Source organism: Delphinus delphis, chromosome 1 (genome assembly GCF_949987515.2).
Source record: "Delphinus delphis chromosome 1, mDelDel1.2, whole genome shotgun sequence".
NCBI lineage: Eukaryota > Metazoa > Chordata > Mammalia > Artiodactyla > Delphinidae > Delphinus > Delphinus delphis.
Window position 1 is genome coordinate 93957874 of NC_082683.1, and position 553958 is coordinate 94511831.

Below are 553958 nucleotides of genomic sequence, written 5' to 3' on the forward strand. Positions count from 1 at the left end.
GTCACAGTTCAACAATTCCTATAGTTAATGCTCCACTTCACTTTTTCTCCAACCTGTGGCCTTACTGAATATAAGAACGTTTGGAGGGACTGGGGGCAGCTGTGAGGAAACCCTGAAATCGGATCTTTTGTCCCATCATCTTCACTCTCCGCCATCAATAATCCAGTATTTTGGGGATGTAAGGACCCCATATTCTGAGATGGGGTGCTCTGTGTTATACGGGAAATGGGTTGTTGCACTTCACCTGTTGTTAAATACTAAATAAAATACCTATTTAACAGTTTGTCTGCTCAGAGAGTTCCACAGAATATGTGAGAACTTTGAACTACATGTTCTATATATTTGTTATGCATTGAATTCTATCTGTTTATGATCTGATGCAATTTAGAACTTCAGCTTCTGAACTAGAATTTCTTACCCACCATTTTGATTCCCAGTCTTTACCAAGAAAGATGACAATGGTGACAGCAACTAAGCTGCATCTTAGAACAATCTGAATAACTAGATAAAACTCTAGGATTTTTTTTTTTTTTTTTTTTTTTAGAAAATCTAATTGAGCACCCTTAATGGCATATAGGAATGAAAAACACAGATAAGGAACACCCCTAGAGTGTGGATCCAAATATGTGGTTGTGAAATTTTCTTTCTTTGCCTCAGGAAATCAGGACTGGATTCTATTCAATTTTCTTTCCAAGAAATATCAAATGTCCACTTGGTATAAATATTCTGACAGTTCTGACCATTTCCATATGGAAGAATTTTTTACTTTTAACTATGTTTTCCCTTTTTTTACACTAAAAGTAGTTTTTTCCTTTAGTTATCTAAAACAGTTGCCAATAAATTCTCAGCATAAACTGCACATAAACATAATGTCAGAAAGAGTTAAGAATGCCAGTTATCATATTTTGAAGTTTCACCAACAATCTTGGGAACATGGAGAATTTTTATTCTTTACAACACCTGGTAAGGTGTGACTCACATATTATCATCTTCATTTTGCATCTGAAGAATCAAATAACTAAGAAACAGACATATCCCTTGTATAAATCATGTTATTGCATTTAACTAGAAAAGAGAAAATAACATCTGGGAAAACTTTATATTAATATTGAAAAATGCAGTTATTTGAGATCTATTATGGCAGAAAAATTCTACCCCTAATACATTTTTAGAGTAGGTCCTGGAATATGTCTACCAAGAAGACTTAAATGATTTTAGGGGGTGTTGTTTAGATTAATACAGTTGAGCATTTAACTATTGCTGGAATCCCCTCTCTGCCTTTTCCCATCACCCAAGAGCTCTTTTTAATTGACGATTGAATTAAAATGGAGTAGTAACATTTAAAATTATGTGATGTTTTTATTAACCTGAAATGATAGCTGGTAAAATGGGCCATTATTCTGCAAGACCTAATTATGTTAACACTAAAGATTTAGCTAGGCTGGCTGGAGCAAACTGCCGCGAACTGGAAGTAAAAAATAGTATCATTTTCTTAACCTAGTCTCATTTTTTTCAGAGGTGTCGCTTTTAACTATTATTTAATTAGTGAACTATGAAATCTATGGGAAAAAGAACCTGACTGGAAGAGAGAAAAATAATAATTACTACCCCTCCTACATCTGTCTGAATAGACGCCAAAATTCCTGTGTGGCGAGAATGTGTCATTATGTTAAAGACACAGTGTACCATGGTGTGTATCCTCTAGCCACCCTGCCCTGAGAGTACCACATTACAGCTTTGCTCGTACCGGGGGAAGTCATTCAAATCTAATAAAAGAAAGAAAATGGCAGAAAATCACACACCGGAAGTCCTGTTAAGAATAGGTGATTCTTTTTGACCCAGACAGGAAAGAACACAATGTCATCTTTGTTTACTTGTATTTTGCTCTGAAGGAGGGGTCACTCCTGTAGGGGTATGATTTTCCCTCTACCCATGTGAAACATGGCAAGAAAACATTCTCCAAGGAAATAGCATTTTGCTATTTACCAGTCGTGCCTACCCCATGAAGCCCTTAGTAATCGTTTTGGCTTTCATGGTGTGATAAACACCATGAAAGCAAGAGATTAGTGGCATCACTCTTCGTCTCTTTTTCTCTCCCTTTGGAAAAAAAAAAAAAAAAGGGTCCAAATATAGAATGATGCCATTTGCAAGAATCCTTCAGTTAGTTGATGCCTAATTATGAAGACTCCAGCTAAATATTTAGTTTATTAAATTAATAGTGTGGCAAGTATTGGAGCAGCTTTACAACCACTTAAACTTGTGTTTACATCCTGTGTGATTACAATTCATAATTGGGAAAGCAGTCAAAACTAAATGCATTCTGATCAATGGTTCCCATTCTGCAAATAGACCCAACACAACACGTTGCAGTGAGTGACTTAAAAGCGGGACTTCTGTGTCTAGAGTTCCAACTAGACTTGGGAAAGACAATGGAGGGATTCCAGCACTGAAGTGCTTTAACTTAGGTGTAAGATTTTCTGTATAAGTGATTTTTTTTTCTGGGCAGAGGGTCTATTATACTCTCTTTCTCTTTTTTAATTTGTAAAAGGCCTGAAAATATAAAGATAACTGCACTAAAACCTCAGGTTAAGATTTACCCTAACTATGGAAGTTTTTTTTTTTTAAATAATAAACTGTTGAAAGGGGATGAGTGAAAATAACACGTTGGTACTTGAAAGCACGTATTTTCCAGCAATTGGCTCTTTTTTCATCTCTTACTGACCTTATCTCTCCTGAGCTGCTAAGGGCATCTATATTCTCTTTTGTAGATATATATTTTAACATGTTCGTGTTTGTTCTGGAAGCCACGTGAAGTAAAAGTGAAAATAACCTAGGTCAGGAGTGTAGTGTGAGTGGCAAATGATGAAAATGTCTCGGCAACTCTGCTATATTTCTCATGGCAGCATGTAGTATCAATGGACACTCACTTCCTCTGGGTCCCTGGGTCAACCTTCCTTTAAACTTTGAAGACTATTGGTTCCAATAAAGAGTCCCAAATAAAGCTCTTGGGAGAATCTGAATAATATAAATATCTGCATTAATATGTTGATAATAAAAGCCTCATACCTCATAATCAGTTCCAATTAAATGGTAACTAAATCCTGGCAACTGGATATATATCATTTTTCATTCAATCTGAATATGTACATATTTCTATGTAAATTCTCACTTTAATGCACACAACATATTTTCATTTACAATCACATACCTGTACTATTAAGTGTGGGCTACCTCTAATCAAAGGCAGGTATCACTAGGTTGATTTGAGACTTGTCTATTCGAAGATGTTGCCACTGAGACTTAAATCCCTCCGCATTAGTCAGTTTCTGTCACCTGAAATATGAACACACTCTGAAAAAGTCAGAAATAATGTGGGTTCTGATGCTGTTCTCAGGGTTGTGAGAAACACAACCACTCTGACTTCTCTGTTGCAGACATTTTACTAGAAAGGGCTCAAACTTGTACACACTTGTACATTTAAAAAAAATAAAATATGTGTGACACTGGAACACACTCAGGTTGAATGGCACAAACTTATTTTCCTTTTGGCTGGTTTGTTTCATTTTTATGGTGACTCTCGCTACAAGCATCAGATCAGGAGCAAAGGTCTTTCTAATTGTCTGTATGGTTCCCTGAGTTGTGAGCACTATTCTCTCTGTTCTGTTTGGGGGCCCTGATTTACATTCCCACCCTGTGCCCTAGACCTGTGCTATTCAAATCGGGAGCTACTAGGCACCTATGGCTTTTGAGCACTTGAATGTGGTTAGTCCAAACTAACATGTCCTGTGAATATAAGATACTCACCGGATTTCAAAGAGTACAAAACAAATGAGAAAAGAATGTGAATTATCTCTTTAATCATTTTCCTATTGATTACATGTTGGAATGATAATATTTTGGACACACTGTGTTAAATAAAATATATTATTAGAATTGATTTTAACTGTTTCTTTTTCCTTTCTAACGTGGCTACCAGAGACACTTTAATCACATAAATGGCTCACATTATATTTTTATTGGACAGCTCTGCTCCAACCACCTAATCTTCCCATCTCTAAAATAGGGCTAATAGTATTCATTCTCCAGAGTTAATGTGAAAATCTAAGTGAGCTAATGAACGTGAAATTATTGGCAAATTGTAAAGTGTAGGAAGTGTCTAAGAGTGTTGATGACCATGATGGTGATAATCATGATATTTTCAAGCTGTAGTTCCACCTTTCTAGATTTCTCTGGAAATTTTCAGCCAGAGGTCTCACCAAAACTTTCTCTAAAAGTGCTCCAGGGCAATGAATGCAAGGTTTTAAAAGTTTTGAATGTGACATATGACCTGAACAAGAAGCTTACATTTGTAACAATATCAACAAAGAGAATACTAATGGTGGTAAAAAATCATAGTAATAGCAACCACACAGCTAATCTTTGATGAAAGCCTTGAGCCAGGAACTGTGTTAAGTATTTTCACCATCTTTATTCTAAATAATTCACTGCGTTTCTGTTAGTGCCGTTTACGAGCATGTTGCTGACTCATTTTCTTTCTGCACACTTAATTGTTTCTAAGTTCTGTATGTAGACAATGAATGAAAGATGGCAAATTGTGACTTAGCAACAGCAACTCAGGGGACAAAGGCAAAATGTGAGTCGACAATATGTGCATACACTTGCATAACAGTTCTAGCATCGTAATGTGCACGGTGTTAGGATTTCTATATAGGCATTCTTCATTTTACTGCACTTCACTCTATTGCTCTTTGCAGATAGTGAATTTTTTACAGACTGGAGGTTTATGGCAACCCTGAGTCAAGCAAGTCCATCAATGCTGTTTTTCCAACAGCGTTTGCTCACTTCGTGTCTCTGTATCCAATGTCGGTAATTCTTGAAATATTTCACATTTTTTCATTATGATTATACGTGTTATGGTGATCTGTGATCAGTGATCTTTGATGTTACTATTTCAGAAAAATTACAATTCACAGAAGGCTCAGATGATCGTTAGTGTATTTTAGCAATAAAATATTTTTAATTAAGGTATGTACATTTTTTTTTAGATGTAATGCTATTGCACACTTAATAGACTACAGTGTAGTGTAAACATAACTTTTATATGAACTGGGAAACCAAAAAATTTGTGTGACACTTTATTGTGATATTCGCTTTATTGTGATGGTCTGGAACCAAACCCGCAAGATCCCCAAGGTATGCCTTATAGTTAGATTCAAGTGTTGACCCTCTCGTTAATTTAAATTCTGTCTGCTTAAAGGATGGTTTTCATGAGAGAACACTTTTGTTATCTCACCGCTCCATTCATAGCCTCTTGAGATAAACTGCTCACTCCGTAGCCTTGAACTCAATCCCCACCTTCATATTGTCCTTAGTACACCTCTCTAATCCATGAAGTCTGAAAATGCCCTGCGCGTTCTCATCTTCTTGACATGTTTAGGTCTTTTTTTTTTTTTTTAAGATGTTGGGGGTAGGAGTTTATTTATTAACTTATTTATTTTTGGCTGTGTTGGGTCTTCATTTCTGTGTGAGGGCTATCTCTAGTTGTGACGAGCGGGGGCCACTCTTGATCGCGGTGCGCGGGCCTCTCACTATCGCGGCCTCTCTTGTTGTGGAGCACAGGCTCCAGATGCGCAGGCTCAGCAGTTGTGGCTCACGGGCCTAGTTGCTCTGCAGCATGTGGGATCCTCCCAGACCAGGGCTCGAACCTGTGTCCCCTGCGTTAGCAGGCAGATTCTCAACCACTGCACCACGAGGGAAGCCCCATGTTTAGGTCTTTTTAAAAACCTGGAATGCCTTTCAACATTCTTCACCCATAAAAATCCTACCCCAAGTCAAGTTCCACCTCTCCAAGAAGCCTTGTCAATCATCCTCACTACTTCTACTCATGCTTAACGATCTGACTCACCACTTAGCTCTTGTTACATGTGATTTATACTGATTTACTTGTTATCTCTCCTAATAGATTATCATTGTTAATACTAACATTACACATATAGACACACACACACAGGATTTTGCTTATAACAGGGCTCCGTACATTCATTCACAAATATTTATTGAGCACCTATTCTGTGCCTGGCACTGATCTAGATGATTGAAGCAACAGAGTCTAATACAAATTTGAGTGTGTCCCTCTCATTATATTTAAATAGTGCAATTTAAGTAAATTACTATATTAAATAGTATAAAATAAACTGAATTTCTGAAGAGAAAATGTGTATACATTAGATTTATAGATTGAATATCATTTTAAATACTTTAGGGGAGTATTCCTAATTAAAACCTGTGGTTTTAATTAGGAATACTCCCCTAAAGTATTTAAAAAGCAAACAGTCCTTTATAATATCATCAATGTATCCCAATTTACCTTTACTAATTTCAGATTTTGATATACCTTGCTTTTTCTTAAAATAGAAACATCTGTATTCCTCATTCTTTGTTGTACTTTGCCCTTGAGCAAATCGTTCTCGACTTGAGCGTGCACCAGAATCATCTGGGGGGCTTTAGTAAAACCGAGTGCTAGAGCTAACTCCTGAGTTCTGACTCAGGGATTCTGAGGTGAAGCCCAAAGGTTTGATTTGTAACAAGTTCCCAGGTAAGGCTGTTGCTGCTGGTCAAGACATCAACCTTTGAGAAACATTGCTTTAAGCTAATTAAAAACCTGATAGCAATTTCCTGAGAAGCTCACAGGGCTTAACCTAACTCCCCTTCCTTGAGACTCAGTGACCTAACATTAAAATGGGTATCATGATTTTCACCCCACAGGCTTGTGATGAGGATTAAATGAGATAATGTACATGAAACTGTCTTATCTGAGGTTCACATTCAGGAAATGTGATTTGAAACCACATACTTTCAATTTAGCCATAAAATAAGGCAAAGGCATTTATTTCACTAGATTCTCTCACTCCAGCAATTCAAGCTATCTATTAGGAATTCTGGTCTCTAAATTCAACTGATTTCACCTACAAAATGATAAAATAATAGGATCTTACAGTCGACAAAGACCTTAGAGATTTTCTGGAAGGAGCCGTTAAATGTTTCGGACCAGGTAAATCGTCAAAACTTTTTTGTTTACTTTCTTGATTCAATAAAGCGATCAAGACAATTGAACTGGTTGCTTGCATCATTCCTCAACTTGAATATTTGTTTCTTCCTAAATTGAATTATTTGACCGAAACAAGCTCCATCCAGACTAAAAGAAAAAAAAAAAAATAAGATTCTCGTTCTTCTTGTCAGCTCATGGTTGTAGCTTCCACACGGAAGCTCTGCGGCCCTTAATTAAAGCCCAGTTCCTTCTGACTCCGGCTTGCCCTCTAACTCACTCTGTGGCCTCGCTCTGTGATGTTTCTCTACCCACTGGAAGGGCTCAGAGGGCTATTAATGCAAGGAATCAATGATCAAAAATTAATTTTGAAGCCTATGTTAAGAGCCCATTAACAGTGCAGCTTGCCTAACCGAGAGTCTGAGCAGTGCAGCTGAGATCTTCCAAAGGATTTGAGAGCAAAATTTTGCAGGTACAATGTATCTTGAGAATAATGATGCATGTCCCTAACAGCCTAGTGCTAAGTTATAAGCCTAAATTGGAGACTTTAAAGAGGAATACACAGCCTCTGTAATTTCCAGTTTGGTGTAATAATATGGAAATGGCTTTTGATGCCGGGATTGGATCAGCCTAAATGAGCTGGAATTGATAGATGCCTGTAATACCAGGGGCAGGAGAGAGTGATCACGTCTGTGTCCTTGCTGACTTATCTAGGGCTCTCCAGACGTGACAGTTTTAAGGAGTGAGACTTTAAATGTGTTACGGAGACGCACTACACTATCCTTCAGCACAGAGCAAGGTACTTCTAAAATTGCCTCCACGAGAATACAGAATGGGGAGGCTCCTTTCCAGGAAGGGAAAAGGGCTTTTGTTCCCTGTAAAAAGTAAAAGGAGATGGTAAATTCAGAAAAAATGTGATGGAGGTGTTCTGAGGGCACAGAGAATTAGCTCTTCCTCTAGGAGACCCACAAGCCCAGTCCACCCACTCTGCCGCCTTGAAGTGATAGCATTCCAAAAGGCAGACACCTGCACCCTTTGGGGGGGGCAACGTAAGGGACACTCAAGGGCAAGACAGTTACACTCATGATTAACATGTTAAAACAGCAAAATTCAAAGCCTGTGGTGACATAGGAAATAAGGAGCTTCTTTAGTTTCTGTATAATCGATAACATCTAAAGTATTACCTAACAGTTTCACTAAGAAGTTGTCACGGCATGGATAAATCATCAGGATGTGTGGAACAGTGGCAATTTTAGACTAGCCCAAATGGAATCAAACTTGATGAGATCCTTACAAAGCACATAAGACTTCCTATTATTTGTTTGCTTCAGCCTCATCTTCTTGCCAACCTGTGCTCCAGCTGAGTGCGGTGATGGCAATTCCCTGAAGGCACCAGACTCGGGTGTCCCATGCACCTTTGCACTTGTTGCCCCTTCCATCTGATGGGCACCTCTCCATTGTGTCCATCTAGTGAGCTCATCCCTTAAGACCCAGTGGAGCTACCTCCTGTTTCATGTACCGTTCCGGTTATTTGCTGTGTACCAACCACCCAAAAACTTATTGGGATAAAACAAGACCAGAAAGGATGGTTTGTCCCTCCTCCACAATGTCTGGTATCTCAGTTGGGAGTGACTCAAATGTTGGAAGACTCTCAGCTGGGACTGGGAGATCCACTGAAATATCTGGCATGTTTTCAGGGAGCTTGAATGCCAAGCTTAGCTGGGATCATCAACCAGACTACCTACACATGGCCCCACCGGCATACCAGCCATAGGGTTGTCAGGTGTCTTATATAGAGGCTCAGTATTCCAGCAAACAATATGGAAGCCAGAGGCCTTTTAAGACCCGGCTTCAGAACAGATATAGTATTACTTTTTTCACATTCTATCACTCAACACAGTCCCAAGATTCAAGAGGAGGGGACAGACTCTGCTTCTCATTGGGAGAAGTGTCAAAGAATTGGGGACCTTTTTTCTCCTCTGATCCTCCCAAATAGGGTGGTACTTTCTCCTTTACCCACCCCTGTACCATGGGATCTCTATCAACACCTGCTTCTGGCTGTACTGTGTGGCTGTTTAGTCCACTGGCTTCCACACTAGACCCTGATATGCTAGCAGCATCGTATTTGCAAGGCCTGGCAAAACTCACGTAAGACATTGGACAAAAAGTGCTTAATGAATACTTCTCAAATGGAGGGTCTGTTTTACATTTAGATTCCAAACAAAAACTCTTCCACCAAGGGGTGTGTAACCCCTGCTCCAAGCGCAGCCCCACTGTGCTGTGTGGAAGAGCAGTGTTTGTGAGCAGAGGGCATGGTGGCCAGGAGAATGTAGACTCAGACTTCTCAGTGAGAGGGACCACCAGAGGCCACAGCCCACAACCTTGTTAGGGCGAGTTATCAAAGGCAAATGCCAGTAATGATCAAACACCCACCAGGGCTGTCAGAGGCACAATCTTGCTGTCATTCTCCTCTGCCATTGCCATCTCAACCTTCCCCTGGAATCCAGCCTCATGTGTCCAATGGCCTATGGGACACCTACCTGGATGTCTAATAGATGTGCTCTACCAGCATGTCTCAAATACCAAACTCTCATGTGCCCACCTCCTGCAACTCCCATCTGCTCCTCCTAAGCTTTCCCATCTCAGGTCGTGGTACCTCCTTCCCCACCCCAGTTTCTCAGACCCCAAGCTTCTGATCTTCTCATCCTATCATATCTCCAGTCAGCAAGCCCTTCCAGCTCCACCTTCAAGTTCCATTCCAAACTCAGCACCTATCCCACCTGGTCTTCTGCAACAGTGCCCTTACTGGTTTCCTTTCTTCCAGGCTCACCTCTCTTCAGATCTCCCCTCAGCAGGCAGAGTGACCCTTTATATAAGGAAATACGGCCGTGTTCCTCCTCAGCTGAAACCCACCAACAGCGTCTCCTCACACGGAAAGTCCAAAGGGATTGCTAAGACTCAAAAGGCCTACATGGATAGCCCTCAGCTACATCTCTGCCCTAACTTCCCACCACACCACCCCTCACTCTTCCCACTTCACACGCACTCTGCCTTTCCCTCCAGGATACTCCAAATGAAACCTCTCCACTTGTTGCTTCCTCTTCCTGGAATCTTCTTCCCTAGATATTCTTCATAATTCATTCAGGACTTGACTCAAATGTCTCCTTGTTGGAGAGGCTCCTCTTCCTCACCAGTCACCTTTTTTTTTTTTTTTTGATGTGGACCAATTTTAAAGTCTCCATTGAATTTGTTACAAAGTTGCTTCTGCTCTATGTTTTGGTTCCTTGGCCGCAAGTCATGTGGGATCCCAGCTCCCTGACCAGGGAGCGAACCTGTACCCCCTGCATTGGAAACCAAAGTCTAAACCACTGGACCGCCAGGGAAGTACCACCAGTCACCTTCTATTCCTTCATCCAGCTTTATTTGCCTTCTTACCGCTTATCACTACTGACGTTATATTTACTATCTGTTTGTTTATTGTCTATCTCCTTCCACGAGAATGTCTGCTGTGTTTACTGCTGCATTCCAAGCATTCAGAACAGTGCCTGGCATTATAGAAGGCACTAAATAAATATCTGTGGAATTAATGAAGAAATTAATGAATGCTCCTGGAAGACATGGATCACAGTGCTCTTGCCTGCAGATAAGGCCTTAGGACCCCTCTGATCTGTGCTCCAAGTGACCACTAACAATCTAAAAGTATTTTGGTTCAAGAAATGAAAAGGATATGCCATCCCTGAATGAAACTGTGGGATGCTTTTGTTTTTGTTTTGTTTTCTTTCTTTACAACAAAAACAGTTTTGTCTCTATATTCCCAGTACCTCACAGTGTCTGGAACTAACAGTACTTGATAAGTGTTCGCTGAACTCATGCTCAGTAGACTAGAAGTACACAAGATGCCTTGATGACTTACCATGTGTAAAAATTAACTGGTGAAATCGTAGCCCCAATTTAATTCTGCAAATACTTCATTGACACCAAGTATGTATCAAGCATAGTGCCTCCGGCACCGTGTTTCTCCCCTCTCTGCTCCATGGCTCATTTGAGGGTTTGGAAGAAAGGAGAAAGTGGTCCTCACTGCTAACCAGCTAGTTCCAGAGAAAAGTGTACCTGGATCCTCTTACCTTCGTTAGCACAGCCTCTCTCCCAGCACAGGCTAGAGTGATGTGGCTGGTCACTCCATGCTGGCATCTCTCCCTGAATTTCAGGGAGATAAGAAATAGTGCTGTCTTTATTCTGTGCTTACATATATATAGGATAACTTTTAAGGAAATTAATGCTTGAGTTTGGGCAAAAGCCCTTAATTTACATTTGACATTTCCTGTCTTCGGATGTTAACATTCAGTCACTCAGGTGGCGTGATCTTTCAATAGTCCCAAGACACTGTGCTTTCTGCATTGCTTTTTGCCAGAATGGCCCTCTTACGATAGGTGCTAAATAAGGACAAAGTGAGACGGGGATGCTGCTTTGTGTTTGTAAAACTTCTTTCAACCCAGGCTTTCCAAGCATGGTACAAACATTAAGAGAAATTATTATCCCCACTTGACAGAAAGAGGAGAAACGTTTGATTTCTTTAGTAATAGCCTCTTATAACAGTTTCCAAATGTAATTACATTGGTTGGAAATGCCAACTTGTGCAATGAAATTATCAGCACATTATGTGAAACAAGTAAAGGGAAACAGTACTTCCTAGGACGTATCACGTACAAGAGGAGTCTCCTCTAGATCCTGACTCCCACTCTAGCTGGGGGTAAAACACCAGCGTCGCCATAATGAAGAAATCTGATTCATCTTTTTAGGTCATGGTCGAATGTTCTAGCATTATCATTTGAACATTATTATTTGGGCCCTGACTAAACCTTGCTGTGCCTCAGTTTCTTCACTGCTAAATGGGTTTAATAATTCTACTTCACCCTGTTATCATAGGAATTGAATGTATCACTACAGATTCCATTATGGAGGTGCTATTCAATCAGGAGAAACAGAACCAAAGGAATGACCATGGAAAGGTTTCCAATACTACCTTAATTTCCCAATTATAGGCAGATTTCAACATTCTAAGTAAAATACAGTCATAATCAATGACACCTGGGTCCCTTTGCTTTCCAAGCCTTCCCCTCTTTTTCTCAAGACCTCTTTCTCCTTGGTATAGCTGCCTACAGATAAGACCAACTCACAGTCTCTAGATGATATTCCATCCCTGACCTACTCCTGTCACTATGAGATGGGAAATTGTTCTCTGAAGACAGAAATGTGCTTACAGTACATATACACATTCTCATCCCCTTTGGCAATAAAGCCTTAAGGAAAAAAAAAATGTGTTTTTGAAGATGTGGCCATAAAACTATCTGGTAGGACCTTATCATCTCAGGGCCAAGAGAAAAAAAAATAGCACAAAAAGGGAAATTTCAATCAATGTTACAGAACCACAGCAGTAAAGAGGCTGTTTCCGGAACAACATAATTGCTGAGCCACGTGACCTTTGCTGTCACGTGAAGAGCGAGGAAATTCTCTAAATTAAATCGGTCAGAATGGTGAACCCGAGAGGTGCCTCCTGATTGAGACCTCCAGCGGCAGGGCAGAGGGCCAGGCTGGGAAATCAAGCAGAATTGAAGTTTCCCTGAGAGAGCAGTAAAGAGCCAAATGGTAGGTGTTTATAAGTTTTGCCAAGTCGTCTCTTGCTGACAGACTGTTGCTTCTCAATTGAGTATTCCACTTCTGTTCTATGCTTCTGCTTCTGTGTCATGGCCTTGCAAATACCATACTGTAATCACAGCTTGTTTCCATCCTCTGAACCTGTACCAGAAGGTAACTCCCAGCTATGTGTGTGTGTTGGGATTAAAGACCAAACAGGCTCATAGCCTCGTGATACTCCGATACACTTCTTTTGAAACAAGGCATTTGGGCTGAGCAGATCTGGGCTTCATATGTACCTGGGAAGAAGAATAGATGACGTCTCCCTGACCTTATTTACATATGGCCGAGCTGGAGCTCAGGTGCTGTTCATTAATGGTGTTAAGAGGCACCTTCCCCCACTCAGCCAAGAATGTTTAGGGCTCAGATGCTACCAAGGAGTGGGGTAAGGCAATGTCCTCCATTCTTGTCCCTCAAATGTACCAATTTGAGTCTCCAATTTATTAGAATGCTAACTTGGAATGGATCACACCCAAAATCATATTCCAAGAAAGGACATAAGGGTCCATGGGAGGAAAATGACTTTGGAGTCAGTATCACAGCCTAAGATGCAGGGGAGAGGTTTGGAGTCCAGTCCAGTCAACCTCCTGCTATGGGGGGTGCCTTGAGGAAATGGCTCTGGGTATAGTCAGAGTTCCAACAGGAAACAGACATCATGCTCTAGGAGGGGGCAGTTGAGGAGAATTTAATGAGGGGACTATGTTCACAGACTTGAGCTAAGAGAAAAAGAGTGGTGAAGTATCTGGGTTTGGGGAAGAAGCTACCACCCCTGGGCCAGAAGGGCAAAGGTAGTGAGCCATCCCCAGAACCTGGAGAGACTGGTGGCTTCGGGAGAGGTGTGGGCTTCCATAGAGGAACCAGCCTCTGCCAACCTGCATCCTGCGAGAGGTGATCCTGGGGAAAATCTCCAATACTTCTCTGCCCTTGAGTCTCTGTCAGTGAGAAGCTCTGTCAGTGGCCAAACTCAATAGGGATCAAGAGGGCAAAGGAGCCTATATGATCCATGAAGCATTACCCAAGCCAGAAAGAAAGCAGAGAAGAGTGGTGGGTAGGTCTGTATGTGCACATGGAGAACGTGCAGCATCATTCTTCTCGCCCCCCAAGGTCCTGGCCAGTTGGGGAAATCTGAGACTCTTCATGGAAGTCAAGCCAAGTGACTTGATTAGGCTTATCTCTGAGATGCTGTCTTGGTTGGCAGCACCCCAGAATGTTGACAAGTTTATGGTTCTACCAATAGCAACTAGGACATTTTGCAACACGGTAACCAGTGCAGAGGTGGGTGGTGGAAACCATGGCCATCAGGAGTGGATGATCCTGCTACAGTGGCCCCTCTGCAGGATGACTGGAGGCCAGCAGTTTCTGAGCCCGGCCTCAAAGGACACATGCAAACTCCCAGTTCTCCAAAATGGACATCTGTAGAGCAATGACCAGAGTCGACATGTAAGCACCCTAGGGGAACCTCAAAGATTCTGGAGGCGTGGGAATAGGGCTCAGCAAACTTTTCTGTAAAGAGTCATATGGTAATATTTTAGGCTTTGTGAGCTATATGTTTTCTGTTGTAACTATTCAATTCTCTCATTGTAGCACAAAAACAGCTACAGTACAGCTACTTTACAGACAAGTAAACAAATGAACATGGCTGTGTTCCAATAAAACTTTACAAAAATAGGTGGCAGGCTAGATCTGGCCTTCAAGTAGTAGTTTGCAGACTACTGGCTTAGACCATTGAGATTTAGGGGGTTCATGTAATCCTGACCTCATTTGCACCTGCAAGATGGCAAGGCTGGGGTCATATCTGTTTTATGTATTTACATATCTGATTTCTATTAGGTCGTAAGCCTCATGAAAACAGGAGCCATGTCTTATCGTTCTGGGCATCCTTAATACCCAGAACGACACAAATGAATGAATGAATGAATGAATGTATGTATATCCACAAAAGATTTACTATAATTTGTAGTTCCATTGTAGTTCTTGTTAAGTTAAACCTCCTGCCTCGTTCATATATTAAAATATTGAATGGTCAGAAGATAGGTAGAGAAAAAAAACTTTGTATGGGTCCTAAATCTCTCATAAAATTGAGACACAGTTTTATGTGCTGACTGGTGCTGCTTTACTTCAATGAAAGTGGAATAGGTTAACTCAAACAAACAACTGTTGACAGTAGAAAAGTAAACAAGATCCTAATTAATGCCTTTGCTAATGAGACTCCCTTAACCATGACACATGAATTAGGTGTTTATTCCTAACATATGCTTAACTTACGGGGTTGGGTATTTGGTGCTTTATTTATCACACATGGCCTTCAAAAACTCCAGAAAAAAAAATCCTTGCAACTCTGTTTTTTTTCATTTTTATTGGAATATAGTTGATTTATAATGTTGTTTTAGTTTCAGGTATATGGCAAAGTGAATCAGCAACTCTTTTTTATGATCTTGCATAAGTTCCCTTTCTATTCTCCCTTCCTCCCACCCCAGGGTACTTATGGTGCACCTGCTATCATTAGTGCTCTCATAAAAGATAACTTTGGAACTGCCTGTGAGACACTAGTCTTAGCATCCCAACCACTAGTGCAGATCCAGGACTATATAAACCCATTTGCAGTGAGGTGGAAAGAGCTGGAGAGGAGAACAGCAAATAGTTTATGTAGTATAAGGTCTCACCACCATCCTCCTTCCCAAGTGAAAAGCAAAAGCACATATGCCTTCCATGTAGTCTGATTCTTCTTTGTGATGAATGGAATACGGCCAACAAAGAAATGGAAGAGTGCTTTTGCTTTTTACTTAAACAGTAGTTTGAATCATTTGACCATAAAATCTTGAAATAAGGGAGTTCTTAGCTTTCCCACAGCAGAAACAAATTTTGGGGGATGGTGGAGTTTAGGGAGCCCAAAGACTCTAGTAAATGTGTTTTGACATGAGTGGTTGGAAATGTCTATGATCAAGCATCAAGAAAGAGATATAACCTTCTAGGTCACTGAATTCACTCAATAATATTTATTGTGCATTCACCAAGCACCCAGCAGAGATGAATCCGTATCTGGATGCTGGTACTTCATCCAGTCCTTTGTTGAGCCTACATACAAACTGTTTTGCAAACTTCTTAGAAGGTATATATTTGATACTTGTTTGATAGTCATCACAGAATCAGAAACAAGTTCCCTGGACACTGACACTCTTGTGTCTGTGTTTGTGTCATGTTTTGCCATGCCTTGCCTTGACATAGCTAGCCAAGGGAATGCAAAAAAGAAAAATTGTAGTTTATTGACAGGCAATTGATAAAGTATTATTCTCATTTGTTGGTGAAAACAAAAAAAACTTTTGTAGTTTATTTCAATCTAAGTAAAATGTGAATTTCATCTTTTTATTTTTTAAAAGGGCAACATTTAATTCTTCATAAAACCTGTGGTCCAAGTATTTCTATTTTGATAAATTATAAAATGACTTTCTCTTCTCCCACCTTTTCCTGCTGAGACCTGGCACTACCTAGATCTTCCCTTCTGCCCTTGCAACCCCTGGTGTATGTCTATTACTCAGAGCACCAAGTGGAGGTCAACAAGTTACTGAAAAAGGCCAGACTAGTGAAAGAAATCCTACTGCTTCTCAGTGAGTGTTGGCCTGAAAGCACAGTGATTTGTTTTACACTGGGGGGACAAGTTATTGTATGTCAGCCTATGTATGGCAATACATACAGTAAATGAGCCAGACTAATAGCAATATTAAATTGTTTAGGTGCAAATATATTTAAAACTCTATGAAATAAAAAAGGTACCATCCTCATTCTTCTGCTAAAATTAATTCTTATGAATAGTATGACATGAACACAGACCATGAAAAATACTGGAATTTTAGATCAAATAACTAATGTAACTAGAGCTGATTGGTGGCAGATAGTTACAAATTGAAAGGCAAACTTAAATCAACTACTTTCATGCTGTTTCTGGATTTCCCATTTACTTTGAAAAATAGTTGTTTGGTTCTAAAGGAGCTATAAGTGTAAATAGTAGAAGACATACTCAGCTGTGGGTGCTGAACCATCAATGAACAGCATTATTGATACCATCAATGAACAGGATTATTGAGCCATCAATGAACACCATTATTAATACCATCAGCTGTGAATTTAAAGCTCTTTTAGTAAGAAAATGGGCATATTTTCAATTCAGATTGACACTATTCAAGATACAGGCACAACTGACATCTCTTAAGTAATACTGTACTAAGATATATCACAGGATCTGAGAAAGTGTCTGATACTTAGAGGAAGCATTAAGTCAAACACTGGGAAAAATACATTCCAACTGCCACAGATGTTCTCAGCAAAAGTGTGTAGGATGTTCAGCTGATGGAAAATTCAACATAAAAGCACTATTTGATGAATTATATTATGTGCTTAAAAAATATTATCCAGGTTTCTGTGTGGTGTGATTCTTTGTTTTGAATTTGCTAATTGGAGATAAGATATAAATGCTAGTCCTCGTTCAGCTGTTATATCCCTCTGGGTCATCTTTAAGAGAATTATGTGGGAGAGAAGGGGTTTTTAAATGCCATTTTAAACTCTCTTTGGGGAAATGAGGCAGTGGACTAAAGATATGGATTTGACAAAAGTGTTTGAGAATTAGAGAGCTCAAAATATGATCCTGTGATTGCATGAGAGCATTCTAGTTTGAGTGTGATAGTAATAGAAATATTGAATAATGTAGTCACACAGCACAAAAATTGTTTGATTTGGGTAGCAGGTTAAGACACTAAAATAGAGACCAGAACTCAGATGATCAGTCAAGGGGCAAAGATTACACAACCAAACTCAGCACATGGAATGTGATTCCTACTTGCCAAAGAAAATACCAAACCCTAAATTAAAAGCATCAGCAACTGAAAGAATGTTGGTTATATATCACCTCCAGCCCTCTTACCCTAGATCCATTATTTTGCAGATAGAGAGACCAAGGTCCAAGAAGAAAAGTGATTCCTCTGGTCATATTTTTGTATTCATTCATTCACTCAATAAGTATTTAATGAACATCTATGATGAGGCAGGAACCATGCTAAATAGTAGGCAGGAGTAGATCTGTTACTGAACAAAACTTGGGTCCACCTGCCTACACACAGTAAAGCCAATCTACTGACACCAGGTTGTGGTGAAGGAAAGTGCAGCATTTATAGCAGGGCACCAAGCAAGGAGTACAGGCAGCTAGTGCTCAAAAGGCTCAAACTCCTTGATGGCTTTCAAGGAAAGGTTTTTAAAGACAGGGTGAAGAAGAGGGTTGTGGGGTGTGTGATCAGCTCATCTTCTGATGGTTTGGTGGTGATGTAATCAGGAGTCAACATCATGAGACTTCTGAGGTCTATGTGCTTGTGGGTAGAATATAGTTAACTTCTTCTACCTAGTGGGGGTTTCAGTATCTGCAGAACAGCAGATGTCCTTTGAAGGACATGGCTCAAGATATTATCTATAGCCCTTGAGGAGGAATTAAATGTCCTTGACTTTGTTTAATTGCTAATCTATTATTATTTTGTCTTGCTTGACTATTTTCCTCTCTTTCTGCGTTTTTTCACTTCTCTGGTTAAATTTATTCTTTGGAACTCAGGGAAAGCCTTGGAGGCTAAAGTTTTCTTCATGCAAAACGCAGGTGGAGGACATGGGGGGATCTGTCCCAGGAAGGCCCCATGGGGTCCTGCTTGGTTACAGATCCAGCTTTGTGAATCCTGAAGCTTATATAGTTTTAAGAAAATAATGTAACTAATACAAATTGTAAATCAACTATACTCCAATAAAAATTTTTTAAAAAGGAAAAGAATGTAAAATTATGTCAGAAAGTAGGTACTCATGTAGAATAATAGAAAAATACAAATGAAAAAAAAAGTTAAAGCCAACAATCAATCATCACAAGCATCACAAAATCCAGAAAAATAGAAAAATATTTTTATTAATTGCCTAGCACACTTTTTTCTTTTTTTTAATTTTTATTTTATATTGGAGTATAGTTGATTAACAATGTTGTGTTAGCTATCACACTTTTATAATATCTTTTCCTGACAATTTTGGCTGCATATTCATTGATCACCTTTTCAATGACAATAATTTTATAATATTTTCTATGGACAGAAAGGAAAAATAGTTTAGTCTTTCCTTCGACATCATTGACCAAAATTTGTTTCTGATAATTGGCAATTTGAAATGATTTTTTTCAGCTTTACAACTCATTATTGGTTATATAATATAAAATTTCAGAATTGCCATCAAATTGGGGAAAACATTCATCAAGGAGAGAACTTCTCATTTGATTTGGTTCCAGCAATGAGAACAAAACCCTCTATCACTTTATACAGCTAGTGATTGGAAGAATTTTTCATAGACTAACTTCTGGCGCCATATAGTTCAAACCTTGTTTCTCTTCTACTGCCCCCTTACTCCTCTGCTTGAAGCTGTAAGAACACACTCATTTCAAACCACAACCTCTGGTCCTTCATCGTTATATCCCAACCCCAGATGAGTGAGCTCAGAAGGCAGTAGGTTCCTATCTGGAAGCCGTTCTTAGACTGGATCAGCAAGCAATAACTTAATGATACAAAAAAGTGAATATGAACCACGTAAATATCTCTCATTAAACCAAAATTAAATATATACGCAACTCAGCTCTTTCTTAGCTGAATTCAAAAATCACTGCTGGACCTACTAGAGAATGGGCTTGAGGACACGGGGAGGGGAAAGGGTAAGCTGGGACAAAGTGAGAGAGTGGCATGGACATATATACACTACCAAATGTAAAATCGGTAGCTAGTGGGAAGCAGCCACATAGCACAGGGAGATCAGCTCGGTGCTTTGTGACCACCTAGAGAGGTGGGATAGGGAGGGTGGGAAGGAGGGAGACGCAAGAGGGAAGAGATATGGGGATATATGTATATTTATATGTATAGCTGATTCACTTTGTTATAAAGCAGAAACTAACACACTATTGTAGAACAATTGTACTCCAATGAAGATGTTAAAAAAAAAAGTCACTGCTCGTCACATAAACACTTCTCAACATGAGGAAAGTGTGACAGAGGGGAAGTCAGTGGGGAAAGACCTGTAAGTTTAACTGATTGTGTTTGAAATATTTTACTTATGCAAAGTTTACCAAAAATAAATGGCCATGTGAACTTTTGTTAAAGACCCCACAAGTAAAGGGACAATGCAAGTTGGGAACCTGAAGCCTAAACCACACTAGCTTTATGGTAAATGCACTTCAGGTGGTAGTGATTCAATAATGAACATCAGGAAGCCATTTGAAAACCATCCAGTGGCTCTCAGTCTAAACCAGTAAATCAGCAATTACCACACAATGTGTTATTTGCTGACATGGAGAATAAGCACGTGGTCTACTTATAAAAACACTAGAAAACATCTGTTCCTCAGACCTGTCAGGGAACAAGGGAAACTGGTTATAATTGAAAGTAGAACCCAGTCCCATTTCACTTTAACCAGTGCCTAGAGCCAGATAAAAGATATTTTCCAAAGGCTGTATGCTATTCTTTTTTTTAATATAAATATATATTTATTTATTTATTTATTTATTTTTGGCTGCATTGAGTCTTTGTTGCTACGAGCGGGCTTTCTCTAGTTGCGGCGAGCAGGGTCTACACTTCGTTGGGATGTGCGGGATTCTCATTGCGGTGGCTTCTCTTGTTGTGGAGCATGGGCTCTAGGTTCGTGGGCTTCAGTAGTTGTGGCACACGGGCTCTAGAGTGCAGACTCAGTAGTTGTGGCGCATGGTCTTAGTTGCTCCGAGACATGTGGGATCTTCCTGGACCAGGGCTCAAACCTGTGTCCCCTGCATTGGCAGGCAGATTCTTAACCACTGCACCACAAGGGAAATCCCCCAAAGGCCGTTTGAGCTTATGATGAGCAGAGTTTTAGTTTAAGATCCACATGATGGCCACTAACGAAGGACACAGTGAAGCTAATTGATAAAGGAGTCTTGTTAGATTTTCAAGAAGTGATAAACTAGATAGAGCAGCCCCCAAATTATTTATCATCTGCCAAGCAAATTTTCCAAGAATTACATGTTAGAGATCAGCATCTTGTCCCTTAGACAACGTCTATAGCCCCTGGAACCCTGGCACCCATCTATAACGCACCTATAACTGCTTTGTATTGACCACTCATCATCAACAGGCTCTGGGCTAAGGGCTATATACATGGTGTGCTACATTTCATCCACTTGAAAACCTTCCTGTTTGGGATTCTTAGTCTCTTTCCAAATATGGAAACTGATGCTTCAGGAAGTTTAAATGCTTTGCCCAGGATATACAGATAGTAAGTTGTGAAATGGGATTTGCGATAAAGACTTTCTGACTCCAAAGCCTGTTTTGGGCTTACTATGTGTCAGGCACAGTTACTGCCACAGGAGATAAACAGGTGAAAATAACAGTCCCTGTCCTCACAGAGGACAGACTAACAAGGAACAACAACAAAACCCCAGGCATGTCGTATCTCATGGGTGATAAGGGCTGTGAGAAACTCTGTTCATCCCCAGCTATCACTGCCCCCCCTCACTCATTCTGCTCTATCACTCTAGACTCCTTACTTGTTCCTTAAATACACAAATATTCACATCTCAGGGCTTTTGTGTTCGATGTTTTCTTTGTCTTAGAACAATTTCCTCCTAGTTTCCATATAGTTTATTCCTTACCTTGCTGAGGTCTCTGCTCAGGTGTCATTTCCTTAAAGAGAAGTTTGACCAAACTGCCTGCCTTTCACTATCTTCTTCCTCTGTTTTATTTTTGTTCATATCACTTAGCATTACCTGTATGCATGAGTTTACGTACATTTACTCATTTATCTGCATTGACTTTCCCACGAGCATTTGAACTTCATGAGATCAGGGCTTTTTTTTTTTTTTTTGATAAATTTATTTTTATTTATTTATTTTTGGCTGTGTTGGGTCTTCCTTGCTGTGCACGGGCTTTCTCTTGTTGCGGCGAGCGGGGGCTACTCTTTGTTGTGGTGCACAGACTTCTCATTGCGGTGGCTCCTCTTGTTGCAGAGCACAGGCTCTAGAGCGCAGGCTCAGTAGTTGTGGCACACGGGCTTAGTTGCTCCACAGCATGTGGGATCTTCCCGGACCAGGGCTCGAACTCGTGTCCCCTGCATTAGCAGGTGGATTCTTAACCACTGCGCCACCAGGGAAGCCCCAAGGCTTTGTTTTATTGTGTCTCTGTCTCCAGTGCTCAGAACAGCATCCAGTCTATTGTAGGTGACTGGTGAATATTGGTGAATAAATGGATGTGCCTCCTGTGTGGCCTGATATCACGAATGGTCAATGAGATAGTCTGTCCCTGAAAAGCAAAAGCAAAAGAAAGATAAAAGTCCCTATCGACCTGTCTTTCCACTAAAGGTCTGGATCTATAGTCTGAGTTGTTAAGAGTCCCAGAGAAGCCTCCTGCTTCTACAAGACAACATTCTTTTTCTTGGTCAGGTAAACTCTTTTCCTGTGAGAGGGCCAGATTTAAGACCAAAATTGAGATTCTTGGCAATACATTTGGTACTCACACGGACTTTAGTACTTTGCCATGAGTCACACGTACCTCTACTTGACAGCAAGTCTGACTCTTAAGTTATACTTATTGTGTTTCTCTGGGAAGCTGTTTGTGATATTTAGAACAACTTTGTCTGCCAGGTTATAAAGTAGACATGTGCTATGGAAAAATGGCTAAAGTTAGTCATATATGCCTAGTGGAGGTGGGACTAAGGATTTACTTGGCAAAAAAGCTGGCTTTGAAACTATTGTTCCTTGGGCCCTATAATGATAGCCTCCTAGTAATAACGCATTTAATGACGAGGATGCATTCCAATGAAACCCTTAAATGCAACAATTCATCAGAGGAGTAATGACCTAGAAAGTGGCAGGGTGTGCTCCAGCTTTGGTGACTAGTAAGTTGCTTCCATTTTCCTAAATTGCCTAAGAACAGAGTGGGTTCAGACAGGCCAGTGTGTACAGAAGCATCACTGCAGCTCCATTCCCCAGTTGAGACCTCAGCCTCATCCCCTATAGCCATGGCTACCAAGAATTTGTGTTATTAAAAAAATACCATTACCTTTTAGAACAATGATGTACTTTATAGATACCGGATGCTCCTGAAATCTTTGCTGGTGAAACCTCATCTCTTGCCATTTGACCCAACCCTGGACACATAGTATGGTGGGAAAATGCATTTATACTCCATAGGCATAGATATTGATTTAAAGCCTTAATTTTGGGGAAGGATTGCCATCACGCCACAGCAGTACAGGAACACCTCCATGCCCTGCAGTCGTCAGGTATGATTTATGAGGTCAGAGGTAGGGCTGGGGAGATAAGGTCCCCTCTGCTCCTGGGGCTGTACCAAATTCAGTCATTAGGATGGAAACAGCAAGTTGTGCCTTGCCTGCGCTCACCTATTCTCATGACTGGGCAAGGACCTATCTTCTTCTCGAGATAAATTCCCTGCATCTTCAGATGTTGCCTTGTTCACCATCACCTCAAAACATAGACATTAACTGTAATTGAATATTCAGTAAATTCTTTGAAGTCTGAGACCAGAAATTCTCTAAGCCCACTCCAAACGCTGGTCAAAGGATCTTTGCATCTAAAGGTCTATAGACAACTCTTATTAATTGAGCCCTTTACTATTTGCCAGTAACGTTGATGCGTAGTAGGCAAAGGACAGAAACATACCAGGTGAGGGCAAACAGGTAGTTTGCCAGATCAAGAAGAAACTGTTCATGAGGATTTGGGACACCTCCTTTTGCACTAGGTCACAAAACTTGTTATTGACAAAGCTGGGACAAATATCCAGGCCAGTCTGATCCCACGGCCCAAACTTTTAACAATAATGATGTATCCCTAACTGTAGTTATTACCGTTATAAGTCAATTGCCTATAGAAATTTCAGACTTATTTGTATTTTATCTTATTTCTGTTTCCAGTCTAATTTCTCATTCTTTTTACATCCTTTCATTTGATGAATTTCTTAAAATAGCTATCTCTACCCATTGCCTCCCAATTCTCACCACCTCTTGCTCTCTGTCTCTTAAAATCTGTTCTCTGCTCTCAATAATCTTTCATGAAACCCCTTCCTCAAAAAGTTCTAGTGTGGTTATTGAACTTCAGCTCTAATGGGATTATTTTAGTCCTCATTTTTCTCAGTGTCTCCACAATGTTTCATACCCTTTCCTTCCAGAAAGCCCCTTCTCCTTTAGCTTCTGTGACACAGCAACACCCCCTCCTTTGCTCCTTTACTGTCTACTCTTCCTTTCCTGCCCCTAAATGTGTGATTGAGCTTCTGTTCCCAGTCCTCTTCTCTAGGTCATCATTTTCTTCACTTCAATTACCACCTAGACATAGGTGATGCCTATGCTCTGGACTCTATCCTGAATTCTTCAATTTTAATTGGCCCCTGGACCAAATTCTTCTTTCCTCTCCAACTCATTGTTCCTACTGCATTTCTTATTTCTGCTAAAGGCAACTTAATTCTTCTAGTACCCCAGGCTGGAAAACCTAGTCATCCTAGACACTCTGCTCACCTCTCACAGGTAACCATTCAATGAGTCCTGTAGATTCAGCCATGACAATATTTCTCCTATCATCTCTCTTCTATTCCACTGTCAGCATCCTAATTCTTGCTCTCACTATCTCTGACCTGGATTATTGAACATATTTTCCTGCTTTCCAATAAACTGATGTGAGAGTAGTCTTTCAAAAATGTAAGTTCTGAGCCCATATGCCACTCCCCTACTATTTAAAAAATAACACTCCAATTAGTCCTCATTGCCCTCATAACAATATTGAGACTCCTAACCATGACTTGTGTATCAATCAGGACAGGATACAGTCTGCTGAAGTAACAAACAATCCCCAGTGTCAGAGCCCTTTAAAATAATGCATTTATTTCTCATTCACACAAAGTCTGATATGGGTTCAAATGGCCCTCCAGGGACAACATCCTACATGTGATGGCCCAGTGTTGAATTTTCATGTCAACACATGTTTTTGTAATCTCATAACAACCGAACCAGATATAGAGTTAGGCACCAGTAATTAAATGTTTCTTCCCACATGCCTCCCATTAGCCAAAGGAGATCATGTGGCCATGCCTAACTTCCAGGAATGCTGAGGGACAGTCCTCCCATGTTCCCAGAAAAAGAGGGCAACAAGACTTCAGTGAACACTAATAAGGCTGTCCACACCTCACAAACATTTGCATGGTCTGTTCCCTGCTTATTGAGCTAAGCTCATCTTTGGCTACTCCATCTCCCTTTGACAATCTAAGTTCCAGCATTCCTGAGATAATTTCAGTTTTCCCAAATATGAGATGGCTTCCATATATTTTTTTAAATTCTCAGGGCTCAGAGTTAAGGTCATCTATCCAATAACCCTTTTCTGAACCCTAAAGAATATGTTAGGTACCCTAGTAACATGTCTGCATAGACCCTGCATTTATTGTATTTCCATGAAGTTTTCCTTTTGTACTATAACTGCTTTTTGCATTGTGATATTATCCTCAGAAAACTGAAATTTCCTTGAAAGTAAGTAGCATATCTTATTCATAGGGCCACCCATTTAATAGATGCTCAGTAAAAATTGGCTCAATAACAGCATCGTCTATCACACAAAGTCCAAGATTTTTGGCTTAACCAGAATCTGACTCGTATCACCTTTCCAGAGTTATCTGCATTACATGCCTTCATGAACCTTATTTTATCACACAGTTATGTTACTTAATACGTCCACTACATGCCCCACATTTTCCCATCCTTGTATCTTTGTTCACACTGCTTCCTTATCCTGGAAGCTTTCCTAACCACATTTTTTTTTTCAAGTCCTACAGATATTTCAAAGACCAGCTCTAAAGACAATTCTCTTTCCATCCTGAAATAATGTCTCCCTCCTCTGAACGCCCATCAAATTTTACTCATAGGCTGTAATACCACTTTATCATACAAAGTGCTCAATAATGGTTTGTGGGATGAATGTTGAATGCTTTAAGTAGTATAAAATCCTTTCCATTTCCTCCCCACCTCAGAAACAAGATGTGGACATCAAAAATCTATGAAATATTCAACACCCTATTCAGTCCCTATTAACAAGCTGCTGGAACAATGACCCTAGAGTGCAGAATTATCTGTGAAACTTTAAATGAATTATCAACAATCAACATTTGCCAAGGAAGACCAATAGGTATATCGTATTTGTCGTTTTGCCTATTCTTTCTTCCTGTTGGACTTATTAATGCCCATATCATCAGAGATATAATAAGCCTTAAAATTAATGTCTGATGTCTTTTATAGCTTAAGACTTAATGTATTGCCCAAGCCTTAGACTCTGGCACAATTAGGTTTGATACATGGGCATTTCTGCTTACGCGGGACTTAGTAGTAAAGGACTCCACATTTTGAACAGCCTCATAAATATATATTGAATTTAACTTTCTAACATGCAAAACCCATTTTTCTGTTGTTTGGAGGTTTTTCTGGCTTGGGGTAGAGCAAGTTTCTATAAGTGTTTTTGTTGTGTGCCATTAATTAGTTCATAAATCAAGGTGTCTTAGAATCGCACAGATTACCCTAAAGCCAATACGGTTAGCATCGCAACGTACAACTGCATTCTTCGATCTCACCTAGGTCTTGCAAAGGTTTTGTCCCAAGCAATTAAGATTGCTAGGATCACTTGGACATTAATAAGGAGTTAGTGATACTTCAACAGTTTTTACTGAATTCCTTTTTTTAAAAAAAGGTTACATTTTTTTGTTATAAAATTTTATCTATGAAATTATGAGCCACTAATTTTCCAAAGACTAATGAGCAAATATTACTATCTTAAATTACACAATTACATAAGTTTTCCTAAAAATCGGTGGAGAAAGATAGAGAAAATACTGATGAACTAAAAGATAAAAAGTTGAGTTAATGTCTCCCAAGCTTCTCCTACCCAGAAACAGCCACAATCAATATACATATATTTTATTACATCCCTTAGACCTTTATTTGTGGGTTTTTTTCTTTCTCATTTATGGTCAAACTGCCTTATCTGCTTTGTTGCCCACACTCCTCTGTTGGTTGTTATGCATATTTTTGATGAGGCTGTGAAACTGTGAATTCTCTCACTCTGCGATAGAGGCAAATAGGAGCAAGACACTCAGAGGATAGGAACTCTCTTACACTGGATATTCTCCAACACTTCTGGTTTCACCAAAGCAACAAATGGGTCTGGCTCCATTATATCCTTCTTTGGTGTAGCCACTCTACCCTCACCTGGGCACATGCAAGGAGTATGCCCAGAGGCCATGCACTACCATTCCTGGCCTGATTTTCACTTCTGACTTTGGAATTGATAACTTCAATGAGGAAGCAAAGCCACATGATGGAGAAAAATAACAAAAGATTGAAAAGTGACTTTGGCTGAAAGCAGGTTAGCCTAGAGATAGATTCATTTATTTTTCTTTACCTCCAGCTCCCAAGCTCTTAAAGAGTTAAATAAAACCAAAGTGATCATCACTGACCATGCTTCAGGGTAGTGGTCATTAAAAAACAAGTATGCACGTTATCCAGATACTGTGTCTGGTTAACTACCCCAGCTCCCCCCAACCCTCCTAGAGTATGATTGCACAGAGGATCTTTAGATGGGCCTGAAAAGCTCAATAATACACCCCTGCTTTAACAGGAATATAGAAGAGTAGGCCCATTCTCATTTCAGGTCATCCCCAAAATACAGCCCCAAGCTTTCTTGACATCTAGACCCACATAAACCTTATTTTCTAATTTATGAGGTAAATTCAAAAACTTATAATACTTATTCTTTTCTCAGAGATGGTAAGACTGATATTTTCTCTTCAATCATCCACTAAAATAGATTAGTCACGTTAAGGTTTAAAAACAAAAGGAAGCAGAAAACAGAAACATTTGAAATAAAGATTTACCAAATATGGGCAACAGAAACTTCTTTATGAGAGATACTGGCAAGTATGGCTGCAGTACAGGGTTGGGTAGAAGAGATTAGCGTGCAAAACTGAACAGGAGAATAAAGAATGGAGAAGAATTGCAGGGGAGCAGAGCAAGAGACATTTCGAGGTATTCAAACAGGTCAAACAGATACACACAGGGGAGTCTTCAGGAAAAACAAAATAAGCTGATATACCTTGGGGGGAAAATATTATAGCAGAGCATGCTATATGTCAATAATTAAAAGAAGAGGAGAGAGAAGGTGAAGAGGCAGAGTGAAGGAAGAGGCTGAAGAGGAAGAAGTGAAAGTGAGAAGGAAGTAGATGGGGGGAAACTCCCAAGCATTCTGCATGCTTCCGCATGTGAGAAATGGACTCGAAGCTGCCTTTCACATTCTTACCAAGACCTTGAAAAAGGAACTTCATTGAGGGAGAAAAGCAGTGGCCATGTCTTCAGTTCAACTTGAAGTATAATTTTCTATGTGGCCTATGATGAAATCTGTAGTGCAGATGTTGCAATGTCTCCTCTTATGTTTTTCCATATATTCAGCATCTATTTTTTTAAATAATTATAATTATTTAAAATAATTGTAATTATATTATATATTATATTAATTATATAATTTATAATTATATAATTAATTATATTATATATTATAATTATATTATAATTAAAATAATTATAATTATTTAAAATAATTCCTACTCTTTAGTAAGTAAAAAACAATTTTCTAGGCCAGAGAGGCCTCCTTAAGTGATGACACTGTGACCATGGAGAATCATGAATCCATCCATCCATTTATGCAGCCATTCTTTATTCATTTATCACCTGTTCAATTATTCTTTATCAACTCTTATTTATCCATTCTTTATTCCCTAAAGGCCCTGATATTAGGCATGAATAGATCAATAAGATGAAGACCTTAAGGAGTTTACTCTCTAGGATATCATTACATTTCTATTCTGGTAAAAACACACAAGTTCCTTGTTTTTGTCTTAATCCTGAGGTTCCTAAGATTATATTGCACATGCACACACACGTGTGCACACACACACACATACACACACAGCCCTCTTCAGAGCAATAACCTAATAATTTTCATCAACTTCAGGGAAAAAATTATATTTGTACATTTTTCAGAGTTCAACAGGTTTTCTTTTACTAGAAGAAATAAATCATGCCAAGCTCCCAGCCTTACATTGCCTGGCATGCAGTGAGTAGCTGACTTTTACTTCCCTTTTCTCTTCCCCCTGTAAGAGCTGTCTTATGGGATGTTCACATCCACCCACCCTGTGAGTTAAGCTGAATAGGGTTTGATCACTCTCATTAACATATGCAGAAAAGACAAATCTAAGAATAACCAAAGTGACAGAATTGGGAAATCCATGACTGCTGACCCCTAATCCAGTATTCTTTACACTCAACATGAAACAGCTATTGCTAGGACAATTATAGGGGGGAAATTGCAGTGCAAAAGAAAATCCGGTTTGGAGTTGAATAGTCAGAGCTGTTACATCACAGTGATTTTTCTGAGCCTGCTTCTACATAACCGACCACTATCAGCTCACTCTCACCTTGATCTCTCCAGCATATGAAGTCCTCTACTGCGACAGCAGCAAGAACTTTGGTTTGCTGTCATCTCAGAAATCCCATGTCAGATAGAAAGAGAGCACTTTCTCAGTGACAACCACTGCCATTCCCTTCTTATGCCATCAGCATAAAAACCGAAGTTTTCATAATGAGCTTAAGGTGAGATGCCGTGAGGCCCTCAGTCTTCTGCAACACCCCCTTCCCTCTGCTCCAGCCACACAGGCCCCCTTGCTGGTCCTCAGAACAAGCTAGGCCTACTCCTGCATTCAAGCTTTTGCTCTCCTCTTTTCTCTGCCTGGAACACTCTTTTCCGAAATATCCTCATGGAATCCTTCCATACTGCCTTCAAGTCTTTGCTTAGAGTCACCTTTTCCATAAGCCTCACCCTGTCCATTATACTGCAAATGTCAATTACCCCACCCCTGCCATTCCGCTTCCTCTACTTTTTTTCCATAGCGCTTATCATCTTCTGAAGTATATATTTACTTACTTAATATATTTATTATTTATCATCTATCCCCACGTCCTTTGCCAGTCTTATTCAAAGATACATTTAAAGTGGCGCAGAGGAAATGTTTATTAAGTTTTTGTTGAATGGATAAATGAACACATCCCTAAACACATCCCTGAAGAAGTCAAGGATTTCATTAAGATGGATGCATGGGAGATATTGTTCATATACTGAGATTCATAGGAGGACTCAAGCCTTTCAAACCTTACTTTTTATAACTATTACAGTTACTTAAATATCTTTGGTTCTGTTTTTTTCCCCTCATGAAAATAATTCCCAAAGGGATCCGGAGTTCCTTTAATCCTGCATTGTCTCCCTGTAGGAGCCAATTTCCCCCAGGGCTGCCAGCGCTGTCGAAGCAGCATGGGCGTTGCACTAATTGGCGCTCGTTCCTGCCCCCACCTGAGACAGCAAACGCCTTCAATCTGCACGCAGTCTACTTGCAGACACACTTCAGCGCCCAGTCAAAGCTGGTACACCTGGGCTTGCCTTGCCAGCAGCATGTTTTCCCGTTCAATCCGTGTTAACATTCAGTGCAATCTGTCCTAACTGGCACCTATTCTGTCTGATAAACCTCATCCTCCCCCTTCTGGCTTCTGGCTTCTTTTCTCTTATAGAAACGTTATTTACTTATAACATTTGTAACAGACATCTCTACAGCCAAGAGGGAAGTGTACTTCTCCCTAACAATCCCCACATAAGATACTAAGGGTGATATTTCCACTTGCAAGATATAGGCTAGGAAAGTAGCATAGGTTTGACAGGAACTGGAGCTGGAAGGAGAAGAGATGGAGATCCGAGGAAGCCCCTGCATCAGGGTAGGTTTGCTAAGCCATCTCCTCACAGAGCCAGCTCCGCGTGCCTCAGCCTCCCAAAGCACTCAGAGTGCTTCTTCCTTCACATGACTCTGATGAACATTTGGAAGTGGACAACGCTGACCTCTGATCTGTTTGACTGAGCCGTACCCCACAGAATATATCTTGCCGGGAAAGGAGCAAAAAAAGCCTTTAATTTTCTTTAATTTTCCATGGTTTTCATTTCCATTTGAATGGTAGGTGTCAGAAGACCTCTGTGTCTTCCCCTTGTCATCACATCCTCTCCACAGTCAGCCTCATGCCCATGAACTACACCCTGGAGTCACTTCTGGCAGGAACCCATCCTGCCTGAACTGCCTGGAGATCACTTCCTAATTCACATTTGTTAGTGTTATAACGAAGCTCCTGTGTGAACATTTTTAAGGGAAGGGACATGTGCTTTCAGGATGGTGTTTTGCTTGGCACACAATAAATAATTATTGACCAAATGCTTAACCACATAAGACGTTTGTAATCTTGCCATTATGTTGCACATCTGGAAGGCCACACGATCCATTATTGGAGAGAATCCAATCTTACACTTAGCCAATCACAAACATGATTGGGAGCCAGAGAAGGGTGCAAACAGTATCTTTATTGCTCTCCTTGGAAACAGAGGGAAGCCTTCCATTCTTCCTCCCTCCTTTTTCCTTTAGGTCTCTCTGCTCCCCAAGGTCCTGGCTTCATCTAGTTGTGGCTCCCACATCACAAATCTATGGGATGCATTTCTGGCTTCATTTAAAGCAGTGAAAACTAGGTAGATAATCACACTCTTCAGCATAAAACATCCAAAAGATGGACTTTCATTTGCTAATATCTATCATCTCTCAAGCATAATATTAAAAGCTACAAATCAATGGAGTTCTGACTATATGCCAGGCATTGTGCTAAGCCCCTGACATGTACTATCTCCTTTAAAGTTCATGAAACCTATGGGTTGAATACTATCATTTTTCTGATGATTTCCTAAACTAAAAAGGTGAGATGTGGAGATCATACAGCTAAGTATTAGTAAAGAATTCAGAATCCAAACCCAAGCCGTCTAATTCTAGAGCTGGCATGCAGTAGGGTCTAGAGCAGTGCAGAGGAGATTAAAGGAGCTGAGACATGCAAAGAACTTAAAACATTGCCTGGAAATCGTGAGACTCAATGCAAAGACATGCTTCCCATCAGGGACAAACGTGGAATGGAACCAAATGGTAAAAAGGAAAGGAGAAGCGAACGTTGCCACACACTCGTTATTTGGAGAGTGTATGTAAAGAATGAAGGTGAAAAAAAAGTTGCATTGGGAAGATTTCTTTCCCTTATCAAATATATAGAGAGTAGCTCTCATACTAAGGGCAAGGCCCTGTGCTAAGTGGAAAGATTCAGCCTAATTTTCACCCCAAAAGAGACAGAGGAAGAGACTGATAAATGGATAAGCCCATGAAGTGGCATAGGCCTTATTAGAACAAGATTTATAGAGAAGGAGGGGTTGATTCCTCCAGGGGCAGGACTCAGGTAAGGAAGGACTTCATAGAAGTGCCACTGGCCAGAATAAAGACCTCCAATTTATAATACAACTGCCATAACAATAGGGGTATGGAAATCAACATTTTCCTCAATTCCATCTGCCAAGACTGGAAGCACCCAGAAGCCACTCACAGAAGTCTGAAGGGTATTCCTGGTCACATTCCCCCTCATCAGTACAGTGGGAAGCAGACATTCGCTACCATATGCTTAATGAAGGGTAGAGATTAAATCCAAACAGGCAGTCACATAAACCTGCTTCAGCTTGGATGACTAAATCATCTCTTTCTTTTGTTCTAGAAAGGTCATGTTCACTGTAGATATAAAGAGGGTGTTAGGCAATGAACTTGGGTTTACATTTCAGTGTTGTTTTGTGTACATAGCCCCCAAATTCTAATAATTTTCTATTATAGCCATATTATCACGTTTTCCTGTTGTCGATATACTAAGTTAAACTGACTTATTTCCCTGTCTAAATTTTATACTTACACAGTTGGAATAAACTCAACAAAATGTGACACAGTGGAAAGGATGCTGGACCTGGAGTTGGATGGTTTGGCATCCAATCTCTGCTTTTCCATTTACCAGCATCACTTTAACTTGGATTGCTCATCTATAAAATGGGTTTTATAGATTCTCTCTTTTGAGAGCACCGGATCACAACTAACTGCTGAACGGTCATCGACAGGAAGACACTGGAACTCACCAAAAAAGATACCCCACATCCAAAGACAAAGCAGAAGCCCCACTGAGATGGTAGGAGGGGCGCAATCACAATAAAATCAAATCCCATAACTGCTGGGTGGGTGACTCACAAACTGGAGAACACTTATACCACAGAAGTCCACCCACTGAAGTGAAGGTTCTGAGCCCCTCATAAGGCTTCCCAACCTGGGGGTCCAGCAATGGGAGGAGGAATTCCTAGAGAATCAGACTTTGAAGGGTAGCAAGATTTGATTGCAGGACTTTGACAGGACTGTGGGAAGCAGAGACTCCACGCTTGCAGGGCACACACAAAGTAGTGTGCAAATCTGGACCCAGGGGAAGGAGCAGTGACCCCATAGGAGACTGAACCAGACCTACCTACTACTGTTGGAGGGTCTTCTGCAGAGATGGGGGTGGCTGTGGCTCACTGTGGGGACAAGGACACTGGCAGCAGAAGTTCTGGGAAGTACTCCTTGTTGTGAGCCCTCCCAGAGTCCACCATTAGTTCTACAAAAGAGCCAGGTAGGTGTCAGGGTTGAGTCACCTCAGGCCAAACAACCAACAGGGAGGGAACCCAGCCCCACCAATCATCAGACAAGTGGATTAAAGTTTTACTGAGCTCTGCCCACTAGAGGAACAGCCAGGTCTACCCACCACCAGTCCCTCCCACCAGGAAATTTGCACAAGCCTCTTAGATAGCCTCATCCACCAGAGGGCAGACAGCAGAAGCAAGAAGAACTACAGTCCTGCACCTGGTGGAACAAAAACCACATTCACAGAAAGATAGACAAGATGAAAAGGCAAAGGGCTATGGACCAGATGAAGGAACAAGACAAAACCACAGAAAAACAACTAACTGAAGTGGAGATAGGAAACCTTCCAGAAAAAGAATTCAGAATAATGAAATTGAAGATGATACAGGACCTCGGAAAAAGAATGGAGGCAAAGATCGAGAAGATGCAGGAAATGTTTTACAAAGACCTAGAAGAATTAAAGAACAAACACCTAGAAGAATTGAAGAACAAACACCTAGAAGAATTAAAGAACAAACACCTAGAAGAATTAAAGAACAAACAAACAGAGATGAACAACACAATAACTAAAATGAAAACTACACTAGAAGGAATCAATAGCAGAATAACTGAGGCAGAAAAACGGATAAGTGACCTGGAAGACAGAATGGTGGAATTCTCTGCCATGGAACAGAATAAAGAAAAAAGAATGAAAAGAAATGAAGATAGCCTAAGACACTTCTGGGACAACATTAAACACAACAACATTTGCATAGAGGGGTCCCAGAAGGAGAAGAGAGAGAGAAAGGACCCGAGAAAATATTTGAAGACATTATGGTCGAAAACTTCCCTAACAGGGGAAAGGAAATAGCCACCCAAGTCCAGGAATCATAGAGAGTCCCAGGCAGGATAAATCAAAGGAGAAACATGCCAAGACACATACTAATTAAACTGACAAAAATTAAAGACAAAGAAAAATTATTGAAAGCAACAAGGGAAAAATGACAAATAACATACAAGGGAACTCCCATAAGGTTAACAGCTGATTTCTCAGCAGAAACTCTACAGGCCAGAAGGGAGTGGCATGATATATTTAAAGTGATGAAAGGGAAGAACCTACAACGAAGATTACTCTACCCAGCAAGGATCTCATTCAGATTTCACAGAGAAATCAAAATCTTTACAGACAAGCAAAAGCTAAGAGAATTCAGCACCACAAAACCAGCTCTACAACAAATGCTAAAGGAACTTCTCTAAGTGGGAACAACAAGAGAAGAAAAGGACCTACAAAAACAAATCCATTACAATAAAGAAAATGGTAATAGGAACATACATACTGATAATTACCATAAACATGAATGGATTAAATGCTCTAACCAAAAGACCCAGACTCGCTAAATGGATACAAAAACAAGACATATATATGTTGTCTACAAGAGACCCACTACAGACCTAGGGACACATACAGACTGAAAGTCAGGGGATGGAAAAAGATACTCCATGCAAATAGAAATCTAAAGAAAGCTACAGTAGAAATACTTATATCAGATAAAATAGACTTTAAAATAAAGAATGTTACAAGAGACAAGGAAGGACACTACGTAATGATCAAAGGATCAATCCAAGAAGAAGATATAACAATTATAAATATATATGCACCCAACATAGGAGCACATCAATACATAAGGTAACTGCTAACAGCTATAATAGAGGAAATCGATAGCAACACAATAATAGTGGTGGACTTTAACACCTCACTTACATCAATGGACAGACATCCAAACAGAAAATTAATAAGGAAACAGAAGCTTTAAATGACAAAATCGACCAGATAGATTTAATGGATATTTTTAGGACATTCCATCCAAAAGCAGCAGATTACACTTTCTTCTCAAGTGCGCATGGAACATTCTCCAGGATAAATCACATCTTGGGTCACAAATCAAGCCTCAGTAAGTTTAAGAAAATTGAAATCATATCAAGCATCTTTTCTGACCACAATTCTATGAGATTAGAAATCAATTACAGGGAAAAAAACATAAGAAAAACAAACACACAGAGGCTAAACAATACATTACTAAATAACCAAGATATCACTGAAGAAATCAAAGAGTAAATCAAAAAATACCTAGAGACAAATGATGATGAAAACATGATGATCCAACACCTATGGGATGCAGCAAAAGCAGTTCTAAGAGACAAGTTTATAACAATACAAGCCTACCTCAAGAAACAACAAACATCTCAAATAAACAATCTAACCTTACACTTAAAGGAACTAGAGGAAGAACATACAAAACCCAAAGTTAGCAGAAGGAAATAAATCATAAATATCAGAGCAGAAATAAATGAAATAGAAACAAAGAAAACAACAGCAAAGATCAATAAAAATGAAAGCTGGTTCTTTGACAAGATAAACAAAATTGATGATATATTAGCCAGAATCATCAAGAAAAAGAGGGAGAGGACTCAAATCAATAAAATTAAAAATGAAAAAGGAGAAATTACAACAGACACTGCAGAAATACAAAGCATCTTAAGAGACTACTGCAAGCAACTCTATGCCAATAAAATGGACAACCTGGAAGAAATGGACAAGTTCTTAGAAAGGTATAACCTTCCAAACTGAACCAGGAAGAAATAGAAAATATGAACAGACCAATCACAAATAATGAAGTTGAAACTGTGATTAAAAGTCTTCGAACAGGGCTTCCCTGGTGGCGCAGTGGTTGAGAGTCCTCCTGCCGATTCAGGGGACAGGAGTTCGTGCCCTGGTCCGGGAAGATCCCACATGCCGCGGAGTGGCTCGGCCCATGAGCCATGGCCGCTGAGCCTGCATTTCTGGAGACTGTGCTCTGCAACGGGAGAGGCCACAGCCGTGAGAGGCCCGCGTACCGAAAAAAAAAAAAGTCTTCCAACAAACAAAAGTCCGGGACCAGATGGCCTCACAGGTGAATTCTGTCAAACATTTAGAGAAGAGCTAACACCCATCCTTCTCAAACTCTTCCAAAAAATTGCAGAGGAATGAACACTCCCAAACTCATTCTTTGATTCCACCATCACCCTGACACCAAAACCAGACAAAGATACTACAAAAAAAGAAAATTACAGACCAATATCACTGAAGAATAAAATCCTCAACAAAATACTAGCAAACAGAATCCAACAACACATTAAAAGGATCATACACCATGATCAAGTGGGGTTTATCCCAGGAATGCAAGGACTCTTCAATATATGGAAATCAATCAAGGTAATACACCATATTAACAAATTGAAGAATAAAAACCATATGATCATCTCAATAGATGCAGAAAAATCTTTTGAAAAAATTCAACACAAATTTATGATAAAAACTCTCCAGAAAGTGGGCATAGAGGGAGCCTACCTCAACATAATAAAGGCCATATATGACAAACCCACAGCCAACATCATTCTCAATTGTGATAAACTGAAAACATTTCCTCTAAGATCAGGAACAAGACAAGGATGTCCACTCTTGCCACTATTATTCAACATAGTTTTGGAAGTCCTAGCCACGGCAATCAGAGAAGAAAAAGAAATAAAAGGAATACAAATTAGAAAAGAAGAAGTTAAACTTTCATTGTTTGCAGTTGACATAGAGGATCCTAAAGATGCTACCAGAAAACTACTAGAGTTAACCAATGAATTTGGTAAAGTTGCAGCATACAAACTTAATACACAGAAATCTCTTGCATTCCTATACACTAATGATGAAAAATCTGAAAGAGAAATTAAGGAAACACTCCCATTTACCATTACAGCAAAAAGAATAAAATACCTAGGAATAAACCTACCTAGGGAGACAAAAGACTTGTATGCAGAAAACTATAAGACACTGATGAAAGAAATTAAAGATGATACCAACAGATGGAGAGATATACCATGTTCTTGGATTGGAAGAATCAATATTGTGAAAATGACTATACTACCCAAAGCAATCTACAGATTCAATGCAATCCCTATCAAATTACCAATGGCATTTTTTACAGAACTAGAGAAAAATATCTTTAAATTTGTATGGAGACACAAAAGACCCTGAATAGCCAAAGCAGAGGGGAAAAAAACAGAGCTGGAGGAATCATCCCTGACTTCAGACTATACTGCCAAGCTACAGTAATCAAAACAATATGGTACTGTCACAAGAACAGAAATATAGATCAATGAAACAGGATAGAAAGCCCAGAGATAAACCCACACACCTATGGTCAACTGATCTACGACAAAGGAGCCAAGGATATACAATGGAGAAAAGACAGCCTCTTCAATAAGTGGTGCTGGGAAAACTGGACAGCTACATGTAAAATAATGAAATTAGAACACTCCCTAACACCATACACAAAAATAAACTCAAAATGGATTAAAGACCTAAATGTAAGACCAGACACTATAAAACTCTTAGAGGAAAACATAGGAAGAACACTCTTTGACATAAATCATAGCGAGATCTCTTTTGATCCAACTCCTAGAGTAATGGAAATAAAACCAAAAATAAACAAATGGGACCTAATTAAACTTAAAAGCTTTTGCAAAGCAAAGGAAACTACAAACAAGATGAAACGACAACCCTCAGAATGGGAGAAAATATTCACAAGAGAATCAACGTACAAAGGATTAATCTCTAAAATATATAAACAGCTCATGCAGCTCAATATTAAAGAAACAAACAACCCAATCCAAATATGGGCAGAAGACCTAAATAGACATTTCTCCAAAGAAGACATAAAGATGGCCAAGAAACACATGAAAACTTCTCAACATCACTAATTATTAGAGAAATGCAAATCAAAACTACAATGGGGTATCACCTCACACCGGTTAGAATGGGCGTTATCAGAAGATCTACAAACAACAAATGCTGGAGAGGGTGTGGAGAAAAGGGAACCCTCTTGCAGTGTTGGTGGGAATGTAAATTGATACAGCCACTATGGAGAACAGTATGGAGTTTCCTTAAAAAACTAAAAATAGAATTACCATATGACCCAGCAATCCCACTACTGGGCATATACCCTGAGAAAACCATAATTCAAAAAGACACATGCACCCCGATGTTCATTGCAGCACTATTTACAATAGCCAGGTCATGGAAGCAACCTAAATACCCATCGACAGACGAATGAATAAAGAAGATGTGGTACATATATACAATGGAATATTGCTTAGCCATAAAAAGGAATGAAATTGGGTCATTTGTAGAGATGTGGATGGATCTAGAGACTGTCATGCAGGGTGAAGTAAGTCAGAAAGAGAAAAACAAATATTGTGTATTAACACATCTATGTGGAACCTAGAAAAATGGTACAGATGAACCAGTTTGCAGGGCAGAAATAGAGACTTAGATGTAGAGAACAAACGTATGGACACCAAGGGGGGAAAGTGGTGGGGTGGTGGTGGGATGAATTGGGAGATTGGGATTGACATATATACACTAATATATATAAAATGGATAACTAATAAGAACCTGCTGTATAAAATAATAAATTAAATAAAATTCATAAAAATAAATAAAATGGGTTTTATAATAGATACAGAGCGAGTCGCTGCTCTGGAACTTGGAGAGACATAAGATTGGCATCTGGGAACTCAACTAGTAGAATTCCACACAATGGATGTGACAAACATCTACGGTAGCAAACCAAGAGATTCTCTGTGACTTGTAGCTTTAGAAAGATCCCAAATTCCGATCAGGTTACTCTCAGGGAGGGTTAACTTGAACCTAATTAAGATTTAGTAGTAGAAAAAAAATCAATCATATTGAGCCCTTTTCGTAGAAAGATTTTGTGAACAAGGAGATAATCTAGGACAGGCCGGGGGTTGGGGAGGGTCAGTCATCCAGTATGGCTCATGGACCAAATCCAGCTTGTTGCTTGTTTTTGTAAATAGAGTTTGACTGGAACATTTGTTTACATATTGTCTATAGCTGTTTTTGTGTTATAATTACAGAGTTGACTAGTTATGGCAGAAATCATATGACGCACAATACCTAAAATATTTACATCTGACCTTTCACAGAAAAAGTTTGCTAGTCCGTATTGTAGAAGATCAGTCTTTGATCTCTTCTGGCTCATCTCCAGAATAAAATATACTCCCATTGGTTCCCAAAATGGGGCTGAGCGGTCCTGGTTCTTATCAGTATCCCTTTGTGTGGGGTGTACTTATAAATGTCCCCTAGTGTGGATATAGTGATAGAAACTCCAGAGTTTCCAAGTTTGGAAATGTTTACGGTGAGATGCCTGATGAGTCCAATACAAGAAGTTAGAGCACCTAATAGCCACATTCCCATCTTAGAGATGAATGCATCAAGCTATCAGAGCTTAACACTGTTTAGTATTCAAATATATAATTCCCAGGTCTATTCCACACCCCTAAAGCAATCTTCTAATAATTTGACTTGCCCTAGAGAGCTGGTCAAGTTGACATCTTTCTGCTTGCCTGTTGTACTGCTCTTTACACATGGCTGAATTGCTGTTCTGGCATATCTTTGTCAGTCTCTGTGAACTTGGTTTTTGTGCCTCAGTCCCTGAATGGGAGACGCCCTCTCAATGTACTAATACATTCAGGGTTCTGAACCCACAATGTTGTCATGAGAATTATATAAATAATGAGCATGGACCCAACTTGGTAAGCTATAAAGACCCACTGTGCTGCTTTGATCCCAGTGTGCATAGTTAGTAAAAGCTGGGGGAGGGGGGTGGGACTATCCTCTGTGGAAGAGGCTTTGCTAATAGTGGAAATAATGTCATACAGTTTGTTAACACTTTTTTATTGAGGTGACTGGTAGAAACTTATATGCCAGTTTCAGTTCAAGTCCTTATTTAAATGGCTTGTCAATCTATCCTGCCCTCCCCCTTAGCCCCCTCCCAACCCTCAGTGAAGCCCTCGTCATTTCTGACCTGGGCCTGCAACACCTGCCTGCCTCGAGTCCAGCCACACCAAGTGATCTCTCAACCACCAAGTAATAGACTGCTCTACCCAAACATGGAGCTCAGTATGTTGGCCCCATTCAACTTTTTTCAGTAATGTACTTTCAGACTCCTCCACATCCGGGTCCCACCCCGCCAGACATCACCGGCCACACCGGCCATGATCCAGCTACCCTCCACCATGTACAAATTCTCCAACTCAGTATTCCCATTAACTCCTTTACTATGACAGGCTGCTGGTTGTTCCCGACAGCTCATTCTTTCTTTTCTCATCTTATTAAAAATACATTTCCCTGCCTTCCCATCATCACTTGGTAGGCTCCAGTTCACCATTTTTGCGAAGAACCACGATGCCCTCAGGACGAAGCAGAATTAATCCTTCCTTGCCTATGCACTCCACAGCTCATTTACTTGATTATATCACCAACACCAGCCTGCTGTAATTTGATTTTTGACAGTTCAGATATACATATATATTTTTTATGGCTGCGCTGTGCAACTTGCAGGATCTTAGTTCCCTGACAAGGGATCGAACCCAGGCCCTGGCAGTGAGAGCGCCGAGACCCAACCACTGGACCCAGGGAATTCCCTGTAATTTGAGTTTTGGCTTGTCTGCTCCATAACCATACTCTCCCATCAGCAAGGTGAGAACCATTTTTAGTTCATCTTTGAATCTTTAAGCCAAAGTTTAGCATGTGGTAGGAAGTCAATATGTTTTAGAAAGTAAATGAATAAAAGCTCATCTCCTCATCTTCTAGCTCAGCAGGAAGGAGCATTTGAAGGGCCAAGAAGCAGAAGACAGCAACTAGAGAAAGAGGGTAAATTAGAAGGAAGGAGGGAAGGGTGAGGCATAGACCCTTCCCTCCAGGTCTTCTGCATCCTCACCAGCACCCGGCCCTCTGTAGGACACAATAACCGCTTATTGATTGGACCCAATCTTTGCTTGTCATTATTGCTTCCTTCTGTCGGATCCCAAGGAAGCTGTTATAGGAAGTCACTCAGGAGACTAAAAAAATAGTGGGGGCAGGGTGTCAGATTGTCTGTTAATTAACAACACCCATCACTCAAATCATTGAGTAAGCACATCTACCTTAGATGTATGCATGTGTTTGGACATATGGCTTTATTTAATTCAATATATTTCAGTTTATAACATGTTTCACAATTACATGAAAGTTATTAAAACCCGTTTCTTTATACAATATCATCGGATTTTCAGACAGAAACTTTCAAAGGAGATTTCTTCTCTAACTGATCCTATTTCTTTCCTATAGTCATGTCCACTCATGATACTCTGTAAATACAGCACATGTTGGTTGTATTAACACATGCTAGTGAAAGAGCTGGGAAACTCAGTGGCCTTTAATTATTCAGAATTTAATCATGCAAGCATGTACAATCAATATTTGTTCACCTTAATCTGATTACCAGCTAGTGGTGTTCAGTACCTCCATCAACAGGATAACAGTATGACACATCTCATAGACTTTCCCTGGACTCTTCTAACAAGCTTATTGGGAGGATTTTAATCAGCTAATGAACTCATCAACGGCATTTTCAGGAACCAGTGCACCTTCCTGCACTTCCATCCCATGACCATACCTTTCTGACATCTTGTGGCCACAAGGAACATGACAGTCTATAAACCCAACATCTGTACCCAGTGCGAGCAGCATCTTTGAATGCTAATGTCAGCATTACAGTTAGAGCAAATACGAAACTGCTTAGAAGATGTGTGACATGTAATTGTTTCATCTAATTAAAATGGAAACTAGCCTTTTTGTTTTATATTTATGAGTCAAGTTGGAACACGTGGTTCAATTCTTCTCTAGGAAGGAATGGGGCCTCTACCCAGGCTATACATCTGGCTTGATGTCAGCTGCCTTGGCCACAGAACATTTCTCCTGTGAAAGATCCACCAAAACAGAATGTGGCTCACTGGGCTGAGGAAAGAAAACATACCTGCAGTCAGCTCCTCTGGGAAAGAGGATTTCAAGCGGGGATTGTTGGAACAAAGAGTGAAGAATCCTCTGAAAGAGGAGACTGATAAAAGGATTTATTTTCAACATATATAGTATAATTTCGTGGCTCACAAACTTCTTTTTAGCACTAGAAGCATTTTGTTTAAAACCAAGTTTAGTGTGGAGTCCTATAATATAAAGCCGGGGGGAAAAAAGGTGCTTTGATTGAATCAGGGGTTCTGAGCTCCACTGGCTTAGCTTTGCTCACCGCCCTGAAAGACCTCCCCAAATCCATACCTTTAAGGAAACAGCTTGATAACCAATGGAAAGATGGAAAGAGTTTAGATTTGAAATTGGGACTCCTAGCTTTGTATCCCAAATCTAGTCCTTAGTAGCTGGAGCATCATTTAATAAGTCATTAACCTTTCTGAACCTCAGGTTCTTCATCTATAAAACAGGGGAAATAATATTTATTCCACAGGGTTATTGGGAACATGAAAAAGAGGCAGTAAAATGAAAGTGCTTTGTAATTACTAGACAAATGATCATGTTGTCATCATTAGGCAACCATAATAGGCAGTCACACAACCAAGAGGAACAGGCGCCAGACAGTGCCTGGCCTTGTCCTCTTGCCAAGCTCCATGGAAATCCGGAGGAATCTATTGGAAGTCTTGATGGATGAATATGTGTCTGAATAGCTTAAAATAGCTAAGACACAGCAGAATGCTCTGAACACTGGTATATAGGGTCTCCAAACACATGTTGGTTCATTGTCATCACGTTGTTTGTGAAGGATAGCTATCCCTGAATCCGTTACCCACTCCCACCTTATGTGATAATGAAATCAGAAGATCTATACTTATATGTCTTAGAAGAAGGTACAGATACAGAGTCACAGAGAGGATGTAACTTGTCTCTGAGCATACAGCAAGCTTATGACTGAATTGGGACTAGGTTGCATTTCTCTTGTCACTCCAGTGACCATTCACCTGCCTAGGACAGCCTGTTTTATAAAGAATACGTGTCTATGTCAGTGAAGGAAGGATGGCGAACTAGTCAATTTCAGAATCACTTCTAGGAGCTGGGAGCTGGCTGAGGACAGCAGATAAAACAGCATTGAAACATAGCATTTGCTTCCCTTGCCAATTTAATGAATGGGGGATGGAATCTGTTCTCTCTGCTGGGAAAAGGACCAGGAGATATTTCTAAGTGTTTCCAAGGGAGGAACACTCTTCACTGATCAGCAGTAGGATGTCAGCCCTTGGAGCCCATGACTCTGGGCACACAGCACCATGAGTGTGTGATACCAGGTGAAGAGATGAAAGGAGGTGTCACTATCATGACAGCCAGCTGGGTGTTACCGGTGAGCTAGGATGTGGTCAAACACATAGGACCTGGCTTATCCCCCAGCACACCTTGAACACTTTAGAGTAAATTCTCAAGGAAAGGTATATAATTTCCAGTGGAGAACTTTACAAATAAGCTGTCCGATGTGTGCTCCTGACCCCAAAAAGAAGATATAGGCAGAATCAGCTTAACACCTTCCTTTTAAGCTGAAAATTATATGGTTGTATTGTGCCATTAAAGATAATTTTAAAGAAAATGGATATTTAATTTAAAGATCATTTCTGGCAAGGCTGACCCCTATCTTCACCAGCATTTGAAGCTATTATATAAACCAGCAAATTCAGAACCACGGCAATCTTGTCTATTAATGGTCCACGCACTAGTGCCTTTTCTCTCATGCTCTTTAATATTTGCTATTTCCTTTATTTGAACCAAAAGGAGAAAAAGCTCAGTCGCAGAAATAGAACATGTCACACCTGAATTCAGTAGAGTCTTTTTTTTTTTAAAGACTCTTCCGAGGCAAAATGATAAATGGCTAATAAGAAACAGGGGTGCCTGGGGGCTGGCGAGGAGGGGCTAAGTGCACATTGGAGAGTTCAGGATTCAGTGATAGGGAGATGCCGTTTGTACCCTTGAAGAAGGAGCTATTGATTCCCTTTTAAGGAGAACAGTTTGGATCCTGGGCACTGCTGAAGGTGGAGCGGCCGCTTCTCTGAGGCTGCCACACCGAGTGACCTTTGCACAGGGCCGCAGCAAGAACAATGGAGAGGGGCCACTCCGAAATTACTCACTGGGGCTGTTTGATTTGTTTCTGTGCCAGATGTTTTCTCGTTGATCCCTGCCTGGCCCATATGTCCTCTGTGAACAAGAGAGCAAGCAGAGCCAGCAGCCACCACTTCAGAAGCAGCCACCAGAGCGGGCTAATGGAGTCCTTGGCAGGAGGTTACCGTCTGATTGGTTCTTCAAGCGTTTCTCTTAGAGATCAAGGGCATTATGTAGACAGCACACCTGCCCACTCTCGGGGCCAGGCTCAGGGCAGCTAGGCAGCCTTGATTCCCACTGAGCTCTAGTGAGCGTCACGGAGCCCCTCAGCTGTGTCCCTGGACCGCTCCCTCTTTTCATCTCCTTCACAAGAAGCCCCTGTGGAATTTAATAAACAGCAGCGGCCGTGTTCAAAGTGGGACCTAATCTGGCCAGCAGGTTTTCTGTTCCCACTAGCAATGTCCATCTGCTGTTCACCGAGCTGAGGTCGGGGGTGCTCTGCCATCCTCCGAGTGAAGGGGGGAGGGGGATTACCATTTTAAACTGGCAGGTAGAGACAAGAGACTTGAGGGCTTGTTCATTTGGGGAGTAGGCTGGGTTTGTCCTTTGTTTCAAGAACTGCATTGTGGTGTAAAAGGCAAATGCACCTTTCCCAGCTTCTCACAAGGCCTGTAAGGGACATCGCTTTTGTCTGCTCACCTCATCCCCTTCTGGAATAGCTGCCTCCCCCTGTTCTTGGGCACCTATCTCATGCTGGAAATCTAAGAATTTCTCGGCAGTTTTCAAAACAAAACTGGACCGAGAGTCAGTCCTGCTCCAGGAATGGGAACTGTAGGATGTGAGTCTCATGGCAGAAGCCAGAGTGCCATGAACAAGGCTGGGTAGACACCAGCAGTGGGCCAGCCCATTCCCAGCCAGCGACTGCTGAGGCCCCGCTGCAGCTCTGCCCTTCCCGTTTAGCTGTCTGACCCTTCTTTCAATTACACAGGATACTCCCATAGCCTTCTAGTAAATTACTATTTTTGCCAAAGCCATTTTGAGTCTCTGCCCTTGAATCTGAAAGAGTCCTGACCAGTAAATTGATCACATCAAATGGAAAAACAGGACAGTACCCTGAAACACCACATTTTTGAAAGCCAACTCTCTGATTAACCAATTTGCCAAAAATCAGATCCTCAGATAATCTATCAGTATTTACTGGGAGACCTAGTCACAAAGCTGAGGACTTCCCCAGACTTCGGCTTAGCAGTGGCTTCTCTGAGGCTGTCACCAACTTTTAGCTATGATGTCATTCAGACTCTTCTAAGTCTGAATGTCAGTTTCCTGTGGATTTCCTATCTTGAATGCCCAGGACGTTTTGAAGAGTAGAAGTTTTATATGCAAGTGAAATGTTTCCCTTAAATACAGCTTGCCAACTTTCTAAGTTGAGACCTTATACCCCTATTTCTGCCTGTTTCTTTCCTTCGTCTTCTACGGCTGCTGCCTTGTACCTCATCCGTATCCATGCCCACAAAACAGTTGTGACGAACTGTTTGAGATCCAGTTAAAGATGGCATCTGACCAATTTTAGTAATCTGATCATTCACAAGTTAGTCTTCAGGCGAAGTGTGAATAATTTATTTCCAGTGACTTGACCATGATCCCAAAAGCACCCTTACCATTAAGGATAGGCTGGAAATCCAAGAGGAACCTACATAACCCAGCTTTTGTTTACGCCTTTACCCTTCCTGTTCAGTAGTCTAGTTCATTCACCTCGGTAGTAGCTCTCCCCATCCTCCAAGACAAATTCTGAGCCTGTTCTGTAGGGTCTGTCCTGTTGCTCTGAGAGGGCCATGGCTCCCTCTCGGACTGGGCAGGGTGACTGCATTACCTATACCCTCATTATAGCTGTTACTTCTTCACAGCACATCAGTCAGCTGCATTCATTCATTTTTAGTTATAGCTATTTGCTTCCTATATCCTTCCCCGCTAAACTGCAAGTCCTTGGGTGCAAGAACAAATTCAGTCCGGCGTCATCAACGTATTCCGGGTACCTGGCCAGTCAATGGCACCGTTTGGAAACGATCCTATCTTCAGCTTCCTGTACCGACTCTACCGTTGCTCACTTAAACCTTCTGTCTTCAGCAGACTGAGGATCAGACCCCAGTCATCCATGCCTTCTCTAGCAATCCTGGCTCTTCCGATGGCCACGTGACTGGAAGAGCCTGGTCTCACCTGCTGGACAAGCCCAGCCTAGGCTTCTGCTTCCAATTATTTGACCTGAGCAACTGTTTCCTTCACCTGTCAGGTAAATCTTTGCCACTTCTGGGTCTACCCAAGAGAGGAGCATGAGACACCTGACACCCATTATCTGCGATGACAAGAGAAGGAGACTCAGGGAGATGCTTCAGAAAGAGCAGGGACTGCTCCTGTGGAATGAATTGAGGTTAATATCAGGTTCTATCATTTTGCGTGATGTGACGTATTGTGAAGAAGAGTTAATAATAACAACTGTTTCACAGTGGCTGTTGTGAAAATAAATACAGGAGCAAATAGAGAATGCCTGGCCCAGAGTAGATGCTCATTAGTATCCTCTCCCCCTCTGCCCCCTGTTGGGTCACACTTACCAACTAGCTAAAGAGATTTCACACTTAGAGTCTCTGCCTGAGCTCACACCCTTGGCCCCTAGGACTTCCTACGCTTCTCTTGCTTTAAGGGAAAATTTAAAAGCCCTGGAAAAAGTGTGACTGGTTTTAAAATTACCATCCAGTCTATACTCACATTAGGCCAAAGTCGGGCTGGACACAGAGGTGCTGCCTACAGCTTCCCCCCGGACCCTGGTGAAAGCCAGTTTCCTGATTTCCCCACTGACTGAGGGGTCTCTGCAGCTCTGCACAGCAAGCCTACTTCCTGAGCAGAGCCTATGTGTCCTGTGCAGCCCACCTCCTCTAGGCTGCTGCCCACCTGCTTTATTTGACCTTGACCTCTTAATTTAGGGTGGACAAATTTAGCAAAGAAAAATATAGAAATACAGAGTATCTATTTAAATTTCAGATAAACAACAAATACTTATTTCATGTATGTCCCAAATATTCATTGTTTACCTGAAATTTGCATTTAACTGGGTGCCCTGTGTGTTTTCTGGCAGTATGTGACTTTGCTGGTTTCATTCTCTTATGTGGCTTCCTAAATACTCCCTACCCCGCCTCTCCACCCGGGTCTCTCTCTGTCTCTCTGTCTCTCTCTCACACACAGACAGACACACACACACACACGCACACACACACACACACACTCGTAACCCAAGCAGACCCATGGAGAGAGCTCAATAAAGTGAATCCTCTCCCCACCCTTGCCTGTCTGCCTCAGTCAGGAGTCTCTAACAACAGTCCTGTTTTTACTTGTTTATCCAGCTGCTAGCCTCACTTTTCCATGTCTGATCATTTACACTGGGCACTAGCCTGGTTCAGGCCCATAACAAACCATGCCCTTGGCCCAATACCAGCCGTTTCTGTAGCCAGAATGGGTACCGTTTTTCCTTATGCACTAAAATGTAAGAAGAATAACTTAACCCTTTCCATTTCAAGTCCCTGTTTTGCATCTCCCTCTAAAAAAGTGATCACCCAGCAAGCAAGGAATCATTCAAGGTCCTGCACTATTTCGTTTTCCCCCTCTTTTCTAGGCATCAGTGATATATTCCAGAAAACCTCTCTGGCCCTCACTTTCAGTCTCTGCTGAGCTCTTTGTACTGCTTTCGTAAGGTGTTTTTGTTGTTGTTTTGGCTTGTTTGCATGAAGCTACACTCCAGAGTGCTTCCCTGAGGTAAAATTAAGGAGGGGCAGACTGTATCTGGAATTCTCAAGTTTGAGAGTTGATAAGTCTTGGATCTCGGACCCGGAAGAATGCCAAGGTCTGGTAGTATATCCAGAATTCTTTCATTTGACTTTATGATTTCCAGAAGCCACAGATTTTCATCTGAGACTAGAAGAGCTACAGTTTAAATTGTCAGAGATCCCCAAAACACAAAGCAAGCCCCAGGCCCTATGACCTCATGATTCCGAAGGGAAAGAGTGAGAAAAAAATCAGAGAATCTGAACCAGTGCAGCCTGCCAGATATCAGAGAGAAAGAAACACCTGCTCCAGCCACATTGAGGACAAAACAAAGCAGTGCTCAAACTAGAGAAAGAAGGAAAATCTTTTGTCATCGCACACGAAATGTTTGGCAACTGAACGAACTTACGCATCAAGCTCATTTTGGTAAGGGTTATAAATACAAACATCAAAAGATTTTTTTCAGCGTGCCCAAGAGAGAGCAGGCGTTAATGAGAACGAAATTGTAGCAAGGCAGGCTGAATTTTGTTTTGTCCTGGTGTGGCATTATTAGTTCATCACATCCACTTAGCACTCCAGCCTGTGCAGAAAAGAATCTATGCAAATAGTCTGGGCTACAGAAGCCATGATCAGAGTGTGTTCCTGGGCCACAGGCATCAGCACAGCAGAGGAATGTGTTAGAAATGCAGTTTCTTGGGTCCCCCGTCAGGCCTGCTGAACTCAGGCAGTGGGGCCCAGCAAACCCTGTTGCGAGCCCTCCAGGTGACCCTGATGTACTAGAACAACCACTCAGACATCACCTCCATGGTTCATGGTGATTGCCTGGAAACTCACACTCTCTAAGGCTTTGGGACAAAAGAAACGGCTAGTGGTTTTTTTTTTTTTGTTTTTGATTTTGTTTTTGTTTTAAATATGGCCGGAGTCTAACTTGGTCCCTACCTTGCTTCGCATCAATATCAAAGTCCATGTGGTGTTAATTCCGGACACAAAGAGTTATTTATTTAGTTACCCACAAATAACAAAAGCATTGTTTTCTTACTCCTTACCCTTGTCTGGAGTTCTGAAGAGGGGGAACCAGAGGTAGAGAGAGAGAGAGAGAGAGAGAGAGAGAAGGGTCCAAATGCCTGTCTGTCGATATGGAGCAACAGTAAATGAAAACAGGTCTCTTAGGGGTTGCAAAACTGCCTTTACATATTTTCCCTGACCCTGAATACAACTGACGTACCAGTCAGTTTACTTAAGAAAAGCAAAAGGGGGACTTCCCTGGTGGTCCAGCGGGTAAGACTCCGCGCTCCCAATGCAGGGGGCCCAGGTGCATCCTTGGTCGGGGAACTAGATCCCACGCGCGTGCCGCAACTTAAGAGTTCGCATGCCACAACTAAGACCCAGTACAGCCTAGATAAATAAATAATAAATAAATATTTGAAAAAAAGAAAAGCAAAAGGGAGACAGTGAAAGGGCACCTGTGCCACTCACAAGTTTTTAAGCCAGTTTCCCACTGTGATGGCAAAATAACTCTAGGTTTCTCTTGAGGCTGATTGATATTTAATGTAAATTTGATAAAGTGCTCACAACTTCTACGCCATCTACTTTTCCCCTACATACTTCACTATAATATTTCTGAGACACTCTTTACATTAGAAAAAAGATTCGAATTATGATTTTTTCAAAGACATGATGTTCATGAAATGACTCGTAATTGTTGCCAGCTGGGCGGCCCCTTTCCCACAAGGTGAGGGCTCCTAAAATGATGAGGAAAGCATCCGAATTTTCTTTTGCAGTCAGTGAAAATCAAGCTTTCGAATGAGAATTAAGCTGGCATTCTAGAATGTCTAAATGTCTCCGTTTTCACAGTGGAAGACTTGTGGCTTTGGTCTCTGTCTCAGAGGTCAAGAGGTGAGAGTGAGGTTGCTGTGCTTGAGATCTAGTAGGTGGCTCGTTGCCCCTGACTCAAGCCCCATCTCAGCACATACAACCTCCATCTAGATTATTTTTGCCCTGTTATATGGCTCTTAATTAGAAGCCCATACATTTTTAAACCTTGGGTAACTCTACTGATCTTAAGCAACGATTCTTGGTAGAGACCTGACAGTGAATGAGTCATATCATACTCTATGGCCTTCCCAAATATAACTTTGCATTAAAAGTATGCTCACAGGGTCCTAAACTTCAGTGTGTTTATCAAATATTAAACACACACACAGTGAGTAGTGAGATTTTGGGGTTTTGTCTGTGAGATTGGTGAAACTCAGGCTTTCTGCTTTACATTTACTTTTGTGATCAGGAAAAAAAAGTCGATTTCATTTTAAAATAATAAAACTATTTGGCTTCAAAGTAACTCCCCCCAAGTACTTATTAATTTCTGTGGTGGTTTTAGCATATGTTCACCTTCCTCCTCCCCCAAGTGTGGGCTGGAGTTAATGTTTCTCTTCAAAGGAATAAAGTAGGGAAAGGGAAGAACAGTAACTTTACAGTGGAAGGTCCTGGAAAGTACCACCTTAACCAATCCAAGGAGAACATCACCAATAATAAGTCATGGTGATGTCATGTTGATATCACGTGATGGGAAGGTTAACTCAGTGGCATTCTACCCTGAAATCCAAAACCCCAGTCTAAGCATGATAAAGCATCAGACACACACAAATTGAGGGACATTCCTCAAAACACCTGACCAGTACTCTTCCGAAGTATCAAGGTTGTAGAAAACAAGGAGAGACTGAGAAAACATCACAGATTGGAAAAGACCAGCCAACTGAATGCAGTGCGGCATCCTGAACAGGATCCTGGAAGAGGGAAAGGACATTGGTGGAAACAGTAGTAAAATGTGAACAAAATCTGTCTCAGTGTGAATTTCTGTGTTTTGAAAAATGTACTGTGGCTGTGTAAGGTGTTAACATTAGGGGGAAAGTATATGGGAACTCTCTGTACTGTCTTTACTTCTCAAATGATTTCAAAATAAAAAGTTAAAAATATAATAAGGCTGGGGGCATTTATAAAGACACTAAGCCATCCCTCTGCCAACCACAGCTTATGTACCTAGGAAGCTATTATCTGAGGGCATTGCAGTCAGTCCTTACAGACACAAGAATGCTCATAACTTTGAGCATCCTTTTGACCACCTCCCACAGGAACAGCACATCCTAAGAAGATGTGAAATCACCCTCTGCTTGGGGAAGAGAGGAGTTGGGACAGGAATTCTGCTCACAGCATGCCCTGCATGGCTCCACTGTGGCATGCCCTGTACCTTTCTTGTGGCTGCCCTGGAAAAGAAAGGGTGCATCTGAATATTCAGCCATTTCATCTCTTCCAAGCGAGCCCAACCAGCCAATCTGCTTAATTCTCCATTTGCCATAAACACAAGACTAGGACATTTTAAATGCACTTTTTGCTTGGTTTTGTTTTTTTCTCCCAGCATGAAAAGAGCTCTTTTACCTCTGAGGGTTTATGTTCCGTCATTTCATGGGCATTGATCTCTTTGCCACATAGCCCAGTATTTCAAACGCCTGAAATCTCTCCTCACTATACTTTGCCACTGGATTTCATTTTCTATACTAGTTCCCAGGGATAGCTTCTCTTTTTTGAAAAACAAAGAATCCTGCCAGTACAGCAACCTTGCTCATAACCTATTTCAGGATGACATCTGACCCAGGAGGTTTGCGTTTTAGCTCAGCTGTTGCTGGTACTGTCATCACACAAGATTCTCCCGTGAGCAAAAACCCTCCTACGCCTCTGTGGATCGCAAAGGGCGTAATTGAATAGACAAGAATGGTATCAACGGGCATCCGGTATCTACAGGGCACTCCACCTTTGGAGACCACTGGCAGTTCATCTTTATGATCATTTGCAAATATACACTGAGGAGACTTTGATGAGGAGATAATGAAAACATTGAACCAGACAAAGGAGAACCTGTCTCAAAGGTTCTGGCCATGAATTCTTACTAGGTTCCTGAGGCAAGTCAGGACCAGAGGAAAACAATGGGAAGAGATTAATCATGTAAATATTTGGTTCCCTAGTCTCCACCTAGTCTCAGTGGAGACTCACATGTGCTCCAAGGAGCTCTGACTTTTTTTTTTGGCCGGGGTGGGGGGGGTGCGGGGCAGGCGGGAAATATTAGGACATGCTCAGAAATGAGACTCCTGAGTCATTGTGGGTTGATCTGGGAGATGAGATCCTTGCTGACAACGTCCATTGAGCCATGCGCAAGTATTGAACTCCAGCTCTGCAACTCAGCAAGATAGTGCCTATGATTATATAAGACGGAAACTCATTTGCTTCAAAAACAACAAGAACAAAACCATATTTATCTTACTTGTTTGCATGCTTAGTTTACAAGTAACATTTTCACAATATTTTTTTTTAAAAAAACACCATAATTCCAACATTTAGCAAGTCAACTCTTTGTTTATTCAAGTGCCCTTCTAGGAGTTGTTCACGTATGGCCATGTTTTACAAAATTGTAATCATAGCATAAACAGATTTTTAAATTTTGTTGTTTAGCTTTAAATGACACAGCATTTTTCTAAGCTCCTATAAAATATACCTAATTACTGTTTTTTAGTAACTGTACAATATTCTGTTTTGTTGGTATACTGTAACTTATTTAACTAGCCCTTCTTACTGGGTATGAACTTCTTTCCAGTTTTTTGCTATTATAAATCAGAATTCAATATGTGTGGCTTTTCTCTTTTTCTGGATAATTTATTTGGGATAACTTCCCAGAGGTTGAATTTAGAGGCTAAGGAAAACTTTTTAATTTTCATTTTTATAGCTCATCAGTAATTTTCCAGAGGCATTATCTATAATATGTTTCCTTGTCTAAATGAGTCGAGAAGGCTGGAGATAAAAGTGGAATAGACATGCAGCCTTGTTTCTGTTGAGCACCGGAGCCATATATCAAAGTGTCTACTGGACATCTCTCTTTGGATGTTTTGTAAGTATTTTAAATTCAACATTTCCACAACTACAGTTGTCGTATCCTTCCCACCTCCTCAAACCTGCCCTCCTCCGGTGCACCCTGGCTCAGAGAAAAACATCACCATCCACCCCATTGCTCAAGCCAGAAGCCTAGGAGTCATCCCTGATTCCTTCTTTGCCCTCACCTCTCCCTCCATCTAATCAATCATTATGTGCTGTGGGTTCTGTCTCCTGGGAATCCCTTGAACCTGACCATTTCTCTAAATATCCACAGATCCCATTCTAGTCCAAACCCTGTTGTCTCTCACCCGAACTACTGCACCATCCAAGTAACTGGACCCCATGCCTCTGGTCTTATACCCTTCTAATCATTCTTGTTGCACACAGGCAGATCTTTCTAAAGCATTTCATTCCTGTGCTTAGAATTCTTTGTTTTCCCATTTCCCTTTGCATGATTCTAAACTCCTCAACCAGATTCACAGGGCTATGTGGGATCTGACCCTTTCCAATCTCTCCAGTTTCAGTATGAGTCATTCTCCTCCTTGTTTTCTCTGCACTAGCCGTTCTTGTCTTATCTTTGTTCCTGAAATGGCCCTTGCTCCCTCTTGCCCTGGGGCTTACACATGTGCCTTTCTCTCTTTTACCGCCCCCTGACCCCCACCTCCTAATCCTCCTAAATCCTGCCCACCCTTTGTATCACATCTTAAATGTGTCTTCCTCAGAGAGGGCCCCGGCATCCATCACTCCCACCACCTGGACTGTCGTAGTGGAGTGATACGCTCTCGTAACACTCTATGCCTCTCCTCCAGTAACGTTTATCTCACTCTGTTATTAAACATCTGTCTCCACCCACAGATTGTTAGCTCCATGAAGGGAAGAACTGGTTTTTGCCTTGGTCGTCACTGCATCCTCAGTGACCAGCATGCATTTGAGACATAATAGGTACTCAATCTATATTTGTTCAATGAATGAACAAATGAATGAAGGGCCTAACCCTATTCTCAGACCCTATTTTTAAGATGTCTCCCATCACATTAAACAGGATATTCCAAGAATCCTACTCCCAAATATATTGCTTATGATTCACACCTCCACATTTTATACTGAATGTGCACTAAACTGCAATAGGAATATTTTAACGGTTGATTTTTCTCCCCCCAAGTGGATAGATTATTAGTACAACAGCAGACCAGTGACTAAAGGTAAGGCTAATCCTACGTATTTTCTCCTCTTCCCTGCTTCTCAGACTTGTCCTTTTGGAGAGGAGTGATAAAGCGGATGGATTTAGTTTTTATGTCAGTCATCATCCGCTGAGTGGAGGTTTTCTGTGTGAAAGGAAAGGCTAGCATTAAACTGATTGATGGTTCATTTTTCCTATTTGCTCCTTGGCCACTGGAGTGACACAGGGAGGGCTGTCTAGTTAGAAGTGTGCGAGACAATGGCTCTGACAAAGGCTGTTACACACACAGAATTCATTGCTTATAACTGATCCCTGGAAATGAGCATATTCACCCGTAGTCACCTGCATGTTGAACTGCTTGGGAAAATCCATCCTGCACTTATTCAAGGGCTATAAGAAATTAACATTAGCATGTAATCTCACAAGGAATATTTGTAATTGTATTTCTCTAACAAATGGGAGATGACAAAGAATTCATATGTATATTAATAATTTCACCTTTGAGTTTTCTTCATTTCTCGTCACACCAGGTCCTGTAAGATATGCAAATATGTGATTTCCATGCACTGCTGTAGTTGTATGCGGCACAGGTGCTGTATCCTACCAAACTTCAGCCTTAGAGCCTATTGCTGTTATCACTCCCTTATTAAAACATCCACGGTCTTTGCCTTAGAAGGTGAAGCTCCAGGCAGAAAGAAAGAATTCACCAAGTGGATCCAATATTGTCTACCAGGGTTTATTTTCCCCCTGGGGCTTGCTCACAGAAAATTCCTCTGCCACCAGCCTGCCACCGGAAATGGCTGCACCCTCTTGAATGCTCCAGCACAAGTGGGGACAAAATCTTCTGCCTCTGGCTGTCCTTAGCACAGCTAAGCCTGGCTGGGCCTGTCAAAAAAATTAAAGTACAAAAGGAGCACACAGGAGGGATAAACACAAAGAAAGCAAGAATGATAAAATGCCCTGCTTAGAAAGTGCAGATTTCTGAGCCTGCCTTAGCCACCTTGCTCTGGAGGCTCAAAGGCCCTTCTCTTTCTATAATTTTCCCCTGAGGATGATGTTATGCTTTAACCTGAAAAGGGAGCAGTGCACCTGACTTCCTGGCTTCTCGGCAGTAGTGTCACTAGTTCCAGACGAGCCTCCATCCGAAGTCCAAGTGAGTTCTCCCCTTGTTCCTCCTGTGCAGACAGTATAAGAGTATCTCACCCCTCTCCTTCCAGCAGGAAATGTGAATATATGAATAAGAGCAACCATCTGTTGGATTCTGGTTCTGGGCCCAGCATCGCAATAAGAGAAGTTTCTTAAAGTAAGGGGCAGGGGTAGGGTGAGAGGCAATAGGGGAGAACTTGTTTTGTGATTCACAGGAAAGGGCAAGTTCACAAGAAATGGAACATGAGTCCATGGGGGTCATTGGTAACCAGGTCTCTTGTTTCTCTCTTCCTCTCCCTTTCCCTCACCTTCTCTGTCTCTCTTTCTCCCTATCTATCTATTATCTATCTATCTATCTATCATCTATCTATCTATCTATCTATCTATCTATCTATCTATCTATCTACCTATCTTTGGAACTGCTAATGGGAATGTATACAGATGCCAAATGTGGCAATTATCTTATGCCATACCTACTGGCCTGCTGGTGAGAAACACGCTCTAGACCAGCGCTGTTTGCAGTGATGGAAATAGTCTGTACCCAATGGTGCTGCCCAAGATGGTAGCCACTAGGCTCATGTGGCTACTAAGCACTTGAAATGTGTGACTAAGAAAGTAAATTCTAAATTTCATTTAATTTTAATTAAAGTTAAATAGGCACACATGGCTGGTAGCCAATGTTTTAGGCAGTGCAGCTCAAGAGGCTAAATGTGTCAGGGACCCAAATGAAAGTTAGGTACAGCATCTCTGCCACAGGGGTGAAGTCCCACACCCACCAATCCACTTGTCAAGCCATCTGGCCCAACAAAAGAGACTCTTCAGGAACCCCTGTTTATTTCATGAGACCTGCACACATCCTTGATGATGTGCTCTCACAGCACTCTGTGATTTTTCCTTTGGGGCACTTTTCACAGCTGTAATTTAGAAACCATTTGTGAGATTCATTCATTATTTATTTTGTTTAACAAACAGATATTTATCTAGTGTCCCAGGCACTGTTTCAGGCACTGGAAATGCAAAGTGATCAAAGTAGGTAAAGACCCTCTCAGGAGCCTGCTTTCCCGTTGGCAGAGCCAGACCATAAACAAGTAAAGGAATAAATGTATTTATTTACCACTTCACTCAAGAAATTCCAAGAGTTTTAAGCGTTTTGTGCCAGGAACCAGGGATGAAAACCATATATACATTACTAATATTACAATGTCACATCATTCTTTTACCACCATTACCATAGAGTAAGTAGTCAATAAATATTTGTGGGCTAAATGATTTGCAGATAGATGATGGCAGGGGCAGAGTTAGGGGAGACTTTGCACCTTCTAGCCCACCCTCTGTATTCACTGTTGCCTTCACACTGACCTAGCCGCGGTCAGGTTTTATGAGCCATGGCCAACCATGCAAGGAGGCAGGTGAGTTGCTATGAGCGAGGTAGAATGGCAGGAGTGCCCCTTGGCCACCCTTCCCATCAGTTGACCCCGTGCCTAGTTGACTGAGAAGCTGGAACAGCGTGGTGAGGAAACAGATGGAGGGCGCAGCGGAAGAGGTGGTGTCATGGCTCGCGCTGGCTGCTGAGCTCCATGGGGAAATGGATGCTGACGGCTCAGGTGGGTGGTGACAGGAGAAGCCGTGTACGTTACGAGCTTGCTCCGCATTTCTGTAACAACAACGATGAGGGCAACTGTATCCCTATCCTCCCCCAAGGAGAAAGGTTGGTTATGCTCCCGCGCCCCGCTTTCACCTCTTCCTCCCGGGCAAGACAATGCCCCCAGTGTGCCTGGGTCTAGCAGGTATATGGGGAGACTTCACGTGGGGATGAGACCTGTACATCCTCTGGTTCAGGATGGGTGGAGGGGGGCACCCTTTTCCCAGGAGCCTGAGGTAAGCACAGGACTGAGGAAGCAGAGCTGCAGCTGCCCTCCCTTTCCTGTCCCTCCTCCAGGGAGAACCAGGTGCCGCCCCTTCTGCTGCCGCTGCTCTTACATCCCGGCTCCTCCGCGGCTGTCCAGTTACTAAAAGATAGTTGCCAAACGCCCGGCCCGAGCCCCGCAGGTGACGCACACTGAACACACAACAACTTCAGCCGTCTGAAGGGCCCATCCTCCACCTGCAAGGGGTACCTGAGTTACCAGTTACGTGGAGATCACAATGACCCCCAGCGATTTGTATGCACCGCCCTCTCGCCACCACCCTACTCCGAACCAGCAGCGACCGGAGAGTGAGACATAACTTCTCACGGGGCAAACGTGGATTTGAGACATGCAAGACCAGACTGAAACCCTGGGGAAGGGCACCGTGACCGCTGCTCAGGGCTGGCCCTTCAGCCTACACCTGGCCTCTGGACTGAAAGGTGAGAAGTTCCCAGGCAGAAGCGCAGGGAGGAGGGGGAGGGGCAGCTGAGATGGAGGCAGGGCTGGAAGGAAGAGAGCAGACCAACAACAAAGGCGCCCGCATGCCAGGCGGGGAGGGTCTCCTTCCAGCCTCGGGGCTCTCGGTGAAAATCCAGCAGAAGGCAATGTGTGAAACTCCCGCTTCTCCTAGGGGTCCGGCCCTCCTGCAGCTCTCACGCACCCCTACCTTTCCCCTGTCACATGGCCTCACTGCTCCCTGCCACGTGGCCTCCAATCCTCTCCTGTGCTTTGCACCTGCTGCCTAACTGAGTGATCATCCAGGGCTTTAGGGTCCCCAGAGGGAGGCTCCTCTTCTATTTTACCTCCGTTTCTAGAACCTGCTGCATCATCACGGTGGAGACCAAGAGCTAGACCCTACACCTGGGGAAGTAGGCTGGGTGGAAAGGGTGGAGGATTGACTGTGCCCCACCACCTCAGTTCTTACCACGTTCCCTGTCATGGGTGCTAAAGCAAGGATGAAGACGGAGTGTGGTGCGAGACACAGCCCTCCTCTGTGGGCTGTGCAGCACGGCCTCGTCAAACCAGACCCTGGACCACACTCTGGCCCTGACTCTCAGACATCCATCATGTCCCTGACTTCAAGCCCCACAGTGTGGAGCTCCTCCCAGGGGAAGGAGAAGGTCCAAGGAGGAGCTGGGAGGAGACAGAAACTCAGCTCAACTGGCACATCAAGGTCAGGGGCCTCACCTCTCCTGCTATTAAAGAGGAGGTTCTGTAAGCAGAGAAGGGAAGCCAGCTGAGTGACCTCTGAGTGGAAATCAGGGCAGAAGTCTTTTGCAACAGGATCCCCATGGGAAACATGACAAAATTAGTAATGGGAATGAGGTCTCCCTCAGAGGATGTAAGAATCACTGGCTTGAAAATAACCGCAAGGTCTAGTCCAGCTGCCACCAGTTGCCTGAATTTTTCCAACAAATTTTTGGACAAGCAGTTATCCAGCCTCACACAGCAGCTCAGTGCACCATGTGGCAGCCCCTCCTGTTGGGGGACAAGGTTTTAAAACCCCCTGCGGGTCTAGCACTTCCAGGGGCAGCTCACGGTGGGCAGAGGGCAGCACACAGGGGCCTGGATCCAGCACATTCCTTCATCAGGCTGGTGTGCTTATCCTCCCCTGATTTCCAGCAAAGACCCTTGGTGAGATCAAGATTTCTTTACTTTGGCCTGCTTATGTGGCTGCTTTAGTGAACCAGTCTTAAAATGTTCCCCAGGGGAGGCCAATCTTTTGTTGTTATTGGCTTTTATTCTTATGAAAGCTCTGGGAATCATGATTTCAGAACCAGAAGAAACTTAGTCATCTAGTCCAACCTCCTCATTTGACTCATGAAAACTGAAGGGAGCCATGAGCCTTGGGGTGGAATTCAGACAACATCCCCGCTGTTTCCACCCAGTGTGTCCTCTGAGGTTGCAGCTCCTGTAGCTCTGGGACCCTCATAAAGGTGTTCAGTGCCCTCCCTTCAGTTTCCCATTACCTGATCCACTGGAGCACTGGCCCTGTTGACTCTTCCCTTGTTGTCAAAATCCTCCTTCCTTGGGCTTTGCATCACCGTTCCTGGTTTCCACTCACCTTCTTTCCAGTCTTCTCGGCTGGATGTTTTTCTACCTGCCCTGTAAATGCAGGTATTCCCTACAGCATGCTCTGGCCCCACCTTGCTACTCACTCCAAATATTCTTTCTCTTGGTTACAATCACTGCCTATATATGGATAATTTATCCATATCCGTCTTCAACCCACAGCTCTCTCCCCAGCTAGTGGTTGTACTTCAGAGCCATTGATCCTACCACTTACTGTTTCCTTCTCAGTGTCTCATAAGCATCTTCACTCAATATGTTAAAAAATGGCATTCATTATCCACTCCCCCCAACCTTGTTCCACTCCTGCATCCCCTACCTCCCCGATACCTGCCTCTAACTGTCATAACACTCAAACCCAGAAGTTATTCTAGACTTCTCTATTTCCCTCAACTCCTACTTCCAATTTGTGCCCACCATGAAGAAATGATGGAAGGAGTACAGCAAACGATTGCAACAAGACTGAGGAAAGTGGACTTGCTTCCCAACCTTGAGGGATGTCAAGACTGTGACAAAGAACAGATTCTCAGACTCTTCTGTTAAGGTCAGCAGACAAACCAGGTTTGCATTACCTCCTACCATTGCACAGGGCAAGGTCTGGGGAAAGGATGTGCAGCTTCCATGCTCTCTTTGAGGGCATCACCTTCCCCATGTCTCCATGTGTTCACAGACCTAGGAGCGCTCCAAACCCTCTCCTTTTGGGTTTTTTATGGAGGCCTCATTACATAAGACATGCTTGATTAAATCATTAGCCATTGATGATTGGACTCAATCATCTGCAGCCTCTCTCCCCTGCCAGAAGACTGGGGCTGGAGAGGGGCTCAGGACTGAAAGTTCCAACCCTCTAATCATGTGGTTGGTTCCCCTGGTAACAAAGCCCCATCCTTAGATGCTTTCCAAAATTTACCTTATTAACCTAAACCCAGTTATGGGGGAAACGGGCTTGTTATGAATGGTAAGACATCCATTTCACCTGTATGGCTCTGAAGAGACTTTAGGAACTGAGGACAAGAAATCAAATATTACAACAAAAGATGCTCCCATTCCTCTTATTGCTCAGGAAATTCCAAAGGTTTTGGGAGCTGTGAGCTAGGAACGATGGAACCAATATCTATGAGAAATATATTTTGGTCATCTGAATGAGCAAATAAATATTCTTATACATCACAATATCTCAGGCTGCCAACGTCTGCGCAGCCCCTCCTTGACCACTGCCTCCTCCAAACATTTCAGCCACTTAAGCCTACTCACCTTAAAAATAATGTGCTCATTTGGGCAGCTTTGCTCCACTGATTGTGCCTCTCACAGCTACATTTCTTATCTCCTCTATGCTTCCATTTCCCCACCTTCCCTTCTCTCACTGCCTTATCTGCCTTATGCCCCAATGCTCCCATGAAACTGCTCTCACCAGTGGCCTCCATGTTCCTAACTCCAGTGTTTACTTTTAGCCCCTGCCTTGCTTGATCTCTTCATAATATTGGGCACAGCTGACTGTACCTTCCTCTGTACCCTTGGCTTCCTTGACATCTTTTTCTCCTAACTTCATGGTAGCCTCTTTTGCCTACATGACCCAGGCCTTGAAATGTTGGAGTCAGGTGGCATTCTGCCCCAGCCCTCCTTCCTTATTCATCCTAACCCTTTCCTTGTGGCCCCATCCACCCCAATGACGTGGCTCACCATCTGTCTGTAAACTAATGGCTCTTAATATCTGTTGCACCTGCTCAGGCTTGCTCCTAAGCAGGAATATCACCACAGGGATGTTGCCTATGTATACGTCACACTCAGAACCTTCATGTCATGACTCAGAACCTTCTCCACCTTCTCACCCTCACCACCATATCACTCTGCATCCCAAACCCCACTTACTTCAGGAAACCTCCCAGAAAATGACACACACCTGCTGTTCAAGGCTGACCGTGAGGTTTCATCTTTAACCCCTCTCACTTCCAAATCCACCCAAATCCTATTCAAACAGGCTCTAAGTTCATGTCCTTCTCTCTAATGCAGACTGCCCCAGCCTGTGAACATCATCTCTCAACTGCACTACAGCAATCACCTGTCATCACATCTCCCTGTGTCCACTCTTGACCTTTCCCAACCCATTCTCACACTGCATCCAGAGACGACTTTATAAAATGTACACAGGACTATGTCACTTGACTGCTTAAAAGCCTTCGATGGTCCCCATGGTTAGGGTAACACCCCAAACCAACAACCAAATCAACATGGCTTAATTTCTGTCTCACAATGCCATTTCTCAAACCCAGCTCTCCAGCTTAATTCAACATTTTCACATCTTCAAACGCTTCAATTCTTTCTCATGTCTAATTAATTAATTACTATTCCCACCCATTAGACTTGAAGATCCATGAGGTCATGAATCTTTGTTTTGTTCACTACGGTATATACAGCAATAAGCACAGTGCCTAACACATATTTGGGAAATATATCATTTATTTATTCAGAAAATAGCGTTTGGGCTTCCCTGGTGGCACAGTGGTTGAGAGTCCACCTGCCTATGTAGGGGACACAGGTTCGTGCCCTGGTCCGGGAAGATCCCACATGCTGCGGAGCGGCTGGGCCCATGAGCCACAACTACTGAGCCTGCGCGTCCAGAGCCTGTGCTCCGCAACAAGAGAGGCCACAGCAGTGAGAGGCCCACGTACCGCAAAAAAACAAAAAAATAGAAAATAGCTTTTAGGTGCCTAATGTGTATCAAGCTCTATTCTTGGTTCTTCATGATATGGAAATAATAATTTTTTAAAAGAAAGACAAAACTCCTTGCCCTTAAAGGAGTGTATATTCTAGTAGAGAGAGACAGAATAAACACAATGAGAAAAATATACAATATATCTGCTGGTGATAAATTCCACAGAAAAAAATTAAGTGGGGAAGGAGGAGGAGGATGGAAAGAGAAAGAAAAGGAGGGAGAGGGAAAGAGAGAGAAAAAACCAAGTGGATATTTGGAGGAAGAATGCTCCAGCAAAGGGAGTGGACAACTTCAAATGTCCTAGATGAGCATATGGCTTCAGAGTTCATGGGCCAGATAGGTCAGTGTGACTGGAGCAGAAAGAGCCCGGGGAGAGCCATGCAAGATCAGTGCAGAGACACAAGGGGCTCCCTGACACAGGAGCTGAGGGAGCTTTCATGCTGTGCAATGTGGAGCCACTGAAGTGCCTTCAGTAGAGGAGTGCCATGGTGTGTCAGGGATTCCAGCAGTCTCACTCAGAATGCTAGGTTGGGAATCGACTGAATGGGAGTACATATGGGAGCAAGAGTGCCAGGTAGGTGGCTTCTGCCACCATCTGGATGGCAGCTCCAACCAGGGTGGTAGCAGAGAGGTTGAATACCATACATATTTTGAAGGTAGAATTGACAAAGTTTACTGATGAACTGGATATTGCATATGAGAGGAAGGGGAAGCAAGAATGATTCTAATGGTTTTGGGCCTGAGCAAATGGATAGATGGAGTTGCCACTGAGATGGGAAAGACTGTGGAAGGAGTAGGTTTGAACATATTAATTTTAAGCAGCCTATTAGACATTTGAGACATTTCATGCTGATCAGAGTTGCATTTTTTTAATTAAAATATCACTTGTCAAAATGCCTGATATCTTTTTGCATGAGTCTCATTCCTTTCAGGTCCAAGGCTCTGGCCCTATCCCAAACTTTATAGATGTTGTAAAACTTGTCTAAGGGGATACATTAGTTTGCTGCCGTCTGTGGTGCCAGATCTTCAGAACTGCTGTTGTCTAGATTTACTCTGAGCATCGTTTTAAAAATTTAATAAGCAAAACATTCCTGGTTGTGCAGAAGGATTGGAACTACTCTTCACTCTAAAACTTCCCAAACTCAGAGGTATTAGATGAGGTTTTCTTGGCCAAACCATGTGCCAGGTCCTCTGATAAACCATCTGCTAGGAATCTGTCCTTCCCTAGCCCTGAGCCAAACTCTCCAGATGGGGCTGGGAAAGGACTCCAGTCTGGATAACGAAGGCAAAGGGATAACCATGGGCATGTTTTCAAATCATTGTGCCCGGGTCAGCAAGGACATCTTCAGCTAATGCCCTTTCAGGCCTTTCTTAGACTGGTAAAATCATTGCTGGCCCAAGGATGGGATATTTAAGCTCAGCAAGTCCCTGAAAGAACCTCTGTGGGTAAATTGGGGGCAGATGTTGCCCCCATGAGTAAAGTGAAAAAAATCAGAAAACTCCAACCTGCTGAAAGACAAACGTTTTATCTCAAATCTACAATGCTAAACGAGTGAGTGCACTTTCTTTTCTTAAAATAACTTGCTTGCTAAGGAAAAAGATGTGCACAGTTCTGAGACTCAAAAGTGCATCCAAGGAAAAGAGCCAAGTTCTACAGACAGTGCATAACCCACCCGCAGGTTCTTGTGACAGACCTTCGGGTGATTCAAATTTTAGTGTCTCTGTTTGGAATGAGTGGTCCCCTCTTGAAGAACTTATGAAGCAAGGGGTCCAGCTGAATTCCTAGGGTAGTCCTGGACAGTACCTCTCTTGCTATTCTCATATCGAATAGAGGAACAATATTTCCTGGTGCCGGGGACAGGAGTATCCATCAAATAACCAGCCTGGTTTCTCTGAGAATTAGCTCACAGGACTGATTAGCAACAAGATTTCCAAACCCTTCAGGGAAAAAGGCAACAGCAATGAAATGGGGATAAAGCTCTTCAAAGGGAGGCTTTGAAGACAATAACATGCAGTTGGATGTAGAATCACTATAGGTTTACTGTTTAAAAATTCATCTAGAATAGATAGGTAAGTAATGCACTGGGTAAATAAGAATAGATGGAGTCATTTTATTAATAAATGTGTTAAATAACATGATACTCATCTATCTAAACTTTAAAAAAACAATGTAAATAGTTCAAGTAGATTCTGTTTTCGTCAGTATCTAGGGTAGGGGTTCAAATGGGGAGACCCCTAGAGGGATGCACGAGAATCTCAGAGATGTAGAAACCACACTTGTCTCTCCCAACCTGGAAACTGTGATCTGCTGCAGGTACAAGACCCATAACTCTATCCCCACAAAATACCCGCAGGGGAGCGCGGGTATTCTCCAGCTGCATTGGGGCAGATAAATTTTGGGAATGAATTGATGTGTATTCATCATAATGTACATTTGTAAATTTGTGATGGTAGGTGGCAGTGATCCTGTCCTGAAAATTACTCTGGAATCATGCCCGCAACACTGACACGCTAATCACGTGTTTGGGGGTTTAACCAGGGAGGCAGGGGTCCTATGTGGGCCACTTGCTGGCTGTGTGATCTTAAGCAAGTGAAGAAAGCTTTATGTGCTTGGTCTCTTCATCTGTAAAGTGGTTAATAATAGTACAGCCCTCATAGGAAGTTGATGAAATGACTTAGTATGTACAAAGCTTTTCTTCCGGTTCCCGGCCCATAACAAGTGCCGTATAGTTTTTGCTATTTTAATGTCCCCATCATTGTTGGCATAGACACAGATCCTATACAGAATCTGACCAAGAAATGGATTAAAAGGATGCAAGCAAACAAGTCACTGTGTCCCATATCCTGAAGTGACTGCCACCCGAAAATGCCCAGGAACCAAGGCAGGATGGGAAATCACAGAGCGCAGGTTGAGCACTTTTAGACCCTGCTGTGCAGGGAGAATGAACTGGCAGAGCTTTGTGGCTAGAGGACAAAGAGGGAGTTCAGATAGCTTTTGGTCTTTTACAGAAATTGAAATATGGTAGTATCGTTCTCTCTTCCACCATCCCCCATCAAAAAAGAAAATAACCCTAAAGATTGTGGCATCAACGTGTAAAGTCAGAGGAAAACATGAAATTCTCAGCTTTTTCCTAATCTGCTGATGTTCCGGACAAACACAACACATTTACAAATTTTGCATTTTAATGATTTTAGTAGATCGGGCCATATAAAATTGCTGATCTGTGGATCAGATAAGATGAACTATCAGCAATTTTCATAGGGGTCAATTTATAATATGCCCTGGATATTGCTATTCTGTGCAGTACACTTTAATTGTTATTTTTTATGCTTTGTACCTGAGGGAAAATTTATTAAAAGGCATGTTTAAAAAGATGTATATGAAATAAAAACATTTCAAGGCTGACCTATGGCTACATAAACATTGAGTTTGCATAAAAACTTCCATTTTTTTCTCGCTGATACATGGAACTTCTAAAATTGGAAGGGGCTTTAGGGAACACCTTTTCTAAACCTTTCTTCTGATGAGGAAACTGAGGGGTCCTGAGAGGTAAATGTATTTGGTCAAGGTTACAGAAAGTTTCATAGCCAAGAACAAATCTGAGGTCCCCCGAGTCCCTATTCAGTTTCTCTTGTGGGAAAATCGAATCTCTATTGTCAGGAAATTTGTCAGGTGCAGGCTGTGTTCATAAAGAAGCTATATTCATGGTGTGGGTAACACGGGTCTGAGCAGATCTACTCTGACCTGAATGCCAAGACCCACCTTCTTCTTAGCCAGGCTCCTGATTCTGGTCATAATAAAGCTTGAAAAAAGAAAAGCTATCTGTATCCAAGAATTCTCAAACCCCTTCAATCAAGTGATGCTGCTGTTACAACGTCCAGGAAAGAAATATTGAAAAAGAAGGTGTAAGGGCATCTACCGTGCTTTCATGCAAGGTACCTGATGTTACCCCTGCTTTACAGATGAGGAAACAAGTTCAGAGAAGCTTCCAGCACCCAGGTCTGTCCATATTAGCATAGAAAGAAGGGGCCACCTTCCTTCCAGCTTCCAAATCTCACAGGAGTGTATTCAGTTGGGAGAACTTCATGGGAGAAACCTGGTCTCAAGGAGCCTTGAACATGCAGTAGTTAGCCTTCTAACCTCCCAAATTGAAAAAAGCATAAAATAGAGATAAAGGCAATCCTAGGAGGAGGCCCTGTACGGAATGCCTGGTGCTGATTGGTTTGGGTGTCTTTCCCTGACCCAATAACAGAGGCATAGTCTGATGGCCTTAAAGCAATCACGGTTTATTTCTTAAGCTGAGGGTTTGTTCATTTCTTGAAGTACAGCTGAGCCTTCAACAACACAGATTTGAAATGCACAAGTCCACTTATATGCGTATTTTGTTTTCAAAATATATATGGGTAAATTATTTGGAGGTTTGACACAATTTGAAAAAACTTGCAGACGAGCCCTGTAGCCTGGAAATAACAGAAAATTAAGAAAAAGGTATGTATGTCATGAATGCATACAACATATGTAGATACTAGTCTATCCTAACACAGGCATGAGTGATACTTAACATAAAATTCTTAAGGTGTTACTTTTCTTACTGTTTTATAACTTTGCTTTCAAAGAATTACATTATCATACAGTATGCCTCTCTTGTCATTGTGAAACTGAGGGTTAAATCCACTTCATCTGCCTTCACTAATCAAGGTAGTTTTAACACTTGCATGTCCTCGTAGCAGCACATCGCCTAAACAATAAGATGTTTGCCCCAGTTGTTTTCTAGGAACTTGAAGTCAGCTGCGTCTAGTTGGAGCTGAGCTGGTTTAAGACCACCGACCCTTCAACTGGGCATGCGCGAGTGACCTTTGCAGCCTGCAGAGGCCTGTAGCCTGGTTACGCCTGCGCAGAACCATGACTACCGCACCTTTTTCCAATCACTGTCCGCGCGCCCTCCAAGTGCCCCACGCCTCAGACTGCCTTGCTGCTTTGTTCGTTACCCCATAAATACCCCGAGCTCCCTTGCTTTTGGAGAAGCTGATTTGTTCTTCTGCCTCGTCGCTTGCTGCCTTGCGAGTAACCTCCACACACCCCTCTCTTTGCTGCAAACCTCGGCGTCTCAGCGTTCTGGCTTGCGGTGCATTGGGCAAGGTAAACCTGATTCAGTAACAATTGACGCAACTGCATATCTGTTCGTTTGTTTGTTTGTTTTAATGTAACATGTTTCCAATTTGATATTATGAATATGGCTATAATACTGTATGCCATAAAAAATGTTATAATTATGCATTCATTGGTGTATAGGCTAGGCCACCGTGAAGCCAATTGTATCGATTACACTAAGCTGCCGTAAAGCAATCATGTTGCTGTTTCTTCGTTATCAATGCATGAATCGTTATATCTGTAAATACAAGTTTTTCACATTTTTTCATTTTTGATAGCTAGTGTTGGTAATGTGTGTGATATTGACTGTCTTTTGTATGAGACAATATTGACGTAGGTACCGACTATCCATCTTGTAAAGAGATGACAAAAGCTTACGGTATTGATAAATACAGTACAGTTCTTGTAAATGTATTTTCTCTTCCTTATGATTTTCTTAAAAACATTCTTTAGTTTGCTTTATTGTAAGAATACAGTATACAGTACATGTAATATACAAAATATGTGTTAATTGACTTTTATCAGTAAGGCTTCTGGTTAACAGACTACTAGTAGTTCAGTTTTACTGAACTAGGGGTGTCGGCAAAGTAATCCCCACATTGTTCAAAGGAAAACTGTATATGCGCAGGTGCCGGTGTAGGTAGGAAGAATACCCAAATGAAATGTGATATTCTTAGTAAACGGAAAGGGGAAATGGGTGCTGGGTAATCAGCCAACAGACACCTGGTAGCATAGCCTGTATTTAGATATGCTATAATTTATTCAACAGATTTACTACTGTTGGACACCTATGTTCTTTCTGATTTTTCAGTCTTCTGAGTTGTCTCTGCAAACACTTTGTTGGTAGCTCTACATTTGTACACATCCGTGATTATTTTCCTAGAACAAATTCTTAATGTTGAATTGCTGGGTTAAAGTAGATGAATGTTTTAATTTTTATTGGCGTATAGTTGATTTACAATGTTAGTTTCAGGTATACAGCAAAGTGAATCTATTATACATATACATATATCCACTCTTTTTTAGATTTTTTTTTTCCCATATAGCCCATTACAGAGTACTGAGTAGAGTTCCGGGTACTATACAGTAGATCCTTATTAGTTACAAAGTAGATGAATATTTGATTTGGTCTTGATAAACTTTCTCCCAGAAAGTTTGTTTCCCACCAGTTAATACCTCATAACCCTGGGAGTTGCACGTGTACACACACATGTGCGGGTATGTTTTAATTTTTGCAAATTTGATAGGTAAAAACCTGTGCTTCTCAGATTATGTTCCACAGTGGTGTGCTGGGGTGTGTGAGGCCACAGAAAAATTGTCACATCTTCATGCAACTGCAATTCTTTCAGACTTACAGAAACTATTTTATATTTCATGATATCATAACGCAGAATGAAAAATCCGTACAAATTTTATTGATAAAACATGAATCTTCAAATGAATTTCCTGTTTACAATGGGGTGCACCTATCATCTCCTTCCCAAGATTCTCCCTAATTCCAGAAATTCACTTTCCTCTGTATTAAGAGACCTTGGTAGAAATATTGAAATAATTGCTCTTCACCAGGGTTCTCTGATTGTAATCATTGATTAAATAAAGCTGTGAAGATGCAAAGAGATAGTGCTGGCCCTGAGCGTAAGAATCATATTCAGAGGCAAGAAGTAGGAGAAAGAGGAAATGGATAGAAGATGCTAAAACCTGACATCAGAGGGCAAGTAGTTTCATCAAGGGTAAAGAAATTACTCCAGAGGTTTAATGATAGAGCCATGGCCTACCGTTTCTAGTGACAGGATCCAAGGCTCTTGCTTTTTGCCTCAGGAAATCCCAGCCTGCAGTCGCCAGCAGATTGGCAGGGGGATGAAGCCTGGCAGCTGTGTGTCCCACCATCATAGGGAAACCCTTGTTAATTCTCAGCACAAGTCAGTCCACAGATTCTTTGTGATCGTATGCCATTTATCTGGTTAAAATGGTTTGAATTGTTTTGCTTATAAGAATCACATACTATTTGGAATGCAGTGACATTCAATGAAAACTCCAATGGTGAACGAGGAAGAGGTAATATCCAATTCAGTTCACTTATGAATAGCAGGTGTCATTGTGAAGGCATCATTGATGGGTTTTCTGCTCCTCAATTTTCCTAATGATAAAATTCCTGTTCTCTGGGCTGTCCCAAATTGTAGGGGTCCCAAAACAGTTCAAAAGGTTTTTTCATGCACTGCAGCTAAATTAAAAATCTATGTCATCATAGCTCTTAAAGACAAAAAAAAAAAAAAAAGACTTCATAGCACTCAAGCCAAGTGGTTTCCACCTGAATGAATATTTGCACATCAAGGTTAGCAAGATAGTAGCAGATAGAGCTTAACTGCACCCTGCTGAGTGAAGAGTGCCCTTTCAGGCACATTCATGCAGGATGTCTCTGATAACATGTAATAGCATGGTGATTACGTCTGGGATAAGACTAGTTTTCTCCCCTATAAATCTGGATGCAATAGCCTGTGTGGACATCCTATTTGCCCCTAGATCCATGCTCTACCCTGTAGGCTATAGGCAGCTGATCTTTATGGACAGCATCAACCGGAGGCCCTTGACCTCTTGCTTACGATTGTGTTTGGAAGTGGGAGGTCCTGGCAGAGATGGGAGGGTGGAAGACATTGAAGCAAAGGTATTTATTCCCCAGACCTCTCTGTAGGGCTGTGGGTTGGCAGTGACTCGTCCCAGGCCCTCTCCCCAGCTTCCTCCACCAATTCGAGTTCCTGAAACCACTCATTCCTCTTGCTCCTTTGGTCCCTTGTTCTCCACTGTTGCCAGCCCAGGGATGCTTCACCAAGCCTCACTGGTTTCCTTTAACCCTGTCCTGGGCTCTGTAAACAGTCTCTTCATTAAACTCTCCATTACTCATGTGCCATATGTTTCTTGCTGGGACCATGACAAATGAAGCTCTTGTAGATGCTTGAAATGAAATGTAATTCCATGATTTACATTGCATGAAATGTAATTCCAAGAAGTGCTTGGGGAAAGTACTCGATTTCCCCTAACCCACACTCTGAGTAGAAATGAGCACTTGACCAACCAAGAATTTATTTGGGTTTTTGAAAGTGTTTTTACTGTCTTTCAGAGATGACACTAGTCATCCTGTTCATGACTTGGTGTCCTTTCCAGTTGTACCCCCAAGAGATTAAGTAGCACTGATACACAAACTCTCCTCTAAGGCCAAGGGTATTGGTATTATTGGAGGGGGTGGGGGGGGTGCCTAATACTCAAAAAAAATTCTAACATTAAAGAATATGTTATAACAATACACATTCCATAAAGAACAGTTAGTGTCATTAATGCGACCTTATTTTTGTTTGTTTTTGCGGTACGTGGGCCTCTCACCGCTGCGGCTTCTCCTGTTGCGGAGCGCAGGCTCAGCGGCCATGGCTCATGGGCCCAGCCGCTCTGTGGCATGTAGGATCTTCCCAGACCGGGGCATGAACCCGTGTCCCCTGCATCGGCAGGCAGACTCTCAACCACTGCGCCACCAGGGAAGCCCACGACCTTATTTTTGACTTGTAGTAATTGTTAAATGGATTAAGGGAGGTCTTTGGCACTCCTGACTCTGGTCTGCAATAAAACATTAAATGTCTTGTCTATCCTTCCAGTGCCTAGTAACTTAACATGAAAAATCCAAAGTTGCGTGAAATTTTGATAACAGAAAATGCATTCCTTGCCCTTCTCCTTGTAACCAGTCTCGAGAAAAAGTAAAATGCTCTCAGATCCTTCTCATGTGGGAACTTATAGGGCTACTGTGAGAACAGAGATGGTCAGGGCGTTAGATGTTGGACATAATGAAAGTTATTTGTGGAGAATTTTAGCTAGTGAATCTGCCAGTGAGGGAAGTGGAGTCACTATGAATATTATGAGATAAGGGCTTTATTATAGGAATTAGACCTCACACAACAGCAGAAGTAAAGGTTGGAGGGGAGTTGGAGGAATAGAAAATAAGTCACAAACTATACCTTCTGAAGCACTGGAATGGTAGGCAGGTCAGAGCAGGAATATCTAAGAAGTCACTGGACCACAAAAAGGAAGCTTGTGGAAAGGTCTAGGAACCTGTTGCCTTTGTGGAGCTACCACCTCTGTGGTTCCACCATCAAGCATCTGGTAAGAGGCCTAGCACTGCTGTTGGTCCATAAGGCCAACCAATAGGAAGAAGAGCAGGAGGCAGAGTAGAGGAGAGTTGGGAAAAGCTGTAACCTCCCAGGCTCTCCCATGCTTGTCCATCACCATTTATCCAACATGACTCCTTCTGGGAGTAATGGACACTGTTTCCTTTCTGTCTTCCAGATCTCAGGCAAGTTCCTTGGTTGGCTCTCACTGGGAACCACACAGAAAAGGGAATTCTGGGAAATGTATTTCCCAGATTAACCAAGTCAATACAGCATAATCCAGCACAGTTCATTCCTTTTCAACTATACATTCCTCTTCAAGCATATTTAACTTCTGAATAAAGACAATAACAAAATCATGCTTCTACCTAACACAGAACAACTGTTTGAAAGTGTACAACCTCTCCTCCAGAAAGGGCATATGAAAAATCTCCTATGTCACTTTATCCACCTTTTGGTGATATTCATTCCTCTTCTGAGTCACACTCCCACTCTGATAGCCTAAAACCTAAATATTGAGATGTGAGGTTAATCACTATGAATACATCTTATGTTCGATAGTAGAAAAACTGGTTAAATATGTCTATATCATCTATATATCAGTACATTTATATAAAAGCAAGAATGGATTTATCACTACTACATTCCTCATTTCTGCAGCTGACCGTGTGATTACTGGTATTTCTAACTTCTTTCCTCCACTGTTTATTCCATATCCCTATTTTTTCCTAAGTTGGTCATAGTTCCTTCTTTGATGAGTCGCCAAACTTTGTGCATGAAGGGTTTGAACATTAATAGTTTACTGTTCTGTTGTAGCTTTCCATTAACTTTTATCACAGGTTATGGTAATACTAATACACAGCCCAGAGGAACTCTGATTCTAGACATACTCTTCTCTGACCCGTTGTGCAGTAGCAACTTAATTTCCCCTTGATAATCAGGTCTCAGTATAGTAATCTCCTTTTTGCCTATTGGCTCAGTGACTTGAAGCCAAATGGCCAGGTGGCAGCTTCAACTTCCAGCTTAATGGATTTGTTGAATCCCCTGGTGGAAGCATTCTGCCTTAGAAACTAAGGAGTCAATGGGTTTAGCCCAAAACTAACGGGATAGGAAGCAAAATTTCAATAAGGGTCACTAAGGGTAATTGTGAAAGGACCCACTCCCATATCTATCCCTTGATTACCAGACCTGAAAATCTTGGCTATGGGAAAAACAACATATATTGATTCCTATACTATACTGGAGAGTATTACCCCAACTTTATAATATTGCCAGCCAGCTGGACCCATAACTGAATCTTTAGTTCCATCAGGTCAGCTGCTTCAGCAAGATGGGGAAATATGGTAATACCAGTAAATTCTGTGAATACAGGCCACTGTTGAACTTACTTTGATACAAAATGAATTCCTTGGTCAGAAGCAATGCTCTATAGAGTAATAAGACACTCTACAAGTCCATAGATGGTGATTTTGGCAGAAACACTCTGGGCAAAGAAGAAATCCATATTCAGAGTAAGCATTTATTCCAAGGAGAACAAAGCACTGCTCTTCTATGATGGAAGTGGTCCAAAGTAATCAGGTGGCTGGCTGGTTCCCCTGGGGAATGGCGCCATATTTGGTACTCAGGCCTGGTCCCTGTTGTTGGTAGGTTGGGAGCTCAGCATAGGCTATAGTCGGATCAGCCTTGAAGAGTGGAATCCCTCGTGGCCGAGCCCATGAATATCAATGCCAATAACCAAGGTTTAATCAGGAAACTAGAGCCACTATGACTGTTATTGGATAAGAGATTTATTACGGAATTAGACCTTATACAACTGTGGCAAATACTTGAAGTTTCAGCCAGAAGGGAATGTTGGAGGAACCAAGACAGTTGCCAGTCAGTCCTCTTGAAGCACTGGTGTAGGGTGGACGAGTCCAGGCTTGCAGGGAAATCTAGGTGACCCTACAGGAGCTGCAAAGGGGAAGTTTTTGATAGTTCTGTGGGAAGCTGTGGCCTCTCTACTCCTGACTCTGTGCATCCTAAGCCAAACATCTGGTTTTGAACGTGAGAGTCAGGTCTAGTAGTTGGAAAGAAGAGCTAGATAAATAATGGAGAAGAGAAATGACAATTGGCATCCCCTGGGCACTTCTGAATCTGTTCTCTACACATTTGACTGAAAGACCTTCTTTGAGTAATGCCTATTGCTTTACTTTTAGTTTCCAAATCTTGCACTAGTTCATGTTTTGCCAGCTTTACTCCAGGGACACGAAGGGAATGAGAGTCTGGGAAATGTAATTCCATTTTAACCAAGTTGATCTGGCACAATCCAGCACAGCCCCAGAGGAAAAGACTGGTTAATCATTCGTTCATTAATTCAAGCAAGAACTCTATTGTGCCAATAAGACTCTAGGTACTCATTTTGCAGACCTTAAAAACAGCCTTAATGAACTTGAATAATAGTGGGACAGATATTATATGTGAATTTCAAACACTGAAATCCATAATTATAAACATGATAGTGTAGTGATGGAAAATAAGATGAGACCATGAGAGAGCATGACAGAGGAAGAAACCTTAGATTGGTCAGAGAATATTTTGCTGAGGAATGACATCTAACCTGAGACCTAGAAAAAAATGCAAGACAATGTTTTAGAGAAAAAAGTAAGACAAAGACATTGCAAAATGTCTTGAAAGGAGTTGAGGACGCTTGCTATAGACTCTTCCTCACCTGCCATTGTATTTGGAATCCACTCCACAGTTTTTTTATCCCTTCACTAAAACTCATGATGTCAGTGTTACCATCAAGCCCCTAATTGTCAAATCCAGTGGTTAATTCACAGTCCTCATCTCCCTTGATTGCTCAGCATTACTTGTGCAGCTGATCACCTCCATTTTGAAACATTGTCTTCACCTGGCTTCCAGAATGCCACTGTTTGTCTCTACCTACTAGAATGTGCTATGCCTCAAGACAGCAAGGGCTTTGGCTTGTTCGCTGCTGTATCTCCAGCAGCAAGGACAGTGTAGGCCCCGAATAGGCGCTAAGCATCAATACTTAATGAATTAAAGGAGTCTAGGAAGAAACAGCTAGGGATATAGGAAAGGGAACAACCAAAAAAATGGTGTTCTAGAAGCTAAGTGAAACAGTTTATTTCAAGAAGGAAAATGTAATCAGCCATTTAAGTGCTGCTGAGAGCTGACTTTTGGATTTGGCACTGTGGAGGTTTTATTTATTTATTTTTAAAATTTTCATTGAAATATAGTTGATCTACAATGTTGTGTTAGTTTCAGATATACAGCAAAGTGATTGTTTTATATATATATATATTTTTTTGTTTTACATTCTCTTCCATTATAGGTTATAACAAGATATTAGGTAAAAAAAAAAAAAAAAAAGATACTGAGTATAGTTCCCTGTGCTATATAGTAGATCCTCGTGGGTTCTCTATTTCATATATAGTAGCGCATATATTTTAATCCCAAACTCCTAATTTATCACTCTCGCCTCCTCCCCTTTGGTAACCATAGGTTTTTTTTCTATGTCTGTGGGGCTCTTTCTGTTTTGTAAATAAGTTCATTTGTATCATTTTTTAGATTCTGCATATAAGCAATATCATATATTTGTCTTTATTTGTCTGGCTTATTTCACTTTGTATGATAATCTCTATGTCCATCCATGTTGCTGCAAATGGCATTATTTCATTCATTTTTTTATGGCTAATACTCCATTGTATATGTGTACCGCATCTTCTTTATCTATTCATCTGTTGATGGACACTTAGGTTGCTTCCATGTTTGGCTATTGTAAATAGTGCTGCTATGAACATTGGGGTGCACGTTTTTTTTTTTTTTCTTGCGGTATGCGGGCCTCTCACTGTTGTGGCCTCTCCTGTTGCGGAGCACAGGCTCCGGACATGCAGGCTCAGCGGCCATGGCTCACGGGCCTAGCCGCTCCGCGGCATGTGGGATCTTCCCAGACCGGGGCACGAACCCGTGTCCCCTGCATCGGCAGGTGGACTCTCAACCATTGTGACACCAGGGAAGCCCCATGTATTTTGTTTTTAAATGATATCTTAATATATTTTCTTTACTGCCTAGGCCATTCATTCAAGACCAAGTAGCACAGTAGTATTCCTATTAGGGACCACAAGTCCTAATGAAGGAAAATTATCACTAATTCTCTTTATTTCCATTGGTAAGTTTGAATTCAGTTTCAAAGGTTTGAAAGGTGTTTTATTATTTTTTTAAATAAATGTATTTATTTATTTATTTATTTATGGCTGTGTTGGGTCTTCGTCATTGTGGTGGCTTCTCTTTTTGCAGAGCATGGGCTCTAGGTGCACGGGCTTCAGTAGTTGTGGCTTGCAGGCTTCAGTAGTTGTGGCTCACGGGCTCTAGAGTGCAGGCTCAGTAGTTGTGGTGCATGGGCTTAGTTGCTCCACAGCATGTGGGACCTTTCTGAACCAGGGTTTGAACCCATGCCCCCTTCATTGGCAGGCGGATTCTTAACCACTGCGCCACCAGGGAAGTCCTGAAAGGTGTTTTTTTTTTTTTTTTAAGTATAGTTGATTTACAATGTTGTGTTAATTTCTGCTCTACAGCAAAGTGACTCAGTTATATACATATATACATTCTTTTTAATATTCTTTTATTTTATGGTTTATCCCAGGATATTGAACATAGTTCCCTGTGCTATACAGTTGAAAAGTTTGTACATTTATATCCAGAAAAATGATAGAGATGGGAAATTATGATCAGGAATGTGTTCCCTCCTGTGCTCACAATGTGTCTTACAATAAATGGATGGAGAGTTACATAAAGTTAAGATCACTGGATGAGATGGACTTGGGATCAGGCAAACAAAATCAGAAAAGAGAGCCCTCTGAAACTGATGATCATAAAAATAATGACTAGAATCCACTGTAACTCAGGCTACATCACAATTTGGAGAGTGCTTATAAATGAAATGAAGCTGCATCCTTTCATAACATCAGAAAACAACTACTTTTTTTTTCTCATGCTAGATTCTTCCTTCTTTTATTGGCGTATAATTGCTTTACAATGTTGTGTTAGTTTCTGCTGTACAACGAAGTGAATCAACTATAGGTATACCTATATCTCCTCCCTCTTGGACTTCCCTCCCTCCCCCTCCATCCCACCCATCTAGGTCATCACAGAGCACCAAGCTGAGTTCCCTGTGCTATATACCACAGGTTCCCACTAGCTATCTAGTTTACACATGGTAGCATATTTATGTCAAACCTAATCTCTCAGTTCATCCCATTCCCCCCTTCCCACCCTGTGTCCACACATCCGTTCTTACATCTGTGTCTCTATTCCTGCCCTGCAAATGGGTTCATCTGTACCATTTTTCTAGGTGCCACATATATGTGTTAATATATTTGTTTTTCTTTTTCTGACTTACTTCACTCTGTATGACAGACTCTAGGTCCATCCACAACTCTACAAATGACCCAATTTCATTCCTTTTTATGGCTGAGTAATATTCCATTGTATATATGGACCACACCTTCTTTATAAATTCATCTGTCGATGGACATTTAGGTTGTTTCCATGTCCTGGCTATTGTAAATAGTGCTGCAGTGAACACTGGGGTACATGTGTCTTTTTGAACTATGGTTTTCTCAGGGTACATGCCCAGTAGTGGGATTGCTGGGTCATATGGTAGTCCTATTTTTAGTTTTTTAAGGAACCTCCATACCATTCTCCACAGTGGCTGTATCAATTTACATTCCCACCAACAGTGCAAGAGGGTTCCCTTTTCTCCATACCCTCTCCAGCATTTATTGTTTGTAGACTTTTTGATGATGGCCATGCTGACTGGTGTGAGGTGATACCTCATTGTAGTTTTGATTTGCATTTCTCTAATAATTAGTGATGTTGAGCATCTTTTCATTTGCTTCTTGACCATCTGTATACCGTCTTTGGAGAAATGTCTATTTATGTCTTCCACCCATTTTTTCATTGGGTTGTTTGTTTTTTTGATATTGAGCTGCAAGAGCTGTTTGTATACTTTGGAGATTAATCCTTTGTTGGTTGCTTCGTTTGCAAATATTTTCTCCCATTCTGAGGGTTGTCTTCTCATCTTATTCATGGTTTGCGTTGCTGTGCAAAAGCTTTTAAGTTTAATTAGGTCTCATTTGTTTATTTTTGCTTTTATTTTCATTACTCTAGGAGGTGAATCCAAAAAGATATTGCTGAGATTTATGTCAGAGTGTTCTGCCTATGTTTTCCTCTAAGAGTTTTATAGTGTCTGGCCTTACATTTAGGTCATTGATCAATTTTGAGTTTATTTTTGTGTATGGTGTTAGAGAATGTCCTGATTTCATTCTTTTACATGTAACTGTCCAGTTTTCCCAGCACCACTTACTGAAGAGACTGTCTTTTCTCCACTGTATATTCTTGCCTCCTTTGTCATAGATTAGGTGACCATAGGTTTGTGGGTTTGTCTCTGGGTTTTCTACCCTGTACCATTGATCTATATTTCTGTTTTTGTGCCAGTACCATACTGTCTTGATTACTGTAGATTTGTAGTATAGTCTGAAGTTGGGGAGTCTGATTCCTCCAGCTCCATTTTTCTTTCTCAGGATTGCTTTGGCTATTCAGGGCCTTTTGTGTTCCCCCACAAATTGTAAAATTTTTTGTTCTAATTCTGTGAAAAATGCCATTGGTAGTTTCATAGGGATTGCATTGAATTTGTAGATTGCCTTGGGTAGCATAGTCATTTTGACAATATGGATTCTTCCAATCCAAGAACACAGTATATCTTTCCATTCATTTGTGTCATTTTCAATTTCTTTCATCAGCATCTTATGGTTTTTGGAGTACAGGTCTTTTGCCTCCTTAGGTAGGTTTATTCCTGGGTATTTTATATTTTTGGTGCAATGGTAAACAGGAGTGTTTCCTTAATTTCTTTCTGACCTTTCATTGTTAGTGTATAGCAATGCAACAGGTTTCTGTGTATTAATTTTGTATCCTGCAACTTTACCGAATTCATTGATGAGCTCTAGTAGTTTTCTGTTAATATCTTTAGGATTTTCTATGTATAGTATCATGTCATCTGCCAACAGTGACAGTTTTACTTCTTTTCCAATTTGGATTCCTTTTACTTTTCTTCTCTGATTGCCAAAACTATGTTGAATAAATTGGCTAAGGGGTACATCCTTGTCTTGTTCCTGATGTTGGAGGAAATACTTTCAGTTTTTCACTGTTGAGAATGATGTTGGCTGTGGGTTTTTCATATATGACCTTTATTATGTTGAGGTAGGTTCCCTCTATGTCCACTTTCTGGAGAGTTTTTATCATAAATGGATGCTGAATTTTATCAAAAGCTTTTTCTGCATCTAGAAATGCTGAAATGATCAATGATCATCATTGAGATGATCATTTGTTTTTATTCTTCACTTTGTTAATGTGGTATATCATACTGATTGATTTGTGGATATTGAAAAATCCTTGCATCCCTGGCATAAATCCCCCTTGATCATGGTGTATGATCCTTTTAATGTACCGTTGGATTTGGTTTGCTAGTAATGTGGAGGTTTTTAGAGGACATTTTGTTGGAGTCTTTAGGTCAAAGGTCAGATTGGAGTAGTTTCAAGAGAGACTAGAGGAAGAAGTAATGGTAGCTACTTTAGCTCTTTTGAGGAGTGTTGCTTTAGAGGAGATTGTAAAATGGACAGTAGCTGGAGTGAGATATGGCATGTAAAGGAGCTTTTCCTTAATTTTTAAAAGAAATTTATATCCTGATGAAAAGGGTCTGTTAAAGAAATGAAGCTTGAATTTTCAGAATGGAGAGGGCTAATCACTGGAGTGATGTCCTTGAGGACAGGAGAGGAATGGGATTCCATGTATAAGTGAACTGGTGGGCTTTGGACAGGAACATGGACAGTTCATGTAACAACAAGAGGGAAGGATGTTGGTGCAGATGGGAATAGTTAAGCAGTTGTGGTAGGGAAAGTCTGTGGATGGGCTTCTGTGCCTTATCTCCAATTCTGGCATCTTCTCCACCTCAACTGTAAATGCTGGAATGCCCCAGGGCTCAGTCACTGACTTGCTTCTCCTACATTCGTTTGCTAAGATGATCTCATTTAGTCCCATGACTTCAAATATGCATCTCATTTCCAAATGTTTGTATCCCTCCTCAACCTCTCAAACCACCAACTCATACCCAACTGTCTACCTAGTGTATGTGCTTAGATGGCTAACAGGCATTCTAGGCTTAATGAATCTACACCTGAGCAGTTGACTTCTCATCTCCCTTCCCAAATCAGCTGCTCACCCTTCACCATGCATGCACATGCTTAAACATCATTTAAGCCAAGATGTTGACATCAGCCTTAATGATTCTGTTTTTCACATCATTCCACATTCACACTGTAAGCAAGGCGAGCAGTGATTTCAGTATATATCTGAGATGCCAATACTTCTCACAATCCTATGATATCATCCCAGTATGAGCCACCATCGTTTCTCACCTGGATTACATGATCATGATTTTATGGTCTCTGCTTCCACTCTTGTCTCCCTTTAGTAAAACTTCCACCAATAAGCCAAAATGACTCTTTAGAAAGAAAATCGGATCATGCCACTTCCCTGCTCAAAACTCTTCAATGAGTTTTTCAAAATTAAATCTAAATTTCTTTCCATTTATCTGCAAGGCCCTCAGTGATCTGGTTCAAGATTAGGTTTCTAACTCATCATCTGCCCATCTTTCACTTGTTCACTCTGCTCCAGAAGCACAGGTCCACCTGCTGTTACTTGGAAATACCAAACCAAGCACACCCCACCCCAGGATTCTGCACTGGCTCTTCCCTCTGCCTGCAGTGCATTTTACCCTGATATTCGCAGGGCTCCCTCCCTCACTTCTTCAGGTCTGTGTTCAGATATTGCCCAGAGAGGCCCTCCATGGCTACCATGTCTAAAGTAGCACTTTCCTCTATCTCCTTCCTCTGCTTTGATTTTCTTCATTGTATTTATCACTTCCTAAAATTGTTGTGTGTATTTGTCTGTCTCCCTGTTCTTGCCAATAAAAAGTAGGCTCTACCAGAGCTGAGAGTTGTCTGTTTTGTCCACCACATATCTCCAACCCCATGCCCATACGTCAGTACTCAGTACATGCATTGAATGAATGGGAGCTGTTGAAAATTTTGAAAACAGAAATGAAGTGATATAATCAAAAGAATGGCTGCCTGTTAGGGGCTCTTGCAATTGTCTAGGTGAGATGAGGTTGACTTGGAGTAAGGTAGAGGGAGTGGAGCTATTAAAAAGAGACTGAGTTAGGTCTTCTGCCTTTCAAAGTTGTACACCCCAATTTTGTTTGAGCCTTTCTCTGACCCATTTACAAATTTGATTCCCTGGCCAAATATCTATCGAATGTCTTGGCACAGAATAATAGAATGCTAAAACTGGAAGTAGGCACATAAATTATCAAATTTGATACCTTCCTCCTACAGATGAGGAAACTGAGCCCCAGAGAGATTAGAGATTCCACTCAGAGTCTCTTGACTTGTTAGTGGAAGGAGTCAAGACTAAACCTGCTTTGCCTTATTCTCACTCCTATGCTTTCACCTCCCCACTTGTTGTATTACAGATTTTTAAAAAAAATTACATGTACTTGTAACATCTTAAGGACTTTGAAACTGCTAATTGTTTTAAAAATAACTTGCTATGTGATTACAAGTTCAAGTTTGGCTTTTTGCACAATTTTAATTGTATTTTGGACTGTGCTCAGAAGTCCCAAGAGAGTATATCAGATTTTTGTTGGAATCTTTCTGTTCAATGGCTTCAGACTAGTGGTGCAGCAACCAAGGCATCATTCCAGGGTTGTTTATCCCCCCTTTCCTTTATGATCCTCCTGGATATCTACTCAGTGTCATCTTTGAGGCAGGATCTTAAAAAGTGGGATTATGTCCAATGTTTTAAGGAGAATGAAAAATAAATTGAGTGGTATCAGTAGACCAGACAGTCTGAATAAAGGTAAAGGTAATAAATTTTTTCACACTAATGTAGATTCATTTCATCACGTACCATTAATGTAAATTTTCACCTTCAAAGCACCCAGGCAACAATACTGTCAATGTTAAGTGTAATAAATGCTGAGGGCATTTTCCCGCCTCTCTATAAAACCACAGCACACTTTTCCTTCCTCCTTCATATTATGCAGGTCTAATTTGCACAGGATTCAGGAGCATTTCACTAGTTCATTTAAATAGGTTGCTTGTTCCTAATGAGCTCATCACACAAGAGCACTTAAGAGCTTCCCTCTCCTTAGCGAGATGATGTGTGACCCTGACATACAGGGTGAGAAAAAAAGGGGTCCTTCACTTGGGCCTGATGGCCTGAGAAGCTGAAAAATAAATGGGTAGAAGTAATATTGTTTCTATTGGCAACTACTTAATATCTACTGAAGTTTGTCTTTGGTTTACACCCCTCGAACCTGAGCAATACAGACCCTGGATATGTTTGAGAGGTGTGGCTTTGGCTTCCCTTTGCCACATTTTATCTACCCATGCTGCACCTTCTCCCTACTAATCTCTGCTGAAGCTGTTTATTTTAATTAATTAATTAATTAATGTGTCTGGACTTCGTTGTGGCATGCGGGCTCTTCGTTGTGATGCGTGGGCTTCTCTCTAGTTGTGGCACGTGGGCTCCAGAACACGTGGGCTCTGTAGTTTGCGGCATGCAGGCTCAGTAGTTTTGGCACATGGGTTTAGTTGCCCCGCAGCATGTGAGACCCTGGTCCCCTGACCAGAGATCGAACCCGTGTCCCCTGCATTGGAAGGTGGATTCTTCACCACTGGACCACCAGGGAAGTCCCTGAAACTGTTTATTTTCTAGGAAGCTGTCATATTTTGAGAATATGAGGAAGAGAGCTGTTATGGGTTGAATTGTCTCCTCCCAGAATTCATATGTTGAAGTTCTAACTCCCCAATACCTCAATGTGACCTTATTTGGAAATAGAGTCCTTGCAGATGTAATTAAGTTGAGGTCATACTGAAGAAGGGTGGGACCCTAACCCAGTATGACTGCTATCTTTACAAAATGGGGAAATTTGGACATACACAGGGAGAGTAGCATGTGAAGATTAGTGTCATAAACCAAGGAACTACCAGAAACTCAGAGCCCTGGAAACAGATCCTTCTCTAGTGCCTTCTGTGGGAGCATGGCTCTGATCACACCTTGATCTTGGACTTCTGCCTCTAGATCTGTAAGACAGTAAGTTCTTGTGTAATCCACAGGGTATGTGGTATTGGTACATTGTTACAGCAACCCTGGTAAACTAATATGGGAGCTGCTAATGGAGGAGTGGCAGAGTGTTAATTTCACAGGTTTAGCTCTGTGTCAGGCCAAACCATCCCCTGTAGCTTCTGAAATGTACATGGGATCATGTCACTGCCCAGCTTAAAACCCTCCAATGGCTCTCACCTCCCTCATTAGAAGGCCTACAGGACCTACCCAATCTGCCCCAAGAAACTCTCTGACGTAACCGCCTGTTACTCTCTTCTTGTTCACCCTCTCCAACCCCACTGCCCCCTGCGGTTCTATACAAACTCTAAGCACTCAGGTATTTACAGTTTTCCTCTCACTTAAATTTGGGTTTTGTTCAAAAATAATTTCCTCGACCACCCTATGAAAAATAACACTCTTATTTTGCTTTTTCCCCCTTCAATAACACCTATCAGTACCTAACTTGATGTATCTCTTTATTACTTGTCACCATCTGCATGCGTGTAAGCTCCTCAAGTGTAGGAATTGTCAGATTTGTTGTTGGGTCCTCCAAGCCTTTGAATGGTAGAGTACATCAGAGGATCTCAATGTATCTTTCTTGAATGAATGAATGATTTGCCAGATATTTGGATTTTGTAATTTGAAAATTTCAACAGCTATACTTCCAAGGCATGCCTGGCTGCTGCTTTCACTTTTCTGTTACTGTGAGATTGATTCCACTTCCTATGTGTCTGAAAATTCTCCTTTCTCATTCTCTCCCAACACTTTGAGCCTCAGGAAGGGCATTTTCTAAATGAGAAAAGACAGAAAATGAGCTCCTCTGAGAAGTCATTCCTCTCTTATTCTTTCCTGTATCCTCTGCAAAGCCTTGCACACAGTAAATATTGATTTAAGGAATCAACAGGAATTTTTTTTTTTAAACAAAGAACCAAATTTTAATCAACTAAATTTCTCCAAAGTAACCCACGCTTTCCAGGTGAACCTCATACTTGGCTTAAATGATCTTTCAATTTACCCACCCATGGTAAGCAGCTGTTGCCATGGCTCACAGTGATCCTTTGGTCTTGGTATTCACGCCTTGGGTAATCCCCTCCCCTTGAGTGTAAGCTGGTTTAGTAGCTCACTTCTAAGGAATAGACTGGAGCAGAGTGATGGGCTGTCACTTCTGAGGTTAAGTTATAAAGAGGCTAGCTTTCACCTTGAGTCCATTTGCTCTTTCCCTCTTGGATGGCGCGGTTTGGGGAGAGGCCAGCTGCCATGCTATGAGGCAACCACGCAGGGAGGCCCACATGACCTAGCTTGAAAGCTGATTATTCCCCACTTGAGCCATGAGATGACTGCAGCACTGACTGACTTGATTGAGGGCTCATGGGAGACCCTGAACCAGAAACCCCGACTAATCTATTCCCCAATTCCTGACCTACAGAAACTGTGGGATAATAGACATTTGTTGTCCTCAGCTGAAAGGGCTGGACTAATTTGTTATATGAGAGTAGATAAGTAATAAACCATGTTTAATTTGTGCTCATCACTTCTAAAGCACTACTGATGTGAAAAGTTATCTTAAGATGTTTCTTCCAAAGGCTAATATACATACAAGAGGGATTTTTTCCATGTCTGAGTTTAGTTTGTAACATTTATTTTTGTAAAATGGCCAAAATGCAAATATAAAACCTCTGTTTATACATGTTATCCCACTTAATCCTCATGAAAACTGTCTGAAATAAGGTGCTATCATCACCGCATCTTTTTTTTTACATCTTTATTGGAGTTTAATTGCTCTACAATGCTGTGTTAGTTTCTGCTTTATAACAAAGTGAACCAGTTATACATATACATATGTTCCCATATCTCTTGCCTCTTGCGTCTCCCTCCCTCCCACCCTCCCTATCCCACCCCTCCAGGCAGTCACAAAGCACCATGCTGATCTCCCTGTGCTATGCGGCTGCTTCCCACTTGCTATCTACCTTACGTTTGGTAGCGTATATATGTCCATGCCTCTCTCTCGCTTTGTCACAGCTTACCCTTCCCCTTCTCCATATCCTCAAGTCCATTCTCTAGTAGGGCTGTGTCTTTATTCCTGTCTTACCCCTAGGTTCTTCATGACATTTTTTTTCTTAAATTCCATATATATGTGTTAGCATATGGTATTTGTCTTTCTCTTTCTGACTTACTTCACTCTGTATGACAGACTCTAGGTCTATCCACCTCATTACAAAGAGCTCAATTTTGTTTCTTTTTATGGCTGAGTAATATTCCATTGTATATATGTGCCACATCTTCTTTATCCATTCATTCGATGATGGACACTTAGGTTGTTTCCATCTCTGGGCTATTGTAAATAGAGCTATAATGAACATTTTGGTACATGACTCTTTTTGAATTATGGTTTTCTCAGGGTATATGCCCAGTAGTGGGATTGCTGGGTCATATGGTAGTTCTATTTGTAGTTTTTGAAGGAACCTCCATACCGTTCTCCATAGTGGCTGTACCAATTCACAATCCCACCAGCAGTGCAAGAGTGTTCCCTTTTCTCCACACCCTCTCCAGCATTTATTGTTTCTAGATTTTTCGATGATGGCCATTCTGACTGGTGTGAGATGATATCTCATTGTAGTTTTGATTTCCATTTCTCTAATGATTAATGATGTTGAGCATTCTTTCATGTGTTTGTTGGCAGTCTGTATATCTTCTTTGAAGAAATGTCTATTTAGGTCTTCTGCCCATTTTTGGATTGGGTTGTTAGTTTTTTTGTTATTGAGCTGCATGAGTTACTTATACATTTTGGAGATTAATCCTTTGTCAGTTGCTTCCTTTGCAAATATTTTCTCCCATTCTGAGGGTTGTCTTTGGTCTTGTTTATGGTTTCTTTTGCTGTGCAAAAGCTTTGAAGTTTCATTAGGTCCCATTTGTTTATTTTTATTTCCATTTCTCTAGGAGGTGGGTCAAAAAGGATCTTCCTGTGATTTATGTCATAGAGTGTTCTGCCTATGTTTTCTTCTAAGAGTTTGATAGTTTCTCGCCTTACATTTAGGTCTTTAATCCATTTTGAGCTTATTTTTGTGTATGGTGTTAGGGAGTGATCTAATCTCATACTTTTAAATTTACCTGTCCAGTTTTCCCAGCACCACTTATTGAAGAGGCTGTCCTTTCTCCACTGTACATTCCTGCCTCCTTTATCAAAGATAAGGTGACCATATGTGCGTGGGTTTATCTCTGGGCTTTCTATCCTGTTCCATTGATCTGTCTTTCTGTTTTTGTGCCAGTACCATACTGTCTTGATTACTGTAGCTTTGTAGTATAGTCTGAAGTCAGGGAGCCTGATTCCTCTAGCTCCGTTTTTCGTTCTCAAGATTGCTTTGGCTATTCGGGGTCTTCTGTGTTTCCATATAAATTGTGAATTTTTTTGTTCTAGTTCTGTGAAAAATGCCGGTGGTAGTTTGATAGGGATTGCATTGAATCTGTAGATTGCTTTGGGTAGTAGAGTCATTTTCACAATGTTGATTCTTCCGATCCAAGAACATGGTATATCTCTCCATCTATTTGTATCATCTTTAATTTCTTTCATCAGTGCCTTACAATTTTCTGCATACAGCTCTTTTGTCTCCTTAGGTAGGTTTATTCCTAGATATTTTATTCTTTTTGTTGCAATGGTAAATGAGAGTGTTTTCTTGATTTCACTTTCAGAGTTTTCATCATTAGTGTATAGGAATGCCAGAGATTTCTGTGCATTAATTTTGTATCCTGCTACTTTACCAAATTCATTGATTAGCCCTAGTAGTTTTCTGGTAGCATCTTTAGGATTCTCTATGTATAGTATCATGTCATCTGCAAACAGTGACAGTTTTACTTCTTTTCCAATTTGGATTCCTTTTATTTCATTTTCTTCTCTGATTGCTGAGGCTAAAACTTCTGAAACTATGTTGAATAAGAGTGGTGAGAGTGGACAACCTTGTCTTGTTCCTGCTCTTAGTGGAAATGCTTTCAGTTTTTCACCATTGAGGATGTTGTTGGCTTTGGGTTGTCATATATGGCCTTTATTATGTTGAGGCAAGTTCCCTGTATGCCTACTTTCTGCAGGGTTTTTGTCATAAATGGGTGTTGAATTTTGTTGAAAGCTTTCTCTGTATCTATTGAGATGATCATATAGTTTTTCTCCTTCAATTTGTTAATATGGTGTATCACGTTGATTGATTTGTGTATATTGAAGAATCCTTGCATTCCTGGAATAAACCCCACTTAATCATGGTGTATGATCCTTTTAATGTGCTGTTGGATTCTGTTTGCTAGTATTTTGTTGAGGATTTTTGCATCTATGTTCATCAGTGATATTGGCCTGTAGTTTTCTTTCTTTGTGACATCCTTGTCTGGTTTTGGTATCAAGGTGATGGTGGCCTCGTAGAATGAGTTTGGGAGTGTTCCTCCCTCTGCTGTATTTTGGAAGAGTTTGAGAAGGATAGGTGTTAGCTCTTCTCTAAATGTTTGATAGAATTCGCCTGGGAAGCCATCTGGTCCTGGGCTTTTGTTTGTCGGAAGATTTTTGATCACAGTTTCAATATCAGTGCTTGTGATTGGTCTGTTCATATTTTCTGTTTCTTCCTGACTCAGTCTTGGCAGGTTGTGCATTTCTAAGAATTTGTCCGTTTCTTCCAGGTTGTCCATTTTATTGGCATAGAGTTGCTTGTAGTAATCTCTCATGATCCTTTTTATTTCTGCAGTATCAGTTGTCCCTTCTCCTTTTTCATTTCTAATTCTATTGATTTGAGTCCTCTCCCTTTTTTTCTTGATGAGTCTGGCTAATGGTTTATCAATTTTGTTTATCTTCTCAAAGAACCAGCTTTTAGTTTTTATTGATCTTTGCTATTGTTTCCTTCATTTCTTTTTCATATATTTCTGATATTTTTATGATTTCTTTCCTTCTGCTAACTTTGGGGGTTTTTTTTGTTCTTCTTTCTCTAATTGCTTTAGGTGCAAGCTTAGGTTGTTTATTTGAGGTGTTTCCTATTTCTTAAGGTAGGATTGTATTGCTGTAGACTTCCCTCTTAGAACTGCTTTTGCTGCATCCCATAGGTTTTGGGTCTCATCACCCCATCTTAACTATAGAGAAACTGAGGAACAAGCAATGTAAGCAGCTTGCCCAAGGCCATCCAGCTAGTAAGTGGTGGAGCCTAACAGTCCAGTTCTAAGGCTGACAACTTGACCACTAATCTGTGCTGCTGCTTAGATGAAAAATTCGATTGTAATATTAAAACAGGCCAAACTGCCTTAAAAACTAGCTCTAGCTCTAGTGTAGAAGAGTTACTCTCCAGGACTAGAGTTTTCATGATTCAAAGATGGGACGTTACCAACCTTTGAATTCTTAGAAAAATTACATGAGGTGAGATTTAAAAAAAATATCCAAATGGGAAGAGACAAAACCTAAATTATCATTGGAAAAAAACAGAAACATTTCCCTCTCTGAGGCAAAGTCATTCAAATCACTAGAAAATCCAAAAGCATTCGCTGATCAGACTTTGAGTCATTATGAGATTTACTGACACACTTCCAAGTCCTCAGTATGTGCTGACAGCAAGAGGCACGAAGATTTTTGACCCAGCTGCACTGCCACCTGACCTAGGACCTCAGCAAATGCACACAGTGTAGACAGCAGCTCCCCAGAACGACTCTCTGAAGAAAGGCCTTAGGAATTCTGAAATCTTGGAAGCTCCTGTGCATTGTCGTATCACAGATGAGGTTTGCCCTACCTGCCTTTCAGGGCTGTGCTGCTCCAAATTCAATGAGATGAAGTATGTGAAAAGGCTCCGTGATCTGTAGGTCTCAGATGAAGGGAGACCTTTTATTTTTTATCATTGGCAGAAGGAAAAGGTGACTAAATGAGATCATTTGTATTGTGCCTTCTGTGGGCAGAGAGCAGTACAACTGAAATGTACTGCTGTGGTGGCAGGGCTGGTGTGCTGTCCAGAGCACACGTGCCAAGCAGTTAATTCAGAAAGAGAGAGAGGTGGCCGGTGTCATGACACTGGCCAAGAACTGGCCAGTCTCCAGTGCGACCATGAGTAGTGGTGGTTTCAGGGGTTCGATTGTAACCATCCACACAGAATTCAACTGCTGGAGTCAAAGCCAAAGCACATTTAGCTGTGTAGCCATAGAATCTAGAGCTAGTGCCCACAGGTCCCCACATAGGAGTGCTGGGGACTCGCTCACTGTACAAACATCCCCTGACTTCTGGCATGTGGTCGTGGACAGGTGCTGAGGGTACCAGTGTGAGTACAGCAGACCCTCGGAGCTGCCCCTGTGCCACTAACAGCCATGAAATGACTGTGCAAAGAATTGTGAGTACAACTGGACAGATATTTGACTTTCACAGTTAAGTGCTAGCATATCTTAAAACCTCTGCGTTTCAATGAAGTCTTTGAATTTCTTTGTGTTTCCTCCATGGTTCAGAATAATTTCGCAAAACCACTGGAGTTAGGATGGAGTCACAGTTTTCAACCAGTTAACCCCTTCATTCTCCAAATACACAGGGGCTCTGTGTGCTTTGCCCAGGGTCACTCGGCTGGTGAGGGGCGATGGCTGTGCCTGCAGAGGGCAGGTCGGCCATTCTGGAGTTCACTTTCCCCCTCAGGACTCAACACGGACGCCAGTGTCCGTTAGCGGACAGGGCATGGAGTGACTTTTGTGTTCATTCTGTTTCTGCTCTGAGGTGTCTCGATTTCTGGGTCACTGTGATTGTATTGTGCCTAGAAATTTTGGAACCTTCTAACAGGGCCAGTCTAGAGTGCTTCAGGAGGAACTGTTTGCTCTTCTGTCACTATGTCCCCGAATCCTAATTGATGGCGCCTAACTAGAGAAAGGATTCCTTTCTGACCTGTTTTTCAGGACTTGTTCATTACTTACAATAAGGTACCTTCCAAAGTCTGCCAGATGCGAGTGCATAACGTTTCTAATCAGAGTCTAACCAATCCCAGAAAACTAGTTTCAGTGAAAAATGAAGTGACTAATGGACTAAGTTTAAATGATTATGAGCTGGGTGAAAATCTCATTTTTCTAGTCAAAATAGTGTGGAGCTGTTAAATTCAACTTCTGAGATTGTGGGTTTGAATATTAATCTTCCTGAACACACACCTTTTTATTCCATCTGTAATTGGAATGCTTAAAGTGTAATCATATGCAAGAAACAAAGCATGTGCTCTAGTATTCAAAATAAAAACTGCCAGTCCATAATTTGGTTCTGAAGTATTTTACAGTTCTTCAGGGGAAGGGGACCAACATTTCCTGAGGACCTACCATGTGCCAGGCTCTTTACTGGCATCTTTTTTCATATGTTATGGTTTATTCTTCATAACAGCTCTCTCAGACACTTATGATTATCCCTTTATTACAGAAGATGAAATTGGTGCTCAGAAAGTCACTGACAGGGCTGGGGTTTGAAGCCAGATGTGACTGCTAAAACTTCCACTTTCTATAATACGAAACGATTTAACTTCCTTCCTGGAGACACTGTCTAACTGAGAATCTATAGTTTTGCCCCTTAATCCAGTAAGTGAGTCTGAATTATACTGAAGGAATTCAAAGATTAATATAGCAACTACCCACATTTTGCCAGCAAATCCATCTGACAATGGTAGCCATGATGATGATGATGATAAAAATGGCTCAATGTAAGCAAGGCACCATTCCACTTTATATCCTACGTATGGCCTCAGTTGAGTCTCACAACCATCCTGTGAAGTACCTGCTGTTATTATACTGATTGGCTGAGGCCCTGTGTGGCAAGGATGGGATGTGAACCCAGATACGCAGTCTGAGGTCTGGGGTTATGCTTTCATCACTCTTCTATACAGCGGTCAAATTAAATAGAACAAAGCAAGGCACCTAAAGACTAATTATCAACATATTTTACTTCAATTACTTGATGGAAGACAAAATATTTGAATGTTTTATAAAGGATATTCCCATGTTAACTAATAAATCGAGGGAGTTCTTATCATGATTGGCAGTGGTGGTGAGAGTGGTGATAATAAGATACAAGGTCTAAAGTCACATAAACGTTAACATGTCGAAGAGAATTCCAAAGGAATCAGCCCTTCAAGTAAAGGGAGTAAGGGTTGGGATAACCCACTGTACTATAATGAAATAGGGGAGATCTTATATTTCTGAGCATAGTGGTACTGGTGACATCAACCAGAAGCTACTACCGTGGAACTGACTTTTCCTTAGAAGGAACGGGCTTCCACCCTCTCCTGAGCTAGCCGGTCTCCACCACTGTGGACAGCCCGCAGGCCTGCTCTGCCAAGGGAGACTTGCCTCTGTGTCTCTCTGGCTTAGCAGTTCATCATTTTCTGTGGAAAAGTTGAATCAAAATAGAAAAAAAGCTCAATCTCCTCTGACACCTCTCTCTCCAGGCAATATCTGTTTGGGGCTTTCTTTTAAGAGGCAGGAATAGGAGAACATTTCTGAATTCTGTGTTCATCTTCTATCGTTACGATATCTTGTATCATAGCTTCTCAGCTGTGCAGTCTTAGAAACATCCCTAATATCCCTCTTGACCCTAGTCTAAGTGTCATGGTACAGGCTCTGGAGCCGGACTGTCCAGCTTGGAACTCCATCTCCGACGCTCGTCAGCTCTGAGCGCTGAGTCAAGCTACAGCCTTTTGAAATGCCTGTTTCTTCACCTGAAAAGTGGAGATAATATGGGATTATACCTCCTGGGGTTACTGCAAGTTAGAACACATAAAGCATTTAGAACAGTGCGAGGCACATGGGAAGCATGTCAACAATATATTATTTGCAACTACTGAGTATGTCTTACAGGCCACTCTTCATAACTGTTCAGGCAGCAAGCCTGAGCTAAACCAGATCAAAGTTAGGGCTTCTAGTCCCGTGTTTCTGATGAGGTTGGTACATGTTGAATTATGTATGGAATTGTTCTATGGAAAGACTTCAACTCTCGATATAATGCAAGTAGTAACTATTTATTATATTGACATATTTACAAAATATTACAAAGTGAAATACCACTCTAATTCACCATATTACACAGGGCTGCATACAGGCAAGACAAAGTATGGAAAAACATTTACTTCTGTCTTTGGTATTAGAAATCTACACAAATTCGCAGCATTACAGTTTCCAATATGAAGTATTAAACATAGACAAAGATGTAATTGGCAACGTCATGAAAAGGGACTCTAATATCCTCTGCTGGGAAACCCCCAGGCCCATGAAATGCAACAAGAAAGAGAGGGAGTCTATCGGCTAAAACAACAATAAAAGAAACAGCACAAGTTACAATACTGTACACAGGAGTGTTTATGAAGCTGCCCTCTCCATAACATTTGGCAGACAGTAACAGACAAAACATTCCCCAGACACAGTGTTGCAGATAAGACTTTATGGGAAAGAATCCACTCCAAGATACACCTTGAGGGTATAACTTTACTGTACAGAACATCTTATAAAACTCAATTTCATGATCATTTACACATATACAAAAACTTAACTGGTTTTTGCAAATAATAACTTTTCTAAAACACAATCACAGTTTACATAATTCTGAGGTAAAGGTCCTGAATCTATTCTATTTAAGAAGTCCTAGCCCACGAGGGTCTCTAAAGGGAGATGTGTCCAATGAACATCAAGTTCTGGCCCTCAAGTGGGTTGGGGAGAAGGCCAGCCACGCCCACCTCATTTTAGAGATGGTCCAAAATTTCAGAACTAAATGTTCCTACTTTGGCTCTATTAAGTTAATGCTTTTAATGTTTTCTGCAAACACTCTCCGAGTCTTGTCAGAACATGACTTCCGCTATGGAGAAAATATTTCATCAGGAAAGGGCCAAGTTAGTGTCTTAACTTGACTGTCTTGACTGGGCACTCTGTACATCCCAGGAAAAATGTACTTAGACTCCTCACATAAAGGGTGAAGACTTGGTCAAATAAGTGCACTGCAGACTGATCTTGCCACTGGTTAATACACACCCAGAAATGGCCTCAGATGGGAAGAGCCTCAGTGAGAGCTGGGATCCCCCAGTGAATAAGACCAGAAAAGCCTAGTGACCCTCCTTCTGTCCCTGAAATGCATAAAGGACCTTGCTGTGCTTTCCTTCAAAAATCCTCGACAAGGTTGTTTGTGCTACTGTAAATCCTCTAGGAAAATGTGGGAATCAGCAATATATCGCAGGTCTTTTTTCTGTGGGTGGGGGAGGGGGGGCTGGGGGGGAGGTGTCAGGGGAGAAAAAGGCATATGTTAATAGATGTTGCTTCTCTAAAATGACTTACTATAAATCATAGCCCTTGGTCTGTTTCTGTAAACAATGCTACCTTAATTCAGATTATTTGTGACTACCTAAAACATACCCAACCAAGATTATCTCATAAGTGAAGTACTACATTTCCAAAATAACCCTATGAAATCATGAAGGTTGTGAAGATTTAATATGAAGATACTCTTTTATGTACTCTTCTGTATGTCTTCTTTTTATGAAAAAGTTTACAAATCTCATCAGGACACCAAATGAATAATGGACCCCCCCTCCCATATAATATCACTTATGAAGCAAACCTGAGCATTTGTCTCTTATATTTTAACATGAGTAACATTGGGGGGTAAAAGTGTTTGCCAGGCAATGAGTCACCTTGTGAAGCAATTTAAGACAAGTAATGCTGGATCTTTCCAATAAGCTGCCCCAGTGGCAGAACTCCCATTTTTCTTCATGCTGGGAAAGGCAAAATTAAACTTCTGCTTCTATGTACCATCAAAAATTCTGGTGAATGGCACGTGAGAAGAAAGTAACGATGTGTTAAGCATTTACTAATGGCTGGCTGGCATTCATGGCGTCTGACTGGACGAAGGAAAAAGAAACATGAACCAATGTGTTTGCAGGAGGAAGAAAAGCTTTTGACTTTGCCCTGGTCCCTGACGATGACAGGCGGGCAGGCTGTTTCTTGCACAGCTCTAGGCGAGCCATTAATCTGTCCGTACCAGCATCTTTAGAAACCCCAGCATTAAGACTTAGGAGGGGAAAAAGAGGGAGGATGTTGAATAGCCAGAAAGGCAGCTTTTTAAACACTTCAGTGAATTCATAATGCTGTGCAGGCTTCTGTGTATCCCTTCTCTGAAATTCCTGGTGCGGGGCGCAACGCTGGATTGGAATTTATTCATCTTCTTCCACATACGTGGATGGAAACCAGCCCACCTAAAAGGGAAAAGCAACCAACACAGCAACGTGACTCTGCATCTGGCACTTCAAAGGACTCTACAGAGCATTTCATTTTCATAACACCCTGAATTAATCTGGCCTTTTATGCCCACTGCAGGTGAAGAGGATCGGTTTAAACTGCTCCTAAAAGCCCAATAGAGTGAGTGACAGAAAGGGAGGAATACAATACCCTTAAACGGTGTTCTAACCTGCTAGCGCACAAATATGTAAATTAAGGGACTCTACTAGTTAATGCTTCCTATTTCTGCTGTAGAACAAGATATAAAGACAGAGGTCCTATGCCCCACTCTATCCAATTTAGATCATCAGCTCTTATAGATATTTTGTACTCCACATAAAGTTTATGCTCTAGACTTAAAAAGAGGCTTAGAGACTCAAAAGAACTGATATGCTCAACCCTTTTCCCAACAGAAAGCCATCAAACTTGCCCAAGTAAACTTTATCGATGCCGCTATCATATTCACTCAACACGTTTTTCTTGAGTGCCTATTTTCAGGAAGGAGCACCACCGTGCGGAGCCAGGGCTCTGGGGGGTGAAGCCGGCCACACGGTGTAGGGTTCCCCCCACCACAATGGGCGCCAGCGGCTGCCCAGCCCCCTTCAATTCATGTGACGAGCACATTGAGAGGGACAGCTCACCCTGCCATTTACTTCTCCTCTCCACCAGCCATTCGCACTCATCTTCGTGTAAATCTTCACCACATCGCCTTTCAACAAGGACAGTTCTCGCATGTCTCTTGCACAGAAGTCATACCGAGCGATGGCGATGCCCAGCACCTTTGGACTTAACACTGTAAAGAAAGGATGGGGCGTCAGAATTGATGTGCAGTTTACCAACCATAAGCCCCTAATCAGATGGATGTCATAGATGCTGTCAAAATGCGCGGCCGTGATTTTGTCACAGACTAGTGATGATGGCAGAGGGGCTTGAAAGCAGCAGAACTGCTGTTTCAATTCAGTCAGGTGTAGTCAAGTTCATTTCACCAAGTTTAAAAAACTTGTTCTGTTTTCACATTCTTCATAGGAACTTCGAAACAGGGACTAGTTTTTGTAGTTTAAAAAAAAACAAAGGCTAATATCTAAGTTACTACCTAAGGAGATAGAATCTCAAATAACTAGCATAAATTTCCTATTGATGGCATAGTGATCCATTTTTAACTTGAACCTCTATGGTCAAAGCTTCACATTTTTATCTTGTAAACTTTTCAACTTAAGACTCAAAGCAACCAACTTTTTTTGCTCTGAAAGTCTCTTGTTGAATCCATGTCATCACTTCTATCCTCCCCCCTCCCCATGAACAGCCTTTGCTTTCAGTTAAAACTATTTAGGGACAGTTACTCTTTTATATATAATTGTACTCGTGAAGAAGCTTAAATCATGTTTCACAGAATAAATAGATTAACACCATCCATTTATCTTGTTTCAAACAAGTACTGCCTTATAGAAAACCTTTACTGAAATACTTAATCAAAAAGAAGATTCAGGGCATCTGCTTCCTATATTCAGTTTTTTTTTTTTTTTTTTTAAATGGTAGGAGAGGAGCTAACTTCCTCCCTGCCCTCACCTGCCTGTCCTGAAAGGAAAATTCTGTTCAAGCTGGACATTTGTTTGCCTCTAGTGTTTCAGGACACATTTTATATTAACATCTCTACCTGTTGCTCCTTGGGGTTATAAAGTGTTTTCAATCATATGTTCAGTGATTCTGAGAATCACTCACTTGAGATTGGTGGGACTTTATCAACCTTAAATGGTAGAGAAACTGAAGTATAAGGAAAAAAACATGGGAAACGCCACACATCCATATTTTTAACAGTTCCAAGTGCCTAGGCAGCTGCAGTTATGGCCTGTTACCCTGGAAGAGCCTGCCCACTTGGAGACCGGGATCTCTGGCCTATTTTTCAGGGCTCTGCAATGACAGAAATTTTTTTTTAGTCTCCAGGTGTCCGTCATAAGATAAACGAATAGCAATGCTGTAGATTTCAGAACTGTAAAGGAGCAAAAATAGGTCATTTTATTTTACTGTTCAGACACAAACCACTTTAATAGTTTTCTTACTGAAAACCATCCCATTACTGGGGCACTACTCTTAGAGTCGTGCACATAAAAACATCCCAGTGATGGAAAAACCCATCCTCAACTTAACTGTGTGACCTTGTACAGGTCTCTAAACCCTTCTGGGCCACATTCTCTTCACCTAGAAAATGAAAGGTCTATACTAGATGACTTGTAAGGGCCTTCTGGTACTAAATTATTCCACTGGGACTTAGAGGTTAATTTTTAAAAATCTGTAAGAAAACATACTTTATCCAGCCATCATGTACTCCCCTATGTGTCACATAAACAGCCCTTACATTCTCTGGCTAATGACAGAAATCAAGACCAGAATGCCCTGCACAAACTGATGGGCACAGTCATCCTTTAAAGCAATTTGGACCGAATTGTACTCTTATATTTGGAGATAAAGTTGGGATTTGGGTCCTATTTATTTTCTTAATGGAAATACATGAACACTGGCTTTTCTCAACTCAAATTTCTGATCCTCAGGAAAACTAGTTTTATGGAGTGCTTCATTCCCCCTTTATACTTTCGGCTCTCAACTCTTTCCAGCTGATGAAAGAGAAAATGTCTTGCTGAAATACATAACATGAGCACACACACAAAACCAGAGGAGTGGTATGTCAAGACAAACGATGACTTGATGACAGAAAAGGCAAGTGCATGGTGGGAATGGGACTCGAGGGGCTGTTTGTGAGGAGATGTATCTACATGAGAAGCCATACACAGAAGTCAAAATATTTTATTTGCAAACAAAAGCAAGTTGAAAAGACATATAAAAGCAGTAAAGCAGTACCTGACCAGAAAGGAGTGGAAGAAGGGGGGACAAAGCTGTAGTCTGGAGGAGTTACAAAAGAAAACCCACAGAACAAAGAAGGGGCTTAGAGAAGGAAAGAAAAAGAGAGAAGCAAAGACCATTTAGGTGTTGGCAAAACATATTTCGACACAGCTATTTCGTTGTCTATAACCTTAAGAAAATTGTCATATCAAAGTTGAAATATCAAGCTTTGCTTTCACCCACTTGTCTCCTATCACCATTTCTAAATGAAGAACAAGCCAGATTATTACATTTTTGACTGACATTAGTTCTGCAATTCAGAGCGATCTGTCCCTTTATAGGTGAACACAGCATACCCACTCTATCCAAGGACGGCCTTCTCCTCTTGATGTGGTGCACAATTCCCACTTTGTCACATCAGTGGAGAGGGGGATCCTGTAAATTCTTAACGTAAAATATGCTTCACATCAAAACTGATACAGGAAGTAAGAGCCTATAGGGTGGTGTCAATGAAACATGCAGCGCCCGTTGAAAATTCAAGAAAATCACTCAGACGATTTGTTAGGAACCACACTCACCTCCAAACAAGCATGCACATGCTAGGTTACTTCCAAAAATAAAATGTAAACCACTTTGAATTATATCTGGAAAAGAAAGTAAATCTATCCCCAACTTGTAGGAACGTACAGAAAATTTCTATGCATTTGGATGCTCAAAAACATCTCACGTTTTAATAATCAGAGCTAAAATGATCAAATGGTTTGGAAGTGTTAGATGCCATGCTCAATGTTTTATATTCATTTAATTATCACAGCAATGCAAAGGGGAAGGTACCATGCTATTTCTTCTTCAGATTTGAGAACAACCTAGATTCAAACCTAGGCAGTGTGACTCCAGAGCCGGGGCTCTTCACTGCTACCCTGCTCTGCATCTACCCCTCTGCTTCAGGTACCACCTTAGGCAGTTTTAAAACTCTCCCTGCTGATACCATGGTGCCATTGCAATGGAGAAGGAAGGTGTGGTTGTAAACTTTCTCCCAATATTTATCCCTCCCTTAATCCATGTAATAGGTTATTTTGTTGGGCTATGTTTGCCCAGAAGGGATACTAAGTTCTTGCTACTGGGATATATACAGAAGTATCATAAGGCAACTTCTGGTACCTTTCCTGGGAAGGCAGCTGGCACACACCTTCACCCTTCTCTTTGATTCTTTATTCTATGCTGCTGTCTGGAATGTGAAAGCTACCATTCTGCTTCTTGAGGAGGCTGCCCTCACCTTAAGGATGAGCTTCAAGGAACCTGAGTTACTGAAAATTTTATGGCAGAGATACTCCTGTCGAGAAGGGGCCCTAGAGATACTAAGAACGTCAGTAGCTCATTAACGGGATACTTAGATTCCAACCAAATAAACTGGGGAAAGGAATTGGAAGGAAGGGTTCAGACGTTCTTTGGTTCATATATACATTGTTGCATTCAATGACACTTTTCTCATAAATGGCTTTGCATACTTACTTTTAACCTGCCCTAAAGTATACCCTTGTTAATAATCAAGGTTCTTTTCTAATCCATTGCATGTTCCAAGTTACACTTTTTTATTTTAAAATGCAGCAGTACATGCTATTACAGCTAATTTTACGATCTGCGCAATTCACTTATTGCCATGCAGTGTAACTGGTTTGTTTCGTGTTCCTCGAGATCATATTATACCCACTGTTAGAGAGAGGAGAGGATGTCATCTTTAATTTAAGGAGGAAAAGGCACCCTAACGCTACTTTCGGCAGAAAATCTAGTGCCAAGATTCCTACCCCACGTTTGTGAGAACTTAAATGAGAACTCCTCATTCTCTCCATTACTTCTTTGTAATGAGGGGCATTTTCTCCCCAAACTGCTTTCTCAAGTGTCCATCCCCGATTCTATCTCTGAGACTATTTATCCATGGAGTAATAAGAGCAGACAGTATTTCCCCAAAATTTCTAATGAAGGTAATTCAAGAGTCTGAAATATAACAAAAGATAAGTTAACTCTAGAAGGAAGAAATAAGAAATCAGTGAAAACACTATTAAATGCTATTTAAATCTCAAAAATAGGTTATCTAATCTATCTACCTTTCTCTCATCTTAAGATATCTGACATTCCTGAATATGGATAATGCCTCACTAGAGGACTTGAATCTGTTCCAAATATATAACATCGCTGTGCTACCTCTCTCTCCTAACCCTAAAAGCCCTGCAAACATTTGCATTCATGTCAAGTACCTATAATTTGAACCATCTGAAATCTTATCTAAACATTATCATCTTTACTAAATGGTAGCTCTTCCCACCGTGGTTAGGCCTCCGCTCCTCTGCTGGCTTCACTCTAATTTTTTCCCCAATGAATGGAACAGATTCTTGGATATGCCTTGGGGCTCCTCCCCTGAATTCCAGTCTGTGATTTCACACATTTTCATCACCCTGCCATGAGGTACAGTCATGATCTCTGATTTAACTTGTCTGAAACCAAACTCATCATCTTCCTCCCTGTAACCTAGCTCAACCTCCCACAATTGTGTTATTTTTCCAACTACTCCCACGTTCTCTTTGCAAAGCATCTTTGCAAGGTCAGTATGCCTCTTTAGCTCTTTCTGTCCACTCTCTTCTTCCTCTGAGATATAAAGTTGTTCCTTCACTAAATTCTCAGTTCCACCATCCCAACTCAGGGACTTACACCATTTCTAAACTAAGACAACTGCCTCCTAATTGGTCTTCTTACTTTCAGCTTTCTTTCCATTGTATTCTAAATGCCGCCTCTCAGCTACTCATCATAAACAGACTCATCATTCCTTTTCCTAAATTATAAAATCCTAACTCTTGACTTCAATTCCATAGCAATTCGTAGTCTGGCTATATCCTGCCTTTCTCACCAAGTCTTCCATCATTTACCCACACAAATTCTTTTCATCCCAGCTTCCTAACTGCCCCCCACCCTCCAAACACCATCCCCACCCTCATTCTGGCACGCTGTTCCTTCACCTTGCTTCTGCGAACCTTAACCTCCTTGTCTCCGAAGCTCAGCTCAGGCCCTTCCCTGACCAATCCAGATAACACTCGTCCCCTTTTCTGTCCTCTGCAGCCATCTGTTAGGCACTTACATCATGGCGCTCCCCGGCCCTGCTGTTTAATTACTGCATGTGCTCCTGTGTTCTATCTCAATGAATCGTTGATTCTGGAGAGTAGGGACTGGCTCTTACGCTGCTTCTGCATCCCCACGGGATCAGGCCCAGGACTAAGCAACTGAAGCTGCTAAGTGGATGAGGATCTCGGCAGGCTATTTAATTCTGCAAGCTCCTTATTTCTCCTCCTCCTGTTTGTTGAGCTCATCTTTTGCTCACTTAACTGCTCAAAGACTTCCAACAAAAGCCAGCACAACATAAAGGGAAGAACGTGAAATACGTTCAGGTTTTATTCCCCAGGATCCCTGAGAGCCATAATCTATCCATGATATTCCTACAATAACTATAATATTTCTGAACGTCTCATGGCATTAACCATACTGTACACCTGAGGAACCTTCTCAGGAGAAACTGATTAACCTTTTGCTGCTGTCACCCAGTATGTAGCTCTCAGCCAAACACTTTAAAGCTTGGTAAGATGCTTTCTACTTCTCTACACATCGTAGCGTGACTTACTGTTGTCGCTCTTTCTATACATAAATTTTCAATGTGTTTGGGTCCTTAACTCTCGTAAGCTGGCAAAACAGCATTTGAATGTCTGGCACCTATGCAGACGAGTATGAAATAATGTGTTTCCCTAGGAAAGTATGGATTTAAATCTAGATGTAAGCAGTGTCAGAATAAGGTATTTGATAAAAATATTTTGCAGAATGGTTTAACCTGCAAAACATATTTCTGTCCACACTGAGAATATATCCACCTATTTCTACACACACGTACAGATACGTGTTTTCTTCATCAGACTCCTCCGACTATACCGAGATGACGCTAATATAAGAATTACTGGTATGTGCAGATCCTGGAATGGAATAGAAACAGCTGAGTAACAGTGACGTTCAGATGGGAATGTTGAGGGATTATCATTTCCTATCCCTTTCACTTCCTGGCCTAATAGTCACTTCACCACCTAATATTATAGGAAGCCTGCTGCTAGTACATTACATTATTCTGGGAAGCTTCTTGAGAGAAAGAACTTTTATTCATATCTGTATCCACTGAGATAATAGTAAATCTACGTTGAGACCTTTTTCATTGAAGTAATCATTTGCAAACTGCATGCTTAGTTAAGGGCCTAACTTTCGTCCTTCCTCAAATACTTCCAATTCCTTATTAGCACAGACAAAGGAAAACCTTGCTCAGAGAGACCATCACACTTAGGTGGGGGTCTCTGGTTATTTTCACATGATACCTGGCACTCAAATGGGCTAATGTTCATGGAACATTAGCAAATAAGTGGCTCATAGTTTAGTGACTTAAGAGGTCTCGTTAGGAGTTATTAAAATATTAACTCAAATATTAAGTCAAATATTAACTTTTCCAAGTTAAATGAAACTTGAAGTACTAAAATTCTCTAATTGAAACAGAAGCTATTAGCATAGCCATAATAAACTGACTGGTACATCATAAGTGAATATTATCCAGTTCTGAGACTTGACTGAGAGGACAGAGCCACAGAAGCATGTCAATTAAAAGAGGAACACAATGTTCACAGAATAATAAATTACTAGTGAATTGGTATCTGATACCTATACTTTTGTTAAGGTTAACTAAGCATTGCTTTAAAGTATTATGCTCTGCTTTGATTAGGCTATTCATGTTCACAAGCAAATGAAAATCCACTCAAATTTCAATAACATTTGAAATTTGTACACAGCAGAGACCAAGCTCAATCAACACTAGTCCTTAAGGTACTGGTGACCAAATCAAAGTATTTTTGAACTACCACTTAATTATCCATTATATGTATAAGTGAATATGATACTAAGCATTTGCTAATTATTCTCTGGGATAGACATTACCTAATGCTCAGCCTTAAGATGTAACAACCACATGTGTTTACACTCGTTTATGTTAAAAAGAAAAAAAAAAAGTAAAAATATCAGGCGGTGTACCAATGATACCATCATCAATACAGCTATCCCTGTGAGTTTGGGGCCCAGCAGTGGCCTAGAGATTTTCCTGAAGGACTACGTTCCCATGTGGGACACTTTGAGGGATCCAGGAGGTTCCTTTTACCAAGATTGTATACAGATGGCCTAACAGCAGAGAACATGCTGAGAATTTAATGAATGTTTAAATTTGTGACCCTTAACCTGGTTTTATTTTAGAACGTAATCATGTTTTCTTCTTAGACTCCCAGAAACATTCATAGACATAGTATCAAACACGTGTCCCCATCTCCCTCAAATATATCGTATTTATAGTATATTTTATATATTGTCACTGAAAAAGTAGGAGTGATTCAGATTGGTTTCATTTAATTGAATGCTGACATCTGGTAAATGGACAAATCTCTTTTAACCTAAAATTCAAAGATATGACAAGGAAAACTTAGAATTATTGTGAAAAGAAACAGCTACTTTATATTCAGTACTGCACAGTCTAAATTCATAAAGCCATTAACAAGCAAAAATATGAGTATAAGGCCTTATTGTTATGGAAAATTAGATCATTTGACATTTCAAGGGATTTTGGATTATTTATAGGCATCTAGTTTATCAAGATGTGAACCTGATCCTAAATCCTTACTCTTTAATGATAATTGGCAGACATCTATTAAATAACTACTAATGTGCCAAGGACTGTGCTAAGGTGCTATTGGAGATTAACCAGATAAGACAGAGCATCGACTCTAAAGGAGCTTACAAATTAGTAAAGAGACAGACACAGAGATGATACAGAGGTATGGAAATTACCCATCTTGGATAGAGTGCTATGACTAGACTTTAGGCTCCATTTGAGCCTTTCCCTCCAAAAATCTCCAATCTTCCGGTTGCTCAGGCCAAAAGCCTTACAGTCACAGCCTTGGGTCTTCTCTTGCTATTCTGTCTTACGTCTGATGTGTCTGCATGTCCCGTTCGGTTACATATCATAAGGGTGACCCATCTGGCTACATGTTGTTCCACGCTGCTACCATCTCTCACCTGGATTGCTGCATGAGCCTCCTAACTGGTCTTCCTGTTTTTACACAGACCCTAGAACAATCCTATCAAAGTCAGACCATGTCTCTCCTTTGTTTAAATCCTTCCAATGGCTTCCCATGTCTTCTGGAACAAAAGCTAAAGTCCTATAAAGCCTCACAGAGGCTGGCCTCCCTTGCCCCTCTGATTCCATCTCTGCTGCTCTGGCCACATTGCACATGTCATACATGCTCCTTACTTTGCACTGGCTGTTCTGCTCGCACTTCCTCGAATCTTTACTCAAGTGTTACCTTCACAACGAGGCCTACCCTGATGCCCCATAAAAGAGTCACGGACGCATAGCACTTGTGCCATGTAGTGCAGAGAGAAAGCAGGGTTTATGGGGGGAGGGAGTGATATACAAGCAAAGAAGTAGGTAGAGGGTCCTCAATCCCCTAATTTCCCACTGTCCTACTGCTTAGGTTGGGCATGGATGGTTTGTACACACCATGGTCAAAGTTCCAGTAGCCTGCTCTTCAGATGGACGGGATATTTATGTGAGTTTATGATAGCAGAAACTCCCTGTTTGCTATGGACCGGATATTCGTGTCGCCCTCCAGACCCCAAAATTCATATGTTGAAACCTAATGCCTCATGCCATGGTATTAGGAAGTTCAGCTTTTGGGATGTGCTTAGGTCATGAGAATGAAGCCTGCATGAATGGGATTAGTGCTCCTAAAAAGGCAATCCCGCAGAGCTTCCTCGCCCCTTTCCACCATGTGAGGACACGGATGCCTTCTATAAACCAGAAAGCAGGCTCTTACCAGATACCAAATCTGCCAGCACCTTGACCTTGGACTTCCCAGCCTCCAGAACTGTGAGCCATAAATTTCTGTGGTTTGGAAGACACTTGGTCTATGGTGTTTTGTTATAGCAGCCCAAACAGACTAAGACACTGGTCATACAAATGACCTTGTTAGAAAGGGGAGCTTCGGAAGCCAGTGGCTAGTATTAGCCTGTTCTACTGTTGAGAACTGAAAACTGCTGAACCGGCTCTCTATTAAGCTACCAAAAGGAGGAAAAATGAATCTCTACTTTTGTCCCTCATCATCTGACCACCCCAGTTAAAATCATAAACCATCCCCAGCACTCCTGAGTAGCATTACATTGTTAGATTATCTTTTCCAGAGCACTCACCAACTTCTAATATACTATATAATTTATTTTTAATCTATTATTTGCCTTCCCCATTATCATGTGAGTTCCACAAAGGCGGAGACTTTTTTTTTCCACTGCTGCGTATCCCCAGCAATTTGAACAGTGCCAAGCCTGCAGTAGGCTCTCAATAAAGGTCTGTTGAATGAATGAATGTGGGGACCTGTGGGGTTATTGGTGGGAATGTAATAACTAAAGATGAGATGAGGAGAGAAGTTCTTGGAGAACTGCCCTATGAGGAAGAAGAATAAAGATAAAGAGGGAAAATTAACAGGGGAAGATGGAGTTTTGAATAGAAAGACTGAGCTTTGAATAGGAAAAGATCTGAACGAGCAAGTCAGATATCTTGAAGTGTTTATGCTTAATTCTGACAAATTTGAGTGTATTCAGAGCAGAGTGGCCAGGATGGTGACAGATTTGGCAACCACGTGGATGACAACCGACGGATAAATCTGAGTAGCTTATTGAAAAAGAAAGAAATACAGTGGGGAAGGGAAAAAAGCACATCAGATGAAAGGTAATCACGGTAGAGTGTGTATGTAGTATAGTTAACTTTGAGTAATTCTGAAGAGATGAGCTAATGATAGTAAATAGCTCCAATAAGTCAAGTTTCTGGATCAACATAAGCATTTAAAAAATTCTGTTCAAAAAATAAATTGAGAGGCTTCCCTGGTGGCACAGTGGTTAAGAATCCGCCTGCCAGGGGCTTCCCTGGTGGCGCAGTGGTTGGGAGTCTGCCTGCCGATGCAGGGGACATGGGTTCGGACCCTGGTCCGGGAGGATCCCACATGCCGCGGAGCCACTAGGCCCGTGCACCACCCCTGCTGGGCCTGAGCTCTGGAGCCCGTGGGCCGTGGGTACTGAGCCCACGTGCCACAACTGCTGGGGCCTGCGTGCCTGGAGCCCGTGCTCTGCAGCAGGAGACGCCACGACAATGAGAGGCCCGCACACAGCAACGAGGATCCAGCATAGCCAAAAATAAATAAATTTATTTAAAAAAAAAAAAGAATCCGCCTGCCAGTGCAGGGGACACAGGTTCGAGCCCTGGTCCTGGAAGATCCCACATGCCACGGAGCAACTAAGCTCGTGCACCACAACTACTGAGCCTGTGCTCTAGAGCCTGTGAGCCACAACTACTGAAGCCCACACGCCTAGAGCCCATGCTCCGCAGCAAGAGAAGCCCTTGCACCGCAATGAAGAGTGGCCCCTGCTCGCTGCAACTAGAAAAAGCCTGTGCACAGCAATGAAGACCCAACATAGCCAAAAATAAATAAATAAATTTATAAAATAAATAAGTTGGGTGATTTGTATGGCCGTAGACATAAAGTCACCTGAGTGTCAAGTAAAGCCAGAGCATGACCTCTCAGGAATGTCACAAAAAAATACTTGCTAAAAAAGCCTCTACCAGGGTTGACATTGCTGCTAAGTCTGAAGTGCCTCAATACCAGAGTCCCCCTGCATTCCTGTCTGTTGTTCAGCTGTTAAGCTAAACTGTATGTAACACCCAAGGGATATGTGCAGTAGAGTGTTCAGTGCAAGTAGATGCTCAAAAATGTTGAATGCATAAAGCAGTGAATGAAGGGAAACCCTGGCCAAGTCGGACCGGCTCCCTTATGCAGATCTGGAATTCAGTAGGGGAAGCTGCGTATCAGTGGTATATATGAGGAAAAAAAGAGCTCTCAGCATTGTTCCTCAAAGCTAGGAGACTGATCCAAATTTTAGCAAGAAAAAAAGGAATTCCTCTCGATTTATGTTTGTTTTACAGGGAAGAGAGACTAGAAAAACCAAAAAGCCTTGGATCAGGGTTGCCCCATGAGGACACTATAGTCAATTAGGGAACATTACACATATTGAGACCAGTTTTTAATTTAGAAAATAAGGTTTATAGAAAGAACAGTATACAAAATGAGACATATTAAAACACAAGGACTGCTTTTTGAGTTTTGAAACATGAAAAAGGACAGCTTTGAATGAAGTTACTTGAATCTGTAGAATTTCGATCTGCAAGCTGTCGATTTCTGAAGGGACCCTGGGTACTGGCTACTAATTCTTAAAGCCATCAGGTTCAGGATAAAAATCCCTCACAGTAGCTACTAAAGCTCCTGAAACAAGTAAGTAAAAAAGGGAAGCCCAGAATGACCTAATAATGAACATGTTCGGCCGTAGGTGATTAGTTGCCCAAGAACAGCAAGTTCTGTGGACATGATAGACATCCTGAGAAAAAGAGTATAAAAATGACAGCAACGTGTTAGAACCACCTTAGCCCACAGAAAAGCATGCACAGAGCACTTCCCATGTGCCAGACATTGTTCTAAGTATATCACATACACTAACTCTCTCATGGCTCATAATACAAACATTACACATTATGAGACAGTGCTGCAGGATGAAATAAACTAGGGAAACTCATCACTTTCCTATATCATACAAGCAGCACTTCTGGTACATCTGTTTAACAAACGAAACCTTTCATGATGCTTCTCACAGGACTGGTGATTCATGAAACACTCAGTTGGAGACATTAATATAAGTGAAAGGGGTTTGAAAAATATAGTGTTCTTTTAATCATTAAATTATTGAATATCAGACAGAATTACTAGGTTCTTATTCTATATCAAGTATTTTATATAGTGTTTCAAACAATCGGTCATGTAGACCTTTTTGGGAAACTTTCATTGGCTAGAAGTGCTCTCTCTCAGGAAGACAGTGCATTTCACTGCAGGAAAGTTACAAGCCATTGAAAACACTTCATTGTATTAAGGTAATGTTTCCCTTGTAACTCCCCATCCGTTGACTACCCATCTGCCCTAATAGTGCAAAGTCCTCTTATAACTCCAACAACAAAAAAATAAGGATGGAAAAATTTGGAGAAAAATTTAAAATTAGTATGATGAGATTATAGTGAGTTGAATGGTGCCTCACCTCCCCAAAGACATGTCCGCCTAGAACCCGTGAATGTGATCTTATTTGGGAAATGGGTCTTTGCCGATGTAAGTTAAGGACCTCAAGATGAAATCATCTGGTATTATGATGAGCTCTAAATGAAATAAGTGTTTTTATAAAAGAAGAGAAAGGGAGATGACACACAGAGGAGGAGGTTATATGAAGACAAGGCAGAGATTGGAATGGTGTGTCTGTAAGCCAAGGGACAGCAAAATTTGCCAGCAGCCATCCAGAAACTAGAAGAGAGGCATGGTAATGGATTCCCCCTCAAAGCCTCCAGCAGGAGCCAACCCTGCCAACACTTTGATTTCAGACTTCTGGCCTCCAGAACTTAAGAGTAAATTTCTGTTGTTTTAATGCCCTTCATTTATGGTAATTTTTAAGGCAGTTCTAGGAAGCTACAGTGAGATTAAAACAGATATTTAAATTACCAGGATAAAATTAGATTAAATCAAACCCAAATGCCAAATGACCAAAGAAAAAGATGACAAAAGACTGAGGATAAAATTAGGAGATCAGAATAAGAGTAGATGAATATAGATATGTTGAATTACAAGGGCAAGAAGGTAAAAAATAAGTGGATGTTTGAGGAGTGTGTATGAAGGAGATAATAAATATTATCCACTATTACACTGTGATAAAACTAATAAATAATGGTTAAGGCACTATCAGATGTTTCAAGTATTATCAGGAATAAGCAAGTTATATAATGTTACAGTGAGTTAAATAAATATGAACAATACAAATTCTCCAAGTTTCTAAAACACTGGCTAAAATGAAGCTTAAGCACCTTGTCAGATGGCTAATAGAATAACGGGACTACCTGCGTGAAAGGAACAAGACCACAGTAGGGAAAAGCAGCCTGGGCCCTGGCTCTGGCTTTTACTTTTTCCTGTAAGGTCATTCGCACGGTCCCAAAGACCCAGGAAGCCTTTGACAATTTTTGAAGAATTGCTATAATATTTGTCACCACCTCAAAGGATCATGCTGTTCTATATTTTGTTTTCAAGCCCACCCATCTCTCCATGCTTTTTCAAATAACAACTACACATAGTGCTTTTAATACCTGCTATGTCTCCTACAGACCTTAGGCTCTGACTTCACTCATTTAGCCCTTTCTGAACACGTGTTTCATGAAAGGCACTGTGCAAAGTGCAATTTGAGAATGGGAAGCTCAGGAGCCTGGTTCCTAAGGCTTCAGGGAGCAATAGACCAGAAGAAATCATTAAAACTATATAAAAATAATGCTATATTTTATGTAAGCTGAAACGAAGTGTGAGCAATTCATAAAACTCTATCTTCAACTCCAACCACTCTTCTTAGTGTCAAATGCCTACTGAACCACTGAGTGTGCACAGGCACTGAAAGTCTGTGCACAACTGAATGTATTACCTTCTCCTCTATACATGTTATGTCTCTTTTGCTTCTTGATCAGTCCAATGGTTTCACCGTTTGCCAGTCATCCAAGGCAAATAATTGTGTATCATACATGTACCACTTCTACCTCAATTCCTTTATCCAATCAATTCAACTTCCAGATTATACCAAAATCTGCCCACTGTCCTGCTCCACTGTCTCTATTCAGTTTTTGTCCAAACCTCCATCATCCCTCCCTTGGACATCTGCAGTAGTTTCCTCACTCATCTCTTTGGTCCATGCCTCCCTTCAAGCCACTCTCACGGAGTAGGCAGTGATCTTTCAAAACAGTGTAAATCAGTTCATATCATTTCTACTTCTAAAGCGTCAGTACATTCCCAACGTATATATTAGAATCCACTCACTATGCTTTAAACATTTCAACCCCCTTCTAATTCCTTAAACGTGTGAAGTTATTTCCTGTTAAATGTCCTTCACACAAGCTGCTTCTTCACTGTGATGTTTCCCTACCGCCACTAACCCACACCTTGCCAATCCACATAGATCCTTTAAGTTTCGTCTAGATGCCACTTCTTCAAAATGTCCTTCTCTGACCCTACAGGTTAAATAGGCCCTCTTGTTGTACACTTTCACTTTGCTTCTGCTTCACAAGACTTATCAAAATTTGTGATTATTTATGAAGTTATTTGTTTTATGTTTGTTCCTATCCATCTTATTCAGTTATATTTAGCATCCAGAACAGGACTCGGCACATAGTAAGTGTTGAATAAATAACTGTTGAATAAAACAATGAAGGAATGAGTAAGTAAATACAGTGAGGTTACAGGTAAGGAAGAGATGGTTCAAATACGTCCTACTCCGTACTCTACACACCCTAAAATCAGTGCACCAAGCTGCCCCTGCTCCTGGAACAGGTGAAAGAGGAGAATGCTGCCATTTTCTCCCAATTCTGTTAGTTCTCAGGTAAACGGATCATCTCGAAATTTTAAAACTTTTACTTCTGAAATAGTTCAGACTTAAATGTAGCAAGAATAGTACAAAGAATTCTTATATATTTTTTCACTCAAACTCCTCAAGTGTTAATATTTTACCATGTTTATCATCTCTATATTTTCCTGAACTATTTTAGAATATGTTGCAGACAATGCCCTTTATCTCTAAATATTTCAGTGTGTCTTTCCTAAAAACAAAGGCATTTTCTTCTCTTATATAATCACAGTACAATTATCAAAAACAAAAATTATTTAATCTAGAAACTTATTCAAAATGTGTTAATTGTTCCCTGTGTGTCCTTTATAGCAAAAAGCAAAAAAAAAAAAAAAAAAATTCTGGTCCAGGATTCAACCTAGGATCACATGTTGCATGTAGCTGTCATGTTTCTTTGGTCTCCTTCTCTTCAATTTGAAACAATTCTGCAGTCTTTCATGACATTGACATTTTTGAAGAGCATAGGCCAATTATTTTGTAGAATGTCATTGAGTTTGGGTTTCTCTGATATTTCCTCATGATTAGATTCAAATTGTGCACCCTGGGGGGCAGGAATACCACAAAAGTGGTGTTACATCCTTCTCAGAGCATCACATTAGGAGGTGCATGATATCTAGTTGTCCCATTACTGGTGATGTTAACTTTGATCACTTTTAGGTGTTTCTATTTTCCCCTCTTTAGTAATTAATAAGGTCTTGTGACATTTTTTTTAAACATGAGCCACCTCTGTGGTCCAACTAATTCTCCATTTACTTGGGAAAATGCTTAAGGTCTATTAATAGGTAATGAAACAGCTAATTGTGCAACTTTTCCAGGTGTAACGGTCTATTACCATTCTACCTTACCTCCTTCTCTCATGCATACAAAGAAAGAAACCTAGCATGCTATTTTTTAAAGAACATAATAAAATATCTAATCTCATTCCTTATTCATCAGGTGAGAAAGCTGAGGCCCGAATAGGCTAAGTGACTTGCCTGGGGTCAGACAGCTACTCAGTAGCAGACCTGAAAATAATTAAGCGCTCACTGTACAGAAAGAAAGGCAAAAGTCAGTTCAGTGCCCTTCAAATACACAGGCCCTAGGGGTACACCCGCAGCAGTCTAAGGCACGTTTCCTGCGACCGTTTTTGGAAAGTAATGGGATTCTTACACAGATCCACAGAACCACGGAGCCACTGCAGTTTCTAGGGAAGCACAACGGCTCACTGTTGTGCCTGACTGCTCTTTGTTCTCTTCCTTCCTCTCGTCATCTCTCTTGAAACACTCAAGTCATTGCGGAGGCAAAAAGTCTCACAGCCCTAGGAAAGAGCCTTGCTTACAACGGGCTCCTCACCTACAAATGCTACATGCTCCTTGCCCAATACTCTGGATGTCTGTTTAATTCTAATTAGTGTCTTTATATATGTTTTTTGTTTTGTCTTGTTTTGTTTTGTGGTACGCGGGCCTCTCCCTGTTGTGGCCTCTCCCGTTGTGGAGCACAGGCTCCGGACGCGCAGGCTCAGCGGCCATGGCTCACGGGCCCAGCCGCTCGGCGGCATGTGGGATCTTCCCGGACCGGGGCACGAACCCGTGTCCCCTGCATCGGCAGGTGGACTCTCAACCACTGCGCCACCAGGGAAGCCCTATATATGTTATTTTGCAATTGCATGAGGTAGGCCTGTTATAATCTTACCATATTTTACAAACTTGAGAAGAGTTTTTAATTCTCCCAAGAACATCCAAACCTAGACTAATACAGAAGCAAGCAGCCTCTTCTGCGATGCCCTGGGACTTTCTTTTCCAAGGTGACTATGTAGCATGTAGGAGAAAAATAATAATAAATCGTAGGTTTCAGGAGTTAGAACTCCAATCTCAACCTCCACCCAGAACACAGCGTGGTCCTAGGCTTTGGCTTGCCTGCTCTGCTTCCTCCATTACTTAGAAGCAATGAAGATGCCATGCCCTGTCCTGTATCCCAAGGTACTACTTCTTCATAAAAGTTATTCTGAGATGGTTTTCAGCAGCACACCCAAAGCTGTGAACCAGAGGTAAGGACTCTAAAGACATCCTACACAATCTTTCTATACAGAATATGTAGAGTTTCCTCTTTACCACTTCCTGAGAGACACGTGTGTAAAAATTGAAGCAGTGTTTTACTTAAGGGTTAACCTTTAATCAGGACTTGGTATAAAATAAGCAAGGGGTATTTTAAAAAATCATAAAAGCAACGATGTAAATTGCTATGAGTTAAAACTAGTAATTCAACAATTAGAAATACAGGAAAATGTTTGCTGTGTTAGAGGAGTGACTAGTAGTAGTAGGAAAGCAACAGCTGTGGTAGAAGTGGTAGAATCAGCAGCAGCTGACTTGTATGGCGTGTTTCCCATGTTACCAGCACTCTGCTAAATGCTTTCATGTATAGCACCTCATTCAATGCTCAGAATCATCATAGTGTTCTCATTTCATACGAAACGTCAGCAACAAGTAAATGAAACACTGGGATAATATACACTTGACCTAAGATTATAATCCTGCTGAATAATCTTGGAGTGTAGACCATCAGGAAATTATTGCTGACTGACATACCAACACATGCCCTCACTTTTTTCTGCTCACTTTAGGAGTGAGATCTTCCCTGATCATCCTATATAAAAATATCAAACTCCTAACCCAGACTTGCCAGAGCTGCCTCATTAAAATATAAGCTCCATAAGGATAGGGACTCTGCTGAATCCCAATACCTAGAACAGCGCGTTTTCTGCGTTAGGTAATTATTATATGCTGAAGGAACGAATAACTGAATGTAGCTTGCATGGACGCTCAAAATCATGTTATTGGTCATGCTTTGAAAAAGAAAAAGAGCCTGTAACGCCATCCCTAGTGGCTAAAGAAGTTTGAGCAATGAATACTTGGTCAAACACTAGAAAACAATTTTAGCTAGGCAACTTCATTCGTAGTTGACCAATATTCTCTGAGCACCCACCTGTGCCAAGCACAGGAGTGCCTGAGAGTGACCACACAGTGAAAGAGAGGGTTAAGAACCTTCCACTGACTGCGATACCGGCTCTCCCTGACTGCCAGTCCCTCTCACCCGGACTTTCTAAAACTAAGCAAACAACTCAGACAGGATTTTTAGTGTAACTGACCTCCTGGGCAACTTTATCTCCTGCTACTGGGAAGGCAAAGTAAAAGAATTGAAAGTTATACTTTTCGTGTAGGGAAAAATGTCATAACCCTGGTAGGCTTTTAAGAAGTTTGTAGAAAAAATTGTTTCTTAAGGGGAAGTTCCATTTTTTTTCTAGAAGATGTTGGGGGTACGAGTTAATTAATTAATTAATTTTTGCTGTGTTGCGCCTTCGTTTCTGTGAGAGAGCTTTCTCTAGTTGTGGCAAGAGGGGGCCACTCTTCCTCGCGGTGCGCGGGCCTCTCACTATCGCGGCCTCTCTTGTTGCAGAGCACAGGCTCCAGACGCACAGGCTCAGTAGTTGTGGCTCACGGGCCTAGTTGCTCTGCGGCACGTGGAATCCTCCCAGACCAGGGCTCAAACCTGCGTTCCCCCACATTAGCAGGCAGATTCTCAACCGCTGTGCCACCAGGAAAGCCTGGGGAAGTTCCATTTTTGAATGAGCAAAACTTATGGCCTATATGAGCATCTAAGATAACTGGGTAAGAGTGGGCTAAAAACTGAAAGATAAATTTTAATGTTTTTACAGTTTCAACAAAAAGTGTGTTCTGACTACTTTCATTGCACAATCTTGTTCATTTATCACTGATCCTTGTGAAGAGAACAGCTATTAAGTTATTCAAATTGAAAAAAAAATGTCAGTTGATGTGACAAATTACTTGTATATTTGCTTTATGGAAATGTTATGAAATTTTACTGGTGGTGTTAGTGCCCTGAGCGTTGCTTCCCTTTCAGTTTCTGCTTTTAGGGAAAAACAGTTATATTACATGATGCAAATTCTTTTTATTTCAAATACCTCTAGATATTCCTATTTTGCTTAGGCTAAACCTTCTGAGGGTAGTAAAATTGTATTCCTTTCTCTTCTAAAAAAGTTTTATGAAATTAAAATAAGAGGATGAAATCACACTTTATTCATAGCATTTTTTCATCAAAGTGTTCTCTACATGCTATATCTATTAACAGGAAGATTATATGACATTAAACGGTGACGAGAAAAACGTTTTTGAGTTGAACTCACACTCAAACTATAACATGCTTTCTGTTTGTGTGCTAATCTTTTGTGATTATTTGTGGCACAGTGCTCATTCTGAAAAGAAGTGGCTAATGTTTACTTTTAAATATTGGCATCAGAGGAAACATGCTTTTAGCTATTTCAAAGTTCCGAAAGTAATCATTGAAATAGAATCTATAAGAAGACTTGCAGTGCAAGGTTAGATGGGAGAACTGTGCACCAGCCTTGCTTAAATACTGTTAATCAAACAGGATTATGACCATAAACATGTATCAGTTAAAAAGCGTTTGGCTAATATAAAAGTCAGTGAAAAGTACAAAACTTACATATTAACATACCCTATATTTCTGATGGATTTAACACACACATGATTTTTAATTTGGCATGAAGAACTAAATCTAGGCATGTTCATAAACCTGTTGGTCCATCTGATTCTGCTTTGCTCCAGAAAAATTCCTTGTTAAACACATCAGCATATTAATTGGTTCTATTCCAAAATCTGGAATGAAGATGTTTAATGTTATCATGCCTTTGATCCTTAAGTGACAGCAAATTGTATTCTAAATTACAATACTCACAGCTGTTGCCTGCTCTGTTACCCCTCTGTCCAGATGAATGTTCTGGCTCCTTGTATGGAAACTGCAGAGTTGTATCCAAGGTTCTGAATCCTTCTTTAAGAGAGTGATGCTTGTAGTACTCCACAAGTTCCTTTAGGAAAAAAGAATCAAACACATGAATTCCTTGACACGTAATTATGTACAATAGAGGGATGATCAATTTAATGCTAAATTTTCCATAAGCCTATCTTAGTGTGAGTAAATGATCATCTCTCCCTGCAGCCTGGAGGTGCATGACACCTAACTACCCAGGCCATTTATAGTGTGAGTTACCCCCTCTTGCTGCCCAACATCCTGCAGTCTTCAGTCAGTTGTAGTAAGTAAAGAGAAGCCATACTAAACCTCAGTTTCAGAGCAGTAATTATTGTTCTTATTTATGAAATAACTCCCTTTATTTTTGTTTAGAAAGGCAACAGCTGTTTTATGAATATATAGCAATTTCTAGCTTCCTGCATTTTCTTTCAACATAAGCAGAAAAACAAACTCAATCCTAAATGTACTCTTCCATGGTAAGCCAAAGTTGTTAAGCTACAAATGCTACTTACTTGACATTGTTTCTGGCTTATGAGGAAGTGTTAGTGCCCTTCTCATAGCTGTCATCTGGTACTTAATGTCATCTGGTACAATAATGTAGTTCTTTCCAATTTTCTCTTATACCTAATTTGCCCCAAATGCATCCAAGCCTAATATAATAACCACCCACCATCTTTCATACTAAAATTTCAGGAAATTTCTTTCAAGATGTTGGTTTCATAGGTTCTGCACAAATCTGAATCCCTCTACTTTAAACAGAAATTGAAAAATGATTAATTCATAATGGAAAAATGCATACTATCATTAGATGAGTACTATAGACGTTTCTTAGAAAAAACTGAAATGAAAATAAAAGCATAATCACTTTTAATCTAATTAGTCAGTGCTTCTACTACAGCACTATTGTTTAAAACAAACAGTATAAAAGCAACTCATTTCTTTAAAAAACCACACTGTCGTCGATTCAGTATCTCCATTCAATGGGTATGTTCAAAGTTCCCCAAACAAATCAGTCGGGCCAAAAATCACCCAAAAGAAGAGAAAGAGGATCATCAATGATTTATTTATTATTTTTGACCAAACTCGGATGAGTTGTGGAATGCATCGTGTGGGGAGTTCCAGGGGGTCACAGAGATTTTGAAGATAAGGTTCCTAGGTGTCCTCACCCTTGACGGAAAGTGAAGGATTATGGGAGTTCAAAGGCAAGAAAGAGAGCTTCCTTTTCTGAGTCCAGTGGGGAGGATGAGGGAAGAGTTCATGATGGAGGTAGCTTGGCTTAAATTGAAGAACAGGTAAAATTTCAAAAGCCAGGAAGGAGGGAAGGATTATTTTAAGTAGAGCAGTCAGGCTGGGAACAGACACAAACATAACAAAGACCACGTTCATAAACTAAAAGGAGCCTGGTTTGGCTAAAGTACTGGATAAGGCAAATGGAAATTCTTTACCTTTCACATCTGGGGATAATAAACCGTTTCACAGGCTATAGCAAAGAACGTATAAAGTGCCTGGTACGTGTGAATAATCATGAGAGTTACCATGATCCCATGTGCCAGGCCTTTTATATAGTTTCTTACAATCTTCAAACAAGAAACAAGAGATGGGCCTTTTCCCCCTGATGCTCAAGGCTCAGTGAGATTAATCAGCTTTGGGCAAGTCTGTATAATTGGTGTCTGGCTCCAAAGTTTGTGCTCTGAACTACATCATATTATTAGCAGATAGTACCTGGCAAATGTAAATATGCAAAAAGTGAAGCAAAGGGAAGGAGCATTTTCTAAGTATCTATGGTATACCAGGAATTTGTTCTCTTAGACCCAAGATGCTGTGGTTTGACACTTAAAAATATTTTCTTCCATCCTTTCTTCCTTGCTTGGGCCCAGATTATGGGTGCCCTTGATGAAGCAAAGGAATGTGGAACCTGACCAACTTAAAAAAAAAAAAAGTTAAAATATCAGAAGATTATATCCTCAAAATGACTTCACTGATCAGAATATGGCATTTATATTATGGTGATTTTAGCATGGCTCGCAAAGGCAATGTCTGGAATTAAATTCTACTTAGAGACCAATATTATCATTTAATTTCTTTAAATGCAAAATTTTGTAAGGTCTCTGGAAGAACGGTACACTTTATTATCATTTGCATCAGCGACACTATATATATATATATATATATATATATAACAGTTCTCTTAGTCTTCTCATTTAAACTGAATGAAATGTGTTCTTTTCTTTAGCAAAAATGTGAAAATCAACCTGAGAGTAATTATAAGCCAATAACTTTGAACTTCAGTGTAATTTTGTTATAAGTAATATGAATTTTATGCATGATATCATGAATTAGTATGAATTAAGGTTTATGTGAAGTTGGCTAGAAACTACAGAATTATCATTACTGAAAAGGACTTGGTCATCATTTAATACCTACCCACCTCCAAATTTTATGGAAGAAAAAAATGACTTTTCCAAGGCCTAGGGTCATGTGGCTTGGTAAGCTGTAAAACACTTTTTTATCACTTCACTGAGCATGGAAGATATTTTAGTTCCATTTTTACAGTCTTATGAGGGTAAATCTCCCTACATCTTTCTAACTGGGTAGAATTAAATAGTGCCATGGTGGATCTCTTCCAACTTATGCCTTTCAGTATTTTAGTCTAATCCACTTCTGCTTTAGCAATCATTGACCTTCAAGTACTACAAGTAAAGAAGAAGACTCTAAACAAAAGAAATTGCTAAGCTTTCCTTATCTCACACTGACACAGTGGTGTCAACAATTCAGGTCTCTCTGAAAAATAATGAGTGAGAGCCAGTCATTCCAATTACCAAGGAAACAGGCAGTGGAGTTGATTTATAAACAGCATTTGGACATGGACTGTCTGGCATACATGAAAATTAGAACAAAATTAATGCCTTGTAATCTGGATACAGAAATTCATTTAGAATTTGGATTTACTGACTAAGAAAAACAAAGATTTTGATTAACCAAGCCATTGAAACCAGAGGGAAAAGGTTAGGTCATAACCACCTGAGGCCAATCTTCTTTTCGAGAAACTGGCTAATTTAAAACAAATTCTGGATTTCGTTTTCATTTTACATCCTTTCCAAATTAAATTTAATTCCAGGCCCTAATGAGTGTCATTAGGTAGATGAATATAACTTTACCAGCCATGATGGGAAGATACTGAACTAAAGAAAATGCATAGACTGTTATGTACTTATAATAGGAACTGTGTTATTTGACACCAACACGATAAAATGTAACCTCCTTGAGTTTGCATGATGCAGGTTCAGAGAAGCCCCTACGTTCCCAAGGTGCCTATCAACCTTCTCTCTTCTTCCAGAGGGGCTAGTTACTGAGATAGGAGCCATTCCTTCTGATCAGGTATCCATGTGGCATTTCCCAGCGGAGGGTCAAAGGACAGCACCATTGTGAGGTTCTCAGTACACAGAGATCTACTAATTTGAAAGCTGTTTTGAACAGTTGAGTCCTTTTTGAATTGTGCAAAAGCACAGTAACTTCACATAGTGAGGACTCAATATAAATTTGTTCAACAAATGAACAGAAACAAAGAGGAGGAAGTAGGTCCAGACAACTTCAACACTCTCTTCAGCAACGTTTACAGTGATTTTGTAAGAGCTGACAGAAGTATTCATCTAAGGCTGAGATTTTTCAGCTCCTTGTCTGTCATATCCTTTTGCTGCAGTTTTTTTTTCATTGTAGTTTTGCAGTTAATTCTTAATGCCCTCCCTTTAACCCTCTGCACTATGTACTTCCTTACAAAAGATCCCCAGATATGGAGGAAAAAACATGCATGTGTCTCTTTTTTTTTTTTTTTTTTTTTTTTGCGGTGCGCGGGCCTCTCACTGTTGTGGCCTCTCCAGCCGCGGAGCACAGGCTCCGCACGCGCAGGCTCAGCGGCCATGGCTCACAGGCCCAGCCGCTCCGCAGCATGTGGGATCTTCGCGGACCAGGGCACGAACCCGTGTCCCCTGCATCGGCAGGCGGACTCTCAACCACTGCGCCACCAGGGAAGCCCCTGCATGTGTCTTTTGCAGTGGCATTTCTGATGTCTTACACATAGCATATAAGGGGAGCTTATTTTAGCTCTGTGACAACTACTTTTAATTCCCTTTCCAGAACATCATTGCAGAAACTTTTACTGCTCTCTGGTCCAAGTTATTTGAATTCTGGGTCTTTATTGCTTATACTATAATAACAGCTTTACATGCAGATAGGAACTTGAGGATCTGTGTCCACTAATCCAGGTCATGCAGTATTTACTGGCTTTTCACATCTGACCTTAGAGGATGAGGAACTTTCTTGAGCTGAATCCAGGTGACAAAGAGCTGAATTGATTGGCCCTCTCCAGTGACTATTCCTTTCATCCTCTTCGCTTATCTGCTGTGATGGAAGTCCCTTTTGTTGCTTTCAAAGTCATCAAGGCTGGTAGTCAGCTTTGGCCCTACAGCATTTTTTTTTTTTTAAAGTCTCATATCAACTATAATACCACGGAGCAGCTTCATTACCAACCACCCTAATTTCTTCAGGTGAGTCAGGCTGGTGTGTCTCGCAGCGATGTGGAGACTCCCTGTTCACGCTTTTATCATGTCTCGGCTGGGGCTGTTACTCATTATTTGTGCATCCACTTGCTACCTCCCTGCTAGGTTTTCCTTTAGGGAAGAACCTCCTCAGGTCCAGTTTTCTCTGTGCACAGCCTGCTTGTTCCAGCAGAACATAACTCACTGCCAGCAGGGAGGATACCTGGATCTTGGTTGCCAACTTGACAGGGTTTACATTTTCCAGGACACAGTCCTGCTACCCATCCTTAGCTTTTGAATTGGGAATGTGATATTTATGTCCAGAGAGGTTTTCTTACTTTTCTTTCAACTCAAGATGCTTCAATTTCTTTAAAACGCTGATTCCTGTCTTGAAGCAGTTCTAAATTTTTAGATAAGGCTTTCAAGCTGGCTTATTTTGTAAGGCTCTCTTACGCTCAGTTTTAACTTTAATGTTAACATCTGCAAAGTGCTTTGAGATGTTTTCTGGAACGATGCAGTGTGTATCATTTGACTGATGGTTCAATCAATGAGTGGTCCTTCCCAATGTTACTCAAAGTACTTAGCAGAGTGCTACAAATGCATCTTATGTCCTATCTCCAAATTCTTCATTATCTCAAGAAATGCTTGCAAACTTGAGAAACACACTTGAGATCATTTTTCATGAAATAAGAACTTTCTTCTTTACTGTCAATGCACAAGCATTGACAGTAAATGCACAAGCATTGACAGTAAATGCACATGTGCACAAGCAATGCACATGTAATGACATACTGATATATGTATTGTTGATATGACATATACTATTCTTATATGCTAAGTTACACTTTTAAAAATCATCAGAATTAATAATCTTTATTTATTTGAAACAACTTGGTAACAACATACTGTTCAATTTAAATGTAAAATTCCTATGAAATATCACTGTCATGTGGTAAAAATGCCACCTTGTTAATGTTTAATTGTCCAAGGTAATGAAGGAGAACTGTAGTACAGGTCACCTAAAATAGCAGAAAATACAAAAAGGTTTTCCATTTGACAGTATGTTTTGCATGAAATGAACCTAAATGTGAGCGGTATTTTACCAATTACAACTTTTTAATGTTATAATTTAAAATATCTTCCTCTGCCTGAATGAAGAGATAGAGGCAGAGGAAGAAAGAAGCACGTTAAAACTCTGCTGTGTGTCATTCAAACAAGGTAAAACACAAATAACTGAAAGTTGATTGTTTTGAACGTGTCTGTGGCTCTAAGAATCTTCTAGTGTGGACTCTGAAATATTATCTAAAACTTGTAAACTTAGTTTACAATGAAAAATATGTCTAGGGCAATATAAAACTTAACTAGAATTCTTACAATTAAAATTTTCAGGATTCTGCTGCATAATTATGGTATGATTCTCTTTAAACAATGTTTCAGTGAGCAAATACTCCAAGAAACTAGAATTAAACTGACCTTTCTAATAGAAGAAAAATAAGGACCACAGATTGAAAAGAACTAATCAATGCTTACCATTAAGCTTTTAAACTTTCTATTTTCTGCAATGTGAAAAAAGCCATCTCTTGTTAAAATCTTGATGTGCTTTGCTTCATTATTGTACCTGTGGGCAATGAATAACTTATGAATATAAATGTGTTTTTAATCAGTAGAAATCAATAGTTACCAGAGGGCATGCCCCAATAACATTATAGGAATTAATTCTGAAGGCAAAATATATACCTATGCCAATACACTGGTGACAGCTAATTAACAAAATATATTCACTAGATTGGTTGAAGATACAACCAATATTTGAAGTGAGACGAGGGGGTTGGGTTAGATTTGATCAATCACTATGCCCAATTTTTTTATAAGATCAATTTGGGAATATGGAAAAACAAAATAAAATCTAGTAATTTATAATTCTTAGGATTTACTAGAAACATACACATATCAAGTACAATGTTATGAAAGAAATGTAGTATGCCAATTAGCAGCCTATAACACAATACCATTTTTTCTAACAGATATTTTCAAGTATTAATGAACTGTCTGGAGAGATGATACATTATTTCTGCTGCAATTAGAACCTTGGTTTTCAGCTTCAGTGTTATATATGTCAGATGATCTATGCAATTATGAAAACAGGAAAGCTATTTCTGTAAAAGTACTTGTCCCACTTACTTAATGCTAATTGCATATTCTCCTGACTCTTTGGTCCTGTGCCTCACAAGGTAAGTACTGTTTACCCTGTTAATAAGTTCAGTCTCTGCCTGCAATCTTTCCATTGCTCCAGCATACCTATAAGAAACAAAGATGCAGAAAATTTGGGTAATGTACCTGGAAGAGAACAGAGGCTAAAAATATGTATCTGTTAGGATTTTAATTTAGTGGCAGATCTGAACTGTTTTTACTTCTGTACCAATTATAGTACTTCAAAAAAATAATGCAGAAAAAAGTCCTTTAGATACGTCCAAACACAAATGCTCTACAAAGATTACAACAGTGAAGTGAATATTGCCTAACATACACTAAATATTTATCAAATAAATAAATGGGACAAAGACAAGAATTAATAGGCATCGGGTTAGAGAGAGAGTTGTGGGGAATTTAAGGACAAGAAAGAAAAAGATTTGTAGGGAAGGGTTGCCCTGCCTAAGGCACACACAGATGTACATACACGTATACACACATACACTCACTCCTCCAAAATTTCACCTTTTCTAGGTAAAACAGTATGAAACAAAATTTCCTTTGAGTATTGTTGTAAGAAAATTCAGAAACAATTTAAATTATTTTAAAATAATTATTTTTTGGATATAAGATTAATTCTTGTAGTCCACAATTTTGATAACCAATTTTGTTAAGAAACTGGTAGTAATGAATAAAATTTTTAAAAGGTAGATATTTTCAAAACCAGAATTCAATTCTTCCTAAACTATACTGGTCTTAAGCATACTCAGATCCCATAACAATAATAATAAAAGGCCTAAATTCAATGTTAAAATATTCTTCAATGACCCTTCGCATCAAATACAGGTTTAGCATTTATTGACAAAATATATCAGATTATGGGTAATAAAAGTTAAAGGAAAAACTTTTATGTTGAGATCAGCTATCTTTCAAGTCAATATTCTAGAAAATTTTCTGATTCACATATGGACTCATGTAACCCAGTGAAAATACCCACATCTAATCTATGCTAAATATTGGGTTGGCCAAAACGTTTGTTCGGTTAGTGAATATGTTCAATAAAATTCTTTGTGAAAATGAAAAATGTTTTATTTTTATTTAAAACCGAACGAACTTTTTGGCCAATCCAATATTTAAAATACACATGGTAGGCATTTGACAAGTTTGTAAAGGGAGGAGGACATGTGAGTTTTCCACCAAGTACAGAAGAAAAGCTAAGGGCATTTTATGTAGATGGTACCTTGGGTTAAAGTTAGGATAACCACTGACTCATTACTACCTAGTAAAATCTGACTCACATCTTCCTCTTAAATCTTATCTCTAACAAACCCCTTCTTTACTAGTCTCCAGGCTTCTTTCAGGTTCAAGAATTCTTAGAGTTGTGCATGGACTATATTCCTGTGTTGGAAAACTCTCACCCTCTGTCAACCCACATTGCTTCTCATCCTTCAGGTTTAGAGAGTCTTTTCTGACCATTCCAGCTAAAGAACACTGTCCTGTATCTGGCACTCTCCACTCGATTATTCTCATTACAGTATCCCTAATTTCCTTCATAGCATTTATGGCAATTAGCATACAGCATAAGCATTTTTATCAGAGTAACACATGAACGTAATTTTTAAAAGTCAAGTCGTACTATAAAACTATAATGAAAAAGCAGCACTACCCCATCTTATCAGATTCTACCTCAAGTCCCATTTCAAGTATTTCACCTATTTTTCCTTGTTATTTTTTAATATCTACTTGAATATTTCTAAATAACATGATTAAACTACAATTTATCAATTTTATTTTTATTTTATTTATTTATTTTTTTGCGGTACGTGGGCCTCTCACTGTTGTGGCCTCTCCCGTTGCGGAGCACAGGCTCCGGACACGTAGGCTCAGTGGCCATGGCTCACGGGCCCAGCCGCTCCGCAGCATGTGGGATCTTCCCAGACTGGGGCACGAACCTGTATCCCCTGCATCGGCAGGCGGACTCTCAACCAGATTCAGTTAAACATATACATATATTCATTCTTTTTTGGATTCTTTTCTCTTATAGGTTATCATAGAATATGGAGTAGAGTTCCCTGTCCTATACAGTATGTCCTTGGTTATCTATCTTATATATAGTAGTGTGTGAATGTTCATCCCAAGTTCCTGATTTATCCCTCCCCACAACGTTTCCCCTTTGGTAACTGTAAGTTAGTTTTCAATATCCCAAAGTCCATTTCTGTTTTGTAAATAAATTTATTTGTATCATTGTTTAAAATTAGATTCCAGGGCTACCCTGGTGGCACAGTGGTTGAGAGTCTGCCTGCCGATGGTTGGTTTCAGATTGCTAGTATTTTGTTGAGGATTTTTGTGTCTATGTTCATCAGTGATATTGGCCTGTAATTTTCTTTTTTTGTGGTACCTTTGTCTGATTTTGGTATTGGGGTGATGCTGGCCTCATAGAATGTGTTTGGGATGTTCCATCCTCTGTGACTTTCTGGAAGAGTGTGAGAAGTATAGGGGTTAACTCTTCTCTAAATGTTTGATAGAATTTGCCTGTGCAGCAATCTTGTTCTGGACTTTTGTTTGCTGGGAGTCTTTTAATCAGTTTCAATCTCAGTACTTGTGATTGGTCTGTTCATGTTTTCTATTTCTTCCTGGTTCAGTCTTGGGAGATTGTACCTTTCTGAGAATTTGTCCATTTCTTCTAGGTTGTCCATGTTATTGGCATATAGTTGCTTGTAGTACTCTCTTATGATCCTTTGTATTTCTGTGGTGTCAGTTGTAACTTCTTTTTCATTTCTAATTGTATTGATTTGAACCCTCTCCCTCTTTTTCTTGATGAGTCTGGCTAAAGTTCTGTCAATTTTGTTTATCTTTTCAAAGAACCAGCTTACAGTTTCATTGATCTTTTCTATTTTCTTCATCTCTATTTCATTTATTTCTGCTCAGATCTTTATGATTTCTTTCATTCTACTAACTTTGGGTTTTGTTTGTTCTTCTCTCTCTAGTTGCTCTAGGTGTAAGCTTAGGGTGTTTATTTGAGATTTTTCTTGTTTCCTGAGGTAAGACTGTATTGCTATAAACTGCTCTCTTAGATCTGCTTTTGCTGTGTCCCATAGGCTTTGGATCATCGTGCTTTCACTTTTGTCTGTCTCTAGGTATCTTTTGATTTCCTCTTTGATTTCTTCAGTGATCCATTGGTTGTTTAGTAGCATATTGTTTAGCTTCCACGTGTTTGTGTTTTTTTACAGTTTTTTTCCTTGTAGTTGATTTCTAATCTCATAGCGTTGTGGTTGGAAAAGATGCTTGATGTGATTTCAATTTTCTTAAATTTACTGCGGCTCGCTTTGTGGCCCAGCAGGTGATCAATCCTGGAGAATGTTCCATGTGCACTTGAGAAGAATGTGTATTCTGCTGCTTTTGGATGGAATGCTCTGTAAATATCAATTAAGTCCACCTGGTCTAATATGTCATTTAATGCCTGTGTTTCCTTATTGATTTTCTGTCTGGATGATCTGTCCATTGATGAAAGCGGGGTGTTAAAGTCTCCCACTATTACTGTGTTATTGTCAGTTTCTCCTTTTATGGCTGTTAGTATTTGCTTCATATATTGAGGTGCTCCTATGTTGGGTGCATGTATATTTACAATTGTTATATCTTCTTCTTGGATTGATCCCTTGATCATTATGTAGTGCCCTTCTCTGTTTCTTGTAATAGTCTTTATTTTAAAGTCTATTTTGTCTGACATGAGTATTGTTACTCCAGCTTTCTTTTCATTTCCATTCGCATGGAATAGAATTTTTTACATACCTTACTTTCAGTCAGTATGTGTCCCTAGATCTGTAGCATTGCTACTGCATCTTTCTTTTTGTTTTCATTTGCATGGATATATCTTCTTCCATCGTCTCACTTCAGTCTGTATGTGTCCCTAGATCAGAAGTGGGTCTCTTGTAGACACCATATATATGGGTCTTGTTTTAGTATCCATTCAGCTAGTCTGTGTCTTTTGACTGTTGCATTTAATCTGTTTATGTTTAAGATAATTATCAATATGTATGTTCTTATTGCCATTTTGTTAATTGTTTTGGATTTGTTTTTGTTGGTGTTTTTTCTTCCCTTCCTCTTTTGTTCTCTTGTGATTTGATGACCAAATTTATAGTGTTGTGTTTGGATTCCTTTTTCTTTTTTTGTGTGTGTATCTATTGTAGATTTTTGGTTTGCAGCTACCATGAGGTTTTGATATAGCCGTCTATATATATACAAGATTGTTTTAAGTTGTTGGTCTTTTAATTTCAAATGCATTTTCAGTATTCTGCATTTGTGTTCTCCTCCACTCACAGTTGCTGGTTTTGATATATTTGTGTGGAAATGATTTCCTACCTTTACTGTATGTTTGCCTTTACTGATGAGATTTTACATTTGTAATTTTCTTGATTCTAGTTGTGGCCTCTTCTGCCTAGAGAAGTTCCTTTGGCATTTGTTGCAAAGCTGGTCTGGTAGTGCTGAGTTCTCTTGGCTTTTGCTTGTATGTAAAACTTTTGATTTCTCTGTCAAATCTGAATGAAAGCCTTGCTGGGTAGAATATTCTTGGTTGTAGGTTCTTCCCTTTCATCACTTTAAATATATCATGAAACTCCCTTCTGGCCTGTAGAGTTTCTGCTGAAAAATCAGCTGATAACCATATGGGAGTTCCCTTGTATGTTATTTGTTGCTCTTCCCTAGTTGCTGTTAATATTTTTTTCTCTATCTTTAATTTTCATCAATTTTATTACTATGTGGCTTGGTGTGTTCCTCCTTGGGTTTATCCTGCCTGGGACTCTTTGTGATTCCTGGACTTGGGTGACTGTTTCCTTTCCCATGTTAAGGAAGTTTTCAGCTATTATCTCTTAAAATATTTTCTCAGATCCTTTCTCTTCTCTCCTTCTGGGACTGCTATAGTGTGAATGTTGGTGTATTTAATGTTGTCCCTAAGGTCTTGTAGCCTGTCCTCATTTATTTTCATACTTTTTTCTTTATTCTGTTCCATGGCAATGATTTCCACCATTCTGTCTTCCAGGTCACTTATCCATTCTTCTGCCTCAGTTATTCTGTTACTGATTCCTTCTAGTTTATTTTTTCATTTCAGTTATTGTACTGTTCATCTGTTCTTTAGTTCTTCTAGGTCTTTATTAAGCATTTCTTGTATCTTCTCAATCTGTGCCTCCATTCTTTTTCCAAGCTCTTGGATCATCTTTACTATCATTACTCTGAATTCTTTTTCAGGTGGATTGTCTATTTCCACTTTACTTAGTTCTTCTGGGGTTTTATCTTGTTCCTTCATCTGGGACATATTCCTCTGCTGTCTCATTTTGTCTTTCTGTGATTGTGGTTTCTGTTCTGCAGGCTGCAGGGTTGTAGTTCTTCTGCTGTCTGCCCTCTGGTGGATGAGGCTGTCTAAGAGGCTTGTGCGGGCTTCCTGGTGTGAGGGACTGGTACCTGCCCACTGGTGGGTGGAGCTGGGTCTTCTCCCTTTGGTGGGCAGGGCCATGTCAGGGGGTGTGTTTACTGGGCAGCTGTTTATTCAGGAAGACTTTAAGCAGCTTGTCTGCTAATGGATGGGGCTGTGTTCCCGCCCTGTTGGTTGTTTGGCCTGAGGTATCCCAGCACTGGAGCCTACAGATTGTTGGGTGGGGCCAGGTCTTGGTGAGATAATGGCAGCCTTCAAGAGGGCTCATGCCAATGAGTTTGTCAAACCTGCCACTACCAGTGTCCTTGTCCCTACAGTGAGCCAGAGCCACCCCTGCCTTCACAGGAGACCCTCTAATACTAGCAGGTAAGTCTGGCTCAGTCTCTTATGAGGTTACCACGTTTTTCCCTGGGTCCTGGTGCACATGAGATCCTGTGTGCACTCACCAAGAGTGGGGTTTCTGTTTCCCCCAGTCCCGTGGAACTGCTGTGATCAAATCCTGCTGGCCTTCAAAGACAGATTCTCTGGGGGCTTCCTCTCCTGTTGCCACACCTCCAAGCTGGGGAGCCTAATGTGGGGCTCAGAACTTTCACTCTTGTGGGAGAACTTCTGTGGTATAATTGTCTTCCAGTTAGTGAGTTGGCCACCTGGTGTGTATGGATTTGATTTTATTGCGATTGTGCCCTTCCTACTGTCTTGTTGTGGCTTCTTCTTTGTCTTTGGATGTAGAATATCTTTTTTAGTAGGTTCCAGCGTTTTTTTGTTGGTGGTTGTTTCAGTCGTTAGTTGTGATTCTGGTGTTTCCATAAGAAGGGGTGAGCATGTGTCCTTCTACCCTGCCATCTTGTCTCCTCTCATTATATATCTCCCATGAGGTTTTGATGTAGCAGTCTATATATATACAAGATTGTTTTAAGTTGTTGATCTCTTAATTTTAAATGCATTTCCAATATCCTGCATTTGTACTCTCCTTTTCTCATTATTGCTGGTTCTGATATCATATTTGTGCATGGATGACTTCCTACCTTTACTTTATGTTTGCCTTTACTGGTGAGCTTTCCCATTCATAATTTTCTTGATTTTAGTTGTGGCCTTTTCTGTAGAGAGAAGTTCTTTTGGCATTTTTTGCAAAGCTGGTCTGGTGGTGCTGAATTCTCTTAGCTTTTGCTTATCTGTAAAACTTTTGATTTCTCCATCAAACCTGAATGGGAGCCTTGCTGGGTAGAGTACTCTTGGTTTTAGGTTTTTCCCTTGCATCATGTTAAATGTATTGTGCCACTCCCTTCTGGCCTGCAGAGTTTCTGCTTAAAAATCAGCTGATAACCATATCAGGGTTCCCTTGTATGTTATTTGTTGCTTTTAATATTTTTTGTCTTTACTTTTTGTCAGTTTGATTGATTTGTGTCTTGGCATGTACCTCCTTGGGTTTATCTTGTATGGGACTCTCTGTGCTTCCTGGATTTGATTGATTGTTTCCTTTCTCATGTTAGGGAAGATTTCAGCTATAATCTCTTCAAATATTATTTTCTCAGGCCCTTTCTCCCTCTCTTCTCCTTCTGGGTCTTTATCAATTTTAGATGTCAGGATGGAAAATCACTGTTTCTCCACTTATGCTCATGCCTTCATAGTGCTGCACCTCATTCTTTGTGTAACCTCTCCAAAGCTAAGTCATCATCTTACCCAGTTGTGTCATGTTGTCACGTTCGAAGAACATCTGACATCAAAAAACAAGTCCTCGGGCTTCCCTGGTGGTGCAGTGGTTGAGAGTCCGCCTGCTGATGCAGGGGACATGGGTTCATGCCCCGGTCCGGGAGGATCCCACATGCCGCGGAGTGGCTGGGCCCGTGAGCCATGGCTGCTGAGGCTGCGCGTCCGGAGCCTGTGCTCCGCAACATGAGAGGCCGCAGCAGTGAGAGGCCCGCATACCACAAAAAAAAAAAAGTCCTCAAGTTTTTTTTTGCTCAAACTTCTTTGTCTCTACCACAGATTTTTTTCCAAATTCTCCAAGAGGATTATAAACCCCTCAGTGATACATTTTCAACACCATGTACTGTACATAATAATTTTTTCTATGGAGAGACATTCGTCTTTCCCAAGCAAGCTCTCCACCCTCTTGGTCTAATCACCACTGCTTGCTCTCTAAGCCTGCTGAATTACTGTAGTCCTGGACATCCCTTTACTCCCATTTCCTAGATTCTGTATCTCCCTCTTTTTTGGTTTACTAGCTCATCCTTCAGATTCCTATAAATGAATACATGGGATTTAGTACTCAGAAGGCCTCACATCTATGAACATATTTTTATTTTACTTAATAATCCTTAATTCACAGTTTGGCTGGATATAGAATTATAGGTGAGAAATTATTTGCTTCTCAAATTTTAAGGCATCGCTCTACTGTTCTAACATCCAATTCAGTGCCATCTTGGTTTCCAAGTCTTTGTATGTAATCTGAATTTTTTTCTCCCTGGAAACTCTCAGATGCTTTGTTTTCTCTATGTAGCAAACTTTCATGTTAATATGCCTTTCAGTTATGTGCTGTACTAAATGTTCAATATTGTCCTTGGCCCTTGGTAGTATCTTTGATTTGGAGCCATATACCCTTCAGTTCTAAAAAAAATTTTTTGTTTTTTTTGTTTTTTTTGATAATTGTTCTCAGTTTCCCTTTCTGGAGTTCTAGTAAGTGAAGGCTGGACTTCTCAGGTCACTTGTCTACTCTATCATTTTTTTTCTTTTTTAAAATTTATTTATTTATTTATTTTTGGCTGTGTTGGGTTTTCGTTTCTGTACAAGGGCTTTCTCTAGTTGCGGCAAGCAGGGGCCACTCTTCATCGCGGTGCGTGGGCCTCTCACTATCGCGGCCTTTCTTGTTGCGGAGCACAGGCTCCAGACGTGCAGGCTCAGTAGTTGTGGCTCACAGGCCTAGTTGCTCTGCAGAACGTGGGATCCTCCCAGACCAGGGCTCGAACCCATGTCCCCTGCAGTGGCAGGCAGATTCTCAATCACTGCACCACCAGGGAAGCCCCCTACTCTATCTTTTCTCTCATATTATCTCTCTTTGATTTTCTGAAGGATTTACTCAACTTTATTTTCCAGTTTCTGTACTCAATACTTAACTAGAAGAGCTCTTTCTTATTATCTGATTGTTGCTTTTATAAAACATCCATCTCACTTCTATGGATACATTGTCATCTCTTAATTCTGAGAATATAACTTTAAGGCTTCTTTCTTCTGCCCATTCTAATGTCTGTAATTCTTCCAAGTTTCTTTTTCCTATTTATTCTTTACTTCAAGGCTTTTCTCAAATGCCTGGTTACTCCTTGTTGTCTGCTTATATTTAAGAGGAAGGGCATCCAAGCCAAGAACTGACTGGAAGCTCTGTGTGGAGGAAGCAAGGGAGGCTCATTGGGTGGGAACCTGATCGTTTGGCAAGAACCTTATGATGGGGCTGGATTTTAGATTTTTTATTTTGAGTCTATTCTGTTTCTTTAGAGAAAAATCTTCCAAATTCCTATCTGGATGCAAGAAGAGAGTAGTCCATGTGTGTGAGACACAGCTGTCACAGTACTGAAATTGAGCTACACAAAGGAACTGGGAATCATCATCAGTCTGTATATTGACTTTCCTTAATTTGACCCATCTGGTTTCAGTATGACAGCTCTCCCAATCTCTGCTGGTCCTGCTCTTTCCAAGTCTAGGCCCCATATGGCTCAATTTTTCCATGTAATATACCTTCTAACTTATGTCTCCTGCTAAGGTAGGGAAAGGTAAGTTGCCTAACTACTTGGAGGATGAGGTAGGTTCCTTGGCATCTGTATCCTTTTCTTCATAAGGATTTTCAGACAGTTCCCCAGATTTAAGCCCCATGCCTCATCCCTGCCTTCGTGACACCCCAAAACATAGATTGTTGAAGATAATCATCTTGAATTCTGTTTTATTTCATGGCCTATGAAAGAGATAAAGTTTACCTTATGGGAGCAACTTGTTTTAAAATGTGGAAATAATAAATACACCATACAGTTGGTGTTATTCACTTTCTTAATGACTTGAGAACCACAGTGTAATTTTTCTCTAAACAGTTTAGTATTTCTAAAATTGAAGATTTCATTTTCTGATCATTTTGTTCCTTAGCAGAAGTCATTTCACATGAAACTGCCTGCTTAGTGTGAAGAAATTGTCCAAGTTGCTCAGAAAAGAAGAAAAAGTAATTATGAAATTATACTATATCTATTTCTTACTGTTTTCAAGGGTCTTCCCTCATCTGAACATCTTGATTTTTTTTTTTTATCAGTAGGAACGATACTTTTCTAACTGGTCATATATTCAATAGAATTTTACATATTGGCAAGGGTACATTTTAAAACAAAGGGCTCAAAAACAAATCTCCTGTGCCCTGACTGGTTCCCAGGTACCTGATTGGTTTATTTCATAAAATCCATCACAGACGTAGAGAACAGACATGTAGACATAGGGGGAAGGGGAGGGTGGGATGAATTGGGCAATTAGGTTTGACATAAATACACTACCATGTGTAAAATACATAGCTAGTGGGAACCTGTGGTACAGCTCAGGGAGCTCAGCTTGGTGCTCTGTGATGACCTAGGTGGGTGGGATTGGGGGAGATGGGAGGGAGGTCCAAGAGGGAGGAGATATAGGTATGCATATAGCTGATTCACTTCGTTGTACACCAGAAACTAACACAATATCATAAAGCAATTATACTCCAATTAAAAAAAAATCCATCTAGTTTGTGGCTTTAGTATTTCTCATTACTCTTGTAACTATTATGCCTACTTACATGAAAAATAGTAAAAGAAACGAGAAGGAAACTATCATCACACTCTCATGATTTCACCAGTCCTTGATGTTTTTCAGTTTGATTATCCATGCTATCAGCTCTATTCTCCAAACTTAATTTGTCAGGATTACAGTCTTTAATTCCACGAAAAGTAAGACCTCAAATTTATCTTAAACCAGGTAAACATGTAGCAAAGATTTCCAGTTCCATTACAGACCTGCTACAATTTCTCCAGCAAGCTCAGTGCTGAAGCCCAGAGAGGGATGTCAGGGAAAGCAGACAATGACCACAGAAGGCAGAAATTGCTGGGGAGGGAGAGCAAGACTGCTGAGGAGAGGATCTCATACTATGGACAATATATTCCTACAGTAACCCGGCATTTTTCATGCTTTGGTTATATAACAGAAAATGATCAGAATTTAAAATATCAAAGAACTCAGGTGTTAGCTACACCTGCAAACTGAACTAGTACTATATACTCTCAGAATATCTCATTTATATACATATCCTGATATCTAGTTTGTATACATATATTTCAATATCAAGAAAGTAAAAATAGATGCAGTCATTTTAAGAGGAGCCAAACTCAAAATTCAGGAAGCAAATATCAATAAGTAAATATGCCCATGTTTTGTACTTTAACAGGTGGTGTGCCAACGTACAGACAGCATAACTTGGAATCCTGGCTGTACCATTTACTAGCTGGTTGGCCTTAACCTTTGTTTCCTCATCTGTAAAAATAATAAAAATAACCTTCCTTATACAGATGTTGGAAAAACAAAGCAAAATGTGTAAAATACTAAGTACATACTAAATACCCAGAATATGTTAGTTATTATCATATAATGATTATAACTATTCTAGATTCTGAATAGTTTTTCCAGTTGAGGATATCATTTCCCCTTAAACTCATAATGTCTAAAAAATAATAATCACTATCTACTGCTTCCTTGTTTCTGTTAGTGATACTGCTAACCTCCAAGTGTTATGTGAGCTCCACAGAGACCTAAAACTTTAGACTTGGACACATCTTGCTCCTCCAATATTATGTGTTATAAAGTGTATTTTTAGGATCTACTGTCCTTTCTGGGTTAAATTTTAGTTTCAGAAAATGGAATCATACCTTTTTTCTCAACTCCATGAAATTTACTCTTCTAAAATACAATATACATATTTGCCCATGTCCCGTTCCTCTCTGTGGATGGTATAAACTTTGGATTTACAGCCAAGTACATGTGCTTGTACACACACATGCACCACTCTCTGATAAAGATATGGAAAGGTCAGCAATATATAAATTCATTATGGTGTTTTGTTGCATCTGAAAACAGCTTTAGCCAGGACAAATGGAAATGGAATGTAGTTTACTACTCCCTCATTTAAGGCGTCCTCGAGCTAAGGGTATGGTATTTCAACTCAGCTAATAAACATTTTTAATACTTACCAGGGTTGGCAAGAATAATCTACTGGTTTGGGCACCTAGGATGTAAAAAGGCAAAAATAGATTAAGTTTACTTAAGGGAAGCTTTTAGAAATCAATCATTAATTCAGTTCAGCTGACTCAGCTCTATAAAACCCTAGGTAGCACAGTCCTAGAATTATCCATTGGCAATATTATACAGAGCAAATCATAGTATATGTCAGATAAGTAGAAAATAATTCATTTCACTTTAATTCTTTCATTCATTTTACTGCCACTGTACCTCTAAAGGAAGAGATAACAGGAAAAATATGAATTGGAATCTTTTGGTATTTATTATCAAGGCAGTTTAATCCTATCATAGAAAATTAAAATGAAAATGTTAGGAAAACCAAATAGCACACTGCTTTCCCAATACACGGGGAAAACAGGCAAAATAAACCATATACACCTGATATAGACTCTTATTGTGTATCACAAATTTTAAACTCTGATTTAGAAGTCTACCAACTGGAAAACCATTTATTTATGAAAAAGTCATAGGAAATACTCATTTTTCCCTTTTCTCCTATGGAGTTTTACAAAAGAGAAAAACTTTATTTTCTATGCAAATAAAGAAAGAAAAAGAAAACTTCTAGTTGCTGATTGCAATTAGAAAATGAGCAAAGCCAAAGAAGGCACACCAATATTCATAAAACAACAAATACAATTCATACTGTGTAATTTTCATGAATCACCTGAATCTTTGATGTATACATTCCATGTTATTCCTGGGCCTTTTAATACTGCGTGATGAAAAATACTGTTACCCTCACTTGTAACTGAGGTCTGGTTAATGTGAATATATCTCTAGCTATGTCCATTTTCATAATGGGCTGTTAATATTTTGACCTTCCAGGTTAAGAATTATTTGTAAAAAACTATCCTTCTGGTCAGAACATCTCTAAAGTTACTAATCTTTAAATATTTTATCCTATGGATCACATTTTCAATTTCACCACTGTGTAAAATCCTGATACACAGATAACATATTGAAAGTAAATTATACCATTCGACTCCTGCGAATATTTTCTTATACCATTTTGTTTTCGCAAATAGAAATCAATCTTCAACAGTTTCCCTTTTAGTAAAATATACATGACCTCAGAAATCTGATGGGGAAAAAAGTGTTTTCCTCCTTCCCTCTACCTCTCTGTATTCTTCAAATGTATGCTTATTCCTAAACCTATCTCTCTCTTCCTGGAGAACGACAGCAAAAAGAGAGAAAGAGGACAGAGCAGGTAAAGACCTTCAACATATTTTGACTGGATTTTCTTAGCTGGGAAGGATCCACAAAAGTGAAGAGTGACATAAAATTCTAAAGTAGAACAGAGATTGAGGCTGTTCCATCCGGATGTGTCCTTCTGAAGCTTTTTCTCTCTTTGGTACATTCTGATGCGTGATGAGCCAGGACTGTCTTCTCAGCTGTGATCCCCATCATCAGAGTAGGATCCTGTCCTTTTCCATCTGACATGAGCCCTCCCCATTTCTATCATGTGTACTTTGGGCCCTCGTCTAGAGGAACATCTCATATATAAGGCTATAAACAATTTTGTTCTCATCTTTGACAGTTTTTCCCTAATGCCTTTTTCTGCCTTCATCATAGGCTGTTTACATTGTTAAAACTTCTGCTGTGGATGTAGCGTTTTAAAAAAATTTCATTGGGAATATAGCATACATATAAAATTAAATATAAGATATATGCTTCTTCCCAAGTACATTTTATAAAAGCTAGATGAGACAGAAGTGAACTTTCTGTGTTTGTTTGGCTAGAAATGTCATTATTTCATCCTCATTGAGGAAAGATATATTTCTAATTTTCTTTCAAAACTTTGAGTATATTATTCTTACTGCTTCAAATATTGAAATTTCATTGTATAGAATTCCCATTCAGTTCTTTTTTATAGTTCTTATTTCTCTGCTGAGGTTTCCTGTCCATTCATTATAAACATACAGTTAACCCTTGAACAAAACGGGTTTGAATTGCATGGGTGCACTTATACGTGGATTTTTTTCAATAGTAAATACTACAATACAACACAATCTGCCTTTGATTGAATCTATGAATGTGAAACCACAGATATGGAGGAACTGTGAATATAGAGGGGCGACTATAAGTTATAGGTGAATTTTCCACTGCTTGGAGGATCAGCACCCTAATCCCTGCATGTTTCAGGGGTCAACTGTATTTTCCTTTATTTATGTCCTTGAGCACAATTATAATAGCTACTTTAAAAATCCTTTCTTGCAAATTCTATCATTTGGGACATCTGAGGGTTGTTATCCTTTAATTGTCTTTTCTTTTGAGTGTGGTTCACGTTTTCCTGTTTTTTTGTATACTGAGTGATTTTAGATGGCCTCTTGGACAATTTGAATGATATGCTGTAGAGGCCCTGGATTCAGTTATGCTCCTACAGAGAGTGTGGTTTTTCTTAGAGCAGGCAGTTAACTTGTTTGAACTCCAACTGCAAACTCTGTCTTCCCTGTGGTAAGGGGCAACTGAATACTTCGTTAAGTTCTTTTAGCCTAAGCTGAGCTACTTGAAGTCTGCACCACTCAGAGACTGAGGCAATGTTTATACACAGAATTTGAGGTTCTCCCTCACTCTTCTTTCCTTCCTAAGATTTGTTATCTCCCTTTCCAGACTGTGTTTGCTTCAAACTCCATATTCTGCCCTTCAAGCCAGTAATACTGTGAGGTTTCTATCTGTATTTCAGCCACCCTGCATGGTGCAGCCCAGTGTTTGTCCTTAAGCTAGCCTTAAAGCCAGGAAACTCACCTAGTATCCTTCTTCTGAATGTCAAGTCCTCTCCTAGCCAGTATGTTCAAATAGTTGTTTTTGTAAAAAATATTTTGTCCAGAGTTTGTAGTTATTTTCTGTGGGAGGCTTGGTCCAATAGGAGCTACTTGACAATGACCAGAAGTGGAAACTCCTATTGTTTCCATTATTGCTGTTGTTAGCTATATGTCTAATCATCAGCCCTTTATAGGTAATCTGTATTTTCTCTCAGGTTGGTTTTAATATTTTCTCTTTGTCTTTGATGTTCTGCAGTTTCACTAAAATGTATCTAGGTATTGATTAAGTTTAATATACTCTTCTTGACTATTTAGTTTTATCATAAATTCTGGAAAATTCTCAGCCATCATTTGAACATTGCTTTCCCACAATTATTTATATTCTCTCTCTCAATAGACGTATTTGAACTTTATCATTCCATTCTCTTACATTCTCTATCTCTTAATCTTTCTGGACTGTTCACTGAGAAATTTATTCAGATTTTTCTTCCAATTTTCTGCCCAGCTGGGTCTCATACATCATGTAATGTTTCCATTGTTCCTCATTTCAATTGCTATATCTGATTCTTTGTGAAATATGCCCAAACAAGAGTGACTTGTTTTCCTTTTAGACTTTTATTCCCCCTTTTATTTCTTCAACCATATTAAACATACAATTTTGAACTTAGTATCTGATAATTCCACTACCTGTTGTCTTTGTGGGTCTAATTCTGCATTTTATTGTCTCTGCTGACTTTTGCTTAAGGTGGGTTTGTTTCCTCATAAATATAATTATTCCAAATTGTGAATTTATAATCCCTGGGACTTTATCAGTAGAAATCCTTTGAGGCGCCAATCTAGAGAGAATCTGTACTTGCACTGGGAACACAATCAATGTGGCATCATTTTATACTATGTTTCTTTTTAAAAATTTTATTTTATATTGGAGTATTGCTGACTAGCAATGTTGCATTAGTTTTAGGTATACAGCAGAGTGATTCAGTTATACATATACATATACATCATATACATATACAAGTTCTTTCCCCATTTAGGTTATTACAGAATGTTGAGCAGAGTTCCCTATGTTATACAGTAGGTCCATGTTGGTTTTCTGTTTTAAATATAGCAGTGTGTAAATGTCAATTCCAAACTCCCAATCTATGCCTCCCCTGCACCGCTCCCCCCGGTAACCATAAATTCATCCTCTACCTCTGTGAGACTGTTTCTGTTTTGTAAATAAGTTCATTTGTATCATTTTTTTAGATTCCGCATATAAGCGATATCATATAATATTTGTCTTTCTCTGTTTTACTTCACTTAGTATGATAATCTCCAGGTCCATCCATGTTGCTGCAAATGGCATTATTTCATTGTTTTTAATGGCTGAGTAATATTCCATTGTATATATATACCACATCTTCTTTATCCATTCATCTGTCAGTGGACATTTAGGTTGCCTCCATGTCTTGGCTATTGTAAATATTGCAACAATGAATATTGGGGTGCATGTATCCTTTTGAACCATGGTTTTCTCTGGATATGTGCTCAGGAGTGGGATTGCTGGATCATATGGTAGCTCTATTTCTAGCTTTTTAAGGAACCTCCATACTGTTCTCCATAGTGGATGTACCAATTTACATTCCCACCAAGAGTGTAGGAGGGTTCCCTTTTCTCCACACCCCTTCCAGCATTTATTGTTTGTAGACTTTTTGGTGATGGCCATTCTGACTGGTGTGAGGTGATGTCTCATTGTAGTTTTGATTTGCATTTCTCTAATAATTACTGATGTTGAGCATCTTTGGATGTACCTCTTGGCCATCTGTGTATCTTCTTTGGAGAAATGTCTATTTAGGTCTTCTGCCCGTTTTTTGATTGGGTGGTTTGTTTTTTTTTTTCTTTTTATTGAGCTGCATAAAGTGTTTATTTTGGAGACTAATCCCTTATTGGTTGCATCATTTGCAAATATTTTCTCCCATTCTGTGGGTTGTCTTTTTGTTTTGCTTATGGTTTCCTTTGATGTGCAGAAGATTTTGAGTTTAATTAGGTCACATTTGTTTATTTTTCTTTTTATTTCTATTACTCTAAAAGATGGATTGAAAAAGATATTGCTGCAATTTATGTCAAAGAGTGTTCTGCCTGTATTTTCCTCTAAGAGTTTTATACTATCCAGTATTACATTTAGGTCTTTGATCCATTTTGAGTTTATTTTTGTAAATGGCATTAAAGAATGTTCTAATTTCATTTTTTTACATGTAGCTGTCCAGTTATCCCAGCACCATTTATTGAAGAGACTGTCTTTTCTCCACTCTATGGTCTTACCTCCTTTGTCATAGACTAATTGACCATAGGGATGTGGGTTTACTTCTGGGCTTTCTATACTATTCCATTTATCTATATTTCTGTTTTTGTGCTAGTACCGTACTCTTTTGATGACTGTAGCTTTATAGTATAGCCTGAAGTTAGGGAGCCTGATTCTTCCAGCTCCGTTTTTCTTCTCAAGATTGCTTTGGCTATTTGGGGTCTTTTGTATCTCCATACAAATTAAAAAAAATTTTGTTCTAGGTCTGTGAAAAATGCCATTGGTAATTTGATAGGGATTGCACTGAATCTGTAGATTGCCTTGGGTAGTATAGTCATTTTTGACAATATTGATTCTTCCAATCCAAGAACATGGTATGTCTCTCCATCTGTTTGTGTCATCTTTGATTTCTTTCATCAGTGTCTTATAGTTTTCAGAGTACACGTCTTTTGCCTCCTTAGGTAGGTTTATTCCTAGGTATTTTATTATTTTTGATGCGACGGTAAATGGCATTGTTTCTTTAATTTCTTTTTCTGATCTTTTGTTGTTAGTGTATAGAAATGCAACAGATTTCTGTGTATTAATTTTGTATCCTGCAACTTTACTGAATTCATTGATGAGTTCTAGTAGTTCTCTGGTAGCACCTTTAGGATTCTCCACGTATAGTATGATGCCATCTGCAAACGGTGACAGTTTTACTTCTTCCTTTCCAATTTGGATTCATTTTATTTTATTTTTTCTCTCTCATTGCTGTGGCTAGGATTTCCAAAACTATGTTGAATAAAAGTGGCAAGAGTGGATATCCTTGTCTTGTTCCTTATCTTAGAGGGAATGCTTTCAGCTTTTCCTCATTGAGTAATGATGCTAGCTGTCACATATGGCCTTTATTACATAGAAGGCATCCACACTGGTCCTTTCATATTTTCTATTTCCTCGTGGTTCAGTCTTGGGAGATTGTAGCTCTCTAAGGATTTGTCCATTTCTTCTAGATTATCCATTTTATTGGCATATAGTTGCTTATAGTAGTCTCTCATGATGCTTTGTATTTCTGTGGTGTCAGTTGTAACTTCTTTTTCATTTGTAATTTTATTGATCTGAGCCCCTTCCCTTTTTTTCTTGATGAGTCTTGCTAAAGGTTTATCTATTTTGTTTAACTTTCCACAGAATCAGCTTATAGCTTCATTGATCTTTACTATTGTTTTTTATCTCCATTGCATTTATTTCTGCTCTGATCTTTAGGATTTCTTTCCTTCTATGAACTTTGGGTTTTGTTTGTTCTTCTCTCTCTAGTTGCTGTAGGTGTAAGCTTAGTGTGTTTATTTGAGATTTTTCTTGTTTCCTGAGGTAAGACTGTATTGCTATAAACTTTCCTCTTAGAACTGCTTTTGCTGTGTCCCATAGGTTTTGGATCATTGTGCTTTCATTTTTATCTGTCTCTTGGTATTTTTTGATTTCCTCTCTGATTTCTTCAGTGATCCATTGGTTGTTTAGTAGCATATTGTTTAGCTTCCACGTGTTCATGGTTTCTTACAGTTTTTTTCCTTGTAGTTGATTTCTAATCTCATAGTGTTGTGGTTGGAAAAGATGCTTGATGTGATTTCAATTTTCTTAAATTTACTGAGGCTCACTTTGTGGCCCAGCAGGTGATCAATCCTGGAGAATGTTCCATGTGCACTTGAGAAGAATGTGTATTCTGCTGCTTTTGGATGGAATGCTCTTTAATATCAATTAAGTCCATCTGGTCTAATGTGTCATTTAAGACCTGTGTCTCCTTATTGATTTTCTGTCTGAATGATCTGTCCACTGTCGAAAGTGGGGTGTTAAAGTCCTCCCCTATTATTGTGTTACTGTTGATTTCTCCTTTTATAGCTATTAATATTTGCCTCATATATTTGGGTATATATATATATTTATAATTGTTATATCTTCTTCTTGGATTGATCCTTGCTCATTATGTAGTGTCCTTCTTTGTCTCTTGTAATAGTCTTTATTTTAAAGTTTATTTTGTTTTATATGAGTATTGCTACTCCAGCTTTCTTTTGATTTCCATTTTCATGAAATACCTTTTTCAGTCCCCTTACTTTCAGTCTGTATGTGTCCCCTAGATCTGAAATGGTTCTATTGTAGACAGCATATATATGGATCTTGTTTCTGTATCCATTCAGCCAGTCTGTGTCTTTTGTTTGCAACATTTAATTCATTTATGTTTAAGGTAATTATTGATATGTATGTTCTACTATGTTTCTAGCTTAGTATTATTTAGGTCACAAAGCTAGTATGAATTCCAACCCCCCATGTGGGTGGTTTTTGGATCTAAAGTTAAGAATTCTTAGGGGAGAGAGACTTTTTTTTCTGTTCCCCACCAAGATCCAAGACAAAGATAGGCATATCTTCTCCTGTGGGATAGTTTTCTTCTTGTTCACCCACTGAGCGCTCTGCGATTCACAGAGAGACACCCAAGTTTGCACTGTGCTTTAGCTCTAGGCTTTCTCTCCAGTAACCATATTGCCAGAAATGAAATTGTCTCCTGTGTTTTTCCTCCTTCTGCTTAGCTTCATTCACCTAACTTAACCTACAACCAACAAATGAATCTATAATTTCATTAAATAAAGCAGTAAAAATTTAATAGCTATTTATTAATTTTAAGCTATAAAAACAATCATATTTAGTTGGTAGTCCTACCCACAATTATGTGTTCCTCTACAACTCTTCATTAGCTAAACTTGTAAGCACATTTCTTTTTCTAGTAACTAACCAGATCACAAAATATCATTCAGTATTATCCTATAAGCTGATTTAATTACTATCTGCCATTGTTAATTACCTACATTTAGTTAGGAACTTTTGTTTGCTTTTTCACTTCTTTGTTCATTCATACAACAAAAATTTATTAAATACCTACTATGTGCCATACTATTCCTAAAATAAAACTTCAAATGCTCATTCTATGCTATATTCAAGGAGCTGTGAAAAGAAAACAGTACATGGTACATGAAATGCTTAATAGTTTTTTTTTATTGGAGTATAATTGCTTTACAGTGTTGTTAATTTTTGCTGTACAATGAAGTGAATCAGCTATATGTATACATATATCCCCTCACTTTTGGGCCTCCCTCCCCTACCCCCCCCCATCCCACCCATCTAGGTCATCACAGAACACCAAGCTGAGCTCCCTGTGCTAGGTTCCCAAAATCTTAATGTATGTGCCTACATATAAATATCAGTTCTTTAAGCATAGGAAGCCTTAATCTTATTCATATAAATGACAGAAAACTAGCTGAAGAATCATTTTTGCTTATCTAATTAAATGAGAGTGGTATGAAATTTCAATAATTGTTTTCGGGATTACAACATAACCTGAACAATATGTGGCATTAGATCATAGAACCAACAGAAATAGCAAGAGCTTTTTTTCTTTTTGATTCCCTTTGCTTTTGAAATTAATTAAGCTTGAATGAGTGGAGTAAATTATTCTTCAGACTACATCTGAGGTTAAGGATGGCAGACATTCCCATTTATAATATTAAAAAGAATGTTCAGTTTAGAAAACTGGGAAAGACTGAAATAAGGCAAGCAGAATAGTTTAAGAAGGTTTTTTCCCCCACAAACCAATAACTCCATTGTATTAGTAAAATAATTTCCTTTAATTAGAGTTAAGAACTTGAAAAGTGTCACAGAAAAATCTACCCCAAACACCAAATTACGATGATAAAATAACATCACCCTAAACAGAAATTTATAAATTTCATAAAGCATCAGAGAGTATATTTTATGTTATATTCATCCATAATAATATTTGAGTAAATATTCATTCTTCTTGTATCTGCCTAACGTGTTTGATGTTTTCAGAAAATGTCATTACGACACTAAATAAGCAGTTATGACAAACTAAAGCACAGAAAAATATATTAAGAGATTTGACTGAAGAATCTGCGGACATTCATGCTTTCTAGCAGGCTTTCAAACACACTAGTTGAAGTGCAATCTCTCTGTAACCCAAAGTGACTGGAAATATATTAGACCATACCATTCTTACCTCAGAGGGAAAAGGGAAGTTTGTACAATACATCTGATCAGTAGCTTTAGTTTATTCCTTCTAAAACCTTATAAAAATGTTAATTTTGTAAATTATACTAAGTAAAATTTTCCTGTTGCATGTATTCCCTTAACATTGTTTTTTTTTGCGGTAGCGGGCCTCTCACTGTTGTGGCCTCTCCTGTTGCAGAGCACAGGCTCTGGACGCGCAGGCTCAGCGGCCATGGCTCACGGACCCAGCTGCTCCGTGGCATGTGGGATCTTCCTGGACCGGGGCACGAACCCATGTCCCCTGCATCGGCAGGCGGACTCTCAACCACTGCGCCACCAGGGAAGCCCCTTCCCTTAACATTTAAAAATATTTCCTGACAATGGAATCATCATAATCTTGGAATATGTTATTAATAAGAAAATATTAATAGAATTAATGAGGGGCCAGACCAGTATCCTTTGTACTTTCTTGACAATTCATTATAGCATCAAAAAACAAAGTACAAAGAAATAAAATACTCACACATGGGCAAGGCTTGACAGCATCACTCGGAAAAAATCCAACCTCTCCAGATGTTAAATTTCTACCCTAAATTAGAAAAAAAGATGCCAGTTTTGAGAACAAATTTACTATAATGATGATCCCATAGCAGTAGATGCATAATGTTGTCAGTTGGGATCCTCAGAATTACTTCCACATTGTATCCAGTCCTAAGCATTAACTGACTATGGCTCAGGAAGGGAAGCATAAGCAGAAAGGTTTTAAAATTGTTAAACTTTACATATGGCTTCATATCACAATTATAAAATAAGAATTCAAGTTTGACTTTCCAATCTACCATTCAATTTTGTTAACTTCACACCCCTCAATCCTATAATAGAGATAATAGCATACTATATCTTTCAAATTTATATTCATAAATACAAGTAGATCACATTGGTTTTGTGTAAGCTCATAATTAATTAGGATATTGGTATCCCTAACAGAACTCATGAGAATGTTCCTCCAACAGGATGAGACATTTCAAGACATGTGGAAATGGAAAACAGAACATAATATGACATTTTAGATGATTTTCAAATTTAGGAGAAAGAAACAGGATACTGATTAAGGGAAAGGGACAGTTAAGATGTTGGAAGAAAGGATTACGACTCAAAACGCCATTGTAAATGAGAAAAGAGGGAAGAAATTAACAATAAGAAATGAATTTATTCTTGGAGACCTTTGGTCAAATTCCTCTTTAAAACAATCTCATGACACAATTGTTTCCCTTTTCTAGAAAGACAAACTGTACTCAAAACATACTGCAACAGGGCTTCCCTGGTGGCGCAGTGGTTGAGAGTCCGCCTGCCGATGCAGGGCACACGGGTTCGTGCCCCGGTCCGGGAAGATCCCACATGCCGCGGAGCGGCTGGGCCCATGAGCCATGGCCCCTGAGCCTGCGCGTCCGGAGCCTGTGCTCCGCGACGGGAGAGGCCACGACAGTGAGAGGCCCGCGTACCGCAAAAACAAAACAAAACATATGGCAACAATAAGCACATGTAATTAAAAAGTTCTTGTGAGATTATTTCTCCTTGTCCAGATATTGGGCTTGTTTTTATTTGCCATTTAACCATTGCTTGCTTCTCAGTAGCTCAGATGAATAAGTTGCATTATAATTGAATGCTACATGCTCTATTATTTTTGACAAAGAGAGTAACAAAAAACGATCAGAAAACATCTCCCTCTTGAAGTAGTATCGCTTTGTTCCCACAGATCTTGGCTATGAGTTTGTGGAGGAAATTTTAAAAAGTGGGAATCTAGAATTCAAGACAATGATGAGGAGGAAGACGAGGAGAAAAGGGAAGATGGGGGAGGGGAGAGTGGGAGAGAGAGAAGGTAAGTGGAGCAGAAAAGGGGGAAGAGTCAGAGGTATGGGGAAAAGGAGGGAAAAAAGAGAAGAGGAAAGGGTGGGGTTAGGATAGAAGGAGATCAATTACGTAACCAAGCAAGGAGAAGATAATAATTTTGGCCAGGTTCTCAAACCACATTGCACTTGCATATTAGGGAAAAGGTAAGTGAACAAGAGGGGTATTCATTCATTTAGTCAACAAATACAGTATCTCATGTTTGGTTAGACACTGAGAAAAATGCAAAAATTCATAAAACAGTTCTTGTTTTCCCCTGTATTTTCAGAAGATATGTATACACCTAATTATAATACAAAATAGAAAGGGCTAAATACTGAAAGAGGTACAGGAGATGCTATGGAAATTCAAAAGCTAAACTGAGTATTGGGGGTTTGCCAAAAAGCTACATGGAAGAGGGGGCACATGAATGTAAAATGTGCAGGGTTTAAACAAATAGAGATGGAAATGGAGAACATTCTGAAAACAAAATACATCAAGAGAAAGGCATGGGGCTAGGAAATTACAGGATGTGCATGGGAAATGCAAATCGTTCCCTTTAAATGGAGTCTAATAATGAGTAACACTTATTGTACCCCTAACTGTATGCTAGACACTGCCCTGAGTGTTTCATTTAATCCTTATAATAATCTTTTGTCGTAGGTCCAACTACTATCCCTATTTTAAAGGTGAGAAAAATGAGACATAGAGGAGTTAAGTGATTTGACCATGATCACAGAGCCAGTAAGTGACAGAACCAGAATTCAAATTCAATTGTTCTAACTTCAGAGTTTTGCACTGCTTCTCGCTACAGTGTAAGACTCATAAAAGGGCACAGTAGAAAGAAAGCTAAAAGGTACTAAGGAACCAGTTTGACAGTGATATCTGAATTTATCATTGGCCATGGGGTTTCAATAAAGGGGTTATATTATATTTTAGAAGAACTAACCTGGCATCAGTATGCAAGCTGGCTTATAGATGGGCATGACTTTATAGGTGAGAATAACATTAAAGAAATGGTGTCATAGAAAGGGAAGGAGGTCTGGAGGAAGGGAAACAGGTGCTAGAGACATCATTTAACTACAGTGTTTGGGACCTGCCTATGGATTAGATATGAGAAGAGAAGACTATGGGAGTTAAAGATTAGGGGAAAAGTCAAGGATGGAGGTGATCCATCCAGATAACACAGATTTAGATGGCAGTCATATAGAGGGGAACCTTGAAGTCACAGGAGCAATAACGTTGTGGAAGGAAATGTAGACAGAAGAAAACAATACTTAGAGAAATTAGTCTAATTAGAAGGCAGGAAGGAACCACCAGGAGGGAGGAGAATCAGACACTAGAGTGTGATGGCAGCACAGTAACTATAAGGTTGGAAGGAAATGTTCCTTTCATTCAACTGTATTTACTGAGTGCTTTTTGGTGCTTTATTTTAAGCATGACACTGAGATACAAGTAAGTATAATATTTGGGGACTATATGACTAGCTAGACCCTTATATAAATATAAATGCACCACGATGCTACCTGAGTAGAAAATATAAGGGTGTGCAGGTGGGAACCATGTACTGACCAAGGCTCATAAGTGAAAAAAAGGGTGATTGTTTTAAAGTAAAATAAGACCTCTGAGAGTACACCAAAGGAGGTAAGTCTGTTTTTCAGGGGAAAGGCCTAAGCAAGAGCTTTACAATGGTTTTTTAAAACCTATATTTGAAGATGTATCAACAAATTGGAAAACTTTGGCAATTATAAGAACGGTGAACTGTCAATTCCTATCCTTCATCAGAAAAAGAACGAAAGGTCTTACTCTATTGAATGCAGAGTTCGGGAAAAGCAGTGATATTCTGTGACAGTGCATTTAACGCTATTGGAGAACTCCCAGGAGAAGGAATTTTTCTCACTAAGCAGACTACTAACATCATTCTGTATTTTTTCCTTAATGAAATGTCCTAGCAGTGCAGGCTACATTTCCTTAATGGTCACAGGCATCCCTTAGATGACAAAGAGGTGAGAAAGAATTTAACATAACAGACAGATAGATGAATAAGGTCACATTTCCTCACTAATTTCTATGAGATGTCAGTTTCAGCTATGGGAAATAATATGTGCTATACTTAATGATTTTCCACTTATAAGGCAGTAGCCATCCTACAACATTTGGAAGATTAAAAAACAAAGTAGTGTGTAGGTGGGGTGTCTTTGGTTCCCTGGTGTTTGTGTGTGTGCTGTGCATTGATCACTCATTAATACTAATGGGCGGAGCAGCTATCAATCTCCTACGCATGGATGGAACTGCAGACTGTAGCTATGAAATCAACCATTTTCAAAGGCAATGATTTTGTACACTTTATGTGATCTATTTATGAATTTTTTACTAACCTTGATAAGAGACATGTAGCTGAATTTCCTTTTTCTTTACTTTTCCTGTGTGGGCATTTTATTCCGGGTCAGATAATCAACTTGTCATTCCTTTTATGCCTATTACAAATGCCAGAGATAGGGAGTCTTCTTTTCGTTATCCTCCTGTCTGATGTTTGTTTTTGTGAGTCCCTTAACATCTTCAAGGTCAACTTGAAAACATTTACAGTTATGTGTCATCTGATGTACCATATAGTGCTATCTTCATATGCATTTAGTCTACAGGGCATTCTCTACGTTATGTGATGGGACTTTTGTAAATCTAACAGTATAGTTTGGGTCATTATGAAAATATTCTCTTTGGAAAGTACCTGAGAGAATAGGTTATGGGCTGTATATGGTAAGAAAATATGCACCTTTATAGCTTTCATTAAATGTTGCAGACATAAAACAATATTAAATTATAATTCATAAAATAATCCCTTTTTTCCTGAAAAGCAAGTTGCTTCCTGTATAAAAATGAATCAAACAGAAAATTGACAACTGTCTCTGAAATTCCTGAATGTCACAAATATAAATGCATATTCAGACATTTATTCCCAACTGACCTTTGGTTATAACGATTTTTCATTTTTCTTCAATAGGAAACTACAGGGACTCACAATGAATTAAAACCACTTAGAAATGCTGGTAGAAATGATATTTACAATCTACCTATATGGAGAAAAGCATTAATGTATGCTAGAATGGCAGAGCTAAAACTGCATTTTTAAACTCATAAACAAGGATGGCTGAAAATGATAGAAAATATCCTCCAAAAATCTTAATCGTAAATTGCTTGGCTCCTAACTTTGTACAAAGGAGAAAAAATTGCTTGAAGAAAAATACAGAGTGTCTTTTCCCTGTGGCTCATTTATCCCCTTAATACCACCTGGACTGGAGCTTTAATGCACTCCTGGAATAGCACTGAACAATTTGAAACAGATGTGGAAAGCTGAATGTGAAAGGGACAGATTAATGGTTATTTATGAAAGATGGGAAGTTCTCCCAAGTTACAATGCCCTAAACACTTTCAATGTATGCATGATGGTGCTGTGGAGATTACTAAGCGATTTATCACACATGGGTAAGGGCCAGAGCAACTGTCACTCTGGCCAGTCACTCTCTCACTGTCAGGAACACACAGCCTGCCATGGGGGGCGGCGGAGGGGAGATGTACAGGGTGGCCGTGAATTATGGGAATACAGGTGAATATACAAATTAATTGACTGAATGGATGGATAAGCTTTTAGCAAGCACTACTTTGGGAATTATTCTGACCGGCTTCTTTTTTTTTTATTCTTCACTTTTTGTGAGTACGTGAAATGGAACCAAAGGACCAGAAAAGGAGAGAAGACCACGACAAAGAACCTGTCTGAAATTGGCCTTTGGTAAGGAATGATCTCTGATGATAGTTGCAGCCACACTGTAACCAGTGTCATCAGTTAGATATACATCAGTGTTAGTTGTTGGAAAACAGAAAAAGGCAGTATCAGACAGCAGGGATGTGGCATCAGAAGAGCTCATTCTCTTCCCAGCTCTGCTATAAAAATCTGTGCAACTGCAGGCAAGCCTCAATGATAAGGAAGAGGATAAGATCTGCCACACAGACCTCACCAGGGTGTTACAAGGATCAAAGAATTAACATATGTGAAAGCACTCGGTAAATGCCAAAAAATCCCTATTCTTTGTTTTTTCCTCCAATATTGCTTTTTGATTTATCTCAATTTTTTTTACTCCTAAATTTTCATTTTTTTTGGTTGGCCTATTCACATGTCATTAAAATAGAAATACCTGGTTCTGCGTATAATCCCACCATCTTTCTTATTTATATTTATGCAAGTTTGCTAAGCCACAAGTAACAGGCTCTCATATGTTTCACCTGAATAGGAATTAATTGCATTGCAGACAGTCCATTTCTTTATCTCAATGCTTTCTTGCTAGTACACACATATTTTTCATTGTTAATTGCTTCTTGTATGTTGAGTAAGGTAAGAAACACATTTTTCTACACGTGAACACCATGAAAATTTGCCAGACATAATTGCATATGGTTATACTGAATGGTCCTAACAGTGAATTCCAAAATATTCATGCACACACACAAAGGAACAAAACCATAAACCATGTGCTTTTACCATTTCTCAGTCAAAGGAGAACAGGGTCTTTAACTTTTGTCCAACGTATAAACAGTAAACACAAGGTTTTTCAGAAGGCTGTATGAAACTCACATTCCTGGTATAGTTCATCTGTAGGTAAGTGGCTGTCATAAGCTTAGAATTCTGAATAACTCTAAAAAAACTTGCATCTTGATCTAGGATCTTTGAAATTAAATTTATCTTCACTTTGTAAAGGTTTATAATTGCATCGAGTCATCAAAATATGTGACAAAGGCCTCTTTTATATTTGATGGTTTTTCCAATGCACACAAAATAGTTTATGTTTACTATATCTGAAATTTTGGCAGACAACAGTGTCAAAAACTACAAAAGAAAAGAATTGTGAAATGTACGCTAAGAAAAACCCACTAAAAAGCCATAAGCTGTATTTCTACACTTATTAGATGTGAGATGAATATAAAAGCAGAATGAGACTTGAGACTGCAGTATATTTTTCTTGCTATCCAAAAAATGTATTCTGTGAGGTTCTTGGATTTCTCCAGCAGGGAAGGGAACTCTATAGTTATGGGCGTCTTGAGGCTTTTTCTCCAGATTCTCACTGGCTAAGACACTATACTACACACAGTGCAATCTTGAATCAAAATCTTATAACTGATGAAAGAAAAATCAGCAAGCAAAAAACCAATCTGCATGTAGGTAAGCCAAATCCTAAGTGGTTACTCAGTACAAAATCTGGAAAGAAAAACACAGTTCTACCACATCTTGGAAGAAATCCTATTTGGGGAGAGGCCACATAGTCCCCAAAATAAATCAGGATTACCAAAGGTCCAAAATATAGATATTTGTTTTTCTACTCCTAACAGACAATTGATGAATGTTTTCCTATCCTTGGTGATTTTAAGTAATCACAAAGGAAGTATTCTGAGTAATAGCACCTTACAGAGTATATGCTCATGGCAGCATTAGGCATTTTTAAAGAAATTACTCTTCTACTAAGGACAGAATTAGTATTTTAATGAAAAGTGTATTGGCTTCTTTATTTACACTATGCTAGGTACCAGGAGATTAGAAATGAATAACATGGTTACTATCTTCAAGGATCCCATTCAGATCATGTCTTAACTAGCTTTTGATTTGGTTATTTCCATAGAGTTTTATAGAATTTTGGATCAGAAATAAAACTTTTGTGGTAATATTGATAATTTGATAGGTATAGAGAATCAGGAACCCAGTATTCTCTTCCTGGCTTTCAGATCTTCAGTAAGTCATTTAATCATTCTTGGCTTCAATATTCTCACCTGTAAAATGACAGACTTTGAACCATGAATTTCTGAGGTCTCTTTTACTACTAAAGTTCTTTGTTTATATGATCGTGTTTCCCAAGTCCCTACAGTTCTCTGGTCAGTTACTGTTACTAAGAAATATCTGAGCTACAGACTCTTAATTACAGATACTACGTGTCAGTAATTTAATCTGGTTGTACTTATAGAAGAGAACAACATTTCAGGTCCTTAATGACTTTCATTCTAACTCAGTGTGAAGTCTTCCGTTTTCCAGGGTACACAGGATTGGCTTGTTAGAAATGACATTCCTTCATTCATTCTTTAGGAATTCACATTACCATGAATAATTAAAATTCAATATATGTTATAATCTGATAAATTACTTGGCCCAAAGCCTTAAGGGTATGCACACGTGCATACTCTATTGAAACCCTTCACAGTATCAAATCAATTGCAGATTGATGGCCCATGGAAGGTATTCTGTGCTTGACACAAACTTGTAGTAATTATGACAGAACATAGCTTATATGGTGGTAAAATAATAGAAGAAAAAGGACCAGAACAGATTTCCTCAGAACTTTTTCCTTAATAATGTTACTCTCTGTTTGGAAAAGAAGAGGTAATACTTTACTGTTGGAACTTCTACTTAGACAGCAGAGACTTCATCTAGTCATATTATAACCTACATTTTGCCCTGTCCCAAATGTAGGTTATAATGGGAAACACGGGAAAAGTACCAGTAAGAACTGTTAATCAAAAATGCCTGTCTTGAGAGTTAACAATTAGGACCTCACCCACTTTGTCAGGAGGTTTGCCAATTCCCACAATACAGTCTGTACACTTGGAAACATTCCTGCAAACTCAGTTTATGATCTATTCAATCAAAGCCAGTTGGCAGTTACCCAGGGAAAATGATTCTTATAGGCCTTTACTAATGTCTATTATCTTCCATAATCATCTCTCCCGGGCCTCTCTTGTTCTATTACAGCCACATTCTGCCTTTATCTACTTTCCTGTAATTAGGGACCCTGATTTAGCTCAATATTTTGAGGTAAACACCTGTCAAAATAAAGATCTCATAATTACAGGACATACTTATACCAAATCAGCCTCTACTCTTTTCACACAGCTTCTAATCTTCTAATGCACAATTTCAATTCTGCCTTGGTTTCTCCTAGTTTTACACAAGGGATGAGCAAGTGGTGAGAGGCAGTGTAGAAGCCAAACCAAGATCACCTGAGGAACACCTGGAACCTGCTCCAGTACTGCCTAAAAAGGTATCGCTGTCATGGTAAAAACCAAGTTTCAGATTTCACAAAGAAACGCCCTGGAGTAGGAATCTCACCTAGGAAAAACAGTTCCCAGAGATGTTTACTCTCTGGTTTATAACGCCAAAGCAATGAGTCTTTTGGTATCAGGAATCAAGTTTTCTTAACAAAAGAGATATGATTCTTTCAGAAATATTTCTTTTGTGTTCTGTTTGCCTCTGATGATGATGCAGTCTGACACTCGAATTTTAGATCAGGAGAAAAAAGGCATAGTTTTAGAAAATTCTATTGTAGCTAATATTCTTGTGTGGTCTAGAAGGAATCAGAAAAGTCTCCTCCTTATTTAGGGCAAAGGAAAAGAATGCTTTGAAGTGACTTGACAACGAAAGTAGCAGGCAGAGACGTTGTTGGGAGGAAAGATCCACTAATTCCCCTCCACTTACCTCCCTTCTTTGGACATCAGAGGGTGTCTGGGTCAGGTCCTGTGTTATAGGACAGATGGCTTAAGCACAAAAGGTCAACAGTTCCCACAAGTAAGCACACCGTTCCCTAAGCAAAGTTTCTTTTCTGTAAACCCCTGTCCCTCTGTTTCCTTCCCACTCTCCTTGAGGTATCTAAGGCCTTCCTGGTCCAAACCTGCTGTGAAGAAAGGGCTCATGATTTTATCCTGTTTATGTCAACTATGTCCTTCAGAATTTATCATTTGTGATTTTATGTCTAATTATGAAGTAAAAAGTTTAATATCTAACTAAAGAAATTTCAAGAATTCGGTATCAGAATTGGGTGAGCAGAGTGGTCTTCTATGAGCCTGTGCAGGACTCTTCATATTAAATGTGGGGAAGATGAAATTTTAAGCTTTTAAGCTTTTTAGAAATTTTAAGCTTTTAAGCTTTTTAGAAACCAAACTGATACTCATTTTCCCACTTCCGAAAAATGAAGCTCTTTCAAAATCATTAACAATGATATTTCAAATCAAAAATCTTTCAAAATCATTAACAATTACACCAAAATATACTTTTTCTCCTTTTCAATTTTCTTTCAAGTTTACTTCCTATTTCCTATGATTTTTACAACACCAACATGCTTGTGAGTCATTTAAATATTAAAATCCCCATTTTATAGATAAAGAACTTGAGGACACAAGGTTAAATAGCTTTAAGACTATTCTGAGAGAACAAAGATAAATTTAAATCTGACAAGATGAATGAATACTTTTATGGTTTTTCAAATAACAGCATAAAGTGTAATTTGAGTTAATAAACAATGAATTTGAAAACTTGTAAATAACATATGTGTTATGGAAATAGGAGCTCTAACCAGTTATTCATTTTAAACCCATGGACTGAATGCCTCTCTTATTCTAGGCATTAGAGATGAAGATGCGAAAGCCATGGTTCTTACCTTTCTGGAGTGCTCTAACTGGACAGGGAGACGGATGAATAAACCATTAGGATACAGTATGATGAGTTACAAGATAGAAGTCCTTTTGGTTCAGATAATGTGACCCCCAAATTGAGTCTTGATGGTAAAGAAGGATTTATCTAAGAGAATGTGGGTAGAGGGGAAATTTCAGGCAGAAGGTAAAATATATGTCAGTGACTGAAGGTTTGAGAAAACATGTCTCCTATGAAAAAGATCCCTTCAATTGAACCCTCCAATTTTTTCCAAGTTAGAATGAGAAAAAATGCACCTGTAAAAAAAAATCACCTGGATTGTTCGTTTGAACACAAATAAATACAGCAGTCATGTGGGAAGCAAAAGTTCTGACAAGGTAAACTAAGACAAGGGTCAACTTGCTGCAGTCACTACCACTGTGTCTTGAGGGCTCAGACGGTGGTAAAGGGGGATTTAACCCCTTTTTGCCCATGGCCAAGTCCAGGGCCAACCCCACCCCTCTCCCACCCCAGGCTCCTTGCCTCGGGACTCCGTGTGGGTAGGAATGCTTCCCTCCTGTTGAGAATCTCCCTAAGCTCAACTTATTTTCTGACTTTTTATTCTTTCCTTTGAGGCAAAGAGTTAAAAAAATTTAGAAAGCAAATACTTCTACGTAAAGCAATGTTTTGTTTCCTGATTATTCTACCAAAACAGAACTAAACTGCCTTTAAAAAATGTGTTTTCCTTAAAGGTATAAAAAATTACAAGTGACTCTCCTAAAACAAAGAAAGGATGCTCTAACATATAGAACTAAAGTAGGAGACCAGAAGTCTGGAAGAGAGTTTAATTTTAATTCTGCACATGCCGTCCTATAGATGGATGATAAATTTGGCCCTTTAAAAACCACAGTTATAATTTACCTTCTTCACGGAGATTTCTGTGAATTAATCAGAATGCGTATAAAAACATTTTCACTCCTTAGAATAAAGATCATGTAGATGTATGATTTGTAAGTGTGAAGTATCACAACTATTTACTGGGTTATTTAACTTTCATTGTGGATAAAAAACATCTTTGGCACACTGATTACAGTTTACTGCTTATAACCGCCTTTTGGTTCCAATTAGCTTACAAAATTCTCCCTGTGGAACATTTGGGTATTCATAAATGACAATGAAGCAAATAAAGCCCCATGATATAGGACACAGGATCCTCATTGTTTCAGTAAGCTTTATTCTAAGAAGAAAACACATAAAAAGCACTCTATTGTAATGGAAACCATAGATGGCATGGCAGGATGTTATATTTGCCTGTTTCTCTCTCTTGCCCTCTTTCCTTCTCTGATAAGTAGAAATCTGTATCTTTTCTGGGAGAATAAAGTTTCCAATATGAACAAATCTCTTTAGGCCAGAAGGATATTTTCCTCAGTTACTAAGCCCTTATTATCACATATTGCAACACGTTTATCATCAGTCCAATGACATGATCAGGATTGTTCCATATGTTACACTCAGTAAAAACTGTGCCTTACACCTACACTAGGAAACACACTAAATGGCCCATTTCCTATTTTATATTCATTTCACTGGAAGGCAATTTTATAGAACTTTCGAGGAAAGAAAAAGACAACAAAAAAGACTGAGAAAACGAATCCCTTCAATGCAAAGATTAAACAGAGAACATTTTTACAGCTCAAGTGGCAACTCATTGTTTGAAAGAAGTTATAATGAAAATGCAGATAGCCCACTCACTTCAATAACATTAGAAATTACTGTTGTTATAATAATAATACAGACTAGACGAATAGCTATTCAAAGAAAGAAAGTTCCTGATAGATAGTAGAGGATAATTTGTATTCTCTGGACATAGGGTATGTAGAAAACATGACAGACTACAAGAAAATCCAACTTTCTACACTAATGAGTGAAGTGACTCGCTTGGAAAAAAAAGAAGAAAACAGTTTAGTTTAGAAATCATAATTTCTTGAAAATTTCCAAATAAGCCAAAGCACTTAACTAGTACAAAAGACATTTTTGGAATGCAAATGCAAAGCCACTGTAACAGCCCAGTAACAATCCTAGATTAATATCCTCAGGTTTAACTCTAGATATATTTGTAACAATATGATTTACAAAAACTCTTAATTAAAAACTTAAAATGGAAACCAGCTGCATCACTTTATCCTGAGCTTTGAACATTCCTCAGATCACTAAGGCCATGAGATTAGAAACCAGTTGTCTTGTTTGTGGTCCTCCCCGGGTGAAGCACAGTCAGACACATAGTAAGCAATTTATTAGTATTTGCATGGATGAATTGGTGATCATTCATCCCTGAACTGATGAATGGGTGAATAAATAGAAGCTACTGTTTAACGAGCACTGTGCTAGAACTCTTCCATATTTTATTCTGTATGCATTTTACAGATGATAAAGCTGAGGTGCACAGAGCAAGTAGTCTATAAAGGTTATGCTGCTAGATGGCAGAATCAGTAACTAATACTCAGCAAAATGAGCTATAATTTCCTAAATGCTAGCACAGGAAAGAAAAACACTTAACTTGCTTCTCTGGTGCGAATTATGTACAATCTCAAATGAGACCAAACCAACTGAGTAGAGACCAAAGAGAGTTGCTTAAAAACTATCTTCTCAGAAGCAAATGAAAAAGAAAAACTCCCCAATGCAGGAGTCACATCTGTTAGGGTGCAGACCATAAAGCACTTGTCACATTGAACACGAAAACTGGCACATTAACGTACATGATCCACTGTAAACACACATACAGACTCACGTGATTTCAGAGAATCAAACCAGCAACATTCTTTATACGCTTAGACCCAACAAGGAAGAGAGTTTTGTTCAGAAATTTAAAAAACAGGTCGCTGTAGAGCATGCCACTGAGTAAGTACACATTCAGGCCAGTTTCCTACAGTACTTCCCACATGTACAGCCTGTAAAACAAAAGCTGATTTTATCATGACAGCCTTAAAGTATTGCAAGATCTTAATTGCCTTTTGAATCGGACAAAACAATTGTATCAAGTTCAGTATGAAGGGTGCAGCAACTATATTTTCAATGTATACAGATTCTTTGAAAATACACCCTTTACTCGATATCTGTCAGAGCCAAAGTACTGAGTTCATTTTAACACCATATTTTGTAGTTAGTTTGCTATAAATGACCAAATAGTGAGCTGGGGATAATGCCCTAACTCTCATGGAATCTTACCAATTGGATCATCTAGTCAGTGGCTGACATTAAATTTATCTGCGATTGTATACAATCTACTCACGCCTGGGCTCAACACAGACTAACTGTATCCTAATCTCTGGAAGTGGAGTTGTGTGTTGACATTTTACAAGGCACCCCCTCCCAGATGACTCAGTCAGAGTTGTGAGCTCTGCTCTGGTCCAGCCCCGCTCTTGTAACAAATGAAGAAATTAAGCCACATAGCAATTAACTGACTTGACCCAGGCACAGAGCTATTGGGCTACAGATGCATGACTTGAATCCAGGTTTTCTCATTCTGCCACTACTCCTTTCAATAAGGCTAGTATCTGTTAGCTAAAAATCCTTTGACTGGCTTAGAGGTACCCATAAGACAATTCTGAGCCACGCTATATCCTTGTCAGAAATACTTAATGAACTTGTAACATATCTTGGAAATTCAAACAGAGCACTAGCTGCCAGCAGGCATGAAGGGTTCTTCTAAAGACAGGCAACCTAATGTCAAACCAATAATTGGAGCTGATTATTGAAGTGTGAGCTATGTCTGAGCAGTGAGTACAGAGCTGATACTCAATACACACTTGCTGAACTGAACTAAATGTGCTAATTGTTTTCCTCTGTTCTAGACATTAGCCTTTCTTGTTCCTATCATATATCATCCCCTCAACAGATACACACACACGTTTTGTCATCGAGTGGTTCTCATTTCTCCGGAGAGTTTCCAAAGCCATTATACCATCATATGAGAAACACCTCATGTTTCCAGGCTGCTGAAATGAAATGACAATAATTTCTTTCTTATAGTCTAAAGAGAATAGAAGGCAGTACAATTTAGTAAAAGAGTGCTGGGGCTTCCAGTTCATCACTCCGTCCTAAGAAGAAAGAAGCTGAATGGGCTGAAAAATCAACAACTTTGCTTGGATCCATAAGAGAGGGGAAGACACAGGACAAACCTTGGCCCTGAAGACCAGAGAGACAGACAGGCAAACACAGGGAGTCACAGAGGAGGAAACTCACCAGCAGAAACTACTACAAGACCCAGTGCTGACGCAGCAGCGGAAAACCTGCACTGTAACTGACAAGTTGCTGGCCCCTTAGTGACAACACCCCTCAGAGTTAAAAACTCCAGGAGCCCAGTCACTGGGGGAGCCCCACCATATTGTAAGACTTACCTTAAGGAGCTCAACCAGATTCCCATGGTAAATATGAGAAAAAAAATTCCCTCTTGGCTACATGCAGAGGGAGGGCAAAAGGCATTCCCCTCTTAACAAGGCCTGCCCTTAGAGGAAATTAGTTAACCAGAGCACAACCTGCTGGGGTATTTTCAGAGCCTACCTGACCTGGGGAAGAAAAACACTCAACTCCAGCCCACTCTAGCCATCCTATACCACCTTAGAGGGGAGAAAGAAAACTGAAAACAAAACAAAACAAAACCTGTGAGGTTTATCATCCAGAGGCACAAGCTCACTAAAAATGGGACCTAATCATAGGACTAATATGTCCCCTCCTGCCACACTTCACCACACCACTAAAGGCCTATTTACAGCAGTTCCCTTTACCCAGTACCTCACACCTGGCTACCCAAGAAAAAAATTACAAGACATACCAAAAGGCTACTTAACTTCACAGTGCGTTAGTTTGCTCATTTATAAAATGGGGATAATAATAGTATTTTTTATAGAATTTTCATTAGCATTATACGTGTTAATATATGTAAAGCGCGCTTAGAACTCTACCTTGTACATAAAAAAGGTACAATGAACACTAGTCATTAGTGCTATTGTTGTCATTATTGTCGCAAGAAAGGAATAAATAAGAGGGAATTCTGTCCAGGTCTGCCGGAAACAGGGCTAGGAGGAAGAAGGTAGATGGGACAGGAAAGGCTTCACAGAGAAGGCTCCAAATGAGCTGGAGTAGCAGCAGGAAGGCGTACACGGGAGGGATGGAGGGCACATAGCATATGGGCCACCCATGAGAGATGAGGTCAGAGAAGCAGGCAAGGATCGGACACAGATCCTCGGGTTCACAAATGCTTCCATTCAGACTAAGAAATGTGAATTCCGTATGGTCGAAGGAAGACCCTGGAAGACTTTAACAAGGGATTATGTAATTCACTGCAATGTGAACTTTGTAGTGGTGGGAGGGTGGCAGGAAGACAAATTCTGGAGGCAAGGAGACCAGTTAGAAGGTGATTTCAGATGTCAAGCAGCAGCTGATTAGAGTAGAAACTAGGCAGTGACAGTAGAGATGGAGAGGAAGAAATGCATTGAGAGCTAGTCAGAGGATAAAAGGAGGCTTATCTGATGACTAAGGAGATGAGGAGGTGGTGAGAGAATGGAAGGAATAGAGAATATACCAAGATGCCAGACGTGAGTGGAGGGCGGTGGATGAATTGGATGGTTATGTCATCAATCAATAAGGATACAGAACACTTGAACAACACTATCAATTACTTGGACTTCATTGGCATTGGTAGGACATCCCACCACAAAAAGTAGAATACACATTCTTTTCAACTGTACACAGAACATTTCTCAAGATAGACCACTTTCTGGGCCATGAAATAATTCTTAATAAAATAAAAATTATTTAAGTCATACAAACTATTTTCCCTTATGATATGGAATTAAATTAGAAATTAAAAGAGCGGGGGAAGATGGCAGAAGAGTAAGACGCGGAGATCAACTTCCTCCCCACAGATACATCAGAAATACATCTACACGTGGAACAACTCCTACAGAATACCTACTGAACGCTGGCAGAAGACCTCAGACCTCCCAAAAGGCAAGAACTCCCCATGTACCTGGGTAGGGCAAAAGAAAAAAGAATAAACAGAGACAAAAGGATAGGGACGGGACCTGCACCAGTGGGAGGGAGCTGTGAAGGAGGAAAGGTTTCCACATACTAGGAGCACGTTCGCGGGCGGAGACTGCAGGTGGCGAAGGGGGATGCTTCAGCGCCCCGGAGGAGAGCGCAGCAACAGGGGTGCGGAGGACAAAGCGGAGAGATTCCCGCATAGAGAATCGGTGCCTACCGGCACTCACCAGCCCCAGAGGCTTCTCTGCTCACCCGCCGGGGAGGGCGGGGCTGGGAGCTGAGGCTCGGGTTTTGGGTCGGAGCGCAGGGAGAGGACTGGGGTTGGCGGTGTGAACACAGCCTGAAGGGGTTAGTGCACCACGGCTAGCCGGGAGGGAGTCCGGGAAAAAGTCTGGACCTGCCGAAGAGGCAAGAGACTTTTTCTTCCCTCTTTGTTTCCTGGTGCGCGAGGCGAGGGGATTAAGAGCGCTGCTTAAAGGAGCTCCAGAGACTTGCGCAAGCCGCGGCTAAAAGTGCGGACCCCAGAGACGGGCATGAGACGCCAAGGCTGCTGCTGCCGCCACCCAGAAGCCTGTGTGTGAGCACAGGTCACTCTCCACACCTTCCGTCCAGGGAGCCTGTGCAGCCCGCCACTGCCAGGGTCCCGGGATCCAGGGACAATTTCCCTGGGAGAATGCACGGCGCGCCTCAGGCTAGAGCAATGTCACGCCGGCCTCTGCCGCCACAGGCTCGCCCCGCATCCGCATCCCTCCTTCCCCCCGGCCTGGGTGAGCCAGAGCCCCCGAATCAGCGGCTCCTTTAACCCCGTCCTGTCTGAACGAAGAACAGACGCCCTCCGGCGACATACACGCAGAGTCGGGGCCAAATCCAAACCTGAACCCCGGGAGCTGTGCGAACAAAGAAGAGAAAGGGAAATCTCTCCCAGCAGCCTCAGGAACAGCGGATTAAATCTCTAAAATCAACTTGATGTACCCTGCATCTGTGGAATACCTGAATAGACAGCAAATCATCCCAAATTGAGGAGGTGGACTTTAAGAGCAAGATTTATTATCTTTCCCCCTTTTCCTCTTTTTGTGCGTGTGTATGTGTATGCTTCTGTGTGAGATTTTGTCTGTATAGCTTTGCTTTCACCATTTGTCCTAGGGTTCTATCCGTCCACTTTTTTTTTTACTTTAAAAAAAAATCTTTTCTTAATAATTATTTTTTTATTTTACTAGCTTTATTTTATTTTACCTTACCTTATTTTCTTTTATCCTCTTTCTTTCTTTCTACTTTTTCTCCCTTTTATTCTGAGCCGTGTGGATGAAAGGCTCTTGGTGCTGCAGCCAGGAGTCAGTGCTCTGCCTCTGAGGTGGGAGAGCCAATTTCAGGATACTGGTCCACAAGAGACCTCCCAGCTCCACAGAATATCAAACGGCGAAAATCTCCCAGACATCTCCATCTCAACACCAACACCCAGCTTCACTCAATGACCAGAAAGCTACAGTGCTGGACACCCTATGCCAAACAACTAGCAAGACAGGAACACAACCCCACCCATTAGCAGAGAGGCTGCCTAAAATAATAAGTCCACAGACAACCCAAAACATACCACCAGACGTGGACCTGCCCACCAGAAAAACAAGATCCAGCCTCATCCACCACAACACAGGCACTATTCCCCTCCACCAGGAAGCTTACACAACCCACTGAACCAACTTTAGCCACTGGGGACAGACATCAAAAACAACGGGAACTACGAACCTGCAGCCTGCAAAAAGGAGACCCCAAACACAGTAAGATAAGCAAAATGAGAAGACAGAAAAACACACAGCAGTTGAAGGAGCAAGACAAAACCCCACCAGACCTAACAAATGAAGAGGAAATAGGCAGTCTACCTGAAAAAGAATTCAGAATAATGATAGTAAAGATGATCCAAAAGCTTGGAAATAGAATACAGAAAATGCAAGAAACATTTAACAAGGACCTAGAAGAACTAAAGATGAAACAAGCAACGATGAACAACACAATAAATGAAATTAAAAATACTCTAGAAGGGATCAATAGCAGAATAACTGAGGCAGAAGAACGGATAAGTGACCTGGAAGATAAAATAGTGGAAATAACTACTGCAGAGCAGAATAAAGAAAAAAGAATGAAAAGAACTGAGGACAGTCTCAGAGACCTCTGGGACAACATTAAATGCACCAACATTCAAATTATAGGGGTCCCAGAAGAAGAAGAGAAAAAGAAAGGGACTAAGAAAATATTTAAAGAGATTAAGTTGAAAACTTCCCTAATATGGGAAAGGAAATAGTTAATCAAGTCCAGGAAGCACAGAGAGTCCCATACAGGAAAAATCCAAAGAGAAACACACCAAGACACATATTAATCAATCTGTCAAAAATTAAATACAAAGAAAACATATTAAAAGCAGCAAGGGAAAAACAACAAATAACACAGAAGGGAATCCCCATAAGGTTAATAGCTGATCTTTCAGCAGAAACTTTGCAAGCTAGAGGGACTGGCAGGACATATTTAAAGTGATGAAGGAGAAAAACCTGCAACCAAGATTACTCTACCCAGCAAAGATCTCATTCAGATTTGATGGAGAAATTAAAATCTTTACAGACAAGCAAAAGCTGAGAGAGTTCAGCACCACCAAACCAGCTTTACAACAAATGCTAAAGGATCTTCTCTAGGCAAGAAACATAATAGAAGGAACAGACCTATAATAACAAACCCAAAACAATTAACAAAATGGGAATAGGAACATACATATCGATAATTACCTTAAATGTAAATGGATTAAATGCTCCCACCAAAAGACAGAGACTGGCTGAACTGATACAAAAACAAGGCCCATATATATGTGTCTACAAGAGACCCACTTCAGACCTAGAAACACATACTGACTGAAAGTGAGGGGATGAAAAAAGATATTCCACGCAAATGGAAACCAAAAGAAAGCTGGAGTAGCAATTCTCATATCAGAATATATAGACTTTAAAATAAAGACTATTACAAGAGACAAGGAAGGACACTACATAATGATCAAGGGATCGATCCAGGGAAAAGATATAGCAATTGTAAATATTTATGCACCCAACATAGGAGCACCTCAATACATAAGGCAAATACTAACAGCCATAAAAGGGGAAATCGACAGTAACACATTCATAGTAGGGGACTTTAACACCCCACTTTCACCAATGGACAGATCATCCAAAATGAAAATAAATAAGAAACACAAGCTTTAAATGATACATTAAACAAGATGAACTTAATTGATATTTATAGGACATTCCATCCAAAAACAACAGAATACACATTTTTCTCAAGTGCTCATGGAACATTCTGCAGGATAGATCATATCTTGGGTCACAAATCAAGCCTTGGTAAATTTAAGAAAATTGAAATTGTATCAAGTATCTTTTCTGATCACAATGCTATGAGACTAAATATCAATTACAAGAAAAGATCTGTAAAAAATACAAGCACGTGGAGGCTAAACAATACACTACTTAATAACGAAGTGATCACTGAAGAAATCAAAGAGGAAATAAAAAAATACCTAGAAACAAATGACAATGGAGGCACAACAACCCAAAATCTATGGGATGCAGCAAAAGCAGTTCTAAGAGGGAAGTTTATAGCAATACAATCCTACCTTAAGAAACAGGAAACATCTCGAATAAACAACCTAACCTTGCACCTAAAGCAATTAGAGAAAGAAGAACAAAAAAACCCCAAAATTAGCAGAAGGAAAGAAATCATAAAGACCAGATCAGAAATAAATGAAAAAGAAATGAAGGAAACTACAACAAAGATCAATAAAACTAAAAGCTGGTTCTTTGAGAAGATAAAATTGATAAACCATTAGCCAGACTCATCAAGAAAAAAAGGGAGAAGACACAAATCAATAGAATTAGAAATTAAAAAGGAGAAGTAACAGCTGACATTGCAGAAATACAAAAGATCATGAGAGATTACTACAAGCAACTCTATGCCAATAAAATGGACAACCTGGAAGAAATGGACAAATTCTCAGAATGCACAACCTTCTGAGACTGAACCAGGAAGAAACAGAAAATATGAACAGGGCAATCACAAGCACTGAAATTGAAACTGTGATTAAAAATCTTCCAACAAACAAAAGCCCAGGACCAGATGGCTTCACAGGCGAATTCTATCAAACATTTAGAGAAGAGCTAACACCTATCCTTCTCAAACTCTTCCAAAATACAGCAGAGGGAGGAACCCTACCAAACTCATTCTACGAGGCCACCATCACCCTGATACCAAAACCAGACAAGGATGTCACAAGAAAGAAAACTACAGGCCAATATCACTGATGAATATAGATGCAAAAATCTTCTACAAACTACTAGCAAACAGAATCCAACAGCACATTAAAAGGATCATACACCATGATCAAGTGGGGTTTATTCCAAGAATGCAAGGATTCTTCAATATATGCAAATTAATCAATGTGATACACCATATTAACAAATTGAAGGAGAAAAAACATATGGTCATCTCAATAGATGCAGAGAAAGCTTTTGACAAAATTCAACACCACTTTATGATAAAACCCTCCAGAAAGTAGGCATAGTCGGAACTTTCCTCAACATAATAAAGTCCATATATGACAAACCCACAGCTGACATCGTCCTCAATGGTGAAAAACTGAAAGCATTTCCACTAAGATCAGGAATAAGACAAGGTTGCCCACTCTCACCACTCTTATTCAACATAGTTTTGGAAGTTTTAGCCACAGCAATCAGAGAAGAAAAGGAAATAAAAGGAATCCAAATCGGAAAAGAAGAAGTAAAGCTGTCACTGTTTGCAGATGACATAATACTATACATCGAGGATCCTAAAGAAGCTACCAGAAAACTACTAGAGCTAATCAATGAATCTGATAAAGTAGCAGGATACAAAATTAATGCACAGAAATCTCTGCCATTCCTATACACTAATGATGAAAAATCTGAAAGTGAAATCAAGAAAACACTCCCATTTACCACTGCAACAAAAAGAATAAAAGACCTAGGAATAAACCTACCTAAGGAGACAAAAGACCTGTATGCAGAAAATTGTAAGACACTGATGAAAGAAATTAAAGATGATACAAATAGATGGAGAGATATACCATGTTCTTGGATTGGAAGAATCAACATTGTGAAAATAACTCTACTACCCAAAGCAATCTACAGATTCAATGCAATCCCTATCAAACTACCACTGGCATTTTTCACAGAACTAGAACAAAAAATTTCACAATTTGTATGGAAACACCAAAGACCCCGAATAGCCAAAGCAATCTTGAGAACGAAAAATGGAGTTGCAGGAATCAGGCTCCCTGACTTCAGACTATACTACAAAGCTACAGTAATCAAGGCAGTATGGTACTGGCACAAAAATAGAAATATAGATCAGTGGAACAGGATAGAAAGCCCAGAAATAAACCCACACACATATGGTCACCTTATCTTTGATAAAGGAGGCAGGAATGTACAGTGGAGAAAGGACAGCCTCTTCAATAAGTGGTGCTGGGAAAACTGGACAGGTAAATTTAAAAGTATGAGATTAGATCACTCCCTAACACCATACACAAAAATAAGCTCAAAATGGATTAAAGACCTAAATGTAAGGCCAGAAACTCTCAAATTCTTAGAGGAAAACATAGGCAGAATACTCTGTGACATAAATCACAGCAAGAGCCTTTTTGACCCACCTCCTGGAGAAATGGAAATAAAAACAAAAATAAACAAATGGGACCTTATGAAACTTCAAAGCTTTTGCACAGCAAAGGAAACCATAAACAAGATGAAAAGACAACCCTCAGAATGGGAGAAAAGATTTGCAAATGAAGCAACTGACAAAGGATTAATCTCCAAAATTTACAAGCAGCTAATGCAGCTCAATAACTACAAAACAAACAACCCAATCCAAAAATGGGCAGAAGACCTAAATAGACATTTCTCCAAAGAAGATATACAGACTGACAACAAATACATGAAAGAATGCTCAACATCATGAATCATTAGAGAAATGCAAATCAAAACTACAATGCGATATCATCTCACACCAGTCAGAATGGCCATCATCAAATAATCTACAAACATTAAATGATGGAGAGTGTGCAGAGAAAAGGGAACACTCTTGCACTGCTGGTGGGAATGTGAGTTGGTACAGCCACTACGGAGAACTGTATGGAGGTTCCTTAAAAAACTACAAATAGAACTACCATATGACCCAGCATCCCACTACTAGGCATATACCCTGAGAAAACCATAATTCAAAAAGAGTCATGTACCATAATGTTCATTGCAGCTCTATTTACAATAGCCCAGAGATGGAAACAACCTAAGTGTCCATCATCGGATGAATGGATAAAGAAGATGTGGCACATATATACAATGGAATATTACTCAGCCATAAAAAGAAACAAAATTGAGCTCTTTGTAATGAGGTGGATAGACCTAGAGTCTGTCATACAGAGTGAAGTAAGTGAGAAAGAGAAAGACAAATACCGTATGCTAACACATATATATGGAATTTAAGAAAAAAGAATTGTCATGAAGAACCTAGGGGTAAGACAGGAATAAAGATACAGACCTACTAGAGAATGGACTTGAGGATATGGGGAGGGGGAAGGGTAAACTGTGACAAAGTGAGAGAGTGGCATGGACATATATACACTACCAAACGTAAAATAGATAACTAGTGGGAAGCAACCGCATAGCACAGGGAGATCAGCTCGGTGCTTTGTGACCACCTAGAGGGGTGGATAGGGAGGGTGGGAGGGAGGGAGATGCAAGAGGGAAGAGATATGGGAACATATGTGTATGTATAACTGATTCACTTTGTTATAAAGCAGAAACTAACACAGCATTGTAAAGCAATTATACTGCAATAAAGATGTAAAAAAAAAATCAAAATTAGAAATCCCAAATATTTGGAAACTATATAATGCACCTCTAAATAACCCATAAGAAGAAAGTGAAAGTGAAATTAGAAAGTATTCTGAACTGACTTTAAAATACCAAATAAACACACCAAAATTTGGGTGACAGGCAGCAAAAGTAGTACTTAGAAACTTATAGTGCTAAATGTCTATATTAGAAAAAGAAAGTTCTCTAATCAGGAAGTAAATATTCTACCTTAGTAAACTAGAAAAAATAAGAGCAAATTAAACCCAAAATAATAAGAAGAAAGGAAGTAATAACCAGACTAGTTCTAGGTACTTTTGCTGTAACCTTTTTTGTTGCACACTTTTTTTTTTTTTTTTTTTTGTGGTACACGGGCCTCTCACTGTTGTGGCCTCTACCGTTGCAGAGCACAGGCTCCGGATGCGCAGGCTCAGCCGCCATGGCTCACAGGCCTAGCCGCTCCGCAGCATGTGGGATCTTCCCGGACCGGGGCAGGAATCCACGTCCCCTGCATCGGCAGGCGGACTGTCAACCACTGCGCCACCAGGGAAGCCCTTTTGCAAACATTTTTGTCACATTAACTAACTGGTCATAAAGCAACTTTGCAGCAAAAGATAAAACAACTGGTTGACAGGGTTTGGTTTGACAATTTGGTTTCAACTGGTTGAGATGTGTGAGCATTTCTTCCCATCAGCAATGTTATTGATGGCTTTATCCAGCTGACAGATGAAGCTGACTTGCCCCAAGAGTTGTTTCTTATTTTAAAACACACTGTGTTGGAGGAGAAAGAGGCTGAGGGCCTCAAAGGTGCAGAGTTGAACCCACATTTCCCCTAGAAATTGTACAGAGTTGAACCCACATTTCCCCTAGAAATTTGTAACATCTATCAAGACATGTGACAATATACCAAGAACAAACAACAGTGCAGAGGCTTTCACAACACAATACAAAGCTCAGGTACGAACATGCATCCTAGTGTTTGGAAACTGATACCCCTCTTAATGAAGGAAGAAATTTTAGTGAAAAAGAGAAAGTGTAATGCCAAACAAAGAGACAAATCAACAAACAAACAATATATATACATATAATACTATGAACAAAAGACTTGGGAGATAAGTGCTTAGGGACAACCCACAAAATAAAATCAGTTATTTGTGCAGTACTGTCATGAATCTACTACACATATTTTATTTTTCATTGTTTCATCTTTTATGGCAACATTTTTTATGGCAAGACTGCCTTATGGCCAATTAATTATGAGGCAAAAATGCTTGTGGCAAAGATGTCTATGGCAAAGATGCTTAAGGCGAAAATACTAGACATAAACCAGGCCAGAGCAGAAATCACTGAAATGGGAAACAGAAAAATAATAGAGGGAACCAGTGAAACCAAATGCTGGTTCTATGAAAAGAGCAACAAAATTTCATAAGTTACAGGCATACCTCATTTTTAGTGTACTTTATTGTGCTTTGCAGATACTGCATTTTTCACAAATTGAAAGTTTGTGGCAACCCTGTGTCAAACAATTCTATCAGTACCATCTTCCAATAGCATTTGCTCACTTCATGCCTCTGTGTCACATTTTGGTAATTCTCTCAATATTTCAAACTTTTTCATTATTATTTTATTTTTTATGGTGATCTGTGTCAGTGATCTTTGACGTTACTACTATGACTCACTGAAGGTTCAGATAATAGCATTTTTTAGCAATAAAGTATTTTAAAATTAAGGTGTGAACTTTTTAAAAGACATAACGCGAGGGTGTGGAGAAAAGGGAACACCCTTGCACTGCTGGTAGGAATGTGACTTGGTACAGCCACTATGGAGAACAGTATGGAGGTTCCTTAAAAAACTACAAATAGAACTACCATATGACCCAGTAATCCCACTACTGGGCATATACCCTGAGAAAACCATAATTCAAAAAGAGTCATGTACCAAAATGTTCATTGCAGCTGTATTTACAATAGCCCGGCGATGGAAACAACCTAAGTGTCCATCATCGGATGAATGGATAAAGAAGATGTGGCACATATATACAATGGAATATTACTCAGCCATAAAAAGAAACGAAATTGAGCTATTTGTAATGAGGTGGATAGACCTAGAGTCTGTCATACAAAGTGAAGTAAGTCAGAAAGAGAAAGACAAATACTGTATGCTAACACATATATATGGAATTTAAGAAAAAAGAAATGTCATGAAGAACCTAGGGGTAAGACAGGAATAAAGACACAGCCCTACTAGAGAATGGACTTGAGGATATGGGGAGGGGGAAGGGTAAGTTTTGACAAAGCGAGAGAGAGGCATGGACATATATACACTACCAAACGTAAAATAGATAGCTAGTGGGAAGCAGCCGCATAGCACAGGGAGATCAGCTCAGTGCTTTGTGATGACCTTGAGGGCTGGGATAGGGAGGGTGGGAGGGAGGGAGACGCAAGAGGGAAGAGATATGGGAACATATGTATATATATAACTGATTCACTTTGTTATAAAGCAGAAACTAACACAGCATTGTAAAGCAATTATACTGCAATGAAGATGTAAAAAAAAAAAAAAGACATAACGCTATTGCACACTTAACAGACTACAGTATAGTGTAAACATAACTTTTATACTCACTGGGAAATTAAAAAAATTGTGTGACTTGCTTTATTGAGGTGGTCTGGAACCAAACCTGCAATATCTCTGAGGTATGCCTGTAGTTAGATTGACCAGAAAAAAGAGAAGACGCAGATTTCCAATGTCAGAAATGAGAGAGATGACACCACAGATTCTACACACAAACTACCAAACTCACTCCAAAGGAAATGCATAACCTGGATAGCCATATATTTACTTAAGAAATTGAATTTGTAATTGAAAAAAATCTTATAAAGGAAACTCCAGGCCTCAATAGCTTCTTGGTAAATTTTACAAAACAATTCAGGAAGAAATAATAATGCTGATTCTTTCAGAAAATTTATGAGAATAGTTCCCAATTCATTCTTTGAGTATTAACTATTAACAAACCCAGACAAAGACATTACAAAAAAATAAAATAACAACAAAAAGGACAATATATCCTTACCAACTGGGGTTTATCTCAGAAAAGCAAGATTAGTTTACCATCTGAAAACCAATGTAATTCACAATATTAACAAATTAAAAAAGAAAAACTAATCATTTCAATTGATGCAGAAAGAACATGACAAAATCCAGCATGCATTTCTGATAAAGATTCCCAGCAAACCAGGACTAGAAGGGAAAGTCCTCAACTTGATAAAGGGCGTTTATGAAAAACTACAGATAACATAATATCTAATGGTAAAGGAGTTAATGCTTTCCCTCTAAGATCAAAAATAAAGCGAGGATGTACTCTCTTACTACCTCCATTCGCCATTTTACTGGAGGTCCTGGCCACTGTCACAAGCCATGAAAAAGACATCAAAGGCACCCAGATTGCAGAGGAAGAAGTAAAACTGTGTTTATACATTGACAACATAATTGTCTAAAAAAAAAATCTGCTTCAATCTATAGAAAAAAGCTACTAGAACTGTGTGAGTTCAACAAGGTTTCAGGATAAAAGGTCAATTTACAAAAATCAATTTATTTCTATATGCTAGCAATAAACAGCAGAAATTGAAATTTTACAACTACCATTTACAGTAGCATCAAAATGAAATATGAAATAATTATAGATAAATATAACAAAAGGTGTGCATGTCTTCTACTTTGACAATGACAAAACATTGCTGAGAATTTAAAGACCTAAATAAATGGAGACATGTATCATGGTCAGTAGTCAGAAGACTCAATATTGTTAAAATGTCAATTCTCCCATATTGATCTACAATTCAACACAATCCCAATCCCAATCCCAGCAAGCTTTTATTGACAAAATTGTCAAGATGTTCTAAAATTCATATGAAATGCAAAGCACCTAAAATAGCCAAAACATCTGTGGACAGAAAAAATGTGGAGAACTAACAATATCTGATTTTAAGACTTACTATTAGCTGCAATAATCAAAACAGCATCATATTGGTACAGATATGGAGAAAAAGATCAGAAAAACAGATGGTCCAGAAACAGACCTACACATATATGAAAAAACTTTTGTACAAATGTAAAGGCAATCCAGTGGAGAAATGATTTTCAACAAATGGTGCTGGAACACACTGAATCCATATGCAAAACAATAATTATTATTACCATATACAAAAATAGCTCAAAATGGATCATAAACCTAAATGTAAAACCTAAAACTACAAAGCTTCTAGAAGAAAACACAGGGAAATATCTTTGTTGCCTTGGGGAAGGCAAAGATTTCTTTGATACAGTGCTCATAGCTTCTCAAAAGAACAAATTAACAAATTGGACTATATCAAAAGTAAACACTTCTGCTCTATGCATAACATTATTAAGATAATAAAAAGCCAAGCCACAGGCTAGGAGAAAATATATGGAAATAATATAATTTATCAAGGACTTGTATTCAAAATATATAAGGGCCTCTCAAAATTGAATAATTAGAAAACAGATAACCCATTAAAAAATTTGACAGAAATATCTGAACAAGCACTACATCAGTGAAGTTATATGTATGGAAAATAAGCACAGAAAAAGATGCTCAATATCAGTAGTCATTAGGGAAATGTAAATCAAAACCACAATGAGATACCACTATATACCTGTTAGAACAGACAAATTTTAGAAGACTGACCATACCCAACACTGGTGAGGATATACTGCACCTAGAAGTGTAATATACAGCTGGTGGAACTGTAACTTGATAAAGTCACTTAGAAACACAGTTTGGTAGTCTCAAAAAATTAAACATATATCTACTTACGATCTTTCAGTATTTACCTAAGAGAAATGAAAACAAGTGTCCATACAAAGACTTACACTTAAATGTTCATAGCAGCTTTTTTTTTCCTTTGAGAAAGGAAATAAACTTTTTATTCAATTAATTAGTAAAATCCAAATTTTTTATTGTATAAGCTCATGTTTTAGCTTTTAATGTTTTATATCTGCAGCTTTATGTGTGGAGAAGTTTATTTAAACTTCAACTCATAATTATTTTCTGTATATTTCCCCATAATAATGCACATTTATGAATTTGACTTGCAGATGTCTATCTGTATAGTTTCTCTTTCAGAACAATAGACATGATATAACAACAACAATCACACATATAGCATTTACTTTGTGCCAGGCATTATCTAAAGTGATTTACATATATTAACCAAATTAATCTTCACAATAAGTTGTGATATATATATTAGCATTGGTGACATTTACATCTGAGGAACTGTTGGACAGAGAAGTTAAATAACTTGCTCAAATATATACAGCAGTTAGTAGTTGGTTAAGATGGATTTCAACCCGGACAATTGCTTCCAAACCCCATACGCTTAAATCCTGTCATATTCTCAATACACATGAAGTAGATTATGTTGATTTTGAAAACTTAAAAAGCAGGGATTGCCTTTTCTCACCACTACCCAAATATCCCATCTTGCTATTATTGCCTTTTATCTGTTTTAGCTTGTTTCCCCTACTCAAATGTCCTCTGCATTTTTACGTATAAAATCTCTACTAAACCAACAAGACCTAGACTGAATTATATGTTCCTTTTTAAATTTTTTAACATCTTTATTGGAGTATAATTGCTTAACAATGTTGTGTTAGATTCTGCTGTATAACAAAGTAAATCGGCTATACGTATACATATATCCCCATATCCCCTCCCTCTTGCGTTTCCCTCCCACCCTCCCTATCCCACCCTTCTAGGTGGTCACGAAGCCACGGAGCTGATCTCCCTGTGCTATGCGGCTGCTTCCCACTAGCTAGCTATTTTACATTTGGTAGTATATATAAGTCCATGCAACTCTCTCACTTTGTCCCACCTTACCCATCCCCCTCCCCGTGTCCTCAAATCCATTCTCTACATCTGCATCTTTATTCCTGTTCTGCCCCTACATTCTTCAGAACCTGTATTACTTTTTTAGATTCCACATATATGTGTCAGCATATGGTATTTGTTTTTCTCTTTCTGACTTACGTCACTTTGTATGACAGACTCTAGGTCCATCCACCTCACTACAAATAACTCAATTTCATTTCTTTTTATGGCCGAGTAATATTCCATTGTATATATGTGCCACATCTTCTTTATCCATTCATCTGTCGATGGACACTTAGGTTGCTTCCATGTCCTGGCTATTGTAAATAGAGCTGCAATGAACACTGCAATGACCTGTGGTACAGGTCTCTTTTTGAATTACGGTTTTCTCAGGGTATATGCCCAGTAGTGGGATTGCTGGGTCATACGGTAGTTCTAGTTTTAGTTTTTTAAAGAACCTCCATACAGTTCTCCATAGTGGCTGTATCACTTTACATTCCCACCAACAGTGCAAGAGGGTTCCCTTTTCTCCACACCCTCTCCAGCATTTACTGTTTGTAGATTTTTTGATGATGGCCATTCTGACTGGTGTGAGGTGATACTTCATTGTAGTTTTGATTTGCATTTCTCTAATGATTAGTGATGTTGAGCATCCTTTCATGTGTTTGTTGGCAATCTGTATATCTTCTTTGGAGAAATGTCTGTTTAGGTCTTCTGCCCATTTTTGGATTGGGCTGTTTGTTTGTTATTTTTTGGCATGGAGCTGCATGAGCTGCTTGTATATTTTGGAGATTAATCCTTTGTCAGTTGCTTCATTTGCAAATCTTTTCTCCCATTCTGAGGGTTGTCTTTTCATCTTGTTTATGGTTTCCTTTGCTGTGCAAAAGCTTTGAAGTTTCATTAGGTCCCATTTGTTTACTTTTGTTTTTATTTACATTTCTCTAGGAGATGGGTCAAAAAGGATCTTGCTGTGATTTATGTCACAGAGTGTTCTGCCTGTGTTTTCCTCTAAGAGTTTTATAGTGTCTGGCCTTACATTTTGGTCTTTAATCCATTTAGAGTTTATTTTGGTGTATGCTGTTAGGGATTGTTCTAATTTCATACTTTTAAATGTACCTGTCCAGTATTCTCAGCACCACTTATTGAAGAGGCTGTCTTTTCTCCATTGTATATTCTTGCCTCCTTTATCAAACATAAGGTGACCATATGTGTGTGGGTTTACCTCTGGGCTTTCTGTCCTGTTCCACTGATCTATATTGCTGTTTTTGTGCCAGTCTTGATTATTGTAGGTCTGTAGTAGAGTCCGAAGTTAGGTAGCCTCATTCCTCCAGCTCTGTTTTTCTTTCTCAAGATTGCTTTGGCTATTTGGGGTCTTCTGTGTTTCCATACAGATTGTGAAATTTTTTAGTCCTGTGAAAAATGCCATAGGCAGTTTGAGAGGGATTGCACTGAATCTGTAGATTGCTTTGGGTAGTAGAGTCATTTTCACAATGTTGATTCTTCCAATCCAAGAACATTGTTTATCTCTCCATCTGTTTGTATCATCTTTAATTTCTTTCATCAGTGTCTTATAGTTTTCTGCATATAGGTCTTTTGTCTCCTTAGGTAGGTTTATTCCTAGGTATTTTATTCTTTTTGTTGCAATGGTAAATGGGAGAGTTTCCTTAATTTCTCTTTCAGATTTTTCATCATTAGTGTATGAGAATGCAAGATATTTCTGTGCATTAATTTTGTATCCTGCTACTTTACCAGATTCATTGATTAGCTCTAGTAGTTTTCTGGTAGCATCTTTAGGATTCTCTATGTATAGTATCATGTCATCTGCAAACAATAACAGTTTTACTTTTTCTTTTCTGAATTTTATTCCTTTTATTTCTTTTTCTTCTCTGAATGCTGTGGGTAAAACTTTCAAAACTATGTTTAATAAGAGTGGTGAGAGTGGGCAGTCTCGTCTTGTTCCTGATCCTATTGGAAACCGTTTCAGTTTTTCACCATTGAGAACGATGTTGGCTGTGGGTTTGTCATATATGGTCTATACAAAGTTGAGGTCAGTTCCCTCTATGCCTACTTTCTGGAGGGTTTTTGTCATAAATGGGTGTTGAATTTTGTTGAAAGCTTTCTCTGCATCTATTGAGATGATCATATGGTTTTTCTCCTTCAATCTGTTAATATGGTGTATCACATTGATTGATTTGCACATATTGAAGAATCCTTGCATTCCTTGGCTAAACCCCACTTGATCATGGTGTATGATCCTTTTAATGTGCTGTTGGATTCTGTTTGCTAGTATTTTGTTGAGGATTTTTGCATCTATGTTCATCAGTGATATTGGCCTGTAGTTTCCTTTTTTTGTGACATCTTTGTCTGGTTTTGGTATCAGGGTGATTGATGGTGGCCTCATAGAATGAGTGTGGGAGTGTTCCTCCCTCTGGTATATTTTGGAAGAGTTTGAGAAGGATAGGTGTTAGCTCTTTTCTAAATCTTTGATAGAATTCACCTGTGAAGCCATCTGCTCCTGGGCTTTTGTTTGTTGGAAGATTTTTAATAACAGTTTCAATATCAGTGCTTGTGACTGGTCTGTTTATATTATCTATTTCTTCCTGGTTCATTCTCAGACGGTTGTGTTTTTCTAAGAATTTGTCCATTTCTTCCAGGTTGTCCATTTTATTGGCATATAGTCGCTTGTAGTCATCTTTCATGATCGTTTGTATTTCTGCTGCATCAGTTGTTACTTCTCCTTTTTCATTTCTAATTCTGTTGATTTGAGTCTTCTCCCTTTTTTTCTTGATGAGTCTCGCTAATGGTTTATCAGTTTTGTTTATCTTCTCAAAGAACCAGTTTTTAGTTTTATTGATCTTTGTTGTAGTTTCCTTCATTTCTTTTTCATTTATTTCTGATCTGATCTTTATGATTTCTTTCCTTCTGCTAACTTTGGCACTTTTTTTTTCTTCTTTCTCTAATTGCTTTGGGTGTAAGTTTAAATTGTTTATTTGAGATTTTTCTTGTTTCTTGAGGTAGGACTCTATTGCTATACATTTCCCTGTTAGAACTGCTTTGGCTGCATCCCATAGGTTTTGGGTCATCGTGTTTTCATTGTCTTTGTTTCTAGGTATTTTTTGATTTCCTCTTTGGTTTCTTCAGTGATCTCTTGGTTATTTAGTAGTGTATTGTTTAGCCTCCACGTGCTTGTATTTTTTACAGTTTTTTTTTCCTGTAATTGATATCTAGTCTCATAGCATTGTGGTTGGAAAAGATACTTGATACCATTTCAATTTTCTTAAATTTACCAAGGCTTGATTTGTGACCCAAGATATGATCTATCCTGCAGAATGTTCCATGAGCACTTGAGAAGAAAGTGTATTCTGTTGTTTTTGGATGGAATGTCCTATAAATATCAATTAAGTCCATGTTGTTTAATGTATCATTTAAAGCTTGTGTTTCCTTATTTATTTTCATTTTGGATGACCTGTCCACTGGTGAAAGTGGGGTGTTAAACTTCCCTACTATGTTTGTGTTACTGTTGAATTCCCCTTTTATGGCTGTTAGCATTTGCCTTATGTACTGAGGTGCTCCTATGTTGGGGCGTAAATATTTACAATTGTTATATCTTCTTCTTGGATCGATCCCTTGATCATTATGTTGTGTCCTTCTTGGTCTCTTGTAATAGTCTTTATTTTAAAGTCTATTTTGTCTGATATGGGAATTGCTACTCCAGCTTTCTTTTGATTTCCATTTGCATGGAATATCTTTTTCCATCCCCTCACTTTCATTCTGTATGTGTCCCTTGGTCTGAAGTGGGTGTGTTGTAGACAGCATATATATGGGTCTTGTTTTTGTATCCATTCGTCAAGTCTGTATATTTTTCTTGGAGCATTTAATCCATTTACATTTAAGGTATTTATCGATATGTATGTTCCTATTACCATTTTCTTAATTGTTTTGGGTTTGTTTTCTTAGGTCTAGAGAAGTTCCTAGAAGTTCCTTTAGTATTTTTTGCCTAGAGAAGTTCCATTAGTATTTGTTGTAAAGCTGGTTTGGTGGTACTGAATTCTCTTAGCTTTTGCTTGTCTGTAAAGTTTTTAATTTCTCTGTTGAATGTGAATGAGATCCTTGCTGGGTAGAGTAATCTTGGTTGTAGGTTTGTCCCTTTCATCATTTTAAATATGTCCTGTCACTCCCTTCTGGCTTGCAGAGTTTCTGCTGAAAGATGAGCTATTAACCTTATGGGGATTCCCTTGTATATTATTTTTCCCTTTCTGCTTTTAATATTTTTTCTTTGTATTTAGTTTTTGATAGTTTGATTAATGTGTCTTGGTGTGTTTCTCTTTGGATTTATTGTGTATGGAACCCTCTGTGCTTCCTGGACTTGACTGACTATTTCCTTTCCCATATTAGGGAAAGTTTCAACTATAAACTCTTTAAATATTTTCTCAGTCCCTTTCTTTTTCTCTTCTTCTTCTGGGACCCCTATAATTCGAATGTTGGTGCGTTTAATGTTGTCCCAGAGGTCTCTGAGACTGTCCTCAATTCTTTTCATTCTTTTTTCTTTATTCTGCTCTGCAGTAGTTATTTCCACTATTTTATCTTCCAGGTCACTTATCCGTTGTTCTGCCTCAGTTTTTCTGCTATTGATTCCTTCTAGAGAATTTTTAATTTCATTTATTGTGTTGTTCATCATTGCTTGTTTGCTCTATATTTCTTCTAGGTCCTTGTTAAACGTTTCTTGTATTTTCTCCATTCTGTTTCCAAGATTTTGGATCATCTTTACTATCAGTACTGTGAATTCTTTTTCAGGTAGATTGCCTGTTTCCTCTTCATTTGTTTGGTCTGGTGGGATTTTACCTTGCTCCTTCTTCTGCTGTGTGTTTCTCTGTCTTCTCATTTTGCTTAACTTACTGTTTTGGGGGTCTCCTTTTCACAGGCTGCAGGTTCGTAGTTCCTGTTGTTTTTGGTGTCTGCCCACAGTGGGTAAGGTAGCTTCAGTGGGTTGTGTAGGCTTCCTGGTGGAGGGGACTTGTGCCCATGTTCTGGTGGATGAGGCTTGATCTTGTCTTTCTGGTGGGCAGGACCACGTCCAGTGGTGGGTTTTGTGGTGTCTGTGAACTTATTATGATTTTAGGCAGCCTCTCTGTTAATGGATGGAGTTGTGTTCCTGTCTTGTCAGTTGTTTGGCATGAGGTGTCCAGCACTAGAGCTTGCTGGTCATTGAGTGGAGCTTGGTCTTAGTGTTGAGACGGAGATCTCTGGGATAGCTCTCACTGATTGATGTTATGTGAGGCCAGGAGGTTTCTGGTGGACCAATGTCCTGAACTCGGCTCTCCCACCTCAGGGGCTCAGGCCTGACACCTGGCCAGAGCACCAAGATTCTGTCAGCCACACGGCTCAGAAGAAAACAGAGAGAAAAAAGAAAGAAAGAAAAATAATAATAAAATAAAATAGTTATTAAAATAAAAAAAAATATTAAAATGAGAAAATAAAAAAAGTAATAAATAAAAAAAGAAGAGAGCAATCAAACCAATAAACGAATCCTTCAATGATAACAGGAGCTAAAAACTATAGTAAGATAAACATAAAAATCAGAAACTAGTCAGTCGCATACAGCAAACCCCAAGTCTACAGTTGCTCCCAAAGTCCACCACCTCAATTTTGGGATGATTCATTGTCTATTCAGGTATCCCACAGATGCAGGGTACATCAAGTTGATTGTGGAGATTTAATCCGCTGCTCCTGAGGCTGCTGGGAGTAATTTCCCTTTCTCTTCTTTGTTCACACAGCTACTGGGGTTCAGCTTTGGTTTTGGCCCCACTGCTGTGTGTAGGTCGTCCTCTGGTGTCTGTTCTTCGCCCAGACAGGACGGGGTTTAAGGAGCAGCTGATTAGGGGGCTCTGGCTCACTCAGGCTGTGGGGGAGGAGTACAGAATGCGGGGCAAGCCTGCAGTGGCAGAGGCCAGCATGACGTTGCAACTGACTGAGATGTGGCATGTGTTCTCCTGGGGAAGTTGTCCCTGGATCACGGGACCCTGGCAGTGGTGGGCTGCGCAGGCTCCCAGGAGGGGAGGTGTGGATAGTGACCTGTGCTCGCACACAGCCTTCTTGGTGGCGGCAGCAGCAGCCTTAGCATCTCATGCCCGTCTCTGGGGTCCGCGCTGATAGCCGCAGCTTGCGCCTGTCTCTGGAGCTCCTTTACGCAGTGCTCTGAATCCCCTCTCCGTGCGTACCCCAAAACAATTGTCTCTTGCCTGTTAGGCAGCTCCAGACTTCTTCCCAGACTCCCTCCCAGCTAGCTGTGGTGCACTAGCCCCCGTCAGGCTGTGTTCGTGCAGTCAACCCCAGTCCTCTCCCTGGGATCTGACCTCCAAAGCCCGAGCCTCAGCTCCCAGCCCCGTCCCGTCCCGGTGGGTGAGCAGACAAGCCTCTCGGGCTGGTGAGTGTCGGTTGGCACCAATCCTCTGTGCAGGAATCTCTCTGCTTTGCCCTCTGCACCCCTGTTGCTGCACTCTCCTCCAAGGTTCTGAAGCTTCAACCCCCGCCCCGCCACCCGCTGTCTCTGCCAGTGAAGAGGCTTCCTAGTGTGTGGAAACTTTACTCCTTCACAGCTCCCTCCCCAAGGTGCAGGTCCCATCCCTATTCTTTTATCTCTGTTTTTTCTTTTGCCCTACCCAGGTATGTGTGGAGTTTCTTGCCTTTTGGGAAGTCTGAGGTCTTCTGCCAGCATTCATTAGGTGTTCTGTAGGAGTTGTTCCACATGTAGATGTATTTTTGATGTATTTGCGGGGAGGAAGGTGATCTCCACGTCTTACTCCTCCGCTATCTTGAAGGTCCTCCCCATAGTGGATTATTTGTTACAGCCCCAAACAGTAATAACCTGAAAGCCTCTCAATAGGCTACTGGATAAACTGTGCTAAACCCATACCTGGAATAATAATCAGCAATAAAAAGAAAGAACTTCTTTCACTTAGCATTATGTCGCCCAAGTTCTTCCATGTTTTTGCAAATGGGAGGATTTCCTTCTTTTCAAAGTCTGCATAGTATTCCATTATGTTATATACCACATTTTCTTAATTTACTCATTCATCCACTGATGGATATTTAGGTTGCTTCCAAGTCTTTCCTGTACTTATATGAGGAATCTAAAATAGTCAAACTCAGAGAAGCAGAGAGTAGAACAGGGGTGGCCAAAGAATGGGGGAAGGGGGAAATGGGGATGAAGTAGTCAAGGGTACAAGTTTCAGTTATGCAAGACGGATAACTCCTAGAATTCTACTGTATGGCACAGAGTTTATAGTTAGTAATACTGTACTATATACTTTCCTAATAGGGTAGATCTTAATGTTGAATGTTATTAATCACAAAATATAAAATAAAAAATAAAGAGGACAGGAGGAAACTTTTAGAAGTGATGGGTATGCTTATGGCATAAATTATGGAGATAGTTTCTCCAAACTCATCAAGCTGTATGCATTAAGTATGTACTTTTGTACATACTTTTTTTTGTATGTTAATTTTTGTATGTTAATCATACCTCAATAAAGCAGTTTAAAAAAATGATAGAACTATTGTTACACAAAGTAACATGTTTTAATCTCAAGATAGTTACATTAAGTGAAAGAAGCCATATGAAAAAGAATACATACTATATGATGTACTATATAAAATTCTGAAAAATGCAAATTCATAGTGTGAAAGCAGAACCACAGTTGGCTGGGGGTTGGGGAAGGGCAAGAAGCAGAGGCAGGAGGGAGATTACAAAGCGGCACACAAAAACTCTGGGGGCTGATTTTATCATCTTGACTAACAGTGCTTTTACTTATATATACATTTGACAAAACTTATCAAATTCAACTGCACTTTAAGTATGTGTACCTGATTATATATCTCAAAGTAGTTGTTATTTTTTTTTTAAGTGGCATTAGTAATCCAAGTAGGAGTAGTTTCTGCAGGAGACTGCATTACGAATAGGACATAAGGAGGCAGAGACTGAATACAGACTACTCTCTCAAGAAGTTCAGCTAGGGAACGGGAGAGGGAGAAGATGAGAGGGAGTGAGGGAGCAGGAGACTGACCTAACTAGACAACACGTTGAGTTATATGTGGTTTTTTTGTTTGTTTGTTTTTACATCTTTATTGGAGTATAATTGCTTTACAATGGTGTGTTAGTTTCTGCTTTATAGCAAAGTGAATCAGTTATACATATACACATGTTCCCATTATCTCTTCCCTCTTGCATCTCCCTCCCACCTTCCCTATCCCAGCCCTCTAGGTGGTCACAAAGCACTGAGCTGATCTCCCTGTGCTATGTGGCTGCTTCCCACTAGGTATCTACCTTACGTTTCGTATATGTATTTTAAGATAGGAGGAACTTGAGCATATTTATAAGCTATAGAAAAGGAGCCAGTGGAGAGAATGAAATTGAAAATGTAGGGGTCAAGAGCCAACTGATGAAATGTGGGATGGAGAACTCCAAGCAAAAGGTAAGCCTTGAGTAAGAGGACTCTTATGCGTACACAAGGTTTGTCTTGTGGTTGGGCTGGGAGATGCAGGAGTGGATGGAAGAGTTAGTAGAATTGAAGTCTGTCATTCTCTCTCTTCCTTTTTTGGGAAGAATGAAGTATGAGAAGAGTAGGATACTTAAGAAGGATGGTGGAGCTCTGGAAAAGCCACTGGCTACAGAAACTGAAATGTGGTTGGAGCTAAATGTCCAACTTAGGGGCATTCTTTTATAACAAGAGGGCAGACAATAAGATAGTTTTGTACAAACAAAATAGCTATCATTTACATATGTGCTCAATGGATTATTATCTAACAGTCCTTTTCTGGTCTCTTCACCCCTAGAAAATGTCACTCATGTGCTAAGCTTTCTGTTGATCCCACCCTTTTCTTCCTCAACACACAACACTTTTAACACTCTTTCTTTAAGATGTTGGGAAGTATTTCTAACATATACATGAAAATACAGAATAATTTAATGAACAGCAATGTTCTACCATCAAGCTGTATCAAATCTTATCACTATACCATATTTACCTCAGTTAACAAAACCCTTGAACCAAAGCAGGCTAACTGGATGAGAGAGATTTCATCACCAGCAAACATCAATATACTCACTTACTTTTCACGTTTTATTTATTTCATAAATAATGCCCACGGTATCTGTAATAGCTTCAGGTATTACTGTGGGTAGGCACAAATGAAATATAGCCAGAAATGGCCACTGGCAAGCTAGTAAGGTAGTTCCTCTGAAGTGAAGTGCTAATATGTGAAAGCCATGTGAATTAGATGATACCCAAGGTCCTACTTTTGGAAAAAATGCTCTGTCAAAGTATGAATTCTTAATATAAATGGTAATTCTGATTCATAGCACAGATAGTATTTTCTTTAGTGTTCTAACACTCATTGCCACTTTAGCGTGAGTAAATTTGAGGGTGGTTAATAAAAAATATTTTTCCTCACATCATGTAAAATTTCTGAAGCTTGAAAGCATACAATCATTTTCTAAAGATAGCTTTATTCTCCAAGTGGTAATAAATCATCCGTTAAATCTAAAAAACTGTAATGTGGACAGTACCTGCCAAAACAGACTGTGTGCATCTCCTCTCAGAAGTTCAACTGTATCTCCTGCCTGGATGTGTAACGGGGGTCCTTCATGAAGAGCAGGGGCTGGCATTCCAGTATAGTTCCTAATGGCCTGCATCTTTGGTAAACCTGAAAATAAGCAACACAACACTTAGAATTGAGAAAATTATAAAGTGTGAAGTCCAAATGCACTTTTAAAAAAACCAAAGCTATTATTAACATTAAAGAGGTATTTTTTTTTTTTTTTTTTTTTTTTTTTTGCGGTACACAGGCCTCTCACTGTTGTGGCCTCTCCCATTGCAGAGCACAGGCTCCGGACGCGCAGGCTCAGCGGCCATGGCTCTCGGGACCAGCCGCTCAGCGGCATGTGGGATCTTCCCAGACCGGGGCACGAACCTGTGTCCCCTGCATCGGCAGGCGGACTCTTAACCACTGCGCCACCAGGGAAGCCCAACATTAAAGAGTTTTAAGAGCACCAAGTCCAAGGAAACATTTGAGGTAATCACAAATGGAATGCTTTTCAACTTTCTCATTATCGGAGATGGTTATGGAATAAGATACACATTTATCCCCTGATTCCTTACATTCTTTTCGTCTCCCTCACCATCAATCTCTTTTTAGTTGAAAAAATATTTCTTTCAGCTGATGCCTGCTTCATAAAATACACGTCACGTACAGTTTAATGGAAAAGAATCATTTTTTTCATCCTCTCTATCCTTTCTGCCTATTATTTTCCTCTTGGGCATTGGCTGATTTCATCACTAAGGAGGCTCACCCTTTCTGTGTATGTATCGCATTGCCCAGTATAAGGCTCATATCTTAAGGTTATCTTTGCAATTCAAAAGCAAAAAGGTGATGGATGTGCCACTGCAATACTTAAGACATTTATATGGAGAAATTCTTCAGGCTCAAATTTAGGCTTGCAAAAGAGACCCAATAATGAGAACTTGTCTAAGCCAACAGCATCAACAAGACTTGAAATACAGATGCAGGCCTTTTTGTTGTATTTCTTGGAATGGGCAATGAATGCCTCAGTTCAGTATTTCATTTTCGTGAACGGCAGCTCCAACTGCACCCAGGCCTGGCTGCGTCAGCGCTGCTCACAAATGGATCACCTCAGTCACCTTTTCATCTGGAGGTGAAAAACTGCTCCTGCCTACGAGACAGATCGCTCATAAACATGGTATCTGTTACACACTGAGGCACTTAAGTCATCGCTTATTACACTTCAAGACTTTTTATTCTAGTGACTGAACACAGTGAAGCTATAATTGGCTGGAAATGTTGCACTAAATAGAGGAGGATGAATGACAGTCATTCAGTTCTAGGTGTCCAAGTTACCTCGAAAGGACCTCGATATCTAAATGAAATGCTCCAGCAAACAGTTTAATAAAGTCCTCAAAATCTGTTTTCCAATAACCATGCCAGGAGGGGAGAAAACAAGGTGGCTAGAAACTAAACAGAACTGAAAAGTTTTAGCCAACACTTTCTCATCAACCCAGTCAACCTGAAGGCAGAAGGGCTGAAAAGCCATGTGCCCTTCACCCCAGTTTAATGGCTGTTAACGGCCAAGACATGTTATGAGCTGCCACATCTCCCCTTTCTTCAGTTCTTATGCCACAGAACCGCAGAGGGATGACTTTGATCCCATATCTCTCATGGAGTATTTCCCCACCAGATGGTATAAGGTGGTGGCGCCCTTACCCAAACAGCAGACTTTATCGTCTTTTCCAAAACAACACTCGAAGAGAACTCTTCTCAGACAAGTGTTTATCAGATTCAATCTTAACACACTGTAAATTCCTGGAGCATAGAAAGAGCTTATTTTACAGTTTTTATTAAGATACTGTTGTTAATATAAAATGGAACCTAAATATCCCATGCACACCAAAATGCATTTAGAAGTTCAATATATGGAAGAGGATGCCGTCTGAAGCAGAATTTTTTCAAAGGAGCATGGTTTGCATGATAGTTATCCCATGTTGAGGAGCCAGAATTGCAGTTAGCCTCAGTTTTCCTGAGCACTGCTAGAGCAAGGAAAGCATTTTGTTCAGAAGGATCCCTTGATAATTTTGTTTTTACGTCAATTTTTAGATAAAGGCTGAAGGCAAGAAAGAAGAGTTTTTAAACCTGAAAGAGCTGACGTGACCTTAAATACTGGGATGAGGTGAGTAGTGGGAAGGGGCATGGCCTTCGCTGCAATTGTCTCTGTAGACAAGGCCCACAGGGACAAAAAGAAGCAGTGCCACGTGACAAAAGGTGGAAACAGTAGTTCTCTTATTGCTGATATGTCCAAGTTATTTTCAAGAAGAAATGATTGAAAATGCATAGAGTATTTAAGAAGAAAAATTAAGTTTGATGACATTTCACCAGCCAAATATAGATTAGGGATTAAAATACAGAATGCCCAGGCTACATACAAAGGCTATGAAGTGTCAGGTATAGAACAATCCTGCCTCATTTATCTTTTTTACTGGACTAGAATGCCCATAACACATGACCTACTAAAGTCATGATATTTAAAGCTGAAAGTAGTACATATATTAATATACTTTGGTCAAGGAATGAGACCCAAGTACTAGTCTTACGATTTACTTTGGACTAAGCAACCTTCAGAATGATGGACTTGGTTTTCATAGTCTTATTTATTCCTGATTTTTTTCATTGACTCTATCTTTTCTGCTATTACTTTCTTCTTGGTTATGAGCTTCTTTTGGAAAGTTGATTGAGTAGCACACTAGCATAGTGTGTGTTGCTGATCTCATTCCTAAAACAAAAATTGTGTGACCTCGCCAAGAATTATGGCTGAGCCCAGGTTATAGTCAAAAGGACATTGCTACTGGCCTGAATTCAGCCATACGTGATTTGCAAACTACAATGTTTATTTGACCCATATGCTTTTTTGTGGGATGAGTTATGGACCTATAATATAATGGAATTTATATCTCTTAGTCATTTGTTAGGATCATCTTTGGCTATTTATTTCTGATTGGTCAGCACGTCTCATTTCAGGATGACCTGTCAGGGCTACAGGGCTATCTACGGAGATCGAAAGATAAAAGGAATGAAACAAGGGCACAGGGACAGGATGAATTCTGACACTCTGCCCCTTGCTTCTGACACCTGCATATAGTAGAAGTTCTACAGTACTGGTGGGATGAATGGTTGCTTTCTAAAAGGCCCCTTTATATTACTTCCTTTTATTAAAAAAAAAAAAGACACGGTGACATTGCTAAGAATATGAATATAATCACATTAACTGAGAGATAAAAATGCAATTAAAATAAGAAAAGAGGGAGTGGGTTAAACTTCATGTCAGCACTCAGCCATCAGTATAATTGTTGACACAATCTACTGCCACAGCAGGCATTCACACCTCATAAATGAGATCAAGAAGGGAGAAGAAATTAGATTTACAGATGTTCATATTTCAAATAGCCATTTAGTGTTGATTTAATGTAGGTTTTCTTCTCCCCTTATAAAATATCTGACAGGTTTTAACCTCTGTTTAAAAATGTCCAGGACAGAACATTCACTACACGTTCCTATGACAACTCAGTCATTGTTGCATATAGTTTATTAACAAGCTCTATCTGAAACTTATTCAAAACTCTAACTTCTCTCCGTTGACCTGCCTCCTTCCATCTGGAATTATGCTGAAGAAGGCAATTCTCCTTTTTATAGATTAGCCTTTCAAAATTTGTTCAGGCTTAAAATTCCTAGTTCCTCATTTAAAAAAAATAATCTTATTTTCCTTTGGTTATCCATACTTCAAGGGATTCTGAGATGCAAAACAGTATAAAGCTACAAAAGCAGAACTGTAGTTTCCCTCATTGATACTGAGCAATCAGCAATAAATAGCTAAAAGTTATTCTAAAAACTGATTAAAATATGTAAATTCCATTACATTATAAACTCATAACTCATCCCAGAAAGCTGCTTTTTTCTTCTTGGTTAAACATGGACCCAATAGTTGGTTGTTTAGTTTCTTTCTGCTCCAGAACTGAATTTATAATGGATATATTGGTATAATTACAAGACTGCTCTTCAAAATCTGAAAAGTTATACTGCAACTACCTTCAGATATTAAATGCAAAATAATCATATGTAATGCCAACATGTACAGGTAAGCAACTGTGGAAGTTCCCAAAACTTTATATAATCAAGAATCCTTATCTAAGGGAATATAGTTAAAATGGCTGAGACAAAATTAGATCTCCTGCCAAATGTTTAGTCATTTCAGCTTGTTTTATTCCCTTCAACAAATGCTTTGATGTACAGCCAACTATATCCTTAATGCATAACTTGTGGACAATTGTGCCCTTTAACTTTTGTTCACACTAGCAATTATGCTTAGTCTTGGCGTCAGACAAGGTCCCCAAGTCATCCTTATGCACGAAGAATTAACAAACAGAAGGATCAACAATATTAAAATGACGGTTATACTCCAGTAATAGTCACGGGGTTCTCGTTAAATAAAACCGAAGCCAATGTAATTATGTGGAACACTAGGGTTTTCTAAAACAATACAGAAGTGTTTTTAAAAAGGGGATCTGAAGCAAGATTTCCTTTCACATCTGAATTCAATACCACTAAGAGTGATATATGCCAAGAAATGATTTAAAATATACTTTTTAAAAAGGAGTTAATTCTAGGTAGAGTTCTATTGGAAAGTTGCTAGATATAAACTATTTCACTGATAATTTTCACATAAACCCTCAATGAACTTAGCCTACTGTATCTGTATCAGCCACTGTGGCTTCTGAGAAGAGTGACCGTCATAATAGAGATTAGTATCTATTCACGAGGCTGATATCACTGCCCTAATGCAATGGGTTTCCCTGGGGCAATAACTTAGAGCAGAGTGCTGTGTACTAGATAAATGAGCTGTCAGTAATGGTACTGGCCTTTCACCTCTGAGGCCTAATTTAAAATCTAAACACAGCCGCATTAAAAAAGAATTAGTTTTGCAAGATGTCAGAGGATGTGGTTAGTTTATCCTGGGAAACTGATCATAAGCATAACATATTCATTCATTCCTTAAATGTCTGAAGCACTCCCTAAGTCCTGGGCATGGTGGTCTGAGAACAGAGCAAGGCCAGGCTTCCTGCCCTCAAAGAGCCTGTAGTGCACTGAGTAGACAGGTGAACTAAAGACAGTAATACAGTTGGGCATGGGCTCTTGTCCAGGGGGACCTTTTTCCAAATATGCCTATTAAGAAAAATTTCAGGGGATTGTTTTTGTAAGTCTTCAGTAGGACCCTGAAATAATGTATTTTATCTTTTCTGTAAGTCTCCTAGGTGTGGTTTCCAAATCCTAGACAGGTATGGGAATCACATTCTCATGGGGACAGGAGCAGATCCCATGACCAACATCCACCACTTCCAAACTTGCATTTGAGAAAACTGTGCTGCCTGGCACATCTCAGCTCTTCCTGACACAAGTTTACAATCTAACCAGCAGGTCTGATGATCAGGCTGAGTCGACTGAACTGCTGGCAAGTGAGGCGGCCCAGGATGCTGGGCCTCCCCTGCCCATCACATCTTCCAGGGCTCTTCCCCGCGAAGCCGCGCACCTTCGTTCACTTACTGATCTTCACGGAGGAGCACGTGGAGCCTTATAATGGAAACCATCTGTTACAACAGAAGCAGACAAGTTGGTGGAAAACAAACTGGTCTAAAGAACTAATTGTTCACAAAGGGAACACTCAATGATTTTGAAGATTTTCACCCAGAGGATCCTACTTTAATTTTATAAACAATGATGAGTCAAGTGAAGGAAACAGCACTGTCACTGCTCACATAAAAACAAGCATCAGACAGAGATACTTCCCTCCAACTTTATAAACACTGCCTAGTCACTCTTTGGCACTATCTATTGGAGTATTAGTGAACCAAGGGTGAAAGATATAATAATTCCTTTTGGAAATTGTTTCTATTTATTAAAAAGATTTTAAAGGCTACCAATTATAAAAGAACTATACAATTTCATGTGTCTCTTTAAAATCCATGCAAATTTAACATTCTGTTCTGTTGAATAAGTGACAAAAAAATGTTTCCCTAAAATCTTAAATAAAATCAAAGCTCTAAAAGCTTGTGCCGTTTGTCAGACCCCTAGAAAACCACCACTCCTAGGGGTGGGAGGAGAGCCATCTGAGGAGTGCAGCCTGAGCTATCTCAGGATCTTCTTTAAAGACAGAAAGAGGACACAGTTACACAAGTTCAAGGTAAGAGCTCTGTCACCTAGTCCAACCACCTATGTTTCTACCTTATAAAACTCTTAGACTTGCCTCCTAGTTCAGTCCTCCCGGGTACAGGCCAGTCATTCTCTGCAACCTGCAGGGTACAAGGTTGTGGCAGAGAGGGGTCTCCTGATATCAACTGATACGTGTTTGGGGATCATCTGAATCCCTGCTGGGTATGCAGTGTTATCCTGAGGAGCAGGAAAAGAGGAGGAAGAACTCTCCTTCCAGTGGGGAAAGATTGGGAGCTCCCAAGATTTACTAAATTCTAGGAGGAGAATAATAACTCTCACTGGTGTATTCTAAAGACAGAGGCTTGAGCGCCTCAACTTCAAAAAAAAAATTATTCTTGACAAGCTATGGAACTCTCAGTGACTGACACGTCCCCATGCAGCTCTGTGGATCTGTGAACAAGTGGCCACATGAAGTTCTTTCTACAGTAAATTAGTATCACTTAAACCACATCATTCTGCTGTTCTGACCACACCCGAGTGGATCAGGGATGGTGATTAATCCCAAGGTTGCAATGAATATGCTGACCATGTGAGACACGAGTGGCTGAAAAGGAGCATTGAAGGGAGACTGCCCAAAGGGCGGCCCTCAGAATGAGGGCCCTCAGAATGAGAATGAGAAACAAGACAGTCCAATTTGCTCTCACAACATGAAAGCAGCAGGCAGATACAGGTCAACAGGGAACAATGGTTTCTGACCTTAGAGAAGAAGAGATGACTGGGATTACTAGTTTCCAGAACTGTTGGTCCTGAGAGATTCTTATATAAGCCTGCTGTACCTTTCCCCTTCATGGAAAGTACTGAGATATGGAGTGACTATTGAGAAGATTTCCTGGGCTGTTTTCTTACCCTCTGAGCAGAAACCCGCGTCTCCCAAACCACTCAGCACGTTTCTTTCTTGCAACCAAAATAAACCTTTAATAATCCAGTCTTAAAGGCTATCTAAGGAATAAGATAAAGTAAAAGTAAAAATGATTAAGGGAACTCTGCAATAACCTAGTTTCCATTCTTTGTTCTATGAGTTCATTCATTTATTCAACAAATATTTACAGATTATTCATCATGTGCAGGTACTGGCCTAGCCACTGGGACTGCAGCTGTAAATAAGAATGAGTTAATAAAACTCACATTTTAGTGGAGAAGACAAACATAAAAACAAATGAACAAATACAATAATACCAGATTGAAGTTATATATAGAAGAGTTTAGAGAAAGGTACTGGATTAGAGAGTGACGAGGGTGTATGTTTGAGTGGTGAGGACACGTTTCTTTAGAAAGTGATCAGGTGAAGTTTAAGACCTGAGGAGAAAGCAGTGATCATTTGGGGCACAGCTGGGGCTTGGGAGGTGGAAGGTGGTAATTAAACAGGCAAGTGAGACAATAAACATGAAGACTCAGACTGCAATGACCTTGAAGTACTTGAGGGACAGAAACATGGCCAGTGACATCGCATGAAAGCAACTGATAAATTTTAAATATACGCAGTCTTGAGAGTCTGGCCCATTTCATCAGTTCTTTCATACATGCATCCTGTTGAATTATTTGAAATTTATTAAACAGGTCAAGTTCTCATTAACATGCTGCCCCTTCTTCCTGGCATATACTTGCTGTTGTCTGTACACCCAGGTTACAACGCACCCAAGGAGGGGGGGAATCTAACTCACTCCTCTCATTTTTTTAAAACTCAAATACGACTTCTGCTAAAAAAGCCTGAAACATATGCTCCCTTAGACGTTCATGCTTCCTGCTTCAATACCACTTACCACACCAAAATTACTTATCTAGCTAGTATCAAATGTAAATACTAGACCATAAGCATCTTCCTATGTACAGTCTTTGTAGAATTTATATATTAGACTGTGACCACCTTGGTGACAAAGATTGTGTTCTTTGTCTTGATGAATTCTTTTGGAAGAAAGAAGGAAAAAGGTAGCTATCCTCTCCCAATAGCCACCCTTCCAAATACACACACACACACACACACACACACACACACACACACACACACACACACACTGAATTACACCCAAATCAGCTCTCTAGTCAACCATTTCTTCCCATTTTTACTTCCTCCCATATTCAAAACTTATGTTTCAAATTGGCCTTTCCTCATCCACTCTTATAATCCTTGACTGTCCTGCACAATGCCACCTGAATGACTTTTTAGAATGTAAATTATGACCTCTCTCGCCTGAGATGGTCTGCATTCTGCCTATGGAATGTATATCTCTCTAAATAACTTGCTTTCATGTAAATATATATATTTAAATAAATATAAATATATTAAAAATATATATATTATAAAATAGCATTCTCTTATGTAAAACCCTTCCCACTGCACTCAGAATTAAATCTGACCTTCTGGCCACAGCCCATAAAACCATATACTTTTAGGCCCCTGATAACTCTCCAATCTCATCTTGTTCCAATCTCACACTTGCTCACTGTTTTCCATCCTACTGAGCTTTTTATACTTGTTTAAACACGCTGAGCAAGTGGGTCCAGCCAAGACAGTCTACGTTATGAACCCTGACTTGTAATTCTATACTTACTCATTTACTTGTTACCTGCCTCCTCTCTTTTCATTTTCTATATATTTGTACTGCCTGTTTGTATGATAAACATTTATTATTTTCATAATCAAATTTGGTTTTTATTAAACAAACTGCAACTTCATCTTTAGTTTTGACTTGCTTTTGAACTGTATTTATTTGTGCTTTTATCTATAACTATCAGTATGCTACCTGTAACTGAAATTTTGCAGGAAATAAAATTATTTTTAAGGTACAAAATTGCTAATATATTTCATAAAAGCCCTTAATAATGACTCTCTTAATAATTTATAGTCATCCTGAATATCTTTAAATTAGGTGACTTGCCTAATTTATGGAAAAATACTTTTTTATTCCTATACAATCAATTGCTGATCAGCATAAAAATAACACAAGTTCTAACATAAAAAGTGGCATATACTTTCTCGAACAGTCTGCCCTAGCTTCTTCCTTCTACTCCCAGGCTCTTCTCTATTATTCTCTTTTCTCTTGACCTCCCTACTTCCTGCGATCCCTTGCTTGAGTAGCAGAGAGCATATTCAGTTGCATGCCTAAAACATTCAGATGTGCACAGACAGGGTTTATTGATTTGTAAGTTCAAATGAAGAGCATGGGCAGTTGGTATTCCTGACTGCAAGTTTCAGAGAAAGCAAATGACTCTGGACAATCATTTTGATGTGCTGATTATCTTTTTAAGAGGTCAGGGAACCCTTAGGTCAGAGACCAACGATCAACGTATCTACATAAAAATGCACAAAAACTGAACAGTCTCTTTACCCTTCTTATGAACATTCTTCTATAATAAACTTCAGAAATAGGAAAAAGGAAAATTAGAAGAGCCATCTCCTCTTTCTAAAATGGCACAACACTGAAATTATTGACTTGGAAGAACTTCCAATCTGCTAAGTCTTTATAAACTGTTATGAGCCCATTTTCAAACTCTGAGAATCCACAGTCATCACATTATCTGACAGGGAGCTCTGAGGTTTAGTTTCTCCCCCGTTGTTTACCTTGATTTTTTTTAAATCCTCTTTAATCTTCTCCTGAAATAAAAAGTAATTCAGTTCAGATAGAACCATTTAGTTACAATCTTATGAATTCAGATGTGAACTGACTGAGTATAAATTTACCTGTTTGAAATCAAGTGAATGTATAACTATTACTCAAAGCCAGCAATGTTTCATAGGAGCAGACTAGATACTATCTTCATTTCAATGTGGTAAAACTGTCTTTGTTCACATTCCCTTTGCCTGGGGCTACCGATCAACAACCACCATGTCTACATAAGAATGTACGTAAAATGAAAACATTGTCCCCTTCTCGGGAAATGAAAACATTGTCCCCTTCTCGGGAACATTCCTTCTTAACACTATCTATAAAAAGGAGAGGGAAAGATAACAGAAACCACACTGTTGTGTATTGAGTACTGTTGTATATTGAGTTGTGTATTCTTTTGAAATAACGCTGTTCTAGCAAAGGAAACACTGCACGCTAGCATGGAATGTGATTTGATCAAAGACGCTTCTTAGGATAATTTAGTCAAACATTTTTATTTACATATAAAACAACTCAAGTCCAGTTGCTTATAGCCAGCTAAAAGCAAAAACTGGTGTTCTTTCCAACAACAATCTGTCACCCAGTGAGGGTGACTAGAAAAAACAAGGGAAGATTATGGAAAGATCATATATGATTGTTTCAGATTTAGGTATTTAATGAATAAATCACTACCTTTCCCCAAGAAAGGGAAAAGAATCAGATTCAAAATGTTCCAATGGGAATGAGTTTTTATATGCAACAGAAGACCCTTCAAACTATTATAGGAAGTTCAGAGATTGCATTTCAAAATCTCTATAGGCCAGAGGTTATCATACTCAGAGTATATATTCCGTCTCCTTCCTATAAACTGACTAGGAATACTAAAAAGTTAAGGTATTAGCCTATAAGCTTTTGTCCTCTATAGTTTTTCAATTGAAAATATTTCAAATATATGTAGAATATTGACTTTAGAAATAGTACTGGAGTTTTTTTTCGGCCCTTCAAAATCTTAACTTTTTTTCTCCCTCTCCTATCAATTAGAAACTATTACTTCTCTTCCTAGTCTTTTTTTTTTTCCCCTCTGTTCTTACTTTCCTTAAGGTTAGCCATATTCTGTCCCCAAATTTTTAGCTTACTATCTTTTTATTCCTACATAAAGAGCTTCTTTCATCAACCTTAAATACCAAAATTATGTTACGGTTTCAACTTGTTCAAATTTAGCATAATAGGCTATTTAAATGGTTAGACACCATTGCTTCTAATCATCTAAAAAATGGCAAAAATTAAATGAAACCTATATCCTAAGGGTATAATAAAATATAAAAGTAATAATTATTAAAATGTAAACTGTGGACTACAAAGAAAAATATAAATGTTAAAAATAATAAGAAATTGTGCCAAAAAGTTATGAATCATCTAGAAGGCAGTTACACAGCTAAAAGCAGGACTGTGCAAAGAAAAGACATACTGAGATAGTGTTTCATTCTGCCTCACTTCTCAAAGACCATTGAATACAAAGACATTGTATCGAAGAGACATTGAATACAAAGTTCACATACAGTTTATAAAAACACCTGATTATAACATATACTAATACGGCACATAACTCTAAAGCCAAACCACTGACTTCTCATTAACTTATACATCATGAAAAAAATGTCTGTTCCTAAAGATGACCTTCTCCTGAGTTCTTGGACAGAGTCTGATCATTTCACTTAGGTGTTTCTTGCTTCTCAGTTAAGACAAACTCCTGCAGAACAATGAACAAAACTTCTCTTTCCTTGCCAATATCCCAGTGTTCATCCCATCACAGAAGTGTGGTATACACTGGGTTGAGCCCTAGGAATTGGCTGCTGTTGACTGTTTCTGAAGTACAAAAAAAGGCAGTTTCCTATGGCTTAACCTAAGATTCTTTCAATGCACACGTATTGAGTACCTAATATTAATGAAGTCGCAGCAAAAAGGCCTACTTGAGCTCAAATATGACAAACGCTGGCAAAATTCTGTGTAGAAAAGAACACTCCATGTAAATCTGTACTTGGGCATTGGCTCTGTGGAGCAGCATTAATTAGTAACTCTGTTCAATAAATTCAATAAACATTTTTTGAGGCCCTTGTTCCCATCTACCTTGGAGCCATAACTCTTTTGAAAAACCTAGTTACAGAATTTTTTTTTCAGGTTTCAACAGTAAGGATATCCTATTTTGCCCTTTGAAGCTGGGAATATAATTGGTGACAGCAGAGTCCCTATTTATTTTATTCCTGTAAAAATTTTTTCCTTCTATAGAGAAAAAAATTTTTTTTTATCTATTACAAAATCACAAAATAATTATTTTTGTCTTTAGAGCAGAGACTGCTTAAATCATTTATCTTTGTTTTATTAACTTCAAGCACAGTGCTTGGTATGAAGTAAAAACTTGGTAATGAGTGATTAAATTTAATTTTAAAACAAACATACATGGCAAAACCAAATTAATATTTCTTTTTCCTGTTATCTTAACAGATTTAATAATTTATGATATTTGTTCTTAAAACACTTTGATTTAACCACTAAGAAACAGAAATCATGGCAGTAATTTCTGCATTTTAGTTATCAAGTTTAATTAAACATCAAAGAGGGCATGGTAAACACAAAGTTAAAAAAAAATCCAGAGTGTCCACCTGAGTAACCGAGGCAGTACATTCTTTCTCAAATTCTAAGATTTCTCCAGGGACTATTTCATCAAACAGATAAACTCATAAGCTAGTTCCCCAGTATACCATGTATACCAAGCTTTCCATTGTCTTCCAAATTGTTTCCCCTTTTTCTGCTTCCTAAACTGAAAGATCCTTATAGAATATATCTCTGTTTTTGTCAAATTTCACCAAGACCAAATAAAATGATTTCGCACAAAACTGAGAAGTTAAGTTTAAAAATGCTTTGGGGGCTTCCCTGGTGGCGCAGTGGTTGGGAGTCTGCCTGCTGATGCAGGGGACACGGGTTCGTGCCCTGGTCCGGGAGGATCCCACATGCCGCGAAGCGGCTGGGCCCGTGAGCCATGGCCGCTGAGCCTGCATGTCTGGAGCCTGTGGTCTGCAACAGGAGAGGCCACGGCAGTGAGAGGCCTGCGTACCGCAAAAAAAAAAAAAAAAAAAAAACTTTGAAAAGTTACAAGTATTTTCCCACATATATAATACTTTGGAATCTACAGATATTTAAAACATATTCATTGACAAGTTTGGTAGATTCTCTGACTCTTGGTTGTCTAATTCAGTCGTAAATGTGAGAGGCATTAGAGATGCAATAATGAGTAAGAGATAAAGTCCCTTTCCTTAAGGAGCTTGACATCTTGTAGGGGTAGGGAGGAACACATACACTCCTACACAGAGTGACACTGCTGTGATTGTGACCAACGTGTTGCTCTGGAAATGCTCAGCAGAAGCACCTAAATCAGGGAGCTTAGAAGACTTTCGGGGGAAGTAGACTCTAAGCGGAAACTGAAGTATAGATGGGTATCAGCCAGACATAGGAGAGTATATACATTGCATCCCACTTAAAGAGGCACAAATCTTTGTGCTTGTATGACTTCCTTCAGCAGGACTCTGCAATTCAGCTGCATGAGCAAAGACAGGCTGATTCAGAAAACAGCACAAAAGGGTTCAAACGTTGGACCACAGAAACTAAGCTGATCAGGCAAGGCAGCAAACAGAGGAGGGGCTGATGAACAGAAAGGCAGCAGAGGCGCCAAGGATTGAGGTGAGAAAATGAGATATTTGAATTTAAGGTTTTAGAAATGGAACGACTCTGGGTGATGACAAGGCCCCAGGTGAGGCTGACATGGAGAGGGGCAGAGGTGACTCAACATGAAAATGTCAGTGTCAGGTGAAATGAGGCTCGGGTTTGGTGAGTCATCTACAATGTGAAGTCATGCAGGTTGAAGACAATATACTCTTTTTGTGTGAGATAAAATCACGGAGAGGATCCCATAGGAGAGGGCAGTAAGTGTAATGGTCATAAACACGAGTTTTGTATCAAATAGGTCTAAGGCTGAATGCCATAAACACTTCATTACCACATCTGGAAAATGGGTATATTGATAGCACTAATGATTATGTGAAATAATTAGCATTTAGCACACTGCCTGCCATGTGGTATGAGTCAAAAGATGTTTGACCCCTAACTAGTTCTATGTAATCATTCTTCTGTAGTAAGTTATTTTCATTAACCTACTTTACCTGAGTAACTTAGATCCAATATTCCTATGCCTCAAAATGTTACAAAAACAAGAAACATTTATATGTGATAATAATATCAAGCAATCTTCAGGCAAAATACTTTTAATTTCAATGTAATTACTAAAAAGTATAGTCATTAAAATTTTGTGGTATTAGTGTAAGGATAGAGAAACATACCAATGGAACAGAGTAAAGAGCCTAGAAACACATCATCTATGTATCCAGATGACATAAAGACGAAGTGTGAAAAGCAAAACTGTAAAGCTGGGGCTTCCCTGGTGGCGCAGTGGTTGAGAGTCCGTCTGCCGATGCAGGGGACACGGGTTCGAGCCCTGGTCTGGGAGGATCCCACATGCCGCGGAGCGGCTGGGCCCATGAGCCACAACTACTGAGCCTGCGCGTCTGGAGCCTGTGCTCCACAACGGGAGAGGCTGTGACAGTGAGAGGCCCGCGCACCGTGATGAAGAGTGGCCTCCGCTCGCCACAACTGGAGAAAGCCCTCGTACAGAAACGAAGACCCAACACAGCCAAAAATAAATAAATAAATTAAAAAAAATATCAGATTGCCCAAGTGTTGTAATTGGTTGAAGCTAGGGCTCACTACATTATCCACTTTGCTATTCTGTATATTTGATATTTCTCATAATAAGCAATATTTTAAATGTAATAACTTATCTGTAATTGGAAATTAGTCAAAAAAACTGTAAAGCTTTTAGAAGACAAGATATTAAACCATCTTTATGATATTAGGTAGAGAAGGATTGCTTATGCAAGACATGGAAAGAACATAATGAAAGATCACTAAATTTGTTTCCATTAAAATTTAAAACTGAAAAAGAGACCACTAAAACAGCAGATGCATACAATTAAGATAACCAAAGGATTAGTACCCCCAATATATAAAGAACTCCTAAAAATCAGAAGAAAAAATATAAACAGCCCAACCAAAAAATGTGAAAAGACTATGAATAGGTAATTCACAGATAGGAGAAACGGAATGAATCTTACACATGTGAAAAGATGCTCATTGTCAGGTTCAGGTATTTATTTCGGAGGGGGGGGCAAAATTTTAAACAATGAAATAGCAATCTAGACTATTTGTATTGGTAAAATCTTACAAATCAATAGCACAAAGCATTGTTGAAGATTTAAGGGAACAGGAACATTTTGAACAGGATCTAACAAATAGCAAAATGTTAATATCTATTTACTCTTAGTAAGTATTACCTACATCTATCATATTATTTTTGGTATGTTTGAAACGTTTCACAAATGTATTTTTAAATTTTATTTAAAGGTTTTTGATCTAATAAAATATTACCTTTTTAAAAAAATTAATTTATTTTTGGCTGTGTTGGGTCTTTGTTGCTGTGCGCGGGCTTTCTCTAGTTGCGATGAGCAGGGGCTACCCTTCGTTGCGGTGCGCGGGCTTCTCATTGCAGTGGCTTCTCTTGTTGCGGGGCACAGGCTCTAGGTGTGCAGCCTTCAGTCGTTGTGGCACGCAGGCTCAGTAGTTGTGGCTGGCGGGCTCTAGAGCACGGGCTCAGTAGTTGTGGCGCACGGGCTTAGTTGCTCTGTGGCATGTGGGATCTTCCCGGACCAGAGCTTGAACCTACGTCCCCTGCATTGGCAGGCGGACTCCCAACCACTGTGCCACCAGGGAAACCCTAAAATACTACTTTGAAGAGTTTTAAATGACCTTAAAAGTAGTTTATCTTGTATTTATCATGAATGCTATAAGAAACACAGAAAAAAACTGTAGTTTCAGTGAATGTAAACTAGCAAACACAACTTGCTATGCACTGCAATAGTGCTGTCGCTACTTTGAACTTTATTTAAATCTTTACCATTTGAGTATATCTGAACTTGTTGAATACGATGCTATGACTGACAGCAGAAAGTACTAAAGTGTTAAAAAAATGGGAGGTCCTATTATACAGAAATTATCCAAGCTCCTGGCTCCCGCTGCAGCGCCTTTTCTCCCCTGTATACACTCTGACTACCTGTGACAATCTTTCAGCAACACTCTCAACAAGGGTCCCCACAGAGTGGAAGCTGAGTAAATGTTACTCTGACATACAAGCCTAACCTCCAGCTTCAGCATAACCTATCACACATATTTCAAGGAAGACAATCATTTCTATTTCTTGAATAATTAATGTGACTTCAGTTTATGAAACAAAACAATCTAACAAAGGTCAGGTCAATATGGTAGAAAGGTGACATTTATGAGCAAATTCACATCTATAAAGAAAGCCACAGCCTAAAAATAAGAATTATTTTTTTTAAGCAGAATTTCAAATTTCATAGCCTATGCTCTCTCTATTTTCCCTTTCTGGCTGTCTCAGGTAGTAATGAGTGTCATAGAAGAGGGCGGCTAAGAAAGAATTGTCACACACAGGACTTAATCTCTCTCTACATTTTGTCCTCAGACTGGCCGCTGGGCATATATTGTCTTTGACACTACAGTGGTTCATATAACCTTGAACATATTACTTTTGATCTCACCATGACATGGCTCCAGAGGTCAACTGCAGTTCTACACAGCTACAAGAGGCAGGGCAAAACACACAATTCAATGTAAAGATTGCAACCAAGCGTTTTCTGGGATTCACACAATACATCTTATGATGAAAGGTCTATTTATTAACTGTAAACATGAAAACAGAGCTAAAAATTAAGACGGCATTTTCATACTTGCTATTCAGTGATATCTGCAGATGTTTCACAAGAACTACTGAAAATGTATGTCCAGCAACTTAAATACTGAATCACTTTATTAGTACAATCACACAAGAGAAATTGCCAACTGATTGCTATTAGTACAGCTACACAGGGGAACTATAACTAGAAAATCTATAATTGGGGTCCTAGTTTTTATTTTGGCATAGAATTTATAGGAGGACACAAGCATTTCATTAAATGTCATTTTCCCTCAATTCTCCTACTGGGCACAATACTTCAATATGTCTTTTTAGTGGAAAAACACTCCTGTTCAAATAAGTGACCTCAATAAAGTTACTAACATATAAATATAGAACATAGCACTATAAACATACAGCTACAGAATAAAAGGTTTGTTACTTAAAAGCTGTACATAGAAAATACGACTGGGAATTAGATAAGTTCATCAAAGAAATTCACTTGTATAAATAAATAAATGGCTAACAGTTGCTCCTGTCAAAATGAAGAACCACTTACACTTCTAAGCATCCTACAGACTACAGCACTTTACAATATCCATAAGGAAAATGTTGCGGAAGTTTCTTCTTTAAGTACTCTGGAGTACTGATAACGCGATTGCTCTTTTATAAGGAAGCACTTATATTTTTATGTAAATATAACTACATATAAGTACCAAATACAAAAAATATTTTCTATTTTTACATAACATTCTTGGCATCTATAGAAATGTATCCCAAATTAGTCTTTATTTCTTTTAGGAAATACTTACTAAGCAGCTACTATATATCACCCACTATGTTAGGTCTTAGGGATACCTGATTACCTGTTCTTTGTTTTCTGCTGAACATTTCTTTTCCGCTGAAGGTTTCTTTTCATACATGAGTTTAAATATACAACTAGTTTTCCGTAAAATCTACTGAGTAGGTAATGAAGCCTCTAAAAAAAGTGGTGAGGGCTAAACCAGACCTTTCCTATGGCCCATCTTCACAAGCTTAACTGACAAACAGAACAAATTTAAAAGGGCAAACATTTATACTTTTCTTTCCCCTACCTCTATACAAGGAAAGCTTCCAAAATGCCATCATGTACAAGGGAAAGCTCTCCTACAACTGAAATTAAAATTCTTTGGCATCTGAAAAGTATTGCCACAGATAACCTGATTCATCTTTAATTTACTCACTTCTTTCCCCACTCCATGTTTTATCTTCCAGAGTTTATTGTCTCTTTAATTTCAGGCTATAGCATGTTGAAAACTCTGCAGTGCTTAGAGAGGGGGGATTCCTTTCCTTGAAGACCTCTTTCATGTGGCTATTATTCTTTGAATAACAGCATTGACAGTGAACCCCACTTTCAAGGTGCTAAACTTGAAGATTTCTTTTTGCTGGGCTGTTGTATAATTGTTATTTTCATGTTAACTAATCTCCAGTGAGTGGGAAGGCATGTTGAGGTTTAGTTCCCTTGGCTTTGAAACAAGATAACTAGAAAAGAAACTAATGCATGTGCCAGTTTTTCTAGACATCCGTCTATCTCTTCACAGAAAGACAGAAATACACATCAGGCCACCACAGTGACCAATGGCTTTACGGCTTCCCTCTCTAACACATGGCGACTCTCACTTACATCCATTTACCCCTTTATGAAACACATCATTCACTATGGCTGCAAAGTGATGGAGACCTTAGGAGGTAATTTATTTGTTGATACTTTGGCTTTCAGTTTCTGTTTGTTTATCTTTTCCTAAGGCATCCATTTATCCTTGTATTTATTAATTAAAAAAAAAACTTCCAAATGCTCTCTTTATGCTTAGAATGGGAGTAATAAATAAGACAGGCGTGACTTCCCCTATAAAACTTGGAATCTAACAAAGAAAAAGAAAATTATACAATTATTATAAAACATTTTGAGTTTTATGGTGGAAAAATTGCAAATGCTGTGGAAAAGGCAAGAGGGCATAATCTCATCAGGGTTCAGGTCAGGAACCTACGATAGGGAAAAAGCCCTGTTACTATGAGAGCTTGTCAGCATGACTGTAGTTTATGTAATGTGATGCAGATGAAATGTTTTTCTATAAGAAATGGGATTTTAAAAAGTGCTCTTATTAAAGTTATAAAAATTTATGGAATCTTAAATAACAATTTAAAGTTCATTTCTAAAACATAATTAGGATTATCTTTCAAACATTCATTCCAGTGCAGTTTATGATATGAAAGAACTGGAAACTATCTAAATGAATAGCAATAGAGAATTGGTTAAATTAAATTTAGGGTACATCCTTATAATTGAATAGCAAGCTTAAATTTTAAAATAATGTTACAGAAGACTGCCTAATGATATCGAATCATGTTCAAAGAGGTTGTGGGGAAAAAAAAAAGCAGGTTGCAAAAAACAGCAGTGTCATAGTAGACCTCATTTCTTTGACAAAAAAAAACAAAAACAGAAACAAAAACCAGTATAGAGAAGCACAGGAAAAAGTTAGCGAAGACACTTACCACAATGTCAATAGTACGTATATTAGGATAAGAAAATTTTGAGAACTTGTTGCTTATCTAAATTTTCTACAGTTAACATCTGCTTCTTTTATAAAATTTTTAAAACTTGTTGTTGTTACCAAAATCCTTCCAGGACACCTTGGTTGCCTGCGAAGTAAAGGCCAAAACTCTCTGTACTGACCATAAACCCAGACCCGGCCCAGCTCTTTCCCACTCCACCATTCCAATCGCCAGCCTCCAGGGCCGCCTCTAGTCAATACTGCAGCCATATGTGACTCACGGTGAGCACCCTCTCAGGGCGGGCTTTGGCGGGCAGAGGGCACGTTCGTACATAGAAACAGCTCTCCTGAGATGCTTTGGGAAGACACTTTCCCATGCCAGGACCTGCAAGGCCCTGAGGAATGCAGGTTGGAGCTCCGTTCACTAGGCGCCTACGTGAAATGCACCCAGGCCGCACCACCCTTGCCATTCCCCGTGATGCACCCGAAGTGCACACGACTTTCTTCTGCCAAGTGGTCCAGGCACTGTCACATTGCAGGGCCCTGCTAATAGTTCTGTGATCACTGCGGTCCCACCGACTCTGGGACGCCTTCTGAGCCCTCCCAGGCAGATAGATGCTCCCCTCTGTTCCACGGTGTTTCCACAACCTTTTGCATCACTGTGACAGAAATGACTGCGGTGAGCATAAACTGCATATTAGTATTTCGTTCCTCCCCAGTGGGATATAAACTTCACAAGGTCAGGGACCATGAATTACTCAACTGTCTAACCTTACTTAGTATGGTGGTTGGTAGCCAACAGTCTCTCAACACACATCCATTGAATAAATAAAAGGCTGTGTGAATGTTCATCATTAAAGAAAAAATTTGTAAGAATAATTTTAATAAAATTTTAAAATGTATTTCTTGACAAATTCTCCTTGTACAAATAAAACAGCAACATAGGACCATTTTGTATGTTCCATATGTGTTGTTGCCAAATTCTCTATTTCAACTGAGTCATGACTTAAGACTCCGAGGACTTACAACAAAGATCATGAACCTGGAGTTCTAGTCTATACCTAACATACTCTGGGACTCAGCATTACCCTGTTTCTCCAACTGGATCTGCCAAGAAAAATAAAACTGGCACCCTAGATTGGTTGGGAGAAGTATTTTTCTCTCCTAAATGAAAAATAATTGCTTAGATTTTCCAGTCATTATGTGTCTGTAAGCAAATAATTAAATAGCTCTGAGAGCAAATGAAATTATAACTCATAATGTGACTAACTGCTTACATGGTATAGACCTGAAATTTTAACACCAGAGCACTGTGTTTAAAGTGACTGTGTCATTAAAAAAAAAAAAAAGTTGGTTTTTTTTCAACATTGAATCCACTTTGCAAAATGACACTGTCAACAAATTTATATGCCCATACCATCATCAATACAGAGGCATCCAGGCCCCTTTCTCCAATTAAAATTATATTTAAAAATATGACAGTGTTTTAAAAAAAGGTTACAATTAAGGCTGAAACATTGGAGAAGCTCAAAAAACATGTACAGAAGAATACCTTCTCAATTTTTACTTGGCTCAATTTGGATTTTTCCTTAAAGAATTTCTATAGGGGGAAAAAAAGCATCTGCCTGATGTAGTGATGATAAGGTCAGTGGGGTATAAGTTATCTCAGACACACACAGAGCATTTCCAGAGCCCAAACGCTGCTGCTCCTCAGATCAATGCTGTGGATGGAAGGCCACCAGTTATCTCTCCTCCTTTATTTTTTAAAATATTTTTTGTTTTATTTTTTTTGGTATGCGGGCCTCTCACTGTTGTGGCCTCTCCCGTTGCGGAGCACAGGCTCCGGACGCGCAGGCCCAGCGGCCATGGCTCACGGGCCCAGCCGCTCCGCGGCATGTGGGATCTTCCCGGACCGGGGCACGAACCCGTGTCCCCTGCATCGGCAGGCGGACTCTCAACCACTGCGCCACCAGGGAAGCCCTCTCCTACTTTATTAAAAGCACTGAGAGTTGAATGGATTTTATTCAAGGACACTGGTCTTCAAGCTTCTTACATCCCCAATCCAACCAGACTGACAGATTATATGACAAGGTTTTAGCAAGAACATTTACTAACCAAAAGAAAACTCTGCAATACACTATGCTTTAGAGAAAAATGCTAACAGAAGCATATTCTCTGTGTGCCTAATGGGTAGAAAAAGACATACTAGTCATATGAGTAATGGGCAAGGAAATGAAGCTAAAAGTTTCTAACTCTATCCAACCACTGTTTAAAATACTGGCAGTTAAAAAGCTCTTGGAGAATGGGACGAATGTCAGTCAGAAAGCAGGAATTCCCAAACATGGAATGGGATGCCCACTATTTACAGCAATGTCCTGCACATCTGCTTCTATCTGCTGAGGCTGGTTTGTCCTCCTATAGCTTCCCTGGGTTTTTCATTGTTCTTTATAAACCTAATCATATTTTAAATATGCCTAGGAATTTCTGTTTTAATGAGATCAGTGGTAACTGCTGTATAAACCAGGGAATGCATTTATAATCGGGACGTGTTACTGCAGCTCAGCCAGTTAGGAGTCATTGGAAGCCTCTGGGGAGGTGGTAATTACCTAATGCAAAGTTCATCAATGACTTTAAAATATACTTTCCATTTGTGAATATTCAAATGGAATTTTAACATATGAACTTTTATACTGTTGAATAGTCTTGTGTGAATCGGAGTTATAAAGAAATTTTATAATTAAAAAAAGGGTTGAGAAATGCATTGTCCTAAAATCAAATATTTCTAGGAGAAAAAAAAATTCCTCCTAACAAAATAAATATACATAATATTCCATTAGGGTTTTGAAAATATCTCTGGGTCTTCTGTAACCTCTACAGGTTAAGCTTAAACTCCCTCTAGATTTTTGAACTTTAGGTACATTTGGATTGAAAAATAAACATAGTGAAAAAACCACGACTGTCTAAATTCCTCTTCCATCAAACTTATTAAACTTAGAAGAATGTGAGAGGCAAAATTACATGCAACTTGATTCAAGATAATTGCCAATCAACTGGTCAGAGTTTCCAAAAAATGCCAATTTGCAAAATGAAGAGTTTATTAGTATTTTATCTCTGCTGAAAAACTGGATTGTCTTGCTTTTCTGTATCAGTAAATTCCCTACTATAATTCTAGCAAATAATGTTACAGTGATATTCTATCACAGCTATTATAGATCCTAAATGCAACTCTTATTGATTCAATTTGGCTCTAGTGGTTGATATTAGAAACATGATTTCACTTGAAGATTCTTGTAAAACTTATCAAAATATCACTTTACACACATGCCTGTGTTCTGTATTGCTATGGGTTTAGAATCTTTTATTCGTTGTTCTTGTGGTTTGAAAAACAATTAACAAAGCTAGTGCAGACTCACTAATGTTCAATATTTTTGTTTATATACACTAATCTGAAAAGTAAGCATTTAATAAAAATAGGGCTGCTGGCCTCAATAACAAACCATTTTCTTAATTTCCAAAGTATATATTAAAAAGGAAGCATACAGCAGTTTGCCAAAGAGGTTAGAGAATCTGCACACCAGAAATCAGTGTTCCCTTGCATGCAGTTGAGCACACAATTCAGTTCAACACAGTTTTACTGAGCATCAACTATGTTCCAGATACTATGGGTATACGTATGAAAAAGATGAAGTTCTAGCTATTAATTAAGGAGCTTATGAAAATTTTAGAAAACAGACATGTACCCAAATAATTTCCAAAAACTTAAAAAATACTATGGCGGGGTTGTCATGGGAGAGGAACCCATATAGCACACCAGCTGTGAGATACTGCAAGATGAGTTTCTTGGACTGAGTTTAGATGGATAAATGATAGATGAGTAAGATGAATAAAATGTATAGATGAATAATATTTAATCAGATGGAGAAGGGGGGTAAGGTTATTTTGGCCAGAAGCAAGAGTGGGAGCCAAGGTACAGAGGCAAGAAAGAAATCTGTGCATGTAGAAAACGACCACATATATCTCTGCTATTGCTGAAGAGGGCTAGGAATGAGTTCAGTAGGAAGCAGACCTTGGGAGTATTATACACTTAATATCTTGTAGCCTGGTTCTGAGGATGAGCTGAACAGTTGAAGCCGGGCAGGGGGCATGTTGCCCTCTAGGTTAATCATTTTTCTGATGGCACGGAGGAGGGAATAAGGGAAGTTAGGATTAGACGAGGAGCAGCTAAGAGACTATTACAACAGTCAATAAATTGAATAATTATTTACTGTCTACCTGTGCGGGGTGTGTATGGGAAAGGCTGCAGGAAAGTAAGGGGGGTTGGCATGTTCCACACCAGGCCACATAATAAGAGGGGGGGGGGCATTGTCTAAGGAGAATTTTAAAACAATAATAAAACTGACTAGGGCTTCCCTGGTGGCGCAGTGGTTGAGAGTCCGCCTGCCGATGCAGGGGACACAGGTTCGCGCCCCGGTCCGGGAAGATCCCACATGCCGTGGAGCGGCTGGGCCCGTGAGCCATGACCACTGAGCCTGCGCATCCGGAGCCTGTGCTCCACAGAGGGAGAGGCCACAGCAGTGAGAGGCCCGCGTATCGCAAGGAAAAAAAAAAAAAACTGACTAAAAGTCAGTTTGATTTTTTTTTTTTTTTTTTTATCACCATGGGCCAGTAATTCTAAGTGAGGTCAGTGATAAAATATTCCTCCTGCCACGGGGTGGACCATTCCCACAGCACCAGCCTTCTTGGTTCATCACAGCTACACACTTCTGTGCAAGGGGTCCTGCACTAAGACTCTCTGGGAGCTGGAAAGATAAAGACCAAGTGCTTGCCCTGAAAGGAGCTATCACCTTAGCAGGGGAGATAAGGCACACACCCCGATAACCATAACTCACAAAGAGGCTTCCTACAAATCTGCCCTTCTCCAGTCAGACCGCAGGATCAACGGTGGGAACCAAACCAGTCTTCCATCCCCTGCTTGCACATGGCCATCCCTGCTGAGGGCAGAGCCCGTGTCTTTCAGGTCACCTCTGAGACCCCCGTGTTCTGACCTGATCCAGAAGGAGGGTGTGATCCTTCTACATCCAGTCCTGCTGTGCACCTGCCATGTTCCTCCCTTCCGAAAAGTCACAGAGCCAGAAGGCACAGAAGCTTTCGTTGTTACTGCTTTGTACCCACACTAGCGATGCATAAATAAGGAAACAAAAGGCGATGGATATCATCTCTGAATGCACTGTTCAAGGGAGGTAGTGGTAACTGAGAGGGGAAGACAGCACACTGCAAAATCAAAGAACAAGAGGGAGGAGTGTCTTTGGACAAAGCTATTGAGGTCTCTGTATTCATAGCAGCAAGTGCCCCAGAGAGGACAGGCTTTTATGCCATTGTTTCTCCCCCAACCTTCCTCTGTAAATATTTTAGGATACTAAGACCAGAACAGGCATTGGAAATCACCAAATTCAACCCAGCAATTTTCAGGCGTAAAATAAAGCCCAGAAAAGTTAACTGACTTGCCAAAGCCACACAGCTGGCTAACGGGCCTCAGGAATAACTAAGACAGTGCTTACTCTCGAGAGGAAAAAAAAAACACGGGTTAATGTCTGATTTCTTAAAAGCACAGGCCCTTGGAGAATAAAAAGCGACCTGAAGCAAGGCAGTGTCTACAGTTTGGGAAGGGGTGTGTGGGTCTCTAGGACTGCAATGTCAACGCCCCTCCAAGCAAGGGGGTGAAATTCTTGCTGCCTGGACACGTGCCATTTTTCCAAGAGCAGCACAGTAGATCACCAGGGCTCCCAACTTGCCACTCGGTCTTTTGTACTCCTGTTGCAAGATCATTTACTGAGATCTGAATTTGTATGTGTTCTCCCAGTATTTTCCCTTTCTCCCTCTTATAATCAGGTAGCTCAGGTCTTTGTTTTCTTGCCTTAGTGAACACTGCAGGATAGAGAGCAAAGGCTTTCAGAAATCACTGATTCGCCCAGCCCTCTGTAAATCCTGAGTTACTGAAGAGATGATGCTAGGTGTGTTCCAGAGGGGAGAGGAAAGAAGGGTCAGCCTTTGAGAAAACCAACAGAGGAAGGAGGAGGTTCCCCAGAGGGAAAGGGGACAGAGGTGTGGGGATTCCAGGGCACCCAGGAACTGCTTACTGATCTGGGGCTTCTCCAGGGGGAAAGCAAGACTTTGGAGCTGCATGGACACCTAGCAAGGTTGGCCCTGAGCCTCAGACACCCTCCTGATCAGGAACAGACAGTCTTCAAACATCAAGGAGAGGTTTAAGGCCATGGAATTAAGCTGATTTTAAGAAAAAAAAATTTAAATGGTGTCATCTCTTGCACTCTTAAATTTATGGACTGAAATTTCCACCAGCTGCCTTCTGAAGTGTGTGTCAGTCTGGAGACATAGTAGAGGGTTCGACATCCTCTAAGACAGCCAAGCTGCGCCTCGCTTCTTATCCTGAAAACGTTGCACTACCTGCCTGGCACTGTCAGCTCCCTTTAAATATTAATCTACAGCCTTTTAAATATTATAATTACCTCTACATATGACACACTGCTACCATTATCCCCTGATAACTGAAAATCTTTTACTTTTAAAAATAATACTAGCTAACACTTACATAGGACTTACCATGTGTTAGGCCTTAAGAGCTTAATACATATTAACTCATGTTAAGCCTCATGATAATCCTATGAAGTGAGTCTTATTATGATCCTCATTTTAAAGAAGAGGAAGTTAAGGCACAGAGGGGGTAAGTAACTTGAACAAGGTCACAGAGCTGGCAAATAGTGGATACTGTGTTGAAATCCAGGCAGCCTAGCTTTGGAATCCATGTACTATTAATTTCCCCCAAAACATTATAAGCCAGACATGCGGGAGCTAGCAGCCTGTTCTGCTGCCTCTGCTCTAATGGGACTGGTTTCTTAAAAGCAGAACAAACAAGACCACAGCATTGCCACCGGCCTCGGGAGTCTGAAGCCTGGGCCCTACCTCTACAGGTCTCAGCTCGCCTTCCACACCTGCCCAGATCCGGATCCTGAAGACGGTGGTGATGACAACAGATATGATTTATTCAGTGCACACAAAGAGCCAGACGCTGGGCTAATGCTCTACGAATCCCTCCTCTCAGTTAATCCACGTACAGCAATTATGGAAGGCGGATACCAATATTACTCCTACTCGACAGAGGACAGAATAAGGCAAAAGAGGTTGAGCGGCTTCCTAAAATAAAGGTGCACCGCTAAGTGGCAGAGCTAAGCCCTGAGCCAGGCGATGCCAACGACAAAGTCTAATTTCTTAACCACTTATACTGTCTGGCCTCCTACACAACGCACGTAAGAGCATGCCTGTGATGGAGCAACAATGCGGGAAATAGAATCCAACAAGGTCTCCGTATTTGCCTGGGAAATTAGATATAATTTATACTCAAAAGAGTGTAAACAGATTTCTTATAAGGAATATTACCATAATTAAAGAGTGAGACCCTTGACTGTTGACAGTTTATGTTAGGATTACACACACACAGACATGACCAACAATAAAGCATGGAAAAACATAATCAACCTCTATAAATGATTTAAAATACCCAAATCATGCCCAAATCCTGTTTTCTACACAAAAACTAATGAAGATATTAAGGAAGAAGACAGTATGTATAGAGAATAAACAGAAGCAGCATTTATTACATTTGTTTGGGGTCATTTCCTGATATTTTGCTATGATTTTATTATCTAATCCTATTAAAATCAAAGCAAAGACACACTAATGAAAGCTCTAGAATGCTGTAGGGAACGAGCTTCCTTTCCTGGCTGGAAATGTAGTGACCCTGGGTTGGCAGGGACTCGAGGGGCCATCTATGTTCCTACTTGCCTTGCCCATCCCTGCCCAACTGGTGGTCCTCTTTCATCTAGGACCCAAACATTCATCCATGCAATAGCAAAACTCCCCCTGTCCAGAAGCCCTGACATCAAGGTCATACTCCTCCTTCCTCTGGAGATTAGCAATTCAGAGTGCATAGCCTTCACTGTGACCAGAACTGTCTCCCTATAGCCTTCCTCAGCCCACTTCGTCCCTCCCCTGAGCATTGGGTGTGATCCACAGCTGAGGCCATCCTGGATACAACATAAATCTCCTTGAGAAGTGCACTGATTTAGCGAATGTGCACTCCCCCACCGACTCCCGCCTCCCACAACAAGAATCCTAATATTTAGTTAAAAACATTTGATGTGTTTACTGGTTATGGAAACACATATATAAAATTTTTATAAAACTGTGATTGAAAGCTCAGCTTCAGTCTTTACTATTTATGAGAACTCGAACCCATGCCTTAAACTCTCAGGACAGCTTCCTCATCTGTAAAATGGGCATAAAATCTACCTCGGAGGCCTTCTTGTGAGAATTAAATATAAAGTATATAGAAATTCCTGCACATGAGTAATTATCACTAACATTCACCCCATGGTGAATGTCTACATCAGATATGTTAAGAATTAAAGTTGTGGCGTACAATGAAATGTGTAGCACACTAGCAACTTCTCCCTCATGGTATTAAGAGGAGGGAAAATTGGAAGCAAGGTCCCTGGGATCTACGTTTGTGCAGATTGGAAAAGAGGAAAGTGACAGTTCTAGAAAAAATTTACTCTCAAAGGAATGTACGTGGTTCCATAGGAATTTCTAAGGTTTAATATTAACTTTAGTTTATATTTTTAAGTGAAGCCTACAGTTAGGCATGCTACACAGGAAATGGAATTTTCAGCTTTTAGTTGGCAGTGCCTTATTCTGGAAGCATCCTGTAACAGTTAGTTCCCAAGCTACTTACTGCAACCTGTTTATCTGAATTCTCTTCAACTCTTTTGTAATAAGGGTGTGGCGCTTAGGATTTCTGTGGAAGTCAGTGCTGACTGTGCAGAGAAAATCTCCCAGGGAGAAAGTCAAGAGCTGATAAGAAGGTCAAGAAGAATGCAGGGAAAAAAGAGACGAGTGAGGATGGCGTTCTTTAAAACTGAAGACAGAAAAATTCTTGCCTGCACTTTAATTCTACTTCACCTTATGAAACCCTCCTGCTCTTCTACTCTGCTCAACCTCTTCTTTCCAAACTATTTCGACTTAAAAAATGAACTAAGCCTTTCTACGTGTCCATATGATTACTTCTTGATCCTTTACTGTTTTATGGGGACAAAAAGAGCTTCCCCTGCGCTGGACGCTAACCTTGCCTGTCTCCTGGAATTTTTCCAAGGCCTCACGGCTGCATCTTCAACCATAACCTTAGAATGCCTTGTCCTTCCTTTGGCTTTTAACAATGCTTCTCATAGCATGGGCCATAGAAACGAACAAGAAAGGGCAAGTCTTCTGATAGGGACAAGTAAGAAAGCAACTAGTTTTCTGAAGTACCTGAAAGCTTCACCATCCATCCATTCCTACCCCCTGACACTTGGTAGACAACGGGCTGTAAACAAAAGCAGGCAGGACCCACTTTTTCTTGCACATAAGCTTTTTTTTATTCTATTTATGATTGATTGAATCAGTGCATTTGTCTTCTCACATGTGGTTTGTATTATTCCTTTCTTTTTTTTAAGATTGTCATCATTTTCATCTACTGGCTCAGTACCCTGTTACTCAATTTTTTCTTATTTGTAAATAAGTTTTAAAATTAGGAGACAGGAAAAAAAAAGATGTAAAGCCATACTAACAAAGAAAGAACAGTAACATTTTCAGTAAATGATAATTTAAAGATTGCATAGAGGATGTAATAACTACATGGCTGACCCTAAAATTCCATCAAAACTACAATCAGCTACAGAATTCTAACACTGAGAGACTGAAATATATGGCCAAATAATGAAGATTTCACCACTTGGCACTTATTTTTTACTTTATTACACAAGTTTGTATGTCATGACTAGATTCAGTTTTCTATCTTGACTAGGGCATTATCTCATTTGTGCTAATTGATAATCCTGCAATGTAGGTAAGGCAACTATTTCTACCCCCATTTTACAGATGAAAAAACTGAGGCTATTCACTTGCCCACAGATTTACACAGAAGCCTGGAATGAAACCCATCTTTTCAAACTTCAAGCTCGTACTGCTTCCTACCAGTCAGAGTAAGAATTTCTGTCACTGCCGGTCATTGGCCAGTTACCCTGTGCCAAGCACTGTGACTGAAGTGTTCTGCATGTTGTGACCACAGAGGCAGGAAGTAACACAGCCAGGAATCTTTATCCAGATGTCTCTGATTCAGAAGCCTAAAGCCAATCAATATACTCTACTGCTATATGCTATGCACGGGCATCCTCAGAGCGTGTTAAATTTACATAACATTATCACAAATTAAATAACAGCCAAATTAAAACCTTTTCAAATGAAGATAAAAAATAGGAAAATAGAGGGATTTTTTGCCTTTTAGAAATGTTACTGAAAAATTGGCAAGAGACGTGAAGTATGTTTGTTCTTGTGCTTCGACGATGATTAATGAACTCCGTTTTGGAAAGGCAAGATCTGCACTTGGCATTAATATTATAAACTTTTCTCATTGCAGTAGCTTCCCTTTAGGTGGGAAAACTGGTTACATAAGGCAGTGATTAATGAGATGCCACAAATGTTGATTTAGTCCCAGACACGGGTTTTTTTTCTCTCTCAAATCTAAATGCTTCACCAAAATTAATTTTAAGTCACACAACAAATATGAGTAAAGTACTGATTCAAGTTGAAAATACATCACATGCTCAACCTGAGTCCATATGCTTTTTCCCAATTTCTTCCTGTTTTGCTAGAAAAAAAACATTCTTGAACAGTCTGAGATTCCAAGAAGGTGTTGCCATTTTGTTTTTTTCAAAACCATTGGCCAGATTCTGTTCTTGAAAACTGTTTGAATTTAAATGGGAGATACATAACTTTTAAAATATCGGATCTCCAAAGCATGGCAATACAGTTTTTAAATGGCAAGTTTCTTCTTCTGGGAGTTAACAGTTGCAATATTAGCAATACGATAGTAGGTGAGTTGGAGAAACACATGAATATTTTCATTTTTCATCTATCTAATCCTTACGATGTACTCTATACCAAGTGAAGGAAGAATTCTTAGTCCCAAGAAGGAAAGTTCTGTCCTGAATTAAAGGTATCACATGATTCCTTTGGGCCATTTGAAACAGTAAGAAGCTACCAGCAAAACTGCTGGTGTATGGACATCCAGAGGCATGCTTCCTGAACATATCATTAGTAGCAACACACCAGGTAGGAAATCAAAGTCGTTATTCTAACTGCTTACAACTGGGTCCCCCAAGAAAGACTATTTATTAAACACCTAATGTTTTCATGGCAACATGTAAAACTTCCTAAATAAGAGCTCTAAAACATAGAATTTCTACATTGTTTTGGAAATGAGGATATATCCTCATTTATAGATATATCCTATGGCATTTTTCAAATAAAGTAGAAGTGAAATTTTCTTACTTTGATGAAAAATTATTAAAACTAAAGATCTTTTTTTTTTTTTTTTGCGGTACGCGGGCCTCCCATTGCTGGGGCCTCTCCCGCCGCGGAGCACAGGCTTCGGACGCGCAGGCCCAGCGCCACGGACCACGGGCCCAGCCGCTCCGCGGCACGAAGGATCCTCCCGGACCGGGCACGAACCCGCGCCCCCTGCATCGCCAGGCGGACTCCCAACCACTGTGCCACCAGGGAAGCCCCAAAACTAATCATCTTTTAAAATAATAGGTTTAGGCTTAGCCCCAGGAGCTGCTGTGTAAATTTAGTTGAGAAAAGAGTGTAAGATTACGGAGGATGTATATTTACAAGGGGAAAAGAGATTAACGGGAGGTGGGAGATACTCTGAACTCAAATGAATAGCCACAAAATATTTTTTCCTCCTACTTCCAAAGAAAGCTTAGGAAAGGTAATCTTAGTCTGTAATAGTTTACCAACAAAAAAGCATGATTATCTCAATATTAAGTACCTGTATTTGTTTAAAATATTATTCCCTTACTATGTATACAGAGCATATATCATGATATATTTTGCACAAGATAACTTATGATCTAAGCAAAATATATGTAAAATAAAGCACCAAATAAAAATTAAACAATGCAATATCGTTGTTTGGCAACATATAAAACAGGTAAAGTTAAATTTTGTAAAATGTTGTACTATAAATCCTTAAAAATATTTTGATGTACGTCTTGAAACTGCTCACAGAATTTTCATCTATTACTTAAATAAAAATAAGCTAAATGGCATGGGTGAAATGTTACATAAATTAAATAATAAGACTAGAAGTAAGTATTTAACAAAATTCAGAATCAGAGAATTTTCTAAGCATAAAAGTAACAAAAACAAAAAAAAACCCCATAAATAAAATACCAATAACTATGACCACATGCGAATTTAAAACTTTATACAGAAACAAATAATAAGCTAGAAAAATTTTTTTGATAAATACGACCTTTTCTGGAGCAACCCTCTTGTCTCCATTCATGTTCTGTCGACCCCCTACTCATAATATGGGCTTCAGTTTCGACACCATTTCCTGATGTTCACATCCTTAAAGTATTTGCCCCTTTTAAGCATAGGCCCTGCATTTCCCTGATCTCAAATCTTACACTATTACCTTTGCTCCATGACACTGTGTGTTGTGTGAGGGAAAATATTGAATACATCTTGTTCAATGGTGTAAACTTCACACCAAGCCTGCATACTTGTCAAATGGTTGAACAAACAAATGAATAAACAAATATTCTCATGAATAAACAAATATTCTCATGAAACAAAGTCAAGTGATAAAAGCAGGACATTAAATTGAAAATAGAGACATTTTATAAACACATGGCTACACACAAAGAAAACCAGTATTAGAAAAAAGTGTATAACAAAACAAAACTGTAAAGGATGATTATCTGAGTGAGGGATTACAGGCAATTTGTCCAGGAAACTTTTCTATACCTCCTTAACTTTTTCTGAATTTTTAAGAATAAACTTTTCAAGGTGTAAAACTCTATTTTTCAATTGAAGAACAGTTCATTTATAATATCATATTCATTTCAGGTATACAGCACTGTGATTCAGTAGTTTTACAGATTATACGCCAATAAAAGTTATTATAAGATAATGGCTACAACTCCTTATGCTATATAGTATATCCTTGTTGCTTATCTAGTTTACACATAGTAGTTTGTATTTCTAAATCCCATACACCTAATTTGCCTGTCTCCCCTTCCCTCTCCCCTTTGGTAACCACTAGTTTGTTTTCTATTTCTGTAAGTCTATTCTGTTTTGCATATACATTCATTTATATCTATTTTTAGATTCCACATATCAGTGATATCATACAGTATTGTCTTTGTCTGACTTATTTCACTAAGCATAATATTCTCTAGGTCCATCCATGTTACTGCAAATGGCAGAATTTTATTCTTTTTTATGGCTGAGTAATATTCTACTGTGTATATATACCACTACTTCTTTATCCATTCATCTGCTGACGGGCACTTGGGTTGCTTCCATATCCTGGCTATCGTAAATAGTGCTGCTGCAAACACTGGGGTGCATGTATATTTTCAAATTAGCTTTTTTTGTTTTTTTTCCAGATAATGCCCAGAAGTGGGATTGCTGGATCATATGGTAGCAGTATTTTTAATTTTTTAATGTCCCTCCATACTGTTTGCCATAGTGGCTGCACCAATTTACATTCCCACCAACAGTGTACAAGGGTTAAAACTCTAATTTATCTAAGAAGTTCAAATGTCATTAAACAACAACAAAAAAGCATGTGCTACCTCACCTTTAAATTTAAAAAACATCAAAACAGTAGGTATATATAAAAAATATGAAATATCGTGACATGAAAAATATGTTGACAACAAATATCTATGGTATTGGTCACTACAGTTATACAAAAGACAACATTCCAAAATAATGTGAACACAGTTTTCCAGAACTGCATGTTATTAAAAAATTATACATTAAGTTAGTTAACTCCTTAAAATGGCTTTCTTAAAAAAAATCAATTGCATTCAAGTTTAATATTCAGACTGCCAGAAATCATTCTTTCCATTTCAAAACTGTTAAGCAGAGTGAGTTCTGCTGGGTGTTATCCACCCAGCATGTTTCAGTGCCAGTGTCTACAGTTGTTTGTTTCAGAACCTCTAATTAGCTGCCTTATCTTTTGCAAGGGATTCTTCTGGTGCTAAGTTTTAATCGTCCAAATTAATTGAAATACTGTAGCAATTTCAGATTAACATTTTCAAAATTAACAATGCATAAAATAAAATCACCCGTAAATCTGCTTTGTAACAGCAGCCACTAATGAAGTCTGCACAACATACCAGATCACATTGCTAATTTGCACTGTTCTACATAGCTAAACTTTGGGAAATAAGCTTTCCTCTGTCCAAAGGTTGGCATAAGTAGGGTACACAGAAGATCTCTAGAAGAATGAGGTCTCTGGAGCCAAACACTGCAATTAAGTCCTGGTAATTGCCAGGTGCTGTGTGACCTTGGGTAAATTACTCACCTCTCAGAGCTTTGGTTCCCTCCACTGAAAACTAACAGTATCTCCCTCTTAGAGTTTGTAGCAGACAGACTCTAAGATGAACCCCAATAATCCCTGCCTCCTGGTATTCACATGCTTATTTAATCCCTTCCCCTGAATGTGGGCAAGACCTGTGACTTGCCTCTGGCCAATAGAAAGGTGATGGGATGTCATTTCCATGATTTTGTCATATAAGACTTAATTTCCCATCCTTCTAGGAGACTCCGTCACCTTCTTGGCTTGTACACTTTGATGAAGCAAGCAGCCATGTTAGGGAGGCCCATGTGAGGACAGCCTCTGGCCAACAGCAAGCTAGGGATTGAACACCTCAGTTTAAGAGACCAAAAGGACCAAATCCTGCCAAGCTGGGAATGACCTGAGCCTTCAGATGAGACATAGCCCTAGCTAACATCTTGAGTGAGGTCTTATGAGAAACCCTGAAGCAGAGGACCCAGCTAAACCTCGCCCAGACTTCTGACCCACAGAAACTGTGAAATAAAAAACATGCTGTTTTAAGCTGCTAAATGTATGGTAATTTGTTACACAGCAATAGAAAATTAATATAGGCGTGTTTAAGTATTAGTAATCACCACCACCACCATCACTTACAGAGCACTTACTATGTGCCAAACCTTGTTGATAAATGCTTTACCTATTACCTCATTTAATCTTCACAATGACAGCAGGAGATGTCTGCTACTATTACCCCCCATTTTAGAGAGGCTAAAACAGGTCTACAGGTCCAAGATTGTACAACTAGTTAAGTGGAGGGGCAGGATACAAACCCAGATCTATGACATTGCACAGTGCTCAGTCTAAACGGCTGTACAGGGCTGCCTCTGATGATCCACAAGTGTCCATGTAAGTGAAAGTGCCTAATACAGTTGGCCCTCCCTCTCTGCAGATGTAGAACCCACAGGTAGGGAGGGCCGACTGTACTATGCAATTTTGTGTAAGAGACTTGAGCACCCACAGATTGTGCTATCTGTGGGGGGGTTCTGGAACCCCCGTGGATACCAAGGGGCGACTATACAGACAAAACTAGACAAGATTCTTCCTTCTCCTTCCTTCCCATGATTCTTTTATTGCCACAGAGGCAGGTTATGGTCTAAACTTAATGCCTCAAGGGCTGCAGTCTCTGGCTCTCTGGCACTCTCATCCTGACCCTTCCAGTAGGGAGGGAACATTTCTTCCCACCTGCCTCCACAAAACATGCCGTCTTAGGTCTTGTTTCCCCAGTTCTCTAATTTGATGGACCAATCTACACTAACGTGTATGTAGCTAATGGTGGAACAAAGGATTATCTCCTTATAGAAACAGAGTACCTCTATCTAAAGGAGAATATCACATTGGTATTTTAGGTATAAAGACAGGGTTATAAGAAGATACTGTGATTCAAGAACCCTTCCTTTTTGGTATCCCTGCAAACTAAAGCTGTGAGTACGGATGAGCTTTTTGTCAAGACTCTCCAGTTCCCATTTTAGGTACATTCCTCAGGATTTACCTTGTCTGATACTAGAAAACAATCAAATAGAAGAGACTACGAATGGAAAAAGGCCAAGGTAGAAGAGGTGGAAAACCCAGCCACAGTACGCCCAAGGAGGACAATGTCTAAAACGCATACACTATAACAGATGTACATTATAATCTGCTCAAACCAAGCTGCTCTTCTTTCCTTCCCCCATTCTTTTGTAAGCAAAGCTGTTCTTTCTTACAGAAAACAAATTTCCTGTGAACAGGCTGGGTCAGGCCCTCTCTGCATGCTAGAGGTGGACACAGAAGCCACGTGGCTCATCACATGTACCCTGGCTGCAGTGATGTCCTCAGAGATGATCAGAGATCTGGGCCAGGCCAGTTAAAGACAACTTGGGATTTTTGTTAGATTTACTGGGGCAAAGGTGTCCAGTTTTCTCTGAGAGTGCTAGCTGTGGGGAACTGAGAGTTGCTAGTGGCCAACTTTGCTTCCAAGTGAGATAACCTGCCTGAGGTGCAGGTTGACAAAAAATCAACAGAAAAGAAAGGAAAACTGAGACACAAGGAGAAATGGAACATGATATCATTTGAGCCCCTGGATCTAACTCTGCCTGAAGCCAAACATGCTCCCCTTTAGTTACCTAAGTCAGTAAATCCTCCACTCTTTTTTTCCCCCCTTAAATTACAGATCTTCCTCATATGACGGGGTCACATCCCAATAAACCCATTTTAAGTCAAAAATATTGTAAGTTGAAAATGCATTTAATACACCTAACCTACCAAACGTCAGAGCTTAGCCTAGCCTACCCTAAACGTACTCAGAATACTTACATTAGCCTACAGCTGGGCAAAATCATTGAACACAAAGCTTTTTTACAATAAAGGGTTGAATATCTCATGTAATTTATTAAATACTATACTGAAAGTGAAAAACAGAGTGGCGGTAAGTATCTTGGTTGTTTACCCAGCGATTGTGTGGCTGACTGGGAGCTGCAGCTCGCTGCTTCTGCCCAGCATCTCTGAGAGCGTCATGCCACATATCGCTAGCTGGGAAAGATCAAAATTCATCATTGGAAGTACGGTTTCTACCGAATGCATAACGCTTTCACACCATTATTAAAGTCAAAAAATCTTAAGTCAAACCATCTTAAGTCTGTAGTTTTTTTTTTTCTTCTGCTTTTCAACAAAATGAATCAGTTATATATATACATATGTTCCCATATCTCTTCTCTCTTGCGTCTCCCTCCCTCCCACCCTCCCTATCCCACCCCTCCAGGTGGTCACAAAGCACCAAGCTAATCTCCCTGTGCTATGCGGCTGCTTCCCACTAGCTATCTACCTTATGTTTGGTAGTGTATATATGTCCATGCCTCTCTCGCTTTGTCACAGCTCACCCTTCCCCCTCCCCATATCCTCAAGTCCATTCTCTAGTAGGTCTGGATCTTTATTCCTGTCTTACCCCTAGGCTCTTCATGACATTTTTGTTTTCTTAAATTCCATATATATGTGTTAGCATACGGTATTTGTCTCTCTCTTTCTGACTTACTTCACTCTGTATGACAGACTCTAGGTCTATCCACCTCATTACAAATAGTTCAATTTCGTTTCGGTTTTATGCCACTTGACAAACAAGAGCACACTGGATGATACAGAATTGAGGTCAGAATATCAAACCTAGCAAGAGACTGATAACTTTATTTAAATATCTGTAGTTGTATATAAATGCACTTTTATTGATGTACTTGTTAGATACCTCGTCTCCCTGTCCTGTGCCCTTCTTTAAACCACAATGAGTCTCCTTCACCCTGCCTACCTAGTCAACAACACCATTCATAAGTGACCACACACACTTTGGTGGTTCCTCATACACCACACGCTATTGCTGTTGGACATGTTTATGTTTGTAGGTCCTATCTCTCCAACAAAATTCCAAGGTCCTCAAAGACAGGGAAGCTTCCATATATTTCTAATATCTCTGCAGAAAAAAAGTGAGTCTCAAAAGTTATCTGTAAAGAACAATTTAAAAAAACCCAACAAGCTTTTCTTTTCATTCAGATAATTGCCAGTATGAGTCATTTTGGTAGAAATTCCACAAACTCCATTCCAATGTTCTAATTAATTTGATAACCATTCTCACTATTTGTGTATAGATTGACTATAAAATTATAAACAGTTATGATACTAAGGATTACTTTATCAGTGTCTGTCCTCTTTCCTGGTATCAGGGCGATATTACTTGTATCAAATATTGTTATTTGAAGCGAATACTTTTGCCTCAACTGGTTCCTCTCATTTACCTCACTTCAGACTAAAGTTCTGGAACAAGCTTACCTGATTCTCATAAGTTGTTGGCTCATAAGAAATTTGTGAAGTTTCTTTGTCTACTTAGCATTATATGGCATGTTCTTTTGCTTCTGAAATGGGATAGTATTTGACTACCAGGGCCGTAGATATAACAAAGGAAGTCCAGGCCATACCTGACCTTCCAAGTGAGGAATGATTTTTCAATGATAAAAATGTTAAAAGCAGTTCACCAGGTTCAAGATTTCCTTTTCAGAATATTTTTCTAAATATTTAATAAATGTATACTTTTTTTCTAAGACATAATTACTCTAGTAATAGAAATTATAAGTTAAAAGTACATAAACGATCCAGAAGTGGGTTCAGTATATAGTACTCCAAATGTTTTTTAATTTCAATAATCACATTACTGAGGCCATGCTTCCCATCTAAAGCCCCCCCCCCCCCATGTACGTCTTCAAATATTCACCTTCCCCTCTTTTTCCTACGCCGGAGGTAACAGAGCCGTGTAAAAGACTGGGCTCGGCAAGGCATGGGCAAACCTGATAGATGACAGCAATAGTGACACTTTGTGAGCTCGGAATGAGCCTTCAAAGGGAAAAATAAATCCTCCCCAAACGAAAAAAAGATGTGAGGAAGGGACTGTGATGTACGTTTCAGAAAAATATCATCATGGTAAAGGGAATTAGGAAGGCAGTCCTGAAAATAACTACAAGGGGATCAAATGCCTTAGAGCAAAACCAGTCTTTGTGTCCATAGTTTAATAGAAACTTGAGAAAATCAGCTATTTTAAAAACCGGAGCAGGCTCTCCAGCACTCGTGCACAGCTTGGATTTCTCATTTCTCTGCAATGAATCTTAATCACTAAGTTCTATTGTCCCAGTTTTTTCACGTTCATTCTTTCAATGTGAAATGTATTTTTACAGTTTTACAATTATGCTCCTAATATTTAGATTAGGATTTATGTTTGATGAGAAATTCATTTTAGAGGTGACAGAAAAGACAGAAGTAGGTTTGACTGATTAATATGGAAATATTGTAATGTACAGATACTTTATTACTTATTTACTATAGACAAAAGCTCACTTACTAAAACTTCACGAATATACATTTGTCTCCCTCAAAAAAAAAAGGAAAAAAGAAAAATGTAGTTTTAGATAAATAATTTTAAAAATCCTGGGTTGCTATTTTTCTCATCAATGTTTTCTACTCGAGAATTAAAAAGATAAAAGTTCTCTATCGAGCAAATTGGCATTATGTTTAAAAGTAAGTCTAAAAGAAATCAACAATTCTGTTTAGATCTGGAATGAGTTTACCAATAATTTGAAATTAAAACATTAAGGAAAACTGTATTAAGTTGTAATTCAATGCAAAAAAACAGCGTAACAAACATTTTATTTATATAAATGAAAACATATATAGACAACTCAGCTTAAAAGCAATCTTAGCCTACATTTGCTTTTCTCTTTTCCAATTCCTTTTGCTTTTTTGCACTAATTACATAATTAGATCTTTTTATATGTTTACCAGACTATTCCCTAATTATTTTTATGACACTATGCCATACTGTAATGAATCAGAGTATAAAATAGAATATTAAAATATTTTATATGCACACTCATCTACATGCATTTATGCAATCAAGACTCTGTGCCTGTATCTACTCCCTCCTTAGGCAGAATATAAACTGTGGAGGGGGGCCATGCTTTATAATTAATGACATTGCTGGTGCTTATTGTTGTATAAGATACGAAGTTGGTAATGAAAAAAAGATGTCTTGAATTCCTTTCTTCATACAGGAACAGATAGGAATGGCATTATCTACCAATCCTATCCGCCTGAAAGAGAAAGTGACCATCTCTGAAGATGTCTCTTCTAAGAAACAGTAAGACATCTCCTCGGTGAACAAGAAAAAACACTGTTTCTAAGCCACATTTTTCTCTTCGTAATCAAGAGTTTAAAAATGAACACATGTGACGCAAGAGCTCTCAGAAAGAACTCTGTTCACTTACTATTCAAGGTTATCACAAATCACATGAGTAACGTAAGATCAGGAGGAAAATGAGGTACCTAAACATTTCCCATCTACTCCATCTAATCTTTAGGTAGTGCAACACAGAACAACGCCTGGATTTTTTAAAAGGTAGTGACTGTGGACTTAAATACGAGATGCTATGAGTTCCACAAATATGAGATAATTCTGCAATAGTCTAAAAACACAGGGTTGATTGAAAGAACACATATGCTGGTATATAGATTTGCCACATGCAAGCTAAAATAAATCTTGTATCTTCTCTACTCAGACAGAAGAAAACTTTTAAAGCTCAGTATTAAAATTTAATTGGTAACTTTGACCTTGGGTTCCACTTTAGGTGAAATATATTACACCAGTGCTCAGATTTTCTTGAGATTTATGATCTCATGTTCTTGAAAAAGGCCTAGCACCTCCGTGTTTCTGAAATAATTGATCTGTCTCTTATAAGTGTTATTTTCCTGAAACCAACATCTGTCTCAGGAAGAAAAGTACAAACTGATGAAAATACCCTGCTATATTTAAAAAATCCAAAAGAGCTACCAGAATTTGCATCTAACACATTACTATTACTATATTTATAAAAGCAGCCAAGATCATAAATTGATAAATTTCTTAGCACATAATAGAAGACAAGAAAAAGTCAACTAAACTGCAAAGCCATTTGTAAATATTATCTATAAAGATTAACTACAATTATTAATAAAAAGTAAAAGTTTTAAATATGCAAATAAGACACAATGTAAACCTCACATCTTTCGTGGTTTGAACTGAACTCCACAATATTTGCTTTTAACCTTGGGAGTTTTTCTTTCTTTGTTTCTTTATTGCAATCACAAAGACTACTAACTTCACCAAAAAACTCTCAACCACCACTGTTGATTGTGTCTCTTCTTAAAGATAAGCAAAATATCTTGGAAGCCATCAGGTAAGTAGGGAACAACAGCAAATCTGAAAATGACTGTGATAATGTAACTTCTAGCTTCACCTAGAATTCAACATAAAATTCTGAGTTTCTTTGCAAAGAAATAATTGGCAAATACTTTTGATTCTCCTACACACGACAAAACGTCCAATATTTAACATGCTCTACCACAAAGTAATTATTATAATAATTGCCACCTCTTAGCATTTACTACATACTTGGCACTGTTATAAGTACTTTTCATGTATTAACTCATGTAATGCTCAAAACAACTTTGTAAGGTAGCTACTATTATTAATCTCCTTTTACAAATGAGGAAACTACAGAGAGGAAGCAAATTGCCAAAGGTCAACAGCAAGTAAACAGCTAAGTTGGGTCCTCAGCCTAGGCAATGTGGCTCAGAGCCATGCTTCCCACCATTGGACTATTCCATATTCCTTGAGTATACTGGTCCACTTTATCAGCAGGAGGAATTTAAAAAGCAAGAGAGCCAGTGCATGCAGAAGTATATAGCCATTCATTAATTCATTTAACAAATATTTATTAAGCACCAACTGAAACTGTATGCAAGCCCCTGTGTCCTTGTCCTCTGAAGTAAAAGGCTTTTGCTTTAATCTCCCAGGCCTCCCTTGAGTCTCAAAAGGCTGGCTCAAGAGTTAATGATTGGGAAATGTGAAGATGATAGAGAAACAAAGAATAGCTGTTGGGCTGGGGAACTGGTAACAATTTAGACTATAAATCCACCACATGGCAGAATCACAGAACTCACAGTTCCCTGAAAGATACAGAAAAAGTCCTGACACACATTCCTAAGTTGTTTTTACAGGGAGCAGACCCCCTCCAGATGAAAACTGCTGATCACAAAAATGTACAACCTAGACTGGTTGAAACCAGAAGGCTGATGATACTTGAAATTTCACCCTGATGTCAACCAATCCAAGAATTGTGCAAGAGCTGATCACACACCTTGTAGTTCCCTCCCTCACACTGCCTTTAACACCCCGTCCCTGAAAGTCTTTTGAGCATGAGCTGCCCATTCTCCTCCCTTGGTGCCCTGCAATAAATGCTGTACTTTCCTTCACCACAACCTGGTGTCAGTAGATTGGCTTTACTGCCCAAGGATGAGTGGACCTAAGTTTAGTTCAGTAACACTACTACCCAAAGAACTATGCATTAAGTTCCTTTCCAGAACAAAAGGTCTATGGAGAAGATATGTAATTTACTTTGGACAGGGCTCTGAAATTTGGACCTGGTGAAGTGGTTACATCTGACCTCCCAAATTCTTTAATCACTTTTTTTCTACAAGCCACGCTAAGTGAGACCCTGGAAAGTAGTCAGTGTGTTAACACTTGGAAAAGACAACTAAAATAGCTAAAAGAGAAAAGATTAAAGGACCTTTCATAGTAAAAACACTGATAGCAAATAATGCTCCTTGGAAGCAGTCTGTCCATGCTTAGGAGGTCTCAGTTTTATTGATCCCTTGTTTAAATATCCTGGAGTGAAACTTCTCCCACACAACTGTGAAAATCTTAACGATAGTTACATCAGGATCAACTCAGAGTAAGACAGTCAGTCATCAAGCTAGGGTTAACTTTGAGCAAAAAAGCTTTGCAACTTGCCAAGAGAAAGTAATAAACAGAAATAAGCAGAAATAAGCAAAGATAAAAAAGACAACCAACTCTAAACACAAAATTCAAGCCTAACATCAAAAGACACTCTACAGGGAGAAATGATTATTACATTAGGATCTACAACAGGCAAGATCATCAACTATTTGCTTTCTTTTCAAAAGTGTGGAAGAATGAGAAAACACATATGTATTTACTATACCTAATGGAAAGCTATGTGTGTGTGTATATATATATATATACACACAGCTATGTATATTATATATAATGCATATTTTTCCCCCAAACATAACATATGGCACTACTTCTTTTGTATTTGTATGTTTATTCTTCATGAAGTTCTAAAAACTTTGGACAAATATAAATACCGGAAGAGCTATACCTAGAGAAAGCCATCACCTTTAGGATAAAGGAAGATAAACTATTTTATTATTGGTCCACTTTGCCATATTTATAATCTGTGAATTCATTATACCTCCCTTTAAATAATCTAAGGGCTCCTAAAAATTCTGGCTATAATGTACATAGTTAAAAGTCAAATGTGTTCCTACTGACACACTGTATATATAGAAATGCATTTCCTTGGGGGAGAATAGATTAAATGAAAATGCCCACAGAAGAAAGAGAAAATAATATTTATAAAGTTTAGGTAATTTTCAGAAACAGAAATACTATAACTCATACAAAATAAAGAAAAAATATTATGTTCACAGTCATACACTCCTACTAAATAGAACAGAAGAAGTCACTTTTAAATATTATTGTAGAGTTTTCTGCAAAGGGTATCATCTTGGGAAAGTCAGAACCAATAAAAAAGCAAACCAGAACCCCTAATTTTTTTAATGGCCTTAATTTTGTTCTGTACTTAAAAGATTTAAACTGATCTCAGGACACAAGTGAGGCAATTTCTAGCCAGAGGCAACAAAGCTCCCATAAATCTTTTCAAACAGCTCATAAACTGGCATGGCTACCAGGGGTGTGGTTTCAGTGAAAAGCTATAATGCTTTGAAAGCTAAACTTTACAACTAGGTGAACACTGTTTACGATGAGAAAACAAAACACATAATCCAGATTCTTTTCCAGCAAGACTACTCTATATTTCATGTTCTACTTGATTTATTATTAAGTTCATATATTTGGAATCCTTTAGCCATGAATATCTTTTACTCACAATAATATGACCATATACACAACAAATTTTGGGTAATTAAACTATGGAAGGCATTGCTTAATGGACAAAAAATAATTATATGAAAATAATGACAGGGTCAACCTCATGATATTAAACAGGAAACAACTGAACACCCTCTGCAGACAAAGAACTGGTCTCTGGAGAGGACACTTGTTCACAAAGTCCTTAAACTCATTCTTGTATTATAAAATAATATAGATATAGGATAAAGAAAAGTATTTTCCCAAATGGGGAGGGTACCAAAGTTGTCTGGTTTATGACCTCCCCCCATGCCCTCAGAACATGCTGATTTTTTAAGTGCTGGTTGATTTTTTCCAGGTTTGGGAGGGAGCAGGGAAAGGGTGTTGGATATGTTAGCATTAACCAGGCACCCTGAGGCTGTTCAGTAAGCAAATAACCAGCTCAACTGCTGATTGCGGAAAGACTGTGGTACTGATGGTTACTCATCACATGACCCTGTCCTAGGTAAATGATTTACACAGTAGACGGTCACCTCCTGGTCACACATTATATACCAAACTGCGAGGAACACAGGCCAACAATCTGTCTGACTTTCTACAGCAATTCCCATATACTTTCATAATCACTTAACTGAAAAAATGATTATAGATGTTTAATCACACACCTGGATCCACCTGCTTGGGGGTTCTTCGGAGTCCATTGGTCCGTTTCTGTACAGAAAGGTAAAACAAAGAACAACAAAGATTTCGTGTTATCAAATTGTATTATTTTGTGACACTTTGGAAGTCCAATGAATGTTGCACTTTTTCCATTTAACACTACGACATTTAAAATAGATAACCAACAAGGACCTACTGTATAGCACAGGGAACTCTGCTTAATACTCTGTAATGACTTGCATGGGAAAAGAATCTAAAAAAGAGTGGATATGTGTATATGTATAACTGATTCACTTTGCTGTACAGCAGAAACTAACACAACATTGCAAATCAACTATACTCCAAAAAAACTTTTTTTTAAAAGTATGACTAAATTTGATCAAAACACTTGGTTCTAAGGTTTCTTTTTATAATTTTTGTTTCTCTAATAAGTCTTCCACTTGAACAACACTGCATTTGATAAATCATTGATATAACACTATGGGAAAGAAATATCTTTTCATTCACCATCTCTGGCGATTATGACTCATTTTTTTAAGTCATAATGACTATAGGAATTATGAAAACAAAGCCCAGGCAGCCATTTTTGCTTAGAAAATGCTCCCAACGAAGAGTTTTGATCTCCAAAACTCTAACGCAGCTATTTTTGAGGCCTGACAGACGTGGAGAAAGTCAGTCCGAAAGACAGGGACTGGAGAAATTATACAACCTCCAAACAAAGATCTCAAGCTCTGACTTTAGCAAACACTTAAATGAGAATGGTGTTTTAATTATGGATCAGTGATATCTGAATATTTTAAGAAACAAAACAGCCATGCAGCTTGTGAACCATGAAAGTAAATTCTTATTATAGAAAAGGAATCCATAAGAAAAATTGTGCATTACAAAAATTATAGATAAGATGCAAGACAAAAGAGGTTTTAAATCTTTGAAAATGCCTGTTTACACATTCGATTTCACAAGCATTAAATTAATTCCTACCTAATAACTATGGTAATCTGACTAATTAATAAGAACTTGATTTTCACTTTTCGTTATATAACTGGATGAAATGCTCAGTCTGTAACTACCATATAATTCAGATACTCACAAAAGCAATTTTCTTTCTACATGTGTTGGGGTTTGTGCCTGTGTGTGAAGACTTGGTTTCATTCAGAGCAGACTTGGCTTTGCCAAGCACACATTAGCCATGGGTTTTTCTTAGGGTTCTTCCTGTTGTTTTTATTTATAAGTTAAATGGGCCTCAAAGCAGATGTCAGGGTTCTCAGGTAAAAGCAAATTGGAGAATTATTAAAAATATAAATTTTGTTTTTAACCCAACTACTTTTAAAATGGATTTGTGAAGGCCTAATATGATCATTAAATCAGCATTGAAGCTATACTGAACAAGGTGGATGGCTATACTGAAAAAAAAAAAAACCCTAGTATAAAGAGAGCGCTGTGAGTGAGGAGAAGAAAATATCACACTGGGCTTCTTAACAGCCAAGCACAAAATGGGGAAGCATGATGAGTTATAGGTTCATATCCAATAACTTGGAAGAAAACTGCTTTCAAAAAAGAAATCTTTTCTGTCTAAAACTTTATAAAATTTTTGGAGCTCTCTACATAAATGACAATATTTTAAACAGGAAAATATATAATGATGGATATCTTGTGGCTATTTACCTCCTGCATTTTCCTCCACCTTCTTAATGTACAACAGAAGCTGTTTTTCTACTACTCTAACTCCTCTTACTATCACAGTGCTTGGAAGGCAAGAAAGAATTCAAACTTTGGGTCTTATTCCTACTAGCCCTAAACTAGTACTATTTAAAAACTATTAACTTAGAAAGTGTAAAAGGGAATTTCAGTTCAAGAGCAACTCCATATGACCCTGAAGTTAGGATTAAAATAGGGAACATGGTGCAATTATTAAGAGTATGGATTCTATATAATCTGACTGCATAAATTCAAATTCAGACCCTCCCTGTCACTTGACACCTGTTTGATTGGGAGCAAATTAGTTGAAGTCTCTGCCTGTATTTTCATCTATAAAATGGGGATAATAATAGCACCTATTTCATAGCATTTGTGGTGAGAGTTAAATGAGTTAATTTATGTTAAATGCTTGGAACAGTTCCTGACACATAGTGAGGATTATTAAGTGATAGCTTATTATTATTGATATAATTGTCATTATTATTCATTTCATGATATTTTGAATGTTTAAACTCAGGTAAATGATACATTTTGCTACTAAAGTATTACCCTACTATTTATATTTTAGGTTTTTCCTCCTGAAAGTCATTGCAAATCAGTGATCCTGAAAACAAACATTTCTACAGGAAGAGTAGGCAGTGGAACAAACTATGATGTGGTGCATTTTAAAAAAGAGAGAAGCAACTTAGACCAAGTACATTGGAGAGCTTGAGATTTATTATACTTTAAAAGCACCTAAAAAGTATTTTATATTGTAAAAAATTTGGAAATGTTTAGCAGAACATATTTAAACAATGTTAAAGTGCAAATTTCACCTGTTATTCTATCATATCTTATCCAACATACTCCTCTCCCCCACCTATATTCTCAAAAGCCTGCTATAGAGCTGGACAAGATGCCGTCCCTAGCAGGGAGAGGAGGGCACATCCAGTTGCCACCCCTGGGAGCTCTCAGTTACAGCCCCATGAGATCCGACAATCAGTCTTCAGCACATTCTCAACTTCTTTGATCTACCGAGAAGTAGGGGACGGGCGGGTGGGGACAACCAACCAACCTGATTTTATTTCTTGCTTCATTACCTATTACCTTGTCTTTCTCTAAAAGAAATGCCTTTATCGTCCAAGAATCTCTCTTCTTGCCTCTTTTAGGAGAAACCTAATTCTCTCTGTTGATTTTACCAACACAACGAGCAAAGTTTCATTTGCTATATGAAACTGGCTTTTGGTTCCTCTACCTATTTTAAAAGCAGAACAACCTACGTTAAGGAATAGCTTTGAAGTAGATATATATTAAATAGATATGTGATGATAACCTTGCTTCCTGGAGCTAGAAGTGGCTTCTGAAGGTCCACTCCAGAATGGGAGGCAAGATGAACATCCCAGGTTAGGGAGGCCCAGGGCGATCCTGTGGCTATTGAGAACTGACCTACCTTGAGAATGAAGCGTGAAATTAAAAATTCACAATCATGGCCATTGACAGGGGAACAGAAGAGGACTACGAATTGGTACATGGAGAAAAAGAAGACCTCCAAGAGAGGGGGGAAAACATCACAGAGCTTACAAAAGGTCTTCATTTGTACTTCTGGGAAGACTCCTGAACATCATATAAGCATCTGCCTCAGAGAGTGAATATACCTTCCACAAAGTCTTGGTGGGGAGGTATGGAGTGAAAGATGTTTCTTAACATTCTTTTGCTATACTTCTCATTTATGCTAAGCTAAAGTTTCCAAATAGGTTGGCCAGTATAAGATTTTACTATAATTATCCATCCAAAGTAGAGATTATTAGCAGAATCACACATTAAATAAAAATTACACTTTGTATAATCAGAAGTTAAGCAAGTCACTGAAGCCAGTCACTAAAATACTGATGCTGCATTTAAAAAAATCAATGTGAAAATTAATTCCTTTCAGAATAGGCTTACGTGTAATTTTTAAGAGTATAAAACGCCTGGAGAGAATTATTTTGTGTCATTATTTTGTATCAGTGTGAAAATCATTAACCACTTCTTATTAGCACACTTTCTGTCTGTAAATACGCCCATTTCTCATTGCTTAAATAAAATCAAGTGAAATCATCTCGCCCAGGGCGGGGGTGGGGGGATACATGTATACCTTTATCTAAGAGGATAAAGGTAAAGTAATATTGAGTTAAAGTTCAAAGCTCTACGAGGAAATCTGTCTCAATTATCTAATAACAGAGTGAGAGTAAGAGAAAGAAGGCTACTTTCCAAGATCTTCATTGACACTGCTGGAAGAATCCTTACAGTCCTGATGAAAAATCTTACCTATTGACTAAACACTAAAAACAAGTTTATGTTAATTTATTTTAGCCCTAGCAGAACTCGCATGACCTATTTTTTAAATACTATTATCCTGTTATGCATTCCCTGAGCTAGATTCTAAAGTCTAAAATATAGTCAACTGATAACACTTAAAGGGTGCATGTGAATTTCCTCACATCACATTCTTGATACCCTGTATGTACAAATTATACGCTTATGCAAAAAAGTAAAAACAGTTACCTCTCGTTTGACATCTTGCTGTACTTTTCATTATTTTTACCAACTATATAAATGCCAGCCTATTAAAAACATACTAATACTATACTACTCTTAATGAGATATAATTGTCATGTGCTAAAATAATTTGACATAGAATGTTTTTTGTCATTCTTTTACTCTGAAATTCTCAGATTACTATATTTCTGGTTCATATAACTAATCACAGACATTTTACATTTTAATTTTCTTTGCTATGATTTTTTTTGGTGGTCAGGTAAGAAATGTATTATTTTTGGTTGACGCCCAAGGTACCGGTTGCCTGTAATCTGCTATATTTTTCATTCTTTCATATTTTCTTAAAAGAGCTTTATTCTTTTTTTTACATCTTTATTAGAGTATAATTGCTTTACAATGGTATGTTAGCTTCTGCTTTATAACAAAGTGAATCAGTTATACATATACATATGTTCCCATATCTCAAGAGCTTTATTCTGAGAGGTGACAGGGATCTCGTACTTCTAAGCCATTAGACCTCAGACTCTGTGTGAAACCAAAAGGTTATGTTATCAGATTTTGATTTCATCAATAAGACATGATATGAATCACATTTGTGCTCAAATGGAAAACTGGCAGAAACACGTAACCACATCCTTAGATGAAGAACCTTAGAACTTTTTAGTACTAGCGAATGTTGGGCAGTGACACTGTTTCATGATAGGACACAGGTCTACTGACTTCCCGGGATGAGGGCCACCCTTCCTTCTGTCCTAGCAGGATCAGAGATTCATTCCAAGAGAACGCCTTCAGACGCATTAAGTTTTTATTTTTAATTACTTTTAAATTTTAATTAAAACATTAAAGTAACAAATAGGAAAACACATTTGCTGGAACAACTTTAGATGGTATAATGAGGCAGGAAGTCAGCTTGAACTTACAGTTGAGAGACTGAAAGCGATGTAGTGCGTCATTTATTTGATTTATAAATTTTATAAAAGTGAATTGATTTGGTTATGTATTAAGTTTTATAAGCCTCAGGGTTTGTGGAATTCTGTAGCTGGGAACTAGGGAAAGGTACCCTCATATTAGTGCCACAACATTGCTACAATATTTATTTGAAATTTACCTGAATAAGTGAGTACCTAAGATTCTGAAATGTCCCATCTCACACACATTCTTAGATGAAATATTCACATTTTTCCTCTACCTAAGATCTTCAGATGGTACCTGAAAATTCCTCTGATTTACCCTGTGCATTTCACTCACAAGCACTTGATTGCTCACTCTAGCTGTTTTCTATCCATTTTAAAAGGCACATTTAACATTCTAGGAGTTCGAGCCTGCTTAAGTTAGCAAACAATTTGAAATGCAAAAGTCATACAAAAAAAATGTAAACGTTAACCTTACCTCGGATGGTTTGAGCGTCCCTTGTTCTGAAACAAATGTAAAAATTGGCATTGTCAGTTATTTTGTTTAGTTAGCAACCTTAACTTGTTCTCTGCAGCGTGGTAAAACACTACTGCTTTGTTTTCCTAACATATCTGTAATATATTTCCAGGGTCCCTCAGGCAGGGCTAGTAATTGTTTTGCAACCGGGTTCTCTTGCCTTATTGGCTTGTCAGGAAAGTGACTCATAGTACTAAATGACTTCTAGGTTATGCTTAACTTTTTCAATTGTTTATTAAGCAATTTCAATCCAACCACATAAAGCTCCTTGAAACAGGGACTTGCACTAAGTTTATGTGCAAAAGAGAAAGCTAGGTGGGAACATTTCTTTCAACACACCCAGTTTTAAGAATTAAACACAAATAATTTACAAACGTAGTACACTGACTATAACAATTGCAAACTTAACACATATAATTTGCACATGAATTTTTCTGCATTAAGGGGCTATTGCTTTTGGTTTTAATTTGGGGGGAATACAGTTTGATTTAAAGATGGAAATTTAAAAAGGACAGGATTCAATTCTAATGCTAATTTTCCTTTCATCTCAGTGTACCTGTCTGTAAATAGAAACAACAATCTCCATTACATTTCAGTTCCTGAAAATGACTAACAGTTTGGAAGGACCCTGCGATCTTCAAGTTAGTAACATGGCAGAGGGCAAAGGGTATCTCTGAAAGGAAAGGCACACACTGCATGTGGAAAATGCTAGTGGTTAATATTTTGCTTCCTTTCCCCATATCCAGGAGCACCTATGCATGTTATAATTTCTCCAGACTGTGAAGGAAAACAACTCATCATTTGCACCTATGCCTATACTTTTCTCAACCAGAATGATCCTCTGAAGAAGGATCTGAGAAGAGAAGACACTGACGGAAATATCAGGAGAGAAAGGGCAGCTCTGTCAGCCTAAATGAACCTCTTACAGAGGTTCCAAGAAGCCTCACAACCAGAGTTCCAGGGGAAAAGTACCAGAACACCTTACAAGCTGTCACAGATTGTTTGACACAGGAAGACTGCCTGGGGCATGGAACAGGAGGTTTGGGGGCTTTTTGTTTTTTAAAGGACTATTCCTGATTAATGGAACTGAAGACGCATGAGCAAAAAGTCACCTTTCTGGAGAAAAGCAAAGCCTGCATTTCTTTGTCAATTTCAACCCTAACATACTAACTTTCATACGTAACTGTCTTCTATGAAGTCATTTTTACCAGGTCTGAAGCTGGCCTTTACAAAGGACAGAAAGGTATTTTCCTTTCCCTCTCTGCTAGAAATATGCAAAGTTGCAGAAGAAAGACTGCCTAAGAGAACTGGATTGGGGAGAGAATCTATGAAAGTACCATTCTGCTGGATACTGTGCCCAGACTTAGAACCCAGGTTAGGTGAACTTGGGTTCCTAACGGAACAGTTGTGATACCTGTTTCACTGGTTTGACCAGAAAGACCTATATGCCAGAAAAGCCCTACACTACTATCTTCTTCTACTGTTGAGTTAGAGAAAGAGCCTGAACTGGGAGTCACAATCTACAAGAAGCACCAAACAGGAGGGGAGTTTAAGTTTTCCATCCAAGGAGATTGAGGAAAGCTTTGATATTTCCCGATGACCTCTAAAATGGGAAAACCTCAGATCCTTCATGGTCAGTGTTTAAAAATGAGTGTGCACCTTAATTTTAATTCAGAAGTATTTTTTTTCCTGACTCTGCAGAGAAGTGTTTTTATGTCCTGGTGAAGTAGGTCTGTTGTAATATGCTTTAAATGTATTTTATTTTTGGCATAAAACCTATGATAGCCCACGTGGCAGTAGTTGGCACACCACGTTCCAGGAGTGCTCTGGGTTTCCTCAGGAAGAGGAAACGATGGTATCTAAGGTGATGATCTAGCTATGCAGATACTTGCACCTCTTTACCCAGAAAACAGATCTGGGAACAGAAGCCCCTCATTTACAGGCCCTTCTTACGTTGTTGCTTAGTGCAAGCCGGCCAGCTCCCGGCATGAGTGAGCACTGACCACGGAACACAAGAGGCATGAATGCGACTGGCAAAGTGAGGAATAAACTAGACTCGGCTGACCACCTTACCCAACACTCTCTCCTTCATCTCTCCCACTGGCTGTTGTCTTCTGCTTTCTTTCTTTGCATCTCATCAAGCAACTCAGCTTTCCTCATAATTCTTATTGGATGTACCTGCTCTTCACAAAGCCTCCTCTCTGTAACCCAGATAGGAAAATGGAAAATGGGCTTTGTGCTGGATGCAACTCCAGCTCTGAGGACATGAGTCCTTGACTGGGGCTTACCCTTTCCTTGCCACTACTCCCTGTCCTCAGGGCCACCACATTCCCCCACCTTCTCCACTGCCACCCAGGAAAGAGGCCTATTTCTTCCATGGACTTGGCATCGAGCAGCTCACACTGTGATCTGCTCATGCTGGGCAGAGCAATAAATAATGGCTCTTGAAAGTCTGAGCTTTTATTTCCTCGTATTTCATGGCAAGGTTCTGTAAATATTCTGAGGATAGGGCAAAAGCCAAAGGACTAGAAATAACTCTTAGAATCTGTTCCGAGTTCAGAAATTTTTAGCCAGGCTCCTTTATTTATACTTTTGTACTTGTTCCAGGGGCCGTACCATCAGATTGATTGTCCCCGTTCCAAACACAATCTAAATTCTGATAACCATATTGACGCAACAACTTAAAACTTTCGTGAAACTAACAGTGATGAGAGAGCAGAAAACCCAACTGCAACACTGTGTCATACATTTTCAAAGTAAAATTCCGTTTTGGCTGGGAAAATAGAATAACAACCTCTTCTGATGAAGTATTCTATGGAAAAGTTGCTGATTTTGAAGTCTACAACACCATCCTTCATTTCCTCTTGATATACGCCCAAAACTACACTGGTGGGCACTTGGATCTCTAAAACACTCTTCGTGCGTCACAGCGCTGCATCAGGACTAGAATAATAAGGGCTGATGACTGTCAAATTTAGTTTGGCTGAATTCTGACCAAATAGAAAGCTTGCTGGTTGAGATCTGATGAAAAGGTCTCTCTCTCTTTTCTGTCTCTTTTTCTCCTGGGAACTTCCTTAGGATAGTAATTCAATTCTTCAAGTTTCCAAAAGTTTTTAATCCTCAACTTGTCTCTACCCTGCAGCCGATTTTTCAGGCTCCTATTGATCAAACTATAAAATGTTCTTACCCTTTCAAGAACCTTTCTAGGTGGTGACTCACAGGCCCTCGAGGTATTTACACCTTGCGTTCTTTCATCATGTCCCAACTGGTTCAATGTACTTCAGAGAAGTGCTGTTACTGAGGTGCTTGGAGTCTGAGCAGAACCCTATCTTCAATGCCGGCATAGGGTCAGTAGGCATATTTGTGTAAGACAAATGATTTTCACTGAGACTTTAGACTCATATCATATCATTCATTAATTAATTTTTTTTTTTGCGGTACGCGGGCCTCTCACTGCTGTGGCCTCTCCCGCTGCGGAGCACAGGTTCCGGACGCGCAGGCTCAGCGGCCATGGCTCACGGGCCTAGCCGCTCCGCGGCATGTGGATCTTCCCGGACCGGGGCACGAACCTGTGTCCCCTGCATCGGCAGGCGGACTCTCAACCACTGTGCCACCAGGGAAGCCCTCATTAATTTTTATACATAAACTTCAGTCCTATTATATTTGTTTTCCAATACAAGCAACTCTCGATGCATACATTATCACACAATCTGCTTTGTCTCTTGTCTGAAGTTCTGTTTCTTAAGACTAAACAAATCGATGCCCATTCAGATCATTTGTCTTAAAAGGGGCCACAGAAAAGTAATTACCAGGAAAGCTTTTGAAGGTTTTTTGTCATCATGGCTAATATGTTATTTTTATGAAACATTAAAACTGAAAGACAGTTGGGCTGATCAAGTTTTGGAGGAAGTTGCACAGTGCTGTGTTCACCACTCAGATCTACAGCAATATTTTGGAGAAAAAAAAACAAAAAACTAATATTTGGAAAGAGGCTTTGATTTCAAATCTTTTCAGGAGCTCTAACAGGAATTCAACCATATAATAGTTTTCAGTTCACTTTAATAATTATTAATATATCATTAAACTGACCCAAATAATTAAATGGAAGGAATAATAACTACCCTTGAGTAAAAAATTGTCTTGATGAGTTAAAAAAGATAACTAATTTATATAAAAGGCTTTAAATAATGTTAAATAGAACCAAAGTTATTTTTTGGTTATGAAATCAATGATCAAGCTTCAGTTTATGTAAAAGTCATGTGATAAAATGCCTAATGGTGGAAGGATGAAATAAAATTATATTCTAAAAGTTCATCTCTTATGATAAAATACTGCAATACTATTTATAAAAGAGCCATTTCAGATGCCAATTTGGGGTGCAGGTCCTAGATAACAATCTTGCAGGTTTAAACCATTAGGATACCAAGGCAACTTCCTTCCAATTAGGAGTGGCTGCAGCACCTAGGAGCAGCAGCTGGCCTAGATAAAAGAGCGATTAAACAGATAAGTAAATGGGGATCTGCTTCTATTAAATATTAGAGCAGCTGAGCAGCTGAGCTGCTCCCACTAAAGGAAAAGATGCAATAAACCAAAGTCATCTGCTCCAGCAATATTTGCCTTCCAATGTTACTTTCTTTGTTTAAAATGAGAGGATGCAAAGCAAGCTATAATATTGATCGTCAAGGTAAGAAGGGGCCAAGAGGAGTTTAGCCATATATTACAGCAGGGAAAAACCACAAATGCCCCCAAAGGTTATAGTCTAGGACTAGACCTTCATGGTGGTGTACTGGGAGAAAGAAATGCCACTCTAGAATTATATTATCTTTGCAGTGACTGGCTGAGAAAGTGTCACATAATAGAGTTCATAACTATGCATTATTAAGGTTGGAAAGTTTTGGCAGCACACTTCAGAGTCCGTGTACATGTTGATCGCTGAGGTTGCCATGGGGAATGTGAAGAAGTCAACTCAAGTTCAGCAAAAAAGAGAGTGGAATTGCCTGCTCTTTGTATCCATGCAAATCCTCAAATGTTAAGACATAAACTAATCACCAAACCTTCAAGTTTGTGTCCAAGTTGCATAGTTTGTCTTATAAATATATATATAAAAAAACCTTAAAGGACCTTTTATAACACTTGAAATGTACATGAGTTAATAATCTGTCAGAGTCAAATATTAATAAGAATGAATTTCTTCATTCAGAAATGAACTGCATTTTTACCAAGTAATTATTATTTTGAGGATGAATGAAGACTAGACAAATTTCAGGGATATAGATCATGAAATATAAAAGGTTTCTGAACCCACAGGAGACAACATCCAAAGAAGATGTAACTTCCACAAAAAAGAAGAGCTATTTCAAATGCTTAATGGTTAGTATTTTTACCACATTCAACACTATCAAGGATTGTATTTGGGTTGAAATATTCCTATTTAGGAAAAAGGAGTAACAACTTGAGATTAAGCACCTTGACTTTGGACTTGGTACTAAGGGATAGAGACAAAAGATGAGAAACACATTCCCTACAGTGAAGGAGCATATACTCTACAAGAGGAAATAAAAAGTGGCAGATGGAATCCCTTGGTGGTCCAGTGGTTAGGACACCTCACTTTCACTGCTGAGGGTCCGGGTTTGATCACTGGTCAGGGAACTAAGATCCCACAAGCCATGCAGCATGGCCAATAAAATAAAATAAAATAAAATGTTACAAACTTCCATTAAAACAAAAAAAAAGGTGATTAGAGGATGCTTATTCACAGTGCAAAACTCTTAAAAAAATAAAATAAAATAAAAAAGTGGCAGAGACAGTAGTGTTCCCCAAACAGTCCATGGGTTACATTACTTGTCCAGCTCCCCTTATACAATTAAGTTGAGGCCATGTGACCAGTTTTAACCAATGAACTTCTGATGTTAGAAAATGGATTTGCTCACTTCCAGTCCATAGGTCTTAAGAGCAGCAAGCCCAGGAGCCATGTGTTGAATTCATAGTCACAAGATGGAACTAGCTTGGATCCCCAAGCCATTACTTAGAAGGGAAGAACCCAAAGCAAACAGGGCATGTGTGAAAATTAAACTTGTATGTGTTAAAGCCACTGGGGTTTTGGGTTTTTTAGTTACCACAACACAGCCTAACCTTGGCAAAGACATAAAACCTACACACAAACTAATCAGAGAACAATTTAATTCAGATGACTACTGGGTGGACAGGATAAGGTTAAATGACTGACGAAGAGCTTGGAGAGGAAGTAAAAGAAGGGTAGATATTGGAACTGTAGGGAGAAAAGGGAGCATATTTCAGGGAGGAGAAACACTAAGAGCCATGCAAGAATTCTAAAAATGGGACTGAATGGAAAGGGAGTAGATTTTTCCAGAAATAGAGGCATTTTTGTCATTAGGTGTTCCATGAGCCAGTTCATTTTCTTGCTACTTATTAACCTAACCCAAGTGTCCCTTGTCAAAGGCCTGATGATCAATGCTCAGGGCATGAACCTTAACTTGAATAAATACTAGAAAGGAATGCAAAGGTCTACTCAGTTTTCTATCTTTCGTTCTTAAAGTATCAGCCAGGGATTCAGATCAGGTTTTTATTCCACTTATCCCACAACCACTCGAGCTCTAGTCTCTACAAGGGTAGAACCAGAAACTGTCCAATCCCCCACAGCCTCCTGCTTCTGCTTCTAAGACTACAATGATTTTCAGGACCCAGAAATCCTGGTACACCACAGTTCTACTCATTACTCTATTTGTCGGTCTGTCCACTCACTCATCTATCCATCATGGCTTCCCAGAGGTCAGAACATCAGTTCAGCATGATTCTTATCAGTGAGAGGCTCACCATCTAATTGAAGTTTGAACATTATTCTGTGAGGAATGGAAGGTATAGTGAACAAATAAGTGACACATCAGACTTGATTTTAATAAAGATCGTGTTGCAAATTGCACAGTGGATGTAAAATTAACAGCAGGGAGTTTGTAGCAATGTTTGTTTAATCTATAGCAATACCATATCAGTGGATATGGTATCTCTCTCCTAGGGAGACTTAGGAGGAGAACTAAGAAGAATAGGTAAGTGAATGAAGATAAAGGAGGCCGGTAAGTCAAGGCTGACACCCAGGTTTGAGTGAGTGTATGAATGGTAGACCTTTAACTAAGACAAGGAAGAGGAGGAAGTTGGTGGTGATGACTAATGAGGTTGGTTTTACATATGTGAAATTTGAGGTCACTGCAGGACACCTGCGAATGGATACATGAGAAGAAAATGGAAATTTGGAATCCAAAGTTCAGGAGAAAAGCCTTAAGTGGAAAGGGAGTCTTATCTATCTGGGTTACAGGTTATAGCTAATGCCTGAAAAATTAATCAGACATACAAAGGATGACCTGGGGGATGTGGTGGATGGTTAATTGTGCCAGATGATCAAGAAAGGTCAAGTAGGGTAAGGCCTGCAATGTGATGACCAGTGGAAATGACAATTACAAGGTGGAGTGGAAGATTCTTTAGCCTTCATTTAGCTCCTGGGTTACTGTGTCATTTTGTACAACTAGTACCTCTTTGCCAACTGACTGCTCCCTTATCTATAAACCTGTCCAATGTTGAATGAAAATGCTCCACTTTTTGGAACTGTCTTCCACCCCAACTATCCAACGTTTATAACTACTTAGCCATTCCTGGTAGCCGTGGCTTTCTGGACCACAAGTGGACTTTTGACTCACACTGAGCCAACAGGAATCTCTTTTTGTCTGTTGAGAATATAGACTGTGTTAACCAACGAAGCCATAAAGCTGTGTAAAGGTGGGGTCAGTCATCTCAAATCACCGATGATTTAATTTTGTGGGGGAACCTGGATTCTATACGAATTTAAGTTTGCCTTAAACCAGTATTATTCACTTGCTTTAAATTTGGCTGTTGGGATGATTTTCCCCAAAGTCAAGTTCTCTCTCAAGTTCTCTCCTGCATACAAAAGTCCCATTCAAGTAAACTATATCTCTAGCCTCTGATATATCATGTCCTTCCTCCTGCCCTCCTTCCTTACACCCGTTTTTCTCCAGTCATATCACTCATGGAAAGTTACCTTGCTGAACTCCTGCAAGCAATTACTCTTGGATGTTGAAATAAAGAACTGTGCAAAACTTAAACCAATATTGGGAATTGGGATTCTCTATAGGATAGGTCACAGCCCATAAAGTCTAGCTTGTCCATGTCCTCAAAATACTACCTATTTTACCACATTCATAACAGACCCACCAAGCTGAAACTCACACTCTACGCATGATCACTACCTACATCAGAGCAGGAAGGGGTGATGTTGAGGAGAGGGTATCATGACTTCCAACTTTCAGAGAGTATCTTTTTGGAAGTGAGGGACAGAAGGCTACTGATAGAGCTGTAATGGAAGTTCCTCTTCGCTCTGAGGATAGATCCCTTTATTTCTAAGGGCTACCCATCAAATCTTAATCCAAAGGCAAAAAAGGGGAGCCTCCTTCATAACACTAATTAACTAACTACGAGCATTCAATGCTATCAGTCTCTTAAAAATCTTGAGCAGGAAAGGACAGAAAGAGGAGAGAGGATGAGAATGAGGACACAGCTGTGCAAAACATAAGAAGAATGGAGGACAACTAAGGATGCAAAGCAGAGAAAGAATCAAGAGAGCAAGGGAATTACGTTCAAAACTCCAAGAAGCAAATTTAGCCAGAGGTTTAAAAAAACTATTTCTTGCTTTATAATGAATTAAATAACAGAGTTTAGAGAACAATCCTACCTTTTGATGAATGAGTATAAGTAAGCATTATCTATAATCTGCAAAGCACTAACTGTTATTCTTATTTTCATACTCTTTCTGACTCAGTTTCCTCATCTTAAAATAAGAGGCCCTGGAGCTTAAGGTGTCTAAATTACTTCCAGCTATTAGACATTCCATGGGGAAAGGACAGGCATGGTCCCCAGAGATACCTGAATTTCTTGCAGCACATCCGAACATTTAAACCTAAAGACGTTTGGTAGTTACTAACTTAATTAAATTTAAAGTGTTTTTTGCTTTAAAAAAAACAAACAAACACAGATTAGAATTTCTCTCTCTTTCACAGAGAAAGCCAAGCACTTGATTATGTACTTGGGTTAGGTACTATGCATTCGACACATCTGGCATGTATCATCACAGCTAGTTCACAGGACTGGTCGCCAACCCAGGGGTTAAGAACAAACTCAGGAGCTGGCTTGTCTGGATTTGAATTTTAGGTCTACTGATTAAGCAACTCAGACATGTTACTTATTTCTCTGTGCCTCAATTTCTCATCATTGCTAAGATAAAAATAGCAATAATACCAACTTTACAAAAAAGTTAAGTAACTGGGGGACTTCCCTGGGGGTCCAGTGGTTAAGACTCTGTGCTGCCAATGCAGGGGACACAGGTTCAATCTCTGGTCGGGCAACTAAGATCCCACATGCCATGCAGCACAGCCAAAAGATTGAAAGAAAAAAAAAAAAGTTAAGTAACTGTGGACCAAAGTCACCCAGCTAGAAAATTGTGGAGCCTCATTCCAACCCGACCAAGACTCCAGAGCTGATAGGCTTTAATGCCTTCTCATGCTGTCTCCTTCCATAGAGCAACTCATGCACCAGAAGAAGACACTGAACCAATGACTCTGGAACAGACACTGGGAATATACCACTCTCGTATCTGGCTAGACCAGGAATTCCCAACTGTTTCCTACTGACTTGTGTGTAACGTAAAAATTTTAAGTCCTTTTAATGTCATTCTTGTCTATCACTTCAAAGTTTGGTGCTCACTAGTTTCTCTATACACATTTGCTCCACATCACAAAAACAACCAAAATGCAGATTAAAACCCATTCCTTTCAAAAACCGGCTTCTCATCATAACACCTTGGATGAAAATATTGAATTTTTATTGTGTCCAGGCACTTTGCTAGGCATAAACATTAATTCATATGATCCTCACAATAATCTTCTAAGTTCCATTTTTCAGATGAATAAATGAAATGTTTACATATTTTCCCCAAGCTCATGCAGCTAGCTAAGAGCAGAGCCAGATTTTCAATCATCTCTGCTTGACTCACAACCACTTTCCTACACTATTCCCTTTAGACTGAAAGAACCCTGCCAACTCTGGGGTCACTTTATACTCCTCAGAGACTGAAACTCATAAGACAGGGCTATGGGGGTTTATAAAAATCCATCCACCTACTGTGAGCAAGTAACATGTTAATTGTTCTCAAAGAGATTAAAGGACAGAACACATAAAGATGGAACCACAGAAATTTAAGTGATAAATTGTTTCAGGTAGGCGATTAAATAATAATAATAAATATATGTAATATTTCTTTTATATTTTATACCTTTGTAGATTGTTTCAGACCTTGAGAAACATTAGTAGGTGCTAATCTTGTCTCCTTTACCTAACAGCCCTTGAGCAAGTTGCATAAGCACGGTGACCTCCATCAGAAACAGGGAAGGGCTCTTTTGAGGACTGAACGAGTCCCTCTAGGAAAGGCCCGGCAGAGGCCCAGGCAGGGCAGGCACAGTGCAGGTGCTCAACTAATGTCGGGCTCTCTCTCCTTGCACTGCCCATGCCTGGCATCGACAATGGCTCGTGGGGCCCTGAAAATACATCTACAGAAGGAGCCGAGTGAGAGGAATGTGCTGTGATCTCAGTCCTCTAATAGGATTCACACCTTTTGTACGATTGCCTATTTTCTGAACTCAGCTCTGAAATGAGCTATTATCCTCTGTTTCACTCTTCTTCGTATTATCCAAAATAATTCAATGTCCACCTTTCCCTTTGGGAAAATCAAAGGTTGACGTGGCTACCTTCTGAACACAAGCTGTTAAAGATCCCTTTCTTCTTTTCAAAAAGTTTTACTGATTTTGAAAGGTCTTATTGATAAAACACAGAGCAACTCAGGGGAAAAGGACAAAGAGAAAGAAGAAGAAAGAGAAAGAATAAAGAGGCCAGAAAAGAAAGAGAAGGAAGAGAGCCCAAGAGGAGCAGACAGAGGCAAAAGGCTACTGAATGCATAATTGCCAACAGTTTTAGAAACTGGCTCAGGTCACAATCACGGAGCATTATTTTTAAAAACCAAGGGGAAAATATTTACACAAACTCCAAAGGATACGTGCTCTTTGTTAAATGCTGTAAAATGACAATGTATTCAATTCATGAATTAGTCTGTGTAATGTTTACCCCTGGCAGCATGAGCATTTCGGAGATGAATATTTAAGAGAAAAAAAGGAGAAATTCAAAAACCAAAGACAGAATTAAAGAACCATTTTGTTTTGCTTTGTTTGTACACCTCCATTTGTGTGTTTTGGCTGTATCTGTACAGTGTTGTTAAAAATTTAGGGGTTAGGGGTGGATGAAATGGGTGACATGGAACCTTCCAAGTCCCCCTTGAAGCCCTCAGCCTCCCAGGTATGTAGAAAAGTCACAAGAATTTCCAACAATTTCCTAATTGTGCTCATAAATGATAGTTTCAAAAGGCGATGTGTTATAATAAACATATATTATGAGTAAATTAAGCCTTAATTGTGTTTAGCAAGTTTTATGTTCTCATTAAAAGCAGAATCACAACAATAAACATGACTTACCAGCAGAATTAACTCTGCCGCAATTGTCTACTCTTCCCAAACATTCTTTGTGTGCTCTTGCACCACACTTAACACATAAATAGCCTTGATAAAATGTTCCCCTGCAAGGTAAAATTAGAGGGTGATAGGTTAAAAGGTGCCAAATTCTGCCTATAGGAAATCATTACTGCCAGAAAGCAAAACAAGAGAACACAGTGCTATGCAGTTCCCTTCAGCAGAGGGAGAGGACCTTCCTGGGTTCTGAAGGAACTGTCCAGGCACAAGGCCAAGGAAGGACCTGATGGATCCAAACTCGTAAGGCAATATCCCCACTTGAGAACATTTTGCTGGGACCTTAGCAAAGTCTGAAACATTTGGCAATTATACCAGTTCCTTTAAACTGAAAACCAGGATCACACAAACTTACCTCAGGAGCATCTGGCAGACTTTGCAGGATGTAACCCGGTTGAAGGTGTGCATCTTGAACTCATGGAAATTGGAGTCTGCATAGTCTGGCCTTATGTTGGACCTATACAAAGGGAAAAAAGTAACATCCTCAAGAAAGTTTCACAACAAAACCGCAGTCTAATTCATCAACATTACATTGGGTAGAGAGGTGATTCAGTCAAACAGGCTATTAAATATGCAGTGTTTTCTAAGCCAAAGTATGCTTTGCTTTAAAATATGCACCAAAATCTGGTTGTGTCAGAACCAGCAACTTGTAAAGATTGAAGCAACCTAATCCTCCTCAGCATTGAGTGTTCCCAGGGAACTTTACAGAATGGCCATGTAGGTCAACCTGTCAGGATATTCACACTGTGTGATCATTTCTTTTCTCTAGCCACATCACTGAAACAGAAACGAGCTGCAGGGGGCAGGAGGAAGGGGAAGAGGGTGTGCTGCATTTCCACAGGGTCCCTGTCCAAACAGGTATGTGGATTATGTAATGATCTGTAAAAGTGAATACAATTTTATAAAAAGTGTTGAAACAAAGCCTCAGTCTGATCATTAAAAACTTCCTCCTTAACAAACGGTCCACTTTCCTTGCAATCCAAAAACTAAGCAAAATTATTTTATCCTTTATATTATACACATATGCAAAAGAATACTAAGTATACTGCACAATGACATTCACTGTGTATTTACTCTGTGCCGATACTGTGATAAAAATATGATTTGTTCATTATATCTCACTTAATCTTCACACCAATCCTAACCGGTAGGCACTAATAATATCACTAGTTTACAAACAGGGAAACGGAGGCTTACATTAAAGTAAAGGAAATGGCAGAGCTGGGAACTCCAACCCAGGTCTGTGCTCTTAGCCACCAAAGCTATACTGCAAGGAGGAATTCAACAATATTCACCTTCATATAATTAGATTTTCGTGTCTAATAGGCATGTTGGAAACTGTTAAGTTTAGTCATTTCCAGAGGATTTTTTTATATTATTCTTAATTTGTCCATGTCACCAAAGAAAGCAGAAAAATTAGGAAAGGATAACTTAAAAACGAATACAGATCAGAGGTACACCTAGAAAGCGAAGATGATGTTCTCTGAGATGTTACAAGCAATTTGTGAGACTGTAGGAAAAGTTTGAGATACTGATGAGCTAGGATTTCCCCTTTTATAGAACACAGCAACTCTCAACCACATTGGCGTAATGAAGCATGACACAGGCGGGCGACCAGGCATCAATCTCTGAGGTACCAGGAGAAGCCTTATGAAAAAACATTCACAAAGGCAATTGGAGTAGCAGGCAGTGTTGCAGAAGTGTCAGCAAGGTCAGCCTTCCAATCCATCTGCTGAATATGAGTGAGCTCAAAATGAAATCAAATATTAGTGCCATCTGGGATTTCTCTGCTCTGTGCTTCTGGTGACCTCACTTTTTAGGAAAATGTTCCACTGCATGCTGAAAAGCACGGCCGTTTCCATAGAGGCATTTTTTTTGTCACTGATGAAGAAGTAGAGTTCTGCTGCAGGAAGGGAAAAGGTGGGAAAAGATAATGATCTAGAAACAAAACTCTCTTCACATTGTTTAGAAAACATTTGATTCTTGAGTCCATATAGCCAGACGGGAAGGGCCATTGTCCATTTCTCTCTGAGCGTCAAGGTGATAGTCATAGAAGAATTGTCAAATAGCAGCTTCGGTCCCGGGAACTTGAAGAATTCATCACCCTGGAGTTTTAGAATAAAAGTGGGTCTCCTTCAGGCAGGAACTCAAGTAAATAGATACCAAATAGGTAAGAATTTAATTAATCTTAGAAGTCTGCCTGGGATATAGGTAGAACACCTTTCTCCTAGGGTCAACTCAAGTTGTGTGTGTGTGTGTGTGTGTGTGTATCATCATTTGTATTTAACACTTTCACCAACTAACTAGGAATAAGCTGACTTTTCAGAAGACAAAAGCTGAGAGGAAGATGACACTAAGAGGTTAAAAAGAAAAATCTTACATAAAGACAAAAACTCAGAAAATATTGTTAACAGTAGTTGCCGTAAGTTAAGTGAGACCTGAAGTAGTAGGGTAGAATGATAGAAAGGAACTGTTGGAAGTTTTTTTTTTTTTTTAACTAAAACTGCATATTATTTTAAAAATTTTAAATCAAACATTAAAGAATAAAAGTTAACTCTATGACCCTGCAACTGCTATTGAGACATTATAGATTATAAAAGCATAGTTGAGGGCAGGAATCTGAAATTAGACCACCTGGGCTTAAATCCTAACTTGCAAATCACTAGCAGGGTGACCTTGGGCAGGTTAGTAAGTATAAAACAGGAATACTAATAAAATCAAACTTGTAAAGGAAGGTAATTTATATAAAGTGCTTAGAACTTTGCCTAGCCCAGAGTTGGTATTCAGTGAGTCTTGGCTCTAATTTATAAATTGCTGATTCCAAATCCACATTAATAATGATGTGATCAGGATCATGCTTTATGAGTGGTGAAGAGTCCCTTGATAGTCTTGGGAATTTCTAGAGGGTCCCCATTCTCCTGGGAATTTCATTGCAGGAAGGTTGTTGTATGTTCAGTGTCCTTGGGACCAGGAATCCATACATAATGATTTAAGCACAATAAGAAATGGGGTTACTCAGGAGAGGACACATATGCAAAAAGCCCAGGGAATTAGATGAAGTCATATGAAGCACCAACTAAAGAGAAGAGAGACATCAATACACATGGAGATGCAAAAGTCAAACACAGTATGTTGGCTAGATGGGAAGAGCTAGAAAGGCAGGTTGAAGGAGAAGAGGATAAAGAAACATCAGGTTTATAGATTTGGTAACACAAGGACAAAAATGATCAAAAGTAGAGTTTATTGCACACCTCTAATGTACCAGGCACATTAATTGACTCTTCATATATTTTTTCACATTTACTTCTCATAATAAACCTATAAGGTAGAGTCATTCATTCACTTCATATTTATTGAGCACCTACCATATACATAGGCCGTGAAGCAGGAACAGAAAGAAGAGCCCTTTAGCTGGAGCCTGGTGGGTGAAGAGGGGCAATGTAGGAGATGTGTAAGAGAGGTTGGCAGGGCCAAGGAAAGAGTTGATCTTACATAGGGATTGACCTCACATTTAGTTGACAAAAAAAAAAAAATCTCTGGGGCTACTATGTAGAGAATTCCTTGAAGTGCAGCAAGAGTGGACATAGCAAGACCAATTATGGGGTTGAGTTGCCTGCAGATGAGAACTGAAGATCCAATATAAGTCAGCTCACTTGCTTGGTCATGCAGCTATACAGAAAGGATTCCATTTTCATAACCTGCTTTGATATACTACAGTTTACTTATGAGAACGTGAGTGGAATCTCATAGATTCCATTTCTTTTGCTTCATATAGGGCCCATTATTAATACAATTAATCAGTCAATCAAATATGTATAGAGCGAGGCACGTTGATCCTCTTAAGTCTCCTTATAACTACATGTTCTCCTCCAATTGCCCCCTCTTGTCACCTGGTTCCATGTGGGAGCCAAGATAAGGACTACACAGCTCGGCTCAGCCTAGGCATCCTCTTCATCCTGCAGATCTGCATTCCAACCGTTCCTCAGGCATCTCAAACGCAGCACATGCAACACTCAACTCCATACCTTTCCTAACATACTTGATTCTTTTTTTAAAAAATAGAAACCCTTGTGTCGAGGGCTGATTTTCAATAGATGACAGCAATGGAGCTGCTATGTATGAAACCCTGAAGCAACATATCTGATTCTAATCAAATTCTGATTTCAATCCATCACCATTCACCCCATCTTCCAGCCGAGAAACTCAAGAGTCATGATGAATTTTTCCCTTTCCCTGAAACCTTCCTACATATTCATTCTCTCTTAACCTCTCATGTTCCAATTTCTCCTTCCCTGACACTGTGACCAATTTCTATTGATTCAACCTTAAAAATACCTCCTCTAAAATGCAAGTTCCATTCTCTCTTCTCACTACCTAATTCAAGCCCTCAATCTCTCCTAACTAAATTGTGACAATGAACTTCTTAATTATTCCATCTCCTACTTTCTCTGCCTATTTAAGGCCATCTTCCATACTATTCCCAGAATCACCTTTAAAAATGAAAATATGATATGTCACTCACTCCTTTGAATATGTCCACTGGTTCCTATTGCCTACAGGGATAAAGTTAAAACTTCCAGCAATGGCATGCAAAGTGTATTAAGCTATAGCTTTATCTACCTCTCACCTGCCTCTTCTTTCCCAAAGACTCACAAGCCATACACTATAGACACACAGACCTTCTCACATTTCTCAAGCATATTCTTCTCATCCATAACCCTCGGTTTTGTAGTCCATTCATTCTAAATGTTTCCCCTAACTTACAACTGTTAATTTACCTAGTTACTCATTTAGGACCAGATTAAAAAATGTGACTCCTTTGATAATATCTTATTTGAGTCTGCATGATAAAGATAGTGATTATCATATCATCTAGATTTCCAAAGTACTTTTTCAGCCTTCTAGTGTAATACTACATTGTATTATAACCACTTACCATCTGCTTCCAACAACCAGAAAGCTGTTCTATGCTGTTTATGTTTATATTACCATGACCTAGCTCAGTGTTTCATATCTAATATATATTAAGTTGATATTATTGAATAAATAAATTAATTAACAAATATCCCTATCTATATACTAAGTATTCTTCTACTTAGAGGGAAAAGGACTGAAAAAAGAAAAAGCATAGTCATCACACCCTCAGAAAGTTGTCCACTGAATTACAGAAACAAAAACAACCATGAAATAACGAAAATTTATAATTGAGGAGCAAAGAAATAAAGAGGGGAGATCAGTTAGTGGTTACATTAGTTAGAGAAAGTCAGTGGTATTTAGTAGATAAAGGAAAGGGGGAAAGTGATATAAGTTTTGGGGGAAAACAAGACTGAAAGTTCACAAGTGAATATCAAGTGTTCATAGAACAATGGACAGATCAGGGCATCATCTGTGACAGTGTGATGGTTAATTTTAAGTGTCAACTTGACTGGTCCATGGGTTGCCCAAATTTTTGGTCAAACATCATCCTGGGTGTTTCTATGAAGGTATTTTTGGATGAAATTACACTTAAATCTGAGACTGAGTAAAGCAGATTGCCCTCCCTAATGTGAGTGGGGCTCATCCAATCAGTTGAAGGCCCAAATAAAATTAAAAGGCTGACCCTCCCTCAAGTGAGAGAGAATTCTTTCTGCCTGACCACCTTCGAACTGGGACATAGACTCTTTTTGCCTTCAGACTCAAACTGAAACAGTGGCTTTGCCTGGGTCTCAAGTCTTCAGGTCGAAGGACAAAACCACACCATCAGCTCTTCTTGTTCTCAGGCCTTTGAACTCATATGGACTATGCCTTTGGCTCTCCTGAGTCTCAGCTTACTGACTCACCCTAGAGATCTTGGGACTTACCAACCTCCCTAAGTGCATGACAATTCCTTATGACATATAATACACACACACATATACATACACAAACATACACACACACACACACACACACACACACACACACACACATATATATATATATATATATATACACACACCTTATTTGATCTGTTTCTCTGAAGAAACCTATTACAGAGATACTAGGAAATAATGTTAGGCAGGATTAGTGGGGCCAATTACCAAAGGAGGGTGTGGGAGCAACACCTAAGTTCAAATTTGTCAGCCTCCATAACATTTTCCTTGACACCCCAATGCCAACTTAATATGAATGACCTAGGCTTTCATTAACTTTGTACAACCCCTAAAAGAAATCACCACATAGCATTAAAAGTGCTTGTTTACATGTCCATCTCACTGCTGGCCTATGTGGTGATTGAGGGCAGGGGGCATGACTTCTCCTTTTTAACTTGGCTCACCTTTACAGCTATCAAACATTCGACTAGGAAAATAAGCTGCTAGACATTTATGGTTGATGGAAATCAGAAAAACATGCTTTTACTATAGCATTTACTTTACTTATTTTCAGAAGGCTGCTTTTGCCACATTATCAGATGGAAATTTGGATGGAGTACAAGAGAGATAAAGATATTTTTACTATGCCCAAAAAATTTTATCTCCCATATAAAAGCTGAAGAAAAACAATGATTAACTGAATTTCAATTAAATGTTGTAATTTATGTTTATTTACCTACATCCTCTCTTCCTTGTGAGAATATTTAATCTTTTTACAAGAACTAGAATGCAACTCATAGATACAAATATATTTCAGTAGTAAGTATGACAGGAGTTAGTTATAGTTATAGTCAGCTATTATTTTAAAAATTTATATATTTAAGATTAACATTCTTCTCAATTTTAACTATAAACTGATATCTTTTAGTAATATAGTTTTAGAACACAGGAAGCAAATATTAGCAAAATAAAATAATGTATAATGATCATGACTAATTAGAGTGGAAGATGAGAATCAATTTATGACATCATACTATCTCATGCCCTGTCAATATTACCAACGTTCAAATATTCAGTTCATATCTGGGTGCCCACTCCAACAGGAAAAAAAAAATCACCATTATGGGCACTGTGACAATTATGCAAAACACAAAATAGTTTATTTCATCATACTGCATTAAAAGTTAGGTGAGAGAGCTGGCAGCATAAGTTGGTGCTTTGAAAAATACTTGTCTGAATGCAGCAGGCTTTTTTTTGCACCAAAAATACACAGAAAAGTAAAAATATATACACACATAGCTGTATGTGTAAATATTGCTGAAATTCAGAAAATATACATTTTGACAAACACATGCTGGGCATAAAATTACAGTTAACTGTCCCATAAGAAAATGCTGAGCAATCTTAATTTTTCTATGTATTATTCTATTAAATTATTTTATCTTCTATGACGTCACAAGATGATGCATCTCACCTTGCATCCTTCTACTAACCTCTATTACTTAAAAGGCAGTAAATTACTATAAGCAATAATACTTAATCTTGTTTTCCACAGCAAGAATTAAAACTCATTTAAAATAATATGGATACTCTATTACCTTAGGGATACTTAGTTATATCATGTCTCACTTAAAATAAATTTTTTTAGGGATTTCCCTCATGGTCCAGTGGTACAGAATCTGCCTTCCAATGCAGGGGATGTGGGTTCAATCCCTGTTCAGGGAACTAAGATCCCACATGCCACAGGGCCACTAAACCCACATGCCACAGCTACTGAGCTCGCGTGCCTCAACAAGAGAGCCCGCATGCCGCAAACTACAGAGCCCACACACCCTGGAGCCTACGTGCCATGACTAGAGAGAGAAAGCCTGCACACCACAACTAGAGAGAAGCCCGTGTGCTACAACTAGATAGAAGCCCGTGCACCGCAATGAAGAGCTCACACACCGCAATGAAAGATCCTACGTGCCTCAACGACGATCCCACATGCCTCTACTAAGACCTGACACAGCCCCACCCGCCAAAAATATAAAACAAAATAAATTTAAAAGTTTTCTGAATTTTAAAAAATTTTCTATGTATTATATATATGTGTATATATGTGTGTGTATATATATATATTATATATATATATATATATAACAATTTCTCAGATTAATAAAGAACCAAAGAAAATGGATCATCTCAAAGGATGTCAAAAAAAGACATAAAATAAAATGTATCATGTGCTTCTGATGAAACTCTAAGTGAACTAGATGTTAGACTAGATGTTAAGGGATGTTTTCATAACACGATAAAGAATATTAAGCTAAAGACAACTGAAAACATATTTAAAACACTATCACAATCATGTTAAAGTTTCCTGAAGTCAACTATACTACTCGACATTTTTCTGGAAGAGCTGATCAATATAATATGACAAGAAAAATAAACGTGAGAGATAAATATTGTTAAAAAGTACACAGAATGATCCTTTGGAGGTGACATTATGAAGACTACTAGGAAAAGCCAAGAGAAGAAACTTAAAACTAATGAAACTAATAAGAGAAAAAGACATATCAGGTGGTGTCTGGAGAAATCCATCTGTAAGCTTCCAATGTTCTCCATCAGTAAAATGCAGTAACACGTGTGTAGTGTTTTTACCCAGCAAGATTCCTTGAGACTCATGGCTCAAGGATTTTTGGGGGGTTGGTTACACAGGCAAGATCAGCCACAATCATTAAAAACTCTCAGAAGGAAAGTAGGTGCCCATCATAAACCATTGTATTATTATTTTTTTTAATTTAGGCAGGCTAGCACAATGAAATTCAGTACCCCTGGCACACCAAATAACCTTACCACTTAGTACCATAGGGAAAGGGAACATTTCAAAACCCAAGTTCCCAGATGCCAATCAAGGTCTAAGCCTGAAAGCAGACTTTGCTAAAGATAGCAAACTCAAGCCTGCCATGTTAACTCTTTCCTGAACAAAAAAGTGTAAGAAAAATCATAGCATGAAATGTTCAGGTTCTGGATGAATAAAATTTTAAAATTAACTGAGGGAAATAAAAAACATTCAAGTAAATAAAAGCTACATACCAAATTCCTGAATAAGAAGCTTGCATATTTTATTAAAAATACACTGTCTTTCCTCAAGTTAATTTATAAATTTAAAACGATTCCTTCCTCCCAAACCAACACATAGACACACACACAAACACAAATATACAATGAGAATTTTTTGAACTTGGCAAATGATTATAAAATTCAAGTGGAAGAATAAATATGTGAGAATAGTTGGAAAAGTTTTAAAACTATGATGAATTATTATAGGGGGTACGTGGTAAGCCATCATAACCTAAGAGATACTAAAATGTCTTCTAAAGCTAGCATTATTAAATCTGTATGGGGCCGATAACAAAACAAACAAAGATCAATAATAAAGCCCTCAAGGGGATCACACATGTGCAAAAACTCAGTATGCAATTTTTGTGGCAGTTTGTTCATTTATTTTTCCATTCAAAGAAAAAAAAAACTTAATATCTAATACCAGGCAGTGGGATATAATGATAAGCAAAAACAAGTAAAGTCCCTGCCTGTTTGGTGCTGGTAGGGAAAATAAATATCTAAATAACTCTACAAACAATTGTGAAACCGCAGGAGTGACAACTGTCACAAAGAAAGATTGTATTATGAAAACTTACAATTTGGAATGTGACCTTATCTAACAATTATCACAGAAGGCTTTCCTACAGAAACAATGCTTGAGCTGACATCTAAAGATGACCAAGAATTCAGGCGATGAAAACGAAGAATGTTCCAGACAGAGGAAAGATAACAGATTATAAATACATTTTAGAAAGTACACTTCCAGCTTTTTGAAAATGTTAGGAAAGGACATTTCTATCACCCATTTTATAACAAAATTAAAATTTAGGTAATTAAAGATTTATATTATTTATTTGATATATATGTATTACATACCTGTGATGGGCCATGAATACTGCCAGCAATAAGGAATAATAAGATGGACAAAACCACTGCCCTCATGGAGCTTATTTAAATGTCAAATTTATCTATAAATCTATATTTAAATGTAAAATTTAGAGAGAAACCTGAAATTCGTTTTAAGCAAAAAACAAAAACATAAAAGTACTTGAAGAAAATACTGATGACTACTTACATAATCTTTAAAGGTAAAAAATAAAGATAGCTAGATTTATTTATTTGTAAAACCCCAAATTTTTCCTTGAATCAAAACCAGTAAAAATGAAAAGGAAAAGCAGGAAAATATCTGTAATTTTCATGATAAAAGATTAACGTCCTTGCAATATATAAATGCTCTTAAAATCTATAAGGAAAAAAAATGAACACTCTAAATGAAAAATTAGCAAAGAAATTAACAGGGCAATTTATTAAAAAAAAGAAATAAAAACAATTAATAAATACACAAAACATATTTAAGTGACTAGTAACCAAAAGAAATGCAAATTTAAATAAGATATCATTTCACATTAACAAACTGGCAAAAAAGAAAAAAGGAAAAGAAAAAAAGATAATACCTAGTGTAGATGAAGCTACAGAAATATCCCAAACCTTAAAGATGTATTAATCATATGACATAAAATTCTGCTTATTAGAAGTAATCATGAAGGGCTCATTACAACATATGTAATAATTAACATTGGAATTGATTTAATTAAAAATAAGGAACAAGGTAAATTATAGCATATCTATAGATGGAATATTACACAACGATTAGCAATGATAAAGTGAACATACATATTAACCAAGAAAGATATCTGCAATATATTAAAGGAGAACAACTTTATTCCAAACTATATCCAGAACTGTGATTAATATATGACATAACTGCTTGCTAACATACATAGTGAATAGGTAGAGGCATTATGAATTATGAATGATTTTTTAAAATTTAGAGTTATCTGTGTTTTCTAAAGATTTTACAGTGAATATACATTATTAAATTTATTCCTTACACCTACTGTTTCCAGAGACAAAAAAAAAAAAAAGCAAATACAACCATAACAATCCATAAAAGCTTTAAAGAGGTTAAGCAACTTGACTAAAATGCACAGGTAATAAGTCATTGAACAGGGTTTGAGTCAAAGATTTGTCTCAAAGCCTGTGTGTTTAATCACTATGCTAAAAATATCGCAAGGCAATTAAAAAGCAAAGACAAACTGAATGAAATGTTTGCAGCATATGTGAAAATATTCTTGATAGAAAAGAAGCCATTACAAATCAATGATAATACAATGATGAACTGACCCATAGAAAACTTGGCAAAGGATATGAACAAGGAATTCATAAAGAAAAACAACTCATTGACAAGCCTGTAATAAACTATTCAGCCTCATTAGTAAATGTAGAGACATGGGAAGGCTACAGTAGACACATTGTTTGGAAACTGTCATTCCTGGACCCTGATTGCTTTGCTCTTCCCTTCTCACCCCCCTCAGGGATGTGATCTTTGTGATGCTGAATTTAGTCTAAGAGCTCATTATTTGTAAATATTTCCATGAATGGAAAAGCACACAGACTGTTAGTGCTTCAACATGGAAGGCTAGCCCCAAGTATAGAAGGATAGTACTGCAGCATGAATTGAATGTTCTGGAACAGGCAAGATGCTGCCCCACGCAGACAAAGTGACTGATGGTTATGGGCCCAAGAAAAGCTAGTTAAACTATGGTGCATTTGTTCCTGCTCTATCTTCTGTCAATAAGACCCTCTATCCTTGACTAATTAAAAAGGATTCTATTCAGACTTCTTGAGTGTGAGGGGTGGGATGGTTTTGGTTTTTGTTTGTTTGTTGTTGTTGTTTTTCCCCTGCTAAAACAGAACTCTTTAGAAAACCTTGGTTTTCAAAAAAATGAAAAATAAAACAATATATATTTTTTACAATAGTGAATAATTTTTAACAAGCTGTGTCCAATGATAAGGTACTGGACATATATATTGTGATACTTCTACATAATGGAAAAACAATCAGCCATTTAATCATATCGAAGAAGAGTTTTCACAAGAAAACATAAGTATAAATGTATTCTAGAGATAGTGTTTATGTACATATGTATATATGTATGTGTCTAACTGTATGTAAATATGTATCTCTGTTACCATAGAAAGGGATATAACACTTACAGGAAAAGAGGAATTAGAACCAAAATAGAGTCTCATAGCATCATGTAATGTGCCTTCATTGTACTTGTAACAATTTCCTTTTTTACATTTCTTTGTATGATTATTTGATTAATGCTTATTTTCCCCCCAAAGAATTTAAGCTCCATGAGGCTGGGGCTGTGTCAGATGTGCCCATTACTGTATCTCTGGCATCATGCAGGGTGCCTAACATACACAGGCATTCAACAATGTGTTGATGTTTAATGGAGTATCAAAAGAAGATTAAATACATAAGAGTAAAATAAAGTTAGTATATAAAATGTATCCCAAAATATAATTGATTAATTGTTAAACATGTTACAAATTTACTGCTATACTTCCTAGCAACCAAAGCAAAGAGGAAAACAGGATCACTTGAAAGATAATTGTATAAATTTTCCTGGCACCAAAGTGTAAGAAAAATTGCTCTTATAGATTTTTATAAAAGGGACACTGTGTGAGATATATAGACAATGTCTTCAACAACATCCCTATAAATCTGTTGTACCCCTTCCCCTTCTAGCCCTTCTTGATATGAGTCAAGGGCATAATGCTGAAGTACTGCTCAGCAAAAGCAATTCTATGGGGGATCTTTCAGGACCTATTCCATCTATGCATCATCACTTAACAGCCATCAGCTCCTCTAAAATTAGATACCAAGTTTGGCTAGTCAAATATTTTTCAAATTTAATAATTCCAAACGTGAAAATTATCTATAGATAAAACAAACATTTGTGCCAAATCTTCAAATACTAGACCTAGAGGTAGTAGTCCTTATAATTTAGAAGAAATTTCTGAAACAGATAAAAGGCTGTTATCTTAATTGACATTAGCTTATATAAATCAATTCTCTATGAGGACTGAAGACAGGTCAGATAAATACAGAAATCCCAGAGCTTAAAAAAGACCTGAAGTTCTTTGAAACAGAGACACCATTCCCCACACAGTCCCCCATATGCAGGACAGATCCCTGAGCTACCTGGGCAAAGGATCTCACTCAGTAGTGTCTCGTACACCATTAGAATCACCAAGTAAACGTTCAAGAGTGTCCCAATAGTGCATCCAGGTTGTTTTTTGTCAAGTTACAAGCACTTCTGAGGTCCCCAGTTCTGAATAAGCGTACTTCAACCAAGTAAAGTCTTAGCCAAAAATCAAAATAAGATCAATCATTTTTTACCTCAAATTTAGGTTTTCCTGTAAGATCCAACTTTAACAGTCTCATTAAACAGTGTTTTCTTTCCCCCTTCCTTTGTTAACATGAAAAATCCAGAATAAAATCCAAATATTTATTTTTAGAATATCCTACATTGTGAAATTAAAGCTACCAAACAGGTAATGGATAAATACAAAAGGCTTTATTCATAAAAAAAAATCTTTCAGTAAAGTATCCTAAATCCTTACCTGTTTTTTCATAATTTGTTCTCATAATACAGTAGCATACTAATGACACTGCTGGCTATTTGAAAGGGCACAAAAATGAAAAAGAAACAGGTCCTTCAAAAACCAAGTTAAAAAAACAGGGTTCAGAAGGGACATCTTCACCTATTTCTAAGGATTCATAAAAGGAATGAAAACAAAAAAGAGATTTATAAATCACATCCAAATCTTATTCTTTGTATTCCAAATCACGTACCATTTTTTATCTAGGGAAATTAATAAATACTTTCAAAATACCAATAAAAATAAGATAATGCTTGGCTCTGAAAAATAGTATTTTCTTATCTTCTATATATAGCACTTCTTTATCTCATTCAATGTTGACTTTATAGTCAATTTTAAATATACATCCATCACTGAATTTCTGTGACATCTCAAAGAAACTGTTGAATGAAATGTAAAGTAAGTTAAATCCATAATAAATTTAAAGTGGAAAAAATGTCAGACTACATATAATTTGGGTCTTTGTTATAAACTTGATGTGTGGCTTCTGGCACATAACATATTGATATCTTTCTATTTCTAGTCTTCTCACCAATCAAAGAACTCTATCTGTCATCCCTGCTATAGAAGGAAGGCTATGGTCCAGGACTGGGAGAAGGAAGAAGGGTCACCATTTTTGGATCCTTTTCTATTCATCATTCAGATTTCTTCTGAGGATAAAGTGAAAGCACATATATGTACAGCTTATTAAATTTTATTTATTAAATGTGAAAAGCGTTATACAAATGCTAGATGCTATATCTACTATTATTGTTAGTATTGTCATAAGTGACAAGGATATAGTGGAAAACCCTGAGGCCTCATAAAGGTGGAACAAAATAAATGATGACCTACCCATCACCATATCCTGAATCAATGGGAATAAAGCTCTTATTGTATTAAAGAGTTAATAAGTATATTAAAACATTTTTTTATTTGTTCATACAGTCAAATTAACTAAGTGCCTATGATATGCCAGTCACTTTCTAACACTGGGAACACAATAGTGAATTTATCTCTCCCCAACCATCACGGACCTCCAGTTAATTTGGATTATCTTGCTTTACTTCAGTTCTTCCATTAAAATAGATTGTTTATGCTCTTGGCAGGCAGGGGTGGGGAGAGAGAGAGAGGGAGAAAGAGAGAGAAGGAGAGAGAGAGAGAGAGAGAGAGAGAAAAGCCATGCATCTCCCACTGTGTTAGCTATTCCATGTAAGGGATAGGTTCTAGAGAATTTGGATTTTCTCATTCTCTGGTCCAGTAAATCTGTAGCATAACTCAAACATTCAAGATAACACGGATTAGGAATGCTGAGTGGACACAGTAAATTTAAGTTCTTGTAGCACATTTTAAATTACGTCCGATAGTATGAAGTTTGCTGTTGAATTAATGTGTTCTAGAAGCATATGGGGATAGAGATGATACTGCTGTGAAGTAGTATTTGGAAACAACAGAAGGAAATCTGAAAGGTAATCTGACAAGCTTCACAAGAACTTCACCTTCAAATTCTATAATGATTATATATGAAAAAAACAGTTGTTATCAATACTCCCACTTTTGCATATAAAGCCTCTGTTTTACACTAAACTCCACGTGTAGAAGTTCAGGATAAGTTGAGCAGGATTTCAGTACAAATTTGTCATGAACTGAGGCTACTACCATTTATCAAAACCAAAAATCACTCTTCAGCAAAAGGAAGGTTGAAGGGTTAAATATACTTATTTTTTTAAAAAAAGCATATTTATCATTAACATTGCTGTGACATAACAGACAACTAATAAAGATTTTTAAAGTGGTTTGGTAATATTCTAGGCCTCATGGGACTTACAGGTTACAAAGATACTTGTCATCTCTAAGCTTGCCATAAAGTTGTGGAGACATGACTCACACATCGACCACTTGTAAAGAAGGTAAGAACTTGAACAATTACAGAACTAAACACAAGAACTAGAGACCAGAGGAGATAGAGTGTGAGAGGATGGGTAGCTACTGAGAGTCCCCATGCCAGAGCTGATGTAACTACAACTTTTATCAAAGTAGGGGAGGAGTAACTGGTGTTCAAAGATGTAAGCTGGGCAAAGCAGAGACTTGTTCAGGTGAATAGCTTGATGCCCAGAGTTCTAAAGTGGACAAGAGAACCATTTATGGGTTCATGCTTCCAGACTAAGTTCAGGCACAAAAAATTGAATCAGGGCATTAAAAAAAAAAAAAAACAACCAAGAAGGTAACAGAAGTCAAACAGACCTGGATGGAGGGGTGAGGGGGCAATGTGCCCCTTCAGCAGAATAATTAGAGTCAAATGACTAATCCCAAGGTACAGGCTGCTACTGTATGCCTTTTAAAGAATTTCCCAGAGCTGGTCAGGCGCTGCTAAAGGCTAACAGATGAGAACCACATGGCCAATGACCTTGACCAAGGTCTAGGACCTCTGGGAAGGTTTTAGCATTTGAGCTGGAAAGAATGGAGAAATTGCATTGAGAAGGCAAGGCATTCCAATGTCTAGAACTAAGCCAGGGTTAGACATAAGTGGGGAAAAGGCTGGATAGGTAAGGAAAACAGAGCCTTCAGAGGGTAGCAAACACTCCTGACCTTCAAGGAGAGAAACATAATGAAAGCTGTGCAGAGAAGCCTGAACCCAGAATCATTCTCCACTGTGAAGTATTAGACTGATCCTCTATTCCGGCCTTTCTGATGAATGTTTTGTTTTGTTTTGTTTTGTTTTTTCCTTTTTCCTTCAAAACGAATGACAGTAGAGAAACTCAGAGTAAAATATTCTGCAAAGCAACTTTTCTCACTATCCTTGTCAATGAACTTCAAATTGTCCTGTGATTTGTGATTCTTTATCCTACAGTCCCTATCCACTATAAAATAATTTAAATTCCCGAATGAGGCCCAAAGCACACAGAACATTAAAACTCAAGTGGCTACAGCCCAAACAAAAATCAGAACAGTCTCACTGGCTGGAAATAGATGCATGTGCCAGTCTACCTCGAAAAAAAGAACAACACAACCACCCTCCAAAAAGTATCAAGACACTCCAGCAAATGGACTCAATTTCAAAAAACATTTGGGGCTATAATGCTCTGGACAATACATAATAAAAATACAGTTAAACCCTTGAACTTACAGGGTTGCTTTGTGGGTAAAAGAGGACCTGCCTGAGCCAGCAGAGCTCTCCAAGCCCCAACACTGGGTGAGGATCGAGGGTGCACAGCAGCATCAGGACACAGTTTCTTCCCTCAAGAGTTCCCCCACTGGGCCTCGCCTCGGCTCCCAGCCACAAGCATCACAGGCCCAAATTACCGCCACAAGCTCCGCTCAGCCCCAGACTTGTGCCACTGCCCTTCAGGGTTCTATCCCCACACAGACGGGCAGAGGTGAGCACCCTATAAAAACGCTGAAGCCCCCAGCTCAGCCCTCAAGTCAGTTCTCCATTGTGTGCCACCATCCTCCGTCTGGACCCCTCTTGCTTGTGTTGGTTTACACCTAGATTCTCCCTTTGGGCCTGGGCCCTCCACAGATTGCCAGCTCAATGAGAGAGTTAGCTTGGTTTTGATTTCTTTATACTCCCAGAGACTGCCTTTTGGCCTCACACATGAAAGCCTGTAGGAAATGACCGATCAGCTCCTGGCCACTGTATGCCATCCTCTGGCCAGAACTCTGGCCTGTGTTCATCTGGAAGGAAAAACCCAAACTATCAGCATCAGCAACCTCTAAATGCTCAGGATCTGGATGCAGCATCACGGTAGCTGCTTTCAATATATTTTCTCATTTAACGTCACAACAACGCTGTGAAGTAAGTATTATTAACTCCATTTGTAGATTATAAAACTGAGGCTCAGAGAGCTTAAATAATTTTTTGAGGCTCACCTAACTAGAAAATCTAAGCGTCATGATTCAAATGTTGTCCGGTGATTTCCAAAATTAATGCTTCCAACCTCTTTTTTACATGACTTCGAGTTCAACACAAGAGAGAAATTTTAGGGGTCTTGGTTTCTGGGACTTTCATCTGGCCCATCCCTGGGATCACAATCAGAAGAGCAGTGCCAGCCCATGAGAGAGTCCCCAGCAGGGCATGGCCCTCAGCTTAGGCTTGGGGTCACACCAAACCCACTGAGCTCAGCGCTCCAACCACAGGTGTTTGCATTCTTACCACCCCTCCCCAAACCCCAGGCCAATTCCCAGAAGGAGGCTTTCAGTATCACAAGGGGTTTCAGGGTGAAGGTTCCAGCTTGCAAGCTGAAGCTATGCTAGCCACAGGGCACCAAGCAGCTTAGTGGGTCAGCCCACAATTTAGCAGACCCAACCCTACCTTGAACCTGAGGGTGCACTGGTACAATTCAACACTGCTGTCAGCCACCCTATACAGAGGGGCTTATTCCTTTCTTACCCCAAAAAGAATTTGGGAGTGTGTCTCTCATTTTTCCCTCTTTCTGTTTGTGGCACCACCATGTTTCCAATGTTGTAAAGTAAGAACAAAAATATATCTAATCAACACAGAGCTGATGTAAAGGGTAAAAGAGTTAACACACATAAAGGGCCCTACACTGAATAGACAGCCCAGAAACAAAGCCACATACCTATGGTCAATTAATCTTTCACAAAGGAGGCAAGAATATACAATGGGAAAAAGACAGTCTCTTCAGCAAGTGGTGCTGGGAAAGTTGGACGGCCACATGTAAATCAATGAAGTGAGAACACACCCTCTCACCACAAAATGGCTTAAAGACTTAAACGTAAGACATGACACCATAAAACTTCTAGAAGAGATCATAGACAAAACATTCTCTGACATAAATCATACCAATGTTTTCTTAGGTCAATCTCCCAAGGCAATAGAAACAAAAATAAATAAATGGGACCTAATCAAACTTACAAGATTCTCCACAGCAAAGGAAACCATAAACAAAATGAAAAGACAACCTACAGAATGGGAGAAAATATTTGCAAACGATGCAACTGACAAGGGTTTAATCTCCAAAATATACAAACAGCTCATACAACTCAACAACAACAAAAAAACAAACAACCCAATCCAACAATGGGCAGAAAACCTAAATAGACATTTCTCCAAAGAAGAAACATAAACGGCCAATAGGCACATGAAAAGATGCTCAACATCACTAATTATTAGAGAAATGCAAATCAAAACTACAGTGAGGTACCACCTCACACCAGTCAGAATGGCCATCATTAAAAACTCTACAAAGAACAAATGTTAGAGAGGATGTGGAGAAAAGGGAACCCTCCTACAGTGCTGGTGGGAATGTAAGTTGGTACAGCCACTATGGAGAACAGTATGGAGGTTCCTCAGAAAATTAAAAATAGAGCTACCATATGATCCATCAATCCTACCCCTAGACATATATCCAGACAAAACTCTAATTCAAAAAGATACATGGACCCCTATGTTCATAGAAGCACTATTTACAATAGCCAGGACATGGAAACAACCTAAATATCCACTGACAGATGAATGGATAAAGAAGATGTGGTATATATATATATAATGGAATACTACTCAGCCATAAAAAAGAATGAAATAATGCCATTTGCAGCAACATGGATGAAACTAGAGATTATCATACTAAGTGAAGTAAGTCAGAAAGAAAGACAAATACCTTATCACTTTTATGTAGAATTTAAAATATGACACAAATGAACCTATCTATGAAACAGAAACAGACTCATGGAGATAGAGAACAGACTTGTGGTTGCCAAGGGTAAGCGAGGTTGGGGAAGGGATGGAGTGGGAGGTTGGGGTTAGCAGATGTAAGCTATTACATATAGAATCGATAAACAACAAGGTCCTACTTGTTGTTTAGCACAGAGAACTATATTCAATATCCTATGATAAACCACAGTGGAAGAGAATATTAAAAAAAGAGGGTATATATGTATAACTGAATCACTTTGCTATACAACAGAAATTAACACAACACTGTAAATCAATTATACTCCAATAAAAAAAGGGGGGGGGTGTCTCTGCACTGTGCCTGACACATGATAAATCCAGAAGAAGTGGTAAATACTGTTATTTTATTTAAATGTTACAACAAACACTGTGAGGTAGATATGATGTCTCCATTTTGTGATTTCCTAACTGAGGCTCAGAAAAGTTCATGGCCAAGCTCATGAAGCTATTAATGGGCTGAGTTCTGATTTGACTCTTAAAGACTACCCAACCCTAAGGGATTTAGAAATTACTATGTAGGTTAGGAAGAGCAACTGAAATATCTTAAATCAGAAAATTACATCTCCAGCAGTAGTATCCTATCATAAGCTCAAAGGAGTCATTTATCTCACTTCAGCCCCAGCTCTAAATTATAATTCCTGGTCATGAATATCCTTCTTTCTTCCCCCCACTCCAAATCCTGTCTATCTCTGTAGTTTGGTCCTCACCTTTTCTTTAAGACTTTCCCAGATCACTGTAGCCCATATGATCTGTGCTTTATCTCAAATCGTGTGAAACTTACACTTTATTGTTACTCAGACGCTCTAGTCATTCTTTTATTCAACAACTATTTATTAAATGCCTAATATATATCAAGCACTGTGCTGGGGAAAGAAAGTGCATGGCCCCTGGCCTAAAGGTCCTTTCAAACTAGGATGAAGATAAAGACATAAAAAAGAAGTACATCTAATAAAGTATTCCCCAAAGGTATAAGATATGGTGGCAAATAAAGAAGAGATTGGTTGATCCTATAGTACAGGTGCGGGTGGAAGAAGGCATGAGAGCATGAAAAGAGAGCAACTGCCTGAGATCTGAGTCTTGAAAGATGAAAAGGTGTTCCCTGGCAGACCTCAGGAGGGACTAGGTCCCAGGCCAGTAAAGAACACTGTGATCAAAGGCCTAGAGGAATAAAGGAGCCAAGCATGTTCCGGCAGCTCCCAGGAATTCAGTCTGCTTGCAGCACTGGATATGGTCAAAAACGAGGCTGGACCTGGGCACGAGCCAGACTGTAGATGCCATCTGTGCCTTCTCTGGGAATCTGATCTTTTTCTGTGGGCACTGAGGGACCACTAAAGGACTGTACACAGATAACCAGATTATGTTTGCATGTTAGAAAGAAAACTGGCAGCCATGTTGTGGGGAGGTGGGAAGACAGGTGGGAAGACAGCTTTGGAGACCACTGCAACAGGCTAGGTAGAAGAGTCCGAAGATCTAAGCTAAGACAGTGACATCAGGAGTGAAAATAGGAGTCAAAATGAAAGATAAGTCCAACAAGAGAGAGGAATGCCATATTGGAAATGGGCAATTTAGAAAGGTCACCCTTGCAAAGCCCATTGGGAACTTGTAGGTGGCTATGCTGGCAGCCAGGAGACCAGTTAAGAGGCTAACGGTAGCTTAAAAGACATGATAGGGCTTCCCTGGTGGCGCAGTGGTTGAGAGTCCGCCTGCCGATGCAGGGGACACGGGTTCGTGCCCCGGTCCGGGAAGATCCCACATGCCACGGAGCGGCTGGGCCCGTGAGCCATGGCCGCTGAGCCTGCGTGTCCGGAGCCTGTGCTCCGCAACGGGAGAGGCCACAACAGTGAGAGGCCCGCGTACCGCAAAAAGAAAAGACATGATAAAGACTTCTCCATGTTTCCCCTCCTCTTGATTCCACATGACTGGTGTCATCACTGGGCAGGGTCTTAACCTCGCAAATGGTTTTCTGAATCAAAGGTGTCTGATACCTAAACTGAGCTTTTCTTATAGATGGTGAAAAGTAAATAGAAGTAAAGGACATAAAGTGAAGAAAAGCAGGGGAGGCAGAATGGAGTAAGCTGACAGGATCCTCAGGGTTTACTGGCTTCAGACCAAATGCTGGTCATACTGGGCAGATTTCAATAGCTAATCAGAGCCTGTTTCAACTATTTGGTTATCCCACAGGAATGTTTTCAGTCAACGACAATTTTTATTGACACGTTATTCCTTTTCCTTATAGTAACAAGATAACTATATTGTCCTGGGAAGGATGTACTTTTAAATAGCAATTCTGATAGACGAAGGCAAACACAAAACTCCTTTGAATTTAGGTTATTGCTGGACGAAAAAAAAAAATCTTTAATGAAAGATTTTAATATTATGCTATCAATATCCCTCTCTCAGAAATAAATGATGATGTGTGACAGCCTACCTTCAGGACAGTTGAAAAAAATCAATGATCTTTTTAAAATCTGAGCTCTGATATTTGCAAAGTGCTTTTGGTTCAGATGAGAAAAAGCAGTAGAGTAGTACACATTTAAATAGATAAATAAATCCATTTAAAAAAAAGAAAAAGAAGCTGCTCACAGAAGATAAACAAATCACTCCAAAGCAGATTTTATTAAACTCGACTCAGATCTGATCCTCACACGACGAGCCACAACTCTCCAGAAAGTCTCTCTGAGCTCTGATTGCAAAGGCACACAACACACATCCTTCCCACGGAGCAGTACTGACCGCTAACGGCCAGTTGGCTCACTTCAGTTTCCCCAGTTATGTCTCAGAACTGCCTTTGAAGAAGTCATTGAATAAAGTAATCAATCAATTCTCTATGTACTAATTCTCTGGCTTCTTGTGCTTTTAATATCAAAAAGGCTTCCTCAATAAAAACGAAGAGTAATCAAGTTTCCTGGATCATACACTATCTGTGCTTTTTGATCAAGGGTTCACAGTTAATTTCTTTGGCTTTGCAAGTTGATGTGTTCTACTGAATCAGCACAGACTATCAACCTGATTTCTTTATTGAGGTTTTGAGTGTAGGCAATGCCTTCATTTATAATTAAACTAATTACACTACTTTTGAGTATTACATTATCATCATTATAATTCCACAGATGGAACAAAGCCCACTTAGTGAATTTTCCTGATGGTTTACAGGATAAGTACGCAGAATTTAAAGTACATTATCATCGTTAGGGCATGAAAGCACCAATCTTCTCAGAGGGACCACATTATCATTGTCCAGTATGCGCATTCATGCACGTTCTTGGAAACACACACATATACACATACACACACACAGAGTAATAATGGTTTAATGTAATTTGGAGAAGCAGAAGAGAACAAGCACAAGAGGAAAATGTCATAACTGTTGTGCAGAAATAAAAGAGGATGAGATTCCACTATTATTTTTGTATCACAATTAGCTTCCACACTTCCCACACCTTCTTTTGCCTTTCACAAGCCTTCAACAAATTCAACAAAGAGACTGTACAGAGTCATACATAAGAGCGAATTTTCTAGTGGTGAAGGCAAAAAATAGATCACAAATATTCCTGTCTCCCTTTTAACTAGTGAATGAATTAAGTCCCAGAGAAGGAAAGAGTCTTGCCTGGGTCCCTTGGCAAAGTCAGTGGTTGGACTTGGATCCTGCCTTATCTATTTTCTCTTTGTCCAGCACTCTGAATTCCACCAAAATGTCCTCTCCTTTTGGTTCCTATTCTGTTTTTAGGATGATGAATATGATCTCCAAATTAATTCTCAGAATCTTTAAACCCTCATTACTATTCATCATTAACATTATCCTCAGATGCCTTACCTTTCCTCCAAATTATTAAAAATACTACTAAAGCATACTACTAAATTAATCATTAGGCATTTAACCTCTAAACACCTTTATGAAATCAGGTTTATTGGCAACTTTACATAAATGTGAATTCTCACTTTCCAAATGAATTTAAAAACCAATTGCAAATAGTCTACTAATAAACAATTAAAATTAATATTTGACTATTTCCCCCAATCAGTCAGATATTCAGATTGTCAATCTACCTAGTATATTCAAAATGGCCAGCTAGCCATATTTTAAATTAAACATAAGCCCATGGGATCTAGCCTTTGTGGGCTTTGCACGTTTAGACTTGTGTCAATATCAAGAGTCAATACAAACCTAATACTAAAACACTCAATCTCTTATGTTGAAATTTTATAAAACCAAGGTATCTCTTAAAGCATCAATACCCTTTTAGAATCATTTTTAAAACCCCAAATAAACTCAGTCTAAGGGGAGTTTCATTATAATTGAATATGGAATTGCAAGTTGGACTGTGCAACACATTAAACAATTAAACAAGCAAGAAGTTTAATTAAATTTCCAATTCACTTTGGGCTCACTCTGTCCTGCAATTATAATGTTTCATACTGGTGTCAAGTGTTCAGGAGTCAGAAGTGCCCTGATGAAAAGAAATCTGCAGTGTCAGTGGTGAGCAATGTATTAATGCCAAATAAACAGTGCGATAATGGGTCCCATTGCTGATATCCACTGGAGGATGGTTGAGTTTTCCTCTCTACCCCAAGTCCACAGGTCCCTAGATAGGGGATTCGCAGCTTTTCATGGTAAGGATATTGGGGAAAGAGGTACACTCGCCCATTTTATGAAAAAGGAACCCGCTGATAGAAGGTTTGCCTTGGAAGAAGAAGAATCGCCAGGAATTAAAGGACTTGGGATCTAGTCTAGTTCCTCTGTTTGCTACTCCTGTGGTTTGGGGCAAGTACCTCTGTAGACAACGTTACCCCGGGTCCAAATGGATACAAATTCTGAAGCCATCCAGTACATAGACATTTAAAGAAAAAAAAAAAAAAAAAAAAAACATAATCTGTTAATTGCTCTATCTATAAAATTGCTGAGGTTACAGGGTAATGGGTATTGCTCCTGACTTCTGTGGTTCCAAATGTATGGCTCTTTATTACACTGCCCTGAAGAAAAACCTTCACAAGGAGAGTCTCACGTCTATGTATTATGTACATACATAAATATGTATATGTAGAAATGTGCATAGGAGAAAAACACAAAACGTCCCTAAATCAGCTGTACTGAGGAAAAGGCTTAGCACAGAACTACTTATCAACCTGCACAAGTCTAATGCCACAAGCCAAAAGAATGCTGAGCTATATAACTAGATAAAAAAGTGTTTGCAAAACAAGAGACACTAATGCAAGCCTAGGGCTCAAAGTACAGAGTCATCATTGTCACCAAGCATCATTTTAATCTTGATACTTCCTATCTTGAAGGAGTTAGAACAGTTTCTAATTCATCATTCCTGGTCTCCGTGGTATGTGGAAAATCCATTAGGTTGCTCTACAGTGTTTCTTCTAGTAAATCAAAGCCCTGTAAAACAGTTTAGTTTTTTCTCAGTCTGAAAGATGTTTAGGTCATGATAATTAGAAAATGCAATTCAAACCCCGACCACAATTAAACAGGCGAGGAATAGTCTCGCCTTAGTAAACTGCGTATGACATCAGGTCTATTTTGTTATGTATGAAACACTAGTTCCAAGCCATCTAGTTTTAAAATGCATGGACAGCGACAGCTTTAATTTAAGATGCCGGTGTTCGATATGTCAAAGCTCAAATATTCTCTGAGAAGGAGCCTTAATGCATATATATTATTAATGTGCTATCAGAGAACAGATCCCTGAGTAGATTCTGACCAACGAGTCATTAGTCAAAGACTACATAAAGCAAATTTGGTGTACGATAATAGATGAGAGAATTTTATTTCTGGCTGCTCTTGCTATCCAGGGAGAAAAGAAACAAGGAAAAATACAGGAATTCTGCAGTTTAAGGTTGGAAGACAGAAAAACTGGGTTTAATAAAACATCAGGTTTATTCCTTACTAGCCATTGGGCAAGAAACTCTTTGGAGTAAAGAATGGGGAAGGCACATCCTAGGACATGGACCTGGTAGGCTGAAAGGAGCATGGCTGGGATCTCAACTCCATCATGAGCTGTGTGGCTCAGGCAGGTTATTTATATCTCTGTTCCTTAGTTTTCTTATTTGTACAAACAGAGATAACTGCCCCCCTCATGAGTTTTGGGAAGATTTACGAGACAAATATCAAAACCATATAGCATTGTGCTTGGAATAGAATGTTAATGTCAGAAAATGTTAATTCTCTTATGGGATCGATGCAAGGAAGGACTGAAAGAATAATAAATACAGAAGGTTTTTTTGTTTGTTTACTCTAACAAACTTTGTTAAATAAGACAGCATTATTTTTTATGAATTTTTAAATTTATGGAGCCCATTAATTTAGGGCATTTGTGACTTTTGAAATTACCATCCGTTTTTTTTTTTCAAAGGGCTGGCTGCTTTGTGTAGACAGTGATGTTACAAATATAAAGATGTGGATTGGACTAAACAATTAAACTAAACCCATTGACCACTGGAATATTCTAATCACTTCTGAGGCGGATAATCTGAGCTCCCAAATCTCAGTGTTTCCTCGGAGAAAGATGTTTAGAAGAAAGCCCGCTATTCTAATAAGCAACAGGTCAAACACATGGTCCAGATAACTTCAAATCTGGCTCTCCCCAGGAAGAAGAAGCTATTCAATGGTAGTCCAGTTTATCCTGAAGGAGAAAAATGACAGTGTTTTCACACTGCGTTCATACCTCCAGTGACTTACGTAACACACAGCCACTGCTACCTAAGTACTGGACGAAAACACACACACATATTGATTTAGAACTCAACTTAATCCACCTTGAGAACTGGCCAGGGCTTAGTCTCAGACCCTGAGCCTTCTCCTCCCCAATTCTTTTACCTGTAAAAAGGGAATTTAAACTTTGAGACTAAAATCACATAATGCAAATGCCATCAAATCAAATAAAATCAAGTCTTTGCATAAATCATACTAGGCTCAATCCTATGATAAGGTGACCAGAAATCTTGCTATTAATTAACTTGTAAATTAAGACAATTTATTTTACTCTAAGGAAATTCTTTGAAGCCCAAATCATCCTTACTGTTAATAATAGTCAATGCTGTTTATTATTTGATTCCATCAAGATAACCAACTCTTACCGCATCACTAAAAAATAAGTAGAAAGTAATTAAGTTCTAAATTATATTTTTCATCGAGTGTATGAATACACTACACATGAATACCTCTTGCTTATAAAACAAACTGATGGAAACTTTCATCTCTGGAGAACAATAGTAGGTATTCTTGCTATAAATGAGACAGCGTGGTGCAGGGGAAAAGCTCTGGACTGAGATTCAAGACCAGTCTCTTTTTCACTTACTAAGTGAAACACACACACAAAATACTTAATCTCTTCTCTCTTTTCTGACTCTATGTTAAAGATAATATCTCCCTGGCTATCTCACAAAACTCCTTAAGAATCAAATAAGGTATTATCCAAAAACACTTTGGAAACTATAAAGTACCATATAAGAGTAAAGAATTATCCCTATATGATACCAGACTCTAAATGCTCTAACATGAAGGAATTAAAACCTGAAATCTTCCTTATAATACTCAGAATCAAAAAAAAAAAATTGTCATGCACAATTCAGTCAGAAGTCCCCAAACTGATTTCTGAACACCTTGAAAATTAAAATTGTCTCATTTACCTTTTTGTGGGAATGATAGCAGCGAGCATCATACCTTGCCTATAATATTAGACTGACATTAAACATTCAATTTACCCATACCTTTATCTGATCGGATTAGTATTCTACTCAACTAGTTAACGAAAGAATTCTCCCAAAGTTTCTCTTCATTTATTCAAAGGGAAAGTATGTTTAAAACATGGACTTGGAGAAGAGCTATTCTCAAATATCTGAAGGGTTACCATATAGGGGAAAGAGTTAAGATGTCCTATTTGGGCCCAAGGAGGGATGTTAGGAAGTTATACTTGCATAGACATGTTTCAATTCATTATAAGGAAGAATTCTCTACAGTCAAAGCTAAACAAAGATGGAGCAAATAATTCCAGAGGTAGTAAGTTCCTCATCACAAGAGGCACTCAAGCACAGGCTACAATTAGAAAGAAGTTGTAGGAAAGGCTCAGGTGTTGGAATAAAGGAACATTAAACACCTCTTCAGAGTGTTTATGAGTTCATAAAACATTACAGTTTTTTTAAGATCTTGATTATCACAAACTGGCATTCAGAATAAACGGGAGAAAAACCACCTTGAACAAATTAATTTTTCTGAATTACGTATCAGTGGTAAATGATATTTTTCCTAATTATTTTAAGCAAAAAGTGCACATACTTAACCTACAACAGCTTACTTTTCCTAAATTAAAAGGAAAAGGCTTCAATGCAAATGCCTTCCTTAGATCCTCAGAGGGCCAATAACTCTTTACAAATTTGCCCGAGAGCATCGCATGCATTGGATTTTCCTATGTTCAAATGTCCAATTCCATTCTCCTTACATCAAAATAATGAGTGGTATAAACTATTTCATGTACCTTGCAATTTATCACTGTTTTGCATTGACATTATAATGCTGACTTGAAAATATAAGCCTTGTTAGAATGTAAACTCAGTGAGAGAAAAGAACTTGTCTTATTCATCATTATATTCTTAGTGCCTAGAATAGTTCCTGGGCATGTATGGGACGCTCAATACACAAAAAAATAAATGAATACAGATATATAATATTCAGTCTCATTCAGTAATTGTTTCAAGTATGACGTTCTTATCTCTTCAACCAGACTGCTACTGCTTACTATCCCATGAAGAAGAAAACTGAAGTTTCTCTCATTGTTCCCATTGTAAGGATGGCCAACATTCAACTGCAGCTTATTTTGTATTGTGTAGCCCAAAGTAACAATGCCTGTGACCGAACAATTTCTTATCAAGAAATATCTTAAAAGTAGTACATGTGACATTAACTGTAATATTAGGTTTAGACTTATAAATTAAAGCTTGCTTACTATTTTAGAATTCACTGATTATGTCATTTTCTTAGAGGAAACCATATATATAGTTGACTCACTACAACAAACGGTTCCAAAACAAACTATTCTTTGTGTTAACTTCTAAATAACCCAGACAAGCTGGAGAGAGCAGTGACCACAACTGCCCAGTTAAACTCTCCTGCTTGCACTGTTACTGTTCTCATATACGAAGAAGAAACACACACACACACACACACACACACACACAATGAATCAAAGGCTCTGTTATAAAAGCTCAGGGACACCAACACTAATTCAGCTGAATTTTATCTGCATTTATTTTTAACCAGAGTAACGCTTGTTTGCTGATGGAAGTTTTGATATCTATCCTTCATTCTTCCTTCTGCCTATGGCTTCTCCTTCCTTATAAGCATGCTCAGGAATGCCAGAAAAATGTCAAATAGGTATTAAATATAAGCTGAAAGAAAGGAGAGAGGTTGATCTCCACTAGGCAATAACAGAACAAGAATAGTATTTAATATTTACTAATGCTTTGTCATGCGTGAAATGCTTTTGCATGTTTCTGGATCAAACAGGCTACTGAAAAACTCCATTTTATGACAGCTGTGATTTTTCTGAGCACTGTCCCGTGTCCTACTTCCTTTTATTGCTGCCAGGAAACTGTGGTTTAGTTTCCTATACTGACTTAACTGCCAATTTTGAAAGGTTATAGACAATACATGAGATCCGGGGAGAGCTGTGCTGGCTTCAACTTGGGAGATTAACGTGAATAGGTCAGTAGCATGAGGCTCAGTGCAGCCTGGGGGGCGATGGATCGTGTCAGCATGGATTTCATATCCACAAACAAATTCTTCATATTAAAAACTGGTAGTGAAATCCTTTAAAGGAGAATGAATAAAAGGTTGTTTTTAGAGTGAATAATTTCTCCCAAAAAACAAAAAAGCATGTGGGCAGACAAACTCAGAGATGCTTTATGGATTGATACTTTGGTAATTGTGCCTGTAAGGTTACCAGTTTCCAAGTAGACACTGATGGGCTTTGGACACTGAAAAAATGCCAAAGCAGGTGTCACTGTAGTCAAATGTCACCCCACACACACACAGCTCATCCAGGAAGGCTCACTCTTGGACCAACTCTTGACACCACCATAGCCTTCCTTCACCCCTTCTAATGTTCCTCAGTGTGCTCTCCAAAGAGGGAATTTCAGAATAAACAACAGGCACAAGTGTCATTACTGGTAGGAAGAAAATGCTTCAAGAGCACAAAGAGCCATCACTGACTAGAAAACTATCCTTGCTGATGTGGTCGACTGTTGAGTAGAGACAAGTCTACCATGTTGTTGCTACTGGCCTGGATTCTTGGGGTCTCATAGTGCTTTCCAATAAACCCCATAATAAAACTTAATGAAACCAGATACCTGGATGGCATTTTTGATATTCAATTGGTCAGTACAAAATAATGCCAAATACATATAATTCATCCAGGTATTTTTGTTCTGGTTTTGGTGGAGTAGAGAACATTTTGAGGCTAAATCATCATGATGACCTAAACAGGAATTAGTGCTAGTGAGAAAATCACACTTCTACAAAAAGCCACAGCACGGCACCAGTAGAGCTGAGATCCTTCTGTGGCAACACATACTCACTACATTCCCTAGGCCTGAATCATCATCTCTCTGCTGTAAGACAAGGGTCGCTAACTACAGCCCACAGCCTATCTTACTGGAATATACCACACTCACTCATTTATGTATTATCTATGGAGGTATTCTTACTATGATAGACCTGAGTAGTTGTGACAGAAACCATAGGGTCCACAAAGCTGAAAATGTTTACTTTCTGGACGCTGTTCTAAGAGATGAAATTCACAGTCTCAACAGGTACTTATTTATATATTTGAGAAGATCCCAATGGATCTCCTAACGAAGAAAGCAAACAAGAGGAGGGAGAGGAAGGGAAAGGAAGAGGAGAGAGAAGCAGTAGTACCATTATCCTAGTAGTAGTGGCAGTAGTAGCCAGAGCAGCAGTAGTTTGGGCTTGCTATAGAATTCTCTGATTTAGCTTCATGTAGATATTGGGGGAATCTCCATCTAGGCAAAAATATAAATAAAGTCAGTCTATTTTTTTATTTATTTATGTACTTATTTATTTATTTAGCTGTGCCAGGTCTTAGCTGCGGCACACAGGTCTTCATTGCCATGTACAGGATCTTTAGTTGCAGCATGTGAACCCTTAGTTGAGGCATGCATGTGGGATCTAGTTCCCTGACCAGGGATTGAACCTGGGCCCCCTGTATTGGGAGCATAGAGTCTTAGCCACTGGACCACCAGGAAAGTCTCATAAAGTCAGTCTTTTAAATTTGCACAATAGAATGTCAAATCTGTTGCCAAACCTTTGATATCATAAACATGGGTCTCTCATCAAACAACAACAAGGACCACTTCTCTGGAGACACTCACCAGATTTTTTAACCCTGAATTGATGGGTAACACAACACAGCTTTATCCCTCCAAATCCCGGGATGGCTAGGGGAGGCACCCTCTCTCTGGCCTGACTAGCCACCCCCCAGAGGAGAAACAGTGAGGTCAGGTCCTGGTCCACTGCAGGGAGAAACATACGGTGGGGAGGGTCACACTCCAGGTGCCACTGAGGGTGTTAAGGAGACCAGGGAAATGGGAGAGGGAACAGGCACGTGAAATGAGTCTCCCTTGTGACGCCCATCAGTATCACAACATGTAGACAGTGATTGGACTTCAGGGGCAAAACAGAGAAGAAGCAGAGCCGCTCTTCTGAGTCTGACAGGTGGAAAAAAATTGAGCAGGTCAGGAATCGGGAGTGTGGACAGAGAGAAATATGAGGAAGTAGGTGGCTTTGAGCATCTCAGACCTTAGAACCAGTCTAAGTTCTATATCCCCTACATCTTCTAGAGGCAAGAGGTCCACGATTTGCATATTGTTCTGTAGTTTTTAGCAGAAGTATAGATTAGATCAATATTACTTGAAAGGATCTAGGTGATGTGAAAATTAGCCATCCTGCTTGGTTTTCTAAGTTCATCTAAGCATCGAGTAAGACTGCCCAAAAGAAACATACATAGATGGACAAAAAGAAACATAACCTGGAAGCATCAGGTAGGTGTCTACAAAGATGCCTTTAAAAAATTGCAACAACCTCATTTTTGAGGAATAATTTAAGAAAAATAATAATATATGACATCAACTTCTAGAACTTCAAAAAAATCTAATGTTGCTCGTGGAGAACATGTTTTTCTGTATCTCTTACTTAAGGATCCACGTTATAATGCCTTCTTATCATACTAGTGAAAGTTTCTTTCCCTCAAGGACTGTTGTATTATTTTGTGAGACAGTAAGAATTTCTTAATTCATCTTTTTTTTTTAAATTGACCTTACTGTCAGAAAACTTAGAGTAGAATTTCAGATTTATAATAAAAATATGATTATCTACTATGTGCCAGGCACTGTGCTAGGATTGATCATGCATGGGAATAGCATTGACAAGATCCCTGTCCTCCTGGTGTTTTTAGTGCACTGGGAGAATAGCCAAGAAATAGACAGCTAGATCTAATGGTAATGCCCTCAATCCAAGGGCCCAGGAAGCTTGGCCTTGGGGCATTAAAGGTATACACAGGGCAACCAAATAACCAAAAGGCAATTTTATTCTTTATTTAGCATTTCAAAGGACATCAAAAGGAATATAATTCAGAGTCTACAGAAATGCATTTCAAAAGTCCCTTTTCCCCTTTCCAAACCCCTCAGACCCCATAGCTATTCCAGAGCCTCACTCATACCAAAACCCAAAACTTTCTTTGCATTCCCAGACCCATGAAGCTTTCTTTTTCCCTTCTCCCAACATTATCTATGTATTCAATAGTTCAATTTAGCTTCTCTCCTAATAAGCAATAAAGAATCCTTACTCTTTTGGAGGAGAAAAGACAGGTAAAATAGAGTAGGCAAGTAATAGATTATCTTTAACAAGGAGGGGATTGTCGGGTCTCTAGAAGGCTATAAACACTAAACTTGGATAATTTTTGTCTGGCCATATAATTACAATTGTGAGAGAATACTAGGGAAGTGAGGTTACTCATTTAGCATTGTGGTCAGGAGAGATCTCTCTCACAAAGTGATATTTAAAGTCAAGATCAGTAGGATAAAGAACCAGCTACCCAAGGAGCAAGAGGAAAGACCATCTGGTAAGGAAAGCTCACGGTTGAATGCCTGAGGCCTGTGCATATTCTCCAAAAACTGAAATGCACTCAATCTAACTACGGCAAACAAGTGTGTGATGTGGCTGAAGAGATGGGTGGGATAAAACCATGCAGGGCCTTCTGAGGTCCTGGTAAGAATTTTGATATTATACGGAGTGCAGTAAATAGCCAACAAAGGGTCTTAAGTAGGGCAGGACACAGCAGATCACCCTGGATGCTTCTGGAAGAATGGAGGGGGCAGGGAATGCAGAAGCTAATCAAGATGTGGAAGGCTTAAACCAGGGACGTGAGGGTGAAGATTACAAGCAAGTGGTCAGATTTAATCTGCAGAGATTAGTGAGAAACTGATTCCATGTGGAGGGAAAAGGCAAATCTTGGCCCTCCATCTAATTACACTTGAATAGATGGGATTGGGAGGAAGAGACTATTTTCATAGAAATATCAAGAGTTCAGTCTTGAAATAAAATCCACTATATATTAACTGAACGCTATTATATTTAGAAGCTACAGTAATTAAATTCAATTGCAATAGCTCCCTCAGTGCTATATAGCCAGGGCTTCCAACAGTGTCTGGCAACAAAGCAAATGCTTAGTAAATATTGGGAGAATAAATGCAATTTCCTCTGATAATTACCCTTCTGGTATTCAGAATCTCTGAGAAATACCTTTAGATTAAAACAAATTATATTGGATAAAATATAATTTTATATTTTAAATGTGAAAAACATACTCTTTGCTTTCATATTCAAACTCCAGGAGGCTAATTCCAAGAAAATGTTCTTATCTAGTGGAGCCTGAGTCTACGGAGAATGCTTTGAAACATTGTTCTGTTTGACCTCTGATTATTTAAATTTTTCTTTTTAATTCTGTGGCATGTGTGCTTTCTATGGTGAGTGACCTCAAATTCCTTCTGGAAGTAAATGGGGAATAAATTAGAAAGCTACACTGTGGCTCAGATAAAACGTGATTTGTGAAGTTTCATGGCTGCATTCCCGCCCCTGCCTCACCCCACTTGGAGAGCGCTTCTTTTCAGGGGTTCATCCTAGGGAACGAAGCTCAGGGGCTGCCCCTCCAGATGACAAGGCAGCCTGGTCCCAGAGCCCCTCCCCAGCTCCAGAATTTCCATACTCCCTTTTCCTTGTCTTCTCCCCACTCCCACTAGTCTTAGCAGCTAACAGTATATGCTGGGCTCGTATTTTAGCAGACGTTAATGGTCTCTATGCTATTTTTCCTTAGGTAAGCCATGTGGCACTGTTCCTGGCGTGTGGCACACAGTGAAGAAATCTTGGTGTGGTAATAATGGTATATGCATCTTCAAGGGGGCTTTCTTTATTCAAGGGAGTAAATATAAAATGTTAGAATTTCAAGAATTGGGTGAAGTCAGTCAGAAGAAATTCCAGGCAAAAGGGCCTTTCAGTTCCCTTCAATAAATACTACAGAGGCTGGTTCAAAACCTGCCACTTGCTACCATACGCAATGCTTTTCTGCCCCTGTTCTACTTTTTCTTTCTCTAACTTTTCCTTTTAAAAATCTTATTATTCTATTACTCAATCTCTTTATTTTACCCAACTCTGACTTATTTCTAGAAAACTTAAGGACACTGTCTGATCCTCCAGGTCCTAGTCACAGTGAAAAAAAGAAAAAAAGAAACCTGATTTCAGTTTCAGATAACAGGATTTGAGTCCAGGTGCTTATTTAGCACCTTCCTGGTTAAAAAAATTGCTGGGAACTAAGATCCTGAACTCTATTGTAAATGTTATAGCACTGAACTTGTACAAATGTGCTGAAATACTCCTGCCATTGCTAGTTTCCTGAGCTATAAAATGGGTATGACGTGTTTATCAATTTAAATCTGACAGGAGAAAACATTAAAAACACTTGATTTAAGGGATTTGGGGGAAACACATCCATAGCTTCCTAACAATATTTTGAACATTGCTATGGGCAACGTTCACATCCACACTTTCCAACATCATTATGAAAACTAGCCTATGCTACTAAAATAACATTTGCCATCCTATTTCACAGATAACTAAATGGAATTGTGGGAAACAGGGACAAAAAGCCCTTTTGAAAATAAATAAGAATAAATGATGTGTATCAATTAGGCTTTTAAAGATATAAATATATTATTTAGAGTGGGATCCCCAGAACTATAGCTCTTGAACATTATTTGGCTCAAAGACTGTTCAAACAACCTCAGAGCAATCAGTCCTGCTACCACTTCTTCTCACAGGGAAAAAAGAAAAGAAGACATCCTTCTTCCTCCCCTATCCAAGTGGGTCACTGCTGCTTTTCTCTCTGTGAAGCCTTTCTTCCGGAGGTTTGCCAAGTTTATGTGATCCAATGCAGATAATGCTGGAAGTGGCTATGGCCAACGAAGGTCAGAGAATAGGGCTACTGAGTGGGGATGGGGGTGTGCTTGGGAAGGACAGAGGCTGAGATTTAGGTCACCTCTGGGGAGATCTGAGTTTACCGGATACTTACTGTTTATTGGTATTCATGCTTTTCTATGGTCCATTATAATAGTCTAAATTAAGAGCAGTATTCTAAACTCCTTAAAGGTGATTTGCAAGTTTTTTAAAATAAAAATGATCCAACCATCCTATAAACAGCAGAATTGCCATCTTCTGTAAATAGAACTGGCAAGCATTTCGTCAGTCTTAAAATATCACCTCCCTTGATTTCCTGCCCCCCTCCCACCCATGCCACCCTTTCCTTTTCAAAGGTCCTTAAAGCGACACTCCAGAATGCTCTAGGGGGACCTACAGGGCCCCTGTTAATGCCAAAGAGACCGGAAGAAGCTGGTCTGTGGCGAGACACAAGGCTTACTGTTTATCATGTATTGTCATGAATGCTGCAGGATTTCTCAGTCTTCTTTTTCTCTATGGCTTATAGACTAAGAGGACTTGAACTTTAAATAGTGGATAAAATAGCAAAATTTGAGCCATAGGCAAAGTCTTAAGCTTCAGGACTTAGATTATTCTACTTTCCTGAGCACAAGACAAGCAAGACCTGTCTCACAAAGCTGGAAGCAGGACTTTCCTGCATAACAAGCTTCAAAAGAGAAAGGAGGAAATAAAATAATGGGATATTCTGATGCTCGAATAAAATCCGACTTTTATTTTGCCTAATTTTAATTTACATGCCATACATGGCATAATCCCTGCTTCAAGAAGCCCTCAACTTTGACTTTGAGCAATTCTCAAAAAAGGGTACTTCCACCCTCTCACCATCTGCATGGGCAAGTCAGTGGAACTCTAAAATACAAACAGAGTTTAATGGATGTTTAGTTACATTGTTGAGGTGCTTGGATAAGGCTCAAAGATGAAGAACCCCACCCAGTTTCCCTGTGTGTGGTACAGCCATCTTTCCTGTGATGGAACAATTTAAAGCTACCCATACTCTTCCCTTATGTATATACCTATAAGGCAGCGACTGATAGCTGCATACAGCTACCCATTTCTCCTTTCTTCCATAATAGGAGAACCTTGATTCGTAGCCAAGCATATTCCTGCCCAGAATGAAGATGGCATTTCTTGGCTCCCTTGTCAGATGTGGCCACATGACTAAGTTCTGGTCAGTATTATGTAACAGAAGTTGTAGCATTTCTGCAAAGAATCCTTAAAAATGAGGATCACCTTCTGCTGCCTAGAATGTAGATTATATAGCTGGAGCTCCAGCAGCTATCTCGGACAACATGTGACCAACCTTGAGGACAGAAGCCATGCTGACAATGGCAGAGCAGGAAGATCTGAGCCTGGGTTCCTGGCAATACCCCAGAGAGCCCAACCCATCCCTTGTCTACCTACCCCAGATTCTCTTCCATGAAAAAGAGAGATAAGCATACATTTTGTTGAGTCTCTTGCATCCAGAGTTTAGCTGTTTGATTTATGGCAAGTGAACAGAATATTAAGTGATGCGCCTATCAATACAGTCCAAGGAGCCCACCCACTCTGGACAACAAATTTAACTTCCCTCCTCTGCAGAAATTCCTTCACTCATGTAAGGATCATATGAACAGAACCCGTAAGAAAATACCAGCCCGGCATCCTTCCCACAAGAGCAAAGGTGTGAGATCAGCTCTGCCTTTGCATATTATCAGCAACCCCAGCATCCTGTCACGCCAATCCCAACTGCTCAAGTCCAAATATTGCCTATCACTTGAAACCTCACTACAACAGCACACTAGGTTTATGCTGTAGCCCACAATTCATCAGAGACTGGGTGGGCGGAGGTCACCGACTTCCTCACTTGTGACCCAAACCAAAAAGGTCCCTGTAGAATAGCCATTTTATGGATGCATACAACTACTAAGGTCTTTTAATTATTATAATCAATAACAATAAATTTTAAAAACTACAATAGTATACTGGAAGATGTCCTCTGAATTTATAAGTCCCTATAGGTATATTAGGATCCTAAATACAAAACAATATTAATAATAGTGATAACAACAGACACCTCTTACAATTCTATACCGTATCATTGCTGTTGTACTATCTGGCCACCATTCTGCATGACACATATATCTGGAATTCAAAATATCATTATCCCTGTTTTAGAGGAGGAAACTGAGGCTCTGAGAGGTTAAACAAATTGGCTAAGACTATGCAGCCAGTCCATGGCAGGGGTTATTGCTGAACCCAGAATTGTCTATAAGCTTAAAACTATTTTAGCTGCACAATCGTATGTCTCAAAGTGCTAGAGAAAATAATCTAAGGAAAATCTCTATTTTTCTCCCCTCAGAACTACAATAAAATATTCTAATCCTATTTCCATTTTATATTAACATGAGCATTTCCAAAAACGAAGCAAAGGAGAAAGCAAACAAAAACTCTGACAGAATTTGTCTGCAAAAGGTAAATAATGCTAGAATACATATGAAGCAATCACAGAAGTGTTCTTTCTTAATTTCACCTTTTGCTAACAGTTTCAATTTCAGGGTGACCTATATGTTTCCATAACAAGGGTCATTATACACTTTTTAATCCATGAACCTCAAAACTGAAAAGAAACTCCTATAATGACATGTCCTTGTGTAATCACGTCTCTGTATGCATTCCTTTTCGAACATGTCTGATTTATTTCCCACCTCTTTGTTGAGTTTCCACTTTAATAAAAGGAAAAAAACACTGAGAGAAGTCAAGCCCTGAAAGCATTCATTGAATACGTCAAGCAATTTACCCAGAATTCAAACAATAAATGAGTTAAAAACAAACAGGAGGAACAAATCAATCTTTCTATTAAAAATAAGATATTTGCATGTATGTATGTACGTGTGTGTATGTGTTTGGGAGTATTTCTACTTAATTTAAAGATATATATAAAACATGGCAATTACATTAAAAGTTTATCATTAGAATAATTAATATTTTCGGGGGCTGCTAAAAGCTAAAGAATTAAAATATGCCCATGAGAAGAAAGTCAAACAGAAGGTTAGAGCTCCCTCTTTCTTTTTCTTGAAGAAATTCACCAAAACATCTCTCCCAGGAGACCAAAGTTATCAAGCTGACAGCCTCGTAGCATAGCACTCATGCTCAGAGCAAAGTGTTTTCACAGCCTCTGTACACATGCTACAAATATTAGAGTATGTTTATTGGTAGTTCATTGTTCATAAGAAACTTATGCAGTAGAAAAAAGCACTTTTAAAAGTAGAAATACTCACAAAGCCATTTCAAACTGTTCCAGCCACTTTTTCTTTAAATCTTTTGTTTTGCAATAAAATTCTAACCCATTTTGTCCTTGGATATGGATGAGGTAGAAGCCATAAGACCACTGTTAAAATTAATATTCCTCAGGTTAATAGGTATCATTGATTAATAACATCATGTTTCCAAATTCACTAACACACCACCATAATCATCCACAAACCACCCATAACATTATCATCAGACAAACTGTGAACAATCAAGACCACTGTAGTCAACTTCATATCTAGAACAATTGCTATGCCAAGTGCATTTTGCTGCCTTGATCATTAGGGCATTAGAGGGGATCATTATCACCTGTGGCACTGTCCAATTATTTCTCACAAAGGCTTGCTTCTAATTAATCTCTAGAAACAAAAACACCTGGATGGATAAGCGGCCTCTCACATTAATGTATTAGCATACTTTCCTTGAATAGTCAAAGTTATGAGTAAATTACAGTTATTCATTTCCAAGAATTTACCTTTTTATTTTCCTTATCAGTTGTAGGATTGTTGGCTATTTTGTACTGCTGAAGATCTATTATTTCCTTCATTTCATAGTTATCACCTTTCCTTTTACATACAATCACTGCCAAATCAAATAAGAAGATATGCCTGAGAGAGAGAGCGAGAGAGAGATTTATTTAAACGGTTTGGAAGCATGTGTATTAATTCTTCTCAGATAAAATTTAATTTATCCAGTGAGTTAAAGACAAAGGTAGTGTGCACATCGAAAGAATGAACTGTGTGTCCTGGCACTGCCCTTTACTAAATGAATCACCCTGCTGTGCCTCAGTTTTCACAGCTAAAAAATAGGCAAAATTATAATGAGAACAATATGCACAATGCAGAGTTACTGTCAGGAACAATGAAGCCCTAAAGTGTTGTTCGTGAGCTAGTACTTTCTTTCTTCCAGTTTAAAAGCTAAACATTGATGGAATAATATTAATGACAACAATAGCAGTTAACTTCTACTGATGTTACTAGGAGACAGACAGATTGTCTTGAGAAGCGTTCACCCCTTCCACAAAGATGACTCAATTTAAATCCCCAGGACCACCTCCTGAGGTACGTATTACTATCATATTCATTTTACTTGGGAGGAAGCTGAGGCTCAGAGAAGTTAGATAATTTTCTCAGGGTTACACTGGGATGCACAGCAGGATTCACTCTTGGGTCTACTTGTGGAACCTGCGCTTTTACCCTGTATGTTGCTCCTTGTGACTTAATGGACAACCTAAAACACAAATTGAGTGGTACATGACCCAAGTGTAAGCTAGAGAAATTATGGTTAAATTTACATGTTGATATTTCTCTTCTATCTTACTAAAAGCAATGTAATTGGGGGAAAAAAACAGACCTTATAATCCTATCATCCAATACCAATATTTGTATCTTTTCGAAAACTCTCAGTGATTAACATGCATACATTTTTTTAAAACAATAAGAAAGAGACATTCACGTAGCTCTATTACTTGCATCACTTTCAAAGCCTATTTTCCGGGAGAGGCTAAAAGGATGTGTGTCTCCAGGGAGCTACCTTTAGAGCCTGGGTATCAAGGTGGAAGCAAGAGCTGATGCTGCCCCCTACTGGTTGACTTTCTAGCTTCCAAAGTTTCCAGAAAATGGCCATTTCAACTAAATAAATCAGTTTACCACATAATTAGCTCAACTAATCTTTAAGGACTGCACCTACAAATTTCCCTCGAGAAAATCTCACTAAATGGCCTTCACTTGGACTTCCTTAGGACATGTTGTACCGTTTTTAGTTCTTTTAAAATGCATACCAAAAAATAAAATTAAACAATTGTGTTTTTATAGTAGCTGTCTATTATTGCTTTATTGCTACTCTCATCTTAATGTGTACTTTTTTTACTCTAGCTGACATTCTATATTTGTCTATTCCTTCTTAAGAACTCAAACTTAGGCAAATCAACAGATACCAGAACAAAGAGGGGAATACCTAACATATCTATATGAGAAATTAAAAAAACACAGATCGATCTGACCCCTTGTTTTTATTCCTTTATTTCACTCCTTTGTCCTGGAGGAACTGTTTTTAAGATTTTCGCAATCTCCTGATCCTAATAACTTATTTTGAAAATAAGTACCGATCCCTCTCACCTTTCTTGTTTTGTATGCTTGTCTAGAGTGGTTATTCGAATTTCACCATCTCCCTGAGGTCGTCCAAAAAGCAAAACTGGTTGGTTCTAAAATATAAAATGTGCATGTCTCAGTTTTTCATAATCACATAAAAACAGAAATTAACATTACTGAGGCTATTTGCTAGGCACAACTATCTTATAACAACTTTTATCATTTTACCTTTTAACACGCTTATTCTAAAAAGCTCAGGTCTGTACGATACACTTTCAAAAACAGCCTGTCCTTGGTCATCCCAGGAGGCATACTGAAGACATTAATTGATTTTACTTACACCTCTAACGGAGAAGTTAGCTACCAAAAGAGAGAATTAATTGGAAAAATGCAAATCACGAGGAAGTTACAACAACTAATATTTACTGAGCATCCACTGTGTGCTAGCCACTAGGTACAGGACAAAATGACATAGACTCTGCCCTCATGAAACATACTGCTCAGTGGGGGAGCAAATAGTCACAGAAGAATATAATTACAAACATGTGGTTGCCGTGATGGAAGAGCAGAGGAAGCATGCGTATCTGGGGGACCTAATTTGGTCTAGGGAGTCAAGGATGGCTTCCCTGAGCTAAGATCTTAAGAATGAAAATTTCTGACTGGATGATTAAAAATAATGAGTCATTTCCCCAGAGACAGAAAATAAAAAGTTTTAAGTATTTATGAACACCTACTCTACAAGGTGCTAAAGGAGAAGGAACTGACTGAAAATATCACGAACATCTATGAAATTACGTTCTAATAAAAAAAGATATGTAATGAATTAACTGTACTACAAGAAAGTATAAATGTAAATGTTTCTTATCTGTATTTTTTGCAGAAACAGAAAACTCCATCCTAAAACCCATATGGAATTGCAAGGGACCCTTAATAGGTAAAACGATCATAAAAAAGAACAGAGCTGGGATCTCACACTTCCTGATTTCAAAACTAATTACAAAACTATGGTAATCCAAACAGTGTAGAACTGGCATAAACACAGACTTCTAAACCAATGTAATACAACAGAACATCCAGAAATAAGCCTTCATATATATGGTCAAATGATTTTTTTTTTTTTTTTTTTTTTTTTTTTTTGTGGTACGCGGGCCTCTCACTGCTGTGGCCTCTCCCGTTGCAGAGCACAGGTTCCGGACGCGCAGGCTCAGCGGCCATGGCTCACGGGCCCAGCCGCTGCGCGGCATGTGGAATCTTCCCAGACCGGGGCACGAACCCGCGTCCCCTGTATCGGCAGGCGTACTCTCAACCACTGCGCCACCAGGGAAGCCCCTCAAATGATTTTTGACAAGAGTGCCAAGACCAATTCAGTGGGGGATAGGAGAGCCTTTTTAACAAAGGGTGCTGGGGGAAACTGGATATGCACAGGCAGAAGAATGAAGTTGGACCCTTACCTTATACTGTTTCCAAAAATTAACTCAAAATGGATCAAAGAGTTAAAACTACAAAACTTTCAGAAGAAAACATAGGGGAAAAGGTTTATGACATTGGATTCAGTAATGATTTTTTAGATAGGACACCAAAAGCACAGGCAACAAAAGAAAAGATCGATAAGGTGGACTTCATCAAAATTTAGAATTTTGCACAAATAACACTATTAACAGAGTGAAAAGGCAACTCACAGAATGGTACAAAATATGTGCAAACAAAAATGTGGTAAGTATTGATATCCAATAATTCATAAAGACAGAAAGTAGAACGGTGGTTGCCAGGGGCTGGGAAGAAGGGGGAATGAAGAGTTAGTGTTTAGTAGGTGGAGAGCTTCAGTCTTGCAGGATGAAAAGAGTTCTGGAGATGGATGGTGGTGACAGCTGCACAATATGAATGTATCTAACATCACAAAACTGTACACTTAAAAATGGCAAATTTAATATTTTATATATATTTTACCACAATATAAAAAAAATACAGCTGTCCAGGCAATGTGCTATGGAATTACAAAGAGAAGGAATTAGGGATTCTTTCAGATTAGGGAAAGAATTTTTTTTTAAATTGGACCTTGAAGAAATTTGATAGGAAGTAATGAAAAAAGATATTCTAGGCTTTGACAAGATTATAATCAAAGGCAGAACTATAAACGCAACTATGTGAAGAGGTAACCAGAGGCTACTGTGATTGGAAAGGTGGCAGATGAGGTCCTGAAAAGGGGAAGTAGCTGTATGTGTGGAAAGAAAGACAGACCAAAGACGTTTCAGAGGAAGAAGCAATAAAATTGCTCTACCAAGAAAAGCATCTTAAATCTATTCATTTATCTGTTTTCTCTCCCCACAGCTTTATCCAAGCCTCCATCAACTCTCTTGAAACGACCTCAATGATTTTCTGACTGGTCTGCCTGATGAAAGGGTTTTCATGACACTTAAATCAGACTGTGAAACCCTCTGGTAAGAACCGTTCACTAGCTTCCTACTGCAATCACTACAAAATCCCAACTCAGCACCTTGCCCTCCAAGGCTGTGGTGTGTAGTTCTCCTGCCCCCACTCCCCCACTTCAGAGCCCACCCTTCTTCCTTTCACTCTCAATTTCCAGCCTCTCTTGTCTTGCTGCTCCTTGAACAGCCCTGGCTCTTTCCCATTTCAGGGCATCTCACTTGCTATGGCTTCTGCCGGGAATCTTCTCTCTGCAGACCTTTGTGCCACTGGCTTCTTCTCATCCTTCAGGTTCAGGTGACAAATGTCTCAGAAGGACTTTTTCTGAGCACCTTATCTAAACTAGGACTCCCCTCACTATCCTCTGTTGCAGCAACCTGTTCACAGCATTCATCTCAATAGAGAGAGCATTTTTAGACTCTCTTTTTACTGTCTCCTCAACCATGAGAACATGTTGTTCATAGTTACAGCCCCGGGCCCAAGCAAAACGTCTGGCACACAGCAGTCACCCAGTAAATATACATAAAATGAATAAATTAACGGGACTCCACCATGGTTACGTATGGGGGTGAGGGAAGGAAAAGAAAAAAAAAAATGGGACTGCTGCAGGGAGAGGCATCACAGTGTGATTAAAGTGACAGGGACAAGCAATGGCAGAAAGTCCCTGGACGATGATGTATCACAGGTGCCACTGAACGTTCATCCCCGTGGATGCTGCCAAACAGAAGTCGGAAAAAACCTAGAACAACAGAAACTTGAAGGTAAACTTTTTTTTTTTTCCAAAAACAACTGCTAGAACATCCCCCAATTTGTGGGTTAGGGGAGCTGGATGGAATGATAATTACATACCAAATTTTCTATAGATAGCTGAAATTGTTTAATTTCACGAAGGGTCTCATTATCTCTTTTCACTTCATTCACATATTGTGCCAAGTCCTAAAGAATAAAGAAAAGGGGAGAAAAAGAAGGCAAGATAAGATTAGACAAGAGATGAGCACTGTTTGAAAGAAAACATCATTAATTTCATTAATAGTAGAAAGTTACCACTATAACTTTTCAATGACAATAAAATGAATACCTAATCGAAGCTGCATCTCAAAAGCAATTTAAAACTGTCTGGAGTACAGCTGGGAAGACTGAAGCCTTGTCATTTACCACACCCCTGAGAAGAGTAAGGATCAAACACAGAAACAAACAAAATATGCTGCCATGCAGAGCAACAAAAAGGAAACCAGGTCGGGAGCGTGTAAATTCTGAACACTGACCTTGAGAGAATCACACTTGAACTTGGGTTAGAATAAGGGCAATCATGAAGGATTAGCCGGGAGAAAAAAGTAACTAAAAGTTAGACAATGAATCTAGCAGGGCTGTTGTCTGCATCCAGTTAAGCATCTCAGTTCCTGAGAGGGTTCAGTCAGGGAAGCCAGGTCAATTTCAAAGAGTTAATAAAGGGAAGTGAAGGAGACGAGAGAAACCAGGGAGCGTGAAAATGAACTAAAGGGCACAAACAATGCTGGCCCTGTTTCTCCGTGTGCCTTCACCTATTTTAAAATGCCTTTTCTCAAATTTGAGGAAACATTAGCTAATCTTTCCATACTGTAACTAGCTATTTTTATGCTATGTGCTCCAGATTTTTCCTGTTTTCTGGGTTTTCTTTTTTCCCTACCCTCTTATATTTGTCTGCAACAGCAGGAACAGAACCCAGGCAAAAGCAGTTCCTAACTTTGTTCTAAATGAAAGCCCGACTTTTCATAGGATATATCTATAAACGATTTCTTTAAAAAGATTGGAAACTTGATATGATTTTTTTTTATAATAATAAATAATGATGGGCTGTTTCCTGACAGGGTACTAAAGTCAGCTAAACACAGAGCTAACACTGAAACTGGCACAAGGACACAGAGAAGTAATTATGCACTGCTCTGGGCAGAGTCACATTGGCATTTTGTTTTGACAACAAATATCTGTGTCTGTTTTAAGCTAGGGACAAATATTATTTCTTTCAAAAAGTCCGGCATAGCGTGGAAATCGGGGTTTTACAGATTCCCCAATATGTTCAAAAAGCCTGCCTTCACCTACTTCTAGTGCTTGATTTTCAGATTTACCTGAAATAGAAACCCAGACTGATCACTTGTACTGGTGCACAGCATCCAAAAAGGTAAACCTGGCTGACATCCTCACTTGAGAAAACTAAGTCACACCAGTGTTCTGAAGTCATCAGCTAAACTGCTGCTTGCACAAGCCAATAGGTTTCTACTAGCAACCATAAAAAGAATGTGAAACAAAACCATTCTATTAAATCATTCCTGGTAGTTATGGAAATTGTCATACTTTCATAAATACTGAAAGTTATTTTAATATACCTCTTGGTTTTATGCTTTTGTCCAACAATTAAATCCATGCAAGGATACTGATTTCAGTTAAAAATATCCAGCTCTCCCCTCCAAAAACAAACCTATGCAAATACTTATAATAACATCTATTAGCGTATCATACATATGTATTAACAGTTTACATTCTATTGTTTTTAGGCAAGAATTAGAAATACAAACAAGTTAATGCTGCATTCGTCTAACCTTCATCGCATCAAGAGCCAGCTTCAAATTTGCCTTCTCCATAGGATCAGTGGTATGTTTGACCAGCTCCTATTTGGAAGATATATTTTAGTACTACTTCCATCAAATTAAAACCAACACATAAGAAAACATTTTACAAATAAACCATTTTTATCATTATTCTCACCATAATGTGATAAATCTGATTTAACTAGGCTCTGTTTTCATCAAAAATTTCAAACTGTAAGAAGACCAAATAGATATCAAAAGGACATGAGACAATGGTCAGAAAGGTTTTCCTTTCAACGTTGAACGTGAATTCTATCCCCCACCATCACACTGACACTCTTGCCAGATGTTAAGAAAGATTCCCCTCCTTGACAACTGAACTGATACTTTTTTCTTTTTTGGCTGTGCCACATGGCACGTGGAATCTTAGTTCCCCGACCAGGGATCGAACCCGCGCCCCCTGCATTGGAAGCGTGCAGTCTTACCCACTGGACCACCAGGGAAGTCCCTGAACTGATACTTTTCACTTGTTATCAAACTTGGCTTCTCTATGGCTTTGGATTCTGACAACTCCATCTCTCCTTTGGCCTCAGGGACATCAGGCTCTTCTGTTTGTTGTTGTTATTTTTGTTAGTTCATCTTAAATGTTGCCTATTCATTTGTCTTTCATACCTTCTTCTTTCTTTGCACCTTAGAAATGAGTTATTATTCCCTAGATTTTCACCTTAGTCTTCTGTTATCCTTACGTTACATACTCTGTGAATTCTATCACAACCATTGCCATAACATCGCCTATCATCTAATGTGACAGTCACCCTCAAATGAATGTGCTCAACCCAGAATTCACGCCTGAGTCCCAGACTCATATGTCCTATTAAATTGTTCTACCTGGGTTTCTCGCAAGCCCCTGAAATACAGCATGTCCACACTTCATGCACCTTCACCCGCACCCCTACTCTTGTTCCTGTTTATGTTTTACTGAATGAGGGCACCTCCATCACTTAAGCCAAAACCTCAAAGGTGCCCCTGACTCCTCCCTCTCTCTCACTATGTTCTGTTTGTGTTAACTTCGACCCCTCCCCTTGAAACCTCCTCCACTGGCACTACCTCGGTTCAAGTCCCTGCTCTCTTTCAAATGGGTGACTGTAATAGGCTTCTGATTCATCTTCTGACTTGCAGTCTTTCCTTGCTACAATCTAGTCCCTCGATTGACAGCAGAGTTAAATCTCTAAATGTAAATCAGATCCTGTTACTTAGACTTCTGGGAGGTTCACAAAAGCTTCAGGTTGTCACACATACCTCGTAGATGCTTCATGATCTGAATTCTGCAAACCTCTCCCAACTTCTCTCTCCACTTCCTCTCAGACAACCTATGCCCTACTTCTACTAAGTTAACTGCAATTCTCAAAATAACGTTCTAATATCTGATCCCATTAGGCATGATGTTTTCTCTCCTAGAAAGCCCTTGCTCTCTGATCCACCTGTCAAACCGTCATTCTTCCTTCAAAGCCCAACTCAAGAAATATTCCTCTGTGAAGCTTGTTATGACAGAGGCCTCTTCTCAAGCCATAATTAACTAAGTCTTTATTTGTACCACTTCTGTACCTTCTGCATACTTATCACGTTGTATCGTACTTGGAAGATTACATTTCATTTTCCCCAATAAAACAGTGGACTTTATCAGTGTGAGGGGGGCTGTTTTACATTGTTGAGAGACTCACACTGTATGCAGCTCATGGGATCCATTCAAAAATCTTTGCTGAGGGGCTTCCCTGGTGGCGCAGTGGTTAAGAATCCACCTGCCAATGCAGGGGACACAGGTTTGAGCCTTGGTCCGGGAAGATCCCACGTGCCGCGGAGCAACTAAGCCCGTGCGCCACAACTACTGAGCCTGCGCTCTAGAGCCCGAGTGCCACAATTACTGAAGCCCGAGTGCCTAGAGCCCATGCTCCACAACAAGAGAAGCCACTGCAATGAGAAGCCTGCGCACTGCAATGAAGAGTAGCCGCAACTAGAGAAAGCCCGCGTGCAACAAGGAAGACCCAATGCAGCCTAAAATAAATAAATTAAAAAAAAAATCTTTGCTGAATCCAATACCAGTAGTGTTTCTAGTTGTAAACAGAACCTACAGATATCAAATCTGTTAAGTATAATAAACTTGTCAGAGTGATACTCTTTTGTTTCTATTTTTACTTTTCCTCTATTAAATAATAACAGTATTCTCAAAGTTTCAAACCCCCCACTATAAAATATTTTAATTTTATAAATCCGTGATTTCAAATCACAAGGCATTTCAAAAATGATTTACCCACTAAAATACAGTAGTAAGTAGAAAATATTCAAATTCATACCATATTTATTTAACACATTTCTAAACAGTAGACAAATTAATTCTACTCTACACTATTTTGAAATGGAAAAACATTTCTAGAATTTTTATCTAAGTGTGGTATCCCAGATAAAACTTTTCCTATTTTAAAAAATCATCATGGAACTAAATATACTTTTGAAATTTAAAATATCAAACAACCCAAGAGAAATGAGCAGAAAAAGTTCACTGACTTTCCAAAAGGTAAGGTCATATTTTATACTTTTATAAGTCTGCTTAAAATCTTTTTTTTTTAACATCTTTATTGGAGTATAATTGCTTTACAATGTTGTGTTAGTTTCTGCTGTATAACAAAGTGAATCAGCTATATGCATACATATATCCCCATATCCCTTCCCTCTTGCGTCTCCCTCCCACCCTCCCTATCCCATCCCTTTAGGTGGTCACGAAGCAGGGAGCTGATCTCCCTGTGCGATGCAGCTGCTTCCTACAGCTATCTATTTTATATTTGGTAGTGTATATATGTCCATGCCACTCTCTCACTTCGTCCCAGCTTACCCTTCCCCCTTGCCATGTCGTCAAGTCCATTCTCTACGTCTGCATCTTTATTCCTGTCCTGCCCCTAGGTTCATCAGAACCTTTTTTTTTTTTTTTTTAGATTCCATATGTATGTGTTAGCAAACGGTATTTGTTTTTTCTCTTTCTTACTTCACTCTGTATGACAGACTCTAGGTCCATCCACCTCACTACAAATAACTCAATTTCATTTCTTTTTATGGCTGAGTAATGAAGAAAATAGATATTTCTTGAAAACTGCAACTTTTAAACTCTTCAATCAATATTTGACTATACTAAAGTTACAAGATAAATTATTATCTTCTTTTGGACATGTTTTTAGTTTCATGATGTCTCAGAAATTGACTGCCTAAGTCTTCCTTATTATTTTTTCATAAAATGCAATTTGATTAAGCTGCTTTGAGTTTAGGTCTCATAAATGTTTTAACGCATTTGTAAGGAATAATCAGGGTTTGAATTTTTCTGATTTCTCAGTAGAAAATAGAAATGACTAATAATTTTGCAGTTACAGTTCAAGAAATTTAATATACAAGATGTATAAAGCACAGCAAACTCAGAATTATATTTCACATACAGGTAGTAGATCTTTTTAAAATGGCATTTCACAAGCATCAGCAAAGCTGATAGACTAATAGAGTAAGACATTTCTTTGGAGCAGAACTAACGAGTCTCCTGGTACAGCTATCAAGTTAAATTTATAAGACTCTCCACCCTCATTAGAAGACTAACCGTGGAAACCATAAGCTTGGGGTTATAACAAGAATCACTTCAAAATAAATGCAGTCTTATTATAATTTATAGCAGAAAGTAACACAGAGTGTGACACAATTCTCTTTCGTTTATGGTTATAAGGCACAAATTCTAACACAATTAACCTGTCAAAATTCAAGTGTATTGCAACACTGAGATTCTAATAAATGATTACTGCTAATGACAGAAGACTTGGTTGAAGGGATATTTGTATTTGTTTTGCCTTGCTTTTAAATTTTTTAATTATTTTGGAGCCAGTTCTGTTTGAAAAACTCAAAACGTGACTGTGTGAAAGATACAGAATTATCTTTGCTTAAAAGGAAGAAACAATTTCCAGCTGTTTTGTTATTTCCCACTTAGCTATCCTCATAATTGAAAACTGTAAGGGGATAGGGCTCCAAACATAGTTTCTGCAGCTTAGTTGACCTTCATTAATATTGTGTTGAATTCATGAATGAACAAATAAACCAACAGTTTTAAATTACATACCTGAAGGAGAAGGTGATACTTTAAAACACGCTGCATAGGAACCACAAGCAAATCTCGAAGAGTAAATTTCCCATTATTTGCTCTTTTAGAACATTCCTAAAGAAATTTTTTAAAAATTGAACTGTTTTAGTTTTAGCAAAAGGAGTCATAATACAAACATTAAAGGATGCAAACGCCATAAGCAAAACTGCTATTATACAATAAATATTTTGCTATTTTCCTTAACAATCCTTCTTTCTTAAAACTAGGAAGTATCGTCAGTTAAAAACCAAAAGAAACAAACAAAACTTGTAGCATTTCAACTCTAAATAAGAATAAATATGTAGAACTATTTTACACATGAAAATTATTTTCTCTAGTGGTCCTCCAGCATTTTTCCCTCACTTACCACTTAACCTTTCACCAGTCTCCCCAAGCAGGCCTGTGGACCAGGCATCAAGAACAAGCCCCATTAATTAAACCCACTATGTTCCCTCCCCACCATCATGCCTTGGTTCATTCGGTTCTCTCCAACTGCCATGTGCTTGGACTAGTTCCCAGCAAAATTCATCATCCTCTTGAAGAACTATACTTCAAGGCTGTTAGTAATAGTCCCAATCAAAATTGTGCTGTCTCTCTGTGCCTTGTGGGTCTCTTAATTATTGTTGTATATGTATAATATCTTCCCCAATATATTATGTCTTTTATACCTCTTGAGAATCTGGTATTTACTGACTAAACATTTGTTGTAATGAATGAAATGGAATGATTGACTCCCAAAATTTGCTAAAGTATAAACCCACTACAGGATTCAAAGTTTTCAAAGCCTCAGATTTTATTTTTTTAATCTCACAATCTCCTTTCTTACAAGTTTATCAAAAAATAGCACTGACGGGTTCACTCTATTGACATTAACTAAGACTTTGAGGAAAGTACTTTGAATTTGCAGTGTCAGAGCCTGAATTTAAATCAAGTTTGGCAATTCTTGTCTGTGTGACCTTGAACAAATTGCTTTTCTGATCTTACTGTGTCTCAAATATTCATGGTATCATCCAAAAAAACAATAAGGTGTCATAAAGATATTTTTATTTGTGAGCAACCTAAGTCCAAAATCCTCAGACAATTACATAACCAAGACCAAGGAATTTTCCAGTTCATGGAAGGGGTTGTATTCAAGAAAATACTCTTTAGTTTCCCTTTTCCCCACACTTAGCTTTTCCAGCACATGGAAGGATATATTATATTATCAGAAGCTATAGAAACAAACACCATTAGCTCCAATGACCATATTGAGTTAATGAGTGCTTGACTACAGCTTTCAAACAAGAACTGGTGACACATCCTGACATGTTAGCTCACATCTTGTCAATTGCTGGGGTTCACTGGACAGATAACTATTTCAAATGATTTCTTGCTTCCACAGATTATAGCGAGTTCTGGATCATGGGTCTCAAATAGGAGGTCAAACTGTTAATATTATTGTAATGAATGGGTCTCATCTTCCCAGCTGCATTTTAAGTTCCTTGGAAATTGAGGTTGTATCTTACACTTCTTATGTTATGCCATCTTAACATAGTGTTAAGAACAGAAATGTTATACATTTAAAATTTACTTTGTTATGTTATGGAAGTCAGTGTAAAACTGTTGGGGAAAAAATTATTTCAAGTTCTAAGTTATAAGCTCAGGAAGTAAAGAAACTAGCAGCGCTGGCATTAGCTACAATTAGGGGGCCGAGACTGAAGTGTAAAATGTTTATTAGTATTGAAAGCAAATAAAGGGTAGAAATGATCCTTCCAAACATCCAGTCAAGTGCTTAGCCTCAACTCCAATTCTAAGTGAAAAGAAAAGAAAATGTAATAGGGATGAGCCAGCTTAGAGAACAAGGTAAAGAGACTCTATTACCCTTCACCCCATGTTACTTTGGTTCTACAGTAGGGGTGAAAAAAAGACAAAAATCATCAAGAATAAAAATAACCACAAAAAGAAGACATGAAGGAGGCAGAGAGAAACCTAGTATAAGGCAGCTTTCCCTCCATCATGCTGGGACTTGCAGAAGACAGTTCCAGCAAAGACTATTTGTTGAGGGCTTATAGTAAGTATCTGGTTAAATACTTCCAAATCAGACCCACGGTTAACACAACCAGCATCACCTCACCCTGAGCCTTTCAAACTCAGTCTGAGGTTCTCTCTTTCCCTAAGACTTACAGTGACTACAGAAACTATAGAGTATGCTCACTGGGCAGGATTTTGACAGTGAGTCTGAAAGAAGGGAGAGTAACACGCATATAATGCTGAGAATATAATGCAGGTTTGATTGACCACTTTCTGACTCCTCTCTTGAACCAGAATTATATATCTTTATTAAAAAAAAAAAAACTGCCTAAATGGTGGCTCTATTAGGAAGTCGTTGTGTACGTTGTTAACTTTTATCTTACCATCGTGTTTTAATTTGAGTCAAGGTGGCTTATAGTTCTAGACTCACGAGGCTCTGCTCTCCCAAGAGGAGCAGGGGCCCTTTAGGCTAACAAGGCTGTAAGGATGTCACTTAGTGGTGACTCAAACCATCTCCAGCCATAAGATCCGCATCATCAAGGGATGGTGAGAGGTAAGAAAGAAGGATCCATGATATAGAATTAGTACAGTTACTTGGTAGTCTGTTGATGTGCAAATTTTCTCACCAATAGCTCCCCTTTGTGGGAATTATTTTATTAAATCAGACCAGATACGCTAAACAGTGAAGGGGTTCTGCCTTGCAAATCATCTCCCTCTTCTTCTCTGTTCATCACCTGACCTCACTGCTAAACCCAACAAAGAGCAGCAAGGAGGATATGAGAGAGCCAACCAAGCCACACACAGAAGAGTTGACTATACATCTCTACCTGAAATTTAAGAAGATCCATACATATGGATAATATATTTGAGACGACAATTCATATAACATATAAATAATCGTTTTTCAAAAGATTTTTGAAAGTGCAGACTCTTCTTGTGTGTGTGGGGGGGGGAAAGATGTACCAAAAAAATAAATGACCTAACACAGTTTCCAGACTTATTTTCCATTGTTACCATGTGCTCTATTCATACTAACCTACTTGCCATTTCTCAAACTTGCCTGATCCTTCTGGTCAAGACATACCAATTCTTCCAGAATGCCCTACATGGACTCTCATCTATCAAGACTCACCTCATTCTTCAGTGACCTAACTCAAATGCTCCCTCTTCAGATAAATCTTCCACAGTCTAACTATACTGAAGTGATCACTCAGTCTTACTCATGGAGCCCTGACTACGAGTGCTTATCACATACTACTTAATCTCATCATATGTGTGCCTGTCTTGCCTTCTTATGGGCAATATCCATGCCCTTTTTTAATTTTTTATTATTATTTTTATTATTATCATTTTTTAACATCTTTATTGGGGTATAATTGCTTTACAATGGTGTGTTAGTTTCTGCTTTATAACAAAGTGAATCAGTTATACATATTCCATGCCCTTTTTATACGTTTTCCCCTAAATATCTTTTGGCCGTGTTATGCAGCATGTGGGATCTTATTTCCCCGACCAGGGATCGAACCCACGTCCCCTACACTGGAAGCACAGAGTCTTACCACTGGACCTCCAGGGAAGTCCCAATATCTTATATTTTTAGTAAACAGTTTACATCTACATACATATTATCTCACATACATCTTACTCATCCTGTACCTTTTACTACCCTGGGCAACTTACTCATGATCTCTCTGAACACTGGCTTTCTTAACCATAAGATAAAAAAATTAATTGTATGTATCTCACAAAGTCATGAGGATCTAATGAGATAAGACATGTAAAAAAGCCATAAATCTTCTATCTCACTACTGTTATTATTACTGCCACATTATTATTTTATAGAGCTATATATTAACATATTTTATGAAATTACACTTAGAATTCATAGAAATTTGCTGTTGCATAGATCATGAAAAGAATATGTTGGTTTTAGTTTATTTTACTCTGTCATAGACACACAAAAAATAAACAGGCACCTCTAATTTCAGTTTGACATCTTCTTTTGTCTTAGAAATGTAGTCTAAACTAGAGATGGCCAACTCCACTCCACTGCAGTACTGCCCATAAATAACCAACCTGAAAGGAAAAGAGAGAGAGGAAAAAATCTGAGGACAAAAAGGCAAGAATAAAGTGGAAGAGGAAACTCACCTATTTAAAACCACAATTAGGCATAACCAAAGCAAATCTCACTCGTCCTGCACCTCTTACTTTCCAGGTAACCCTGGGCAGATTACTCATAATTTCTCTGAACCTCAGCTTTCTCGTTTCTTTTTAAGACACACCACACATACAGTTATAGAATGAAAGTCACTCATATTTACAGTATTAAAAATGACTATTTTTAATTTCCAAATTTGAATGGGATTGATTCCATGCATGTTTTTATAGCAGGTAGATTTTACAAACTGGCTTAATGACTGTTAATATTGTTTGAGTGCATATAATAATCAAAAACAAAATTAAAAACTTCTCTTCAAGTTTCTATTAGAGACCAACTTTTACACTGTTCACGCTCACTCAGGAACAGTTTTATTTTCTACTACTGTTTCACTGTAATCACTACTTACAACTCTACTCATTAATAAACCTCCTACTCCCTCCCCCGTTTTAATTAAGAAAAATACATTATTTGAAAAGTGGGAATGAGAGGGCTGAGCTGTGCTGGCTGGGAGATAACTTATATTGCATGGGGTCTGAGCCTGCTTCGGGAAGGGTATCTCTGGGGTAATACCGATTTTTGCAAAGAGCCCGGTTAATTTATTGTTTCTTTTAGCCCTCTACTGGAAAACAAAAAAACTACTACATTAATATTTATCTAATGTTGATGTAAGCAATTAATTAGCTACTTCTTAGTACTAGGAACTATAGTGCTTGATTTTAAAAGAGAGCGCTCTATTTTAAGCAAAATTCCTTGGTACTTCTAATTTATGTGAATTGTTCAGAAGATTTTTTTCAAATTCAGAAAGGGAAACTGACGTTGGCTGTGAATGTAATACTCCAAAATACAGAATTATAAGGTATTAGAGTTGGAAAAAGCACTACGTACCAGATAATCTACCCCTAACATTTACAGATGGAAAAAAGGAGGCTCAGAGAGTTAAAATGACTTCCTGAAGTCTACAGGACTCAAGAGTGACAGAAACTGCACCTTCTGGTTTTCAATGCAAAAGTCTGAACCCTTCTTTTTTTCTTCCCTGATACACATATAGAGGTCAACCACTACCCAGAAATTAACTGTCCCATGTTCTAATTACTGCCCAGACAGTATCTTAATGAACGATAGTAATAGCTACTTATGAGCAATTTTAGTACTAACCCTCACTATAATTACAAACTAATAGCCACAAAATTTAAAATCCAAAAGTTACCTTTCCTTGTAGTTAATGAAAACTTGATACAAGTTCTGGTCGTTTTTATTTACAATGGAATCATGAATCTCTTGCATTAGGTTCCGATGAACTTTTACAAGTTCCTTAGAAAAGAAAACAGTGGCAAAGCAAATTAGGAATCTGAACCAAAAAAATCACCCGGAGCCCAGCATCCCTATTGCTGCCAGACTTGCCATTCAAGGATATGCTGAATACCCTCAATATATAAACCTGCTACCATCAGTAAAGAGGAAAAAAAGGAGGGGAAAGAAGAGAAAAGAGAGAAGGGGAAGGGGAGGGGAGGGAGAGAGGGGGAGAAAGATAGGCCATGTTCACGGAAAATAGCAATTTCAGATCTGACTGTGGAAAAAGAAATTCGCTCTCTAGTTATTAAAGGGTAATTTATTCCTTGTATAAAAATATGTACAGTTCAGTTTCATCTTATAATCACTTTAAATTTTTAAATAAAACTATCCCAGTGCTTAATGTTTTACTGACAGGATAAAGTAATGATTCATGTCCTCGAGACATAAAAATGTAGATTTGTACTTTGGTCAATTAGTGGTGTCCTGGAGCTAAGCTAACAATAATCAGACTAAATTACTTGAAACCAGCCAACTAATGTCATAAATAAGCAGCAAATAAATTGTAGTAGGCAGTTTACTAGGGCAACTCAAAAGATAGAATTTCACATTTTTCCTGATAAGCAAGTAATTTTCGGTCAGACAGTAAAATACATGTCACAGCCAGGAAATGAGGAGATCCGAATCAAGGTGCCAATTCTCCCAGGATCTCTTCCCGTGTACCTTGGAGCACACATTGATGCAGGGCATGCCCTTCCTTAGGAGGTGCTAAGTGAAACATGAATATGTTGGCCCTGTCACTTTTCTGAGGAGCATGGAAAAGCTATTAGAATAAGGACTGTCAAATGCGTTCTAAGTTACAGTGAGCGTATTTAGGTGGTTTAAGATCCTCATCTTCCTAAAATGTGTGGTTTGTTTTATGCTAAATATTCATTTGATATTGGGATCTTTTTCTTCCTTCTACGTTACAAATCAATAAGAATGTCTTCATTTGGCCAAAATCAGGAACAAGGACAACACGCCATAGCTAAACTGGTGCAAAGCAACACTAAATATAAAGGAATCAAAATATTAGAGACTTTACAGGTGATACAAGCAAGCCGGTTCATAAAAGCTTATATACTGTATATAAGAGCGACATATTAAAACTGAGGGACTACCCTGATGGTCTAGTGGGTAAGACTCTGCACTCCAAATGCAGGGGGCCCGGGTCTGACCCCTGGTCGAGGAACTAGAGCCTGCATACATGCCGCAACTAGAAGTCCGCATGCCGCAACGAAGGTCCCGTGTGCCGCAACAAAGGTCCCGTGTGCCACAACGAAGACCCAGCACGGCCAAAATAAATAAATTAAATAAATAAATAAATATTAAAGGAAAAAAAGAAAAACTGAGGCCAGTTCTAGAGGTCTAAGAACTTGAATCTTGCCTAGCAAGACCTTACATGGTATTGCATTTGGCTTGCCTCTATGCTTTTGGGTACATATCCTTTTAGGACTGTCAGATAATAAGGTACCCTGAAATTTGAAATGCTATGTAAATGTGAAGAAAAGCTCCTCACATCTTACCATTAAAATAGACTGTTATATCGGGCTTCCCTGGTGGCGCAGTGGTTAAGAACCTGCCTGTCAATGCAGGGGACACAGGTTCGAGCCCTGGTCCAGGAAGATCAGGGGACACAGGTTTGAGCCCTGGTCCAGGAAGATCCCACATGTTGCGGAGCAACTAAGCCCATGTGCCACAACTACTGAGCCTGCACTCTAGAGCCTGCAAGCCACAACTACTGAGCCCATGTGCCACAAGTACTGAAGCCCATGCGCCTAGAGCCCGTGCTCCACAACAAGAGAAGCCACCACAATGAGAAGCCTGAACACCGCAACGAAGAGTAGCCCCCGCTCGATGCAAATAGAGAAGGCCCACGCAGCAAAAAAAACCCAACACAACAAAAAAAAATAAATAAATAAATTTATTTTAAAAATAAAAGACTGTTATATCATAAAGAAGCAGTGTATTTCAGAAATGAGAGTTTAGGCTGATGCAACCAGAAGAAAACACCAAAAAGCAGAGGACAAGGAAGTGTAGGAATGGAGGGAAGTGAAGAAGACAGATGGAGCCAGGACAGTGTCTGTAAGATGGGGTTGGGGGGCTGAAAGAACAATAGAGCAGGGAATGGGGCAGAAGGGGATTCCCACAAGAGAAAGAGACCATAACACCAGGGATTAACTGAGACTACCTTGTTGTGACAAGCAGTTAAGTATAATACATCAACCGTATCATTTGCGTTCAGCATACATTCTGACTTTTGCTTGACAATAAGACTTACTAGTTATTTCCAGAAAATAAGACTATAAAAACTCAGGAGACAGAAAATTGGGTTAAAATTCTTTAAAAATACAACAGAATGTTCAAATAGGGACCCAATAAGAAAAGAGGATTTTATAGAAGTGTACCACAATTTTAGCTAGCATGTTTTTACTTACAGGAATGTTGATGAATACTGAATCAAATTCAGCTGCTGTCAGAAATCTTTTTAATGGTGCCATGAAATACTACCAGGAGAGAAGAGAGGGGTAATAATTAAGCACAACTTATCCTAATCTATATAATAGTTTTTCATCAATGAGCAATAAATATTACTGAAGTTAATCAGTATTATGAATACCAAGAAAAAAGCAGAAACTATTTTCTCTACCGTAAAGATTCTATATTTGAACAGAGATATGAAGACATAAATACAAGTTAATACATTTAAAATATAAAATAAAAGATTTGGGCTATAAATCCTTCTGAAAGTAAGAAAAAAAAGAAGAGAGAACACCACTGGCTGAACTGGCAACAAATGGCAACCTTCTGGAGATATGTTTGAGGACTAATTCAAAATATCCCTCAAATGCTCTGTGAAGATTCCAGATCCCTGAGACCAATAATTTGCATATACAATTTATGGATCATTCCCCTTCATTCTTTGAGAATTTTAGTTCCTGGCCTACCATATCTCTGTCCATTACTACTCCCATCTTCATTTTTGGTCGTATCAGTATCTGTGCAGATAGTCCTTCCAATAGCCTGGCCTCTCGTTTCCCTGAACTCCAATAATCTGTGCCCTATCCTAGCTCAGGTCCTCCTGTGGTCATAGCCCAAGACCCCATCATTACCAACAACTGCATATGCTCCACAGAATTAAGTTGAAGCAAGCAAGTCTCTGACCTCTACCCTCCTACCTTTACAGCTCATTTCTTCAAGGACTTCTCCAACCCACTGGGTCTGCCAATCCCCTGACCATCTCACATCCCTCATGTCCACATTTCCCTTTTTACCCAGTTTACATTCCACGAGCCATCATCAGAATCACTGCCCTACAAATACCCTTACCCTCTCTTCTTTCATTCTGGAAAAATGAAAACCCTGGTTAAATCTAGCTTGCCATATATTTTGTGCCTATACCTAAGAAGTTAAACAGAAGCTACACTGATAGCTAATTAAAAATATAATCACAAAACCCAAATGAGCCTGTAATGCTACATTATCCTAGTACATTTACCCTCTCGTTCTCCTAAACAACTCTTCCATGCCTTCATCTCTCTTTTTAAACTTCCAAAACTTTCTCCTGGTTCTCATTCTCCTAGCCTCCAAATGTGGAAGTCACCAGAGGTGACCTCAAACCTCTTCTCTATCAACATCCATTCCCTTGGTGATTCATCTAGTGCCATGGCTTTAAACACCACTGCATAATGATAATGGCCCAATCTATACACCCAACCTTTCCCCTGAATGTCAGACTCAAACATCTAACTTCCTCCTCAATACATCCCCTTGGAAGCTAATAGGTATTACAAATTTAGTAAGTCCCAACAGACTCGTGATTCCTACACCTGTCCTTCTCCATCTCAGTCACCATCTTCACCATTTACACAGTTACTCATGCTAAAAACCTAGCATTGTTAGGAATTCCCACTGGGCAGTCCAGTGGTTAGGACTCTTGCACTTCCACTGCTGTGGGCCCAGGGTTCAATCCCTAGTCAGGGAACTAAGATCTCACAAACCGAGCCATGTGGCGTGGCCAAAAAAAAACAAACAAACAAACAGACAAAAAAACAAGAACAGAAAACCAAGAATTCTTGATTGCTCTTTCCACACATCCTTTACCTAATCCATCATCAAATCCACTTGGCTCTACTTTCAAAATTTATTCAGAATCTGACCACTCCCTGCCACCTCAACCAATTCCACCATTTTCCATCAACTTAATTATTATGATATCCTTCTAACATTTTTCTCAATTTCCACCCTTGCCTGACAAGAGTCAGAATGATCTGTTAAAAACTTACATTAGATCCCATCACTTCTTCTACTCCAAACGCTCTAGCTTTTAGCCAGGTGCTCCTATATGTCCCCTGTGACCTGGGGGCTCACAAAGTCTCTGATCTCACTGCTCCCCTGCACTCATTCTGCTTCAGCCTCCTGGGCTGTTGCTGTTCCCTGAAGCACACTGAACGCTGTCCCACGTGAGGACCTTTCTCCCAGGGATTGTCCACTCTGGGATATTCGCATGGCTTACTCCCTCCATTCACAAAGCTCTCCGCTTAAATACGATCTGACCACAGAGGCCTTCCATTACCACTCTATAAAAGGTAACACCAGCCTCTCCCATCACTCACTACCCGCTTCCTCTGCCTTATTTTTCTTCAGAGAATTTATCACCACCTGGCATACTCATTTGCTTAAATTATAAACCCTCCCATGAGAGTGTCATGAGAACTAGAGCTTTGTTGTGTTGACTGCTATACCCCCAGTCCCTAGAATAGTGCCATTCACATACTAAGAAATCAATAAATCATTGTGGGATGAGTAAATCTGCTTTGAGATCTTTAAACCCAAAGTTCTGCTGAAAATCAGGATATACAGACACTGTAGAAACACTGAGCCTAATGTATTAGCAAGGCAGTATTGGAGCATCAAGAATGATACCTAATGACTTACTTTTTCTATTGACTCCAATGTTTCTGTATATTTTTCCTCTGTCTGCTTGATTTCTGCTAGGCAGCAACTCCGTATGTCATTTTCTGGACATTTCTACGATTAGAATTTTCAAATTAACATTATTTAATCAAATTCATGTATTAATCTTTCCAGTAGAAGATAGAAATAAAAATTTTTGACTTTTTTAAGTGTTCCATTCTAATAAAACACATAACTGAAAGATATATTTAACTCCATTTGGGAAGGATCTTTGCTTTTTAAAAGAATTTGAACAAATGAAAAAGTTTTAGATAATTAAAAATATACTTTTGAGTATACTCTCTTTAAACTGAAACATCTATTTTAGTATAAATGTTACTGAATCTGGAGACATCATGAATGGTCTTATACAGTTTTCTTAATGTACAGCATACTTCATAAGTGCTGTAGAAATACTGCAAAAATCATAAAAGGATATTTGGTAAGTAAAAAATCTTAAAATATTTTTTCAAGAGTTAACATCTTGGTGTTTGGCTCTCTTACTGTTTAAGACTCTAGGCAGTAGAACATAGTAGGAAATCAAAGTTTTGGGGATCAGATAGAATTTGGTTCAAGAACCAGTTTTGCTGTTATTAGTTTGTCTAATCTCTCTGTGTCTTGGTTTTCTCATCTATAAAACAGAATTACAGTACCCAGCCCAAGGAGCTGTAAATGAGATAACCTGTGTAGCGTGCTTAACACCCTGAGGAATGCACAAGAAGGGCCCTGTGCGTTCAATCATCATCACTGCTCACCCTGGGCCACGTGAACAGCCCAGCACCGTAAGCTCAGTGAAGACGGTCCTTGGGAAAGACAATGAAGAATTTGCTGGTGCCCAAAGAAGTTGATAATTAAAGGGGTATGGACGATACTCCATCACCTAAAACACTCTTAAACTGCTGCCACAGGCGTCCTGTCAGCTCGTGCAGTGGGTTAAAGCACACATTCATGACGTTTACTGAACACAGGCCAGCCAACTTGTTTCCATCCCACAGAAGCTACTGTCCCCTATGTGGGCACCGGACAACCCGCCGGCCCTTTATTAAATGCAAGAGGTCCAAGAGAGCTGAGCGAATTCATCAAAGCACCGAAGAAACCTAAAGTACCACCCAGCTGATGAAGGAAGTCTTTTGTGTAAAGAAAATGTTAATAAAAGCTTAAGCAACTGACCTTATTTTTCATTTCAAATTATATATGAGAAAATCATTCAAGGTAATTCTGAATGTTTTAGATATTTTAATGCAGATAAAGCTTTGTGGGCTGCTGTTGACTATGGCAACATCTGAAACTAAGTTCATAAAATAGTAAAAAATGCTAGGAGACCTATAATGAAACAAACGACAACAACAAAAATATCTTATATCAACCCCTAACAAACAGGAAGAAATATTCTTTAACCTATACTTTATGCCACATCAAACTTAAAGCAGATTTACCTGCTTTGCAAGAGATTTCCTTTCATAACAATGTAATTTCATGATCCCCTGAAATTATGTTCTATTGGCACTCTGCAATTATTTAGCTGTGTGGCATGCCGTTTACTTGTTAGACTTGATTTTCTTACTAGTAAACGGAGAGATTTAGACCAGAGACTTCCTATGGTTGTTCTGAACTGTAAAATGTCATGTTTACATGTCTCCAAATGCAGCAACACGTCATGGTTATACAGTTACAAGCAAGTAAACATAAAAAACAAACAAAAAAAAATCCCAGCAGAAGTTACATAAATAATTATTGTATTATAATTATGCTATTATTTTATAATTATAATTAATATACTTATAACATAAATATTATTTCATATTAATTATAATTATTGTATTCATTCGTCTTTCAAATAATCACTTTCCTAATAAAATACTCAGAATAACAAGTCATGATTATAGAGTTATAAGCAAGATAAAAAAGAAAAACAACGATCCCAGCAGAAGTTACATAAATAATTATAACCATTGTATTAATTATAATTATGCTATTGTTTTATAATTATAATTAGTATAATTAAAACATAAATATTATTTTATTAATTATTATATTAATTAGTCCTTCCAATAATCACTTTCCTAATAAGATACTCAGAGTAACTTAAAAAACAGGCAAGTCAAAGTCCTACAGGCTGATGCGCCTCCTCTGCCTTCATCAAGTCCTCGTACACTTCGCCACCTTCGTCTTCCCCATAAACACAGTCGTACAGACCCTCTTCATCTTCCACACGGGTTTCACTGAAGCAAAAGGTATAACATAAACGTCATTTTCTAGCATGCAGTAAATACAGTAGTTAGAAATAGCTTACTGGTTATCAACAGAAAATCCAGAGAGCAAATCAAATACAGTGGAAGGAGGCAAAGGTTTACATTACAGCTCTGCCCCTCCTAATAAGAACAAGGACAAACGACAACCACAGAATCTGACAACGATGGCAGTGCCCTAACCTCCACTGGGCGTTTACTACGCCTCTCTGCATGGGTTATCTCACCTGGTTTGCCCAGGTCCAGCATTAATTTTGTTATCAGGTAGGCACTGTTGTTTGGCCAATTCAAGTGACAAGGACTTTGAGAGAACACAATGTTCTTTGACTTGCCCAGGATAACACAGCTAATCAGACAGCAGAGCCAGGATTTAAAACCCAGTCTGTCTTACACACTGAGTGTTTTAACTGCTCTATCATACTACCTCCCATTTTTCATATGTCAAGACCTCAGTTTCATTACCTGTATTAAAGGGTATAATATGGAGAAGACACAGGAGTTGGGGAGGACCTAATATGTTATAAATAATCTTTATAAAGCAAAAATTTCTGCTGATTATAATTGTCAATATCTAATGCAATGGTTTTCAAACCATGTTCCTTCAAGGCCACTCAGAGGGTACCCACAGGTTTGATTCTTTCAGATTCTGCTTTTATCTGTTCTATTTGTATTTTGCTTAAAGAAATGGTCCCAAGGCCACAAGACGTTTTTAAAAGCCATTGAAATTCTTCTGCTGGTCTCCTGGCAGTGGAAAATAATCCCTATTTTTTTTTTAACATCTTTATTGGAGTATAATTGCTTTACAATGGTGTGTTAGCTTCCGCTTTATAACAAAGTGCACAGGTTTACAATCTCAAATGAAGGGTTAGGGAAAGATAAGCAGTCACTGTGGAAGCCTTCATGGAGACTTTAAAAATCGGGCCCTATTCAGTCAACACAGAAACAGCTGTTTCCACCTATCACCCATTCTGTTACTACTCCTTAAGATTTTCCTTTCAGTTCAAGAGTTCTAGAATTAGCTTCTATTAACTAATAATGCCAAAGAACTGAGATTAATAAATTTAGGTATGTTAGAAAGAAGCATTAATATCTCCCTGAAAAGAAATTCAACTCGTTCAGTACCGCCAGCCCTTAGCATTTCTCTTGGGCCTGTGCAGATAGAACATTATAAATTGACGTACAAAAATAAAAGCACTAACTATAAATGTCACTCTGCAACTCGGAGCATTTTTCAAAGTAGGTGCAATCACAAGGTTGTCTATGTTTGTCATGAAGAGTTATCTGGAGGCATTTGACAGAAATGAACTGTCAGACACCCAGAAGAAAGGAAGGTGCCTTAAAGGAGAACGCTCTGGTGGTGAGAGAAGTTTCAGAGAACCTGCTGTGAGAAAAATTCATTCCAGGATTACCTGTCCACCCATCCACCCACCTACCTGATTCTTAAACTAAGAACCTACTGATTGCCAGACTCACCAGTGCTAAGAATGCTAAGATCCAAGGGCTCTCCCATAGTCTAGTGTGGAAAACAGCACATAAACACATAATTCTATGAGTGCAGAGGGAAGAGTAAGAATAACTCTGACTAAGGAAGGCAGGGAAAGCTTCATGGAAGATACTACATCTGAACTGGATCTTGAGTGTATTTATTTATTCAATAGGTATTTGCTGAATAAATACTATGTTCCAGCAGATATAGCTGCAGACAAGGCAGACACAGTTTCCACCCTCCAGGGTGACACAATGAATGAGAAGAGGGGATGAGCATTCAAAGGACCCCAACCTGTGCGATGGCAGAGAGGTGTGCAGAAGCTGGCGACGTGAGGGGTGGAGTCCCGTCCAGCGGGACCAGGTGAGTGAGGGGAGCCCCAGAGGGAAGAGGTGAACCAATCTGAGAAGGGCCCTGCGCTCTGGGAGCTCAACCTTACCTGGGCATCTGAGGACCACAGTGGGTTATAGAGGGGTAGTGTGGAGGGTCAAGAAGCCAAGCAGGGAGATAGAGAAGCCAAGAAATGAAATGCTGTGGGTGAGAGGTAATGAGTACCATAACCAGGGTAAAGGCAGATGAGGAGAGAAACAGACTCAGGAGACCGTGTCAGCTACAACCAACCAGACTTGGGGACCAATCCGGATTAGGGAGAGGGGGGAGGACTGAAGGATGCTTTCAGCTCTGTACTCTGAAAAACTGGGGAGACGGTGAGTCTTATTGGCAGTTCCAGAATTTCCATACTGAGGGGCTTAGGCAGGCAGTCTCGCCTTAGGCAGTCCCGCCTGAGAACAGTGGGGCTGTTAAACTGGTTCGAGCACTTTCTATAACTCATCAAAGGGTAGGAAGGTCTGATGAGTTCATGAAGGAACTGAGATTAAAGAAATGATAAAGGAGTAGGTTCTGTATCAAAGGGGATCCTGTTCAGAAGGAAAACAGGCTGTGAAATCCTTTTCCTCCCTCAGACCCTCCAACCCCCACCCCCAAACCAACAAAAAAAAGCCAAAAAAACAAACAAAAAAATCACATCGTCTTTCTTAAGTCTTGCTATCGACTATTTTGCATGAGGGCAGAGGTACATATGTATAAATTCACACAGATTCTTCTCTAAGAATTGTAGGAGCGACACACACGCACCCACACACATTGCAACTGGGCTAGAACAGTTTGGGTTTTTGTTATTCAATCCCATACTAAAGCTGTTTTTCTTGCTAACAGTTTGGGCAGTAATCTCTGATTTGCACAAAATGAAGAAGGGAGAGAGGAAAAAGCTGTGATTCTTCAAATGGTCAATAAATCAACAGCAATCTATATTAGCTTTCCTGTGTCTGGGCAACCTAGATATGGTCCCATCTGACACCCTGGTCATAAAGGTTGAAGGAGCAAGGACACTACCGTTTAGCCATCTTACACGCTCTCCATTCCATCCTGTGTCTCTTTCTCTCCACGTGAGGATAGAATGACTCCCCCTGCCTGGGGAGCAGACCAGTGTTTGTTCTGGGGCCCTCCCTTCAAGCGATTCACCCCCAGAGGTTAAAGGGAAGTCTATGAGCCCACAGAGATCATAACAAAGCCAAGACTGAAAAGCAAACCCTCATAGCAAACTCAAAAGCAGGCATTTGCAGGAAACACAGGACATTTGGACCTCCAACCACCTGGTGAAGAGGTGAAGCAGACTGCACCTCCCAGAGCATGTGAGTTGGCATCTCAGAGCAGCCAGTTCAGGGGCCCAAGTTTTCTCCAAACTTGCATCCTCACAGGATTTATCTTGGCATCAACAGAACAAGACGAGGGAAGACTATAAAAATGAGTAGGTGTAGGTGGGGAGTTAAGATAGAACGTCATCATAGCACTGGAAATAATATTCTTTCTAAGACGACAAGGAATTCGATTATCTGATAAGTAATCTTATAGTCACTTTATGAAGATTGTAGCCAATTCAATGAGACAATCAGCAAGTACCTTGCTGAAGATTAGTGAGTTCTTGGAGATTTTAAGAAGAGATGAGAAACCATTCTTGATACACATGTGAAATACAAGACTTCGAGGCCCATCCAAAGGCAGCCTACTCTGGGAAGGGCTACCAGCCTTGCCGGTGGCTCCTGCTGAGAGCTCTCAGAGGAGCGAGGCCTCTGGGAATCAATGCAGTGAGTAAGAGCCTCCACACTAGAATAAGAACTGCCTGGGTTCCAATCCAAAGACTACTATTACTTATGATCTTCAGGAAGTTATGATCTTCAATATGATCTTCAGCAAGTTACTTAGCTTTCAAGCCTCATTTTCTCATTTGTAAACTCTGGTGATACTAGGAACAACCTCATAATGTGGTGTTACATGAGAGACGCGTGTAACATGGTTAGGACAGAAACACGCACTCAGTAAGCTCCTATGAACTGATAGATGTCTCATGATAGCTCCAGCCTGAAGCATCATGCCTGGAAGACAGTAAGTGCTCAATGCAGCTTTGGCCTATTAATTCAGAAAACAGATACTTACTGAGGACCTACTAGACACTAGACACTGTCTGAAGTGCTAGGAAAAGAGCCAAGAACAAGGTCAAGTTCCTGACCTCATGCAGCAGGCCTTCTGATGAGGAGACGGACAAAAAGTGAGGCAAGCCGAGACTGCCTCAGGTAGAGGCGAGTACCGTAAAAACACAGAGCAAGGTGAGGGTGGCGGCAATTTTAGATAGGAAAGGCCTCGCTGGCAGAGCCATCTGAGCAAAGACTTGGATGGCGAGGGGTCAGCCACATGGGCAGAAGGGACAGCCAGTGTAAAAGTCCTAGGGCAAGAACAAGGTCCGTGTGCTGAGGTATTAGGATCGATCAGTGGATGAATTTCCACAGGATCTGAATCTCTCCTGGAGCAGAATCTATGTCTTCTTATAATTCTTTGCAAACATACCTGATCTTTGGCATCAGCTCCTTGAGGGGTGAGGATCAAGTTTTACCTTTATTTGTAATCTGCACAAGTCACCCAATCAGCAGAAGATAACCAGCTGCAAAGACCTTTAGCCTCTCCCAACTATTAAATGATACAGCCCCAAAGGATTCTCTCTTCAGAATCAACACCATCTAATGAAACATCCCTGAATAACTCCCACCCACACTGATCTCGTTCGTCCTTGAACTTACACAGCGAGCACTATCTGTCCTACAGGTCCGGTGGTAGATTCTATTAATACTCCTCTCGTTAATTGTCTGATTCCAGGTTTATCTACTACCTTTCCTATGCCTTTGAGAAATTTCCAAATGTTACTTCATTGCTGTGTTTCTTTACTCTCCATAGAGACTTGCACAATGCAAGGCACACAAGAGGAATTGAAAGCCAGTTGAAGTACATTTTCTCATGAAGCTTTCCATCAGGAGTCTGAGGTTAATTCTCACATGTCTTAATCACTAAGCCACGGTTCCCCTTCAGAGAGCTATTTTAACACCCACGGTTAAAATCCACAAAGGATGCAAAAATTGGCAGTGGTGTACTTTTGTTGAAAATGTTCAACATACTCTATTAAATCAGGCAGGCTTTTGTAGATGTCGTCATCATTAACGCTTTCTTCTGTCGGGAAGGGCCTAGGAGGGAGGGAAAAAAAAAGAGTGAATAGGCAAAAACTAGGCTGGACGTTTACCTCTCACGAAACACATACGCTCAGCTGCTGCCAAAGTGGTCAGATCAGTCACCATGTTTCACACGACTTCTGGGGTTTCTCCCAAAGTGCCTGGCTGTGGCTGTGTCAGGGTCCCCCAGAGGGAGGCATGGCACCTGCTACCTCAAATCACCTGCAGCGATCACGGCTGGTCACCACAGTCATGTGAGCAGTCGTGGACGTGCTGAGGTGCTCATCTGACCTCCCACCAGCCACACACCTGCAGCTCCCCAGCTCAGAGTGGGTCCTTGCCTTTAGCACCATTCAGATTCTTTGCACTTACAGAATCTGATCTGACAAATAACTTGGTAATTAGGTAACAACCATTCTAGCATGACTCAATTCACTAGTATAGATGAGAATTAGAAAACAAAAATGCCATGCCCTTTATATATGATCATTGACTCTGATATACTTTTCTACTCAGACCGTAAGTTGTGTGAGTTGTATTTTTTATTTTTCATCTATTGGACAAATAAGTCAAACAGGCCTCAAAAAGAGTACGATGTTTTCTTTGTCCCCTGCTCAGAGAAAATCACTTTAGTTTCTACCCTATTCCTAGCCATTGGCTTCCCTTGTCTGCTTCGTACTATGAACTTTATTCATAATACCAACATAATGCCCTAAATTTATGTCTAACAAAATCACAGTGATTATACTATAGTGCCAAAAGTTTTACCCTCTTTTACATGAAGTCAGCATGTCATATGTTCCATAAAAACAAGAGGATCCATCAAAATAAAAAATAAGCACTAGATAATTACTAAATAATTATATTTAGTATAGTGAAAACATTTTCACGTTCGTTTATGTATTAACTTAGTACTTAAGACATCTGAGGAACATATATTTTTCAAATAAATTAAAATGTGTGAGAAATGCCAGTTTCAAAATCCTTTTTAAAATAAATTTTGACACATTTTATTATACTCTTATATACAAGTCTATTGTAGTAAAAAATTGAAATTATAAGTAAGAAGGAAAAAGTATAAGGAACAAGGAAAAAACTCTTCTATATATAGTTTCAGAACCAACAATATATAAATACATAAGAATAGAATCATGCTATTTCAAAATTTGCTGTTTGCATATAAAAAAATATATGTTGACATGGAAAGATAATCATGTATTGAAGAGAAAATGACAAGGTATGGAACATTTATCCGGCCTAGAGACTACTGTAGAAAGCTGCCAGACTCATGGCCCATTTCTGAGGAAGGGTCTGTGGGTGTCTTCCCCAAGATCACTGTGCTTTGTACCCAGGGACTGGGCTGTCATGCTCGGATCCTCTCTGTTTGAATCTGAATGTGAACAGAAAAATGGAAGCAACAGAAGAAGAGACCCAGGGGCACAGAGCCCCATAACGGCTGGAGACTGAATTATGGAGCCCTGAGGAAATCAGGTAAAAAATGAGATCCATTCCATTTCCGTGTGGCCTGGCTGTGTGGCTACTGAAACTGTTTTTCTGTATTTCTAACATTCCTAATAATACAACCTTCTGACTGACCTAACTTGAATATGCAGTATTTTAAACAGAAAAGGCCCGACACAACATAACACATCTACCTTTCCATATTTAACTGACTGCATAATGCTTCACTGCATGGAGAAGGTATAATTTAAACAATTTACAGTGAACCCTTGAACAACAAGGTTTGAACTGCACACGTCCACTTATAAATGGATTTTTTTCAATAGTAAATACTACAATACTACACGATCCACAGTTGGTTGGAACCACAGGTGCAGAGGAACTGAGGATGCAAAGGGCCGAATATAAGTTATACTTAAATTTTCAACTGTGTGGATGGTTGGTGCTCCTAATTCCCACGTTTTTCAAGGATCAACAGTACTTCCAAGTTTTTCACTTAGTTCCAAACTTTCAATACACCTTCTCGAACATATTATTTCATACTTGTCTGATTATTTCTGAAACGCCTAGAAGTTGTGACTTATTGTTATGGCCTACAGAATATAAATGTACTGCGATATCTTTTTTTAAAATATCAATTTACTTAAGCATTTGTGTTTGTCTTAATGAATCACCTGTATAGGAATGTTAGAGGGAGTTAAAAGAAAGAACTGTATCAGTGACAGTCACCAGTGACTTGAGAACGATGTTTAGCCAATGTGTCTTATTCAATGCTACGAATCAGTTCTTACTTGCTCGATAAATTTCAAATGTCTATTGAGCACTTATATACCCGGCCACTCTTCATGAATGAGATGTGGTCCCTGTATGCAAAGTGCTTTACACATAGTAGCCATTCAATAAACAATCACTTCATTGAACTGAACAGGACGTACGAACCACAGAGAAGCTAGCTTACCTGATTCCTGTGGCCAGTGCTACAGGTGTGCGAGAGAGTCGTGATAATGTTTCTATAACCTGAGAAAAGAGGAAAGGGCTCACTGGACGTGTATTTCAGAAAAAAATATTTTTTTTCAAAAACAGTAGTTTTACAATCCAATATTAACAATAGCAGTGGAAACGTAAGTTTGCAGGTGTCACCAAAGTGCAGAAAGGGAAGAGTTGTAACTGAGAAGTATATACACCTACCTATAATTTTGTCCCTTTCCTTAATTTTCTGACTCTACTTATAATTTTGTCCCTTTCCTTAATTTTATGACTCTAAGCAGATTACTAACCATGTGGTTTGCAGTTTCTTGATCAGTAAAAACAAGGAGTTAGGGTAATTCTAAAGTTCTCATGTCTCCCCTACTACATGATCTGAAAGACCCTGTAACGCCGCTCTGTCCAAAACAGTAGACACTAACCACACAGAGGCTATTTAAATTTAAATTAATTAAAATTTTAAAAACAAAAAATCAGGTTCCTTAGTTGGACTAGCCATGTTGCATGTGCTCAGTAGCCCATGCGCCTAGTGGCTACGGCATTGGACGACACAGACATCAAACACTTCCGTTATCACAAAAAGTTCTATTGGACAGAACTGCTGTATAGCAAAGTGGTTCAGAGGGTGGGCTCTCCAGCCAGACCACGTCATGTGAGTTCTGATCCCGACTTCACCATTTATTAGCTGTATATCCGTATGCAAACTACTTAATTTCTCTGGGTCTCAGCTTTCTCTTCTGGCTACTGCCTATAATAATTAAGTTAGGTTATTAACAATCACTATCTTATTATGAGAATTAAAAAGATAATACATGTAAAGCATTTATATGGTAGCTATTCTTTATAATTGCCAACTTCAAGAAAATTACCTTATTCTAATTCTGAATATTTTCAGAAAAGGAATTTCCTAAATTACCCTTAATTATCTGTATCTGTTTCAAAAATTCTTCATAAAGGTCTTCAGTACCTAACCCTCGATGTGCCCTGCTAGATCTTTAGCGTTAGTACATAGCAACTGTACCCTTCCTTCCCACGTTTACACCTAACAGCATCTCTTTCAAAGACTTACTGAGGAAGCTAATGAGCTAAAATGTGTTTTTCTCATGAAACCTCTTTCTATGATAATAGATATAATTTGTCTTAAGTATCTAAACAAAACGTAAATACATTCTACTACAAGGCCTATTCACAATGAGAAAACAGAAAGAGAAAAGGTAAAAATCTATCTCTAGGTTGAGGTAGTCTTTGAATTCCCCAGTTCAAAGATGGAAATGTTTCCAGTACTAGGAGTCACATAAGGGTATTAGCCACACATATACTCATTTATCACCTAACTTCAGGAGGCAGTATATTGTTGTGGTTACAAACTCTGAACTGAGAACACCTGGATGAGCTAGGCCCACCTTCACCAGCCTCTATAAAATGTGGATAATAACAACTACCTAACTGCCTCACAGAGTTACTGAAAAATTAAATGACACGATGCCCATCAAATGCTTAACTCAACAAATGTGAACTGTTATTAATACATAAAATAAAATAATCATTACATACAAATGAAATTTAATCTAATCGAAGGCCTTTATGCAATTTCTTTCTGGTTTAACCTTGCTGAAGAGCAAAAAACAACCTCCTAGGTAACACTTGATATCGATTAATATCCATAAGAAAGATAAAGCAACTTCAGTGAGTTTGTAAATTCAGAAGATCATGAACGAAATAATACATTTATCAAAATAAACTGATTCAAGATAAAAATAATCATCTGCTAAGTTTCCAAAAATATGCATTATTGAGTGAAAAGTCTAGCTATTGGAGGAGTCCAGGATAACCTGTGGAGTAATATTTAGACTGCTGAATTAACTACATTGTTGCATTCTAGCATGAGCCTTATCCTGATGTAGCACTGTTCTAAAGTTATGGGGTGAAGTCGGCTTCTAAATCGTTTTTTCACAGCAGTGTCACTACTCAATAACAAGAGAAATAGTACAGCATTAGTACTGCTATGTGTTTTACTACTGCTATTATTTAACACAAATGTTAAAACACCAGAACTAGTCACAACCTGTCCCCGTCACACAAGACTGTATGTAGTTTGATTTTTTTAATACAATTGTCCACCAGAGGGAGCGAGACAATAGTCTATCACTTCACTCCTGCATTGAATGTAAGTACAAACATTTCTGAAAATTAACATGCTGAAACCAACTGTTATTTACTTAAAAGGATTGTCTAGTCTATTCAATGATAGAAAAATAACATAAAGATAAAAGTTCAGTGGATGGGACTGAAGGATAATAGGTAGCATGTCTTAAAGTGAATCTCCCAGGGGACTATCACTCAGTTTTGTATCTATCTTATTGTACATCAAGTCCATCCATTAACTCAAGTTTAGCCAAAGCAAATAAGGACTGTTTGGTCAATGTAGTGTTTTTAGAACAGTGTGTATTCTATATAAAGGTGGAGTGTATCCGGATTTGGAATAGACAAGTACACAAATTAATGCCAGATTCTGAAGTCCTCTGTGTGGAGAATGACCTGCTGTTAGAAACATCCTTCAAGTATATTTACAAAAGAAAATAGCCCCAAGGGCGGTAAGAAGACTATTTGCCTTGAAATGTCTTAATTTCTAAATTGTTGCCTCAAATAACATGACATATGGACATTTACTCCCAGAAAGGGGGATAACAAGTTAGAATATTTGCAGGTTAATAGGCTGAAAACGAACGACTAAATCCACATCATGGATTTTCTTTCTCTACCTACATCCATCCCTTGTTTGATAAGAAGAATGGCATTTGCAAAGAACTGAAAAAATTCCAGATAACAAGAATAAGAGTTACCGTGCGAGGAAGGTGGGAGAGGCGAGCAGGGCTTCTGTGTGTCTGCTTTAGAGGGGTGGGTTAGATCCCAGAATCTATGAAGGGTCATTGACAAGTTTAAGGAAGATAGCAGGGTCAAAACTGCATTTTTAGAAGATCACTCAGCAAAGTGAAGGACAGACCGGGGTAGGAGGACATGGGATACAGACAGGGACCAGGAGACCCACTGGGGGTGGGGGGGTTCTCAGTCATCCAGGTGAGAAATGAGAGGTCTACAGGAGAGCTAGAGAAGAGGTGGAAATATGCGAAGTATTTAGGAACAGCGGCTGACACACCATGGAGGCTGAGGAAGGAGGAAGAACCCGGGACCACCTGGGCCGGCTGTTACAGCGTAGAGGGGCCACAGTGCTCCGGGATGCTCCCGAGCAGGAAACCCTCGTCCTCGGTTCCCTCCAAACGCCTGACTACATTCATCCTTGTCTCGGCCAGGCTGGTCCCCACCCAGAGCCTTCTCTGACCATCTCCCTCCTCCAGTCTGGGTTCTTTCTGTCCCTACAGGACCCTGGACATAACTCTGCGCTAGCACCTATCCCCTTATTCAAAATTTATCTGCTGTTTAAAATATTTCAAAAGGACTCGTGTTTATCTTTTCAATTGAAATAATGCAGAAATACATAAAAGTTGCCCACCCCCCCCACACACACCCCTCTCTCACCTTCTGCCTAAAGGAGACCAGAGCTAAGAATCTGGTGTGACTCTTGCAGAACTGTTTTTTTCTTTTTCTTTATGATTATTATTTTAGGTAATGTGTTTCTGTTATACAGATTTCTCTACCAACGTGCTTTTGTCATTTACCAACATATCACGTATAGTGGTGTCAACACATACAGATCTTTATTCATTTTAATGAATTCATTCATTCATTTATTCATTTGAATGTTGTATCACATTCCAGTGTCTGTATATAACATCATGATTTAACGCTTCCCCTGCCAGTGAACTTTTTCAACATTTTGCTACAACAATGCTGCAATTACCATCCTTGCCAAATACCTTTTCAATTGTGTGCAGGTATTTCTATAGGAAGGATTCCTAGATGGGCTGACTAGGTATAACCATTGCTCTTCAATAAGTATGCACAAACTCGCATTACCCCCGAAGAGTGTGTAAGAATACAATAAGGCATTCTAATGACCTGTTTGTCTGTCTTTCCCATCCAACAATGGAAAATACCTTAAGGGCAGGGAAACTGCTTCTTCACTGTTCTATTCCCATCACTGCACTCACAGCCAGCCTCCAAACAACCACTTAACACAAAAATATTTGTTGCTCAAACAAATGAATGACTACCACTTACCCTGCAAAATTGTTGTGCGGATTAGTTATAATATGTGTAAAGATATGTAAAGAGTTTAGCCTGCCACAAGTGAGGAATGAATGAGTAATTGAAGAAGCCCATTATGAAAATTAAATATTAAGTATGAGAAACAGTTGCTTATCTCCTCAAACCTAGAGACAACGTACGCAGTGGCACGCCCCTCCCCATCAAAATTTTCCCCCTAATGATAATTTTTATTTAGCTTGGGCTCTTTATTTTTTCCATCCCCATTAGTCAGTTTAAAAGCCATGAAAGAAAAACAGTTTGCCAAAACTGAATGGCAACACTGTACGCCAATAAAGCTACCCATTTTACCTCTTCTCTTCATGAGACCTTCTGGCTAATTCTCACCCTCTGCTTATCTGGCACATTAGTGCTGTTGATATCGTAGTTTGTGAGAAAAGCAAGTCCACCGTGCAGAAGCAGTTTGCCGTAGCTCCTTCCAAGGTCATGAGTTAAGGAAGCCATGGACATAGAGAAGAACTCAAGGAACCATGGGGACCAGCACACAGGTCTGTCAAGAAGTACTAATTAATTATGGCTTTACCTCCTTGAGCTCTCTACTCTGAAGTTGTATCTCTTAACTCTCTCCCTGAGCCAATGGGAAGGCTATAAAGATTCCTGAACAGGGCTCTGGATTCAATAGGAGCTCCTGGGGAAGTGCTTCTTCCAGGAAGATAGGTTGAAAAAGGGCCATCAGGTGGCTTCAAGCTTGAGCCCCAAGCACCTGACAAGCTTGGCAGTTCAAGAACGGTCTGCAGCATTGCAGCACCACAGCACGAAGCTACCACCTAGCAGCTGAAGCTATGGGCAGGGATGCTGCATCATGGTTCCTACAGGCTCAGAGCAAGTGCCCTGTGGGTTCACGGAGGAAAAACCCAAACCCCAGAGGACGTAATCGGAAGTGTGGGCCTGGGGGTGCTGGGCTGAGTAATTCAGACAGGATAGGCCTGTAGACTAGACTGAGTGCAACCAGAAGCAACCCAGAGATCTGGTATTATGCAGGCATCTGATTCTCTGCCAGTGAGGCCTAACTCTAAATCCAACCAGATGGTGAGTTTCAGGCTAACAATATATCTCACTTTCTCCTAGGAAATCAACAGAACTCATTATCTTAATTTCCTTTGCAGTTCTAATCTCACACAGCAAATTACCCCATTAGGATACACTGCAGCTTAGTGTCATTTCTAGCAACATGTTTACATCTTTCCTAAAATAGCTGGTTGTTGCTTTGAATACTGTAGAAGGCTGTTGAAAAACATCCCTAGCACTCCTTCTGTGGGTAAAGCAAAGCAGTACAACTAGATAAGATGAATAAAACATTACTTCTGTATCAAGAAGATTATGAACTATGGGAAACTCATTTGCATTGTTCAGAAGAGTAGAGTATCTATATGGGTTTAAGTGGTCCAAATTACAGTTTGTGCAGACCTTGATACTGATCATAAATGCAAGAATTATTCTGTATGTATTATTCTGAGTCTTCAAAAGTAAAGCTCTATAGAGAAAAAGAACCTCTCTTTAGGAAAGTCATATACTAGACTGGTTAAGATGCAGGCTTAAGACTCAAATTTTCTGGACTCCCATCCCAGCTCCACCACTCACTAGTTGGGTAACCACAGAAGAATGTCCTGTACTTCTACTGCTATTTCCTAATGCCATTGTTGCCACCATCATCATTGGTAAAGTAAGATTTGGTCTTTGCAAAGCACTTCAGAAAATAACATGTGATGTCTACCTCAAGTTATCATAGGATACAAAGGAAAGCTTTCTAATGGCTGGGAATACATTTAATAAATTATGTTGTACATTCGAGTACTTGATGGCTAGCGTTTGTTAATAGTTGCCAACAGTTGCTAAGCTTGTCTAATTGTAACACTATGCTTTTTAAAAATGAGGACTGTTGACAGTAAATGTTTTTCTTTTATTTAGCATTCATTTCCTGCTTCCGTGTAATTAATGTTTAATCAAAATAATCAAATAAAAAATATAAACTCCTGTCATACCAAAGTATGTCTAACAGGCTAAAAACAATTGCATTTGACCTTGCTACAGTGAATTTTAGTAAAAAACAAACAAATGTTCCACGCCTAGTCTGTTCGTGAAGATATAACACTAATAACGACCAGAATCACATCCAGCTCATAAAAGAGCTCTAAGAACTGACAGTACAAAGAGATGGGCTCAGAGAAGCTTCAGCACACATCGCTCCACAGTCCCCATCCCCTCCACACCTCACTGCCTCAAATAAATATAAAAATCTATGTAACTAGAGTGTGTCTGTCATTTAACCACAATTTCAGGACAAGTCCTTTAGCTGAATCCCCATCCCCAACCATATGACAATCCCTCCCAACTCCATCCTCTACAGAAATTCTAGAGCCATCCCCACATTTTGTTCAAGTGATTCTTTGAGAGGCTGATGAAAGTTCTTGGTCCTTTCCTCAGAGGGAGGGAAAATAAAGACTGTTTATACTAATACACAGATACACATAGACATATAAGTATACATAATTCTGCATTTTATCTCAAGAAATCCAGGGACCTCTTGAAGACCATTCATGGATTTCCTAGATTCTCATTCCATCTCCTTCTTTGCCTATAATAAAACCAAGGCCCAGAAAAATTAACTAGCTTGTCCAAGGCCAAAGAACTGAGAGCAACAGAATTGGTACCAGAACCCAGGTCCCTTTTCCTCTACCCAGGCTACTGCTCTTTCCAACTCACCATCCTGCCCATGGATCTCCTGCGTTTACTCAGGGAACATCTGTGGAACACTCACTATGGGCTAGATACACCTGATAAACTCCATTTTGTTATACTGAGGATAGCAAAATGGAGACTATATAATTCCTACTCTCAAAAACCCACCATCTGTTGGGAAAGACCACAAGGGTGGATAGTGGAAACACAGACCTAGTATTACAAAGTGCGTCCATAGCCCAGAGGAGAGAGCAAGGCCAGCTGTCCCCCTCAGCCTGAAGAACAGTCAGAGAGGCTCAAAAGGGTCTTTAGAAGAGGTGACCCTGGGCTGCATCTTGAAGGGCAACAGGGAACTTCCCAGACTCTCTGCAGGTTATAAGAGGTCTGATGGGTGAGAACCATCATGCTCTGGTTTCACCTCCTCCCTCATCGCATGCTCCAGTGAGAACACTTGCCCCTTACTCTCTGAGAAGCTCTTTGTAGTTGCCATTTCCTGAATAATATTTTCCTTATTTGGTTGACGGTGAATAGTTTTCAGGTTCTAAGAGAGAGGTCACTAAGCAAAGCTTTTCTAAACCAAACAGACCAGCACTTGTCTCATGAGGCACTTCAACACCATCGAGGTCTTGCTGTCTCTGCATTCTCGGCCTCCACACTCGTCCCCTGAAGACCCAAAATAGAGCATCTTTCCTTCAAACCTGTTTCTGCTCCCTATTCCCAATGAGCCCACGGTCTCACTCCTCTCCCTCACCTGCCCAGACAGCCAGGAAACTTTCTAGACAGGCACTTCTTCTTCATACCCCATCCTACCAATTCTCCCTTTTAAATGTATCTCAGATCCAACTCCTTCTCTCTTCCTGTGCTCAGGTCCTCTCTATCTCTTGCCTCAATCACTGGAAAAGCCTTCCAATTCATCTCCATGCCTTCAATTTCACTTCCTTCATCTTCTACATGGCTACCACAGAGGCTGTATGACATTTCAAAACTGTCAATCTGGGCACACCACCATCACCACTCTGCCCACCTTAAAATTCTTAAATGTTAGCCTTCGTGCAGAGATCAGATTATTTAGCAGGGCACTCAGAGCCTTCAATTGATTGGATCTGCTCCCCACCCGCTTCCAGCCTTCCCTTGCCACCAACTCTCCCCACATCTCCTGTTCAACCCCATACAACCACCTTGCCTGCTGTGCCCCAGACAGACTCTAGAATTTACTCCATACATGTAAATTCTACCAGATCAAAACATTCTTTTTACTAAAATTCACAGAAGTGGTTTCAAAATGAACACTTTCAGACTAAAGAGCAGGCAGGGAAAAAGCAAACTGGTACCAGCAGTGCTAATTTTCTCACACCAAGTAAAAAGAAGTTACAATTTTTCTTCCACACTGTTCTAACCATCCCCTGGGTCCAAATACCAAAGCAGATGAAACCTGAAATTCATCAGTGCAGAGTTAGGTGTCTGGAAGCACAACTCTCTAGTTAGACATCAGAACAAACATAAATACTGCTTCTCCTAAATTTACACTGGTCTGTGAGGATGTGTTGAAGTTAGTACACCATAAAGGATTCAACTTTTTGTAGGCAACTAAAAAGAAATACTTTAGCTTGAAAACATAATCATATTTGCAAATCATTCCCTGCCTTTACACAGAGTAGAGATACAATCTACAAAATTCACGTGGCGCTTTTAATATCTTCACTACTACAAAAGGAAATCTAGTTGTGGGCCCTGTAGGTAAACACTGATTACTCACTGTACAATTATAGTAATGACTCTAGCTCAGCACTTGAGGTGGTAGCAGTGTTATTACCAGCTCACTAAGAACCCACTGTGGCTTTCACACAACTCACTTTAAACAGATGTGTCCTATGTGTTAGCATCAGGCCAGAGGACAGGTTGTTTATGAGACCAGAAATAGACTGGGGGAGTTCTATGTGACTTAAGGGACTTGGAAAATAGAATGAATTTTCAAAGCTGCCTACAAAGCATTCAGCTGGGTCAAAGTTAACATATTTTCCAAACCCAGCTCACTTTCAAAGTCACGCAGAGATCTCTGCTTCCTGCATGCTGCCCCCATGGCTATTCCCACTTTAAAGGCTGAAATCACATGGAGTGCAGGAACAAACAGGCAATGCCAGGAAGACAGATCCAATGGTGGAGTAGAACATGTCCCTTTCTGCCAGCCTGGAGATGCTCCATCTTTAGTCCCTACCGCGAGACTGCTCACAGAGCAGAAGGAAATTTCTGCAAAAGTTATTCTCATATTTCAAATCATCTAATAGAAATTGCACCTTGGACTACAGGACTAGGAGAACAAAATGACGGCCCTTAAAATGTGTCTTTGTTCTGGCTGGTCTGGTAACGCTGGTCATTTCATACCGCTTGGAAATGCTCGTTTTCATACGTGCTTGAGCAATTAAAAAGCAGGTAAACTCATTCTTTATTATGTAAGAAACAGTTTCTAGACCAGAGCTGACCATTAGAAATATGTGAGCCACACACATAACTTTAAAATTCTAAGAAGCTACATTAGAAAAAATAAAGACAGGTGAAATTAACTTTAATCTTATACCTTATTTAATTCAATGTATTTATAATAGCATCATTTCAATATGTAATCGATAAAAAACAAGACATTTATATTGTTTTATTTTTTTATTCTAAATCTTCAAGATCTGGTGTGTATCTTATAGCACATCTAATTCAACCAAGGCATATTCGAGCGCTCAAGAGCCACATGGAGTGAATGGCTATAGAGTAGACAGCCCAGGTCCAGACAAAACCCTTCCGAGCGCTCACAGCATACAGGAAAAGGAGTCAGATCCGTAGTGAAGAAAAGGTTGGGCCGAACCTTTCATTTTACAGATGCAGGTGGTAGCTACAAGTGGCACGGCCCCCTCGAACTCCACAGCTCCATGTGCTTGAAAGAGAGCCAGAGCCTACACATCTGGACGCCCAGGGTCCGTTTTAGTAGAACCAGCGGAGTGCTAAAGAGACCCTGAAAGGGAGTGGGGAGCCCCCGGGGGAGGAGGAAACTGCCCCTCCCCACAAGCCTTCTCTATTTCACATTTCCCCGCCATCTATAAGTGCCAATTGTTTGATCATTCTCTCCACCTGCCAATCTGACGGTCACCCACCAGGACATTCATCACCTATCCCAGGCCAGCCTTGGCCCCGCAGACACGCGCTGAAAGCTGGTCAAGTCCTCTGCGCCCAATGTGCTCGCAGTGGGGTTGGGAGACAGACAAGGAAATAATCACAAAGATCCAGGTAAGGCATTACACAGGTGGTAACAGTTGTGGAGGGATGATGTACAGGGCTTGTAAGAGCAGAAGGACAGACAGTCTTTGTCTAAGACTTCAGGGGATGCTTCTCTGAGGAACGGACATGGAAGTTGAGATCTGAATTTCTAATGAGGTTTTTAAAATTTTTGTTGGAGTATAGTTGACTTACAATGTTGTATTAGTTTCAGGTGTACAGTAAAGTGAGTCAGTTATACATATACATGTACCCACTCTCTTTTAGATTCTTTTGAGCAGACGCTCCATTCCAGCATTTTTCACACAAAAGCATTAATGTGTTTAGTATGTGCTATAGCTTGAATGTTTGCATCCCCCCAAAATTAATATTTTGAAACCTAATCCCCAATGTGACGGTACTGGGCTGTGAGGCCTTTGGGAAGTGACTGGGTCATGAAGGCTAATGGGATTGGTGCCCTTCTAAAAGAGACCCCAGAGAGCTCATACCCCACTTCCACCATGGGAAGACACAGCGAAAAGACATCTATGAACCAGGTAGCAGTGCATACCAGACACTGAATCAGCTGGCACCTTGATCTTGGACTTCCCAGCCTCCAGAACTGTAAGAAATAAATTTCTGTTGTTTAAAGCACCCGGTCTCTGGTATTTTGTCATAACAGCCTAAATGGACTAAGAAAATGTCTAGCATCATTCCTTCTTTCCATTTATTTCTAACCCTATTTCTTCTTGTTCTTTCTCCCAAACAGGGAAGGTCACTGAGTTCCAGAGATCAATAAACTCACCGAGTCTGTGAGCCAGTGCGACTGTGATGAGAATGGGCTCCCAAATATCTGCCTCCGACAAGGGCTTCTCCCCTCTGACCTGACCGCATTTATCAGACTTGACAAGTTACAGTACAATTTCCCAGGCATCCTGAGGCGGGTTCGATCCAGGCTGCCAATGGCCATGTAGAAGTTAGGACTGCATTTGATAGGCCACAGAGTTAAGCAAGTGTTTAAGGAGGACGGTAACATGTTCAGATTTGTTTTCTAGGATAACTGTAACTGTGCTGGCTGTTCAACAGATTAACTGAAAGAGAAACACACTCGTAGAATGGAGACTAGAGAAGAGAGACAACTCCAAGTTCAGGTGACAAAGCACACAGCATGGCCCGGGGCACTATGATGTGAAGGAGGGAATACATTCAAGGGCATTTCAGAATATATTCAAGTAAGGTAAGACAGCTACACAAATGTGATTCTCAGATGGCTAAGACCCATGTTTTCCAACACTGGCTGAAAGTCAGAAACAGCTGAGGAGCTTTTAAAAAACACCTATATCCACGCCTTGCTTTCATAAAATATGACTCAGTCTGCAGTGGGGGTCCAGCATCAGGAGTTTTAAAAAGCTTCCCAGGTGATTATAATATATAGCCAGGGATGAAAACCACTAGCTTGGATACTAGAACAGCTTTTTGAATCCCTAAAGTCAAGCAGAAACAGTATGTTTTTTAATCTTTAATTTAGCAAATAAGTATTAAGTGCTTAAGATAGGCACTAAATTACGTGTTTAGGTTTATTTACTCCCATAAAATCTGAGTTATGTGATTTTCTTATTTTAATACAATAAGAACCCTCTAAGGGTCAGAAGTGGAATGATTTCTAGGAACATGATAAGCCAATAGCAGAACCTAGATTTGAACCCAGATCTGAATACTCAGATCTGCTAAAAGCAGACGATGCTGCCATTACCTTTAGAGTTGGGCCTTTGATTGTCATCTGACTTATAGTGTTCCATAATTTGCAGATATCTTGATCCCCAAGGAGTGTAACCACCTCAAAAGCTAAACCATGCTCCATGTTCCACTGAACCCTCAGCTGTGTCTAACACCATGTGAACAACAGTAGCATCTAAACTCACCTGCTACTAAATTCACCATCACACTGCTGAAGCAAGGGTGGGCTATCTTTTCCTTATTTTGCCAAAACAGAAACCTTGACTATATTTTCACAGAAAACCTCTTTCAGGGTTACAATACACAAAGTATTATGGAAATATAAATCCTGTATATTCATAGCATAAAACAATTCCTTTAATAGTGTAGTTCAAATTCATATGGAAATATAAACATGTCATAACAGTAACTTCCTGCATCTTTTTGTCTGAACAATAAACAAACAGGAAACATATACTATTAAAGTAACCACCTACAAAAGCCCATGTAAATTTCAACAAGTAACAAAGACATTAATATTTACTAAACAAGGGCTGCCTCATTATGCAGTCATGCTAACTGCTTATGAAAATTTATTAGTACATTTGCTCTGTAACATTTAGGTACTAATTCATGTATAATAAAATGTCCAAGAAAACGTGTATGATCATAATTAATTCTAAGTTATTTCCATATCTTATTTGTTTGAAACTCAGAGAGCAGAGTTTAGCTGCAGAAATAATTAATTTATATGTAAAATTTTCTCGTACTGTCAAATTGAACACAAGAGGAGCAGTTAACACAGCAGAACCCACTTAGAAGGGTCTGACTGTTCAAAGCTAGAGCCCATGGGCTCATGTTCCTCCATCTGGTTGGTAATTAAGTAGACTGTAAGGAAACATAGTATTCTATTTTCTCTAAGGGTTATTTCTCTGTTTAGAAGTATAAATATTTATATGGATTTAAAGTTAACCTCATCTAAACAAAAATAACACTGGTAAACAACTGAGTGCTATTATATATTATATATATTTACACGCACACATACACACCCATCGATGCCAATCTTTATGCTGAGCACTTTATTAAATGCTCACAACCACCTTATGAAGAAGATAACGTCATCATCTTCATTTGAGAGAAAGCTAAACTGAGGAACAGAGAGGTTAAAGAGGCCATACTCCAGAGGCAGCGAGCAGTAAAGCCAACAGCTGCACACAAGTGATCTGACCCAGAATGTGTGCTCTCTTGATCACTACACATGCTGCCTCCCATATGAAAGTACGGATGATACATGGTTTGGGAGCTACAAAGAGGTGAAAGACACTGTCCTCGTGGTCCAGAAGCAAGAGCTCTGCCTGTTGGAACTAAGCAAGCCCACACACGCTCAGACCCACATGCTGGAAACTAAAACCATGAAAATCAAGACAGCTCGTGATTACTGCTAGATAAATGGTAGAGCCAACTAGGGAAGGTGCCTGTGCTATAACTCACCACCCTTTCCATATTTGTCATAACTTCTCACATTTGAAATATTACATATCTGTTTATTATCTGTCTCCCTGAACTAGAGTATAAGCTCCATGAGAGCAGGGGGTGTGTCAGCCCTGTTCCCAGCAGTATTTACGGCCCCTAGAAACCACAGAGCTCACAGATGCTCAATAACTATATCTGAACAAGGGAAGGACTGAGGAGCACCCACAAATAGAAGCACAATAGAAGGAGATGGATTCACGATGGGGGATTTTGAAATAGGACTGAAGAGGCTAGCTGGAAGCACATGGTATTAAATGTTAGGCTAAGGGCTTCCCTGGTGGCGCCGTGGTTGGGAGTCCGCCCGCCAATGCGGGGGACGCGGGTTCGTGCTCCAGTCCAGGAGGATCCCGCATGCCGCGGAGCAGCTGGGCCCGTGGGCCATGGCCGCTGGACCTGCGCATCCGGAGCCTGTGCTCCGCGACGGGAGGGGCCGCAGCAGTGGGGGGCCCGTGTACCACAAAAAAAAAAAAAAAAAAAAAGTTAGGCTAAGGAGGCTGTTTATTTATGGGGAGCTAATAAAGATTTCTGAGCTGGAGAATGAACTGTCAGAAAGCAGTATGTTGGGCTTCCCCCGTGACACAGTGGTTAAGAATCGCCTGCCGGTGCGGGGGACACGGGTTCGAGCCCTGGTCCGGGAAGATGCCAGGTGCTGCAGAGCAACTGGGCCCATGTGCCACAACTACCGAGCCGGCGCTCTAGAGCCCGCGAGCCACAACTACTGAGCCTGCATGCCACAACTACTGAAGCCCACGGGCCTAGAGCCCATGCTCCGCAACAAGAGAAGGCACCGCAATGAGAAGCCCACGCACCGCAATGAAGAGTAGCTCCCACTCGCCGCAACTAGAGAAAGCCTGCATGCAGCAACGAAAACCCAACGCAGCCAAAAATAAAAATAAATAAATTTATTTAAAAAAAAAAAGCAGTAGTTAAGAATACTAATCTGGTAGCTGTACAAGACAGTTCGGAGGAAGGAGCCTGAACCTCGGAAGTTGTTTCAACACTCGCCTAGCTCTGAATTGATTACAGAGTGAGCTTGGGAGGTAGCAGAGGAAATGAATATGGTAAGTGTTATGAAAAAGGGATCAACCCAACTTGTGCACTGGATACACAGAACCCCAGAGAAGCAAGTCTAGCTTGAGCAAACTTCAGAAAATCTGATCTGACTCTAGTTCATTACAATGTAGAAGATGCACTAGAGAAAGGATTAAATCCAGGCATTTTTTAGAAATATGATTCTATTCCAGTAGGGGACAAAGATAGCTCTGGTTGACAAAAGCTGAAATAGCTGACCCAGAACTGTCTTGAATCTCAGAGACCCATGTGACTGGGACATTTCACATCAGGGCTGCTGACCTGAACCTGTGTTAGGCTGGATTCACAAATCTGGGGCTGGCCCAGAAGTAGCCTGACTCCTACTGAGGGATTTGCGCGTGTGTGTGTGTGTGTGTGTGTGTGTGTGTGTGTGTGTGTGTGTACACGGACCAGTACTAATAAAGGAAAATTTTTAAGGAAATATATTTGATTCATAGTTTGTTTTTTTTTCCCTTCATCTTGCTTTTCCTTTTTAGCCTTTGCTGAGGATCATTTGCAAACATGGTATGCTGTTTTCCTTCCCACCTAAATTACATTGGATTTAATCAGCTTTTTGAAATTCACTTGCACTATGATCTAAGGAAAAAAGCTGAAGATTAACTTGTGTTTTTATTATTTAATTTCACTTTGAGATGTCATCTCTATTTCATTCCAGGTGTTTGCTGCTGTCCTCTTTAGGAATAACTTTAGCTGAATTACTTAAATAGCTATTTTTGAAGTAGTACAACAATATCTGCTGCTTTAGAATTCTGTTATCTGTGGCTTTTAAACCCTGAAAGGGATTTTACTTTAGGAGCCCTGGAAGACTTCTCTTTCTGGAACTTGGATACTTTGCAATGAGCAAGGAGTACTTTTTAGTCATTAGCTCCTCTGAGTGTATGTGGTTAATCCAGGATAATCCGAATTTTCCTTAGAATCTGAGTATTTACCAAGAACTGGCACAGAGAAAATAATCCTCTCAAAGGCTGTAGAAATGGAGCTCAGCCCTGATGGGCAACATGATACCAGTGAGCATGCAGGGCCGCGCTCTGGTGGTCCTGGTCCCAATTTTTCCTCTGATGCAGTTTTACATTTGGTATTTTGTTTGCACTTAACCTCAGATAAAGTATTTCACCTGGAAGAATGGGTACAGTTTACTTACAGGACAAAAAAGAGAGGAAGAGAGAAAGTCAATAAAGTTCACAATTCTTTCACCAGAGTTATTTGGGAGTCATCAGCCCTCTCTTCTGAAGCTGTTTCTCAGATACTCTTTCTAGTCTCTTTTGAAAAGAGACTCAGACATGGAATATAGCAGAGACACACTGCCTAGCAGCCGGACAGTGCTTGGGTTCCCCTGCCAAGCAGGTTTGCCTCCTGGCAGTACCCAGCAATGGAACAGAACTCCCAAGTGAGAAAATAGTCATATACAGAGGACATTATTGAGATAACTCATGTCTAAATAACTTAATAAATTATATCCTTTAAACCCTTGCCATGATGGCATCCTTCACATATCGGTTGTGCTGTATCAAAATCCCTAGGCCACATTAGTAAAATTCCTTGAATGGAACCAGGCTGGATCTACCCTGTATTGGCTTCTATGCAATGATAGATTGTACTCTGATAATAATAGAATGTTTCTGTTTTAATACTGTTGTCCTTTTTCTTTTTATAAGCTTCTGTCTTAAACGTCCCCCCAAAATGAATATCCAGTCAAAATATGGCATATTTAAGAGGTTTTGAAATCTGGATCATCTTTTACGGTTATTTCTCCCAGAGAATACTTGATAGCACCCTAAATCAAGAGGACAAAACCCTAGAGTGGCAGCCCAGACTCAAACATTTATATCCAGTTATAAAAATTTGTTTAAGTCATGGGTCTTTTAATACTATACAGAGAGGAAACCTGAGCTGATACAAAGAGCCCTCAATGAAGTAGAACATTCAGATCCTTACACTTTGTCCAAAGGGACATTTTGAATGGGATGTTTCAAAGCAGCTGTTTTGATGAGGCCCGGTCAAAGAGCTGTGCCTATTAGGAAGTAATGAACAGAAAGATACTTCTGACCCCATCAAACCCCTGATCCCTGTGCTGATCTTTACCTCATTCCTAACTCCCAGCCCATCAGAATCTAACTCTCAGAACTGAAGATGGGGTAAAAGTTCAAGAATGAGGCAACTGATCACTTGATTTAAAACAAACAAAAAGAGGCTTCCCTGGTGGCGCAATGGTTGGGAGTCCGCCTGCCGATGCAGGGGACGCGGGTTCGTGCCCCGGTCTGGGAAGATCCCACATGCTGTGGAGCGGCTGGGCCCGTGACCCATGGCCGCTGAGCCTGCGCGGCCGGAGCCTGTGGTACGCAACGGGAGAGGCCACAACAGCGAGAGGCCTGCGTACCGCAAAAAAAAAAAAAAAAAAAAAAAAAAAAACAGGACAGCTTCATATTATTTTTTTCAGGCCACATAAGTCCCTAATATCAAATGGTTTATCAAAGTGGTTCCTAGGATGTGAGGGCGATCTGGCTGCGACATCTGTCACCCCATTGATCGCCAGGGTTGATTCGGCTTATCTGGCTGGCTAGGCGGGTGTCCCCTTCCTCCCTCACCGCTCCATGTGCGTCCCTCCCGAAGCTGCGCGCTCGGTCGAAGAGGACGACCTTCCCCGATAGAGGAGGACCGTTCTTCGGTCAAGGGTATACGAGTAGCTGCGCTCCCCTGCTAGAACCTCCAAACAAGCTCTCAAAGTGGCTCCTACACAATGGCTTTGTTAATATGACTGCCTCAAAACATCATGCCAAGAGAATAGGACTCCACAGAGATTTGGATTCTGGTTCCAGCCATGACTTGATGTGAGACCATGCTCAGACCATGTGGTTTCTCTGGGCCCCAGGCCCTCATCTCTAAAATGACGGGCAATTTGGATCTCTAACCTCAACTCTACCCATCTAAGCTGCCACAGCCCCACCTGCTAACAGTGAGCCAACAGTGGCACAATCTTGCCACTTTTTTTTTTTTTTTTGAAGTATAACTGATTTACAATATTGTGTTAGTTTCCGGTATACAGCAAAGTGATTCAGTTATATTTTTTTCAGATTATTTTCCATTATAGGTTATTACAAGATATTGAGTATAGTTCCCTGTGCCATATAGTAAATCCTTGTTGCTTATCGATTTTATAAATAGTGGTGTGTATCTGTTAATCCCATATTCCTAATTTATCCCTCCTCACCTTCCTTCCCCCTTTGGTAACCATAAATTTGTTTTCTATGTCTGTTGTCATTTATTCTTTTATGGATCAGTTCTCTTAGAAACAAGACATGTATATTGGTGCAGTGTACTGGACTGTTCATAAATGTTATATAATTTGAGGCAAACGATTCAGTGGAAAGGCTCTATATTTTTTCTACTAAATATATATAAATACTAGAATCCCTCAATATATGATGGGTACAATTTTTTGAACCCTTAACCCATTTAAAGAGCATACGAATCTGGTTTCGATCTAAATAAGGATCAAAGTTTTATAAGAGAGCACATTATACGTGAATGTAAAAAAATACAAAATCAATTCCTGGGAATCATGGCAGAGTCAATATTTTTTGTAGTAGTCTGATAAGTGGAGTTTGAAAAATAGGCATATACTGTTGCTTGTTTTTTAAAAAGTATAGTTATGCAAATTTACCACATAGCAACCTTCTTTACATCATAAGTGTACACTGATTAACAATTTTTGCCGCCAGTATATTTGATTCATTTTTCTTACCTTCTCCTCCACAAAATATTAAATAGTTTGATTCAATCACATTTATCTGCTTTTTGGTTCTGATGAGTAAAATAACTTTGAAAGATAAGTGGAAATTTATATATAGTATGACTCTGAGGTAGGATAATAAAAGTCTTAAAAATACTGAAATGCACAAAAAGGCACTAATTATATTATGATTATTATTAGCTACCATTTTTCAGAGCTAACTGTGTGCCAGGAACTCTACAAAAAACTGTGAGGTGGGAATTATGCCAACTTTACATAGTAGGAAACAGTATCAGAGAAATTACATAGCTGTCTAACAACCAGTGGAACTCACACCCAGCCACTTTAGCTTCCTTATAACACCAGTTTGCCCTACAGTAATTCTCAACTGGAGAAGCTACTATTTTATTGGTTTTCACTTCATCCTTCACCTAACATATATGTATTGAGAATCTGCACATGCCACGAATTCCAGTAGGTATCAGGGATAGAAAGAAGTCAGTGATGCATCTCTTTCCTCAAGGAATTCCCAATAATGTGGAAAAGAGAGAGACATGTAAACCAACCCTGCAATCAAATGTGAAGTGCTGTGAACAAGGTACTCACAGGGCTCCAAAAAGCACGAGTCAAGACCACCTGGATCTATGGGTCAGGGGAGGCATTCCAGTGAGTTACAGTGGAATAGAGTTTTAAAAAATGATTAGAGATTTGCTATGCGAGCAGCAGTGGACAATGACACTCAAGACAGAAAAACAGCAAAGACATAAAAGAGCACAGAACTTTTGAACGACGTTATGTCTCAATAACTGCATTATTTCTAGGTTGGGGTAAAAGTGAATGGAGAATGAGTGGGGAAATACCATGTTAAAAAGAATTTTAAATCTTTGCCTTTATATAGCACAGTAGTTCCCAAACCTTATCCTGCATCAGTATCACCTGGAGGACTTGTTAAAATACAGATGCTGGGCTTCACGTCCAGAGTTTCCAATTCAGCAGACCTAGGTGAAGCCTGAAAATTTGCATTTCCAACAAGTTCTAAGATGCCACAGATTGTCAGACTAAGGATCACACTTTAAGAACCACTGATATAGAGAAATAAGCCATGAAGAGATTAATTCAAGAACACAGTATTTTTTAAAGTTATTCCCTTTAGTCCTCTGGTTTCCCCTAAATGTTAATCTAAAAAAGTTCTTGATTTAAAAACTGAAAAGTAACTACATACAGGTCTACTTGATGTAAACAGTCTTGCAGAAGGAACACAAACCAACAGAGGAATAAGGAATTGCATTTTTTTGGCGTTCACTCCAATCCTACCTTCTAAAGTGAGGTTGTGTGAGAAGGTCTCTTGCCTTCCCACTGCTCTATCAAGAGGAAGAGGCCTGTGTAGAAATAGGAGAGGGTCCTCTCAGACCTGTACTGCACCAAGGTGGGCCCCTGCCCCCATGCTTCTCATCCAACCCCCAGCCAAATGTTGCCTGTGCGTCCAATAAACAGGATGTTCAAGGGCATACATTGCACTGTCAACAACAGTGGCTATCTGGGGAGTGGAGCTGCTATGCATTTCGCTGTTGCATTTATGTATGTATGTATGTATGCATATACGTATCTATGTATGTATGTTGCCCCGGGTCTTAGTTGCGGCATGCAGGATCTTTCGTTGCGGTGTGCGGACTGTTGCAACATGCATGCAGGATCTACTTCCCCGACCAGGGATCGAAGCCGGGACCCCTGCATTGGGAGCTCGGAGTCTTACCCCTGGACCACCAGGGATGTCCCTACTTTTATTGTTTAACATTTCTATATTGTTTGAAGGTTTATTAATAGGTGTACATAAACTTATTCGAAAAAAAATTTTTTTAATACAAAGATGTTTTCAGGATTGTACAACAAACAGAAATGGTTTTCAAACTCTCTTACTGCTCTGTGGTGCCAGTCCTTGGTTCAAATAAAATATTGTCAGAAGCCCAAAACTTAAAACTGATAAAAGAAGAGTTGGTCAGGAAAACGTGATACTCTAGAGGTGAAAGACCCAAAACTTCTTTGAGGAACAACCACCTTATTGTTTCTCGAGATAATTACAGTACTTTGAAAGAGTACTTTTCATTTAGCTGTGTAAGGCCTGGATTTTACTTTAAGTTATGTCATGTTTGTACCTTATACAATCTATTGGCTTGTGTTGAAAAATCAATTAATCATTCAAAATTTCCTGATTCAAAATCAGTTTCCTTATTTGTCTTTTCTGTTTCTGATGTTCACTCAACAAAAAAAGAAAACAAAGATGTCAGGTTCTGTCAGGTTGAAAAAAAATCTAAAACTGTAATAACACAAATATAACTTTCATTGTTTTCTATTTAATTTTTTTAGATCCAAATTTGTTAGAACGGTAACTGAACTAAGTATAAAACAAGTTACACACACACACAAACGTGGGGGAAGTTTGTCTGGCATAAATATAGACTAATATGTAAATTAATATAGTAACTTACTTTCCACTAATAATGACTTCTTTCTATTTTCAGTCCTTGAAGGTAGGAACATACTTTGGAATATTTGGCACAATTTAACTTGCTGTGAAAACACTAGTATTTCTAATTTGAATCCTACATGATAAAGCATGGCAAACAATTCTAACTACTCGTTATATTTTTTCTCCAAATGAGGTTTCTCTCACTCTAACATTGTAGAGCAAACCTGATATAACCACAAATGTGATGAAGTGCGGTGGATTTTTTTTCTACTGTTCAGCAGCATCATTCAAAAAATAGCTACTGTAAAGCCACTGAAACTCTTGGTTTCTAGGTGTCAAAATGATCACTTCGAATCAGAGTACTTTTCCAACACAGATTATTTCAGTGCAAATGCTACTGCTTTCTTCTCCATCCTTTCTCAAATAGATATATGAAAGGGGAGGACTAGAAACTATAGTAACTCTCTTTCCATTACAGTCAAGACTCAATGTTTATTAGAACTTAACTCTATTGCTTTTCTCCTTATATAGTGGAGACTGTTACTAATCTCTATACTAAAAGATAATCTGATTTGTCCTCTGCTCTTACATATTGAAACAGGGTTTTTAAAGAGAATCACATGAGATCTGATTATGCAGCACCGATTTGATCCCACATAACAACCCTGCTCCTCCAAGGGACAAGCCAGAAGGAGGTCAGGGTAATGGTGCTGGAGGGCCACTGCACAGGGCCTTGTACACTGTGCACATAGTAAACCAAGAAGCGCATCCCCTAGCGATGAACAGTGCATAACTGGCTTGATAGCCTAGACCCACTACTCTTCACACCCACTCCTACTATCTGCCTGCCTAAGCTCGGCAAAAGCCCAAGACCAATGCCGGCGATCCATGTAAAACCTCGGCCTTTTGACTTTGCCTTGAAAAAGCGTTAAATGTAATTTAACTTTAAAGAAATGTTTCTTTAAAGGCAGTAAAAAATGTTTGTTGGATTTTCTTTTTCCTCTTTTGTAGGGAATGTGGCAATATATTTCAGTGTCCACGTCCTGGATCCAGGGGAACAAAAATTGAGCAATGTTATTGTTCCCCTAAAGAAACTTATGCGTTTACAAATAAGGAGCAAGCGTGGGGATTTAATAATTGACAGAAATGTAATGCTCAGATGATCAGGCAAGACATAATTTTGGCTATTTTCACACACTTGAACGACGATGACTGATTTCAGAATCTAAATACTTGTTTAGAAAAATGCTTTCAACATACATATTTAATTAGGTCTCAAAATGGAGATAATTTACACAGTGTCCTGGGAGGCTTAGCTGACACAGGATTTCTGAAAGTTTTGACGCTAAAATGTCCATCTTTAGTATGAATATGGGACACATATGGGCTAAGCAACGTTAATGCTTAGCTTAGATAACGCTCATAAACCAGGGCCAGTATTGAACACAGGAATCACAAACATGAATAAAGAGAACATGCACTCTAGGCCTGCTAGACCTATGAAGAAAGAAAGTGCTTTTAATGAAAAGTGATTAGGAAGGAAGGAAGGACGGAGGGAGGGAGGAAGGGAAGAAGGAAGGAATGAAAAGTGATCAGAAGAGACAAAAGCAGTGAACGCACACCAAATAGCAAATTCTAAAAAGCCACATCCTTTTTCAAATTGCTTTTAAAACTCTATAAACATGATTTTCCTACACTATAATATTTTTGTTGGCATATTTTTTTTCATGACTATCGGAAAAAGGAAATTATGCTAAGTGTAAAAACTGAGAAATATTCTGTCACTTTAATTAAATGGGAGGTCACTTTTGGGCCTTGCTCTCACACCTCACAGTGAAGACACTTCATGATCCAAATCAGCTGCCCCTACGAGTCATCCTCAATTCCAAGACACTGTGACACAGGTCACAGGAAACTCTAGATCTGTTCCGATTTCAGATGTCGCCCCAATGACCCAGAGCACACCTTATATTTTTATACATACATATATATATATATAGAAAATGATTGTCTTAGGGCTACACAGTATACTATAGAGGAAGAGGTTACAATGCATTTAATCAACATCGTACTGTTGAACACATGAGGTTTTCCCCCCAACTTAACACAATTACAAACAATGAAAAGAAGAAAACTTTTGAATCTAAATATTTGTCCGTGTGTCTAATTATTTCCTGATAATTATTCCTAGAAGTGAAGTTTCTGGGCCAAAGGGGATGAACATTTTTAAAGTTCCGGATGTATACTGCTAAACCATAGAGGGTTTCTTTCTTTATAACTTCCCTACAAATAAGCTATTCCAAACTGCTCACAAGGCTAAGTGGAACTTGCCCAAAAGGAAGGGGATTGTTGTATTATTCAATTGTGCCTTTGATCCTTGAGAAGCATTCTGAGGTGCTCCTGTGATTTTTCTCCCCCCTAAAGCGATTCTAGTGTTATTCTTGGCCACTGAAAAACAAGCAAAACCATACAGTTCCTTTCTTAGAACTATTTCCTGAAGGTTTCCTTTGTCCACTGTCAATTCAGCAATGTTTGGTGGTGGAGTCATTACCATAATTAGACACCACCTAAGAGTCTGGGAAATTGACACTACCTAACTTCCAATGAAAAGAAGAACATGGAATGAATGAAACATTTAACACATTCAACAAGGAAGATTACATTTCTAGGCAGAAAAGAGCATTGTTGTATCAGCACTAGGTCTTTAGTCCCTGAACGGTAACATGGCATCGGCATCACCTGGGTTCCTGGGATCCTTAACACATCTCTAATTTATAGACAAGTCAAATCACAAATATTTTATGAGCATTTACAATACGCAAGATCCTGTTTCTAAGTATTATGAAGGAAACAAAAAAAATCTATAAACCAAGGAGCTTATAACTTAGGGTAGGGGACCAGAAAATTACATTCAAAATGCATTAAAAGAGAGGAGAAGATATTTAAACATTCCAAAACAATACATAAAAGTCACAAAGCAAAGGCACTAATTTGTGCAATTACCATAGATGACAATCTTTTCGTGGACACATTTTGTTTTATCTTATACATTAGAATACCAACTTTGTGATCAGGTTACAATTCTTTCCAAATAACCCCAACATTATGAAATTAAGAATGACAGAAACGATTAACAAAACATCTTTTTATTTCTATACATTAAGGCAAAGAAAACTATTTGTATTCAGTGATTTGAATTTTTCAGAGAAACACTGTTAGAAAGATTTTAAGAACACTTAAGTTACAGCATAATTTACTGTTACTAGAAGATGACATGTCACAGTAAAAACAACACCTTCTCAATTGCAAAACATTTCTAGAAGCTTATATTTTTATAAAGACCGTATTTTCTGAAATAATTTCTCCCCTTTTAACAAACATTTTGCCACACAAGAAAAAGGTGATAAAATTCTGCTGACAGGACAAATTCTAGAGATTCCGACAGCAGCAGCCTGGACCGGGATTCTCAGCCCCAAACCTAAGCTCCAGCCTTTGGGAGTCTGGTAGCAGACGCTAGAGAGAGATGGGCGGTCCTGCTCTGACAGGGAAGCTCATGCCTCCCTATCAGCCTGCTTCCTACACTTTCAGAGCCGCAGAACAGAAGAGAAATACACAGAAAGAGGTGGCAGGGGAGCTGCATGTTTTCTTCTCAGAACCAGAAGAGAAGGACACTCTTGCGTAGAGAACTGCGCTCGTCAGACTTTCCAGTTACACTTTCAATTTCACATACTCTATTTGCATCTCTAACTAAAGAAATTATGACCGTTTTATAAATTGGTATAACCCCAGGAAATTTTACAATTTCATGAAAATTCATAAAATAGTCTCATTTGAATGTTGCTTTAATCATTATATTTACATGACAAGACTAAAATGTGTTTTCTTATAATTTGGGTTTTTTCAGTTAGTAAATCTATGGGATAGTTTATTTTCTTTTCCTCCATACTTCAGCTGGACAATTTTATCTTTCTGTCACCAAATAGGTAATCATGTTACAGTGAAGCTCCCAAACACATTTTTTCCATTCATCCGGATGTCCTGAGATCACCCCACAGTGAACAGTAAGAAGACAGCAGGAAAATGGGTGAAAAACAGGAACATTAGGCAAGAGGACCAGACGTCAGGGAAGGAAGATGGACAATAAGGGAAAGGTAGCATGAGAACCACCAGGACAAAAGAAAAGTAAAATTAAAAAAAAAAAAAAGGAAAACATGTAAAAGGCCCAAAAGTAATTTTAAGAAACAGGAAATAAGAAACTTAATAAAAAATAGTATTCTCAAAAGGTCTTTTCATTTCAGGAACATGTGTATAATTCAACTGTTAAATGCCCCTTCCTGACACATGAACGTGTTCTGAATGAACAATTTAACTTTCGTCTAAGACAGACACTGAAGGCCACATAAAGAAGTTGAAAGAAATAAAATTGACAAGGTTTGGGGTTTGACTTTGTTATTGTTTTTCCTTTTTAAATCTCCTTTCATGCTCAGGAAACAAGGTCTTAATTATTCTAAAGCTGTTTAGAAGGTGAACAAATATCGTGAAGTGACACGCCAAGGCTCATTCTCTGCCTTACACTCACAGATGACCTGGACAGAGAAAGAAGGGGCCTGACAGTCAGACCCACACTGGATGCGATACTGAGCATGATTACTCACCTGCACAAATGAAGAAGTAGGCTGACATTTTATTTAAAAATAGGATGACACTTTGGGAAAGCCTCATATAAAAAGAAAAGTAGAGAAAAAGCTGGCCAGGCATCAATACTAAGTAAGAGAGAACTGGCTGAATACAATCTGATTTGTAAAAAAAAAAATCAATTACTTCCTCACCATACACCAGAGAAATTCTAGGTCATTAAAGATTTTTCAAACATGTTTACCATAAGATTAAAAATATCTCATGATGGGGAGAAATCATATGGAACATTTCAACAGATTAGAATTCATAAAAATGTAAAACTATTACATGGTAATATAATCATAAACAAAAGCAAACATATTAAAGACAAACAGTTAATGCTTTTTTCTAACCAAACTCTTACAAATCAATATGAAAACTATTAACAACCACAAAGAAAAATGGAAAAGAGCAAATCCAAGGAAAAGAAATATGATGGCTGTTAACATACTATGAATCAGAGCTCCTCCGAGAAATGTCTTTTGACTTCTAAAAGAGATTTCTATGAAACAAGAATAATTCACAGATTAGATAATTTGGACAGAAATTTTTATTTTGTTTTAAGGTTTTTCAAGTTGCAACAAGAAGGCATGAGCTCACATCATTTTCTACAAGTGGACAAATTCACCACACTACACTTCACACCAATATGCTTGCCATTATAAGAAGCCATTAGTATTACCTCTTCCTCTGGAAGCAAACACAAAATTTAAAATGGCAAGTACAAAAGTAAACAAAATCACATAGTCTTAGAATATTACATTAAAAATATTAAAATTGTACCATTTACAAAAGTTTAGAGGGAGGCACAGCTCTACAAGTCTGGCTTGCAGGACGGTATTTAGCACAATAGCTGAATACACTAAATTACAGTTCTGTCAGATGCTGCATAAATAGGATCTGTGCACAGTGAATAACAATCCTAATGTAAAGATGCCCCAAGGAAATACAGAAAGTGGGAAATCCTATAATAGATACAAGGAAAAATCCTAGGAAAAATAACCTGTCAACTCCTTTGTTTGTTACATGTATTTTATTACCTAAAATACCCTGACAACTGCTGTGCTTTTTCTGTATTATTTCTTACACAGATTTCCAAAGAGTAGGAATAGTGGACGTTAATACTATGTACCTAGTCAATGTGAGACGTGAGCAGTTGCAGCTCAGGTTATATATACAGCACTATTTTTAATGTACTCAGCATAAACTTCCGTATGGAAAATCACATGCACAGAGCTCAGAAGTCCAAGCAATGATTGATCCAGAACTGCTAAATCAGATTCCTTTCCTCCAATATCATTAACAAAATATAACACTAACTAGAACATACATCCAAGGTTATATATTTCCCATTCAATTCATCATTAGTCAAGAATCTGTTATGAATCTAACACCAAGAATAGAATAAACATAAGTACATGTCATGGTTCTTCCCGTTAAGACTTGGGGTGGGGGGCAGGGAGGGATATAAGAATATGAGAATTAAAAACACTTGATGAAATTAGAAATGCTACTAAATAATAAACTATGAACTACAGATTATAAATATATAAGTAGCAAAGAAAGAAAGATCAATAAGAAAGTCTGGGGCTTCCCTGGTGGCGCAGTGGTTGAGAGTCCGCCTGCCGATGCAGGGGACACAGGTTCGTGCCCCAGTCCGGGAGGATCCCACATGCTGCAGAGCGGCTGGGCCCGTGAGCCATGGCCGCTGAGCCTGCGCATCCGGAGCCTGTGCTCCGCAACGGGAGAGGCCACAACAGTGAGAGGCCCGCGTACCGGAAAAAAAAAAAGAAAGTCTGGAATGATACGGGGACTTCACAGAAAAGGAGAAACAAACTATACTCAAGAAAAGGTAGAATCTAGACATTTGAAAGATCAGGTATCACACCCTAGACAGGAGACAGCATCAGCAAGAGCAGACTTCCTCTCTGATACTCTCTTTCATCAGCCACTAACGGGATGCAAATCAGAAATGATCCACATTAGCAAATCACTTATTAAAGGTCACTGGCTCCTGAATCAGCCAATGGTTAACCATAATAATTCTGAGCAATGAAGAGGGATGATGAAAACAGCACTATGGAATAGTATTCTGGCAGGAATCTGCAGAATGGATCCAAGAGAAGAAACTGGTATTGGAAAGACCAGGGAAAGAGATTATGGGGAAAATCCAAACTCAAGGTCTTGAAGACCCAGCCTACAGTGATGCCCCAGTAATAGAGAGGAAGTGGTAGACCTGAACCTGACTTAAAGCATCAGTAGAATTTGGTGATAATTGGTTCCAGATGAGGAATAAGAGAGAATGCCAAAGTTTCTACCCCAAGAGAATGAAAAAAACCTATCTCAGTTTTCTTATTATAAAAATGAGAAAACTTACTCTATAAATTACTCATAATCTAAACATGGTTAGATGCCACTGTGTCTATCTGTCATTCTCTTTGGCTACTGTGTATCTGAATCATCTTCCTATGTTTGAAGAACACCTGCCTATCTTAGGAGGACGAGCCCACCTCCTACTCTATGAATAAAAATGCCCCATACTCACACCTCAGCCTCCACTGCAGCTATGGCCTGGGCTCATGACCTACTTTCTGCCAGGGAAATACACTAGCCCCAGACTCTGACTAGGAAGTTTAGAAAAATAAAAAAACAAGACATGTAGACATACTGTCATGTCAACTGGTGGCAGCATCTAACTCAGGGTTCCAGCAGCAGTGGCTGGAGTCCAGGACAACCATCAAGTTGCATGGACAGTGTCCCTGGCCAACTCATCACCAGGCAAGTTCAATGGTACGATTTTAGGGACAAATCCTGGCTGCCTGCTTCTAAGGCCCTCCCAGAGATTCTGTGAACCACTCAACGCACTTTAACTGACTTCCTTTTTTATTTAAGCCAGCCAGAGTCTGCTTCTGTGGCTTATAAGTAGGAATTCTGATTGACAGAGATGCTAATGAAAATAGCCTGTGAAACAGTAGTAAAAGTGCTTTTAAGAAGATGGGATATTTGGAATGAAGTTCAAGCACTGTCTGCCAATAATCAGGGCACTCTCTGTTTAAGATACAGATACTATACCTCCAAAACCTTCCAAAACCCTGGCCTCTTCCACAGGCACACATAGGCACGTATTCCATTGCCTGACAGAGAGGCGATATGATGTACTGACAAAAGAACATGGGCTTTAGAATCTGATGAACCTATGCTCAAGTAATGACTTGAATATCTGGTGACAGAGTAACTTTGGGCAAGTAACTTCCCTCCTCTGAGCCTGTTTTCTCATATATAAATTTGAAATAACTATGTTAATTCCACAAAGTGGTTGCTGGGATTGGATGAGATAGTTGATGCAAAAGCCCTCACCAAGTAGATAGCGGTACTCAATTAAATAACTGTCAGTCTCTTAATTGATTTATACTGGCCACACGCAGACTTTCAGTTTCACAATCCTGTCCTGACCCAGGTTATACAATCTCATCTCTGCCCCTGATTCTGCAAACCTCCCAGAACTGTACCATCAGTCACTTAGAAACTTCACTCCAACGCCAAATGGGCCTATCTGTTGGGACTCTCTGATATTTAGGCTTAACATTTTTTCTGCTGGCTCATTTACTTTGGCCTGCTTTGAGTCATAAGAACATCAACCTGGCAGCTCAAGTGTCTAAAGTAATATATTCTCATTTTAGATCATTTGGAAAGCACAGAGAAGTGTACAAAAGAAGAAATATCACAAAACGTTTAGATTTGGAAGAAACCTAAAAGAATGACCCTTCAAACCCTCTTATTTTTTGAAATGAGCCAACTGGAGCACAGAGAGGCTCAAAGGATGGTTCCAAGTTCACAGGGACCATCATTTCATACATAGCAAACTTGTACTGAGCATCTCTAGGTGGCAGCATCGGTGACCAGGGCCAGAGCCCACTCTTTAGCTCTCCTGACTCCGTTGCGATATCCACTCCATGTCCAGAGGCTGAGGCTGCCCACCTCCCACCAAACCGCCACAGCAAGAGCCCTTCAACAACAGCTGCTAACTCCTGAAGAGAGAGGAGGATTCCCAGGGCAGAGAAGGGCATTTGGTGCAGAGGCAGGGGCACAACCAGAGGTGTGCGGCGTGCCAGCGCACAGTAGGTCCACAGACAGTGAACCAGCAGGCACAGAAAGGCCCGTGTGCCAGAAAAGACAAGACATGGAAGTGGCCAAGCCAGTCAGGTCAGGCCAGACTATGGAGACCCTTCAAGGCTGCTTTAGAGACTGTGAGCCTTTTCCTCTGAAGCAGGAGGAGACGTCAAAGGCTCAGGAAGAGCAGAGGAGAGGCAGGATCAGAGCTGGGTTTCAAAACTACCCCAGTTGGAGGGGACACAGAGGGAATGAAGGAAGGCCGGGGAAGTGACCACCAGCAGCCCAGGTAGCAGAAGAGGATGCCCCTCCACAGGCCAAGGTTGAGGATATGGTGGCGGAAGAACGCTTCTCCAGTAGCTGGCAGAACACAAGAGGGCACTGACAACAGGACAGGGCAATCTCTCTCAGAGATCCCAAGACTCTACAGCTGTGCCACGGGCACACACTGAAGAAGAGAAAGGGGAAAAGGAAAAGGCAAAAAATCTCTGAGATTAGCAAATGGCTTTCAGAGAAGAAAAATGCAACTGACTAATCTGAGTTCACTCTCTAGACTCAACTTCACAATTTCATCTGGCAACTGATGACTTAAGTGACCAGATCCCCAAGGGCCAACCCCACAAGCTCTAGACACCACTCACATGGAGGCGATTAATTCAGAAAGGATAACAGGTATACCCTTGTCATTAAATGGCACAGGGGGTCTCCTGACCAGGCCGACTGTTCTGATGAGGTTGCCACCTGGGCCAGGTTTTAGGGGATGAGGGGAGCAGAGCAGGGCCGTCTGGACCTTGTGGTAGAAGCAACCCTCTCCCAGAGCTGATGTGAAAGCCACAACGACTCAGCAGCTCATGGCAGCACCCAAAGGCAGGTCTCCCAGAGGAAAGACTATCTGCCTTCCTGTTCAATCTCATAGTCTCCATGGGCCCAACACCAGTCAATCAGGATCCATCTGGAACGCGGCTGCATTCTCTCAGATGTATTCTCCTCAATTAAATTTAGTGGGAATGCACCCAGGGCAATTTTTACCATAAAACGCCAATCGTGCTTTCAGTAATAATGACTCAGGAATCACACAAACACAAGTTTATTTGCTTCCTTTAAAGGAAGGAAGGAAGACTAGATAAACAGTAGGATATCTCCTATATTGGTATTATCTAGAACAGTTAACATAATGTACTAGAACTATATATACCACCAGAGATTTATCTCAAAAACGTTTTTTTAAAAAACCTGATTTGTGTCATTTATGTAAATAATATATGTAGGTAAAACGCACAACTAGCATAAAAGTAGTTATGAGTATATACACAAGTAATATATAATATATAATAAAAGTACAAAATGTATAATAAAAGTACAAAATAATATCACACAGGTGAAGGCTGAGGACATTCCCATGAAGCCAGGTCTCCAGGCAGCCGATTATGTAGTCTCCCTCTAGATCCCTGACTCTTGCCATTTCACTCTCATCATTAGGCGAAAATTAAAAAGGCATTTACTCCATAGGCCTCAACTCAAGTACCTGACTTCCCTGAGAATTTTGATTCTTTTAGTCAAAAGACATATGGAGTTTTTTCAATTAAATTTTATGACATCAAAACTGTTTTAAATCACTTATTACTGTGTAGATTTTTTCTGTTTGTTGTATTAGTGATTTTTTTATAGAAATGAAACTGATTTACCATATTATATTAGCTTCAGATATATAGTATAATGACTCAATATTTTTATAGATTATACTCCACTTACACTTATTACAAAATAATGCCTATATATCCCTGTACTGTACAATATATCCTAGTGATCTCTGTTTTTAACTCAAGTTTGGGAGGGAAAAGAGGCTATAAATTTTTCTGAAACTTTGATATAGGGCTCCAGCTGAAAGAGCAAAACATACTTCATCAGAGAAACTAAATATATATATATATTTTTTTAAATTTATTTATTTTTGGCTGTGTTGGGTCTTCGTTTCTGTGCGTGGGTTTTCTCTAGTTGTGGCGAGCAGGGGCCACTCTTCATCGCGGTGCGTGGGCCTCTCACTATCGCGGCCTCTCTTGTTGCGGAGCACAGGCTCCAGACGCGCAGGCTCAGTAGTTGTGGCTCACGGGCTTATTTGCTCCACGGCATGTGGGATCTTCCCAGACCAGGGCTCAAACCCGTGTCCCCTGCACTGGCAGGCAGATTCTCAACGACTGCACCACCAGGGAAGCCCGAAACTAAATATCTTCTCTTTAACAATTTAACTTTCTTTCTCCTTCAAAATGTATTACTGTCAACTTCCTACAAAGAGGGACTACTTTTTCTCTTGGTATCACACAGATTAAATATATATAGATATCCAACTCTCGGGAAAGAGAGAAGAAAAATCATAGGTAGTATGGAAGCTTTAGCTGTATATGTGACATATTTTTATACAGAAAAGAAAGTGACATGAAACAAATAAATGTAGTGTTTCTTAAATCTTGGTGGTGAGAATATGGATGTCTCAAATTGTACTTTTCAGAGTAATGGAAATATATCATTTTTAAGTTTTAAGTAGAAAAATACGAGGGTGGGGGAATTTGTTACATATATATACTGCCCAAGTACTTCCTCCAAACTGTTTTATCATCACAGAAGTATGGTAAGTGTAGGATTAAACTCTATGACAACACTTTCAACAACAACTGCCTTGTTCTTTTCTCAAGTCTGGGGTTGCCAGACAAAAATATCTGACCTTCATTTCTCTGATAACCAATTTTTAAAAATCTTTCTAATCCAAAATACTTAGAAGAAAAAACAGTGGTCTAGGCCCTTTTTAATTTACAATGAGGAGCATATGTTACTTAACACCTATGTAACAGAAGGAAAACAACGCAAACTTCCTAATGACTTAGATAACTAAAAGAATAAAAAAGCAGTTAGTATAAATCCACTGTCTTGTGTAAGTCATGCTTTGGGAGATACCTCTTTGACTGATAAGCTGTCTCTGGAGAAATACAATATAAAGAAACAAATTTCGGGACTTCCCTAGTGGCGCAGTGGCTAAGAATCCTCATGCCATTGCAGGGTACACAGGTTCGAGCCCTTGTCTGGGAAGATCCCACATGCCACGGAGCAAATAAGCCCGTGCACCACAACTATTGAGCCCGCGCACCTAGAGCCTGTGCTCCACAGCAAGAGAAGCCACCGCGATGAGAAGCCCACACAACGCAATGAAGAGTAGCCCCCGTTCACCCAACTAGAGAAAGCCTGTGATCAGCAACAAAGACCCAACGTAGCCAAAAATAAATAAAATAAATAATTTTTTTAAAAAAAGAAACAAATTTCTACTTTAGACTTGCTATGGATGAAGATATGACAGAAGCATTACTAATCACAGCATTCAAGTTTCCTAAAATAATCATTTCTGATGCAAATCAAAACTACAATGAGGTATCACCTCACACCAGTCAGAATAGCCATCATCAAAAAGCTACAGATAATGAATGCTGGAGAGGGTGTGGAGAAAAGAGAACCCTCCTACACTGTTGGTGGGAATGTAAATTGGTGCAGCCACTATAGAGAACAGTATGGAGGTTGCTTAAAAAACTAAAAACAGAGTTACCACATGATCTAGCAATCCCACTCCTGGGCATATACCTGGAGAAAACTCTAATTCAAAAAGATACATGCACCTCTATGTTCATAGCAGCATTACTTACAATTGCCAAGACATGGAAGCAACCTAAATGTCCATTAACAGATGAATAGATAAAGATGTGGTGTGTATATACATACAATGGAATACTACTCAGCCATAGAAAAGAATGAAATAATGTTGTTTGCAGCAACATATATAGACCTGGAGATTATAATACTAAGTGAAGTAAGTCAGACAAAGAAAGGCAAATACCACTTATATGTGGAATCTAAAAAAATTAGACAAATGAAATTATTTACAAAACAGAAACAGACTCACAGACATAGAAAACAAACTTATGATTACGGAAGAGGAAAGGGTAAGGGAATAAATTAGTAATTTGGGATTAACAGATATATATTACTATATATAAAATAAACAATGAGGACCTACTGTATAGCACAAGGAACTGTATTTAACATCTTGTAATAACCTATAATGGAAAAGAATCTGAAAAAGAATACATATATGTGTGTGTGTGTGTGTGTGTATACATATGTGTGTATGCATATATATCTGAATGACTTTGCTGTACACCTGAAACTAATACAACATTGTAAATCAACTATACTTCAATAAAAGAATAATAATCATTTCTGTTATTACATTTTTAGAACACAAAGTTGTGAAGACAAAGTGCTTTCAGACACCTGAAGAGAAATACAAATGTTAGAGCATGTGTATTCACTGATTTGACAAATAAGCACAAATTGCCAGGAAGTGTGAGAAGCACTAAAATATGAAGAAGAATAAGAAAGACAATGTCCCATTCTAATGAAGCCAACATGGGAAGGAAACTTCATAAACAAAAATATAAAACAATTATAGATTGGTGCTACAAAGAAAACTTTTCTCCATGCTCGGTCAGTCAAGGATGGAAGCCCCATCTCAGCTAGACAGGGCCTTCCTGAAGAGATGACATGTGAAGTCTGACATAAGAGAAGGGGCTAGCCAGGTAAAGATTGGAGAGGAATGTTCCAGGAAGAAGACCAGCAAGTGAAAAGACCTAGAGTTGGGAGAGTGTAATTGGTGTACGCTAGGAGACAGCAGACAACCTACATGTCCACAGAATGGATGAGAGGGAGTAAGACGAGGTTGAAGGGATATGCAGGGGTCAGTTCACCCAAGGAAAAGCCACTGAAGAGCTTCCAGCCAGGGAGAGCACAGCCTGAGATATAGTTTTAGAAGATCATGTTGGCTGCCTTATGGAAATGGATTGGAGGAAGTCATGAGCAGAAGTAGGAAATGCAAAGTTAAGAGGCTACTGCAGTAGTCCAAGCAAAAGATGATAATTAGCTTGGACTAAGGTGGTAGTAAAAGAGACTCATTCCTTCTACAATAAGTATCTTTTGAATACCTACTGTGTAGTAGCACTATTATAGGTGGTAGAGATATAGTGAAGAGTCAGGCTAACAAGGTCCTTGTTCTTGTTAAGATGACATTCTCAAAGAAGAAGATGAAAAAAAAAAGTAAACAAATAAACCACAAAATTTTAGATGGTAAGATGCTTTGAAGACAAAAAAGAATACCAGGTGGAAGTGATGGGAAGGACTATGTGTATGGGGAATCCATAGAGACTATTTAGCCTGGGAAGTCAAGAAAGGTAATCTTTTACTGAGATCTGATTGATGAGAAAGTGCCCAGAAGTACAAAGGAGATGGAGAAAGGTGTGTGGACCGGAATACTGCCTGCCATTCCGGTAAACAAAGTGCTGCCTGCCATTCCAGGAAATAAGGATCAAAACATCAGCCACTGCAGCCACCCACCTCCCCACTCTGAGGGGGAATCAGGATAGAGAAATCAGGAAGCATTACATGCTTTGGGTACTGGCCCTAGGCAATTAAAATGCATATCTACAGAATAATTTCAATGACCCCAGAGTCTTGCACCTTCCCATACACAGAAAAGCTCTAAAATCATCAACTATGATGATCAACTTGATGATCAAATCATCAAGATGTCTGTTTTTGTGATTAGCAATAACCTTTCAATGTTCAACTACATGGTTTTTTCCCCAGAAAAACAACCAACCAACCAACCCCCCTATATATCCTTACCTCTTTAGAGCAGTTCCCCAGAGCTATCTAGGAGCTGCCTACCGGCCTTAGAGTCCTCAGTCAGGTCCCCAAATAAAACTTAGCTCACAGCCTTTAGGCAGTGCATTTTTTCTTCAGTCAAGAGGTGGAACCAATTCAAGATGAATCTTGCAGATAGAGTCAGCCACACTGGCTTACATGAGTGGTGAGAGAAATAAAGGAATCAGAATAATGCCCAGGATTATGATTTTAGAAACGGTAGATAATGGTACCATCTTCTAAGATGAAAGACTAGGGGAAAAGAATCCATAGGAATTTTGGAATTAAGCGTTCAATTTTGGACATAGTAACTTTGAGATCATATGAGATACACATTGTATGTGAGTCTGGAGGTTAGAAAGAGCCCTAGGCTAGAGACAAAAATTGGGGAGAATCTTTATAGAGATGGTAAGTGAAGCCATGGGAATGGATAAAACTGCCCAACTGGGCTGTGTGGCATGAAGAAAGGACAGGGCTTAGAATAAGGCTTGAGGAACTCCAAATTTTAGAGATCAAGCAGTGGAAGAGAAGCTAAGTAGAGAGGCAGAGGAATGATGGGTGGGATAGAGGAAAGCCGAGAGAATGTCTGCTATGGACTAAGTGTTTGTGTCCCCTCAAAATTCTTCTTTTGAAGCCCAACCTCCAGCACGGCTGTGTGGCTGTATTTGGAGATGGGGCCTCGAAGTAAGTAATTAAGGTTAAATGAAATCTAAGGGTGAGGCCCTGATAGAACAGGATTAGTGCCTTTAGAAGAAGAGACACCAGAGAGCTCCCACTCCCCCACCCCTGTTTCTGTAAATAAAGTTTTATTGGAACAAAGCCATGATCATTCAATTATGTACTGTTTATGGCAGCTTTCCTATTACAGTGGAAGATCTGAATAACTGCAACATAGACTATATGGCCCAAAAAGCCTAAAATATTTGCTAACTTATCCTTTACAGAAAAAGTCTGCTGACCTGTGATCTAGATAATTTGCAAAAGGGCAGGGCTGCCACATAGAGATCTGTCAGTCTAGAACAGCTGTGTAGTGAGTAGCATCAATCCTATCACCAGTAATGGGTATTTATTGCATCTTCATGTCACTTTTCATGTGACTTTTTCTGTAAGCTGTAAAGGTTTCTAAAATAAACTGATGAAAGTGGGGAGGAATAACAATGAAATAACAGATAAAAAGAAAACTGAGAATCCATACAAATACTCTTTAACAAATATGATGACTAATTCCAAAGACAGTACCCTAGTGGGAATAAATTTCTACAGCCTATTCCTCCTTAGTAGACCAAGGAAGAAGGAAATGTAGGAACACTCATGATAACAGAAAAATCTAGCACTTTTTCATTCCCATATGAATAAAGATAACTACTCTCCTACAGAAATCTTCCCATTCTATCAAATTGGTCTACTGTCCTACCCACAAACACTTTGACTCTTCCTATCTCAATGCCTTTGCCCAAATAGAATTCTTTTATCTCCCATCAAAATAAAACAGCTTCTCTCAAAATGTCTACCAGTCTAAATCTCGGTCACCTTAAATGTCACCTGCTACCTGAATCTCTCTCCCTGTTCTTGGCCAAGGCTGACTTTCCCTTCTGGGACTTAGGTAATCTCATCTTTCTCAGGACACTTATCAAACATTGCTTTACAATGTTGTCAGTTATATCCATCCCTTCACAACCAGGTTATAACAGGCAAGCTAGAGGGAAGGAATCATTTCTTGTAACGTTTTCTATCCCTTACAGCAACAATAATAGATGAAATGCCTGAAGACATATATCTTCTTGAGGTTAATGGTAACAAGATCTCTAGCTATAAATATTTACCTTGTTATTGTCTTAAGGTTAGTAAGTTTAACTTGATGAATTTTATTGGTGTGAAATGTTAAGTATTTTCAACTGTTATTGTAACACACATGTTTAAGGCTAAATATTTCTCTCTCTTTACACTACTGCTTACTAGCCTTAGAGAGTCATTAACCCTTCTCAGTTTCATTTGTAAATAGAGATAATAAGAATATGAGCCCTTCTGCCTAATAGTTCACAGTGGGGCTCAATGCAATAATTTAAGTGTAAGTGTTCAGAAAAACTGAAAACACCATTTAAGATGTAAGGACGTTTTTATCATTATTGCTCTAGCGTGCTGCAACTCTGCAAACAGCCCACTGAATGATGTTATACGAATGCTTCTCAGGAAGAATCTCGTTCCAATCTTGGTGAGAAATCAAGGGCTTTTCCGGGCACTTAAGCTTTATGATACTCAACAGACAGGTCAACTGATCATTATAGCCAAAGAGCTCTCACAAAAGGCCTTATTACAGAGGCTATGAAGGTGAAGTCTTTTTTTTTTTGGAAGGTGAAGTCTTTGAGATCATGTCTGCCTGCATTAATCAAATTGATTTTCCTGATAAGGTCTGAAACCAATACTAATATAAAAAAGGAAACAAATGGAAAATAAATGGCACAATGCTAGCCTGAGTCTATATTTTTTTGAATAAGTAACAGTATCTAAGCACAAAATATTCACATTTTTCTAGTTTTCTGTATTAAAACTATTCAAGTTTTCATTGCAACTACCATTTGCTCTATAAATCTTTTAAAAATCTTTAGTAAAAATTAATTCATTAATGACCTAAAACTTAATATACTACAATTTCTCATATATAACCTCTCATATTTTTTGTCTTCTCTCCAATATTTTAATATAAATATATTTTTAGTTGTATCTAGTCTTTTCCTACTCTGAATCATCCATGATGACAATCAGTCAAGGCTGCTCTAAGCAAAATAAAATTTGCTGTGACTAAGCCAGAGGTAAAAAGAAAGAACTGCTTGCCACAGGTAGGAACGGACAAAAAAGCACTATTTGACACTTACTCGTCTCGCCTTCCTTTAAACCCCTCCTTCTGTTCTCCAGGTGTGAGTTTATAGAACTAACCTACAAATGAAGTTAGCACTTCCTGCACTTCACATTTTTAAACTGTCATCACACTGATTTCGATTCCATGAAGGAATGTGAGTGGGATCCAGTACATCTAGCTGGATTTATACCTGGCTGCAAAATCACACTTGAGAAATAATGATTAAAGAATTGGTTGATATCTGGAGAGAAATCTCTAGGAAGTAGATGAGCACTGCTCCCAGCTGCCCAAATCAGTCAGGATCAAAGAACTCTTCTTACCTGATCAAGGTCACAGCCACAGAATCCTTTTCAACAATGTTCCATAGAGCTCTTGCCAGAAGATCATATTTGGCAGATGAGTTGAAACATATTTGAAGTCCCTGGATTAGATTTTCTGAGGGATATGTCCTTGCCCTCATCCAATCTTAGATTTTTTTTTATCATTGATTTTATTTGAGATACCCTTATTAGTTCCATCAAGACTAATTTTTTTTTAAGGACCTTAGTGGGAAGTCAGAATCAAAAATTTTTAAAAAGCCAAAAGAAAAAACATTTTTAATATCTTGAATTTATTTTACATTTATTCATGGCCAGTCCTCATTCTAGACTAACTCGGGGCTTTAGACTGATTCGGAAAGGTGCCTATGAACTGTATATACATCCACAGATTATCTGGGATATGGGAGTCAAGACAGGAATAGATTGGACACAACCCAAGACAGGAGGACACAACCCAAGACAGGCAGTCACCAACTTCTGGGTACTCCGGGCAGAGTTTTAGATACTCCTGAATCAAAATGGTTTTGGTGAGCTTGAAGAACTAAACAGTGCAGCAAGATTGATTCTGCTATTTAGTTTCTCTCTGGAGCATCTGGTGCTTACACATTAGTCCTCAAGCACTTTCTGAGGGGCTCCCATTCATCCATTCCTGGGTTACATCTTGGGGAAGAATAGCAAAGTGGTTTCTGCCTTTCAGGAGTACATAATTTGGTGATATAGCGCTTACCACCTGAGTAAAGACCTAGACTGTAAGGCACAGGTCTGGGATCTAGACTTGGTTTTATTCTTAACGTGGTGAGTACATTAGTTTTCCATGACTGGTATAACAAATTACCACAAACTTAGTGACTTAACCCAGATTTATTATTACATTTCTGTAGCTCAGAAATTCAACATGGGTCTCACTGGACTGAGTTAAAAGTGTCAGCAGGGCAGTGGCCTTTGCTAGAGGCTCTAGTGGAGAATCCATTTCCTCATCATTTCCAGCTTCTAGTGGCTCAAGGCCCTCTTCCTACATCTTCAAAGCCAGCAATGTTGCATCTCTCTCTGACCCAGATGGGAAAGATTCTTTGCTCTTAAGAAGCCACGTGATTATATTGGGTCCACCAAATAGCACAAGATATCTCCCCATCTCAAGGTCCTTAACTTAATCACATCTGCAAAATCCCTTTTGCCGTGTAAGAGAACATCTTCACAGTTTCCAGGAATTAGGACATAGACAACTTTAAGAGGCCATTATTCTGCCTACCACCCTAAGCAGCCTTGAAAACAGAAGTTTACCTCTCAGTGATAGACCTGCAGAATGAGAGATGTGGACTATACCAGTTCCAAAGCTCCTTTCAGCCCTATTTTACACAGGCGTGTCCATTTGAAGAATTCTAACAAGCAGCTTCTCACATCACAAATTACAGATGCTGGAGACCAGCAGGCACACTGCTCTCCCTTCTAGCCATGATCCATCTGCCATGATGAGCCAATTACACAGAGAAATGTTAGTAAGACAGACTGAATGATTTGTGAAAAGAATGACAATAGGACAATTATAAATCTACTGCTAGTCTCCACAGCAAATGAAAGAGGGTGATAGCTCTGCCTACTACAGCACTGTGTTTTAAATCAGGGTTGACTCCTTGTGTGATACTGTCAAAGTCAAACAATTGTCCCTCAACCATCTGTTCCCATTATTTACATAGCCTTTCTGTGGTCTCCCCCCCTAGCTGCATACTGCTAGCAAGCCACATAAAAAAACAAAGTCACTTCATGCTTTACATTAAAGTGTTTCAGAATTAATTCCGAACATAAAATCTAGGAGCAAGGTTTATCTATACCAACTCATTTTTACCTCAAGTGCAAAGTACACCGTTAAGTACTAAGAGTATTTTAGTTTCTTGGTGGGCATTTCCTTTACAGAAACCACAGTCCTGTACAGCATTTCCTGTAAAATAACCACATCTTTTTTTTTTTCTCAAAATGAGGACATTTGGCAGTTGAAGTTGCAGTTTCCTACCAAAGTTTTCTCTACTTACTGTAGCCCAGTATACCACCTAAAACGTCGACTGCACATATAAGAACAAAATTAGAAATGTTTAAATCTTGATTTTTAAACCTTAAAAAACAAAATCTTCATAATGCCAAAGTATGGCTTAAAATTTTTTCTAATATAATTATGGAATGTGTTTAATGTCAAAATAGATCACGGTCTTTCTCCGTATCATTTAATCAGAACAAACGAGGGGCCTGTCACACAGCCCTTGTGAATGAGATTTAAGGATCTCAGAGTTAAGAGATCTGCTATTTCACACACTCTGTACATGTTTTATTCCATTTAAAGAACTAAAATTTAAGTGAAACTGTATATGGAAGCACTCCTTGTTAATGTAGGAAAACTACTTGTAACTCCTTCAGCAAAGATAACAGCCTCCTTTCAAGGGAAGTTCCTCTTGATCGTGGATGCAGCTTCAGGAGGACCGTCCTACAGGACAGGAACATAAAGCCAGGAAAAGCTAGATAGCCCTCACGTTCAACATGAATACTGGGCACATTAAAACTGCACTTCTCACCACCTTCTACATTTTATTATATAGACTCATCTGTAAGGTTGCTGAAATACCTGCATAGATAAATTTAAAAGTATATGCAAATATACTTAAAAGTTTCAAGTATCAACCAGAAAATAGCTAATCAGATAATCTGTGATAGATTTTAAAAAGCAAAGAGAAAGAAAAAATAAAAGCTGTACCCGAATATCAAGAGAGGGAAGGTACAGGAGTACTAAAAGGATAATGGCAAGATTATATTTAGGAAGAGTTTAAAAAGTGGCTTTCTTCCATAAGTGTGATGGAGAAAACATCTAGAATTTAAGAGAAACAATTACTGATTAGAGGACTGGGGGGATTTCCCAGGACTTACCTTGAATTTTAAACCTCACAGTTCATTATTTTTGAGTGGGTTAAATTTAGTATTAAAATGTCCTTTCTTCTAATAAGCTAGACTCATGTGGCTTTTGCTCCTTCCAACTTTTAAAACTCAGTGGTATTTCTGCCATGGTCAGAGAAGCCTGACAAACAGAAGCTCCAGAACCCTGTGTTTCACAAGCACACGAGAACATTCAGTGTTTTGTAAATAAGATCAAATTAAATAAACACTCCTTTAAGTAGTCTAAGAAAACTGCAAATCCAAGTAAGGAAGGCTTACTTTGAGGTTATATCTTTATTAATTCAAAACTAGTTTATCTCAAAACTAGTGGTAGTAACTTTCACTTAAAATCTTCACTCAATAGAAGTAAAGCTCAAATGTAGGAACGGACCACAATATTTCTAATAAGAACTTGCTAAAATAGTGGGTAGATGGTAGAAAGAATTTAGGATTTCTTTTTTTTTTTGAAGAATATTAGTACTTCTTTTCAGTATATAGTCTTTTAAAGTATTCTTATGAATAATATTGATACATGGAAAACAATATGTGGAAAATGTTTTAAAAATTATATATGAAATCCATCTCAGTAATACCAATTTGATATTAGCAATGTGAGATGACTGGAAATGAGTGAATTGAGACTGTTTCAGTATTATTTATGAGAAAGGGGTTGGCTACAAAAATTGAAATGCAACAGAGCAAAGATAAGCAGAGCTCATATGCAAATAAACACTAATAATTAGAAATTATCTTTCCATATTTATTACAAAGTTTATTCCCAATATTTTCCTTTCAGACTGGTCTTTCTTTTCCCTATTCCAAATCGTATCTGACCTTAGTAGCTCATCTCAAGCTTTACTCCATCTATAAACTCTTACATAATTTACTCCCCTCCCCTTTATTTTCAGCCCTTTGGGTCATGCTATCCATTTGGGTACTTGGATATATTTTTCCTCACACATTTATGAGTATGCTTCATCCACAATGAGAACTTAAACTTGTTCAGAGCAGAGCTTATACTTTAAATCTCTATTTTTAGGGTATTCTGGCCCCCAACATCATGTTGGTATAGGAGGCCCCAATACACGAGAAATAGATTTAGATTGGTTTTAGAAATATTTTCATGTAGGCACAGCAACAACCAAACTTTTATCCACAACTCAGTGGGCGGTTCTGCGGAGTTTAGGTATGTAAAATTCCCCCGAGCTGGAAAAGCTCCTTGAGGAACCTTGACCAAGCACTGATGTGAAACCTAAACCAGAGCCTTGCCTATAACATCTGTTCAGTCCTGAAGAGCTTGCTGAATGGGATCACAGGACTGATTTAAAACAACCAGTATGAGGCTGGAGGCAAAGGCAGTCATCCAGGTATGAAGTAAAGTAGGTCTGATCTGGCAAGTAGCCGTGAAAGCGGGGTAAAGGGGCAACAAGGGTGCAGACTAAATCTGGGGGTACGTGTGTGATCCCGTGATATAATAAAAAATATATATGTGGCCTTCATTCCCAGCTCCTGGCACAGAGCTCTTAAAACCCTTGTAATTTTCTGAGTGAAAGGGATGATAGGAACATCTTTGTTACAATATTTGGTCTTTGACCCCTGGTCCTGACAGAGCTTCTTAATCCCTTGGAATTTCACAAGTGACAAGAGCACCTTTTGTGCTGATGAGGTAACTCTTGTTGGGCCCCTGGATAGCTTCGGAATGGGGGCTGGTTGCCAGAAAGACCAAATTTTGATTAGAAGCTTGGAACTTCCAGCTCCACCCTCAAACTTAAGGAAGGGGAGAGGGCTGGAGATTGAGTTTTTAATCAATCATGCCTACGTGGTGAAACCTCCATAGAATGCCCTAACGGTGGGGTTCAGGGCTCAAAGAGCTTCTGGGTTGGTGACACATCCACATGTCAGGAGGGTGGCACATCCCACTCCACAGGAACAGAAGCTCCTGTGCTCAGGACCCTGCCAGACCTTGCCCTATGTACTTCATCTGGCAATGCATTTGTAGCCTTTATAATGTCCTTTATAATAAACCAGTAACAGTAAATAAAGTGTTTCCCTGAATTCTGTACCTAGAAAATTATCAAACTTGAGGAGGGAGTTGTGGAAACCCTTGATTCTGTAGCCAAATTGGACAGGAGTGTGGGCATCCAATTCTTGCAATTGGTATCTAAAGTGGGAGCAGTCTTGTGGGACTGAGCCCTTGACCTGTGGGGTCTGCGTTAACTCTGGGTAGTTGGTAGTTTAGTGTTGGAAGTGAACTGAATTGTACAACATCCAGTTGGTGTCAACAGTGAGAGAATTTGTTGGTGTGGTGGGGGAATAAAAGTGAAACCTACCTATTTGAGGTCGTAAGTGCTAAGAGTAAAAACAACTCAGAAAGAGCAACACAAGAATGGGCAGGGGAAAGTTACTAACCCTCCCTGGACAGCTCCCTCCTCTGGAAAATTACATCAGAATTTAAGATGTCTCAGGTCTCCCTCAGCTTCTAAATCCAATGCCTGAGGAGGCAGAAAGGCTCACTGTGATCTTGTAAGTGCCAAGAGTGTCACTAGAGCATCAGCAGAGCTGTGTGAATTAGAACAACAGAAGCACCTTCAAAGATGACCAGAACCCACAGGTCTGGTCATTAATCTCTGAAAATTAACTAGTAAGCCTAGTGGCAATCTGAGAGGCAATCCCACCAAGGGTCCTCTGTTTTATCATGGCAGCATTTTCAACTTCACAGTTTTTCATTTTTATCTGAATTTTTGTATATAAGAATTTACAAAGCAAACCTTAAAGTTTTTTTTTAAATAAACTCTTTCAACTGACCAATCCACAGGATGTAACACAATGGGTGTCTTTAACACCTTGCTAGAAATAGCTTGCCTTGCCTCTATCTTCCAGCTAATTTAAATTTTCTAGAAGGTGTTTTATGGTCCAATGTTCATATTCAAGCCACAGCAATTTCAAAACAAAAAATCATAGAAAATATAAGTCCCTGAAATTATACTCAGAAAATAACATAACTAAGTCATTATGTGAATGCATTCATGTCCCTTTTCTGGTTTGTAGAAGATATATGAATTATTTTCAGCACCCACAGAAAGTTTTTTTAATTAAATAATTACTGAGAATATCAGTCTTAATAAGAGAGCCTCATATGTGATGTCTAACTAAAAATAAAACAAACACTAAAGGGAACTTTTCCAAATCTAAAATGTTATGGTTCTATGATCAGACCTGAAGCCTGGCTTTAAAAGAATCAGCTCAGTTCCTGATTACATATGCCTGACTACCCAATGGAAAACACAAATAGAAACAAACTGACATACTTTTCATTCTATTAACAGAGCCAGCAGCTTCCAAAAGCTGAGTTTACAATCGTCACTGCTAAATGATTGGTGTCTGCTGTACTCTTCCATTTTGTGAGTTTGCAGTTTTCACTATTAAAAGGTTTTTAAAAGTTTGATATGAAAGCGAAAACCTAATGAGAAAGGCACAGAACTTTTCAGTATCTAGCAAATGATAGGAAAAAAATCATGTAGATAGAATTGCATTAACATTTACATTAGGAGGGCCTACTAAGAATACAAGCGAAGGTTAGAGACCCTTCATGTGAATTAAAATTATTTTAATTATCAAATAGATATGCAAATTGGCTTATAGCAATGACAATTTGCAGAAAACCAGAGTTAGGCAAAGAGCTAGAATATCAAAATTAATTTATTGTCATTAATGGAAATAAAATACAATTCCAATTGCAAATCAGGTTTCTAATACCATAAATTCATTTGATTAATTTACACAGAATGAAAAACTCTCAAATAATTATTCAAAACAAAAACATTCCAAAATTCCTAGGTGGGGGAAAAAGAAGCAACTTTTGCCCTTGAATAGTCTAAGATCCAATGTGCTTAATAGTTGGAAGAAACCTGACAAAAGACAAAAAAAATCCTTAGCAAAGTTCCAATTTCTTACATCCTCTCTTTATCCTACAACTAGACATTACAAACTCCTATTCATCTAAAACTAAACTCAGACCCAAATAGCATTTTCTTTTATCAGTTTAGCTCAACACACATTTAGTGCCAGTTATATTCCAGGCACCATATTAAGTACAAAGATGAATTTAAGACCCTGGAGGAACTGGAGTTCATTGCTGATGATGTTCATATCTGTGCCCAGGTTTGATTTTGGCTGGACCTTCAGTGACATGATTCAAGGTCTGATCTATTTCTAGGTCTGTTTATATAATGCACAGACAGCACAATGCTTCTATTCGAAATGATACTTTATGAACATTTGTACTGCTATGAAATACTATGATAGGGTTCAAGATAAGGGTTCAACACATCTGTACTATGAACCTATGGCATGTCCAACTCTGTTAATGTTCAGAACACAAAAGGAAAAACGGTGAGGTTCTTCTCCTCCACCAATCCCAGTGTCATTAAAGCTCTCCCAATTTTGCCCATCTGGACCACTCCTACCTCCTTTAGAGCTCATTTCTGGCATTAACTAGCCTAGAAATCCCTTGCTAGCCAGAAAAAGTAAGCTCTACTTCCTTTTGGATTCCTTAGCATTCTGTAAACCTCTATTATCACTTTTGCATCTTCTCTTTCACAAACAAGACCTTGAGCTCCTTGAGAACAGAAACTGATCCTTCATTATATTTCGCCAATATCTGGCACTGAACTTAAGACTAGGGAGCCCTCAGTAAATATTGAAAGAATAGATAAATCAATTAATTAGGGTTTTTAATAACTGTGATAGTACTTGGGCACTGTAATCACTATGCAAATATTATCCATTACAAAATATTTAACATTATATAGTATCACCATTTACATAGTGATAATAGTATAAAACACTATCACTTTAATTTTAAATAGCAATAAAGCTGCATGGGAAAGAAACAGAGAACATGAAAAACATAAGAAAGTTAAATCCCTAGTTATTATGTTAGTCAATAGGTACTTTTTTAATTAGTAAATTAAAAATACCAATGTAAATATATTATTTAAAGATACAATGGTAAATACAAAAAGGCATAGGTAAAAATAGTTACTTTTGAAGAGTAGGATAAGGTGAGGGAGAGTGGCACAAAGGACTAATGCTTTTTTTAAGTTTTTGAGTTTTTAAAATATAATAGGTACCATTTTGATAATCTAAAAATTTGTTAAATTTTCTAATGAAGATCATAGAAGTCATTCTACAAATATCACTCACATACATAGAAGCCTAGTTCAAGTTCCCCTTGATATGTAAAACAGAAACTACATTACCTTAAATATAGTTACCATTTCAGATTTATTATTTATTGAGACTGTCTTGTCGTCTTCCCACTGAGAATCATATGCATTAAACGTTAACCCAGAACCTAATATATTCAACAGTCTGACTTCTGAGTAGATTCCAGAATGCCCGGAATTAATTTCATAGTAACCTCTGTACTTAGCAATTAAGTAGTTCATATGGAAGTCTATCATCAAATATTAAAGAAAAATAATGAAGAGGCTAATTTCTATGAATTCAGCCATCCAACTGAAATTCCCTACTGTTCTTAGTGCTTGACCTAACATGAAATCAGGTAATAAAACCCAGCAATGTATGACAGCATTTCCTGGTTTGTTAAAGAAATACAACGTTTAGACTCCAAGGATGTTTCTACCAGCACAGGGAATCTATGAAATTTAATATTCAATAAACATCAAACATATTACATGTACATAGTACATGCCATATATTGGGGGAAAATTCAAAAGCTGGAGTTAGACCAATATTACTATGCAGTTGCATTGCCTATTATCTCTTTTTCTACACTTTCTCACTTATAACTGAAACCAGGAAATTTTTTTTTAAGTTTTATTTATGTACGTTTAATACTTACCTACCAATATTCTATATTTATTCATTTCAAAAGCTCACACTCTTTTGCAAAGTAAGTAAGTTCTGCATATTCAGGAATCAATTATAGAATATGTTTATTACTTGTAGTCAGTGCCCATTTACCACCTGGCCAACATTTTGCAGCCCCATTGAGCCATAGTGAAATTTACATCATTCCACTGTCCTTGTTATTTTGAAACTAGCAAAGGTCTGGTGAGCCACTCAGATGACAATGATGGCTTCAGAAAGGGTGCTGGAATTATCCGTGGATTTCAATTAATTGTCCCACTTCAGCTCTTCTCTGACTACTATGAATAACGAATCATTGGCTATGAAAATACTTATTTACAAGCAGTTTTATTCATCATGTTCACACCTTAGGTTTATTTCACACATGAAACAGTATCAGATTTCAACAAACCATAATGAACTTTTGGTTCTTTTTCAAAAGTAAAACATATTCAGTGTGGAGATTTTTAAAACTATAGGGAAATGTACTGAAGAACAATTTTTAAACACTTGTAATACCATGGCCCGGGGTTATAATTACAGTCAACATTTTGGTATAAACTCTTTTTGTTCTTTCACTATGAATTTGTGTGTGGGCATGTACAAACCCATTTTAAAATGGCATCATTATGTACCTACTCAAAACAAGCAGCTTTTAAAGGGAAATAAATGCATGTCACACCCATCTATGACTCAAACGCCACATTTTCTCATTGTAAATGTCTTTAGTGTGCAGTGCCTCTGATATTATCAAGTAAAAAATTAGCCCCTTTAGGGAATGGCACTCATACTTTTAAACCACTGGACCCCATGTAATGCTCTGAAGCAGCAGTTTTTAAAGTGTTCCATTGCAGAAAGTCAGTAAGGACACAGTACTATCAAATAACTTTTTCTTACTGACATTTACAGAATATCCATCCAATGATAGCAGAATATACATTCTTCCCAAGCTCACATGGAGCTTGACCACATTTTGAGCCATGAAACATACCTTAACAAATTTTAAAGAAAAGAAAGTATACAAAGTATGTTCTCAGATAACACGGTAATTATACTAGATATCAATAACAGAAAGATAGCTGGAAAACTTCCAGATATCTGGAAATCTGACAAAATATTTATAAATAACCCATGGAAGTCATCTCAAGTAAAATTTAAAATATTTTAACTACATGAAAATGAAACTACAATTTATCGCAATTTGTGGAATGTAGCAAACACAGGCTTAAAGGAAAACTTTATAGCATGGAATGCATATACTAGAAGAAAAGAAAGATCTAAAATCAATAACCTAGGCTTTCACCTAAGGAACTAGAGAAAGAAGCGCAATTTAAGCCTGAGCAAGGAGAATAACAGAAATAATAAAAATTAGAGCAGAAATCAATTAAATTGAAAACAGAAAATCAATAGAGAAAATCAACAAAAGGCTGGTTCTTTGAAAAGCGCAGTAAAACTGATAAACCTCTAGCTAGGCTAACCAAAAAAAAAAAAAGAGAGAGAGAGAGAGAAGACACAAATTACCAATATCAGAAATGAAGGAGAGGCCATTACTACTGATCTGATCAACATTAAAAGGATAATAAAGTAATACCATGAACAACAGTATACCCACAGATTTGACAACTTAAATGAAAGGGACCAAGTCCTTGAAAGATATAAATGACAAAACTCACACAAGGAGAAACAGATAATATTAATAGTTCTCTATCAGCTAAAGAAATTGAACCACTAATTAATAATCTTCTGAAAAGAAAACACTAGGCCCACATGGTTTCACTAGTGAATTCTACGAATTTAAGGAAGAAATACCAATTTTCCACAACGTCTTCCACATGATAGAAGCAGCGAAAACACTTCCAAAAGTGTCCCATTGAAAGTTGTAAATATTTTGCTGTTAAGGAAGTAGGTGTGACTGTTTTAAATTCAACCCATGAAAAGCTGCTGCTTCAGTACAGTACACTAGAAGGCATTGGGGTTACTTTTTGCTTCCTATGAAACTCTGTATATTTTAAGGATGTTGTACAAGACCTTTTTTGATTGGCAGCACTTAAAGACATAAGGTACTGAAAGACTAGACCAGCAGCCCCCAATCTTTTTGGCACCAGGGACTGGTTTCATGGAAGACAATTTATCCACTGACTGGGGTCGGGGTGGGGGGGGATGGTTTTGGGATGATTCAAGTGCATTACGTTTATTGTGCACTTTATTTCTATTACTATTACATTGTAATATATAATGAAATAATTATACAACTCACCATAATGCAGAATCAGTGGGAGCCCTGAGCTTGTTTTCACTTGCCACTTACTGATAGGGTTTTGACATGAGTCTGCAAGCAATTGATTTATTATGGTCTCTGTGCAGTCAAACCTCTCTGCTAATGATAATCTGTATTTGCAGCTGCTCCCCAGCACTAGCAACACCACCTCAGTTCCACCTCAGATCACCAGGCATTAGGTTCTCATAAGGAGCACGCAACCTAGATCCTCCGCATGCGCATTTCACGGTAGAGTTCGCGCTCTTCTGAGAATCCAGTGCTGTCACTTATCTGACAGGAGGCAGAGCTCAGGCAGTAATGCGAGCGACGGGGAGCAGCCATAAATACAGATGGAGCTTCACTCACTCACCCGCCGCTCACCTCCTGCTGTGCGGCCCGGTTCCTAACAGGCCATGGACTGGTACCAGCCTGTTGCCCGGGGGTTGGGGACCCCTGAACTAGACTATCAAAGAATGTGAGCACTGGGTCCCTTTTCTCTACAGTTCTCATACTTTGACAGATATTCACTTTTCTCTCAACCATAAATGCTGCTGCATTCCAGGGTACTTGACCATTGGCACATATGCCAAGTGTCTTGCTTTGATGACATTTCATTGTCTATTCATATTTCATAGGGTTTCTATAAGCCATCAGCAAAATGCTCCTAAGTTAAAGTTCTTTACAGCAGGTCCCAAGGACAGCTAAAGAAGTAGCAAAAGTTGAGTCAGGGTTCTGGTCAGGGCAGAATGGGAAAAGGGCATCTAAGAATAGAGAATATGTACAAAGAAATAGGAGAAAGCCCTGAATGTATTTTAAAAAATCAAACTGTCCAGTTGGCAAGAGCACAGGATACAAATATAACACATTACAGATATCCCTAAAAGCCACTGTGAAGAAATATAAGCCACTGGAAGGAACTGAAAATTCTGAGCAAGGAACTCACATATTCAGAGATGCTTTTTAACATTCATGTGGCAGTCATTTGTCAAATGGCTTTAAGAGAAAGGCTGGAGGCAGAGAAATGATGACGAGGCTACCATAATGGTCTTGACTACAGGAACTGAAGGCTAGAGTAACTCTGTGGTAGTGTGATGGGGAAGAGTGTGGGTACCAAAGGAAGACCATATAGGATGATGATAATGATGATGGGAGTATCTGTGTACACGGCAGCAGTGAATTCCACATGTCTTAAATCTTTCATTCACACTATCAGGAAATACTAGGCACCTTCTATGTGCCGGGGACTGTTCTAAGATGTAGTGACATAGCAGTGAATACAACAAAGTTCTTGCCCTAAAAGAGCTAACATTCTTGTGTGTGTGTATGTGTGTGTGTGTGCGTGTGTGCGTGTGTGTGTGTGTGTGTGTGTGTGTGTGTGCTGGGAACAAGGGGGTGCTAAAGAAAGACAAACAATTTTTAAAGTATATATGATATGTCAGATGTAACAGGAATTACGGAGAAAACTAAAGCAATGTAAAGGGCATAGGAATTGTCAGAAGGGTGAGGGGAAATGGTAGAGGTTGCTATTTTGTTTCAAATGTTCAGAGAAGCCAGATGTAATGAGGACATTTAAACAGAGACCTAAAGGAAGTGAGGAAAAAAACCCTTTTCCACTACACCCCTATTGTGGTAAACTTATTTCAGAACTAAAAGAAAAGTACCAGTAATGTTTGGCTACAGACCAAACTAAAATTATGCTCCAATTTAAAATGGGTATCATTAACATATAAAATCACAAAATAAAAGCATTACATAGGGCATTTTTTACCTGGGCCAAGAGGTATAAATATATTGCCACATATAGGAATACATTTTAGGTGTCAAGTATTATTTTTATCCATTACACTAAAATGACGAGATGACTATCCCTGTCTCTAAATCAGAACTGAACACTTGAAATGTCCAATACTACTGAACACTTGAAATGAGGCTAGGCTGAACTGAGATACGCTATAAGTACAAATGCAAACAGAACAAGAAAATGAAGAATGTAAAATATCTCATCAATACTTTCTATATGATTGCATGCTGAAATAATACTTTGGATGAACTGGATTAAATAAAATATACTATTAAAATTAAATTGACCCATTGCTTTGCTTTTTTAATATGGTGACTAGAAAATTTTAAATTACACACACAGCTTGCATTTGTGGCTTGTTTTTCTGTCAAATAGCCCTGTTCCAGACAGTTTCATTACTTATTACTCAACTTTTCTATACTTATGTTGCTCATGCAGCAAATCACTTAAAAACAAACATCAACTTAGCAAGAATATGAAAATCAGAGAACACTGGAAAACAATTTCTAGAAAATATTTCTTTTTCTTAATATGTGTATTGTCTACCCACTACCTCCCTCTTCTTCCAAAAACGAACCCCTCTTCTTTCAGACATTGTTATAAACATTTAGTCCAGAGGAAGCTATCAGGAAATACTAGGCACCTTCTGTGTTCCGGGGACTGTTCTAAGATGCAGTGATACAGCAACCAAGAGGAGGCTACCAAGTTCTAAATTAGTTCAACACCCTGGACATAGGTGAGTGGCCAAAGAAGGGACTGGGGGGATGGGACGGCAGAACCAAAGTAGCCTACACTGTTGGCCACAGCTGAGTGGTCTGGGTGGATAGCTGACCCAAACTGGGCCAATTACAGCCTTTCCCACTGATTTTTAGTCTTCCTGAATCATTTGTTTTAGTTGTGTCTCTGGTATACAGCATACAGTTGGGTCTTTCTTCGTGAATCAAATTGTAAGTATTTTCGGTATTTTTACCCAGAGAGCACACGTTCTCTTTGGCAGTAGTTTCACATTAACCTCAGGCCCAATCTTCTGTCTTGAGGTTTTTCTTTTTTTGTTGTTTTTAATCATTCTTGTTCATGGCAACGGTCTGACGCAAGAATATGAGAGACAGCTTAATGAGATTTGGGTGGGTTTTTTTTTTTTTTCTTTTGCTTAGAGTTAATTTGAAATTTGGGTATCCTCAATCCTTGTGTTGTTATTTTTTCTTCTTGTTGCTCTGTATTGTTTGGAGGACCTATTGGGAGAGGGCACAGACTCAGGCAGCTGGTATTATCTATGTATCTAGAAGTTTTTCCCACTGATTTTTTTTATAACTGCAGCTGAGAAAAAGTCTTCCAAAGGGAGAAGCTGTGAAATACTAAGGTCAAGATCTACCAGTGGCCATCTACCATGTTGAAGAATCTAGTCAACAATGAGAGCTAAAGCCAGCATACTGAGAAAAAGTATACATAAAAGACAGTGAGAGAGAGAATGGTATTTGAATTCCTGGCTCCAGTTATTCCTGAAGCCCATCTCTCTACTCCCCAGTGGTTTGGTTGTTGCAATTTATAGTGGAATCTATGAGTCAATAAATTCTCCACATTAATGTTCTGAGATCAGCATTACAGCCCCTAACAGCTCTGGAGTCAAACAACTTGGATTCGAATCCTGGCTCTAAGACTTGCTATCCTAAGTTGCCTTTAACCTCTTTGTGCCTCGGTTTTCTCATATATAAAATGGGAACAATAAAAGTACCTACCTAATAAAGCTGTTATTAGGATTTGACAGGATAATATATGTGAAGCCCTTAAAATAATACAACTGCATATAGTTAATGTTTAAAAAACTTTAGCTCTTAGTACTAACAATAACTCAAATTAGACTTCTTTCATTTACAACTTTAAGATTCCTCACTAATCCAATACAGAGTTAGACTACTGTCCCTCAGAATTATTTTTTGGTACGGGAAAAAGATAAATTTGTGTATACACGTTTTGAAGGAGGTGGTTCCATTAACTAGCAATCTGCTGCAAGAATGAAGAGGCATATCTGCAGCGATGTGGATGGACCTAGAGATTGTCATACTGAGTGAAGTCAGACAGAGAAAGACAAATATCATATGATACTGCTTATATGTAGAATCTACAAAAAGGCTACAAGTGAACTTATCTACAAAACAGAAATAGAGATACAGATGTAGAAAATACTTATGGTTACCAAGGGGGACGGGGAGGTGGAGGGATAAATTGGAAGACTGGGGTTGACATATACACACTACTATATATAAAATAGATAACTAATAAAGACCTGCTGTATAGCACAGGGAATTCTACTCAACCCTCTGTAATGGCCTACATAGGAAAAGAATCTAAAAACGAGTGGATATATGTATAACAGATTCACTTTGCTATACACCTGAAACTAACACAACATTATAAATCAACTATACCCCAATGAAAATAAAATAAACAAAAATAAGAATGAAGAGGCATATTCAAACCTCCACACTAGTAAGGAGGAGATGCAGAAAGGGTTAGGTAATAGAAAGCCAAGCCTCATCCCACGTTGTCTGCACCAAATTTCTTCACCCCCCTCTCTTGCCATGGTGTTATTCTGAACTGATAAATTCAAATACTGGCAAACATATTGTTGGAGGAGCCTTGTGTCCTGTGAATTGTGGTAACTAATCCTAGGGTGAAACATACCCCTACAGAGGGTGGAGATTTCCACCGTGGAGGTTGAAAGAAGAGGATTCTTCCTGGAAGAGGGAGAAGAGAAAAGAACTTCAACAAAGGAACAGGCTGGGAACTGAGGAGTATTTATGATGGGACTGTCTTTAAAAAGGTTTCAATTTTTATTAAAGTTTTCCTTTTTTGAACTTGTAGAATTATCAGATTGATCAACCATTTTTTAAGATTTTTCTTCCTAACTACAATTCTTTCCTGTTATCTACAAACATCTAACAAAGTCTATCACAAATATATTTCCTTTTGGATAGCTGTACGGTAGGAGACCAGGTAAAGATACCCTTGGCATACACAGCAACAGAACTTGGAGAAGAATTCTCCTAGAATTCTAGGTAGTGACCAGCAGCACAAGCAGAAAGGGACCAAGGTGCATCTGGGAACAAGGTAGAGCTGGATGAAGTAGAGAAGTAGCTGTCACATGGAAACTGGACAGACCTTCATTCCCAAAGCTACAGGAAGGAGACTGGGGATGGGGTGGGTGCTGACTTTGGCTTCCATGCATTTTCAATCATCGGTATCATCTGGCCTTGAATAGGGCCATTTTTCTAAAATGGTCATTCCCATATCTATTCAGTTTTACTTCAATTATAATGACTAGCCCACCTTAACTATAAAAACACACACACACAAAAGCCAATTTTATGTTTCAGTAGTGAATTTTTATTTTGCCTTTAATTTTAAATGTTCTTGCCAATTAACTTGGAAAGCATTTTATTCATTTTAGATTTAGGCTCAGGGTAAGATATTTGTTTGCAAGAGAAAAAAGTCACAATACACCCTATACTTGTTAAGAGTTCTTTAAATAAACAGGAAGTCAAAGGAAACAGAAGTGCTCCCACAGGATGCTGTCCCCAAAGGGAACAGGCTCTGAAAAATAATTCCTCCCAAATCAGGATGTTGCTGGAACTAAACAGATAATAGATGAGTGTTTTTTTAAATGTATCTAATGTCACCATTAGGTAACATCAGCTAAATGACTTTCAACAAATACATGAATCTACCCACTCACAAAATGAGTAATCAAATCAATATAGTATTTTCATATAATATTCTGAGAAATATGGAGAAATTGCTTCCATTTTACTCATTTGCTGGTTTAAAAAACAAACAAACAGTTTTTCAATAGTTTCAGGTTTAACTAGATACCATAAAATAGAAATTTGATATTCAATTACACTACAATGAATTTTTTCTTTTTTTAAATCCGTAACTCTCAACGAGGAGGAGCTGACTGCTGGAAAGGCTGTGCCTGAGGGGGCACAAATGAATTATTATACCTCCAACCAGGGATTCTGGTGCTAAGCAACTAATGCCAGAGGAATGACTACCAGAGGTGTGAACTGTTCATTAAAATGAAACTGAGAACTGCACCTATACCTTTAATAAAAATTTCTTATAGGAATATAGGAAATGTTTCTCCCCATAAGAATAATGAAATTTCCTGATTTTTTACCTCTCTTTTTTGTTCCTTTCTAAGACTACACAATCTTCCAAAAAATAATTTGAATTCAGTTATTTTTCTAAAAGACTTTTCAAAATCTTCTTGTGTTTTTGAAAACATTTTTCTTTCTTACTAAACAAAGTAAGACATATTCATTGTAGGCAATTTGTAAAATATAGGGAAAAAACCACCTGTAATCTAACTACTTAAAAATAAAAACAGTTAACATTTTGGTAAACTTCCTTCCAGGTATATACATATGATCTCAGTAAAACTGGGATCATAGTCTGCATGCTGTTTTATAATCTACTTTTCTTTAATATATTGTGAGGGAGTTTTAAAAATATTATTCTATTATTCTACCAAAATATTAAATGGCTGCAGAGTACTCCATTGCATATACTTTTGAAAACTCATTTAACAAATTCTCTTATATGGAATGGCTATTGAGTTACTTCCATTTTTTTATAACAAATTATTAAATTAATATTGTGTCTATCAACCAATATCAATATCTAAATATGAGACTTTATGAATATATATTTCCTTAAATTATTAAAAGTATAGCTATTAAGTCAAATACAATTCTAAGGTTTTGTATATAACATGAGAAATCCTGACCAAAAATGATGTACCAGAAACCACTCCGTACATGACAGAAAAAAAGAACATTCTGACTCCAGGACAAGATGGTGACACAGGAGTCTCCTGAATTTCACTCCTCCCATAGATGCACCAAATATACACCTATACACAGAGCAACTCCCTCTAAGAGAAATTCAGAAAAGAGCTGAGTGATTCCTATAAATTGGGTGACCGAGAAAATACTCAAACAGAAACAGGTAGGAAAGGCTGAGATACACTCTCACTATAAACCCCACCCCTGACATAGCACGATACAATCAGAAGGAAACCCCCACTCCATTCTCCCTGACGAGTAAGTGGCTTGGATCTCACATCTAGCACCCCAATTTTTGAGGGATGCTCCCCAAATCACCTAGCTCTGAAAGCCAACAAGGCTTGCGTTCATGAGTCCCACAGAACCGTAGCAAACAAAATAGCTGTTGGTAACAAGTGCACCAGCACTTCCCACAGCCATCCTCCCAGGACTCAGAACAGAGAGAGCAAACAAAAGTACCCATCTCATAGTCCTTCCCTGAAAGAAGTCTGAGTGTATACTTTACAAGCTGCTGCCTCAGAGTCCAGCTTCTAAACATCATGCATCTAGGTGCCAGAGCCCAAAAGAGACAGTAGGCACCTCGCCCATGTTCTCCCTCCAGCTCACTCCAACACTAAAACCAAGTCACCAGTGCCTCCCTGGAAGGAACTTGTCCACACATCTACCACCCCAACTTTTACAGCTGCCACCCAAGACACAGGCCCCCAAATCACCTAGCTCTGAAAGCCAACAGGGCTTTCATTCACAAGTCCCACAGGACTAAAGTACTCAATGCAGCCATTTTTTAAAAGACACAAAAATATCACCCCTGGCTATACATGCTGGCTCAGCAAGCAAAAATGCCCAACTCCTAATTCCTCCCTGAAAGGGGTTTGACTGCATACTTTCCAACTGTAGCCTGAGGATCTAGATTCTAATTAGCCTGCACCTAGGTGCTGTGATCCTCCCCTTAGGGACAATGACAGACCTTACAACACCCTCAACTACTGTGAACCACCTAAGAACAAAGAGAGCAACTTGAACAATCACAAAGGTTTGAGAGGCAATCAGAAGCTTTGGCCAGGCTGATTGATGAGGTTCATCTCCTGTAGAGACCACTCTGTCAAGCCTAGGAAAGGAAGCTATTTTATCTAATGTGCAGAAACCAACACAGAGAGTCAAGAAAAATAAATAAACAAAGAACCATGTTCCAAACAAAAGAACAAGATAAATATCAAGAAACTGATCTTAATAAAAAAGAGATAAATGATTTACCTGATAAGATTCAAAATAAGAGTCATGAAGATGCTCACAGAGGTAAGGAGAGCAATGCATGAACGGAAGTGAGACTTCAACAAAGAGACAGAAAATATTTGAAAGTACCAAGCAGAGGGCTTCCCTGGTGGTGCAGTGGTTGAGAGTCCACCTGCCGATGCAGGGGACACGGGCTCATGCCCCGGTCCGGGAAGATCCCACATGCCGCAGAGCGGCTGGGCCTGTGAGCCATGGCCACTGAGCCTGTGCGTCCGGAGCCTGTGCTCCACAACAGGAGAGGCCACAACAGTGAGAGGTCCACGTACTGCAAAAAAAAAAAAAAAAAAAAAAAAAAAAAACAAAAACGACCAAGCAGAAATCATAGAGCTGAAGAATACAAAACTGAACTGAAAAGTACAATAGAGAGGTTCAACAGCAGACTAGACAAAGTAGCAGAAAAGATAAGCAAACTTGAAGATAGGGCAGTGGAACTCACAACCAGAGCAGCCAAATGAAAAAAAAAAGAATGAAGACAGCTTAAGGGACCTATGGCACAACATCAAGTGGTCCAACATTCGTGTTATAGGAATCCCAGAAGAAGAAAGAGAGAAAGTGGCAGAAAACTTATTTGAAGAAATAATGGCTGAAAACTTCCCTAACCTGGGGAAGGAAACAAATATCCAGATTCAGGAACCCCAGAGAGTTCCAAACAGGATGAACTCAAAGACAGCCATACCAAGTTACTTTATAATTAAACAAAAAGAGAATTTTAACAACAGCAAGTGAAAAGCAAATTGTTATGAACAAGGGAATACCAATAAGACTATGAGCAGATAATTCAGCAGAAACTTTACAAGCCAGAGGTAGCAGTAGTATATATTCAAAGTTCTGGGGGAGAAAAACTGCCAACCAAGAATACTCTACCCTGCAAAGCTGTCCTTCAGAATTAAAGGAAAGATAAAAGAGTTCCCAGACAAACAAAAGCCGAAGTAGTTCATCACCATTAGACCAGCCTTAAAAGAAACTTTAAAGAGAGTTCTTCAAGATGAAACAAAAAGATGCTAATTACTAACATGAAAATATATGAAAGTATAAAACTCAATAGTAAAGTCTATAGTTACCTTGAGAATACTCTAATATTCTAATAGTGATGGGAAAATCACTTATAACTCTAATATACAGTTAAAAGACTAAGTATTAAAATTAACTACAATAGTATTTTTTAACAGATACACAATATAAAAATATGTAAATTATAACATTAAAAACATAAAATGTGAGGGAGGGAGCTTAAAAATGTAAGGATTTTTTATGTGTTGTATGTGTCCAAAGTTAAGTGTTGTCAGCTTAATATAGACTGTTAGAACTATAAGATGTTATGTGAAAGCCTCTGGTAACCACAAAGAAAAACCTATAATAGATACACAGGGATAAAGGAACCAAATAAAGGAAAGACAGGAATCAAAGCATACCACTACAGAAAACCATCAAATCACAAAAAAAAAAAAGAGCAAGGAAGGGCATAAGAAACTACAAAACAACCAGAAAACAATTAACAAAATGGCAAGAGTAACTCCTTACATATAAATAATTATTTTAAATGTAAATGGATTAAGTTCTCCAATCAAAAGACAGAAAGTGGCTAAGTGGATTAAAAAAAAAAATCCAACTATATGCTGCCTACAAGAGACTCACTTCAGCTTTAAAGACACACATAGACTGAATATGAAGAGATAGAAAAAGATGTTCCATTCAAATGTAAACAAAAAGAAAGCTGAAGTAGATTTACTTGTATCAGACAAAATAGCCAAAAACTGTAACAAAAGACAAACAAAGCCATTAAATAATAAAGGGATTGATTCGTCAAAAGGATATAACAATTGTAAGTATTTATGCACCTGACATTGGAACACCTAAATATATAAAGTAAGTATTAACAGATCTGAAGGAAGAAATAGACAGCAATACAACAATAGTATAGGGGACTTCAATATATACTTTCAATAATGAATGGATCATCCAAACAGAAGAAAGTGTATTCTCCCACTCTTGGATGGAATGTTCTGTATGTATCCTTTAGTTTCACTAACTTAACATGTAGTTTATGTCCAATGTTGCTTTGTTAATCAAGATCAGGAACAAGACAAGAATGCCCACTGTCACCACTTTTATTCAAAATACTCCTGGAAGTCCTAGTCAGATCAATCAGTTAAGAAAAAGAAATAAAAGGCATCCAAATTGGAAAGGAAGAAGTAAATTTGTTTCTGTTTGCAGATGACATGGTATTATATATAGAAAATCCTTAAAACACCAATAAAAAACAGAACTAATAAATGAATTTAGTAAAGTTGCAGGATACAAAATCAATATGTAAAAAATAAGTTGCATTTTTTCTTTTAATTCATTTATTTATTTACTTTTGGCTGTGTTGGGTCTTTGTTGCTGCATGCGGGCTTTCTCTAGTTGCGGCGAGCGGGGGCTACTCTTTGTTGCGGTGCATGGGCTCTAGACACATGGGCTTCAGTAGTTGTGGCACGCAGGCTCAGTAGTTGTGGCTCACGGGCTCTAGAGTGCAGGCTCAGTAGTTGTGGTGCACGGGCTTAGGTGCTCCACGGCATGTGGGATCTTCCCGGACCAGGGCTCAAACCCGTGTCCCTTGCATTGGCAGGCAGATTCTTAACCACTGCACCACCAGGGAAGTCCTACATTTTTATATACTAACAATAAACCACTGGAAAGATGAATTTTTAAAAAATCCCATTTACAATTGCTTCAAAAAATAAAATACTTAAGGATAAATTTACCCACGGAAGTAAAAGATCTGTACAATTAAAAATATAAAACACTGGTGAAATAAATTGAAAAAGAAATAAATTGAAAATGTTCATGTTCATGGATTAAAAGAATACTGTTAAACTGTCCATACTATCCAAAGCAATCTACATATTCAATGCAATTCCTATCAAAATACAAATGGCATTCTTACGGGGGAAAAAAAAACTCCTAAAATTTGTATAGAACTACAAAAGACCTGAATAGCTAAATGCAACCTTGAGACAGAAGAATAAAACTGGAGGCATCACTCGTCCTCATTTCAAACTATATTACAAAGCTATAATAATCAAAACAGTATGGTACTGGCATAAAAGCAGACACAAAGAACAGTGGAACAAAATAGAGAGATCAGAAATAAAGCCATGCATATTTGGTCAATTAATTTTCAACAAAGGAGGCAAAAATATGAAATGGAGAAAGGCTAATATCTTTAATAAGTGGTCCTGGGGAAATGGGATAGCCATGTGCCAAAAGAATGAAACTGGACCCCTATCTTACACCATTCACAAAAATCAACTCCAAATGGACTAAAGATGTGAACATAAGACCTGATAGCACAAAACTCCTAGGAGAAAACATAGGGACAAAGCTCCTTGACATTGGTCTGGCAACAATTTCTTGGAATGAGGTCAAAAGCAAAGGCAACAAAACTAAAAATAAACAAGTGGGATTACATCAACCTCTCTCTCTCTTTCACTCTCTAATATATATAAACACACACGACACTCTCTCTATACATAAATATTTATAAAATATAAATATAATAAAATTATACATATATTTATATAAATAAAAATACTTATAAATGTATATATAATAAATAAGAAGGACAGAAACAGAGATGGGGTGGGGCTAGGGTTACAAAGGAATATTTTTCAACCTTAAAATAGAAGGAAATGCTTCCATTTGCAACAACATGAATGAATCTGGAGGGAGTATGCTAAGTAAAATGAACCAGACAAAGAAAGACAAATACTACATGGCATCACTTATTTGTGGAATCTGGAGGGGAAAAAAGAAAAAAAAGGAAAATAAAAAGTCAAACTCATGAAATCAGAGAGTACAATAGTGGTTACCAGGGGGTGGAGTTGGTGGGGGACAGAGGGAGAAGCTGGTAAAGGGGTACAAACTCAGTTCTTAGAAGAATTAAATTAGGTTTAAGGATCTAGTGTATAACACAGAGATTATATTTAATAACAGAATATTTTATAATTGAAATTTGCTAAGAGTAGAACTTAAGTGTTCTCAGCAAAAAAAAGGAAATATGTGTGGTGAAAATGTGTTTACTTGATGGTGAGAATCCTTTTGTGGTGTACATGTATATAAAATCATGTTGTACACTTGAAATATATTACAATTATATTTGTCAATTACACCTGAATTTTTAAAAAAAAGAATACATACATAAATGCTATGAAAAGAATATTGGATCACCAATATTTCACTCCACCTTTGTCAATTCTCAGTATTTCCATTTGGTACTAAAGATTTGGTAATCTTCCTCATGGACAAAAATTAAGCCTTGTAGTTTGTTCTTTATACTTGTGTTTGTTTTTCCCATGATTTTCAACAACTTTCAGGATTTTTATTGGTCATTTGTGTTAATAAATATATGCACGTGAGTGTGGTTCTATGTGAATGAGAACTGGCTGCGTCCTTGGAGCATTCTTCTTTTGACTTTTTCATTTGTATATTGACGAAAGCAGTGGTTAAGAGCTTGTGTTCTGGAATCTGACCACATGTATCGAAACCCCTGCTCTACCACTTATTAGTTGCATGGCCATGGCAAGTTACCCAATCATCATTTGTAAAACTGAAATAATAAAGTAGCTAGAAGTATTAAATTCAATAACCTATGCTGGAATACAGGAGGAGAAACATGTTTTCTATTGTAATCTATATTTACTCTTTACAAAAAATAAAACTTTTAACACTGTATTTGCCCTAAGTATCACATTTTGTCAGAGTCTGCTATATATGCCTTTTATTTGGGGGTACTTTAGAGGCTCATAAGTTTTCTTAAATTATACAGGAAAACCTATCAATGTTTTTATTTGAGTTCCTGTTATCACACTTAGAAAGGTCTTTACCATCTCATGTGCAGGGAAAAAAAAATCATCTATATTGCAGCCAGTTCTTTTAATATGTCATTAAAAACAAAAAACAGTTATTCTTTATGACAAAGAGGACACCAAAAACATCCAAGAGAATAGCCAGAGAAACAATAAAAAACTGACTAAAAGATAATCAGGAACAGTGAAGTTATACAACATTCTTATTTCTAAATATAATCCTATATTAGGGCTAACTCTACAATGTGATTAAAGTAAGAGAAGAAACACAATCTTTCAACTCCCTCATTAAAAAGTAACTAAAGAGGCGGAGTCAAGATGGCTGTGTGGGAAGATGCAGAGTTAGCACCTCCCCACACCTAGGGTGCCTGCCAGCCACTGGTGGGGAACTCTAATGCCCAAGGAGATGGGAAGAACCCCAAAATGAACTGGTAGGATGTAGAGGGACGGAGGCGGGGAGGAGAAGTGGAGGCCAGACAGGATCAGAGCCGTGAAGCCAGGGAAATCAGGAGAGACAGGTGGGAGGGACTCTCTGGGAGGAGCGGGAGAGGAGCGGAGGGCCATCACCTGGCCCACTTGGGCCGGGGAGACTGCTGAGCTCCCAGGACGATCCCCTGCCCTCCAAAGCCTCCTGTAGGCCACATGGGTCCTTGGGGGCATAGGAGGGAGGCTGGTGAGATCAGGAGAGGCAGGCAGGAGGGGCCCTCCCAGACCAGAGGAGCAGAAGAGGAGGGCATCTGCCCCGCCCATTGGAGCCCAGGAAGCCTGCTGGGTTCCCAGGTGAGGTCCCCTGACCTCTGAAACCAGGGGTTGGGGGCACGCCTGGGCCCCTTCTGTTCCTTGAGCCTAAGCCCTACCCCCACAGCTCCCAAGGCCTTTTCCAGCCCTGTGGGTCTTAAGCATTGGCCCTGCCCACCACCGAAACCTAACCCTTGCTTAGGCCATGCCCTCCACAACCGAGTCCTTCCCCTCCCATTTAAAATTTTTTTTTCTTTTCCCTCCTGCTCTTCTTTACTATTGTGGTACTGATGTACCTTCTGGTTGTTGATTCATCTATATTTTTATTGTTATATTCTTTCTAACATATCTGTTAGTTTCCTAGTCTAATTTTATTTTTTACTTTGTTATTGTTCTCTTTTTTTGGCCATGCCACATGGCTTGAGGGATCTTTGTTCATGAGACCAGAGTAGGGGTGAAGCTCCTGCGGTGAGAGCTCTGAGTCTGTACCACTGGACTGACAGAGAACCTCAGACCCCAGGGAATATTCACTGGAGTGAGGTCTCGCGGAGTTCCTCATCTCAGCACCAAGACCCAGCTCTACAAAATAACCTACAAACTCCAGTGTTGGAAGCCTCAGGCCAAACAACCAGTAAGACAGGAACACAATCCCACTCATTAAAAAAAAAAAAAAAAAAAAAAAGGAGACAGCAAAAAAATATGTCACAGATGAAGGAGCAAAGTAAAAACCTACAAGACCAAATAAATGAAGAGGAAATAGGCAATCTACCTAAAAATGAAATCAGAGTAATGATAGTAAAGATGATCCACAATCTCAGAAATAGAATGGAGGCACAGATTGAGAAAACACAAGAAATCCTTAACAAAGATACAGAAGAACTAAAGAACAAACAAACAGAGCTAAACAACATAATAAGTGAAATGAAAAATACACTAGAAGGAATCAAAAACAGAATAACTGAGGCAGAAAAACGAATAAGTGAGCTGGAAGACAAAATGATGGAAATAACTGCCGAGGAGCAGAATAAAGAAAAAAGAATGAAAAGAATTGAAGACAATCTCAGAGAACTCTGAGACAACACTAAATGCACCAACATTCAAATTATAGGGGTCCCAGAAGAAGAGAAATAGAAAGGGTCTGAGAAAATATTTGAAGATACTATAGTTGAAAACTTCCTTAACATGGGAAAGGAAATAGTCACCCAAGTCCAGGAAGCATAGAGAGTCCCATACAGAATAAAACACGTGAAGACACATATTAATCAAACTAGCAAAAATTAAATTCAAAGAAAAAATATTAAAAGCAGCAAGGTAAAAACAAAAAATAACATACAAAGGAATCCCCATAAGGTTGTCAGCTGAATTTTGAGTGGAAACTCTGCAGGCCAGAAGGGAGTGGCAGGATATACTTAAAGTGATAAAAGAGAAAAACCTACAACCAAGATAATTCTACCCAGCTAGGATCTCACTGAGATTCGATGGAGAAGTCAAAAGCTTTTCACACAAGCAAAAGCCAAGAAAATTCAGCACCACCAAACCAGCTTTGCAACAAATGCTAAAGAAACTTCTCAAAGTGGGAAACACAAGAGAAGGAAAGGACTCACAAAAACAAACTCAAAACAATTCAAAAAATGGCAATAGGAATATACATATCAATAATAACCTTGAATGTAAATGGATTAAATGCCCGAACCATAAGATAGACTGGCTGAATAGATACAAAAAAAAGACCCATATCTATGCTGTTTACAAGAGACCCACTTCAGACCTAGGGACACATACAGACTGAAAGTGAGGGGATGGAAAAAGATATTCCTTGCAAATGGAAATCAAAAGAAAGCTGGAGTAGCAATTCTCATATCAGACAAAACAGACTTTAAAACAAAGACTATTACAAGAGACAAAGAAGGACACTACATAATGATCAAGGGATCAATCCAAGAAGAAGATATAACAATTGTAAATATTTATGCACCCAACATAGGAGCACCTCAATACATAACGCAAATGCTAACAACCATGAAAAGAGAAATTGACAGTAATGCATTAATAGTAAGGGACTTTAACACCCCACTTACACCAATGGAGAGATCATCCAAACAGAAAATAAATAAGGAAACACAAGCTTTATATGACACAACAGACCAGATAGATCTGGTTAATATTTATAGAACATTCCACCCAAATGTGGCAGAATACACTTTCTTCTCAAGTGCACATGGAACATTCTCCAGGACAGATCACATCTTGGGCCACAAATCAAGCCTTGGAAAATTTAAGAAAATTGAAATCGTACCAAGCATCTATTCTGACCACAACTATGAGATTGGAAATCAATTACAGGAAAAAAAACGTAAAAAACAAAAACCACGGAGGCTAAACAGTGCTCTACTAGATAACCAAGAGATCACTGAAGAAATCAAAGAAGAAATTTAAAAATACACAGAAAAAAATGACAACAAAAACACGACAACCCAAAACCTATGGAATGCAGCAAAAGCAGTTCTAAGAGGGAAATTTATAGCAATTCAATCTCACCTCAAGAAATAAGAAAAATCTCAAATAAACAATCTAACCATACACTTAAAACAAATAGAGAAAGAAGAACAAAGAAAACCCAAAGTGAGCAGAAGGAAAGAAATCATAAAGATCAGATACGAAATAAATGAAAAAGAAATGAAGGAAACGATAGCAAAGGTCAATAAAACTAAAAGCTGGTTCTTTGAGAATTTAAACAAAATTGATAAACTCTTAGCCAGACTCATCAAGAAAAAAAGGGAGAGGACACAAATCAATAAAATTACAAATGAAAAAGGAGAAATCACAACTGACACTGCAGAAATACAAAGGACTATGAGAGATTACCACAAGCAATTATATGCAAATAAAATGGACAACCTGGAAGAACTGCACAAATTCTTGGACAGTTACAAATTTCCAAGACTGAACCAGGAAGAATTAGAAAATATAAACAGACCTATCACAAGTAATGAAATTGAAACCCTAATTTAAAATCTTCCAACAAACAGAAGTCCAGGATCAGATGGCTTCACAGGTGAACTCTATCAAACAATTGGAGAAGAGCTAACACCGGATCCTTCTCAAACTCTTCCAAAAAATTGCAGAGGGAGAAACACTCCCAAATTCATTCTATGAAGCCACCATCATCCTGATTCCAAAACCAGAAAAAGATATCACAAAAAGAGAAAATTATAGACCAATATCACTGATAAACATAGATGCAAAAATTATGAACAAAACACTAGCAAACAGAATCCAACAGCACATTAAAAGGATCATACACCATGATCAAGTGGGATTTATCCCAGGGATGCAAGGATCCTTCAACATATGCAAATGAATCAATGTGATACACCATATTAACAAATTGAAGGATAAAAACCATATGATAACCTCAATAGATGCAGAAAAAGCTTTTGACAAAATTCCACACCCACTTATGATAAAAACTCTCCAGAAAATGGGCATAGAGGGAACCTACCTCAACAAAATAAATGCCATATATGACAAACCCACAGCAAACATCATTCTGAATGGTGAAAAACTGAAAGCATTTCCTCTAAGATCAGGAACAAGACAAGGATGTCCACTCTCACCACTATTATTCAACATAGTTTTGGAAGTCCAAGCCATGGCAATCAGAGAAAGAAATCAAAGATGACATAAACAAATGGAGAAATATACCATGTTCTTGGATTGGAAGAATCAATATTGTGAAAATGACTACACTACCCAAAGCAATCTACAGATTCAGTGCAATCCCTCTTGAACTACCAATGGCGTTCTTCACAGAATTAGAGCAAAAAATTTTACAATTCATATGTAAACACAAAAGACCCCAAATAGCCAAAGCAATCTTGAGAAAAAAAAACGGAGTTGGAGGAATCAGGTTCCCCAACTTCAAACTATACCACAAAGCTACAGTAATCAAGACAGTATGGTACTGGCACAAAAACAGAAATATAGATCAGTGGTACTGGATAGAGTGCCCAGAGATAAACCCATGCACATATGGGCACCTAATTTACAACAAAGGAGGCAAGAACATGCAATGGAGAAAAGACAGCCTCTTCAATAAGTGGTGCTGGGAAAACTGGACAACTACATGTAAAAGAATGAAATTAGAACACTCCCTAACACCATACACAAAAATAAACTCCAAATGCATTAAAGACTTAAATCTAAGCCCAGACAATATAAAACTCTTAGAGGAAAACATAGGAAAAACACATTTTGACATAAACCACAGCAAGATCTTTTTTGACCTACCTCCTAGAGTAATGGAAATAAAATAAAAAATAAACAAATGGGACTTAATTACATTTAAAAGCTTTTGTACATCAAAGGAAACCATAAACAAGACAAAAAGACAATCCTCAGAATGGGAGAAAAATATTTGCAAATGAAACGACAAAGGATTAATCTCCAAAACGTACAAACAGCTCATGCAGCTCAATATCAAAAAAAAAAAACAATCCAGTTAAAAAATGGGCAGAAGACCTAAATAGACATTTCACCAAGGAAGACATATAGATGGCCAAGAGGCACATTAAAAGATGCTCAACATCACTAATTATTAGAGAAATGAGAATCAAAACTACAATGAGGTATCACCTCACAGCAGTCAGAATGTCCATTATCAAAAAATCTAGAAACAATAAATGCTGGAAAGGGTGTGGTGAAAAGGGAACCCTCTTGCACTGTTGGTGGGAATGTAAATTGATACAACCACTATGAAAACAGTATGGAGGTTCCTTAAAAAACTAAAAATAGAATTACCACATGACCCAGCAATCCCACTACTGGGAATATACCCTGAGAAAACCATAATTCAAAAAGACACATGCACCACAATGTTCACTGTAGCACTATTTACAATAGCCAGGACATGGAAGCAACCTAAGTGTCCATCAACAAATGAATGGATAAGGAAGATGTGGCGCATATATACAATGGAATATTACTCAGCCATAAAAAGAAACAAAATTGAGTTATTTGTAGTGAGGTGGATGGACCTAGAGTCCGTCACACAGAATGGAGTAAGTCAGAAACAGAAAAACAAATACCGTATGCTAATGCATATATATGGACTCTAAAAAAACAAAAATTGGTACTGATGAACCTAGTTGCAGGGCAGGAATAAAGAGGGAGACATAGAGAATGGACTTGATGACATGGGGTGAGAGGGTGAAGTTGGGGTGAAGTGAGTGTAGCATCAACATATATATACTACTGAATGTAAAACAGTTGGCTGGTGGGAAGCAGCAGCATAGCACAGAGAGATCGGCTCGGTGTTCTGCGATGACATAGAGGGGTGGGATAGGGAGGATGGAAGGGAGGCTCAAGAGGGATGGGATATGGGGACATGTGTACGTATATGGCTGATTCACTTTGTTGTGCAACAGAAACTAATACAGTCTTGTGAAGCAATTACACTCCAATAAAGATCTATTAAAAAAAAAAAACAAAAAAAGTTCCACAGATGCAATGGTCACTTATGAGTTAAATTTCTATGTGTTTAACAGCTACTCTTGTACTCAGATGAGGCTGTAAAGTGTGGGGGTGACTGTAAAATATTTTTATCCAAACTAGCCCACCACTAAGAATGAAGGCAGTATTAATGATGCTGGGTTAAAGGCATAAACCAAGTTCACCCTGGGCAAACACAGATGTATGGTTACCTACCATCATGTCAGTGAAGATCCTCGCCTTTGGCTCTTTCCACAAATGGCTTCAACAATAAACAATTCTCTTGTTTTCCATGAATTTTACAATCCTATGGTTATGTTGCTGGAATCTATTCCAGTCAATATATTCACTCACTGTCTCCACGAGCTCATCTACCACTCACTTTTCATCCTCCTGCAACTGGGTCTTCTGCCACCCCCAGTCAACTGCAACTGTCCTAACAGTGGTCTAGTTGCTGCTAAATCTAACGGCATTTCTCTGCAATTTTTCTGCAACATGTGATTATAGTGACTTCTCTACGCATCTTGAAAACATCTTCTCCCTGCCATAGAGGATCATGAATATTGATGTAAGTGCCTCATCTCTCAGGTGTGTGAGAGTGAAAAAGGTTGAGAACTACTGGAAAATGATGTGAAAGTGTAACACTAACTTCTGTAACAAACAAACCCCCAAATTTCAGTGTTTTAACATGTTGAAAGCTTATTTTTGTTCACATAATAATCCGAGTGTTCCTGGTCAGCAGGCAGCCTTCCCCTACATAATGATTCAGGGACCCTGTATCCATACATTCTGTGGGTTCCCCATCCTCTAAGGCCTCAAGGACCTCTATGTTCAGTTGGTAGATGGGAAAAAGCAAACACACGTGGAGGATGGCAGTTAGAAAGATTTTACGGGCCAGGCCTCGAGATGGTAAATATTACTTCTACCCACATACATGCAGTCACATGGCCACACTGAACTGCCACGGAGGCTGGGAAATGCCATATAGCTATGTGCCCAAAAGAAGAAACAGGTTTGGTGAATAGCATGACAGTGTCTGTCACAAAGAAGGCTTTTCATGAAATCCACAGTATTTTAAAACTCCATTTATACGGTAAATTCCTTAAAAGCAGGAGCAGGGATTGTGTTATTGCTAGAACCTACACCAAATCTTTGTGTTTCAGCCATGCCTGACTTCCTTGTTATGACTGGTAGGTGACTCACCATAAATCTAACTGCTGAGGAACCTAAAGAAAAATAATTCATCCTAATGACAATATAACCAGAAAGAAAAAAAAGAGGACTCAAGAGCAGGTCTCCCACACACAGAGGGAGGAGGTCCCACAATAGCATAACGTGCTCACTTGTTCCTTCGTCTCTACTGTAGGGACATCTGCTGATCCCAGAGAGGGCACAGACTACAAGAGAGGGGAAAAGTGGAGAGCACTGAGAAGGGCAGTATCCTTCCACTTCTGCCCACAATAATACAGTGTGGCTCTGCTGCCCTGAGGGATTCCAATGGCCCAGCTGGGCCTCCAAGGCTTCACTGGTGGTATCCCTCAGCCTTTCCTGACAGGAACCACAGAGGCACCTAGGGAACAATGGAAGAAGAGCCTAGAGCATCTTCTGGAGCATCAGCTGATCCCGAGCACACTCACAGCAAGCTCACAGGTGACACTGATGATACCAGGTGGAGCAGCTAAGGAGCGAGATGACAGACACAGAAAACCTTGTAATCAACTACAAGAATGGCCACGAATTCTTCCCCATGTTTTGGTAATCAACAAACAGTCTGAGAATTATCTTTCTAAAATCACATGCCAAAGCGACAAGACTACTAAACTAAAATATTCAATAATCTGAACAAGATTAGCCTAGATGATTTTTAAATGCTTAATAGGGAAAAACTATCACTTTCAAATTCTCCACTTGATCAAGGGAAATAGAATTAAGTACAGGGAACATCTATAAACTTATGTCATTACCTTTCCCTGCAACCATGACGTTTATCTTCAAAAAATAATAAATCATCATTAGATTTGCTCTTAATAGATCTGCTCAAAGACTGTGACACAATTACATGGAACAGAAAGCTATCAATTTATTTGCATGTGATTTTGATATATTTGCGTAAGATTTCAAAGACCTATAACATATTCTTTATTGATTTTCAGGGTTTGTTTCAATACCACCCTTTGAAGCAGAGTAATATTTTGATACTTGCAAAATATGTGCTGTTAAAAAGAATGCCAGATATGGACTACTTTGGGTGTTACCACTGGTGAACATGGGGAACAGCAAAAAATGTTTTCCACAGTTCTTATCCTAAATTCCTATATTAGAATATTTTTTCTTTTCCAGAAAAAAAAAGCTTAGAAGAAAACTTAACTCCCTATCTTTGACTCTACAAATCATTATTCTTGAGGGAATTAAAATCTGGTAGGGCAGACATAATATTAAGCAGTAATTACAAATGTATATTCATTTATCAAAAGAGCAATAAAATTTCACAAAGAATCAGGGAGATGAATACAGATCTTATGTTAATTAATACACACAGCTTCTTAAAAGCAAGCCCAATTTATGATAATTTGGATTTCCAAATAAAGAATCAACACTAAATTTTTGTTGACTAGCCAAGAAATAATGTAACAAATGAGAAGGCAAACAATCATAAGAGACAGAACTGGAGAACTCTTTATTACACCAAACCCAGGTCTCCTGACTAATTCCAAGATTTTATTTTTCTATTACACAAAGAGAAGCAATACTGTTACTGTTTCCAAGTTCCCCTCTATGTTAAAGGAAAACCACACTTGCTACAACATATACTCATTTGGTTCTAGTTTTACACCCCCCCAAAAAAAGGCATGTAGAAAATATGAACTATACAAAGATGATATGAACATCGTCTACACTGACAGCCCTCATTTTAAAACAATCATCTTTTCTTCATAAGCCATCTAGAGCCAAAATATTATGTTAAACCACACAAACTGCAATTTTCGTCAAATATTAGCAATTTCATATGGTTCAGGCTATATATAATATACTTCAAGATGGGTTATGAATTATGGCTACTGGTTATTACTGAGCAATCAGTAGTAAACGTTTTATGCATTTTATGTTTTCATCACTCACGTATTTGGTTCCTCAGAGAAGTTAAATGTATAACTTTGATCTCAAATTGATGCAAATACAAACTGTAGTGGAAAGAGAGGTTTCTCTAAGAGGGAAGTTTATAGCAATACAAGCCTACCTCAAGAAACAAGAAAAATCTCAAATAAACAATCTAACCTTACACCTAAAGGAACTAGAGAAAGAAGAACAAACAAAACCCAAAGTTAGTGGAAGGAAAGAAATCATAAAGATCAGAGCAGAAATAAATGAAATAGAAACAGAGAAAACAATGGCAAAGGTCAATAACACTAAAAGCTGGTTCTTTGAGAAGATAAACAAAATTGATAAACCTTTAGCCAGACTCAACAAGAAAAATACGGAGAGGATTCAAATCAATAAAATTAGAAATGAAAAAGGAGAAGTTGCAACAGACACTGCAGAAATGTAAAGCATCCTAAGAGACTACTACAAGCAACTCTATGCCAATAAAATGGACAATCTGGAAGAAATGGACAAATTCTTAGAAAGGTATAACCTTCCAAGACTGAACCAGGAAGAAACAGAAAATATGAACAGACCAATCACACGTAATGAAATTGAAACTGCGATTAAAAATCTTCCAAAAACAAAGGTAGCTGCTGCTGCTAATTTTTAAATAAGCATATATATATATATATATATATATATATATATATGTGTGTGTGTAACTGAATCACTTTGCTGTACACTTGAAACTAACACAACATCTTTAATTAACTATACTTCAATTTTTAAAAAAACTAAAAAAAAAAAATCATCTATATTTTGAACCTAATGAGTTGAACCTGCAGAAGGGGTATTGGAAGGCCTCTGCCAGGGATTCGTGTTGGCCATAACATGTTTGTTTTGAAGGTGAAGCTTGGGTTGTAACGGTTTTTAAGAAGGCACCTGGGGACTTCCCTGGTAGCACAGTGGTTAAGAATCCACCTGCCAATGCAGGGGGCATGGGTTCGAGCCCTGGTCTGGGAAGATCCTACATGCCACAGAGCAACTAAGCCTATGAGCCACAACTACCGAGCCGGCGTGCCACAACTACTGAGGCCACACACCTAGAGCCTGTGCTCCACAACAAGAGAAGCCACCTCTATGAGAAGCCCATGCACCACTACGAACAGTAGCCCCTGCTCTCCGCAACTAAAGAAAGCCCATGTGCAGCAACGAAGACACAACGCAGCAAAAAATAAATTAATTTTTTTAAAAAAGAAAGAAAAAAATAAGTCATAATAAAATAGAAGAATTATAACAATATACTATAATAAAAATTATGCGAATGCGGGAAAAAAAAGAAAGGTTTCATTTTAGGATAGAGGAACAATATGTAAATATACAAAAAGAACTGCCTCTGTCCAATTAATTATGTTTAAACATATATTTCATCAATAACATTTTTCTAGCACACATTCACATGTCAGGCATTATAGTAAAGACCTTACATACAACATTATCTGTTTTAATCTTCTCAGAAACTGTACAAAGTAGATAAATTGGTTTTCTTGGTTAATTAGCTGATATCATTGCTGAAATCCTGCTTGCCTTCATATTTTAATCACCCTATATGCCTATATTCACTTAGATCAAATTTGTATTTCACTGATATAAATATATGCACTAAAGAGGAGCTATATACGAAGGTAAAGATTGCCTTGTTATTATTAAATTGCTAATGTGTTACTTTTATTCTTTTCTCACACACCCCCAAAAAAGCGTATCTCCTTTGACATGTAATAATAAATTAGCATCATCCCTATTGTTTTACTATTCTTATTAGAAATCCTAAATAATAATCCCTAAACTAGGGATTTTGTTGAATCTTTTAAAAGTTAGTAACATATTTTCCATCATAATGAATAGTGAAGGTTTAGGAACAGGAAGATATCAAGTGTAGAAGAGTTTATATTTCAGTACTTTTTCAACTGCTGTTTCATTGCTGTAAAGCTTCTTGCGGGTATTTTGTGGGGTTTTTTTTTTTTTTTTTTTTGGCACATCTGGGCATTGTGGTATTTTTTTTTTTTCTGCAACAAAACTAAAATCTTTTTTCATGAATTATTCAAAATGAATGCAGAAGGAAAGGGGGGAAATTACTGACTGACTGTGCTTGATTCTCATCTCAGAAAAAGTGTTTACCAAACACTGTGCTGCACTTCCTAAAGGCAGAATGAAGAATGCTTTCCAGATTCCTTTTAGATCAGCTGGTACTAGAGACAGAAAGAATGTCAAATAAGATTGTATGGATTACATGGGAATTTTTCATGGAAAAGAAAAGGATATAACTATTACATTATATCACTGACAAGACTCAAAGTAGGAATAGGTTTTATGTATTTAACAAATGATGTGTAATAACACAGGAAGACAAAGGGTTATCCTGAATAAACTACAAGTACACTGGCCCTATAATGAAGAAGGTATGCTTATAAAATTTTATGACTTTTTGTTTGTTTGGTTTTGGTTTTGTTTTTGGTTGGTTGGTTTTGGCTACACCGCACAGCATGTGGAACTTCCCCAACCAGGGATTGAACCCATGCCCCCTGCAGTGGAAGCATGGAGTGTTAACCACCGGATAACCAAGGAAGTCCAAAATTTTATGACTTAAATTTTGGTAATTCTTGTCAATGTAGTAACTCACTCTTAATATAACGACAATAAAATTTAAATTAAAGGGGGGAAATCCACCCAGTTATAAGAAAATCCCCTTGTTTCCATTTCTTTGCTACTAAGGGGATAAGACTAAAACATGACCTTTATTTTGAGATTGACATATGGTACCACTGACATATAAGTTCTTCCTAAGAACTATTCTATTCTCCTCTAATCTAGTCCTCAAAATTATTGCTTTTGAAATTTTAATACATTCCTTAAAAATCTAAGAAAAATTTAAATATAATACCATGCAAGGAAAAATAAAAACAGTGAAACCTCTCTATCAGAATTTCCTGGAATTGTGAGCCATACATAATAATATTTGGGTCAACTCTCCATGGAAATAAAATCCCATGGGTAGGAATATGACATCCAACTCTCTAAATGTTCTTGAAAGTATAGGATTCTTTCACGCAGGGCTGTATCAGAACACTGACATTTTTGACAAGGTCAGAATGGCTTAAATCCTTTCTAGATAATATTTTTTGAGCCAGATAAAAATCTTAGAACTCAAGTGCCCATGACTCTCTCAAGGATTCTTGAGTTTCCTGACAAAAGAACATGTTTTACCAATCAATCTATTTGTCTACAACAGTATATTCACTGTACTTGAAACTCTATATAAAAATATATTGAATAATGCCGGATGGTTGTTTCAGAGCTTGGTACATAATAGCAGTCCTAAAATACTTGCAAGTTGTTTACCATTATTGGACTTAAGTTATTTGATTCTAACGAAAACATTTACTGAGCCCCTCCTTTAGTGAATGCAGCCAAGGCTTTTAAAAATGCCCTAGATTACAGAAAACTCAAGCCTGACTCTCAATCAAAAAAAGAACAGTAGTTTTAGTCCAATAAAAACCCATCAGAAATGATCATCACCTTTGGTAGGTTATCAGAAAATTAAACACAAAACAAAATATGTATAAAACTGAAGAAAACATTTTTCTTTAAGAGACAACAACCAAATACATTGATTCAATCCTGGTTCAAAGAAACCAGCTATAGAAGATATTTTAGGGGTAACTGTTGAAATCTGAGTATAGTCCAGATATAATAAGAGATATGGTCTAGTGGTATTAGGGAAGTATTATTCATATTATGTGCAATAAAGATTATTATGGCTACATAGGAAATAGCCTTATAAAGCTTGAAATATTTAGGAGACAAATGCATGATGGTTACCTCTAATTTTCTTTGAAATGGTTCAGGAAAAATAGGAAATTATGTTTATATAATAATACTAGAAGAAGCAAATATGGTCAAATGTTAACAACTTTTGAAAAGTGGATATATGAGTGTGATCACTGTAGTGGTCTTTCTATTGATACATTTCTGTGTGTATGATTATCTCCTTAATATATATTTTTTTAATTCATGGGCTTATTCTGTTTTTTTCCAAATTCCACCAGGCACAAAGGTTTAAGGCCAATTCAAAAGCTCACTTTTTTCATTTATTGGGTTTTTTCCTTGACTTCAGGACAGCTGAGAGATAAATGCAATCCTCAAACTAGCCGGTATGATGACAGTGTCCCTTCCTCAAAAGAGCTTCTAATCTCTTTCAATTTTCAATGTTTTAATCTTTAACTGCTCTGTTTTATATGTGTTGTCATGGTAAGGTGTCTCAAATTATTCTTAAACGTGAGCAGGTTATAAACAAAAAGGAAGGAATTGAGGATATTATGCTTATTTCATTTAAAGAAGAAAAGACAGAGGAGCATGAAAACAATGTTAACGTATTGGAAGGATTTTTCTACAGATTCACGTATTTGAAGGATTTTCCTACAGAATATTTATAAATTAATTCTATGCTGCTCCAGGATCAATAACTAGAAAATGTAGGTAGACTATGATTTATCATTAGTGATGATTTTCTAAATAGTTCATTATCTATAACTGGAATTGTTGCTTCTTAGGGAATTTCTGGGCCTTCACTTGGAACTTTCCAAATACTGTACAAGGGAGTAAAACTATGGGCCCAAAACAGTATAGGAAAAAGGATATATGTGTTTGATTGCTTATTTATCTACCTAAATATCTATTTTCTTATGAAAATCTTAGGGGCAGTCTACTGACCAAAATCCAAGTTACAACAAACATGAAAAACCCTTAGTGATCTTTTGGAAAACAAATGCTAATTAATATCATCTCCCTTTTATCATATTTTGTAGTAGTTTCACTACAATGCTCTGAAATTTTCAACTACTAGTTCCCTAAGAAATTGTACATCATCATCTGGCAGTAATAAATAAACATTCATCTGCTGTTTCCTCCCCAAAACTGAATAGGCTATTAGAAAAACATCAGCAGGGATTTAGCAAAGGAATGTTAAACTTCATAGACAGAGTTAATTCTAATCTGAATCTGGCCTTCTATGCAACTTTTCTTTTTATTACTTTACCCAATCCAATGCCAATGCTATCAATCATCATCAAAACTTGACCTAGACAAACCAATAAAAATGGTGCACTATATCCTCCCATATCATAATACCACCATTCTAAGGTGATCATTGTCTAAGATGAATTATGAGTAGGCAGCTACTTTAAAAAGACAACTTCAAGAGTAGAAATTACCTACAAGGTACCTGCCCACTCAGAAGCAGCAAGCACGATCCTATACCCTTTACACAGAAACGTAAGAAGAAAGTAGCAAGATAAAGCCTTCCTAGGGTCACGAAGCACATTTAGTATGAAACTGACCGTGTGCACACACGCACACAGTTCCAGGGGAATACTCCAGAAGATTTAAATGCCATTCATTCATTCTAACCCGATGATTTTTGACTGCTCTACGCCCTGGCTTGTCCCGACACTATGAGTCCTCAGACACTATGTTGATTCAGCAGGACTTTTCACACACAGAGGGCACGAGGATGGGCACTGAGGCAAACCAGAGAAAGGCCCCTAGTCCATCAATAGTTCTCCAATGCAGTCCTCCAAAGACACAGGTGCTTTAGGTGGAAAACAAGTGACTCAGATACTAAACTATCCGGAGGAAGCTTGTGTGGCCGGACTCCACACAGCTGCAGTGACTGCCAAGCACTGTTCCCTATTGTTTTCTGGGGCCCGTCATGCTCCTGAGGCGCACTTCCTCCGCTAACCCTGTGCAGACAAGAGCATTCATCCTGCTCCACCCACACGCTCCGCTCCCTGGGCAGGGAAAGCAAATGCCAGCACTCCTTTATTCCTACAGATGTGCGTAAGCCATTAAAAAAAACCAGCGAGAAGTAAAGATGGAAAGTGACATTCTCCTTTTCTAGAGGATCCTGTTGAGAAGAAATACACAGGCTCAATAGTTGAGGACTAAAGGCCAAGGGTTTTGCATCACGTGCTGCTTGTACAGGCTATTATGATATCATGCACTGGGGTTAACCAATTCTCCTTGTGGAATTCTCAACTGTCATACTCACAATAACAATTTGTTTGAAAGCAAATTAGACTCAATGAACTCCATATGTAACTTGGAAAAACTGTACCCGACCTTTAAACCAATGTGACAGGGTTAAGGATCCCAGAACACAGCTGAGATGGGACATGGCTCAACAGCTAAGCTAGGAATAAGAATGTGAATACTAATCTGCGTGTATTTGCCACAGCCTTGGAAATGCAGACACTTTTCCTAGAAAGCTTGCTATTACAAAAAATTCAATTTTTAAAAGAAATCATGAAGCCAAAAAAAAAAGGTTTTTAAGTGTTCTACCAGAGACTAAGCCTCCCCTAGATAATCAGCAAGTGAAAAAAACATCAAAAGTGAAATACAGGGAAAATTTAGAATGGTCAAATATAGTAAAAAAAAAAAAAAAGACCTTTGAAAAATAAGACAGACAAAATACCTACTGGGTTGCAAAATACATCTACAGAAAGTTAGTTAGAAATGCCATTAGAATTCTTTTGCATTAAACCCACACATATACAGTAAGTTACAGCTGCACCTGCTCCATTATTTCCCCCTTGCAGTGAACTCTACTTCCCCTCCAGTCATCCAGGAGCAGCTCAGGAGTCAATGTTCTCTCTTCTCTATCCTTACCCGTTCATGGGTCACATCACTTCCTAAACATCACAAAGCTCTCAAACTCTGGCCCATCTTGCTGTCGCTCTAGTAAAGGTCTGCATACTTTTCAACCACACTGCTTGGGTCTCACATCTGCTCTTCCAACCGCTGCCATTACAACCATCCAGTACAGCCTCCCCCGTCAACTGACGGAATGCTTGGCTCAAGTGCACAGTGGGTCATCTCTTGTCTCTCTGCTAAAACCACTCACTCGCCCTTCATCAGAATCAATGCACACCCTTCAAGACTCAAGAGCCCTCCCACCATGGCCCCAATCTCTGTGGGACCTCGAGATGCAGCTCACCCCAGTTGCATCCTAACTCACGCTAGGATGACTCTCTGCAGAATCCCAAACATTCCAGATGGATTCCCCCTTCTATATCTGCCTACTTAACGGCCCCTCAATCTAGAAGATGCTTCCCCACTTCTGCTTGGAAGCAGCGCAGTAAAATCATTAAGACTGTGGCCTCTGAAGTTAGACATTGACTCAGATCCATGCTCCATCACCTACAAGCTATGATTTTTTCTTATATTTCTGAGCCTGTTTCTTTGGCCATAAAATGGAGATAAATACCAACATCATAGGGTTCCTGTGAGGATAGAGTACAATGGTAATAAAAGAACATGGCACTGGTAAGTGCCTAATAAATAAGAGTCAGCAGCAGTGCCTCCTATTTTTTTTGCCTAGATGAAGCATGAGGATAAACTCTAAGGCGCCTTCCTTAACCACACTGAGGATGAGCTGATCCCTTTCCTTGACTTCCTCCACACCATCTTTTGTCAATTACTGCATTTAGCATGTCATATTGTAATAATTTATTTAATTACTTATATAATCTGCAGTGTGGGGGCATTCCTTAAAAAGGATTAAAAGGGCTTCCCTGGTGGCGCAGTGGTTGAGAGTCCGCCTGCCGATGCAGGGGACACGGGTTCGTATCCCGTTCCGGGAAGATCCCACATGCCGCGGTGCGGCTGGGCCCGTGAGCCATGGCCGCTGAGCCTGCGCGTCCGGGGCCTGTGCTCTGCAACGGGAGAGGCCACAACAGTGAGAGGCCCGCATACCGCCAAAAAAAAAAAGGATTAAAAGCATGCCAAATGCATGCTGAGTAGTACACACAGTCTTATTCCTTTACCTTGCTACTTTGGTTTAAAAGCCTCTTCAAAAAAGCTTAAATTATGAGTATGATTATAATTTTTGTGACTGTTTGAATTAAAAAAGAAAAGAAGCTTAAATTACATATAAACAACATTAACTAAAAGTATAATGAGGTTCAGGTATGTCATCATGTGATAGAAATTGCAATGTCTAGCTATACAGTACTTAATATATGCAAAATAAAAATCATGAATTATGTTTATGCATACACTTATAAGCATAAGGTTCATTAAATAAGTTACTACAGACAACATGTTTGTAGATACATATACTTTATCTTGGTATATCTATTAACCCATATCTGTGTGAATATTTACATGTATATTAGGAATCTAATAGAGAGAACTTAAAAAAAAAAAAAAAACCTACCCCAAAGATTCAGTCTTAGTTTCAGGAGGAACCCTGGAGACAGCAAAGACAAGGTGAGTTTCAATTCTCAAACTAGGTTTCCATTTCTGGAAATAACATTCTTATAGCAATACAAAGAGAGGATGCAAAATCAAAGCAATATTTTTTTATCATGCTTTTATCTCTTTATAACGTCTTTATCTCTCCAAATCACATGTACAGTTAAGTCTTCATAACTCTCAAAATTTTAAAGGAATGTCAATATTATTGAAAATAAAGTAGACCTTAGCAAAAAAAAAAAAATCCTAAGCTTAGGTGTTTTCAGAGAGGATTACACAACTAAGAACTATCAAAGCAAAACATTACTTTATGAAATACTATGTGTACATATTCTTTTACCAATAAGTGGCATTTTAGAATTAGGAGGGATTTTAGATTTGACAAAATGTCAAGTTAAAGGACCATCCCAAAGGGTTCTGCTGGAAGAGGTGGGACCAGAATCTAGTTAAAATGTGCTTTACAAGTTATGTAAAACTCAGTGTGAATAAATAGGCAGTAGTACTGGTATCCTTCTCCCAGTGGGTCTCCAGTACTTCAAAGGGGTTCTTCGTTCCACCCTAATGTGGCTTTTGTAACCAAGCAGGACTCTATGGGGCCTTCCCAGGACAGACCCCTCCCCCATATCCTCTGCTTTAGCCCCTCTGTGAAGTACTTAGATAATATAATGGTAACTGATGCACATTTCCTGAGTAGTTTTACAGATGCAAAAACCCCACCAAATGGAAGACATTAACTACTTGATGACCATGAGCATGTAGCCCCTAAGCCTACCGGGGCCTAATGGGTGATAATGTCAACCCCTCTCACACAGCCCTGTTACCTTACCATCAACCAGTCAGAGAATTGTGCACAAACCCTGGGACTCCCCTCCCTCACCTTGCCTTTAAAAATGCTTTCCTGAATCCCACCAAGGAGTCCCCGGTGTTCTGAGGACTAGCTGCCTGGACTCCTCCCTTGGTGCCCTGCAATAAACACTGCACTTTCCTTCACCACAACCAGGTGTCCGTAGAGTGAGTTTATTGCAGGCAGGTGAGCAGACCGAAGTTTGGTTCGGTAACAACTTCCTCCAGTCGTTCATCATTTTACTGTTTATTTCCTTAATGGCACTTATCACTGGGTGTAATTATCTTATTTATTTATGTTTTACTTGTTTTGTTTCCTGAACTTAAACAGCATCTTGAGGGAAGGGGACTACCTGTCCACAGTGGTTAAGCAGCACTGGCCATGAAACCATACTCCTTCAGATGGGACTCGAACCCTCAGTCTCTGACTTAGGACAGGACTCAAACCCAGGTGCGCCTCAGTTGGGACTCAAACCCACAATCTTCCAACTGAAACTGAAACCACACAACTCAGATGGGACTTGAACCCATGTGCCAGGACTCGAACCCATTTTCGCCTCAGTTGGGACTCAAACCCACAATCTTCCAACTGAAACTGAAACCACACAACTCAGATGGGACTTGAACCCATGTGCCAGGACTGGAACCCAGCCAGAACCCAGACCGTGGGACTTGAACCCACGGTCTTTTAATTGAGATCACACACCTGGTCTCAGGATTTAATGAAGTTCAGGTTCTTCACATCTCAAAGAATTCAGTGACAGACAAAGTGATAGGTAAGAAGTGGATTTATTTAGAAAGATACACATTCCATAGACAGAATGTGGTCCGTCTCAAAAGGCGAGAACGGCCTTGGGAGAAACACACTCCACAGACAGAGTGTGGGCCATCTCAGAAGGTGAGAGGCCCCAAAATATGATGTGGTTAGTTTTTATGGGCTGGGTAATTTCATAAGCTAATCAGTGGAAGGATTATTCCAACTATTTGGGGAAGGGGCGGAGATTTCCAGGAATTGGGTCACCGCCCACTTTTATGCCTTTTGGTTGGCTTCAGATATGTCATGGCACTGGTGGGTGTGTCATTTAGATGCTAATGTATTACAATGAGCATATGAGGAGGCTCAAGGTCCACTGGAAATCGAATCTTCCACCATCTTAGACCTAGTTGGTTCCAACCAGTTTTTGTCATGTCCTATGACTATGTCATTCTTTTAAAGGTTGTGCCCTGCCCCCTTCCCTCCTGTTTCAAAACCACACAGCTTGTCTCAGGACTTAAGGAAGCTCAGGTTCTTTGTGCCTCGGCACAGGAGGAATCAGGCGAGAGACAAAGTGATAGGCAAGAAGTGGATTTATTAATACCCTTTGTAAAGAGGTTGCAGGAAAACGGGGCATGAGAAGATGATCATGTCCCAGGTCTCACGTGAACCCCTGGGACAGGCACCAAGTGAGGGTCCTTGGCTTCGCACAGGAAAGAAATCATGAGTGAGCCACAGTAAAGTGAAAGCAGAGATACACATTCCATAGGCAGGATGCGGTCTGTCTCAGGAGGTGAGGGCCCTGAGGTGTGGCAATTTTTATGGGCTGGGTAATTTCACAGGCTAATGCGTGGGAGGATTATTGCAACTATTTTGGGGAAAGGGCAGGGATTTCCAGGAATTGGGCTACCACCCAGTTTTTGGCCTTTTATGGGCAGCCTTGGAAATATCTTGGCACCTGCGGGTGTGTCATGTAGCTAATGTATTACAATGAGTGTATAATGAGGCTCCATCCTCCGCCACCTTGGGCTGAGTAGGTTCTAACCAGTTTTTGTTGTGTCCTCAGTGACTGTGGCATTCTTTTAGTGGTTGTGCCCTGCCCCCTTCCCTCCTGTCTTAGGCACATGCCCAGCAGAGGAAGCATGCAACCATTTGCAGAATGAAGGAAACGATGGGTGAATTGCTCAGGAGAAGTTACCACTGACTGAGCCTCTGCCAGACACTGTGGCAACTGCTTTACCATAGGATGTGATCCACACTCCTCACTACAATCCTGTGAGGTAGGGATCGTCATTGGGGCCATCATACAGATCAAAACATGGAGGCTCTGAGAAGCTGAGCAGCCTTGCTCCCACATAGGGAGCTATGGGCAGGGAAGGCGAAACCCAGGTGAAGGTGAAACCTGAGATCAAAGTCTCAGGAGCGGAGGAAGAGAGCCTGTTTAATGTGCCAAGGCCACACATCTGTAGGACACAGAAGGAGGACGAAGGTCCAGCTAGAACGAAGGGAATGGGCAGGAACAAGTCAGCAGAGTCAGCCCAGGAGGGTTCAGTACATCCAAGAATCAACTAAAGCCCAAGCTCTGGATAAAGTGGTGTGTGTGTATGTGATCTTTAAGTCACTGGAGATGAGGGGGTGAGGGATAGGGAGAGGAAGGGGCATCCAGGCAAAGAAAACAGTATTAATAAATATTAATCTGGAGAATGACGACAACATAGATAATTTGGTGGGACTGAAACAAGGAGGGTGATGGAGCTAGGAAAGCAAGACAAGGAGCCCGATCATGAATAACCTTGTGTGGCTTGAAAAGGGTTTGGATTTTATTCTGTTATAAGCAACAGAGATCCACTATCAAGTTTTAAACATCTGAGCAACACGATCAGCTTTGCATTTTTGCAATATTACTCCGAAAATGAGTTTGGAGTGATTCAAACCTGAAGTCAGATTTGGGAGACATTTCAATAACCCTTGTGATGGGGGCCTTAACTGTTTACTTTCTGGTAGAGTGAACAAAGGAACAGCTTTACCCAAATAGAAATGGGTTTGAAGAGGAAAAAAAAAAGTAGTCCAGTTTTATACACAGTGAGTTTGATGTGATCATGGGATATCTAAATTGCTACTCACATACACATTCGAGAAATCCTAGATTAATTAAAAGTTTAACTGTTTTCCTCACTTCAGGACTTCTCAGTGCCTTCATCATGCTATATCCCATAGGTAGAGGGAGGATGTAACGTGCAGTGTTTACCAAACTTATCTGAACAAGAATATTTTCCCCAGACTATTAACATTTCTCAGGACAATGGGCTTGCTTAGGAAATGCTGTTCTAGAAGTTTTCAACTGTATTAAAATTAGAGAACAGTGACATTTTTTTTGAACTGTCTCAAAAGCAGTTAGAAAGCAGACCAAAAAATGAGCCTGAATAATCACTAAGGTATAAAGAATGAGCCTTGCATGGCTCAGCTTCTTAACGTGGTAAGAGTGGGGAAATCTGCCTAGTATTAAGGACCCCTGTGAAATATACTATCAAAGAGAGTGAAATCGATGTAGAGATTGCTTAAAAAGTCAGCTCTGTCCAAAAGCAAAGGAGAAGAATACTGCTAATGACACAGAAATTGTCTTAACAGCCAACTAGACATACACATTAGGGAAGGCTAGAAGCTGTTTCCTGGGTCTCAGCTTAAATAGACACAAATGAGGCCCTGGCACAAGCTTTCTTTGTTCAGGAAGGAATCCATGGAGAGCTCTCCCTTAGTTATGTAAATATAGGCAAGCCACCTACTGCTCAGGGGGGGGAAGTAAAGGAGGCCTTTGTGGGTGGACAGAGGTTGACTCTTCACAGTATCCCTGCTAGGCTGTCTGCTGGAGGCTGAAAGTTGGCTGATTTGCAGGGCAAGTCCAGGGCCGCCTTGGACGAAAGACCAGAGATCCCGAATGCTGCTCTGAGAATGAAAGTTGGTACCCCTGTGGGGGCTGCCTAAGGAGGCCCTGACCCTAGATCACTGGCAGGAAAGGATATCAGGAGCTCCTAGACAGAATTCGCTACACAGCTAGAGAAATTTGGCCTGGCCAGGCTCAATGCTGAGGCTAAAATGCTGTGGGGAAGGCGGGAAGCAGGCTTGGGTAGTGTGGGGCTAAACGGGGCACGCCAGTATCAGAGCTGTCAAAGGCACCACCAAGCAGGGCCCGTCTTCACTAGCACCAGGCTAGTGGGCCATCGACTGGAGGTCGAGCTTCTCATGGTGCTTCGAAGCAAGACTGATTAGGGCCCAAATGACCGCAAAAGCCCCAGAGACTCCTGAATAATTTAGGATGGGAAATATTTTCAGAGAGAAATGTCAAACTTCTAAAAAGAGTAGGAGATCAAACAAATAATTATAAAAAAAATACCAAATGATTCATGCTGGGTACCTAGGGATATGAGAAAAAATGTTTCTAATTGTTGATCAACGTTCATGCAGTAGCCAATAAGGATCTTTCAAACCATGCCACGGTGAGGTCCCTGAGGCCACCCATGCCCAAGAAAAGCTCAGGAGCCTTTGGTTGGGAGGGTTTTCTTATAACCAGGAAAGCCCAGGTAGATTGCCAAGAGATATACAGGTAGTAGGAAATCATTACAGATGTTCAAGTATCTAGTTTCACTGTGTTGGGATGCAACGAAATGCACTTTGGAGGGTGCACTTCCCAATATACACATAGGACTGGAAGCGGGGAATGAGGATATGGAGATTACCCAGTCATCCAGGTATAAGTGCTGAGGAGCTGGCCTGGGGTATTAGTACACACTGAGCAGGAACAGGTCCTTGTACCCTTCTTTCTACATGTACCCTGAGGTGTACAATTCAGGCTGGGAAGGGTGAAAAAGTGGAAACACATAAAGGACACATCCCGAGCAAATACTCTCATAAGACATGATAAGGCATTACAGATGAGACAGAAATTGAAGAAGAAAGGAAGCCCTATTCATTTCCAGGTGAAGGATTTAGCAGCCTCTTTAAGTCTTTTTACGCTGAAGTTTTAAGGCAATCTTCAAATCATTCTGTAGGGTCCAAATATATATACTCAGCTGGGGGCCTCAGGAAGAAGTGAGTTCTCATCTGCAGAGGCATGCATGCCCATTTTCTTGACCCTGTAGAGCACAGACAAACATGGGAAGGATGCCTGATGACTCAGAGCCTCTTCCAAATCTGAAGAGTATCTATGATACTCCTTGGGTCAAAGGTAAGGAAGAGAAAGCATTTACCACGAAGCTCGATGGCCCTTCTATGTAATTATTTACATGCTGCAAAACAGAGATGTTCTATGACTCTGCGTATCTCCTCTTCTGTATATGACAGAAGATGGAGACACTACAGAATGGTTTCCAAGTTGTGTGGAACGTTGGTAACAGAAGAAAGGTTAACCTATCTACACAACTGAAATCATGTGATGGACAAAACCAGGTGACTCACTTAGATTTCTCTCACTACTGGTTGGAAAAAGTAAGGAAAACTGGCCTGAGGAAGAAGAAAAGGAAGACTGTCTTGGTTCATGTCACAGAAAAATCCACAGATACATGTATTTGGCTTTGGGCAGAGCATGAGTCCAGCCTCACATGATACCACTAGGATCCTTCTCAGCTCTGCTCTCACTGAACTGGGTCTGTTTTGAAACTACATGTGGTTCCCAGATGGCCCTAGCCCCTCCAAGGCTCGTATCCACACAGTTCCATGGCAGGTGGAGAGCAAAAACAAAACTGGCCCTGCCAATGTCTTAAACCATCATACAGGTCCTGAGTGACCTGCCCCATCCCCGAACTCATCACTATGTCCAAGGGGATGGGATATTATAATTGATTAAACCACCCAAACTGGGCTTCCCTGGTGGCACAGTCGTTGAGAATCCGCCTGCCGATGCAGGGGACGTGGGTTCGTGCCCCGGTCCGGGAGGATCCCACATGCCGCAGAGCAGCTGGGCCCGTGGGCCATGGCCGCTGGGCCTGCGCGTCCGGAGCCTGTGCTCCGTGACAGGACAGGCCACAACAGTGAGAGGCCCGTGTACTGCAAAAAAAAAAAAAGAAAAAAGAACCACCCAAATTACATGATTGGCAAAGGGAAAAGGGAAAAGGGTGCTTTCTCAAAGGAGATCCAATGTCACAGAAGGAGGGAGAAAGACAGCTATGCAGGATAAAATAGATTAACGCTGTAGCACAGTAGAAAGAACAAAGTTTATTTCCCAAGCTTGCTCCTCCAATATCATTAGTTCTTGCATTCAATTCAAAATTCAACTCCTATGTTTACCACTGAACCGGAAGCCCATTAACACCAGTAATTATAGTTGTAATAATAGTAACAATAAGAGTGAGAACAGCTAATATTTACCAAGTACTACACACTTTGGACCTGGATACTCTTTTTAAGCACTTTACATACATCATTTCATTTCTCACCTAACCTCAATTTATAGATGAGGAAACTGAAGCTCAAAGAGATTAAGTAGCTTGCGCAAGATCACATGCCATAAGGAGTGCAAACTGCAATCCAACTCAGAAACCATGTTCTTATTCTTAGCCAAAACACGACACCACCTTCTCAATTAATGTTCTTACCTGAATCCTTGAGCCACACCTTAGCCAATGCTCTGAATTCCTTTAGACAGTGCTTGTCCTGAACCTGAACACATAGAAACTATCCTACCGCTACTAATACCAGCTGGAACTACCTTCAGCCAGTTGTGATTCTCTTTGATTCAAGAAAACATATCACCTTACACTTGTCAGGTGCTTTACAACACTTGAAACAACAGACGTGATATCTGTGGGTAGCGGGAAGTAGGCCCTTATATCCACCTAGAGCTGCCAGGGGAAGGAACTGACTTCATCACTCATCTGCACAGCAGCAGCAGCCTGATTTCTGTTACTCACTAGAAATGTTCTCATTAAAGAAAAATCCCATGTGTTTCTGCACTGTAAGTGTGCCAACAGACAGCTCAGCAGGAAATGTTTCCAAACAACAAAAGTGTTAATCAGAAAATGACAATCTGAACAGAGGAACGGAAAATCCTTTATATGCAGCATGAAAGTGCGCAAATTTACAGATCTTGTTGCAACGTAAAAAGTAATTAATAATTTCTAACATTCCTGGGGGGAAAGGATTTTTTTTTTAATTACATTTCTCAAGCAGAGAGGTCAACTAATAAGATTTTACTTTTTGTTCTTGTTGTTACTAGAAAGCCAGAAAAGGATCCATCTTTTTGAAAAGTAAGAAAGTAATGATTTTTCAGCATCACACAAAAACATAAACCCAAAGGCAGAGAGAGGCGGTAAAGGCTCTTAAAAGGGCACTTAAGCTCCTCCCACCTCAGAGCAGGGAGAAGACTCAGCAGGCTGAGGCCAGGACTCCACCTCTGGCGGGAACCTTATTCAGCATAGTTGACCCTTCAACAACAGAGGGCGGGAAGGTGTTGGGGGCACAGATCCTCCCCACAGTCAAAAATCCGTGTATAATTTAGTCGGCCCTCCATATATAAGGTTCCTCAGTATTCACAGTTCTGCATCTGCAGAGTCAACCAACCACGGATCGTGTAGTATTTATTGAAAAAATATCTGCTGTAAGTGGACCCACACAGCTCAAACCCCCATTGTTCAAGGGGGCCAACTGTATTTAACAATCCTGAGAGTCAGACTTAACCTCAAGGCCTCTCTCTGCTGACTCCTGAATGAGTTCAAGTTACTAAACTCATTCTCCATCCCTGCGTGATTTTTAACCAAAGTACAGAAAGTGTTCAGAACTATTCTAATTTTTGTTGCCATATGAGTTTGAATTAAAATCAATACCCTATTTTCAGTGGGTAAAGAGCTCAATACTAGAAATTAAAGTTAACACTGAAAGGCAAAATTATCATAAGCCCTTTTAGAGCACCCAAGATGTGTGCTCTTCATTATCTCATTAATGAAAAGGAAAATTATCATTCATCCGTGTTAACACACGCAGTATCCTAAATATAACTCATGCAGTATCCTAAATCTTTCCTCTCTTTCTAAAGATAAAGTATAATTAGATTCCAAGTGACAGATCACTTGTGCTTTTTAATTTCATATGTTCCTTTGGTGTTTCTCCTGTGAGTTCATCCTTTTCCCTGAGCAAGCATCCACACAGGAGTGAGGTCCAAAACGTAGGCAGCGGACAAGAAAAGCAGAGGGCTGGGAAGTCAGAAGCCCTGAGCGCCAGATCCTGCTCCATCCCCAAGCAAGGAGAACTTGAAGTCACCACTTAACCTCCCCACCTCCCAGTTTCCTCATCTGAAAACTGGGAACACTTGCTTCCTTCCTTCACAAGACTATTATGAGAATCAAATGAGGTCAGTGATCTGAAACACTCTCCAAGCTTCAAAATGCTAAAAAAAAATTAGATACTGTTATTGCAATTAATATATTCCTAGGTGAAATGGTACCAAGTATACATGGATCCTAGATTTACTATTTGTATGAATTAAGACAGACAGGGAGCAGACAGAGATATTTTTCATTTTAAATTAATTGAAAAAATTTAATTACACCTCAAGGAACAGAGAGAAACAAACTAACCTGTCTACATCCTGCTAAAATTGATATTCACAATCCCAGAAATTACTTAGTCTCTAAATTAGCAACCTACTCATTTTTTTTAACTTAAAAATGTTAAACTGGGGCTTCCCTGGTGGCGCAGTGGTTGAGAGTCCGCCTGCCGATGCAGGGGACACGGGTTCGTGCCCCGGTCCGGGAAGATCCCACATGCCGCGGAGCGGCTGGGCCCATGAGCCATGGCCGCTGAGCTCACGGGTCCGGAGCCTGTGCTCCGCAACGGGAGAGGCCACAACAGTGAGAGGCCTGCGTACCGCAAAAAAAAAAAAAAAAAAAAAGTTAAACTGCATGAATTGTCCAAGATCCATCACTTACAATCTAGGATTTGTAAATGGGGACAATACTAGAACCTACATGGTAGGACTGATAAAAGAATTGAGTCAATACTTGCAAAGCACTTAGGCCCATGCTGGTCCAGGGTACTGGCTACGGGAATGTTTGCTCTGTTGTGCAGCAGTGGAGAACCAGTCAAATCTGGGGTCAAACCACTGCTCCAATCTCTACTAGATATGTGGATTTCAGACACAGGTTTGCTTATCTGTACAAGGAGGAAAATAATACTGGTACGTACACCTTGTAGGGTTGTTATAAGGATTAAAAAATATATTTGAAGATTGAAAAGATATCTGCTACATCAAAAGGGTTCAATAAGTGGTGGCATTGGTGGTTTGGCTTAGAGATTATGCTTAGTAGCAATAATACTGGTAAATTATGGAACAGCCCCTTAAATTCTTTAATTTTCAGTTGTTCATTTAGGTCAAATACAGTTCGGAAGAGATAGCTGCACCAATCTTGGCAGTAGCAAAAATGTATGTAATTTTAAAGTGATAAATATAGGATCAAGTTCTATCCACAATTCCAGGTTTAATTCTGTTTCAGACCTACCACTGCCAAAATATTTTAAGAAGCCAGAACTATGATTACCCATGAGAAGCATACGGTTAATTCCTTTATATTCAACTTTCTATAACCTCAACTCTCCTACAAAGCTTCCACTGCAGGAAGCTAGCATGCAATGTTATTCCACTAAAACAAAGCCATGCATTTCTAAACAATTTTTATGACTTCACAGTCTTAACACCATTTTGTGCGAATTCGAACAAAAAAAAAAAATGAAGAACTTTTTGAAAAGCTTTAAAAAGTCAAGACTTTTCATTTTTTCATTTCCCCAAAAGAGACGGAGGAAATAAAGGAAAATCAAAGAAGATTTTTTTTAAAAACTAGGAGGAAAGGTCAAAGAACAGCAAAAGATATCTTTATAAGCTATTAAGGCATTTTTCTGGGCCAACAGCTTAGAGGACTGTCCACCTCACCTGGGATTCTCTCTGATTGCTCTTTGTCTTCATGGCTTCACTTCATGGCCATAGACAAATGTGCCACCACTTCTTTACAAGGAGGCTTGGTTTTCAGTTCCTTGTAACTATCACCATATGTTATCCTCCATCACTTTTTTGGACCTCAAGACAACTAAATCACAGCTGGCCAGAGAAAGAGGAATCCTAAAAACCATATCTTTATACCCATTTCCTTTTGTACAGACTTCTAAGCGGGAAGGTGGTCTGATGATGCAGAAGACTGCTGAAGTCCAGATCACGAAGTGACCAAGAGCGAACCCACGCCTTCTTTCTCCCTGGGTAGGTTGGCTTCCCCATACTTGCTGCATGTCAGCATCAAATTTTTTACATTTCTGTTTCAAGTTTGTGCTATCTATTCCCATTGCCAAGCAAACTAATCCATGGCTTGCTTTTTATTTTATAATAAAAATATTACACTTAGAGGGGTGGGATAGGGTGGGTGGGAGGGAGGCTCAAGAGGGAGGGGATATGGGGATATACGTATGCATATGGCTGATTTACTTTGTTATATAACAGAAACTAACACAGCATTGTGAAGCAATTATACTCCAATAAAGATGTATAATAAAAAATATTACATCTTAAAAATCAAATGAAGTGTCACTCTCAAACAGCCTTTTGATGAGATACTAGCCCCTGAATTATCAGAGTAAGAGCAAACTTCTCAAGATCTTTTAGGTTTTTCCCTGCTTATTTTCATAATGCAATTATGACATCAGGGGTTACCTAACTGCCTGACTCTTTTATGGCTTCTCAGACACAAGAAGTTTAACTTTATGCCCAATCACTTCAAAACAAATGAATGTAACTTTTAAAAGCTTGATTTCTATCCTTTTACTTTTGATTCTTTTGAAAGGAAGTCACCTATTATACACAAGTGCCTGGTGTACATATAAGTAATAAGAGCAAACATTAAAACCAATTTACATGTGACAAATATCATTGAAATCTAACAATCTAACATATATCTGCTGAAATCCAAGCAATAGGAGTTACTCAACAATCTCAAACATTTCAGCGATTTCATGTGTTCTGCAAGTCACCTACCCAAATGCCAAAACAGGCAACAGAACATTCTCAACTTCCAAAAATTAGAGGCCTTTCAGGTTTGGAGAAGACTGGAGGGAAAGAATACTGGTCCTCAGTCATGACAGCCCAACGAACTATCTAAAAGATGGGAAATAGTAATCCTGCCCTCCGAGATAACCAACAGGAAAAGTTACCTCTGGATAAAAAAACTCCCCTTATACTGCTTTAATTTAAAAAAAAAATAATTCTAATCTCATTTGGACAGTTGTTGCTATTATTTTTTTGGCTAAGCCACCTACATGTAAAATTTAACTACATAATGCAGATACCACTTCAGTCACATGTCCTACTTCAAGATAAGAAACAACAGTTATTTGATAAAATGTTCTTGAGTTTAAAAATACATAAAAAATAAAATGTAATTACCTTTCCAAAGTCACGGACATCAAACAAGTCAAACGCCTCAAAGAGTTCACTCTTTCTCATTCCAAACGTCTCGCAACAGGCCGTGAGGAATGTCCTTATGTTCTTCAAACAGAGAAACTGAGGAATGGGAAACAGCTATTAGTATATAGCGAATCATTCTGAATGCTACCTATCCTCTGTCACGCCCAGAATGCTGGGGAAATGCCAACGAAGAATCCATCCACTTTTCAGGTTGTTTTCAATTACTCCTTCATCAGTACTTAAATGATTACCCACTCTCTCCCAGGCACCAGTGACACAGCTGTGAACAAGCAGACGGAAGTCTGCCCTCAGGATACTTACATCCTAATAAAAGGAGACAGACAAGAACAAACTCAGCAACAAAAACAAAAAAGTAAATATTTTTATTTTCATATGGTGATAAGTGCAATAGAGAAAAATAAAGCCAGGAGGAGGGATCAGGAGTGCTGGGTGAGGTGTGGGGAGCTTCAGCAAGATGGTTAGAGAAGGTGTCAGTGAGAAGGGGACAGATAAGCAGAAGAGATTTGAAGGTGGTAAAGAACCAACCATGCAGAATTACAGGACAGAGTATTCAGACTAAAGCAGCAACCCATGCCAAGGACCTGAGGCAGAAGTTTCTGAGGTTACGTCTGAGGAAGGGGCCAATGTGGGTAGAGCAGAGTGGATGACAAGGAGCAAGGCAGGAAGTGAGCTGGAAAGGCAATGAGGTCAGATGATGAAGGACCCTGTTGGACAGGCTTTTACTCTAAATGAGATGGGAAGTCATTGGAGGCCTTGGGACAGAGTCTGATATTTTAAAAGTTTTGTTTTTCTTTCTTTAAAAAAAATTTTATTGAGGTATAGTTGATTTAAAAACTATACGTCAATAAAGTTTCAGGTGTACAACATAGTGATTTAAAATTTTTATAGATTATACTCCATTTAAAGTTAAAAAAATACTGGCTGTATTCTGTGTGCTATACAAGATATCCTTGCAGCTTATTTTTTTTCTAATAATACTTAACTCTGTATTAAAAATACTACTATTTCAACAAATGATCAACATAAAACATTTAAATGAAATTAGTTTTAGTACTAAATCTTTGAAATCTAGTATACATTTTACACTTAACAGCATATCTCAATTCAGACTAGCCCCATTTCAAGTGTTCCATAGCCATACATGGCTAGTTGCTGTCATACTGGACAGCACAGTCCTAGAGTTTCAAGTGCAGGTTTGTAAACAGGTCCCTCTCACATATACAAAATATGCACAGACATAGCAAGTACAAACTTTTAGCTGAGCTTTTAAGGCCCTCTATAACGTGCCCCACCATTGCAGTCAGGCTGTTCTCCTTGTTGGTGCTCGTTAGTCCGTGTTCATTCCTGCCTCTATGCTTGAACTTTGTCGTTCCTCTAGCCAATAAGCCTCTCTCTTTTCCCTTTTCTATTCTAACTCCCAGGCCAGCTACAGTTCCATCTCCTTCTGGACTGCAACAGTTCCTACTGCTCTTTCTTCAGAGCTTCTTTTTTGTTGTTGTTGTTGTTGTTTTGTTTTATTTTTTGAATATAGATCAAAAGGGGCTGGAGCAAGACTAGAGACAGTAATACCAGACAGGAAGCTATTACAATAATCTGGGTGAGAGACAGCCATGGGAAGTCCAGGTGTTCAATTTTGACTCTTAAATTTGAGATGCCTATTAGTCATCCAATGGGACACAGGGCAGCAGACAGCTGGATATACAAGTCTGGAGTTCAGGACACAGGTGTGTACTCCAGACTTAAATCTGAGAGTCTTTAGAGTATAGAAAACATTTTTAACCATGATGTTATCTGAGATGACTTTGGGAGAAAGAAGAGGGGAGGAGGGGACCTGGGGCCAGGTCATCTTAGATCAGGAAAAAAGGAGGAGCCCACAAAGGGGCAGAGAAAGAGGAACCAGTAAGGAAGGAGAACAACCAGGTGAACATGTTTTTCCTGAAGCCAAGTAAAGAAGGTGTTTCTAGGAAGAAGGGGTGATAAGCTGTGTCAGCTGCTGCTGCTACTCAAATAAGATTTTGACCAGGTGCTGTCCTGGGAATCTGGCTGTGTGAAGGTTATGGGTGCACCTTGACAAAAGCAGGTTCCATGTGGAGGGTGGGGGTGGGGAAAGGCTAAGCAGAGCAGCTTCAAGAGACAATGGGAAGAGAGAAAGTAAAGGTAGAATATAGATTCTTAGGAGTTTTGCTGCAAAAGGGAACAGAGGATTGAGGAGGTAGTCAGAGAGAAAGAGGTCAAGGAAGGGCTTTTTAACAATGGAAGCTGTTACAACATGTTTCTATTGTGACAGGAATAACTTGATAGAGGGGAAAGATGGTCACGCAAGGGAGAGGGACAGTCGCCCAAAGGAAGTCCTTGAGTGGGCAAAGGAGAAGAGTCTGATGCTCAAGCAGAGAAACTGACCTTGAAGAACATGCTCAGCTCATCGATACTAACAGGGACAAGGGGGAAGGCAGACGCTATCACAACTTAGACAACCAACAGAATTTACTTTCAGTATCTAAAATGCAGATCCACCTACGCATAGTACACACATATCCTGAAAGTGAATTTTGGAAATAGTAGTTGCAATGGCACACATAAAAATAAAATTATTAACCTCCAATAAGTGAGAGATCTATTAGCTAATTATTGCATCTTTGCCTTTTTTTTTTTTTTTAAAGCACTGTCAATATTTTATTTTGTTGTTCTGTTTTCCATCTTGGTTTGTTTTTTAATTTGCAGAAAGCACATTTTACTTCTTCCACTTTGGAAAAATTCAGATTTTTCATGGCCTTAACGCAGACATAGTTTCACCCTTTACAGGAATCCTTCTTGAGGCTTAAGTATTTCAGGAGGGGTTAAAACCACAGGGGAAGCATCATAAACCCTTTGAAGTACAAAGGCAGCAGCCAAACTGCACATACAGTTACTGCTTTCATTTTAAAAAATTCATAAGAGACCTTTACAACACGGAACCACTCTACATGTAGCTCTTTCACATAGAATTGCTTATTTACAGATTAAAAGCCTTGCATTCTGCCAAGATAGACAATAATTACTCTCTTGGGGATTATGCAACATCTCTCTTGCAATATTTTTTACATAATTAAGTGCCCAACTCATAGCTCACCAAGGAACAAAGCATAATTGCACATGCTACCCTCTGAAGATTTCACACCAAACTCAAATTTTCCCCTGTATAGGAAAAACTACAGTAGACCTCCATTCAAGTGCTTTGATCATTAATTCAAAAAAGTATCATTACTGAAAGTAAAAAAAAAGAAAGAAATGTTGTCATTACTGTATGCATACAAGAGATGATTTAAAAACAGAACTTTCCTTCACTTCTGGAACCAATCTTAACCTTATTCGCCCCTTAACTAATTCAATTCTATTTAATTCCACAAATATTTACTGGATTTGAAGAACATCACTGGTATGCTCTCGCATTTCCAGGCAATCATCAAGTTTGGTCACCCCTTTATTTATGTATTTTTTCAGTCAACAGGTTTTGAATGCCTACAATGTTCCAGACACTGGAAATGCTAAAAATGAGTAAGACAAGCTTCTCTATTAATCACAGTTGAAAATTTTCATAGCTTTCCCAAAATTGGCTAATAACACTAGGATCACACTTCCCTTAATGGCTCTGTGCTAGTACAGGAACAGAGTTGAGGGATGGAGGGAGTGGGCCCTAATGCCATCACAGAAGCCCTGGACAGAGCTGGACCTGTCAACCTGTCTGCCCACCTACCATCAGACTTTTGCTTTGTTTTCCTTACGTTGAACTTTCTCTTTTTCCAGTTTATTTTCTAAAATTTCAAACCAAAAGAAAAGTAGAAAGAATAGTACAATGAACACTCCATTTACACAACAACTGTAACATACTGCCATATGGGTTTCTGTGTGCCAACCATATCTCTATGTATTTATAAAACTTCATATATGAAAGTAAGTTCAGACACCATAGCACTTCACTCCTAAATAACTCAACATGCATCTCCTAGGAATGAGGATATTTTCCTAAATACCTACAACACCATTACCACCCCGAGAAGATAAACAACAATTCCATATTATTTCATATCCATTCCATGTCCAAATTTCATCAGTTGCCTACCCCATGTCTTTTTTACACTATCCCACCCATCCACACCCAATCTAGGGATCAATTCCATTTTACCCATTATATTTGGTTGCTTAATTTTGCAGTATCTTTTAATCTAAAAACCCTGCTGCCTTTTTTTTTTTTTTTTTTAATGACACTGTCTTTTGGAAGAGTCCAGACCTAGGTATCTTATAGAATGTCCCACATTTGGCATTTGTCAGATTATTTCCTCATGGTGTCATTAAACTTATTTCCCCATCACTTATATTTCCTATGAACCAAAGCTAGGTCAAGATACAAGTTAAACAATTTTGGAAAAAATATTTTATACTGTGAACTTCATAGTCCATCATATCAGAAGATACAAAATTTAGGGTAACCCATTATTATTGATGCTAGGCTTGATTACTTGGTTAAGATGGTTATTGTCACATCTCTTTATTGTAAAGGTACATGTTCCCCTTTACATTAATAAAGTCTGGGGGTGATAATTTGTTACCATGTGGCTGTCCTATTTCCCAATAATTTTTCACCATAGACTTAGCATCCACTGATAACCCTTGCTTTGATTATTCCATTTGGGACTGCAAAATTCTATCATTCCTTCCACATTTATTAGCTGGTATTCTCACCTAAAGACAAGCTTCCCCTGCCCTCCACCCTCCTTTTTTAATCTTTGTTTGTGTAATAATTAATTGCCATCATTATTCTTTTTGATGTTCATATTGTCCCAAATTTGGCCACTGGGGGTCTCTTCTGTGACCTTTTGATGACTCCATTAGTCTTTGTTTTCTTACATCAAGCTGTCCCAGGCCACGTCATATTTTCTCTGCCCAAGTTCTGTAATCAGCCATTTCTCCAAACAGTTCCATTTCAATTTATATGGTAAATAGTAGTATTTAGAAAACAAAGGCTGAGTATCAGACTACTCGCAAATGACAGGAGACAATTATATTAAATGAACCAGTAACTCCACCCTTTGCTTAAGCAATCTATCACTTGCAACAGAAAGAGTTAATGTAAACAAGAATGGCCTAATTGATCTTCAAAATACCTCTCCAAATCCTATCATTTTCTTTATGGAATACCTAATAAGCAAACTCTTATCTCACTTTGTTAAGAAAGAGAAAACTTGAATTCACTGAAGAATGGTGAACAGAGAGTTTCTTTCCGCCTAGGGATGTTGTTGGTGTTTTGACAAGCTGATAGTCCTTTGTAGCATCCACAGTAGCTTAAAACCTTCGGTATTCAGACCCGATGCACAAAGACAGATATACCTCATTATTTCAGTTCATAACCATACCTTACGTTTGACCAAAAATTATATAACTTTGCTAAATCACCTAGTTGATTTATAAGAGAGAACTTTAGGATTTTTTAGAATTTAGGATTAGGATTTTAAAAACCAGAATTAAATAACTCTAGGATTTTTTAAATATTAAATATATCCACACATGATAGTTACCAAAATCAAGGACACACAAAAGGTCGAAATAGCATTTTCTCTCTTAACAAATATTAATGAGTTGCCTTTTGTGTATCCAGGATACACAAAAGGTCTAAATAGCATTTTCTCTCTTAACATATTAATGAGTTGCCTTTTATGAAGTTTCATAAAACGTCATAAAACATCGCCCCCCTCAATTGGGTACTTATTTATTTATTTATTTATTTAATGCTGTCAACCAGTGCTTGGCAGTAAGTTGTTTTTCCTTTTTTAAATTTTTATTTATTTATTTATTTATTTATTATTTTTATTTATTTGTTTTTTGGCTGCACTAGGTCTTCATTACTGCACGCAGGCTTTCTTTAGCTGCGTTAAGCGGGGGCTACTCTTCATTGTGGTGCGCGAGCTTCCCATTGTGGTGGCTTCTCTTGTTATGAAGCACAAGCTCTAGGCACGTGGGCTTCAGTACTTACGTCATGTGGGCTCAGTAATTGTGGCTCGTGGGCTCTAGAGCACAAGCTCAGCAGTTGTGGCGCACGGGCTTAGTTGCTCCAAGGCATGTGGGATCTTCCCGGACCAGGGATAGAACCTGTGTCCCCTGCATTGGCGGGCAGATTCTTAACCACTGCGCCACCAGGGAAGCCTGGTTAATTGAATGAAACTGCCAAGAACTGGGTATTCTTAAAAAAAAAAAAAAAAAAATGACCCAAACTCTGCCCTCAAAAGAGATATTGTAGTCCAGCAAAGCGTACAGACAAGTGAACACGGAGTTACATAACAACATGGCAAATGCTATGAAGACGGCATTCAAAGGTCCCTCGGGAGTCCTGGAGTATCAGAGACAGCCTTCTGGAGTAAGTGATCAAGGATGACTCCCACTCACTGCAGGGTGAGTGGGAGTCAGCCACAAAAAGAGGGAGAGTGGTTGATGTTCAGGGAGCAGAAGGGAAAGTGCCAGACTTGGGGTGTGAGGGTGTCCAGGTAAACGGCACAGGATGGCACGAGGGTGAGACAAGACAGAGAATGGACTGGTGGGGGCGGGGGAAGGGGTTCAGAATGGACACAACCCTCTGGGGGGCAGTGAGAGCAGGACTGGACAGGGGAGCTGGGACTTACTGAGCAAGCCCAAGGGATGTGGGCTTTATCCTAGAAGAAACATTGAGGTTTTTAAATAGGAGAGTTGGAATTCTCAGTTTTGCATTGTATGACTACTGTAGTCATTTTTGAGTGTTTGCTATGTACCAAGCTCTATGCTAAATGTTTGTCTTTTCATCCTCACAACACCTCAATCAGGAAAGTTTTATTTTTTTTCTTTCGTATATACAGAGGCTTAGACATTTACCCAACTTTATATAACTGCATATGCCAAAGTAATGGAGTCATAATTCAAATCCAGACATTCTGGCTACAGAGCCTATATCCTTATGGACTCTGTTATACTAGCTCCATTTTGAAGTGTGCAGAATTAACCGCTTTTCATTTCTCTTTATTAAGGAGATTATTTGGAGTAGATAAGACAAGAATAGGATGCTGTCATATTCACTTAAGGAAAAAAATCATGGTGATTTGGACTAGGAGGGTAGAAGGAGAAAGGGAAAGAACTCTATAAGGTAATATGGAAAGGAAATACCTGGTAACTGATTGAATATGGGTGGGGTGAAGGGAGTGAGGGAGAAAAGAAGAATTAAGAAGCATACCCAGAGCTCTGTCCTGAACACTGCAAGGACACTGGGGGTGTTCCCTGAAAATGGTAACTTAGCAAGTTAGGGAACAGGGTATGTGGAAAGGGGCCACAAATTGAGTCAATTAATTCTTGTCTTTATCTGAAAAGGCCTGGTAAGGAGACACTCCACAGCCTCTGTCTCAGGTATATCCAGTAACAAGTAACACATTCTAATATAGCCCACAGTCTTCAGCCACCATGCTCACCCTCTCTGCTCCTTCAGAAATTCATCAACAGCTTGCTTATTTATTACGGGTTGAAAAGCACTCAATAAAGACGCAGAAAACCTTCAAAGAAGAAAGCTTAACACGTTCAAGGTCTGAGACACCCTGAAAATTATACATCAGGCCAGAGCTCTCTAGATTAGAAAATGTTTCATAACCAAATAGCTATCACAACAGAAGCTAATTGGCTTTTCATGGCCCTGCCTCTTAATCTTAGCACTTCAATGCTAGTGATACTGATGTTACAGAAAGGAAACATTTAAAGGCCAGGCTGCTAAAGTTCACTATAAAATGCTTAAAAACTCTCTTTTCCCTCTACTCCTTTTATAAAGTATATGGTTTCCTTTCCCTCTATGTGTGTAGAAACCATTTTGACTTTTCTCAACAATATGAATGCAAACAGGATCGCTTCCCTTTTTTATTTGAAAGAATAAACATGTACTTCTCTAAAATTGTTGGCAATAATGGTCTAAAGTTAACTGAGGCTACGTAACAGGAAAAACCTCCACAGCTTAGGAAATGAGTTATTTCCATCTCAGCTGAGAAATGGTATCTTGTGGGAAGGTCGACAATTTCTAATACAGCTTCACAACCCTGCAGACGTGCTGACTTACTATAATTTTTATAGGAACCACCAACAGCCAGGCTGTCAGATAAAGAAGTCTTCAGGGTCTCATTTCGTGGTGGGCCACTCATCTCATTTGAAGGAAAGTCTCTGAATTTGAGATTTTGGCATAATTCAAATTATGAGTGGCCATTAACAGGCTGATTGACAGTTTTGAAGGCACAGACGAGACCACGATGAAGCTCATCAACAAATATTAAGGTACAAGGAGAGCTTTCCTTCTTAGCTGAGCCTCTGTGTAGACTTACTCAAGCCTCTGCCTAGTACCCCTGTCAGATTCTAACTCCTCCTAACTGCTCACCTTTTGTAGAACTAGCAGGCAGGAAGGCATGGAAGGGAAATATTAAGAAATCAAGTTTCTCCCCTTACTGGGGTTTTCTACCTCTATCCCTTTTGCCATATCTTCCCCTCTCCCTCTACATCTGTCTTTTAAAATTAGGTCAGCTAAATCTTACATCTTTTGGAATTTTTTTTTTAAAAAGAAAGAAAAGAAGAATAATTTTTATTTGTATGAGGACCTCATTTGTCTCTTTCGCTTGTGAGTTAGTAGGTCCCCATAGAAGAGGCATCATCACCATTGTTCTATGAAGAAATCATATCTACAGATGCCTTCTGAATAATTATAAAATAATTATGCTGAACTCAGCATCAATTCAGGACTGCACAATATCTTGAGTTTTCATCTTGGTCCTATTATTACAAATACAAGAAGAGCTTAAAGGACACTCAGGAAGAAGACCAGAAATGGAGAAGGACCTTTTCTTAGCTCCAATTTTGCACTCAAGTCCCTAAACTAAAACTGCCATATTTTCAGTAAACTAAAAGCCAATATTTCCACTTTGATTATTGTCCAGGCTGCAATTAATTTTTAGAGGATAAAATTTTTTTAATCAAAAATATAATAATTTAATAACGTAAATTTACAGGGTTTTTTTTTTTTGGATTCTCACAAAAATTCTTTATGATAGAGTAGATACAATTCTTATTTTATGCACAAAGAAATCATTACTTAAAGAAGTGAATTGACTATCCCAATATATAAACAGCACGTGTCAGCATACAGACTTTTTTTTGAATTTTTGAATTTTATTTTATTTTTTTATACAGCAGTTTCTTATTAGTTATCCATTTTATACACATCAGTGTATACATGTCAATCCCAATATCCCAATTCATCACACCACCACCTCCACCCCCCCCCCCCGCCGCTTTCCCCCCTTGGTGTCCATACATTTGTTCCCTACATCTGTGTCTCAACTTCTGCCTTTCAAACTGGTTCATCTGTACCATTTTTCTAAGTTCCACATATATGTGATAATATACTATACTTGTTTTTCTCCTTCTGGCTTACTTCACTCTGTATGACAGTCTCTAGATCCATCCACGTCTCAACAAATGACTCAATTTCGTTCCTTCTTATGGCTGAGTAATATTCCATTGTATATATGTACCACATCTTCTTTATCCATTCATCTGTTGATGGGCATTTAGGTTGCTTCCATAACCTGGCTATTGTAAATAGTGCTGCAATGAACATTACGGTACATGACTCTTTTGAATTATGGTTTTCCATAATTCCCAGGGTTATATACCCAGTAGTGGGATTGCTGGCTGGTATGGTAATTCTATTTTTAGTTTTTTAAGGAACCTCCATACTGTTCTCCATAGTGGTTGTATCAATTTACATTCCCACCAACAGTGCAAGAGGGTTCCCTTTTCTCCACACCCTCTCCAGCATTTGCTGTTTGTAGATTTTCCGATGATTCCCATTCTAACTGGTGTGATGTCTTTATTGTAGTTCTGATTTGCATTTCTCTAATAATTAGTGATGTTGAGCAGCTTTTCGTGTGCTTCTTGGCCATCTGTATGTCTTCTTTGGAGAAATGTCTATTTAGGTCTTCTGCCCATTTTTGGACTGGGTTGTTTGCTTTTTTAATATTGAGCTGCATGAGCTGTTTATATATTTTGGAGATTAATCCTTTGTCCACTGATTCGTTTGCAAATATTTTCTCCCATTCTGAGGGTTGTCTTTTTGTCTTGTTTATGGTTTCCTTTGCTGTGCAAAAGCTTTTAAGTTTCATTAGGTCCCATTTCTTTATTTTTGTTTTTATTTCCATTACTCTAGGAGGTGGATGCAAAAATATCTTGCTGTGATTTATGCCAAAGAGTGTTCTTCCTATGTTTTCCTCTAAGAGTTTTATAGTGTCTGGTCTTAAATTTAGGTCTCTAATCCATTTTGAGTTTATTTTTGTGTATGGTGCTAGGGAGTGTTCTAATTTCATTCTTTTACATGTAGCTCTCCAGTTTTCCCAGCACCAGTTATTGAAGAGACTGTCTTTTCTCCACTATATATCCTTGCCTCCTTTGTCATAGATTAGTTGACCATAGGTGCGTGGGTTTATCTCTGGGCTTTCTATCTTGTTCCATTGATCTATGTTTCTGTTTTTGTGCCAGTACCATATTGTCTTGATTACTGTAGCTTTGTAGTATAATATGAAGTCAGGGAGTCTGATTCCTCCAGCTCCGCTTTTTTCCCTCAAGACTGCTTTGGCTATTCAGGGTCTTTTGTGTCTCCATACAAATTTTAAGATTTTTTTGTTCTGGCTCTGTAAAAACTGCCATTGGTAATTTGATAGGGATTGCATTGAATCTGTAGATTGCTTTGGGTAGTATGGTCATTTTCACAATATTGATTCTTCCAATCCAAGAACATGGTATATCTCTCCATGTGTTGGTATCAGCCTCAATTTCCATCATCAGTGTCTTATAGTTTTCTGCATACAGGTCTTTTGTCTCTCTAGGTAGGTTTATTCCTAGGTATTTTATTCTTTTTGTTGCAATGGTAAATGGGAGTGTTTCCTTAATTTCTCTTTCTGATTTTTCATCATTAGTATATAGGAATGCAAGAGATTTCTGTGCATTAATTTTGTATCCTGCTACTTTACCAAATTCATTGATTAGCTCTAGTAGTTTTCTGGTGGCATCTTTAGGATTCTCTATGTATAGTATCATGTCATCTGCAAACAGTGACAGTTTTACTTCTTCTTTTCGAATCTGTATTCCTTTTATTTCTTTTACTTCTCTGATTGCCATGGCTTGGACTTCCAAAACTATGTTGAATAATAGTGGTGAGAGTGGACATCCTTGTCTTGTTCCTGATCTTAGAGGAAATGCTTTCAGTTTTTCACCGTTCAGAATGATGTTTGCTGTGGGTTTGTCGTATATGGCCTTTATTATGTTGAGGTAGGTTCCCTCTATGCCCACTTTCTGGAGAGTTTTTACCATAAATGGGTGTTGAATTTTGTCAAAAGCTTTTTCTGCATCTATTGAGATGATCATATGGTATTTCTTCTTCAATTTGTTAATATGGTGTATCACATTGATTGATTTGCATATACTGAAGAATCCCTGCATCCCAGGGATAAATCCCACTTGATCATGGTTCATGATCCTTTAATGTGTTGTTGGATTGTTTGCTAGTATTTTGTTGAGGATTTTGCATCTATATTCATCAGTGATATTGGTCTGTAATTTTCTTTTTTTGTAGTATCTTTGTCTGGTTTTGGTAGCAGGGTGATGGTGGCCTCATAGAATTAGTTTGGGAGTGTTCCTTCCTCTGCAATTTTCTGGAAGAGTTTGAGAAGGATGGGTGTTAGCTCTTCTCTAAATGTTTGATAGAATTCACCTGTGAAGCCATCTGGTCCTGGACTTTTGTTTGCTGGAAGATTTTTAATCACAGTTTCAATTTCAGTGCTTGTGACTGGTCTGTTCATATTTTCTATTTCTTCCTGGTTCAGTCTTAGAAGGTTATAACTTTCTAAGAATTTGTCCATTTCTTCCAGGTGGTCCATTTTATTGGCATAGAGTTGCTTGTAGTAGTCTCTTAGGATGCTTTGTATTTCTGCGGTGTCTGTTGTAACTTCTCCTTTTTCACTTTTAATTTTACTGATTTGAGTCCTCTCCCTCTTTTCCTTGATAAGTCTGGTTAATTGTTTATCAATTTCATTTATCTTCTCAAAGAACCAGCTTTTAGTTTTATTGATCTTTGCTACTGTTTTGTTTCTATTTCATTTATTTCTGCTCTGATCTTTATGATTTCTTTCCTTCTGCTAACTGGGTTTTGTTTCTTCTTCTTTCCCTAGTTCCTTTAGGTGTAAGTTTAGATTGTTTATTTGAAATTTTTCTTGTTTCTTGAGGTAGGCTTGTATAGCTATAAACTTCCCTCTTAGAACTGCCTTTGCTGCATCCCATAGGTTTTGGGTCGTTGTGTTTTCATTGTCATTTGTCTCTAGGTATTTTTTGATTTCCTCTTTGATTTCTTCAGTGATCTCTTGGTTATTTAGTAACGTATTGTTTAGCCTCCATGTGTTTGTGTTTTTTACATTTTTTTCCGTGTAATTCATTTCTAGTCTCATAGCGTTGTGGTCAGAAAAGATGCTTGATATGATTTCAATTTTCTTAAATTTACTGAGGCTTGATTTCTGACCCAAGATGTGATCTATCCTGAAGAATGTTCTGTGAGCACTTGAGAAGAAAGTGTAATCTGCTGTTTTTGGACGGAATGTCCTATAAATATCAATTAAATCTATCTGGTCTACTGTGTCGTTTAAAGCTTGTGTTTCCTTATTAATTTTCTGTTTGGATGATCTCTCCATTGGTGTAAGCGAGGTGTTAAAGTCCCCCACTATTACTGTGTTACAGTCAATTTCCTCTTTTATAGCTGTTAGCAGTTGCCTTATGTATTGGGGTGCTCCTGTGTTGGGTGCGTATATATTTATAATTGTTATCTCTTCTTTTTGGTTTGATCCCCTTGATCATTATGTAGTGTCCTTCCTTGTCTCTTGTAACATTCTTTATTTTAAACTCTATTTTATCTGATATGAGTATTGCTACTCCAGTTTTCTTTTGATTTCCATTTGCATGGAATATCTTTTTCCATCCCCTCACTTTCAGTCTGTATGTGTCCCTAGGTCTGAAGTGGGTCTCTTGTAGACAGCATATATATGGGTCTTGTTTTTGTATCCATTCAGCAAGCCTGTGTCTTTTGGTTGGAGCATTTAATTCATTCACATTTAAGGTAATTATCGATATGTATGTTCCTATGACGATTTTCTTAATTGTTCTGGGTTTGTTTTTGTAGGTCCTTTTCTTCTCTTGTGTTTCCCACTTAGAGAAGTTCCTTTAGCATTTGTTGTAGAGCTGGTTTGGTGCTGAATTCTCTTAGCTGTTGCTTGTCTGTAAACCTTTTGATTTCTCCTTTGAATCTGAATGAGATCCTTGCTGGGTAATCTTGGTTGTAGATTCTTCCCTTTCATCACTTTAAGTATATCATGCCACTCCCTTCTGGCTTGTAGAGTTTCTGCTGAGAAATCAGCTGTTAACCTTATGGGGGTTCCCTTGTATGTTATTTGTCATTTTTCCCTTGCTGCTTTCAATAATTTTTCTTTGTCTTTAATTTTTGCCAATTTGATTACTATGTGTCTTGGTTTGTTTCTCCTTGGGTTTATCCTGTATGGGACTCTCTGTGCTTCCTGGACTTGGGTGGCTATTTCCTTTCCCATGTTAAGGAAGTTTTCGACTATAATCTCTTCAAATATTTTCTCAGGTCCTTTCTCTCTCTCTTCTCCTTCTGGGACCCCTATAGTGTGAATGTTGTTGCGTTTAATGTTGTCCCAGAGGTCTCTCAGGCTGTCTTCATTGCTTTTCATTCTTTTTTCTTTATTCTGTTCTGCAGCAGTGAATTCCACAATTCTGTCTTCCAGGTCACTTATCCGTTCTTCTGCCTCAGTTATTCTGCTATTGATTCCGTCTAGTGTAGTTTTCATTTCAGTTTTTGTATTGTTCATCTCTGTTTGTTTGTTCTTTAATTCATCTAGGTCTTTGTTAAACATTTCTTGCATCTTCTCCATCTTTGCCTCCATTCTTTTTCCGAGGTCCTGGATCATCTTCACTATCATTATTCTGAATTCTTTTTCTGGAAGGTTGCCTATCTCCACTTCATTTAGTTGTTTTTCTGGGGTTTTATCTTGTTCCTTCATCTGGTGCATAGCCCTCTGCCTTTTCATCTTGTCTATCTTCCTGTGAATGTCAGTTGTTTTTTTTTTTTTCATTTTCTCCAATGATGAGGCACTTTTATGGATTATATGTAAATACTGAAATGATTAAGCTCATATGTGTAGTGCTAAGTTGTAAAAACACGTGCATCCTACATACCCTGTAGCACCTGGTTCACACCTGTGATAATAAGTATCTTGACTATATCTGTTTGCCCAACTATTGTTACATGAAATAAACATTTTTGAGATCAGAGACTACATTTATTTCACCTATGTATCCCCACAGCTTTTATAACAGAAACATTTTTTAATAAATTGATGCATGAATGATGATGCAGTTTATCTGCATAAAAGAATAAATAATCATCATTCCTTGGTAGCCAGCAAACTCATATTGAAATTTTACATTAAACTGTCACCGTATCCTCTTACTTACATGTTAATATATCAATATATCTTCATTATTAAATTACCTCAAAAGCCTTTTTAGAAGTTAGTGATGTTCATAACTATAAATAAAATAAACACTTTAAATTATTAAGCAGTTTTGTTCATAAGCATCATCTGGGTGGCCAGCCCAGATGATGGTGTATAATTCAGTGGTGGCCTGCTAACTGATTTTCAAACAGCATCTTTAATCCTCCTTATGTTTTTCTAGTCTTTGCACTAGAAAACTGAATGGCTGGGAAGTACAGAGGTCAAAATTAGCCTATTTTACTGTGTTCATTAACCTGCTAATGAAAGCAATACCTGCTATTGCCTTTAATAAGAAAAAGTAACACTCAACCACAGTGTTACCTGGAACACAGCTAGTCTAAAGCACATTAAAAATGGCCCAATCCACATTCCAGAGAAGCCTGGCTTACAAGGTTCCCTATTGTGGGTACAGAAAAACAGGTATTTCTTTCTGCAGGGGCCACTAAGTGACAGTAGAACGCAATAGCTAAACGTCAGAATTTTGATATTGGTAGGAGTAGTCACAGCAATAGTACCAGTGACAGCAATACCAGTAGAATGGAAGTCGTGGTTGTGGTAGGAGTGGCAGTGATGGTGGAATCAGCTGCACAGCCAAGGAAGCCACTCCCTGTGAAGCAGGGAGTGAGAGCCACCATGACTGGGTTACCCCAGAAGGCAGGCAGCTGAGGTGGGTCCTCACTAGAAACAACACTCAAAATGAGGAAAAGTCCTATGGTACACAAATTTGTGCTGCTTTTGGAGATGAGCCTTGGAAATCCATTAATCCAGAGAATGGGAATAAAGTTTAGTGTGAGTCTGATCTAAAAGAAAAAAAGAGGTGTATGCAAACAGAAACAAGGAGGTCTGACTGCAAACACCTCACCTCATGCATCACCCCGTACAGACAGCCACCTGGGGAGGCAGCCACAGAACTCCCCACATTTCACCCAAGAACAACTGAGGAGTCCCCACCTCCCTACTCTCTGTGCCTGGACCCATTGCTGCCTGCACACCACCCCGTGCTCCCCAGCACGGCCAGAGCAGGACTGAGTAGCGGGAGACACCAAAGGGAAGGAAAGAGTGGAGGGGCAAATGAGCCTGTGTCTCTCCCTCCTCATTCCCTCTACCCTTGATTCCATGGACTGGGTCCTATCATAATTGCCACTTACAGATGAGGTGACTGAGGCACGGAGAGTAAAATAATTGGCTCTAGGGCACATGGTCAGTAAGTCAGAGAGGAAGTTTCACAGCCATGTTGCTGGCTCCAAAGACCACACCTCTAACAACTATGATAGTCTGTCTCCTACGTAGCAGACTCTGCCCCAAGCCAGGGAGCTGGCAGCCACAAATCCTACCCTCCAAGGGAGGACAGTCCCGTGAAAGAGAGAAACGAATGCACAGAAAGCGCACTGCAATCCCAGTGTAGTAAGTCCAGAGGCAAGCACTGGGTTAGTGAGAGCACAAGGGAATTGCTCCATCCAGTGAAGGAGGCAGGTTGAGATTCATTCCTCCAAGGAAGTGGCTGAACTGAGTGTCAGAGGATGAACAAAAGGTCATGAGAAACCATATGGTGAGAAGCAAAGGCCTGGCCTTTGGGAGGAAATGCAGAAACTCACAAGGCCTCCACAGTGAGTGCAGGCAAGAGAGCACAAGAGATGAATGAGGCTGGAAAAGTCGGCCAACACCAGATCCCAACTGGAACTCAGAACTCATCTCTCCAAAAGCACAAGGCAGTGTTTCACAATAATGCCTATGACTCTACAAACAGTGAGTGTAAACATGTATGCCCCAGGTGTGGCACTAAGCACATCTGTGAAGAATCTCAGTTAATATACAACAACCCTATGAGGAAGACACTATTATTCCATTCTATCCATAAGGCATTAAGAAAAAGTAAATAACCCAAGGTCCTGGTAGCTGAGAAGTAACAGAACCAGATCCAAGCCCTGCCAGGATTCTTTCCTGCCAAGCTGTGTCGTCTCCATGGAGCATGGGTGTGGGGAAGCTCTACAGCAGGATTAGGACCTGACTACAGGTGCCTATGACTTAAACAGACTTGGGGTCTGCCCTAAGGAAAGCCTAGGAAGACATCACTCCACAGGAAAATATTACAGCCACTTCAACTATTGGACTTCCTTTATTCTCCTTTGCCCCCAAAGATTTAAGAAATCTAAGAGGACTGAGCTAAGATGGGTTCTGTACAGTGGATGATTTCCAAAAACGCTTTTGTCTTCCTATGAATCTCATTCACCTAGGTTTATATAGACTTGTACTTTCTACCTTCAATTCTGCCCATGCTGGAAACTCTGTCACACTGTTCCCCGCAGTTCACTCCCCCTAACACACATCCCAGAGATCATACTTTTATATTTGCCACTGCACTGCACCAGGATTCAGTATAAACTAAAATTTTTAAAAAACAAAAAACAAACCCAAACGTGGGGAAAACTTTAAAAAAAGAGGATTTTTTTAAAAAATACAACAAAAACATACACCTGAAAACATTACACTAACAAATGTTCTACCAGTTACATTTTTTCAAAAGCAAGAAAATAAGTTCAATTTGCCTTCGTTAAATACAAGCTATTAAGTTAAACTAGAAACAGACAGCATATTTGTTAGTGATTTTTTTTTTTAAACATCTTGGCCGTGACCAGGGATTGAACTCAAGCCATGGCAGTGAAAGTGCTGAATCCCAACCACTAGGCCACCAGGGAACTCCTCTGTTAGTGCTTTTTCATGAGTCTAAGAAAACTCTTCTTGGAGGTGTGCCCACAATGCAAGGCTCTGGACCAAATCCACACCTTGGTCAATGTCAGAGCAGCGGCCTGGGGCCCCACCCTTCACTACGGACGCTCCTTAAGCCCAGCCAGTGAGCAGCAATCACCATGACTGCCAAGCAGCATATTTCAGGAAAGCTCTGGGAAGCCGGTTTCTAACTGAATCACTTTGATCATCGACTGAATTTAGTACAGTTGACCCTTGAACAACACGGGTTTGAACCACGCGGGTCCACTTACACAGGGATTTTTTTCAATAGTAAATACTACAATACCATACAATCCGTAGTTGGTTGAATCCAAGGATGTGGAGGAACCTCAGATACAGAGGAACCCTGCGATACAGAGGAGATTTCCATATGGGAGGACCCTCGGATAAGGAGAGCCGACTAGAAGTTATACGTGGATTTTGACTGCGGGTAGGGTCAGCGCCCCAACCCCTAAACTGTTCAAGGGCCAACTGAACTTTTTTTTTGGCTATAGTGACCTACCAAGAGAATGTTGTTAAAACAGCAATATCAAGTACACTCTTATCAATAAATTTAGTTTGAGAAAACCTAACTTCTAACATTCTGTCCTTCTACCGCCACAATAAATGCCTCCCAAATCCTCATATTGGAATATCCAAATTACATCTCTCATACTGCCTTTCACAAAGAAGATTTTTTTAAATACTTTACCAGCCTCATGTCTTCATTTTCAGTCCAAAACTCTTGCTGTTCACATAAAGCCAGGGCCACAAGATGCCCCAATGCACACACCACCCACTCAGATACTTGGGTGTATCAGACACTTGGCTTTCTGATGTCTCCTGACCCCACTTTGTTTGACCTCCTTACCAAAATGACATACATTTATATTTTTCCAGCACACCTTTAATTTTTTCAGTTCATTTTCTGCTCTGTCATTTCTTTGTGTTACAATGAAGTGGGCAAGTCACATTGTTAAATTTGAAATAATTATTAATTTTATAAAATACCAGATTATCTGGGCTCTAGCCAGTCTGTTGACCTCAAAATTTTGGGAGGCTTTTTTTGTAAAATATCCTTAGGAGTACACTTAACAAGAATACTGTGTTAATTCCTGTATATAAAGTATATATAATAAAATGATTGATGGCTGCTTTATAACTTCAGCAACATTATTATACCTACTGGCATAACGAAGTAATACGGAGAACATTGTTATTAACCATATACTGTCGTATCAACTTTGTTGAAAGAAGTCATCTGTGGTGCGACTAAAAATGAAGTGTGACACACTTCCCCAAGTAATTTCAACTTCAGAAAACAGAGGCAGTTTAGAGAAAAGACTTTTCTCTAAATGTTTAAACTGCCATTCAGATCTGCAGCACGTTTAGCTCTAGACTAAGCAACCTACTCCCCTTCTTCCCTCACTCCAAAGGAGAACATCACTTTCTTTTTTCTTAGTGCCTTTCAGTAGGCTTCTTCTGCACACTGAACAACTTTGAACAAATCTGAATAACTGAATAACTTTGGAACAAAATTATTCTCATATAGATCACTGGGGTTTGTTTGTATTTTTTTGCCAAATTACATTCTATTTTCTGCCCACATTTCTAACCTCTCTAATTGTTATTCTATCTGCATATTAGAATAACAATTAGAATAGAATAAATTATTCTATCCCACACCCCCTCCCAATTTAGCATCATCCCCAAATTTTATGCAAACTGTATGTATCACTTCTGATTTTATTACTTGACAGAGAGACGTCTTTATGATTTATGCTTCAGGTTTTAGCTCTGCCCACGATTTCACAATATATTTTATTAAAATAAAATTGTAGTTTTTTCTGAGTTAAATAAGGGTACGTAGAATTTGCACTGAAATCACGGTATTATCAAGGACTGAACTACAGGTCAGATTTTGATCTGACTTATAAACGTTATCTGTATGCTTACCACACACATGCACACACATGAATTTTTTTTTTCCAGTAAATACTACTACTTCTATATAATACTTCCTTCTGGAAGTATTAACCAAGTAGAATACTTAACCAAGAAGAAATACATCCTAATTAAGTACAGAAAACGCTCCTTGGTCTTTCCTTTTTCCCACCTTTTTCTTAGCTTCCCGGTAAACTTTTCATCTCTAAATCCAGGAGATTTGTACTCTGTTTAGAAAACCTGTTAATCAAACAATCGCTAATACTTCTCACCACACCTTTCCTGAGCTCAATACCAAATTAACAGTGTTTTATTTCCAGGGGCAATAGAAAAATCTAAAAGGAAAAAATAAATGGATGTATTAACCCAAGTTGTTAATTCCCACAGCCGGATACCTTTAGTCTTCCTTTTTTGAGTCAAATCTCCCACTGAACTTCTGCAAACTCAAATCTGCCCCCAACTTAGCCTTTTTCCTACCAAAGAATTACAAATACTTTCAGGTCATACAATTTGAACAGACTGTACTACATCACTCTAGAACTGTCTTCTCTCTAAATAGATGTTCATTGGTTGTTTCTTCAGCAGTAGTTACCCACTGTCACCCTAATCTTATAAGGTAGTTGTGGACTGGGTTTTTGTTTTAATTTTATTTTTTATCTAACACCAATTGAAATGCTATTGCATGATTTTTGAATAGTCATCTGTAAATATAGTTCCCTCTGCCTCAAATGGCATTTCCATAGGAGGACCACTGTCCTGATTTACCATGGATGATCTTTAAGCCCTATTGTCCTGCTACAATTATTGATAATGTTCCTATCATTTAAAAAAAGTTGTTTGTACAATAAATTACATCACCATTCCTCTTCTTCCTCTTCCTAGAACATCCCTCACCCTTCACAACACAGCATTCATGTGTTAAGGCTTCCCTGGCAACTCCAGGGAGAGCTGGTCATTCTCTCTTCTTGTTACATCACTTTCATCATATATCTTTCATAAAGTGTACCATATTGTATAGTAACAAGATTTGATTTTTTATTCATTATTATATGTCCCAAACACAGACTAACACAGTGCAAGTGTTGTATATGTATACACACACATACACACATATACAGGAATACACACATTCATTCATACACACGCACACAATATACACACACAATAGACACTGGATACAAAAGCGAATAAGAACTAGGAACAAAGTACCTGGATGTAAGTCCTGGCTCTGCCATCAAGAATTATGTGGTTGTAAGGAAGTCATTTAGTGTAATGATTAAGAAAGGGTTCAGAGGTCAGAAAGTCCTGCACTCAAATGACCCATCCACGGGCCAAGTGAACTTTGGAAACTTACTTGACTTCTCTAAGCTCCTGAGTTTAAATTGTAGACAAATTCTGTCTTCCTCATATGACTGTACTTATTTTAGTGAAATTATGCATGTTAAGCATAATTTTAGTAAGTATTCCTAAATATAGCTTATTGCTTTTTATAATAAAGTGATATGCCAATAAAATAAAATACATTCCTAATTTTATATGATTAATATGTCATTATGGAATACCATTGTTAGCAGAATTATCATTATTAGGTAATCACTTAACCCATATGAGTCTTGGTTTCTCCATTTATAAAATAGGGATAATCATACTTCCCTACAGGTCTGTTGTATTAGGTGAGATAATCTATGAGAAATCTAAGTTCATTAATTCATTTCATTCATTAAGCACTGACTGAGTGCCTAAGCGTGAGGCATCATTAGAGACAGGCTGATGCCAAAGACACAAGGCTGATACAAGGATATATGCCAAAGACAGAAGAGAAGATAGACAAGCCCCTTCTCCCAGGGAGTTCACAGTCCAAGGATTACCACTTAACCTTAAGGAGTTGTAGAAATGTAAGCATCATTACTATTCTCTTCACTTTCCTATAAACTTCCTTTCTCTGATGTTTCTGGTTCTCTCTCTTTCTCGCTCTCTCCCTCCCCCCATGTCTCTCTCTCTCTCTTTTTTTTTCAATTTCTTCAACCAACTTCTCTTGCTATCTGAATTTAGGCAATATTTAAAATGTTACTTAACTTGTGCAAAAAAAAAAAAGGACAAAAAGTGAGTTATGAAATCAGTAGGGGACAGACTACTATCTATCTATATATATATATATAAAGACTGCAATAAACGCACTGAATTAATACACATTCAATAAAAATGATAAGGATCCCATGAAATTCTTTTGTGAATGAATATTTTTTCCTTGGATTTCTTCAAATCAAGTATTAGGCTTGGTCATTTCATACTCAGGCTCTTGAGCTTAAAGAAGGCAAAGATACTCTTTTCTTGGCCTAGTTTTTCCCCATTCCTATACCTATTTTATTTTTCCAGATTTATTAAGATATAACTGCTGTAACTTTGTGTAAGTCTAACATGTACAACATGGCAATTTGATACACTTACATATTGCAAAATGATTACTACCACCATAAAGTTAGCTATCACTTCCATCATGTCACATAATTACCATTTCTTTTTTTGTTCTATACCCATTTTAAGAGTCAGCATTAGTATTCCAAGATTAGCTTTACTTGTCTCTTTCCCAGGTGCCTGCCTGCATGGCATTTAGGACTAGGCTAAGTGCTATGTGGGCTCTAGTCCATGGCTAATAAAAAGGATCTTCCAGATGATTCTGGATGGAAACAAGAATAGTTCAACCAAAACCAGGAAGTGCAAAAATTTTTTAATGTATTTATAGTAAAAAAAAAAACTTGGTCAAGTTGCTAAAAGCTCAAGTGTCACCCTACAAATAATACTCATGTGTCAGATGTTCGTACTGTCGGTTATCCTGTCACTGAACATTTTCATTTTTAGCACTGTAATTTTCTTTTAGAACATATTGTGTGTAAGACTCTATTAAAAATTCAAAATAATTTTTCTATTAATATTTTGCTAGACTAAATGTTTGCTTCTTTTTAAAGTTTGATTTTTATATGTCTAGAAAAACACTTTTCCCATGAGTAGTCATCTCCAACTTTATAATAAAAATCACAAGGTAAAAGAGTGTTTGCTTAAATGTAATCTATTTTTGCAGAACCCATGTGTTCTTCTGAGAAAGGTTATCTGGAACCTCTTTTTAAAAGATCAAATGCCAAATATGGCATTCTTCTTATTCACCATATCCAACATTTTTCCTAAGTAGGTGTCTATATGCATTAATATTCCCCCACAAGATCATAAAACGACAAAGTTCCCACATGACATAAATGTCAAGGCGTGTCATCTGCTATTGTAAAAATCATGCAGGAATCAGAATAATATTAGTAGAACTAACGTTTATACAGGTCTTACACTTCATGCCAGGCACTATTCTAAGCATCAGTGTGTGCACACCCACACATACACACTCCTCCAATCCTCCCATTAATTCTTGAGTTAACTATCCCCATTTTACAGATGAAGAAACAGAGGCAAAGAAACGTTAAACTCTTGTCCGAGGTCACACAGTCAATAAGTAAAGGGAGCAAGGGTTTAAACTGAGGCAGCATGCCTTCAAAACTACTACTCTAAGCACCACATTATTCTAACGGCACAGGAAAGAAAACTTTAGGTGCTTGCCCAGTTTACTGACTTCTGTATACTCTTAAAAGACTGATAATAATAAAAAGAGTAACCTTATTTACATTCTATTGAATAGTAATCTCATTGATTGTGTGTCCTATTTGCTCAAAAATCAGTTATGTATAGACTTTTGCATACTTCTGCACAACTGTTAAATTTTATATCTAGTAAACATGAATCACACAGAAATATAAGAACTATTCTTATTGTGCATATGAGGCTCACAGGAATTTACCCATGAAGTGATTCAGCAGAGGAGTGCTGCTGCATAGAGAGGTGTGTAGTAAAGTGACACTGGAAGTGTCATGCATTTGCTCCAGCGGGGATCCATTCTCACCTGGGACTCCATATAGGAAGTGACTCTCCCTGTCAGAGCAGGGGCCTCACACTCCCTCCTCCCCCTTGGCCACAGCACATGCAGGACTCTGATTCCACCAGGACAGCACAGACACATAATGTTCAGGTCAGGAAGCCAGAGAACTGCAGAACCACAGAGCCATTTCTATAAACTATTAGGAGGCAAACTGCATTTGGCACAAGATACCAGATATAAATCAAGTGCTAAAAAGAAATCAATTGAGAAAGCTCTCTCTCCACTTAGAGACTTAGACTTCACTTGAACATGTCCTTAAACTGGCCTTTGGAAAAAGACAAGCATGCAGAGTGCCCCCAACCCTGTCTCCACTCAAGAACTATGTACCTCATCCAATATCATCAGAATCACCACTGCCTTTACTCATCAAATTAACTGCATAGCAGCCAATATTACCAATTTGATGTCTTAAATGCTGTGTATATTCTATTTAGTGTACTGCTTTTATTGTTCAATGTTAGTCAATGGAAAAAAAAACTTACATAAAACTTTAAGGTATTTACTCACAAATTTGCTCCCATTTAATTTTTATTTACTATAAAGTCCTTTAGTTCCTCAAGTATAAAATCTCCTACCACAAAGAAACTTATGAACCCAAGCCTAATATACTAGAATGGGGGGGTGATATTGGGGGCATGTGCTTCTATATGGTGTTTGTAATCTTACCTTTAAAAAAGCTGGTATTCAGTTATTAGTCAGGGATACAATCTCTAAAAAATTATGTTTATGAGAATATCAGATTCTATTTATAACCCCTTTCCAGACCTATAACCCACTGTTTTTTTATTATGTATTAGAGAGGGAATATGATGCACTTGCAACTTAGTCTACAATTTAGGCCATACATGAGACTAAAGAGTTTGACTCTTTTTAAGAGTTTGACTCTAAATATTGATCAGATCCTCAAAAAGCCCCTCCCGAGAAATGGACAGGAAAAGAAATTTACTCTGTACAAGACACTGCTTGGCACTCAACAGATATAAGGGGGAAAAAAACAGACTGACCCAAAGAAATCTAAAACCTTCTGAAAGGCTTAAACCAGTACACAGAGTGCCATAACACAAGGAACAGGAAGCAGCCATGACAGCTGCCCATAGTGCTAAAGACCCAAAGCCACTGCCACAGCACCGAGAATTCCCACAGCGGAGGCTGGTGGTGTTTCTGCATCTCTGTTGCCTAGAGAGACACAATGATTCATATATGTTTAATGAACTAAATTAATAAATGCTTTTGACTATTTCACCAACAACATAAGGAAAGAGAACTGTGTCTTAAAGATCAGCTTTTCTTTGCAGGGGAAACCCAAAGAATCGGAAAAGCAGAGAAAGGGGAAAAAAAAAAAAGCAGAGAAAGGACAAGGAGAGGCAGATATGAGGAGCAACAGGGGAGGGAGCAGCCATAACGTGGACGGCAGGGGCGTGGGGACGGCAGGGGCCACGTGGATGGCAGGGGCGTGTAGACTGCAGGGGTTTGTGGACGGCAGGGGCGTGTAGACTGCAGGGGCGTGTGGACGGCAGGGGCAACGTGGACGGCAGGGGCAACGTGGACGGCAGCGGCGTGTGGACAGCAGGGGCGTGTGGAAAGCCGAGGAAGCCGATACCCGAGGAAAGAGAGGAGGTGAGGCAGGAAGGGGCTACCCGCACAGCGACAAGGATCCCACAGTCCCAACTACGTCCGGAGGCCTTTATCCTACTGGACAGCAAGTCACATCATTCAACCTCGTGCCGCACATCATGGGCACACATCCTGCTTATTGCACAACAGCTCATAAGTGCAAATCGTGGTGGGTCCTCAGAACTGCTTATCTGAGCCCTCCTGGTGGTACTTCTAGCATTACGAGACTATACCCTTCCCACGTTGATGGTGTTAGAATCACTCCTCTCTTTTATAAAATGAAGGTGACAGAAGACAATAAGACATTTTCTATGATTTTATAACTGCCCTTCCTTGCTACAATTGTCCCCCCAGCGTTTTCCCCACACTGGTCAATAAAATCCAGCTTCTCAGAACCACTTTTGTATGCCACATTTTAGAAATTTTTTTTCATTAAAAGGAAAAAGAAAAGTTTAAAATATGAGTAAGTAAACCCTTACCTAACTTGGAAACTATTAGGTATTATGTTTTATTCCCAAGTGATTTTATAGATAAAAGACACTTTATTATTCTTGTGAATAAAGAATGTCAGTACAATTTGGAAAAAACTGATAAAATCACTGACATTATTAAGTTTAAAAAGCAAAAAAGCAGATAAAACTCAACACCTGTAGAATGACCTCATTTTGTAAAATATGTGTAGGTGGGTGTGAGCATGTGAACACACATACATAACACATGCATATATACATGTAAACTTGTGTGGAAGTACCTACAATAAATTCGATAATGGTTACCTCTGGGTAGTAAGACTTCATTTTACCTCCACTTTCCTCATAAATAGAAATCACTTTTATAAGTAGATGTATTCTTCAACTACAAGTTTGAAAAATAAAGCTGTTTTAACTTTGGAAAAATAATTATATGAGAAAAAAATAACATGAGAAAATAATATTTATCATCAACTCCCTGAAGAAATAGTGAGTTTCCGCCATGGCCAGTGGCCTTCTGAGTGAAGCATGGTTCTTCTCCCCTATATGCCAAGCCTGGTAGACAAGCATCTCTTTATAAGTGCATTTAATACATCAGTTTACACTAATAATGAAAAGATGACTTTCCTAAAATAAAGATTTCAACCTCTAGGGTCCCTGCAGGGCAGTAGGAAACAGTCCGCAGATTCCTGGCTTATTATGTTTTATTATACTTAACAACTCAAATACTTCACAGCACTGGGAATTTTGTTGGTATTTAAAATATATCTCCTGTAGGGCTTCCCTGGTGGCGCAGTGGTTGAGAGTCCGCCTGCCGATGCAGGGGACACGGGTTCGTGCCCCGGTCCGGGAGGATCCCACATGCCGGGGAGCAGCTAGGCCCGTGAGTCATGGCCGCTGATCCTTCGCGTCCGGAGCCTGTGCTCCGCAACGGGAGAGGCCACAACAGTGAGAGGCCCGCGTACCGCAAAAAAAAAAAAAAAAAAAAAAAAAAAAAAATATATATATATATATATATATATATAAAATATATATATCTCCTGTAAAACACATCTACAGAAAACACATCTTCCATAAATATCTAAATAAAATGTGCATGCACTGGATTATATATTATACATGAATACAAATAACTGAATGTTATATTTGGATGTGTCCTGTAAAGAAGAAACAAGCACTAAACACCTTTTAAACTATTCTATACAGTGTAGATCAATTGAAAAGTCCTTTGAGTAATGGGAAGATTCTTCATCCTATCACAAAATTAACAAATCAGCATTTCAGTCTGAGAAAGGAAGATACTCAGGCCATCTATGAACAAATACCCTCTGAGTACTGAGGATGCAGAGATGAACCAGATGCAAGGCCTACCCTCAAGGAGCTTATTATCCATCAGGGAAACAAACACACAAACAAATACAAGTTCAATATGATGGTTCAAGTAATATGATGAAGATGATGGAAGTATGTACATGGTTCTCTAAGGGCACAGAGAACAGAATGATTATTCTACCTAGAAGGGAGGGGTCAGAAAAGTTTCCTAGAGAACTTTTTCAATGCAATTATTATTTCTCACAAATGAATTATGATGGCATCTATTTCTTTCACTAAGGGCTCAGAGAGAGTGTCAAGGGCACAGTCACATAGATATAGTAACACAAAGAGCCTAGAGGTGAGCTGACGGAGGTAAGTAGCCATCCAGTCACGTCATTCGCTCCATGTCATTTTTGAGCACTTAAGTTCTGTGAAGGTACTGAGTAAGGCATGGTTCCCTCCTCAAGAATTGTACAGCCCACTGGAGGAGAGACACGGGGACAAATCATCACAATACAATTCGGTAAGGGCTATAATAGGGGTGTGTTCTCAGCTATGGGAATACAGGAGATGACAGTTAATTACACAGTGAGAGTTCAGGGAAGGCTGAAGAAACGAGCAGCCATGCTTGAGCTCTGAGGACAGGAAAGAGTTCACCCAGTGAACTTTCTGAGGCAGTAGGATGTATCGTATCAGGGCTGAACAACGTCCTTTGTACTGTTACTTCATCATCCTTAGCTCATTCTAGGAAATAGGTATTGTTCCCATTTTCTAGGTGAGGTACATGTGGTTAGACAGGTGAAGTAACCTGTCCAAAGCCAAACTAATACTAACAGGTGAGGCTGGGTTATGAAAGCAGATCAAAATTCTTACTTGGCTCCTTTGGCTTTTCCCAGACAGGTAAGCAGAAAACGTAAGGCTTACTTATCTTGACTGGTTTCAACCTGATCTCTTCAGGAATCTCCTTTAGGTCTTTCAACAGTTCTTTCTCCATAAAATTTCTATTTCTTCTATAGGTTCATACATTTTCAGCATATTTATTATATATATCAGCAGGCATTTGTAACTCACTAAAATTATCTCTACTTCCTCCACTTTTCCAGAAACTCAAACCTGCTCCAGACACACTGCAAAGTAAAACTCAACTCTTGATATTTCCAATAACTGAAACAGTTATCTATGGATAGACATCCATTTGTTTCATAGCATATAAGCTACAGCACTTAGGCAACCCACTAAAAATTAACAAGGTATGTGAAGGGAAAACATGATACAGTGTAGTCACAAAGTAACACTAGCTACAGGTTATGCACAGGAGGTGAAAGTTATCTGAATGTCCCCACCACTGCATGCAAATTTTATATTTTCCCTATGTTTTTCTGGGAAAAAATGTCTGTGCTACTGGTTGGAAGTCATAAGTGCAATATCTAAAAGTTGTTTTTAGGTCTTCACCATTAATAGGTAGAGATGAGAAGTTTTCTTTTCCACACAAACAGTGAAATGTCACACCTCATAAAGCCTACACACTGAATCAGACCCACTTCCAATCTGTTGTCAAGACAAGCCTCTAAACTGTGAGAGTGTAAGAGTTAATGTTACAGAATGACCACCGCCTCTAAATCACAACTAAAGACTGCTAAAATAAGCAGTGTGATTGACACTATTTTTCTAAATGGCCTTATAAAAGATCTTCTGAAACAGCTATCTTCACCGTGACATGAAGAAAAGTTGACAGTTAACAGAGGTTACAACATCACAGTAGGGACTTTGGGGCCTCTGTGAACTTACCAGGCTTATATCTTGCACCCAACTATTTATGTTGTTGTTGTGTGATTAAACTCCCAGGAAAATGGTCCACAAGTTCTCTATTCACTCAGTCTCATGTCGTTAATAAATTTTTTCTGCCTTGTGTGTTTTAAGTAAATACAATTTCTATAAAGCCATCTGCTTTATAGCAGAGACTCAGTAATAACTGTGTCACCCACTTACACATAAAATCAAACTGCCAATAAAATTCGTGATGCTGTACTTAATAAAGATTACTAGACTGTAAATACATGTAAGTCAGACCACCAGGGGAAAGTATGACTATAAAAACTGATGATATGACAAGAGAAAGATCATTTATATTGACTGGGCACCCAGGCAATATATCTGACAATTTACCTGGGTTATTACACAGCACTTGGAGGCAAGTAATATCCAGTCTCTCTCCCATGATCTACTAGCTATAAAATTATTGATCTATGGGTCCCAGGATATTTTACATTTTCAAAAAAACTCACAGGAATACTCCACATCTTTCATATACTGCATGCACTACTGGCTCAAATTAGTATGCAGTTCCAACACTAGATCACACTGCATTCCTTTCAATGACACATCTTTGTGAAGCTGGATATTCAGCAGTTGCTGTGATTTAAAAAAAATAATACAGTTGACCCTTAAACAAAGCGGGGGTTAGGAACACGGACCCTCAGTGCAGTGGAAAGTCAGATTATTACTTTAGAGTCAGCCTTATGTAACTGTGGTTCCACATCAGTGCATTCAACCAACCACAGATCGTATAGTCCTGTAGCATGTACTTAGAGAAAAATGATCTGCATATAAGTGGTCTCACACAATTCAAACCTGTGTTGTTTGAACGGCAACTGTGCAGCACATCAGTGAGTTTGGAACAGGAAACAAGGATATAGTGATGTGTAACCTTATTCCAAGATTTGAGAAGCTGTGTAGTGACCAACAGGCATACACATCCCATAGCAAGTAATTGTGAGTATATGCGAAATAAAATTTATTTTTCCTTTCAATTTATGTGTATTCTTTCTTTTCAAACAACTGTGAAGTTGTCTAGAGCTAACTACTTAAAAACAAAAATGCTAGGGTTTTTTGTTTTGTTGTTGTTTTGACCTAAGGGTGAAATGGAAAAAAAAAAAAATCACAGACACTAAATGTGCTGTAAACTGAGAAAGTCTGAGAACCTCTGCTGTAGATGGATTCTAACCTTTCAAGCCAAAGGACAGGAGGCTGAACTGAGGGTCTCTCGAGGGTTACCTAGTTTTCTGAGCTAAGTTTCTAAACTGATTGACAGAAAGGCCACCTGTGACTGAATGTACACCATCATTTCACATTATCAGTGTAATGGATGACAACGTAGCTGTTACCATGTTTCCCACCCTTACATTGACTTTGCCCATTATCCATTCTGTGCCACTTGTCTAAATACGACGATTAATATGATGTATAATTTTTCTTTCACATTCAGGAAGAATAAATTACATTTCTTTTTGGTAACAGCCCATCTCCCACCTTTTCAACAACTGCCACGCATAGAAGTACTGCTAGACAATAAGCACACAAAGGGGTTTAGGTGAATTTCCTCTGTAGTATGCATTTAATCTGTAAGTAGACTGTTAAGATTTCCTCTTGTTTTCTACACATTTGAGGTCCTACATGTTCAAACCTTCAAGAAAATATTTATGACATTTTCCTAAAATTTATGAAATTATGCCAAGTACACATCAACTGCCATGAGATTATAAATCTTATTATATAGAAGGCAGTAGGATGCCAATGAAATTAAAATTAAGAAAACAACCTTCACTAACATATTTGTAGAATCTCCTGAAATGAGGCAACTTGCTTATATATAGTCATACTCGTGTTTGCCGAACCAAATAAAGAACTTATTAATAATTTCCCAGCCAGAGATACTGATATTATCGTACTAAGGGATAAATCCCAATGGCTAACATATCTGCATTACTAAACTAGTCTTAGGTTAACTGTAAAGGCAGAACTGATATGAAATCATCTACTAGTGTAAAACAGTTTCACTGACCAGGCAGAGCTAAAGGTGATCGATCGCCTTCCTTCTCAACAAGGTCAGGTGATACACAAAAAGGAAAGACAAGTCAAAATTAACGTGTGGAAATGTGCTGTTAAGGAAAAAAAAAAAAGAGAGAGAGAGGTAGCAGGATATTTGATTTTTAAAATATCTGAGCAGTTGGTCTAGAAGAAAAAGCACCTTAGGTCTTTCAGAAGAAAACCAGCATCCCCAAAAGGATTCTTCTGACAGCAGGAAATGTCTGCAGCTGTATCAAAGGTTTGAGCAAATAATGTTTGAAGTAATGAATGGAAAACAAAGTCTGTGAACAACAAATACCATCTTTTCCAGAGATGTGTTACTCACTCCCAAAGACTTCCTAATCAGCCCCCAATGTGATGCCCAGGGATGAAAGCAGAAAGGAATATGCGTTAATGATGAGGGCTTTGGAGGCAGAAAGGCCCTGGTATGACCTCCAGCTCTGTTACTTACAAGCTGTGGGGTGCCAGGCAAATGGTAAAATCTCTCTAACCTCTAATGGAAATTATAACAACACCAATCTTACAGGGTGGTGTGAAGGGGGCAGTCACCTCACAAACTTACCGCAGAGGCTAGAGCAGAGCCTGCATCTTTAGGACCATCTCACAGCTTCAACTAGAAAGTGAAAAAACTGATTCCTCTCCTTTAAGTTTGTTCAAAAACTCCATCTACCAGAAATTCCTATCTTAACATCCCCCTGCCATCTCAAACTAAGCATAGCTAAAACTGAACTAACATTTCATGAGACCCAACACCTCCATTTATGTTAAAAAAGGAAATTGGGGGCTTCCCTGGTGGCGCAGTAGTTGGGAGTCCGCCTGCCGATGCAGGGGACGCAGGTTCGTGCCCCGGTCCGGGAAGATCCCACATGCCGCGGAGCAGCTGGGCCCGTGAGCCATGGCCGCTGAGCCTGCGCGTCCGGAGCCTGTGCTCTGCAACGGGAGAGGCCACAACAGTGAGAGGCCACAACAGTAAGAGGCCCGCGTAACACCAAAAAAAAAAAAAAAAAAGGGAAATTGATTTGCCTCACCCTCCCACCCTTATGACCTTAAAATCATTCTCAACCTCCTTGTGCTCTCAGTCACACCCAAGCCATCACCAGATCCTCCTGACCCTTTGTATCTGCCTCATGCTACTCCTTTGCTTTCCACCCCTGTTCCCCCGTCGCCCTGCAGCGGGATCCTCTACTCCTTTCACTATCAGCCTCTGCTTTTGGCTTCTTCTCAGCTAACCTATCTCAACTGGAACTGTAGATAACACGTTTCACTTACAACTTTCTGTCACACAATACTTTCCTCTTTCTTCTACAAAATCAGTTCCAATAAGAACTTGTGGTGCCGTCTCCACTCGGGGCCACTGAACGGACACTGCCCACCCACATGGCCCCTTCGTGTGAATCAGAAAAGGCACCCTTCCTTCCTCATGATACTTTATTTCCATCTGCTAGAAAAATTAGCTGAAGTACTGATTTCATTTAAGAATGCCAGATTACTGCTGTACACCGAGATGTTGCTCTAAATAAGTGCTAAAGTGTGATGCAATTGAATGACGAGCAGCAGGTGTGACGGCCATCATGTACAATCATACACAATGTGGTGTCCTTGTTTCCTTGGTTCTTTTCTAGTACTGACCCCCATCCCCGTGTCATCCACACTCTCCAACTGAAACAAAATTCACCGATGACATCCCAATTGCCAAATATGATGGCTGAATTTTTATTTCTTTTCTTACTTGACTGCTGTATAATTTTGCATTGTGATCACTGTAATTTTCCACTTTCTCCTGGATTTCTTCCTACCCCTCTGACAACTGTGTCACAGTTTCACTTACTGTCTTCTGCCCTTTCTGCAATATAAATGTCACACCTCAGGGTTCCATCCTTGCCCTTTTTATCATATATACAACCTCGGTCATGACTTCAGTGACGCCCAGAGAAGCCCAGGTGTCCCATCTATATTCCCTACTGATACTGCCTATTACAATTTCCCTCTAATATATACCAGAATAGTGAAGTCACTATTCTCGACATCTCCTAAGCTAGAAAGATCAGAGACACTTCAAGTTCAGTCTGTACTTATTCACTCAAGAAATATCTGAGTGTGTACTGTATACCAAGATGATGTTCCAGACACTTCGAATATATCAATGAACCAAAAATGGATAAAAGAACAATTTCTCTACCATCACGAAACATTAATTTTACTAGGGGGTAGATAAGAGAAGCAGACAATAATAAACATGCTAATTAAATGTAATATAATTATTCATTATATTCAATATTTATAGATAATGTTACAGCATGGTAATATGGGGGTAAAGGAAACATTTTTACATTGGGTGCACAGGTAAGCCTCATCATAGAGATGATATTTGAGTGAAGGCTTGAAGTGGGCATGAGAGTTGAGCACATGAATATCTGGGGAACGAGCATTAGAGGCAGAAGGAATAGCCAATACAAAAGCCTTAAGGCAGGAATCTGCCTGGGATATTCAAGGAACATCAAGGAACCAGAGCAGGTGGAGCAGACAGACTACCTACATAAAAACTGTCACAAAATATACACAAATCTGTGATGGGAACAAGCCCCTTGAAATGGAGTGCCTCGTGCACTGCATGACCTGGTATGTCAGCCTTACCCAGAATTCCTCCTCTCCTCACTGTCTCAGGTCAACCCTCACTTTATATACCACTTTCTCAATGAGGCATCCCAACCCCAAATCATGGCCATCATCAAATTCTCTACACTCCTGTTTGCACATGGTTAACCACTGCTTAACACATATAAATACATGCTACCATCTATTTATATGCGTTTTTTCTTTCTAGATATAGCCTTGATTATATTTCTGACTAGACTGAAAACTGCTATAGAGCAATACCTACCAAAGTGCCTTGTATATAGTAGTCTTATAATAACTGTTCATTGAGATGCTAAAGGTCCCTGACATTTAAAAATAAAATTCCAGAATACTTTTTGATAAATCAAACTTTATATCCACACCCAGATAACAATCCACTGAGCCAAGATACCACGATGATAAAGAAAATACTTTAAAAGGCATTTACAAAGTACATTGATTTTTTCAGTTGATTCCATTTTATTGATTTCATGAAATAACTTAATCATTCATATTTCACTTCAGATAATAAATGGGTTTGATATTGCTTTCTAAGATACAAAATCTTTAATCTTCCTAATAAAATTAAATCTTTTAAAAAAAAAGAAACAAAAATAAAGTATTCCCTTCTAATAAAGATACACGTAAAAATCAAAAGACCAGTAAATATATTCAAAGTCAAGCTTGGCTACCCATGTAAATACTAGATAAAAGCTGGTATTGTAGAGCTGATTTAAACACAAGTGAAGAATCTATTGAAGACCAGAGTTCCACCAGAATGTTGAGATTACCAATTCAATTTTGTGATACAATTTTATGATACTGTTCCTATATATCATAAAAGGAAATCTCCTATAACAGAATCTGACCATTTTCTGATCACCTTAAGTCTTACCACCAATGATGAAGTGCTTATTCCTAGTGGATCCATTGATGATCCCCCCAGAAAGGCTTAGAGAGAGACCTTCCGGCAACCCCTGCCCATCAGAGCCACTTCCAGCAATGCAGAGGGCTTGTGATTGTAACCAGAAGTCACAACTCAGCCAAGGCTTCTTAATCACAGGATGGCTTCCTGAGGCCATCCTCAGGAAATGGCCAGCAAGGAACACATGTCAAAGTGAGCTCTACAACTGGGACATCTCGTCTAAAACGACGGAGGTTAAGTCTAAATACTGAGCACCCAGCTCAGGACCCTTAATGAATGTCTTCTGTTTGTTTGTTTTTAATGACCCCAAAAGAAAGGACAGAGGGAGGGAGGAAGACAAAGGCAGAAATACCCGAATATGTGACATGGTGTCTACGGTCTATGGGAGCTGCTTAGACAGTTATTCCTTATGGTAGGAATTATTGTAATCATAACTCTAAACTGCTATTTAAATGACAAACATTCTACATATCACTTACAACAAAACATGTAAGACATGCATTTAGGGTTTCTTAATTTGTGCAAAATCTGGTATCTATCAAAGCAACATGACAAGCCAGAGGCTTCTAAATAATCCTATAAAATAAAAATAAAAATAATTTTTAAGAAAGCTAAAGGAAACCATCAACATTGCCCTCTACCTCTGGGCAGGCCTATGCAGCTATTCAAAACCAAATGGTGCTTATTTTACGGTTAATGTTTGGGGTTTTTTTTAACATCTTTATTGGAGTTTAATTGCTTTACAATGCTATGTTAGTTTCTGTTGTATAACAACGTGAATCAGCTATATGTATACATACATCCCCATATCCCCACCCTCTTGCGTCTCCCTCCCACCCCTCCTATCCCACCCCTCTAGGTGGGCTCAAAGCACCGAGCTGTTATTTAAGCAAAATATTATCTGAACTATTTGAGCTCACTCCTAGCTTATCAACTTTAGCAATTTCCTAATTTAAAGCTTAAATCAATTTTGTTACAGTTAAAAATGATTTCTTTTTCTACTAATGTGACAGAGAAGCACTATTAATTTTTGTATAGGTATCAAACTTTAATAGTCTTAAAAATTATTATGTGATTTCTTTCTTTACCTAAAAGGTCTTCTGCTCTATACCTTAAATAATACTTTTGTCCTTTCTCGGCACGCAAATTAGCAAATAACAGGCCATGTTGGGATCAATACCCTCTCACCACACACACACACACACACACACACACAGAGTCATGCAGTAGAAACATCAATGTAGTTCTTAGGGAGCCAAGAAAATTCACAATTAGAAAATACTAGTATTCACTCTCTATAATTAACATTTGTAAAATACTTTTATGAATTCAGATGTCAAACGTAATTCATAAAATGGAAAGTTGTCATTATCACGCCAACCAAATACAGAATCCCACACTAGGTGTGCCATCCCAGGAGTCTTCATCCATCCTAATCTCTCCAGGGCAGAAAGAGAGCAAAACTGGACCCACGTCCTCGGACCCACATCTTTATTAAACTCCAATAAAGATGTTAAAGATGTTTACACAAGGCGTAAAATACCCCCAATGAATGCTCTGAGCGCCAAGATGAGTCACAAGCCACATCCATAACTACTTAGCTGGCATTTGTGGAGAGCTCACCAAGTGCTTTATGTCTGATTACCTAAGTAGATATTCATAGTAACTTTATGAGGAAGATAACATTTTCCCCATTTGACAGATAGGGGAACTAAAGCTTAGAAAGTGAAGCAACTGGCCCAAGATCACATAGCTTTCAGAACAGTGCTGAGTTTTGAAACTTCACAATCTGGTTTTATTTGCAGTTTCATTTTTGCTGTTGCTTTAAACAAATTACCAACACTGTAAAATTATAGAACATAATTTTTAACCTCACAGCACTTTTGCATTTAATTTTGCTCTTAACCACCATACATATTCCCTATCTCTGCCCTTGAAATGCTCAGAGGACCATGCTCTTAGGAAATATGAACATAATGCCCAGGGCCAGTGAGCTCTTCATGGGCCTATAGAAAATATCTAAGGCTGAGGGGGGAAAAAATATAGTGTCTCAAAATTATTGAAAGAAAATTTCCTAACTGAACTTAATAAATGTTTGCCTTAAATGTCATAAATGTCACAGGTTCTAATGACAATTGCTCAATTTAGCATTCAAGAAAGTTTAGTTAATTTTGAAAACAGTTTTTAAGTTTAACTCTTCTTACTCTAAAAGAATCCCCAGGGACTTCCCTGGTGGCGCAGTGGTTAAGAATCTGCCTGCCAATGCAGGGGACACGGGTTCGAGCCCTGGTCCGGGAAGATCCCACATACCACGAAGCAATTAAGACCGTGCACCACAACTACTGAGCCTGCACTCTAGAGCCCGCAAGCCACAACTACCAAAGCCCGTGCACCTAGAGCCCATGCTCTGCAACAAGAGAAGCCACAATGAGAAGCACACACACTGCAATGAAGAGTAGCCCCCACTCACTGCAACTAGAGAAAGCCCGCGCGTAGCAAGGAAGACCCAATGCAGCCCAAAATAAATTAAATAAATTTAAATAAATAAAAGAATCCCTAAATACACATAATGATCATGGAGAATTACAGCCAACTGTAAATTAAATGTGTTATTTATAGCTAAATTAATAATCAAACCCACAATTATTATTAACATTTACTGAGCAGTTACTAGATACAGGCACTATGCCTGCTTTCTTCATGGAGTTGTGAGGATTACATGAATTCTTTCATTTAATCCTCACAACTCCATGATGAAAGCATGATTATCATCATTTTGCAGATGAGGAAATGAACTTGCAGAGATTAAGTGGAATGCCCAAGATCACACAGCTAATCACTGGTGTCAGTGGAATTTTTATCCAGGCCTATCTAATTCCAAAGCCTTACCAATACCCAAACTAAATCCTTCTTTGCACCATTAAGAAACAAGCAAAACTCAACATCCTCCCTGGGTCATCAGCTATTAAAACACTTACAGGAACATAGATCACAAAGCCCCCTCTCTCAGATGCTGAGGAAGGCAACCACATATATTTCACTCCAAGAAGAAAGCTTTCATACTACCCTTCAGAATTTAGTAACTCAATCCATATAAAATGTTATATACTATTTGTTTTCTCTAAGCTACATGATTAGAAGCCCCAGATTAGCACTACTGTAGTGGCAGCTGACAGCAAGGGAAAAGTTAGAAGTACAGTAACCGAAGGTCACAGTATAGACCCTGATTCCAGAAAAAAGTCAAACTCAATTTACTATATTGTCTTTAAATCACAATAAATTTAAACATATGCAATACTAAAAAGTTTTCATCTCAAGTTTCAAAATTTCTTAATGTTGGCTTTTGAAGGATAGGCTTTGAGTCACATGAAATTTTCTTAGGCAGAATCTCTGACTACTTAACACCAGACAAATAACAACATTACTCAACTGCTTATTGCCCTAAAAATAAAGCAGATTCTCTTTTTCTCCCAACTTCTACAACACAGCGGCAGCACACAAAAATATAATTCATCATCATCAGTTACAGTTAAGGTTTTTAACAGATTTTTCTGATTATAAAAGGAACATGAGCAAAGCACACAGAAGCTTGAAAATATAAAGAAACGCAAATTAGAAAATAAAAGTTACCTATAATGCTACTAACATTAACATCTATATCTGTATATTATAGTTTTTAGTGTTTCTTGTTCTTGTGAGCTATATATAAAACATAAGCTTAATATAAGTAACTTGCAGACAAAGAAATAAGGAGTTGAACACAGGGGGCAAATTCAAGATTACAGTGGCTCACCCAGGTAGAAATTTCTAATGAAATAAACATGCTGTGCCTCCCACGAACACCAATGCAGGAAAATTGATTCTGAAGGCTCTGTAGCAAGGGTACTCTCTGAAAACTGCTTACACCATTTTTAAGTCCTCAAAATGGTTACGATAAATAAATAAAACTTATATCTAATAATTTAAAGGTACATTTGATTTCTTCATTATAGTTTAAGGAGAAAATGTTCTATTATGCGTCTTGGAACAATAGGCCACCACAGAGATAGCTGCTGTAGCTAGAAAAGTGACACTCTTTATCAGCCTGGTGAGAATTAACTGTTAGCAGCCTGGTCAAGTGAGAATGAAACTGGTTCTGTTATAAATAGTCAACCAACGGAGACGTAATACCAAGGAGGGAATAAAGCAAAACCTCCTATCAGCCTGAGTTTAAACACTCTCTAACCCACAAATTTAGCATAGACAATTGGACGGGTCCTATAGATTCCTCTGTTCTTCGATTTTATTATCTAGAAGCAAATGCTACATATTTACTGCAAACAGCACTAGTTTAGACAAAAAGGTAGTGAATGTTGATAAGAGGTAACAAGTGCCATGATATAGTAATAAGATAAAGCAGCCTCACTGGGACTAAACAATTGGGGAGTTTAGAAGAAGTTTTGTTTTGTTTTCCACTATTTTTCTATGAAGAATGAAAGCTCTGTGAAATCTGTGGAATATACTGAAATCATACCTAAAACGACCACGTTCTAAAAAGCAAATGTTTCACAAAAACCTTTTTTTTGACACAGAAATAACAACCTGTAGGACAGAACGATATTTTCAAAAGAGAATCAACCCATCAATTTAAATAAATAAAACTATTGATTTTTGTTTGTTAGTTTTCTAATTCTTTTAAAACCTCAGGTTTTAGTGAATTCCTTGGTGGTCTCGTGGTGATGACTCCGAGCTTCCACTGCGGGGGGCACAGGTTTGATCTCTGGTCGAGGAACTAAGATCCTGCATGCCACAAGACGCAGCCAAAAAACAAAACAAAATAAACCCACGCACACACATAACACTTTGGGTTTAAAAATGCATAAGGAAATACCACCAAGAGCAGATAGTGACTAATATTTAATATTCGTAACACAGAAAAATTTCCGCAAAAATCCATACCTAAAACTTAAGGGCTTATCCTCTGATTTTCCAATAGATCTTGGAAAATAAAATCCCAAGAACATTAAAAAGCATGTGTTGGGCTTCCCTGGTGGCGCAGTGGTTGAGAATCCGCCTGCCAATGCAGGGGACACGGGTTCGTGCCCTGGTCTGGGAAGATCCCACAGGCCGCAGAGCGGCTGGGCCCATGAGCCATGGCCGCTGAGCCTGCGCGTCTGCAGCCTGTGCTCCGCAACGGGAGAGCCCACAACAGTGAGAGGCCCGTGTACCGCAAAAAAAAAAAAAAAAAAAGCATGTGTTGAGAGTGAACAGGACCTCGGGATTCTAACCTGCTGGGACAAACTGTAGAGAGAAAACTCAAAAAGTGCTGCCACCTGAGGTCCAGATTCCAAACCAATCTTTCTGGCTGTTCAAGCTCCACTACTCTCCCCCTTGTCTCATCTCTCACATCACTAATATTAACCACCATAGACCTTAGGTCAAATTTTGCTTCTTATTTTGTTAAAATTGTATCTTCCCCAAATATCCACTAGCTCCTCCAGGGCAGGGACTAGATATCTGCATCCACACTGAGAATGATACCAAAGGGTCCCTCCCAAAGTACCAAGTCCATACTGGGCAATTGCACACTTGGTTGACCATCAGGAACCGAGGCTCTCTAGCAGACTCCCTTGTGAAAAGGTCGCCTCAACTACTCAGCTCCAGCTGAACTGAAAAACCGCTACCACACTTTCCATGGCACCAAAACCACTCAGTACAGTGGCATTATGTTTAGAATCAAGTCAGTATGCCTCTTTCTCATTTCTCTCCAGGGCTAAAATGAAGACTTCAATCTCATGTTTATCTACCTCTAAGCTAACCTATTACAATTTCTTCTCCCGTAGGTTTGTTAAAAACTATAAATAGATTATATCCCCTCAAGAACACAGACTTAAGACTGTCTTTTCTTTGCAGAGTCTACACTGTCTACAGAAATCCATGCTTATATTTAATATTTTAAAAAGTTAATCATTTAAAAAATGCTTTTGGCAACTGACTGTACAAACCAAAAGCAAAGGAAATGTTTAAGATGAATTTCACAACCTATATTCCCTCAGACAGACATCAGAAGGCCACAGATCAGCTTCAGTGGGAACTACCCAGTTTGATGGTCCTTTGGCATTTCCTTGTGCCCAGGTGTATAAAAAACCAAGAGTATAAAAATGAAATTACACTGCTAACCACCCGTAGAAATAGCAACAAAATGTTAAATGCTACAAATTTTAATCAGATAACTAGAAAAACGTTTTCCTATCCTGCAGCAAAAACTCAATTCATGAGACAAAAGAAAGGAACTGCATTTGACCTTAAAAGTACTCGTAAATCTCCTAGGCTAGAATCCCCGCCCCAGATGATCAGGATTGTTTTTTTGTTTCTGTTTTGTTTGTTTTGTTTTGTTAATCATTCATGAAATACATGAGAGCACAAAAGGGTCTCTTTCTCAAGATAATGATATGTGAATTCTCTAGCCCAAAGCTGTCAAGGTGGTTATACACCAACCTATTCACATTAACCCTCAACCTAAGTAGAGTTAATAGTTAAGAAAGCACTAACAAAAAGTTTATAACTGTCACAACTAAATTTTTTCTATTATAATTTTAAGACTTCAGATTGTTTTATACATAATAACTACAGATGTCTATACACATAGGTACAGAGAGATGATGATGATGACGATGATGATGATGAAGATGATAGAGGAAGAGAAGACAGATAAATACAAACATTGGTAATTTTTATAATTACCATAAATATTGGTAATCTTATGATTACCATATAGCTAATTGATAGTGAAACTCTAGCAGTAGAAAACCAACTTGATTGTGCCAGCAGAGCCAGACAGATCAGAAGTACGTGCACGGAAATATTCAAAGGGCAGCTGACACGAGAACCTCAATTTTATGTTGCAACAGTGATGTGCAATTAAGGATCCTGGGCCCAGCCCTCTGGAGCTTGCAGCCCCGTTGCTCCAGTCCCTCCTGTGTGCACTGGACTCACATGAGCTGTCTTCGGGTCCCAGCTCCAGCTATCTGCTATACAGGCAAAATATTTGAGCCCTAGTGCTATCACCCCACAATGAGGATAAAATGATCCCTCCCCTATAAAATTATTGTGAGGATTAAGTGAGCTAATAGGCACATGAAAACACTCTGTAACTCTTCATGCGCACAACACAAATGGGATGCGTCTCTGTTTTACTAGAGAAGACTGTCTCCTCCGGCCACCTTTCTCCAGGATACCAAAATGTTTGGAAAACACTGAGGCTTTCAGATACAAGTAGGTAGTACAAACTATAATTAAAGTTACTTCAGCCAACATTTAAGCACTTCGTAGGCATGGCCATATGTCTAGCACTGTGCTAGACACTGTAGGAGACAGAAAAAAAACAAAAGCAAAAGCAGGATTTAGTCCTTTAACTCCAGAAATTGAAAGTATCACTAGTGAAACAAAACCAGTATATGTGAAATAGCAACAAGGCATAGAGGCCAGCACGGGACTAAGGGGCTAAACTTGCAGGTGGGACTTACTTCAGAACCTAAAAGGAAGGGAAATGTTTTTAATTTTAACTGACAAAAAGTTTACAGAAGGCATTCCAGCAGGGAGCTGGATTCTAAACACAGGTATAAAGGCAGGAATGTATCTGTGGGTCTGATTAGGGATTGTCTTAAGTAGCGAGTGGCAAAGGGGCAGAAATTCTTCAGACTATGGGGGACCCAGACACCAAGAAAAAATTTTAAACTTAATCCAACAGGCCTAAAATGAAGATCAAATAGATCTAAAGGTCACACAAAAATATCGCCATGGAAAATTTTGCCTGTGGTAAGAGTCGCAAAGGCAAAGAGGCTGAGGCTGATTGGGAAAGTTTAATGAGATGCAAAACCTCAATCAGCAATAGGCTCATTTTCAAATCTAAATTCCTTGCCCCATTTTATTTTTATTTATTTAACCTCTTTATTGGAGTATAATTGCTTTACAATGTTGTGTTAGTTTCTGCTGTATAACAAAGTAAATCAGCTATATGCATACGTATATCCCCATATCCCCTCCCTCTTCCTTGCCCCATTTTAAAATGGAAACCCCAAAACGCACGAGTGGAAAGAAACAGATGTGATTTTTGATAAGCCAGGATAGACGTAAGGTGTGACCGTCACTGCACGTGGCTTACCAGGCTGGAGGCAGCACACGTTTCAGGAGTAGCATCTGGAGATCAGACAGAGGCAGGTTCCAATCCTATGTGAACCTAAATAAATTACTGGACCTCTCTGTTCCTCAGTGCCCTCATCTCTAGAGTGAAACTGTACATCTTCCAGGGCTATTTTGAGGTTTAAGTTAGAAAAAAAACTTCTGGAAACTTTCAGCAGCATATAAATGGTAATTAAAGAATTAAATTGAGCACATTTTGTGAGTTGATGAGGACTCTGAGGACAAGGGCTGTGTTTTATTCTCCAGTGCAAACCCAGCACCTAGCTCAGTCTCTCACATCTACAGGAAAGCAACACATCTTACGTTATTGAAGGAGTGTCAAATTTAATGCAATGCATTTTTGGTGAGCACCCATTATGTTCTGTGCACGGAGTAGGTCCTGGGTCTAGAGTGGTGAAGAAAACAGAAAGAGCTTCTGCCCTCACAGAGCCTGTGGTCTAGTGAGGAAGACAGGCACTATATAAGTAATTACAACCCACAGGATGAATCAAAACAAGAAGCACAGGGCTGTGGAAGTCTAGAGCAATGAGGGGAGCATTTAACCTAGTCTACAAGGTCAGAGAGGAGCAAGTAACAGTCATCAATTACTTCTATCATTTCCCAGAGTAACAAAAGCTATTAAAAATTAACTGCCTATTGATTTAAATATAGCTTTTTTTTTTCAAATATTGATTTGGACAACACGTTAAAGGGGGGAGGGGGAGGCTGTCCAAAAAAGTTAGATGGAAGAAAAAGGTTTCCATGTAAGTTCAAGTGACATCAAATGTATCCTACCTACCATACATAGGAGTAACAAAAGCACAGTGTTCACCCACAATCAACTTTTTACCAGAAAAACCACAATTACTATAAGCAATCTTCCTGTGTAGTTATAGATCTTTCTTCAAAGGGAACCCGTTCCTAAAGCATAAAGATGTATGAATCTCCCTTATTTCAAATACATTCCAAGTAATGCTTCTGATTTTGAAGCTGTAGTTTTAAAACTCAAGCCATGAATGTGACCCTCCAAAATTAACCAGTATTTGAGTTCCTCCTCTGTGTAAAACGTCAATAAGACATTAAAGAAAATATTAAAAGCCTTAAAATAATACCCAACTATCAAGAAATTTACAATCCATTGAGAAAAAGAAATACTACAGGAGTTCAATAAATAAATGCAAACTACAAAGATAACACAGGACATGATCCCCTGTCAACTCTGATACAAATCCAAGTTCCAGGGAAGCCTCAGTCTTTGTCTTTTTTGTTCACTGGTGCATGCAAGCACCTAGAACAGCATGTCTCAGCAGCCAGTAAGTGAGTGAGTGAGTGAGTGAGCGAATGAAATTCATGGATTAAGCAGGGAGAGCAATGTCACAAGAAAGGGTTCAGGAAAAATTTCACGGGAAAGAAGAATCAGTGGCCTTAAATGATAGGGAATCTAGACAGAAAAAAAAAGGTCGGGGTGGGGGTAGAGGAGAGTGTCCAGCACTAAGACAAGTTGAAGAGATGGAAAGTGTGAAATTGTGACTAGAAATTCATGCAGAAGAGTCCAAAATACGGCCAGAAATGTTGGTGAGGATCAGACTGTCCAAAAATTTAAACGTCAAATTGAAGTGTACAGACTTGACCACCGTAGCTACAGAAAGTCATCACGGTTTCTTGAGAGGAGGACAGTGTGATCACCATCTGCCCATTGGTAGAGTCCTGCGTGGGTGGGAGTGGGCGGCACCACTGCAGTCATTCACGCTAGAGCTGAGAACACGGACTAAGTAGGACAGAAGCAGCCTGACTGGAAACAATGGGAAAGATCAGAAATGCTAACAATCCTCCCATGACTCACTGGAAATCACAGCTGTCGGGAGACAACTTACTCAGCATTTACCATGTGTCACATGTACCGCACTGAGCACTTTCATGCATATTTTGACATAATTCTCAAAAACAACTGCAAGGTGATAAGAATTTTATAATAAGAAAACTAAGATTCAGGGCTTCCCTGGTGGCACAGTGGTTGAGAGTCCGCCTGCCAATGCAGGGGACACGGGTTTGTGCCCCGGTCCGGGAGGATCCCACATGCCGCGGAGCGGCTGGGCCCGTGAGCCGTGGCCGCTGAGCCTGCGCGTCTGGAGCCTGTGCTCCGCAGCGGAAGAGGCCACGGCAGTGAGAGGCCCGCGTACCGCAAAAAAAAAAAAAAAAAAAAAAGAAAAGAAAGAAAGAAAGAAAACTGAGATTCAAGGAAATTAAGTAAGTGTGAGGAGTCTGGCTGTGGTCTGCCTCACAGCTCACTGATCTGAACCAATATGCTCTCTAAGTTAGGAAGGGGTACCAGAGATTTTTTTAAATATGAGGTATTATTTTTAAATCCAAGTGACTAAGAGAAAGATGATACCATCTCTAAAAACAGAGAACACAAGAAGGACACTGAGATTCAGACACATCATGTTTGGGGTTACATTAGACAGCTAAGGAGAATTGTCCAGCAGGCACTTGAGCATGAAGATCAAAGATGGAAGAACTTATTAGGGCTGGGATGTATAGATCCAAGAATTAACTTTTAAACAGTAGTAACGGAATAACATTCAATTATTTCGTCAATAAATATTTTGTGAGCACCTTTCCTATGCCAAGCACAAAACTAACTTTGGGAGGTAAGTAAAACTAAAAGTTTCTGCTCTCATGTAGCTTAAGCGGCTAAAAGAAGGGAGTTAATGAGACCTGAATACACAGAGTATAAATTACCTTTGGGGAGCATCTACATGCAGTGATGGGAAAGACGGCACGGGAAGAAGAGGACACCAGACTGGAAAGTAAAATAGTACAGAGTGAGAGGAAAAACCCAGTCCCGTGATTTCAACAAAGCAGGTGAAATAGAAGCCACAGTGCAGGTGACAATGATTTTAGTAACAGCAGACCTGGTAAATGGGACTATGGAACTCAGAAGGTCTTGTTGCAAACCTGAGTGGACGTATAAAAATCCTTAGCTTTCTGTGAGAATATAATGTTTCAAAAATGTAAGCCTATATTGTTAAAAACCAAACCAGGGTACACAAAGAAGAGGAAGCTAAGGATAAAAGATACAAGACACAGAAGAAACAAAGTATATTTTTGTGCATTCCATTTCAGAAGTATTTTCTCAGTGTATCTGAATTAAAGTAACTGGATATTTTCATAGAAAAAAGAAACTACTCCATGAAAACAAGCCATAAAGTAAAAAGTTCTTTTAAGGCATATTTTTAAATGTATTTCCACTGTTTCATGTACCATATGCAGAAATATTATATCAAAAATATAACTCAAAGTATCCATATCTACTAATAAACTAGACACAGTTTCACTCAAGTTATTCTCCACTTTATGCTTTAGTTACAATTTATAGAAATAATAAACCATTAGTTATTGGCTATACATTTATATTTCAGTAAAAAATCGCTGACTTGAAATATACTCTATATTTGTCCTAGAAAATGAAACATTTACCTTTAGATGACAATATATTAAATTTTTATTGAACAGTAATGTATTTTTGTAGAGAAAATTTAGTAAAACTATTGCTTAAATCAAATTCACTCCGGAATTATTATACTACTAATCAATTTAAACATAAAATTTCATTCTTAGAGGAATAGAATATAAAACATATTGAATCTAGAGTAATGCTATTACGTGGCTCCAATGAACCTATTTTAATGATATTTCCATGTAGCAGATCAATTCTAAGAGTTTATCTTTTAGCCTATTCTTAATATAAGTTGGGAAGTTGTCTATAATCCTGGGTAAATCAGACACCTTGAAGTACAAAATGCCTAAGAAATTATCTTTTCTAACCCCATTGTGTTAAAGATGAGAAACCAAGACGAGGGGAGGTTAAACGGCTTTCCCAAGTTGACAAACCTGATTTTAGATGGATGGATGGATAGATGGATAGATAGAGAGGGGAAGATATACATTATGCATGTATTTCCTTTACATATTATGACATACTTTATATACATATTTTAAAACAGTTATACAAAAAATAATAATAAAATAAAAGTTATACATATAAACATAATTAACATGTTTATACACAAACATATAGAATGCTTATTTCCATAAATATGTGAAACAGTTTAACATTTAAATCAGCTTACCATATTAAACTATATAGTACCTTAATGAGAACAGACATAAAATTGAGAAACAGAATAAATGTTCCAGAAACAGAACTCAGAAAACAGAAATATTTGATATATAATAACGGTAACCTAAAGAGAAAAAAAAAAAATCAGTGAGGGAAGAAACTGACCCTGTTTTGATCAGTTAAGACAGCTTATTTATGAAATAATTCCTTGAAATCACTTGAATAAGGGTGGGGGGTTCACTGATAATCTTTTCTTTAATAATGCCTGGTCTTATCTCATATTGCAGAAGTAGCTGTAAGGTCTTTAACTTGCATTTAAACCAGACAGGAAACCGCCATGCTTTCTTTTCAGAACACTTTGTATGAAAACTTCTTCAAGATCTACAGCTAAGGGAAAGGGGATGCCCTGCTGAATCTCAGGAACATGGTAAAATAAGAACAGTATGGTTACAACGTTAGCATTGAAGGGATTTATTCAACTGAGGTTCATTTAACAGTTGAAACACTAGATAAAATGCACAGGAGTTCACCACTACCACCAATGACAAAGGTATAAATGTGGCCACCCACTATGAAAACTTTGGGACAAATAGGCACAAAACTCTTTTCCACTAAGTAATGAGTAAAAAAGTGCTATTAAAAAACAAGCAAATAAGCCATACCTGGGAGAACTGTTCAGCTATAAATCAACATTGCCTTGATACCATTTAAGGATAGTAAACATGTCCACCAACTATTGCCTTGGAAGGAGAGACAGCATTCTGCGCATCTAAAAAGCTATGGTGATCTTTAAAAATTGATATATCTCTGGATAATCTACTTTTAAAACATAAAAAATTCTGCCCAACTAGTTGAACTCTCCAAACTATTTCTCTTTGATTAAGAAGCTCCCCCACCTACCCCTTACGTTTTACCATAAAATGATTTTATGTGTTTTTAAAGAAATGATTTATTTTAATTTTTAAAGTGAATGCAAAGAAAATGCAAACATTTCCCTCTCCTCTAGTCAGAAGAAAGCCTTTTACTGAATTTCCCCGCAAGTTGTTTGTACCTCTTACAGTGATGATCATATGTTCCCTTTATGATTGTGCGTGTGTGCATGTGTGTGCCTTTATTTCCCTTCCAGCTTTTAAATTAGCTGAGAACAGATGAGAGCCTTATCTACATTTTCTGCTCCACACAATATCTTACATCGTATTGTACATACATATAAATAGCATAAAATGCTTATTATATCTTTGAATTAATATTTTATTCTGTACAGATACCACCACAAAACTTTTTAGCTGGCTTCCATCTCCACTGCAATTCACCTTCACACTGTTCCTTAAAGGATTATTCTAAAACAAAACTCCAATTATATTATTCCCCTACTTAAAATCCTTCAGTGGCATCTAAAGGATGAAGTTCAGAGACACGCCACATATTGCTATCACAATTCCATCTCCTCTCTTAACATTGCCACAGAGGAACCACAGCCTGGTCTTAGGAAGCATACGTCATTCCTCTATGCCTTTGCTCTCTCGTCCTAGTCTACCAGGCACATTCTTACATATCAACACTTAACTCCAATCTTCAAAGTTCATCATGCACTCTCCTCAAACACACTGCATATTACTATGCTTGTGCCTGTCCTATAGCACTTCTCATATTGCACAGAGCAGGAAACTGGGAAGGTAAATATGGCTTTTTCTCCCCTGAAGTTACAAGAAGGTCATTAGGTGATGAAAAGTTAGAAACCATCTGCAAGAATGTTTGCCTAAATCCCAGAATTAAGCATATGACCTGGCACCAACAAAATTCTAGAAGATAGTAGGAAAGTTTATTCTACTCAAGCATGGAACCTGCCTGACAACTGAACCACCACACTATAACCAGTCATCACTTCGGGATGCATTTCCTAACCTCGACAAAGCACCCGGGCTGTGTGGGGGTGGGGGAGGGGGGGAGGCGGATCTTAAATGGAAATTATGATGGTAAATGCTCTGTAAACACATAAAATAATTTCTTTAACTTTCCAAATATTTAGTTTCTCAAGTAAAATTATCTACTCTAACATGCTAGAAGAATTTGCAAATAGGAAGGCATTGTATTTATGGTTTTGATTTTCTTAATCTACAAAAACCAGGTGTTAAAAGCATAAAAAAATAGAAATATCACTGCTGTTCCTCGCTACAACACCAGTTAACAATGCAAAACCATAAACTATTTATTTAACAACTTAGCTTTTCGTGTGTAAACCAGCCTTCTACCTCGCTCACAAACATGACCCATAGAATAAAGACTAAGTTCTTCTGAGGAGGTTCAGTACTTAAGAAATGCACGGATTAGATTATTTATCTTCTTGATCTGTCAAAATTGCATTTGGGAGGACCATTTCTTCATACATCACATCATCCCCCACTCCAGACAGAGGGCTAACCATTCCCTCCACTGGGCTACCACTCGGCCTCACACAGACCTCGTGTCCCAATATCAGGTTGTATCATAATACATGTTTACACATCTAATTGCCAAAAACAAAAATGAAAAAACCTCCATGGGGGTAGAAATTATGTCTTTTCTTTGTATCTCAGGATCCAGAAAAAAAAAAAAAAAAAAAAAACTTAATTTACCCAGGCAGTAGGACATCAAGGGATATTTTGAGGCAAATTTTACTAAACTAAGTTAAAAACTGAAACTGTATTATCTAACAGAAGTCACCATATGCTGAGCACATTGTGAGATTTTTGTTGTCTTTCACCTTTTAAAGATGTATATGGATATCTATACAAGATATACTGTATATAATTAAATATATTGGCCTCATTTTTTGTTCTTACAATATAGCCTAGAAAATCGTGATTTTTCTAAGCATCACTATCAATTTAATTTTTAAGAATATTGAGAAAAATTTTATATCATGCCTATTTTAAGACTGAATAACCATGCCTAAATAACAAACTATTAAAAATTCTGAGCACATAAAGAATTTTGATTATTACTAAATGACAAAAGTCAGCTTAATAACGAGTTTTACCTTCCAGTCAATATTATGACAAAAACTATTAACTTACAAAACATTTTTTTAATGTTTTCTGATTCTCTGGATGGCTGACAGGTCTCTAACGGCATGAAAGTTGCCTTATCAGCAAAGAGGAATTTTGTCTCCTGGCTATCTTTCAGTTTTTGCCAACTTCTCAACATCTTATCACCAAAAATATCTATGGCATTTGAATTTCTGATCATGAGTGTACAATATACACTAAGAAAATCTAAGAAGCTGTAAAAGCTCATATATGACCACGTTCATTTTATTGACAGCAGCTATGAATAGTGCCTTCATACCTATTTGGAAAGTCGAGGCTATGGTGAAACTGTTGAGCCTGTTCCTTTATAGATTCCATGGGGGTGGGAGGAATAGGACCATATGTTCCTTAAGAATACTTGTTGCATTAAATATTAAATAGTATTTAAGAACAGAAGGAAAATTGAGAAGAATAGTTGGAGAAACCTTGGCAAATGCTGTGTGGGACAGTAATACATCTAGAGTTATATGACAAAGCCACTCCTAATTCTATACCCAACAGAAAGATGTACATATGTCCACTAAATTACATGTACAGGATGTTCAAAGCAGTATTTGTAACACCAAAATTTGGAAACAGTAAAATGGATACATTGTGGTATATTCATAATATGAAAAAATTGTGCTACAGGAACAATGTGGATAAATCTCAAAACATAATATTGAGCAGAAGATGCCAGACATAAAAGAGTACATTATGTATGATTCTATTAATATAAAGTTTAAAATAAGAAACAAGAAAAACTACAGTGTTGAAAGTGAAAATACTAAGGGGACAAAAGTCCCCTTATTACCAGCACCCCTTAGGATTCTGGGGTGCTGGTAATATTCTATGCTAATCATAGAGGTGAGTTTGTGAAAATTCAGTAAGCTCTATACTTATATACAGAAAAGTGCACAAATCATATTACACTTTAATAAAAAATTGAATTTGTACTCCCATGTTCATAGCATTATTTGTAATGGTCAAAAGGTAAAAGCGGGCTTCCCTGGTGGTGCAGTGGTTGAGAGTCTGCCTGCCAATGCAGGGGATACGGGTTCGTGCCCCAGTCTGGGAAGATCCCACATGCTGCGGAGCAGCTGAGCCCATGAGCCATGGCCGCTGAGCCTGTGCATCTGGAGCCTGTGCTCCGCAATGCGAGAGGCCACAACAGTGAGAGGCCCATGTACCGCCAAGAAAAAAATTAAAAAAAAAGGTAAAAGCAACCCATGCCCATCAGCAAATAGATAAACAAAATGTGGTACATATACACAATTGAATATAATTTAGTCTTAAAAAAGAAGGAAATTCTGACACATGCTACCTGTGGATATAAGGATAAACTTTGAAGGGTAAGCCAATCACAAAAAGACAATTACTGTCTTTTATATAAGGTACCTAGAGCAGTCAAATTCAAAGGGACAAAAATAGAATGGTAGTTTCCAGGGCCTGAGGGAGGGGGAATGAGGAGTTTTTGTCTCATGAATACAAAGTTTCAGTGCTGCAAGATGAAAAGAGTTCCGGAGCTGCACCGTGATAGTAGTTGCATGACAATGTAGATATAGTTAATGCCATAAGACTGTACACTTAAAAATAGTTAAAATGGTAAGTTTTATGCTATATATCTTGTACCACTATTTTTAAAAACTGATGTAAAAAAATAGTTCCCAGAGTCAATAAGGGGTCCCTATTGGCTAAACATAGGACAGTTAGAGTATCAAAAAGAATAATGACTACATTGATGAAAACACATTTAATAGATAAAAACCCACTAATTCAGAATGAGACTAAAAACAAAATAGAAAGAAGCCCCATCCCTACCTCAACCCCAAAAGAATTCATTGGTCATTACTGGAAATAACTAGGGTACCAACTTCATACTCTGAAAATTGGGAATCAAAGGGAAAGAACTATTTTTTCCCGTCTTTCCCATATAAATTACACTTCAGAGTTACCAAATACCTAAGATAATTAAAGAAGGCTCTTCTTTCCTTCCTGAAATATTCCAGTCAAAAAATGTGGAAGAAATAATGACAATTTTTTAAACACACAACTTCACAAATCAATAAAATAATTGTTTTAGGTGAAGATTAATAATCCATGACACAGCTGATGAAAAGGTGATAGAAAACTTCACATTGAAGGCATGAGGCTGCCACCACCTGAAACCACTGATCAATCTTAGCATATCTATAAGTGGGGAAACTAGACCCTATTTGTCCATTGAGACGATTTAAAGTGAAGTGCACTGCACCATCTTTGCAAAAACAGGGGAACATCAATCTATTCAAACCTTTGGAGCTAATATTCAGTTTAAAAGAATTCTAGTGAATAGAGGAACAAGTCAATGACACCGTGAAGAGGCAAAACAACAAACCCAGAATGCAGGATGCTGTACAAGTGACCAGGTGTATTTCTCATGTCACCTGCTTGGAGAAAAGGACCACTCTAGAGTAAGAGACTTAGGACATGTAAAATCCAAATGCAAAGTGTAGATCTTATTTGAATACTGATTTGGGACAGACTAAATGTTAAAAAAAAAAAAAAATTGAGACAATCTAAGAAATCTGAATCCAGACCATATGCTAGATTATACTGAGACACTGTTCATGTTAGATGTGATAATGGCATTCTGGCTAGTTAAGAAAATGCTCCAATGTTTAAAAGATGCATATCAAAGCATGAAAGGACTAAAATGACATGACTTAGGCCAAAAAAAACAAAAAAACAAAAGGCATGTCATGGAAGCACATATGGTAAGCCTGGTAATTGTTGAATCCAGGTGATGTGTTGTAGGAGTTCATATTCTTCCCTCTTTGTATATGTTTGAAATTTTTCATTAGAAATAATTTTAGATTTTTCAGTTGATACAGACTATGCTTACATATATACTTCAGATTGCCTATGGATATTAAAACAAAAAATTAAAACATTCTAATAAAGAACTGTAGTCAGATACCCCTTCATGTTATAAATAAGGAAACTTATTTATAAAAGCCCAAAGAGCTTAACTGATCTGCTGAAAATCCTAAAACTATCAGTGATAATCAACACCTGAACAACTAACATTACACCACAGAAGCCTGAATTCCATGTCTCAGATTTGAGGGGTTGGTAAAGGAAAAAAGGGATGAATTCTCAGTAATTTAACTCTCATACTATTTTAATTACAAATCTGTACTTTTGAACATTAAGCACTGTCCACGTGTAATTCATTTGAGAAACAGCTCTACTTATACATTAATCTTTATGTTTTTATATTAATATTATAAATCTATCACATGCTCAAATATTTTTCTCACGTCCAACTACTATAGCACATGGACGGCTGTGATGCTCACTCAGGCAACAAGAACCTGCATGGCACACTGTACTGGGCATTCCCGGTGCCTAAACTGTGCCTTCCTCCATTTCAGTGACCTATGCCACAGTGACCTATGGTTCATTTACTCTACCTGCCATTATTTTATGTGCTAGTGATGACTAACTCTTCATAACAACTAACAAAGACATGCAAATTGTAGTACTAGAAAATGCCCCACAAGTGCCAAAGTATTAAGACATAACTTTTCAGGAGTTCAAAGCAAATGACGATGTAGCTGAAGACACTGTGATTTGGTGAGCTGTGAAACATCACAGACGGACTGGCAGAAGGTCTCTGCAAGGGAGGGAGGGAGGGAAGTTCGCATAGACAGAACCTGAAAAATATTCAGAGACATGGCAGACTTGAGGCGATTTGAAAGGAAACAAAACAGTAACCATGAAGTATGCTTTGGGAAACCCAGCTCTACAAAGAGTATGCTGTGAAGACTTGTAAAGTACTCTGTGGTGGGGCTGAATGACGGCCCCCAAAGACACCCCCATCCTAATCTCTAGAACCTATGAACACAACCTTATGGTAAAAGGGGTTTTGCAGACATGATTAAATTAAGGATCCTGAGTTGGAGAAATTATCCTGGATTATCTGAGTGGGTCTTAAATGCAATCACAAGTGTCCTTATAAAAGAGAGGCAGAGTGATATCTGACCACAGAAGAGAAGGCGAATGTGAGGATGGAAGCAGAGATTGAAGTGATGTACTCTGAAGGTGGAGGAGGGTGTCACAGGGCAAACAGTAGAGGTGGCCACTGGAAATTGAAGGCGGCAAGGAAATGGATTCTGCCCTTGGAGCCTCTAGAAGGAACTAGCCCTGCCGTCATCTTGTCATTAGCCCAGTGAAAGTGATTCCAGACTTCTGGCTTCCAGAACTGTAAGATGATAAATCTGGATTGTTTTAAGCCAATAAGTTTGTAGCAATTTGTTACAGCAGCAACAGGAAACTAATATACTCCAATGATGAGGAACATATCCCCACAATAAATAGAATATGACTGTATAAAAGAAATTTATAACAAAGTAATGAAAAGTATATGAATATATTTTAAAACCTCTTAATATTTTGAAGCTTAAATGAAAATAGTATCAACAGTTTTTTTCCAGAGTGTTTATTTGGGGTGGGGTGACGTGTTTTGTTTGTTGTCTTGATTTGTTTATACTACTCACGTTTGAGAGAGCCTAAGAGGCTTGTTTTGCTCGTAGTGGTATTTCACTAAAAGACAGTCTTTATCTAGAAACTACTTGGTTCTCCTCTACTTTCATCAGCAAAGAACATCTTGGACCCATGGTTCTTTAAAATCTGCTCGTAAAATTCTTGGACCCATGGTTCTTTAAAATCTGCTCGTAAAATTCTGAATACGAATGTCCTCAGAGTCAGTTCCCATTAATTAGCTCACTTCCAAATGTAGGGACTATTAAAAGGGGGGAGAAAATGAAGGCTCATCTACCCATTTCCTGCAATCGCATTTGCAACACTTTAAATTTTAACTGATGCATATAATTTGAATCTCATTCTTTGATAAATGTGGAAAAAAATAAAGCATATTATCAGTAAATAAAGAAATGTTCCTGTACACACTGCTATATTTAAAATAGGTAACCAACAAGGACCTACTGTATAGCACAGGCAACTCTGCTCAATACTCTGTAATAACCTAAATGGGAAAAGAATTTGAAAAAGAATAGATACATGTATATGTATAACTGAATCACTTTGCTGTACACCTGAAACTAACACATTGTTAATCAACTATACTCCAATATTAAATAATTTTTTTTAATTAAAAAGAAAAGTTCCTTCAGTCATAGGTAAGAGGAGTATACACATTACATTTTCTTCTTTGACCCTTAGCAGAAACCTGGTTCACAACAGTGATAGGATTAAAATATGACAGCACCACCACTGGTCTCAGGGCTGCCCTGTTTGAATGGCAAATACAAAACGGTTTTTGACGTTATCATTATGACCGTACTCGGACGGCCCTATTTATTAATTTCAATTCAAGAAACTTGGATTTACTCAAGGAAATTTCGAAAGGGATTTATATGCTTATCTTGGGACAATAACAACGCCACGGTTTATTTCATTTTAAAAATACAGATACCTTTCTAAACTAGTAAGGATAAACTCTTGTCATTCTGTGAAATGGCTACATATAAATGTTGCAAAACTCCAGACTTTCCCAGACATCCTCTCTAGGACAGAAACAGATATACCTCTATTGAGCTTAAAATCATAAATTCTTTTAGGTGATAGGAAAGAATCCTGAAAAAATGTTCATCTGGACCAAAACCCTGAGAACAGAAGAGAATATTTTCCCATTCCTTCTTGCCCTACAAAAGCACAAACAGAGCTAAACAGATTCCATATCTTTCATACGTGGAATTATTTTTCTGAGCCATTACCACTGAGTCATAGAAACAATTACTTAAGAATTTCTGATTATTTCAGGCAAAGACGAGTCCCCAGGAGGAATGGCTCATAAGAAGAGTATAGTTCTAACCAAAAAGTCAAAAAGCTCTGTTAAAAACTATACCCATCTTACACAACAAAAACAACAAAAAAGTCCTGTAAGGCTCAAGATGGAGATTTCGAAGTTCCTGGTCTTAGCATCGGGACAGACCCATTGTTAGCTCTTGAGAGTAGTGTATGATATTGCATTTAGGCAGAGACAAGTTCTTAGCCCAGGCCCCAAATCTCTATGGGCAACATTCTGTTACTGATTACTTGAATATATGGTTTACAAAATTCAAATTCCAGTGGTCTCACCAAAAAAAAAAAAAAAACTCTGCATCCCAAAAGAAAGAAAACCTGCATCTCCAAAACAAGTTGTGATGAAAACTTAACCACTTAAATTATATGCTGTATTTAGAATTTCCAAGTATTACATTCAGAAAATTTCAGACTACATACATCCTCTTTGGGGAATTTTATAAATCACTGGGTTATTATTAAGACAAAGCCATATGCTAAACAAAACATAGCTGTGCACCAAGGCATGTGAGAGGAGAAGTACTGCAAGAAAGAAACTCCTAAAAAAACCTAACTACAAGGATATCTAAAGCTTTGAATAGATCACAGGAGGGTGAAAACTTCCCAGGGCACTTAGTTTGTCTAAGAACCCATCACACACTAGTAATAACAGCTTTTAAATTTCTTCAATCCCTTTCCTCCACACAATATATTTACCTCTTATAGATTAAGCTAATTGATGGAGCCAGGTTACAGTTGGCAAATATTTCTGTGAGCCAATTCGTCAAGGAGAATGTTGGAAGGATTCTATTTTCAAGATAAATCCCTAAGGTTTTCTCCTTGGGCAACAACAGCTGCACAATTCAAGTTTCCTACAGCTCCCCAAAGCAAAGCAGTTGCTTGTAATTCATTCATTCATTTTAAAGCAATTATGTCAAACGTGATTTGATTCCATCCAAGTCAAACACTGAGCTCCTCCTAAGATAAAAACCCTAGAAAAACAAAGAACTTACACTTCAAGCAACAGCTAAATACAGTGATGAGGTTTAGGAAAGATGTAAACATAATTCTACAGGAGTAAAGAGAAGCAGCAGCATCTACTGTGCAAAGACCACAGTAGTCTCTCCTACAACGTTTGGGGCAGCAAAATACTCAAGGAATAAAGGAAAAAGAGAAGCAAGGGTCTGACAAATACATAAATCTGGTCCCCAATCACAGAAATTAGGATACATTTCCTCATCAGAATAATGAGGAGAAACATTTCATCCATTCATCCACTCACTCACTGCAGTTACAGAAATGAATAAGAAATCACCTGTGCCCTCAAGAAGTTCACAGCCCAGCTGCGGAGAGACAGTTAGGGTGTGGTAAATGCTATGACAAAGAAGGTATGCTAGGGGAGCAGAGAGAAGAGGTACCTAAAACTGCGTGACATCAACCAAGGCCATCACCTGTTATGAGTTCTGAAGGCATGGTCTGGGAGTTAACCAGCATATCTGAAGGGGAAGATGTTCCTTTCATAAGAGTGGCATATGCAGGGACAAGGAATGAAGGATAACATGGCCTATTCAGGCCAAGGTCTGATGGAAGAGACAGGTGCTGGGGAGGGAGGCGAGTGATGAACCCAGTAATGTAGGCAGGGCTTTGTTGAGTTAAAATATTGGGTTGGCCAAAAGGTTCGTGCGGTATTTTCCTTAAGATAGCTCTAGTAGCACTTAATTGTCTTTAAATTCATTCAAAACAATTTTGTTGGATTGTATGTGACAGCTGTCATAACAGCATGAATTTTTTAAAAAAAAAACTTATCAAAATTGGTGAATTTTTGTGTAGGCACTTAATACTGAAGATGGAAGGAAAAAAGCAACATTTTCAGGATATTATGCTTTATTATTTGAAGAAAGATAAAAATGCAACTGAAATGCAAAAAAAAGATTTGTGTATATGGAGAAGGTGCTGTGACTGATAGAACATGTCAAAAGTGGTTTGCAAAGTTTCGTGCTAGGGATTTCTCGCTGAACGATGCTCCACGGTCGGGTAGGCCAGTTGAAGTTGATAGCAATCAAATTGAGACATTAATTGAGAACAGTCAACATTATACCATGCAGGAGATAGCCGACACACTCAAAATATCCAAATTAAGTGCTGAAAATCATTTGCACCAGCTTGGTTATGTTAATCGCTTTGATGTTTGGGTTCCACATAAGTTAAGCAAAAAAAAACATTCTTGACCGTATTTCCGCATGCGATTCTCTACTTATGCATAATGAAAATGTTCCGTTTTTCAAACAAATTGTGACGGGCGATGAAAAGTGGATACTGTACAACAATGTGGAACGGAAGAGATCACGGGGCCAGTGAAATGAACCACCACCAACCACACCAAAGGCCGGTCTTCATCCAAAGAAGGTGATGTTGTGTATATGGTGGGATTGGAAGGGAGTCCTCTATTATGAACTCCTTCCGGAAAACCAAACGATTAATTCCAACAAGTACTGCTCCCAGTTAGACCAACTGAAAGCAGCACTCGACGAAAAGCGTCCAGAATTAGTCAACAGAAAACACAAAATCTTCCATCAGGATTACGCAAGACCACAGGTTTCTTTGACGACCAGGCAAAAGCTGCTACAGCTTGGCTGGGAAGTTCGGATTTATCCACCATATTCACCAGACATTGCACCTTCAGATTTCCATTTATTTAGGTCTTTACAAAATTCTCTTAATGGAAAAAAATTCAATTCCCTGGAAGACTGTGAAAGGCACCTGGAACAGTTCTTTGCTCAAAAAGATAAAAAGTTTTGGGAAGATGGAATTATGAAGTTGACTGAAAAATGGCAGAAGGTAGTGGAACAAAAGGGTGAATACGTTGTTCAATAAAGTTCTTGGTGAAAATGAAAAATGTATCTTTTATTTTTACTTAAAAACTGAAGACACTTTTTGGCCAACCCAATATTTGGGATATTATCCTGAGGATACTGAAATGTTTCACTCAAGAAATATCAAAACACAGGGACTTCCCTGGTGGTCCAGTGGTTAAGAATCTGCCTTCCAAAGCAGGAGATGCGGGTTCCATCCCTGGTCAGGGAACTAAGATCACACATGCCGTGGGGCAACTAAGCCCGCACGCCACAATTAGAGAGAAGCCCAGGGCAGACAAAATTTTTTAAAATAAATAAAATAAAAAAAAGAAATATCAAAAAACATGAATGTTTTAAGAAATGTCACTGTACCCAGAGGGTAGAGCACCAAGAAGCAGGGAGACCACGTGAGAAAAGAAATAAGTCTCTGAACTACAGCAACATCAGAGAAGCAGAGACATCAAAAAGGTGAAATATCTGAACTCTGTTGTTGTTAAATCTGAAGCAAGTTGACTGATAAAGGAGAGTTTTGTTTTTTCAACATGTGAGAGTCGAGGGCACATTTATGTCCATTTTGGAAACAATATAATTCTGTAATTTGGGGGGAAAAATGAGTGAAGGAGATAATTAAAGTTCCTGGATTGGAAGAATATTTTTAATGTGAAATGCTAAATAAAATATCCTGAAAGTACACAAATATTTTTTAAATACTTGGAAAATAAACTGGAAAATAATCAACAAATGCCTTAATGCAACTTACATTTATGAATAGTACTGGAAAACCCCTATGACTTATATTTGAGGAAACTGCGTTTGGCCAACGAAAAATTCTGTATTTAATGTATGAGTTAATTGTGCATAGCATTAGAATAGGATTAGATTAGAACCAAAAGGTAAATCAGATTCCAGGTCTGATTTTTAGACTATAAAAAGAGATCTAGGGCTTCCCTGGTGGCGCAGTGGTTGAGAGTCCGCCTGCCGATGCAGGGGACACGGGTTCGTGCCCCGGTCTGGGAGGATCCCACATGCTGCGGAGCAGCTGGGCCCATGAGACATGGCCGCTGAGCCTGCGCGTACGGAGCCCGTGCTCTGCAACGGGAGAGGCCGCAACAGCGAGAGGCCCGCGTACCGCAAAAACAACAACAACAACAAAAGAGATCTAGATTCTAACACTAACCAATTTTTCTTAGAGAATTTTTAAAAATAGGACGATCTGGAGAAACAGCAGTGACACTATATGCAAATTACTATCCTCCATTTAGCTTTACTTTGCAACTTGTGCTTTTGGTCATTTCATTCACTTGCTTAATTGACTGTAAGGACACCAAAACTGGTCAAGGGAGTCACGAATGAGTCACAGCTCACGTCCTGGAGCAGCCACAAGCCTGACTGTGGCTCACTGCACCAAGCCTGAATTTCAAGTTGAAGAAGAATGTTGGGGGGAAAAACGGCAAGGGCTGCCAAGGATGCCAAAGAAATTGTTGGGAGAACAAGGACATCTTGAGAGCAGGCTTCCCCGCACATACTTTTCCAGGTCGGAATTTATGGGCTTACACCTCATCCCTAACCAGAGACAAGGTATACCTGCATCCAATCTGCTCCTTTCCCAACTGATGTTGTGACTTCACACACGGTCATTTGTTAAAGGGAAAAGACGAGTAAGAGTGCATTCCTGATGCTGCCTTCCTAATGCCGCCTTCCTAATGCCGCCAATCAGACTTGCAAACACTGTGTGAAATGGGAGGACCAGAGTGACTATCCAGACTGCCACACCTCACAAACAGGTGGGTGCACATGGGACCCACAAGATCACAGTATTTGGAGATATGAAAAACAGATATCACAAAATATATATGATGATTTATTTAGAAAGGAAAAAAACAAAACACCACCACCATCGAGGTTACTTCCTATAGAGGCAGGGATGAAACCAGTGCGTGACAAATTGGTTCCTTCCACGCTGACTCAGGAACGCTCCTGCCTTTGTACGTAAGTGTGGCTAGTGACTGCAGCAGCTATAAACATAGCACAGAAGTTTTTCTTCACACATCCACATCTGCTTGCCCAGTACTAATATGTCATGTCCTTCCTGCTGGACTCTACCATTTCTTCTCAAGGACAAGGACCATGTAATTCTTAAACTTACACCGCCGGCATCCTCTACCATTTGAATTAAGCAAAATGCCTCCAACAAATGTATGTTGAATGGGAAAGGAGTGGGAAAAGCCTACAACTGTTTCTTGGCTGTTTACCTCCCAACCACCACGCTAACACAATGCTGAAGAACATATAGCATTATCCCACTTTCAAGCATTATAGCCAAAACGCTTTTTAAGTTCACCATAAGGTTTCCAGGGGCCAATCCAACAATTTCGTAAAATGTTAAGACACTCAGGTTGAGGCTCACAGTCCCAATCGTTAATACAATATAAGTATGATATTAACACCCGTATAGGTATATATAAGCCTCAATTTAACAAAAAATTTTAAATATAGTCCATTAAAGTTTCTAGTCTTTAGAATTTCTAAATTCTACATTTTCCCAATAAGGGAATACATTTTTCCAATAAGGTTAAGGTGGTCATGCTCTTAGGCCAGCAGCCAGGAGCCCTCACTTCAAAATGAAGAAACTGAAAAGTGAAATCATTTTGGCTTTACTTCCTTGCTTTTCAACGTGATAAAATGCACTCATCACATCAGAGCATGACTGCCGACTTCTTGGCATGTCTGGTGTGGACCTAAGCCCTAACCCTCATGGGAAGCCAGGGAGGGGGGATCCTTAGGGCTATAACCATTCCAGACTCCTCAAATATGAACAGACTGGGGAAGGGGGTGAGAAGAATGAAAATAGGGAAACAATGATGCTAAAGAAGAGGAAGAGATCCTGAATCAGAAGACCAGCCAACCAACTTAAAGAGATGCCTCTCCCTTCTATACTTCAGGCACAGGGCCAAGGGAACCCCTGCCCAAGGGAGGCTGAGGAGGGAAAGAGCTGCCAGATGGGACCACAAAAGCCAGAGGCAAGAGGCCCTCTGGGATCTACTAAGGGAATCTACTAAAATGTCAGGAATAGTTGTGGATACATAGGGTGAATTCCCAGAAGACTGAAATATATGTCCCGCAGAAGCAGGGGTATAGACAGGAAAGGGGGAAGAACAAGAGAAAGGGAAGAGGAAGCAGACATGGAGGGAAGAGAAATTCTTGCATCTGAAGTAGTGAGTTCGAGCCTGGGACATAATTAGGATATTAGAACAATTCAGATATGCCCAGTCCAGGATTAGCCGTCCTATTCCTCAATGTTTCCTGTTTGGATAAGCCCAGAGCACCTGTATGCTATAATCTCCTACCGCTGAACCCATAACATATTCAAATTCCTTCATGCCTCCAAATACATATGTAGCTTTGATTACCTCAAGGGCTCCCAATGTATTGTGCATTTAATAAGTACTTACAGAAGAACAATGACCAAAAAAGAAAGAAAGAGGATGATGTATTGTCCCTTGTGTAAAATGATGCTCCTTTAGTATGCTCTCAGTAATTCTGCAAGTGAACTTGTGTGTTTTATCACTGAGTAGTCAAATAAGCTGATTACGATGTTAAGCACCTCCCTGTCAAAAGAAAAAAAAAAACAGCAGGGAGGAGGGAAGGATGGATACTTTTGGTTCCCTTTATTGCTTTTACAGGTCATTTATATCCACTATATTACATCACATATATATTTTAATTATATATGGGCACAATCATTCTTCCTAAAAGATCTTTCCTCCCCAGATGCCAATCACCTCCGTCTTTTATAATTTCAAATTTGGCTTAAATGTCCCTACCACAGTGACACCACAAGAATGCCCCCTAACCTTTCAGCCTCAAATGCTCAAACATGAAGAACTTAGGGCAATCAATAAATAACACTCTTTGTCTTCATCTGAATTTAGAACTGAATAAGCGGTAAATGCCTGAGTCAGAGATAGAGACAAAAAAGTTAGCTTTTTATTCTTTAAAACTTCATTATTATCTCAAGTCTCTGTATGCCCCTACTTTTAAATAGCCTAAAGCATTACAAGTGACTGGCCCACACCCATCCCATTTTAAAAGAAGTCAAACCTCAGGCCTGGGCGCAGCTATCCCAAGCAAAATGTTCCCAGAACCCAGTACTCGATATAATCCAGACCCATTCAACTGCTTCCAAAGACAATGGCAGAAACTCCAGGGCATCCGAGAGATGGAGGCGAGAGATGGCAGGTCAACAAGAAGAGCACGATTTTTGCCAAGATGTCTGTAATACTAGGCCAATTTTCCAGAGCTTAACACTCAATTAGAGAACAAGTATCCACGGATGGATAAATGTGGTATACACATGAGAAGCATTATTACTTAGCCTTAAAAAGGAAGGAAATTCTTATAAATGTTATCACAGGGATGAACTTTGATAATATTAAGCTAATTAAAATAAGTCAGTTACAAAAGAACAAATACTGGATGATCCTACTTATATGAGGTACCTAGAGCAGGCAAATTCATAAACGATAGTTGCCAGGGGTTAGGGGGAGGCTATTGCTTAATGGGAACAAAGGAGCTTCAACTGGGGAAGATGAAAAGGTTCTGGAGATGGCTGCACAATGATGTGAATGTACGTTAATGCCACAGAACTGTACCATTAAACATGGTTTAAAAAGTCAATCTTTTATGTGTCTTTTACCACAATTCTAAAAAAAGCTCAGCTCAGAAATCTCCAAAAGCCTGCTAATTTTGGCCCGATACATTAGCACACAGAGGTAAAAATCCAACTAGGCACCTTCTTCTAAGAGAGTGGCATTGAGGTGCCTTCTTTAAAAACTTAGAAATGTGCAGTTGTGGCAGCCCCAGGTCCCTCAGGCCTTAACTGTGGAATCTTTCTTTCCCAACTTGCATGTCCAAAGCTTCTTAGCTGCACTTGCTCTTTGAGCCCCCCTTTTCTGGCACTCACATAGTGAATGAATGCAGGCTCTGCCTAGTACCATCAGCATCTCCACAATCTTTTATAAGCAAGAATGTTTAGCCCTGAGCCACAGCATCTGCTGCAACTGCCTTTTCTGTGTAATTGCTTAGGGCTGTGATAAGTGCTTCCTAAGGAAGATTGTCTTTTTCCCTACATTTCTTCCAACTCAACTTCAGCAGATTCCAACACTCTTGGAGGTCTGTAAGGAGCTACATCTTTGCATGGGCATCTCAAGGCACTAGAGTTCCTACACATTTTAATGATCAGGTCCTCAGTACCTTTCTTTCTTTCCCTTTTTTTTTTTGCCAAAAGTAAGGCCTATCCCTCCTACTTAATTTATCTCTGCTGATCCCATTTTCTTTTGAGAAGGACTCAGAGGCCAATCCCTTCCCTTCTCTTCCACTTTAGAGCTGTTGGGTAGAAATGAACAGTTTACTTCTCAAATTAGATAATCCGAGCCAGGGGATACTCCCATCAGGCCACTCCAGCCTAGAACATGCTTCATGTCTCCCATGCCTTTCTTTAGAATCGTAACTCGTAACTTGTAAAGAACCTGAGCTGGAGCCTTCAGGGCACAGGTGATACTTGCTGGCCCGATTGAAGTAGCTCCCTCACCTTGAGACTCACTTAATGAACTCTTCAGTATTTTGTGCTTCCCTCTCAAATGCAAATTTTCTGTAACCACTAGTTTTTACTATCCCAGAGCCACCACCACAAGGCTTTAAACACAACAGAAGAAGGTGCCCCCTCAGGGGCATAAGTAAAACCTGGCCTGGATCCACAGTGAAAAGAAAGTCAGTTGCATTTCATCATCTACTAGCAAAAATCTTTATGCAGTACACAAAATGCAAAACCACACCCAGCTCTGAGCCATGACAATCTAGTTTCCAGCTGTTCCTACTTCAGATTCTAGCTGAATCTTTAAAGGGGCACTTCGTAATATTTTCTGGATCTTTGTGGAAACCTTTCATAAATTGTCCCATATGGACCTATATTTCTACAGGCCCATTACCCTTTCTAATTGTTGCTGTTAGGGTGAATCTCCTTTCCTTTTTGTACCTGTCTATCCGGTCTTAAGACCTCACCTTTCCCTTCATTTCTCCCATTAAGATGTGAACCTCTCTCCTAGCTTAATTAGTCCTTTCAGTCTGCCATTGCTCCTTTTCTGATAAGATCAAGCATATGTTTCAAACCACTCTAGTACCTCCTTGATTTCCTAAGAAAACCTGACCTCTAAAATCTGAGCGTTGCAGGCACAGGACTTTGTAATCATCATTTTAGCGTTTGGCTTTGCAATAATTTCACTGACTCATTGGTCTAGCTAAACCCAAGAATGTAGCATATGCTTAAGTAAGGATGTTCCTCTTCTTCTGTATTTGCTTCTTAAAAAAATCTACAACTCTTCTATAGGTGAAGCCACAGTTCTATGATCCAATGGTGGGAACTTAAGTAACAAATCCAGAGCAAATCTAAGTCATGTTTCACAGAGCAAAGGAACTTATTATGAGTGTCAGAGCACGGCTTCTGTCCCGCTAGGCACTGTGTGCCTCGGCTCCCTCCAGGGCTGTCTCTGAGGCCTGCCCAGCTGCAGAGATAGCGCTTTCCTGATCTGCTGGAGCTGGGTGGGTAGGTCAGTTAAGGTTGGTCATAGGATAGGTGGTCTATTAAGATCTTAGATAAACAACAAAAAATTACCTATGATTAGTCCCTCCAGGGCCTTCCTCTGTTTGGCCTGGAATGAAAGTAACTGAATGTGATGAGGCCAATTTATCACTTCCTACCTTAGCCTCATTCTCACAATTCAAAGGAGGAACCTCACATAACAGCACCCTTGAAATTTTATCATTTTTGCAATTTGAACTCCTGGCCTGCAGCTTTGACTGAAACACAGTAAAAGCAGCAAGTGCTATTCCACCTGAAATAACTAAAAAGATCCAGCCCCTTCCCTGGCCTCACCTGCAACAGAAATCCAAGCTGAACCCGCAAAAAAACCCAAAGTACACACAAGTGCCTCAGCTCACCCAAACAGCCCAGTGAGGTTCACTGCATCCTGCACTTGCTAAGGCCTAAAGCCCCGTGACAAACAGCTGTCTGGTGAAGTCATTTGCCTGTGGGCTAAGCCATCACAAGCTTCACAGTCCCTCAAAGGCAAAGCAATAAATGTTCCCCTTTCCTGTTGAGTGAGAAACTTAATGAGCAATAGATAAAACAGATACAGAAATGAGATGAATATGTGAACTTTTTATGATAAAAGCTAATATATATTGGAAAGTGTGGCTTAGGGATGCTGGTTCTCCTCTTGTTCCCCTCGCCCTCCAAAAAATACTGTAAGCCTCCCCCTGGACATAACCTGCTCTGCTTAGCCTACCTTATGAATGAGAATAGACCAGAAAACCATCATCCTCTTTGCAAGTAAGTAGGTCTCAAAAAAGAAGATCCAGAAGAGGTTGAGCTGCATGTATGCAGGTACTACTCTAACACTATAACAGATGTTTTTCCACAGGGAAACAAAGGATGGGGAGAGAGCTTATCCTCCAAAATAGACCTCTCTTATCCCTTGAACTCTGTTACACCTTCAGTGCCTAATCAGAGTTGTGAATATAGTACAAGTTCAATAAATCCAGAGAATGAACTCTACTTCTGAATGAACAAAATGCAGTTTTGCACTTGCGGAAGTGAACGGCATAATATAAAATAGTTTGCACTTCTGGGAAATGCAAGCCAAAATGGTTGGAGGTCTCAAGTGCAAAGAAATGGACCGAGTATAATCTAATCTCTTAGGAATGCTCAGCATCGCCATCGAGTCCTTCTGCTGTTTGTTTGGCTCAGGACGGTTCTGTGCCTGGCCTCGATGGCTCAGGTGATGTTATTACAGGTCTTGGATGAACAGTGTTGGCGAAGGTGGAAGACTGCTAGATGCTAAACTATGCTTGACACCAGAATGTCCCCTCTTCTCTTCAGACTTGCCCTCATGAACATGAAATATTATACAAGAAAAAAGCAAGCAAGATCTTAACTACCAGATATATTCAAGTTTTTAAAAGGTCCTTGGAAAACACCTAGACATTTAATTTCACAGAGCAATTTGAAATCACAAATGCTTTTTAACAAATTATACCCAAAATTATTTTCTCCTGTGTTTATTGCTAATAGTAAGTTACTACGTATTTAGTTATTTATACATTCCTAAAGATTTACTGAGTTCTCCATGCTGGGCACTGTGCTGGTCCTCAGAATGCAGCAGTGAATAACATCTCAGTGGGCCCTGCCACCATAAGGCTTAGGTCTAGCAGGAAAATCGGTCCTGAAGCAAATATCTCCGCCAATGATGAGCTGTATAAAAGGAGAATTTAAAAACCAAGAAACAAAACAAGATGGCAAGTCTCAAGTCTAGAAGAAAAAAAGCGGGGTGACAAATTCTGGCAATGGAAAAACACCCAACATGGCTGCAGCAGAAGGAGCAAGAGAGAGGGAAACTGAGGCTGGAGAGGACGGCAGGGTCAGATCACAAAGGGCCCTATTCAGGATTTTGGATTTCACCCTCAGAGTACTGGAAGCTTTCTAGGAGTGCTAAAAGGGTCCACATGATCAGATTTATGTTTTGTTTTTAAGACTGAAGATGCAGTTGGGAGAACACACTGGCATAAGGTATATACCAGTTCAGGGGAGGCAGAGGTCCAGGTGAGAAATGATTGAGTTGGGGAGGAGCACAAATGGGCTTAAGACCGACAGTGAAGGCTGAGCACGAAACACCTTGCACCAACTAAGTACCTGACAGTTATTGTGAGGTAGCTACTTATAACCCAGGTTACAGATGAGCAAACAGACTTAGTAAGGTTAAGTAATTTGCTCATTCAGCAAATAAGTGGCTGAGATATGAATCAAATCGAAACGACACCAGAGTCCTTGTTTTTAACCAAGACTTTGGAAATTTGCCCTTCTTTGTCCATTAAAAATATTTCTCTACAAACTGTCTGCCAGTATGTAACAAGAGCTGCAAAAATGTTTATATCCTTTGACCTGGAAACTTCCCTTTGGAAAATAAAACTGAAGGAAATCATCTGTACAAGGGCATTTATAATCATGCTATCTATAAAAGAGAAGAACTGTAAGTAACCCAAGTGACTAATTATATAAACAGGGAGCATATTAAGAAGAAAGACTCGTCATCATGTTCACAGCTACATACTACTCCATCATCACTTCTTATGTGATCCTGAGAAATTACTCAGTCTTTTCTAAAATATTCAGCTGTAATGATTAAGTTCTCTTAATGAAGCTCTCAACCACCTAGGGAAACTTGCATTAATAATACTAACCACAGTTGTATTTAGTGGAGGAATTGTTATTACCGCTCTCTGATTATGAGTTTATAACGCGCAAAGCTCTGAGGCAGGAATCTGTCATACGTTACCTCATCTAATCGTAGCAACTTACAGCATGGACGGTGCTGCTCTCAGCAGGCAGCTGAGGGAACAGAGAGGCGAAAGACCTGCCCTAGATCATACAGTTAATTAGTAGCACATCCAAAACCGGAACTCTAAAGCCCGTGTCTTCTTCCCTATACAATGTCACGCCCTGGTTATCAGAGAAAGTGGAGGTTCAGATAAATTGAGCAAACTGAGGCTCAGAGATCACAAAGCTAGGTAGTGATAGAACCAGATTTTGAATGTAGGTCTCCCAATTCCAGGTAGAGTGTTGTTTTTCTACTTGTGTCACAGTTGTCACATATGAGATCACCAACAGATAGATAAAATTATGTAAATTACATCACTTTAAAGCTACAATACTCTAAAGCTTAGATTCAACTGGCCTAAATAAAACATCTGCAGGGCTTCCCTGGTGGCGCAGTGGTTGAGAGTCTGCCTGCCGATGCAGGGGACATGGGTTTGTGCCACGGTCCGGGAAGATCCCACATGCCGCGGAGCGGCTGGGCCCGTGAGCCATGGCTGCTGAGCCTGCACGTCCGGAGCCTGTGCTCCGCAACGGGAGAGACCACAACAGTGAGAGGCCCGCGTACCGCAAAAAAAAAAAAAAAAAAAAAAATCTGCAGAAAGATAGAATATTACAGAAAAGAAAAATTTGCCAAAGACCAACAAAAGATTATCTATCCAAAAGAACTGTGGGAAAAGCCCTATATCATGAAAAGATTAGATGGGGTGGGAGACAAAGGGCCTCCCATTACTACTAAGTGCCTACTGTGTCCTAGTCCTGTGCTAGATATTTTGCCATCAGAGTTCACTTGCTCTTCCCACCACTCTGTGAAGATTAGGAAGAATTCTATTTCACAAGCAAGAAAACTAAGATGGTGGCAGATGAAGGGATTTGTCCACAATCACTCAGCCAGTGGGGTATGATTTGAACCCAGGCCAGTCCGATGCTAAAGTCCACATTTTTTCAATATACCACACTGCCTTCCACTGCAACACGACTGGCAGAATTATATTTTCTGCATCCTTTGATTAAAATGAAGCACACAATAATATCTGGCATTCTTGTCCAAACAATATTAAGGCTAATGTTAGGGATTCATTAAATAGTCACTCAACAGCCATTCATAGGAGCACTCACTCTGTGCCAGGTATGAGCTAGGAACATAAAGTTGAACAAATGGTCCCAAATTTCATGCAACTTTAGGAGAAATAACATGTCTTGGTGTCGCCATTAAGGATCATTCATATTCTTGGGAGTGTGGGACACATTTGTGTCATCTGGTTTGAAATGGCAAAATATCAAGCTCTCTTAGGAACTGAGTGATTCTGGATGGCTAAGTTTCTGGATAGCTGAGAATTTACTCTGTTAAGCAACAGATCTTCGATTTCACAATTTTTATTGCTTAATCATTTCTCAATGCTTTGTCAATTCTCCCAGGGCATTCTGAGCTCCAAAGTCTAAGATCTTATAATCCCCATTCTCAGTGATTCCCCTTTACTATCATAGCCAATGGATGGATGGGTAGATAGATGGATGGGAGAGAATAAGGTCTTTATAACAAGTATTTCACATGAGAAATTCTGAACTCAAGCACTTTCCAATCTTTCTTAAAGAGTTCTTTAAATTTGTTTGTTTGTTTTTAAGGAACAACACGATTTAAACTTCTCTTGAGGGTTGGGTCATTTTTAGCATTCTGTTATGAGAAAAATAATGTGCTATGATTCAGAAAACCAAGTAACCTTGGGCAAATCATTGCATATATTAGGAACCTTAGACTGCTCATTTTTAAAATGAAGGAGCTGAGCTAGAATTCTCTGAGGACTTTTCCAGCTCCATAATTGTATAACTCTTTGAACAATAAAATTAGTTACTATAATGGTCGATTCAAACAAAACTGTCCTTCTCCAGAGCCTTGTGCTGTATGTGAATTCGTTTGGCTGTGTTCTCCGCAGTCCGAGATTAACATGGTTTTGAGTTCTTGAGTCCAGGATTTATAGTTTTTACTATTGCCAACCTAACTTTCAGCTCTCCCGCTTTCTCATTTTAACTTGTAACCTGTAATCTCCTTCAACTTAAAAAAACAAAAAACAAACAAAAAACAGGCTTAATGAAAAGGAATGGAACCTACATTTATGAGTACCTTCCAAGTGACAAAATATACATTACTTCAATTAATTTAATCTGTATAACACTGCAGATAGGTATTATCTCATTTAATAAATGTGGAAATCCAAGATCAGAGTTGTCCAAGACTGTCAGTGGCAGAGCTAGGAGTCAAAGCCAGGTTGATGTATCCAAGGCCCACAGTGCTGTGTAGTAGAACAGGGAGTAAATTAAAAGTCCTCAGCCTTGAAGTCAGAATCTAGGAACTCTAATGGTTACATAAACTAAGCTTAGCTTATTGCATTTACATGAAGTTTAAGACATTCATTTTATCTCTTCTTTGTAGAGAAGGGCTTTATTTTTTTTTAAATAGTAAGTGCTATTTTTCTAAGCACTTTTTTACTTAGCTTATTTTATATAAAACCCAGGAGGGCTTTAGGTAGTTATCAAATGGGCAAGGATGCCAAAAAGCTTAGTGCTAGCTAGGTAAGAAATTAATTTATATGTATTATTAAAACTGGTGAATCATGTATTAAACATTGAAGGGAAAAAATTAAACCCTTTACCAAATGTTACTACTTTTCTCTTAACTAAGGTCATTAAATATAATTATATATTTGAAAAGACTGAAAACTCAGTAAGGTTTAACTATCAGGGCTGCTGCATAAGTAACGCTCAAGAATCCAGCTTCATGTTTTAGAATCTACTGGGATGGAACTTTTAAACAGCAATTATGTCACATTCTTTCCTTAAACAGTGTCTCTGGAAGCACCCAAAGCTTTTCATGTTGGCGCTCATTCTGAGCTCCAGAAATCTCAGTTCTTGCTTCCCCCTCACTGCGGATGAATAGCTGTATTCTACTGAATCTCCAAGTACAGTTTATGGGCAAATGAAAGACTCTATTGCCAAGTACTCTGTCATCATAAATAATCTGAAGTCAAGCATTTCTTGTGAGGCTGCCTATGAACTAAGTTAACTAAATTTCTCTAGCCAACAAATACTTTCTCATATTTGCAGGTCAAATGCCAGGGAATTTAATAATCTTCTGCTGAATCTACACTTTGGAGTATCAATAAGTGATGGATAATTCTAGATCCACGTTCCTTTGTTGTCAGGCCCCACATATACGATTAAGTGAATGTTGCACTAATTGAATGATAACATTACCATAAAAGAAAAGGCTTACTAAAATAAGCAGACACTATGAGCTGGTTGCCAGGGGGCACATGCAGCCTCAGACCTGCTGGGAACTGATAAAAATGGCTTGAGAGCTTCTGGTTTGTTCAGTGGATGTTCACTAAGTCACACCCCTGGGCTCTGCAGACCACAATCCAAAAGAAGTACTGCTAGTGCACAGAGTTGAACTTCTCAGAATCAGTGTTTTCATAACACCTGGTTGCCTCTGGGATTTTCATTGATTAAATATTCCCTTCAAGACCCCTTGGTAGTCAGAAGGTCAAAAAATGTACAAATGTAACTTGTAAAGTTTGCAACAGTCGCTCCCTCTCATGACAGTAATAATGGTCACCATCATGGGTAGTGGATGAGATAGACTGAGGCCAAGTCCAAACTCAGGAGGGCTGGGTGGTAATAATGAGAACCAGGTGAACTTGCAGGGACTGGGGGAGAGTCAGGGACTCAGGGAGTGTGGCTTTAGAGGGTTGGCATCTGAGGGAGGGAATGAGAGGAAGCCAAAAAGACATGAGGCATGGCAAAGAGGTGAGAAAAACAGCATGAGGCTACAGTGAAGCTGGACAGTAAAAACAGGCTGGTGTGCTGACGTTGACAGCTCTCTTCAGCTCACACGCAAGAACAGGAAAGACTGTGGAGAAGGGTGCTCCAGCCTGGCCCATCTGAGGTCACAGAAGGTGAAGGGGATTGGGGGTGAAAGTGGAATAGCTGACCGCACAGATCCAGACAGGACTTTGGAGTATACAGCCAAGGACAAAAGGACCAGGGAAGGAGGAGATGTCAATCAACAGAAGGGCACAGGGAGGATAAGGAAAGGTTCTGACAGGTGGGAGGCAGAGGTGGCAAGCCAGGAGGTTAGAGGCAGAGTGAGAAGGCCTCCAGCTCTCCGTGCTTTACTTTACGTGCCCTTTACTTTACTAAGCAGTCTGACTCTGTAGTCTCTGCTCCCTCAGCTTTTAAGATATTCAAGAGAATAGGCCATCCTCTGATGCTCCAGGCCACACACCAGGCAGATGTAATTGAACATCTTCACGGCCAAATGCCAACGGTACAGCCCTACTCCAGTACTAACGTTATCAGTGCTCAGAATAACTGCCTTCTTTGGGGACATCACCGAAGTCTGAATGTCTCTGTACATCCTCCGTCTCACACACACTCTCCCCACCTAGTTTTCTTTCACAAACCTTCTTCCTCTCTAGTAACCACTCATGTCTGTCCTCTTCCGGGTCTCATCTCTCTCACCCAGCTGCGTGCACTTTTGCACCGGCCTTGCATCATCCAGTGACTTCCTTTCTCATTCTTGCAAAAGCCTCGCTCCAGGGTCAAATCTGCTTTCTCCCAGCCCCTCAAAAGCAGAAACTCCGTGTCATGTATCTTTCTGCTTTCAGTGCCTCGCACGGAAGAGGAGGTACTAGACAAAGGTCTATGGAAAGGAGAGCTATACCATGGGCCAGGCACACACATAATCCATTCTGTGATGTTAATGTCATGCCCTGAACATCAGCAAATTAACAATGCATCCAAAAAAGCATCACCCACCTACCCAACATTTGCCACGCCCATCACTCTAACTCAAGTCTCCCTTCCCATCCCCGCGTTTTATAAGGGCATGTCTGAGGTAAAATCCGTGCTGTGTAGCCTAAAAGCAACACAGGGTCAGGGGTTGAGTTTTATTCACCTTTGAATCCTCAGCATCTACTACAAAGCCCAATATTTAGCAGACAAATGGATAATTTGATGAATCAATCAACCATATGCACAAATTTCCATGAAAACAGAACCAAGCAGAAAGCAGAAGAGCTTTGAAACTACCAAAAATCCAATAAGCCACAAACTAGATAATCAGACTCTAAAATAACTGAAATCTGGTTTCATTATTTTAGATGTTTCTATTTTAAATACAGCAAACTTCAGTGCAAAATAATAATGTCATTTTACATTTGCAGAACAGGCCTTGCTTTCTCCAAGCATGTTCCCAGTCATTTGCTCATGCAATTCACCATCTATCAGCTGAGCTTGGTAGCAGGAATGGGAAACTTCACTGAATTTAGAATTAGGACAATTGGACTCAAGTCCTGTCTTTACCACTTCCTATCCATGACCTTGAGAAAAGTCCTTTAGCCAGTGCACATCTCAGCTTCCTTCTCTGTAGAGCAGAGATAAGACCTTGTTCTTCCTGCCTCTTATGAGGATCAAGGAGGTGGGGGGAGAAGGAAGGAAATAAAATCTTGCCGAATACCTACTATGCCCAGGCATTTTACATATATTATTGAATTCTCACCACATCCTGCAAAGTAGATTTTACTATTTCTTGCCTATTATAGGAGGAAACTGAGACTCAGCAAGGAAACTAACAATTCTATGACCTTGGGAAAGTTAAGTACCAGAGCTGGGATTTAAACATTTCTGGCTTGTCCCAAAGCTCTCCTCATGAAAGGTGATGCCTCCTAGCGGGGGAAGGGTAAGCTGGGACGAAGTGAGAGAGTGGCATGGACATATATACACCACCAAATGTAAAATAGACAGCTAGTGGGAAGAAGCCGCATAGCACAGGGAGATCAGCTCAGGTGCTCTGTGACCACCTAGAGGGGTGGGATAGGGAGGGTGGGAGGGAGACGCAAGAGGGAGGGGATATGGGAATATATGTATACATAGAGCTGATTCACTTTGTTATACAGCAGAAACTAACACAACATTGTAAAGTAATTATACTCCAATAGAGATGTTAATAAAAAAGGTAATACCTCCTAAGTGAGATCTAAATATGTGTAAAAAATTTAGCTGCTTTTTAGCACATTGCCGTATATGTAAGTATTTTCTATCATTGCTGTAAGTATGGAAGGTGGAGACAAAGAGAAGCAGGTATTTGCTAAGGTCACATGTCAGGGACAGAGCTGGGACTAGAACCTGGGTCTCCTGACTCCTGGCCTGAAGTCTTTTCATTAAACCACACCCCCAGGAAAAGGCTCCTGACTTAGTGGGCACAGAGGCATGATGCTTGTTTATTCAGGCCAGCTGTTCCAGACCTATTTTAAGACAAGCACTTTGAAAATCATGGAAGGTGAGTATCAAGTGTTTCATTAAATATTCCATATTAATTGACCCTTTAGGGCACTCCCCTGTGAGCAGCATATGCTGCCGGCTTCCTGTTAAGCAAACCACTCAAAAGCTGACTACACGTCTTGCAACACGTATTTTGAAAGCACATTCAGATAGCAGCATAAAATACAATTCTAAAATAGATTTTCCATGAAATTCAGAAGTAGCTGCTTCCTTCACTTTTCATGGTTCTGTCCTGTAAATGCTTGAGACGGGGAAAGGCAGAATGTGAATTTGTGACTGTCCTTAATATCATTCAGGGTCTGTGTTAACGGGGAAAAAAGAGTGGGATATAGCATTCCAATTAACAGCTAACAATAGATGCCTGTGAATTTACAAGAAGAATGATTATAATACATAAAAAAAAAAAAAGACAATCACTTGAAAACATGCCATTTAAAACAATGGTGTTCCTGTTGCCCAGGGAAATGCAAGCAGTCCTGACCCTGCTCAAGAGTAGGGCATTAAACTATGTGCTCGAGACCAGCTGTCACGAAGCACAGTGTTAAAAGGCCGAAAGGGACCAGCATACACTCATTTTCTCCTTTCCTTGCGTTAACTTTCCTTCGTTTTTCTATCTGCTTTTTTCCTTTCCCCACTGCATACCTGTCAAAAGCCTATCTCCCATTTCATACTGATTCGTGTGATCAATGTGTATGAAACCGTCCAGTTGGTACATTCAATACCCTAAACCAAAATTATTACTCAGTATCCAACTCAGTGTGGAGGTGCTATAATCAACAGCTCCAAAACCAATGACAGCGTTCCTCCACAGGAATGCCCCGAGAGCAAGAGAGTGAAAAGAAAAGTCCTCACAGTTCACATTCAGATATGCCAACAGCCTTGTGGATGGGAACTCAGTTCGCTATAAATGTGTTAATTCTCATCTTGCCTCTACCACTACTTGTCAGTACAAGTTACTAACTCCTCTTAGCCTTGGAGAGTAGCGCGGGGATGAATATCAGTGCCCGTTTCATGGTGTTGTGATGACTGGATGACATAATGCAAGGAAGGTGTTAACACACTGCCTGGAGTGTTTCTGCAGAAACAGTAGTAATAATTGTAGTAAAAGTAGTAAACATTTATTGAGCATTTGTTATGTGCCAAGCATAGGGATAATTAGTTCATTTAGTCCTCACAACCACTGCAGGAGGTAGGTTCTTTTATCACGCCTGCTTTTGAGATATAAAGAAGTTGAAGGACAGACAGGTTCAGGCACTTTCTGGAAGGCACTCAGGTGGTAAGTAGCAGAGTAATGTTATCTGCTATTATTAGTAATGCCACTTAAAGAACAGATGTTTTGGGTTTTTAATGACATAGTACTTAGCACATCTTATTAAATTTTATATAGGTGTGTTTGACAAGGTAGTAAACTAAGAGTTATCATTTTCAGTAAGTTTCATTAATGCCTACTTATGTATGTATGTTTCGTATGAGTCCCTGGGTCAGATTCTAGAGACGTATATAAATGAAAAAGCCTATGATAGCCTCAAGCAGGTCACAGCCTGGAAGAGAGAGGTAAGAAAAAGACTGCAAAACAGTGTACGGAATGCTGCCCTCCACCCACCTACACTATACAGCGTGGCACAAAGTAGTAAGTGATCAGCTACACCTGCGGAAGGAATTAGGCAGCCCTCACTGCAAAGGGCCCTTGAACCAAGTCTTCCTTCAGACTAATGAGAAAGGACCCTTCAAGTAGAGAAATAGGCAAACGCAATAGCAGCATAGTTCATTTGAGAAGCCACGAAAAGGTCAGGAGCACACAGTTGAAAGAGCTTTGAGACATGAAGCAGGACCAGCCCATGGGTCCCTGAAATGCTTACCAAGGAGCTTGGATTTTATCCCATGGTCCATGGGAACAGTTATAAGGAGGTTATGCTGACCTGCCCCAGTAGTTCAGGTCAAACTTTAGAAGTCCTTAGTCACTCTCCTTCATACCCAACGCTCATCAGCAAGTCTTTGTGGCTCTACCTTGAAAATGTATCCCGTGCATGCAAACAAAAAGATCCAGGAGAGAACGGAAGATGTAGGAAAGCACAGAGATAGAGTGAAGGAGGAACTGGCCTTTGCTAGGAGCATTGATAATTCACCCACAGAAGAGGACAGAAAGCATCCTCTACGGGCAAAATGCGGGAAGGTGGGCGCCTGAGGAAGCTCTCCTCTGACTGTGTCTGTTTTCTCGGTGGAATAGGAAGCAAGATCACCAGTTGAGAGGGAGAATGAAGATGCAGGTTCAAGAAGAAAAGGTACCAGACAGGCATCTGGGAGAGTCAGAAATTGAATGGTCTAGGGCAGTTTTCAAATTGGTCTCAGTACCCCTTTACACTCCTAAAAAATTAATGAGTAAGAATCCTCAGCAGCTTTTCTTTATAGGGGTTATATCTACCAACACCTAATATACTAGAATTCTAAAATGAGAAATCTTTAAAACATACACAAACACACAATCACAGGTCAGCAGCATGTAGCTTTGGGAAAACTCCACTATACGCTCGTGGGAAAGGAAGAGTGAGAAAAGGCAAACAGTGTCTTAATAATATTTTTAAAAGAATGTGCGACCTTAGGGAACCCCTAAAAGCATTTTAGGGACTATCAGAGGCCCCCAGATCACACTTTAAGAATGTCTGGTCTAGAGACAGGTACTCAGATGGCTGGGTTGCCTGAGGCGCCCACCTGAGGTTAGGGATCGTGAATTTAAAGTGAGAGCACTCAGGTGGTACGGGTTTTCCTCCGCCCGTCAGGTTCAGCAGCTGAACTGCAGGCAGGGAGTAAGTAGAGAGTTGGATTTAACCAGGGTTATATTTTACCCAAATGAGTATCACCAACCAAGAGAAGCTAAGGAAGTAACTATAATGACTGTGGTATTTAAGCTGAGTAGGAGGGAAATGAAGACACGAAGGCAGTGAAGAGGTGGTGGGACCAACAGTTCAAAAGATTGTTGAATTTTAGGTATTAGTAGAATAATCCAGAAAGGAAGGATTAGTAAGAGAGTAGGATGCTTGAAACAGAATACGGAAGGTAACTAGTAACAACTTCAAACTCAACATCCAAAACTGATAGTGCCCCTTCCCTTTGACATCTGTACCTCCTCTCTATTCCCCTAGTCACCCAAGCCTGAAACCTGAGGCTCATCCTCGATACTTTCCACTAGTTCTGCACCTAAGAGGTCCCAAAGTCTGGTGCATTACAACTCTTCATTCTCTCTCATCTTTCTCATTCCTTCCTATGCTTCCACTCCCACCCCTTCTCTGGCCTCGCATCCACTGGCCTCCTCCTCCCCTAACTGAGCTTCAGCAGGAGTCTTTCTCATGCCCAGCTCCACCCCATCCAATTCATCCTTCACTCTGCTGTCGCTGAACTTTCCACAGTGAACTCTGATCACGTGATTCTCATCCCTCCATCCAAGCAGTCACTGTAACCACAGAGGTGGGGGCATAAAACAGGCAGATATAGGCTGTCACCATGAACATGCGGTCCATCAGGGTATGAAAAGGAGGTAACGCCACAGTGTCATGAGATGATACAGGGAAGAGGATACGAAAAAAGGCAACGAAGGAGAAAACTCTAAAATTCTTAAGGTATGTTTAAAGAGAAGCCAGCAAAGGAAGCTGAGAAGGAATACAAAAGGTACAAGAGGGACTTCCTGGTGGTCCAGTGGTTAAGAATCCGCCTTCCAATGCAGGGGGATGCGGGGTCGATCCCTGGTTGGGGAATTAAGATCCCACAGGCCGCAGGACAACTAAGCCAGCGTGCCGCTACTACTGAGCCCGCATGCCGCAACGAAGATCCCACGTGCTGCAACTAAGACCCCACGCAGCCAAATAAATAAATAAATAAATATTTAAAAGGTACGAGAGAACCAGGAGAGTATAGTGTGATGACAGTTAAGAGTTTCAGGACGGAAGGAAAAGTCAATAATGTAAATTGCCACTGTGAGTTTAAGAAAAATAATCTAAAAAGAGTACGTTGTATTTGAAAGTTAGGAAATCAGTGGTGATCTAGACTAGATCAAGCCTATCTGCATTACAAACATGATGTAATTTTCCCCATCTTAAAAAAAAAGGCACTTGCTCATTTTGTTCACTCTGACAACCATGGGATTGCACCTCACCAATAAAGTTTCAGCACTTCAATCCTTTACCCCAGGCTCTGGTTCCTGGAGAGCCCAGGTTAAGCCATCAAGTATGCAGACAGAACAAGTGCTTAAGATGCCTGAGCTACTTCACAGGAAAAGATCTTGATCGGTGTCAAGTTTAAATTTATGCTGGCCAAGAGAATAATCCAACAAATGGCAAAAAGGTTACTGACTCCTGAGAAGAAAGGTTAAATAATGACATTATTTTCTGAACTGACTGGCTAAAAATATAACTGGCACACCACTCTTTTTGGACAATGACAGCCTTTTTTCTCTCTTCTGTATAACCCAGTAATCTTCACACAGCAGTACCTGGGGCAGGGGTGGAGGGAGGGGGGAGGATGCAGACACGCATTTGGGAAGCACACCTTAATGCTAAAACTCATATAATAATAGTTTTAAAATAATGTACAGTTATGTATAGCAGAAATAAAGCTCTCTTTAACTTTAAGAAGTAGTAACAGCAATGAAAACCCAACTGTGTGTTAGGAGCTTGGAAGGAAATCCTGGGAACAAAAGTGATGAATTCTTTTAGAAATGCTGCATCACCAACACATGGTGCTCTGCGGAAAATACGCATTAAATATATTTCATTTATATTTTCTTATATACATACATATTTTTCCCACACATATACATATATACAAGTGTGCCATATGACAAAATTTGTCTAAATCTTAAAAGAGTTCTTATAATCGGTATTAAATAAAAATTCTGTATGATAAGAAAACCCTCTTGATCTCTTTTCCCCTACTAGCCACTACCCCATTTATCTGCTCTCTCCACAGCAAAATCACCCCCTAACACATGTCTATACTCGTGGTCTAGATCCTCTCCCATTCGCCCATCACACACCAAATCTGTTTTTGCCAAGGTCACCAAAGAACTTCATATTGCTTAATACAATATTCTATCTTCAATCTTTTTCCACTTGAAGAGCAGCATTTGACGTGTCTAATCACTCCTTCTAGAAACACTTTATTCACCCGGTTTGCTAGAACCATACTCTGTTGACTTCTCTCCTTCCCCGTGGCCATTCCCTCCCAACTCCTTACAGGTTCCCATCTCTCTACCCTTGACACGTGGGCAGGCCCCATGGCTCACGCGTCTGATCTTTTCTTCCTACACTACTCCCTAGGTGATATCATCCAGTGCTGAGATTTTAAATACCACCTACACCCTGATGACTGCAAACCTTTCCTCTCCCATCTCCAATTTCTCCAGCTGCCTGCTCAGCATCTAGATGCCTGCTGGGCATTTCAGACATAACTAGCTCCAGACTGTCCTCCCCCTCTCCCTACCCCCAACCCCCAAAGCTCTTCTTCCTCCCATCTTCTCCATCTCAGTAAATGGCAACTCCATCAGTTCAATTCCTCAGGCCAGAAACCCTGGATTCATTCCTGGCTCCTCTCTTCTTCTCATACTGCTCATCTGATTCCATCAATAAACCTGGCTGGCTTTATCTTCAAAATATACCTGGGGTTGGATTCCTTCTCACCACCTGCCCTGCTATCACTCTGGTCAGAGCCGCCATCACCACTTGCCCGAATGATGGCCTTAGCCTGACTCTTCCATCCTGGCTGCTCTGTGGTCTATTCTCAACATAGCAGCCAGAGTGACCCTGTTGAAAAGGTAAGTCAAGCCACGTGATTCCTATTTCACCCAGGGTGAACGTCCTTACAATGGCCCACAAGTCCTAAAAATCTGGCCCCCATTTTCCCTCTCACCTCATCCCTACGACCCCTTCCCACACTCACTGTCCTCCAGCCCACTGGCCTCTGGCTGTTCCTTCAGTTTACCCACCATTTAATTACCTCAAGACCTTGGTGTTCCCTCTGCCAGGAATTTTCTTCTTCCAAACATCCACATTCCTGCCTCCTCTCACTCCCTTCAGGTCCTGCTCAATTGGCATCTCCTGAGAGAAGCCTTTCTTGACTACCTTCCATAAAATCAAATCACATTTCCCTCTAGTCCCTTACCCAGGTCCATCTCTCTTCACAGCACATCACATTCTACAGCCATTTATTTATTTATTGTCCCCCACTAAAATATAAGTCCTTTTAGGGCAGGGACTCCATTGAGTTTGTTTACTGCTCCATGCCAGTGCCTACAACAGTGCCTGACACATAGTAGGAACAAACATTTGTTCAAGGAACCCTTGAAACCTGAATAAGTCATTTTAAGAAAATTCGAAGTTTACCTACATGGTACATAGTGGTCAGTAAATTTATCAAATGTGTTATTCCCATCCTATGACATAATATAAAGCAAAATTTAAAATTACAAAATAGTAAGATTAAGCTAATTTCATTGATGATACATCCATGGTTAATTATAGGCATTTATGGAGAACTTCTTAACCACCAAAAGTGACATCAAGCCCACAACCCACAGTCTTCCACGTTGCACCCCCAGTACAACCAGCACAGGGAGGCTCTTCTCTTCCAATGTCATGTATGTGCTTGGTATCCTAGCTAGAACACTGTTTTAGATGAAAAATAAATCTGTCTACTATACACAGAGACCAGATTTCACGGATTGTGTGGATTTTCATGGATCATCTGGGTTTTATTTCATTTTTTTCTTTATAATAAAAGGAATATGTTAAATGTGTAACTAAATGTGATTAGTGTTTACCACCTTAACTGATAAAAACAAATCTAAATCAGGGTTACAAAAAAAAGGACCTATTTTGAACTAAAGAAGATTGTCCTCTTACCAACATAGCAAGACCCAAAAAAAGGCTGATGTCCAAAAAGAACAATTACTAAGTAAGAGAATCGGGGTCCCATTTCTAATTTTATTTTGGAGGACAATTGATTAACTTAAGACTCCAAGATTCAAACCTAAAATTGTTTAATTATTTGCAGGGTTATTATTTTTTAATACAAACAAGGCAGAAGGCTAACAGAGTGGAATAAATCCCACTCATTGGAGGTACACACTCTTATTAAAAGAGGCTATTCATAGCCTCTTTCTGAAAACTTAAAAACAATAAGACATCTATACGCTAAAATTTTTTGTGTCAACATCTGTTCATAACAGTCTCAAATACCACAAAACTCTGAAGTGAGAGCCTCCAGTTTTTTCCTGGCTCAGAAGATCAGGTGCTAAAAGGAAATCGTTTATTTCAAGTTATTATCTTCAACAGAACCTAAGCTGGATGGACAGAATGAGTCGTCGACATGGGAAAAGCCACACATACTAGTAATGACAGCTCTAAATTCAGAAGAGTAAAGTCTGCTGGGGCGTATGTCAGGGTTTCACTGGGTTATTAGGTTATTCACTATATAGTATGGATAGAGCTCATGGCACAGAAGCCTTATAACCGGAAGCAGCCAGAACCTTCGCCAAGAAAGATATGAGTAGTCAGGGGCAGAAATAGAGATGTCAGCCCAAAGGAACTTGTAGACCTTGCAACCGTTTTAAAATTTTGATTATAACCTATTACTCTTAATGTGACAATAGCAGAAAAACAATGTCTTAAGTAATTTTGCTAATAGTGAACACCTATTAAGTGCATAGTATCTGTTGGTCACTGTAGGCATGTTAAATACATCAATGAAGTATTTAATGAAAACATGCACTAAATCTCATTTAAGGATTTAAGGACAACCTCTATAATACAAGCTCACCTGTCCAGCACGCAGCTGTTCAGAAACCTTATCTCTCTGCAATGTGGCCAAGAATCAAGAAGGCAACAAAAAGAGACATCACCATATTCAGGTACTAACTTTCCACGGTTCACCTGTGGGAGAAGCCCACACTCACAGAAAATTACTGCATTGAATTTGGAACCAGAAAGCTTAGGGTTAAGAGCCCAAAAGCACAACAGCCTAAGGAAGGTCATTCAGCTGTTTAGTTCATTATAACCTGGTGGCTTATATGATAGAGCAGTGTAATAATTCCTTTAGGGCAAGGATCCTGAGGTGTTCATTGTGGTACTCCCAGTAGGGAATAGAGTTCTTAGAGCAGCATATGTGCTCAATTTTCATTAATGATGCTTATAATGACAATCCTTTGTCAACAAAATGATTAAATTACGTCTACTATATTCTACAAGGGGAAGAAAGAGCAAAAAGAATTTGAAAAAAATTTCATCCATTGTTACAATTCAAGTAAAGGTTAGAAGCTTGAAATAGGGAGATGCTCAGCTGTCCAGAATACTTCATTATTGAGAACAACTTACTGAACAGCCCCTAAGGGTTCCGGGCAACTGAAGTTTCAGGACATGAGCACAGTACTGTACTCCCTGCTGGTGGGCCAAGGCATCCTGAGGCCGTAGGCCAGGTGGAAAATGGGAATCTGCAGACTGGATAATCACCTGCAGCTTCCTACAGAACTCTGTTGAGAGCGGCAACTCCCAGCTTAATGGAAACGTCTGTTAAACCCTTGGGCAGGATATCCTGAATTGGGACAACACTTAAGTGGTCCGTAGAGTTAGCAGTCACCACCCAGGCTCATGGGAGAGTACGAAATAAATTATCTCACTTCTAAAACCATATGGCTCTCACCACTTAACAAGCCTGTTCTTTCTTGGGGACCACTAATCAGCAGGTTGAAGGTAGACAGGCAAGGGATGCAGAATTTGAGGTGCAGAGAGGCCCTGATGAAACGCTGACATCAAGAAGAGAGGAATGTGTGTGCCCTAACTTTAGAAACATAGTTATTCGTTATATAAAGTCAGTTCCGCTGTAAAAGGCACTGTTCTGGTTGCTAAATAGCTGAGGCTCTGTATCATTCAGGATTAGTGGTAAAGTGTGTCATGGAAGGGACTGTTTCCTCTCCCTTGTAAGTTGAAAGTGGTTTTTTACATTCTGAAAGAGAAAACAGATGTATTGACTTGTGTTTAACAGCTTTCTGCATGCAAACTTTCTGACGGGACCAAGAAACTACCATTCCACTGAGTTGAGACTTTTGAGTTTACTCTAGGGTGCACACAGCTTTCCGGAGTTGCATTTTTTTAACCCCTCAAAGAGGCACCTCCAGGAAAGGCTCCAGACACAGGAGCCAAGGGTGCACCACACCACCTGAGCAACCACCAAATGAAGGAAAGCGGAATCTGGAGCGAAACTTCTCGTTTCCTGTCGCTGCTGGGAGAGACTAGACTTGCTCCTTCTCACGTGGCTTAAGCCTAGCTATAAACCCAACCATGTAGCTTGCCAGCTGGCCACAAGCTCAGGGGGCTTTCGGGGCAGCCGCCTGTTGTGCTCCCTTTTCCGCCCTTTGGTCAGTGTCATTCCTGTACAGATAACGGTACCGGAACGCCCTCCACTTCCTAGAGTCCTCTTTATGTCATGGTTCCGCTTTCAAGAAAACATGGGGACGAAACGCAAAGCAAAAGAACAGACTAAAGGCAAAATTATCCCCATCAGCTCCTTTCATGCCTCTCCATCGTTACTATAAAAGAGCTGGATCAAATTCCTTTCGTTGCCTCCCGCCACACACACGCGCGCGCACACACACACACACACACAGGTAGGTGCAGGGCACCCTAAAAGAGCTTGTTCCCGCCTCACAGAAAGCCCTTACGAAATCCTCATACCGTCTCAGGACGCAGGGCCCTAGCCTTCAGCTAAAGAGCTAAACCATCTCAAGCCAAGGTACAAGAAGCCGAAGTGGTCCGCAAAGCAGAAGGCTGCGAGGCAGGGGAAACCGAACGCACCTAGATGTTTGCATTTACACAAAGAAATTACCCGGCTGATTAATGCGATTTGCCGGCTGGAGGCGGAGGCGCCCGCGCCGGCCTCCTTACCTGGGACATCTGCGGCCTCAGGTTGATCTCCTTCAGGTTGATGGAGTGCGCCCGGAGGTTGTTGAGCAGCTGACAGAGCAGGACTCCATCGCGGAGGGTCTGAGCCAGGTCGAACACCTGCGCCGAGTCCCAGGTCACCCGGTGGTTGGCGGGCAGCACCTTGCAGTGGATGAGCCACAGCGCGCACTGCTTCCACGGCTCCATGCCCGACGGCTCCGGGACGCTGCCGGGCAGGGGCAGGCGGCGAGGATGCAGCGGCGGCCGCCGCGGTTCCTCCGCCTCCCCGACGCCAGCCGCGGTCGGCCCGTTTCCTGCAACTGTACGACTGTGCGAGAGAGCAGGAGCCGCGGCAGGCGGACGGGGTGCCCCGCGCGGGTCTTGGTTCCGGTCTCGGCCCGGGTCCACCGCCGCCCGACCGCCGCTGCAAGCGAGTCCCGCGCGCTCTTCGTGCGCCCCGGCCGGCTCGGCGGCGGCGACCGAGCACAGGCTTCCTACTCGCGAGCCCGGCGCCGGGCGACTGAGCATGCCCAGCGCGCCGGCCAGTCTCGCTGCCGTCTGCGAATCCCCAGAGGCGCGGGTGGGAGAGCGCGCGCCGCCCTGGCCTAGGGTCTGCGGCCCGGGCGGGGAAGGGGAGGGGAGGGGAGAGGGGCGGTGGCGGCCAAGGGGATCCCAGGGCCCCCGCCTACCACGAGCCCTCAGGTTGGCGGAGCTCACCCAGCTCCAGGCGCCCGGGGATCTTCTCTCCGGACGCCTCCCCGGTTTGGGGAGAGCGCGTCTGAACAATGTAGTCCGGTGGGGGCTCCTGTTAGGACCTCCTAAACGGCAATGACAGTTTTTAAAGGGCCCGAGAGGTGCCAAGGATTAATTGGGGCATCCGTACTCCCCAGAGAAATGGAAAGAAAAAAAAAAAAAAAGGCAAAGGGCATGTTGAGAACGCAACGCTTAAAGTTACAGATATCTTTACCCCCTCACCCCCTTCCACCTTCTAAATTCTCTTCCCACAGATAGTTCCTGTTCCTCCAAGTTAGTTGCTCGTAAAGATGTTTTGGCACCTTAAAGTGAGTGTGTGGAGACGCCTGCTGAAACCCTTCCCCGCCCCCCCCCCCCCCACAAGCCTATTTCGACGCGAGGTGTTTTTCACTTAGAGATAGTTTCCTTCTGCCCTCTCAGGCTCGGAACTGTTCGGCGTCGCAGTCCGAGCCCTTCAGCTGACAGCCCAAAAACCTGCCGGGGAGAAATAGGCCTGTGAAACGCCCACGGAGCCACGGCGGCCACACTGCGCATGCGCCGGCGACGGGTCCGGGTTTGAGCGCAATTAATCTCAGTCCTCAGCTGCACCGGTTGCGCTAAGCTTTGGGACCCTTAGTGGAACATGACCCCAGAACTCTAGTGCTGGCTGAGCAGCGCATTCTCATTTCTTAAATTTGGGGGGGGGGGACTCCTAACTGCCCCTTTTACTCCCACTGCCCCTCAAAACCAAAAATAGTGTTTAAATTATTTATCGCAAAATATTGCCACATTGAACTCTTGCTGCTCTCTGTAAATGTGGTCCTGGGTCACCGTTTAGAGATATATTCTTTTAAATTTTGAAAATAAAAATAAAATATGAAATCACTTGGGATTTTAGATCATTTTTTATTGTACTATAACATTACTGTAGCTCAAATTTTCTATTGTGAACCATATTAATCTTATAAGCAGGTCAAAATGTTATTTTTAAAAGTATATCTGATCTGTTAAGCACAGAGGCTGCGTCCTTTCCCACTAGCCTGTGACAAGCTAGCACACTGTGTACAGTGAGCATTAAACAATAAATCAGCCTGAGGATTTCCTTTCCTCACGCTGATCCTTCCCCAGCAACTTCCTCGTGTTCAAACCAGATTGCATCAATGGTACAATGTTTCCTAACCTGTAATTTTGGCAAATAAATCATACAAAACTTTTTTGCTGTACACCTGAAACAAGCAGCATTGTAAGTCAACTATACTCCAATATAAAATAAAAATTAAATTTAAAAAATAAGATAAACTTTACATATGATCTTTAGAAACAAAATCTAACACAACTGAATCACTATGTAATACAAGGTCCTGTATAAAGAGAAATCAAATTAGCAAAGAAGTTTCATAAAAAAGGAAGGAATAGTCAACAAAAATATAAATTTTGTTTCAGGTAGCATCAGATCACCTTTGGGGGTTGTAGGACACTTCCAAAGCCCAAATGATATATATCAGGAGGCAGATCTGGGTTTAGAGTCTGAGCATGGCAAGTTTCTAGCAACATGACCTGGGGAAAATGATCTAATTCCTCTAACCTTCAGTTTCCACATATGTAAAATGGGAAAAATAATATTCACCTCATAGTGTTGGTGTGAGGATCAAATGATACAGTGCCTTGCTATTCAAGATGCAGTTTATGGACTGACAGCATCACCCAGGAGCTTGTTAGAAATGTAGACTCTTGGGTCCTACCTCCACACTGAATGAATCAAAACCTACATTTTAAAAAGATCCCCAGGTGACATATATTTACACTAAAGTCTGAGAAGCACTGATATAATGCCAGGATATGCGATGCCTATCACTTAGTGAGAACTCTATAAACATTAATCAATAGCTTTTAGTTCACAAAAAGGCAGCAATGACCTACTAAATTCTATTTAACTTTTTATAATTTATATATATTACATATGACATATAATATATACATTAAAAATACAACTTCAAAACATAATATCTCTCAAGTACAGTAAGCCAGAGAGTGGAGAGAAGGGCAACAGGAAAATATAAGGAAGGCCTAGAAGAGAAGGAGGCTGGTGGAAGTGCAGGCATCTTCAAGTAAACAAGGAGCTCAGTGGCAAAAGTTGAGTCATGTGCAAGACAGTGTCAGAAATTCACATGAGAACAAAAATGGCAATGGGCTTTTTTGAGCTGTCATCTGTGGTCCTTCCCTTAAAACCTTACAACTTAATGACAATGATAAGTTGAGTGATAGGGTACTAAGTTCTGTCAGTGGTACCTCCTTGTCATTCCAGGGCCCCAGTGTTCCAATGAAAGCCATTCTTGCACACATGACATGAGACTCAGGACACAGTGGTCCCACTGCCCTGCAGGCCTATGTGAGCACCTGAAGCACATCCACACTCTACCATTTCCTGAATGCCAAGCCCTCTATTGAGCGCTTCACGTATATTATCTGCAAGTTAGAGGAAATCACCACCACCACCACCATAGATGAAGAACCAAGATCAAAGGCATTGATCACCTTGCTCCCGGTTACAAAGCTCAGTAACAGCCTGAGTTGCATTGGCCTCCACAGCTATGCTGTTTCTGTTCGAAACTGCTGCCCATCGTAATAATTACCTTAGCAAGTTTAATTACTGGTTGAAATGTCTTTCTCCCTGCTAGACTGAAACACCTTGAAGGCAGGAGCAATAACTTATTCATCTTCAAATTCCCAGAACCAGCCCTGGTGCTTGGTACACCACAAGCACTCAGTAAATATTAGTCGAGGGAGTAAATGAATGAACAAATGAGCTATGTTGCCCATTTTTACTCCTTCGGTTCTCTCTTCCTGGTAGAGCAAAAAGATCAGGAATTATTCACACCGGTATTTATTTCACCAGGTATCAGGGCCCCATGAAAGGAAGGTCCGTTGCTTCCTGTGTGTCTCGTTAGCATTTCTGGACCCTCCAGCATAGCAGGCAACCTGCTCCTCTCCAGCATGGCTCTGCGGTTTGGATCATTGCCTCCGCCCTACACTTTATACAAAAGGGAAATGTGATGGGTGGCATCCCGAGCTGCAGGAAAGACAATAAATGATGGATGTCACATTCTAGGTCTCTTTCCATGTTCAAAATTACACCATAATCAGAAAAGTAAGGATTAGAAAATTCACTAGATTATGCCTCAGTCCTAATGTACCAAATGACTGAAGTAAAGCTGGTGAGCGCCACGTAAATCCACTGTTCTCTAGAATCTGTGTTGTCGCTCAGTCCTTACTATTTTTTCTTCTTATTCTTTCAACTCCTAAGTTTAGAAAAGCACTAAGATTTATCTACCACCAAGAAATTGAGAAACCCAAATTTCTTATTCCTTATTTATTTCTTAATTTATGACACAAAAGAGGTACATCATTTTGAAGCATATTGAAGATAAATCAGTATAGGAAAGAATTAAAAACACAAAAAAATAAATATTGTATACTGCAAACTGAAATCCACTTCTCCGTCTGTTAGGTTAATTTTCTTCAACTACAATCAAATGTTGGTTGGTTTCACATAAACATTAGGGATGCAGGCTTTAAGTTTCTAGTAATTTGATACTGCTTTAAATGTGAGAGAGTGGCATTGACATATATACACTACCAAATATAAAATAGCTAGTGGGAAGCAGCTGCATAGCACAGGCAGATCAGCTAGGTGCTTTGTGACCTAGAAGGGTGGGATAGGGAAGGAGGGAGGGAGACGCAAGAGGGAGGGAGACGCAAGAGGGAGGGGATATGCGGATATATGTATACATATAGCTGATTCACTTTGTTATACAGCAGAAACTAACACAACATTGTAAAGCAATCATACTCCAATAAAGATGTTTTAAAAAATAAAAACTGATGCAACAAAAATGAATAAATAAATAAATACCACAAAGCCGTTGTGAAGACAGAATGGGGGTAGATTGGGATTTCTATAACAATCATTCTTTTAATAAATGTTCCCAATTCAGTGTGAACTTAAAGATTTTTAGGTACAACTGAGCAGGATCTTTTTAGGATCTCAGGATATTTTTTCTCTTCTGACCTGTTTAAGTCCTGATAGTAATAAGAACAACAACAATGAAAATAATGTCCCTTTTCAAGATGTCACTTAGAATCTAACAAAATAAATTTACGAGAAATAATTAATGACACAAACAGCTTCCAAAGAAGCAGCTTACAAAGGGCCATAAGAACATGACCCTAAGTCTTTTTGTTACAAGGGATGGACTAATTAGGTAACTAATGTGCAAATAAATGAAAATACAACTGTTTCCCCTTTCTCTGTGGGACACACACACACACACACAAAATGAGGCTCCAAAGGTTTAATTCACCAAGTTAATTGCACCTCAGCTGGGTCTTCTCAGAATCTGGTTCAATTAAACATGCTGTACCCCTCAAGCTCTGCTTAGACATTCATCCATTGTTAAACATTAGCTGTGACTCATGTACACATTATGTTTTAAAGATGACTGAGAAGGTCGAACTTACAGGGAAAAGCTAAATAGTTATGTATTCCTGTGAGTAACTAAAGGTCTTAATCTAATTTGGGAAACATTTCAATTTCATTTGCATGTTGATATAAACAAACTGTCAAAGAGAGAGCTCTTCACACCGCGATGGTGAATATTAAAATCCAATGTAAGGAAACTTTTGTGGGAAGTCCTTGGAGCTCCTGTTTCCAAATTCTATGCATATCTCAATCATTATACTAAGTTCCTTGCAGAATAATTATCTTTGTCTGACACCACAACTACCACCATCTTCCCTGCACCATGACCGTCCTGTGAGCTCCTTGGGAACAGGGATTGTATTTAATTCATGTCACATCTCCAATGTCTAGCACCTAGTAGGGGATAGAGGGAGGGAGGGAAGAAAGGAGGGAGAGAGGGAGAGAGGGAGGGAGGGATGAATGAGATGAAGAAGATGCAAATCATACAATGATAGTGATGCTGGGAGAGGAGCGCAGCAAGGCTAAAGTTCCCTTTACCATTTCCACATTTCACCCAGATTTATTCCTGCCGCCGACAATGTCCTTAGGAAAATAAAGCAATTCTGCAGGACTGATTGGCTTTATCCATGTGAAGAGAGTACAGAAGTATTAAAAAGCCCCCTGGTTTTTGTTTAAATTTTCTTTAACAATTGAAACCCATTATCACACAACTGAAAACTCCCTGGAAAAGTTAACGTTTAGTTAAATTCATACCTCATGCCTGAGAGCAGATAACAACAACAGCTATTATTTACTGAGATATTATGAGCACTGACAGCTAGCTATTGAACATTCTGTGCATTGTTTTGTTTGATTCTCAATGTCTCTGAGGTAAGTACAATTATTTACCTCATTTCAGGGATGAGGAAACTCAGGCTAAGAAGGCTCAACTATCTTTCCTAAATGCAAGCAGCCAGTAAGTGGCAGAACCAGCATTGGAGCCCAAGCACCCTAATGCCAAGATCCACACGTGATCGACACATCCACACATGATGCCATTCTGCCTCCCTGGAGATTTATCCAGAGAGATTCCCAAGAGCAGACTGCAATGAGATGGCTTTATACATAACCAACTTTAGATGCTCCACACCTGTGCAAACTCATGACTAAAGTACAGTTTTAATATTTACATAAATGACATTCCCCCCCCCCCCTACTGCTATTCAGCTATCAGGAAAAGAATCTAAGTCTGTTTGGTAAAGGAATGTTATTTTAAATCTTTGTTTTTATTCTTAAATATTCTATTTTTTTATTTTTAAAATGTTAAGCATTCCATTTATTCTTTTCTACTATAACCCTTTTGTTTTATTTTGTTGTGTTTTGTTATGCTTCAGACTAACATCAGGTTTTGAAACACTGTGGTTTAGAAAACCTGTAGGTATCTTTTTTGATCATCAGACTCATTTTGACAAGACGGGAGCGATTTAATAAAGAGGTTAACCAGCTTTTCTGGGAACTGACATGAGAATGCTAAAAAGCACCAAAATAGGGACTTTCCTGGTGGCGCAGTGGTTAAGAATCCGCCTGCCAGTGCAGGGGACACGGGCTCCAGCCCTTGTCCCGGAAGATCCCACATGCCGCGGAGCAACTAAGCCCCTGCGCCACAACTATTGCAGCCTGCGTGCCTAGAGCCCGTGTTCCACAACAAAGAGAAGCCACCGCAATGAGAAGCCCGCGCACCATAACAAAGAGTAGCCCCCGCGCGCCGCAACTAGAGAAAGCCGGCATACAGACACGAAGAGACCCAACGTAGCCAATAAATAAATGAATAAATAAATTTATTAAAAAAATAAAAAGCACCAAAATGGAAACCTAACTGCCTTATTAACTTCACACATGTGCACACACAGACATTCTCACATTCATGTATTTGTAGACAGTTTACGTTCCATTCTGTAATCGTGGCATTAGGTTACCTATAAAATCATAATCTGGTTTTTATTGCCCAAACACAAAAGGGAGACACCGGCAGCACTAAAAGAACACCATATCTGATCAGAATGAAAACACAATAATTACTTCTGTTTCAAACTGTTTGGTTTGTTGCTGGCTATAACTTTTAAGTTGTTCTTACAGAAAGTTCCTAGATTTAGGAAATAACTCATGTGTTCTGCTAACTTTGTTTTCACCCCTCGCTGACATATTTCAGGAATTAAAATTCAGGGCTGTTTAGATCAGAGCATAGTGTTGAAAGAACAGTAATAATTCAGATTATTTTAAAGAGAGAAGAGGATGAAATTGGTAGACCTGAAGAAAATAGGACAAGTACTTTTTTGTATATTTTAAATGTCATTACAATATAGGAAGAACAATCATTTCCAAAAAAAGGGTGGAGGGGGGATTACTGTCCATTACCAAAAAACAAAAACAAAAACCCTGCCAATATATCAAATCTGATTTTCCTACCACATTTAATAAATATTTAGCACTTTCTAAGTGCAAAAACACTCTTTTGAATTTTATGTGAGAATACAGAATAAAAGTGACACAGGGTTCCATACTAAATCTCTGTGAAAATTTAGTTAACACTACAAGGCAAGGATATTATAGTTGGCACAGAGACCCCAGATTTTTCTGTGCAGTGCTGTTTTCATATTTAATATCAACTGCTTATAGTGGTTGAAACTAGAGTAAACTTATGAACACGTACCGAGCTAGGATTGCTAGATAAACCAAACACAGAATACATTTTTCTTGAGGTCTGCCGTAGGCCTAGAAGAGCAGCCAGCTAAATGAAGTCTATTATCTTCTAGAATCCTGCTATCTCCACCTTTATGTCCCTTTCCCTCTGTCTACTTAATCACTCTAAGTAACAGGAACCAGGAATAACTTCTGGGGTACCCCCAGGCCCAAAAATGTTGACACCTGCAATTCGATGAAGCAAAAAGAGTTGATGGCATTAATTAAAAACTCCGAAGTGTTGAAAATCCTGACTAATCAAGGTAATTCACAACAAACCCCCCTCCTCCTGTATCAGCACTCATCTCCCAAGCTACCCTGCTTCAGCACTAAATGGTTCAGATTTCTCATAATACAATGGGAGAGGGGCGGGTGCTGGCCACTGGGGAAGATGAGTGATCAATACCAGCACAAGGGCTATGGTCTCCCAACCTCTCTCCATCACACTGATGGGGAATTGAGTTACTTGAATCAAAGTGAATGAGATTTTGCTGCTCGCTGCCTATCAGTGCCTTTCATTTTGATCTGTCTTTTATTTGAAAGTGCCTGGGAAGATGTGGTCACTGGCTGAAATTTCTCTTTCTAGCTGCGTGCTGTGATCTGTATGTGGATGCTGGATGACTGTGACCCTGCACCTCCACTGAAGCTACCAGTTCAATTTTTAGGAAAAGGAAGAGGAGTCATTCTGCTGACCCAAAGCCAGTGGGTCTCCAGCACTGGAATGAGGATGAACAGAAAGGTCTTTCCTCACTACCACATCCGGTTTAGACATTTTATGGCAGATATCTGCCTCATAATTGCTTTTTCATTCTCATTACATCTCTCACATTCAGAGATTAAAAGTTCTTTAGCAACTCCTTTTAGAGTATATACGAAAGTGGCAATAGTTTCTTTATAGATTAAAAAGTGTTTACCTCTGAAGAGCCAGAAACTAGTATCAGTGAAGAAAGACTCATGTATCTCTTACATAATAATCTATTTTTGAAATCAGATTTAACTACCCTTTTTCACTTCCCTGCATTTAAAGATAGAGATAATATTTTGCTGCTTGCGAAAACAGATTCAAAGGAGATATAGGTTTAAAGATATTGTCTATGTTTGATCTGTCTTTCCCTCTAGTTTTTCTACCTGGAAGTTCTCCACAGTATTCTCAGACTCTGCAGATAAACTGGAGAAGCCCCTAGCCCTGAATTCCACTTCTTCAAAGGATCTTTCAGGAATGAGCTAAGCAATGGTCAATTTGCAGCTGGATTTAAATCTAAACTGGCATCTCATTCAAGTTACACACCGTGGCAAACCAGAGCAGTTGTTAAATTAGCGTTGCCTGTGGACTCAGTTCCTACAGCTATATAAGCCTTGCTATGCTTCGTGGCCACAAAATGTGGCTCTAACCTAAGCCAGATCTGTAGCCTATGCATATGATGAGTGGGTGGGAGGGTTCAGTTAGGCTGAGGCATCTTTCTCTGCCCGCATCAGACTCTGGTAAGCCCAGGTAAAGGCTGCCTCCTCAGAGGACCCGCCCTGGTAATCAGTGACAACCTCATCCTTGCCTCACCACCACCACCATTCACCCATCCCCACCAGTGTCATTTCTACCTTGTCTTGTGGTTGGTTTTAAGAGGAGTCCTTAAGGAAATACAGTGTCTAGTTCATCTGGGAATTCCCAAGAACCCACTAAATATTTATTGAATGAATGAACAAGTGAATAAGTGGTCTCGGACCTATTATTATAGACAGTTCTACCTCTAGTCTTAAGCTACAAAAAGTTTTCATGTTATTTCCAGCGTTCTTGTGCATATTTAACCTTCTGTTGCCTAGATTTTACATTATTGAAACAGTTTTCTCTAAAAAATTTGGAGAAGAGTGTAAGAAGAAGTCTAGAAGGAGTAAAGTGAAGGTTTAGGGGGTAGTACTGGCTGAAGATAGAGGACAAATATAGCTCAGAAATGGCATGATTCATCCAATTAAAAAACAAAATTACTCCAAAAGTGCTAAAGAAGATAAACTACCTAGTGCAATTGTGGTGGTAAATGTTATCTATTTAGTTATTAATAAGCAATTACTATAAACAAAAATGTCATTAAAATAAAAATATGCTTATAGAAGTCTCAGAATTCTTTTTCAATAAGCCTAAATCATACTTCATTCTAGAAGGGGTAGTTTGTTTGTTTTTCAAAGCGATTTTCTCCATAATGGCTGAACTATACATGATTTGTGTGAGAGAAATAAGCTCTTCCAGCTGTTGAAAATTAGCTTAGTCGCCAGTCTAGTGAGACCGTCCATGAAATACCCTGATTATTGACAATTTGTTATCTCTGAGCTCTTTAAATTAAATATGGTTGCAGTTCATTCCAAGAAGAGGTCAAATCACTTAGCAGAGCATAAAGAAGAGAGGATGTGTCAGTACTACTCTTAATCAAATTCTTTCACTTTTTAAATTCTTTTTATTCTTGGTGTTGGTTGCCTAAATTCACCTTCAGGGTTATAAATGGTCATTGGCCATTTATCAGAACAGGAGTCCTTCTTTTACTTATCTGAGTCCATTTGTTCCCCTTCTAGGATTCCAAATTGGTCTGTGACAATTAAGTCATTTATTAAGTAAGTATTTATTGATCACCTATCTTTTCTAATGCTGGAGATTCCATGGTAAATGAGACAGACAAAATCTTTATCTTCATGGAGTTTACAGTCTCCCTCTGACTTTGCTCAATGACTAATGATCTACGAGTATACTCATCCAGAATAAAGCAGACTTCCTAACTGTATCAATTGCATGTGCTTTTGCTGCCTTTGCCTTTTGGGCTATGCATATATTTGAACTCTGATTTCACATTTGAACTCAAAGCTGTACTTTCTCCTCTACCTGCTAAGAACAGCATCAGACCTTCTGATTGTGAAGGCGTCCACATTCAGTTAAATTGCCACAGGGCCAGTGACATATCCCCAGTCCCCTGAATAGCCTCTCTTTCTGCTAATACCAAAGACACTGACTACTCCTGATCCCCCATTGCTATTACACCTCAGTGTTCAACCCTCATTCCCAAGTCCTCGTGACCCTTGTAGTTCTAATGCTGTCACCTGCTGAAACAAATAGTCTTACCCTGTGAGGCCTCAGTACGGTGCTACTAGGAAGAGTGACACCTGCCACCAAGAAACAGTCTTCCCCCATTTGTACCTCTCTCTAAACCCTTGGCAAATTCTGAGCCCGTAAAAGAAAATTTAAAATCAATGATTCTGACTACAAGCAGCACAAAAAATACTTTACTTCTTTCTTTCCTCCAATATCCAAGTTGCACTGTATCTCAGAGATCAAGATAGAAGAGAATTTCAAGAAGGATGGGGTGACAGACTCAGAGAACTGGGCTCAATTTTGGCAGGGCTCTCTGGTGCCATCTTGCACTTTCCCACCCATATATTAGAAGCAAGAGCAAATCACTTTATAGGCTCTTTTAAAAAACCAAACAAGTTTTGTCACTTTTAATTAAATGGATTGTATTTAACCAGGAAAATTACTTGTTTCAAGAAAAATGCAGTACTTAAAAGGATATCTACTTAGCAGATAAAAACTACTGTATATAAAATAAACAACAAGTTCCTACTGTATAGCACGGGGAATTATATTCAATATCTTGTAATAAAATATAATGGAAAAGAATCTGAAAAAGAATATATACATATTCTTATTCACATATACATATGTGAAGCACTTGCTGTATACCAGCAACTAACACAACATCGTAAATCAACTATATTTCAATTAAAAACATAATTTTTTTAAAAAAAGGATATCTACCCAGCCTTGCTAATACATTAAAAGAGAATGTTTCACTTTAGTGAGAATACATTTTTAATCATATCCTTTTAGAAACAAGCATTTCTATTTTTTCCTAATCATATATGAGCTAATATTTTCACCTCTCATTTAGGAAGCTTCCCTGCTTAAGTTATCCAGACAACTTTTATATTATTTTCTTCTAAATGACATTGATTATAAAATTATAAAGAATTTTTCTAATTAACACATGGTAAATTAAATCAATCCTGAAAAAATTTTCTGAAAAAAAGCGTATTATTTTATGCTACAAAAATAACAGGACCAAAATCCAAGTTAAATAATTCTCAAATGAATTGTTTCAAAAGGAACATATTTCCTCTTAAGATGCACCCATGAAAAGTAAATTGTTTGCTTTGCTGAGGCTCCCAAGGGAAAAGGACTGTCCACAGACATGAGGTTTATCATTGGAAAGAAATGCTGTTCTACATTTGAAGCTTTGTTCTTTTTCTAAGTTTGGAGGAGGCTCAGAAGCTTAAATCTTTTATTAAAAATTTATATGGCAATTGTTACTACCTTATTTCAGTTTTCTTTTTCTCTTATCTTTCATGAATTTTGTATGATGAGGAAACAACCCCTCTGCTATTAAAAAATGCTTTTAACAAGAGAGCGATGTTATCAGCTACAAGAGGAAGGGATCAAATGATAGATTTAATTTCAGTGTAGAAAGGAGAATTTCCCACAATGGTCAAGAAAAGAAATACATTTAAAAACACACAATCAAATTTGTAGTTCTCATGGCTTTACAACAATTAGGCTCCCATGAAATTCTCACATGAAAACATGAATATGTTTTCATGTGAGAATTTATAAAGTTCACAGCGTGAGGTAAAAAAGGTTTTTCCTTCCCATAAAGAAAAATCAGTGCCCAAATTCCCATCAACACACGCTAAATGAAAACTTTCATGTTAATATGGACTATCTTATCTTGATTTATTTTAGCATAGAACTTGTAACTTCAATTAAATATGGAATACATATTAAATTATGAAGTGTTTTAAACCCTGAGGCTTCTATGTAGAAGTAATAAATTAATCCTGTAGAGCCACATTACATATTGCTATCCTCTGACTCTATCTCAAAAGAGAAAATGTATCAGAAATTCAACAGAGGGTTATAAAGAATTATCAGGATATAGAGAAAATCATTCATTAGCATACTCTCTAAATAAAAGTGAATGTTTTTACAGTTTCTAGGTGAATAACTATCAATTCTTAATAAAATTGCATGCATAATATCTGAATCTCTGGAAATGAAAAGAAAAATGCTCTTCCTTCAAAATAAACTGGTTTCAATCAATATCCATCCAAATCTGCTAACTTCTGAGAACAAACTTTAACACAGCTGACATCCTTTCTCTACATTAGGAGAAACTGTAAGCTCAGAATCATCATCTGCACCCTTCTTCTGCCTTCCCCACCAAGAAATGATCTGGTAAGTTTCTCCCAAAGTGACTTCTCTTCTCAGCTTCCCATTTCAGTCACATAGCTGATCATGACTTCAGAAAGTACGGTCCTGAATGCCTCATATGCCTCACACACAGACCAGCCACATGGCATCCATTTACTAAAGCAATGCTGTAAATTCTAGCAACTGTCAGCCAATCTGTAGAAGATCAATATCACGGCAACACTCTAGACCAATGGTGGACAACAGGGTTCTAGCCCTAACTCCTCCACATCTGCCCACGTGACCTGGGACAATCTCCTGGGTCTTGGTTTTCCTTGTCCTATTGATTAAATGAACTGGACTCAATTATTTCCAAAGTCCCTTCCAACTCAAAATTCTGATTCTAAAGGCACCCACACTCCCTCCCAGTCCATCAGACTCAAAAACATGAGATTTAACTACATTGTTTTCATCTAAATTATCATCAAGCATCTTTTGGTTGGTTGGTTGGTTGGTTTTTCATCTTACTTGGACTTTATCCTCTTAGGCATGCTCCATAACCTTGTTGACTCATTCTTCCCATGTTTCATATCCACTTCTCAACATCTTTCCTAACTCTGAATCTTCAGGGGTTCCCTATAGCCTATCCTATTAAAGATTCTTAATGAGATGATAATATGCTACATTTTGAGAAATAATTCAGCTCCAACTCATCAATACAATCTTATTCTCCAATACAGCAGAGACCATCGGCTCATCTCATCTCCAGCCTTTCATTTGCCATGGTCTCTCATCTTGAAAATACTCCATTCCCACTCCCAAACCTAGCTTGTTAGAATTCATATAAAATATGTATAAATTCCTACATATTTTTGAAATTCTTCACCCAGGTACTCAAGACCTGCTGCTTTCAGCTAGGGCGAGGTAGCATAGCACAGTGGTTACGAGTGCCTTGGCTGAAGTCACATTGCTTACATCCAACTCCTGGGTCTGCCACTTGCCAGTTCTGTAACTTCAGATATGTGACATAACCTCTCTGTACTTTGGTCCATACAGTGGGGATACATTAATACCTACTGGATTGAGTTGCGGTGAGGCTAACAAGTTAATATGTGTAAAGCACCTGGAACAGTGCTAGGCACACAGTAGGTATTCTAAAAGTGTTTGCAATCACTATTACACCAGACCCCTGTAGCATGCTTGGTCAGGAACATATATTTAGGCGTGTATATTTAAACTGTCATCTGCTGCTCACTTCTCTTTCTCTCGACTAATTATAAAGAGAAGAGGAGAGCAAGAGGGATGCTACTGTCTCCACGGGCACAGAGTACTGTTCAAACTTCCAGTATCCACAACCAGAGAGAGAAGTATGAAACTACAGAGGAAAGCTGTAACGATGATTAAAGGGTTGGAAAGTGATGATTACAAGGAAAGACTAAAGAGCAAGGACTAGTCATCCCCAAAATGGAACATTAAAGGTTATTTAAATAAAGGTCTTTAGAATACAAAGGGCCCTTGAAACCTCACTGGGAATTGTTTGCTGTCCATTTTCAACTTCCCTATATTTCGTCCTTCCTTTCCCTCCCCGTGACTGCGTTCCTGCCAGGTCTCATTCTGTCCCTCTACCCTGGCTTACCTCAACCATGTGCCAGATACACATATGCATTATGCTCACTACTATTCTGGAAGGTGGATTTCATTAAGCTTTTTATTGGAGCTTGATGATTAAAAAGATTGCCCACTGTGCCAGTAAGTAGCAGAACCAGAATTTAAACACAGCTCTGTCTGATGCTAACACCCAAGGTTGGCCCGCAACACACACCATCACTCCTATTTCTCCTTATAATTCCTGCTGCCTTATGCCTACCACTCCTCCCAACTCTTCCAGCTTTGCACAGTAATAGGCACATAAAAAAAATATTCACTAAGAACTTGCTGCTTCAGAAGAAAGTACTGAGAGTTTTAAATACTGCAATAATTCAAGAAATGGGGAAATCTTTTTTTTTGAATAATTAAGATTAATACATTAACTAATTAGTTAATTGGCTCTCCAGTGTGTAAGCTGGATTAAGAGTCTAACAGGAAAGCATCTGTCTTGACAACTTTCCGAGTGCTTTTTGGAACCAAAGCTTTTTATGTTCATAGAAAATCCAAGTTGTAGAAAATTCTTTAGCCAATAAAATACAATGGCTGAAAATGACACCAATTTAGAAAACCACATGAACTCTACCAGGGGTTGATAGAGATAATTAATCAAGAAATTTAAAATCGAAGCATTTTAATCCCCTTAACACAAACAAGAGAAAATTGATGAACAAGTTGTTTATGCTAACCACTCATGCAAAGGCGAGTGGGTCTGTGAACTATAGAACTTGCTCAGTAAATCAAATCTTTATAACCTTTGCCCAAGTTTCAGGAAAATCTACATAACAATTACAGAAGATCACCCATCTGAAAATGTTCCACTATTTCATTTAATGACCACAAAATAAAAAATCTTGATACTCTTACGATATGTGAAATCTGTTCTGAGTCTACGAACGTCTTTATATTTAAAAGAAGCAAGCAAACATCCCAATACAGGAGGTTGAGATAAAATGAAAAGCTTCCTTTATTCCATCAATATATGTTGATTTGATCCTTTGACCTTCCTTAAAACTGAAATTAAATTAAACATGCACTGTATAAACTCAGGAGAAATGTAGCAGGCACTACAGATCTGACCCTGTTAAAAGATTTTCTTTGAGTGGAACATAAAACAAATTAGAACCATTTTATTGTCATAAAATCAATAGTGAAAAGAAACCCAACAATGTCTTTTACTACTGTAGCTCTCAAATATTTTTCTCCTGTATAATTATTTAAATCTAACTTTACAAAAGCAATATATAATCAATCCAGAGAGTTTAAAAATATATATAATATAAATAAACAGGAATTTCATCTCCAAAAGACCTTTAACATTTTGGTGTGCATTCTTTTCATTTTTTCTAATGATATATATATATTTAAAAAAATAAAAGTGCCCACTTACTGTACATGCTATTTTAGAACATTTTTTCACTTAGCACTCTGTTAAGGTTTTCTCATATTTATATAATCTATTATTTGTTTTATAAACTCCCTTTATGCATTTAATACGATATACACCAGTAGTTGTATTTTGTATTTTTAATGTATGTGAATAAGTCAATAAGTTGTTTAGAAACACAATTAGCTATCCAGCACCAAGATATTCTGGTTATTTATAGCCATGTTATCTTGCTCTTAGATCCAAGGGTATCCAGCTTTAAGCAAATCCACATAACATGAGATGGAAAAAAAAAACTGTATAGTCAACTAGAAGGAAAATACTTTTTAGGTAGAGCAGGCCAGCCTGGAGCGAGAGCACACATGGAAGCCACACATCATATATCTAAATATTTAAAAGTTTTAAATCAAACTAACAAACTGTTGAATCAAATATGTTCTACCTTGACAAAAGTACTTTCAAAATCATCTGAGAGTCAGGTGAGAATGAAGAACTCAGACCAAACATGGAGGTACAGGGAGATGAGCCTGGCCCCTGTCCATCACCCATAGCCTATGGGCCACTTCTCCTTCTCTTCACATCCCCGGCTCTGTCCCACCCCACCAGGGACTCACACACAAGCGTGTGGACAACTCAGTTCTGTCTACAACTCTGCCCACAACTACTGTCCCTTGGCCACACATCAGGCCTGGGAGTGTGCCCTCAGCAGCACGTCAGCCCTCAAGAAGAGAGGAAGGGCGAGGGGAAGAGCGCTGTGCAGGCCTTTGGAAGCAAGCTGGAGGGAGAAGTGGCAGGCAATTTGAGGATCTTAGGTACCAAAAGCACAGTGTAAAAGAGGGGTGTGCAGATTCCCAGGGGAGACATCCCCTAGCCCTGTGAATTCTTGCTCTTGATGTGTACGTTTGGGGTGTAGGGTATGGAATGCAGACCCAGGGTCAGCCTTCTACAGCACAGGGCCCAAGGCAGGGGCCTCTTCTGCCTGTGTCTGAGGGCAGTAGCAGGGCAAGCCCACTTTTTGAGGGTTTTTTTTTTGACAAGCTCATTTGAAGTAGATATTAAGACCGTGAAGGACAAAGTCTGGGGAGAGAAGATCTAAAAGAGGGAGAATAGTTAAAAGTCTGAAGGCAGAGCCCATGTGATTAAATGCTAAATAACAAAACCTTCTGTTACTCATGAAACAATTATTGGTAATGGGAATTTTTGCACCAAGATGGAAAACCATGAGAGTTTGAACCTAGTTAACTTAGGGTTATATTAGATTGACACACAGAATGGGCGAAGATGAAATAAGCTCTCTGGAACTTTCAAACACCCTAAAGAAATCTCTGGACTCTCAAAGACCATGAAAATAGTTGGCCATGGGAGGGAGAATGTTAAATTGATATATGCTGACTTAATGAGGGACAGAGACATGCCAAGTGACATCTTGGTAATATCTATATGAAAATTTGCATTAGAATAAAAAAAATATGAGTGCTTTTTCACTTTGTAAATACAATCATTCTGTGATTATTTTTAATGGAATGGTTTAGTACTTTTAAATGATTACATTTTAAAAATGAGGGTGACAAAATAAACATTTCTTTTCTTTTCTTTTTTAACATTTTTATTGAAGTATAGTTGTTTACAATGTTGTGTTAGTTTCTGCTGTATAACAAAGTGAATCAGCTATATGTATACATATATCCCCATATCCCCTCCCTCTTGCGTGTCCCTCCCACCCTCCCTATCCCACCCCTCTAGGTGGTCACAAAGCACCCGAGCTGATCTCCCTGTGCTATGCGGCTTCTTCCCACTAGCTTTTACATTTGGTGGTATATATATGTCCATGCCACTCTCTCACTTCACCCCAGCGTACACTTCCCCCTCCCCATGTCCTCAAGTCCATTCTCTACATCAGCATCTTTATAACTGTCCTGCCCCTATGATCATCTAAACCAGTTTTTTTCCTTAGATGCCATATATATGCGTTAGCATACAGTATTTGTTTTTCTCTTTCTTACTTCACTCTGTATGACAGACTCTAGGTCCATCCACCTGACTACAAATAACTCAATTTCGTTTCTTTTTATGGCTGAGTAATATTCCATTGTATATATGTGCCATATCTTCTTTATCTATTCATCTGTTGACAGACGCTTAGGTTACTTCCATGTCCTGGCTATTGTAAATAGCGCTGCAATGAACATTGTGGTACATGACTCTTTTTGAATTACGGTTTTCTCAGGGTATATGCCCAGTAGTGGGATTGCTGGGTCATATGGTAGTTCTATTTTTAGTTTTTTAAGGAAACTCCAAACTGTTCTCCATAGTGGCTTTATCACATTACATTCCCACCAACTGTGCAAGAGGGTTCCCTTTTCTCCATACCCTCTCCAGCATTTACTGTTTGTAGGTTTTTTGATGATGGCTACTCTGACTGGTGACAGGTGATACCTCATTGTAGTTTTGATGTGCATTTCTCTAATGATTAGTGAGGTTGAGCATCCTTTCATGTGTTTGTTGGCAATCTGTATATCTTCTTTGGAGAAATGTCTATTTAGATCTTCTGCCCATTTTTGAATTGGGTTGTTTGTTTTTTTGATATTGAGCTGCATGAGTTGCTTATAAATTTTGGAGATTAATCCTTTGTCAGTTGCTTCATTTGCAAATATTTTCTCCCATTCTGACGGTTGTCTTTTGGTCTTGTTCATGGTTTCCTTTGCTATGCAAAACTTTTAAGTTTCATTAGGTCCCATTTGTTTATTTTTGTTTTTATTTCCATTTCTCTAGGAGGTGGGTCAAAAAGGATCTTGCTGTGATTTATGTCATGGAGGGTTCTGGCTATGCTTTCCTCTAAGAGTTTTATGGGATCTGGCCTTACATTTAGGTCTTTAATCCATTTTGAGTTTATTTTTTGTATGGTATTAGAGAGTGTTCTAATTTCATTCTTTTACATGTAACTGTCCAGTTTTCCCAGTACCACTTATTGAAGACGCTGTCTTTTCTCCATTGTATATTCTTGCCTCCCTTATCAAAGATAAGGTGACCATATGTGCATGGGTTTATCTCTGGGCTTTCTATCCTGTTCCATTGATCTATATTTCTGTTTTTGTGCCAGTACCATACTGTCTTGATTACTGTAGCTTTGTAGTATAGTCTGAAGTCCAGGAGCCTGATTCCTCCAGCTCCGTTTTTATTTCTCAAGATTGCTTTGGCTATTGGGGGTCTTTTGTGTTTCAAAAAATTTGTGAAATTTTTTGTTCTTTTTCTGTGAAAAATGCCATTGGTAGTTTGATAGGGATTGCACTGAATCTGTAGATTGCTTTGGTAGTATAGTCATTTTCACATGTTGATTCTTCCATTCCAAGAACATGGTATATCTCTCCATCTGTTTGTATCGTCTTTAATTTTTTTCATCAGTGTCTTATAGTTTACTGCATACAGGTCTTTTGTCTCCTTAGGTAAGCTTATTCCTAGGTATTTTATTCTTTTGGTTGCAGTGGTAAATGGGAGTTTTTTCTTAATTTCTCTTTCAGATTTTTCATCATTAGTGTATAGGAATGCCAGAGATTTCTGTGCATTAATTTTGTATTCTGCTACTTTACCAAATTCATTGATTAGCTGTAGTAGTTTTCTGGTAGCATCTTTAGGATTCTCTATGTATAGTATCATGTCATTGCAAACAGTGACAATTTTACTTCTTCTTTCCAATTTGGATTCCTTTTATTTCTTTCCCTTCTCTGATTGTTGTGGCTAAAACTCCCAAAACTATGTTGAATAATAGCGGTGAGACTGGGCATCCTTGTCTTCTTCCTGATTTTAGAGGAAATGGTTTCAGTTTTTCACCATTGAGAACAATGTTGGCTGTGGGTTTGACATATATGGCCTTTATAATGTTGAGCTAAGTTCCCTCTATTTCTACTTTCTGGAGAGTTTTTATCACAAATGGTGTTGAGTTTTGTCAAAAGCTTTTTCTGCATCTATTGAGATTATCATATGGTTTTATGCTTCAGATTGTTAATATGGTGTATCACATTGATTGATTTGCATATATTGAAAAATCCTTGCATTCCTGGGATAAACCCCACTTGATCATGGTGTATGATCCTTTTAATGTGCTGTTGGATTCTGTTTGCTAGTATTTTGTTGAGGATTTTTGCATCTATGTTCATCAGTGATATTGGCCTGTAGTTTTCTTTCTTTGTGACATCTTTGTCTGGTTTTGGTATCAGAGGGATGGTGGTCTCGTAGAATGAGTTTGGGAGTGTTCCTCCCTCTGCTATATTTTGTAAGAGTTTGAGAAGGATAGGTGTTAGCTCTTCTCTAAATGATAGAATTCACCTGTGAAACTATCTGGACCTGGGCTTTTGCTTGTTGGAAAATTTTTAATCACAGTTTCAATTCCAGTGCTTGTGACTGTCCTCTTTATATTTTCTATTTCTTCCTGGTTCAGTCTCAGAAGGTTGTGCGTTTCTACAAATTTGTCCAGTTCTTCCAGATTGTCCACTTTATTGGCATATAGTTGCTTGTTGTAATCTCTCATGATCCTTTGTCTTTCTGCAGTGTCAGTTGTTACTTCTCCTTTTTCATTTCTAAGTCTATTGATTTGAGTCTTCTCCCTTTTTTTCTTGTTGAGTCTGGCTAATGGTTTATCAATTTTGTTTATCTTTTTAAAGAACCAGTTTTTAGGGTTTTTTTTTTGTTTTGTTTTTTTTGTTTTTTTTTTTTGCGGTATGCAGGCCTCTCACTGTTGTGGCCTCTCCCCTTGCGGAGCACAGGCTCTGGACGTGCAGGCTCAGCAGCCATGGCTCATGGGCCCAGCCGCTTCACAGCATGTGGGATCCTCCCGGACTGGGGCATGAACCAGCGTCCCCTGCACTGGCAGACGGACTCTCAACCACTGCGCCACCAGGGAATCCCAGTTTTTTTGATCTTTGCTATTGTTTCCTTCATTTCTTTTTCATTTATTTCTTCTCTGATCATTATGATTCCTTTCCTTCTTCTAACTTTGGTTTTTTTTTGTTCTTCTTTCTCTAATTGCTTTAGGTTTAAGGTTAGGTTGTTTATGTGAGATTTTTCTTGTTTCTTGAGGTAGGATTGTACTGCTACAAACTTCCCTCTTAGACCTGTTTTTCCATAGGTTTTAGGTCCTCGTGTTTTCATTGTCTTTGTTTCTAGGTATTTTTTGATTTCCTCTTTGATTACTTCTGTGATCTCTTGGTTATTTAGAAGCATATTGTTTAGCCACAATGTGTTTTTATTTTTTACAGATTTTTTCCTGTAATTGATATCTAGCCTCATAGCATTGTGGTCAGAAAAGATACTTGATACAATTTCAATTTTCTTAAATTTACCAAGGTTTGTTTTGTGACTCAAGATATGATCTATCCAGGAGAATATTCCATGAACACTTGAGAAGAAAGTGTATTCTGTTGTTTTTGGATGGAATGTCCTATAAATATCAATTAAGTCCATGTTGTTTAATGTGTCATTTAAAGCTTGTGTTTCCTTATTCATTTTCATTTTGGATGATCTGTCCATTGGTGAAAGTGAGGTGTTAAAGTCCCCTACTATGAATGTGTTACTGTCAATTTCCCCTTTTATGGCTGTTAGCATTTGCCTTATGTATTGAGGTGCTCCTATGTTTGTTGCATCTAGAGAATTTTTAATTTTATTTATTGTATTGTTCATCATTGTTGGTTTGTTCTTTAGTTCCTCCAAGTCCTTTAAATGTTTTCTGTATTTTCTCCGTTCTATTTCCAGATTTTGGATCATCTTTATTATCATGACTCTGAATTATTTTTCAGGTAGACTGCCTATTTCCTCTTCATTTGTTTGGTTTGGTGGGGTTTTACCTTTCTCCTTCATCTGCTGTGTGTTTCTCTGTCTTCTCATTTAGCTTAACTTACTGTGTTTGGGGTCTCCTTTTCACAGGCTGCAGGTTCATAGTTCCTGTTGTTTTTGGTGTCTGCCACCAGTGGGTAAGGTTGGTTCAATGGCTTCTGTAGGCTTCCTGGTGGACCGTACTGGTGCCTGTGTTCTGGTGGGTAGGACTGGATCTTGTCTTTCTGGTGGGCAGGGCTGTGTCCAGTGGTATGTTTTGGGGTGCCTGTGAACTTATTTTGATTTTAGGCCTCTCTTCTAATGGGTGGTGTTGTGATCCTGTCGTGCTAGTTGTTTGGCATGGGGCGTCCGGCCCTGGAGCTTTCTGGCCGTTGGGTGGAGCTGGGTCTTAGTGTTGAGATGGAGCTCTCTAGGAGAACTCCTGTCGATTGATATTACGTGGGGCAGGGGGCCTTTGGTTGTCCAATGTCCTGAACGCAGTTCTCTCACCTCAGAGCCCCAGGCCTGACAGCAGGCCGAAGCACCAAGATGCTATCAGCCACATGGTTCAGAAGAAAAGCGATAAAATAAGAAAAATAAAATAACTTAAAAAAAGAAATAAATTTTAAAAAAGAAATAAAATAAAATCAATTTACTTAAATAAAAATATTATTAAAATTTTAAAATTAAAACATAATAAAAATAAAAGGAAAACAAAAGGAGAACCAAAGTGATAAACAAATCCACCAATGATAACAACCGCTAAAAACTATACTAAGATAAACATAAAAATCAGAAACAAGTCAGTTGCAGACAGCAAACCCCAAGTCTACAGTTGCTCCCAAAGTTTACCAACTCAATTTTGGGTTGATTCATTGTCTATTTGGTATTCCACAGATGCAGGGTACCTCAAGTTGATTGTGGGGATTTAATTCACTGTTCCTGAGGCTGCACGGAGAGACTGTGCTTTCCCTTCTTTGTGCGCACAGCTCCTGGGGTTCAGCTTTGGTTTTGGCTCCACCTCTGCGAGTAGGTTGCCCTCAGGCATCTGTTCCTGCCCAAACAGGAAGGGGTTAAAGCAGCAGCTGATTAGGGGGCTCTGGCTCACTCAGGCCGGCAGGAGGGAGGGGTACGGAATGCGAGGGGAGCCTGTGGCAGCCAAGGCTACCACGATGTTGCAACAGCCTGAGGCATGCCATGTGTTCTCCCAGGGAATTTGTCCCTGGATCATGGGACCCTGGCTGTGGTGGGCTGCAGGGGATCCTGGGGGGGAGCATGTGGATACTGACCTGTGCTTGCACACAGGCTTCTTGGTGGCTGCAGCAGCAGCGTTAGCGTTTCATGCCCGTCTCTGGGGTCTGAACTGATAGGCGTGGCTCACGCCCGTCTCTGGAGCTTGTTTAGGCTTGCTTCTGTGGGCAGACAGGGAAGGAATCCTCTCTTCTCATGCACCCCGAAACAATGGTCTCTTGCCTCTTAGGCAGGTCCAGACTTTTTCTCGGACTCCCTCCCGGCTAGCTGTGGCACACTAGCCCCCTTTAGGCTGTGTTCACACAGCTAACCCCAGTCCTTTCCCTGGGATCCAACCTCCAAAGCCCGAGCCTCAGCTCCCAGCCCCGCCCACCCTGGCAGGTGAGCAGACAAGCCTCTCTGGCTGGTGAGTGCTGGTCGGCTCCAATCCTCTGTGCAGGAATCTCTCCACTTTGCCCTCTGCACCCCTGTTGCTGCGCTCTCCTCTATGGCTCCGTAGCTTCCACCCTGCCCACCCCTATCTCTGCCAATGAAGGGGCTTCCTAGTGTGTGGAAACTTTTCCTCCTTCACAGCTCCCTCCAGAGGTGCAGGTCCCGTCCCTATTCTTTTGTCTCTGTTTTTTCTTTTCTCTTTTGCTCTACCCAGGTAGGTGGGGAGTTTCTTGCCTTTTGGAAAGTCTGAGGTCTTCTGCCAGCGTTCAGTAGGTGTTCTGTAGGAGTTGTTCCACATGTAGATGTATTTTTGATGTATTTGTGGGAAGGAAGGCGATCTCCACGTCTTACTCCTCCACCATCTTGAAAGTCCCTCCAATAAACATATTTCTAAAAGGATATGTAGAAAGTCAGAGTCAGAGATAAACAAGGCTCTGAATTCCCTTGTGCTATACAAAATCTGTAACTTACTCTCCCTCTCCCCCTTTAGGACACCAGAATTTTGCAGTTGATGCTAAAGTTTTCAAATAAATTTCAAGAAGCAGTTTTCAAGATTTAACACCAATGTAAAAACCATCTACATTTTCATGTAATGAGCTATCTGTTTCTAACAAGTTTTAGGGGCACTCTTTCCTTTCACAGAGCAGAGCAGTAAGACACAGAATGATGGGTTAGCTCCACACAGAGAAGTGGGAAGCACAATGTATTCTTCACTTCCTTTAATGTACCTTGTGTTTTTAGCCATAATAGACCTGACTTCTATAGTAACAATGGCTGGGGCTTGTTCCCATTAGTTTCTGGGCCTACAACCATAGCTCCTATGAGAGAGCTCTTCAGAAATATTAGTTATTACCCAAAGAAAAATGTGGGAGACATCAAACCCTTCCTAGTCAAGACATCTTCTCAATTCAAGTACTGTCGTCAGTAGTTTTCAGTCCTGACAATGACTTTAGATCCTTTATGACCTCTATGAATTTATGTTGACTCTATTTTTGCTAAACCACTTCCCATTATGATCATTCAAATTCACTGAGCATCTGCTGTGTGTCAAGGCTCATTATCTAGTCAGGGAGACAACCCAAATGCATGATTATAAACAACAGAGCACCAGGGTAGAGGTAAAGCCAATTGCTACAGAAGCACAGAGCAAGGGAGGGACCAGCTGCCTGTGATGGGATAGGTGAACAGGTGGGGAGAGAAGGTTTCACCTGGTGGAAAAGTAGGTGGACAGGCATTATAAGAATAAAACAGCACAGGGCTTCCCTGTGGCACAGTGGTTAAGTATCCACCTGCAAAAGCAGGGGACACAGGTTTGAGCCCTGGTCCAGGAAGGTCCCACATGCCGTGGAGCAACAAAGTCCGTGCGTCACAACTACTGAGCCTGTGCTCTAGAGCCCGTGAGCCACAACTACTGAGCTGCATCCCACAACTACTGAAGCCTGCACGCCTAGAGCCTGTGCTTTGCAACAAGAGAAGCCACCGCAATGAGAAGCCCGTGCACCGCAATGAAGAGTAGTCCCCACTCATCTCAACTAGAGAAAGCCCGCACACAGCAACAAAGACCCAACACAGCCAAAAATAAATAAAAATTTAAAAAAGAAAAATAAAACAGTACACACAAAAACTCAGAGGCCTAAATGTACTCAACAAACTCAGAGACCAGTAAGTTTTGTGGAGGGGCCAATATATTGTGTGTATGAAGTGAGGGAAAAGGATTGTGTGAAGCTAACGGTTGGAGGTGAGGACAGAAGACAGACAGAGCCAGACTGTAAAAGGTCTGCAGAGGAATCGAGAGCCTCACTAGAAAGCTGTCCTCAAAGCCCACACCTAACAGGTGAAATCACCTTACAGTGAGATTCTTTTCACATCTTGCCAATGAGACCCAATCTGCCAATGAGTAAAATTCAAAGTTTATGCTGAATTTTTTTCTCTAAGGAATTGTGTTAGAACATGATTCCGTAGCCCTCTCAGAGGAGCCAATGGACTGCAGACTGTTTCTAAGACCTTGCAGTGCCTGGCTGCACAGAGGAAGAAAGCTGAACACACCAAACTCTTACAAAGACCTTTGTATAACTAACCTGGGAACACAGGGAACCACGTGATAACAGAGATGGAGAGGCCCACGGGAGATCCTGGGAGAGATTTCGGGAAAGGCAGTCGCCTGGTAGGTTTTTTTTTAGCATAAGGCCATATGTGCCCAAGGCACAATTACTAATACAAACAGCGAGAATGTGCGTGGGCACTCCTGAGGGATGTAGAGGTTCAGCCCTAAGTACGTCAGTCTAAACATCTGAAAGCTGCCCAAGCTAACAGGATACAAACACCCTCTGCCTGCAGCCTTGGAGCCCGTGGGTTCTTACACGTCCTGCTCTGTTACACACATAGCGGAACACAGATGCCACTGTGCGGCTCCACCAGCAATCCAAATATTCAAATACGAAAGTTTGAGTAAAAACCATAACTCATTGGCAACTTTCAGTTTTAGAGAAAATTGTTTATTTTTACTGCCCAAGTTGAATTCTAGGCTATAAAAAACTAAAACTAAGAAAATCTTTCATAGTAATGTCTAGAGATGCTTTCGAAGGTGACAAAGGAAGCTTCATTTTCCTTTGGTGGATGTTTGCTATTCGTGCCTCAGCAGCATTCGCTTTCCCTTCTAACGACTACTTTAGGGGCATATCCTACACTCCATGGCACACAGTCTTGGTGGATGGTCAATAAAGGTGTCTTACCAAGGGTACGTGGGTCCAGCTAGACCAGTCTCCTTCCCAAAAGGGAAAAGGGAAATATTTAGTAGAGTGACAGAGAGCAAGGAGTGGTTGGAGTTTTCACCCTTCCTCTCTCTTTCCTCTTCCTCTCGCCAACTCTTTCTCTAGGGTCCCCCCGCCCGCCCCTCTGACTCTCTCCCTCATTTTCATTGTGTTAAGTTAACCAGGTTTGGTCTCTTGCTTGCAACTAAAGAATCCTAAAGAATACATTGCAGTTCACACATCTCAGTAATATTGTGAATCTAATGTAATGATCAGAAGGGCAACCACAAGGGAAAGACAGACAAGGGAAACTTGGACATTGAGTTTATAGCTTTATAGAAAGTTCACTAGAATTTCCAACTTGCTTCAAAATGGTATGAGGGGAGGAGGTGGTGAAGGTGTGGAATGGAAAATTCTACAGGCATGAGCCAACAGAGGCTCTCTCGGGTGCTAATCCAGGTTCTGAGAAGCATCTCGGGCAAGGCACGGCAGTCACGTGAGTCAGGACAGTACCATTGACCAGCCAAGTCACCACCAACACTAAGGCAAGGGCAGCAGCAAGAAGGCAGAGTTCACCCACCGTGGCAGCATTATGGAATTATTCAGGGCGATACCAGTTGGAGGAGGCAGAGCCCCCTGGAGCAACCAGCCAGAGCCCCCGGGAAAGGCATACAGTACTTGCTGCAGTAAGTGCAGAAGCTGAGGGCTGCTTGCTCAGCCATGGCAGGAGCCTTCCTGTCATCTCTGACCTAGTGTCCCCACTGGTAATTTTTCCAGAAAATGCAAGAGTTCCCAGGGCAGTGCAGGTGCCTCAGAGGCTCTTCTAGACCACTGCTCTTGCCCTCCGGTGGCTGGCGAGAAACCCGGACCTCAGTACTCTTCCATTTCATCTACAGTTTGCATATTCGGACCCACAAAGAGCAGGATGCCCCAGTACCTCACATTCTAGAGTCTTTGTCTCTAAGGAAGAGTAATAGGCATGAGGACCAGAACACAAACCCTGCATCCTCTGCCATAGCTGTACAGTCCAGAGGAGCACGACAGCCATCTCTCAGGGTTGTTCTGAGGATAAATGAGATGCTGTATATCACTCATTTAGCCCAGAGACCCACACACAGTAAGTGCTCAACAATGCGAGGGAAAGTGGCAGCTAAACACTCACTGACGAAACCAGGAGCAGCTCCAACTCCTTCACTGTTGCTTTCAAAGTCCTATTACACATTGTGCGTAAGAAAAAAAGCCTGCTACTGTGTCCTGCACTCCCCGCGACCATCAAGTGGCCCTAGAAGACTTCACTGCAGGTGGAGGGGTCAGGAGGGGGTTTGGCTCTTGCTTCAAGAGGGGGGAAGGGGAGCATCTGGCAGCAAAGTCCCTTGAGGCCAAGTGGCAGCTGATTCACACAAATGGCATTTGGATTGAGGTGGAAGGAATAAGAGAGGAGACTGCCCCTGCCTCCCGGAAACTGGCCCCTCTCTCATCATCACAGCTGCCATCTTTCATCACCCAGGCCTCCCCCAGATGTGGCAGCCAACCCGCTCACAGAATCCCCTCCCACGCCAGGAACATGTTGAGACATTGCTGCCTGCCCAGCGCTCTTCAGAGCTGTGCTCTGGTCCCTTGCATAAGAGACAGAGAGCAACAGCAGAAGACATGGGGGGGTTGGAGGAGGATTAATAATTGTGTTTTTAACGCAGCTGGACAAAAAAATACGTTTGACATTTAGGTAGTCTGAATATTAGGATAAGAGAAAGTGCCCTTTGAGAAGACAAGGATCCATGTTCACAGAGAAAAATCAATAGTTGTAACAACTAACAATGCAGAAAGACAAAATCCCTGCACTTGTACAATTGCTTCCAGTGAGCCATGGCTGGGACAGTGTTGGCTCCAGAATCAGTGAGACAGTGATATTTATGATGGACACAGTGAGAATTAATTGGTTTCATTCAAAGTCACACTATAACTATAGAGAAAAACCCTAAACTTTATTTGGGTATTTGCACTACATTTTTTTAAATGTAGAAACTTCCAAATATTTTTTCTATGTTTATGTCCAGTTGTTTTACATCAGTAAAATCCCACTTGGGAATTGTTCTACCATTACACTGTCCCTTTGGAAATGGTCCATGGGAAATCAGTGATGCTGAATTCCCATTTCACTCTAAAAAGTTCCCTGGAGGAACTTAAAGCTCTCATTTCCAGTGGCTTCATACCTGAACTCCAATAACAATGTTCGCATATGATGCATAGATTTTTTTTAAGTGCTGTTATTTACTAAGAGTCACATATCCTGTGCTAAGCATTATAAGCATTGTCTAATTTTGTAGATTATAAAAAGGAGGCTCAGAGAGGTTAACATTGCAGAGCGGAAGAGCTGGGACTCAAATCTGCCCTAGTTTTTTACAATTGTTATGTGACCTTGATAGAACTAGAAGAACATGTTTCACAGCCCCAGTTTTTGTATTACTGTCTCTATGTCCACAGTAACTGGCATATATTGTGTGCTCAATAAATCTTTAGTCTTCGTCATTGGTTTTACTTCTATTAGGATACACCTGAACTTCACCTCCTCTTAGTGTATTCCATCTCAAGCTAACCAAAGAAAGCACTCAACATCTGTAGTTAGTTCTCTCTCTAGAATTCTAGGAGTAAGATTAGAGTATAAAATAGGAGTTAAACAAAAACATAAAATGAACTTTTTGATAGATTACTGAGAGAAGTAATTTGAATTCACATTGGTGTTTTGTTGTTATAGATTTCTTCACAGCTTTTCAGTATTCTCAAAGGCAAGAAGGGTAAAGGATGAAGGGAAATAAACTGAATTACTAAGGATGCAACCTTAATGGGAAGAACCAGATGGTCTAGATGGACCACAAGTGAGTGGAACTCAGGTGCCAGCCATCTAGGTATCCATCCACGTAGTTGCACTTTCTCATCCCAGATGCCAACACGGGTATCAGAGATTCTCTCCACTTCATCCCTGCCCACACCCCATGGCAATCCTGTGAGGATAGAAATCTTGTCAGCCCCATTTTACAGATGAGATCACTAACCTAAAGGAGTCAAGCAGTTTACCTAAGACCACAGAGCCACTGAGTGGCAGAGCTGGGTTACAATCCGTTACCTCTGAGATCTTAAGACTTTTAACTAATACTCTGTTTCCAGCAAAACCTTAGCCTGTTAAAAAAAAAAGTTACCCTTCAGGAACCTTCCTGGCTGAGATGGGTAATGACCTACAGAGACTGCATTTCTGATACAAATCAAACCTAGGCTGAAGGAGACAAAGCAAGGGCCTAAAACAATGATTCATTGCCTACCTTGTGAAAGATGATGGTAATTCTAGGTCAAAGTCGAATGAACGGATGTCCGCATACCAATTAGCACTGCCAGGCACCTCGGCTGGCAGGCTTGGCAGACCAGCTCTGGATCGTCATAGAAACGGACTCCTCTCTCTCCTTCAGAGGAATCCACTCAGCTGATCCAGGACAGAGCAGGCTTCTGCCAAGGACTCCCCTTCTCCCCCAAGCTGGAATCCTGCCCCTCCAACATCTCCCCAGAGAGAAGCAACTCACAGAGGGAAGGTCACAAGAAGATGGGAGAGTTGTGCCTGTTAGTAACAATACACTTCACCCTTCATTTCATTTAGTTGCTTTAAAACTTGAACTGGCAGCTCCCAATTGCCCCCAAGGGCAGCGTCTCAAGTCCGCTAATGAAAATTTAAGTAGAATCAACTTAGCTCAGTATATCCCATTCTGTAAGAGTCATCATTTGTAGTCAAGAATGACAGTATTAATGGAACTAAAAATATATCCCATTAACATTTCATCTTATCTCTATAAATGTCTAAGAGTCTTCCTGATTCTCTTAAAATTTTTTCACCAAGCAATGCTAATCTAATTAGCACTCGGGCCATTAGTTATATATGTTATCATATATAACTAAAATTATATCTTTACTATCATTTATAGTATATGGCATTACTTTATAAATCTACCTTCTCTTTTACTGGGAAGATTAAGTGAAGGAACCAAAATATATAGAATGCCTAGCATGAACTGAGCATTTGATTTAATCTGCACAACTCTATGAGAAATTTCTTATTATCTCCATTGTATATGAAAAAAAATGAGATTCAGAGACATTAAATAACCAGATCTTCATCTTACAGACAGTGTGTAGAGCTGGGATTCAAAGCCAGGCCTGTTTGACTCCAAAACATCTGTTCTTTCTGCTACAAAATTTCACATATACTTATTTATAAATTTATTTTATTTTTTATTTATTTTTGGCCGTGTTGGGTCTTTGCTGCTGCACGTGGGCTTTCTCTAGTTGTGGTGAGCGGGGGCTACTCTTCGTTGCAGTGCGCGGGCTTCTCATTGTGGTGGCTTCCCTTGTTGTGGAGCACAGGTTCTAGGCGTGCAGGCTTCAGTAGTTGTGGTGCGCGGGCTCAGCAGCCATGGCTTGCGGGCTCTAGAGCAAAGGCTCAGTAGTTGTGGCACATGGGCTTAGTTGCTCCGCGGCATGTGGGATCTTCCCAGACCAGGGCTTGAACCTCTGTCCCCTGCATTGGCAGGTGGATTCTTAACCACTGCACCACCAGGGAAGCCCCACATATATTTATTTTACTTTGCATGCATCTACATCTGGGGTTACTCTGCAATACATAAATTATAGAAAAATTCCAAAATTTAAACTAGTTGGAACCCAATTAATTAGAATTTTGAATTACATGATTACTCCTCTTCCATCCCCCAATCCTTTGCTACCATCTCATACTAGATGTGTAGGAATAATAATTAAATAGTGACAGAACAACTAGGACCTATGATTGTTTTTAATCCTTAAGGTATGTCATGAGGTAATACAATATTTAGCTCAACTTCCTAAACCTATTTTATTACACCGTTATGCAGGCATTGCTGAAATGAGCCCAAGGCATTGTGAAATTCTAATTATTTTTAAAAATTTTAATTGGAGAATAGTTGATTTACAATGTCGTGTTAGCTTCTGCTGTACAGAAAAGTGAATCTGTTATACATAAGCATATATCCAGTCTTTTTAGATTCTTTTCCCATATAGTCCATTACAGAGTATTGAGTAGAGTTCCCTGTGCTATACAGTAGGTCCTTATTAGTTATCTATTTTATATATAGTAGTGTGTATGTCAATCCCAATCTCCCAATTTATCCACCCTGGTATGGTTACCCCCTGGTAACCATAAGTTTGTTTTCTACATCTGTGATGCTATTTCTGTTTTGTAAATAAGTTCATTTGTACCATTTTCTTAGATTCCATATATAAGCAATATCATATGATATTTATCTTTCTCTGTCTGACTTACTTCACTCAGTATGACAATCTCTAAGTCCATCCAGGTTTCTGCAAATGGCATTATTTCATTCTTTTTTGTGGCAGAGTAATATTCCATTGTATACATGTACCACATCTTCTTTATCCATTCCTCTGTCGATGGACATTTAGGTTGCTTCCATGTCTTGGCTATTGTAAATAGTGCTGCAATGACAATTGGGGTGCCGTATCTTTTCAAACTGTAGTTTTCTTACCCAGCAAGATTCTAAATTATTGAAGAAAGATTCAGTTAAGTTCAGAATATACTACTTAGGCAGTGAAATGGACTGATGAATTTCCCAAAGTTTTGGTAGAAAGCTGAAAGGAGTAATTTGGGGGGGGCCAGGGGGCTATCTAGAAAATTCCATGACACAGTTCCTTGATCAACTAGTCTATGTAGTTAGATACATTTTAAAAGAAATCCTCATTTTCTTACAAAGGCCTAAATTTTACCATGTAGATGAGAACAAGTGCCATTGGGCGATGAGGCAAAAATGACCAGGTTCAAATCCCAGTTCCATCCCTAGTCAGCCTTTGGACAACTGGCAAGGCTTAAATCTTTGGACATCAGATTCCCCATCAATGAAATAATGAGTTAGAATAAGATGATCTCTAAGTATCCATACAGGGGTATGCATTCTTTCATTCAGTAAATATAAGTCTTTTTATAAACAGAATGTTCCAGTGTTTGATGATACCATCTTGACATTATCACTACCATCAACATTACATAGTTATATTTTAGGCATCTGCCATATTAGCCATAATGAATACAAAGAAATGACTGAGTCCTTTCCAAGGAGATCATGAGGGGAACCATGGTGTATACAACTGCAGAGGGTAGCCCAAGGAAAGTTCCAGTGGTTGGTATGGGGGGGGAAGCATTACAGGATTTTCCAAGAATTATTGAAATTTCTTTTTTTTAAAAATACATTTGTTTATTCATTTTTGGCTGCATTGGGTCTTTGTTGCATGCAGTCTTTTCTCTCTAGTTGTGGCGAACGGGGGATACTCCTCGTTGCGGTGCGTGGACTTCTCATTGCGGTGGCTTCTCTTGTTGCGGAGCACAGGCTCTAGGCACGCAGGCTTCAGTAGATGTGGCATGCAGGCTCAGTAGATGTGGCTCACGGGCTCTAGAGTGCAGGCTCAGTATTTGTGGTGCACGGGCTTAGTTGCTCTGTGGCATGTTGGATCTTCCCGGACCAGGGTTTGAACCTTAGTCCCTGCATTGGCAGGTGGATTCTTAAACAATGAGCCACCAGGGAAGTCCTAAATTTCTTTCATTATTTTAGGAGTTACCCTAAGACGAAGGTGATGATCTATGGAGGACTCCTTAGCCTCCACATTGGACATGGGTTTGTATTTGACATTTCCTCTGCATTTTGCCCTCATCATGAAAAGCACATGTACCCAGAACAATAACTAAATGCAATCAAAGACAAATGGTTACGTGCACATAGAGAGTCTTCACAGGAAAATGTGAACAATTACATAGCGAATATTCATACACCATATTTGCCTTCAGTGTGGCGTTCTAGTAAATGCCTGCTCTGTGCTTGGTGCTGAGAGGGCTATAGAGGTAGAAAAGAAAAGACCCTGACCCCTAGGACCTCACTATTTCCTCAAGAAGACAAAAATGTACACAATTCCAATAGGTATGATGACAGCGGCACTAACAATAATGCTTCTGGACGGTCAAAAGGAGAGATCTAATGTTACTTGAAGACTTCTCAGAAAAGATAGGACTTTATCTGAGCTCTCAATAAAGAGGACTTTGCAGAGTGATGTGTGTAAGTATGTGTACAAAAGTAAGAAGGCCTATTCTTTCAAGTCACAGCAATCTGTGCCAAGATCCTTCTGGGCCAGAATAAGTAAAGCCATATGACTGCAGCATTAGGGGCTTGAGGGAGTTAGTGGAAGTCTAAATGAAAATTCACAGGGCTTCCTCCCAGTACTGAGTAGCAACTAAGAGCATGAGATCTAGAGCCAGACTTCCCAAGTGTGAATCCTGGCTCTAGGTGACCCTGGGCAAGTTACTTAGCCTTTCTGTTCTGTTGCAAGTATTAAATGACTTAACATGTGGAAGTGCTTAAGCCTGCCTGGCACTTAGTAAGGGCCGCAGAAATGTTTGTTATTCAATATGCAACGAGGAGTCGCCAGAGGTAATGAAATTAGCATCTGAGCTAAGTGGTCTACTTACATAGTTATCCTTGTTGTGCAGTGGCTGCATTAAGGAGCTGAAAAAGGAGTTTGTGGTTGTAATTGCGTTGCAAAGTTCAGAGGAAAATATATTTAATCCATATAACTATTAATGATAGCCCTTCAGCCCTGGAAGCTCTCTGCCTGTTCAGATTCCAAAGACATACCATGGAGGGTGTTTCACATTCTCAGAATCTCCCGGGATTTGGAGGGGACGTTTCCTTGCATTAAAACAGTCAGGGTAGGCACTTGCTTTAATATGAAATGACTGTCCTATTTCTTATTCACTCTTTCATTATTTTTATTATGTTTTGCTTAGAAAATACTAGTGTATGGGAAAATAAAGATTATGCCTCATAGTAAAGAATGTAGAATAGCCAGATCGGCACACATGATTCTTTTAAGAGATGCAAAGGACATTTTCCTCCTAGGAGAACCAGGAGCTTAAAGGGGTTCTAGAGACTGTGTGTATTAATTATAAAGACTAATCTTTGTTTCTCTGCTCTGTTGCTCACAGGTGACCAACCTTAAGAAGAAAAGTCATTGTTACAAACAGCAAGAAAAGAGAAGTTAAAGTTAGAATTGTCTTAGAAGACTCCAAAAATGTGATTTTCCCTTTTTTTGAGGGATAGTAAATGCAGGTATTAAAATTCATAAAGCTTATTCCTTTAGAAAATTCTGGATCAAAATCTTATTACTCTCATCATTGCATTTTCAGCAAGCATTGAATTTCTAGATTACATAAGTTTTATGTAATGAAACTCCACTCAAAGACCTGCAGGTTGAAGAAAAATAAGTAGGGCAGCATTTCTATTCCATGTGCTGAAGGAGGGCTGGAAAAGGAAGCAAAGAAGCATCACCCTGCAGGAACTGCAGCAAGGCAGTATGACCTAGTTGTAGACTCAAACACCTGGCATTCTAGTCCAGTTTTGCTACAATCTGGGCCACATCATTTACTAACCTCCCTGGGTCTGGTTTTCTTTCTCTGTTGAATTGTACATTAATGCCAGAGATAATCCCACCTAAAGTAGTCAGGAATGGTGTTTTTCTCTCTCTCTCTCTCTTTCTGTCTCATTGCTATTTTGCTTCATAAAGGCTCAAACTAGGAAGATGTTAGGTTTTATGTACACATTTATGAATATATGCATACATTTATGTGATGAAGCTGTATCATACATAATGATCATATATATCATTAGCATATATATATATATATATCATACATAATCATTTTGTAGATCTTTAAAACTCATGCCCTTGGGACTTCCCTAGTGGAACAGTGATTAAGAATCCGCCTGCCAATGCAGGGGACACGGGTTCGAGCCCTGGCCCGAGAAGATCCCACATACCGCGGCGCAACTAAGCCTGTGCGCCACAACTACTGAACCTGTGCTCTAGAGCCCGCAAACCACAACTACTGAGCCTGCGCGCCACAACTACTGAAGTCCGCGCGCCTAGAGCCACGCAATGAGAAACCCGCGCACTGCAACGAAGAGTAGCCCCCGCTCACCGCAACTAGAGAAAGCCCACACGCGGCAACAAAGACCAAATGCGTCCATAAATAAATAAACAAATAAACAAATTTAAAACTCATGCTCCCTCTACGCAATGCTATTGTCTAAATGTTGAGGAAAGATCATTTTACTTCCGTGGGATATTGATGGGATGATAGGAACCAGCCCCTTTCACTTCGTGGGTTACTTTCCAAAAAACGCCGTTCATGTACATCAAGGGGGCTTTTTTCCAAAGAGTCTGCTTAGGGAGATACAACGTCTCCCTGTTTCCTGGGGTCCTCCTGCTCCATGAGCTCCTCATCAGCAGTGGTTCTCAAAGCGTACTTTCTGGACCAGCAGAGTCAGCATCAGCATCCCCTGAGAACTTGTTAGAAATGCAACTTCTCAGACCTCACTCCAGATCTATGGAGTCAGAACCTGTGGGGGTGAGGCCCAGAAACCTGTGTTTTCACAGGCCTCCTGGCTGATTCTTATGGATGCCAAAGTTGAGAATCTCCGCCTTATAGTATAGAAACGCGCAGTCAGCCATTTCAGAAATACCAGAAACGATTACGGTGGAATAGCAATCTGCTGGTACAAACCATATGCCAAGTAGGTTATTACGGTGAGATCTCTTCAAATGTTATTGTGGTATCCTCCATTTAAAACCAAAATTTTAATATGATTTTATTCATAGTTTTATTTCATTTCTTAAATCAAGAAACATTTATTGAGCCATACCATGTGCCAAGCAGTGGGGAATTTAGATGAAAAAGAACTAGTCCCTGTACTTATCAACTCATACTCCACTAATAATCCAGAATTATATGACCACTATTTATTGAACACTTACTATGTGCTCTTTGCAAATGAGATACTAAGTAAGGCAATCCTTTGAGGTTTTTACCGCCATTACAGGAAAGGAGATAGTCTTAGTGAGGTTAGCAAACTTGCCCAAAGTTGGGAAATCATTTTTTTGTGGAAATTTTCAAACATACAGAAAAGTTGAAAGAATATTGCAAGGATGAAAGCCTTCACTTAGATTCACCCCTAAATACACCATCATGTATGTATCTTCCAAGTCAGCCTTCTACGTAAGCACAGCACTACCATCAGATCCAAAAAGCTTATTACTAATACAATAGTATGACTCATAATCCCCACTTGGTCCGGAAATATCCTCGATAGCTGGGGAATTTTCCCCCCAAATATATTTCAGTCAAAGATCATGCATTGCTTTGGTTATCATGTTTCTTCAGTTTGTTTCCTTTAATCTAGAATAGTCCTCCTGTTTGTTTTTCTTAATCTTTCATGACGTTGACATTTTTACACAGCCTAGGCCAGTTGTTTAGGAGAATGCCCTACGGTTTTGGACCTGGCTGATTATTTCCTTATATTAGTGAGAATTTTACATACATAATGTTGTATACTTCATTTTATATCACATCAGGTGCCTAATATCAGTTTGGACCAATGCTGGACATGTTAATTTAGATCCCTTGGTTAAATGCATGTCCAGCAAATATTTCCATTGCAAAAGTACATTTTTCCCATTGTAATTTTTAAGTGCAGGATGATGTTTTCAAACACTATATTCTGTCCCCCAGAAACATTTTATCCAGTAGTTTCACTATCCATTGATGATGCTCGTCTGAATCATTTATTATATTGTTGGTGCAAAACAGAGATTTTTCCTAATTCTATAACTTCTTCTAAAATCTTCAGCTGTCATTCTGGAAGAAAGACACAACTTTCTCTTTCTACTTTTGCATATTCTTTGGAGCATTGCTATGGAACAACTGATTCTTTTTTTAAAATCAATATATTATAATTTAATACCATAATAATAATAATTATTATTTTTATTATTTTTTTTGCGGTACACGGGCCTCTCACTGTTGTGGCCTCTCCCGTTGCGGAGCACAGGCTCTGGACGCGCAGGCTCAGTGGCCATGGCTCACGGGCCCAGCCGCTCCGCAGCACGTGGGATCTTCCCAGACCAGGGCACGAACCCACGCCTCCCACATCAGCAGGCGGACTCTCAACCACTGCGCCACCAGGGAAGCCCCCCATAATTATTTTTTTAATGTGCAAATGTTTTCCAAATTGGGCTTCCCATAGGGACCATTTCTCCAAGGAATTCTGGTTCCTTTTTTTTAAGTTCCCCGACCAGGGATTGAACCCAGGTCCTCAGCAGTGAAAGCATTAAGTCCTAACCACTGGATCACCAGAAAATTCCCTCTGGCTCCCTTTAATAGGCAATAGTGTTTAGAAATCAACATGTAAGAGCCACAGCTGGAATTTGAACCCAGACCATGAGACTCTGGAGCTGAGCCCTTAATACTGTACTTTGTGACTAGAATTAAGTGTAATATCCTCTAATAACTGAGGTACACAAAAGACGCTTTGGGAATATAGAGGACGACGTGGAGTGAAGGAAAGAGAGGGTTAGGCAGGGCAGGTTTGCCTTGTTCATCCACCTTTACTGTTATTTCCATGCTGATGTCAGAGCTATTTCATTTAACCGCCTGGCCACTATAGAAACAGTCTTTATTATCTGGGCCCTAAGTCTATTCTGAGTTTTGGTTTTTCTGTATTTCACCCTAGTCACACAAATCTCTGGAAAACTGCTTCTTTCTGGGGCATTCAGAAAAGGCCGGAAGCAACTCTTCTCTCCCTCATTCCACTCCTGCCCCTCCCTTCACACTGATTCACTCATTCTTGACTTCCTCGTTTCCTCCAAGAATATAAAGTGTGTTCCCTAAGTAATTCTCTTTCTCCAGAATCATCATTTGGGAGCTTCTAACTCCTGCCCTCCTTGTAATAGATGCCTCCAGACCTCACTGTCTCAGCACAAGGGTTAGTATAGAATTTTAGCATGCTTAAAACCCAATTTTATATCACATAATATCACTTACATGTGGAATCTAAAACAATGATACAAATGAACATATTTACAAAACAGAAATAGACTCACAGAAAACAAACTCATGGTTACCAAAGGGAAAGTAGGGGGAGGATAAATTAGGAGTTTGGGATTAATAGATACACACTAATATATATAAAATAAACAAAAAGGTCTTACTGTAAAACACAGGGAACTATATTCAATATCTTATAATAACCTATAATGGAAAAGAATCTGAAAAATAATATGTATTATATATATCTGAATCACTTTGCTGTACATCTGAAACGAACATAACATTGTAAATCAACTATACTTTAATTTTTTAAAAAACCAATATTATATACTCATTACCCTGTCTCATGAGGGAGTAATTTTTACTACCTTGGACAAGTTTAAATTTGCAAAATGAGGGAGAGAGGAGAAAATGGGCACCTTAGCTTTAACATCAGGCCAGATTTCCTTAAAAGGGCAGCAAAAGCAAGCCAGCTGAGCGCTCACCTGGACTGCAGCAACTGAATATACACAGCCTGGGTTAGTTTGGACATTTCTAGATGGAGCTTCTCCCCAGGCATCCTTCATTTTATACTGTGTTACATTTCTTTGTTCCTATTACTGCTGCTGCTGCTATCAGTAATGAAATTAATAATAACATTTTGGCCTTTTCAGCCATCTCAAATTTCTGTCCATTTTAACCCACAGGAGAGATGGCCAACCTGCAACACTGCAGTTGAATAGTAATTAAGTGATCTTGCAGTGGCACAAAGGAAAGAATCAAGGGTCTGTTTAAAACCATTCCCTTAGATCTATTCCAGATAGGAATCAATAAAGCATCCCTGCTTAGGGTCGCAAATTGGCCTGGAAGATAGACCCCCAACTGCAAGCCTCATGGCCTCCCCTGAAGCACTCCAGACCAGATCTCTCTCTGTCTGCTGACAAACTCCGATAGCCAGGCTAACCCATTATTCACTCTTAACCTGTTTTTTTTGCTGTTGCTTGACCATGAGCCAAGCAAAATGAACATTCCTGTGGTGGGCTTGGGAGCTGCCCCACTCCAGACTGTGCTTTCCCACAGGCCGAGAGAGGCTTTGAAGCTGGCCTCCTCTCTGCTTTGCCCAAAGGTGGGGAATCACATGGGGAGGAGCAGAGATCAGCCAGCGCTGAGTCACGCAGTCCTTCAGTTCAGGTGACACTCAGGAAGGGCCTCGCCTATTGGCCTCATGACTGAGCAGAATGACTTGGCCAACTCCTTGCGCTTCAAAAGAGGTCAGACATCATGCGAGAGCCTTTTTGCTGTATTTCTAGGGTAAAGAGTTCAGTCATACTTTAACATAAGAATGTCCATCCTTGGCTTCCCTGGTGGCGCAGTGGTTGCGAGTCCGCCTGCTGATGCAGGGGACACGGGTTCGTGCCCCGGTCTGGGAAGATCCCACCTGCCGCGGAGCGGCTGGGCCCATGAGCCATGGCCACTGAGCCTGCGCGTCCGAAGCCTGTGCTCCACAGTGGGAGAGGCCACAACAGCGAGAGGCCCATGTACCGTTAAAAGAAAAAAAAAAAGAATGTCCATCCTTTTGCCTGTATGCGCTGAGCTGAGAGAGTGCCCCAGTGCAAGGCTTTAGAAATGTTTTGCAAACTCAACTCAGTTTACCAATGATTAGTTACAGGACATAAACTCATATACAGTCAGGATTCAATACAAAGAGCGCAAGAGTGAATGGATGGATAAAAGAACAAGTGAAGTTAGAACACCAAATGAGGGAAAGGAATAAATGAACTGAGACTCAACAACTGTCAAGGAATCTGGATTTTAGTCCTGGCTCTGTTTCTTCCTGACCTCTCGTTTAACTACTCGGTCATCAACAGCCCCATCTAAAAAACGGCTCAGGGGGACGATTGTTGGCATCTCGTCCAGCTATAAGTGGTTTATTATTTAACTTGTGTACATACACAGGTTAATAATAAAAAAATCAAACCAGTTATAATTCATAGCTATCAGTAATATTCAACAGCTTCTGAATAAGCAGGAATCCAAGAGCAACCAAAGTTGAATTATTCCACATGTTTAGTGAATTGTGAATTTGAGTTTTGATTCTGTCCCAGGGTTAAGTAGCTCAATCTTTGTGACACATGCCATCACCTATAAATATTCTAGACACATATACTCCCAAACTAAAGTATTCAGAAAACATAGCAGAAAGAGTATATTACTTACTCCAGGGTTACACTACTGTTCCAGGATGGCCACAGACGCGCTCTTCAAAACTGGTTCCTATTGGAAGACTCCAACACTGGAGGAAATAATGAGTTTGAGTCAGTTTAGTTAACTAAAGGTCTTCTAATTAATCAACAATTAAAAGAGTGCCAAAGTTAGTATGAATCCTTAAGATTACTCAGACGTATGGTCTTTCTACTGCTATCATAATTTAGGAACATGCTGTACTTGCTACTTCTGGTTATTCTTTTTCCTCTACTCTTATTAATATAAATCACTCCGGAAGCTGACATTTCAAAGAAGTTGAGGATAAAAACATCTTCAGGGTACCCAAAATGATCATCAGTCTGTAAAGTGGACCTGGGACTCCCTCACATCTCCCAAGTGATATTTTCTTCTTCCAAGCTGCCCTACATGTAATTAAACTATGAGGGCAGAAGGGCCATCGGCATCAAATGCACAACGTTTCTTGGCACACACAGTTCCAATGGAAATCCACGCAGTTATTGAGAGGGATTAAGAAATGGTCTTCAGGGTCAAATGTCTCCAGCATTTATTGTAATAAGAGTGATATTTTAGCAAATATTAAACTGGCAAATTTTACCTCTTCCAAAATGTTTCACTTCATCCACTTTTGACATCAAGTCATAAAAGACCCAGGGAAGAATACAGCAGGCATGCTAAAGGAATTTAGACATCCTCTCTATGTCCAAGCAAGGCCTTGTCAGAAGATGTTTTAAATTCCTCTAAGATATCAAGAACCAAACCTGGAAAACCTAGATCATAGGGTTTCTCCAGTCATGTTTAGGATTCTTCTCCACAAAAGCTTAACCACAAAACTGCAGTTGGACAAAAGGAGGCCATGAAGTAGAGGAAGAAAAAGAGAAGCCCTTCCCTCCTAGTGATTGGAGGATGGTGGTTGGATGAGGGAAGGCAGTTAGGGATGGGAGACCTGGACAATATGGAAAAAACAATAAAACATATATTCTTTGATTCAGTCTGTGTTAAAATTAAAAGACTGAAATAAGAGTGATATTTAATGAAAAAACATAGGGAAAAGAATCCTTTTGTCATACACACTTTAAGCTCTCAACGTAGTGTGTTAGCTGTATTCTCAGAAGTTAACGAATAGAATACTAAGCAATACTTGCCTCCCATGCCTATAGGAGCAGAGGGAACAAAGAGCCCTTTTAAGAGACTAGGTAGGGCTTCCCTGGTGGCGCAGTGGTTGAGAGTCTGCCTGCCGATGCAGGGGACACGGGTTCGTGCCCCGGTCCGGGAAGATCCCACATGCCGCAGAGCGGCTGGGCCCGTGAGCCATGGCCGCTGAGCCTGCGTGGCTGGAGCCTGTGCTCCGCAACAGGAGAGGCCATAACAGTGCGAGGCCCGTGTACCGCAAAAAAAAAAAAAGAGAGAGACTAGGCAGGTGAGGAAAAAATGTGAATTTGAACAAACTCCATCACCTGTTATGTTTGTGGAGAAGCAAGAGGTCTTTCGTTTAATCCTCTAGGAATGAACCCTCTACTGCAAAGCACATGATAACCACAAATTTGTAAAACATATTGTGTATAGGTGCTCATTATAAGAAACAAAAGTTGTTCATTTAAACTGTAAATGTAATCACCATCTTGTGCCAACTGACATACCATTATGTAAATTGTGTAGATTCTTTTGTAACTGAGAGAGCTCCAGACTCCCTAGTCTAACTTTTCCTTTGCAGATTGAATGAATAAATGTTGCTTCTAGAGGTTTCCAGTCTTAATAAATGTGAAGTTCTGTTCTCTTACCATGGTGCATTTGTAGAATAAACCACCTAGTCCAGGGGGTCAGATGGAGGATATGGAAGAAACTCAGAAGGTGGACCTCAAGAGCTGGGGTGAGGTCAACCAGCAGGAACTGAGTACAGACCCTGACAGAGGAGAACAGGAGTACCTATGAATCCACTGGCCTCGAACATTTGCACCAGATATCAGGAGAGGGCCAAGTCAACCTAACCCCAGGGCACCCCAACTACCCTCTCTGCTACCCTAAGTTTACATAAATCACTGCACACCTGCAAATGTACCCAAGTGTCATCTGTCTTGCACTTACCCGCCTTCAAAGAGGAGGTAGAAGTGAAAATATGACTAAGTAAGCAATCATTGCATAGAGGAAGACTGAAGATTACCTAAAGGGCTGCTTACATCTTTGGTTCAGGCTAAATTTAAAACCATTGAGGACCGTTTTCCCCCTGCTCCACAGTGAGTGGGGATCACCAGGAAGACTCGATCAGTTATAGATAAAAGAAAGAAAATATATTTACTTTGCAGTTGTAGAGTGAGTGAATTTGCAACTTTGCTAAACTGCCTATGAAATTAGACAGACAACAGCGATGACTCTGATTTAAGGAGCACCCGTGAAGCCTCATCTTCCCCCCAAATCACTGCTCTTAGCTTGCTACAGGGTAAGTCAACTTCTCCTTCTCCTGGCCTGAAACTCCAAACTTTTCAGTAGGTAACAAAGGTAGATGTATTAAGTGCAGATGTTATTGAAAATGAATCTTGAGGGTGAGAATAAGCTCAATTAGTTAATCTGAAATTAATTCAGAATTGTTATCCTTCTCGTTTCTGTGAACCATGCCCTAGAGGAATAAGATATAAGGAGGGCAATGAGTAAACATCGTTGAACACCTAATACACACCAAATGCTGTCCAATAGAACTTCCTGTGATGGTAGGAGTGATCTATATCTGCATTGTCCAATATGGTAGTCACTAGCCACATGTGGCTTTTGATCATTTGAAATGTAGCTAGAGTGACTGAGGAAATAAATTTCAATTCTAATTAATTTAAATAGCCATGTGTGGCTAGTAACTATTGCATTGGACAGGTTTATATAAATGTTATATAAGGTTTGGAATGTTTATATAAATGTTAAAGTATTTGAGGTTCTAAAGCTTTAAGAAATTCAGGACATGGGAAATATATTAACTTCAATCTCTGGTATTTGAAAATCAAAGCAAAGATTAAGTGTAAATCAAAACTGGTGCCCACTTCCCAGTGTGCATAAGGCTAGTTCTGAGCTAAAGTACCAACACCCATATTTTGAGAAACAAATATTTAGGGAAATTGTATGTATTACATTCTCCCTTTGAATTCTGGTTATGAATGTTAATGGGCTGAAGTTCTGTTCCTGAAATCGCTTATAAAATGCTTGGGGGGCAGTAAAATACTGCAAGTAGCAAAAAGATGCTTTTGCTTCTGAGTTTCAAACATTTCCTGTCTTTTTCTTACCCCCATGGGCTTATTTTTTTAATTGTTCCTTTGCTTTTATTTCTCAGAAACTAGATGTTGAGAAATTAAATAAGAAAAGCCAAGCATATAAATTTTTCTATATAGCTTCATGCAGCTCAAATAATGAAGAGGCATTTTGACTACCACCTACTTAGCCACAATGCTCAGCTATCCTCGAGACTGTATTTTACAGTCTTAATGACTCTGAAGCTTTACAGTTTAGATTTGGATTTGATAAGGAAAATAGGCACATGAGAATGTTAGCATCATGCTTGATAGGCTAGAATATGAGGAGGGGAATATGCAACAATAGGGCTGGTATATTTCCTCCCTATATATATATTTTTAACATCTTTATTGGAGTATAATTGCTTTGCAATGGTGTGTTATTTTCTGCTTTATAACAAAGTGAAGCTCCCTATATATTTAAATTGAGAACCAAAAATTGAAGTAAAAAGGTAAAATAGGAATAAGTACACTTGAGAAACAATAGTGCATATGCTCCCCAGTATATAATATTGACTATTCAATTAAAACAATCAAAAGAGCTTCACTGATCAGCATAGAGGAATTAGCAAAACAAATACATATAAAACAATAACTGCTCTGTCCATCATTTGGGAACGCAGTTGGGTGATGGCCTCAATTAGTTAGAAACGCTGTAATTTGGCATTTGATGTTTACTCCATCTGTCAGGTTCTGGGAAAATTTCTTTAAGTATAGATGGAGAAATTATTCTAAATGATTGTCAGCACAAAAAGGCATCTGAAATACATTTCTCACTGTCTGGAGAACTTGGCTCAGCACAGATTCCAGGGTTATAAATAGGATCATCAGCATATCCTTGACAAGAGTATATCAGGAATCTTAGCAAAGATGGGGAGTTTTCATTGTCTTATGCAGCACAATTACCAGCTCCATCTACGAGTTGGTTGTACCCTACATCACAGGCAACTGCATCTTACCCAGGCACACTCGCTCAGCATCCATTCCCGATATTCATAACATACTTCTAGTCAAGACTCTGGTGAAATGATTCGGGCAGTAGGTAGGTTGATTTGGTGCCAAACTTAATGGATTTTGAAGGCTGAGATGTGGGGGAAACACACACACACGCACACAAACGTACTAACACATTTTACAAAGGAACTCTAGTAGCTAAATATTTATTTATTTAAAATGCTCATAATACCACCTTATTCTGAATGTGTTCATGCTGCCCTAAAGTTCAAGAATAATAAAAGTAAAGGTTTGTTTTAAATTCTTTTCAAAATATGTAAACGTTCAAAGTACTTACTAAAGACTGATCTACTCGATTACTCCTTAGATATTCAATTTAAAGGGTATAAGCATAGACTGGATAAAAGAGGGTGGAAGACATCAAGGGAACCTAACTGCCCCATTTGTGACCTCTAACAGTGTGCATGTTCGATTCCATTTACTTTGATAAGTAACACATGCTGTCACCCTAGACACTTAAATGCAACCGATGGCAGAATTGATAAATAAATTTTAAAAGGTATCTCTTTTGGAAAAAAGTGAATAAAATACCTCTGGATAACTTAAGAGAACTTTAAAAATGGACTTAACAAATTTTAAAGATATTTTAAAAGAAATCACAAGTAAATATTATACAAAATGGTGTACTAAAACTTTTGGAAAACAATGAAATTGATGATTTCCTGGAAAAATTGAAATCAAAATAGACCCAAATTTATTAATCCAATGAATAGACTCAAAAAAAAGTTCTTGATTCTTAGTTAATAATCAAGAAATAAAGAGAAAGTTTCTAAGATTTATCTTTCAAACAACTTCAGCACTCTAGGACCATACCAGTGTGTTAAAAATTATGATTACATTTAATAGTTACATTTATTAGGCACTTACTATCTGCTTGAGATGCACTAAGTGACTTACATGCCTTATCTCTTCAATCCTCACAACAACCTTAAGATAGGAATTGTGTTTTCCGAGTTTTATAAAAAAAAGAAGAAACTGAGGCCTAGAGCAAGCTTATAAAACTAGTATAAGCCTGATCCAGGGTTCAATCACAAGGTACAGAAAATGTCTTAATAGATAAATTATTCCACAACATGGAAACAAATGAAAAGCTATAAAATCATTGGATGAAGTACAAAAGCCTGAAAAGAACAGTATGAGAAAGAAAACTACAGACAAGTCTCACTCATGACTATAAATGTATGACTCATACAAAATACTAACAAACTGAATTCCAGTGTATTTTTTCCAACTTTATTGAGGTATAATTGGCAAATAAAAATTGTATATATTTACAGTGTACAATGTAATGTTTTGATATATGTGTATACTGTGAAATGATTACCACAATAAAACTGACATATCCATCATGTCAAATAGTTATCTTGTGTGTGTGTGTGCATGTGTGTGTGTGTGAGTATGTGAGTATGTGGGTTGAGAACATTTAAGGCCTACTCACTTAGCAAATTTCAAGTATACAGTATGGAATTATTAACAGTAGTCACCATGCTATACATTAGATCTCCAGAACTTATTCAACCTGCATAACAGAAACTTTCCATTTCCCCCAACCTCTAGCTGCTGGTAACCACAATTCTACTTGCTGCTTCTAAAAGCTTGACTCTTTTAGATTCCAAATATAAGTGAAATCATGCAATATTTGTCTTTCTGTGCCAGGCTTATGTCACTTAGCATGTCCTTCAAGTTCACCCATGTTGTCGCAAATGACAGGATTTCTTTCTTTTGCGTTGCTGAATAATATTCCATTGTACATATACACCACCTTTTCTTTATCTGTGCATCAGATCTTGTACACTTAAATTAATTCTACATCTGACTATTGTGAATAATGCTATAATATCTCTCTGAGACACTGATTTCACTTTCTCCAGATATAAACCCAGACATGGGATTGTTGGATTATATGGTAGTTCTATTTTTGATTTTTTGAGGAACTTGATCATGTTTTTCATAACAGCTGTACTAGTTTGCATTCCCACCAACAAGGGTCCCACCAGCAAGAGTGACAAGGGTCCCTCTCTTCTACATCTTCGCTGACATTTGTTATTTTGTGTCATTTTGATAACAGCCATTCATACATGTATGAGGTGACATCTCACATGGTTTTAATTTGCATTTCCCTGATAATTAGTGATATTGGGCATTTTTTCATATACCTATTGGTCATTTGTATGTCTTCCTTTGAAAAATGTCTATTCAGGTCCTTTGCCCACTTTTAATAAGGTTATTTGTTTTCTTGCTATTGAGTTGTTTGAGTTCCTTATATATTTTGGATATTAACTCCTTACCAGATGTATGGTTTATAAACAATTTCTTCCATTCTATAGATTTTCTCTTCACTCTGTTGTGTCCTTTGCTGGGAAGAAGATTTGATTCAATGTGATTTGTCCATTTTTGCTTTTCTTGCCTGTGCTTTTTGTGTCATATCTAAAAAAAATCATTGCTTTCACCAATGTTTTCTTCTAGTAGTTTTATAGTTTCAGGTGTTATATTTAAGTCTTTAATACACTTAGATTTGATTTGTATAATGGTATGAAATAACAGCTCAATTTCATTCTTACGCATGTGGATATCCACTTTTCCCAAAACTATTTATTAAAGAGGCTGTCCTTTCCCCATTGTGTGTTTTTGGCACCTTTGTTGAAGAACAATTGACCATAAATGTATGGATTTATTTCCGGCTCTCTATTCTGTTCAGTTGGTCTATATGTTTGCTGTTTTGATTACTATAGATTTGTAGTATAATTTGAAATCACATACTGAAATGCCTCCAGTTTTTTCTTTTTGATGATGATTGCTTTGGTTAGAATTGTTTTTCTATTTCTGTGAAAAATGCCATTGAAATTTTAATAGAGATTGAGTTGCATCTGTAGATCACTTCGGGTAGATTACTACAGACATTTTACAATAATTAGTCTTCCAATTCATGAACATGGAATTCCTTTCCATTTATTTGTGTCTTCTTCAGTTTCTTTCATCAGTATCTCATAGCTTTCAGTGTGCAGATATTTCATCTCCTTGATTATATTTATTCCTTAGTATTTTATTGTTTTTGATGCCATTATGAATGGGATTGTTTTCTTAACTTCTTTTTTTATAGTTTATTTTTAGAGTATAGAAATGCAACTGATTTTTGTATATTGCTTTTGTATCCTGTGAATTTACTGAATTTGTTGGTTGGTTCTAACAGTTTTTTTGGTGGAGTTTTGAGGTTTGTTTGGTTTATTTCATAAATCCTGTCATCTGCAAACAGAGATAATTTTAATTCTTCCTTTCTAATTTGGATGGCTTTTTTTCTTGCCTAGGTGCTTGGGCTAGGACTTCCAGTACTATATTTAATAGAAGTGGTGAGAGTGTCTTATTCTTGATCTTAGAGAAAAAACTTTCAGCTTATCACCATTGACCATGATGTTCGCTGTGGCCTGTCACATGTGGCCTTTATTATGCTGAGGTACCTTCCTTCTATACCTAATTTGTTGAGAGATTTTATCATAAATAGATAGTGAATTTTGTCAAATGCTTTTTCTTCATCTACTGAGATGATGATTTAATTTTTAGCCTTCTTTCTGCTAATGTGGTGTATCACATTCATTGATTTGTGCATGTTGAACTCTCCTTGCATCCCAGGAATAACTTCCATTTGATCATGGTGTATGATCCTTTTAATGTGCTGTTGAATTTGGCTTGATACTAAAATATTGAGGATTTTTTACATCAGCATTCATTAGGGATATTGGCCTGCAATTTTCTTTTCTTGTACTGTCCTTGTCTGGCTTTGCTGTCAGAGTAATGCTGGCCTCATATAAAATAAGTTTGGAAGTATTCCCTTTTCTTCTATTTTTTGGAAGAGTTTGAGGAAAAATGTTATTAATTCTTTACATGTTTGGCAGAATGCACTGGTGGGGCCATCATCTTGGGCTTTTCTTTGTTGGAAAATTTGTTGTTACTGATTCAATCTCTTTATTTGTTATTGTTCTGTTCAGATTTTTTATTTCTTCTTGATTCAGTCTTAGTAGGTTTTTATATTTCTAGGAATTTATCCATCTCTTCCAGGTTGTCCAATTTGTTGATGTTTAATTGACCATAGTACTGTCTTATGATCCTTTGTATTTCTGTTGTATCAATTATAACATCTCCTCTTTCATTTATAATTTTATTTATTTAAGTCTTCTCTTTTTTATTCTTAGTTAGTTTGGCAAAATGTTTGTCAATTTTGTTTAACTTTTCAAAATCCAACCTCTAGGTTTGTTGATCTTTTCTACTTTTTTTTAGTCTCTATTTTATTTTTTCCACTCTGATCTTTATTATTTCCTTTTTTTTGCTAACTTTGTGCTTAGGTTATTCTTCTTTTTCTGGTTCTTTGAGGTGTAATGTTAGGTTATTTATTTGAGATCTTTCCTTTATTCTTAATGTAGGTGCCTATTGCTGTACATTTCCCTCTTAGAACTGCTTTTGCTGTATCCCACAAGTTTGGGTATGTTGTGTTTCCATTTTCATTTGTCTCAAGGTATTTTTTTATTCCCATTTTGATTTCTTCTACCAATTGGTTGTTCTGGAGTGAACTGTTTAATTTCCACGTTTGAAATTTTCCAATTTTCCTCCTGTTATTGATTTCTAGTTTCATACCATTGTGGTCATAAAAGATACTTGGTATGATTTCAACCTTTTTAATTTGGTAAGACTTGTTTTGTAGCCTAACATATACTCTGTCATGGAGAATGTTCCATGCATATGTGAAAACAATGTGTATTCTGCTGCTGTTGGATGGATGTTCTGTATATATCTGCTACATCCATTTGGTCTATAGTGTTCAAGTCCACTGTTTCCATACTGATTTTCTGTCTGGATAATCTTTCCATTGTTGAAAATGAGGTATTGGAGTTCCCTATGATTATTGTATTACTGTTTATTTCACCCTTTAGTTCCATTAATATTTGCATTATATTTTTAGGTGCTCCAATGTTCGGTGCATATGTATTTACAATTGTTATATCCTCTTGATGAATTAACCCTTTTGTTATTATTTAATGACCTTCTTTGTATCTTGACTCTTGACTTAGTCTATTTTATCTAAGTATAGGCATTCCTGTTCTCTCTCTCTCTCTTTTATTTTTAATGCATAGTATATGTTTTTCCATCTCTCCATTTATGTGTGTCCTTAAAGCTAAAGTGAGTCTCTTGAGAAACATATATTGGATGCCATTTTTTAAATCCATTCAGCTATTCTATGTCCTTTCATTGAATATTTTAATACATTTACGTTTAAAGTAATTATTAATAGGAAAGACACAGACATAGAGAATGGACTTGAGGACAGGGGGAGTGGGAAGGCTAAGCTGGGATGAAGTCAGAGCGTGGCATGGACATATATACACTACCAAATGTAAAATAGCTACTGGGAAGCAGCCGCATAGCACAGGCAGATCAGCTCAGTGCTTTGTGACCACCTAGAGGGGTGGGATAGGAAGTGTGGGAGGGAGATGCAAGAGGGAGGGGATATGGGGATATATGTATACATATAGCTGATTCACTTTCTTATAAAGCAGAAACTAACACACCATTGTAAAGCAATTATACTCCATTAAAGATGTTAAAAAAAGTAATTATTGATAGGTAAGTACTTCTTACTGCCAATTTCTTAATTGTTTTCTGTTTTCTAGATCCTTTGTTCCTCTTTAGCTGTCTTCCTTTGTGATTAGATGATTTTTTGGTAGTGGTATGCTTTGATTGCTTTCTCCTTATCTTTTGTATATCTTCTACAGGTTTTCCTTTGTGATTACCATGAGGCTTACATAAAACATCTCATAGTTATAACAGTCTATTTTAAGTTGATAACAACTTAATTTTGATTATATACAAAAAGGCTACACTTTAATTTTTCTCCCCCCATATTTTGTTATTGATGTCAAAATATGTATCTTTTATATATCATATATCTGTTAACAAATTATTGTAACTATAGTTATTTTAAATAATTTGGTCTTTTAACTTTTTACATTAGAGTTAAAAGGAATTTATGCACTGCCATTACAGTATTAGAGTATTCTGAATTTGAAAATATTCTTACCTTTACAGTGAGTTTTATACTTTCATACTGTTTTTATATTGTTAGTGTCTTTTCATTTCAATTTGAAGAATTTCCTTTAGCATCTCTCATAAGGTAGCTCTCATGGTAATGAAACTCAAATGAATTAATGTTTACCTGATATCTGAACAAGGAATAACTATCCAAGTGCAAAACTAATAAAAGGAATGATAAAAGGAGGGGGACAAGCAAAATTGTTTGACAAGCAAAAGTTCAAAATGAAGTTTTGACAAGCAAAACTTCAAAATGGCTGAGTAATATTCCATTGTATATATGTGTGTGTGTTTGTGTGTGTGTGTGTGTGTGTGTGTATACCACATATTCTTTATCCATAGAAAAGAGTGAAATTCTGCCATTTGCAGCAGTGTGGATGGACCTAGACAATATTATGCTTAGTGAGATAAGTCAGACAGAGAAAGACAAATACTGTATGATATCACTTATATATGGAATCTTAAAAATAATACAAACAAATGTATATGTAAAACAGAAACAGATTCACTGATATAGAAAACAAACTAGTGGTTACCAGTGGGGAGAGGGAGGGGTGAGGGGCAAGTTAGGGCTATGCGATTAAGACACACAAACTACTCTGTATAAAATAGATAAGCAACAAGGATATATTGTATAGCACAGGGAATTATAGCCATTATTTTGTAATAAGTTTTAATGGAGTATAATCTATAAAAATACTGAAACACTATGTTGTACACCTGAAGCTAATATAATATTGTAAATCAACTGTACTTCAATTTTAAAAATTCAAAACATTAGCAAATCAAAGATTATTATAAAACAAATGATACACAAAACAAGTTGAAAAAAAATGGCAAAGTAGTAGCTAAAGGGAAAATATTCTTACATTAAACACTTCATCCGAATTGAAAATAAAAAGCATAAAACCGGGCTTCCCTGGTGGCACAGTGGTTGAGAGTCTGCCTGCCAATGCAGGGGACATGGGTTCGTGCCCCGGTCTGGGAAGATCCCACATGCCGCAGAGCGGCTAGGCCCGTGAGCCATGGCCACTGAGCCTGCGCGTCCGGAGCCTGTGCTCCACAACGGGAGAGGCCACAGCAGTGAGAGGCCCGTGTACCGCAAAAACAAAAACAAACAAACAAAAAAAACATAAAACCATTACAGAAGATGAACAAAGAATAGAAATAGACAATTAACAAAAGAGAAATTTTAATATGTATCAAAGAAACAAAAAAATCTCACATAGAAGTAAAAATTTAAACATTAGTAAGATTTTGTTTTAGCTTATTGAATTATCAAAATAATACTAATTCTGATGAGACTACAATGAAACAGAAGCTACATACACTGCTAATGAAAGTGTGTATAATTTATCCAAAAGCCATTTGGCAATATAATATGAAGAGTCTTAAAAATGTTTATATATTTTGACCCAATAATTCCAGACCTGAGCTTAAAATTCAGGCAAAACTTTATGTATAAGGATAATACATTTAGCATTATTTATGACAGTCAAAAATTGGAAATAACCTAAATATCAACCACTAGAAATTGGTTATGTCACATCCATATGGTGCAGCTCTTAAAAATCATGTTCTTGGAAATATTTATCAACACCAAAAATCTTCACACTACGAAATTTATGTTCGTACTATAGAATGTTCATACTATATATTTAGGATAAGACTAAAAATAAATCACCTAGATTCTCATAAGATAAATATCAATTAAATCAATTTAAATATTATGGATAATTTTTAATAAAATGAAAACAACCTTCTGTTGTTTTTAAAATGGAATATAAAATATGTACAAAAAATGCAAAGAAAGATGGTAAACAAATTTATAGTCTCTAGCTACACACAGATCAAGCAACAATCCAAACAGCTTGGGATGCCAGCTAGCCAAGGAAAAGGCCAAGGGGACACAGTTATCCGTGTGAGGAACAGGTGAGGAGTTTGAATCCAGGAAGTGAAATATTAAAGATAGATACAGGACCGCTGCTGAAGAACCGCCTGACGTCAGGGCAAAGGGCATCTGGGCTAGCAGTTCCTAATATACTATTTCCTGTAAGGGCAAGAATTAGGGTCTGTGTGGGGCTAAGTCTGAATTTGCAGCTGTTTGAAGAATGAGAGAACCGATACTGGATAAGACAAAAAAAAAAAGAGGTCTAACATTGCAGGTGGTTCCTGACATATATAGAAAGCAAGCTTTGAACAAAAGGCTTGAAGTTTCAGCTGAGCGAAGAGAGAGAGAATTATTGATACCACAACAGTTCAACAAACCTTCTAGTGCAGCCAAGTAAATCAGCACAGCTCAGGATCAGAATGAATCAAGCCAGGAGCCCCATAAAATAAATAGATGGTCTGAACTAGACTCACAGAACTGGCTCCGTGAGGCTCCAGGCTCAAGGATGCACTTCAGGCTGGTGAATGGAGTGTGTCGACAGAGGGACTACAGATTGGCTTCTTTTTCAATCAATAGAATAACTTTTAAATGCTATCTTATTGCTACCTTTGAATGTCTAGTGCCATGACAGTTACCAATCCCCTCATGTCCAATTGCCTAACAGATGGGGAAAATCAGCTTATTTCTCCTGCTGCATTACCCCAAACAAGCTTCCAACAGTTTACTTTGGAATCAACCAGAAATGAATGGTTTACCTACGTTTTGCTCAATCTTTTGAAAGAAAGATGGAAAGGAAAATTTCTGTTAAGAATTGCTGCCTAATGCTTTCTTCAGCCCCACAATACAGAGACTGAATTGATTTTTTCCACCACATTTAAGTTCTTTCTATACCACAGAATTTTTTTTTTTTTATACCACAGAATTTTAAAATGCATCTTTGATACACTACACATTCAGGAGGTGGAGGAGGAGGTGGGCAGCTCGTTTATCCTGAGGATGGTTTAAGAGGTTCGTGGTATTATGCTTTCGGGAGTTTAACCCTTGGAGCAATTGCATTCAGTTGCTCTTCTGCAAACACATCAGATGGTTGATTTCCCTTTTACACGACCATTTATAGCATTCCTTTCTCCCCCTTATGGAAAGATTTTTCAAGTTTCTTATGCCTAGAAAGTAACAGGCATCCTAGGTAAAGTTCCAGGAAATGACTTGCCTTGGATTTCCAGATGCACAGATAGCGCTGAGCAAAGACAGCAGGATTCTTGGGGTTGGATTACCCCAGGGGATGCTACACCCACCCCCATTCCCACCCCCAACACCCAGAAGCTTGTTTTTAGAAGGAAGTGATTGACTTTAACCTTACTGATGATTGACTCAGTAATGTAGAATATATGGTTACACCTAATATTAAGACCTTACTGAGCAGTGGAGAAAACTGTAGTAACATAAAGCTTCAAAGGTAAATTACTGCCTCAGATTTACTAAGAGCTCATTGTGTATATAGAACTAGCGTGGAAGGTGCCTTAAACAGCCACAGTCTCTTTCTGTGCCCAAAGCCGAATTGAAACCAAAATTAAATAAATGTGGGCATTCAACATTTAATAGGGAGTTCTGCCAAGAATTGGAGTTAGAACACCTAAAAGCCTCCCATGAAGGGAGTATTTCTTTAACTAAGAGGCTGAGGTATCCATAACACCTAAAATTGGCTTCTTAGTCTTTGAAATATCAGCAGCTCCCCCAATGAGCACTCATAATGAGCCAGCCGTCTACCTCTATTGATTTACCAGCACCTGTACAAGAACTTGAGTTACGTACCCCAATTATGATCAAGGGTGATAACTGTCATATCTAGTGACCCAATGTAATAGCCACAAAGTTTCTGGAAATTTCCACAGAGGAGGAAGAATTTCATTTTCTCCCTGATAAATGGGAACATATAGGTAATTATGAACTCCCCAGAAGCACTGTCTTCAGGTTCAAAACTTCCAACCTTCTACTTGTTACATTACTAATTCACAATAACATAATTCTGAGTTAAGAAGTATAAAGCACTAGTCTTTGTAGTACTTTAGAGTCATAATACAGAATAAGGAAGCACAGGGTGGTTTTCTATCTTTCCAAGTCATTTTCTAAAAATATTCATGCATTCACTTCACAAGTATTTATTAAGCCAGGGACTATTTTAGTTGGTAGAAACAAAATAGTAAACAAAAGAGACAAAAACCCTAGCCCTTATAAAACTTATATTCTGAGGGGATTTGGTGGGTGTTATTTATTCAATTGATTACAGCGTATACCTTTTCCAAAGTGCATTTACTGCTCAAAGCACAAGTCAAAAATACGAAAATTATCATTGCTAGCATTATAAGGGGCAGTGCTCACCAGATCCTTCAACATGGGACCAGAATTGCTGTTAACAAATGGCATGAACTTAGGTATTCTTCTTCACGTTATATAAATGGGCCTTTTAACTTGGAATTTTATTTCCCAGTTTCCCTCCTAGGAAAGTGGGAGCCCATACTGGACCTGAAACATCAGAGTTTCTGGGTCAAAAATAGGTACATTTTCAGGTTTTTAATACATAGTACAAAATGTCCCTTTAGAAAGTCTGAGTCAATTTGCCCTTCTAGCAGCAATGCATAAGTACTCATTTCACCAACATATACACCCTTGTCAGTACTGGATGTTTTTTACTGGATCTTTTTCAATGTCACAGATGAAAACTATCATACGGTTATCATAATTTGCATGTAGCATGGACAGTTGTTGTACATAGGCTTAGCTGTTGGAATAATCAGTGAGTGAGCTCTGAAGATCTCCAATGTGATTGTTTTCCCTTAGCATAGTCTTGAGTCTTATAAACTTCATGTCTTTCTGAGAAAGTGGGGCACCTTTGTTGAGTTATAAAGAACTCCTAGACATGCCCAGCGTTCAATGCCTAAGTTCCTAAACCATCCAATCTTGCTCCATGTACCCTCTGGCCCACCTTGGCAATGAAATTCATCAAGATTCATTTGGTTGCAAGTGAAGGAAACTAAACTCTATCTTATGCAAGGAAAAAGAAAAGGTATTGGCTCAACTGTGAAGCCAAGAGGTAGATCTAGCATGGTTGGGTCCAGCTCTAACGATGTCAGTTCATATTTATTCTCTCTCTCTCTTCCCCCTCCCTGCCCTTTCCTCCACTTGTCTCTGCTGTTCTTTATTCTTTCTGCTCTCCCAGGCTCCCCTGCCAGGTCCCACAGAGATATTCAAAGGAGAACACTGGCCTGATTTAGGTGTATGGCTATTCCCGAGCCAACAAATTTGCCCAACCTGAGACATCTGCCCATCTCTATGGGTTTTGAATAGGGGGCATGGGGTAGGGAAGAGATACATTCTAATTAACAGCTTTACTCATACTATGTGGAGGGAAGGAGGAGTCCACCAAAGGAAGTAGAAGAAGGAGATGGCAAAGCTCATCGGACAGACGAAAACTACAGTTACCACTGTTCACTGTAGTTACCAACCTTGTGTTCACATTATGCCCTGTCAATACACATACCCTGAATCATGCCACCATGTTTCCCCTGGCCCCTGATCTTTGCTTTCTTTTTTTCTGGCTTGTCACACTTTGTGCATCCCCCTCAACTTGGGCTGTCCATGGATGCCAACCATCAGGGTAACACCCCTTCTAGATCAACTATCTCAGCTTATGACGGAGGCTTATAAATTCTATCCTTTTCACTCCAGTCAACAACAGCAAATTAGAGTAAGAGATACAACCTTGATAAAGTAGCAGTTTCTCTGGCTTCTAAATGTCCATCCTTCATCAAATACCTGCCAGGATTTTGAGGCAACAGTGTGGGAGAATGCCAGGTTGGGGGAGATTGGGTTTGTTCAGGGCTGTGACGTGGCTGATTAAGCTATGGGCCCTGGGGGTTGGGAGGTGGAGGGAAGAAGAAAAGTGAGTAGAAGGGAAGGGGGATGGAGAGAGATCAGTAGACTATGAGCTTCCCTGATGGTAGCTCGGATTGCCTCTCTGCCATAGACCCACTCCAGCAGGAGCCCAGGATACTCTGCCCTCAAATTCCCAAACAGAGCCCTCCTGCTGAGTTGGTTCTCCACTTTCAGCGCTGCCCCCAGAAATAATCCTTCTCCAGAAGCCCAACACAGCCACGTTGGCTGAGCAGGTCATTGTAGGCAGGTTTCTGTCATCTTCATTACCATAAACAGATTTGACTGGTCTTTGAAAAGACATTTTATCACTTAGTAGAATGTTTATTACCATTTTAGTATTTACTGTATTTGCTTGACTCCATTTCCTTACTCTCACGTCTATGTTTTCCTCCGTTATTTTTATCCTTTTAAATGGGGAACAAGAAAGAGACATATTCCCAAGTTAAGGCCATACTGCAAAGGAGGGAAGCTGGACGCCCCTTCTCTGGTTTCTTCTTTTCTCAACAGCCACACCTCCTCCACCCATCCGACCCTTCCGGTCAGTCTCTGCAGTGGGCCTGTCAGCACCTGTCAGTCAGCCAGTCACTCAACAAACGCTGTGCCAAGGTTGGGATTTCAGGAGTAACCTCAGCTCATACTTATGGGGGATTCTCTTTCTTTCACAGGGTGACTCTTTGACGTTAAAGACCCACCTCTGGAGAACAACAATGATCGTATTATTTGTATCTTACAAATGTGGAAACTGAGATACAGAAAAGTTCAAAAACTTGTCTAAATCACAAAACTAGTAAAGGGTATTTAGACCAGGCTTGTTTTCAAATCTCCTGCTCTTTCTTTTCACTGAACAGTGCAGTCTCTATAAATATGCAAGTTCACTGGGGGTGGGTTGCATTTGACATGGGCCAAGATTTTCAATCCTTTGTTTATTTCTTTCTGGATATTCTGTCTGCAATTCTGATACTGGATGAACCTCTCTTCCTGGTTGAGAGTGGATAATTGAGAATAGCTCTCAAGTCTCAAGATCTAGAAATAAAACAATCCATAGCAATTTTCCAGTATTACCCTTTAAGTTACACATAGATATGCATGAGTCATAGAAACAATTTAAAGAAATAGTAAACTAAAACATTTAGAAAAGGTCAATAGAAAGAGCCCTGCATTAGAAGTTAATAGAGCTAGGTTTAATTCTTAGTTCTATCATTAACAAGGTATGTTGGGCAATTTGTTTTATTACCTCTTAAGTCCTGGGTTGCAAAAAAAAAGAGATATTTAAATTAGATTCTCTCTAATACGTCCTTCCAGCTCTAAAATTCTGTGAACCAGATACATACTTTATGAAATTTATCTTTCATTTCCCCTTTTCTCCTCTGAGGAGAGACTTTTGACTTTTTCTCACTTAAGGTACCTGGGATGTTGAAAGGCCCCCAAAGTTAAGAAGCCATTTTCTTCCACGGGATCTCTAACTGCCCCTGTCAATCACCTGCAAATCCAAGTTAACCTCTATCCCTTGTTCCACTGTCACTGACACGCAGAAGTGCTCCCACCCCAGCAGCAGTCACTGCCCTCAGAATATCAGGCTGAGCACGGGCTCTGAATCAGGTACACTCTGATCCCCCCAGAGCTGCAAGATTAACATGTCTAGAAGAATTTGGCTCTCCACTCTGCCTCTCCACCTCTTCCTGGGAGACTGGGAGGAGATTAGAAAGAACATGGATGAAGCCTGTGGGGACACTGTAGGTGCCTAGCAAGTGGCAATTTTTCCCTTCCTGATAAAGGGCCCTAATCTTTGGGTTTAGGAGTCTCCCTTTCATGAAGTCTTTCCTAACAATAGTAAAATTTAATCAAAAGCTAGAGGTTTTTGAGCTCCTCATTTTCATCAGATATTTCCACGTAAACTATCATGACACTTAAAACATAATATGGAGCAGTTAAATTAACCCAGACTTGACCAGTTGTGTCCAAACGTGAGCACGCTTGGGTTCAACACTCCACTGGGAAAAGATGGCCACCATCTGTAAAACAAATTTCTTGACTCTCTTAACTTGGGTGCTGATCAGAAAAATGAATTGGTTTTAGGTGTAAAAAGGCTAAGGTGTAAGAGACAGTTTGCCTGAAGTCATAAGAGTCAGCTTTCAAAGCTCTGAATCAGACCTCCTTATTCATGTCTGCTGTTGTCTCTGCCCAAATCCATTGGCTTCACATCTAGCAAATTCCTTTCATATGGCCTCAGTGCTCCAAAATTTAGGCACAAAGACCCTCGCTTTAACATATCTAAGTGGATTGGTCCCATGCCCATTCCCTCAGGACCCTGCCCTCGACATAGGAAAATGAGCGTGGGCTAATCTGAAAAACCAAGCATGAAGCCACAGATGATGCTAAGGGCTTCTCTTCCCATCCAGTTATTTGAGTGTACTTCAGCTTGGTCAACTCAGGGCCCTTTGACATGCAGTTTCCTCTGTCTAGAATGCCTCCTTTTCCCCCAGCCTGGGCACTCCAATTTAGCCTCCAGGTCTCAGATGTCATTACCTTCTGGAAGCCTGCCTGAATCCCTTAAGTCTGGGTCAGATCCCCTGTGATCCCCCAATGCCCTGGCTTATACCTTTTACAGCATGTATTACTCTGTGTTGCACCTGTCTAGACGTACACTGTCCAAAGGAAGTTTCTACAATGATAGAAAGCTTCTATATCTGCACTGTCCAAAATGGTAGCCACCAGCCACGTATGACTATTGGGACACTTGGAATGTGGTTAGTAGGACTGAGTAAATAAATTTTAACTTATTTAAATTTAATTAATTGTTAATAGCCACATGTAGCTAGTGATTGCCATACTGGACTATGCCAGTCTAGACCTTATGTCTCTTAAACATGAGGGGTGTGTATCATTCACCTTTGAATCCTTGGTACTTTGCTGAGAGCCAGACAATCAATAGGGGCTGGATAAATATTTGTGGAATAACTGAATTTAGCAGAAAAACCTGTTTTGTTGTTTCACCAAAAGAGCTTTCACAGTGGGACCTCTAGGCCAGGCAAAAAGAAAGAGGTGCCTTGATTGACAAGGAGGAAACTTTTAAAGGGCAAATGAGATTGTCACCCAGAAGCACTTCTAGGCAAAATTCTGAAGGATGAGGGTGCCATTGGTGTCTCCCTCTTCCTCTCTCAGTGCCCTTTATCCCCCTCTTAGGGTGTGTCACCCTAAGCTCCTAGTCTCCCAAGGCCAGTCCAGTGCCTCCTGCCTACCCGAGCCCTCACACAGATGCATTCCAGGGTCAGTGAGAGTATCTGGTTGCAACTGGCAGAAGCCAACTCAGGCTCACTTAGGCAAAACAGAACAAAACAAAACAAAAACCTAGAGGGATATGGGTTAATTCACATAACTGAAGAAGAGTGGGAGACTTGGACTTCAGAATAGACAGGAACCAGAGCAACTCTAAGAATCCTGGTGACAGGTCCTAATGAAGAGTCTCTGGAGAGAGTTGCCCTTGGGATGATGGGATCCAACTGTTTCTTTTCATCTCTCCCAGGATTAAAATCTATGAAGGGTATATTTGATTGGCCTGGCCTTGGACAGGAAAAGGCAGGCACCCTGATGGACTCTTGACAGACATAAATCCCATAAGAGGCAGTGGTTCCCCCAAAGCAAAATCAGAGTGCTCAAACTAGAATAGATGCTGGCAGGCAAAAATGATAGATGTCCATGAGAACTTCCACTGCGACTAGTACGTCATAGCCATGTGCTTCCAGATCTTTCTTTTCCTGTTTCATCTTCATCTCACCCCTAGCCTGGTCCACCCAATAAGACCCAAACATCCATTATCTCAATTCCCCTTAGTTCATGGTGTTGAAAAGTTTGCCTGTCAAGTCTTTAACAAACTTTTTTTCTAGAACACTTATGGCTGAAAAATTAATCAGGGTGCTACCAAAACAAAGATTACTTTCATTTTAAGAAAGATTCTCTTTAAAACTGAGAGTGATATAAGACTATCAGACACTGTTCAGGGCCAGGAGGAGAAAGATTTGCAGGTGGAGGGGCTCTCAGACCTGTCTTTCAAATCCAGCACTTGGTCTGCAAACAGGTTTTGTCCTGGTTCTCACTTTCTTCATTTCCTCACTCTAAGGGGGGAAAAGTCATCTGCAACTACTTCTGCAAAGATAATAGCTACAAATATTGCGTGCGTGTGTATGTGTGTGCATGCGCGTGCAATACAGCATACAGTTTATATGTAAAAGATTCTACACTTGTATTTAAATATTTGTAATCCATTGGTGAGAATGGTTGGTCAATCTTAGGTAGCCATCACCAGGAGAGGAGCCTGAGAAGATTTAAGGGAAAATCCAAAAAGGAAGTGACATATGAAGGACTAGAACAGCTCTGCCATGTCCCTGGTCTCTGCTTTATCAGGCTAAAACACTCCTTCCTTGAGGTCTGGAGCCCTCAAATTTAAGAAACAATGCCCCGAATAAAATAGTGCCTGGAGCAGGAATGTCCACCCAGGTCTCTACTGAAAGTAGAAGGGTCATTCCCTGTAGAAAATGGTTCTCCACACTGTGACCAAGGTGATGGCTGACAATTAACAACAACATTAGCTGCTGGCTTCACTATCCCAGCACTGGAATAGAGAAGCAGCAGAGAAGGAAAGTTCCACAGAAGCCGATGATAAGAACAGATTTATTACTGTTCTTTTTAAAAGAATTAGCAAATATTTAAAAATTTGTTTAAACATCTAATATAGTAAAATGAACAGACATAACCTACAAAAAATAAAAAACAAACAACAAAAGAACTCACCAGACCAACAGATTTGCTCACACATTCCCTGAGGATAATGTAAACCCAGCTGTTTAGTCTCTGGCTGGGTGGCCAAGCCTCTCTCTCCTACCCACAATTGTTCCAGCTGTCAATTATGGCCCATGAGTCACCACTGCAGAGAGATAAGCATCCTGCTACAAAGACAACCCCAAGTGTCATCCTGCGAATGCTTATTGTTTTTTTCTCACACCACAAATGTTCCTCTTGGCTCCTTCCATCTGGCATTTCAGCACCTGAAAAGTTTCAAACTTGGAGTGTCATCCACATCTAGTTTTTGAGAGCTTTGAATCTCTTTGGAGGCTTCTGAATCTCATGATGCAGGGAAATCATCACAAACACCAGTGATCATTGCACATTAGTCAATGAGCCCTACTATGGATAAAGCCCTGTGTTATGGTGGCCATACAAACAGTATGGTACCCAGCATTGTAATGTAGCAGGAAGAGATGAAGAAAGTTAATAGAATTACATAGCAAATGAGGATTAAATGAAAAATAAATATCTTATATACTATAGAAATGTAAACAGAGACAGATATCACTCAAGATAAAGTTATTGAGGGAAGGAAGGAGAGTAGACAAAAGAAGAAGGGACATGACATACCTTAAAATATACTGTGGCATGGATGACTCACGAAAACATCATGCTGAGTGAAAGAAGCCAGTCACACATGTTGTATGATTTATAGGAAATGTCCAGAATAAGAAAATTCATAGAAACAGAAAGTAATTAGTGGTTTCCAGAGCCTGGGGTGAGGGAGGAAATGAAGAGTGACTGCTAATGGGAATGGGTTTCTTTTAGGGGGGTGATGAAAATAGTCTACAATTAGATTGTAATCATAATTGAAAATTAGATTGTGGTGATGGTTGTGAATATACTAAAAAACATTGAACTGTACACTTTAAATGGGTGAATTATATGGTATGTGAAATACATGTCAACAAAGCTGTCTAAAAAAATATTCTGGGAAATTTAAAAAAAAATAAATAAACTTTTGATAATTCAAATTGTTTTTGTACTATTCCTTTCATTATTCTAAAAATCAACTACCAAGAAAAATTAAATTCATCACAATTTTATTTTACATTCTGTCATCCAGAGCTAGGACAGGTCTCCAGAGCTGCCCACAGTGTCTGGGCACACACAGCACAGCTGCCAGTGCTACAAGCTGTCCCTTCTAGCCCATAACACTCACTTTCTTCATTCTCTCACTAACATCCAAGAAATCATGTGCCTGCAATGCTCTAAGTCTTGAGGAGATAGTGCCGAGTGAGAGACAAGGTCCCTGGTGACTCAGAGCTTTAATTTCAGTAAGACAGGTGAGGAGAGGTAAAAGTTGTTGAACCGTCCCTGGGAACCTGAGGTATAGAGAGCAGCTCTGGAAAGATTTTAACCTGAAAACATTCACTAAGCCCATGAGTTGGATTTTGGTCTCCCACTGCTGTCTTCTGCTATGGACTGAATGTTTGTGTCTCCCTCGAATCCATGCTGAGACCCTAATTCTTAATGGGGGAGTGTTTGGAGATGGGCCTTTGGGAGAGTAGCCTCACAGACTGCATGACCTAGTTTTATGTTTCCCCAGAGGTCATTAACTCCACCTTGCTGATCACTTAGTTTAGATCTTGAGATTCATACATTTAATTTTCTTTTAACTCTAAAGTCCCTTAAATTTGAAGAAGCCATATATACACAGTACTATTATAAAACAGATAACTAACAAGGACCTACTGTATAGTACAGGAAACTCTACTCAATATCTTGTAATAACCTATAAAGGAAAGGAATCTGAAAAAGAATATATATATATATGTATATATATATATCTGAATCACTTTGCTGTACACCTGAAACTAACACAACATTGTGACCCAAATATACTTCAATTAAAAAAATTCTTGAAGGAAGCCTTAAGCTACGTAAATATACTTTCTTCTAACTTGATAGAATTTTGCAATCTTTCATGTTTTTTTGATGACACAACTCTTATCAATATTTAAAATGATATTCCACTGAATTGTGGATACCTCAGATGGCTCTGTCTGACTGTTAAACCATATGAGGTCGTTTTACCACCAAGTTAAAAGGGCAAAAATGTCAATGGTATGTACATGTTGGGAGGCACATGGAGTAGTGGCTGGGCGCAGACCCTGGAACCTAGCTGAATGGGTTTGGATTCAGCTTTGCCTTTTACTGGTTATATCATCTTGGGCAGTTTATTTAACACCTCTCTGCATCACTTTTCCCATCTGAAAAACGGGGTTGCTGTAAGGAAATGAATGAGCCTACATGTGTTTTTACCGTCTTTGAGCACCACTCTTAACTCCTTTTGGGCCCTCCCTTTGCTCCAACTACCTCTCCAGTGACCGATTCCCTTCAGGCTTGACCAGCTTCACCCAGGAGCACCTTGACAGCACCTCACTCCCAGAAGTCCTTGCATACTGTTGCTTCCTGCCCCAGAGCTTCTCTGATGTTCCGGTGGAGAACACCCATGGGAACCCACTCTGAACTGGTATGTATACAATCTAGAAGTTCAGGGGAGGCTCACACTTGATCTGAGAGGGAAAGGAATCATGGACAAATGCCACCCCTTTCCGTGGGCCAACAGTCTTGGGAAGCATCTTATAAGGCTTCCTGCAGAGGGCCAGTTACCCATGGTGGTCACCTACTCCATAAGGCATCCTCGTATCGTGTTTCCCTCCTTCTGTATTTCATTGGCCTTTGTCCCTCACTCCTACTCGCTGGGATAATTTCCCAAATAAGCTACCTATATGCAAGTCTTTGGCTCAGCTCAGCTTTGGGGGAATCCAAGTTAGGACCACATGTAAAGTGCTTAACACAGTGCCTGGCTCATGGTAAGCCCTACATAAGGACTAGCTACTACTATTTTGCAAGGGAGTAATTGTCATGCTGGGCCATAAAATTTAAGCTGGGTTAGGTAGGAAGTGAGGAAATGATAGAGATGATAGAAAGTGAAAAATTGTGGGGTCAGTGAATTGAATATCACATAAGATATTGAGGTATGAGTAATAGAGCAAGTGAGTGGAGGTGGTCAGAGAGTGAGATTCTGGAAATCAACATTTCAAGGTGGTACAGTTATTGATAGTAACATAGTCTAGAATACAACCATGGAAATGGGTGGCTGAGGGGTGAGGGAAGAAGAGATCTTGAGAGGCAAAGAGGTCAGTGGCTCCGAGGCCATGGTATTTATCTACATATGAATGAGAAAGCTATCACTGCAACAGTACTGTATAACAAAACACCTCACAACTCGATGACTGCACCATCCCTGAGCACTTAGCATCATGGCCTTAGTTCATAGGCCTGCAGATCAACAGCTGGCTAATCTGGGCTGGCTCCAGCCTGCTAGTGTGTTGGGTTTTGTTCAAGTTGGCCGCAAATATATTTGTTCTGGGATCCAGGCTGAAGGGTCTCTAGTGACTTGGGGCGTGTTCATCTCACGCAGATCATCACAGCAAGAGCCAAGCCAAACCCTGTCGGCATTTTCACCACAAAATTACATTGGCCCAGGTAGGTTGCATGGTGCCAAACTCACCACCAAAAGTTCAGGAACGAGAGTCAATACTTGCTGAAGGATAATCCAAACTATCGCAACATAGATGCTGCAGTTGCCGAGAATGGTGGTGTGAGGAGTGGGGAGGAGGAGGACAGTGAACCAGGGGCGAGTAAGCACACTTTTCCTCCCTACACGCCCATTCAAATGCATTTCATGGAGCTATATATTTTCCCTACCCCCTTTTGAAATCTTAGGCACACATTTTTCAGTTACTATTAAATAACAGAGTCTTCTGTTTGCTTTTAACTGCAAGAAGTTTGAGTTTTAGTCATTAACATGTCCAATTCTGTGTAATAATCAAAAAACCACATTTTATTCAAAATTCAAGTTTCTCCCCTACCCGATTTAGACCTTTGGAAGGTGGGAAGCCTGCAGCAAGACTGGGGGCAGGGAGTGGCTTCCTTACGTCTCCGCCTCCCATTCACACTCACTCAGATGGCTGGTTCATGCAGGATTGAAGAGGTGGCAAGAACAGAGAGGGAGATGGGAGGCAAGCAGGGCGCAGCCTGACTGCGCTGGTGAAATTGACATTGGTTTCCTCTGACCATAGTGGATGTTTAAATCGACTGGTATTGACAAATGTCCAAAGTTGTCTCTTTCTGGGACATGCTAGTGGTTTCTTCAGAGACATCCCTATCTCTTGTTTCCTGGGATTTCTCAGTCAGTTTCTTTATGGAAAGTTGTTCCTCCTCCAGCAGTTGCTTACAAGTCCCCTCTGAGCCTCTAGTTTTACTCCACACTGACTCTCTCTGTTGGGGTCCTGCTGCCTTGCACATTTAGGCTTCTTGGTCACAAGTCCAGCACCAGGCTCAGTACCCCCAGAGACTCCAGGGGACACAGCTCAAACTCCCTGAGTGGTTTTCTTGAAGCTCTTCTCACTAGGCTTAAAGAGACGGGAATCACTCTCACCCTCACTCCATGGGGGAGACTGAAACCCACAGCACACTAAAAATTCTCTCCAAAAAGCATTCTCCCTCTAATCTCCTACTCCTTTCTCAGAGCTGGATGGTCATCTGAGGGTGCACACCCAGTTCTCAATCCTCCCGCTTGGGTAATCTAGTACCTTACTTCGGTATGTGAAGCAATTGCCTCCAGTATCTCGGAGCCTCATTTTAATGTCATGAGCATTTAATGCTCATGAATGTAGGAGAGTCATTGAGAAGTCACAAATGGAGTGCAAAGTGGGTACAGACAAGATTTCCACTCTGCAGAATCAGGACTTCAGAAGAGAACTGATTCTTCCCCTTAGAATTCTTTCCCTGGATTCTTAGTCATTGGATTCCTGCAGGAGCAATCAGAAAAGAAGTATATGGGGTTACAACTTACCTGCTCATACCAGAAAATGTAGAAGGCACTTTTATCGTTTGCCAGTGGAAGATTCACTAAGATTTGAGCTGCAGGAGCTCAGAGGAAGAACTATAATGAAAGCTCTGAGTCGTGAGACAGTAAAGACAAGGACTCTGCAGGTCACCTTGAAAAGAAGGGGAAACTCAGAGCCCACATAATTTATATATAGAAAACCAGAAATCTAGATCCCACATGAAGTGAAAAATCAGGGCCAGCATGTGGGAAAACTGTAGAGTGAGAGAAGTTCAGTTTTCAGGGTACACCCACCTCCCCTTTCTGAGGTCAACCCTCTCTTACTTCCCTGCACTCAGGAAGCTCTTCATTTTGGGGAAGGTAAGTCTCTTTCAAGATGGGGGCAGTGGGGGGGAGAATTTAGGAGGTTGGGATTAGCAGATACACACTACTATATGTAAGATAGATAAACAACAAGAACCTACTGTATAGCACAGGGAACTATATTCAGTATCTTGTAATAACCTATAATGGAACAATTTGAAAAAGAATATATATATATGTGTGTGTATATATATATATATATATATATATATAACTTTTCTGTACACCTGAAATTAATACATCATTGTAAATCAACTATACTTCAAAAAAAAAAAAAAAAGTCAGGTGATAACCCTAAAGGTACCACTCCATCCAAAGCCACTACACTGACAAGGTCAAAGGCAGAATCAAAACAATGGGAGTCATCAAAGGGATTTAAGCAAAG

The 553958-nt window shown here is 39.3% G+C and overlaps 1 protein-coding gene across 1 annotated transcript; it reads right to left on the reverse strand.

Moving 5' to 3' along the window:
* Positions 1-91624: 91624 nt before the first annotated feature.
* VAV3 (vav guanine nucleotide exchange factor 3) lies at positions 91625-487204 on the reverse strand. Its single transcript, XM_060026411.1, has 27 exons — positions 486739-487204; positions 402878-402994; positions 311003-311061; positions 308533-308598; positions 303408-303516; positions 301277-301369; positions 298777-298845; positions 296217-296320; positions 294825-294924; positions 290818-290913; positions 286686-286754; positions 284959-285045; positions 281713-281798; positions 280071-280203; positions 279565-279674; positions 241994-242095; positions 241588-241688; positions 229946-229971; positions 224347-224392; positions 180425-180561; positions 142204-142269; positions 132563-132597; positions 120890-121006; positions 120239-120326; positions 114102-114231; positions 94523-94674; positions 91625-93859 (listed from the first exon to the last, which is right to left on the reverse strand). Exons 1-27 carry the CDS (start codon positions 486940-486942, stop codon positions 93818-93820), a joined length of 2544 nt encoding a protein of 847 aa, XP_059882394.1. The 5' UTR covers positions 486943-487204; the 3' UTR covers positions 91625-93817.
* Positions 487205-553958: the final 66754 nt, after the last annotated feature.

Bases quoted from the DNA above. Each gene is read 5' to 3' on its own strand.
- VAV3 (XM_060026411.1), bottom strand. From the start codon at position 486,942: ATGGAGCCGTGGAAGCAGTGCGCGCTGTGGCTCATCCACTGCAAGGTG. The intron at 285,046-286,685 runs GTTAGACGAATG...TTTATTCTTTAG, and splicing joins TGGCTCTTGATGCGATGAAG to GACTTGGCACAATATGTGAA. The intron at 242,096-279,564 runs GTGAGTATTTCT...CCCTTTGTATAG, and splicing joins GAACAGTTTGAAATGGCTTT to GTCCAACATAAGGCCAGACT.